Source organism: Eutrigla gurnardus, assembly GCF_963514095.1.
Source record: "Eutrigla gurnardus genome assembly, chromosome: 22".
Taxonomy (NCBI): domain Eukaryota; kingdom Metazoa; phylum Chordata; class Actinopteri; order Perciformes; family Triglidae; genus Eutrigla; species Eutrigla gurnardus.
In genome coordinates, this window is record NC_139933.1 from 5,170,375 (window position 1) to 5,632,415 (window position 462,041).

The 462,041-nt window shown below is 42.5% G+C and overlaps 25 protein-coding genes, 2 long non-coding RNA genes and 1 pseudogene across 52 annotated transcripts in view; 15 read left to right on the plus strand and 13 right to left on the minus strand.

Annotated features, from left to right (window-relative positions):
- LOC311008351 (uncharacterized protein) overlaps positions 1–2,037 on the plus strand; it is a 5,272-nt gene extending 3,235 nt beyond the window's left edge. Inside the window, exon 4 of the mRNA XM_084001957.1 lies at positions 1–2,037. This exon is cut by the window's left edge and continues 406 nt beyond it. The gene's annotated coding sequence lies outside the window, so the exon portion shown is untranslated.
- A 22,763-nt stretch (positions 2,038–24,800) lies between these two features.
- Positions 24,801–41,631, plus strand: LOC311033108 (melanopsin-A-like). 2 transcript variants are annotated; one of them, XM_084040299.1, is made up of 11 exons: positions 24,801–24,960; positions 29,200–29,336; positions 29,542–29,675; positions 31,724–31,927; positions 33,680–33,851; positions 34,098–34,259; positions 35,154–35,261; positions 35,827–35,995; positions 36,118–36,309; positions 38,130–38,201; positions 39,325–41,631. In XM_084040299.1, exons 1-11 carry the CDS (start codon positions 24,838–24,840, stop codon positions 39,520–39,522), a joined length of 1,671 nt encoding a protein of 556 aa, XP_083896425.1. In that variant the 5' UTR covers positions 24,801–24,837; the 3' UTR covers positions 39,523–41,631. The 2 variants fall into 2 exon arrangements, with proteins under 2 accessions (XP_083896425.1, XP_083896426.1); XM_084040300.1 differs by lacking the exon at positions 39,325–41,631 and adding an exon at positions 38,400–38,461 and having other exon boundaries at positions 38,130–38,235.
- A 2,074-nt stretch (positions 41,632–43,705) lies between these two features.
- Positions 43,706–56,021, plus strand: ldb3b (LIM domain binding 3b). Of its 3 annotated transcripts, XM_084040302.1 has the most exons (9): positions 43,712–44,053; positions 46,663–46,814; positions 47,007–47,079; positions 51,023–51,045; positions 52,386–52,583; positions 52,941–52,964; positions 54,880–55,046; positions 55,134–55,170; positions 55,376–56,021. In XM_084040302.1, the coding sequence occupies exons 1-9, from the start codon at positions 43,958–43,960 to the stop codon at positions 55,470–55,472; spliced, it is 867 nt and encodes a 288-aa protein (XP_083896428.1). In that variant the 5' UTR covers positions 43,712–43,957; the 3' UTR covers positions 55,473–56,021. The 3 variants fall into 3 exon arrangements, with proteins under 3 accessions (XP_083896429.1, XP_083896430.1, XP_083896428.1); XM_084040304.1 differs by lacking the exon at positions 52,941–52,964 and having other exon boundaries at positions 43,711–44,053; XM_084040303.1 differs by lacking the exons at positions 51,023–51,045; positions 52,386–52,583; positions 52,941–52,964 and adding an exon at positions 47,402–47,640 and having other exon boundaries at positions 43,706–44,053.
- Positions 56,022–57,321: 1,300 nt separating this feature from the next.
- On the plus strand, positions 57,322–66,373 carry sncgb (synuclein, gamma b (breast cancer-specific protein 1)). Of its 2 annotated transcripts, XM_084039680.1 has the most exons (6): positions 57,322–57,718; positions 61,211–61,252; positions 61,390–61,517; positions 62,729–62,746; positions 63,547–63,588; positions 64,405–66,373. In XM_084039680.1, exons 1-6 carry the CDS (start codon positions 57,598–57,600, stop codon positions 64,411–64,413), a joined length of 360 nt encoding a protein of 119 aa, XP_083895806.1. In that variant the 5' UTR covers positions 57,322–57,597; the 3' UTR covers positions 64,414–66,373. The 2 variants fall into 2 exon arrangements, with proteins under 2 accessions (XP_083895806.1, XP_083895807.1); XM_084039681.1 differs by lacking the exon at positions 62,729–62,746 and having other exon boundaries at positions 57,325–57,718.
- Positions 66,374–69,886: 3,513 nt separating this feature from the next.
- Positions 69,887–115,413, plus strand: LOC311032698 (uncharacterized protein). Of its 5 annotated transcripts, none has more exons than XR_014599198.1 (5): positions 69,887–70,273; positions 70,375–70,603; positions 75,355–75,497; positions 75,599–75,888; positions 115,233–115,413. XR_014599198.1 is itself a non-coding variant. In XM_084039669.1 (5 exons), the coding sequence occupies exons 1-5, from the start codon at positions 70,061–70,063 to the stop codon at positions 79,994–79,996; spliced, it is 984 nt and encodes a 327-aa protein (XP_083895795.1). In that variant the 5' UTR covers positions 69,967–70,060; the 3' UTR covers positions 79,997–80,603. The 5 variants fall into 5 exon arrangements, 2 of the variants coding, with proteins under 2 accessions (XP_083895796.1, XP_083895795.1); XR_014599199.1 differs by lacking the exon at positions 115,233–115,413 and adding an exon at positions 82,539–82,553; XM_084039669.1 differs by lacking the exons at positions 75,599–75,888; positions 115,233–115,413 and adding exons at positions 78,964–79,342; positions 79,977–80,603 and having other exon boundaries at positions 69,967–70,273.
- Positions 92,130–95,196, plus strand: LOC311032699 (uncharacterized protein). The gene is made up of 3 exons (XM_084039671.1): positions 92,130–92,252; positions 92,553–92,626; positions 93,698–95,196. Exons 1-3 carry the CDS (start codon positions 92,145–92,147, stop codon positions 94,485–94,487), a joined length of 972 nt encoding a protein of 323 aa, XP_083895797.1. The 5' UTR covers positions 92,130–92,144; the 3' UTR covers positions 94,488–95,196.
- Positions 98,543–101,915, plus strand: LOC311008481 (uncharacterized protein; the record flags this gene model as incomplete). The annotated part of the gene is made up of 2 exons (XM_084002170.1): positions 98,543–98,911; positions 100,276–101,915. The coding sequence occupies exon 2, from the start codon at positions 100,311–100,313 to the stop codon at positions 101,913–101,915; it is 1,605 nt and encodes a 534-aa protein (XP_083858296.1). The 5' UTR covers positions 98,543–98,911; positions 100,276–100,310.
- Positions 108,157–285,399, plus strand: LOC311032694 (uncharacterized protein). Of its 4 annotated transcripts, XM_084039658.1 has the most exons (8): positions 140,418–140,493; positions 140,796–140,869; positions 162,698–163,033; positions 232,765–233,148; positions 233,249–233,620; positions 233,721–234,086; positions 261,342–261,725; positions 284,969–285,399. In XM_084039658.1, the coding sequence occupies exons 3-8, from the start codon at positions 162,698–162,700 to the stop codon at positions 285,365–285,367; spliced, it is 2,241 nt and encodes a 746-aa protein (XP_083895784.1). In that variant the 5' UTR covers positions 140,418–140,493; positions 140,796–140,869; the 3' UTR covers positions 285,368–285,399. The 4 variants fall into 4 exon arrangements, with proteins under 4 accessions (XP_083895786.1, XP_083895784.1, XP_083895785.1 ...); XM_084039660.1 differs by lacking the exons at positions 140,418–140,493; positions 140,796–140,869; positions 162,698–163,033; ... (3 more) ...; positions 261,342–261,725; positions 284,969–285,399 and adding exons at positions 108,157–108,233; positions 108,535–108,608; positions 110,640–110,975; ... (2 more) ...; positions 180,853–180,954; positions 181,886–182,841; XM_084039659.1 differs by lacking the exons at positions 140,418–140,493; positions 140,796–140,869; positions 162,698–163,033; ... (3 more) ...; positions 261,342–261,725; positions 284,969–285,399 and adding exons at positions 171,326–171,448; positions 176,956–177,029; positions 178,108–179,131; ... (1 more) ...; positions 180,853–180,954; positions 181,886–182,841.
- LOC311008452 (uncharacterized protein) lies at positions 112,549–152,053 on the plus strand (the record flags this gene model as incomplete). Its single annotated transcript, XM_084002143.1, has 6 exons — positions 112,549–113,176; positions 114,458–114,844; positions 114,946–115,277; positions 149,656–149,692; positions 149,795–150,023; positions 152,025–152,053. The coding sequence occupies exons 2-6, from the start codon at positions 114,458–114,460 to the stop codon at positions 152,051–152,053; spliced, it is 1,014 nt and encodes a 337-aa protein (XP_083858269.1). The 5' UTR covers positions 112,549–113,176.
- LOC311008453 (glutamate dehydrogenase, mitochondrial-like) lies at positions 165,707–170,815 on the minus strand (annotated as a pseudogene). The gene is made up of 7 exons (XR_014599383.1): positions 170,806–170,815; positions 170,592–170,721; positions 170,413–170,493; positions 169,591–169,714; positions 167,353–167,444; positions 167,192–167,254; positions 165,707–166,641 (listed from the first exon to the last, which is right to left on the minus strand). The product of XR_014599383.1 is annotated as a glutamate dehydrogenase, mitochondrial-like (transcript).
- On the plus strand, positions 207,104–279,407 carry LOC311032703 (uncharacterized protein). 3 transcript variants are annotated; one of them, XR_014599202.1, is made up of 4 exons: positions 207,104–207,304; positions 263,818–263,891; positions 278,783–279,118; positions 279,227–279,407. XR_014599202.1 is itself a non-coding variant. In XM_084039679.1 (4 exons), the coding sequence occupies exons 1-4, from the start codon at positions 207,197–207,199 to the stop codon at positions 209,728–209,730; spliced, it is 435 nt and encodes a 144-aa protein (XP_083895805.1). In that variant the 5' UTR covers positions 207,108–207,196; the 3' UTR covers positions 209,731–209,802. The 3 variants fall into 3 exon arrangements, 1 of the variants encoding a protein (XP_083895805.1); XM_084039679.1 differs by lacking the exons at positions 263,818–263,891; positions 278,783–279,118; positions 279,227–279,407 and adding exons at positions 207,605–207,678; positions 208,746–208,987; positions 209,720–209,802 and having other exon boundaries at positions 207,108–207,304; XR_014599203.1 differs by lacking the exons at positions 207,104–207,304; positions 263,818–263,891 and adding an exon at positions 278,380–278,693.
- LOC311032706 lies at positions 208,998–250,587 on the minus strand. Of its 3 annotated transcripts, none has more exons than XR_014599204.1 (3): positions 249,690–250,587; positions 210,638–216,945; positions 208,998–209,758 (listed from the first exon to the last, which is right to left on the minus strand). It is a non-coding gene; the product is annotated as an uncharacterized lncRNA (long non-coding RNA). The 3 variants fall into 3 exon arrangements; XR_014599205.1 differs by lacking the exon at positions 249,690–250,587 and having other exon boundaries at positions 210,638–213,196; positions 213,751–217,838; XR_014599206.1 differs by lacking the exon at positions 249,690–250,587 and having other exon boundaries at positions 210,638–210,848; positions 212,677–217,838.
- On the plus strand, positions 239,815–257,204 carry LOC311032701 (uncharacterized protein). Of its 3 annotated transcripts, XM_084039674.1 has the most exons (4): positions 239,815–239,937; positions 240,237–240,310; positions 241,397–241,638; positions 242,385–242,456. In XM_084039674.1, the coding sequence occupies exons 1-4, from the start codon at positions 239,830–239,832 to the stop codon at positions 242,393–242,395; spliced, it is 435 nt and encodes a 144-aa protein (XP_083895800.1). In that variant the 5' UTR covers positions 239,815–239,829; the 3' UTR covers positions 242,396–242,456. The 3 variants fall into 3 exon arrangements, 2 of the variants coding, with proteins under 2 accessions (XP_083895800.1, XP_083895799.1); XM_084039673.1 differs by lacking the exons at positions 241,397–241,638; positions 242,385–242,456 and adding an exon at positions 255,682–257,204; XR_014599201.1 differs by lacking the exons at positions 239,815–239,937; positions 240,237–240,310; positions 241,397–241,638; positions 242,385–242,456 and adding exons at positions 254,173–254,236; positions 254,539–254,612; positions 255,682–257,204.
- LOC311032708 lies at positions 258,514–267,063 on the minus strand. Its single transcript, XR_014599207.1, has 3 exons — positions 266,972–267,063; positions 259,538–259,600; positions 258,514–258,983 (listed from the first exon to the last, which is right to left on the minus strand). It is a non-coding gene; the product is annotated as an uncharacterized lncRNA (long non-coding RNA).
- Positions 281,998–295,752, minus strand: LOC311032705 (glutamate dehydrogenase, mitochondrial). Its single transcript, XM_084039682.1, has 13 exons — positions 295,221–295,752; positions 291,936–292,016; positions 291,268–291,323; positions 290,600–290,663; positions 290,103–290,197; positions 288,413–288,592; positions 286,743–286,880; positions 286,479–286,616; positions 286,306–286,386; positions 285,545–285,668; positions 283,279–283,370; positions 283,120–283,182; positions 281,998–282,569 (listed from the first exon to the last, which is right to left on the minus strand). Exons 1-13 carry the CDS (start codon positions 295,615–295,617, stop codon positions 282,450–282,452), a joined length of 1,629 nt encoding a protein of 542 aa, XP_083895808.1. The 5' UTR covers positions 295,618–295,752; the 3' UTR covers positions 281,998–282,449.
- Positions 295,753–300,230: 4,478 nt separating this feature from the next.
- epas1a (endothelial PAS domain protein 1a) lies at positions 300,231–304,429 on the minus strand. Its single transcript, XM_084040191.1, has 9 exons — positions 304,170–304,429; positions 303,517–303,683; positions 302,601–302,797; positions 302,396–302,480; positions 302,196–302,290; positions 301,945–302,108; positions 301,406–301,512; positions 301,147–301,315; positions 300,231–300,531 (listed from the first exon to the last, which is right to left on the minus strand). Exons 1-9 carry the CDS (start codon positions 304,193–304,195, stop codon positions 300,477–300,479), a joined length of 1,065 nt encoding a protein of 354 aa, XP_083896317.1. The 5' UTR covers positions 304,196–304,429; the 3' UTR covers positions 300,231–300,476.
- A 205-nt stretch (positions 304,430–304,634) lies between these two features.
- prkcea (protein kinase C, epsilon a) lies at positions 304,635–332,175 on the minus strand. The gene is made up of 15 exons (XM_084040748.1): positions 331,049–332,175; positions 319,437–319,500; positions 316,022–316,187; positions 315,188–315,222; positions 314,390–314,478; positions 314,141–314,270; positions 313,334–313,476; positions 312,794–312,893; positions 312,045–312,244; positions 311,327–311,500; positions 311,083–311,237; positions 310,119–310,257; positions 309,081–309,269; positions 307,340–307,486; positions 304,635–306,448 (listed from the first exon to the last, which is right to left on the minus strand). Exons 1-15 carry the CDS (start codon positions 331,391–331,393, stop codon positions 306,299–306,301), a joined length of 2,226 nt encoding a protein of 741 aa, XP_083896874.1. The 5' UTR covers positions 331,394–332,175; the 3' UTR covers positions 304,635–306,298.
- A 4,444-nt stretch (positions 332,176–336,619) lies between these two features.
- six3b (SIX homeobox 3b) lies at positions 336,620–338,492 on the minus strand. Its single transcript, XM_084039715.1, has 3 exons — positions 337,648–338,492; positions 337,000–337,168; positions 336,620–336,968 (listed from the first exon to the last, which is right to left on the minus strand). The coding sequence occupies exons 1-2, from the start codon at positions 338,340–338,342 to the stop codon at positions 337,036–337,038; spliced, it is 828 nt and encodes a 275-aa protein (XP_083895841.1). The 5' UTR covers positions 338,343–338,492; the 3' UTR covers positions 336,620–336,968; positions 337,000–337,035.
- Positions 338,493–346,352: 7,860 nt separating this feature from the next.
- Positions 346,353–366,606, minus strand: ppm1bb (protein phosphatase, Mg2+/Mn2+ dependent, 1Bb). Of its 2 annotated transcripts, none has more exons than XM_084040561.1 (6): positions 366,229–366,604; positions 355,828–356,670; positions 354,499–354,616; positions 352,640–352,751; positions 351,995–352,052; positions 346,353–347,792 (listed from the first exon to the last, which is right to left on the minus strand). In XM_084040561.1, exons 2-6 carry the CDS (start codon positions 356,656–356,658, stop codon positions 347,763–347,765), a joined length of 1,149 nt encoding a protein of 382 aa, XP_083896687.1. In that variant the 5' UTR covers positions 356,659–356,670; positions 366,229–366,604; the 3' UTR covers positions 346,353–347,762. The 2 variants fall into 2 exon arrangements, with proteins under 2 accessions (XP_083896687.1, XP_083896686.1); XM_084040560.1 differs by lacking the exon at positions 346,353–347,792 and adding an exon at positions 348,558–350,598 and having other exon boundaries at positions 366,229–366,606.
- A 6,972-nt stretch (positions 366,607–373,578) lies between these two features.
- mta3 (metastasis associated 1 family, member 3) lies at positions 373,579–395,217 on the minus strand. Of its 4 annotated transcripts, none has more exons than XM_084040314.1 (19): positions 394,986–395,025; positions 393,010–393,077; positions 391,794–391,887; positions 389,237–389,363; positions 389,016–389,079; positions 388,450–388,567; positions 387,739–387,841; positions 387,200–387,299; positions 386,898–387,086; positions 385,657–385,731; positions 384,202–384,260; positions 383,288–383,406; positions 382,503–382,660; positions 381,311–381,533; positions 379,505–379,597; positions 379,235–379,396; positions 378,629–378,660; positions 378,430–378,548; positions 373,579–373,803 (listed from the first exon to the last, which is right to left on the minus strand). In XM_084040314.1, exons 1-19 carry the CDS (start codon positions 395,011–395,013, stop codon positions 373,632–373,634), a joined length of 2,103 nt encoding a protein of 700 aa, XP_083896440.1. In that variant the 5' UTR covers positions 395,014–395,025; the 3' UTR covers positions 373,579–373,631. The 4 variants fall into 4 exon arrangements, with proteins under 4 accessions (XP_083896440.1, XP_083896438.1, XP_083896437.1 ...); XM_084040312.1 differs by having other exon boundaries at positions 373,637–373,803; positions 378,420–378,548; positions 394,986–395,214; XM_084040311.1 differs by lacking the exon at positions 373,579–373,803 and adding an exon at positions 374,971–375,213 and having other exon boundaries at positions 394,986–395,217.
- A 721-nt stretch (positions 395,218–395,938) lies between these two features.
- On the plus strand, positions 395,939–399,770 carry kcng3 (potassium voltage-gated channel, subfamily G, member 3). Its single transcript, XM_084040269.1, has 2 exons — positions 395,939–396,773; positions 398,094–399,770. The coding sequence occupies exons 1-2, from the start codon at positions 396,154–396,156 to the stop codon at positions 398,737–398,739; spliced, it is 1,266 nt and encodes a 421-aa protein (XP_083896395.1). The 5' UTR covers positions 395,939–396,153; the 3' UTR covers positions 398,740–399,770.
- Positions 399,771–401,376: 1,606 nt separating this feature from the next.
- cox7a2l (cytochrome c oxidase subunit 7A2 like) lies at positions 401,377–404,272 on the plus strand. The gene is made up of 3 exons (XM_084039926.1): positions 401,377–401,536; positions 403,385–403,519; positions 403,936–404,272. The coding sequence occupies exons 1-3, from the start codon at positions 401,465–401,467 to the stop codon at positions 404,071–404,073; spliced, it is 345 nt and encodes a 114-aa protein (XP_083896052.1). The 5' UTR covers positions 401,377–401,464; the 3' UTR covers positions 404,074–404,272.
- A 4,954-nt stretch (positions 404,273–409,226) lies between these two features.
- Positions 409,227–411,871, minus strand: pigf (phosphatidylinositol glycan anchor biosynthesis, class F). The gene is made up of 5 exons (XM_084002204.1): positions 411,514–411,871; positions 410,811–410,902; positions 410,542–410,658; positions 410,357–410,465; positions 409,227–409,575 (listed from the first exon to the last, which is right to left on the minus strand). Exons 1-5 carry the CDS (start codon positions 411,739–411,741, stop codon positions 409,462–409,464), a joined length of 660 nt encoding a protein of 219 aa, XP_083858330.1. The 5' UTR covers positions 411,742–411,871; the 3' UTR covers positions 409,227–409,461.
- A 598-nt stretch (positions 411,872–412,469) lies between these two features.
- On the plus strand, positions 412,470–414,336 carry cript (cysteine-rich PDZ-binding protein). The gene is made up of 5 exons (XM_084039716.1): positions 412,470–412,621; positions 412,803–412,868; positions 413,124–413,178; positions 413,359–413,462; positions 413,847–414,336. Exons 1-5 carry the CDS (start codon positions 412,606–412,608, stop codon positions 413,909–413,911), a joined length of 306 nt encoding a protein of 101 aa, XP_083895842.1. The 5' UTR covers positions 412,470–412,605; the 3' UTR covers positions 413,912–414,336.
- A 1,164-nt stretch (positions 414,337–415,500) lies between these two features.
- Positions 415,501–418,102, minus strand: gch2 (GTP cyclohydrolase 2; the record flags this gene model as incomplete). Its single annotated transcript, XM_084040317.1, has 6 exons — positions 415,501–415,643; positions 415,768–415,852; positions 415,976–416,007; positions 416,595–416,650; positions 417,223–417,332; positions 417,811–418,102. The coding sequence occupies 6 exons, from the start codon at positions 418,100–418,102 to the stop codon at positions 415,517–415,519; spliced, it is 702 nt and encodes a 233-aa protein (XP_083896443.1). The 3' UTR covers positions 415,501–415,516.
- Positions 418,103–422,382: 4,280 nt separating this feature from the next.
- Positions 422,383–433,081, plus strand: msh2 (mutS homolog 2 (E. coli)). Its single transcript, XM_084040306.1, has 16 exons — positions 422,383–422,630; positions 422,819–422,967; positions 423,134–423,418; positions 423,972–424,118; positions 424,348–424,497; positions 424,726–424,859; positions 426,560–426,759; positions 427,384–427,493; positions 427,618–427,741; positions 428,321–428,471; positions 428,573–428,670; positions 428,938–429,183; positions 429,752–429,956; positions 430,037–430,284; positions 430,469–430,644; positions 432,800–433,081. The coding sequence occupies exons 1-16, from the start codon at positions 422,423–422,425 to the stop codon at positions 432,974–432,976; spliced, it is 2,808 nt and encodes a 935-aa protein (XP_083896432.1). The 5' UTR covers positions 422,383–422,422; the 3' UTR covers positions 432,977–433,081.
- A 230-nt stretch (positions 433,082–433,311) lies between these two features.
- Positions 433,312–444,725, minus strand: fbxo11b (F-box protein 11b). 4 transcript variants are annotated; one of them, XM_084040310.1, is made up of 22 exons: positions 444,435–444,725; positions 443,037–443,200; positions 442,774–442,834; positions 442,387–442,528; positions 442,170–442,299; positions 440,911–440,994; positions 440,606–440,738; positions 440,342–440,448; positions 439,409–439,520; positions 437,907–438,013; positions 437,680–437,817; positions 437,377–437,594; positions 437,022–437,202; positions 436,770–436,892; positions 436,288–436,373; positions 436,083–436,159; positions 435,860–436,003; positions 435,670–435,780; positions 435,464–435,571; positions 435,257–435,365; positions 434,948–435,046; positions 433,312–434,793 (listed from the first exon to the last, which is right to left on the minus strand). In XM_084040310.1, the coding sequence occupies exons 1-22, from the start codon at positions 444,520–444,522 to the stop codon at positions 434,664–434,666; spliced, it is 2,652 nt and encodes an 883-aa protein (XP_083896436.1). In that variant the 5' UTR covers positions 444,523–444,725; the 3' UTR covers positions 433,312–434,663. The 4 variants fall into 4 exon arrangements, with proteins under 4 accessions (XP_083896436.1, XP_083896435.1, XP_083896434.1 ...); XM_084040309.1 differs by having other exon boundaries at positions 442,387–442,531; XM_084040308.1 differs by having other exon boundaries at positions 442,753–442,834.
- A 3,050-nt stretch (positions 444,726–447,775) lies between these two features.
- Positions 447,776–456,678, minus strand: fshr (follicle stimulating hormone receptor; the record flags this gene model as incomplete). The annotated part of the gene is made up of 14 exons (XM_084002171.1): positions 447,776–448,376; positions 449,113–449,304; positions 449,386–449,563; positions 450,437–450,652; positions 450,799–450,978; positions 451,472–451,546; positions 451,651–451,719; positions 452,889–452,969; positions 453,347–453,421; positions 454,024–454,098; positions 454,179–454,253; positions 454,419–454,493; positions 455,420–455,491; positions 456,476–456,678. 14 exons carry the CDS (start codon positions 456,676–456,678, stop codon positions 447,840–447,842), a joined length of 2,103 nt encoding a protein of 700 aa, XP_083858297.1. The 3' UTR covers positions 447,776–447,839.
- Between the last annotated feature and the right edge of the window lie 5,363 nt (positions 456,679–462,041).

Here is a 462,041-nt window from a genome sequence, read left to right on the forward strand (position 1 = left end):
AGTCGCTCTGACCCCCAACTACAACCTCAACCTTCCCCCTTACTTCCCGGGACTGTTTCTCATCTCCCCCCCGGGGTTTTCAGAGGGTTTCACCCCGTGCTGTCAGCCCGGCGAGCACGCCCCCTCGGCGGCGGCGGATTTGTCGGCTCGGTCGAGTCCGACTGGGACCTGAGCTCTCGGGCAGACTCGTCCTCCATCCCACGGGGACCTTCACCTCAGGGGGGAGACTCTTACCAAGTAGCCACGCCTCTTCCTCTTTCTTCACGGGCATTTCCTGTCGGACGCACACATAGCCGAACTGTTTCAGATGGACAGCCATATTTTCTCTCTCTTTCAGTTTTTGGGTTTGTTTCTTTCTTTACTTCCTGTGTGCGCGCACAGCGAACCCAGCCCGAGACCGAACTCACTAATAACTAAAAAGTCATGTACAGAAAAAAAAAAAACAAACTCATGTATGAAACCTGTATGTTAATTAATAAGACCTTATGGAATGTTGATAACGATAATTAACGAATATTGATAAACTCAAAGTGGTACTTCCCTCACGTTCTGCATTTCAAATAGGAGTGGAGTGCACTTCACAAGTGTCTAGCTGGAGTTTCCGCCCCCCAAAAACCCGCTCGCCGACCTTAATGACAGCTCTCCCGTTTCTACCGGGAGATTTAAACAAGAAAAGCGCTTCCTTTTTATTTGATCCTTCCTTTCTTGCTGTCTTTCTTCTTCTTTCTTTTGCTGCCTTTTATCCGCGCTTGCTTACTTTACTTCCAAACAGTTGACAGTAGCACCAGAAATAGGCCAACAGGGGAGGAAAGTCCTGAAGTACTGACAGTATGTAGGTTAGGAAACCTTTCTCTTAGGCTTGGAGGGGGGGGGGATGACTCAAGTGCGCTTTACAAGGTTTCCCGGCTGAAGTGCACTTTCCGAAAAGGCTGTTTGACTGAGAAGCAGCTGGGGAGACGTCGATAGTTTTACTTAAAAAGGCCTCAGGTGACTTAGCTTGACTGGCACTTATCAATTCACCCTCCCACTGAAACTGGAGACAATGACATGTCTAATATGAATATGCTTTAATATATATATACATATATAGTATTAAAGGTATATTTTTGGCGAGTGAGCTTCTTCAGAGATGTCGTATGAACAGGTATTATACAGAACCGTTATGACTTAATTCACCCCTTTACTGAGGAGCATTCTGAAATGTTTTAGAGTGCATTTATTTACACTTTATTCTACGAAATAGTATCTTAAATAACAAAAGTCCTTATTCAACAACTGGCCAATGTGAAGTTCTTCAAGAAGGAACTGATGTTGATGGATCGTTGTAACTAAAACCAAAGGTTGGCACTTAACTCAGAGAGCGTGTTTAACGTTGCTAGTTTTGTTTTCATTTAGGTTGAGATTCTGTCGTTGTTTATGTTTGTTTGTTTGTTTGTTTTGGGGGGAGGGGTGGGGGTGGGGGGGTTCTGGATGTGGGAGAATGTAGCCAATTGTAGCGCATGAGTCCGCTATGCAAATCAAAACCTTCCCTCACGAATCCTGTATCAGAGACGTCAGGAGGCAGACACACCCAGCCACCCACGGGGGGCGCTCTCTCTCACGGACTCTGGCAGAGGCGCAGAGAGGTGGAGGGGATCTCATGTTCAATGCTGCTCGTGAAACTTTGTTGCTCCGCATCTAAACTGCTGTGTTTTAAAACCGAAGGATTGCAGAAAGGAGAGCGACAAAGTGTGGATAGAGAGAGAGAGATAGATGGAGAGAGAGAGCAACAAAACAAAAAAACAAAAAAAGGAGGAGAGAAAGGGAGCGAATGAATGTACACTAAAGGATGAACGCGTGTGTTTGTGAGTGATGTGACGGTCCGGAGGCGGGAGAGAGGTTGGGAGAGTGAAGTGTGGGTGGACTGGTTTATTGTATGTGGGTGTGTGTGGACCGTGTGTGTCAGTTCTGGGGTGGTGTTGCTCCGGGAAAGAGGGAACCTGTATTTTTGCAATAAAGTTATTTACCAATGCACTCCCACAGGGGGCGTAACCACCGAACCGAATGTCCTTGTCGTCATTTTGCTTGTGGAAAGATCAGTGAAGATGATACACTTTATTTAATCCACAAATATGATTTTATTTTTGCGCAAGATGTTTACGAAATTTCTTTCATCGTATAAATAGACTTAATACATTTTAATGGAGTCATTGTGGTAAAAGGTAAGTACTTTAAAAGGTGAAATTACATGTCACGGCAATAATTTCTCTGAATAGACTAGAAATGACAAAACACAAAACATATTAAGAAAAAAGACTCACTCAAAAATCAGACATTGAATTATTTGCATCGGCAAAGACATACAATTCTTTTTTTTTTTTTCAAACTTTTTTTATGGGGTTTTGCAGATTAGTACAATTGTATTAAAACATTTACATAAAGTAAAGTAAAGTAGTCATTTTTTCTTATAGAAAAAGCAAACAAACAGGCCGTAGAAAACAACAGTGAAGTAATGCTGCGAACCCAAACAGCTAGACATACAATTCTGATTTGATTACATTATTATTATTATTATTATTGGACAAATAAATACATATTTTTCAAATTGAGATTTCAAAACATTTCATAGACGACTTTAAACAATTTAATTGCTTAGTAAGTCTTAATGTTAATGATATTATTTTGTGCATGCAACAGGGCTACTTAATTGGAGGATGTAAACCGGAAGTAGAATGTCCCAATGGGCTCTGCAGGTTAACTGTGGGCGACAACTTGCGCCATGTTTTTGTTTAGCTTATATTTGCAAACGTTTTGGCAAATTTGCACATTAAAAGTAAGCCGAAGCAGCTTTTAGCGGTTGCTGGTTTGAGTTTACCCACGGGTGTGCAGGTGACTCTCACTACGTCACTTTGATACCGAAGAAGAGTTAAAAATGCGAAGATTCTCGGGCAGGAGTTACTGCACGGAGCGTCTAATTGCTGTGATTTCTTGGCGGATTTATGGACGTCGTTTGCTCTGGGCCTCGCAGCGGTTAACGGTGAGTGTAAATCACACTTCTATAATAATGTGTTTTTATGTCGGTTCACTTTTCACTGGGTTTAATGACGAGGAGGAGTAAATGTATGGAAGCCCATTTCCGCCAATTTCAGAAAAAAAAATCATGATTTACTATTTTAAAAAGATTGCATAGTATCTCAGATAATGCCTTAGTTTCTCAAAATATTGATATTATAGTATCTCAGAACAATGATTTTGAGAAAGTATCTAATTATTATGAGATACAAAATCTTTATTTTGAGATACTAAGTCACTATTCTCTGTGGCAGTTTTCTGAAAGTGGCAGAAATGGGCTTCCATAATTCCCACGCCACGTTAAAAAAATAAATAAAATAAAATCCAAGTTGTACATGTGTGAAGTAGCAATTTTTAGGCACTGCACTAGAGTATAGCATATTTCCCTTTTCTGTTCTACTTTACACATTAATTATAATCTAGTAACAATAACATAACATAGCCTGAGCCATTCTGAATGAATAGTACGTCTGGTAGCCTACAACTTTTTAGTATTTTATAAAAAAAAATAATAATAATAATTTAAGCCAAATTCTGTGGGTATTTTGTTTTACTCCAGTAGAAAATGTGAGTACTTACTGCATGCAGCTGCTCAAGATGCATTTTGTAAACCCCAGTTATTTTGTCCTGTTGGCCAGTCTGCAGTGTGGCCCTCCACCACTAGATGTAAGCAGTGATACACTGACCCTGCACAGCCATTCACATTTTCATTCACAGACATTTCTGCATCACTGAGCCATATAAACACGCTCACGTTAGCGTACACATCCTTTTCACTGCAGAACAGAGCAGAGAAAAAAGGTGATGAATCAATAGCCATCCCCTTTCACGTAGAGACTCTCTCCGGTACTGGAAGAGTACGACTGGTTCTTTTATGCATGTGTGCTTATGTTGGTCCTGCTATCCTGTTGAGATTCGGTGACCTGAATTCGGAGACCCTGCAGGATCTGGTTGCTCATATTTACTGGCATATTTATTTAGCCTGGGGAACAAAGAGTTGAACTTAACATCACACTTTTTAGCCTCCTGAGGTTTTTTGAGGAAAGTACATATATTTGTCTGTTTCAATCATGTACTCCCTATAGATGTTGTTTCAGCCAAGTACCTCCGAAACATTCGTTGTGGCAGTTTGCAGTTCATGACTTTTTCATAGGAAATACTGAATATAAAATGTAGTTTATTAGACTTACATTTACATTTTTGATTGAACTTCTAGCTTAATTATTTTAGGAATAATTGATATTCTTTTAATCATTAAAAAATCTCACGTACAACCTGAAGCACTCTAAAGTACCCTTATAGGTGCTAGAAGAGAAACGGGTCTAGACTATTGAACTAGAAGGAATGACGGTCTGCAAATGTTGGTGAAAGAAATGGTAAAGGTTGTTCTTGTTGCATTCGCTATTGATCGTCAAATTGCCAGAATACATGCTGAAGAAAGGTGGGGTTTCTTTTTGGCCAAAACGTCCACACACAAAAAAAAATGTCTGAGTGCTGTCCTCCTTATTTTTTTTCTTTTTTTTTAAAAGCCAATATTATAGCCTGAAAGCTTGTGTTGAAATGAAGTGGGTCAACAGAAGGCATACAGATAGTGCAGTCAACAAAGATAACACAGATTTTCCTTTAGAAAACAAGGTTTCCTTTGAGGGCAGTGAAGGAAAGCCAACTGAAAGTCTCAGAATGAGTCTGGAGCTCCAAGACCTCCGGCAGTGATGTGGCAGCGCGGGAAAACACGTGGAGGGGAGAGTAATTAGTCACTTGTCACACCTGTACTGAGAAACTATGACGTCAGCCGTCCCGTCAAGTTGTCAGTGGATGCATCAGACAGTGGATTAGATGCCGACAGGAAGGTTTTTTTCAGTGGAAATTTTTTGAATATGATCTTAAACCACTTTATTATAAATAAGACACTCTGCAGTGGTTAAAAATAATGCATTAATGTTGACTGACTTTCATTTTTAAAGCAAAAGCTCATCAGTTTGGCAAATACTTTCTGGCCGAACGTTACATGGGAAAGCTGAAGCTAGTTAGCATAGCTTAGCTTAGCTTAGCTTAGCGTAAAGACTTGAAACGGGGGGAAGCTAGCATGGCTCTGTCCAAAAGTAACAAAATAGACTTACTCACCTCTAAAACTTTAACATAATTTATATCTCAGACCATTTCTTGGCTCCAAGCAGTTGCCAGGCAACCAATAAGTAAAATAATAAATTACTGCGCCCGTGCAACACATGGAGGAGCGGGACTTTTTTCGGTTTCGGCGATGCGTTCAAAGTCTCTGGGGTTTTTCCAAATGCCAGAGAAGAAGCGTTTTACATTCGAACAGCCACTCGAGCTCTTCTCCACTTGAATGTAAATGTTTGATTAGCAGGCGTTTGCTGAAACCACGGATGCTGTCGGCGGTCTAGATAATGTAAATATGCGAAGTGCACTTTTTTTAACCTGCGATCATTAGCATAGCCCACCGGCATTGTGGGAACACAATCCAAAGACCATTATCACCCAGTCATTGAGACGTGCGGTGCATTCATCACATTCAATTGGTGGCTGAACGCCGTGGAAGAAAACGGTCTCTTTTAGTTGATGGTTCAGGGGAATGAGGGACTTAGTGAGCGGCTGTAAACACTATAATTTAGTGTTATTATCAATGCACGGCGGCGCTTTGAGGGAACATGTGTAGGTACGGTTTTCACCATCTTAGTTTTACGTGTGCTGATAATCACTAAGGGCTTGTTATATTTCAGGGGTAGGCAAGTTTTTACGGGGAAATGTTGAAGTGCACTCTCATCCGCATGACAAATTTCCAAGTCGGTAGCATTTCAGTCCGAGAGTTAAGCTGCAAACAACTCTCAAGAATTGTGTGATTCATTAAGCACACACTTCCTGCAGTCAAATGAAGCATTAAATATCGTGCTGAAGGAAACGTGCAGCTCGTAGCTCATTCACATTTTGCTTTTTAACCTTTTGAAATACAGCTCGGCTCCAATTGCGGGGGGGAAAGTGTCTGACAACGGAGTGCAGCTGCACAAAAGGCAGATGACGTGAATCAAAATCAGTCAAAATATTGTCATCGATGCAGATTATTATCCATCAATCCATCCTCCTCCTCCTCGCCACCGCCTCCCCTCCCTCCTCCCCTCCGGTGGTGTGGGTCGTGTCTGACGCCCGAGCTTCCTCTCGTGGAGGGGAGTGCTCACGTGCGGAGTCCTCACGTGCGGCGGCGGCGGCGGCAGACGTTCACACTCTGTGGGAGAGTCGTTGGCGGGCTAAAAATAGCGCCGCGGAGGCAGAGGGAGATGAGCTGGAGGAGACAACGGTGGGGAGAAATAGAAACTTGGGGGTTATTTTTATCTCACGCGTCTCTCTGCTGCATCCCTCCGTGACTTCCTCTCTGTGAAAACCCTTTTGCCTCTTTTTATTATTCACTGCTCTCTTTTTGCCTCGCTGGCGTCTGAACTCTTTGCTCAGTTGACTCATGGTTGTAAAAGCAGACGCGTAGCTTCCCCTCATTAACACACCGGCTGGTACAAGAGTTTGACTTTTTTTTTGCTATAAATCGCTGCACTTTGATGCAAAAAAAAAAGGCAGAGCTGCTAGTTAGGAGTGAATGACTGCAAGGGACAAGTACATCCCAGACAGACCCCTGTTACTATAGCAACGGTGACTTACCCTTTAGCGTATTTCAGTGCACGTGCGGAGTCATTCATTTCTCTCCACCATTCATCCATTCATCAATCAATTCATTCATTCAGCAACTCATTGACACATTGTGTGACTTTGTAACTCTGCCTGGCACATTGATTCTTTTCTTTTTTTTGTTGATGGTATATTCACAAGGACACTGCATTGACAGAAAAGCAGAAACCTTTTGAACACGACAGTGGAATCCAATCCTGCTGTCCTGCGGTGTGAAAGCAGCTTCGTGATGAGGTGTTGATTCAACTCTGCTGCAGGTTTAAGTGCCGTAACTCGGCCTGGAAACCTACAAGTGGCGATCCTTAAGATTTGAGTCCTCGATTGATTGAACGCCCACCTGTTGGGTTTCCTGTGAAATCATTTCCTTTCACATTGAAAGTCAACTCTCGCTGCGGGAAACAGTAATATATAATATAAAGTAAAGTAATATATAGATATTGCAATTCATCATTGGGCCATAGGTTCACCATCTTTGTGTTAATAATATATAGTGATTAGCAGACATTTATTTGAATTCAAATATGTGAGATCGCCCTCTATTCAGCATTCATGTCCAGCCTTTAATCATTTTATGAAAGCTCGTTATAATGAAAAACTCCTCATACACGTAGCTGCGTGTGACTACATTAAAGACTATTTTGTGGCATATTCATTTTCCCAAGAGTCAGGAACAAAGTGTCGTGTTCGGGGAAAAAAAAAGAGGTTTTCTTTTTATGGTTGTTGCTGTGAACTGTATTACATTTTCTGCTGCAGTACAAAATGTATTTTCCTGGAAATTTTAGATGCACTGAAATTGACAGCGGTTTAACTCAAAGGACTAAATTCCCTGCGGACGGACACACGCACACACACACACACACACACACACACACACACACACACACACACACACACACACACACACACATCAACCTGTCATTATTCCCTACCGAATAAAAAGTCAGAGCTGCCTTTCAGGGGTTTTTAATGACATTTTCTTCGGCGGTCCATCTGTGATTCCGGAGCGATGGGATGCACGTCTTCTCTGTTAAATCTCCCCCTCAGCTGTGTTTGCTGACAGACACAGAGATGGGGGCGGGGAGGGGGGGGGGGGTATTTAATTTAATGCAGGCTACACAATTGAGTGGAGAGAAAAAAAACCACAACATTGCGAGATATGCCAGCAAGCAGTAATCACTGCAATTATTGTTACAAGAGTGTGTGTGTGTGTGTGTGTGTGTGTGTGTGTGTGTGTGTGTGTGTGTGTGTGTGTGTGTGTGTGTGTGTGTGTGTGTGTGTGTGTGTGTGTGTGTGTGTGTGTGTGTGTGTGTGTGTGTGTGTGTGTGTGTGTGTGTGTGTGTGTGTGTGTGTGTGTGTGTGTGTGTGTGTGTGTGTGTGTGTGTGTGTGTGTGTGTGTGTGTGTGTGTGTGTTCTATTCAAGGCCTCCAGTTGTACATTAAGTCTCAATCCATCACCGTGATGCTCGATGCCAACGCCGTCCACTCTCTCCGAGCATAATGGAGCCCCTTCCTTCGCCTTATCTCTTATCTTTTCCTTATTTCCATTCTGCCTCTGAAGTCATTCTTTACCACCCTCCCCTATTTGTCGCCTTTTCAATCATCCTCTCTCTCTCTCTCCTCCCGAGACTCGTATCAACCCGACTTCATCCCTCAGATCAGGTGGCTTAACTGTTCCCCGTCGCTCGTGTAGCAATATATGTAGTAATTTACTGAAACTATCAGGCTGAAGGGGGGGGTTAATGTCAGGTACAGTGAGCAAAAATGACTCATCCGTGTGATGATGTAGTTAAAAGTGAGGCAATTAGAAGTGCACACTCCGGTCTCCTCCACTAATCTCTCTGAATTCTCCTCTGCCCGTTCGAAGCCGGTACAAATGGAGGAATTCAAGCCCCGTCCTGCCGTCCTCCTCTGGAGGGATCAGTCACATCTCAGAGGGTGTAAATGGGAGGTTGCTGTTTCGTGTAGCTTGTCTCATTCGGTCCGGCTACATCCCAAACTTTTTTATTTGTTCTTCTCCATTCTGCATAAACGACGCATCGCTAACTGCTCTCACACTGAATGTTGGCACTACATGTGAATTCAACCCGGTTTCACTCCCAACTCTTCAAATAGTGATGTTTGATCATGTATTTTTTCCCCTGGTTTTGTTGGAGGGGGGGGGGGGGGGGGGGGGGGGTTACATAAGGCAGCTTGGTGCTGCATGACAATGCTGGCTACATCCGAGTGACTTACACTCCCGGCCCTTTTTAATCCTCATCGCTTGGTTGGCATTTCCTCTTCCTCGAGAGAGATTTATCTCTCCTCCTTAGCGCCCCCATCTTCCATTCATCTTTGCTGACCGGCTGAATCGGCCTGGTCCCGATGGCACGGCCGTAATTGGACGAGCAGCAGGACGCCGCCGTGCAGATTGTCCGTGTGAGAGGCGTGCAGCGAGTTCATGTGGACCCAGTTCGCTCCGTTTACATCGGATGATCCTCATACAGATGGGCCGCTATCTCACAAATCTTGCCTTTCAGCCTTTTCCGCCCGTTAGCCCCCCCCCTAATATTCCAAACGATGAATCCATTAATCAGGAAAATAATCGCTGGGATGTTTGTTCTGCTGTGTTTAAACTGCGGCTCACGCAGCATTGTACTGTAAGTATGTGAACGTGGTCATGTGTGCTGGAGGGGTTTGTGTGTTTACTTCATGTACACGATGAGCAGGTGGCAAATTCCTAATTAGATCTCACCCTTTGTTTCTGCTGTCAAATGTTCCATTAAGGAACATCAAAGTGTCTGTATGTCTGTCCAGAACCCCTCCTGCTCCACCGTTATGTTCCCGACCCACAATGCCACGGCTGGTTTTTTATACCATAATTTTCCCCCAATTAAAGTTACTGAAATGATAGTTTTTCTTGTTTTTCCATGAATCATAATTCATTTCTCTCTCGCTGACTTAGTCTCTCTTACCTAATCTCTTATTTTTTTTACATGCATGCGGTTTTAACGGGGGCCTCCATCATCTCGTCTGCCAGCTGCATGAAATCTCTTCACCCGCTGTGCCACTTTAATCTCTTGTATACCATTTTAATCTAATCTGTTTGCCTTTTTTATGTGACGAGCACACGGCAGCCAGATTCTTTTTTTTTTTTCAGGCGTTAAACCGAGACACGTCGGCCGTCGTGTTGTGATTTAGCGATGACTCGGATTAAAAGACACAAAATAATAGGAAAACAACATCAATACCGCGTACGTGAACGCCGTACGCACTCTACCCGACCGAACCTCCCGTTCGCCGTCTTGCTGCGGAGCTTCTCTTCCCATCGGAGTCGTGTTTATTCAGATTTTCCTGGCGTAGTTCAAAGTCAACGGGGTTCATCACTTCTTCTTAGTCTCCGTCTGCTCGGGGATTCATTCCATCTCGCCCCTTGCATGTGAATGAATGTTTCCAATGGAGCGAATCAGTCGTCCACGCCAAAGCATCAAATCATAATTTGCCCTGCAGAAATAATTTATTTGTTCTGATTGCAGCCTTGACAGAGGCGCAGCCTTGTTTAGTCCCCAATCACATTTGTGAGATTTATTTAAGAATAACTGATGCTACTTGCGTGTCTGAGAACATATTTGACTTCTACCAATCGCAGATAAAATTGACCTCGCCGCCTCAGTATTTCGCTGCTGAATCTTCAACTTTCAAGAACTCTGACAATGCCCTCTTTGGAGGAAAGAAGCCCAAAAAAATACTGTATTACCTTCAAACGACAAAGCCCCCTAGTGGCCTTTAGTGATTATGACGGGGGCAAAGGAGGAAGTCGGGGACAAAGTCTGTCAGGACGTGGATTCGGAAACATTTGTGTCTTGTTTCCATGACTACGGCCTTCGTAAATCAGTCACCGTAACTTAGCAGAAGGGTAAATTCCTTATTTTAATGAATTATCTCAAGATAATCAATTTTATGAATCAGAGAACGGGGATAAAACTACATTTGTATTCTCTTTAGATAACTTAAATTAATAATAAATTAACCTTTTTTTAAAGCTGAGATTAACGTCGATAGGATCAATAGTTTTAGTCGTCATTCCCCAACTGATTTAGAAAGCTTGCCTGTAGGTCATTGTGTTAAGCCATTGGAGACATTATTTATTGACCAGAAGGAAGGAGAGGGACTCTAAAGGAAGAGGAAACACTGCTCTCCTTTTATCTGATTGAGCACAATGGGGGCTTTTCCACCCTTTTTTCTTTGTCTGTTCCTTATCATCGCTTCATCTGCCCACATGCTGCATCTCCAGGGAAAACATGTACAAATCAGTTTGTTTCATGTTGCATTCAGAACGCTGGGAGTTTCAGCGAGAAATGGATGAAAGTCACTGATTTCGTGGTTCATATTCTATAATTTGAACCAGAACTGTAAATATGCATTCGAATTCCTTTCACCTCACTAGCGTAGCATTCAGTCATTGTAATTTGCAACAGCAAATCCATGTTGTAATACTGTCTGCAATTTTGCTTGAACACAGTGAGGAGGATGTTACTTTTCTTCCTGTACCATCCTGCAGCGTCACTCACATCGCTGCAAGAGAAATCTAGTTTCCCAAGATGATTTAAAAAGTCTCACACAAAGAAACAAAAAGCCTTCTTCAGCCACTGACATTTTGCTGGAACGCGTAGGTGTCTTCCAATATTGAAGGTTATTTTTTTTATACTCTGGATTCAAACTGTGCTGTCGAATTCACTTTTCTCACAAGGGTGAGCATCATCACGATGGATCATGTTTGTGAGCATCAAGGGAGGAATGCAACAGTCGGGTAGGTCGGAGGTCACGGTGTCCGTCATGGTGTTACACGCATGTCGGTGCAACACTGCTGCGAGCGTGCATGTGTTGCGTCCGTCTGTCCCTCCGTGTACACAGAGAGGCGGAGGGTTTGGCGGGGGATTAACGGTCATTGTGATAAAGCGGAGAGATCCCATCTTGTCTGGTAATCCCCCGGTCCTCCCCGATCCCCTTGGCGGTCCAGCTGACGAGCTCGGGCGGCCTCGGCGGGATTCAAGAACACATTCCCGGCCCCTCGTCGCCCCGCCATCTGAAGCTCTGACCCTTCTGTCTAATTCATCTTTTAAAGTCGTCCCATTTCTACCTTCCCCAGACCTTCCTTTTACAGAGTAGATGCCATTTCCCGTATTCTGATGCATTTAAACATGAAATATGGGTACATTTCGTAAAGTGGTTGGCTCCTGGATCACATATTTGAAAATATTAAAAAAGCTAAAAGTACAGAAATGGATTCCATGACTAATTCCAAGAATCTATTCATGCTTGCATGCATTTGCAATGTTAAATTTATTTCTGTTGTTATCAAATCAATGAGTCAAGTGGAGAAGACCGAGTACATTCTCCAATAAACAATTGAACATTGTGGATTATTCCTTATGTTTTATATTCTTTCCCTTTGATAATAACGAGTCTGAACAACGTGAGCTGAGATTCTGTTCAAAGCTCATTTTCTGTGTTCTTGAACAAGCTGATTAGATTCTGGAGGTCAAATGTCTGAATTTTTAATATTAATTAAACTGCTAAAACAACTATATGTGTCTCAAAAGACAAAGCAGATGATAATTATGATCAGAATTCCCCCCCTGCAAACAAAAAAAGGTTAATATATAATAAACAAATGGCACGAAATCCGAGTCTCTGCATGCTGGCGTTTGGTGGGAACCTCGTATTTTCTTTTTTTCTGAAAGGCCACCGTGTTTTTCCCAGTTACTGCGATCCCATTGGATGAGAAGTTGATTTGTTTTGACTTCCTTTCTTCTTCCTCCGGATCGTCTATTTCAGGGTCGACACTGAGGTCAAAAGTTGTTTCCTGCCGCCATGTTCTCCCGTCTCCTCACTCTCCGTCCGAGTGGCTTGACGTTGCCCTCGGCAACGCCTCTTTATCCGTCATTGATGAGTCGGGAACGTCTCAAACGAGAACCGTTGAAGTCGACTTCCAGAGGGAAATCTTTTGAAAAGTGAACATTACTGTGATGCAAAGAGAAAAAGAGCTATCTATTACAAAGTGTCATCGCCAACTACTGGCCTGGCATGCACACTACAGCGCTTTGCAGGACGGATCATTTCCAGAACGTCTAAACTTTTTTGGCAAGATCGTTGTCATGTAAACGTGGCCTGGGCCTTTTGTTTGAGGGTCTTCCAGCTGGCGTCCGTTACCCCTTTGGACCTTAACTTGGCGACTGCAGACTTGTTATTGAGATTCCTCAGCTTTGTTGCCTTTTGTTGTTGTGACTGCGGACACAACTCCTCGGCTTTTTCTGTCCACTTCCTTCCTCCTCGACTCGACACCCTGCGTCAGCGCGCTCCCCGCGTTCACACCATCTGTTTTCTGTCACCGCGGCATCGATTTTCTCAAACAGCTCTTTGACCCTCATGTCGTTTGTTTGCGCTATCGTCGCAAAGAATGTGAAATCCGTTACCACAGGCCTGGAGGAGCGACGGGACTGGCGCCCCTTCCCACATGATATCATCCTCATGGGGGTGCATAGTGCTCTCCCGTTCGCCTTCTCGCACTCATTTGTGAACGGCGGTTGGCCGTTAATCACCAGGATCAAACCGTGCAGACATGACATGACTTTTTGCACGGCGGTTTTTGATCCTTTGAGGGGGAAAACAAATAGTTGGTGACTGCTGATGTGTCATTTTCCCATTCAAACTTTACTGACTCACCTTTTGGCAAATATGTGTTTTTTCTGCTTTTGAATGGGTTTCGTTTAGATGTCTTCCAGGTGAGAAACTATAAGGAGCTTATATGAATAAAGAACAGAAACGATCATATTACGCTCATTTTTTATGCTTTTTCAGGCTGAACGATTTCCAAGAAATTGACTCAACCTGTCATCTCGTCGACAAATTCTTATGTATCCATATAATCCTTTTAAATACTTATAGGGCAATTTCTGCTGCTTTCCTTTGGAAATTCTTGTCTCAGAGTCCATTTGCTTCCATTGGATTCAATTCAGTTTAATTCTATTTATATAACCCCAAATAACAAATCATGAAATTTGCCTTTGAGGGCTTTAGGATCTATACAGCGTACGACATCCTCTGTCCCAGGAAATAAGGACAAAACTCTCTAAAATCCCCTCAGGGAGAACAACAAGGAGGGATCCCTCTTCCAGGATGGACAGAAGTGCAAAAGATGTGTGCGGAAGAAACAACAAAAATGAATGTCATGAGAGTGGTAATAGAACTAGTAGAAAGTGATAACTGCTAAAGATAACAGGATATAATATAATAAAAATAAGAAAGCAGAAATAGCATAGTAAAAGATAGAAATATGACTATGTAAGAAAAGCAGCAGTGGGTGACGAGCTGGGCAGCAGGCAGAATCACGGTCCAGAGGAAGCTATGAGGCGAGAAAGCACAAAGACTCCGGGGAATGAAGTCAAGTTAGTGACATTTTCTGCTTTAAAGTTATGAAAAGTGAAAATTGTGGAAATTAGAGCGAAGCAAGTGCCTTCTTTATATACCAAGCATAGATTTTGCCTACTTAAGCAGCTACCTATCTAATCCACCATGCTTTCATGCTACACATTTTACGGGAAACCCAACTTGACTTCAACCACGCTTATCTATCTCTTAGTGCGTTTCTATTGCTATTTTTCAAATTCAAAATGGGCTTTTCCATCATTTCATAAAGGCAGTGATATTCATACGATGTATTTCTTCTTTCAGCCCCCCGATTCAGTTAATTTCAACTTCCACCTCTTGACAGTATTGCAGTTTAGTTTCCAGCCGGTTTTACATCTTCGTTTAACATTTGTCGAGATGAGTTTGCGAAGAAGAACACATAATTCCACGATCTGTTGCATCCTCGAAACTCTGACAGAGGCGCTCGTCGAGCGTGTTGTTGAACCGGTGGCTCTGGAGCCATTCCAGGTCCCAGAGCAGCTTGCCAGTGTCAGCTGCTAGCCTCTGCCAGCTCCCTTACATAACCAAATGAATAGGAACACGCCTACAGATGCTGGTTAATGTCCTGTAAATATGAGTTGGTGCAGTACGTTTCCTCATATTTAAGGCACTATTATTCATGTTTGATAATGAATAATAATTTGGTTTTAATGTCGATGCTTGAGACGCATGCTTGTGCTTTATTGGAACATTTTAGTGATTGATTTCGAATTTATATGCAGTGTATTTGTTTTTTTAATAGTTGTTATACTAGAGAGAGCTCACCAACAGGACCAGCAAGGCCCTAGTTATACGGTTTCATCAGTCCTATTAATTATTCGTGGTATTCCAGCTCCCTGGAGTCAAACGGTGCCACAGTCGTTTCTTTATGAAATCATCTCCAATGCTGGGCTGCAAATGAGCACAATTAGACATCAGCATCATTTGGATAATGCAGTAATCTGATGTCTTGTGTCAGGGGGAGTTTGATTAGAGATCAAGACGTTCCCCGGGGGCCCCCTATTTTGCTAATGAAGCCTTTCTCTGGGGGGCGGCTGTAGCTCAGTGGGTACCTGTCGATCTGTGGAAGTGTCCTTGTGAGACGTGATGAGTTCTGAAATAGTATTCTGGAAATTAATAATGTAAAATTTAGGCCTGTTCGATTACTCGATTTTAAATCGTAATCGCGATTATGTAGTTAGGACGATGTTAAAAACGTGAAAATCGTAAAATCGTTTTTTCAAAAAGTTAGTTCTGCACTTTATTCATTAATTTTTGTTTAATGGACACACCTTAAGCTACATGTGAAAGTGAGGTTTTTCTCTTAATCCTAAAGGGATTGTTTTTTTTTTGTTTACAAGAGGTCTACAAGAAGATAACATGGAGCAAAGCCAGATGGCAAAAGTTCATAAATTGTTCTTTATATTAATCTCTTGAGGGATTTTTTGTTTAATAAGAGCAAGGTTTGCACTCAAATCCCAATTATTTGCAAAATGTTCAATAAAAAAACAGCATATTTGAAATAATTTCATTGCCTTTTGTCATTTCACAAAATAATCGTAATCGGATTTTGAGAGAATAAAATTTAGTAAAATTTGAAAAAGTTGGTTGGTTGTCACTTCAATTCCGCTTGTTGCTCCCTCTGAGCCCAAGGCACGCCTCATCCTGCTGTGGCCTGCCTGCTCTCTCTGTGGCTGGCGTAATGGTTACACCCCCACATTGTGTCCAGTGCTCTGGGATTAACTTTCTATCAGTCTATAATGTCTTGTTTATTATGGTTGTAAATTAAACTTTAAGTCTATTCCATACAGGACATTTTGAAGCCCATTTTTGAAGTAATTCTGTGCTGAGCTGCTCAATCCGCTCAACACTTTGCATCCGATTGTTATAAAATGTAGAAAAACTGAACTGAAATAGCATTTAGTATTGTTAAACTAGCAAGAAATCTCCAGTGGAAATTCCTTTTGTACTTTTTTATTTTGGAAATGTTGTGCACGTAGATGTGTGTGCTTGTGTGCCTTTTGATGTTACGACATCCAAGCAAATGTGTGTATCGGCTTTGTTTATCCCGGTTCTGCACCGCCTCAGCCTTCTCACAGGTCTATTTCTATGACTCCAGGTAGAGGAGACGACACAAAGGGAGAACGACGGAGATGAAAGTGAAAAGGCAGGAAAAAAACGAGCTGGTTTGATCCAAGCTGTAACTGACACCTGTATTATCTGCTGGACCAGATGCCCCCAAGTGCCTTCGTCGCCCGTATGCCTGCATCCAGGTGAGTGTGTGTGACTCAAAAGTGTCGCTGCATGTGTGAATTCCTGCCACTGCCTTGCTCGAGTTTGTGTCCTGCAGCATATTTCACTGCTGCCGAGCGTTACAGCTTCTGCTCATGGGTTTTAGGGATATATTCTGGCCTGGTGATTCCCAGCTCTTTGAGCCCCTATGTGTGGACCTTTCTAATTTGATTGTTTTTGATGTTTTACATTATTTTTTAATAGTTGGGTCATTCTGTGTCATTTCATCAAATTTCTGAAAATCTTCCCACCTGACCATCTCACAATGTCCTGAAAAAATTTGAGTACAAAGATACACTTGTTAATAGGAAAAATCCAAAATATTAAGTCTCTACTGTCTTAGTTTTCTCATGAAACATCATTGAATGAAGGGTAGTTTAGACGGTTTTTGGCATCATGCTCTGAAAAGCCATTTTTAAACAGCAATATCTGGAAAACTATCTCACCTGTGGCCTTCAAAATTTCTACAGTGTATATCTCTTACTAATAGCCTCCAGACATTTAATATCAGGGGTGTAGCTCAATGATAACCTAGTATGGTAGGTACTTAAAAAGGGGCTTGTTGAAATAAAGTAGTACATTTGAAGAGTGGCTGAGCTCCCATTTTTGCAGATAAAAGACTTCTATCACTTCTGCCTCTATCTCTGGTGTTAGCTTAAACATTCTACAAATATGGTTTCTCTCAGATGATTAGTTTCACAGATATTAAGGCTCAAAAATGGAAGTTAACACATCTTTGCCCAACTTCAGAGTCATATTCCAAAAAACTGACAACACGTATCAGGTCCAAACTTACTTTTTTTGAAAGATCATATTCTTGTTAAAATCATATAAAAAAATCTGGAGGGTGTTTTGCCTCAATTTGTCGCAGTGATTTTTTAAAATCCTGATATTGGTGGGGTTTTTGTGGCCGTTTTTGGTACTGCATGTCTTAATATCCTACAAGTAAACATCACAGGAGGGCAATTCAAATGTGTTTTTTACCATTTACCAAATACTTATATGTGACTAAATACTACTGATAAATTTTGCCTTACGAAAACATTAAATTGTAGCACAGTTGTAGTTATAGAGGCAATAAGTCCTTGGATGTGAGTTGAACATGCTGAAAGCAGCTTTTAATGTCTTAAACCATGAACAAATGAATTGAAGACTGTACATTTTGTCATACTTTAAGTATATAAATTACACAACCAAATCAAATAATAATCTTAATTTGAGCATAAAGATTTTACATTACAGTAGAAAAGTCTCCAAAGTTTGATATTGAATAACAGTTTGTCTCTGTGCTCACTATGAGACAATATGTGAGTTGTGTGTATGATCAGAAATGGTGGATAGGAAGTATCAGAGATGTTTCAGATGAAGATGTACTTGTTCAGTTCATGCACCCACATGGCCCTGCCAAGAGTTTCTACTGGCCAAGAAGAGAAGATGTGCAATGTCCCACTGCAGCATAGAATTGCAAGACTAGACGTTCCCTCTACAGAAACTGGGCGCATGTATGCCATCAAAAAAGATGAGCACAATAGAGCAGAGATGTACATCAGACAATTTGTAAAGTCACTGCCAAATTAATGAATGTGACTAAGGAATTGGATCTAAAAGATGAAAAATGTGTGATCCCTCATAGTGAGCATAGAGACAAACTGTTATTCAATATCAAACTTTGGAGACTTTTGTACTGTAATGTAAAATATTTATGCTCAAATTAAGATTATTATTTGATTTGGTTGTGTAATGTATGTACTTTAAGTATGACAAAATGTACAGTCTTCAATATTTTGCTATGTTTGTTCATGGTTTAAGACCTTAAAAGCTGCTTTCACCATGTTTAACTCACATTCAAGGACGTATTGCCTCTGTAACTACAACTGTGATCCATTTTAATGTTTTCGTGAGGCTAAATTTATCAGTAGCATTTAGTCACATGTAAGTCTTTGGTAAATGATAAAAAGCACAATTGAATTGCCCTCCTGTGATGTTTACAAGTAGGCCGTTAGGACATGCAGTACCAAAACCAGCCACAAAAACCCCACCAATATCAGGATTTTAAAAAATCACTGCGACAAATTGAGGCAAAACACCCTCCCGATTTTTTTATATGATTTTAACAAGAATATGATCTTTAAAAAAAAGTAAGTTTGGACCTGATACGTGTTGTCAGTTTTTTGGAATATGACTCTGAAGTTGGGCAAAGATGTGTTTACTTCCATTTTTGAGCCTTAATATCTGTGAAACTAATCATCTGAGAGAAACCATATTTTGTAGAATGTTTAAGCTAACACCAGAGATAGAGGCAGAAGTGATAGAAGTATTTTATCTGCAAAAATGGGAGCTCAGCCATCCTTCAAATGTACTACTTTATTTCAACAAGCCCCTTTTTAAGTACCTACCATACTAGGTTATCATTGAGCTACACCCCTCACATTCAAAGTCTGGAGGCGTTTAGTAACAGATATACACTGTAGAAATTTTGAAGGCCACAGGTGAGATAGTTTTCTAGATATTGCCGTTTAAAAATGGCTTTTCAGAGCATGATGCCAAAAACCGTCTAAACTACCCTTCATTGAATGATGTTTCATGAGAAAACTATTGAAAGTAGAGACCTAATATTTTGGATTTGTCCTATTAACAAGTGTGTCTTTGTACTTGAATTTTTTCAGGACATTCTGAGATGGTCAGGTGGGAGGCATTTGATGAAATGACACGGAATGACCCAGTTGATATTGGTTGGTTGCTTTCAGCCCTTTCTTCCCAGCGTCCTAGGTCAGATTTTTGAAGTGGACAGTTGTGGTCTTTTTTTATTATTATTATTTTTTATGCACCACTGAAGGGCTCAAATGTCTACACATAGTGGCATTAAGTGAAATTTATCACTAAACCCCATTGAGACGAATGACAACCCCATCAGACTCAGCTGTGTTTTCTGCTAATGGGCCTTTCAATTGAAGATCCTTCAACGCGTCACATATATACATACACTCAACAAAAATATAAACGCAACACTTTTGTTTTTGCTCCCATTTTTCATGAGATGGACTTAAAGATCTAAAATTCATTCCAGATACACAATATTACCATTTCTCTCAAACATTGTTCACAAATCTGTCTAAATGTGTGATAGTGAGCACTTCTGCTTTGCTGAGATAATCCATCCCACCTCACAGGTGTGCCACATCAAGATGCTGATCTGACATCATGATTAGTGCACAGGTGTACCTTATACTGCCCACAATAAAAGGCCACTCTGAAATGTGCAGTTTTGTCTTACAGCAAAATGCCACAGATGCCACAAGCATTGAGGGAGCGTGCAATTGGCATGCTGACAGCAGGAATGTCAACCAGATCTGTTGCTCGTGCATTGAATGTTCATTTCTCCACCATAAGCCGTCTCCAAAGGCGTTTCAGAGAATATGGCAGTACATCCAACCGGCCTCACAACCGCAGACCACGTGTAACCACACCAGCCCAGGACCTCCACATCCAGCAGGTTCACCTCCAAGATCGTCTGAGACCAGCCACTCAGACAGCTGCTGAAACAATTGGTTTGCATAACCAAACAATTTCTGCACAAACTGTCAGAAACCGTCTCAGGGAAGCTCAACTGCATGCTCGTCGTCCTCATCGGGGTCTTGACCTGACTCCAGCTCGTCGCCGTAACAGACTTGAGTGGGCAAATGCTCACATTCGATGGCGTCTGGCACGTTGGAGAGGTGTTCTCTTCACGGATGAATCTCGGTTTACATTGTTCAGGGCAGATGGCAGACAGCGTGTGTGGCGTCGTGTGGGTGAGCGCTTTGCTGATGTCAATGTTGTGGATCGAGTGGCCCATGGTGGTGGTGGGGTTATGGTATGGGCAGGCATCCGTTATGGACGAAGAACACAGGTGCATTTTATTGATGGCATTTTGAATGCACAGAGATACCGTGATGAGATCCTGAGGCCCATTGTTGTGCCATACATCCATGAACATCACCTCATGTTTCAGCAAGATAATGCACGGCCCCATGTTGCAAGGATCTGTACACAATTCTTGGAAGCTGAAAATGTCCCAGTTCTTGCATGGCCAGCATACTCACCGGACATGTCACCCATTGAGCATGTTTGGGATGTGCTTGACCGGCGTATACGACAGCGTGTACCAGTTCCCACTAATATCCAGCAACTTCGCACAGCCATTGAAGAGGAGTGGACCAACATTCCACAGGCCACAATTGACAATCTGATAAACTCTATGCGAAGAAGATGTGTTGCACTGCATGAGGCAAATGGTGGTCACACCAGATACTGACTGGTTCTGAGTCCCCAGACCCCCAATAAAGCAAAAAAATGCACATTTCAGGGTGGCCTTTTATTGTGGGCAGTATAAGGTACACCTGTGCACTAATCATGATGTCAGATCAGCATCTTGATGTGGCACACCTGTGAGGTGGGATGGATTATCTCAGCAAAGCAGAAGTGCTCACTATCACACATTTAGACAGATTTGTGAACAATGTTTGAGAGAAATGGTAATATTGTGTATCTGGAATGAATTTTAGATCTTTAAGTCCATCTCATGAAAAATGGGAGCAAAAACAAAAGTGTTGCGTTTATATTTTTGTTGAGTGTACATATGTTTATTTATTGTTCTGTCCATTGATTGTGGAGTTTGTCCTGCTGGCTTTGCCTAAGAGAGCTGTGAAGGTGACGTGTACTCGTTTTCTATACTGTCAGCTTGTTAATGAGTGAATCACAATCTGAAACTCGTTTGTTTTAGATAACTCAAACAGAGGTGAAATATCCAAACAAATGTACTTATATTTTATTTTCCTAAACTACCCTGCCCTGTGTTTTTCAATACCTCTTTCTGTCTATCCTCCCCCCTGGGAAGTTATGACTGTGCTGACTCCAGATATGGTTTCTGGGGGATTTACGACTCCAGTCCCACCGTCTAATCTGCTGTCCCGCACCCAGACAGATTTTCTAAATGTCGGTTTCCTTAGGTATTTGCCCTGAAATGAGCTTCCACATAAGAAATGTTCCAACGCTGAAGTCCATGTGTGCTGGTTGTCGATGATCACAACAATCGCAGGGCTGTCTCTCCATTCACTGATCCACGACCGCATGAGAGAAACTGTTGCTCAAGGGGGAACAATTTAGTTGCTCCTACGGAGAATATGGAGAGAGCTCTCTATTCATTTTACTTCCTGGAAAACCAAAACGTAAAATCAGATGTACCGAGTCCATCTCGGGCCTACATCTGCTCGTGCGTCTCCCGTCGGGATGCAAACCCTGAAGAAAAGCTGGAGGTAGTCGGACAGCTGATTCACCAGTTCCAACAATATCGCCTGTCATGGAGAAGTGACTTGTTGCAGCCTGCGGTTCTCTAAAAGCTTTTTTATTTCCCCATCTGATGACTCTTCTCTGCACCTGCTCATCATTCTGGCAGAACCCTGTTGCACAAAAGCCCAGTCGTTCTGTATGCAGGACTACACCCAGTGTGGTCTCAGATAAATCGGTGCAAGGCTCCGGCCTCCAAGCATTTTTTCACAAGTATTTCTGACTTGTCAGTGGATGCAGTCCAGTTCCAAACAGCAGCCTCCGGGGGGTCGGAGTGCCTAAAATAACATCAGTTCTTCAAATGGCCGCGTATGTCATTTGGTTGTTTAGAGGCAGACATGTTGTTTATTGACAACAACAAACGAATAAACACGTCTGCCTGGGAAACTCTACTTGTTTGACCTGAAATTAGGTCGTTGGATTTGAAGCTAACGATCACGAAATAACCCGAACAGGACTAAGTAAGATGGGGGTAGGAAGGTCGAGAGGGGGGGTCACGCCACACAGAGTTGGTATTGTTTTGGCCTTTGCTTAAGTTGCTTTGTTTGCATAATGCTGCTGTTGTGTAAGTCCGGACCCAGATTCTGATCCTCTTAAAACTGCCAGAACTCCCCATCATGGGACCAGTTATTCTGCGGGACCTTTTCAGCTGCCAGAGGGCCGCGTTGTTTGAAAATACACACACGTGGACGCATGCCGTACACACACACACACACACACACACACACACACACACACACACACACACACAGACACACAGAAAAAACATCTAAATCAAAATACACAAACAGCAGGAAGGATGTGTTTGTTTGTCAGAGGGTTCAGTGACGAGGGAAGAAGATTAGAAGCTTAAATGTTTAAACATAAGACGACCTAAAACTAACGTGTGTGTGTGTGTGTGTGTGTATGTGTGTGTGTGTTAGAAGAATTCTTAAAGGAAAATGGTTTATATATTTGCGGTGTAAGGCGAACGGATCAAGCCCAGGAAAGGTGGTCGCCTTCCCTTAATCAAATCTTCCTCCAGGCCACACAATGTAATCCCCACTGTTTCTTTCCTCATATTGACGTTTAGCATTCCAGAGGTGCGTTAATTTGATCGAGTTCAATGCAGCTGTGCGGAGCATCAAACGGCGTTCGAGAGAATACGCAACATGTTATTGTTGCTAACAGAATAGGCCGTTACATAAGCGGTAAATTGGGTCACGGGGGCAGGGGTTGCCTTTTTAGTGTGCGAAAAAAACATAAAAGCAAACCCCCCTCCTCAAGGCAAACGGAGAGTGATGCAGCAAGGAGAAGGAAAGGAGACAACATCATAAAAACCGTGGCATCACAAGACCTTGAAAAATCTCCCTCTAGAATGAACAAGAGCTGGAAGACGGTCACGCTGAAATTCTTCAACATCTCCACGTATTCCACAATCTACCATGCAGCCTCCTCTCCTTCCTCGGGGGAGCGTGCGTCGGCTAAATGTTGTCTTGTGTCGAGGTGAAAGCCGTGCATTCTTGATCGCCCAGGAGGGGAAAGAGTCACAAGCAAACATACAGCACAGGTCTGTCTCTCTATCTCCCTCCGTCATAGCACAGCTGCTGGTCTGTGCCTTCCACAAACATCATAAGACGGAGAATTTAGGGCAGTTGCTCACACTTATGTCCATCTCTGATCCCGAACATGATAATGCCGTCACCGAGATAAATAAAAATAGACCATGACGCCGAAACTTTGACTGTGAGAACAGCATATGGTTGTCACGAGCGCCAAAAGGACGCTGGCAGCACTTTTGAACTCGGCGATTAGCAGCTCTGCATGCCGCTCGGCGGTACGGGGTCGCCATGGGGTCAAAACGGGTTTTAAGTGAACTCTATGTAGCCAGTTCCACGTTGTTCCGCGAAAGTGACCCCGTCGCTAAGCAACCATGACAATTCATATGCTGAAAGTGCAACATTGTATCACGACTGTGAACCAGCGTTTGTTGAGCTACCCGTTTTTATAAATGTATGTCACAAACATCCAGATGCAGGAGACCAGTGTTCATGTCCTGGGTAAAACTCAACATAAATATTGATATTTTGTCATCAGAGTCATAAGTTAATGCGTAGTTAGTTAATTTTGCCAAGAGTCCCTAGTAACGTCAGTTTTGAAGCTTATAGCGCTCAGCGTTCGTACAGTGATAATATGCTGTTGACGGCTTGTTTACACTGCCCCCAAGTGGACAAAAAAACAGTTATTGCAGGTTTAAGTCACATATGTGCTACTTGGCATATATTGGGGCAAGTTTTACTGATAAACGTCTACATCTTTTGAAATGCTGAGACTGATTAAAAGGTTTTTTTTGCACACTGTAAGACTCAAGTAGAAAAAAAGAGGAATTTCCCTTCCAGTTGATATCATCCCATCATTTTCTGCCTGTATTCTCTCTTCTTTCATCCCCATCCTTCTTTCCTTTCTTCAGGATTAAAACATTCCACACACACACTGAATGTGTGGCCCCCTCCTAAAAAAAAACCCAAACAGATTCCTTTTAATCTTTCTATCACTCCTATCCTTCTTTAGCCTTTGCAGCAGCCTGTTCTATGCGACCCTGACCTTTCCCCACGGATGCACTTAAATCCTCTCTCTGTCTGAAAACCTGGACCACTTGAGTCACGTCGCTGCAAAACACTAAATATAAATGTTTGATCTCTTATTGCGTAGATGCAGATGTGTCCAAGGTGTCCCACCCCCTCTGCTGGTGCGCAGGAGATGGATACACGTGGTGTTGATTGCGCGGTTGTGTTATTAATTATTAGCCCTTTACGTGTCTGTTGGCGGAGGAAGAGCCTAGGAAAAGTAAAAAATCCCGGCAGCAGGGATTGGACGAGAGACAGAGAGGACTTCTTTCCCACCCCTGCCTGCACAGCTGCTGTGCAGCCAGTAGCCCCTGTCGGTGAGGCAGGAGAGCAGGGCGGCGGTGATGAGTTGCCACTTGGACTCCTAGACCACCTCACGTAGTCGACACCGCGCCTCTCTGCTCCCACTTAAAGCGTTTTTCGTTAACCACCGTGGACGGGGGGGGATGGATTCTAGGCTCCTGATTGGACCAGGGGTCCCCACATCGGACCCGACCAGCCGGGCGTCCTGGAACATCAGCTCCATCGGTCCGCACCGGCTCATGGAGCTGTCTCCCGGCGCAACAGCTGTGAGTACACCCCCCACACCCCCACCCCCTTCTCTCTTTTAATTGTTTAATTGTTTGTTGCTGCTTGGAAGTAATGCCCCGCCACGTGACTGGAGACCGCCCGCAGCGATTTCCAAGCAGCTATACGTCTGTAAAACTCGCCACTTCTGGCAAAACCCCCCCCCAAAAAAACCTGCAGAGAAAGTGTCAGGTGGTTTTCATTCCTCCGCCGGATCGTTTGAGCAATGTCGCGCGAGGGAGGCGTGAGTGAGCGCGAGCGCGTGCGATGATAAGTTTTTAACTGTGAATGAATGAATCGCACCGTCCTCTCGTGCGCGTCTGCGCTCCGTTCATTCACCGCCGGAGATGAATGAAGGCAGGGTCCCGTCATCGCTGGTGCTGCACAGGACATTGTTGTAAAAAAAAAAAAAAAAAAACTGCTGTGGGTGTACTGATGTGTCACGTCTGTGGTGAACGTGCTCGTCAAAAAAAAAAAAAAAAAAAGCAAAGCGTCTTTAATGTGTGGTGAGTTCAGGAACCCCATCTGCTGTCAGAATTCCAGAAGAAATAATCGTTGCACAAAAGTGACAACATGGCACTGAATGGCACTTGTGTGGACACGTTTAATCCCAATCTTAACATGTGAACGATCAGCGATCCCATGTTCCCCCCTTATAAGGTTCCTCGTCTTAATTTATCAGATGCAGACTGCAGGTTAAATCCAGTTCACAACTTTTATCGTCCCAAAAGAGGAAATTCCATTAGCAGCCAGGCCGAGGAGACGTAAAACAACTGGTGGTGTGGATGCTGATTTGGATTGTAAATTACGCTGCATACTTTTTTTTTAATTTAAAAGGCGTGTAATCGTGCCAACTCTGCAGTTTTTTTCCTCACATTTGGAAAGTCATGGAAGGGACTCTCTCTGTCAGAGTGGGGTTAGTTTGTGCATAGCCTTCAGGGATATCCTTTCTATACAGATGTGTAAACCAATACAGCGGTATATCCACCCCTGCACTCTACCTACTATATAGAGCATGCAAAGAAACTCTCCCCCCCAGGAGTCCAGATATTGACTGGGGTTTTGAGAGAGAGAGACCTACTGAGAAGCACATGGGCGCACCGCCATGGTAAATGTAGTTCAACAAGTGTGAATGGTTCACTCTTGGACTTTGAAGTTCAGACCTGCGGGCTTGGGTCTCAGTAGCTTTTGTGGCCCTGGCCCTTCGTGGTGGGAGTGCTGGGAAAGCTGATACCGGAGCAGCGCCCGAGGGCAGCTTCTGCCGAAACAGATGGGGATCTTCTACTCCGCAATAAGTGTGGTTTTCATTTAAAACTCTTTAAAAGCATTCTGGGTTTCTCTCTGGAGCCCTCTTTTCCGTTTACCGACGCCTGTTGCTTCTTTTTTCCCCCCCTCTCTCTCTCTCTCTCTCTGTTGATCATCTATCAGACGATCTCTGGACAATTACAAACGCATGGGTCCAATTTAAGAATGCTGATGTGTGCAGATGTTTATGTGGATTTGTGTGCGCAGGTGGCCCCTCTGTGATCACGTCCCCCGGCTGCTCTGCAGTGGATTAGATTGCGTTCGCTCGTAAACAAGAGTTTGCCTGTCTGACGTTGCAGGTAGCCACTTATCAGACAATACTGGCTGATTAATGGCTCGCTCGTGACTTGCGACAGATAATCAGCTGCGCTAACGCGTTCGTCAATACTGCCTCTCTGAGCTACTGAACGATAGGTATGTTTTTCTCGGTTGCTTTCAGTACGATGACACGAACAAAAGTCAAATCAATCAACTACTGAGTGACATTAACTTGCAGGACCACGAGGTTTCTTAATCGTGCAAAGAAATGAAATAAAAGTATAATAAAACAGGGAAACTGGCCTTCACCTATTTCCTCTTCTCTGCACTCATTATGAGCCAAAGAGGGAAGTTCCAGTTATTAAATGAGCCTTTGTGTTTGTAAGCTTTAAACACACGTGCACGGCTGTTCATGCTTTAATGTGTGGGTTTTAATCCAAAGTCGGTTCCTATTGTGATCATTTAATTATGTGCCTCCTTCACTACCTCATCGTCCTCTTCTTTCTCTCTCATCCATTAAACGGCCACGTGACCATTTATATTGTTTCGCTCTCCGCCGACGAGGGAAAAGCCAGAAATGCCGGCGCGTTGGCTGCAGTGTACGTGTCTGCAGAGAGAGAGAGAGAGAGAGAGAGAGAGAGAGAGAGAGAGAGAGAGAGAGAGAGAGAGAGAGAGATTTTCCAGCCACTATTTACCATCTTTAAGGAGACGCGAGGCATGGAAGTCGTAATCTGCCCCCGAGCTGCTACAGAGGGAGCGATCGGAAGAGATTTAGGGAATGGACGTGAAGGACGGAATTAACAGGTTGGGAATAGCGGAGGAGGGAGGCAGGGAGAGAGAGGGAGAGAGAGAGGGGGGTAAGGAGGGAGAGGGAGGGAGAGGGATGGAGAGGATAAGAGAGAGAGGGGGGAGAGGGAGAGAATGAGAGGGAGGGAGAGAGAGAGAACGAGAGAGAGAGAGAACAAGAGGGAGGGAGAGGATGAGAGAGAGGGAGGGAGAGAGAGTGAGAGAGAGAGAGGATGAGAGAGGGAGGGAGGGGGGGATCCGGTGGGGAGAGTGTCAGGGATGGGAAAAAGAATGAAGCAAGGAGGGGAGACCTTGAGTGAGATCCACTACATCACGGATGAAGGTGTCAGACCGGATCCTTGTGTGTTTACATTCCACACACACACACACACACACACACACACACACACACACACACGCACACACACACACACACACACACGCCATATGCATCACCTTCACTCTCCTGCACTTGTCCCCGCTTTCATACGTCCACATGCCCTTTTCAACTCCTTTGCTTACACGACCGCTCCATCACGTCTCAGTCATTCTATTCAAATGTCGTCCGCTTCTCTTTTCTTGTTTTAGCAACAGGAACGTGTGACTGCAGGAAAGTAGGACCGCCGAAACAGATGCTTGGCAAACGGACACTTGGTGTGTGTGTGTGTGTGTGTGTGTGTGTGTGTGTGTGTGTGTGTGTGTGTGTGTGTGTGTGTGTGTGTGTGTGTGTGTGTGTGTGTGTGTGTGTGTGTGTGTGTGTGTGTGTGTGTGTGTGTGTGTCTACACAGCAAGAGACAAAAAAGAAAAGTGGAGAACAGTCCCCATGAATTTGAATGAAGTGGAGCTGTGGGCTTTTATTGGGCTTTTATCAAATCCCCAAACAAATGCATCTTCCTGAGTTAGAACAAGTGTTTTAAACAGTAAGGTTTTTGAAGATGCATGGAGTTGGGATTTTTCCTGGATAAATGAGTCTCATCGAGCTCTCAAAATGTTTCACTGTTGATCTCAGAAAGGGACCAGAAACTAGTGTGTGAATCATTGCATGCATTTCCTTCCTCCATAAAATAAATAAATAAAAGTAATATTTAATATTGTATACACAGCTGTGTTTACTAGCTTGACGTCTCCTAAATATAATTTTATTTATGTGGGGGAGTGCAATTAGTGCCAGTGTGGGCTCCATGGCAGCTCCAGCGGCAGGGGGGCGGGGCTTAGGGACAGGTCAATTTGAGATACTGCGAGCTGGTGTAAGCCGTGCCAGAGGCCTTGTGGAGTTGCTTTGGATGGACACTTTCATCTTCTCCGAGCTCTTGAAGTCGGATGAACTCTTCAGAGCGGCTGCTTATGGACATGCTTGAAGTCCCCGAACGATGCTTTAAATGATCATGTAATCATGTCATTTTTGAATGTGGTTTAACAATTATTCAATTCAAACAAGGAAACAGATTTTCTGCCACTTCAAATAGTCTAATTATATTTTTGTTTTTTTGTTTTTTTCAATTTTAAATACACAATTTATGTTTTTGACCACTTGAGGTCAGCAAAAACATGTTAACCTTTCCTTTTAAGTTCACATTTTATAACAACCTACCAACTCATCAACTATAGCGTTGGTTTCCATCATATGTTGATTTTTATGAAATACCAAGAACGTTTAAATTTATCATAAAAAATTGAATAATTTGCCATTACGTCATTATTTTATTATAAAATAATATGAAAAAATGTCTTGTAAGTACAAGAAAAAAGTAATTACAAATAACAGAGCGACTATGTTTTCCATCACGGTGCAGTACCACGTAATTTAATTTATTTTCCATGGCACTTTTTGTAGCAGGAGGTCAGAAATGTGTTGCGTATGAACCCTCTCCTCCCTGTGTTGCTGTTGCTAGGGTTCCCTGGTTCCCAGCTACCCGTTCCCAACGGTAGACGTCCCGGACCACGCCCACTACACCATCGGCGTCGTCATCCTGGTCGTGGGCATCACAGGCATGCTGGGAAACTTCCTCGTCATATATGCCTTCTGCAGGTACTTTTTATTTTTTTGTGTGTTTCAGCACCATTTGTTTTTGTTACATGTATCTATGATAATAACACATAGTGTGTGTGTGTGTGTGTGTGTGTGTGTGTGTGTGTGTGTGTGTGTGTGTGTGTGTGTGTGTGTCTGTGTGTCTGTGTGTCTGTGTGTCTGTGTGTGTGTGTGTGTGTGTGTGTGTGTGTGTGTGTGTTTGCAGGAGCCGGAGCTTGCGGACGCCGTCCAACGTTTTTATTATTAACTTGGCCATCACAGACTTCCTCATGTGTCTTACTCAGACGCCCATCTTCTTCATCACCAGCATGCACAAGCGATGGATCTTTGGGAAGAAAGGTAAAAAAAAAAAAACATTTTACATTAGTATTATATACGAAACACGCGCTCTCTGTTACGTGTGCGTCAGACCTGTTTGTCTACAAGTTCCATGAATGTCCTTTATGCATGTGTGCGTTATCCACCAGCATTAACCTAGTGGGACCAGAGATAAAGAGGCTACGCACTTCACTGATCAAGCACCGATAGTTTGCAGCGCTGTGTTTTCCTCCGGGAGTCGCCCTGACCTTGACGAAGACAGCCTCATCGCCTGTTAGATCTGGAGCTCTGCTCTTCTTTTTCTTTTTTTCATCCACCGCCAACCTCCAGCCATCCGCGAAACCTTTATCCTTCTGCCTATTCAAAAGATGCAGAGAGATAGAGAGTCTTAGACAACAACAGAGGTCATGGATGAATGGGGGTTGATGGAAAACACGAAGCAAAAACGTGTTTTATTCGTGTTTATTCATCCTGTATTACTGGATTTCTCAGAAACTCCCCTCTTGTACTCGCAGCGTGTCAGTTTGACAAACGCAACCTCAGCAATACTTGGATAGAAGTTATTAAGACATTAATTAAATCGCAAAGAAGGAATTCTGATGACTTTGATCCTTCTTCACTGAAGTGCCACCAACTGCTGTTTAATTCCTATAGTCGCGCTAAAATAGCAGCTTGAGCATCCGTCGGTTGAAAGGGACTCAAAAAATAACGTAGAGAAGAAGCTAACGAAAAAGCAAGCCAATGGTTTGCTGGCAGTGTGTTTTGTTTCTTGGCGAGCCGCTACTGTGGACTTTTTGTTCCGTTTGCTTTTGCCGTTTCGCCAAGTCCCAAATTTTCAAGTTTTCACCAAATTTCATTATGAAAAAGATGCAAACGAGTGCAAAATTCCATTTTCTACTATGAAAAACTGAGTAGCTGGGCGCATGAAGATAAACAGTCGCTGGCGCTAATCCTCAGATGAAGAGGATTAACCGGACAACCGGATTAAAGAATTGAAATCTCAAACACTGGAAAAACGTGTAAAACGTGATGGAAATATTGCATTTATTATTATTTGTTTTGTTTTGTTTTTCTCGTGGAACATGACATGTCTCCTTGTCGCTCCACACAGATCCGATGTTTCCGTCTTTAGTGGCATTCAGGTGGATGGAAAAAGCACCTCTTGATTAGTGTTTCTAAAAAGGTTTGCTCCTTAACGCGTCGCAGGAAATCATTACACGACCTTTTCACTTCTGAACTTTTAAATATACTTGACCCCGACGCAGTGAACGCCAGAGGACTTATGTAATATTGTTCCTCTCTGGAGAACCTCTGCTGTTGCTTTCGGAGCCAATCTGGTCTGCATTACCTCCGCAACTTAACAAGGGGCTGTCAAACACACATGGTCGGGGCGACAGCCGTACAGGCCAAGCGCCTGAGAGGTATTTGTTTGAGTTTCTTCACACGGGGCGACACGGACTCAGATTCTTGGATGTGGTGCCATGATGAGAGCTCGAATGGTCATCGGCTGATAAAGTGGTGATGGAGTGTATTGTGTGTAATGTGTGTGTGTGTGTGTGTGTGTCTCTCTCTCTCTCTCTCTCTCTCTCTCTCTCTCTCTCTCTTTATAGGCTTGTACATACATCTGCAAGAGTGCAAGAATGTGTTTGCCTTCATACATTATGGATACATTTAGCGTAACGACTCTCTAGCACATTAAAGTATGGAACAAAAAAGACTCCGTCAACACCGATGCATGTAATTATACTTGCCTTTATTATCTGGTTCAAATGAATAATTTACTGCGTGTGTAGCAGGTGTAGATTGTTAGATAATATATTTGCAAAGAATACAAAAAAGAAAAGCTGACATGGAAGTGACATTGGCAAATGAAAATTACCCATTTTGTGTCCAAGACCATCGATATTAAAGGAGTTGTGGGTTACGAAGCGTATTCAAGCTGCAGTATTTCCAGCAGTTGCAGAGATGCAGGATCTACTGCCAGGATGGATTCATCCTGACGGCTGCCATCAGGGAGCAAACATATTTGTCCTGCGTCTCGAATACTTTTTTCACCTCTCCGTCTCCAGGTTGTGAGATGTATGCCTTCTGCGGAGCGCTGTTTGGCATCTGCAGCATGATGACACTGATGGTGATTGCGGTGGACCGGTATGTGGTGATTACCAGGCCTCTTGCCTCCCTGGGGGTGATGTCTCGCAGGAAAGCCCTGAGCATCCTGGCTGCTGCCTGGGTCTACTCCGCGGGATGGAGCCTGCCTCCCTTCTTTGGCTGGAGTGAGTACAACTGCAGTCAAAAGACGCCTGAATGTTGAGTCGTTGCTGATCAGTGTGATTCCTCTGACGAGTACATTTAACATAAAGACAGTAAGCAGAGGGCATCGCCTCCTCCTTACCTGTAGCTGACGTTACAACAGACCAACAATAATTGATAATGACCTGGTGGAGTCAGGCTTTCCTTCGTCAAACGTGTTCCCAAATAACATACGTGTATGTTGGAGTTAACAAGTCGGCATCCAGTGAAAGTCTTCCACCGTCTCACTGCACTCAACAGGTTGTCACTCATTTCTATCAGCTGTCCGAGGTGGTAATACAATTCCCCAGAGGTACCAGAAAAGCCCGTGCTGTGACACGGCTCCCTCATCTGTTCAAACAAAATAACAGGAAACAGCTCTTCCTTCTCAAAACTCTTGACACTTTTACAACATGGAGTCTGTCCAAACAGGACATAAGTCACGGTAGAACCAGCGGGCATACAAAAAAAAAACACATCACGTATTTGAAAATGCAGGAGAAAATGAAGTAGGAGTTCAGCTGCATGACAATGAATCAGTGTCGTACAATGAAACTGTGTGGCAGCATGTAGACATAGATCAGTAATGGGCCCAGTATAGAGCCCAGGGGAACTCCACAGGTCAAAGCAATCTTTAAATCCCTCATGAAAACAAAGAAGTCCTATGTGTGCGCACAGCCAATTATACCATGAGTTTTCCAGTTGTCCATCTCACGTAAAAGCAAGCAGTTTGCTTCAATTTCCACTGAATAGAACGATTGCACCAAAAGTTTAGAAGGTTGGAGAAATGTATAATTTTATTTAAACACACCCTGCTCTGTTGAGGTGGCCGTTTTCCTACTGGAAATTCTCTTGGGGTCAGGGCCCCCACTGCTACAACAACTCAACGCATTGTGTGATAAAAGTGACTTACGGCTTCCTTCCGTGTCTGGAGAAAAGGAGGGGGAAGTCTGCTGCTAAATCATATTTACAAATTGTAGTGTGCGTGTGTTTCTTTGTGGAAGTGTGAAATTAATGATGCTGTCCCATATAAAAGAAGCCCGCGGTGTGAATTCCAAACACTACGAGTGTTAGTTTCCAAAGCGAGAGAGGTCAAAATGCTTCCTCTCATGGATTTTACATGCGAGCCACTCGGCTCCTATAGTCATTTATTACAGCCTGAGCTTGACAAATGGCGCTGCATTTAAGAAAACAGCCAAGCCATCAGTTACAGGGGCTTATTAGAAAATGCTAGCCAGCTTTTGGATGGTGAAGTCAGTTAGTTGGGTAGGTGAGCCAACACTTTGGTTCAGAGTGACATATGTGATACACTATCAAAACATTTGCTAGAACCATTCATGGGCCCCAGGGGATGAATCCTAATGACTTTGGTGATTCCCTCCATCGGCAGCTGCGCAACAAAAACCCCAAAATACGGAGATGCAGATTAGTTAGTGGGCTAACACCGTCACATAATGCCTATCTTCAGTCAAATATGGAAGGTAATATGCGATGGTATTTGACAGATTTGCATGGGAGATGCATAGCGATCCCCAGGTAAAAATAGCGCCGTACGAATAAGGCTTACTTTGTCGGAAAGAAACCGAATAAGGATTTCTCCTTATGGGCTGTTAATCGAGGTACAACGAGAAATAGTTCAGATAGGGGGAAAAAGCTGGAAGATGCACAATATAGAAACAAATAACAAAACAAAAATAGGAAGACTTCATGGCTGAAGTGTGTGTGTTCTTCCACAGGCGCTTATGTCCCGGAGGGTCTGATGACGTCGTGTTCCTGGGACTACATGACGTTCACCCCGTCCGTCCGCTCTTACACCATGCTGCTCTTCACCTTCGTCTTCTTCATCCCGCTCTTCATCATCATCTTCAGCTACTGCTGCATCTTCAGAGCCATCCGACACACAACGCGGTTGGTACACACACACACACACACACACACACACACACACTGTTGATGTTTATTCATGCTCCTGCCGTGTGTGTTACATGTCTAAGTCACTTAGCTGTCAAAATAAATGAACTGAAAAGAAAAATATAAAACAAAAATTCCCTTGAGGAAAGAAAAAAGAGGTTGAAAAGGGAAATTTCATCTAGAATTACAGGTTATACTGAAACTAAAAGCAAAAAAACACTATGGTGTGTCTGTGTTTGACAGAGCGATAGCAAAGATCAACTGCGAGGGAACCAGAGACTCTGCAAAGAGGTTCCATAGGATGAAGAATGAATGGAAGATGGCCAAGATTGCACTCATCGTCATCCTGCTGTTTGTCATCTCCTGGGCCCCTTACTCCTGCGCGGCCCTCACCGCATTCGCCGGGTACGTGTGCATGTGTGAGCGCTTTGTCGGCGGCTAGAGAAAGTCAAAACACCTCGGTGGGAAGTCAAAACGCGGTGACGCAATCCGTTTTGTTGGGGGGGTTGACATCTTGTCAAAGCTGCATTTATGGCCGTATCAGATCTTCACGGAATCTACGGTAATCATTTTCATAATAAAGATGTATCAAATGACAAATGGCTCTCTCACCGTAATGAACCTACAGATGTGTATCACCCGAATCTCAAGCTCAAATCGATGTTGTCGCTTTATGGCAGCCAGAAACATGAGTCTAAATGAATGTTGCTCCATATATCTTTGAATCTGAATGAGCAACTGTTTGCTGAACTAGTTTATCAGCTTTCACAGGGTGCTAATGTGTCATAGTGAAAGCTTTGCAGACATACATTTGGAAAAAACAGCGAGTCTTTTCAGAATCAGCATTAAAAAGATCTCAATGAGGACGGGGAATGTAAAATACACGAATGGTGATGTTGTTATATTTTCATATTCTTGATTATGTAGCAGTTAATTATGATGACGATGAACATGGTGGATTAGTTAGGGGGGTTGGTTGAGAGTTGGTGTTGGTGATTGATTGAGTATTGATGGGTTGGTATAGAATCGGGGTGTGAGTGACTGGACAAGTATTTAGCTTCTTCCTGCTTCCTGTTAGTTATCGTTGCTAATTGAAAGTGTGTTTTATTTATTGCCTTTTGACATACGTATCATTTTTTCCCCCAAATGTACAGTCAATCAATATAAAACTGAGACAAATACATTTAAACCATCAAAAGGTGCAGGATTTTAATTGTAAAAATGCATGATGATAAAAAAACAGTTTTTGACTCTGGGTGTGGTTGTGACTGTCTGGCCGACGTCTCTCCTGTCTCTCAGGTACGCCGACATGTTGACTCCCTACATGAACTCTGTTCCCGCCGTGATCGCCAAAGCCTCTGCGATCCACAACCCCATCATATACGCCATCACGCATCCCAAATACAGGTGGGTTTGCACATCTCGTGTCGAGTTTCACCACGCAGACGACTCGAGCGATGCTGTGGAAATGACGTCGTGATGAATTTCTACTTTATTTGCCGTTGGTCGAATGAGATTCACTGTGTGAGTGTAATACATTACATACAACTACAATATTATGAAAATAAATGATTAGGAATAAAACATAACTTTAACAAAAAACATCACTTTTAACAAGAAAAATAACCTCTGGTTGAAAGAAAATCTATTTTATAAAGCAGGAGGCAGACCTTGGTGACGTTAAAGGTTGTGACATTTGCTGCTTTCATGGCAATGTTTGTCTCTGCCCAAGTAAATTTGGAATTTTAATTTGGTCCGAGTACTGGGTGAAATTTTCTGTGTTGCCCTTTCTCCACCTGTTGATGTCTTTTTTAGCTTCTGGTTGCTCACAAAGAAAATGTCAAATAACAGCGGTGAAAGAAACCTCCCAGGATGGTTATGTGTGCAGAATAAAAAGAATCGTAAGTCGTCAACATAGTCAAGGGACTCCACACTACAGTTATGGATTTGAATATGTTTTTCCCTCCTTCAGGTCAGCGCTCAGCAGGTACATCCCCTACCTCGGGGTGTTGCTGTGCGTTACCGGCAGAGGTCGTTTCAGCAGCAGCAGCTTCCAGTCTACGCGCCGGTCAACCCTCACCAGCCAATCGGAGAGCAAAGCCTGCAAGCACCACAACTCCTCCCTGTCTGAGAGCGAATCAGTGAGTGTACCTCATATCTAATCTGGTATGTCTATGTCTTACACTTTCAATGACAAACACTTTGAATTCGGAGTTTGCTGATCTTTAGTGTCGCGATTTTCGTCCGTGTTCGTCTCAAAAAGGCCCACTTCTCCGACACGGAGGAAGACCGCTCGTCTCGGACGCCCGCTGTCCGCCAGGTGTCCGGTGACGTCAAGCAGGTTCGCCACGCCAGCCAGAGGTCAAAGGTGAGAGGGAACAACACTGGAGAGTTCGAGAGGACCGGCGCCCACAACCCCACTGACCCGGCCATATGTCACCTCTCTCAGGTCACAGTGAGTATCGGGGGGAGTGGGGGGATCTGTGTCGTTACCTGCATACTTTAATGTGCACTAGTATGTGTTAAAGTGCAGATTTATGCAACCTGAAAGTCATGCATTTCCAACTTTAGTAACTGAAGTGTCAGATGGGTGTCGTCAGACCGAGGTCGAGTGTCATTTAGGGTTTTTTTTTTTATTTTATTTGGCGATTTTGCTTCTGTTTTGTCATAACGTCAAGGTCGATCTTAATCTTCTCCTCCCGAATTTCCGAAGTGAGGTCATGTTGTTTTGGAGTCCTGTTAAAGTCTCCAGACGTTACGCTCGGTGTTTCACGCCAAGTTACTCCAGGAGGTTGTGTGCTTCGATCACCCTTTAACTGTACGGTTTGACTTCATGATCCCGGTGTTTCAGTATCGCATTTAATCCAGTTAAGACTCGGAACTGTATCTTGGATGAGTCCTCCTTTTCATTTCTTTGAATTGTATTAAAGGTTGAGTCGGTGATTCTATTGCGGAGAAATGAAGTCAAGTGCCAAAAACTGCAGTTCCTCTAATGGCCACTAGCTCCAGAAATGAGTCAATCCCCATTAGACCCACATATTGAAATTGCCAAAATCATGTTGCTGATGACAGCCTGGTCCAAAAAAAAAAAAAGGGGGTTTTAATCTCTCAAACTAATAATCCCCTAATTTGAACATACTCACCCGTTTTGCATAATTAAGGGGCGTGGCTGCTTTGAGTCATAGGTGGGTGTCATCTGAGTTCACTCGCCGCTAGCCGCCTCCTCTTTGGTCATATTTCGATTATCTGGGAGTTAAGTTGTGTCACTGGCCTAGATAATATACAGTCTATGGTCAGAACTGACAAAGCTTTCATACTATGTGCGTCTCTGTGTAATCGTCTTAGTTCACAAACAAAATCACAAGTAACCCACATGTACACACGTACTGCCATGCAGGACAGGGTCCAAACACTAATCCAATAATCTGGGAGTTTCAGATTTAATCCACAGCTCGCATGACGTAATCCCGTGTTTCACTGTGCTGCACTTGTTGCAGACAAATACGGTTGATTGTCGAGGAGTCATCTGCTTCCATCTCTGCTCAGAGCAGCGCACTTTGACTTTTGTCTCTTGCCAGTATAATCTTTACTTTGCTATACATTTTTTATTTTTTTTGTCCATTTTGTTAAAGTACTTTAAAACCTGATCATAGTTTGACATTTTGGGACATCTGCTTATTCACTTTTTTGCAGAGTTGAGGTTAAAGTTGTCGTTGTACAACAGGGTCGCACAATGAAATGCAATTTGTAGTAGGCCTACCATTTTTGCTACAAAACCTGCCCCCAAAAAGTGTACCTTTTAGCTTAGCTTAGCATTAAGACTGTAAACAGGTAGCCTTACTCTGTCCAAAGGTAACAATCTGTCTACCAGCACCTTTAGGACTCACTTTATAACACATGATATCTCATTGGTTGCCAGGCAACGTCCAGCCTTAGAGTCGCTGGTCAGACGAAGTTCAAACTGTTCCTTTAAGAATGCAGCAACGTGGGTTTCAAGAAAACCACGAGATTGTGGTTGCATCCATCTTCAGTGCTAATGCTAATCCTGTTGCTAATGGCCGATGTGATGTTACTGGTACAAACTCTATGGGAGGAAATGCTCTTCTAACTGATTTGAAGTCACTCTTTTTTAACAAAAATGTGACCGAGTAATTCACAACAGATCTTTTGATCGTAGCTATTCACAACAGATCTTTTGATCGTAGCTATTCACAACAGATCTTTTGATCGTAGCTCACACTGTGTTTATGCTGTGTTTATGTGCACACTGTTCAGACTCTGACAGAGCCTGAAGACATCTCCATGTCGGACGTCAGCCTGAAGCCAACCAGCTGTCTGCCTGCAACTGTAAGAGTCCACCGATTGTGCACCCTTTGTAGATGTTGTAGACGTTTGGTTTGTTTTTGTGGCAAGAAAATCAGCGATTCCCATGACAGAAATCAAATCAGGAACAAAGTTATCCTACTAAAAAACATTTGCCTGAGTAGAGGAAGCCTTATTGAGCTTAGATGTAAAACTCACGTCTGTCAATAAAATAGCTTCAAGCTATTTCGTCCCGCCCAGGTGTTTAAGTCATTTGTGTTTTACGACCATTTGGAGGGACAAGTCTCCATTTCTGCAACACTACAAATAATTTTGAGCAAAGAAGGCACAACTCAAAAAGATTGGGGGAAAAAAAACCCATACTTTCCAAAGTAATCGCTAAGATCTGGGAATGTGACGATGTTGCTGCAAAAGAGTCAAACTTTATTCAATGATATAAACTAAAATTAGTATGCCTAACTTCCGTTACGCATTCCTTAATCTGGGTCCCATCAAAGACAAAGATACTTTTATTATCTATCTTGCCAAGAGTTAGATGAGAAGATTGATACCACCCTCGTGTTTGGAAGCTAAACGTGATGATGCTGCTGCAGCCGGTTAGCTTAGCTTAGCACAAAGGAGTGATGGGTTTTATTTTGCTTAGTTGGGGACAACAACAGAGCCAGGTTTAGTTATTTCCCCATCTTTCTAGTCTTTAAGCTAACCTAACTGGTTGCTGACTGCAGCTTCACATATAATATTTATTATTATAAGATAAATAATCCTCAAACTGTTCCTTTAACGTGGTACGATCCAACTTCTTTGTGCCGATTTTGCCCAAAGTTACAAATTAAGAGCTTTTATTAAAACAGAATTATCCTTCACAAATTCTACCTAAAGTGTGCTCGGTTCGTACTTTTACTCCATCTCGATGTGTAGGGGTGATACAGTTCCACTCCATCAACACACTGTGGGGAAAGCGGTGTCGCGTCTTGAACTGGCAGGTTGAGTCGAGGGATAGTTGTATTGATCGAAATCAGAGGACCAGTTGATAAAAACGTCATTCTCTACCTCGCCACGTTTGTTTTCCCTTCACACAAACCTCCCCGCCGCCTCCTCTTCGTCTCGATGCCTGAACACGTCTTCCTCTCTTCTTCCACCTACACAGCTGGACGTGACGGACGAGTCGAGGCCAAGGACTGCGTGCAAGACGACGGCATCCGTCATCGTGACCTCTATATCCAGCCCTTCTATTCTGCATAGTCCTCCGGGTTTCCATGGCAACCTCAAGTTGACCAAAACGCACGGCCCGGTTGCCAAGGAGCCCCTGGACGTCTCCAGGCTGGAGACGTCGGTGTCGCCGTGAACAACTGGACAGAAGCGCATCATCCGTATGTAAACCGTGTGTGCATGTGTGTTGATATCACGCTACGTGGGACTTTTCTGTACCGGCATGCTGCTCGCTAGTAATGGTAACTCTCAGCCAGAGCACGCGCTTTATTTTTATTTTTAAACATTTTTTTTTTGTTCATACATGGTGTGAGTTTGCGAGTGTGAATGCACAGTCAAATTAAACACGTGTGCGTATTTGCACGTTCCTTTTACTTTTTTTCTGACATATCATGGTGGTTGGAGGAGGATTACCTCGGGAGCCGACGGCAGCAAATTAGCCTTAAATACACAATGTGAAAAGTGAAATATCTAGGGTTGGGCTATTGATTCGATTTTTATTGACTGTTTTAGATTCTTGTCATGGTATTTGAGAAGAACCCAAAATACAAAAATGTCTAAATCTTGCCGTACATAACCTGAATGTGCTGTTTACCAACTGTTAGCTTCTGGGGCAATATGACTACAACTGGGGACATCAACCATGAAAAGTTAGTTTATGAGCCATATTTTAAACATGCATTAATGCATACTGTGAAGCACAGTAGGTCAATACTTTGGTTTTTGACTCATTTATTTCTCTAAATATGAAATCATTTCCAACCCAGAACGATAACAAATCTATTGTTTGTGTATTTCCTATTTACTATGAATACTGATATTAAAGATGCATTAAGCAGTATTTGCTACATTCTAATTAAAAGAAATGACTCCTGTTACTGGTGACGCTACTGATCCCACTGAGAACCAACATCCTACACTGCAACTACAACTACATGCAGGTTGAAACCACTTTCAAACTCGTCATTTTGGTTCTCAAAGAACTTAAATCATGCTGCTTATTATAAAACGATGAGCAGCCCGCGGCGCAGGAGTTAGCTCGAGCTGAAGTGACAGTGAATTCTGGGTGAACTTCATCGGGCTGCTCGTCCTGTTTATTCTAGATGTGTAGGTTAACAGTTTGCCAGCACTTGTTGCTCCCATGTGTCAAATCTATTCAGGCAGCCCACGCGTAGATTTTTCACCACGTGAAAGCTATTTTTTTTTTTCTTTCTATTGTGTATTTTTGTATTTATTATTTGAGATTTATTTCAGATTGACTGAAGTGTCTTCTGGGGGGGGGGGGGGGGGGGGGTGCATTTTATTTAAAAATGACCTCTCCGATGCAACGCTGCAGACACGAGAGAGCCTCACGCTAACACGCAAAAACCACCGCAAATGAATTTAAATTCAGATCAACCTGTGGGAAAAACACTGCTACTGTAATACTGTTATGTACTGATAGGGGGGGGGGGGGGCATGAGAGGATACCATCACATTGTTTCCCCTCTGGCTGTTTGTAATTGATTAATCTATTCCTGGTGACATGCAGCACCACGGATCAGGTCACAGATATGTCACAACACCATAGAACATCACCGAATTTTGTGTGTGTGTGTGTGTGTGTGTGTGTGTGTGTGTGTGTGTGTGTGTGTGTGTGTGTGTGTGTGTGTGTGTGTGTGTGTGTGTGTGTGTGTGTGTGTGTGTGTGTGTGCACTGAATAACTCAGTACTGTACTTTGCATTCCTCTTGATGCCATACCTTGCTGTTATATCTACTTTGAGATGTTCAGACAGCAGTTTACTTCATTACCTTACTGTGTACTAAGGGTGTGCTTTCAGTATTGTTATTATAGATGTAATCATAGACAGATGTACCGAACGCCAACTATGTGTTTTGACATCTGACTTTTTATTATTATTTCCAAAGCTCTTTTTCTCTGTACATTGCGGTTCCTTTTGACATTCCTAAGATCGCTGCATCCTTGACTATGATTGTAATTACTGTTCTCTGAAGTGGCAAACAGTCAAATGAAAGCTTCAAATCTTTGTTAACGAGGCAACAAATGGTTGAATCATTCCCGCCGTTGCTCATTTGTCCTGTAGTACTCATGAATGAATGTTCAAAATGACGTGTTATGACCATGTGTTTCCTGAAAAATTTTAATTCTGCTTTAATGAAGTGATCGTTCAATGGAAGTGATGGTTACATGTTGATTTTGTTTTCTTTGTACAAAATGTTTTGTGTTGTTATTTATTTTTCTAAATAAAAATGTTGCTAAATTCTAGCGGCCACACCTCGTCTTGAACGAGCTTGCACTTAATCATTTCCATGACTGCGGTCACTGCAGCTCCTAAAGCATCCATCCGTCAGCGCTGACCGACGGATATATTCATGAATGATTTGGTCGGTTTCCCGAATGGAAGAAATCCATCGAGCACAGCAGATAACAGCTGGAACATCCTGATGTTAGATAACGCGGTGCCGTCAGCCGAGGTCACACCCGTCCGATATATCCGGGGACAGATGTGGTGGACGGGTGATCCAGCATGGTGTTTGACCTGAATAGGCGTCCCTGCAGAACTTTGGTGCCCTGCAGAGGTGAAAATCGGTACTCGGTTTGCACGCGATGGACGTTCGTGAGGTGAGGTAGGTAGAGGCTGCAAACTTTAGTAACTCAAGCTAAGAATGGTGTTTAAACAAACCCCTATTTATCTCTACAGGAGAAGTATGAGGTGGCATGAAATGGAAACACTCACTTAAGATTACTTACATTATTTGAGTAAATGTGCTTAAAAAAATATTATATTTAATACAAATCAAAGAATATATATATATGGTAAGATGAGATATGCTGTAGTAGCTTCAGGTGTGTAGCTTTGTCTTTCATCTCGGCTTCAGGTCATTTAATGAAAGCGTTTGAAATGCTAAATCATACATTTTGGGAGTTAAATTATCTTATTTTAGCACAAATTATTGAAGCCGGGGGAATATCTACTTTGGATTGTCCATAATCTGCAGTTAAAAGCTAAGAAATTGTCTTTTTTTTCTTGTTTGTGTGCTTTTTGTAACGATGTGTGAGCTGTTTCCACTTAAAACAAGTTTTCATTTCCCTTTTGCACTCCTATCTTGAAAAATGTGATAATTTGTGGATCACCTGCCCTCTAGAAGGCAATATCAAATCTATACACAGTCGGAAATTATAAATCTTAACTAAAATGTAGGCAGATATGCTTGACCTTTGACAGGGACCCCTGATCCCTTCAGTCTCTATGCTAAGCTAAGCTAACCGTCTTCTCTCTGGCTCCCTGTGTTTCAGATGGACATCAGAGTGGCGTCGACCTTCTCATCTCATCAGCGGAGAACTCACATTTAATGGAATAGTTGGAGTGAAGGTATTCAGGTCGCCCACCGAGAGTGTCGATACGGATCGTTAGGTATTGATAATGATAGATGGATGATCATTGGCTCGTGTTCACTTCCTGCTCATGGGGGACCAGGACATGATTACAAAGACAGGCCTGTCAACACCCGTCAAACGGTGTCCCACTCCGCTTTTTAACAGCTGTGGTTGGCCGCTAATTGAATTGGCCCCGTACCACGTGCACATAACGCTTGGGGCCCACCGGGTTCAGTTTGGCGGAGGCGTTTCTGGGAGGAAACGCCGCTCGTTAATCCGCTCGTTCCTTATCGCGAGCGGAGCGGGAAGAGCGCAAAGCTGAAAAGCGAATGGCGTCGGCGCGCGGAGGGCCGCCGGCGGATAACAGGGTGCTAGCAGCGTGAAGTGATAGCACTGAGAGAGGGAGGAAGAGAGAGGGAGAATGTGTTGCAGTAAGAGGGGTCTATATTGGCGACGTGAATCGGCAGTGAAGCATTCTGGGGCTTCGTGTTACAGGCCTTATAAGGGGCCAGGGCCCCTGTGTCTATGCTCACCTCGGCTATTCTTAGGCTGTCTGTCGCTCGCCCTCAGCAACTCTGCAGGCAAGAAACTCTCCTCTCTCAATACGTTTAAACTTGACTCTGTAGAGATTGTGATATTTCAGGTTTGTTCAGGTTTAAAGGTGTGCAGGGTAAGAGATTGAGTGTTTTTTCCCCGTCGTGTCTCCGGTCAGAATTGGTTAACTAGTGGACTCAGCTTGGCTCTGCACTTGTTTCCGTGTGCGTCCGTGTGCACGAATGCTTGCGTGTGTGTGTGTGTGTGTGTGTGTGTGTGTGTGTGTGTGTGTGTGTGTGTGTGTGTGTGTGTGTGTGTGTGTGTGTGTGTGTGTGTGTGTGTGTGTGTGTGTGTGTGTGTGTGTGTGTGTGTGTGTGTGTGTGTGTGACACGCAGAGGTTCCACAGCACCTGACCCACCCACCCACCCACCATCACCACCACCCAGGGGTGTTTGTCCTGAGATCTGGGAGCAGACGGGGAGAGACGGTAGTGAAGCCCAGGGCTGACTGAGGAGAAGCGACCGCCGAGGCCGACCGGGACTAAAGGATAGCAGGGGGAGGAACCAGGGGAGAAGCAGGCAACCCGGGAGCAGGAGGAGAAAACCACACAGCCGGTCAGGAGTTGTTAGCGGGAGGAGTGTTGACGTCCGAGCGAACGATGACTACGTACACAGTGACTCTGAACGGCCCGGCTCCGTGGGGCTTCAGACTACAGGGAGGGAAGGACTTCAACATGCCACTCACCATCTCCAGGGTAAGGAAAGGGTCGCCCCCGGCAACTAGAGCACCTTTAATACACCCGCTGGCAGAGCGGTGTTACGTTTAATGCAATGTTACAATAATGCAAACACAGAACCCTTTCACTCCAGACAGCTTCACTTTCAGCATTCATGCTCGAATATCTGAGTCGGCACAATTTAGTGATTTGCAGGTGAAAGTAAATGTAGAAAAATGGAGGGTTTTTTTCCAGACGTGTCGGCATCTAACTTGTGTTAAATAACTAAGCGAAGCCGGTTTATTATACGACCAGTTATAAAATGTTATATAATGTGTTGCATGTTCAAAATTTGTCACTTGTGCATGCGGTGTGTGTGTGTGTGTGTGTGTGGTTATGTAATGTTGCTGTATGTGATGATGATGATGATGACAGGGAGGCTCAGATGTGAGATGTCCAGAGAGATTTCAAGAATAGAGCAGCAGTGGAAAGACTGGAATAGTTTTCCTGGAGCGGAGGTGCAGCTGTGAGTTTTCTCCAACAAGAAAGAAAAAATTAAATAAAAAAAGTTAAATATTTGGTATATATGGTACACCTGTACATATCGGCTCGTTTAATCATCCCTGAAGTGGAATTTCTTTCCATTCAGTCTATCACAAATCAAAGCCACTGATGACAGCACACAAACATGATGGTTTATGAAAAGAAATTCACTTATAACAAGAACATCAATACTCCATTTACTTATATGTGGAAGGAAATAATCCCAAGCAGAATAGAAGAGAAAACTGGGCTAAAATGAAGTGTCGCTGCACAAATGAATTTGTTTTAACCTCTGCAGCAGAGAGACTGGGTGTCTCTCTCTGGCATGACTGCTGGTGTATTTACAGCGTTTCCTTTAAATAGCTCTGCAGGAGAGATGGATGCACGGAGAGAGGGCTTTTGGAATGAGACGGGAAAGAAGCGAGGGAAGCTAACGGCGGCTTGGGTTACCTTTCAGGAAGCTCTACTCCTCGCTTATAGCTGGGATTCGCCTTTTTGGAGCCGATCCTGAGAGCCGTTGTGACACGGTGGAATGGATGGAGGATTTGAGGGGATTCTGGAGACGAGAGAGGGGCGGAGGAGGCGTGTTGCTTTACCTGAGTAACACAGTGTGGGCTCTGATTGGTCAGTCCTGATTGATGCCTCGTATTGATTCACAGCCCCGGCGTCTCCTCATCCCACAGTCTTAGGTCGCTCTGCTCCGTGCGACAGTGTGTCATTGGATTTGAGTTCATCCTGATGTCGTGTCGGGCTCTGACAGGTGAACATAAACCAACGACAACTCGGGGTGCCATTACAGTTTGACGTAGAGCCGCCGCGGTTTGGATGTCGGCATTAAAGCCACGAAACCAAGAATTCAAAGAGGAATGAAGACAGTGGATTCCTGACACTCCTGGAAACTAGACGCCTGAGTATTTACATGCTGTCCAAATGAGTGACAACAGTTCTCTTAGATGGAAGCAGCATGCATGTGGTCCGAGGAGCTCCATGTCAGTGTTGCTCTTCCATTCAAATACAGTTTTCAAGGAATCGTATTTTCCTATTTGTGATCTGTTCTATTTGAAGTGTCCACTTTGCTTTTCACACGGGTATGACGACGGTAATTCAAGGGAAGATAAAATGATGTGCAGAAAGCAGACAGAAGGGCGAGAGTGTTGACGATGGCGGTGGTCTAAGAAGAAGTAACGTAGGTTCAGCGTAGAGGGAGGAGGACTAGAAAGAAATAGAACAAAAAAGATCAAAGAACTCTTTTGTGAAAGTCAGTAGCAGGTGTGTGTGTGTGTGTGTGTGTGTGTGTGTGTGTGTGTGTGTGTGTGTGTGTGTGTGTGTGTGTGTGTGTGTGTGTGTGTGTTGGATGAAGGGGGCCTCAGCTGGGTCAATCACAGGGAAGCTGGAGGCATCAACAGCATTGCTTATTTTTAACTCTTTAACGAGTTGACTGTAAGCCTAGACCCAATACTGTATGGCCCCCGGGGGCCTCTGAGCTCCCTAAACCCTCCCGTCTGTAGTTTTAAGCGCTAAAGTCTGTCTTCTGTAGCAGAGAAAAAAGAAAGTTAATAAAAATCTTCGCTTTTGAAAACCAAAATAAAGATTGTGTGGGATAAGCTCACAATATCTACAAAATAAAAACATACATATTATATAAGTCTCCTTGGATTTCCAAGCAACCTCTATGCTCAGACTGTATAACTAGTTTGGACTTAGTTCCTCTGACTTATATCCCTGTATTGCACACTTTATGGCTTTGTAAGTAGAAATCTGCTGCTTTCTGTTCTTTAATTAAGTGTTCAGAGCCTTATTTGCAGCTGTGGAGAAAAAAAGAAAAACCCCCATTAAAGCAGCCTTTTATCTGCAGAGCTGATGGATTCTTTTGTTTTGCTTCATTAGCTTTTCTCCTCTCTGCCCTTTTAAAGTGGAAAATGAACAACTTATTTGAGTTTAGTCTCTTATGGTGTCCAGTCTGTAACTGACTGTGTATATATATATATATATATATATATATATATGTTTGAGTAACCGCATAACTTGTCCAGTTGCTTGCTCGGTTTCCTGAGGAATGTGTGTCGGTGGTCTGAGTGTGACCTGCTCTGTTGGCCCCTCCATAGATAACCCCGGGCAGCAAGGCCGTGGGCGGCAGCCTGGCCCAGGGTGACATCATCTCAGCCATCGATGGGGTCAGCACCGAGGGGATGACGCACCTGGAGGCCCAAAACAAGATCAAGGCGGCCTCCTCCAAACTGGCGCTCACCATGCAGAAGTAAAACGAGCCGCACATTCACACCAAAAACACCCATCTCCGTCACTCATGTATGAAAGTGGATATTACCTGCTGAGCGAACAGAGGGGAAGTCATTCTAATAAACGGCATGTTTTTCAAAAAATGTGTCAAAAATAGAAATATGATGCAACGATATATTTTAAAGGGACATTTTGTCATTTTAATCTTGAGGTCAAGACGTGCCGCAGCATTTTCCAAAGCTCCGAGAATGGACTCACCCATGCCAGTCATCCCTCACCAGAAGGTACGAACACACCCACAGCAGCGATGAACACAATAATCACCAGCCGTATATCTGCATAATTGTATGTTCGTCTGTGTGTCTGTCGTGCCTGTTTTGCATTCTTGTCCGTTTGTGAGAATATCATCTTCCCAATTCTTCCATCGGCGTCCTGCTGCCCTCTAGTGTCAAATATTCACAGTGCAAGCACAGGGAGGTCAGAGATCGGCAAACAAATGGAAGGAAAACGAAGCGAAACAAGCTGATAACGGCACTTTAGAATTTATTTGCGGCCTGCCCTGACCTCTAGAAAATGAAAGAGCCGGTGTCCTGTCACATTTTCCAGGATAAAAAGCCCTCTGAAAGGAATCTCTCCCAAGCTCCTAAAAAAGATCCGGAGCTCCTCTTGACCCCGATCAAAGCTCCCGCCTCCTCGACACCGCCTGCCGTATCTCCACCAGACCAGCGGGCGCAGTACAACTCCCCAGTTGGCCTTTACTCTCCCGAAACTCTGGGAGAAATGATGCTGATGCAGGGCAAATTAGGACAGGGGTCAGCAGCTTCCCGCGGAGTTTCATCACTGGGGTAGGTTACCACAGAGATAAGTAATCCCCCCCCACTTACGTAACACCAAGACAAGAAGATTTAACTCCTTCAGTGATAACCCGTCTACCAGCTGACGTCACCTCACGAAAGGGCTGCTTTTCACTCTGGACACCTGAAGCTAAATGCACGTCCCGTCCCCACCTAACCTCACGCCACCAGAAAATAAGCTCAGAACTTTCCAATCGCTATCCCGCCAGTCATTCCCCCGCACACACACGGCGCTATTTCGGTGAGCGTACACACAAACATACCTGGCCGGCCTCCAGGTATCAGAGTCGCAGGAGATCAGACTACAAGAAATGAAACCGGGGAGATGATGTTGCAGAAAATCTTTTTAAAGCGCTGTTTTTGCTGTTTCAGCTCCCCGATTTCCCCTTTTTTTAACCTTTTTTTTCCTCTGAGTTTGAATTCCTGTTTTGCCTGGAAAATCCGAGACTTGCTTGTGAAGCTTTTTTCTATTTATTATTATTTTTTTTTTAAATTGCTGGCGAGGTCACAGGAAGTAACTGGAGGCTTATGCTTTTTCATGGTTTTGTTTTTCTTTGTTGTAATATTCCAGTGCATTGCTAGTTTACAGAGCCCATGGGGACATCTGCACATATTGTTTGTTAGCCCAACTCTACAAAACCACTTTACTATCATAGAATACTAAAAATTGTACCAAAAAAAAATGTTTTTGCTTAAAAAGGTTATTTAAACACTTATCGATGAGATAATTAGAAAATGTTTGTACATACCGATACATAGATGTGCTAATTGATTAATCTGCATATGGTTTCAGCTCTATAATGCTGTCATAATGTAATTATTCAAATACACCCAACTTAAGTTTGGTATTATTATTTATTATTAATATTATTATTATTATTATTATTATTATTATTATTATTATTATTATTATTATTATTATTATTATTTGGCTTATTGGCTATTTGGTGGGGCTAGAAAATATAACTATAACTATATTTGCCAAAATAATTCACAATAATGATATTGTGATATTTGAAATAATTATAATAATGTTATGAGTCAAAATCATCTTAAACATTGGTTATTGGGTGTTTATTGTGCGCAAAATATGAGTGAAACAATAGGAATAGAGTGTAAAGAGTTTGTATCCATAACTGAACAAAAGAATGATGTAAGAGGGGCTGGATTATAATATCAAATGTGTATTTAAAAAATAAATATATATATATATATATATATATATATATATATATATATATATATATATATAATGTGATTATTTTCTGAATCTGAGGATTAAGGAGTAACGGTGACAATATTCAATATTTTTCTTTTTGCAAATAAATCTCATGAAAAGACCCCAAACCTATTTGTTACGACCAAAGTCATAACTCAGAATTAAACTAAAAATGCCTTGCACTGTAGTTCTCTAGCAAACAGGAGTTAATAGTGCATTTGTTTGGGACTACTTTCAGTCGTGGATTAATACACATTCTGTGTCCTTGTGAGTATTTACGGCAGCAGAAGGGTGTGTGTGAGGTCGTTTCTAAATAAACAGTGGCCCTGTACATCGTAATGAACGACGATTAATAACATATATCAGGCTTTCATTGAGCAGATAACACTTTTTAATTTATTGACAATAAGAGCAATTTTTAATTTTATGATTACAAAGTTTTAATATCCGATGTTTTTCAATTTGTGCCTTTTTTTAATATTTCCACTTCCCAATAGATTGACACTGTGAAAGACCGTTATTTTTTGCTGCACACATTAAACAAAAAAAGAAGGCTTGTCGTCTTTGCCGTGACCGTCGGTTCAAATCCTCAAAGCCTTTATCCTGACTGTACTGTAGTCGAGGTCGCCGGGGAGTTAAACTGAGGCCACCGTTGAGGGGAACTCTCCTCCGCCGGATGGCGAGAGTTTGAGCGAAGCCTCGCCATGACATACTTTTGATGTTAATTAAGGACGGGAGCTGCTTTTGCTTGTGACATATCACATCCAGAGATCAGCCTTCACTAATGCGTTTCCCCTCTGGAGCCGAGCTGCTTTACAGTAAAGGCCAACGGTAAGTCAAATGTCAGGGAAGGTGCTCCGGGTGGGATGGGGGGGGGGGGACGGCAGTATCGTGCCAGCGACCCCACCTCATCGAGCAAATACAGACTCCTGATTTCAGGCGCACACACACACACACACACACAGGAGAGAGCAGCTGTGGGTGAGGGAATGTTCCACTCCGGTTACACACCATCATCCTGAATCTACATGGATGTCTCCCTGCCAACCCCCCCCTCTCTCTCTTGGGAGATGCCCCCACTTTGTGGTGCTGCCGAGCACTTTCCACCTTCGTGCTCAGGGTCCACTCTCCAGCGAGGGAGTGGACCCGAACACATTTACACCGACAAGTAAAAGCAGAGGTGTTTGGTGTCTGTCGGTATGCCTTTGGAAATGAGGCAACGCTAGCTAATTAGCACGTGACTGATGACTGATCAACCTCCACGATCGCTTGCATCGCCATCAGAGGAAATGCATCGTGATACCGTAAAAGTTTAATTTCAGCCCGGACACTTTGTGAGGATGGATCAGCAGCGTGGTGGCAGATCTCTCGTAGTTGGCGGCCCCTTGGTTTAGTCCTTTTGCCAGCGATCGAAGTGAAAGGGAAGTCGGAGCATCTTCAGCTTCCGTACTGCAACATATTTCCTCATTGAATGGGATTTAAATCAAATCCTTCGTAGCTCGTATTTTGGAATCGCTAAAACGTGAAGGTAGGGCGACACCTCGCGGCTAAAAGTTGCCATTTTGATTTACGGATGGATTTCAACGAAATTATGGGTACAATTGGCTCAGCGCTGTAGCTTCAGCAAGCACACGTCATGTTTTTGTTTCGCAGGATGAAGCGATGACTGGATTTTGACGGAAGGAAATGGATTGAGATCCATGAAAAGGAAACCCGATTTCACGGCGCAGAGGAAGAGACGTTGGAACCGAACATTGTATTTCACACATGGACATCAAATTCCATTAAAAGGAAGATTTTAATCTAAAAAAACCTCGCCATGCTAGCTGGCTTGCCCACGGATTGGTCCGTGTCCGCGTCCCTGACATAAGTCCATCAGGCCGGTATGTGTTGTGTTTGTGTCGTGTATTTGTGGCTGTCCTGTGCTAAATGTGTCTCCGTGTCATGTGATCGAGACGGCCTCTGCTCTTGTCAGTCACTCCCGGTGATGCGGGGGGGGGGGGTCGGCTGCTATTCTGACCTGCACATGGGATTACAGCATAGTGCTGCAGTTGGATAGTTTCCTACAAACACACACGGTGCCATTGTTCTCACCGAAATACCCTCCAGTGATTCATGACGTTCTTTCCTTTCTCTCTCTCCGGTGTCTTTCAGGTTATCGCAAACACAGCTGCAAAGTCAGTGGCATCGCAGTACTGAATGTGCATGACGTGCACGTCGGTGGAGGGACTAGAACTCGTTTTTAGAGATCTGGCGTTTTGTTGTTCCGACATGCATCCGAGTGTGCGTGGAGTTGAACTGAAGCTGGAGGCTTTAATGCAACTGTAACGGCATATTCAGCTGCTTATTAACAGCATCCGGTACCCAGAAGTGGAAATAAGTACAAATAAAACAACTTCATACTTCATACTTCTACTACATTTGTTTAACAGCTGTACTTCTAGTTCGTAGATAGAGAACTTTTACATTTATGAAGAGCTCATACATTATATTATTATATTAAGTAATTATTTTTGAAGTTGAACCATGTTTTCCACCTCTGCCTCATATTCATTTGTGAATATGAATATGATTTGCAGTACTGTGTTTAAATGCATGCACAGTTGCCGTGGTGTGTGTCCGTTATACATCCATGTTTGGCGGCGTCAGCGTCAGTGTGTGTGTGTTTAAAATATGCAGATAATAATAATCAGTATGGTTAGGTGCGTTAGCATGTTTGGTTTCGTCTGGACTGGTGTGTCAGCTTCATTGTTTCCTTCTGGTAAAAGCTTAGTTTGACATTCGTGACACAAAGTGTTTGGTCCCAGTTCCACCCTGCACAGTAATATACGTAGCACACTGTTTTCTAAGTGAGTCTGTAAGGAATTTTTGAAATGTACCATTTAATTCAAACAATAGTAAACATGCACCAAACTGCAAATTTGGTCTTTCATAGTTTATTTTCTTTTTTTAAATCATCTTTCCGTTTATTCTGACACGTTTTTTTTTTTTCAATCCAGGTGAAAATTACAATCAACAGTCAAAAACAAATTCTACACTTTGACTGTGAGCTTTAACGAGGAGAAATGTCCACAATTTTAGTACAATATTTCCGTCATGTGTACATCTACTCAAAAATCAAGCAAATGTATGATTTTATGTATTTATTGTTTATGAGGCAACATTGTTGCTGTTGTTTTGATAGATATAACATAATGGAACTGGGCCAGTGCTATGGTGTGATGTGTGATCTGTATTTGGTGTGTGGAGTTGACTGAACATGTATTAGGTCTCCAAAAAGTGATTATTGAGTGCTACAACAGCACCACCTGCCTGTCAGCTGCATTACTACACGTTCCTCCCTTCACTTTGGTGCTTTTTCTGTCGTTTCTCCCCCCCCCCCCCCCCCCCCCCACACACACACACACAAACCCTTCTCTTAATCTCTCATCTTCACCTCTGCACCTGAACCCATCTCCTCTTCACTGACCTTTGACCTCCAACTACCCGCCCCCCCCCCCCCTCCAACACTTGACAGTGTGGAGTACACTCCCAGCTTCAACCCCATCGCTCTGAAAGACTCGGCCCTGTCCACCCACAAGCCCATTGAGGTGAGGGGTCCGGGCGGAAAGGCCACCATTGTTCACGCTCAGTACAACACGCCGATCAGCATGTACTCACAGGACGCCATCATGGACGCCATCGCAGGGCAGTCGCAGGCCAAGGGACACGAAGGGTGAGGTCACACAACCGCACTGTTCCCCCCCATGCTAGTCTCTTTTTCTTTAACGCGCTCTCTCTACTCACTTCACATCCCGTTGACACCTTAAAGGATCAGTTCACCCGAATACCTGTTTGAACATTTAAGCAGTCATATGTCTACTTTACTGTACGCCCGGCTTCTCCGTGTTGTCTGTGTCTGTGCCACGTACTCCTCCATGCTTTTCACCCACTTTCCTCTGCTCATTCCATCCACAAACCAACAAAAAAAACAAAAAAAAACAAAAAAAACCCAACCCAAAACAACCAACCCCACCTGTGCTGCCCTCCACCCATCCTCCCCCCCATCCTCCCTTCCTGGTTGTGACCTCAGTGAGGAGGCGGGCTCCCCCTTGGCGTAAGTACAGCGGCGCTCCTTTTCTATCCTGCCTCTCCTCAGACACGTCGCCTTTTTTTTTTTTTGTCTCAACAGCTTGTGCATTGCTCCTCAACTAATACCCCTAAACTATTATTACATTAATATTAGAATAAATAATAAGTTTGTTTTTTTAAACCACGTTTGATGAGCATACTCACTAATCAAGAGGTGCTAGCTGAAAGTACTTAGAGGTACTTTGGTCAAAAGTGTGAGCGTGTGAGTTGTGCTCAGGTTTTTCTTCTTTTTTTTAATTCTCCTTTTTGATTTATTTATTTGAGTCGTCCACTATTCATCACAGCCTCGGGGAAACCTGGTGGGATTTCATGGCATGGGAATGTTCTGAGTACCGCAATCGCAGGTTCATCCTCGACCGAGTGTTGACTCACTTCTCTAACACTCCTTAAAGAATGCCCTCCGTGACATAAACACTTTCCAGTCACGTTGCTGTGTCAACTCACGTCATGCTACATCCTTCAGAGTAGAACCACCAACTACAACCAGACAGAAGACAGAACTGTGCTGCACATGAGTGAGGAACAGACACACAGAGCGTGTGTGTGTGTGTGTGTGTGTGTGTGTGTGTGTGTGTGTGTGTGTGTGTGTGTGTGTGTGTGTGTGTGTGTGTGTGTGTGTGTGTGTGTGTGTGTGTGTGTGTGTGTGAAGCAACGATGCAATAATTGATCTTGATGTAATAACTGCCCATAATGATACACAATTCAGATTCAATAAAACCAAATAGCATTTAAAAGCGTGGCTGTCTGCCTCGCTATAATTGCAAGTGAAAAAACTGATTTAAAAAAAAAATCTTTCATTGTATTTATTCATAACTTATTTATGGAAGGAGACCTTATGATTTGCGATCATCCTATTTAAGATTGAGACAATAGCATATTTGTTTCTTCACAAAACGTATAGTGACTCCAGAGTGTGCCGTTTTAAGAGTTTTAAGCATTTTTTGATAATTATAGGGATAATATTCGTGATATTTTCATATCGTGCCCATATCTAGTGACATTAACTGCATAACCCTCATGTGAAAGCTTCACCTTTTGACTTGACATGCGACAGAACAAGCTCATTTTGAACAGCTTGTTGTTTTTGGCCTGCTACAGGTAAGTCTCCACCCATTTCAACGATTCCAACGCTTACATTTAAACTACTCTGACCATGTTACAGTTACAGAAGATATATCGCTGTGACAGAAATGTCACATTAAGAAGAATAGTAACGAGCTGCTTGGTTAATTTAGCCGATTTAATTATTTGTTAAATGAATTGAACAATGAACAAAATGCATTTTCCAAAAAACTGGAAAAGTATCTTGTTTTTGATCCATTTTTGTCAAACTTTCTGAAAAAAGAAAAATACACTGTAAAAAATGGCTGTGAAAACCACATTAGTTTACTGTGTTCCTTGGCAGTTAATTAATTACTGTGGATTTCACAGTAGGTTCGTTACAGTGTATATAAAAAATGCAATTTCCTTAAAGGAAAATTGGACCTGCGTTCTTATGGGTTAAACAAACAATCCAATTTTTGATGGGTTGTACACCAGAATATATGATGAACCTGCCCAACACAGCATGCTGTAGCCTTCTGCCATCACCAAGCACTTCTAAATAAAGGCACTGGCATTTTAGCCATTTTTGCAGCATGTTAATGTTGACTCTTGCTGAAACGTGGAGGACTATAAATCAGTAGGAGGAATATTTTTCGAACAAAAAAATGTATGTTTCTGTCTTGGCTCTAAATGTTGTTAAAAAGACGCATTCACACACACACGCAAAAATACGTTCCATTATGGGCATTTAGTACATTACAATCATTTATTACATTTGGGGGCTTTAAATATGGTACTACTCCGACCTCTAACAGTCGCCACTCTCTGCCCTGCAGCGGAGCTCTGCCCATCAAGGACCCTGTGATAGACTGTGCGTCTCCAGTTTACCAGGCAGTGATCAGGCCAGGAGACAACCAGAATATGTCTGAATGGACTCGTCGCGCTGCCAACCTGCAGTCCAAGAGCTTCAGGATGCTGGCCCACATCACTGGCACTGAATACCGTCAGTACATCTCTTCTCGCTGCTAATCCTCATTTTGTCATTTGGACATTCGTACCAAATGTCTCTTGTTTGTTTCTGCCCGCGCAGTGCAAGACCCCGATGAGGAAGCCCTGCAGAAGTCGAGGTAAGAACCACACACCATAGCCTGCGGATGAGGAATAGTCCTCAAACCACAACTTTTTTCCCTCTTTCTAACTTAATTAGCTTTAGGACCAGCTGTTTCCCCTCCCCTTTTCCAGTCTTTATGCTAAGCTAAGCTGTCTGTGGTATCAATTCATTGGAAATTGTGATTAAAAGTGCAAATACCACCTTGCCTTCCGCACCACCAGAGAGAAGTTTGAGTCGGAGGTGAAAGGGCCCCGCTTTGCCAAGCTGAAGAACTGGCACCAAGGACTGTCTTCACAGATCCTTAACGTCCAGGAATAAAGAGGAGAGAGAGAGGAGGACATGAGGAGGAAGACATGGACAAAAGCGTGGCAGTGAACAGGAAGAGGGGGATAAATTGTGGAGGGATATAAAAAAAGGAACAGGAACAGGAGGAGGAAACTCCTCAGGAATGTGAGGTAGTGTTGGAGCCTCGATTAGTATGTGAGATACTAACTGTTAGTGTGAGAATGCTATGTGTTCATAAGCTCAAGATTACCTGTCAAATGTGTCCGTCAGCTGCTAAGACCTGATCTTGCATTTGGGTTTTTCTTTCTTTCTTTGTCTCCCGTCTGTTTGGGGTTCTGTCTCTCTTAAAATGAAAGGGAAATTGTACAAAAAAACGACTTGTGTGAAAATGCAGAACCGGTGTTTCTTCTAGTACATGAACCGCATTCACCAACATATGAATTTTAACACAACGCATGCTCGTGAGAAGGCACAAAAGGACAAATGCACACATAGAGATTTACCAACATTTTACAGTATGTAAAAAAAAATGCACTCAAAAATGTACTTATATCAATGTGAATAAATGTTTTCTTAAAACCACATGACTTTTTTTACATTTTTGTTTAATTCATTGCAGCGTGACTTCCCTCTGAAGTTAGACAGAGAAAATTAAAAAATGTTGAAAGGAAATGAAGGTGGTGGAGATGAGAAAGAAATGGGCGGCGTGGATAATTTAAGTAGCTGGGGGGGAAAGCCTTGTGTAAATTAACAATGCACTCTCAGATTAATATTTAGGCTATCATGAGTGTATGCAACTATGTGATATACACTGTACATAAGCTTGTTTTGATTCTGTAGTCAGTTGTATAACTGCTATTGCAAAGGCATTATAAAAAATGTCAGTATAACAATGATAGGCCTATAATATTATTAATGTCCTTGGACTACATGTCCAGGACCATCATCCAGACATAATGCTGTGTCATGATGTTGTTATGTGTCCAGACCACCAGAGGGCAGTGGGATTCTGTACACTCTGAATATGAGAGGTCCTCCTCTCTGCAAAACCGCACCGCTCCAAATATATCATTTTACTCCTTTTGTTTTATGAGATGTCGATGTGGACCAAATGCAAAGGAAAATATAGAATATCATGTAGTTGCAGCAGCTTATTTTTTTTATTTGTGTTCCTATCGCTCCGCTTGTATCTTTATATATAATATTTAATGATATATATATATATATATATATATAACATTAAAAATGGAGTCACATATTGTTATATAAAAACCATAGACAGAATTGCTGTTCTGCTGAGCTGGCATGTCTGGGAGAAACGGGTGGAGGGCGGGTGGCAGTCGTGACTCATCCAGGTGGAGATGAAAAAGCATTTTCTCTCCTCCTTGCAAGAATACAAATGGCTGCAGGTGCTCTCTCTCTCTCTCTCTCTCTCTCTCTCTCTCTCTCTCTCTCTCTGTCTCTCTCTCTCAATCCAATAAAATGCATTCAATATAGTGATATACAGTATTTAAACAACCGGTTACCTACTGAGGAAGAGGGAATCGCATGTTTGGGACTAGCTGTGTGATCACAGATTACATGACGAAATCTGAGAAACACTACGATGTGGAGAAGAAGAAGAAAAAAAGAAATCTTCTGCTTCCAGTGATGAAGCTCTGCTGGTTATGTAACAGCACTCACAAGCTCGCCGTCTAGAAAAGGTGTGTCCACAGCAACCTGCCAATCAAAGTACACTGAGCATGAGTGACAATCATCAGGGGGGGGGGGGATCACGAGTGGAGGCGTGGCCGGGTTGCAGCATGATGTGAAAATGCTGCAGCATCCGGGTCGTTCCTCCTCCTCCTCCTCCTCCTCCTCCTCTCCATCTTGTGCATACCAGCTGTTTCCTCCCCCCTTCTTTCTCTCAGTCTGTGTGCTGTAGCTCTGCTGTGCGGTCCTCTCAGCCCTCTGTTGTAGCATCGAAGGGAGGAGGAGCCACTAGCACACACACACACACACACACACACACGCACGCACACACACATACACACACACATACACACACACACACACAGGCACACTCTCACATCCCACATCATCTCTTCTGCACGCTCACCGTTAAGCACCAGCCAGGCCTGTATTGGAGCAGGGGAGCCCAGCCGTCTCATCGCCCAAGATGGATGTACTGATGAAGGGGTTCTCCATGGCCAAGGAGGGGGTGGTGGCCGCCGCAGAGAAGACCAAAGCCGGCATGGAGGAGGCGGCAGCCAAGACTAAGGAAGGGGTGATGTATGTAGGTATGTAAAAACATCTCGTCTGCGGAGCGTGGCCGGGTTGTGTGCAGAAAAAGGAAAGGAGGTATGTTTGGGGGGGGACCCGTGAGAAGCGACATTGGGAGGAGGACGAGGAGGAGGAAGGGACGGAGGGAGCCCTGGCTGGATTCTGCTGCAGGACTGGTGCAGGGCAGAGGGCGGGGGTCTGAAAGGGTGAACGATGGACGGTGAGGAGGGGGAGTTGGATGGGGAAAAAGTTGTAATTGGGTAGCAGGTCAGTAGCTGGCAGAGGACTGGGCTGCCTTAAAAGAATAAAGGAGGAGAAGAGAGGCAGGATTAAGCTTTTATCACCTGTCCTACTTTATTCAACCGCCGTAAAATGGTTTGTGGATCGGCTTTTAGAAGGACATCCGGTGATGGAGTCCTCAGAGACTCAGGTTATATTAATCTACAGAAGAGTTGACCTACATTCGATAGGCTGCCGTGCACTCTTGTTCAACGATGCACATATATGAGGACGGACAGAGATTTCCCATTTAAAATGCGTTTCAGATGCTTCACATGGTCACGCTGTGGCTTCCGGTAGCTCGAGCAGCGAATGCGTCACATCTCAAGGTTACCTCGAGCGCCAGGCTTTTTAGGCCGCCAGAGAGGGGAGGGGCAAAAGTAGGAGGGTGGGTGAGGAGTTGGCGGATTCTTCGTCGTCGTCGTCGTCGTCGTGTGTCACACGACAGCTTCAATGGAATCAATTAAACGTGATGAAATGAAAGAGAGGAAAAAGACAGAATGGGTGAAGGAGGCGATGTCCTGAGCTGAAAAAGTGGGGAGGGAGGTGAGGAAGAAAGGGCAAGGATCACTTGAGCACTGCAGCAATTTGCTCTTCCATCATACCCCCCCCCCCCCCCCCCCAACCCAACCTCACCAACGCTCGTGTCGATGCGTTCGTGGCGTTGCAGCAGCAGCATTTGCCTGCCAGCGTGTGCCGCTTTGGTGACTAACCACCTTTCTCCACCCGCAGCTCTTAACCCACCCCCCCCACACACACACACACACACACACACGCACACACACACACACACACACACACACACCACCACCCATCCTGGGGAAAGATGGAGGGATGCAGGAGGAGAGACAGAGAAATCGAGAGAAGGGAGGGGTGTTATGTCAGAAAACCATTTGAGCTTCTAGTCTCTGTATGAACAGATGGAAGGGCAGGAAGAGAGTTGACATAGTGATGGAGGTGGAGGGATGACAGTAGCTGGAAAATAAAAGGGATGTGGTCACGAGCAAAAAAAAAAAAGAGGGTGTATGGGGGGAGATGGAGAGCAACGTAAGAGGGGTAAAAGAAAAGGGACGCAAAGAGGAGAGGGATCGAGGATCACTGAAGTGAGGAGGGTCGAAGGCGTCGATAAAGCATTGTAACCGCCTGCTGCAGAGTGTCTTAGTATCAAGGTCTGCACGTCCACTTTGTGTCCGCAATTACATTTGAAAAGTCAGTGAAGGCAAGCTGCCACAAAATGGCTCCAAAAGCTTGTTTTTATTAGGGCTGCGCAACTAATCGAAACTGCAATTTTCACACATGGCAGATCATATTCTACAGACTTTAGAAACATCTAGGTTTGGTCCAGATCCTCTCCAAAACCCACACCGTAGTCAGAATGAAGCCAAAATGATCATTCTCTCTAGTTTTTAATGTTGTTGGTATTTTTAGCAGTTTATCAATGGTTTTATTTTACGTATATTTATTCGCTATGTTCATGATGTTCATGGTTTTCAGGGCTGGTTGATTAAGATGGGAGCACCCTAAGTTATTTCCCTGTTTTGTTGTTGTTTTAAATGAATAAAACTTTAAACTACAAATCTGATTTTTCTTTTCAGGACTCATCAATAATACCCAAGAAAAAGGTTTTTCAATATTGAAATTCAAGTCAGTTTCCCAGGAAACGATTTCCTGCTATTTCATAATTAATATCAGGTCAGCAGTGACTTTGGTCCTGTAAAAAGAAAACCTTATTAATAATTATTTATGTTTTTTTTATTTATCATGAGTTATTAGCTGCCTTTGTACAAGCCCCCAGCTTGTCACCTGCTTCTGCTCAGCTTATTTTTTTGTCTTTTTATGAAATCACACATGTGAATGTCTCTCTGTCCAATATATCGGCATTATTAAAATGTTTCATCAAATCCGGCTAAAGCCACATATTTGCACAGTATTTTTTAAAAGGCGAAAGCATTCACACACTCTAATCCGTGCAATCTTCATTTATTGAGGGAAGCTCTCGGTCAGGATTGTCATTTATTATCAGGATTATTTAAAGAAAAATGTCTTTTTTTGTTCTGGTTATACACTCGGCAGTGTCCCACGCGTCTCCTGGAGAATTGCATCCGCTTCGGCCCAAATCTTGTTTGATAATCCAATCTCACTGTCATAGATGCAGTCTGTTCCGTATGAGAGAGGCAGTGACACTCGGGTGGCTCCCCCTGTTGACGAGGAGAAAGAAGCTGTGTCATTGCAGCGTGTGTGTGTGTGTGTGTGTGTGTGTGTGTGTGTGTGTGTGTGTGTGTGTGTGTGTGTGTGTGTTGGGCTGTGCTGCAGTACTGCTCAGTACTCAGGCACGTGGCTCATGTAGCACAGGGAGCGTGCAGAGAGATGGAGGGAAGCAGTGGACGGGGGAGGACGGGGTGGATGCAGGATACTGTCGATGGCAGCATCTGTGCAAAAGGGGGAACCGTCGGTGTGCAGGAAATCATGTTATTCTGCCAATGTATACTTCCTCCCAATATTCCTTTATATTAGATCAGACCCCCCCCCCTGGCAGATTACATAACCACATTTAATCTGCTTGGGATCATACTGTAACGAACACAGTGCTGCTGAGAGAGGTGCTACACTGTTCACAGGGTGTTTCACTATAAACGCTAAATTATATATTATTATTTCCATAATACACGACATCATCAAGTTGCCTTGAGCTTCATAGTTCCAAAGGTTGAAAGGGTAAGATACAATTATACAATGCAAGTACACAAAGAAAAGATCATGTATGTTAGAAAAACAGGAGTTTTTTTTTAATTTTTTTTTTTAAAAGAGTACAAAACAGCAGCAGCTACAAAATCTCAGAGGATATGTCTTCACACCTAAACCTCTATGATGCTTCTATGACAAAAATGATACTTCTGAAGTGAAAAGGAAAGTAGATGGGTGGAAAAGCATCAACAACATCCCAGTTTTACATAGATGTCATTATGATGTTCAGTCAGTTCAAGTAATACGTTTTTAAATTTTAAATACAATTTTTTTGATGAATCGAACATCACATCGTTACCTTCCCTCACTGATTTAAAGGGGGGAAAATACTCACAAAATAAAAAATAAATCAACAACAAATGTAAATCAGCCAAAGTAATAAAAAATATTACTAATTGCAAAAATAAAAATATGTATTTTTTTATTTAAATGCAATAAATTCAAGTAGGAAACATGACTTTGATTGTAATCTCTTTGATTCTCAGGCAGCAAGACAAAGGAGGGAGTTGTGTCATCAGTAAACACAGGTAAGAAACGCTGGTAGCCTTATCTGTGACCGCAGCACTTAAATGTTTGAAAAGATCAAGTAATTTATGTCGCTTGTCGGAGATTAATTTCTGTGTGTCTTTCAGTTTCACTAACTGTTCTCCACCTTGCGTCTCAGTGGCCAACAGGACCGTGGATCAGACCAACATCGTTGGTGACACGGTGGTCGCCGGGGCCAATGAAGTGTCACAGGCGGGTGTGGAAGGGGTCGAGAACATTGCCGCGTCGACCGGGATGGTCAACCAGGTCAGTTACCATGGTAACGTGGGGTTACACCAAAAAAAACACGTCACCAGGAGACCATGAGAAGAGCTGAACTATATGTCTTGCTTCAAGCTATGGCAGCCTCACAGGGCCAATTTTTTTTATAGAGCTGGTTTGAGTTCAGCCACTAGATGGAGCTGTTTCATCATATTTAACAGAGAGCTGCAGCATGTCAAGGAAATCTCATTTCCGGTGCCTTCCGTGAGAATATAAACACACCTTGATGGTTCTGCTCTCATTCATTAGGATGCACATATATTCATTTACTAGTATTACAGATAATTGGAACCAATTTATGATTTAGAACTTGAGATTTAACTTGAACTTTGCTTGCTTTATCGCTAACATTATCGCCAGCAAAAAAATAGTTAGTTGGCTTGCCAAATTACTTCAATATCCATCTATTTTACTGAAATTGTGTTTACTGACAAATGGTGTTGATGAAATAAAAACGTAATATATAACATATTTGTATAAATAAGGATTGCTTTCTGCTAGCCAACAGCGATGCAAGGCAGGGGTAGCCATCAGGCTAACTGTAACCGAAGCTAAGGTTAGCCAGCTAGCTGTAACTTAGCCACGTGGTATGGGTCTGTTGTCGGTTGATGAAGTAATTTGCTGAGTGCCACGGAGCCTATGTAAATATAGGAACATTACAGCTTTATTGTCTATCACTGTTTTTGCTGATGCCAAGGATGCTGGCGACCAAACATGATGAACAGAATGCTGACTGCAGTTCATTTAATGGCCACCAGGGCCATTAATAATTTATCATTCCTGAGGTTATATATAGTACCCGTTAAAATGAATAATTTATTATCAAAACTGTGAATTGTTTCAGCATCACATGACCAACACACACACACGAGGATGTATTTATAGCACGTACAATGTTGACTGCTGGATCCATTGAAGCTGAAATGTGCTGTAGAATTACGGTGTACAGTCATCCTGAAATCTTTGATGGAGCAACACGAAGCCCTCTTTCTGCTCATGAGTTTAATTGAGAAGGCCTTACTTGTTACATTTGTGTCTTCCATGCATGACTTTCCGTCGTGTTGGTGTTTTTTTTGTTGTTTTTTTATCACCGCGGCAACGCTTCCGTCTTGTGTGTTGTTCTGTGTCGTTGTTCTTGCCTTTTTTTTGGTCGTTCATGTCGTTGTTTGTGTGTCTCATCTGTGTTTCCCTGATAGGAGGAGCCTGTATACGAGGTGCCTATTGGACAGATCACTGTGGGGGTCATAGGTCATGCTGGGGTGAATGAGAGACAGAGAGGGGGAACTCTGCACGCTACATGCACCACGTTTGCGGTTTAGCTCGTACCACCTGTGCAATCTAATCCAATGAACCTGCGATGAATCCTTTCCTGCAGTTTTACGCCAGGATTTACTGCAGGACTGTTGTCTTAGATTACATTAAACGGCACTAATAAACTGGTAACGCTGTATTTAAGCTTATAGCCCACAACAGACTAAGTGAGCGTCAAGAGGGAAGAGAAGAAGCTTCGCAAATGAAATATTGTATAACAGCATAAAAACACACAATGTCTCTGTGAGTAACTCACAATTTCCTTTTATGAACATCGCAAAAATCCGTCCTCTGACCTCTCAGATGCTCACTCGTTTACGTGGCGTAGGTTACTAAAACTCTCCATTTCTAACCATATGTAGCTCCTCTCCTCAGCCTCATCTGCAGCATGCCGGAATTTATTCATGGCATGCACTGCTCAGGCTGAACAAGGCCTGCGCACCCTTACATGCTGTGTAGCTCTGATCCACTAAGCGAACCCCCTGGGAAGTCTTAAGCATGGTAATAAGAGTTGAGGCAACCCACCAGCATGGTCTTTGTAGTCTAACTGCTTTATTATAGCGGAGCTGGAGGAAAACGAAACCTAGATGGCCACTGGTGCTTGAGGCCCTCCGCCCTGCCATCACCTCATTCGTTCATCGTCTCTACTTCCACCCACTTTTTGTGTGTGTGTGTGATTTGTTCTTCTTTGTTCCTCTTGCAGGGAGAATATGGGGGTATGGAGCAGGGTGGGGAAGGAGGAGAGGTAAGGAAACGAGCTGGGATTCAAACATAGCATAGGTTTTTCTTGCTTTCAATGACGGTGTTTTAGGGCCATTGTTGGTTAAAAAGAATAATAATACTGCACAGGGGAGCTGGTCATATTCTGAGAAAAAGCTTTGAATTTCAGACATTAAAGTCTTGAATTCATGGGAGAAAAACCATCTCCAAAAAAAACATACAAATGTTTGATGAATTTGCAAGAAAAATGTAAATATTCTCTGATATTAAAGTTGCAAATCTACAAGATGAATGTCATATTAAGGGACATAAGTGAATAAAAGAAATGTAATTTATGGACAAAAAAAAAGAGCCTTTGACACTCACAAGTTACCGCTGTTTTAGGGAGGGGCTTTTTATAAGTTTAATGAAGGCCACTCTTGAATACAAGACATTAAAGGGACATTTACAAAAGACAGCTTGATTAATTTACTTTACTAATTAAGGTTTTTCACATTGAACATTTATCTCCTCATAATCAAACCGTTTTAATCTATGATTAAGTCCTATCCCTTTCATATCTCAAGTGCACAAAGAATATATATGAATACAAAACAGAGCTTAGGTTAGATTGAACCACCCACTAGTTTAAGCTTTAACAACTTGCTGTATTATATAAGCATCTATGTGATGAAACGAAGTAAAAGTACAATACCCCAAAACTGTTATTTTGCTGTACATTAGTAACCTTTCACCACTTCTCAAGATAATTAGTAAACTGACATTTTTAATTATTATTCTTACACTGTGGTATTGCTACTGAAAGGATCTAAATGCATCTTCCTCCCTCTCTTTCTTGCAGGGGTATTAATCGTCTCCGGGACCTTCCCTCCCGTGCTCTCCGGCGTCCCCTCGCTCCCCTTGCCTCGCTGTACCAGACTCCAGATGTTCGACATATTTTTTTGTGACTTTACAGAACCAAAATCAACTAAAACAGACTCTTCCGGATGCCGCGACCTCTGACCCCCCCCTGCCTCGTCACTCTGTGCTGCCTCTCTCTGCTCACCTGTCCTCACCCTTCTGGTTTTCTGCAGCCTGTAGCTTTTCCCCTCCACTGCCCCGTCTTACCCTCGCCTCACCTGTATGTTAGTGTCGTCCTGATATGAACCCTGGTGTTGTCCCCCCCCACCACCCCCCCACGCCCAGCAAACAATAGGGAAAGCCCGCACACAAACACACACGTACAAACACACAAAGAAAAAAAGAGACGCACCTTCATTCATTCCACACATAGTGCATACCGCAAATGCCAGCACAGACACACACACTGGGCAAACATGGTCACTTTAGGGAATTTGGCGGTATGCAAACATAGTCAAGCCTCTGCAGTCCATAACAATAACTCACTGAACGATTGAGGCAGGTATGAGAGGGTGCTGCTGTCTGTGTGCCTGCGTGTTCATGTTAGCTTATATATGTGCGTGTGCATGTGTTGCTGCTGGCATGTAAAATAAACCTCCAGAGGCGTCGAGGACAGATATTGTTTTTTTGTTTTTTTAAGTGTGTGTGTGCAACCGTTAGCTAGTTAGCGACAGTAGACTGCATGAACAGATGTGTAGAACGACGTGTCCTGTGTTGTAACGATAGAGTAGCAGCTGTTCGGTGTAGCTTTGTATGGCTTAGTGTGCGTTTGACCTCGACTCTTTAGACACAAGGTCGTTGACCGGGGAGCAATACACAATGCTCATTTTTTCTCAAATCAAGTATTCAAAGAATTGATCGATTAATGTTCAATATTCGTGGCTAAATGAGAAAATTCAAGTGGGAAAGACGGGAAGTGTCGGGGATTCCCACAAAGCCCTGTTGCTCTACCTTTGACAGAAAATAATGTTTTCGCAGGAAGCAGCCAGTCTCTTAAACTGGCAGAATTACTGGGGAAATGAACAAAATGACGAACAGCGTTGACATCAAACAGCCCCGATGACGGGTTCAAACAAGCTGATCAATGTCAGATTTCTTTCTTTTTGTTTCTTTTCTGAATTTGAAGCTAGCGAAGGGGAGGGAAGTTTTCAGGAACTTAATTCGAGGAGGAAATATGAGCAGCTGATATTGATCACCTCTTATCATGTAGCTGCTTTTTAGTCTTTGTTAAACTGGTTTGCATGCCGTCAGGAGAAACTAAGCAGTGTGGACGTTTGTCTGTTAGTTATTCCAATTCAGTTTAAATTTTTATTAAAAACCAGCTTTGTATGTAGTTCAGTGTATGGCTTGAATTCTGGGGTGTGTAGTTGTTTTATAGGGTAGTTTTTTATTTTATTTCACTCCTTAACAAGTCTGAACCCTGGCTGTTCTGAAGATCCCGCCCATCAACTGTCTCAGCCAATCAGAAGATTCCCTTCTCCTCTCAATCAGTGTGACGCCACCTTCCACTGCTTGTCTGCACAGCGTCAGAGTGTCTGTGTGTGTGTGTGTGTGTGTGTGTGTGTGTGTGTGTGTCCGTATGCACTATGTATGTGTGTATTTGTGTGTCAACATAGAACCGGTTCAGCCAGCAAAGTGTATGTGTGTGTTTGTCTCTGGAGCAGGTTTGTGTGTTTTTACTTTGAGGCCAATGGAAACTGATGACTGCATGTTGCCTTATCAAGCAATCTGACATTCACACACATAGACGACACGCAACACCACACCCGCACCAACACACTTAAAAAAGAACACACACACACACACTCACAAACACAAATTACACACACCATGTTTAAGTTGGCATCAAAGCAGACTTGCTGATTTTATAAACGGTACCAGTGAAATTAAAAAGGTTTTGTTGAAATCCAGCAACCGTGTCAAGTTTTTTTATTTGAAGAAGTGGAAGAATTTTGATCTCGGTTAATGTCAGATTATCCCACTATGGGGCCCGAGGGAAGAAATGAGCTGTGGGCCCAATAGTGTGCACACAGAGCTGTCAGCTTGTTAGCTTTAGCTTAGCATAAGTGGAGCAAATAATCAGAAGTCTCAAAAACTAACAGAATAACATTTTTGTGTGCAGTGTATATCTTGGGTTATGTTTAGGTGTCATTTTGGTATGAAATTTGCTCGTCCAGAAATGAAGTAAATAAGTTCCAGTAAAAGAAAAAATTCTGGACCTCACTCATTTCTAAACCCTTGCTACGGCCCTGCTCAAATGATAATCAAAATGAAACGCAAACAGGGCTGAATTAAACTGCTCCATCAGGACTGGATGGCTGTGTTTTTCTTTCAGAATGGAGGTGTCGACCGGGCCGCCGACTGAAGGCCACTGTCCAAGACATGAGCTGGTAGCTTGGCTGGAACTGTGGCCGAGGCCTGGGCTGGTTGCGTGGCGGTGGCCGAGGCCTGGGCTGGTAGCGTGGTGGTGGCCGAGGCCTGGGCTGGTTGCGTGGCGGTGGCCGAGGCCTGGGCTGGTTGCGTGGCAGAGGCCTGGGCTGGTTGCGTGGCGGTGGCAGAGGCCTGGGCTGGTGGCGTGGCGGTGGCCGAGGCCTGGGCTGGTGGCGTGGCTGTGGCCGAGGCCTGGGCTGGTGGCGTGGCTGTGGCAGAGGCCTGGGCTGGTGGCGTGGCTGTGGCAGAGGCCTGGGCTGGTTGCGTGGCGGTGGCCGAGGCCTGGGCTGGTTGCGTGGCAGAGGCCTGGGCTGGTTGCGTGGCGGTGGCAGAGGCCTGGGCTGGTGGCGTGGCGGTGGCCGAGGCCTGGGCTGGTGGCGTGGCGGTGGCCGAGGCCTGGGCTGGTGGCGTGGCTGTGGCCGAGGCCTGGGCTGGTGGCGTGGCTGTGGCAGAGGCCTGGGCTGGTGGCGTGGCTGTGGAGGATGGCCGGGGTTCAGGGGTTGAGAGAAAGCCCTTAACCCAGGCAGGCAATGATCCCCTGAGCCACGGGCTGGTAGAAACTAGCTCCCTGGCCCTCGCCAGGGCTGACTGCCTCTCCTCCTCTCCATCAGCATGCCTGTGCTCTGCCTGGAGACACTGAAGTCTATAAGTCACCTCCCGGAGCTCATGTGTAGAGCCACATAAAAAAAAAAAAAAATGCTGGGTCCATAGTGTGGCTGCTGCTCTGCCTCTGCTGGGTCCTTTCTGGCCAGTTCGTTCTGTCAGGCTTTCGGGCAAGGAGGGAGGACTCAGATGCAGAGGCAGTGTAAAGGGTCTTTATTCCAAAAAAAACTCAAAAAGGTGGCAAATATACAAAACAAAAGATCCAGGAAAAAATATACTAACTCCAAAAACTTAAACTACAAACAAAAGATCACTCCACAGGGAGGAAAACATGACACACAGCACAGGAGAAGGAGAGTAGAGCGCAGAAAAAACTTGTCTCTCTGCACCAGATGAGGGGCATGCATCCTCGTCTGATATGTTCAATGAGACATTAAACATTTTATTTGGATTTTTATTATAAACTGTGCATTGTTGTAATGTCAGTGCTTAATAAATATTTTCAGACTTTTGTAATTGATTTATTCTTTGAATTGCAATGCCTTGATTTTAGTGAGGTTAGTACACAGTCATAGCCATACATGCAATGATACTAATAATTGGAATATTAATTTCTTTCGGTTTCAGTTTTCGGCTTTGGTTTCCTCATTTTCAGTTTCGGCCAAGAATTTTCATTTCAGTGCATCCCTATCTGTCAAGTGGGAAAGACAGGAAGTGTCGGGGATTCCCACAAAGCCCTGTTTTCGCAGGAAGCAGCCAGTCTCTTAAACTGGCAGAATTTCTGGGGAAATGAACAAAATGACGAACAGCGTTAACATCAAACAGCCCCGATGACGGGTTCAAACAAGCTGATCAATGTCAGATTTCTTTCTTTTTGTTTCTTTTCTGAATTTGAAGCTAGCGAAGGGGAGGGAAGTTTTCAGGAACTTAATTGGAGGAGGAAATATGAGCAGCTGATATTGATCACCTCTTATCATGTAGCTGCTTTTTAGTCTTTGTTAAACTGGTTTGCATGCCGTCAGGAGAAACAAAACAGTGTGGACGTTTGTCTGTTAGTTATTCCAATTCAGTTTCAATTTTTATTAAAAACCAGCTTTGTATGTAGTTCAGTGTATGGCTTGAATTCTGGGGTGTGTAGTTGTTTTTTAGGGTAGTTTTTTTATTTTATTTCACTCCTTAACGAGTCTGAACCCTGGCTGTTCTGAAGATCCCGCCCATCAACTGTCTCAGCCAATCAGAAGATTCCCTTCTCCTCTCAATCAGTGTGACGGCACCTTCCCCTGCTTGTCTGCGCAGCGTCAGAGTATGTGTGTGTGTGTGTGTGTGTGTTTGTCTCTGGAGCAGGTTTGTGTGTTTTTACTTTGAGGCCAATGGAAACTGATGACTGCATGTTGCCTTATCAAGCAATCTGACATTCACACACATAGACGACACGCAACACCACACCCACACCAACACACTCTTAAAAAAGAACACACACACACACACACACACACACACACACACACACACACACACACACACACACACACACACACACACACTCACAAACACAAATTACACACACCATGTTTAAGTTGGCATCAAAGCAGACTTGCTCAAACTCAAAAAGGTGGCAAATATACAAAACAAAAGATCCAGGAAAAAATAGACTAACTCCAAAAACTACAAACAAAAGATCACTCCACAGGGAGGAAAACATGAGACATGGCAGGAGAAGGAGAGGAGAGCGCAGAAAAAACTTGTCTCTCTGCACCAGATGAGGGGCATGCACCCTCGTTGTCTGATATGTTCGATGAGACACATTAAACATTTTATTTGGATTTTTATTATAAACTGTGCATTGTTGTAATGTCAGTGCTAAATAAATATTTTCAGACTTTTGTTATTGATTCATTCTTTGAATTGCAATGCCTTGATTTTAGTGAGGTTAGTACACAGTCATAGCCATACATGCAATACTAATACTAATAATTGGAATATTAATTTCTTTCGGTTTCAGTTTTCGGCTTTGGTTTCCACATTTTCGGTTTCGGCCAAGAATTTTCATTTCATTGCATCCCTATCTGTGATCATCAATCCAGTTTTAACAACTTGGCCTTCTTTAATAGTTGGGCATGCCTTTACATGGTGAAAATAGCTGTGGCATTATTTTATTGGCTGTATGTGAACAAGGCAGAGAGTATAAATAAAAAGGGAAAAGCTCTTCACATCAGACACTGGGTTGATTGACACCATTTTATGGGGAAAGTGCTCTAAAATTGCTTGGATCGCTTGGATTTCATAGGACCCTAAAACATCATGGCAAGTCTGAATACTGAATGTGTTGTACCATTCATCAGTGGTATGGTCATTTACAAATGTAACATTTTCTTTTTTGTTGTCTGATACAGATGCCTGCTCTTCCTATACAATACCCTGAAGGACTCAGCGAAAAGAAAAGGGGCAAACACAGATCAAAGTTACTGCGTGGCCATAACGATTGTCTCTTTTATGATGAACGTAACAAGAAGAAATTAAACCTCGCCTTCTGTAGCACATTAGTGAGAGAATGGCTGGACGTAATGAAGAAAACGTATCCTGACCTCGAGGAAACTCAACAGGACGATCTGATCAAACTCAAGTCCGAAGAAGGTACTATATCTTTTAAGTCTTCTGTGAAAGTTCTGGTGCATGGCGAAGCACTTAGGAAGAAGTTTGAGGAAGATTTTGAAGAGATGAAAAAAGATGCCCGGACACCGTCCCTGGAAACCACCCCACAGCGCAGGAAATACAAGGTACAACATCACAGCTGAATATTGAATGTGTTGTACCATTCATCATTGCCATGGTCATTTACAAATAAAAATTGTTCTTTTTTTGTTGTTGTCTGATACAGATGCCTGCTCCTCCTGAAAGATGCCTCACAGGACTCAGCGAAAGAAAAAGAGAAGATAAACTGCAAGCCAACAAAGACTTTCTCTTTTATTATGAACGTAAAGAGGAGGAATTCACCCATGTCTTCTATAGCACATTAGTGAGAGAATGGCTGGACGTAATGAAGACAATGTATCCTTATCTCAAGGAAACTCAACAGGACAATCTGATCAAACTCAAGTCTGAAGAAGGTACTATATCTTTTTATTCTTCTGTGAAAGTTGAGGTGGATGGCAAAGCACTAATGGAGAACTTTGAGGAAGGTTTTGAAGAGATGAAACAAAAAGCCCAGACACTGTCAAGCAGCAGGATTGGCTCAATTAAAAAAGTAACCCAACCAGAGCAAACTGATGAGGAATAGATGTCAGACGGATACATAAAAAAACAACAACAACTGGGTTGTAAAATCAATTACATGTTGATGTGTTTCTCTCCCACCCCCCCCCCCCCCCCCCCCCCTCCTTCCTATACATTTATTGTAGTTCCTCCTCGTGGTGTTTTCTATATTGCTTTGGTATTGTGTCACAAGGATCACAAATGTAATAATGGATCTTCTGATTGAGTCTCACTCTAGTCCGTCTGCAGGTAATGTAGGAATGAAGAGCGGTCTTGTACTCACTGAGCAGGTGGTAGTTTGAGTCTCTCTCATATTTGAAGGTCAGTCTTCCATAGCTGACGTGGTTGAGATTCTTCAGCCACTCAAAATAAGACACCGTCACACCGCCAGCATTCAGGTACATGTCCTGCAGGACCGAACATCACAAACTCACACATCCGACTGTTTGGTACTCACTCCTCTGTTTGGAATTAGTTTTGATTGCATTTTTTTTTTTCATTTGGGAAGAATATTACTGGAATAAACTGTTTATTAAATGCTTTTGGTGAATTATTATTTTTGATAAGCTTGAGTTAATGTGTGAAAGCGTTCAAAAGACCTACAAATATAAAAATCTGTTGTTTACACAATAAAGGCTGGATTATTCACATCAACTCTTGTTTTTTGTTTATTATTTGGGTTTTATATTTAAATACAGTACATTGTGATGTTTTTGCTGAAACATTAAATAGGGATAACTATGTGATAATCACAATGAAAAGTTAAACTGCTCCATCAGGACTGGATGTCTGTGTTTTTGTCAGAATGGGTTAACCTGTTGGAAAACGAAACTGATACTGTGTTATGCCAACTTGAACCTACAACCAAAAGAAAAAGAAAAGCAAAATTAAAAATGTTTGTTCGTGCAGGAAACAATAACTCATAGTCAGACATTAATGACTGATGATTCTAGACTCTTGGTTGGTTCATTTTGACATTTCAGAAACCAGTTCATTCATTTGAACCGACCAGACGGAAACAATAAAATACATTATTGGGAGTTTTGAATTGTTTTAAAATCAGCCTCAAGTCTGAATGTAGAAGAAGTCTCAAAAACTAACAGAATAACATTTTTGTATGTAGTGTATATCTTGGGTTGTGTTTAGGTGTCATTTTGGTATGAATTTTGCTCGTCCAGAAATGAAGTAAAAAATTCTGGACCTCACTCATTTCTAAACCCTTGCTACGGCCCTGCTCACAGCCTCTCACACTCAACATTTAGTGACTTCAGTTTGTTGAAGGCTGGAGGACGGACAGTGGGATTGGACCATAGTGTTGTATGTCAGGACTGTCAAGACACGCATTTCAACCTGTTGACACGCTCACACACCACCGAGTATTTCAGGGAAATCACCAGGAGAGCGCCACCTATTCTTTTAACTAAGACGTTCAGATCAGGGTGTAAAACATTTCACGCCCTTACCGAAACATTTGATAACACGTTTTGCGTCATCAAAGTGACATGCCAAGTGCCATCCCATTTGTATTTATACCATATCAGACCCTCACACTCAACCACACACACACACACACACACACACACACACACACACACACACACACACACACACACACACACACACACAGCAGGTTTAGTATAAAAAAAAATAAACCGATGAGAAACACTCTTTTTCTTAACATTTTATTGGTTTCCCCCCAAAAAAGAGAAATGAATAAAAAAAAAAGAAAGTAATTTCCTCCATAACAATTTCAAATGTCGAAGAACTGGACGATTAAAACTGAGCTTTATTTTATTTGTTTGTGGGCTCTACGGTGGCTCTGAGTGGTCAAAAAACCCTCTAAACGCTTTTTGACTGATGTAAAAAGTACAGAAAATCCAACCTGTTCCTGAGTTTTGGAGCCGGTGTGCAATTTATGTTATTGAAGCTATTTTAACTAAAACAAGTAAATAAATTATTACAATGTAATATTCCCAGACCAGACATAATAATTACGTCTGGTCCGGGAAGATAAGAGCCTGGAAGACGCCCTCACCAAAACATTTGATAACACGTTTTGCATCATCAAAGTGACATGCCAAGTGCCATCCCATTTGTATTTATACCATATCGGACCCTCACAGCCTCTCACACTCAACCATTACGCAGCAACATCATGGAAGCTGTCCGACACACACAACACACAACTCTGTGCAGTTAACTCTTACTTTACTGAAACTTAAAAACATTTCTTGTAATTCTCGCATTCCAAAACGAGACATATTAAAAAAAAAATAACGTGCATTTACATACCTTTCTCTTGGAGTGGAAATTTATGGATTAAGTGTTGTTTTGGATGAACAAAGCGAGCTACTTTTAGCAGGGGAAAAACTTAAATAGCAGCATTTGAAGAATAATTGGAGACTAGGATTTCTATGATATTAAAAAAACACAAGAGATATTTACTTGTATACATTAGAAAGTGTAAATTTGTGTAAGTGTAAAGTGTAAACACACACACACACACACACACACACACACACACACACACACACACACACACACACACACACACACTCACACACAATGTCATCATTGTGTGTGTGTCAAAGAAACAAAATGTGTAAATAGAAATAGATATATACATACATGTCGCCATGGACAGTTAGGGTGTTCATTGTCATACACAAGTTCTTCTCCTGTGTATATGGCCGCTCCAAGAGAAAGGTATGTAAATATGATATATTTTTAGGTGACACTGTGAAGGTTCTTCAAGACCATGTCCTGTAACGTTGCGACTGGACCACCAAAAATAAAATGTGTTTTCCTTTATAAGAGCTCATGCATTATTTATAAACACAAGTAACATTTTATTAGGAGGTCCCCACTTGTACTGGTAAGACTGACAAACAACACTAATACACAGTGATAGATGAATAAAAACAAGATCAATCAATGCTCTTCCCTGTATTCCTTCACTTTCAAAAATACTGAAGCTTTAACCTGGGAAATCCACTAAAGTTGAGCTTGAAGTATTGTTTTAAAAGAAAACAATATTTGAAGAGACAATTCAGTTGAGTTTGAGACAGTCCATGTTGGAGTGTGAGTGTCGCTCCATGCTATCCAAGAGGGAACTTGTGCCATAAAATACCCGCTAATAGGGGATTCCTGGGGATGTTTATGATAGATCTATTCTAAGCATTAATTAAAAATGAAAGGAAACAATATTCTTTTCCTCTTGACTTTATTCTGATTGTTTTTATCCTTTATTGCATGTACTTTTTACTTCTTTTCATTCTGCTTGGCTCCTCATTTTAATACAGAGAAGATCTGATAAATGGCTAAGCCATCCACTAGAGCTAAGCCTTAACATTTTGATATTAAAGGTACAATATGTAAGAAATCTAAAGCAACTGGCCGTAAAATCATCCTAATATGTCATAGAGACTCAGGCATAATGATCATATAACATACTGAACTCACCAACAACAACAGTACAGACAAAATATTTGCATTTAAAAAAATCTTTTGCAGACGGCAAATCATGTTTATGTTCTGAAAACATGTTTTGGCACGTGGCGCCACCCACCGGCGTCTACAAATCATTGCAGTCAGTAGAGTCTCAGCTGCCGAGCAACCACGGGTTGCCAGTTTCGACTGAGCTACAATGGCGGAGGCAACGAAACCCAAAAGAGCTCGTTATGATGGGGTGCGGGGGGTGCCGCCGCCCCCACTCCTATTCCTAAATGTCTCAAAGTAGGCTTTCAGGTAATTTCGCGGCATAACACAGCGCCTTCCGGGTAAAAAAGACGTCGCCTACGGCAAAATCTGGAATGAAAAATGGCACTGTTATTTCATCCCCGAATCCCATTCATAAACACAATATCTAATATCAGTTAACGAGTCGTTTTCCGATTTTAAAACGAATAACGGGATACGAGTCATTTTCCGTTTTTCGTTCTTTTATTTTGAAGCGAAAAACGGGAAAACAACTCGTTATAACGGACCGTTTATCCAGTTACTCCCCCCACCCTCCCAACAAAAGTCCCGCCCCCCCCTCTCAGAAAATAGTTCCGACGTCCATGAACAACGTTATTCATTTCGTTTTTGGCCACATTCTTACATGTGGCGCCTTTAAAACTTGGCATTCTTTAATAGTTGGGCATGCCCTTACATGGTGAAAATAGCTGTGGCGTTATATTATTGGCTGTATGTGAACAAGGCAGAGAGTATAAATAAAAAGGGAAAAGCTCTTCACATCAGCTGACACTGGGTTGATTTACACCATTTGATGGGGAAAGTGCTCTAAAATTGCTTGGATTTCATAGGGCCCTAAAACATCACGGCAAGTCTGAATACTGAATGTGTTGTACCATTCATCAGTGGTATGGTCATTTACAAATGTAACATTTTCTTTTTTGTTGTCTGATACAGATGCCTGCTCTTCCTATACAATACACCCAAGGACTCAGCGAAAACAAAAGGGACGAACACAGATCAAAGTTACTGCATGGCAATAAAGACTTTCTCTTTTATGATGAACGTAACCTCGTGTTCTATAGCACATTAGTGAGAGAATGGCTGGACGTAATAAGGAGAACGTATCCCGAACTCGAGTCCGAAGAAGGTACTATAACTTTTAAGTCTTCTGTGAAAGTTCTGGTGCATGGCAAAGCACTGAGGGATACGTTTGAGAGAGATTTTGAAGAGATGAAAAAAAATGCCCAGACACAGTTCCTGGAAACCACCCCACAGCACGAGGAACACGAGGTACAACATCACAGCTGAACATTGAATGTGTTTTAACATTCATCATTGCCATGGTCATTTACAAATAAAAAAAAATCTTTTTTTGTGGTTGTCTGATACAGATGTCTGCTCCTCCTGAAAGATGCCTCACAGGACTCAGCAAAAAAAACTGAAAAATTATACTGCAAGCCAACAAAGACTTTCTCTTTCAAGATAATCGTAACGGGGAGAAATTCAACCTCATCTTCTGTAGCACATTAGTGAGAGAATGGCTGGACGTAATGAAGAGAAAGTATCCTAACCTCAAGGAAACTCAACAGGACAATCTGATCAAACTCAAGTCCGAAGAAGGTACTATATCTTTTTATTCTTCTGTGGAAGTTGTGGTGGATGGCGAAGAACTAATGGAGAGGTTTAAGGAAAGTTTTGAAGAGATGAAACAAGATGCCCAGACACAGTCCGAAAGCAGCAGGATTGGCTCAAATGGAACTCAACCAGGGAGGGAGGAATAGATGTCAGACGGATACATTTAAAAAAAACACACACACACACACACACACACAACTGGGTTGTAACATCAATTAAATGTTGAATATTACTGGAATTAACTGTTTGATTAAATGCTTTTGGTGAATTATTATTTTGATAAGCTTGTTGTTTGATGTTTTTGCAGAAACATTAAATAGGGATAACTATGTGATAATCAAAATTAAAAAGCAAACAGGGCTGAGTTAAACTAATTCATCAGGACTGGATGTCTGTGTTTTTATCAGAATGGATTAACCTGTTGGAAAACGAAACCGCGAAGTATGTGATACTGTGTTATGCCAACTTCAAACCAGTGAGACCTCAGGTCCATTTTGACATTTCAGAAACCAGTTCATTCGTTTGAACCGACCAGACGGAAACAATAAAATACATTATTGGGAGTTTTGAATTGTTTCAAAATCAGCCTCAAGTCTGAATGTAGAAAAGTGTTTCCAACGTGGTAGTTTGCATTCGTGTGTGCATGCGTCGTTTGTGCTTACAGGAATAACCATGACGTTGTTCTCTAGGAAGATCTTGTCAGCGTCTGGAGTGGTGGGACCATTGGCACCTTCAGCAATGATCTGAAAGGAGGCAAAACACACACAAAATAAACACACACGTCACATGACCACAAATGAATACTTAAAGCACAGCACCTCAGGAAAATCAAAGTGTTAACCTTGGCCTTCATCTTGGGGGCGTTGACACGCGTGAGCTGCTTTTCTCGGCCGCAGGGATCAAGATGTGGGAATCGGCCTCCAAAATGTTGCCTTCGTAGGGTTTGGCTCCTGGGAAGTCCACAATGGCATCTTGGGTTATGTTTAGGTGTCATTTTGGTATGAATTTTGCTCGTCCAGAAATGAAGTAAATAAGCTCCAGTAAAAGCCTCTCACACTCAACCATTTAGTGACTTCAGTTTGTTGAAGGCTGGAGGACGGACAGTGGGATTGGACCATAGTGTTGTATGTCAGGGCTGTCAAGACACGCATTTCAACCTGTTGACACGCTCACACACCACCGAGTATTTCAGGGAAATTACCAGGAGAGCGCCACCTATTCTTTTAACTGTGACAGCGCCTTGCTTTGAGTGACCAGGTGGATGAGCTCGTTTGTTGATATTTTTTTTATTTTTTTTACGGTGGCTCTGAGTGGTCAAAAAACCCTCTAAAGGCTTTTTGACTGGTGTAAAAAGTGCAGAAAATCCAACCTGTTCCTGAGTTTTGGAGCCGGTGTGCAATTTATGTTATTGAAGCTATTTTAACTAAAACAAGTAAATAAATTATTACAATGTAATATTCCCAGACCAGACATAATAATTACGTCTGGTCCTGGAAGATAAGAGCCTGGAAGACGTTCAGATCAGGGTGTAAAACATTTCACGCCCTTACCAAAACATTTTGATAACACGTTTTGCGTCATCAAAGAGACATGCCAAGTGCCATCCCGTTTGTATTTATACCATTCAGACCCTCATAGCCTCTCACACTCAACCATTAAGCAGCAACATCACGGAAGCTGTCCAATTCACCAGATTCGGTAAGAATACATCTGTTTGTCCTTCAAATTTTTGTTGACCGAATTGTTATTTCAACATATATTTATCAAAAACAAATTAATCTTGCATTTAAAAAAAAGACATGAGCAGTCTTGTCAGTGACGTAAAACAGCCAGCGAGCTAAGGATTGAAGATGAAAGTAGTCCATGATTGTTGTAGACTTCATCATGTAAACTTTTACAAAGTAGTGTCAAAAAGACCTACTTCAGTAACCATGACCAACCACCAAGCATGCACTGAAAGCCTAAAAAGCCTTGAAGAGTTAAACTTAAGCTCGTGCCTTCAAGAAGCAGCTGTGGTATCCACCTTCCCACTGAGAAATCACCTCACAGCACGACAAATACAAGGTACAACATCACAGCCGTAGAGGATGGACCTACACAGTCCAGCTGTAGTTAACAGTCTCCTATTTTAGACTCTAAGAGACAAGATTTGAAGACCTAAATATTGAGACTTTAATTGGAAAAGCTGCAGAACATTTAGCAGTTATTATGAAGTTTAATTGAAACTGGTTCATGATCAGAATAATATCAGGATTTTTTCCTCTTATATCTATAATAATATATAATTCACAAGTAGAAAAAACAAAAACACATGAACAATTAAAACAAATATCAGTGAACATCAATCCAGTTTTACAACTTGGCCTTCTTTAATAGTTGGGCATACCTTTACATGGTGAAAATAGCTGTGGCATTATATTATTGGCTGTATGTGAACAAGGCAGAGAGTATAAATAAAAAGGGAAAAGCTCTTCACATCAGCCGACACTGGGTTGATTGACACCATTTGATGGGGAAAGTGCTCTAAAATTGCTTGGATTTCATAGGACCCTAAAACATCACGGCAAGTCTGAATACTGAATGTGTTGTACCATTCATCAGTGGTATGGTCATTTACAAATGTAACATTTTCTTTTCTTTATGTCTGATACAGATGCCTGCTCTTCCTATACAATACCCCCAAGGACTCAACAAAAAGAAAAGGGTCGAACACAGATTAAGGTTACTGCATGGCAATAAAGACTTTCTCTATTATGATGAACGTAACGAGGAGAAATTCAACCTCGTGTTCTGTAGCACATTAGTGAGAGAATGGCTGGACGTAATAAGGAGAACGTATCCGGACCTCGAGGAAACTCAAGAGGACGATCTGATCAAATTCGAGTGCGAAGAATGTACTATATATTTTATGTCTTCTGTGAAAGTTCTGGTGCATGGCGAAGCACTAATCAAGAAGTTTGAGAGACGTTTTGAACGGATGAAACAGTCCCTGGCAGCCAACCCACAACAAGAGGAAGACGAGGTACAACATCACAGCTGAACATTGAATGTGTTTTACCATTCATCATTGCCATGGTCATTTACAAGTAAAAATTTTTTTTTTTTTTTTTGTCTGATACAGATGCCTATTCCTCCTAAAAGATGCCTCACAAGACTCAACGAAAGAGAAAGAGAAGATAAACTGCAAGCCAACAAAGACTTTCTTTTTTATGATAAACGTAACGGGAAGAAATTCAACCTCATCTTCTATAGCACATTAGTGAGAGAATGGCTGGACGTAATGAAGAGAACGTATCCTTATCTCAAGGAAATTCAACAGGACGATCTGATCAAACTCAAGTCCGAAGAAGGTACTATATCTTTTAAGTCTTCTGTGGAAGTTGTGGTGGATGGCGAAGAACTAATGGAGAAGTTTGAGGAAGGTTTTGAAGAGATGAAACAAGATGTCCAGACACAGTTCATGGAAGCAGGATTGGCCCAATTAAACGTAACCCAACCAGGCAGGGGGGAAGATGTCGTGGAATCGGGGGCGCGCGGGGGGGGGATGGGGGTGGGGGTGGGGGGGGGGGTGGGGGGAAGATGTCGTGGAATCGGGGGCGCGCGGGGTAGGGGGGGGGTTAGGGGGGGCGGTAGGTGGGGGTGGGGGGGGGTTAGGGGGGGGGGGGTAGGTGGGGGGGGGGGGTGGGGGGAAGATGTCGTGGAATCGGGGGCGCGCGGGGTAGGGGGGGGGGGGATGGGGGTGGGGGGGGGTTAGGGGGGGGGGTAGGTGGGGGGTGTGGGGGGGGTGGGGGGAAGATGTCGTGTAATCGGGGGCGCCTCGGGTAGGGGGGGGGGGATGGGGGTGGGGGGGGGTAGGGGGGGGGGGGGAGATGTCGTGGAATCGGGGGCGCGCGGGGGGGGGGTTAGGGGGGGGGGTAGGTGGGGGGTGGGGGGGGGGGGTGGGGGAAGATGTCGTGGAATCGGGGTAGGTTTAGGTCGACGTGTGGGGGGGGCGATCGTCTGAGACACCGGAGTGTCGATATTTACTTGACCGCTAGAGGGCGCGCTATTTTGAAACGTAACATATGGTCGTAATTCGCTGCTTGACACACGACCTATGTGGTCGTTTTCTCGAGGAGGACAGTCTGCAACCAGGGCATACTGATGAGGAATAGATGTCAGACGGATACATAAAAAAAAAAAACAACTGGGTTGTAAAATCAATTACATGTTGATGGGCTCCCCCCCCCCCCCCCCCCCCCCTTCCTATACATTTATTGTAGTTCCTCCTCGTGGTGTTTTCTATATTGCTTTGGTATTGTGTCACAAGGATCACAAATGTAATAATGGATCTTCTGATTGAGTCTCACTCTAGTCCGTCTGCAGGTAATGTAGGAATGAAGAGCGGTCTTGTACTCACTGAGCAGATGGTAGTTTGAGTCTCTCTCATATTTGAAGGTCAGTCTTCCATAGCTGACGTGGTTGAGATTCTTCAGCCACTCAAAATAAGACACCGTCACACCGCCAGCATTCAGGTACATGTCCTGCAGGACCAAACATCACAAACTCACACATCCGACTGTTTGGTACTCACTCCTCTGTTTGGAATTAGTTTTGATTGCATTTTTTTTTCATTTGGGAAGAATATTACTGGAATTAACTGTTGATTAAATGCTTTTGGTGAATTATTATTTTGATAAGCTTGAGTTAATGTGTGAAAGCGTGCAAAAGACCACCAAATATAAAAATCTGTTGTTTACACAATAAAGGCTGGATTATTCACATCAACTCTTGCTTTTTGTTTATTATATTTATATTTAAATACAGTACATTGTAATGTTTTTGCTGAAACATTAAATAAGGATAACTATGTGATAATCACAATGAAAAGTTAAACTGCTCCATCAGGACTGGATGTCTGTGTTTTTATCAGAATGGATTAACCTGGAAAACGAAACTGTAAAGTATGTGATACTGTGTTATGCCAACTTCAAACCAGTGAGACAAGTTTGGACAAAAAAGAAAAAGAAAAGCGAAATTAAAAATGTTTGTTCGTGCAGGAAACAATAACTCATAGTCAGACATTAATGACTGATGATTCTAGACTCTTGGTTGCATCTAACCTCAGGTTCATTTTGACATTTCAGAAACCAGTTCATTCATTTGAACCGACCAGACGGAAACAATAAAATATATTATTGGGAGTTTTGAATTGTTTCAAAATCAGCCACAGCCGCTCACACTCAACCATTTAGTGACTTCAGTTTGTTGAAGGCTGGAGGGCGGACAGTGGGATCAACCTGTTGACACGCTCACACACCACGTAGTATTTCAGGGAAATTACCAGGAGAGCACCACCTATTCTTTTAACTGACAGCGTCTTGCTTTGAGTGACCAGGTGGATGAGCTCGTTTTATTTGTTTGTGGAAGACGTTCAGATCAGGGTGTAAAACATTTCACGCCCTTACCAAAACATTTTGATAACACGTTTTACACACACACACACACACACACACACCTCTGTGCAGTTTAGTATAAAAAAACTAAACCGATGAGAAACACTATTTTTCTTAACATTTTATTGGTTTCCAAAAAAAAAGAGAAATTAATAAAAAAAAAAAGTAATTTCCTCCATAACAATTTCAAATGTCGAAGAACTGGACGATTAAAACTGAGGAAGATTCAACAAGGGGACGGGCGGTCACAGTGACACCTGGCGCCCTCCCTGCTCCCCTTTCTTGGCCAGCGAAGGAGTCGGGGAGAAGCTGCTTTTAATACAAAAGATAAAGCGACAGGAAAGCAGGAAAAGATGGGGGGACGAGCAACAATCCTCCCACCAAAAAAAAAAAAAAAAACTTTAACCGTGGCAACTTCACGACTAACCATTAGTGATTTTTGGAGAACATTATTGGAGAGAAACTACATATATTTGTCAAATTAAAATGTTTTCTGAACTGAACCCAGATCTTAATGGAATTTTGGACCACCAAATTTGGGTTTAGTTCAGATGCTTTGATCGTTAGTGGGAGAGGGGCAATTAAAACTGAGACTGGGAGTGTAACTCTCAGTTCCATATCAGCCCAGATCGGACCCTCCTTATCTGCGAACATGGTGATCCAATATGTCAGCTTGACAATATTCGCTGCCCAGTAATAAAATAAAAGATTAGGTAAACCCAAACCGCCATCAGGCTTAGCTCTCTGCAGGCTTGCCTTCTTTATACGTGCAGACTTTTTATTCCATATGAACGAAGAAATGAAGCGATCCAGCTGGGCATAATAGGATTTGGGGAGAAAAATGGGAATCATTTGAAATAAATAAAGAAACCTGGGCATTACAGTCATCTTCACTGCATTTATCCGTCCTGCCAGTGAGAATGGCAGTTTCGACCATCTATCCAAGTCAGTCTTGGTACGGTCTAAAATGGACCTGTAGTTGTACTTAAAAATAACTTTAATTGACAACAAGTCAATTGAGCCTGCTATTTCTATTCCCAGATATGTGAATTTAACATTTTCAATTTTGAAAGGGAAATGTTCAACAGATCAAGGTTTCTTCTGTAGCACATTAGTGAGAGAATGGCTGGACGTAATGAAGAGATAAGTATCCTTATCTCAAGGAAACTCAACAGGACAATCTGATCAAGTCCGAAGAAGGTACTATATCTTTTTATTCTTCTCTGAAAGTTCTGGTGCATGGCAGCGCTCTAAAGGAGAGGTTTAAGGAGGGTTTTGAAGAGATGAAACAAAATGCCCAGATACAGTTCCTGGCAGCAGGACTGGCCCAATTAAAAAAGTAACCCAACCAGAGCAAACTGCTGAGGATTAGATGTCAGACGGATACATAACAAAAAACTAAAAATGTTGCATGTTGCATCTAACCTTAGGTTAATTTTGACATTTCAGAAACCAGTTAATTCATTTGAACCGACCGAGAGAAGATAAACTGCAAGCCAACAAAGACTTTCTCTTTTATTATGAACGTGAAGAGGAGGAATTCATCCACATCTTCTATAGCACATTAGTGAGAGAATGGCTGGACGTAATGAAGAGAACGTATCCTTATCTCAAGGAAATTCAACAAGACGATCTGATCAAACTCAAGTCCGAAGAAGGTACTATATCTTTTAAGTCTTCTGTGGAAGTTCTGGTGGATGGCAGAGAACTAATGGAGAAGTTTGAGGAAGGTTTTGAAGAGATGAAACAAGATGTCCAGACACAGTTCGTGGAAGCAGCAATGGCCCAATTGAACGTAACCCAACGAGAACAAACTGTTAAGGAATAGATGTCAGACAGATACATAAAAAAAAATACAACTGGTTTGTAAAATCAATTACATGTTGATGGGCTCCCCCCTCCTACTTATATATTTACTGCAGTTCCTCCTCGTGGTGTTTTCTATATTGCTTTGGTATTGTGTCACAAGGATTAACAATGTAATAATGGATCTTCTGATTGAGTCTCACTCTAGTCCGTCTGCAGGTAATGTAGGAATGAAGAGCGGTCTTGTACTCACTGAGCAGGTGGTAGTTTGAGTCTCTCTCATATTTGAAGGTCAGTCTTCCATAGCTGACGTGGTTGAGATTCTTCAGCCACTCAAAATAAGACACCGTCACACCGCCAGCATTCAGGTACATGTCCTGCAGGACCAAACATCACAAACTCACACATCCGACTGTTTGGTACTCACTCCTCTGTTTGGAATTAGTTTTGATTGCATTTCTTTTTTCCATTTGGGAAGAATATTACTGGAATTAACTGTTGATTAAATGCTTTTGGTGAATTATTATTTTGATAAGCTTGAGTTTATGTGTGAAAGCGTGCAAAAGACCACCAAATATAAAAATCTGTTGTTTACACAATAAAGGCTGGATTATTCACATCAACTCTTGCTTTTTGTTTATTATATTTATATTTAAATACAGTACATTGTAATGTTTTTGCTGAAACATTAAATAAGGATAACTATGTGATAATCACAATGAAAAGTTAAACTGCTCCATCAGGACTGGATGTCTGTGTTTTTATCAGAATGGATTAACCTGGAAAACGAAACTGTGAAGTATGTGATACTGTGTTATGCCAACTTCAAACCAGTGAGACAAGTTCGGACAAAAAAGAAAAAGAAAAGCGAAATTAAAAATGTTTGTTCGTGCAGGAAACAATAACTCATAGTCAGACATTAATGACTGATGATTCTAGACTCTTGGTTGCATCTAACCTCAGGTTCATTTTGACATTTCAGAAACCAGTTCATTCATTTGAACCGACCAGACAGAAACAATAAAATACATTATTGGGAGTTTTGAATTGTTTCAAAATCAGCCACAGCCGCTCACACTCAACCATTTAGTGACTTCAGTTTGTTGAAGGCTGGAGGGCGGACAGTGGGATCAACCTGTTGACACGCTCACACACCACGTAGTATTTCAGGGAAATTACCAGGAGAGCACCACCTATTCTTTTAACTGACAGCGTCTTGCTTTGAGTGACCAGGTGGATGAGCTCGTTTTATTTGTTTGTGGAAGACGTTCAGATCAGGGTGTAAAACATTTCACGCCCTTACCAAAACATTTTGATAACACGTTTTACACACACACATCCACACACACACACCTCTGTGCAGTTTAGTATAAAAAAAATAAACCGATGAGAATCACTCTTTTTCTTAACATTTTATTGGTTTCCAAAAAAAAGAGAAATTAATAAAAAAAAAAAAGTAATTTCCTCCATAACAATTTCAAATGTCGAAGAACTGGACGATTAAAACTGAGGAAGATTCAACAAGGGGACGGGCGGTCACAGTGACACCTGGCGCCCTCCCTGCTCCCCTTTCTTGGCCAGCGAAGGAGTCGGGGAGAAGCTGCTTTTAATACAATAGATAAAGCGACAGGAAAGCAGGAAAAGATGGGACGACGAGCAACAATCCTCCCACCAAAAAAAAAAAAACCTTTAACCTTGGCAACTTCACGACTAACCATTAGTGATTTTTGGAGAACATTATTGGAGAGAAACTACATATATTTGTCAAATTAAAATGTTTTCTGAACTGAACCCAGATCTTAATGGAATTTTGGACCACCAAATTTGGGTTTAGTTCAGATGCTTTGATCTTTAGTGGGAGAGGGGCAATTAAAACTGAGACTGGGAGTGGAGCTCTCAGTTCCATATCAGCCCAGATCGGACCCTCCTTATCTGCGAACATGGTGATCCAATATGTCAGCTTGACAATATTCGCTGCCCAGTAATAAAATAAAAGATTAGGTAAACCCAAACCGCCATCAGGCTTAGCTCTCTGCAGGCTTGCCTTCTTTATACGTGCAGACTTTTTATTCCATATGAACGAAGAAATGAAGTGATCCAGCTGGGCAAAATATAGGATTTGGGGAGAAAAATGGGAATCATTTGAAATAAATAAAGAAACCTGGGCATTACAGTCATCTTCACTGCATTTATCCGTCCTGCCAGTGAGAATGGCAGTTTCGACCATCTATCCAAGTCAGTTTTGGTACGGTCTAAAATGGACCTGTAGTTGTACTTAAAAATAACTTTAATTGAGCCTGCTATTTCTATTCCCAGATAGGTGAATTTAACATTTTCAATTTTGAAAGGGAAATTTTCAACAGATCAAGGTTTCTGCATGGCAAGAAAGACTTTCTCTTTTATGATGAACGTAACGAGGAGAAATTGAACCTCTTCTTCTGTAGCACATTAGTGAGAGAATGGCTGGATGTAATGAAGAGATAAGTATCCTTATCTCAAGGAAACTCAACAGGACAATCTGATCAAGTCCGAAGAAGGTACTATATCTTTTTATTCTTCTGTGAAAGTTCTGGTGCATGGCAGCGCTCTAAAGGAGAGGTTTAAGGAGGGTTTTGAAGAGATGAAACAAAATGTCCAGACATAGTTCCTGGCAGCAGGACAGGCCCAATTAAAAAAGTAACCCAACCAGAGCAAACTGCTGAGGATTAGATGTCAGACGGATACATAACAAAAAACTAAAAATGTTGCATGGTTGCATCTAACCTCAGGTTCATTTTGACATTTCAGAAACCAGTTCATTCATTTGAACCGACCAGACGGAAACAATAAAATACATTATTGGGAGATTGAATTGTTTCAAAATCAGCCTCAAGTCTGAATGTAGAAAAGTGTTTCTAATGTGGTAGTTTGCATTTGTGTGTGCATGCGTCGTTTGTGTGCGTCATTTATGTTATTGAAGCTATTTTAACTAAAACAAGTAAATAAATTATTACAATGTAATATTCCCAGACCAGACATAATAATTACGTCTGGTCCTGGAAGATAAGAGCCTGGAAGACGTTCAGATCAGGGTGTAAAACATTTCACGCCCTTACCAAAACATTTTGATAACACGTTTTGCGTCATCAAAGTGACATGCCAAGTGCCATCCCGTTTGTATTTATACCATTCAGACCCTCACAGCCTCTCACACTCAACCATTAAGCAGCAACATCACGGAAGCTCTCCGATTCACCAGATTCGGTAAGAATACATCTATTTGTCCTTCAAATTTTTGTTGACCGAATTGTTATTTCAACATATATTTATCAAAAACAAATGAATCTTGCATTTAAAAAAAAAGACATGAGCAGTCTTGTCAGTGACGTAAAACAGCCAGCGAGCTAAGGATTGAAGATGACAGTAGTCCATGATTGTTGTAGACTTCATCATGTAAACTTTTACAAAGTAGTGTCAAAAAGACCTACTTCTGGTTCATGATCAGAATAATATCAGGATTTTTACTCTTCGTGTAAACATGAGCACACACACACACACACACACACACACACACACACACACGTTTAGTATAAAAAAAATAAACCGATGAGAAACACTCTTTTTCTTAACATTTTATTGGTTTCCAAAAAAAAAGAGAAATGAATAAAAAAAAAGAAAGTAATTTCCTCCATAACAATTTCAAATGTCGAAGAACTGGACGATTAAAACTGAGGAAGATTCAACAAGGGGACGGGCGGTCACAGTGACACCTGGCGCCCTCCCTGCTCCCCTTTCTTGGCCAGCAAAGGAGTCGGGGAGAAGCTGCTTTTAATACAATAGATAAAGCGACAGGAAAGCAGGAAAAGATGGGGGGACGAGCAACAATCCTCCCACCAAAAAAAACCAAAAAACTTTAACCTTGGCAACTTCACGACTAACCATTACGTCTGAAGAGTGAGATGACAAACTCAAGATTCATGAAATGATCTTTTATTCACATGAAGTTAAATCTAAATCCTTTTTTAGTTAAAAATGTACATTTAAAGACAGCTCTTAAATGTTATTATCCGTAAGCAGTGTGCCACGTAAAACCGAAATCAGTTGAGCACACACGGTAGCAGTATGAATTATGACACATAACTCCCAACATACACGCCAACACACAAAAGGTAGCCAGTAAGACTTTCTTTTGCCTCCTTGGTGGTTGGACAAATTTAATTAGCATCCTGCTGACTCAACTTTTAATTGAAGAGAGTTGTCTTTAAATCTAAGTGATCACAATGGAAAACAGGTGTATTGCAGGAAACAAATGTATTGACAAATAAATAAAAGTAATGATGAAAAGATACACTTGTGATGCTAATGAACTTTTGTCTATTCACATTCTTGTCAGGCTGGCAGAGATGGAGGCACAGCTCCGAGTAATAATTGATGACCGAATTGAGAAGTTGGTCCTTTCATCAGGAATCCTACCCACTGTGGAGGAGCTCCAAACTATTGTGAAGGAGAAGTTTGAAATTCCTGATGAGTTCAGTCTTCAGTATTTGGATTACATTACTCTTCGTCGAAGTGACCAAGTTAAAGACAAAGACACCGTAGAGGTTGTTCACGCTGCCCCGAATGTTTCAAACTTGCTTCCAAAATTTGGACATTTGGACATTTCCGGTGGTCAACAGTCAACTGACGTTGACTCTGACTCTTATGCAGAGTCAACGTCAGTTGACTATGCATCTCATGCAGAGTCAACTGACGTTGACTCTGACTCTTATGCAGAGTCAACTGACGTTGACTCTGCATCTTGTGCAGAGTCATCTGCTGGAACGTCTTCTTCACAGGACACCATTATCCGGCCAAGTACCACAGAACGACACCAGCCATGGCCAAAGCAGTTCCCCATTCCAAAGTTTGGAGGTGAAACTGAGATGAACCTTGAAAGAGCCACTGAAGCCTACACGAGCAATGGAACACTTATGACTTATGACTTGAAGGTCAAGAAAGACATACTTAAGAAGCTGACTGAAACTATATATACATATACAGCCAATCCATCAGCTGCACAGATAGGTGAGGTGGTTAAGGCACTTTTTGATGAATATCCTTGCCTCAAGCAAATCAGCGTCTCCTATGACTGGAAACAAGGCCTAAAGAACAAGATCAAAAAACTCAGAGGCCCTGAGGACCAGTAGTCTGCAAAGAATGTAAAAAAGCCTTGAAAGGGAGAGGTAAACTTCCTCCCCCCTTACCCGGCAGGAGAGGATGAACAAAGTCAAGAACAAGAGAGGATTCAAAAGTGAACAGGCTAAATGAGCAACTAGCTAAAAAAAAGTGATTTTGTAAGTGATGTGAAGTCACTGTCACGGTCATCAAGGCTTTGTTAAATGAGTTTCAGTGACAAAAAAAATTGTCACTGACACTCCCCCCCCCCCCCCCTTCCTATACATATATTGTAGTTCCTCCTCGTGGTGTTTTCTATATTGCTTTGGTATTGTGTCACAAGGATTAACAATGTAATAATGGATCTTCTGATTGAGTCTCACTCTAGTCCGTCTGCAGGTAATGTAGGAATGAAGAGCGGTCTTGTACTCACTGAGCAGGTGGTAGTTTGAGTCTCTCTCATATTTGAAGGTCAGTCTTCCATAGCTGACGTGGTTGAGATTCTTCAGCCACTCAAAATAAGACACCGTCACACCGCCAGCATTCAGGTACATGTCCTGCAGGACCAAACATCACAAACTCACACATCCGACTGTTTGGTACTCACTCCTCTGTTTTCATTTGGGAAGAATATTACTGGAATTTACTGTTTGATTAAATGCTTTTGGTGAATTATTATTTTGATAAGCTTGAGTTAATGTGTGAAAGCGTGCAAAAGACCACCAAATATAAAAATCTGTTGTTTACACAATAAAGGCTGGATTATTCACATCAACTCTTGCTTTTTGTTTATTATATTTATATTTAAATACAGTACATTGTGATGTTTTTGCTGAAACATTAAATAGGGATAACTATGTGATAATCACAATGAAAAGTTAAACTGCTCCATCAGGACTGGATGGCTGTGTTTTTATCAGAATGGATTAACCTGTTGGAAAACGAAACTGTGAAGTATGTGATACTGTGTTATGCCAACTTAAAACCAGTGAGACAAGTTCGGACAAAAAAGAAAAAGAAAAGCGAAATTAAAAATGAGTCTGTAAATATGTTTGTTCCTGCAGGAAACAATAACTCATAGTCAGACATTAATGACTGATGATTCTAGTCTCTTGGTTGCATCTAACCTCAGGTTCATTTTGACATTTCAGAAACCAGTTCATTCATTTGAACCGACCAGACGGAAACAATAAAATACATTATTGGGAGTTTTGAATTGTTTCAAAATCAGCCACAGCCGCTCACACTCAACCATTTAGTGACTTCAGTTTGTTGAAGGCTGGAGGACGGACAGTGGGATTGGACCATAGTGTTGTATGTCAGGGCTGTCAAGACACGCATTTCAACCTGTTGACACGCTCACACACCACCGAGTATTTCAGGGAAATTACCAGGAGAGCGCCACCTATTCTTTTAACTGTGACAGCGTCTTGCTTTGAGTGATGAGGTGGATGAGCTCGTTTTATTTGTTTGTGGAAGACGTTCAGATCAGGGTGTAAAACATTTCACGCCCTTACCAAAACATTTTGATAACATGCCAAGTGCCATCCCATTTGTTTGATTTCAGACCCTCACAGCCTCTCACACTCAACCATTACGCAGCAACATCACAGAATCTGTCCGATTACACACACACACACACACACACACACACACACACACACACAAGTTTAGTATAAAAAATAAACCGATGAGAAACACTTTTTAACATTTTATTGGTTTCCAAAAAAAAAAGAGAAATGAATAAAAAAAATAAAGTAATTTCCTCCATAACAATTTCAAATGTCGAAGAACTGGACGATTAAAACCGAGGAAGATTCAACAAGGGGACGGGCGGTCACAGTGACACCTGGCGCCCTCCCTGCTCCCCTTTCTTGGCCAGCGAAGGAGTCGGGGAGAAGCTGCTTTTAATACAATAGATAAAGCGACAGGAAAGCAGGAAAAGATGGGACGACGAGCAACAATCCTCCCACCAAAAAAAAAAAAAACCTTTAACCTTGGCAACTTCACGACTAACCATTACGTCTGAAGAGTGAGATGACAAACTCAAGATTCATGAAATTATCTTTTATTCACATGAAGTTAAATCTAAATCCCTTTTTAGTTGAAGTCAAATTGTAGTGGCCGTCTCCATTCTAGAGCGGACCTCTTTCTGAAATAAGGCATCTGTAGTGCTGCCAACTGAAACAACCAGGAGGGTCTTACGTGTATTTAGCCATAAAAAAGAAACGTGCGCTCTGAACAAGGCTGCCATCAGCATCGTCATGAACGTTAATACGAGGGCAGCGGTAGACAGGATGTTACTCTCTCTGCTTTTTCTCAATACAACCTCTGTCAAAGACGAGAACAGGGCCATATTCAAACAGATGTGCTTACAGTATAATGGCAGCAGGTGGATCACAGGATAAATACCAGGCTAGTGTGCGTGTGCGTGTGTGTGTGTGTGTATGTGTGTGGGGTAATAGCCAAAGAGCAGCGGTAACAGTGATATGTTCTGAAGGCTGAGGGGGGAAGAGGCAGCAGAGGGTGATCACTAGCAGGAGGGTGGGTGAAAGTAAGGGACGCGTGCGTCCTGATTGGCCGTTTATGTGAAGGTAAGCCCCGCCTCGTTGTAGACTTTGAAGACCTTCTCGATGGCGTTGACGTAGGCGGCCGTCCGAAGGTCCAGACCCAGGTTGTACTTGCTTGCCGTGCGCATGATTTGCTAGAAAGGCAGAAGAGAGCGTGTTATATAATGCTGGTTAAAGAAAAGGATAGAGCTGCACAAGGGCCATCAACAACCGACAACCATCTTGCATGGTTCCTTCCAGATCGACAATTATTAACAAAGTACATTCATTTTAAAATTTGATTTTAAAAATCACCTTTTTGTCAATAATTCCTAATGAATCAGTTCACATGATCGGGACATAAAAGTGGCAGAAAATGTATCCATTAAAACAATGAAATGATAAAGAAATTGAAACCTTAACTAATGTCTTCTTGCTACCTTGACGACCTAAATCTTTACAAAAGGCTTGGAGGTCTTGAAATCACTCAAGGGCTGAATGTTTTGTCACAGATTGACCCCGTATCGTTAATGGTTGATAGAAATCTTGGTGGTTTACAGTGAGAGATAACAGAAAAAGTCAGAACCACTGCAATGAGCGTACGTTTTAAAATTCCTGGACGTCTTTCATCTGGAGACTGCTCGCTAAAACAGGTTGGACGGCGTCCTGTTATGCATGGTCACTTACCCGGGCAGATCTCTCCATGGTGTAGGCCAACCCAGAATGAACAATATCCTTCTCAGAGGCACCCTGCAAAGGAGGATTAATGTTTATCTCAGTTAATCTGAAGAAAGGACACTTTAAAAACAGTGTGCGTGCAAAGAGGGTGTGGGCAGGAGTGACCGATTCAATCTGATACCAATCAAGAGTGACAGCCTGTCAATCAAAAGGATTAAAAGGCTTGTTATTCTTTTGATTTGAGAATATTTGGGACAACGCCTACTTTCGTGTGACAAACAGTAGGAGTGTGTGTGTGTGTGTGTGTGTGTGTGTGTGTGTGTGTGTGTGTGTGTGTGTGTGTGTGTGTGTGTGTGTGCACTGGCCATATATGAGGTGTGGACAATGAGATGGTGTGTTGTGATTCCATGTTACATTCTTTATGAATATGGGTTTCTACCATTCAACCGTTTATATTGCAAAGTATGTTTCTGTATGGTGTTTCAAATTCCTGCTCCTTGTGCCCCCTTTTAATTTTGAGCACCTGCCCCTCCAAAGGTCTCTGCACGGCCCTGCTTTTAACTGTGACAGCGTCTTGCTTTGAGTGACCAGGTGGATGAGCTCGTTTTATTTGTTTGTGGAAGACGTTCAGATCAGGGTGTAAAACATTTCACGCCCTTACCAAAACATTTTGATAACACGTTTTGCGTCATCAAAGTTTCATGCCAAGTGCCATCCCATTTGTATTTATACCATTCAGACCCTCACAGCCTCTCACACTCAACCATTACGCAGCAACATCACGGAAGCTCTCCGATTCACCAGATTCGGTAAGAATACATCTATTTTTCCTTCAAATTTTTGTTGACCGAATTGTTATTTCAACATATATTTATCAAAAACAAATTAATCTTGCATTTAAAAAAAAGACATGAGCAGTCTTGTCAGTGACGTAAAACAGCCAGCGAGCTAAGGATTGAAGATGAAAGTAGTCCATGATTGTTGTAGACTTCATCATGTAAACTTTTACAAAGTAGTGTCAAAAAGACCTACTTCAGTAACCATGACCAACCACCAAGCATGCACTGAAAGCCTAAAAAGCCTTGAAGAGTTAAACTTAATGTTTTCAGCTCGTGCCTTCAAGAAGCAGCTGTGGTATCCACCTTCCCACTGAGAAATCACCTCACAGGACGACAAATACAAGGTACAACATCACAGCCATAGAGGATGGACCTACACAGTCCAGCTGTAGTTAACAGTCTTGTATTTTAGACTATAAGAGACAAGATTTGAAGACCTAAATATTGAGACTTTAATTGGAAAAGCTGCAGAACATTTAGCAGTTATTATGAAGTTTAATTGAAACTGGTTCATGATCAGAATAATATCAGGATTTTTACTCTTCGTGTAAACATGAGCGCACACACACACACACACACACACACACACACACACACACACACACACGTTTAGTATAAAAAATAAACCGATGAGAAACACTCTTTTTCTTAACATTTTATTGGTTTCCAAAAAAAAGAGAAATGAATAAAAAAAAAATAAAGTAATTTCCTCCATAACAATTTCAAATGTCAAAGAACTGGACAATTAAAACCGAGGAAGATTCAACAAGGGGACGGGCGGTCACAGTGACACCTGGCGCCCTCCCTGCTCCCCTTTCTTGGCCAGCGAAGGAGTCGGGGAGAAGCTGCTTTTAATACAATAGATAAAGCGACAGGAAAGCAGGAAAAGATGGGGAGACGAGCAACAATCCTCCCACCAAAAAAAAAAAACAACTTTAACCTTGGCAACTTCACGACTAACCATTACGTCTGAAGAGTGAGATGACAAACTCAAGATTCATGAAATTATCTTTTATTCACATGAAGTTAAATCTAAATCCCTTTTTAGATAAAAATGTACATTTAAAGACAGCTCTTAAATGTTATTATCCGTAAGCAGTGTGCCACGTAAAACCGAAATCAGTTGAGCACACACGGTAGCAGTATGAATTATGACACATAACTCCCAACATACACGCCAACACACAAAAGGTAGCCAGTAAGACTTTCTTTTGCCTCCTTGGTGGTTGGACAAATTTAATTAGCATCCTGCTGACTCAACTTTTAATTGAAGAGAGTTGTCTTTAAATCTAAGTGATCTCAATGGAAAACAGGTGTATTGCAGGAAACAAATGTATTGACAAATAAATAAAAGTAATGATGAAAAGATACACTTGTGATGCTAATGAACTTTTGTCTATTCACATTCTTGTCAGGCTGACAGAGATGGAGGCAAAGCTCCGAGTAATAATTGATGACCAAATTGAGAAGTTGGTCCTTCCATCAGGAATCCCACCCACTGTGGAGGACCTCCAAACTATTGTGAAGGAGAAATTTGGAATTCCTTATGAGTTCAGTCTTCAGTATTTGGATTCCGAATTTCAGGATTACTTTACTCTTCATCAAAGTGACAAAGTTAAACACAAAGACACCATAAAGGTTGTTCACGCTGCCCCGAATGTTTCAAACTTGCTTTCACAATTTGAACATTTGGACATTTCCGGTGGTCAACAGTCAACTGACGTTGACTCTGACTCTTATGCAGAGTCAACTGACGTTGACTCTGCATCTCATGCAGAGTCATCTGCATCTTGTGCAGAGTCATCTGCTGGAACGTCTTCTTCACAGGACACCATTATCCGGCCAAGTACCACAGAACGACACCAGCCATGGCCAAAGCAGTTCCCCATTCCAAAGTTTGGAGGTGAAACTGAGATGAACCTTGAAAGAGCCACTGAAGCCTACACGAGCAATGGAACACTTATGACTTATGACTTGAAGGTCAAGAAAGACATACTTAAGAAGCTGACTGAAACTATATATACATATACAGCCAATCCATCAGCTGCACAGATAGGTGAGGTGGTTAAGGCACTTTTTGATGAATATCCTTGCCTCAAGCAAATCAGCGTCTCCTATGACTGGAAACAAGGCCTAAAGAACAAGATCAAAAAACTCAGAGGCCCTGAGGACCAGAAGTCTGCAAAGAATGTAAAAAAGCCTTGAAAGGGAGAGGTAAACTTCCTCCCCCCTTACCCGGCAGGAGAGGATGAACAAAGTCAAGAACAAGAGAGGATTCAAAAGTGAACAGGCTAAATGAGCAACTAGCTAAAAAAAAGTGATTTTGTAAGTGATGTGAAGTCACTGTCACGGTCATCAAGGCTTTGTTAAATGAGTTTCAGTGACAAAAAAAATTGTCACTGACACCCCCCCCCCTTCCTATACATTTATTGTAGTTCCTCCTCTTGGTGTTTTCTATATTGCTTTGGTATTGTGTCACAAGGATTAACAATGTAATAATGGATCTTCTGATTGAGTCTCACTCTAGTCCGTCTGCAGGTAATGTAGGAATGAAGAGCGGTCTTGTACTCACTGAGCAGGTGGTAGTTTGAGTCTCTCTCATATTTGAAGGTCAGTCTTCCATAGCTGACGTGGTTGAGATTCTTCAGCCACTCAAAATAAGACACCGTCACACCGCCAGCATTCAGGTACATGTCCTGCAGGACCAAACATCACAAACTCACACATCCGACTGTTTGGTACTCACTCCTCTGTTTTCATTTGGGAAGAATATTACTGGAATTTACTGTTTGATTAAATGCTTTTGGTGAATTATTATTTTGATAAGCTTGAGTTAATGTGTGAAAGTGTGCAAAAGACCACCAAATATAAAAATCTGTTGTTTACACAATAAAGGCTGGATTATTCACATCAACTCTTGCTTTTTGTTTATTATATTTATATTTAAATACAGTACATTGTGATGTTTTTGCTGAAACATTAAATAGGGATAACTATGTGATAATCAAAATGAAAAGTTAAACTGCTCCATCAGGACTGGATGGCTGTGTTTTTATCAGAATGGATTAACCTGTTGGAAAACGAAACTGTGAAGTATGTGATACTGTGTTATGCCAACTTCAAACCAGTGAGACAAGTTCGGACAAAAAAGAAAAAGAAAAGCGAAATTAAAAATGAGTCTGTAAATATGTTTGTTCGTGCAGGAAACAATAACTCATAGTCAGACATTAATGACTGATGATTCTAGTCTCTTGGTTGCATCCAACCTCAGGTTCATTTTGACATTTCAGAAACAAGTTCATTCATTTGAACCGACCAGACGGAAACAATAAAATACATTATTGGGAGTTTTGAATTGTTTCAAAATCAGCCACAGCCGCTCACACTCAACCATTTAGTGACTTCAGTTTGTTGAAGGCTGGAGGACGGACAGTGGGATTGGGCCATAGTGTTGTATGTCAGGACTGTCAAGACACGCATTTCAACCTGTTGACACGCTCACACACCACCGAGTATTTCAGGGAAATTACCAGGAGAGCGCCACCTATTCTTTTAACTGTGACAGCGTCTTACTTTGAGTGACGAGGTGGATGAGCTCGTTTTATTTGTTTGTGGAAGACGTTCAGATCAGGGTGTAAAACATTTCACGCCCTTACCAAAACATTTTGATAACATGCCAAGTGCCATCCCATTTGTTTGATTTCAGACCCTCACAGCCTCTCACACTCAACCATTACGCAGCAACATCACAGAATCTGTCCGATTACACACACACACACACACACACACACACACACACACACACACACACACACACACACACACACACACACACACACACACACACACACACACACAAGTTTAGTATAAAAAATAAACCGATGAGAAACACTTTTTAACATTTTATTGGTTTCCAAAAAAAAAAGAGAAATGAATAAAAAAAATAAAGTAATTTCCTCCATAACAATTTCAAATGTCGAAGAACTGGACGATTAAAACCGAGGAAGATTCAACAAGGGGACGGGCGGTCACAGTGACAGCTGGCGCCCTCCCTGCTCCCCTTTCTTGGCCAGCGAAGGAGTCGGGGAGAAGCTGCTTTTAATACAATAGATAAAGCGACAGGAAAGCAGGAAAAGATGGGACGACGAGCAACAATCCTCCCACCAAAAAAAAAAAAAACCTTTAACCTTGGCAACTTCACGACTAACCATTACGTCTGAAGAGTGAGATGACAAACTCAAGATTCATGAAATTATCTTTTATTCACATGAAGTTAAATCTAAATCCCTTTTTAGTTGAAGTCAAATTGTAGTGGCCGTCTCCATTCTAGAGCGGACCTCTTTCTGAAATAAGGCATCTGTAGTGCTGCCAACTGAAACAACCAGGAGGGTCTTACGTGTATTTAGCCATAAAAAAGAAACGTGCGCTCTGAACAAGGCTGCCATCAGCATCGTCATGAACGTTAATGCGAGGGCAGCGGTAGACAGGATGTTACTCTCTCTGCTTTTTCTCAGTACAACCTCTGTCAAAGACGAGAACAGGGCCATACTCAAACAGATGTGGTTACAGTATAATGGCAGCAGGTGGATCACAGGATAAATACCAGGCTAGTGTGTGTGTGTGTGTGTGTGTGTGTGTGTGTGTGTGTGTGTGTGTGTGTGTGTGTGTGGGGTAATAGCCAAAGAGCAGCGGTAACAGTGATATGTTCTGAAGGCTGAGGGGGGGAAGAGGCAGCAGAGGGTGATCACTAGCAGGAGGGTGGGTGAAAGTAAGGGACGCGTGCGTCCTGATTGGCCGTTTATGTGAAGGTAAGCCCCGCCTCGTTGTAGACTTTGAAGACCTTCTCGATGGCGTTGACGTAGGCGGCCGTCCGAAGGTCCAGACCCAGGTTGTACTTGCTTGCCGTGCGCATGATTTGCTAGAAAGGCAGAAGAGAGCGTGTTATATAATGCTGGTTAAAGAAAAGGATAGAGCTGCACAAGGGCCATCAACAACCGACAACCATCTTTCATGGTTCTTTCCAGATCGACAATTATTAACAAAGTACATTCATTTTCAAATTTGAATTTAAAAATCACCTTTTTGTCAATAATTCCTAATGAATCAGTTCACATGATCGGGATACAAAAGTGGCAGAAAATTGATCCATTAAAACAATGAAATGATAAAGAAATTTAAACCTTAACTAATGTCTTCTTGCTACCATGACGACCTTAAATCTTTACAAAAGGCTTGGAGGTCTTGAAATCACTCAAGGGCTGAATGTTTTGTCACAGATTGACCCCGTATCGTTAATGGTCGATAGAAATCTTGGTGGTTTACAGTGAGAGATAACAGAAAAAGTCAGAACCACTGCAATGAGTGTACGTTTTAAAATTCCTGGAAGTGTTTCATCTGGAGACTGCTCACTAAAACAGGTTGGACGGCGTCCTGTTATGCATGGTCACTTACCCGGGCAGATCTCTCCATGGTGTAGGCCAACCCAGAATGAACAATATCCTTCTCAGAGGCACCCTGCAAAGGAGGATTAATGTTTATCTCAGTTAATCTGAAGAAAGGACACTTTAAAAACTGTGTGCGTGCAAAGAGGGTGTGGGCAGGAGTGACCGATTCAATCTGATACCAATCGAGAGTGACAGCCTGTCGATCAAAAGGATTAAAAGGCTTGTTATTCTTTTGATTTGAGAATATTTGGGACAACGCCTACTTTCGAGTGACAAACAGTAGGAGTGTGTGTGTGTGTGTGTGTGTGTGTGTGTGTGTGTGTGTGTGTGTGTGTGTGTGTGTGTGTGTGTGTGTGTGTGCACTGGCCATATATGAGGTGTGGACAATGACATGGTGTGTTGTGATTCCATGTTACATTCTTTATGAATATGGGTTTCTACCATTCAACCGGTTATATTGCAAGGTATGTTTCTGTATGGTGTTTCAAATTCCTGCTCCATGTGCCCCCTTTTAATTTTGAGCACCTGCCCCTCCAAAGGTCTCTGCACAGCCCTGCTTTTAACTGTGACAGCGTCTTGCTTTGAGTGACGAGGTGGATGAGCTCGTTTTATTTGTTTGTGAAGACGTTCAGATCAGGGTGCAAAACATTTCACGCCCTTACCAAAACATTTTGATAACATGTTTTGCGTCATCAAAGTGACATGCCAAGTGCCATCCCGTTTGTATTTATACCATTCAGACCCTCATAGCCTCTCACACTCAACCATTACGCAGCAACATCACGGAAGCTGTCCGATTCACCAGATTCGGTAAGAATACATCTATTTGTCCTTCAAATTTTTGTTGACCGAATTGTTATTTCAACATATATTTATCAAAAACAAATGAATCTTGCATTAAAAAAAAAAGACATGAGCAGTCTTGTCAGTGACGTAAAACAGCCAGTGAGCTAAGGATTGAAGATGAAAGTAGTCCATGATTGTTGTAGACTTCATCATGTAAACTTTTACAAAGTAGTGTCAAAAAGACCTACTTCAGTAACCATGACCAACCACCAAGCATGCACTGAAAGCCTAAAAAGCCTTGAAGAGTTAAACTTAATGTTTTCAGCTCGTGCCTTCAAGAAGCAGCTGTGGTATCCACCTTCCCACTGAGAAATCACCTCACAGGACGACAAATACAAGGTACAACATCACAGCCGTAGAGGATGGACCTACACAGTCCAGCTGTAGTTAACAGTCTCCTATTTTAGACTCTAAGAGACAAGATTTGAAGACCTAAATATTGAGACTTGAATTGGAAAAGCTGCAGAATACACACACACACACACACACACACACACACGTTTAGTATAAAAATAATACACCGATGAGAAACACTCTTTTTGTTAACAGTCTTAACCTCTGTCAAATACGAGAACAGGGCGATATTCAAACAGATGTGGTTACAGTATAATGGCAGCAGGTGGATCACAGGATAAATACCAGGCTAGTGTGTGTGTGTGTGTGTGTGTGTGTGTGTGGTAATAGCCAAAGAGCAGCGGTAACAGTGATATGTTCTGAAGGCTGAGGGGGGAAGAGGCAGCAGAGGGTGATCACTAGCAGGAGGGTGGGTGAAAGTAAGGGACGCGTGCGTCGTGATTGGCCGTTTATGTGAAGGTAAGCCCCGCCTCGTTGTAGACTTTGAAGACCTTCTCGATGGCGTTGACGTAGGCGGCCGTCCGAAGGTCCAGACCCAGGTTGTACTTGCTTGCCGTGCGCATGATTTGCTAGAAAGGCAGAAGAGAGCGTGTTATAAATGCTGGTTAAAGAAAAGGATAGAGCTGCACAAGGGCCATCAACAACCGACAACCATCTTTCATGGTTCCTTCCAGATCTACAATTATTAACAAAGTTTATTCATTTTAAAATTTGAATTTAAAAATCACCTTTTTGTCAATAATTCCTAATGAATCAGTTCACATGATCGAGACATAAACGTGGCAGAAAATTGATCCATTAAAACAATGAAATGATAAAGAAATTGAAACCTTAACTAATGTCTTCTTGCTACCTTGACAACTTTAAATCTTTACAAAAGGCTTGGAGGTCTTGAAATCACTCAAGGGCTGAATGTTTTGTCACAGATTGACTCCGTATCGTTAATGGTTGATAGAAATCTTGGTGGTTTACAGTGAGAGATAACAGAAAAAGTCAGAACCACTGCAATGAGCGTACGTTTTAAAATTCCTGGAAGTGTTTCATCTGGAGACTGCTCGCTAAAACAGGTTGGATGGCGTTCTGTTATGCATGGTCACTTAACCGGGAAGAGCTCTCGATGGTGTAGGCCAACCCGGAGTGAACAATATCCTTCTCAGAGGCACCCTGCAAAGGAGGATTAATGTTAATCTCACAGTTAATCTGAAGAAAGGACACTTTAAAAACAGTGCGTGTGCAAAGAGGGCCTGACACGATTAATGTAGAATTATTAACAGTATTTTGGTAGCATTGACACTTTGCCTTTTTTGTGTGTGTGTGTGTGTGTGTGTGTTTGTGTGTGTGTGTCCTAGAGGAGGAAACCCAACAGCAAGCTACAGATCGACTCATGGAGAAATACCCCCAGGGGAGACCGAGAGAGGGGGAGGATGAGAACCCCGATCTGACGGACGAAACGGCAACGACAAATGGAAATGGATCAACGACTACGACCGCGACATGCAGATGTGGGACAATCTGCAAATATAATCGAGGCCTCAAGATTCCCCAGGCCAGGATGAAGTGTTTGGAGAGAGGTGACGCACCACAGCGCACGGGTACCACACCTGATGAGACGCAGGAGGAGCCGGGCCAGGAGGAGCCGGGCCAGGAGGAACCGGGCCAGGAGGAACCGGGCAAGGAGGAACCGGGCCAGGAGTGTTTGGAGAGAGGTGACGCACCACAGCGCACGGGTACCACACCTGATGAGACGCATGAGGAGCCGGGCCAGGAGGAACCGGGCCAGGAGGAACCGGGCCAGGAGTGTTTGGAGAGAGGTGACGCACCACAGCGCACGGGTACCACACCTGATGAGACGCAGGAGGAGCCGGGCCAGGAGGAGCCGGGCCAGGAGGAACCGGGCCAGGAGGAACCGGGCCAGGAGGAACCGGGCCAGGAGTGTTTGGAGAGAGGTGACGCACCACAGCGCACGGGTACCACACCTGATGAGACGCATGAGGAGCCGGGCCAGGAGGAACCGGGCCAGGAGGAACCGGGCCAGGAGTGTTTGGAGAGAGGTGACGCACCACAGCGCACGGGTACCACACCTGATGAGACGCAGGAGGAGCCGGGCCAGGAAGAACCGGGCCAGGAGTGTTTGGAGAGAGGTGGGGCTGTAGTGGAGGAAGGAAGATCAAGCAGAGCGGTTGGTCTGAAGCAACAAGGGGCCTGGACAAGGTGGGAGGAGGCAATGGACTGGAAAGTTACCTGGACAGACCTATGGCCGGTGGAGCCACACCGCATCACCTTTCTGATTCGGGCATTGAACGATGTTCTGCCTAGCCCGGCGAACCTCTTCACCTGGGGAAAGGTGGAGACCCCAAACTGCTCTCTGTGCTCATCCAGGGGAACATTGGAGCACATACTGAGCTCCTGCAAAAAAGCTCTCGGCCGGTACACCTGGCGCCATGACCAGGTGCTGAAAGTGATTAGGGATGCTATCAGCACAATAACGTCTGTCAAGGAAGAAGTGCAGCCAAGGCCAGGACACAAGACTGTGGCAGCAGGAATCCTGTTAACAGCCCAGGACTGGCAGCTCGTAGTGGACCTGGACAAGAGGCTGAGATTCCCGCAGCATATCATCCGCACCAATTTGAGGCCAGATATAGTTCTGTTCTCCGATGCTACCAAGAACGTCCTCATCATAGAGCTGACGGTGCCATGGGAAGACCGCTTCGAGGAGAATCATAAAAGGAAGATGAACAGATACAAACAACTGGTCAGCTCTTGTCGAGAGCAGGGCTGGGAGACAGAGTGTATGCCCATCGAAGTAGGCTGCAGAGGGGTTGTGGGTCAATCACTCAACAGAGCCCTCAGTGTACTGGGCATCACAGGAGAAGCAAGGGCCAGAGCGATCGAGAACATCTCTGAGGCAGCTGTGGAAGCGTCGAGATTGCTCTGGATCCGGAGAGAAGGTCCATGGGAAACGCCGGTTCAGACCTCCATGGGGCCCTAGGCAAAATTCTGCTAAGGGGCCCTCCTAACTGAACTCCAAAAATGTTCCTACACTGGATGTTGAAGCTGGCTCATCTGTGCCTGTCCTACATGAAGCTGGCTCTGTCCCTCCACTGGCTGACTGGCTGGAGTGCTGCCTGTGGTGAGAAACTTAAGCATAACGCCTGTAAAATATAGATAACGCTACTATTAATTCAGCTCCATCAAATTGGCAGCACTTGTTTTACTTTCATATACTTCAAATGTAGGTAATTATTTATATTATTATTCATTATTATTATTAAGTTTTATTTATTCACTAAGATATCTACACTTATATTTGCCTGTGGGCTATCCAAGCAAACAAAATTCAATCTTAGTCAATATTTATCCATTACTTTCTATTTTGTATAAGTGCAGTTGTAACTACACAAATTATAGAAGCCAGCAAGACGCACAGGGGCTCACCGCCCTGTTAACGTAGGTCAAACACGGACTAGTCCTTTCCACTCTCCCACCCGGAGAGGAGAGTTACCTGACTGCTGTTCCCTCAGTTCATTGTCATGCTGTTTCTTCCCCCTCTTATCATTCCCCGAGGGATAACTCCGCTTCATCGTGGTATGTCTTGGCGTGTGCTAAACGGCGTGTGCTAAACGGCGTGTGCTAAACGGCGTCTTACTAGGCTGAAGCGCTGGGAATCTGGGAGACGCGACGTGCGGTCACGTCGTCACGTTTTGTTTTTTTTTCACTGGGCCTCTAGTTCGCGGGGCCCTACGCACTAGTACACACTAGATACACACTAGTGTGTGTATTGGGTGAACCGGTACTGTCCATGATGGGACAAGCGAATGCCACCTGAACACACACTGCGGTCTGATCAACCGTGGTGGGATCAACCGTGGTGGGGTCACCTGAAAGGGGGGTGTATGATGTTGTGAGACCCGAAACACCCGAGGATACCAGGGGCCTGTACTACGAAGCGAGTTCAACATACCCAGGATATCTTTCAGAGATCCAGCATAAGTTACCCTAACAAAGGCAATCGGAGATAAGCGGTCACACGAAGCTGGTTATCAACTCGTTAACTCAACCCAGGGTTTACCTGTCCAGCTATGAGCGCGTTCACATGAAAGAGGCGGTGTTTGCAGCATTTGACCAATCACATACATGGATCAGTCTACGGCAGCGGAGCGGCGTATTTCACGTAGGAGGAGCGAACCGTAATCTTACAGAAATACGAAGAAGTTAATCATATAATGCAGGCAAAAGGCAACAGTTTCATCTGCCAAATGCAGGAAGGACAGCTGGCAAAAACTCACCGACTGTGTGAATGCGGAAGTCGTATTTATAGTATTAGTAGTATAATACGACTACCCCATCATAAACTAGTGAGTAGATCTGACTGATTTGCAATTAACAGTAACTTTGCTGATAGCTTAGTGGTAGTGTTGACGCCCCATGTGTTGAGGCTCCCTGCAGCCGATCTGGGTTCGAATCTGCCCTGTCGTTGTCTTTTAAATCATGTCGTCACTCTTTCTTTAGTCCCTTTAACTCTTATGATGTCCTTCCGCAATAAAAGGCCAAACATATAACTTTAAAATAATTAATTTGTTGCTTGGATGTATTCTTATAACGTGGTTTATGACAATATCAGCCTCATTCTTTTCAGCTGCAATCCCGGCGGTGTAAAACGGGCTTGGGAGCAAAACAAATAAATATAAAACAAAGTTCAAAGTGCTCAGTAGGCTGTACGCTGACACAGAGAAGTCTTTCCCTCAGATGAGAATCTGTATCTCTCATATAAAACATCGTCAGGGACAGAAAAAGGGTTTTGCCGGTCTCTGAACACTCTATAGTTCTCCTACGAGACCCTCTCACGATCCACCAACCTTTTTTTTTGTTTTTTTATATCCGCGCACCAAGACAGCTGATTGGTCAGTCGGCGGTGTGTTTCTCCACGTTGATCTCTTATCAGGAACATAACCTGCTCCGGAGCAGGTTAGCTCCACAGCGTAAGTTACCATGGCGATCTACCCCGGTAAGAAGTGAACCAGCGTCGTAGGACGGAAAACCCAGAGTTAACGCTTAAGTTACCTCGCTAAGCACAAATCCTGCTTCGTAGTACAGGCCCCAGGTTTCATCGCTGATGATGTGTTCAGGTGCATCAAAAGATGTATTCAAGAACTGCAATTCCTCCTCGTGGTGTTTTCTATATTGCTTTGGTATTGTGTCACAAGGATTAACAATGTAATAATGGATCTTCTGATTGAGTCTCACTCTAGTCCGTCTGCAGGTAATGTAGGAATGAAGAGCGGTCTTGTACTCACTGAGCAGGTGGTAGTTTGAGTCTCTCTCATATTTGAAGGTCAGTCTTCCATAGCTGACGTGGTTGAGATTCTTCAGCCACTCAAAATAAGACACCGTCACACCGCCAGCATTCAGGTACATGTCCTGCAGGACCAAACATCACAAACTCACACATCCGACTGTTTGGTACTCACTCCTCTGTTTGGAATTAGTTTTGATTGCATTTCTTTTTTCCATTTGGGAAGAATATTACTGGAATTAACTGTTGATTAAATGCTTTTGGTGAATTATTATTTTGATAAGCTTGAGTTAATGTGTGAAAGCGTGCAAAAGACCACCAAATATAAAAATCTGTTGTTTACACAATAAAGGCTGGATTATTCACATCAACTCTTGCTTTTTGTTTATTATATTTATATTTAAATACAGTACATTGTGTTGTTTTTGCTGAAACATTAAATAGGTATAACTATGTGATAATCACAATGAAAAGTTAAACTGCTCCATCAGGACTGGATGTCTGTGTTTCTATCAGAATGGATTAACCTGTTGGAAAACGAAACTGTGAAGTATGTGATACTGTGTTATGCCAACTTCAAACCAGTGAGACAAGTTTGGACAAAAAAGAAAAAGAAAAGCGAAATTAAAAATGGGTCTGTGAAAATGTTGCATGGTTGCATCTAACCTCGGGTTCATCTTGACATTTCAGAAACCAGTTCATTCATTTGAACCGACCAGACGGAAACAATAAAATACATTATTGGGAGTTTTGAATTGTTTCAAAATCAGCCTCTAGTCTGAATGTAGAAAAGTGTTTCCAACGTGGTAGTTTGCATTCGTGTGTGCATGCGTCGTTTGTGCTTACAGGAATAACCATGACGTTGTTCTCTAGGAAGATCTTGTCAGCGTCTGGAGTGGTGGGACCATTGGCACATTCAGCAATGATCTGAAAGGAGGCAAAACACACACAAAATAAACACACATGTCACATGACCACAAATGAATACTTAAAGCACAGCACCTCAGGAAAATCAAAGTGAGTGTTAACCTTGGCCTTGATCTTGGGGGCGTTGACACGCGTGAGCTGCTTTTCTCCGGCCGCAGGGATCAAGATGTGGCAGTCGGCCTCCAAAATGTTGCCTTCGTAGGGTTTGGCTCCTGGGAAGCCCACAATGGCATCTTGGGTTATGTTTAGGTGTCATTTTGGTATGAATTTTGTAAGTAAATAAGCTCCAGTAAAAGCGGCTCACACTCAACCATTTAGTGACTTCAGTTTGTTGAAGGCTGGAGGACGGACAGTGGGATTGGGCCATAGTGTTGTATGTCAGGGCTGTCAAGATAGCATTTCAACCTGTTGACACGCTCACACACCACCGAGTATTTCAGGGAAATTACCAGGAGAGCACCACCTATTCTTTTAACTGTGACAGCGTCATGCTTTGAATGATGAGGTGGATGAGCTTGTTTTATTTGTTTGTGGAAGACGTTCAGATCAGGGTGTAAAACATTTCACGCCCTTACCAAAACATTTTGATAACATGCCAAGTGCCATCCCATTTGTTTGATTTCACACCCTCACACTCAACCATTACACAGCAACATCACGACACACACACACACACACACACACACACACACACACACACACACACACACACACACACACACACACACACTAACACACACACACACACACACACACACACACACACACACACACACACACAGTATAAAAAATAAACTGATGAGAAACACTTTTTCTTAACATTTTATTGGTTTCCAAAAAAAAAAGAGAAATGAATAAAAAAAAATAAAGTAATTTCCTCCATACGGGCGGTCACAGTGACACCTGGCGCCCTCCCTGCTCCCCTTTCTTGGCCAGCGAAGGAGTCGGGGAGAAGCTGCTTTTAATACAATAGATAAAGCGACAGGAAAGCAGGAAAAGATGGGGAGACGAGCAACAATCCTCCCACCAAAAAAAAAAAAACTTTAACCTTGGCAACTTCACGACTAACCATTACGTCTGAAGAGTGAGATGACAAACTCAAGATTCGTGAAATTATCTTTTATTCACATGAAGTTAAATCTAAATCCCTTTTTAGTTGAAGTCAAATTGTAGTGGCCGTCTCCATTCTAGAGCGGACCTCTTTGAAATAAGGCATCTGTAGTGCTGCCAACTGAAACAACCAGGAGGGTCTTACGTGTATTTAGCCATAAAAAAGAAAAGTGCGCTCTGAACAAGGCTGCCATCAGCATCGTCATGAACGTTAATGCGAGGGCAGCGGTAGACAGGATGTTACTCTCTCTGCTTTTTCTCAGTACAACCTCTGTCAAAGACGAGAACAGGGCCATATTCAAACAGATGTGGTTACAGTATAATGGCAGCAGGTGGATCACAGGATAAATACCAGGCTAGTGTGTGTGTGTGTGTGTGTGTGTGTGTGGGGTAATAGCCAAAGAGCAGCGGTAACAGTGATATGTTCTGAAGGCTGAGGGGGGAAGAGGCAGCAGAGGGTGATCACTAGCAGGAGGGTGGGTGAAAGTAAGGGACGCATGCGTCCTGATTGGCCGTTTATGTGAAGGTAAGCCCCGCCTCGTTGTAGACTTTGAAGACCTTCTCGATGGCTTTGACGTAGGCGGCCGTCCGAAGGTCCAGACCCAGGTTGTACTTGCTTGCCGTGCGCATGATTTGCTAGAAAGGCAGAAGAGAGCGTGTTATATAATGCTGGTTAAAGAAAAGGATAGAGCTGCACAAGGGCCATCAACAACCGACAACCATCTTTCATGGTTCTTTCCAGATCTACAATAATTAACAAAGTATATTCATTTTAAAATTTGAATTTAAAAATCACCTTTTTGTCAATAATTCCTAATGAATCAGTTCACATGATCGAGATACAAAAGTGGCAGAAAATTGATCCATTAAAACAATGAAATGATAAAGAAATTGAAACCTTAACTAATGTCTTCTTGCTACCATGACGACCTTAAATCTTTACAAAAGGCTTGGAGGTCTTGAAATCACTCAAGGGCTGAATGTTTTGTCACAGATTGACCCCGTATCGTTAATGGTCGATAGAAATCTTGGTGGTTTACAGTGAGAGATAACAGAAAAAGTCAGAACCACTGCAATGAGCGTACGTTTTAAAATTCCTGGACGTCTTTCATCTGGAGACTGCTCACTAAAACAGGTTGGACGGCGTCCTGTTATGCATGGTCACTTACCCGGGCAGATCTCTCCATGGTGTAGGCCAACCCAGAATGAACAATATCCTTCTCAGAGGCACCCTGCAAAGGAGGATTAATGTTTATCTCAGTTAATCTGAAGAAAGGACACTTTAAAAACAGTGTGCGTGCAAAGAGGGTGTGGGCAGGAGTGACCGATTCAATCTGATACCAATCGAGAGTGACAGCCTGTCGATCAAAAGGATTAAAAGGCTTGTTATTCTTTTGATTTGAGAATATTTGGGACAACGCCTACTTTCGTGTGACAAACAGTAGGAGTGTGTGTGTGTGTGTGTGTGTGTGTGTGTGTGTGTGTGTGTGTGTGTGTGTGTGTGTGTGTGTGTGTGTGTGTGTGTGCACTGGCCATATATGAGGTGTGGACAATGACATGGTGTGTTGTGATTCCATGTTACATTCTTTATGAATATGGGTTTCTACCATTCAACCGGTTATATTGCAAAGTATGTTTCTGTATCGTGTTTCAAATTCCTGCTCCTTGTGCCCCCTTTTAATTTTGAGCACCTGCCCCTCCAACGGTCTCTGCACAGCCCTGCTTTTAACTGTGACAGCGCCTTGCTTTGAGTGACGAGGTGGATGAGCTTGTTTTATTTGTTTGTGGAAGACGTTCAGATCAGGGTGTAAAACATTTCACGCCCTTACCAAAACATTTTGATAACACGTTTTGCGTCATCAAAGTGACATGCCAAGTGCCATCCCGTTTGTATTTATACCATTCAGACGCTCATAGCCTCTCACACTCAACCATTAAGCAGCAACATCACGGAAGCTGTCCGATTCACCAGATTCGGTAAGAATACATCTATTTGTCCTTCAAATTTTTGTTGACCGAATTGTTATTTCAACATATATTTATCAAAAACAAATGAATCTTGCATTAAAAAAAAAAGACATGAGCAGTCTTGTCAGTGACGTAAAACAGCCAGCGAGCTAAGGATTGAAGATGAAAGTAGTCCATGATTGTTGTAGACTTCATCATGTAAACTTTTACAAAGTAGTGTCAAAAAGACCTACTTCAGTAACCATGACCAACCACCAAGCGTGCACTGAAAGCCTAAAAAGCCTTGAAGAGTTAAACTTAATGTTTTCAGCTCGTGCCTTCAAGAAGCAGCTGTGGTATCCACCTTCCCACTGAGAAATCACCTCACAGGACGACAAATACAAGGTACAACATCACAGCCGTAGAGGATGGACCTACACAGTCCAGCTGTAGTTAACAGTCTCCTATTTTAGACTCTAAGAGACAAGATTTGAAGACCTAAATATTGAGACTTTAATTGGAAAAGCTGCAGAACATTTAGCAGTTATTATGAAGTTTAATTGAAACTGGTTCATGATCAGAATAATATCAGGATTTTTACTCTTCGTGTAAACATGAGCACACACACACACACACGTTTGGTATAAAAAATAAACCGATGAGAAACACTCTTTTTCTTAACATTTTATTGGTTTCCAAAAAAAAGAGAAATGAATAAAAAAAAATAAAGTAATTTCCTCCATAACAATTTCAAATGTCGAAGAACTGGACGATTAAAACTGAGGAAGATTCAACAAGGGGACGGGCGGTCACAGTGACACCTGGCGCCCTCCCTGCTCCCCTTTCTTGGCCAGCGAAGGAGTCGGGGAGAAGCTGCTTTTAATACAATAGATAAAGCGACAGGAAAGCAGGAAAAGATGGGGAGACGAGCAACAATCCTCCCACCAAAAAAAAAAAAAAACCTTTAACCTTGGCAACTTCACGACTAACCATTACGTCTGAAGAGTGAGATGACAAACTCAAGATTCATGAAATTATCTTTTATTCACATGAAGTTAAATCTAAATCCCTTTTTAGTTAAAAATGTACATTTAAAGACAGCTCTTAAATGTTATTATCCGTAAGCAGTGTGCCACGTAAAACCGAAATCAGTTGAGCACACACGGTAGCAGTATGAATTATGACTAGAGGTCGACCGATTCATCGGTTTGGCCGATTAATCGGCCCCGATAGGACGTTTTACAAACTATCGCAATTAACGGAAAATGGCCCCGATAGTGGCCGATGGCTGTTTTTTTTTTTTTTTTCCCCGCAGCGCCGTGAACTGCTCCTTCCATGGCCCTGCTGCTCTCTGTCTCTCTGATCACTGAGGGGCGGGGCTGCTCTGCACACACACCGCGCATGGGGGAGGGAGGGAGACGGAGCGTGAGCAGCGCAGCGGCAGCAGAGAGAGGAGAATGGTACAGACACACCAACTCCGGCAGCGACAGATACGGACGCAACGGACCGTCGAACGCACCGGCGAGTGGGCAGTTCTGTGTTCAAGTTGGATCAATTGGATAGACGTCCTGCGAAGTGGGCGGGACTTTGAGTTTCGCTCTGCCGTTTCCAACATGGCGGCCGGGCCACAAACGATCTCATTTTACAGTTAAACTACACGCTAAAGCATGTTTCTGAAAACATTTGAGGCGGGAAATGTGTAGTGCAGTAACAGAATCTGGATTAATATTTGATCAACACTGCCTGGTTTGATAGTTTGAAGGAAGTTTCTGGAGCCGGCGGCACTGCGTTGGACGGACGTCATTTGCATAAAGTTCAATCCATCGAACTTTATGCAAATTCACGTACGGCGACAGGGCCGTCAACTCGACGTGCCGTATCCATCATGCGGAGCTCCTGCTCTACATAGACAATGAATGGGATCCGTTGACTTGAAGTCTGCTGCCGGAGTTGGTGTGTCTGTACCATCCGTGTATTTAAACATTCACAAGTTGAAAGTGAACAGACATAACCTCCTTGGTGGAGGCAATAAGTACCACCTGTTCAACAAGCATAAACGGGGGGGGGGGGGGGCTCGGTATCGGCCGATTAATCGGCTATCGGCTTTTTCCTGCTCCAAACTATCGTTATTATATCGGCCTTTAAAAATCCACTATCGGTCGACCTCTAATTATGACACATAACTCCCAACATACACGCCAACACACAAAAGGTAGCCAGTAAGACTTTCTTTTGCCTCCTTGGTGGTTGGACAAATTTAATTAGCATCCTGCTGACTCAACTTTTAATTGAAGAGAGTTGTCTTTAAATCTAAGTGATCACAATGGAAAACAGGTGTATTGCAGGAAACAAATGTATTGACAAATAAATAAAAGTAATGATGAAAAGATACACTTGTGATGCTAATGAACTTTTGTCTATTCACATTCTTGTCAGGCTGGCAGAGATGGAGGCACAGCTCCGAGTTATAATTGATGACCGAATTGAGAAGTTGGTCCTTCCATCAGGAATCCCACCCACTGTGGAGGAGCTCCAAACTATTGTGAAGGAGAACTTTGGAATTCCTTATGAGTTCAGTCTTCAGTATTTTGATTCCGAATTTCAGGATTACTTTACTCTTAGTCAAAGTGACCAAGTTAAAGACAAAGACACCATAAAGGTTGTTCACGCTGCCCCGAATGTTTCAAACTTGCTTTCACAATTTGAACATTTGGACTTTTCCGATGGTCAACAGTCAACTGACGATGACTCTGCATCTTGTGCAGAGTCATCGTCAGTTCCTCATCGTCAGTTCCTCATTCCAGAGTTTGGAGATGAAACTGAGAGGCACCTTAAAAGAGCCACTGAAGCCTACACGAGGAATGGAACACTTATGGCTTATGACTCGAAGGTCAAGACAGACATACTTGAGAAGCTGGCTGTAACTATATATACAGCCAATCCATCAGCTAAACAGATAGGTGATGTGGTTAAGGCACTTCTTGGTAAATATCCTTGCCTCAAGCAACTCATTTACTCCTATGGCTGGAAACAAGGCCTAAAGAACAAGATCAAAAAACTCAGAGGCGCTGAGGACCAGTAGTCTGCAAAGAATGTAAAAAAGCCTTGAAAGGGAGAGGTAAACTTCCTCCCCCCTTACCCGGCAGGAGAGGATGAACAAAGTCAAGAACAAGAGAGGATTCAAAAGTGAACAGGCTAAATGAGCAACTAGCTAAAAAAAAGTGATTTTGTAAGTGATGTGAAGTCACTGTCACGGTCATCAAGGCTTTGTTAAATGAGTTTCAGTGACAAAAAAAATTGTCACTGACACTCCCCCCCCCCTTCCTATACATTTATTGTAGTTCCTCCTCTTGGTGTTTTCTATATTGCTTTGGTATTGTGTCACTAGGATTAACAATGTAATAATGGATCTTCTGATTGAGTCTCACTCTAGTCCGTCTGCAGGTAATGTAGGAATGAAGAGCGGTCTTGTACTCACTGAGCAGATGGTAGTTTGAGTCTCTCTCATATTTGAAGGTCAGTCTTCCATAGCTGACGTGGTTGAGATTCTTCAGCCACTCAAAATAAGACACCGTCACACCGCCAGCATTCAGGTACATGTCCTGCAGGACCAAACGTCACAAACTCACACATCCGACTGTTTGGTACTCACTCCTCTGTTTGGAATTAGTTTGGATTGCATTTTTTTTTTTCATTTGGGAAGAATATTACTGGAATTAACTGTTGATTTAATGCTTTTGGTGAATTATTATTTTGATAAGCTTGAGTTTATGTGTGAAAGCGTGCAAAAGACCACCAAATATAAATATCTGTTGTTTACACAATAAAGGCTGGATTATTCACATCAACTCTTGCTTTTTGTTTATTATTTGGGTTTTATATTTAAATACAGTACATTGTGATGTTTTTGCTGAAACATTAAATAGGTATAACTATGTGATAATCACAATGAAAAGTTAAACTGCTCCATCAGGACTGGATGACTGTGTTTTTATCAGAATGGGTTAACCTGTTGGAAAACGAAACTGTGAAGTATGTGATACTGTGTTATGCCAACTTCAAACCAGTGAGACAAGTTTGGACAAAAAAGAAAAAGAAAAGCGAAATTAAAAATGGGTCTGTAAAAATGTTGCATGGTTGCATCTAACCTCAGGTTCATTTTGACATTTCAGAAACCAGTTCATTCATTTGAACTGACCAGACGGAAACAATAAAATACATTATTGGGAGTTTTGAATTGTTTCAAAATCAGCCTCTAGTCTGAATGTAGAAAAGTGTTTCCAACATGGTAGTTTGCATTCGTGTGTGCATGCGTCGTTTGTGTGCGTCATTTATGTTATTGAAGCTATTTTAATAACTAAAACAAGTAAATAAATGATTACAATGTAATATTCCCAGACCAGACATAATGTCTGGTCCTGGAAGATAAGAGCCTGGAAGACGTTCAGATCAGGGTGTAAACATTTCACGCCCTTACCAAAACATTTTTGATAACATGCCAAGTGCCATCCCGTTTGTATTTATACCATTCAGACCCTCACAGCCTCTCACACTCAACCATTAAGCAGCAACATCACGGAAGCTCTCCGATTCACCAGATTCGGAAAGAATACATCTATTTGTCCTTCAAATTTTTGTTGACCGAATTGTTATTTCAACATATATTTGTCAAAAACAAATGAATCTTGCATTTAAAAAAAAGACATGAGCAGTCTTGTCAGTGACGTAAAACAGCCAGCTAAGGATTGAAGATGAAAGTAGTCCATGATTGTTGTAGACTTCATCATGTAAACTTTTACAAAGTAGTGTCAAAAAGACCTACTTCAGTAACCATGACCAACCACCAAGCATGCACTGAAAGCCTAAAAAGCCTTGAAGAGTTAAACTTCATGTTTTCAGCTCGTGCCTTCAAGAAGCAGCTGTGGTATCCACCTTCCCACTGAGAAATCACCTCACAGGACGACAAATACAAGGTACAACATCACAGCCGTAGAGGATGGACCTACACAGTCCAGCTGTAGTTAACAGTCTCCTATTTTAGACTCTAAGAGACAAGATTTGAAGACCTAAATATTGAGACTTTAATTGGAAAAGCTGCAGAACATTTAGCAGTTATTATGAAGTTTAATTGAAACTGGTTCATGATCAGAATAATATCAGGATTTTTTCCTCTTATATCTATAATAATATATAATCCACAAGTAGAAAAAACAAAAACACATGAACAATGAAAACAAATATCAGTGAACATCAATCCAGTTTTACAACTTGGCATTCTTTAAAGGAGTCATAACCTGGTTTTATACGTATCCAGCCCCCCTTGGATCGCTTTGGATCAATTCGTAAAACTTATTAGAAAAAAAAAAAAAAATTTTAATCAAACATTGAGCTTGTTCTGACCCTTTTTCGTACCGCGATTTTATCACGCGAGATTACGCGCGAGGTTTTGACTGGTCCGGATGTGCATTGTATAATATGTAATGAGGCGCGCGTTGATTCGCCGCAGGAAGGACAGAGCCGGGGGGGCTTGCCTGCATGCAGACTCCAAAACATAAACAGCCCCCTGTCATGGCGCACACACTAAATGACGAACCTTACGGAATTCAGGCATTTATGTACGAACCAGAGTCGGAACCCGAACCGGAGAGTGAAGAGCCAGAGACGGTTGAAGAGACACGTTTACAGCAGGACGTCAGGTAGCGGACGGGGGGGGGGTTGGGTGGTGAAAGAGGGGTGGGCTTATGCAAGTAGCCGCCACGGTGACGTCACCGAAGGCGCAGAATCAAAATCTCGTGCTTTAGGAATGCACACCCTTGTGTGCTATTCCTGTTCCGAAAAAGAGCAGAAGCGAAAAAACGGCGCCACTTTCAAACTCCAGCCTTTCAGGCAAGTTTCAACTGAGGTCAAACACAGATATGCATGTTTTAACAAGAGAAATTGCGATTTCCTGGTGATGACTCCTTTAATAGTTGGGCATGCCTTTACATGGTGAAAATAGCTGTGGCATTATATTATTGGCTGTATGTGAACAAGGCAGAGAGTATAAATAAAAAGGGAAAAGCTCTTCACATCAGCCGACACTGGGTTGATTTACACCATTTGATGGGGAAAGTGCTCTAAAATTGCTTGGATTGCTTGGATTTCATAGGACCCTAAAACATCACGGCAAGTCTGAATACTGAATGTGTTGTACCATTCATCAGTGGTATGGTCATTTACAAATGTAACATTTTCTTTTTTGTTGTCTGATACAGATGCCTGCTCTTCCTATAGAATACCCTGAAGGACTCAGCGAAAAGAAAGAGGTCGAACACAGATTAAAGTTACTGCATGGCAATAAAGACTTTCTCTTTTATGATGAATGTAACGAGGAGAAATTGAACCTCGCCTTCTATAGCACATTAGTGAGAGAATGGCTGGACGTAATGAAGAGAACGTATTCTGACCTCAAGGAAACTCAACAGGACAATCTGATCCAACTCAAAAAGTCCAAAAGAGAGACTATATCTTTTATGTCTTCTGTGAAAGTTGTGGTGCATGGCAAAGCACTAAGGGAGACGTTTGAGAGAGATTTTGAACGGATGAAAAGAAATGCCCAGACACAGTCCCTGGCAGCCAACCCACAGCACGAGGAAGACGAGGTACAACATCACAGCTGAATATTGAATGTGTTGTACTATTCATCATTGCCGTGGTCATTTACAAATAAAAATTTTTCTTTTTTTGTTGTTGTCTGATACAGATGCCTGCTCCTCCTGAAAGATGCCTCACAGGACTCAACAAAAAAAAAAGAGAAGATAAACTGCAAGACAATAAAGACTTTCTCTTTTATGATGAACGTAACGGGGAGAAATTCAACCTCATCTTCTGTAGCACATTAGTGAGAGAATGGCTGGACGTAATAAAGACAAAGTATAACCTCAGGGAAACTCAACAGGACAATCTGATCAAACTCAAGTCTGAAGAAGGTACTATATCTTTTTATTCTTCTGTGGAAGTTCTGGTGCATGGCAAAGCACTAATGAAGAGGTTTGAGGAAGGTTTTGAAGAGATGAAACAAAAAGCCCAGACACAGTCCGAAAGCAGCAGGATTGGCTCAAATGGAACTCAACCAGGGAGGGAGGAATAGATGTCAGACGGATACATTAAAAAAACACACACACACACACACACACACACAACTGGGTTGTAACATCAATTAAATGTTGAATATTACTGGAATTAACTGTTTGATTAAATGCTTTTGGTGAATTATTATATTGATAAGCTTGTTGTTTGATGTTTTTGCTGAAACATTAAATAGGGATAACTATGTGATAATCAAAATTAAAAAGCAAACAGGGCTGAGTTAAACTAATTCATGAGGACTGGATGGCTGTGTTTTTATCAGAATGGATTAACCTGTTGGAAAACGAAAGCGCGAAGTATGTGATACTGTGTTATGCCAACTTCAAACCAGTGAGACAAGTTTGGATAAAAAATAAAAATAAAAGCGAAATTAAAAATGGGTCTGTAGAAATGTTTGTTTGTGCAGGAAACAATAACTCATAGTCAGACATTAATGACTGATGATTCTAGACTCTTGGTTGCATCTGACCTCAGGTTCATTTTGACATTTCAGAAACCAGTTCATTCATTTGAACCGACCAGACGGAAACAATAAAATACATTATTGGGAGTTTTGAATTGTTTCAAAATCAGCCACAGCCGCTCACACTCAACCATTTAGTGACTTCAGTTTGTTGAAGGCTGGAGGACGGACAGTGGGATTGGGCCATAGTGTTGTATGTCAGGGCTGTCAAGATAGCATTTCAACCTGTTGACACGCTCACACACCACCGAGTATTTCAGGGAAATTACCAGGAGAGCGCCACCTATTCTTTTAACTGTGACAGCGTCTTGCTTTGAGTGACGAGGTGGATGAGCTCGTTTTATTTGTTTGTGGAAGACGTTCAGATCAGGGTGTAAAACATTTCACGCCCTTACCAAAACATTTTGATAACATGCCATCCCATTTGTTTGATTTCAGACCCTCACAGCCTCTCACACCCAACCATTACGCAGAGACAGAGACAGAGACAGAGACAGAGACAGAGACAGAGACAGAGACACACACACACACACACACACACACACACACACACACACACACACACACACCGATGAGAAACACTCTTTTTCTTAACATTTTATTGGTTTCCAAAAAAAAAAGAGAAATGAATAAAAAAAAAAGTAATTTCCTCCATAACAATTTCAAATGTCGAAGAACTGGACGATTAAAACCGAGGAAGATTCAACAAGGGGACGGGCGGTCACAGTGACACCTGGTGCCCTCCCTGCTCCCCTCTCTTGACCAGCGAAGGAGTCGGGGAGAAGCTGCTTTTAATACAATAGATAAAGCGACAGGAAAGCAGGAAAAGATGGGGAGACGAGCAACAATCCTCCCACCAAAAAAAAACAAAAAACTTTAACCTTGGCAACTTCACGACTGACCATTATGTCTGAAGAGTGAGATGACAAACTCAAGATTCATGAAATCATCTTTTATTCACATGAAGTTAAATCTAAATCCCTTTTTAGTTGAAGTCAAATTGTAGTGGCCGTCTCCATTCTAGAGCGGACCTCTTTCTGAAATAAGGCATCTGTAGTGCTGCCAACTGAAACAACCAGGAGGGTCATACGTGTATTTAGCCATAAAAAAGAAAAGTGCGCTCTGAACAAGGCTGCCATCAGCATCGTCATGAACGTTAATGCGAGGGCAGCGGTAGACAGGATGTTACTCTCTCTGCTTTTTCTCAATACAACCTCTGTCAAAGACGAGAACAGGGCCATATTCAAACAGATGTGGTTACAGTATAATGGCAGCAGGTGGATCACAGGATAAATACCAGGCTAGTGTGTGTGTGTGTGTGTGTGTGTGTGTGTGTGGGGTAATAGCCAAAGAGCAGCGGTAACAGTGATATGTTCTGAAGGCTGAGGGGGGAAGAGGCAGCAGAGGGTGATCACTAGCAGGAGGGTGGGTGAAAGTAAGGGACGCGTGCGTCCTGATTGGCCGTTTATGTGAAGGTAAGCCCCGCCTCGTTGTAGACTTTGAAGACCTTCTCGATGGCGTTGACGTAGGCGGCCGTCCGAAGGTCCAGACCCAGGTTGTACTTGCTTGCCGTGCGCATGATTTGCTAGAAAGGCAGAAGAGAGCGTGTTATATAATGCTGGTTAAAGAAAAGGATAGAGCTGCACAAGGGCCATCAACAACCGACAACCATCTTTCATGGTTCTTTCCAGATCTACAATTATTAACAAAGTACATTCATTTTAAAATTTGATTTTAAAAATCACCTTTTTGTCAATAATTCCTAATGAATCAGTTCACATGATCGGGACATAAAAGTGGCAGAAAATTGATCCATTAAAACAATGAAATGATAAAGAAATTGAAACCTTAACTAATAACTTCTTGCTACCTTGATGACCTTAAATCTTTACAAAAGGCTTGGAGGTCTTGAAATCACTCAAGGGCTGAATGTTTTGTCACAGATTGACTCCGTATCGTTAATGGTTGATAGAAATCTTGGTGGTTTACAGTGAGAGATAACAGAAAAAGTCAGAACCACTGCAATGAGCGTACGTTTTAAAATTCCTGGAAGTGTTTCATCTGGAGACTGCTCACTAAAACAGGTTGGACGGCGTTCCGTTATGCATGGTCACTTACCCGGGCAGATCTCTCCATGGTGTAGGCCAACCCGGAGTGAACAATATCCTTCTCAGAGGCACCCTGCAAAGGAGGATTAATGTTTGTCTCAGTTAATCTGAATAAAGGACACTTTAAAAACAGTGTGTGTGCAAAACAATGTGTGCGTGTGTGTGTGTGTATTTTACTCACAGCTACTCGGGCCTGGAAGTCAGCGGTCGGTACAACAGGGATGGGTCCCCCCTGCTTGCCAAACTTCCTCTCTAAACTTTCCTGCACAGACACTGAAAAAGGGAAAAGGAGAAATTAAAGAGACATATTTTTCCACTACTTAATGATCACATTTGTGTATTTGATAGGGACAGAGCATGTTTATGAACATCTTGAGTCATTAAAGCCCCAGTCGGCAACCTTTTTTTGATCATAATCACCGAAACCGACACTATGCTACGATAGAACAAGATAAATCATCCGGTTTTAGAAAAAAAAAAAGCACACCTCTACGTGCCCGTAGAGCCTGTTTGTTTTGCAAAATATCAACAAGGCCCTCCTCGGGTCCTCCTGTCCAATCAGCACGCAGCAGCCCTGCTGCTTTATTCGTGCACACACAGAGCCCCTCTGCTCTCGGGTCGTACCACTATCACAGGGGGGAGGCGGAGGGAAGTAGGAACAAGCTTCTAATCCCCCGGTTAAAAACCGAAACGAGGAGGTCGATAACAACCAAGGCAAAGAAAACACCGGTGGAAAATAAGGAAATAAAAGAGAGATTGCGACGGGGCCCGTGATTAAACAGTCAACATCAGACCCGTGTTTCAAAGGTGGCGTGATCTAAGGGATTTCAAAGGGCACGGAGTCGAGGGGAAGGAGCTCGGTGGTCGTGGGGGATGAGCTCGGTGGTCGTGGGGGAGGAGCTCGGTTGTCATGGGGGAGGAGCTCAGTGGTCGTGGGGGAGGAGCTCGGTGGTCGCGGGGGAGGAGCTCGGTGGTCGTGGGGGAGGAGCTCGGTGGTCGTGGGGGAGGAGCTTCATGGTCGTGGGGGAGGAGCGTGAGAGTTGTAAACATTCAAAATCTGACAGAGTGCCCTCGGTCCGCCGGACTTGCCGACTGGGATTTAAACATCAGTGAGCAAGTATGCTAATTTACATCCGCAGTCCCTAGGCAGGTAACAAAAACAAACGTTACAAGTGGACATGGGTCAGTACGAAAAGTTTAGTCCCGATTATTCTGGCCAGAATATTTACGATTCACATTAATATCCCGATAACTATCAAAATATGCTTAAAACTTGAAATGGCACTAAAACGCAATGGTATTCCATTACATTTGGTCAAGAAACATATTTATACTGCAACACATCTTTTAGTGAAAAACAAATCTGTGATTATCCGTGATATAAAAAAGAAACTTACATCATCCCAGCCCTAGATCAAATATATAATCCACAAGTAGAAAAAACAAAAACACATGAACAATGAAAACAATTATCTGTGCTCATCAATCCAGTTTTAAAACTTGGCCTTCTTTAATAGTTGGAAATAGTCTTCACATCAGCCGACACTGGGTTGATTGACACAATTTGATGGGGAAAGTGCTCTAAAATTGCTTGGATTTCATAGGACCCTAAAACATCACGGCAAGTCTGAATACTGAATGTGTTGTACCATTCATCAGTGGTATGGTCATTTACAAATGTAACATTTTCTTTTTTGTTGTCTGATACAGATGCCTGCTCTTCCTATACAATACCCTGAAGGACTCGGCGAAAACAAAAGGGACGAACACAGATCAAAGTTACTGGATGTCAATAAAGATTTTCTCTTTTATGATGAACGTAACGAGGAGAAATTGAACCTCGTCTTCCGTAGCACATTAGTGAGAGAATGGCTGGACGTGATAAGGAGAACGTATCCTGACCTCGAGGAAACTCAAATTTGAGTCTGAAGAAGGTACTATAACTTTTAAGTCTTCTGTGAAAGTTCTGGCAAAGCACTAAGGGAGACATTTGAGAGAGATTTTGAAGAGATGAAACAAAATGTCCAGACACCGTCCCTGGAAACCACCCCACAGCGCAGGAAATACAAGGTACAACATCACAGCTGAATACTGAATGTGTTGTACTATTCATCATTGCCATGGTCATTTACAAGTAAAAATTGTTCTTTTTTTTTTGTTGTCTGCTACAGATGTCTCCTAAAAGATGCCTCACAGGATTCAGCAAAAGAGAAAGAGAAGATCAACTGCAAGCCAACAAAGACTTTCTTTTTCATGATAAACGTAACGGGAAGAAATTCAACCTGGTCTTCTATAGCACATTAGTGAGAGAATGGCTGGACGTAATGAAGAGAAAGTATCCTAACCTCAAGGAAACTCAACAGGACAATCTGATCAAACTTGAGTACAAAGAAGGTACTATGTCTTTTTATTGTTCCGTGGAAGTTCTGGTGCATGGCAGAGCACTAATGGAGAGGTTTGAGAAACGTTTTGAAGAGATGAAACAAAATGTCCAGACACAGTCCGAAAGCAGCAGGATTGGCTCAAATGGAACTCAACCAGGGCAAACTGCTAAGGATTAGATGTCAGACGGATACATAAAAAAAACAACTGGGTTGTAACATCAATTACATGTTGATGCCCTCCCTCCCCCCCCCCCCCTTTGGTATTGTGTCACAAGGATTAACAATGTAATAATGGATCTTCTGATTGAGTCTCACTCTAGTCCGTCTGCAGGTAATGTAGGAATGAAGAGCGGTCTTGTACTCACTGAGCAGGTGGTAGTTTGAGTCTCTCTCATATTTGAAGGTCAGTCTTCCATAGCTGACGTGGTTGAGATTCTTCAGCCACTCAAAATAAGACACCGTCACACCGCCAGCATTCAGGTACATGTCCTGCAGGACCAAACATCACAAACTCACACATCCGACTGTTTGGTACTCACTCCTCTGTTTGGAATTAGTTTTGATGCATTTTTTTTTTCATTTGGGAAGAATATTACTGGAATTAACTGTTGATTAAATGCTTTTGGTGAATTGTTATTTTGATAAGCTTGAGTTAATGTGTGAAAGCGTGCAAAAGACCACCAAATATAAATATCTGTTGTTTACACAATAAAGGCTGGATTATTCACATCAACTCTTGCTTTTTGTTTATTATTTGGGTTTTATATTTAAATACAGTACATTGTGATGTTTTTGCTGAAACATTAAATAGGTATAACTATGTGATAATAACAATGAAAAGTTAAACTGCTCCATCAGGACTGGATGACTGTGTTTTTATCAGAATGGGTTAACCTGTTGGAAAACGAAACTGTGAAGTATGTGATACTGTGTTATGCCAACTTCAAACCAGTGAGACAAGTTCGGACAAAAAAGAAAAAGAAAAGCGAAATTAAAAATGAGTCTGTAAAAATGTTGCATGGTTGCATCTGACCTCAGGTTCATTTTGACATTTCAGAAACCAGTTCATTCATTTGAACTGACCAGACGGAAACAATAAAATACATTATTGGGAGTTTTGAATTGTTTCAAAATCAGCCTCAAGTCTGAATGTAGAAAAGTGTTTCCAACGTGGTAGTTTGCATTCGTGTGTGCATGCGTCGTTTGTGTGCGTCATTTATGTTATTGAAGCTATTTTAATAACTAAAACAAGTAAATAAATGATTACAATGTAATATTCCCAGACCAGACATAATGTCTGGTCCTGGAAGATAAGAGCCTGGAAGACGTTCAGATCAGGGTGTAAACATTTCACGCCCTTACCAAAACATTTTTGATAACATGCCAAGTGCCATCCCGTTTGTATTTATACCATTCAGACCCTCACAGCCTCTCACACTCAACCATTAAGCAGCAACATCACGGAAGCTCTCCGATTCACCAGATTCGGAAAGAATACATCTATTTGTCCTTCAAATTTTTGTTGACCGAATTGTTATTTCAACATATATTTATCAAAAACAAATGAATCTTGCATTTAAAAAAAAAACATGAGCAGTCTTGTCAGTGACGTAAAACAGCCAGCGAGCTAAGGATTGAAGATGAAAGTAGTCCATGATTGTTGTAGACTTCATCATGTAAACTTTTACAAAGTAGTGTCAAAAAGACCTACTTCAGGAAGCATGACCAACCACCAAGCATGCACTGAAAGCCTAAAAAGCCTTGAAGAGTTAAACTTCATGTTTTCAGCTCGTGCCTTCAAGAAGCAGCTGTGGTATCCACCTTCCCACTGAGAAATCACCTCACAGGACGACAAATACAAGGTACAACATCACAGCCGTAGAGGATGGACCTACACAGTCCAGCTGTAGTTAACAGTCTCCTATTTTAGACTCTAAGAGACAAGATTTGAAGACCTACATATTGAGACTTTAATTGGAAAAGCTGCAGAACATTTAGCAGTTATTATGAAGTTTAATTGAAACTGGTTCATGATCAGAATAATATCAGGATTTTTTCCTCTTATATCTATAATAATATATCATTCACAAGTAGAAAAAACAAAAACACATGAACAATGAAAACAATTATCAGTGAACATCAATCCAGTTTTACAACTTGGCATTCTTTAATTGTTGGGCATGCCCTTATATGGTGAAAATAGCTGTGGCATTATATTATTGGCTGTATGTGAACAAGGCAGAAAGTATAAATAAAAAGGGAAAAGCTCTTCACATCAGCCGACACTGGGTTGATTGACACCATTTGATGGGGAAAATGCTCTAAAATTGCTTGGATTTCATAGGACCCTAAAACATCACGGCAAGTCTGAATACTGAATGTGTTGTACCATTCATCAGTGGTATGGTCATTTACAAATGTAACATTTTCTTTTCTTTTTGTCTGATACAGATGCCTGCTCTTCCTATACAATACCCCCAACGACTCAGCGAAGAGAAAAGGAAGGAATACAGATCAAAGTTAGTGCGTGTCAATAAAGACTTTCTCTTTTATGATGGACGTAAGAAGGAGAAATTGAACCTCGTGTTCTATAGCACATTAGTGAGAGAATGGCTGGACGTAATAAAGAGAACGTATCCTGACCTCGAGGAAACTCAAGAGGACGATCTGATCAAACTCAAGTCCAAAGAAGGTACTATAACTTTTAAGTCTTCTGTGAAAGTTCTGGTGCATGGCAAAGCACTGAGGGATACGTTTGAGAGAGATTTTGAAGAGATGAAACAAAATGCCCAGACACAGTTCCTGGAAACCACCCAACAGCACGAGGAACACGAGGTACAACATCACAGCTGAACATTGAATGTGTTGTACCATTCATCATTGCCATGGTCATTTACAAGTAAAAATTGTTCTTTTTTTGTTGTTGTCTGATACAGATGCCTGCTCCTCCTGAAAGATGCCTCACAGGACTCAGCGAAAGAGAAAGAGAAGATAAACTGCAAGCCAACAAAGACTTTCTCTTTTATGATGAACGTAACGGGGAGAAATTCAACCTCATCTTCTGTAGCACATTAGTGAGAGAATGGCTGGATGTAATGAAGACAACGTATCCTTATCTTGAGGAAACTCAACAGGACGATCTGATCAAACTTGAGTCCGAAGAAGGTACTATATCTTTTAAGTCTTCTGTGGAAGTTCTGGTGGAGGGCGAAGAACTAATGGAGAGGTTTGAGAAACGTTTTGAAGAGATGAAACAAGATGCCCAGACACAGTCCGAAAGCAGCAGGATTGGCTCAAATGGAACTCAACCAGGGAGGGAGGAATAGATGTCAGACGGATACATTAAAAAAAACACACACACAACTAGGTTGTAACATCAATTAAATGTTGAATATTACTGGAATTAACTGTTTGATTAAATGCTTTTGGTGAATTATTATTTTGATAAGCTTGTTGTTTGATGTTTTTGCTGAAACATTAAATAGGGATAACTATGTGATAATCAAAATTAAAAAGTAAACAGGGCTGAGTTAAACTAATTCATCAGGACTGGATGGCTGTGTTTTTATATAAGTGAGGCCATTTAGATGTGCGGGGATCAAGTGTGTGGGATGAGAGGGGTGTTTTTGTCTTTGTGTGTGTAAGGGGGATAGAAATTGTGTATAAGGATGTACGGTGGGTAAATATGTGGGGGATAAGGTGTTGACTCTGTTTGGTGATGTTTAAAACCGAAATGTATGTTTTTAGGGATAATTGATTTTTAATGGTAATGTCTCAGGCCATAGGTGATAAATAGGTGATATATAGGCCTAAACAGGTCTATGGGAGAGAGGCGTCTGAGGTGAGCGAGCCAGCATCTAGACCTTGAACAAAAGGATTCAATTGTCAGTGGAGAGTTGTTATTTTTTAGTTTGATTATTGAAGTTATTCTGATTTTGAAGTCTAGTTTTGGAGTTTTTGTTTATTTCATTTAATTGATTTTTTTTATCCTCCTGACTGGCATATTGAAAATAAATAATTTCAACTGCTTTGGGCCAAATATCTGACGCACTGCCTCCAGTCTTTCCACCGCCGCAAGGTTAACCAGACTACACATAGGCTTCATTGTCTCTCCATTGATAACTGGTGGGCAAGTCTCGGCTGAAAATGCCCGGGCAGATTTTTTGTCCCAGTCCAGCCCTGGAGAGAGGTGACGCACCACAGCGCAGGGGTACCACACCTGATGAGACGGGCCAGGAAGGAAACTGTTGATTAAATGCTTTTGGTGAATTAATATTTTGATAAGCTTGAGTTAATGTGTGAGAGCGAGCAAAAGTAAACTAATCCACAAACTGATCTAAACTGTGAAGTGTGTGATATTGTGTTATGCCAACTTCAAACAAAATGCCCAGACACAGTCCCAAAGCAGCAGGATTGGCTCAATTAAAAACGTAACCCAACCAGAGCAAACTGCTGAGGATTAGATGTCAGACGGATACATAAAAAAACAAAAAACATCTGGGTTGTAAAATCAATTACATGTTGATGGGCTTTTCCCCCCCTACTTATACATTTACTTTAAAAATGGGTCTGTAAAAATGTTGCATGGTTGCATCTAACCTCAGGTTCATTTTGACATTTCAGAAACCAGTTCATTCATTTGAACCGACCAGACGGAAACAATAAAATACATTATTGGGAGTTTTGAATTGTTTCAAAAATCAGCCTCAAGTCTGAATGTAGAAAAGTGTTTCCAACGTGGTAGTTTGCATTCGTGTGTGCATGCGTCGTTTGTGCTTACAGGAATAACCATGACGTTGTTCTCTAGGAAGATCTTGTCAGCGTCTGGAGTGGTGGGACCATTGGCACCTTCAGCAATGATCTGAAAGGAGGCAAAACACACACAAAATAAACACACATGTCACATGACCACAAATGAATACTTAAAGCACAGCACCTCAGGAAAATCAAAGTGTTAACCTTGGCTTTGATCTTGGGGGCGTTGACACGCGTGAGCTGCTTTTCTCGGCCGCAGGGATCAAGATGTGGCAGTCGGCCTCCAAAATGTTGCCTTCGTAGGGTTTGGCTCCTGGGAAGCCCACAATGGCATCTTGGGTTATGTTTAGGTGTCATTTTGGTATGAATTTTGTAAGTAAATAAGCTCCAGTAAAAGCCTCTCACACTCAACCATTTAGTGACTTCAGTTTGTTGAAGGCTGGAGGACAGACAGTGGGATTGGGCCATAGTGTTGTATGTCAGGGCTGTCAAGATAGCATTTCAACCTGTTGACACGCTCACACGCCACCGAGTATTTCAGGGAAATTACCAGGAGAGCGCCACCTATTCTTTTAACTGTGACAGCGTCTTGCTTTGAGTGACGAGGTGGATGAGCTTGTTTTATTTGTTTGTGGAAGACGTTCAGATCAGGGTGTAAAACATTTCACACCCTTACCGAAACATATCTCTCTAACACACTCTCTAACACACTCTCTAACACACACACACACACACTCTCTAACACACTCACACTCTCTAACACACACTCTCTAACACACACACACTCTCTAACACACTCTCTAACACACACACACTCTCTAACACACTCACACTCTCTAACACACTCTCTAACACACTCTCTAACACACACACACACACACACACTCTAACACACTCTCTAACACACTCTCTAACACTGTCATGGACTATGATCCACTCAGCTTAAACACTCCCAAGAAAACTCCCGGAGACGGATGATTCATTTCCACGAGGTTTACTGGGCAAATTGTGAAACTGCAACACAATACAAAATACAATGAAGCTAATAAACTAACTAGGCAACATTTAAAAATAAATGATAACTCAACGTTACACAACAAAATACTCACAGACGTTGCCTGAGCAGAAAGGGGAAAAAGGAAAGCGAGGAGAGAAAAGCCGACGACCAAGTGACCATCTCCGATCACCGCATGGCAGCTTTCCTACTTCCGGTCTTTTTTCCGAATGCACTAGTGGGTGCTACGGCCACGAAAATTACATGAACAAAGCTGAACAGCCGAAACAACCGACACCCCAAATGCAATATAAAAATATACTTTCGAGCGGCATGACACTCCCCGCTTGGGGTCTTTAAAGAACCCACATTACTGAACAGAATCAGTCTTTGGAGAAAAAAGCAGAACCACTTCTGTAATGGGTCGAGAGAAGGTCTTCTTGGTTCCATCCTTGACGACTTCTACTTCAACTTTCCGAACCAATCCATCTTCCCCTGGAAAGGTTTTTGTGATGATGCCCATAGGCCATTGATTTCTCTTTGCCTGATTATCTTTCAGGAGAACAATGTCTCCTTCTTGGAGGCTTTGCCGTTTTCCTTGCCACTTGTGCCGGAGCTGCAATGTTTTGAGGTATTCATGTTTCCACCTGTACCAAAACACGTCTGCTAGGCCCTGAACCCGCTTCCACTCCTCTCTGACGAGCTCCACTTCCCCAAAGCTGCCTGATGGAGGGGGAGGTGCTGCACCCGTCTTAAGGGTCAGGAGCATTGCTGGGGTGAGGATGAGAGGTGATTCCGGATCCGATGATACAGGAATGAGTGGTCTAGCATTCATGATTGCAGCTACCTCGGCCATGAGTGTAGTCAGAACCTCATGTGTCAGGTGAGACTTCCTTTGCTCAAGCAGCATGCAATCCAAAATGCGACGGGCGATGCCGATCATTCGTTCCCATGCGCCACCCATATGAGACGCGTGGGGCGGGTTAAATATCCAGGTGCAGCTCTGTGTGTCCAGGTACTTTTCCACACTGTTGAAGCCTGGATTAGCCTTGTCCATCTCCAGCTCACGGGAGGCGCCAATGAAGTTAGTACCGCAGTCAGAGCGGATCTGCTTTGCGGGGCCCCTGACTGCAAAGAACCTCCTTAAGGCGTTGATAAAACTGCTGGAACTCATTGCTTCGATCACCTCGATGTGAACTGCCCTTGAACACATGCATGAGAACATCACGGCCCATCGTTAAGAATTAGAGGCTCCTCCTCTTGTGCGGCGTGAGACGATGTCCCATGGTCCAAAGACGTCGACACCTACATAGGTGAAAGGAGGTGCTACTTGTAGTCGTTCTGCTGGCAGGGCTGCCATCTGCTGATGTTCGGTCTTTCCCCTCAGCTTTCTACAAGTGATACATCTGTGAAGCAGACTGCTGATGCAGCGTTTAGCTCCCACCAGCCAGAACCCTGCCGCTCGAATGGCACCTTCAGTTAGATGTCTTCCTTGGTGTTTCACTGCTTCGTGATAGTGTGACACAAGCAGAGTTGCGAGATAATGTCGGCCAGGAATGATGATGGGGTGAGTCTCGTTCACACCCAGACCTGACTGTCCAATCCGGCCGCCTACTCGAAGGAGTTGATCCTGTTCCATGGTGGGGTGCAATTTCCACAGGCTGTTTGAGGATGGAATGTTGGCTCCCAAGTTGATGCATTTGAGCTCCTCGGTGTAGCACTCATTCTGGACGCTCTTCACAATGCACACTTTGGCCCTCAGTAACTCTTCCTCTGTAGGATGACAGATGTGCCACCCCTGACACCCCTTTTGGGTAGAGTGAGCGAAGGAACGAGCTATGTGGATGAGGTGCGCAATGGCTTTGAGGAGAGTGCTGAACTTAGAGAAACGCTCAAAGCGTTGTGGACGTACTATGTCTCTGGTAACATGAGTGAGACTTGTCACCACCTGAGGACGCACTTCAGAGTCGGTGTCAGGGTCAATAAGATTGTACGTCTCTTGAAGCTCAGATGAATGCAAAGATGCATCATGGAGAAAGGCTGGTCCTTTGAGCCAAGTTGTGCTGCTAAGCAGAGCTGGTGTCACGGTTCTTGACCCAATGTCAGCTGGGTTGAGGTGCGTTGGGACGTACTTCCACTGGCCAGAACAAGGTGATTGATGGATTCGCTGGATCCTGTTGTGTACGTAGACATAAAATCTCCTTGACTGGTTGTGAATATACCCCAATACGACCTTGCTATCTGTGTAGTAGGTGATGTTGTCGAATATTGTGTCCATCTCTGTAACTACCATCTCGGCAATCTCAACGGCGAGTACAGCCGCACAGAGCTCGAGTCTCGGGATAGTTAAGCCAGGCCGAGGGGCCAACTTTGCCTTTCCAAAGACAAAGCCAGTCTCAGTCTGTTCTTGGTGGCTGGTCACCTTGATGTAAGCCACAGCAGCTATTGCTTTGACTGATGCGTCTGCAAAGACACAGAGTTCTCTTCTCAGTGCACCTGCGGTGGAGAAGGACGTATAAGGGCGTGGTATCTGGAGACCCTCCAGATCTTGGAGAGACTGTTTCCATCTAGTCCACTCGATCTCCATGTTTTTGGGAAGAGGTGAGTCCCAGTCCTCTGCTTGCGTGGTAAGTTCCCTGAGTATTAGTCTTCCATGAACCGTGATGGGTGCGAGGAACCCTAGCGGATCGTAGAGGCTATTCACGGTTGAGAGTACCCCTCTGCGGGTGAACGGCTTGTGGTCGTCTTCAATCTGAAACATAAAAGTGTCTGTACACATGTTCCAGGACAATCCAAGGCTACGTTGGATGGGCAAATCATCGATGAAGAGATCTAGGCTGTTGACGTCCTTGGATCGATCTTCGGTTGGGAATGCTTTGATGACTGTATGTCGATTTGAAGCAATTTTGTGTAGCCTGAGGTTAGATGCTGCAAGCATCTTCTGCGCTCGCCCAAGAACGCTGATGGCTTCTTCCTCTGTGCTGAAGGACTTTAAAGCGTCATCAACATAGAACTCACGGTCGATCAATCTTCTTGCGTCGCTGCCATAGTCAGCCTCTGCTTCCTTAGCTGCCCGCCGCAAACCATACACTGCAACGGCAGGCGAGGGACTGTTCCCGAAAAGGTGGACCCGCATCCTGTAGTCCACGATGTCAGAGGTTGGGTCGTTGTTCCTATACCACAGGAAGCGGAGAAAATCACGATGGTCCTCCTTCACGACAAAGCAGTGGAACATGTGCTCGATGTCAGCGGTGATCGCCACTTGCTCCTTCCTGAACCTCATAAGGACACCTAGCAGGCTATTATTAAGGTCAGGGCCGGTGAGCAAGACATCATTGAGTGATACGCCCTCACATGACGCACTGCTGTCGAAGACTACACGGATCTTATCTGGCTTCCTCGGATGATACACGCCGAACAGGGGCAGATACCAACACTCTTGTTCAGGCTGTACTGGCGGGGCAACTTCTGCGTGTGCCTTTTTGAGCATCTTCTCCATAAACTCTAAGAAGTCAGCTTTCATCTGTGGTCGTTTTTCCAATGAGCGCTGGAGTGAGACAAGACGGTCAAATGCCTGTTTCCTGTTGTTAGGCAGTCGTTGTCTCGGGGACCGAAAGGGTAATGGTGCGACCCAGCTTTTGGAGCTGTCCTGATAGCACCCAGCTTCCATTATCCTCAGAAACTCTAGATCTTCCATAGATGGAGCGAGTCTGTGGTCGTCCGGAGTACGAGCGAAGACGGTCTGGCCCAAGCAGTCTCCAATGAGCATCATTGAGCCGCTGGCAGTTGGTGCTGGATGATGTTGATGTTTAGGTGCTTGACTAAATACCTCTTTCACTATGATGTGGTTGTTGCATGGCTGAAGATGACTCGCACGATCATTCTCTAGGATGGCTGTTTTGTAACTTCTCACCTCGAGTGGTCTATGAGCGCCTCCAAGGCACACGTCACCGACAACGACCCATCCTAGGTCAAGCCTTTGAGCAAACGGTGTATCACCTGGGCCACTTATCTGCTCTCGGACCTTGTGGACCTGTAGGATGTCTCTGCCCAGTAAAAGGAGTATTTTAGCGTCCGGATCCAGAGGCGGAATCTTGTCGGCGATGTGCTTCAGATGGGCATGATGGTAAGCTGCATCTGGCGTGGGGATCTCGGTGCGGACATCAGGGATTTGGTTGCACTCAAGGAGTGTAGGCAGAGGAATGCTTACTTTCTTATCCACTGGCTCCACAATGTAGCCGCTGGCTCTCCTCCCCGCTGTCTCTGCACGTCCCGCACAGGTCTTGAGTGTATATGAGTAGGAGCTCCCGGAGATCTTGAAGACCTCAAAGAACTCTGACCGTGCCAGGGAGCGATTGCTCTGCTCGTCCAGTATGGCGTACACTCTCTTGGACTCTTCCCTGCGTCCGTTAGGGAACACACTGACGAGGCAGATCTTAGCACATGCTCTGGCGCTCAATCCTTCACCACATACTTGTGTGCACGTCGACTTGACCTCCTGGTTGTCCGCTTTGTCCTCCTCCCCGCCATCCTCTGAAGTGGAAGGGAACGACATAGATTTCCAGGTAGGTGGATAAGGGTGAAGTGCAGTCACATGAGCGGTGCTCTCACACTCTGTACATTTTATCTCAGCGGTGCAGTTCTTTGCAAGGTGCTCTGTGGAGGAGCAACAGCGAAAGCAGATGTAATGCTCTTTCAAAAGCTGTTTGCGATCATTTATGCTCTTCTCACGGAAGCCTCTGCATTTCCTCAGAGGATGGGGCTTTTTATGCAGAGGACAATGCTTGTTTGGATCGATTTGTTCTGTGCTTTCTCTAGACTCAGTTTTAGTAGCTCCTGAGACCTGCGTCTTGTGAACATACACAGATGTCTTCGTGGGCCTCTCCCACTTGCCCTTTTTCTCTGCTGAAACCTGTGTGAAGAGGTTAAAGCTTGGGTCTGAGCGAGCTCTTGCCTCTGAGGAGATGAAGTTTACCAACGTGGAGAAAGGTGGGAAACTAACAGAATGTTCTTGTTTGTATCTTGTACCGAAGTAAAGCCACTTTTCTTGTATGTTGTATGGGAGTTTTTCGATGATAGGCCTAATTCCTCTGGAGGTATCCAAGTACGACAAGCCTGCAAGATAGCCATCTTCCTTGGCAGCTTGTAGCTCTGCCAAGAGATCGGCTAACTCCCTGAGTCTCTGTGGATCCTTTGTTGTAACCTTTGGAAAGTTTTCTAGTTTGTTGAACAGAGCCTGTTCGACGGCCTCTGGTGAGCCGTATATTTCGTCGAGGCGCCCCCATGCCATGTGCAGTCCAGTAGCTGGATTCCTTATGTTGACTGTTTTTATTCGTCTAACCTGTTCTGCTGACTCTTTCCCCAGATACTTGGTGAGGAGGTCGAGTTCTTCTGCAGCGGACATGTCTAGATCGGCGATAGCATTTAGGAACGATGATTTCCAGGCCCAATAGTTCATTGGTTGGTCATCATATGTGGTGAGGCCTGACGTCACCAAGCGGTTGCGAGCAAGGTATTTGATGAGGTCTCCAGTGGATGCAGAATGGTCATGGCTAGCTCCATAAGATGTCCTGTGAACAGGCTGGTGCACAGGAGATGAGGGATCCTGTTTGAAGTTCTGTTGCAGACTTTTTCCACGAAGCTGAGGAGCTGGAAAGGAGTTAAGGGGCTGATTGAAACTCTGTTGTGGCGGTGCCCAACTGGTCTGAGAGGCCTGAGGAACCTGGTGTGGCATGATGCCGGCAGAAGTAGCAGCTTGCGTCTGACTTACATTGGGTGGATGAGGTGTTGAAGGGATAACATTGGTAGGTTGAAGATGTGGAGGAAGCGTTAGAGGAGCATCATGACTCCCTCTTTCGACAGATAAACCCCTGCTGCTTAGACTGGCTTGTGCCGACACGTAGGCGGCAACGCGCTGGTCTTTGACGGATTGGAGAACCAGGCTGTCAGCCTCACTGCGTACTTCAAAGCCCATATCTTGTAAACCAGCCACAAGAGTATTAGCCTCTGCTATGGCAGCATCCCTTTCTTTTTCAACATTTAATGCATCAAGATTGGCTTGAATACGTGCTTGCTCGACTTTAAGTTCAATTTCCCTTTGTGAATGTGCCGCTCTAGCTTGCGCTGCTTCGGCTTTAGCCTTTGCCTTGGCAATGGCCATGCTAATCTTTGAGCTGGAAGATGTACCAGATGAGCGACTGCTCCGTGAGCGTAGAGTCTCGGACTGGTTATCTCCATTTCCTTTTTTGCTGTTGCTACGTTGTGACATTGTTACTCACTGTGTTTTCAGTATCAGGAGAAGAAAGCTCATGTGAAGCTGTCTCGAAGCTGTAGTGTTAGCCGCTTATCTCCTGTTATTGAGTTGCTCCGTAGGATGGCAATCCTTGTGTCCCTCGTTAGCTGTATTGCCGTCTTTTCACTGTCATGGACTATGATCCACTCAGCTTAAACACTCCCAAGAAAACTCCCGGAGACGGATGATTCATTTCCACGAGGTTTACTGGGCAAATTGTGAAACTGCAACACAATACAAAATACAATGAAGCTAATAAACTAACTAGGCAACATTTAAAAATAAATGATAACTCAACGTTACACAACAAAATACTCACAGACGTTGCCTGAGCAGAAAGGGGAAAAAGGAAAGCGAGGAGAGAAAAGCCGACGACCAAGTGACCATCTCCGATCACCGCATGGCAGCTTTCCTACTTCCGGTCTTTTTTCCGAATGCACTAGTGGGTGCTACGGCCACGAAAATTACATGAACAAAGCTGAACAGCCGAAACAACCGACACCCCAAATGCAATATAAAAATATACTTTCGAGCGGCATGACAAACACACTCTCTAACACACACACACTCTCTAACACACTCTCTAACACACTCACACTCTCTAACACACTCACACTCTCTCTAACACACTCACACTCTCTAACACACTCTCTAACACACTCACACTCTCACACACACACACACACACACACACTCTCTAACACACTCTCTAACACACAGACACACACTCTAACACACACACACTCTCTAACACACACACACACTCTAACTAACTAACACACACACACACTCTAACACACACACACACACACACACACACACACACACTCTCTAACACACACACACACTCTCTAACTAACTAGCTAACACACACACTCTCTAACACACACACACTCTAACACACACACACACACACTCTAACTAACTAACACACACACTCTAACACACGCACACACACACTCTCTCTCTCTAACTAACTAGCTAACACACACGCACACTCTCTAACTAGCTAACACACACACGCGTGCACACTCTCTAACTAGCTAACACACACACGCGCACACTCTCTAACTAGCTAACACACTAACTAGCTAACACACGCACTCTCTAACACACTAACTAGCTAACACACGCACTCTCTAACACACTAACTAGCTAACACACGCACTCTCTAACTAGCTAACACACACGCGCGCCCGCACTCTCTAACTAGCTAACACACACGCGCGCGCGCACTCTCTAACTAGCTAACACACACACTCTCTAACACACTAACTAGCTAACACACACACTCTCTAACACACTAACTAGCTAACACACACTCTCTCTAACACACTAACTAGCTAACACACACACTCTCTAACACGCTAACACACACGCGCGCGCGCACTCTCTAACTAGCTAACACACACGCGCGCGCACTCTCTAACTAGCTAACACACACGCACGCGCACTCTCTAACACACACACACACGCGCGCGCACTCTCTAACACACACTATGGCGTCAGAATCGTTTCATATTACTTGCGCAACTATCAACTGAACGCGTCACACCCGCGTGCTTTGACGCCTGTGCAGCACACAGCGCCTGACGTGTAATGTAGTTTCCTCATTGACTTATAATGGTCACGCGTTCACGCGCACGTTCACGCGTGATGGCTGCTGCACGCCTGTGATCACATTACGCGGAGTAACTACGCGTAACATTCATGCGTTTTTTAGCGAACGCACGCATTAACGCTCGCATGAAGATAATTGAACATTTTTGTCAGGCGCTCACATGTACGCGGAAACGACGTGCGCAGACTGTCACGCGTAACAAGAAGCTGCGTACATATGAAGCAGCGTGCGCACGTCTGTCTCTCACTGTTTGACAAATGTTGTTACGCGTTCACACGTACGTGCGGTCGCAGATTTTGATGCTGCGCGGCCGGAAGTTGATCTGCTGTGCGCGCACCAAACGTGTAACATGAGCGTGTAATGTAGTTGTTCTGTGTTCCATTTTCATCCAGTAGATGGTGCAATCGATCCAATGCGAGATACAAACATGGGTGGATGACGGGACATGGCAGTTTTGCTGTCTTCAGAGTCGAGATAAATAAGAGATTCTTTCTTAGATGAGTGAGAACCAGTGTTGGGCAAGTTACTTCAAAAGCGTAATGCATTATTTATTACTTGTTACCAGGGCTGGACTGGCCATCGGGCATATCGGGCATTTGCCCGAAGGGCCGATGGCGATTTTGGGCCGAGCCTTTTTTTTAAATGTTTTTTACTAATGGTATTAGTGTTATTAATGGTATTAGTCATGATACATATTCAGTGTTTCCCACACATTGAATGGACTTAACTAGCGGCTCTAATAATAGGCCTAAACAGGAGGGCAGCAGCGCTTATTATAAGGGGAAATCCTCGCGGCTGGTTTGGTTCATCAACGTTCTGTTTACCCCCGTCGCCATGGCAAGGCGTCCACCCCGCCGACCCCCCTTTAGCTGCGCGAGTTTGACAGTGCGTGCGCGTATGTCAAAACCAAAACACCAAGGAAGGCTGAGGAATAGTCACCCACTTAATTTAATAATAATAATAGTCATAATAAACTAATAGTATAAAGCAGCCATCCCCAACCGTGCGGACCCAGTGACTAACTAATAACCTGCCATAAGGTGAAATAAAGAGTCGGTGAAGTTGAAAATATATTCACAGATTCGGGATCAATACATCTGAAGTGAAACGTTTTCAAACACAAATGATGCCTCTTCCCCACCGTAATATCAAAGACTACGAGCTACAAGCACCAAAACACAGATTTTTTTACAAAAATCAGCTGTCCTCCGAGCTGAACGGAGAACATTGATCTATATGCGCAGTGACAGCCGGGCGAGTGCGCAGGGACCGTCTGCAAATTACAAGACAAAAGCAAGACGCTGCAAACAAGAGGAAAACAATATTGTATAACAGTGTTATACAATATTGTTTTCCTCTAGTGCGCCACTAGTGCTGTTGTTTTTTGTTGTTGATCAAAATATTCTCCAGGGGCATTCAAATAAATAAATCGTTGATATTGGACTTATTTTCTTTCAAGCGTACATTTGTATCTGTCCCTCAACACAGGCTATGACTACTACTACTATCTGCTACTACAACCAACCTGGACATAATTTGGCCCTCAGTGAAAACTAATTGGGGAACCCTGGAAGGCTCAGCACTGTGTTTTAGTCATTTTTCTTTTCATCTTTTCTTGAATGCTTAAACTCCTCAACCCCATTTAGTATGTCAACATTTTGTATTAGTACCAGCAGTTTGTAAGAAATTGGTCAGTGATTAATGTCATATTTTGGTTCTCAAAATTCACCAAATCGATGCATTAAAATTAAATCTATTAAAAATATTCTCCCGGGGGGACATGCCCCTGGACCCCCCTACAAGATCACAAGCCCCCCACGATAGAATCCTGTGGGAAACACTGCTATTGGTACACAAAACTGGTAGATCGGCCCCTTAGTCATGATTGATTCTGGGCTGGACCAATTACAGCCGAGGGGCGATGCCCGACAGTGTACAAGCATTGTCACACAAAAAAATGTTTTCATTCATAGGCTTCATTGTCTTTCCATCGATACCTGGTGGGCCGGTCTCGGCTGAAAATGCCCGGGCCGATTTTTGGTCCCAGTCCAGCCCTGCATGTTACTGTCATTTCAAAGTAATTAGTTACATTACAATATTACTGTCTTTGAATTGTAAGGCATTACACTGCTTTTACATTACTTTTGCATTACTTTTCGCCAAAATAAAAGGAAATATGGATTTTTTGTTCTCAATAGATCTGCTTGTGTTCAATGCAGCTCATTACACAGCAGGATGTGATGTTTTTCGCTTCAAAATAAAAGAACAAAAAACGGAAAACATGTACTGTATCTAGGCTACTAACTTTGTGTCTGTGTTTTTCAATTAGCCTAAATCTAATAATAATATTGTATAACATGTCTATATAGACCCCAGCTAGCAAAAGTTATGTGTGTAATTTAAAATGTGTTTTCAATTAAAGCAAGCTCTGTAAGAGCGAGGAGCTGTTTAAAGGCAAGAAAGTGCTTGGAGACTGTAAAGGGCATTTAAAACAATATTTATTCACAGAAATGATAAAAGGGGGTGTGGGGGGGAGGGGTCCGTAATTGTGGTAGCTTGGCAACACCGATCCTCCACGACCACCGCTGGTCTTCCACTTGCACACTGTCCTCTGCCGGGCACAGACTCGGAAGCTGTGAGGGAAACAAGATGGCAGTCACTGCACTTTTACACCCAATACATGCACGCCACTTCATTTACGTCCTAAGATTGTTACTCACACGATGGGGCAGAGTATCAACTGTTCACCGTCACCTCTGGCACACGCTTCTCTCGGACTAGGCCAGGCGTACTCAAATACAAATCCTCAAGGGCCACAAAGATGTTTTTCAATGACTCAAAGGTCCATTTATTGAGGTCGGTCAGGCCACATGTCATATACTGTATTTAGTGCATTTGTTTTTGTTGGTCTTACCTCTGAATTTTGAGGATATGTTTCTTCATAATGTGTATGCTTTGTCTCATAATGCCGTTTTCAAATTGGAAATCTTCATCACAGATAGTCTCCTGGCATATTAAGCACATGGGTCTTGTGCTGGTTGGAGGAAGAATGAATGCAAACTTTTCAGTCCATTCTTCTTTAAATTGGCGATTTTCACTGTCCACCTTTCTTTAGGCAGAGAACTTGGAACACGCCACTTTCATGTAATCTTTTCCCGTCTATGCTATCTGTCTGCTCCTACTGGCAAAGTGGCAACATGCGAACCGCTTCAAAAACGAAAGTGAAACTTAAAAATGTTCGCAGCGCGACCCAATAACAGGCTGTCTGTTGGCATGGAGACAAGTCCCGATACACGTGTTGACCCAACCAAAACACAAATAGTGGTATAGTAGTATTGAGTACCGCTGGACTAGGCTATATTTCCTTTCCTTTGTGGTCCTCATAACTGCTGCTGTCTGTGGCAGGAGGCTACGTTACGTTACACAGTTGAACCCGAGAGGAGGGGCCCAGTTTCAATGTTTTGTTTACACTGCAACAAGCAATACTCCAGACTCTACTTTAAAACTTACACAACACAAATTACCTATGTATTTATATAGTACTCACCATCTTTCCCACTCTCCTTTCTCCTTCTTCTTTTTCTTCTTCTTCTTTTAAATTTCCGGTCCGGCAGGCAAAGTATGGCTCGCTGCTGCCTCCCCTGGTTGACTTAAATGAAAAGGCCAACTACATTACACGCTCATGTTACACGTTTGGTGCGCGCACAGCAGATCAGCTTCCGGCCGCGCAGCATCAGAATCTGCGACCGCAGGTGCGTGTGAACGCGTAACAACATTTGTCAAACAGTGAGAGACAGACGTGCGCACGCTGCTTCATATGTACGCAGCTTCTTGTTACGCGTGACATACAACCTGCGCACGACAACGCACGCACGCACGCACGCACGCACGCATAACAAATAACCATGCGTTCACACACACGCTGCTGCGCGTCTTTCTAAGTGTTTTGACATCGATTTACCTTCATACACACACACACACACGCGCGCACTCTCTAACACACACACACACACACGCGCACTCTCCAACACACACACGCGCGCACTCTCCAACACACACACACACACACACACTCTCCAACACACACGCACACGCGCACACGCACACGCACACACTCTCCAACACACACGCACGCGCATATCTCCAACACGCACGCGCACGCGCATATCTCCAACACGCACGCGCACACACACACACACACACACACACACACACACACCACTTTTTCTTAACATTTTATTGGTTTCCAAAAAAAAAGAGAAATGAATAAAAAAAAATAAAGTAATTTCCTCCATAACAATTTCAAATGTCGAAAGAACTGGACGATTAAAACCGAGGAAGATTCAACAAGGGGACGGGCGGTCACAGTGACACCTGGCGCCCTCCCTGCTCCCCTTTCTTGGCCAGCGAAGGAGTCGGGGAGAAGCTGCTTTTAATACAATAGATAAAGCGACAGGAAAGCAGGAAAAGATGGGACGACGAGCAACAATCCTCCCACCAAAAAAAAAAAAACTTTAACCTTGGCAACTTCACGACTAACCATTACGTCTGAAGAGTGAGATGACAAACTCAAGTTTCATGAAATTATCTTTTATTCACATGAAGTTAAATCTAAATCCCTTTTTAGTTGAAGTCAAATTGTAGTGGCCGTCTCCATTCTAGAGCGGACCTCTTTGAAATAAGGCATCTGTAGTGCTGCCAACTGAAACAACCAGGAGGGTCTTACGTGTATTTAGCCATAAAAAAGAAAAGTGCGCTCTGAACAAGGCTGCCATCAGCATCGTCATGAACGTTAATGCGAGGGCAGCGGTAGACAGGATGTTACTCTCTCTGCTTTTTCTCAGTACAACCTCTGTCAAAGACGAGAACAGGGCCATATTCAAACAGATGTGCTTACAGTATAATGGCAGCAGGTGGATCACAGGATAAATACCAGGCGAGTATGTGTGTGTGTGTGTGTGTGTGTGTGTGTGTATGGGGTAATAGCCTAAGAGCAGCGGTAACAGTGATATGTTCTGAAGGCTGAGGGGGGAAGAGGCAGCAGAGGGTGATCACTAGCAGGAGGGTGGGTGAAAGTAAGGGACGCGTGCGTCCTGATTGGCCGTTTATGTGAAGGTAAGCCCCGCCTCATTGTAGACTTTGAAGACCTTCTCGATGGCGTTGACGTAGGCGGCCGTCCGAAGGTCCAGACCCAGGTTGTACTTGCTTGCCGTGCGCATGATTTGCTAGAAAGGCAGAAGAGAGCGTGTTATATAATGCTGGTTAAAGAAAAGGATAGAGCTGCACAAGGGCCATCAACAACCGACAACCATCTTTCATGGTTCCTTCCAGATCGACAATTATTAACAAAGTACATTCATTTTAAAATTTGAATTTAAAAACACCTTTTTGTCAATAATTCCTAATGAATCATTTCACATGATTGAGATATAAAAGTGGCATAAAATTGATCCATTAAAATAATGAAATGATAAAGAAATTGAAACTTTAACTATGGCTTCAGTTTGTTGGAAGCTAATGTCTTCTTGCTACCTTGACGACCTTAAATCTTTACAAAAGGCTTGGAGGTCTAGAAATCACTCAAGGGCTGAATGTTTTGTCACAGATTGACTCCGTATCGTTAATGGTTGATAGAAATCTTGGTGGTTTACAGTGAGAGATAACAGAAAAAGTCAGAACCACTGCAATGACTGTACGTTTTAAAATTCCTGGAAGTGTTTCATCTGGAGACTGCTCACTAAAACAGGTTGGACGGCGTTCTGTTATGCATGGTCACTTACCCGGGCAGATCTCTCCATGGTGTAGGCCAACCCAGAATGAACAATATCCTTCTCAGAGGCACCCTGCAAAGGAGGATTAATGTTAATCTCAGTTAATCTGAAGAAAGGACACTTTAAAAACAGTGTGCGTGCAAAGAGGGTGTGGGCAGGAGTGACCGATTCAATCTGATACCAATCAAGAGTGACAGCCTGTCGATCAAAAGGATTAAAAGGCTTGTTATTCTTTTGATTTGAGAATATTTGGGACAACGCCTACTTTCGTGTGACAAACAGTAGGAGTGTGTGTGTGTGTGTGTGTGTGTGTGTGCGCGCGCGCACTGGCCATATATGAGGTGTGGACAATGACATGGTGTGTTGTGATTCCATGTTACATTCTTTATGAATATGGGTTTCAACCATTCAACCGGTTATATTGCAAAGTATGTTTCTGTATCGTGTTTCAAATTCCTGCTCCATGTGCCCCCTTTTAATTTTGAGCACCTGCCCCTCCAAAGGTCTCTGCACAGCCCTGCTTTTAACTGTGACAGCGCCTTGCTTTGAGTGACGAGGTGGATGAGCTCGTTTTATTTGTTTGTGGAAGACGTTCAGATCAGGGTGTAAAACATTTCACGCCCTTACCAAACATTTTGATAACACGTTTTGCGTCATCAAAGTGACATGCCAAGTGCCATCCTATTTGTATTTATACCATTCAGACCCTCACAGCCTCTCACACTCAACCATTAAGCAGCAACATCACGGAAGCTCTCCGATTCACCAGATTCGGTAAGAATACATCTATTTGTCCTTCAAATTTTTGTTGACCGAATTGTTATTTCAACATATATTTATCAAAAACAAATTAATCTTGCATTAAAAAAAAAAAGACATGAGCAGTCTTGTCAGTGACGTAAAACAGCCAGTGAGCTAAGGATTGAAGATGAAAGTAGTCCATGATTGTTGTAGACTTCATCATGTAAACTTTTACAAAGTAGTGTCAAAAAGACCTACTTCAGGAAGCATGACCAACCACCAAGCATGCACTGAAAGCCTAAAAAGCCTTGAAGAGTTAAACTTAATGTTTTCAGCTCGTGCCTTCAAGAAGCAGCTGTGGTATCCACCTTCCCACTGAGAAATCACCTCACAGGACGACAAATACAAGGTACAACATCACAGCCATAGAGGATGGACCTACACAGTCCAGCTGTAGTTAACAGTCTCATATTTTAGACTATAAGAGACAAGATTTGAAGACCTAAATATTGAGACTTTAATTGGAAAAGCTGCAGAACATTTAGCAGTTATTATGAAGTTTAATTGAAACTGGTTCATGATCAGAATAATATCAGGATTTTTACTCTTCGTGTAAACATGAGCACACACACACACACACACACACACACACACACACACACACACACACACACACACACACACACACACACACACACACACACACACACACACACACACACACACACACACACACGTTTAGTATAAAAAATAAACCGATGAGAAACACTCTTTTTCTTAACATTTTATTGGTTTCCAAAAAAAAGAGAAATGAATAAAAAAAAATTAAAGTAATTTCCTCCATAACAATTTCAAATGTCGAAGAACTGGACAATTAAAACCGAGGAAGATTCAGCAAGGGGACGGGCGGTCACAGTGACACCTGGCGCCCTCCCTGCTCCCCTTTCTTGGCCAGCGAAGGAGTCGGGGAGAAGCTGCTTTTAATACAATAGATAAAGCAACAGGAAAGCAGGAAAAGATGGGGGGACGAGCAACAATCCTCCCACCAAAAAAAAAAAACCTTTAACCTTGGCAACTTCACGACTAACCATTACGTCTGAAGAGTGAGATGACAAACTCAAGATTCATGAAATTATCTTTTATTCACATGAAGTTAAATCTAAATCCCTTTTTAGTTAAAAATGTACATTTAAAGACAGCTCTTAAATGTTATTATCCGTAAGCAGTGTGCCACGTAAAACCGAAATCAGTTGAGCACACACGGTAGCAGTATGAATTATGACACATAACTCCCAACATACACGCCAACACACAAAAGGTAGCCAGTAAGACTTTCTTTTGCCTCCTTGGTGGTTGGACAAATTTAATTAGCATCCTGCTGACTCAACTTTTAATTGAAGAGAGTTGTCTTTAAATCTAAGTGATCACAATGGAAAACAGGTGTAATGCAGGAAACAAATGTATTGACAAATAAATAAAAGTAATGATGAAAAGATACACTTGTGATGCTAATGAACTTTTGTCTATTCACATTCTTGTCAGGCTGGCAGAGATGGAGGCAAAGCTCCGAGTAATAATTGATGACCGAATTGAGAAGTTGGTCCTTCCATCAGGAATCCCGTCCAATGTGGAGGACCTCCAAACTATTGTGAAGGAGAACTTTGAAATTCCTTATGAGTTCAGTCTTCAGTATTTGGATTCCGAATTTCAGGATTACTTTACTCTTCGTCAAAGTGACCAAGTTAAAGACAAAGACACCATAAAGGTTGTTCACGCTGCCCCGAATGTTTCAAACTTGCGTCCACAATTTGAACATTTGGACATTTCCGGTGGTCAACAGTCAAGTGACGATGACTCTGCATCTTATGCAGAGTCATCGTCAGTTCCTCATCGTCAGTTCCTCATTCCAGAGTTTGGAGATGAAACTGAGAGGCACCTTAAAAGAGCCACTGAAGCCTACACGAGGAATGGAACACTTATGGCTTATGACTTGAATGTCAAGACAGACATACTTGAGAAGCTGGCTGAAACTATATATAGAGCCGATCCATCACCTGCAGAGATAGGTGATGTGGTTAAGGCACTTCTTGGTAAATATCCTTGCCTCAAGCAACTCATTTACTCCTTTGGCTGGAAACAAGGCCTAAACAACAAGATCAAAAAACTCAGAGGCCCTGAGGACCAGAAGTCTGCAAAGAATGTAAAAAAGCCTTGAAAGGGAGAGGTAAACTTCCTCCCCCCTTACCCGGCAGGAGAGGATGAACAAAGTCAAGAACAAGAGAGGATTCAAAAGTGAACAGGCTAAATGAGCAACTAGCTAAAAAAAAGTGATTTTGTAAGTGATGTGAAGTCACTGTCACGGTCATCAAGGCTTTGTTAAATGAGTGTCGGTGACAAAAAAAATTGTCACTGACACTCCCCCCCCCCCCTTCCTATACATTTATTGTAGTTCCTCCTCTTGGTGTTTTCTATATTGCTTTGGTATTGTGTCACAAGGATTAACAATGTAATAATGGATCTTCTTGGATTGAGTCTCACTCTAGTCCGTCTGCAGGTAATGTAGGAATGAAGAGCGGTCTTGTACTCACTGAGCAGGTGGTAGTTTGAGTCTCTCTCATATTTGAAGGTCAGTCTTCCATAGCTGACATGGTTGAGATTCTTCAGCCACTCAAAATAAGACACCGTCACACCGCCAGCATTCAGGTACATGTCCTGCAGGACCAAATATCACAAACTCACACATCCGACTGTTTGGTACTCACTCCTCTGTTTTCATTTGGGAAGAATATTACTGGAATAAAATGTTGATTAAATGCTTTTGGTGAATTATTATTTTGATAAGCTTGAGTTTATGTGTGAAAGCGTGCAAAAGACCACCAAATATAAAAATCTGTTGTTTACACAATAAAGGCTGGATTATTCACATCAACTCTTGCTTTTTGTTTATTATATTTATATTTAAATACAGTACATTGTGATGTTTTTGCTGAAACATTAAATAGGGATAACTATGTGATAATCACAATGAAAAGTTAAACTGCTCCATCAGGACTGGATGGCTGTGTTTTTATCAGAATGGGTTAACCTGTTGGAAAACGAAACTGAAGTATGTGATACTGTGTTATGCCAACTTCAAACCAGTGAGACAAGTTTGGACAAAAAAGAAAAAGAAAAGCGAAATTAAAAATGGGTCTGTAGAAATGTTGCATGGTTGCATCTAACCTCAGGATCATTTTGACATTTCAGAAACCAGTTCATTCATTTGAACCGACCAGACGGAAACAATAAAATACATTATTGGGAGTTTTGAATTGTTTCAAAATCAGCCTCTAGTCTGAATGTAGAAAAGTGTTTCCAACATGGTAGTTTGCATTCGTGTGTGCATGCGTCGTTTGTGCTTACAGGAATAACCATGATGTTGTTCTCTAGGAAGATCTTGTCCGCGTCTGGAGTGGTGGGACCATTGGCACCTTCAGCAATGATCTGAAAGGAGGCAAAACACACACAAAATAAACACACATGTCACATGACCACAAATGAATACTTAAAGCACAGCACCTCAGGAAAATCAAAGTGTTAACCTTGGCCTTCATCTTGGGGGCGTTGACACGCGTGAGCTGCTTTTCTCCGGCCGCAGGGATCAAGATGTGGCAGTCGGCCTCCAAAATGTTGCCTTTTGTAGGGTTTGGCTCCTGGGAAGCCCACAATGGCATCTTGGGTTATGTTTAGGTGTCATTTTGTATGAATTTTGCTCGTCCAGAAATGAAGTTAATAAGCTCCAGTAAAAGCCTCTCACACTCAACCATTTAGTGACTTCAGTTTGTTGAAGGCTGGAGGACGGACAGTGGGATTGGGCCATAGTGTTGTATGTCAGGGCTGTCAAGATAGCATTTCAACCTGTTGACACGCTCACACACCACCGAGTATTTCAGGGAAATTACCAGGAGAGCGCCACCTATTCTTTTAACTAAGACGTTCAGATCAGGGTGTAAAACATTTCACACCCTTACCGAAACATATCTCTCTAACACACTCTCTAACACACACACACACACACACACACTCTCTAACACACTCTCTAACACACTCACACTCTCTAACACACTCACACTCTCTAACACACTCTCTAACACACACACACTCTCTAACACACTCACACTCTCTAACACACTCTCTAACACACTCTCTAACACACACACACACACACACACACACACACTCTAACACACTCTCTAACACACTCTCTAACACACACACTCTCTAACACACTCACACTCTCTAACACACTCACACTCTCTCTAACACACTCACTCTCTCTAACACACTCTCTAACACACTCACACTCTCTAACACAGACACACACACTCTCTAACACACTCTCTAACACACACACACACACTCTAACACACACACACACACACACACACACTCTCTAACACACACACACACACACACTCTCTAACTAACTAGCTAACACACACACTCTCTAACACACACAAACTCTAACACACACACACACACACACTCTAACTAACTAACACACACACTAACACACACACACACACTCTCTCTCTAACTAATTAACTAGCTAACACACACGCACACTCTCTAACTAGCTAACACACACGCGCGCACACTCTCTAACTAGCTAACACACACACGCGCATACTCTCTAACTAGCTAACACACTAACTAGCTAAAACACGCACTCTCTAACTAGCTAACACACACGCGCGCGCGCACTGTCTAACTAGCTAACACACACACTCTCTAACACACTAACTAGCTAACACACACACTCTCTAACACACTAACTAGCTAACACACACTCTCTAACTAGCTAACACACACGCGCGCACTCTCTAACTAGCTAACACACACGCACGCGCACTCTCTAACACACACACACGCGCGCACTCTCTAACACACAAACACACACGCGCGCACTCTCTAACACACACACGCACTCTCCAACACACACACGCGCACTCTCCAACACACACACACACACTCTCCAACACACACGCACACGCGCACACGCACACACTCTCCAACACACACACACACACTCTCCAACACACACACACACGCGCACTCTCCAACACACACACACACGCACACGCACTCACCAACGCACACGCACACGCACTCTCCAACGCACACGCACTCTCCAACGCACACGCACTCTCCAACGCGCGCGCGCGCGCGCACACACACACACACACACACACACGCACACACTCTCCAACACACACACGCGCACTCTCCAACACACACACACACACTCTCCAACACACACGCACACGCGCACACGCACACACTCTCCAACACACACACACACACTCTCCAACACACACACACACGCGCACTCTCCAACACACACACACACGCACACGCACTCACCAACGCACACGCACACGCACTCTCCAACGCACACGCACTCTCCAACGCACACGCACTCTCCAACGCGCGCGCGCGCGCGCACACACACACACACACACACACACACACACACACACACACACACACACACACACACACACACGAGAAACACTTTTTCTTAACATTTTATTGGTTTCCAAAAAAAAAGAGAAATGAATAAAAAAAAATAAAGTAATTTCCTCCATAACAATTTCAAATGTCGAAGAACTGGACGATTAAAACTGAGGAAGATTCAACAAGGGGACGGGCGGTCACAGTGACACCTGGCACCCTCCCTGCTCCCCTTTCTTGGCCAGCGAAGGAGTCGGGGAGAAGCTGCTTTTAATACAATAGATAAAGCGACAGGAAAGCAGGAAACGATGGGGGGACGAGCAACAATCCTCCCACCAAAAAAAAAAAAACTTTAACCTTGGCAACTTCACGACTAACCATTACGTCTGAAGAGTGAGATGACAAACTCAAGATTCATGAAATTATCTTTTATTCACATGAAGTTAAATCTAAATCCCTTTTTAGTTGAAGTCAAATTGTAGTGGCCGTCTCCATTCTAGAGCGGACCTCTTTCTGAAATAAGGCATCTGTAGTGCTGCCAACTGAAACAACCAGGAGGGTCTTACGTGTATTTAGCCATAAAAAAGAAACGTGCGCTCTGAACAAGGCTGCCATCAGCATCGTCATGAACGTTAATGCGAGGGCAGCGGTAGACAGGATGTTACTCTCTCTGCTTTTTCTCAATACAACCTCTGTCAAAGACGAGAACAGGGCCATATTCAAACAGATGTGGTTACAGTATAATGGCAGCAGGTGGATCACAGGATAAATACCAGGCTAGTATGTGTGTGTGTGTGTGTGTGTGTGTGTGTGTGTGTGTGGGGTAATAGCCAAAGAGCAGCGGTAACAGTGATATGTTCTGAAGGCTGAGGGGGGAAGAGGCAGCAGAGGGTGATCACTAGCAGGAGGGTGGGTGAAAGTAAGGGACGCGTGCGTCCTGATTGGCCGTTTATGTGAAGGTAAGCCCCGCCTCGTTGTAGACTTTGAAGACCTTCTCGATGGCGTTGACGTAGGCGGCCGTCCGAAGGTCCAGACCCAGGTTGTACTTGCTTGCCGTGCGCATGATTTGCTAGAAAGGCAGAAGAGAGCGTGTTATATAATGCTGGTTAAAGAAAAGGATAGAGCTGCACAAGGGCCATCAACAACCGACAACCATCTTTCATGGTTCTTTCCAGATCGACAATTATTAACAAAGTACATTCATTTTAAAATTTGATTTTAAAAATCACCTTTTTGTCAATAATTCCTAATGAATCAGTTCACATGATCGGGACATAAAAGTGGCAGAAAATTGATCCATTAAAACAATGAAATGATAAAGAAATTGAAACCTTAACTAATGTCTTCTTGCTACCTTGACGACCTTAAATCTTTACAAAAGGCTTGGAGGTCTTGAAATCACTCAAGGGCTGAATGTTTTGTCACAGATTGACTCCGTATCGTTAATGGTTGATAAAAATCTTGGTGGTTTACAGTGAGAGATAACAGAAAAAGTCAGAACCACTGCAATGAGCGTACGTTTTAAAATTCCTGGAAGTGTTTCATCTGGAGACTGCTCGCTAAAACAGGTTGGACGGCGTTCCGTTATGCATGGTCACTTACCCGGGCAGATCTCTCCATGGTGTAGGCCAACCCGGAGTGAACAATATCCTTCTCAGAGGCACCCTGCAAAGGAGGATTAATGTTTGTCTCAGTTAATCTGAATAAAGGACACTTTAAAAACAGTGTGTGTGCAAAACAATGTGTGCGTGTGTGTATTTTACTCACAGCTACTCGGGCCTGGAAGTCAGCGGTCGGTACAACAGGGATGGGTCCCCCCTGCTTGCCAAACTTCCTCTCTAAACTTTCCTGCACAGACACTGAAAAAGGGAAAAGGAGAAATTAAAGAGACATATTTTTCCACTACTTAATGATCACATTTGTGTATTTGATAGGGACAGAGCATGTTTATGAACATCTTGAGTCATTAAAGCCCCAGTCAGCAACATTTTTTTGATCATAATCACCGAAACCGACACTATGCTACGATAGAACAAGATAAATCATCCGGTTTTAGAAAAAAAAAAAGCACACCTCTACGTGCCCGTAGAGCCTGTTTGTTTTGCAAAATATCAACAAGGCCCTCCTCGGGTCCTCCTGTCCAATCAGCACGCAGCAGCCCTGCTGCTTTTTTCGTGCACACACAGAGCCCCTCTGCTCTCGGGTCGTACCACTATCACAGGGGGGAGGCGGAGGGAAGTAGGAACAAGCTTCTAATCCCCCGGTTAAAAACCGAAACGAGGAGGTCGATAACAACCAAGGCAAAGAAAACACCGGTGGAAAATAAGGAAATAAAAGAGAGATTGCGACGGGGCCCGTGATTAAACAGTCAACATCAGACCCGTGTTTCAAAGGTGGCGTGATCTAAGGGATTTCAAAGGGCACGGAGTCGAGGGGAAGGAGCTCGGTGGTCGTGGGGGAGGAGCTCGGTGGTCGTGGGGGAGGAGCTCGGTTGTCGTGGGGGAGGAGCTCAGTGGTCGTGGGGGAGGAGCTCGGTGGTCGTGGGGGAGGAGCTCGGTGGTCGTGGGGGAGGAGCTCGGTGGTCGTGGGGGAGGAGCTTCATGGTCGTGGGGGAGGAGCGTGAGAGTTGTAAACATTCAAAATCTGACAGAGTGCCCTCGGTCCGCCGGACTTGCCGACTGGGATTTAAACATCAGTGAGCAAGTATGCTAATTTACATCCGCAGTCCCTAGGCAGGTAACAAAAACAAACGTTACAAGTGGACATGGGTCAGTACGAAAAGTTTAGTCCCGATTATTCTGGCCAGAATATTTACGATTCACATTAATATCCCGATAACTATCAAAATATGCTTAAAACTTGAAATGGCACTAAAACGCAATGGTATCCCATTACATTTGGTCAAGAAACATATTTATACTGCAACACATCTTTTAGTGAAAAACAAATCTGTGATTATCCGTGATATAAAAAAGAAACTTACATCATCCCAGCCCTAGATCAAATATATAATCCACAAGTAGAAAAAACAAAAACACATGAACAATGAAAACAATTATCTGTGCTCATCAATCCAGTTTTAAAACTTGGCCTTCTTTAATAGTTGGGCATGCCTTTACATGGTGATAATAGCTGTGGCATTATATTATTGGCTGTATGTGAACAAGGCAGAGAGTATAAATAAAAAGGGAAAAGCTCTTCACATCAGCCGACACTGGGTTGATTGACACAATTTGATGGGGAAAGTGCTCTAAAATTGCTTGGATTTCATAGGACCCTAAAACATCACGGCAAGTCTGAATACTGAATGTGTTGTACCATTCATCAGTGGTATGGTCATTTACAAATGTAACATTTTCTTTTTTGTTGTCTGATACAGATGCCTGCTCTTCCTATACAATACCCCCAAGGACTCGGCGAAAACAAAAGGGACGAACACAGATCAAAGTTACTGGATGTCAATAAAGATTTTCTCTTTTATGATGAACGTAACGGGGAGAAATTGAACCTCGTCTTCCGTAGCACATTAGTGAGAGAATGGCTGGACGTGATAAGGAGAACGTATCCTGACCTCGAGGAAACTCAAATTTGAGTCTGAAGAAGGTACTATAACTTTTAAGTCTTCTGTGAAAGTTCTGGCAAAGCACTAAGGGAGACATTTGAGAGAGATTTTGAAGAGATGAAACAAAATGTCCAGACACCGTCCCTGGAAACCACCCCACAGCGCAGGAAATACAAGGTACAACATCACAGCAGAATATTGAATGTGTTGTACCATTCATCATAGCCATGGTCATTCACAAATAAAAATTGTTCTTTTTTTTTTTTATATCTGATACAGATGCCTGCTCCTCCTGAAAGATGTCTCACAAGACTCCGCAAAGGAAAAAGAAAAGATATACTGCAAGACAACAAAGACGTTCTTTTTTATGATAAACGTAACGGGAAGAAATTCAACCTGGTCTTCTATAGCACATTAGTGAGAGAATGGCTGGACGTAATGAAGAGAAAGTATCCTAACCTCAAGGAAACTCAACAGGACAATCTGATCAAACTTGACTACAAAGAAGGTACTATATCTTTTTATTGTTCTTTGGAAGTTCTGGTGCATGGCGAAGAACTAATGAAGAGGTTTGAGAAACGTTTTGAAGAGATGAAACAAAAAGCCCAGACACAGTCCGAAAGCAGCAGGATTTACTGGAATTAACTGTTGATTAAATGCTTTTGGTGAATTATTATTTTGATAAGCTTGAGTTAATGTGTGAAAGCGTGCAAAAGACCACCAAATATAAAAATCTGTTGTTTACACAATAAAGGCTGGATTATTCACATCAACTCTTGCTTTTTGTTTATTATTTGGGTTTTATATTTAAATACAGTACATTGTGATGTTTTTGCTGAAACATTAAATAGGTATAACTATGTGATAATCACAATGAAAAGTTAAACTGCTCCATCAGGACTGGATGTCTGTGTTTTTATCAGAATGGGTTAACCTGTTGAAAAACGAAACTGTGAAGTATGTGATACTGTGTTATGCCAACTTGAACCTACTACCAAAAGAAAAAGAAAAGCAAAATTAAAAATGTTTGTTCGTGCAGGAAACAATAACTCATAGTCAGACATTGATGAGTGATGATTCTAGACTCTTGGTTGCATCTGACCTCAGGTTCATTTTGACATTTCAGAAACCAGTTCATTCATTTGAACCGACCAGACAGAAACAATAAAATACATTATTGGGAGTTTTGAATTGTTTCAAAATCAGCCTCAAGTCTGAATGTAGAAAAGTGTTTCCAACGTGGTAGTGTGTGTGTGTGTGTGTGTGTGTGTGTGTGTGTGTGTGTCCGTATGCACTATGTATGTGTGTGTCAACATAGAACCGGTTCTGCCAGCAATATGTGTGTGTTTGTCTCTGGAGCAGGTTTGTGTGTTTTTACATTGAGGCCAATGGAAACTGATGACTGAAGTTTTTTATTTGAAGAAGTGAAAGAATTTTGATCTCGGTTAAGGTCAGATTATCCCACTATGGGGCCCGAGGGAATAAATGAGCTGTGGGCCCTATAGTGTGCACACAGAGCTGTCAGCTTGTTAGCTTTAGCTTAGCATATGTGGCCAGGTCAACGAAGAAGGAGACCGGACACAAAAATAACTTTTAGTAGGATCTTTAATACCCCGACTGCCCTCTAACGAACACAGCATTAATTCTCTAACTTTGAGACATTTGCTTGTAATCAAATGAAAAAACATAAAACAGATTCTTTCCTGTCTCTCATTAATTTCTTCTGATTGTCTCAGTACAAAACAGGCAAAACAAACCAAAAACAAAACAGAACAAACAACAGCAGTGGCCTATTCCTATGTAAACAGGAAATAAAATACATTAGCATGAATACATTTTTAAGCCACTCTCTTCATTTTATCAGACACACTTTACAGTACACATCAAGTTTTAACTCAGTAAACTTCATGAGTTAAATTAATAAACACCATGAATTAACTTTAATGTACATCTTTATATATATCTCTTCGCAAAACATGTTTTTACCGTGACCTTCACTGGACTTAGAGTACATTCAGAAAGCAAAATCATGTGCTCACTTACTCTAGCTTGTAGCTTAAGAGCCTCACCCTGCACCTGGATGCAGCTCACACGCACACACGGCTCTCTGCCTCCCCTCTACATGGGTAACAACACACAGCTTCGTAAATAACACTTTAACACAGAAAATGTAACTTTAACTAATATTTCAGTACACTATATGCCACTTACGCTGACCCGTGGTCGTCTAGGGCGGCTCCCGACACCCCGGAGACAGTACACAAACCCTCGACCGACGAGAAATAAACACGAAGTCTTCAGTCACACATATTCGTCAGACGGCTCAGTTACCGGTCCGCACTAACTCTTCACTCGGACACGTATTTCCTCTGTGATACACGGTTTTCACGACTCAAACTCTTCACACACTCTCACAGACAAGAAATACGCATCTCCGCCATTGTTTCCGTTAGGAAGACGACGGTTCGCGGGTGTTGTCACGTCTCGCGTGACTTTCTGGTTCTCACAGGATTCTCAACCTGTCTGGCCTTAAAGTGACAGTACACATTCTATTAGGGCTCAGCTAACACAAAAAACACAGTAACCCCTGTTCACTTGGCTACATTCTCCCCTGCTACAAGTCAACGTCCTCGGTGACTTCTGTACGCATAGCCCCTTTAAGTTGTGATGAATAAAAGACCATGCCAGCTAACACCTGAGACAGTAAATCTGGACTAAAGGACACTGCGTTGCATGCAGACCTGGGTAAGTTAAAAGGGTTTCTGTTCTTTCCAGCTGTTGTTCTCTGGCTCCTTCGTGGAGGGGAAATGGGTGTGTCCCCACTTACAGTTCCCTCCTTTTTCCTCCGGGGAGCAGGCACTGGCCTCTCCTCTGGCCTCTCTGCAGGTGTAGAGGGAGGTCCTGACAGTGGATGAGAAGTGGGCAATGGTTCCGTCTCCAAGCTCTCCTCAGGTCTGTCACTCCTCTCCTTCCCAAGTCCACCCTCACTCTCTTCCAGTCTCTCAGTCTCTTCCTGGTATTCTGTCTCAACAATCATTGGATCCACATTCTCAAACTCCTGAGCTGTAACCTGCTCAGCTGCTGGATATGTCACTCTCTCTTCCAAAATGAACTCAGGCTCCATGACCTCCATCTCTAGCTCTTGCCTTGGGGCAGGTTCATTCACAGGAGTGGCTGAATGGTGACGTCGCCTCGGCGCTGGCACAGGACCCACACATGGCCGCAGGTTAGATCGATGCACCCTCTTTACCGGCCCACCCTCTAGGGGCTCCACTGTGTACGTGGTCCCTTGGATCTCAACAACTTTGTACGCCGTGGCTGACCAAGCGTCTTGGATTTTGTTCCTTCCTGGTGGACGATGGCGGAGATAAACCAGCTGTCCCACCTCAACATCTGGACAGTACACGCGCTCTTGCTGCTGAGCTAGTCTCTCTTCAGCCTTTCGTTCAGCACATTCTCTCGCTCTGGCATGCGCATCTTGAAGACGCTCCTGGTGTACAGCCAACCAGTCTGGTTTATCACCGTTCTCCTGTTCATGGCCCAGCAGTGCATCAATAGGAAGATGAGGGTGAACTCCAAACAGCAAATAATAGGGTGAATACCCCGTGGTCGAGTGTGGTGTGACATTGTACGCATACACAAGCTCTGACAGGTGTTCAGGCCAACGCCGCTTCTTCTCAGGGGGAAGTGTACGCAAAAGATCATGCAGAGTGCGATTGAACCTTTCACACTGGGGGTTCCCTTGAGGGTGATGTGGTGTTGTGCGGGTTTTCTTCACTCCATACAATCTGCATAACTCTGCGATCACTGAACTTTCAAAATTCCTGCCCTGATCAGAGTGCAGGCGTTCTGGTACTCCATACTTTAGAAACCACTCTTTCAGGATGACTTTAGCAGTGGTTTCTGCCTTCTGATCACGTGTGGCAAAGGCCTGACTGAACTTAGTAAACACATCTGTCATTACAAGTACATTTTCACGACCATCTGTGGCACGTTCCAGTGTTGTGTAATCCATAGCAACCACCTCAAGTGGGCGAGTGGCCAAGAATGGAGTCTGTGGGGCCTGAATCTTTGGCTGTGGCATTTTGGTTAACACACACCTCTGACATTTCTTCACCCACTGCTCAACATCCCCATACATACCCACCCAAAAACATCTTTGTCTCAACAGGCCCAACGTCCTTTCGATTCCTTGATGTCCCATTTTTCTCGTGAACACTTTTGAGAACCTGTTCCTTGAGACAGTCCGGCAACAGTAGCTGATGACAGGTTCCAGTATGAGCATCTTCAATCACTCTGTACATAAGTCCATCTTTCTCTTGTAGTCGCGACCACTGTTTCAGCAAGGAGCAGACTGGCTTTGTCAGAGTCTTCTTTTCCTGGTAAGTTGGCTTCCTTTGTTTATCCCAGAACCCTCTCAAAACTCTAAGAGCTGGGTCGGACTCTTGGAAGCTCTGGAGCTCTGCTTTGGAATATCCAGGGAGTGTGGGAGTGTTCTCCTGGGCCGCACTGTTAGTCCCTGTCTCACTGACTTCAGATGCACTTAACTGTCTGAGCTTACAACACTCAACACCTGCGATCACTAGATCTACGTCTAGGGCTGTACCTGTCCTGAGAGTGTTACATATGGCTACGCATCCATCATATTCTGCATCCTCACTATCAGGTTCTGGCTCACCATTTGCTGGTCGCCGAGAAAGGGCATCAGCAGCAGTATTACACCTGCCGGGGCGATACTTTACATCAAAATCAAACACGGCCAACTGAGCGACCCAACGCTGCTGAACGGCTCCTAAACTGGCTGTGGAGAGGTGGCACAGGGGGTTGTTATCGGTGATGATAGTGAACTTTGACCCCAAAAGATAACTCCTAAATTTCTCGGTGACTGCCCACTTTAAGGCTAGGAGTTCAAGCTTCATGCTACTATAGTTTTGATCATTCTTTTCTGCCCCTCGGAGCCTCCTACTGGCATAGGCTATAACTGTCCTCCTTCCCCTTTGTTCCTGATGTAGAACCGCCCCTAAACCCAGGCTGCTGGCATCTGTCTCTAGTATAAAAGGAAGAGTGAAATCTGCATAGCCTAGTGTGGGAGCACTGGTTAGCTTCTCTTTCAAATGCTCAAAAGCTCTTAGAGACTCTGGTGTCCACGACGACCTGAACAGCTGATTAGCCCTGACCTGGCTGCTTTCCTTGACGCATGCAGTTACAACATCATGAAGAGGCCCTGCAATCTGTGAAAACCCCTCTATGAACCTCCTATAGTAACTGCAAAACCCCAAAAACGACCTAAGCTCTTTTACAGTGCTAGGGATGGGCCATGACTTCACTGCACTTATCTTTTCTGGATCTGTGTCTATACCTTGGGCTGAGACCTGGTGGCCAAGGAACCTAACCTCAGGTTGGAGAAAATGGCACTTCTCCACTTTAACTTTCAGACCTGTCTCTTTCAACCTCTTCAGAACAGTCTCAAGTCTCACCAAGTGGTCCTGGAAGTTCGGAGAAAACACAAGCAAGTCATCTAAATAAATCAACACAACCTGGAAGGCTAAATCACTCATCGTGGCCTGCATCAAACGTTGAAACATTGCAGGGGCGTTACATAGCCCGAAGGGCATTCGTAGGTACTCGTATAGCCCAAATGGTGTTGTGATCGCTGTCTTGTCTCTATCTTTCTCATTCATCACAACCTGGTGGTATCCGCTTGCGAGATTGATGGTTGAGAAGAAAGCCGCACCACTCAGGGCATCCAGACTCTCGTCGATGCGCGGAAGTGGAAATGCATCACGCCTAGTTTTCGAATTCAGCCTCCGGTAATCTACGCATAGCCTCAAACTTCCATCAGGCTTGCGCACGAGAACGATTGGTGAAGCATACGAGCTCGAACTCTCCTGAATCACTCCCTTCCTCAACAGGTCAGAAATGTGCTCTTTAACCTCTTTGTACTGATTAGGTGGTATACGGCGATACGGTTGGGAGACTGGTGCTTCATCCAGCAGTGGGATTTCATGTTTCACTCGATCAGCGGATCCCAGATCTTCATCATTAGCTGCAAACACATCCACGTACTTCATCAAAACTGCCACTAGCTCTTTCTGTTGCTCTGGTGTACCTCCTAAGTGCAAGCGGTCAAGTACAGTCTGTGCATCACTGCTGGATCCCTGATCATCTTTCCGGTTAACTACCACTTCCTCATGATTAGCAGAGATACGCTGAAACTTTACCTCATAGGGGTCACCCTCAACACACTGACACTGGCTAATTCAATTCAATTTTATTTATTTATAAGGCACCTTTCATACAGGGAATGCAACACAAAGTGCCGTACAGAAAATACAAATTTAGAAAATAAAAACAACGCAACAACAACAATAAAAACAACAACAACAGAAAGAAAGACCCGACCCCCCCACCCGGAACACACTCGCACACTCACACTAACATGCACACAACTCAGGTATGGACACCACGCACACACACGCACACACACACACACCCCCACGCACTGCATTGGCTAAAACTGTAGAGACATGGCTCGGCACTGAGACATCGGTGAGTGAAAGGCTAAGGATACCAAACCTAGCCTTCGGGGAGAGCCAGACATCTTCTGGTGAAAAGTTGATTGCTTGAACTGGAAAAATGTGATTGTTGGATGTTACCACTGTGGGAACAACTATCAACCCACCAGGAAGTGGAACGTTCCCCGGTTCAAACAATATGACGCCCCCACCCTCTGTCTGGTTTTTACGGCCTCTTACATAGACGGTGGAAACGGATGAAGCAGGTACATGTACTTTGTGTTTGCCAGCTACACGAGCCACAGACATCTTCTCAATGAGCTCTGCCTCTCGCACCCGGTTAAAGGCTTCTCTCCAAACAGAATCCAGCTCACCCTGTAGAGTCGTGTCAAACTCTGAGAGCATTAACTGCCTGCACCGTTTAGCAATGTTCATTCCAATGATGCCAGGTAGAGAAGAGTCTGGTTCGTTTGTGTCATCATCTTTGATTATGAGGAAACCACACTCTGGGATGGTAAGTCCAGCCACCTGTATGTCAAGCTCAACATAGCCTAAGTATGGCAGCGGTAACTTGTTTGCAGCTGTTAATTTAAGCCATTTTGCCGTGCAGTGCATGTCATCTTCTTCTCCATGGAGGTGGTCTCTGAAGAAACTTTCTGTCAAAGTGCTAACATTACTTCCTGTGTCTAACAGGCATCTCAGAGGGACACCATCTATCTGAATGTCTACCTCGGGGCACTCACCTACAGCATTTTTAAAAAAACGCTCTTTGGTTAAAGTGTCTGCTGAGCCTTCTGACTTGCCTCGCATTGCCCGGCTCATAGCAATGGAGGGATCTCGTTTCCCTGGGTTGCAGGAGAAGGGGTAACATTATGCTTGCTCTCTGGTTTACGTGGTGTAGTGCAATGTCTAGCAATATGCCCCACCCCTTCACAGCGTAAACAGATTGGCTGGCCATCGCTTGTGTATTTAGGCTGAACTTTGGGTCTGCTACTCTTGCTACCACCACCTGAACTGAGATTCTGGGTAGTGAGCTCGCGGACTGCATTGGTTAGCTCACCAATAGCTTTACCCTGCTGTGCGATTATCTTAACTACTTCCTGCAGAGTCAGTCTCAAGTCAGTCGGTGAGTCAGTGGTCTGTTCTGTAACCTCATTGGGGCTAGCACCAACTAGATTTCTACTTCTTGCTACATTTGAGCTCCGAGGACGGTCTTCCAGAGCCCACATGATAGCTTCCTCACGGACATCAAACAAACTAGACCGAGGTTTCTCTCTAACGAGCCTTCGGAGTTCGCGTCGGAGGGCGGAGTCGCGCACACCTTCAATGAACTGGTCTCTAAGTGCTAGTTGTGCGTCAGCTACTGCATCAGAGGACTGTTGGAGAGCGGAGTTAAGCAGCTGTGAGAGTGCATGGGAGTAATCTCTTAGGTCCTCTCCCTCTAACTGTCTACGGGCATAGAAAGCATGCAACAGTTGTGGGGTACTGCGTTTGTCCCTGAAGGCTCCTCTCAGGCATGTAAACAGATCACTGGGTTCCCACAACTGTCCCCTCATGCACAACTTAACTTCTTCTAAGGCCGGACCCCTTAACAGTGAAAGGACAAAATCGGCTTGATCCTGATTGCGTAGACCCCTCGCTCTCATCGCCCTCTCTACCTCCTCTATGAACTCGTCGACAGTGTAAACATCTTTACCTGGTTCCCCACCAAATGATACAATATGTTTTTCTCTTGGAATGTAAACAATGGATCTTGTTTGAACATCACCCAAATTAGCAATACTGGATATAACTTCATCATGTTTCTTACTCAGTTCCAGGACTTGTGACTGCAGCTCCTGTACCCAAGGGTTACCCTCATCCCCCAGCACAGAGGCAGTGGCGCTGTCCATCTCCTCGTCGCTGGATTCTGGTCCAGGAGCAGCCGCTCCCTTGTCTCCTTCTGACATTTCGAAAAGTCTCTTATGGTGTCTTTATTGCAGGGAAATAACACAGTCAGTAGCCAGTTCAATGTCTCTCTGTCGAACAGTCTCAGAGACGGGGACACCAGACGATCAGCTCCTCCAGCGATCCACGTCGGCGGTGTAGACACCTCTCTTGTCCTGGATTTCCAGCCGCGCACGGCCACTTCAGGAACACCACACGCTGGTCCAGTCTTCACCACTACTGTTGTTTGTTTGTTCTATGTAATTTCTCTTATCTGACTAAGATCTCAAAATTAAACAGGGTATCCCACTTCTGACACCAATTAGTGTGGCCAGGTCAACGAAGAAGGAGACCGGACACAAAAATAACTTTTAGTAGGATCTTTAATACCCCGACTGCCCTCTAACGAACACAGCATTAATTCTCTAACTTTGAGACATTTGCTTGTAATCAAATGAAAAAACATAAAACAGATTCTTTCCTGTCTCTCATTAATTTCTTCTGATTGTCTCAGTACAAAACAGGCAAAACAAACCAAAAACAAAACAGAACAAACAACAGCAGTGGCCTATTCCTATGTAAACAGGAAATAAAATACATTAGCATGAATACATTTTTAAGCCACTCTCTTCATTTTATCAGACACACTTTACAGTACACATCAAGTTTTAACTCAGTAAACTTCATGAGTTAAATTAATAAACACCATGAATTAACTTTAATGTACATCTTTATATATATCTCTTCGCAAAACATGTTTTTACCGTGACCTTCACTGGACTTAGAGTACATTCAGAAAGCAAAATCATGTGCTCACTTACTCTAGCTTGTAGCTTAAGAGCCTCACCCTGCACCTGGATGCAGCTCACACGCACACACGGCTCTCTGTCTCCCCTCTACATGGGTAACAACACACAGCTTCGTAAATAACACTTTAACACAGAAAATGTAACTTTAACTAATATTTCAGTACACTATATGCCACTTGCGCTGACCCGTGGTCGTCTAGGGCGGCTCCCGACACCCCGGAGACAGTACACAAACCCTCGACCGACGAGAAATAAACACGAAGTCTTCAGTCACACATATTCGTCAGACGGCTCAGTTACCGGTCCGCACTAACTCTTCACTCGGACACGTATTTCCTCTGTGATACACGGTTTTCACGACTCAAACTCTTCACACACTCTCACAGACAAGAAATACGCATCTCCGCCATTGTTTCCGTTAGGAAGACGACAGTTCGCGGGTGTTGTCACGTCTCGCGTGACTTTCTGGTTCTCAAAGGATTCTCAACCTGTCTGGCCTTAAAGTGACAGTACACATTCTATTAGGGCTCAGCTAACACAAAATACACAGTAACCCCTGTTCACTTGGCTACACATAAGTGGAGCAAATAATTAGAAGTCTCAAAAACTAACAGAATAACATTTTTGTATGTAGTGTATATCTTGGGTTATGTTTAGGTGTCATTTTGGTATGAATTTTGCTCGTCCAGAAATTAAGTAAATAAGCTCCAGTAAAAGCCTCTCACACTCAACCATTTAGTGACTTCAGTTTGTTGAAGGCTGGAGGACGGACAGTGGGATTGGGCCATAGTGTTGTATGTCAGGGCTGTCAAGATAGCATTTCAATCTGTTGACACGCTCACACACCACCGAGTATTTCAGGGAAATTACCAGGAGAGCGCCACCTATTCTTTTAACTAAGACGTTCAGATCAGGGTGTAAAACATTTCACGCCCTTACCAAAACATTTGATAACACATTTTGTGTCATCAAAGTGAAATGCCAAGTGCCATCCCATTTGTATTTATACCATATCAGACCCTCGCACTCAACCATACACACACACACACACACACACACACACACACACACACACACACAGCAGGTTTAGTATTAAAAAAAATAAACCGATGAGAAACACTCTTTTTCTTAACATTTTATTGGTTTCCCCCAAAAAAAAGAGAAATTAATAAAAAAAAGAACTGGACGATTAAAACTGAGCTTTATTTTATCTGTTTGTGGGCTCTACGGTGGCTCTGAGTGGTCAAAAAACCCTCTAAACGCTTTTTGACTGATGTAAAAAGTGCAGAAAATCCAACCTGTTCCTGAGTTTTGGAGCCGGTGTGCAATTTATGTTATTGAAGCTATTTTAACTAAAACAAGTAAATAAATTATTACAATGTAATATTCCCAGACCAGACATAATAATTACGTCTGCTCCGGGAAGATAAGAGCCTGGAAGACGCCCTCACCAAAACATTTGATAACACGTTTTGCATCCTCAAAGTGACATGCCAAGTGCCATCCCATTTGTATTTATACCATATCAGACCCTCACAGCCTCTCACACTCAACCATTACGCAGCAACATCATGGAAGCTGTCCGACACACACAACACACAACTCTGTGCAGTTAACTCTTACTTTACTGAAACTAAAAAACATTTCTTGTAATTCTTTCATTCCATAACGAGACATATTAAAAAAAAAATAAGCATTTACATACCTTTCTCTTGGAGTGGAAAATTACGGATTAAGTGTTGTTTTGGATGAACAAAGCGAGCTACTTTTAGCAGGGGAAAAACTTAAATAGCAGCATTTGAAGAATAATTGGAGACTAGGATTTCTATGATATTAAAAAAACACAAGAGATATTTACTTGTACACATTAGAAAGTGTAAATTTGTGTAAGTGTGTGTGTGTCAAAGAAACAAAATGTGTAAATAGAAATAGATATATACATACATGTCGCCATGGACAGTTAGGGTGTTCATTGTCATACACAAGTTCTTCTCCTGTGTATATGGCCGCTCCAAGAGAAAGGTATGTAAATATGATATATTTTTAGGTGACACTGTGAAGGTTCTTCAAGACCATGTCCTGTAACGTTGTGACTGGACCACCAAAAATAAAATGTGTTTTCCTTTATAAGAGCTCATGCATTATTTATAAACACAAGTAACATTTTATTAGGAGGTCCCCACTTGTACTGGTAAGACTGACAAACAACACTAATACACAGTGATAGATGAATAAAAACGAGATCAATCAATGCTCTTCCCTGTACTCCTTCACTTTCAAAAATACTGAAGCTTTAACCTGGGAAATCCACTAAAGTTGAGCTTAAAGTATTGTTTGAAAAGAAAACAATATTTGAAGAGACAATTCAGTTGAGTTTGAGACAGTCCATGTTGGAGTGTGAGTGTCGCTCCATGCTATCCAAGAGGGAACTTGTGCCATAAAATACCCGCTAATAGGGGATTCCTGGGGATGTTTATGATAGATCTATTCTAAGCATTAATTAAAAATGAAAGGAAACAATATTCTTTTCCTCTTGACTTTATTCTGATTGTTTTTATCCTTTATTGGATGTACTTTTTACTTCTTTTCATTCTGCTTGGCTCCTCATTTTAATACAGAGAAGATCTGATAAATGGCTAAGCCATCCACTAGAGCTAAGCCTTAACATTTTTATATTAAAGGTACAATATGTAAGAAATCTAAAGCAACTGGCCGTAAGATCATCCTAATATGTCATAGAGACTCAGGCATAATGATCATATAACATACTGAACTCACTAACAACAACAGTACAGACAAAATATTTGCATTTTAAAAAAATCTTTTGCAGACGGCAAATCATGTTTATGTTCTGAAAACATGTTTTGGCACGTGGCGCCACCCACCGGCGTCTACAAATCATTGCAGTCAGTAGAGTCTCAGCTGCCGAGCAACCACGGGTTGCCAGTTTCGAGGCAACGAAACCCAAAAGAGCTCGTTATGATGGGGTGCGGGGGGTGCCGCCGCCCCCACTCCTATCCGCCCCCCATCAGCCTCCCCGCGGCATCCGAGCGCTCTTTCCCAGCCCTGCGCAGGTTGAAAACCTGGCTGCGCAACACTAGGAAGCAGGAAAGACTAACGATACTCTACACTATGTTAATTAATGCGTGTTTTGCGTGTTTAAAACAGTGGGTTTACTTCAAAACGCGAGCGTCAGACGCTGTCAGAGCGTTTATGAACAGTGTTTCAGAGCTCCCCCAAAATGTCTCAAAGTAGGCTTTCAGGTAATTTCGCGGCATTACAGCGCCTTCCGGGTAAAAAAGACGTCGCCTACGGCAAAATCTGGAATGACAAATGGCACTGTTATTTCATCCCCGAATCCCATTCATAAACACAATATCTAATATCAGTTAACGAGTCGTTTTCCGATTTTAAAACGAATAACGGGATACGAGTTTCCGTTTTTCGTTCTTTTATTTTGAAGCGAAAAACGTGAAAACAACTCGTTATAACGGACCGTTTATCCAGTTACTCCCCCGACCCGCCCAACAAAAGTCCCGCCCCCCCCTCTCAGAAAATAGTTCCGACGTCTATGAACAACGTTATTCATTTCGTTTTTGGCCACATTCTTACATGTGGCGCCTTTAAAACTTGGCATTCTTTAATAGTTGGGCATGCCCTTATATGGTGAAAATAGCTGTGGCGTTATATTATTGGCTGTATGTGAACAAGGCAGAGAGTATAAATAAAAAGGGAAAAGCTCTTCACATCAGCCGACACTGGGTTGATTTACACCATTTGATAGGGAAAGTGCTCTAAAATTGCTTGGATTGCTTGGATTTCATAGGACCCTGAAACATCACGGCAAGTCTGAATACTGAATGTGTTGTAACATTCATCAGTGGTATGGTCATTTACAAATGTAACATTTTCTATTTTGTTGTCTGATACAGATGCCTGCTCTTACTATACAATACACCCAAGGACTCAGCGAAGAGAAAAGGAAGGAATACAGATCAAAGTTACTGCATGGCAATAAAGACTTTCTCTTTCATGATGAACGTAACCTCGTGTTCTATAGCACATTAGTGAGAGAATGGCTGGACGTAATAAAGAGAACGTATCCCGAACTCGAGTCCGAAGAAGGTACTATAACTTTTAAGTCTTCTGTGAAAGTTCTGGTGCATGGCAAAGCACTGAGGGATACGTTTGAGAGAGATTTTGAAGAGATGAAAAAAAATGCCCAGACACAGTTCCTGGAAACCACCCCACAGCACGAGGAACACGAGGTACAACATCACAGCTGAACATTGAATGTGTTTTAACATTCATCATTGCCATGGTCATTTACAAATAAAAAATGTTCTTTTTTTTGTTGTTGTTGTCTGATACAGAGGCCTGCTCCTCCTGCAAGATGTCTCACAAGACTCAGCAAAAAAAACAGAAAAATTATACTGCAGGCCAACAAAGACTTTCTCTTTCATGATAAACGTAACGGGGAGAAATTCAACCTCATCTTCTGTAGCACATTAGTGAGAGAATGGCTGGACGTAATAAAGACAAAGTATAACCTCAGGGAAACTCAACAGGACAATCTGATCAAACTCAAGTCCGAAGAAGGTACTATATCTTTTTATTGTTCCGTGGAAGTTCTGGTGGAGGGCGAAGAACTAATGGAGAGGTTTGAGAAACGTTTTGAAGAGATGAAACAAAATGCCCAGATACAGTCCGAAAGCAGCAGGATTGGCTCAAATGGAACTCAACCAGGGAGGGAGGAATAGATGTCAGACGGATACATTAAAAAAAACACACACACACAACTGGGTTGTAACATCAATTAAATGTTGAATATTACTGGAATTAACTGTTTGATTAAATGCTTTTGGTGAATTATTATTTTGATAAGCTTGTTGTTTGATGTTTTTGCTGAAACATTAAATAGGGATAACTATGTGATAATCAAAATTAAAAAGTAAACAGGGCTGAGTTAAACTAATTCATCAGGACTGGATGGCTGTGTTTTTATCAGAATGGATTAACCTGTTGGAAAACGAAAGCAAATAGATCCACAAACTGATATCAACTGTAAAGTATGTGATACTGTGTTATGCCAACTTCAAACCAGTGAGACAAGTTTGGATAAAAAAGAAAAATAAAAGCGAAATTAAAAATGGGTCTGTAGAAATGTTTGTTTGTGCAGGAAACAATAACTCATAGTCAGACATTGATGACTGATGATTCTAGACTCTTGGTTGCATCTGACCTCAGTTTCATTTTGACATTTCAGAAACCAGTTCATTCATTTGAACCGACCAGACGGAAACAATAAAATACATTATTGGGAGTTTTGAATTGTTTCAAAATCAGCCTCAAGTCTGAATGTAGAAAAGTGTTTCCAACGTGGTAGTTTGCATTCGTGTGTGCATGCGTCGTTTGTGCTTACAGGAATAACCATGATGTTGTTCTCTAGGAAGATCTTGTCAGCGTCTGGAGTGGTGGGACCATTGGCACCTTCAGCAATGATCTGAAAGGAGGCAAAACACACACAAAATAAACACACATGTCACATGACCACAAATGAATACTTAAAGCACAGCACCTCAGGAAAATCAAAGTGTTAACCTTGGCCTTCATCTTGGGGGCGTTGACACGCGTGAGCTGCTTTTCTCGGCCGCAGGGATCAAGATGTGGCAGTCGGCCTCCAAAATGTTGCCTTCGTAGGGTTTGGCTCCTGGGAAGCCCACAATGGCATCTTGGGTTATGTTTAGGTGTCATTTTGTATGAATTTTGCTCGTCCAGAAATGAAGTTAATAAGCTCCAGTAAAAGCCTCTCACACTCAACCATTTAGTGACTTCAGTTTGTTGAAGGCTGGAGGACGGACAGTGGGATTGGGCCATAGTGTTGTATGTCAGGGCTGTCAAGATAGCGTGTCAACAGGTTGAAATGCGCACACTCTCTAACTAGCTAACACACTAACTAGCTAACACACGCACTCTCTAACACACTAACTAGCTAACACACGCACTCTCTAACTAGCTAACACACACGCGCGCCCGCACTCTCTAACTAGCTAACACACACGCGCGCGCGCACTTTCTAACTAGCTAACACACACACTCTCTAACACACTAACTAGCTAACACACACACTCTCTAACACACACACTCTCTAACTAGCTAACACACACGCGCGCGCACTCTCTAACTAGCTAACACACACGCGCGCGCACTCTCTAACACACACACGCGCGCACTCTCTAACACACACACACACGCGCGCACTCTCTAACACACACACACACGCGCGCACTCTCTAACACACACACACACGCGCGCACTCTCTAACACACACACACACGCGCGCACTCTCTAACACACACACACACACACGCGCGCACTCTCTAACACACACACACACACGCGCACTCTCCAACACACACACACACACACACGCACACTCTCTAACACACACACACACGCGCACACTCTCTAACACACACACACACGCGCACACTCTCTAACACACACACACACACACACGCGCACTCTCTAACACACACACACACACGCACTCTCCAACACACACACACTCTCCAACACACACACACACACACGCACTCTCCAACACACACACACACACACACACACACTCTCCAACACACACACACACACACACACACACACACACACACACACACACGCACGCACGCACGCACGCACGCACGCACGCACGCACGCACGCACACACGCACACACGCGCACACGCGCACACGCGCACACACGCACACACACACACACACACACACACGCACACACTCTCCAACACACACACACACACGAGAAACACTTTTTCTTAACATTTTATTGGTTTCCAAAAAAAAAGAGAAATGAATAAAAAAAAATAAAGTAATTTCCTCCATAACAATTTCAAATGTCGAAGAACTGGACGATTAAAACCGAGGAAGATTCAACAAGGGGACGGGCGGTCACAGTGACACCTGGCGCCCTCCCTGCTCCCCTTTCTTGGCCAGCGAAGGAGTCGGGGAGAAGCTGCTTTTAATACAATAGATAAAGCGACAGGAAAGCAGGAAACGATGGGGGGACGAGCAACAATCCTCCCACCAAAAAAAAAAAAAAACCTTTAACCTTGGCAACTTCACGACTAACCATTACGTCTGAAGAGTGAGATGACAAACTCAGGATTCATGAAATTATCTTTTATTCACATGAAGTTAAATCTAAATCCCTTTTTAGTTGAAGTCAAATTGTAGTGGCCGTCTCCATTCTAGAGCGGACCTCTTTGAAATAAGGCATCTGTAGTGCTGCCAACTGAAACAACCAGGAGGGTCTTACGTGTATTTAGCCATAAAAAAGAAAAGTGCGCTCTGAACAAGGCTGCCATCAGCATCGTCATGAACGTTAATACGAGGGCAGCGGTAGACAGGATGTTACTCTCTCTGCTTTTTCTCAGTACAACCTCTGTCAAAGACGAGAACAGGGCCATATTCAAACAGATGTGGTTACAGTATAATGGCAGCAGGTGGATCACAGGATAAATACCAGGCTAGTGTGTGTGTGTGTGTGTGTGTGTGTGTGTGTGTGTGTGTGTGTGTGTGTGTGTGTGTGTGTGTGTGTGTGTGTGTGTGTGTGGTAATAGCCAAAGAGCAGCGGTAACAGTGATATGTTCTGAAGGCTGAGGGGGGGAAGAGGCAGCAGAGGGTGATCACTAGCAGGAGGGTGGGTGAAAGTAAGGGACGCGTGCGTCCTGATTGGCCGTTTATGTGAAGGTAAGCCCCGCCTCATTGTAGACTTTGAAGACCTTCTCGATGGCGTTGACGTAGGCGGCCGTCCGAAGGTCCAGACCCAGGTTGTACTTGCTTGCCGTGCGCATGATTTGCTAGAAAGGCAGAAGAGAGTGTGTTATATAATGCTGGTTAAAGAAAAGGATAGAGCTGCACAAGGGCCATCAACAACCGACAACCATCTTTCATGGTTCTTTCCAGATCGACAATTATTATACAAAGTACATTCATTTTAAAATTTGATTTTAAAAATCACTTTTTTGTCAATAATTCCTAATGAATCAGTTCACATGATCGAGATGTAAAAGTGGCAGAAAATTGATCCATTAAAATAATGAAATGATAAAGAAATTGAAACTTTAACTATGGCTTCAGTTTGCTGGAAGCTAATGTCTTCTTGCTACCTTGATGACCTTAAATCTTTACAAAAGGCTTGGAGGTCTAGAAATCACTCAAGGGCTGAATGTTTTGTCACAGATTGACCCCGTATCGTTAATGGTTGATAGAAATCTTGGTGGTTTACAGTGAGAGATAACAGAAAAAGTCAGAACCACTGCAATGAGTGTATGTTTTAAAATTGTGTTTCATCTGGAGACTGCTCACTAAAACAGGTTGGATGGCGTCCTGTTATGCATGGTCACTTACCCGGGCAGATCTCTCCATGGTGTAGGCCAACCCGGAGTGAACAATATCCTTCTCAGAGGCACCCTGCAAAGGAGGATTAATGTTAATCTCACAGTTAATCTGAAGAAAGGACACTTTAAAAACAGTGTGTGTGCAAAACAATGTGTGTGTATTTTACTCACAGCTACTCGGGCCTGGAAGTCAGCGGTCGGTACAACAGGGATGGGTCCCCCCTGCTTGCCAAACTTCCTCTCTAAACTTTCCTGCACAGACACTGAAAAAGGAAAAGGGAGAAATTAAAGAGCTTCTAATTCCCCGGTTAAAAACCGAAACGAGGAAATCGATAACAACCAAGGCAAAGAAAACACCGGCGGAAAATAAGGAAATAAAAGAGAGATAGCGACGGGGCCTGTGATAAAACCAGTCAACATCAGACCCGTGTTTCAAAGGTGGCGTGATCTAAGGGATTTCAAAGGGCACGGAGTCGAGGGGAAGGAGCTCGGTTGTCATGGGGGAGGAGCTCAGTGGTCGTGGGGGAGGAGCTCAGTGGTCGTGGGGGAGGAGCTCGGTGGTCGTGGGGGAGGGGCTCGGTGGTCGTGGGGGAGGAGCGTGAGAGTTGTAAACATTCAAAATCTGATAGAGTGCCCTCGGTCCGCCGGACTTGCTGACTGGGACTTTAAACATCAGTGAGCAAGTATGCTAATTTACATCCGCAGTCCCTAGGCAGGTAACAAAAACAAACGTTACAAGTGGACATGGGTCAGTACGAAAAGTTTAGTCCCGATTATTCTGGCCAGAATAATTACAATTCACATTATTATTCCGATAACTATCAAAATATGCTTAAAACTTGAAATGGCACTAAAACACAATGGTATCCCATTACATTCTGTCAAGAAACATATTTATACTGCAACACATCTTTTAGTGAAAAACAAATCTGTGATTATCCGTGATATAAAAAAGAAACTAACATCATCCCAGCCTTAGATACAAATATATCATTCACAAGTAGAAAAAACAAAAACACATGAACAATGAAAACAATTATCTGTGCTCATCAATCCAGTTTTACTTGGCCTTCTTTAATAGTTGGGCATGCCTTTACATGGTGAAAATAGCTGTGGCGTTATATTATTGGCTGTATGTGAACAAGGCAGAGAGTATAAATAAAAAGGGAAAAGCTCTTCACATCAGCCGACACTGGGTTGATTGACACCATTTGATGGGGAAAGTGCTCTAAAATTGCTTGGATTTCATAGGACCCTCAAACATCACGGCAAGTCTGAATACTGAATGTGTTGTACCATTCATCAGTGGTATGGTAATTTACAAATGTAACATTTTCTTTGTTGTTGTCTGATACAGATGCCTGCTCTTCCTATAGAATACCCCCAAGGACTCAGCAAAAAGAAAAGGGACAAACACAGATCAAAGTTACTGCGTGGCCATAAAGACTCTCTTTTATGATGAACGTAACGAGGAGAAATTGAACCTCGCCTTCTGTAGCACATTAGTGAGAGAATGGCTGGACGTAATAAGGAGAACGTATCCTGACCTCGAGGAAACTCAACAGGACGATCTGATCAAACTCGAGTCTGAAGAAGGTACTATAACTTTTAACTCTTCTGTAAAAGTTCTGGTGCATGGCAAAGCACTAATGGAGAAATTTGAGGAAGATTTTGAAGAGATGAAACAAAATGTCCAGACACAGTTCCTGGAAACCACCCAACAGCACGAGGTACAACATCACAGCTGAACATTGAATGTGTTGTACTATTCATCATTGCCATGGTCCTTTACAAGTAAAAATTGTTCTTTTTTTTTGTTGTTGTCTGATACAGATGTCTGCTCCTCCTGAAAGATGCCTCACAGGACTCAGCGAAAGAGAAAGAGAAGATAAACTGCAAGCCAACAAAGACTCTCTCTTTCATGATAAACGTAACGGGGAGAAATTCAACCTCATCTTCTGTAGCACATTAGTGAGAGAATGGCTGGACGTAATGAAGAAAACGTATCCTAACCTCAAGGAAACTCAACAGGACGATCTGATCAAACTTGAGTCCGAAGAAGGTACTATATCTTTTATGTCTTCTGTGAAAATTCTGGTGCATGGTAGCGCACTAATGGATAATTTTGAGGAAGGTTTTGAAGAGATGAAACAAAAAGCCCAGACACTGTCAAGCAGCAGGATTGGCTCAATTAAAAAAGTAACCCAACCAGGGCAAACTGATGAGGAATAGATGTCAGACGGATACATAAAAATAAAACAACTGGGTTGTAACATCAATTACATGTTGATGCCCCCCCCTTTGGTATTGTGTCACAAGGATCACAAATGTAATAATGGATCTTCTGATTGAGTCTCACTCTAGTCCGTCTGCAGGTAATGTAGGAATGAAGAGCGGTCTTGTACTCACTGAGCAGGTGGTAGTTTGAGTCTCTCTCATATTTGAAGGTCAGTCTTCCATAGCTGACGTGGTTGAGATTCTTCAGCCACTCAAAATAAGACACCGTCACACCGCCAGCATTCAGGTACATGTCCTGCAGGACCAAACATCACAAACTCACACATCCGACTGTTTGGTACTCACTCCTCTGTTTTCATTTGGGAAGAATATTACTGGAATAAAATGTTGATTAAATGCGTTTGGTGAATTATTATTTTGATAAGCTTGAGTTTATGTGTGAAAGCGTGCAAAAGACCACCAAATATAAAAATCTGTTGTTTACACAATAAAGGCTGGATTATTCACATCAACTCTTGCTTTTTGTTTATTATTTGGGTTTTATATTTAAATACAGTACATTGTGATGTTTTTGCTGAAACATTAAATAGATATAACTATAGTGATAATCACAATGAAAAGTTAAACTGCTCCATCAGGACTGGATGACTGTGTTTTTATCAGAATGGATTAACCTGTTGGAAAACGAAACTGTGAAGTATGTGATACTGTGTTATGCCAACTTCAAACCAGTGAGACAAGTTCGGACAATAAAGAAAGAGAAAAGAGAAATTAAAAATGGGTCTGTGAAAATGTTGCATGGTTGCATCTGACCTCAGGTTCATTTTGACATTTCAGAAACCAGTTCATTCATTTGAACCGACCAGACGGAAACAATAAAATACATTATTGGGAGTTTTGAATTGTTTCAAAATCAGCCTCAAGTCTGAATGTAGAAAAGTGTTTCCAACGTGGTAGTTTGCATTCGTGTGTGCATGCGTCGTTTGTGCTTACAGGAATAACCATGACGTTGTTCTCTAGGAAGATCTTGTCAGCGTCTGGAGTGGTGGGACCATTGGCACCTTCAGCAATGATCTGAAAGGAGGCAAAACACACACAAAATAAACACACATGTCACATGACCACAAATGAATACTTAAAGCACAGCACCTCAGGAAAATCAAAGTGTTAACCTTGGCCTTGATCTTGGGGGCGTTGACACGCGGAGCTGCTTTTCTCCGGCCGCAGGGATCAAGATGTGGCAGTCGGCCTCCAAAATGTTGCCTTCGTAGGGTTTGGCTCCTGGGAAGCCCACAATGGCATCTTGGGTTATGTTTAGGTGTCATTTTGGTATGAATTTTGCTCGTCCAGAAATGAAGTAAATAAGCTCCAGTAAAAGCCTCTCACACTCAACCATTTAGTGACTTCAGTTTGTTGAAGGCTGGAGGACGGACAGTGGGATTGGACCATAGTGTTGTATGTCAGGGCTGTCAAGATAGCATTTCAACCTGTTGACACGCTCACACACCACCGAGTATTTCAGGGAAATTACCAGGAGAGCGCCACCTATTCTTTTAACTGTGACAGCGCCTTGCTTTGAGTGACCAGGTGGATGAGCTCGTTTGTTGATTTTTTTTTTTTTTTTTTTTACGGTGGCTCTGAGTGGTCAAAAAACCCTCTAAACGCTTTTTGACTGATGTAAAAAGTGCAGAAAATCCAACCTGTTCCTGAGTTTTGGAGCCGGTGTGCAATTTATGTTATTGAAGCTATTTTAACTAAAACAAGTTAATAAATTATTACAATGTAATATTCCCAGACCAGACATAATAATTACGTCTGGTCCTGGAAGATAAGAGCCTGGAAGACGTTCAGATCAGGGTGTAAAACATTTCACGCCCTTACCAAAACATTTTGATAACACGTTTTGCGTCATCAAAGTGACATGCCAAGTGCCATCCCGTTTGTATTTATACCATTCAGACCCTCACAGCCTCTCACACTCAACCATTACGCAGCAACATCACGGAAGCTCTCCGATTCACCAGATTCGGTAAGAATACATCTATTTGTCCTTCAAATTTTTGTTGACCGAATTGTTATTTCAACATATAGTTATCAAAAACAAATGAATCTTGCATTTAAAAAAAAGACATGAGCAGTCTTGTCAGTGACGTAAAACAGCCAGCGAGCTAAGGATTGAAGATGAAAGTAGTCCATGATTGTTGTAGACTTCATCATGTAAACTTTTACAAAGTAGTGTCAAAAAGACCTACTTCAGTAACCATGACCAACCACCAAGCATGCACTGAAAGCCTAAAAAGCCTTGAAGAGTTAAACTTAATGTTTTCAGCTCGTGCCTTCAAGAAGCAGCTGTGGTATCCACCTTCCCACTGAGAAATCACCTCACAGGACGACAAATACAAGGTACAACATCACAGTCGTAGAGGATGGACCTACACAGTCCAGCTGTAGTTAACAGTCTCCTATTTTAGACTCTAAGAGACAAGATTTGAAGACCTAAATATTGAGACTTTAATTGGAAAAGCTGCAGAACATTTAGCAGTTATTATGAAGTTTAATTGAAACTGGTTCATGATCAGAATAATATCAGGATTTTTACTCTTCGTGTAAACATGAGCGCACACACACACACACACACACACACACACACACACACACACACACACACACACACACACACGTTTGGTATAAAAAATAAACCGATGAGAAACACTCTTTTTCTTAACATTTTATTGGTTTCCAAAAAAAAGAGAAATGAATAAAAAAAAATTAAAGTAATTTCCTCCATAACAATTTCAAATGTCGAAGAACTGGACAATTAAAACTGAGGAAGATTCAACAAGGGGACGGGCGGTCACAGTGACACCTGGCGCCCTCCCTGCTCCCCTTTCTTGGCCAGCGAAGGAGTCGGGGAGAAGCTGCTTTTAATACAATAGATAAAGCGACAGGAAAGCAGGAAAAGATGGGGGGGGACAAGCAACAATCCTCCCACCAAAAAAAAACAAAAACCTTTAACCTTGGCAACTTCATAACTAACCATTACGTCTGAAGAGTGAGATGACAAACTCAAGATTCATGAAATTATCTTTTATTCACATGAAGTTAAATCTAAATCCCTTTTTAGTTAAAAATGTACATTTAAAGACAGCTCTTAAATGTTATTATCCGTAAGCAGTGTGCCACGTAAAACCGAAATCAGTTGAGCACACACGGTAGCAGTATGAATTATGACACATAACTCCCAACATACACGCCAACACACAAAAGGTAGCCAGTAAGACTTTCTTTTGCCTCCTTGGTGGTTGGACAAATTTAATTAGCATCCTGCTGACTCAACTTTTAATTGAAGAGAGTTGTCTTTAAATCTAAGTGATCACAATGGAAAACAGGTGTATTGCAGGAAACAAATGTATTGACAAATAAATAAAAGTAATGATGAAAAGATACACTTGTGATGCTAATGAACTTTTGTCTATTCACATTCTTGTCAGGCTGACAGAGATGGAGGCAAAGCTCCGAGTAAAAATTGATGACCGAATTGAGAAGTTGGTCCTTCCATCAGGAATCCCACCCACTGTGGAGGAGCTCCAAACTATTGTGAAGGAGAAATTTGGAATTCCTTATGAGTTCAGTCTTCAGTATTTTGATTCCCAATTTGAGGATTACTTTACTCTTCGTCAAAGTGACCAAGTTAAAGACAAAGACACCATAAAGGTTGCTGCATCTTATGCAGAGTCATCTTTTGGAATGTTTTCTTCACAGGACATCATTATCAACTGTGACGCATGTGACTAATACTGTTATGCCAACTTCAAACCAGTGAGACAAGTTCGGACAAAAAAGAAAAGCGTAAAAATGGGTCTGTAAAAATGTTGCATGGTTGCATCTATCCTCAGGTTCATTTTGACATTTCAGAAACCAGTTCATTCATTTGAACCGACCAGACGGAAACAATAAAATACATTATTGGGAGTTTTGAATTGTTTCAAAATCAGCCTCAAGTCTGAATGTAGAAAAGTGTTTCCAACGTGGTAGTTTGCATTCGTGTGTGCATGCGTCGTGTGTGCTTACAGGAATAACCATGACGTTGTTCTCTTGTCAGCGTCTGGAGTGGTGGGACCATTGGCACCTTCAGCAATGATCTGAAAGGAGGCAAAACACACACAAAATAAACACACATGTCACATGACCACAAATGAATACTTAAAGCACAGCACCTCAGGAAAATCAAAGTGTTAACCTTGGCCTTGATCTTGGGGGCGTTGACACGCGTGAGCTGCTTTTCTCCGGCCGCAGGGATCAAGATATGGCAGTCGGCCTCCAAAATGTTGCCTTCGTAGGGTTTGGCTCCTGGGAAGCCCACAATGGCATCTTGGGTTATGTTTAGGTGTCATTTTGTATGAATTTTGCTCGTCCAGAAATGAAGTAAATAAGCTCCAGTAAAAGCCTCTCACACTCAACCATTTAGTGACTTCAGTTTGTTGAAGGCTGGAGGACGGACAGTGGGATTGGGCCATAGTGTTGTATATCAGGACTGTCAAGACACGCATTTCAACCTGTTGACACGCTCACACACCACCGAGTATTTCAGGGAAATTACCAGGAGAGCACCACCTATTCTTTTAACTGTGACAGCGTCTTGCTTTGAGTGACGAGGTGGATGAGCTTGTTTTATTTGTTTGTGGAAGACGTTCAGATCAGGGTGTAAAACATTTCACGCTCTTACCAAAACATTTTGATAACATGCCAAGTGCCATCCCATTTGTTTGATTTCAGACCCTCACAGCCTCTCACACCCAACCATTACGCAGCAACATCACGGAATCTGTCCGATTACACACACACACACGCACACACAAACAAGTTTAGTATAAAAAATAAACCGATGAGAAACATTTTTTCTTAACATTTTATTGGTTTCCAAAAAAAAAAGAGAAATGAATAAAAAAAAATAAAGTAATTTCCTCCATAACAATTTCAAATGTCGAAGAACTGGACGATTAAAACCGAGGAAGATTCAACAAGGGGACGGGCGGTCACAGTGACACCTGGCACCCTCCCTGCTCCCCTTTCTTGGCCAGCGAAGGAGTCGGGGAGAAGCTGCTTTTAATACAATAGATAAAGCGACAGGAAAGCAGGAAAAGATGGGGAGACGAGCAACAATCCTCCCACCAAAAAAAAAAAAACTTTAACCTTGGCAACTTCACGACTAACCATTACGTCTGAAGAGTGAGATGACAAACTCAAGATTCATGAAATTATCTTTTATTCACATGAAGTTAAATCTAAATCCCTTTTTAGTTGAAGTCAAATTGTAGTGGCCGTCTCCATTCTAGAGCGGACCTCTTTCTGAAATAAGGCATCTGTAGTGCTGCCAACTGAAACAACCAGGAGGGTCTTACGTGTATTTAGCCATAAAAAAGAAACGTGCGCTCTGAACAAGGCTGCCATCAGCATCGTCATGAACGTTAATGCGAGGGCAGCGGTAGACAGGATGTTACTCTCTCTGCTTTTTCTCAGTACAACCTCTGTCAAAGACGAGAACAGGGCCATATTCAAACAGATGTGCTTACAGTATAATGGCAGCAGGTGGATCACAGGATAAATACCAGGCTAGTGTGTGTGTGTGTGTGTGTGTGTGTGTGTGTGTGTGTGTGTGTGGGGTAATAGCCAAAGAGCAGCGGTAACAGTGATATGTTCTGAAGGCTGAGGGGGGAAGAGGCAGCAGAGGGTGATCACTAGCAGGAGGGTGGGTGAAAGTAAGGGACGCGTGCGTCCTGATTGGCTGTTTATGTGAAGGTAAGCCCCGCCTCGTTGTAGACTTTGAAGACCTTCTCGATGGCGTTGACGTAGGCGGCCGTCCGAAGGTCCAGACCCAGGTTGTACTTGCTTGCCGTGCGCATGATTTGCTAGAAAGGCAGAAGAGAGCGTGTTATATAATGCTGGTTAAAGAAAAGGATAGAGCTGCACAAGGGCCATCAACAACCGACAACCATCTTTCATGGTTCTTTCCAGATCGACAATTATTATACAAAGTACATTCATTTTAAAATTTGAATTTAAAAATCACCTTTTTGTCAATAATTCCTAATGAATCAGTTCACATGATCGGGATACAAAAGTGGCAGAAAATTGATCCATTAAAACAATGAAATGATAAAGAAATTGAAACCTTAACTAATGTCTTCTTGCTACCATGACGACCTTAAATCTTTACAAAAGGCTTGGAGGTCTTGAAATCACTCAAGGGCTGAATGTTTTGTCACAGATTGACCCCGTATCGTTAATGGTCGATAGAAATCTTGGTGGTTTACAGTGAGAGATAACAGAAAAAGTCAGAACCACTGCAATGAGCGTACGTTTTAAAATTCCTGGACGTCTTTCATCTGGAGACTGCTCACTAAAACAGGTTGGACGGCGTTCTGTTATGCATGGTCACTTACCCGGGCAGATCTCTCCATGGTGTAGGCCAACCCAGAGTGAACAATATCCTTCTCAGAGGCACCCTACAAAGGAGGATTAATGTTTGTCTCAGTTAATCTGAAGAAAGGACACTTTAAAAACAGTGTGCGTGCAAAGAGGGTGTGGGCAGGAGTGACCGATTCAATCTGATACCAATCGAGAGTGACAGCCTGTCGATCAAAAGGATTAAAAGGCTTGTTATTCTTTTGATTTGAGAATATTTGGGACAACGCCTACTTTCGTGTGACAAACAGTAGGAGTGTGTGTGTGTGTGTGTGTGTGTGTGTGTGTGTGTGTGTGTGTGTGTGTGTGTGTGTGTGTGCACTGGCCATATATGAGGTGTGGACAATGACATGGTGTGTTGTGATTCCATGTTACATTCTTTATGAATATGGGTTTCTACCATTCAACCGTTTATATTGCAAAGTATGTTTCTGTATCGTGTTTCAAATTCCTGCTCCATGTGCCCCCTTTTAATTTTGAGCACCTGCCCCTCCAAAGGTCTCTGCACAGCCCTGCTTTTAACTGTGACAGCGCCTTGCTTTGAGTGACGAGGTGGATGAGCTTGTTTTATTTGTTTGTGGAAGACGTTCAGATCAGGGTGTAAAACATTTCACGCCCTTACCAAAACATTTTGATAACACGTTTTGCGTCATCAAAGTGACATGCCAAGTGCCATCCCGTTTGTATTTATACCATTCAGACCCTCACAGCCTCTCACACTCAACCATTAAGCAGCAACATCACGGAAGCTGTCCGATTCACCAGATTCGGTAAGAATACATCTATTTGTCCTTCAAATTTTTGTTGACCGAATTGTTATTTCAACATATATTTATCAAAAACAAATGAATCTTGCATTAAAAAAAAAAGACATGAGCAGTCTTGTCAGTGACGTAAAACAGCCAGCGAGCTAAGGATTGAAGATGAAAGTAGTCCATGATTGTTGTAGACTTCATCATGTAAACTTTTACAAAGTAGTGTCAAAAAGACCTACTTCAGTAACCACGACCAACCACCAAGCATGCACTGAAAGCCTAAAAAGCCTTGAAGAGTTAAACTTAATGTTTTCAGCTCGTGCCTTCAAGAAGCAGCTGTGGTATCCACCTTCCCACTGAGAAATCACCTCACAGGACGACAAATACAAGGTACAACATCACAGCCGTAGAGGATGGACCTACACAGTCCAGCTGTAGTTAACAGTCTCCTATTTTAGACTATAAGAGACAAGATTTGAAGACCTAAATATTGAGACTTTAATTGGAAAAGCTGCAGAACATTTAGCAGTTATTATGAAGTTTAATTGAAACTGGTTCATGGTCAGAATAATATCAGGATTTTTACTCTTCGTGTAAACATGAGCACACGCGCACACACACACACACACACACACACACACACACACACACACACACACACGTTTAGTATAAAAAAAATAAACCGATGAGAAACACTCTTTTTCTTAACATTTTATTGGTTTCCAAAAAAAAGAGAAATAAATTAAAAAAAATAAAGTAATTTCCTCCATAACAATTTCAAATGTCGAAGAACTGGACGATTAAAACCGAGGAAGATTCAACAAGGGGACGGGCGGTCACAGTGACACCTGGTGCCCTCCCTGCTCCCCTTTCTTGGCCAGCGAAGGAGTCGGGGAGAAGCTGCTTTTAATACAATAGATAAAGCGACAGGAAAGCAGGAAAAGATGGGGAGACGAGCAACAATCCTCCCACCAAAATAAAAAAAACTTTAACCTTGGCAACTTCACGACTAACCATTACGTCTGAAGAGTGAGATGACAAACTCAAGATTCATGAAATTATCTTTTATTCACATGAAGTTAAATCTAAATCCCTTTTCAGTTAAAAATGTACATTTAAAGACAGCTCTTAAATGTTATTATGCGTAAGCAGTGTGCCACATAAAACCGAAATCAGTTGAGCACACACGGTAGCAGTATGAATTATGACACATAACTCCCAACATACACGCCAACACACAAAAGGTAGCCAGTAAGACTTTCTTTTGCCTCCTTGGTGGTTGGACAAATTTAATTAGCATCCTGCTGACTCAACTTTTAATTGAAGAGAGTTGTCTTTAAATCTAAGTGATCACAATGGAAAACAGGTGTATTGCAGGAAACAAATGTATTGACAAATAAATAAAAGTAATGATGAAAAGATACACTTGTGATGCTAATGAACTTTTGTCTATTCACATTCTTGTCAGGCTGACAGAGATGGAGGCAAAGCTCCAAGTAATAATTGATGACCGAATTGAGAAGTTGGTCCTTCCATCAGGAATCCCACCCACTGTGGAGGAGCTCCAAACTATTGTGAAGGAGAACTTTGGAATTCCTTATGAGTTCAGTCTTCAGTATTTTGATTCCGAATTTCAGGATTACTTTACTCTTCATCAAAGTGACCAAGTTAAAGACAAAGACACCATAAAGGTTGTTCACGCTGCCCCGAATGTTTCAAACTTGCTTTCACAATTTGAACATTTGGACTTTTCCGATGGTCAACAGTCAACTGACGATGACTCTGCATCTTGTGCAGAGTCATCTGCTGGAACGTCGTCTTCTTCACAGGACACCATTATCTGGCAAAGTACCACAGAACGACGCCAGCCATGGCCAAAGCAGTTCCTCATTCCAAAGTTTGGAGATGAAACTGAGATGTACCTTGAAAGAGCCACTGAAGACTACAAGAGGAATGGAACACTTATGACTTATGACGTGAAGGTCAAGAAAGACATACTTAAGAAGCTGGCTGAAACTATATATAAATATGCAGCCAATCCATTACCTGCACAGATAGGTGATGTGGTTGAGGCACTTCTTGGTAAATATCCTTGCCTCAAGCGACCCAGCTCCTCCTATGCCTGGCAACAAAGCCTAACGAACAAGATGGTAAATTATCGCAAAAAACTCAGCGGCGATGGTGTTCCTGAGGTGATGTGCAATGCACTGAGAAACAAGAACCCTGAGGACCAGAAGTCTGCAAAGTATGTAAAAAAGCCTCGAAAGGGAGAGGTAAACTTCCTCCCCCCTTACCCGGCAGGAGAGGATGAACAAAGTCAAGAACAAGAGAGGATTCAGTTGCTTACTGAAGTAGGGAAAAAGGACAACAACAAATTGATAAAAGAAAAAATGGACAAAACATTTGCACACAGAAGAAACGATATCATCAACCTGTCACTCAGCATAGAGGACATCAAAGCCAGATGGCCTGCTCTATTTGAGGCATCTTACGTGAGTTACAAGTGCATACTAATTTAGAAATATTCATAGTCCACTGTGAAGGACTGCATTTGCGGTTTTGCATATTTAGCTCTTAGATACAAATGTGTGTTTTGTTACTGTTAACTATTTTCTCAATGATATTTTCAAGATCAAATTTCAAATTGATTTAGTTTTTGTTGCATTGCATGCTTATACAGTTTCTAACATGTGCCATTTTAAATAATCCTTGAAAGTGCATGTGAGGAACTACCAACATTGAAGATTGTAGTATGCCATGCTAAACATTATATTAAATATAATGAATATTGCTGTATAGTCAGATGATTTAACCCAGAAGGCAAACAATCAGCAAACACGGAAGTCATAAAATGATATAAAAATGATGATCAGAATCGGGTAGCTTCTTGCTTTAAAAATGTTGTAAGAACAATATGTACACTTGCAATATTTGAGGCTTTAAAGCTGGTTTCATTATTTGTCTTTTAGATCCAGGATGAGTTTCGCAGAATCACAACCAAAGACCTTGAATCCACGTTCATGTCCAAGCTGGATGAATACACTCCCAGGCTTCTGAAACTCTTCCGCTCCAAGGGTGGAAAAATGGGATCGAAGTTGCAGGCTATCCTACCCAAGGTACTCATCCTTCAATGAGTATTATGTTTGCTAATATTTTCTTTTAGGGAATTTGTGTTACTTAAATCTACAGGAGGTAATGTTAGCCTGTGACTCTACAAAAAGAGAATGCATTAATTGCTTTCCGTTTTTTAGTAGTTTGTATACACTCGGTGGCCACTTTATTAGATACATAATTATTCAAACGTATAATGTTCAATTATTGTTGACATTGTCAGAAATGTCTACATTAAATGATATGTTTATTAATGAGGTCACAGTTAAAAGTGGTGCAGTACTGAACTGCATTATACTGAAGGGTGTTTCTAATTCTCTGTACTCCATATTTACATCCGTGTGGGGATCAGAATATTAGAAACACCTCTGATTATAGGGTAGTCCAGTAAAATATCTTCAGTAGTAATGATCTCAATGCTAAAACATTTACTTTATTAACACTTCTATGACAGTGTAAAAACTGAACATTAAAGCCATCATAAAAGTACATTTTATGGCAGAACAATTTGATTGAATTGTATTAGATTAGATAGCACTTTGTTGCCACCAGCACAGTGTTCACGTAGCCGACACGTGAACTGTCCTCGTGCTGAAAACGTGACTTGTCGCATAGGCTACGTGACTTCACTCCCAGAGACGCAAGAAGAAAGCAAATATATTTTGATTAAGGAAAATGACAAACATAGTAACGCACAGTGCCTTGGATAAGTAACTTTAATCTGAGAACTTGTCTGGCTATGTCCAAAGGTAACAGAATTTGCCAACCAGCACATCTAAAGCTCACTAATTAACATGTTCTTTCTTGTTTGTTTAATCCATACAAAAAGCAAGGTATAAATTGTTGTGGTTTTATGGGAGTTTATGTGCTATGCACTATTTCTTTGCTGGGACCAATGACTTCCTGGAGACACAGCTGGTTCCCTGGAAACATCAGTAATCATAAAGTGTTACGTCAGACTGGTCCCCTCGACACTTGATAGGATTTTGCTTAACAGTAATATAAGTCACCTAGTGTTAAAAAATGCAGCTTTAACCATTTTTAGGTCAGTGGAGGATTTTTACAACATGAACTTGAATAATGTTGTTTTTTGTCATTTCAGCTTAATACCAATCCCACCATCGACATAATCAGAGATGTTGTCATTCGGTGTCTGATGGTGTACCTTGGGGAATCGACAGATCAACTCTTAAAAGAGTATGATGTAAGTTGAGGTACATGTTAAAATATAAAGAAGGTCATCTGGTATGTCTTGGGAAGGTCAAATCACAAAATACAGTCATAACTATATTTCTCCCAGTTGTCCTTGGCAAGCTACTGAGTTTTGTAGTTTTGTTGAGTCATGTAAGTAATCACTGTCCTCTGTGTAAGTGTGTAAAGTTTTTGTTTTCTTGAGTACTTCTACAGAAATAGGTGTTACTAAATGTTCACCATCTCAATCTGATTTCACCAACTGAGCGATTACAAACATTATCAGTAGTTTATCTCTATCTATCTAGAAGTGCATTACTAACACTTATATTTTAGATGTCTACTATTGTTTAAAGTCTTTATAATTTGCCTCTTTAAGTTTAGCCAAGAGATGCTTCTTAAGAGATTATCAGACATGAGAGCCGCTTTTACAGAGAGACTGAGGCAACTTCTAAAATAAGTAAAAGAGCAGAGTTGATCCAGTTGCTGTGGATGACTTCAAGCTTCAGGAATGAGCTTACCGTGCCATAAAGAGATTGGTTAACAGGTGACCAGCCTGTGTTAGTGAATGTGTGCAAAGAAGAAATTCATTTATGTAGCAATGGATTGATTTCATTTCAAAAATTTAATTTACAAATATTTACATCTCTGACTTAGTTCAGACCATCATCTTGATATCAGTAAATTGTTTTGATTTGTTGGTGAGCTGATTGGATCCTTTTTAACTTACCTGGCATGAAAATACACTTTTGCAGGTATTTACTGTATCTCTGATTTTTTCGATTTTTCTAAACACTGATGTAAATGTGGTGCATTACTTGTCACAGCTAAGACTGCCTCAGGATTTCTTGTCCGAAGGGCTGGAAACAATTTGGGAGATGTTCAATTAGGACCTTCTCCTTTGGCTGCACAACCTGAAATATACAATGTTCTGGCTATTTCAGGATTCTGATGAAGAGGATGTGTCGCAGGACCGTGCTGAGCAGATTATGAAAATCTACATCAAGACTCCTACGTCAGAGGGTCCCGACGACATCAGTATCGTGGTAGGGGGCATCACAGTTATGACAGCTCTGGGTACCTTTCCACGAGCTTGCTTCATGCTCGTTGGGTTGGCATATGCACTGGATCTGGCCTATCCCAAGGAGCTCAGGTACACCTTTGAAGTATTCCAAAAACTCTTCCTCGAGCTCAATTGCTCAAAGCTGTCCCCAAAAGTGAACAGGCTAAATGAGCGACTGGCTTAAAAAGTGATTTTGTAAGTGTTGTGAAGTCACTGTCACGGTCATCAAGGCTTTGTTAAATGAGTTTCAGTGACAAAAAAATACAACTGGTTTGTAAAATCAATTCCATGTTGATGGGCCCCCCCCCTCCGACTTATATATTTACTGCAGTTCCTCCTCGTGGTGTTTTCTATATTGCTTTGGTATTGTGTCACAAGGATTAACAATGTAATAATGGATCTTCTGATTGAGTCTCACTCTAGTCCGTCTGCAGGTAATGTAGGAATGAAGAGCGGTCTTGTACTCACTGAGCAGGTGGTAGTTTGAGTCTCTCTCATATTTGAAGGTCAGTCTTCCATAGCTGACGTGGTTGAGATTCTTCAGCCACTCAAAATAAGACACCGTCACACCGCCAGCATTCAGGTACATGTCCTGCAGGACCAAACATCACAAACTCACACATCCGACTGTTTGGTACTCATTCCTCTGTTTGGAATTAGTTTTGATTGCATTTTTTTTTCATTTGGGAAGAATATTACTGGAATTAACTGTTTGATTAAATGCTTTTGGTGAATTATTATTTTGATAAGCTTGAGTTAATGTGTGAAAGCGTGCAAAAGACCACCAAATATAAAAATCTGTTGTTTACACAATAAAGGCTGGATTATTCACATCAACTCTTGCTTTTTGTTTATTATATTTATATTTAAATACAGTACATTGTGATGTTTTTGCTGAAACATTAAATAGGTATAACTATGTGATAATCACAATGAAAAGTTAAACTGCTCCATCAGGACTGGATGACTGTGTTTTTATCAGAATGGATTAACCTGTTGGAAAACGAAACTGTGAAGTATGTGATACTGTGTTATGCCAACTTCAAACCAGTGAGACAAGTTCGGACAATAAAGAAAAAGAAAAGCGAAATTAAAAATGGGTCTGTAGAAATGTTGCATGGTTGCATCTAACCTCAGGTTCATTTTGACATTTCAGAAACCAGTTCATTCATTTGAACCGACCAGACGGAAACAATAAAATACATTATTGGGAGTTTTGAATTGTTTCAAAATCAGCCTCAAGTCTGAATGTAGAAAAGTGTTTCCAACGTGGTAGTTTGCATTCGTGTGTGCATGCGTCGTTTGTGCTTACAGGAATAACCATGACGTTGTTCTCTAGGAAGATCTTGTCAGCGTCTGGAGTGGTGGGACCATTGGCACCTTCAGCAATGATCTGAAAGGAGGCAAAACACACACAAAATAAACACACACGTCACATGACCACAAATGAATACTTAAAGCACAGCACCTCAGGACAATCAAAGTGAGTGTTAACCTTGGCCTTGATCTTGGGGGCGTTGACACGCGTGAGCTGCTTTTCTCGGCCGCAGGGATCAAGATGTGGCAGTCGGCCTCCAAAATGTTGCCTTCGTAGGGTTTGGCTCCTGGGAAGCCCACAATGGCATCTTGGGTTATGTTTAGGTGTCATTTTGGTATGAATTTTGTAAGTAAATAAGCTCCAGTAAAAGCGGCTCACACTCAACCATTTAGTGACTTCAGTTTGTTGAAGGCTGGAGGACGGACAGTGGGATTGGGCCATAGTGTTGTATGTCAGGGCTGTCAAGATAGCATTTCAACCTGTTGACACGCTCACACACCACCGAGTATTTCAGGGAAATTACCAGGAGAGCACCACCTATTCTTTTAACTGTGACAGCGTCATGCTTTGAATGATGAGGTGGATGAGCTTGTTTTATTTGTTTGTGGAAGACGTTCAGATCAGGGTGTAAAACATTTCACGCCCTTACCAAAACATTTTGATAACATGCCAAGTGCCATCCCATTTGTTTGATTTCACACCCTCACACTCAACCATTACGCAGCAACATCACGACACACACACACACACACACACACACACACACACACACACTAACACACACACACACACACACACACACACACACACACACACACACACACAGTATAAAAAATAAACTGATGAGAAACACTTTTTCTTAACATTTTATTGGTTTCCAAAAAAAAAAAGAGAAATGAATAAAAAAAAATAAAGTAATTTCCTCCATAACAATTTCAAATGTCGAAGAACTGGACGATTAAAACCGAGGAAGATTCAACAAGGGGACGGGCGGTCACAGTGACAGCTGGCGCCCTCCCTGCTCCCCTTTCTTGGCCAGCGAAGGAGTCGGGGAGAAGCTGCTTTTAATATAATAGATAAAGCGACAGGAAAGCAGGAAAAGATGGGGAGACGAGCAACAATCCTCCCACCAAAAAAAAAAAAAACCTTTAACCTTGGCAACTTCACGACTAACCATTACGTCTGAAGAGTGAGATGACAAACTCAAGATTCATGAAATCATCTTTTATTCACATGAAGTGAAATCTAAATCCCTTTTTAGTTGAAGTCAAATTGTAGTGGCCGTCTCCATTCTAGAGCGGACCTCTTTCTGAAATAAGGCATCTGTAGTGCTGCCAACTGAAACAACCAGGAGGGTCTTACGTGTATTTAGCCATAAAAAAGAAAAGTGCGCTCTGAACAAGGCTGCCATCAGCATCGTCATGAACGTTAATGCGAGGGCAGCGGTAGACAGGATGTTACTCTCTCTGCTTTTTCTCAATACAACCTCTGTCAAAGACGAGAACAGGGCCATATTCAAACAGATGTGGTTACAGTATAATGGCAGCAGGTGGATCACAGGATAAATACCAGGCTAGTGTGTGTGTGTGTGTGTGTGTGTGTGTGTGTGTGTGTGTGTGTGTGTGTGTGTGTGTGTGTGTGTGTGTGTGTGTGTGTGTGTGGGGTAATAGCCAAAGAGCAGCGGTAACAGTGATATGTTCTGAAGGCTGAGGGGGGAAGAGGCAGCAGAGGGTGATCACTAGCAGGAGGGTGGGTGAAAGTAAGGGACGCGTGCGTCCTGATTGGCCGTTTATGTGAAGGTAAGCCCCGCCTCGTTGTAGACTTTGAAGACCTTCTCGATGGCGTTGACGTAGGCGGCCGTCCGAAGGTCCAGACCCAGGTTGTACTTGCTTGCCGTGCGCATGATTTGCTAGAAAGGCAGAAGAGAGCGTGTTATATAATGCTGGTTAAAGAAAAGGATAGAGCTGCACAAGGGCCATCAACAACCGACAACCATCTTTCATGGTTCCTTCCAGATCTACAATTATTAACAAAGTACATTCATTTTAAAATTTGATTTTAAAAATCACCTTTTTGTCAATAATTCCTAATGAATCAGTTCACATGATCGGGACATAAAAGTGGCAGAAAATTGATCCATTAAAACAATGAAATGATAAAGAAATTGAAACCTTAACTAATAACTTCTTGCTACCTTGACGACCTTAAATCTTTACAAAAGGCTTGGAGGTCTTGAAATCACTCAAGGGCTGAATGTTTTGTCACAGATTGACTCCGTATCGTTAATGGTTGATAAAAATCTTGGTGGTTTACAGTGAGAGATAACAGAAAAAGTCAGAACCACTGCAATGAGCGTACGTTTTAAAATTCCTGGAAGTGTTTCATCTGGAGACTGCTTGCTAAAACAGGTTGGACGGCATTCCGTTATGCATGGTCACTTACCCGGGCAGATCTCTCCATGGTGTAGGCCAACCCAGAATGAACAATATCCTTCTCAAAGGCACCCTGCAAAGGAGGATTAATGTTTATCTCAGTTAATCTGAAGAAAGGACACTTTAAAAACAGTATGTGTGCAAAGAAGTGTGTGTGTGTGTGTGTGTGTGTGTGTGTGTGTGTGTGTGTGTGTGTGTGTGTGTGTGTGTGTGTGTGTGTGTGTGTGTATTTTACTCACAGCTACTCGGGCCTGGAAGTCAGCGGTCGGTACAACAGGGATGGGTCCCCCCTGCTTGCCAAACTTCCTCTCTAAACTTTCCTGCACAGACACTGAAAAAGGGAAAAGGAGAAATTAAAGAGACATATTTTTCCCTACTTAATGATCACATTTGTGTATTTGATAGGGACAGAGCATGTTTATGAACATCTTGAGTCATTAAAGCCCCAGTCGGGGGCTTTTGATCATATTCACCGAAGCCGACACTATGCTACGATAGAACAAGATAAATCATCCGGTTTTAGAAAAAAAAAAGCATGCCTCTACGTGCCTCTACGTGCACGTAGAGCCTGTTTGTTTTGCAAAATATCAACAAGGCCCGTGTCCTCCTGTCCAATCAGCACGCAGCAGCCCTGCTGCTTTATTCGTGCACACACAGAGCCCCTCTGCTCTCGGGTCGTACCACTATCACAGGGGGGAGGCGGAGGGAAGTAGGAACAAGCTTCTAATCCCCCGGTTAAAAACCGAAACAAGGAGGTCGATAACAACCAAGGCAAAGAAAACACCGGCGGAAAATAAGGAAATAAAAGAGAGATTGCGACGGGGCCCGTGATTAAACAGTCAACATCAGACCCGTGTTTCAAAGGTGGCGTGATCTAAGGGATTTCAAAGGGCACGGAGTCGAGGGGAAGGAGCTCGGTGGTCGTGGGGGGAGGAGCTCGGTGGTCGTGGGGGAGGAGCTCGGTTGTCATGGGGGAGGAGCTCAGTGGTCATGGGGGAGGAGCTCCGTGGTCGTGGGGGAGCTCGGTGGTCGTGGGGGAGGAGCGTGAGAGTTGTAAACATTCAAAATCCCTCCGGCGGACCGAGTGCCCTCGGTCCGCCGGACTTGCTGACTGGGACTTTAAACATCAGTGAGCAAGTATGCTAATTTACATCCGCAGTCCCTAGGCAGGTAACAAAAACAAACGTTACAAGTGGACATGGGTCAGTACGAAAAGTTTAGTCCCGATTATTCTGGCCAGAATAATTACGATTCACATTATTATCCCGATAACTATCAAAATATGCTTAAAACTTGAAATGGCACTAAAACACAATGGTATCCCATTACATTTTGTCAAGAAACATATTTATACTGCAACACATCTTTTAGTGAAAAACAAATCTGTGATTATCCGTGATATAAAAAAGAAACTTACATCATCCCAGCCTTAGATACAAATATATCATTCACAAGTAGAAAAAACAAAAACACATGAACAATGAAAACAATTATCTGTGCTCATCAATCCAGTTTTAAAACTTGGCCTTCTTTAATAGTTGGGCATGCCTTTACATGGTGAAAATAGCTGTGGCATTATATTATTGGCTGTATGTGAACAAGGCAGAGAGTATAAATAAAAAGGGAAAAGCTCTTCACATCAGCCGACACTGGGTTGATTGACACCATTTGATGGGGAAAGTGCTCTAAAATTGCTTGGATTTCATAGGACCCTAAAACATCACGGCAAGTCTGAATACTGAATGTGTTGTACCATTCATCAGTGGTATGGTAATTTACAAATGTAACATTTTCTTTGTTGTTGTCTGATACAGATGCCTGCTCTTACTATACAATACCCTGAAGGACTCAGCAAAAAGAAAGAGGAGGAATACAGATCAAAGTTACTGCATGGCAATAAAGACTTTCTCTTCCATGATGAATGTTACGAGGAGGAATTCGACCTCGTGTTCTATAGCACATTAGTGAGAGAATGGCTGGACGTAATAAAGAGAACGTATCCTGACCTCGAGGAAACTCAACAGAACAATCTGATCAAACTCAAGTCTGAAGAAGGTACTATATCTTTTTATTCTTCTGTGGAAGTTGTGGTGGATGGCGAAGAACTAATGGAGAGGTTTGAGAAACGTTTTGAAGAGATGAAACAAAATGCCCAGATACAGTCCGAAAGCAGCAGGATTGGCTCAAATGGAACTCAACCAGGGAGGGAGGAATAGATGTCAGACGGATACATTAAAAAAACACACACACACAACTGGGTTGTAACATCAATTAAATGTTGAATATTACTGGAATTAACTGTTTGATTAAATGCTTTTGGTGAATTATTATTTTGATAAGCTTGTTGTTTGATGTTTTTGCTGAAACATTAAATAGGGATAACTATGTGATAATCAAAATTAAAAGCAAACAGGGCTGAGTTAAACTAATTCATCAGGACTGGATGGCTGTGTTTTTATCAGAATGGATTAACCTGTTGGAAAACGAAAGCAAATAGATCCACAAACTGATCTCAACTGTAAAGTATGTGATACTGTCTTATGCCAACTTCAAACCAGTGAGACAAGTTTGGATAAAAAAGAAAAATAAAAGCGAAATTAAAAATGGGTCTGTAGAAATGTTTGTTTGTGCAGGAAACAATAACTCATAGTCAGACATTGATGACTGATGATTCTAGACTCTTGGTTGCATCTGACCTCAGTTTCATTTTGACATTTCAGAAACCAGTTCATTCATTTGAACCGACCAGACGGAAACAATAAAATACATTATTGGGAGTTTTGAATCGTTTCAAAATCAGCCTCAAGTCTGAATGTAGAAAAGTGTTTCCAACGTGGTAGTTTGCATTCGTGTGTGCATGCGTCGTTTGTGCTTACAGGAATAACCATGACGTTGTTCTCTAGGAAGATCTTGTCAGCGTCTGGAGTGGTGGGACCATTGGCACCTTCAGCAATGATCTGAAAGGAGGCAAAACACACACAAAATAAACACACATGTCACATGACCACAAATGAATACTTAAAGCACAGCACCTCAGGAAAATCAAAGTGTTAACCTTGGCCTTCATCTTGGGGGCGTTGACACGCGTGAGCTGCTTTTCTCGGCCGCAGGGATCAAGATGTGGCAGTCGGCCTCCAAAATGTTGCCTTTTGTAGGGTTTGGCTCCTGGGAAGTCCACAATGGCATCTTGGGTTATGTTTAGGTGTCATTTTGGTATGAATTTTGCTCGTCCAGAAATGAAGTTAATAAGCTCCAGTAAAAGCCTCTCACACTCAACCATTTAGTGACTTCAGTTTGTTGAAGGCTGGAGGACGGACAGTGGGATTGGGCCATAGTGTTGTATGTCAGGGCTGTCAAGATAGCATTTCAACCTGTTGACACGCTCACACACCACCGAGTATTTCAGGGAAATTACCAGGAGAGCGCCACCTATTCTTTTAACTGTGACAGCGTCTTGCTTTGAATGATGAGGTGGATGAGCTCGTTTTATTTGTTTGTGGAAGACGTTCAGATCAGGGTGTAAAACATTTCACGCCCTTACCAAAACATTTTGATAACATGCCAAGTGCCATCCCATTTGTTTGATTTCAGACCCTCACAGCCTCTCACACTCAACCATTACGCAGCAACATCACGGAAGCTGTCCGATTATACACACACACACACTGTTATGGAACTGTGTACATTTTTACTTGCAGTTGCACTTTTCGACCAGTAGACGGCGCAGTAGTTTCATTCATGTGTTTTTTGCGTGCATGGGTTTTACAGGAAGTGATGTAGGCTACCGGATGTTGTTGTTGTTTTACCTGCTCCGTAGCAAGAGATTCCTCCGTCCTCACGTTTGTCTTACCCCTTTGTAGTGGCAATATGAGTAAGTAATTATTTACCATTAGTAGATTGCAAACGCTTCTGTAGTTTATCGTAATTAATTAACGAGCGAGATGTGATCGCGGACTCTGCCCGTAGATCTGTGTGTGTTAGATCCGCTACCTCCGTTAGCAGGCTAACAGTTACATGTAAACTTGTATTATTTACCTTGTGGTAATTGAACCTTTTTTGTATTTGTTTCAGTTTTACAATTTCTGGCAATAAATGCGATCCAGTCACAACTCCAGCCTGTTCCTTGGATAAAATGTCAGAAAGAGTTTAGCTGGCTGTGAATCTCAGTCCAGGACACTAGTCAACACTGGGTGAAGCAGTACAGTAAAATCATAGCACTCGGCGAGGGACGTCGACAAACTGTTGGACACTGACTAGAGAGCCAGTCACAGACACATACTCACCTTCACCAGCCCTTCCCAGCCAAGCATAATGGAGACATCGGAGGCTCAAGGTCAAGATTGTGAGGAGACCAAATCACTCTCCGCTCACTCCTTAAAGTCCTCAAAGTCAGAAAGGCTGACTGTTAGATCATCAACAAGAGCTTCAAGCAGGTCAACTACATCGAGCAGAGCAAGTATGGCAGCAGCAAGGGCTCAAGCGGAAGCACAGGCTGCTAAAGCCAGGCTAGCTTACGCTGAGAAAGAAATGAACATAAAGGTGGAAAAAGCTCGCTTAGAAGCAAGTCTTGGTGTACTTGAGCTACAGAAAGAGGCTGATGCTGCCATGGCCAAAGCAGAGGTGATGGAGCTTGCTGCTGCTCAGCTCGACGCTGCAGAGCGAAGTGGTGAGTTTGACTTCTTGCCTACCCAGGCAACCCCAGAGCAGAAAGTGACTGATTACATAAATAAACACAATCACACTGAACTTGCTCGAAGTCAGAAAGACACCTTTATGCAGCATTGTGACACCACCTGTCAGCAGAAACAAGCTAAACCTTCGCCAACATACACACCTTTTCAACAAGAACCAAATCGCTACCAATTCTCACCACTAGATGGCAGCAAACCAACACTACAAAGAGATGTAGTTCAACAAAGTCTTCCCTACAATGTGTTACAGCCACAGTATAGGTTCACTACGAACCACACAGCTTCTGACAACGCAACCAGCGACCTCGCAAGGTTCCTAGCAAAGAGTCAGCTTGTGACCGGAGGACTGACTAAGTTTGATGACCAACCAGAGACTTATCTGAGCTGGAAGACCACATTTCAGAGTACCATTGCAGGTCTTGGATTAACTGACACTGAAGAAATGAATCTGCTCATCAAGTGGCTGGGCCCTGAGTCCTCTGAACATGCTAAAAGGATGAAAGCAGTCAATATACGTCACCCATCTGCTGGTTTAAACATGATCTGGACAAGACTTGAAGAATGCTATGGCTCACCAGAAGCAATAGAAAGAGCCCTGTTTTCCAGGATAGAAAACTTTCCAAAGCTCTCCAGCAAAGAACCTCGCAAGCTTCGTGAGCTCTCCGACCTGCTCTGTGAACTGGAAGCTGCAAAGCTAGATGGATACTTACCTGGTTTAAGTTACCTCGACACAGCCAGGGGAGTGAGTCCAATTGTGGAGAAGCTACCCTTTCACCTTCAGAAAAAGTGGACAGCGGTCGGGTCAAGGTTTAAAGAAGACTATAAAGTTGCCTTCCCACCTTTCTCTTTCTTTTCTGAGTTTGTGAGGAAAGAGGCTAGAGCAAGGAATGACCCAAGCTTCACCACAGCTCATCCCTCCTCTGTCAGCTTCAAGAAAGAGAGGCTTCCAGGTAATTACAACACAAGGCCATCAGTCACAGTGCACAAGACAGATGTGTCAACAGATGTACACACACACACAGCGGTTAAACATGCAACTGAAGATATAAGCAGGCAATGTCCTATACATCACACACCGCACCCACTGAAAAGATGCAGAGGTTTCCGAACAATGCTATTGGAAGACAGAAAGAAATTCATCAAAGACAATAACATCTGCTATCGTTGCCTTGCATCCACCAGTCATCAGGCAAAAGATTGTAATGTCACTATTAAGTGTGTGGAGTGTGACAGTGAGAGGCACCTCTCCAGCTCATCAAACCTAGATGTTACCGCCACCTGCACAGAGGTATGTGGAAATGGGATCACAGGGAAATCCTGCTCCAAGATTTGCCTGGTACACGTCTACCCAGAAGGTCAACGACATAACATCAAGAGGATGTATGCAATCATAGACGATCAAAGTAATCTGTCCCTTGCAAAGACTGAGTTTTTTGATATGTTTAACATCCAGGGCACAGTAGAACCATACACCCTCAAGACTTGTGCTGGCACAACAGAAACATCAGGCAGAAGAGCATGTGGTTATACAGTGGAGTCAGCAGACGGGAAATTGAACTTTCCTCTCCCTGTGCTCATTGAATGCAATGCTATCCCTAATAATAGAGAAGAAATACCTACCCCTGAAGCCGCACGTCACCACCATCATCTGAGGTCAATCGCTGCTGAGATACCGCCCCTCGACCCGAATGTTGACATCCTCCTGCTCATTGGACGGAACCTTCTGAGAGCTCACAAGGTGAGAAAACAGTTGAACGGCAGACACAATGACCCATATGCACAGAAGCTTGACCTGGGCTGGGTTGTCATCGGCGATGTGTGCCTCGGCAGTGCTCACAAGCCAACTGAAGTGAGTGCTCTAAAAACACATGTGTTAAACAATGGACGCCCCAGCCTTCTCACCCCCTGTGACAACCGCTTCAGTGTGAAGGAGAATTTCAGCCTGATGGGTCACACAAAAGCAACTCCTCAACAGCCGCAACCACCAAACCCACACTCCAAGCCCACTGCAGAGAATTTAGGAGAGACTGTCTTTTGCCGCAGTGTTACTGACAACCAGCTCGCACCTTCTGTCGAAGACACACTCTTTTTAGAGAAGATGAAAGGAGTCTTCAAAGACAAAAATAACAGCTGGGTTTCACCATTGCCGTTTAGGAGCCCCAGGCGTCTGCTCCCAAACAACAGGCCCTATGCCTACAAGCGGCTTATGTCTCTTCGTCGCACACTTGACAAGAAGGAAGACATGAGAGCCCACTTCGTCGAGTTCATGCAGAAAATGATTGATAACAAACATGCAGAGCTTGCACCACCTTGTGATAAGGATAAAGAGAGATGGTATCTTCCCACTTTTGGCGTCTACCACCCGCAGAAGCCCGGGAAGATTCGAGTAGTGTTTGACTCGAGTGCACAGTTTGATGGAGTGTCTCTCAATGACGTGCTGCTTAAGGGGCCCGACTTGAACAACACCCTGTTGGGTGTGCTCCTCCGGTTTCGAAAGGAACCGGTTGCCATAACAGCCGACATAGAACACATGTTTTATTGTTTTGTTGTTTGTGAAGAGCACAGAGATTTCCTTCGTTTTCTCTGGTATGAAGACAATGATCTCAGCAAGGACGTGGTAGATTACCGCATGAGAGTACATGTGTTTGGAAATAGTCCCTCTCCAGCTGTGGCAATCTTCGGGCTGAGAATGGCAGCAAAGGAGGCAGAAGAGGTCTACGGCAGTGATGCACGACACTTCATAGAACAAGACTTTTACGTTGATGATGCCCTGAAATCCTTTCCAACTGAAGCTGAGGCTGTCGATGTCCTGCAGAGAGCTCAAAAGATGCTCGCTCTCTCTAATCTGCGTCTCCACAAAATCGCCTCCAACAGAGTGGAGGTGATGAACGCCTTTTCTCCTGAAGACAGAGCCAAGGAAATCAAAGATCTGGACCTCTCCACAGATGAGCTTCCTGTCCAGCGCAGCTTGGGAGTGAGTTGGAATATCATGTCTGATACATTCACTTTCAATGTTCCTCAGAGCCAGAAGCCCTTCACTCGCCGTGGGGTGCTTTCAGTTGTAAACAGCTTGTTCGATCCTCAAGGCTTCCTTGCCCCTGTAACTATCAAAGGACGACTTTTACTCAGACAGCTCTCCAACAGTGACCTTGAGTGGGATAGCCCCCTTCCCCCCGACATGTATGATGGCTGGAGAAGCTGGCAAGAGTCGCTGCAGGATCTCCAGGCACTGCATATCCCTCGCACATATGTCTCCTTCTCCATTTCACAAGCTAAGTGTATTGAGCTTTGTATGTTTTCGGATGCTTCAGTCAGAGCTATAGCCGCAGCAGCCTATCTGAAAGTCACACATGGAGATGGACACACTGAAGTTGGCTTCATCATGGGTAAGGCCAAGTTGGCTCCAGTACCAGAGCTCACCATCCCCAGACTGGAGCTCTGCGCCGCGGTGCTCGCTGTGGAGTTGTCTGAGCTCCTCACAGAAGAAATTGACATGAAAATAGACAAAACTACATTCTACACAGACAGTAAAGTGGTGTTAGGATACATAAACAACCAGCACAGAAGATTTCATGTATATGTAAACAATCGTGTACAGAGAATCAAGCAATCCTCCCTACCAGATCAGTGGAGATATGTCTCAACAGAACACAACCCAGCAGATCATGGCTCTAGGTCTGTAGCAGCAGGGAAGCTTGCCAGCACCACGTGGTTATGTGGTCCTGCGTTTCTTTTGCAGCCTGAGAGCACAACACCTGAGAAAGGCCCATTTGACCTCATTAACCCAGAGTCAGATGTTGAAATTCACTCTAAAGTGACAGTGCTCACCACCACAGTCTCTACAAAGCATTTGGGCTCAGCACGCTTTGAGCGCTTCTCTAAGTGGACGTCCCTGATCAAAGCAGTAGCTCACCTTCGTCACATCTCTCACAGCTTCATCAAATCCAGAGAAGAAACCAGTTGTGCAGGATGGCACCTCTGCAAGACAAGTCTCACAGATGAAGCTTTAAGTCAAGCAGAACACACAGTGATCAGATGTGTCCAGCATGAAGTGTATTCAGAAGAAATCAAATGCATCATGGCAAAACGAGGTCTGTCCTCCAACAGTACTCTTCACAAGCTTCATCCAGTCATTGATGAAAATGGCCTACTGCGGGTAGGAGGACGCCTTGCAGAGTCAAACGTGTCAAGTCGCGAAGCCAACCCTCTTCTGATCCCAGGCAAGCATCACATCACTACACTGCTGATCCGCCATCATCATGTGGCTGTAAAGCATCAAGGAAGGCACTTTACTGAGGGAGCGGTGAGAGCAAGTGGCCTGTGGATAGTAGGAGCCAAGAGGTGTATTGGCAGCATTATCCATAGATGTGTGACCTGCAGGAAACTACGCGGCAGAGAGGAGCAGCAAATCATGGCAGATTTGCCAGCCGAACGTTTAAAGACTGACCCCCCGTTTTCTTATGTTGGCCTTGATGTATTTGGACCATGGGAGGTCATTGCACGCCGCACTAAAGGAGGACAAGCCAACAGTAAGAGATGGGCGGTTTTGTTTACATGCATGTCCACTCGAGCTGTTCACATCGAAGTGATTGAAACTATGAGCTCTTCCAGCTTCATCAATGCACTTCGCAGATTCTTCGCGATCAGAGGTACTGCTAAGCAGTTGAGGTCAGACTGTGGCACCAACTTTGTTGGTGCAGCCAGGGAGCTGAAGCTGGAGCCTCCAAAGCCTGGTGAGAAGAGTGTAGACAGCTACCTCCTCAATCAAAGATGTTCATGGATGTTCAACCCGCCCCACTCATCCCACATGGGTGGCACGTGGGAGCGGATGATAGGAATTACACGACGCATCCTGGATTCAATGCTCTTACAAGTGAGCCACTCCAAGCTGACTCATGAGGTTCTGATAACCCTGATGGCTGAAGTTACAGCTATTATTAATGCAAGACCTTTAGTGCCTGTCTCCACTGACCCAGAAGCTCCTCTGATCTTAACCCCCTCAACTCTACTCACCCAGAAGTTTGGTGTCCTCTCACCTCCCCCTGGAGACTTCACCAAAGCTGACATGTTCAAATATCAGTGGAAAAGGGTTCAAGTTCTTGCTGACACTTTCTGGGCTCGGTGGCAGAAAGAATACCTCAACATGCTCCAGAGTCGTCAAAAATGGCAGCTCATCAGGCCAAACATGAAGGAAGGAGACATTGTTCTTCTAAAGGACAAGCAACTGAAAAGAAATGAATGGCCAACAGGAGTCATAGTAAAGGCTCTTCCAAGTAAAGATGGACTTGTCAGGAAAGTGGAGGTCAAGGTTACCCACAACAAGTCTAAAAAGACTTTCCTCAGACCCATTTCAGACTGTATTCTTCTCTTATCTCCAGGAGATTAGATTGTGTGAATTTGTTATTGTGGCATTTTTAAAATAATGCCAGACGGGGAGTGTTATGGAACTGTGTACATTTTTACTTGCAGTTGCACTTTTCGACCAGTAGACGGCGCAGTAGTTTCATTCATGTGTTTTTTGCGTGCATGGGTTTTACAGGAAGTGATGTAGGCTACCGGATGTTGTTGTTGTTTTACCTGCTCCGTAGCAAGAGATTCCTCCGTCCTCACGTTTGTCTTACCCCTTTGTAGTGGCAATATGAGTAAGTAATTATTTACCATTAGTAGATTGCAAACGCTTCTGTAGTTTATCGTAATTAATTAACGAGCGAGATGTGATCGCGGACTCTGCCCGTAGATCTGTGTGTGTTAGATCCGCTACCTCCGTTAGCAGGCTAACAGTTACATGTAAACTTGTATTATTTACCTTGTGGTAATTGAACCTTTTTTGTATTTGTTTCAGTTTTACAATTTCTGGCAATAAATGCGATCCAGTCACAACTCCAGCCTGTTCCTTGGATAAAATGTCAGAAAGAGTTTAGCTGGCTGTGAATCTCAGTCCAGGACACTAGTCAACACTGGGTGAAGCAGTACACACACACACACACACACACACACACACACACACACACACACACACACACACACACACACACACACACACACACACACACACAAGTTTAGTATAAAAAATAAACCGATGAGAAACACTTTTTCTTAACATTTTATTGGTTTCCAAAAAAAAAGAAAGAGAAATGAATAAAAAAAAATAAAGTAATTTCCTCCATAACAATTTCAAATGTCGAAGAACTGGACGATTAAAACCGAGGAAGATTCAACAAGGGGACGGGCGGTCACAGTGACACCTGGCGCCCTCCCTGCTCCCCTTTCTTGGCCAGCGAAGGAGTCGGGGAGAAGCTGCTTTTAATACAATAGATAAAGCGACAGGAAAGCAGGAAAAGATGGGGGGACGAGCAACAATCCTCCCACCAAAAAAAAAAAAAACCTTTAACCTTGGCAACTTCACGACTAACCATTACGTCTGAAGAGTGAGATGACAAACTCAAGAAATTATCTTTTATTCACATGAAGTTAAATCTTAATCCCTTTTTAGTTGAAGTCAAATTGTAGTGGCCGTCTCCATTCTAGAGCGGACCTCTTTCTGAAATAAGGCATTTGTAGTGCTGCCAACTGAAACAACCAGGAGGGTCTTACGTGTATTTAGCCATAAAAAAGAAAAGTGCGCTCTGAACAAGGCTGCCATCAGCATCGTCATGAACGTTAATGCGAGGGCAGCGGTAGACAGGATGTTACTCTCTCTGCTTTTTCTCAATACAACCTCTGTCAAAGACGAGAACAGGGCCATATTCAAACAGATGTGCTTACAGTATAATGGCAGCAGGTGGATCACAGGATAAATACCAGGCTAGTGTGTGTGTGTGTGTGTGTGTGTGTGTGTGTGTGTGTGTGTGTGTGTGTGTGTGTGTATGGGGTAATAGCCTAAGAGCAGCGGTAACAGTGATATGTTCTGAAGGCTGAGGGGGGAAGAGGCAGCAGATGGTGATCACTAGCAGGAGGGTGGGTGAAAGTAAGGGACGTGTGCGTCCTGATTGGCCGTTTATGTGAAGGTAAGCCCCGCCTCGTTGTAGACTTTGATGACCTTCTCGATGGCGTTGACGTAGGCGGCCGTCCGAAGGTCCAGACCCAGGTTGTACTTGCTTGCCGTGCGCATGATTTGCTAGAAAGGCAGAAGAGAGCGTGTTATATAATGCTGGTTAAAGAAAAGGATAGAGCTGCACAAGGGCCATCAACAACCGACAACCATCTTTCATGGTTCCTTCCAGATCTACAATTATTAACAAAGTAAATTCATTTTAAAAATTACTTTTTTGTCAATAATTCCTAATAATTCAGTTCACATGATCGGGACATAAAAGTGGCAGAAAACTGATCCATTAAAACAATGAAATGATAAAGAAAATGAAACTTTAACTATGGCTTCAGTTTGTTGGAAGCTAATGTCTTCTTGCTACCATGACGACCTTAAATCTTTACAAAAGGCTTGGAGGTCTAGAAATCACTCAAGGGCTGAATGTTTTGTCACAGATTGACTCCGTATCGTTAATGGTTGATAGAAATCTTGGTGGTTTACAGTGAGAGATAACAGAAAAGGTCAGAACCACTGCAATGAGCGTACATTTAAAAATTCCTGGAAGTGTTTCATCTGGAGACTGCTCACTAAAACAGGTTGGACGGCGTCCTGTTATGCATGGTCACTTACCCGGGCAGATCTCTCCATGGTGTAGGCCAACCCAGAGTGAACAATATCCTTCTCAGAGGCACCCTGCAAAGGAGGATTAATGTTTGTCTCAGTTAATCTGAAGAAAGGACACTTTAAAAACAGTGTGCGTGCAAAGAAGTGTGTGTGTGTGTGTGTGTGTGTGTGTGTCTGTGTGTGTGTGTGTGGATTTTACTCACAGCTACTCGGGCCTGGAAGTCAGCGGTCGGTACAACAGGGATGGGTCCCCCCTGCTTGCCAAACTTCCTCTCTAAACTTTCCTGCACAGACACTGAAAAAGGGAAAAGGAGAAATTAAAGAGACATATTTTCCCCTACTTAATGATCACATTTGTGTATTTGATAGGGACAGAGCATGTTTATGAACATCTTGAGTCATTAAAGCCCCAGTCAGCAACATTTTTTTGATCATATTAACTGAAGCCGACACTATGCTACGATAGAACAAGATAAATCATCCGGTTTTAGAAAAAAAAAAAGCTGTTTGTTTTGCAAAATATCAACAAGGCCCAGGTCCTCCTGTCCAATCAGCACGCAGCAGCCCTGCTGCTTTATTCGTGCACACACAGAGCCCCTCTGCTCTCGGGTCGTACCACTATCACAGGGGGGAGGCGGAGGGAAGTAGGAACAAGCTTCTAATTCCCCGGTTAAAAACCGAACGAGGAGGTCGATAACAACCAAGGCAAAGAAAACACCGGTGGAAAATAAGGAAATAAAAGAGAGATAGCGACGGGGCCCGTGATTAAACAGTCAACATCAGACCCGTGTTTCAAAGGTGGCGTGATCTAAGGGATTTCAAAGGGCACGGAGTCGAGGGGAAGGAGCTTGGTGTTCGTGGGGTAGGAGCTCAGTGGTCGTGGGGGAGGAGCTCAGTGGTCGTGGGGGAGGAGCTCAGTGGTCGTGGGGGAGGAGCTCGTGGTTGTGGGGGGAGGAGCTTGGTGGTTGTGGGGGAGGAGCTCGGTGGTCGTGGGGGAGGAGCTTCATGGTCGTGGGGGAGGAGCGTTGTAAACATTCAAAATCTGACAGAGTGCCCTCGGTCCGCCGGACTTGCCGACTGGGACTTTAAACATCAGTGAGCAAGTATGCTAATTTACATCCGCAGTCCCTTGCCAGGTAACAAAAAAACTTTACAAGTGGACATGGGTCAGTACGAAAAGTTCACGTCCCGATTATTCTGGCCAGAATAATTACGATTCACATTATTATCCCGATAACTATCAAAATATGCTTAAAACTTGAAATGGCACTAAAACGCAATGGTATCCCATTACATTCTGTCAAGAAACATATTTATACTGCGACACATCTTTTAGTGAAAAACAAATCTGTGATTATCAGTGATATAAAAAAGAAACTAACATCATCCCAGCCCTAGCTCAAATATATAATCCACAAGTAGAAAAAACAAAAACACATGAACAATGAAAACAATTATCTGTGCTCATCAATCCAGTTTTACTTGGCCTTCTTTAATAGTTGGGCATGCCTTTACATGGTGAAAATAGTTGTGGCATTATATTATTGGCTGTATGTGAACAAGGCAGAGAGTATAAATGAAAAGGGAAAAGCTCTTCACATCAGACACTGGGTTGATTGACACCATTTGATGGGGAAAGTGCTCTAAAATTGCTTGGATTGCTTGGATTTCATAGGACCCTAAAACATCACGGCAAGTCTGAATACTGAATGTGTTGTAACATTCATCAGTGGTATGGTCATTTACAAATGTAACATTTTCTTTTTTGTTGTCTGATACAGATGCCTGCTCTTCCTATACAATACCCCCAAGGACTCAGCGAAAACAAAAGGGACGAACACAGATCAAAGTTACTGGATGTCAATAAAGATTTTCTCTTTTATGATGAACGTAACGGGGAGAAATTGAACCTCGTCTTCCGTAGCACATTAGTGAGAGAATGGCTGGACGTGATAAGGAGAACGTATCCTGACCTCGAGGAAACTCAAATTTGAGTCTGAAGAAGGTACTATAACTTTTAAGTCTTCTGTGAAAGTTCTGGTGCATGGCAGAGCACTAAGGGAGACATTTGAGAGAGATTTTGAAGAGATGAAACAAAATGTCCAGACACCGTCCCTGGAAACCACCCCACAGCGCAGGAAATACAAGGTACAACATCACAGCAGAATATTGAATGTGTTGTAACATTCATCATAGCCATGGTCATTCACAAATAAAAATTGTTCTTTTTTTTTTTATATCTGATACAGATGCCTGCTCCTCCTGAAAGATGTCTCACAAGAATCCGCAAAGGAAAAAGAAAAGATATACTGCAAGACAACAAAGACGTTCTTTTTTATGATAAACGTAACGGGAAGAAATTCAACCTGGTCTTCTATAGCACATTAGTGAGAGAATGGCTGGACGTAATGAAGAGAAAGTATCCTAACCTCAGGGAAACTCAACAGGACAATCTGATCAAACTTGACTACAAAGAAGGTACTATATCTTTTTATTGTTCTTTGGAAGTTCTGGTGCATGGCGAAGAACTAATGAAGAGGTTTGAGAAACGTTTTGAAGAGATGAAACAAAAAGCCCAGACACAGTCCGAAAGCAGCAGGATTTACTGGAATTAACTGTTGATTAAATGCTTTTGGTGAATTATTATTTTGATAAGCTTGAGTTAATGTGTGAAAGCGTGCAAAAGACCACCAAATATAAAAATCTGTTGTTTACACAATAAAGGCTGGATTATTCACATCAACTCTTGCTTTTTGTTTATTATTTGGGTTTTATATTTAAATACAGTACATTGTAATGTTTTTGCTGAAACATTAAATAGGTATAACTATGTTATAATCAAAATGAAAAGTTAAACTGCTCCATCAGGACTGGATGTCTGTGTTTTTATCAGAATGGGTTAACCTGTTGGAAAACGAAACTGTGAAGTATGTGATACTGTGTTATGCCAACTTGAACCTACTACCAAAAGAAAAAGAAAAGCAAAATTAAAAATGTTTGTTCGTGCAGGAAACAATAACTCATAGTCAGACATTGATGAGTGATGATTCTAGACTCTTGGTTGCATCTAACCTCAGGTTCATTTTGACATTTCAGAAACCAGTTCATTCATTTGAACCGACCAGACGGAAACAATAAAATACATTATTGGGAGTTTTGAATTGTTTTAAAATCAGCCTCAAGTCTGAATGTAGAAAAGTGTTTCCAACGTGGTAGTGTGTGTGTGTGTGTGTGTGTGTGTGTGTGTGTGTCCGTATGCACTATGTATGTGTGTGTCAACATAGAACCGGTTCTGCCAGCAATATGTGTGTGTTTGTCTCTGGAGCAGGTTTGTGTGTTTTTACATTGAGGCCAATGGAAACTGATGACTGAAGTTTTTTATTTGAAGAAGTGAAAGAATTTTGATCTCGGTTAAGGTCAGATTATCCCACTATGGGGCCCGAGGGAATAAATGAGCTGTGGGCCCTATAGTGTGCACACAGAGCTGTCAGCTTGTTAGCTTTAGCTTAGCATAAGTGGAGCAAATAATTAGAAGTCTCAAAAACTAACAGAATAACATTTTTGTATGTAGTGTATATCTTGGGTTATGTTTAGGTGTCATTTTGGTATGAATTTTGCTCGTCCAGAAATTAAGTAAATAAGCTCCAGTAAAAGCCTCTCACACTCAACCATTTAGTGACTTCAGTTTGTTGAAGGCTGGAGGACGGACAGTGGGATTGGGCCATAGTGTTGTATGTCAGGGCTGTCAAGATAGCATTTCAACCTGTTGACACGCTCACACACCACCGAGTATTTCAGGGAAATTACCAGGAGAGCGCCACCTATTCTTTTAACTAAGACGTTCAGATCAGGGTGTAAAACATTTCACGCCCTCACCAAAACATTTGATAACACATTTTGTGTCATCAAAGTGAAATGCCAAGTGCCATCCCATTTGTATTTATAACATATCAGACCCTCGCACTCAACCATACACACACACACACACACACACACACACACACAGCAGGTTTAGTATTAAAAAAAAATAAACCGATGAGAAACACTCTTTTTCTTAACATTTTATTGGTTTCCCAAAAAAAAAAGATAAATTAATAAAAAAAAGAACTGGACGATTAAAACTGAGCTTTATTTTATCTGTTTGTGGGCTCTACGGTGGCTCTGAGTGGTCAAAAAACCCTCTAAACGCTTTTTGACTGATGTAAAAAGTGCAGAAAATCCAACCTGTTCCTGAGTTTTGGAGCCGGTGTGGAATTTATGTTATTGAAGCTATTTTAACTAAAACAAGTAAATAAATTATTACAATGTAATATTCCCAGACCAGACATAATAATTACGTCTGCTCCGGGAAGATAAGAGCCTGGAAGACGCCCTCACCAAAACATTTGATAACACGTTTTGCATCATCAAAGTGACATGCCAAGTGCCATCCCATTTGTATTTATACCATATCGGACCCTCACAGCCTCTCACACTCAACCATTACGCAGCAACATCATGGAAGCTGTCCGACACACACAACACACAACTCTGTGCAGTTAACTCTTACTTTACTGAAACTAAAAAACATTTCTTGTAATTCTTTCATTCCATAACGAGACATATTAAAAAAAAAATAACGTGCATTTACATACCTTTCTCTTGGAGTGGAAAATTACGGATTAAGTGTCGTTTTGGATGAACAAAGCGAGCTACTTTTAGCAGGGGAAAAACTTAAATAGCAGCATTTGAAGAATAATTGGAGACTAGGATTTCTATGATATTAAAAAAACACAAGAGATATTTACTTGTACACATTAGAAAGTGTAAATTTGTGTAAGTGTGTGTGTGTCAAAGAAACAAAATGTGTAAATAGAAATAGATATATACATACATGTCGCCATGGACAGTTAGGGTGTTCATTGTCATACACAAGTTCTTCTCCTGTGTATATGGCCGCTCCAAGAGAAAGGTATGTAAATATGATATATTTTTAGGTGACACTGTGAAGGTTCTTCAAGACCATGTCCTGTAACGTTGTGACTGGACCACCAAAAATAAAATGTGTTTTCCTTTATAAGAGCTCATGCATTATTTATAAACACAAGTAACATTTTATTAGGAGGTCCCCACTTGTACTGGTAAGACTGACAAACAACACTAATACACAGTGATAGATGAATAAAAACGAGATCAATCAATGCTCTTCCCTGTACTCCTTCACTTTCAAAAATACTGAAGCTTTAACCTGGGAAATCCACTAAAGTTGAGCTTAAAGTATTGTTTTAAAAGAAAACAATATTTGAAGAGACAATTCAGTTGAGTTTGAGACAGTCCATGTTGGAGTGTGAGTGTCGCTCCATGCTATCCAAGAGGGAACTTGTGCCATAAAATACCCGCTAATAGGGGATTCCTGGGGATGTTTATGATAGATCTATTCTAAGCATTAATTAAAAAGGAAAGGAAACAATATTCTTTTCCTCTTGACTTTATTCTGATTGTTTTTATCCTTTATTGGATGTACTTTTTACTTCTTTTCATTCTGCTTGGCTCCTCATTTTAATACAGAGAAGATCTGATAAATGGCTAAGCCATCCACTAGAGCTAAGCCTTAACATTTTTATATTAAAGGTACAATATGTAAGAAATCTAAAGCAACTGGCCGTAAAATCATCCTAATATGTCATAGAGACTCAGGCATAATGATCATATAACATACTGAACTCACTAACAACAACAGTACAGACAAAATATTTGCATTTTAAAAAAATCTTTTGCAGACGGCAAATCATGTTTATGTTCTGAAAACATGTTTTGGCACGTGGCGCCACCCACCGGCGTCTACAAATCATTGCAGTCAGTAGAGTCTCAGCTGCCGAGCAACCACGGGTTGCCAGTTTCGAGGCAACGAAACCCAAAAGAGCTCGTTATGATGGGGTGCGGGGGGTGCCGCCGCCCCCACTCCTATCCGCCCCCCATCAGCCTCCCCGCGGCATCCGAGCGCTCTTTCCAAGCCCTGCGCAGGTTGAAAACCTGGCTGCGCAACACTAGGAAGCAGGAAAGACTAACGATACTCTACACTATGTTAATTAATGCGTGTTTTGCGTGTTTAAAACAGTGGGTTTACTTCAAAACGCGAGCGTCAGACGCTGTCAGAGCGTTTATGAACAGTGTTTCAGAGCTCCCCCCAAATGTCTCAAAGTAGGCTTTCAGGTAATTTCGCGGCATAACACAGCGCCTTCCGGGTAAAAAAGACGTCGCCTACGGCAAAATCTGGAATGAAAAATGGCACTGTTATTTCATCCCCGAATCCCATTCATAAACACAATATCTAATATCAGTTAACGAGTCGTTTTCCGATTTTAAAACGAATAACGGGATACGAGTCATTTTCCGTTTTTCGTTCTTTTATTTTGAAGCGAAAAACGTGAAAACAACTCGTTATAACGGACCGTTTATCCAGTTACTCCCCCGACCCGCCCAACAAAGGTCCCGCCCCCCCTCTCAGAAAATAGTTCCGACGTCCATGAACAACGTTATTCATTTCGTTTTTGGCCACATTCTTACATGTGGCGCCTTTAAAACTTGGCCTTCTTTAATTGTTGGGCATACCTTTACATGGTGAAAATAGCTGTGGCGTTATATTATTGGCTGTATGTGAACAAGGCAGAGAGTATAAATAAAAAGGGAAAAGCTCTTCACATCAGCCGACACTGGGTTGATTTACACCATTTGATGGGGAAAGTGCTCTAAAATTGCTTGGATTGCTTGGATTTCATAGGACCCTAAAACATCACGGCAAGTCTGAATACTGAATGTGTTGTACCATTCATCAGTGGTATGGTCATTTACAAATGTAACATTTTCTTTTTTGTTGCCTGCTCTTCCTATACAATACCCTGAAGGACTCAGCAAAAACAAAAGGGAGGAATACAGATCAAAGTTACTGCATGGCAATAAAGACTTTCTCTTTTATGATAAACGTAACCTCGTGTTCTATAGCACATTAGTGAGAGAATGGCTGGACGTAATAAAGAGAACGTATCCCGAACTCGAGTCCGAAGAAGGTACTATAACTTTTAAGTCTTCTGTGAAAGTTGTGGTGCATGGCAGAGCACTGAGGGATACGTTTGAGAGAGATTTTGAAGAGATGAAAAAAAATGCCCAGACACAGTCCCTGGAAACCACCCCACAGCACGAGGTACAACATCACAGCTGAACATTGAATGTGTTTTACCATTCATCATTGCCATGGTCATTTACAAATAAAAAAAAATCTTTTTTTGTTGTTGTTGTCTGATACAGATGTCTGCTCCTCCTGAAAGATGCCTCACAAGACTCAGCAAAAAAACAGAAAAATTATACTGCAGGCCAACAAAGACTTTCTCTTTCATGATAATCGTAACGGGGAGAAATTCAACCTCATCTTCTGTAGCACATTAGTGAGAGAATGGCTGGACGTAATGAAGAGAAAGTATCCTAACCTCAGGGAAACTCAACAGGACAATCTGATCAAACTCAAGTCCGAAGAAGGTACTATATCTTTTTATTCTTCTGTGGAAGTTCTGGTGGATGGCGAAGAACTAATGGGGAGGTTTAAGGAAGGTTTTGAAGAGATGAAACAAGATGCCCAGACACAGTCCGAAAGCAGCAGGATTGCCTCAAATGGAACTCAACCAGGGAGGGAGGAATGTCAGACGGATACATTAAAAAAAACACACACAACTGGGTTGTAACATCAATTAAATGTTGAATATTACTGGAATTAACTGTTTGATTAAATGCTTTTGGTGAATTATTATTTTGATAAGCTTGTTGTTTGATGTTTTTGCTGAAACATTAAATAGGGATAACTATGTGATAATCAAAATTAAAAAGCAAACAGGGCTGAGTTAAACTAATTCATCAGGACTTGATGTCTGTGTTTTTATCAGAATGGATTAACCTGTTGGAAAACGAAACTGTGAAGTATGTGATACTGTGTTATGCCAACTTCAAACCAGTGAGACCTCCGGTCCATTTTGACATTTCAGAAACCAGTTCATTCATTTGAACCGACCAGACGGAAACAATAAAATACATTATTGGGAGTTTTGAATTGTTTCAAAATCAGCCTCTAGTCTGAATGTAGAAAAGTGTTTCCAACGTGGTAGTTTGCATTCGTGTGTGCATGCGTCGTTTGTGCTTACAGGAATAACCATGATGTTGTTCTCTAGGAAGATCTTGTCAGCATCTGGAGTGGTGGGACCATTGGCACCTTCAGCAATGATCTGAAAGGAGGCAAAACACACACAAAATAAACACACATGTCACATGACCACAAATGAATACTTAAAGCACAGCACCTCAGGAAAATCAAAGTGTTAACCTTGGCCTTGATCTTGGGGGCGTTGACACGCGTGAGCTGCTTTTCTCGGCCGCAGGGATCAAGACGTGGCAGTCGGCCTCCAAAATGTTGCCTTCGTAGGGTTTGGCTCCTGGGAAGCCCACAATGGCATCTTGGGTTATGTTTAGGTGTCATTTTGGTATGAATTTTGCTCGTCCAGAAATGAAGTAAATAAGCTCCAGTAAAAGCCTCTCACACTCAACCATTTAGTGACTTCAGTTTGTTGAAGGCTGGAGGACGGACAGTGGGATTGGACCATAGTGTTGTATGTCAGGGCTGTCAAGATAGCATTTCAACCTGTTGACACGCTCACACACCACCGAGTATTTCAGGGAAATTACCAGGAGAGCGCCACCTATTCTTTTAACTGTGACAGCGTCTTGCTTTGAGTGACGAGGTGGATGAGCTCGTTTGTTGATTTTTTTTTTTTTTTTTTTTTACGGTGGCTCTGAGTGGTCAAAAAACCCTCTAAACGCTTTTTGACTGATGTAAAAAGTGCAGAAAATCCAACCTGTTCCTGAGTTTTGGAGCCGGTGTGCAATTTATGTTATTGAAGCTATTTTAACTAAAACAAGTTAATAAATTATTACAATGTAATATTCCCAGACCAGACATAATAATTACGTCTGGTCCTGGAAGATAAGAGCCTGGAAGACGTTCAGATCAGGGTGTAAAACATTTCACGCCCTTACCAAAACATTTTGATAACACGTTTTGCGTCATCAAAGTGACATGCCAAGTGCCATCCCGTTTGTATTTATACCATTCAGACCCTCACAGCCTCTCACACTCAACCATTACGCAGCAACATCACAGAAGCTCTCCGATTCACCAGATTCGGTAAGAATACATCTATTTGTCCTTCAAATTTTTGTTGACCGAATTGTTATTTCAACATATAGTTATCAAAAACAAATGAATCTTGCATTTAAAAAAAAGACATGAGCAGTCTTGTCAGTGACGTAAAACAGCCAGCGAGCTAAGGATTGAAGATGAAAGTAGTCCATGATTGTTGTAGACTTCATCATGTAAACTTTTACAAAGTAGTGTCAAAAAGACCTACTTCAGTAACCATGACCAACCACCAAGCATGCACTGAAAGCCTAAAAAGCCTTGAAGAGTTAAACTTAATGTTTTCAGCTCGTGCCTTCAAGAAGCAGCTGTGGTATCCACCTTCCCACTGAGAAATCACCTCACAGGACGACAAATACAAGGTACAACATCACAGCCGTAGAGGATGGACCTACACAGTCCAGCTGTAGTTAACAGTCTCGTACTTTAGACTCTAAGAGACAAGATTTGAAGACCTAAATATTGAGACTTTAATTAGAAAAGCTGCAGAACATTTAGCAGTTATTATGAAGTTTAATTGAAACTGGTTCATGATCAGAATAATATCAGGATTTTTACTCTTCGTGTAAACATGAGCACACACACACACACACACACACACACACACACACACACACACACGTTTAGTATAAAAAATAAACCGATGAGAAACACTCTTTTTCTTAACATTTTATTGGTTTCCAAAAAAAAGAGAAATTAATAAAAAAAAAAAAAGTAATTTCCTCCATAACAATTTCAAATGTCGAAGAACTGGACGATTAAAACCGAGGAAGATTCAACAAGGGGACGGGCGGTCACAGTGACAGCTGGCGCCCTCCCTGCTCCCCTTTCTTGGCCAGCGAAGGAGTCGGGGAGAAGCTGCTTTTAATACAATAGATAAAGCGACAGGAAAGCAGGAAAAGATGGGGGGACGAGCAACAATCCTCCCACCAAAAAAAAACAAAAAACTTTAACCTTGGCAACTTCATAACTAACCATTACGTCTGAAGAGTGAGATGACAAACTCAAGATTCATGAAATTATCTTTTATTCACATGAAGTTAAATCTAAATCCCTTTTTAGTTAAAAATGTACATTTAAAGACAGCTCTTAAATGTTATTATCCGTAAGCAGTGTGCCACGTAAAACCGAAATCAGTTGAGCACACACGGTAGCAGTATGAATTATGACACATAACTCCCAACATACACGCCAACACACAAAAGGTAGCCAGTAAGACTTTCTTTTGCCTCCTTGGTGGTTGGACAAATTTAATTAGCATCCTGCTGACTCAACTTTTAATTGAAGAGAGTTGTCTTTAAATCTAAGTGATCACAATGGAAAACAGGTGTATTGCAGGAAACAAATGTATTGACAAATAAATAAAAGTAATGATGAAAAGATACACTTGTGATGCTAATGAACTTTTGTCTATTCACATTCTTGTCAGGCTGACAGAGATGGAGGCAAAGCTCCGAGTAAAAATTGATGACCGAATTGAGAAGTTGGTCCTTCCATCAGGAATCCCATCCACTGTGGAGGAGCTCCAAACTATTGTGAAGGAGAAGTTTGAAATTCCTTATGAGTTCAGTCTTCAGTATTTGGATTACGAATTTCCGGATTACTTTACTCTTCATCAAAGTGACAAAGTTAAAGACAAAGACACCATAAAGGTTGTTCCACTTATTGAAGGTTTGTACATTTCCGGTGGTCAACAGTCAACTGACTTTGACTCTGCATCTTATGCTGGTTTGATGGTTTTAGCTAGGTTTTGGTCAGATGGTCTTAGCTGGTCAGGCTGGTCTTAGCTAGGTTTTGGTCAGCTGGTCTTAGCTGGCTGGGCTGGTCTTGGTTGGTCAAGCTGGTTTTAGCTGGTCTTGGTTGGTCAAGCTGGTCTTAGCTGGTCTTGGTTGGTCAAGCTGGTCTTAGCTGTTCAGGCTGGTCTTGGCTGGTCAAGCTGGTCTTAGCTGGTCAGGCTGGTATTGGCTGGTCGGGCTGATATTGAGTGGTCACAAAGTAGGTTACTGCAATTCAAATAATAAAAAATAAAATTCAACTGTCACTCATAATGTCACTCATAATAATGAGGAAAATTTGAATTTTGGGTGGACTATCCCTTTAAAGTTAAGAATGTATAAAATACAGTTATAGTAAATAATCAGCAAGATGAGAAAGATTAACTCAAAACAATTTATTAACCAAAACAGAACAATAGAGCTTAACCAACAGAACAATAGAGCTTAACCAACAGAACAATAAATCTTAACCAACAGAAAAATAGAGCTTAACCAAGAAGACAAGGCCTAAAAAAAAAATAAAAAATAAAAATTCATTTCTTTGTTTTTTTGTCCTTCCTGTTGATGTCCATGATTTTTTCTGTTAAATAATGTCCAACTTGTCTCCATCTCTTGTCTCTCTCCGCAGGCTCCAATTGAAATGTATCCAGGCGCCTCCGGAAGCACTCTTGATTAAAAATAAAAGTGTATCAGACCATGACTCGAATTAAATGTTTGCCTTACATTCATTTGAGTTTCAAAACAATGAAAAAGGATTGATAAGAGAAGAGGGATTCATTTATTTCATTTAAGAATTCATATTCAGGTCGGGAAATATTTAGAAAATTGCCTACAGCTTATTAAAGCGATGTTCCAGCGTAAGTGTAAGGCACAGTCAAACACACCGTAACACCGAGTCAGACCCCCCCTCGAGAGATCAATTTACCCGATCGCTAGATTTCCACCAACTTCAGAAAAGACCGCACTATCGCCACACACGGCGCTGTACGGATCCACTGTCCAACCGCAAAACGCCGCTTTTAGCCACAAATAATGCTCAGAACTGCACCAAACTTCATCAATAGTCCATACAGGGTCCCAGCACGTAGTATGAGCAGTCAAACATCTGCTAGCTTTGCCTGTTTTCTTTAGCTGATACAACTCACCTACTTCTCTTCCTGGAGCCGCTTGTTGGTGGGGAAGCCCTGACGAGTCGATCACCGAGTGCGGCGGAGTTAAAGAAAACAGGCAAAGCTAACAGATGTTTGACGGCTCGTACTACGTGCTGGGACCCTGTATGGACTATTGATGAAGTTTGGTGCAGTTCTGAGCATTATTTGTGGCTAAAAGCGGCGTTTTGCGGTTGGACAGTGGATCCGTACAGCGCCGTGTGTGGCGATAGTGCGGTCTTTTCTGAAGTTGGTGGAAATCTAGCGGTCGGGTAAATTGATCTCTCGAGGGGGGGTCTGACTCGGTGTTACGGTGTGTTTGACCATGGCTTACACTTACGCCGGAATATCGCTTCAATGGTCTGACTTAAAATATATGAAAATGTGCTTCACCTTACCTTTTATTATTCCCAACTTTGCGGGTGTCAGTGGGGGCTTGGCCTCGGCAGATTTGGTGGGGCACCCTTTTCCGCTAACACTCCGTCCCTTTAAATTTGTGGTCCCCCAAATTGCCACAGCCAGTTCTTTTACGAATATGGAGTCCTTTGTGGCACAATTTATCCTGCTCCATGTGTCCTCGTTGAGCCAAATGTCAGCACCAATGTTGATCTGGAAACAATAATAATTAGAGATGCATTACTGCTACAGTTGTCATTTTGATCCTTAAAGGTGTACAGAAATGGCCGTTTGTCCCGTTTGTCGCGCCGAGTTGTCACGAGCAGCAAAACGACTTTACCCGAGTAAGGTAAACCGATTTGATTGGTCGTTATTGAGCGGGCAGGATATTCAAAGCTTGGGGCGAGTCCAAGCTCCGTGTGTGTGCGTGTTTAGACGTTTGAATGACGGATGACAGATCCAATATCAGTGGCTTTTGAATCGTGTACAGGCTGACGTATAATCTGTGCGCCTGCATTGTCCAATGCGGAAAAAAAATACAACAAAATACAACACTTTCATCCCGGATTTACTCAAAAATAGAATTTTGCACAAAGTTTGGCCTCCATCGTCTGATAGATGAGTTTTTACACTAATTTTATGACCCAGAGTGGGCTCAAATTCAGTTTTCTTTTCTGTACACCTTTAAGGGCAAATACCAACATTTTGGGAAAGTAGCTTGTTCAAAACCTTTTAATTAGCTAGATAGCTCATTTGAAATTGAACCTGCTTGCTTTCTCCCTTAAAAGTGCCAAATGCAATGATGGTATGTCAGCTTAGTTTAGAAAGGTTTTAGACAAGATCATTTCCCCAAATGTTGGTTTTCTCCTTTAAAGTTGAAATGAAGCACCCAGCCAATTTAACATAAACCATTAAACGGATTTCCACTGTGCTAAAAATCAGGCAAACTAACACATTAAAGCATTTGGGAGAAAGTTAAAAATTGCTTTTTTTTTAGATGGGGTGCAGCCATCTTGTTGTTCGACAGTCAGTGACGTCACGGGGTTGGTTGCCTCCGCTGGCTGACAGCGAAAGACAGTGAAAATGACAGCTGAAGACAGAGACAGTAATACATGACACTGAGGCACTAGAAGAAAAGACACAGAGGAGACCACTACTGTATTGCTCTTTCGTGTGACAACGAGTTTTACAGTGTTAAAAAATAGGGGGAAAAAACACTGCTTTCATTAACTGCCGCTAAAAAGGAGCTGTCAACAAAGACTCCTCTGCAGCTGATCTGGGCTCCAGGGTCTGTGATCATTTCTTAAAGCATGTTTACATCCAGAGGAAAAAGTAGATCATTCACAGGATCAACCGACAACATCTTGCAATTTTATACACTATTAATGTTGATCAGGGTACTATTTTATGTACACCCACAATGATCAGTACATTGTCATTTACCTTCCCATCTCTCTTCTCTAGGCTGGTTGGCTCTGTGTCGGATTGTGACCGACTCTTAGGTGGGAGAGAAGGAGGGCTGACTTGTGGGGAGCCAACTGGCTGGCTGAGAACAGGCTGGGAGCTGACTTGTTGGGGGACTGTCTCAGTGATGGCTGGCTGGCTGAGAACAGGCTGGGAGCTGACTTGTTGGGGGACTGTCTCAGTGATGGCTGGCTGGCTGAGAACAGACTGGGAGCTGACTTGTTGGGGGACTGTCTCAGCGATGGCTGGCTGGTTGAGAAACTGTGGATCTGACAGAAATAAAAGACACTGTGGTTGTAGCTTTCTCAAATGTATCAACAACGTATTCTTTATACTCTCACAAAACATCAGCAAGCATTTCTCTGACAGGTAACCCTCCTAGGTATCTTGCACAGTAACAATTTGGACGTGATTCATGTACTTTGCTTTTACATCCTGTGAGCGGCCCCCAGTTGATGACTCATTTCTAAAGGTACCAGAGGAGGTGTGTCAGGCAGAAATGCCCGGCCTGTATTTCCAGAATGGTTGTTGTGCAAGAGGCCCATTGCTAATTCAGCATTTTTTTTCAACGACTTACTGTCGGAGAAGGCCCGTCGAAGAACCTCATCAAGGTTTCCCTGTAGTGAAAGGTTTGCTCTTCTGTATACCTCCAGCTCCTTCTCCAGCTCCTGTGTTTTTTGTTCATATTCTGTACACCTAGAGAAGATACAGGAATTAGTAATTACTGCTGGAAATGTAGTTCTGTACACCTTTAAATCAACATCAGGGAGAGAGACAACTGAGCAGAGAGGCGTCCTATATAGGTAATCAACTGAGACAAAGGCCAGGTGCACCCAGTTTAACAATCTACATGTCTCCACCCAAAAGCGTCAGGACCAGAAAGGGGAAACACAGAAACAAACCGACCCAGAGAGGATGGAGCCGTCACAGAAAGCTTTAAGTACATATTAAATTAAAATGCCTTACATTTTTCCTTTTGTTTGACTGCAATTCTGATGTCTCAGAGGAGCCGTCTTGATCCATCATGTCCTTAATCTTTGGGACTCTTATCCTCGTGGTGGGGTCGTTGACACAGTCAAGGACCTCTTCTCTGGTATCTGATGAAAAAGTAAGTTTATGCAAGTGAGAAATCTGTTGATCTTAAAAATTAGTTGATTGAGTTTGTCACAAACAAGCGTTGGGTAACGTTAACGGTGCCACCACAAAACTCAAGTGAAGCTCCATGCAGCAAAGTAGGAGGGCTACTAGCCCCGCTAATGGTCCCGAATGCCACCGAGTGCTAGCTCGTCTCTCTCAGGACATTTCAAGTGCGCTGGAGCCGCGGGTCGACGCCCATTATCACCGACAACTGGAGCCCAAGTGGTAACGAGTATGAAGACCGTTGTATAGGCCTAGCTCGATGCTAACTTCGGCTAGCGCTAGCTAGCGCACACAACGGTCCTCCTGCTCGTTTGGCTACTGTTGTCGGTTACAGCCTAACAGCCCACGGTTCCAGAGCTTCACTCGGGACTGTTGCCTTTCCTTTGCAACGAACAAACCCCAGAATCTACATCAATTAACGGCGCTATCTAGTAGCTAACATACTGAGCAAGTACCATTAGCTCAACGTTATATAGCTATGCTAGTAGCTAGGCTAATATTATTACTTTACCTTTTATCAGCAACACCTGGCCGTTGTAGTATTTCTCCTCCCAAAGAATCTGATATAATATGTCAGCGCGGTGTTTTTCAGCAATAAAAGACTTTATGTGACTAACAGGAACTATAGCCTTGAAGCCGTCAGCCGTGTATTTTACATATGCATACATTATTGCCACAGCCTGTTTTGCATGCCGAACCGGAGTGTTTTACCGCCAGAAGATATCTCGCGATTGTACAGCTGAGTCGGCGTGACGACGTTTACGTATACGTGCGTTAGCCACGGCGTGAGTTTTCAGCGGTTCGCACTCGCACTAATTGCACTGATGTGTTACCTGCATGGTTACCGTGAGAAAAACAAGCCAGTTACCTTCTAGAGACGTTGCTCCTCGTCTTTTGGTGCAAGGCGACCCGCTCGGAATGGGGTACAGTTCGCATGCAAGTGTTTTTTGTTGTTGTTGTTGTTGTTTTTTTTACTTTATTAAAGCAGAAGTAAGTGGTCCGGTCGTTTTCGCTAATGCTGCGTTCCAGGCAGGCTTTTGAAATCGTAAATTACAGCTTCAAGTCACAACTTACGACTTTGTAGCATTTCAGGCAACCCACTCGTGTTTTTCCGACCTGTTTTACCGGTGAAAGTCACTATAACGGCCACTCGTAACTTCCGACCGGTGAACTCGTACCAGATCGAACTGGTACCACTTCACGGTCGGAAAAATACGAGTTTCCTTGAACGCACCATAACAGTCCTCGTCCCTACGTCACCACATTCACGGCGTTCCTTGGCTGCACACAGCCCTGCATGCCGTTACTCATTGGATAAAAACTGTAGGATACGATAAATGTTTTCTCCTCGGCTCAGAGCAGAGCAGAGGGACTGAGAGACCCGTGTTTCAGTCCAAACACTCTATGTAAGTGATTGCTGTCGGAAGATATAACTATTTAAGACTTATATTAACACAAATATATCACTTACTTCTGCTTTAATACAGAAGAAAAGTGTCAAGGTATATACAAAGAAAGAGAGAAAAAAGCATATTAATTAAATGAAATGTAACTTTCTGCAAAATACAGTTTGTTTTAAAAGTGTTTGAAGTCCATTCATGCAAGTGTTTGGGCACGTCGGATCTCAATTGACGACATTGAATGGCCTCCGACTCGGCACTTGTGGGAAAATTAGGGGGTCACAGCCTAACCCACTGATTGTTTAAAAAAATGCTATTAGAAACTTTTATTTTATTTTTGAAAAAGGGGTATTTCACAGTTTGAGACCAGATCCAACCACTGAAACTAGACTTTTCAAAACTGGACTATAAGATTCATTAGGACACAGGCTCTGTTTTTGAAAACATTTAGTCAAATAAAGGCACAGTATTATTATTAGTATTATTAGTTTTTTTTGTTGGGTTTTTTTTGCATGTGGACAACATTACACCAGGTCCAGATTCTCAAATCCTGCCTGGATTAAAGGCTAAACATTCATCAGTCTCTCATTTGTAAACCCTTTATTGTATTTGTGAAAATGCCATAAAGGCACACTTCACCGCTCAGTCAAATGCGCCTATTGCATTTTCACAAATAGTATAGGTTTCACAAATCAGACATGTTTCTCCATTACATGATGTTGTTGGATATACATTTTATACACAAAAGACTGTATGTGGAGTGACCTGATGTTGTGGGAACATAGGAACAACTGAGATGGGTGGAATATGACAATGCCACACAGAAGGTCCTCTTTCCTGTCTTTCTACTGTATGTACACGTGCACACTCATACTCAATTTACTGCTTGAAGCTTTCCCTTATGCTATTAGTGTTATGCCGAATGTTTTTGATTTTGTTAAGAGTTTTTGTATATACTACTGTTTAAAGTAGGCCTTATTAAATGTCATTTTATGTGAGTTATTTGTGCGTGACTGTTTCTGTCCAACCATCACTACAAGTAATAACACTAATAAAGAGAAGTTCAAAAGAGTTAAGGTTCTATAATTCCGCCCAAAGTAAGTAGAAAACACAACTATTGCAGTTTTTTATTTTGTTTGAATTAGTAATTTCAGTTTTGTTTGGTTAGGTATAGATTGTGTTTAGTGTAAGTTGTTTTGTTTGTAAATTAGTTGTCTTTTGTGTTCAGTGTTTGAAGTTACCCCTCTTTTGTTAGTTTGGGCTGACCACCCATATGAGTTCCCCTCTTGTGTTTATTAGGTAGGTCTGTTTAAGTCTGTTCTGTCTTCTGTTAGTCTATTCAGTTGACTTTTTTTATGGGCCCAGTACTTATGTTCATTTGAGTAATTTTGTATACTTTGGGTAAAAAATCCCTTGTCCTCATTGCCAACTGACTATCCAACCAGCTTAGACCATCAACCAGCTAAGACCACCTAAACCATCAACCAGCCTAGTGAACCAGCTAAGACCATCTAAAACCATCAACCAGTCTATTGAACCAGCTAAGACCATCTAAAACCACCAACCACCCTATTCAACCAGCTTAGACCATCAACCAGCTAAGACCACCTAAACCATCCACCAGCCTATTGAACCAGCTAAGACCATCTAAAACCACCAACCACCCTATTCAACCAGCTTAGACCATCAACCAGCTAAGACCACCTAAACCATCCACCAGCCTATTGAACCAGCTAAGACCATCTAAAACCACCAACCACCCTATTCAACCAGCTTAGACCATCAACCAGCTAAGACCACCTAAACCATCAACCAGCCTATTGAACCAGCTAAGACCATCTAAAACCACCAACCAGTCTATTGAACCAGCTAAGACCAGCTAAAACCACCAACCAGCTAAAACCATCAACCATCCTATTTACCAGCTAAGACCATCTGAAACCATCATCCAACCTGTTCAACCAGCTAAGACCATCTAAAACCATCTAGAACTATCAACCAGCTAAAACCACTAAGACCATCTAAAACCATCCAAACCCACCAGCTAAGACCATCTAAAACCATCAACCAGCCTGTTAAACCAGCTAAAACCATCTACCATCCTAAGCTGGTCTCAGCTGGTTTTTTCAGCAGGGATCTGCTGGAACGTCTTCTTCACAGGACACCATTATCGGGCAAAGTACCACAGAACGATGCCAGCCATTGCCAAAGCAGTTCCTCATTCCAAAGTTTGCAAACGAAACTGAGATGTACCTTGAAAGAGCCACTGAAGACTACACGAGGAATGGAACACTTATGACTTATGACTTTAAGGTCAAGACAGACATACTTGAGAAGCTGGCTGAAACTATATATACATATGCAGCCAATCCATCAGCTGCACAGATGCGTGATGTGGTTGAGGCACTTCTTGGTAAATATCCTTGCCTCAAGCGACTCATCTTATCCTGTGACTGGCAACAAATCCTAATGAACAAGATGGGAAATTATCGCAAAAAACTCAGAGGCCCTGAGGACCAGAAGTCTGCAAAGAATGTTAAAAAACTAGCTTAAAAAGTGATTTTGTAAGTGTTGTGAAGTCACTGTCACGGTCATCAAGGCTTTGTTAAATTAGTTTCAGTGACAAAAAAATACAACTGGGTTGTAAAATCAATTACATGTTGATGGGCTCCCCCTCCTTCTTATACATTTACTGCAGTTCCTCCTCGTGGTGTTTTCTATATTGCTTTGGTATTGTGTCACAAGGATTAACAATGTAATAATGGATCTTCTGATTGAGTCTCACTCTAGTCCGTCTGCAGGTAATGTAGGAATGAAGAGCGGTCTTGTACTCACTGAGCAGGTGGTAGTTTGAGTCTCTCTCATATTTGAAGGTCAGTCTTCCATAGCTGACGTGGTTGAGATTCTTCAGCCACTCAAAATAAGACACCGTCACACCGCCAGCATTCAGGTACATGTCCTGCAGGACCAAACATCACAAACTCACACATCCGACTGTTTGGTACTCACTCCTCTGTTTGGAATTAGTTTTGATTGCATTTTTTATTTCCATTTGGGAAGAATATTACTGGAATAAACTGTTTATTAAATGCTTTTGGTGAATTATTATTTTGATAAGCTTGAGTTAATGTGTGAAAGCGTGCAAAAGACCACCAAATATAAAAATCTGTTGTTTACACAATAAAGGCTGGATTATTCACATCAACTCTTGCTTTTTGTTTATTATATTTATATTTAAATACAGTACATTGTGATGTTTTTGCTGAAACATTAAATAGGTATAACTATGTGATAATCACAATGAAAAGTTAAACTGCTCCATCAGGACTGGATGGCTGTGTTTCTATCAGAATGGGTTAACCTGTTGGAAAACGAAACTGTGAAGTATGTGATACTGTGTTATGCCAACTTCAAACCAGTGAGACAAGTTCGGACAAAAAAGAAAAAGAAAAGTGAAATTAAAAATGGGTCTGTGAAAATGTTGCATGGTTGTATCTAACCTCGGGTTCATCTTGACATTTCAGAAACCAGTTCATTCATTTGAACCGACCAGACGGAAACAATAAAATACATTATTGGGAGTTTTCAATTGTTTCAAAATCAGCCTCAAGTCTGAATGTAGAAAAGTGTTTCCAACGTGGTAGTTTGCATTCGTGTGTGCATGCGTCGTTTGTGCTTACAGGAATAACCATGATGTTGTTCTCTAGGAAGATCTTGTCAGCGTCTGGAGTGGTGGGACCATTGGCACCTTCAGCAATGATCTGAAAGGAGGCAAAACACACACAAAATAAACACACATGTCACATGACCACAAATGAATACTTAAAGCACAGCACCTCAGGAAAATCAAAGTGAGGGTTAACCTTGGCCTTGATCTTGGGGGCGTTGACACGCGTGAGCTGCTTTTCTCCGGCCGCAGGGATCAAGATGTGGCAGTCGGCCTCCAAAATGTTGCCTTCGTAGGGTTTGGCTCCTGGGAAGCCCACAATGGCATCTTGGGTTATGTTTAGGTGTCATTTTGGTATGAATTTTGCTCGTCCAGAAATGAAGTAAATAAGCTCCAGTAAAAGCCTCTCACACTCAACCATTTAGTGACTTCAGTTTGTTGAAGGCTGGAGGACGGACAGTGGGATTGGACCATAGTGTTGTATGTCAGGGCTGTCAAGATAGCATTTCAACCTGTTGACACGCTCACACACCACCGAGTATTTCAGGGATATTACCAGGAGAGCACCACCTATTCTTTTAACTGTGACAGCGTCTTACTTTGAGTGACGAGGTGGATGAGCTTGTTTTATTTGTTTGTGGAAGACGTTCAGATCAGGGTGTAAAACTTTTCACGCCCTTACCGAAACATTTTGATAACATGCCAAGTGCCGTCCCATTTGTTTGATTTCACAGCCCCACACACACACACACACACACAGCCCCACACACACACAGCCCCACACACACACACACACACACAAAATAAACCGATGAGAAACACTTTCTTTTAACATTTTATTGGTTTCCAAAAAAAAGAGAAATGAATAAAAAAAAATAAAGTAATTTCCTCCATAACAATTTCAAATGTCAAAGAACTGGACGATTAAAACCGAGGAAGATTCAACAAGGGGACGGGCGGTCACAGTGACACCTGGCGCCCTCCCTGCTCCCCTTTCTTGGCCAGCGAAGGAGTCGGGGAGAAGCTGCTTTTAATACAATAGATAAAGCGACAAGAAAGCAGGAAAAGATGGGGAGACAAGCAACAATCCTCCCACCAAAAAAAAAACCCTTTAACCTTGGCAACTTCACGACTAACCATTACGTCTGAAGAGTGAGATGACAAACTCAAGATTCATGAAATTATCTTTTATTCACATGAAGTTAAATCTAAATCCCTTTTTAGTTGAAGTCAAATTGTAGTGGCCGTCTCCATTCTAGAGCCGACCTCTTTCTGAAATAAGGCATCTGTAGTGCTGCCAACTGAAACAACCAGGAGGGTCTTACGTGTATTTAGCCATAAAAAAGAAAAGTGCGCTCTGAACAAGGCTGCCATCAGCATCGTCATGAACGTTAATACGAGGGCAGCGGTAGACAGGATGTTACTCTCTCTGCTTTTTCTCAATACAACCTCTGTCAAAGACGAGAACAGGGCCATACTCAAACAGATGTGGTTACAGTATAATGGCAGCAGGTGGATCACAGGATAAATACCAGGCTAGTGTGTGTGTATGTGTGTGTGTGTGTGTGTGTGTGTGTGTGGGGTAATAGCCAAAGAGCAGCGGTAACAGTGATATGTTCTGAAGGCTGAGGGGGGAAGAGGCAGCAGAGGGTGATCAGTGGGTGAAAGTAAGGGACGCGTGCGTCCTGATTGGCCGTTTATGTGAAGGTAAGCCACGCCTCGTTGTAGACTTTGAAGACCTTCTCGATGGCGTTGACGTAGGCGGCCGTCCGAAGGTCCAGACCCAGGTTGTACTTGCTTGCCGTGCGCATGATTTGCTAGAAAGGCAGAAGAGAGCGTGTTATATAATGCTGGTTAAAGAAAAGGATAGAGCTGCACAAAGGCCATCAACAACCGACAACCATCTTTCATGGTTCCTTCCAGATCGACAATTATTAACAAAGAAATTAAAATTTGATTTTAACAATCACCTTTTTGCCAATAATTCCTAATGAATCAGTTCACATGATCAAGATATAAAAGTGGCAGAAAATTGATCCATTAAAACAATGAAATGATAAAGAAATTGAAACCTTAGCTAATGTCTTCTTGCTACCTTGACGACCTTAAATCTTTACAATAGGCTTGGAGGTCTTGAAATCACTCAAGGGCTGAATGTTTGTCACAGATTGACTCCGTATCGTTAATGGTTGATAGAAATCTTGGTGGTTTACAGTGAGAGATAACAGAAAAAGTCAGAACCACTGCAATGAGCGTACATTTTAAAATTGTGTTTCATCTGGAGACTGCTCACTAAAACAGGTTGGATGGCGTTCTGTTATGCATGGTCACTTACCCGGGCAGATCTCTCCATGGTGTAGGCCAACCCGGAGTGAACAATATCCTTCTCAGAGGCACCCTGCAAAGGAGGATTAATGTTTGTCTCAGTTAATCTGAAGAAAGGACACTTTAAAAACAGTGTGTGTGCAAAACAATGTGTGTGTGTGTGTGTGTGTGTGTGTGTGTGTGTGTGTGTGTGTGTGTGTGTGTGTGTGTGTGTGTGTGTGTGTGTGTGTATTTTACTCACAGCTACTCGGGCCTGGAAGTCAGCGGTCGGTACAACAGGGATGGGTCCCCCCTGCTTGCCAAACTTCCTCTCTAAACTTTCCTGCACAGACACTGAAAAAGGAAAAAGGAGAAATTAAAGAGACATATTTTTCCACTACTTAATGATCACATTTGTGTATTTGATAGGGACAGAGCATGTTTATGAACATGTTGAGTCATCAAAGTCCCAGTCAGCAACATTTTTTTGATCATATTAACTGAAGCCGACACTATACTACGATAGAACAAGATAAATCATCCGGTTTTAGAAAAAAAAAAAGCATGCCTCTACGTGCCTCTACGTGCACGTAGAGCCTGTTTGTTTTGCAAAATATCAACAAGGCCCGTGTCCTCCTGTCCAATCAGGCGCAGCAGCCCTGCTGCTTTATTCGTGCACACACAGAGCCCCTCTGCTCTCGGGTCGTACCACTATCACAGGGGGGAGGCGGAGGGAAGTAGGAACAAGCTTCTAATTCCCCGGTTAAAAACCGAAACGAGGAGGACGATAACAACCAAGGCAAAGAAAACACCGGTGGAAAATAAGGAAATAAAAGAGAGATAGCGACGGGGCCCGTGATAAAACCAGAGTCAACATCAGACCCGTGTTTCAAAGGTGGCGTGATCTAAGGGATTTCAAAGGGCACGAAGTCGAGGGGAAGGAGCTCGGTGGTTGTGGGGGAGGAGCTCGGTGGTCGTGGGGGAGGAGCTCGTTGGTCGTGGGGGAGGAGCTCGGTGGTCGTGGGGGGAGGAGCTCGGTGGTCGTGGGGGAGGAGCTCGGTGGTCGTGGGGGAGGAGCTCGGTGGTCGTGGGGGGAGGAGCTCGGTGGTCGTGGGGGGAGGAGCTCGGTGGTCGTGGGGGAGGAGCTCGGTGGTCGTGGGGGAGGAGCGTGAGAGTTGTAAACATTCAAAATCTGACAGAGTGCCCTAGGTCCGCCGGACTTGCCGACTGGGACTTTAAACATCAGTGAGCAAGTATGCTAATTTACATCCGCAGTCCCTAGGCAGGTAACAAAAAAACGTTACAAGTGGACATGGGTCAGTACGAAAAGTTTAGTCCCGATTATTCTGGCCAGAATAATTACGATTCACATTATTATCCCGATAACTATCAAAATATGCTTAAAACTTGAAATGGCACTAAAACACAATGGTATCCCATTACATTCTGTCAAGAAACATATTTATACTGCGACACATCTTTTAGTGAAAAACAAATCTGTGATTATCCGTGATATAAAAAAGAAACTAACATCATCCCAGCCCTAGATCAAATATATAATCCACAAGTAGAAAAAACAAAAACACATGAACAATGAAAACAATTATCTGTGCTCATCAATCCAGTTTTAAAACTTGGCCTTCTTTAATTGTTGGGCATGCCTTTACATGGTGAAAATAGTTGTGGCACTATTTTATTGGCTGTATGTGAACAAGGCAGAGAGTATAAATGAAAAGGGAAAAGCTCTTCACATCAGCCGACACTGGGTTGATTGACACCATTTGATGGGGAAAGTGCTCTAAAATTGCTTGGATTGCTTGGATTTCATAGGACCCTAAAACATCACGGCAAGTCTGAATACTGAATGTGTTGTACCATTCATCAGTGGTATGGTCATTTACAAATGTAACATTTTCTTTTTTGTTGTCTGATACAGATGCCTGCTCTTCCTATACAATACCCCCAAGGACTCAGCGAAAACAAAAGGGACGAACACAGATCAAAGTGTAACGGGGAGAAATTGAACCTCGTCTTCCGTAGCACATTAGTGAGAGAATGGCTGGACGTGATAAGGAGAACGTATCCTGACCTCGAGGAAACTCAAATTTGAGTCTGAAGAAGGTACTATAACTTTTAAGTCTTCTGTGAAAGTTCTGGTGCATGGCAAAGCACTAAGGGAGACATTTGAGAGAGATTTTGAAGAGATGAAACAAAATGTCCAGACACCGTCCCTGGAAACCACCCCACAGCGCAGGAAATACAAGGTACAACATCACAGCAGAATATTGAATGTGTTGTACCATTCATCATAGCCATGGTCATTCACAAATAAAAACTGTTCTTTTTTTTTTATATCTGATACAGATGCCTGCTCCTCCTGAAAGATGTCTCACAAGACTCCGCAAAGGAAAAAGAAAAGATATACTGCAAGACAACAAAGACGTTCTTTTTTATGATAAACGTAACGGGAAGAAATTCAACCTGGTCTTCTATAGCACATTAGTGAGAGAATGGCTGGACGTAATGAAGAGAAAGTATCCTAACCTCAAGGAAACTCAACAGGACAATCTGATCAAACTTGACTACAAAGAAGGTACTATATCTTTTTATTGTTCTTTGGAAGTTCTGGTGCATGGCGAAGAACTAATGAAGAGGTTTGAGAAACGTTTTGAAGAGATGAAACAAAAAGCCCAGACACAGTCCGAAAGCAGCAGGATTTACTGGAATTAACTGTTGATTAAATGCTTTTGGTGAATTATTATTTTGATAAGCTTGAGTTAATGTGTGAAAGCGTGCAAAAGACCACCAAATATAAAAATCTGTTGTTTACACAATAAAGGCTGGATTATTCACATCAACTCTTGCTTTTTGTTTATTATTTGGGTTTTATATTTAAATACAGTACATTGTGATGTTTTTGCTGAAACATTAAATAGGGATAACTATGTGATAATCACAATGAAAAGTTAAACTGCTCCATCAGGACTGGATGTCTGTGTTTTTATCAGAATGGGTTAACCTGTTGGAAAACGAAACTGTGAAGTATGTGATACTGTGTTATGCCAACTTGAACCTACTACCAAAAGAAAAAGAAAAGCAAAATTAAAAATGTTTGTTCGTGCAGGAAACAATAACTCATAGTCAGACATTGATGACTGATGATTCTAGACTCTTGGTTGCATCTGACCTCAGGTTCATTTTGACATTTCAGAAACCAGTTCATTCATTTGAACCGACCAGACGGAAACAATAAAATACATTATTGGGAGTTTTGAATTGTTTCAAAATCAGCCTCAAGTCTGAATGTAGAAAAGTGTTTCCAACGTGGTAGTGTGTGTGTGTGTGTGTGTGTGTGTGTGTGTGTGTGTGTGTGTGTGTGTGTGTGTGTGTGTGTGTCCGTATGCACTATGTATGTGTGTGTCAACATAGAACCGGTTCTGCCAGCAATATGTGTGTGTTTGTCTCTGGAGCAGGTTTGTGTGTTTTTACATTGAGGCCAATGGAAACTGATGACTGAAGTTTTTTATTTGAAGAAGTGAAAGAATTTTGATCTCGGTTAAGGTCAGATTATCCCACTATGGGGCCCGAGGGAATAAATGAGCTGTGGGCCCTATAGTGTGCACACAGAGCTGTCAGCTTGTTAGCTTTAGCTTAGCATAAGTGGAGCAAATAATTAGAAGTCTCAAAAACTAACAGAATAACATTTTTGTATGTAGTGTATATCTTGGGTTGTGTTTAGGTGTCATTTTGGTATGAATTTTGCTCGTCCAGAAATGAAGTAAATAATTCTGGACCTCACTGATTTCTAAACCCTTGCTACGGCCCTGCTCACAGCCTCTCACACTCAACCATTTAGTGATTTCAGTTTGTTGAAGGCTGGAGGACGGACAGTGGGATTGGGCCATAGTGTTGTATGTCAGGGCTGTCAAGATAGCATTTCAATCTGTTGACACGCTCACACACCACCGAGTATTTCAGGGAAATTACCAGGAGAGCGCCACCTATTCTTTTAACTAAGACGTTCAGATCAGGGTGTAAAACATTTCACGCCCTTACCGAAACATTTGATAACACGTTTTGCGTCATCAGTGACATGCCAAGTGCCATCCCATTTGTATTTATACCATATCAGACCCTCACACTCAACCATACACACACACACACACACACACACACACACACAGCAGGTTTAGTATTAAAAAAAATAAACCGATGAGAAACACTCTTTTTCTTAACATTTTATTGGTTTCCCAAAAAAAAAGAGAAATGAATTAAAAAAAAAGAAAGTAATTTCCTCCATAACAATTTCAAATGTCGAAGAACTGGACAATTAAAACTGAGCTTTATTTTATTTGTTTGTGGGCTCTACGGTGGCTCTGAGTGGTCAAAAACCCTCTAAACGCTTTTTGACTGATGTAAAAAGTGCAGAAAATCCAACCTGTTCCTGAGTTTTGGAGCCGGTGTGGAATTTAAGTTATTGAAGCTATTTGAACTAAAACAAGTAAATAAATTATTACAATGTAATATTCCCAGACCAGACATAATAATTAGGTCTGGTCCGGGAAGATAAGAGCCTGGAAGACGCCCTTACAAAACATTTGATAACACGTTTTGCATCATCAAAGTGACATGCCAAGTGCCATCCCATTTGTATTTATACCATATCAGACCCTCACAGCCTCTCACACTCAACCATTACACAGCAACATCATGGAAGCTGTCCGACACACACAACACACAACTCTGTGCAGTTAACTCTTACTTTACTGAAACTTAAAAACATTTCTTGTAATTCTCGCATTCCATAACGAGACATACTAAAAAAAAAATGTGCATTTACATACCTTTCTCTTGGAGTGGAAATTTTTTAAGTGTTGTTTTGGATGAACAAAGCGAGCTACTTTTAGCATGGGAAAAACTTAAATAGCAGCATTTGAAGAATAATTGGAGACTAGGATTTCTATGATATTAAAAAAACACAACAGATATTTACTTGTACACATTAGAAAGTGTAAATTTGTGTCAGTGTAAAGTGTAAACACACACACACACACACACAATGTCATCATTGTGTGTGCGTGTGTCAAAGAAACAAAATGTGTAAATAGAAATAGATATATACATACATGTCGCCATGGACAGTTAGGGTGTTCATTGTCATACACAAGTTCTTCTCCTGTGTATATGGCCGCTCCAAGAGAAAGGTATGTAAATATTATATATTTTTAGGTGACACTGTGAAGGTTCTTCAAGACCATGTCCTGTAACGTTGCGACTGGACCACCAAAGATAAAATGTGTTTTCCTTTATAAGAGCTCATGCATTATTTATTGATACATTCAACACAACCTACAATTAAAAACCACCAGGACTGATGCTATCTGATCTAATTCAGCATCACAAGACTGGAATGGAGACTTTGTATAAAGTGGTCGGCACATTTCAAATGTTGAGTGAAAGCCAAAAAAGCCCTATTTAAAGGTCCTTAAAACTTTAAAAGATTATGTTGGTTCTAAGTCAGGCTGCAGGTAAATCCATTCTGAGAATGTAGTGCCTAACTATTTAAACTAAGACAACTATATGATCTGTGCCTCATCTTAATAGGATAGATATTTCTCTTGCAGAGATTCCTGCAATTCATTTTGTCCGCATTGTATAGTCTAGAGCAATGTGCTCGCGATTTTCGGCGGCGCACCGCCTCCAGTGTGAACCAGGCACACTGCACGCGAAAGCGCCGCCGAAAATCGCGAGCAATCCGCGCACCCCCAGTTCAGACCAGACGCGTATTTCTCCGCGGTGGTCGACAAGCGCTTCTGCTCAGCTGTTGTTCATTCAGAGCTATTTTTTTCCATTAAACCCCATAAAATGAATACGCCATGTTTCTGTAACCAAGAAGTTTGTACACTTGTATTTATCCGAAAGAGAGCGAGAGAGAGCGAGAGAGAGAGAGAGAGAGAGAGAGAGAGAGAGAGAGAGGGACACACACACACACAGACAGAGAGTGTGTATGGTAGTAGACAGTAGTAGCGCAGATATACCGTTGAAATACACATATTTTTTTATCTGCTCTTCACATTTATTAAATGTATTGTCTCTTCCTGTTTCCCAGTGCGAGTTGAGATACACAACTATGATCGCGTTTGTCAATCATTCACATTTACATTTACATTTAGGTCATTTAGCAGACGCTTTTGTCCAAAGCGACTTACAATAAGTACATTTGTCAAGAGAAGGAAACAAAGAAACCACGACGTATCGTTGCCGATGCAGTAAGAGCTAAAAATAGAACAAGTGTTAGGTCCTCATCTGAGTAAAGTATTTCACAAGCAACAGTGCTAAGATCAGAGTGCTATAGGTAAGGATTTTTTTTTTTTTTTGGGGGGGGGGGGGGGGGGGGGGGGTGTCGAGGGAGGGTGTTAGTGGGTCATGCTATGTAGAGTCAAGGTGAAGTCTGAACAGGTGAGTCTTGAGCCTTTTTCGGAAGATGGCAAATGACTCAGCTGTCCTGACATTAGTCGGGAGTTCGTTCCACCACTGAGGCGCCAGAACAGAGAAGAGTCTGGACTTTGCTGAGCGACATTTGTTTGATTTCAGCGATGGTGGTGCCAGCCGGCCAGCTGAAGTAGAGGAGCGAAGTGCTCGCTTCGGGGCATGAGGTTTGACCAGTGTTTGAAGGTAGACAGGTGCCGTTCCATTGATGGCCTTGAAGGCCAGTGTCATCGTCTTGAATTGGATGCGTGCTGCAACAGGGAGCCAGTGGAGGTCACGGAGGAGGGGGCTCACGTGGGAGAATTTGGGTAGATTGAATCGCGGTATTTTATTTTGAAAATTGCTTTATTTTGAAAATTGACCGGATTGTCTCGTGTTCCTCTGTGTGATTTCCTGCCAGAATTGACGCGTTCACTCGCGGCACGCGCAAAAAATAGAGCAGACGCCGAAACGATCGCTTCACAGCGCGGGAGGGCCGCGCGTATTCGCGGCGCTCCGCGTCCAGTGTGAACGACACCATAGCTTAATAAAGGCCTGATTATGCTTCCGCGTAGTGATAACGCAACGGCAACGCAACGGCCACGCAGTTGCTGGGAGACCGTGATGGTTCTGCGTTGGGTTTACGTGTCGAAATGCAATTCAATGCCACACCGGTAAAGGGCGCTATGGTTTTTGTAAAGACTGACCGACCGACCGAGACTCTTGACGTACATCGTCGTAGCCTTGTTATAGCCTATTTGTTTACTTTCCGGCTTTAAACGTCCACAATTTTTCAGAACTTGGTGTTTTATTTCTTTGTGCAAAAGCGAGAAGGTGCAAACAATAAAACGAGGTGAAAACAATAAAAGTAGCCTTTTAAAAGTTTAAATGGCGGTGTTTATGAGTGGAAACCGGATAGCGGTCTCCAGCGGATGTAGTTAGCGGACCAATCACAGCCAAAGCCGCTGCGTTGGTGTTGCGTTGGCGTTGCGTCGCCTCGACGTGCGTCGAGGATTTTTGGGAGGCACACGTCAGGCCCTTGCGTTGACGTAAGGGGGGTCCGCAAGGACGTAAGGGGTCCGCAAGGTCCCTTGCGTTGTGTCGACGCGGAAGCATAATCCAGCCACTGTGGGGCGCCGAATGGAAGCGGGCTCCGCTACGCGTCTATTCGCGGCGCTTCCGCGTCCAGTGTGAACCTGGCGTCATAACGCTTTTGGTGCGTGTTTAAAACAGTGAGTTTACTTCAAAACGCGAGCGTCAGACGCTGTCAGAGTATGGAGGTAGATTTGTGTCTTTATTATTCAATCAAAAAAAAGGTTGCTTCAATCAAAATATATATTTTCAATCAAAAAAAGTGTTTGAATGCAAAAATATGGATGAGACTCAAAAAAATGCATTTGAACACTGTTTTTCTTTGATTGAAAATGTTTTCTTTGATAGAAGTGAAGGTTTTTTTGTTTGAAGCAACTTTTTTGATTGAAGTAATGTTGTTTTGTGTTTGGGCCATATTATGGGTAGGACATTTGTGTCTTTATAATTCAATCAAAAAAGAAGTTGCTTCAAACAAAGAAAATATATTTTCACTTCAATAAAAAAAAAAAAACTTTTTCAATCATAGAAAAAAAGTTTTTGAATGCAAAAAAAGATTTGAGACTCTTTTTTTTTTTATTGAAAATATTTTCTTTGATTGAAGTAATCTTTTTTGTGTTTGGGCCGTATTATGGTAGGACATTTGTGTCTTAATTATTCAATCCCCAAAAAAGTTGCTTCAATCAAGTCGTTTTTTTTTTGATTGAATCATTTTGACACAAACATCCCGCAGTGGGCGGGTGCTTCCCCATTGGTCAGACATGTTTGAGTGACAAGTGTCTACACCAACGACGTCTTTCACGGTCGCCAGCAAGCCAGGGGCTGTTCGAAATGCTATACTAACATACTGCCTACTACATACTCAACGTGTATGTACTGCATACTGCCTACTAAATATACGTTTGAGTATGCTGTTACCCTCAGACTGTTCACATGGAAGTATACACATACTACATTTTTTATTTGTATTTTTTTTAACTTTAACTTTTTTTCTTTTTTAAGAACGTTTGCGGTTCTAGATCCTGTTTAATGGAAAATAATTATCAAAATATAAAGCATGATTATTATTACACTTAATTAAATATTTATAAATATTTTGTCAAATTACAATTGTCAAATGTTTTCTACAGTTATTATATATGCGCACTCCCACGCTCTTCCCTCTTTCTTCCTCTTACCTGAGTAGCTGCTTTCAGTCGCCATCGATCGCGACTATTAAACAGCTGGAGCTGATCCCAGCTGTCATCAGGCGAAGGCAGGGTACACCCTGGACAGGACGCCAGTCTATCACAGGGCTAACATGTATGTATTCACCGACCCGGAAATTGAACCCAGGACCCTGTGCTACCCACTACACCACAAAGCAGGTTTAGTAAAAACCTTGAGTTAGTTAACCCTAAGATGAGGGAAACTCTGGTTTTTCGGTTTCACATAGCCAGTTCAGCATAAATCTGAGTCAGTTACCCGGGTAACATACTCCGTGAACCTAACCTGCTCGCTAGCAGGTTTGCTTCAACAAACCCTGAGTTTCTCCCTACATGTCTCCGCCTTTTTTCGGAATCTGAACCAACTCTGAAAAATTGTGCCATCCTTTCCAACCTAATCGATATGGAAATAAAAGTGATTCTAGCAGCTTTGTGTCGGGAGAGGATTTTGATTACCTTTCCTTTCAATCACATTAGATATTATCTAAACAATATTCTCTGACATTTTCAATATTTCATATCACGGACATAATCCGCAACCAGGTTCTTTGCAGAGGTAGTGTTTTTGCGAACGGGAGATTTATGAAATGTTTAAGTACATTCCTGTGTTGAAATACCTGCTTATATTTACTGTTTAATATGTGAAATATGAAATCATATGCCTTAGTCAACGTATTTGCGCAATATTCTTATGCTTAATTTTCAACTGACACCACTTTCTTTCTGTGCCTGGGGGGATTACACCCAATGAAAATGATAATTCATTCAGTGAATTACGGGAATTGAACCGCTGCGGCCTGCACCAGGGGTAGCGTTGCTAACCATTACACCACAGTATCACTCTGCAAAGCTGAAAATAAAGACTAATTACCTTTAGATCAATTGACTGTTTCATTCAGTTATACACATTAGATCGGGCAGTAATTGTCTGCCACGCCAACTATCGCTACTTTGCTGCAGTTACGTTGCTCCTCTTTCTCAGGATGAGCTCGTTTTCTACATAAACACGCGGTAATATCTAATAACGCTCTCCTGGTTGCCATGGTGAATCGTAGTATCGGAGCTCCATTGATGATGGCTTTGTAGAGTCAGCAGGCATGCGCATAACTCAGAGTTTACATACTCAGAGTTGACTGAACTAATTCAAAACCACTGTTCTGAAACCCAAAACTCAGAGTTGCCCATCTCAGAGTTGGTCAACTCAGAGTTCAGGGTTAGGTTCAGAGTTTGTTGAACCTGCTTTGTGAAACGGGCCCCAGGTAGACATCTCAGGAGAGCAGTACATCTCCCCTCTATATACGCTGGTTTTCAACCTTATATCATTGAGTAGCTAAATATGCAACAGCAGAACTTAAACGGAGCCCTGCATATGAGAATTATAACATTTAATACCACATTTTCTTACATGAGGCCTCTCATAGCAGCATTCCTCCTGCCGGTGAACTTCTCATCCCTCACCCTCCACCGAATGAGGCGCTCGGTGTCTTCATCCGTCCCTTTAATGAACAACAGTGCACCGCGTTATTTACCACCGTTACGCCCACCTGTGTGTCCCTCACTGTACGCCGTAGTTCTGTGTATGTACGCGAGCATAGCAGCAGTAAAGTCGCATATAGTTGTGCATTAGGCTACTGATAAATAATGCCTGACAGAGCTAGTTAGCGCACCGAGCAACAGAATATACGTACGGGACAGCATATGTATGTCCCGCTCTCAAAATAAAAGCATCTGCCTCTGTGTCTGTGAGCGATTGACTGCCTGTATGTGTGATGGTGGGGAGACCACTACCCGTGAGCGAGAGAGAGAGAGAGGGATAGTCAAATAGCTGTAATCCAGTGGGCTCTGTGAGAAGATAGACTCAGGCTCTGCATGACCTGTTGCTGCTAAACAGGCAGCGCTGCGGGCAACAGTTGGCATGTGGACTGTTGTTTGACCACTAATGACGTTACTTATTACAACATAACATAGCACTAGCATATAGCAAGCCTCTGTACTTAAGTGAAATAAACAATTAATTCAGTGTGCAGGGCCATCAACTAACGTTATCAGCTAGCCGTTAGCTGGCTAGCGCACCCTGCTAGCCTGCATCACACAAATTAGTCAACGTGAACTAAGTTAGCAAGCTTTATGTTTAATCAAAATGTCAAACAGAGTAGGCTAATGACACCAATCATTTTAATACTGTTTTATCTACTTACCAAAATCTCCACCACTGCTAACCGGCTTGCTGGCGACCGTGACTTGTCAGAAAGACGTCGTTGGTGTAGACACTTGTCACTCAAACATGTCTGACCAATGGGGAAGCACCCGCCCACTGCGGGATGTTTGTGTCAAAATGATTCAATCAAAAAAAAAACGACTTCACAACTTTCTTCACTTCATTCAAATAACTTCAAATCGAAAAAAATATTTTCAATAAAAAACAACAACACTTCAAATGATTTTTTGCATTTGAGTTTTTCCTTTGATTGAAAATCTTTTTTTGATTGAAGCAACTTTTTTGGGATTGAATAATTAAGACACAAATGTCCTACCATAATACGGCCCAAACACAAAAAAGATTACTTCAATCAAAGAAAACATTTTCAATCAAAAAAAAAGTGTTCAAATGCAATTTTTTGAGTCTCAAATCTTTTTTTGCATTCAAAAACTTTTTTTCTATGATTGAAAAAGGTTTTTTTTTTATTGAAGTGAAAATATATTTTCTTTGTTTGAAGCAACTTCTTTTTTGATTGAATTATAAAGACACAAATGTCCTACCCATAATATGGCCCAAACTCAAAACAACATTACTTCAATCAAAAACGTTGCTTCAAACAAAAAAACCTTCACTTCTATTAAAGAAAACATTTTCAAACAAAGAAAAACAGTTTTCAAATGCATTTTTTTGAGTCTCAACCGTATTTCTGCATTCAAACACTTTTTTTCTTTGATTGTAAAGGTTTATTTTGATTGGAAATATATATTTTGATTGAAGCAACCTTTTTTTTGATTGAATAATAAAGACACAAATCTACCTCCATAAAACGCTGTGTTTTGAATTTGAGTGTCGTACCGTTTTTGGCCACATTCTTACATGTGGCACCTTTAAAACTTGACATTCTTTAATAGTTGGGCATGCCCTACATGGTGAAAATAGTTGTGGCACTATTTTATTGGCTGTATGTGAACAAGGCAGAGAGTATAAATGAAAAGGGAAAAGCTCTTCACATCAGCTGACACTGGGTTGATTGACACCATTTGATAGGGAAAGTGCTCTAAAATTGCTCGGATTGCTTGGATTTCATAGGACCCTAAAACATCACGGCAAGTCTGAATACTGAATGTGTTGTACCATTCATCAGTGGTATGGTTATTTAATGTAACATTTTCTTTTTTGTTGTCTGATACAGATGGCTGCTCCTCCTATACAATACCCCCAAGGACTCCGCGAAATCGAAAGGGACGAATACACATTCAGGTTTCTGCTTGGCAAGAAAGACTCTCTCTTTTATGATGAACGTAATGAGGAGAAATTGAACCTCGCCTTCTGTAGCACATTAGTGAGAGAATGGCTGGACGTAATGAAGACAATGTATCCTGACCTCGAGGAAACTCAACAGAACAATCTGATCAAACTCGAGTCCGAAGAAGGTACTATATCTTTTATGTCTTCTGTGAAAGTTCTGGTGCATGGCAAAGCACTAATGGAGAGGTTTGAGAGAGATTTTGAAGAGATGAAACAAAATGCCCAGACACAGTCCCTGGAAACCACCCCACAGCACGAGGAACACGAGGTACAACATCACAGCTGAACATTGAATGTGTTGTACCATTCATCATTGCCATGGTCATTTACAAATAAAATTGTTCTTTTTTTGTTGTTGTCTGATACAGATGCCTGCTCCTCCTGAAAGATGCCTCACAGGACTCGGCAGAAGAGAAAGAGAAGATAAACTCCAAGACAATAAAGATTTTCTCTTTCATGATAAACGTAACGGGGAGAAATTCAACCTCATCTTCCGTAGCACATTAGTGAGAGAATGGCTGGACGTAATTAAGAGAAAGTATCCTGACCTCAAGGAAACTCAACAGGACAATCTGATCAAACTCAAGTCCAAAGAAGGTACTATATCTTTTTATTCTTCCGTGGAAGTTCTGGTGCATGGCGAAGAACTAATGGAGAAGTTTGATGAAGATTTTGAAGAGATGAAACAAAATGCCCAGACACCGTCCCTGGCAGCCAACCCACAGCACAAGGAACACGAGGTACAACATCACAGCTGAATATTGAATGTGTTGTACCATTCATCATTGCCATGGTCATTTACAAGTAAAAATTGTTCTTTTTTGTTGTTGTCTGATACAGATGTCTGCTCTTCCTATACAATACCCCGAAGGACACAGATACAGATCAAAGCTTCTGCTTGGCAAGAAAGACTCTCTCTTTTATGATGAACGTAATGAGGAGAAATTGAACCTCGTCTTCTGTAGCACATTAGTGAGAGAATGGCTGGACGTAATGAAGACAACGTATCCTGACCTCGAGGAAACTCAACAGAACAATCTGATCAAACTCAAGTCCAAAGAAGGTACTATATATTTTATGTCTTCTGTGAAAGTTCTGGTGCATGGCAGAGCACTAATGGAGAGGTTTGAGAGAGATTTTGAAGAGATGAAACAAAATGCCCAGACACCGTCCCTGGAAACCACCCCACAGCACGAGGAACACGAGGTACAACATCACAGCTGAATATTGAATGTGTTGTACCATTCATCATTGCCATGGTCATTTACAAATAAAAATAGTTCTTTTTTTGTTGTTGTCTGATACAGATGCCTGCTCCTCCTGAAAGATGCCTCACAGGACTCAGCAGAAGAGAAAGAGAAGATAAACTGCAAGACAATAAAAACTTTCTCTTTCATGATAATCGTAACGGGGAGAAATTCAACCTCATCTTCTGTAGTGAGAGAATGGCTGGACGTAATGAAAAGAAAGTATCCTAACCTCGAGGAAACTCAACAGGACAATCTGATCAAACTCAAGTCCAAAGAAGGTACTATATCTTTTTATTCTTCTGTGGAAGTTGTGGTGGATGGCGAAGAACTAATGGATAGGTTCAAGGAAGGTTTTGAAGAGATGAAACAAAAAGCCCAGACACAGTTCCTGGCAGCAGGATTGGCCCAATTAAACGTAAACCAACCAGAGCAAACTGCTGAGGAATAGATGTCAGACGCACGGACGTAATTTAGGGGGGGGACACAGGCCTGCACTTTTTCAAAAGGCCGTTTTAGTCCCCTGCAGGCCCGGCCCTAACCAATCTGGAGCCCTAGGCAAGATTTTAGGTGGCACCCCCCTTGCATCGGCAGTGTAATGTATATACTCACAAGAAACCGAATAGCTTTGTCTTTGACCTTTTTTTTACTTAAAGAAAGCAAATTCACAATCAGAATAGTTAACAAGATAAAAAAAATTATGAATAAATAAATGAATACAAAAAATAAAATGAATATATGAAATACAATCATTTTTACATACATTCATAAATAGTCTTAAGTATAAGATCTAACTAAACACAAAATAAAACGTGTCAACAAGTTGCATAAAATAAATTAAAAATACAATATAAATATGACACTGCACAAAACAAGATATTAAAGGTGGGGGCAACAGGAAGGCTTTATTCTGCTGCATCATGGCTGGGTTGTGCTGCTGAGGTGGAGGCAGCAGTGGTAGATGTGGTAGATGGCCCAAGGGTGGGATTTAGAAACTTCAACAGCGCATCTGAAGGGAGGAGTATGTGACTCCATTGAGTATTACAGTCTAATAATAAAAACATACGATTCCAGGAATAAAATTAAATGATATAATATAAATGAAAAACCAAAGAGATATATGTATGATGTTACCTGATATGCAAATTAGATTAGATTCAATGTATTGTCATCATTACAGTGAAATGCTGAATAGCAGAATGCAAAGTAGCAGTAATATATATGAGAATGTTATGTTACGATTATCTTTGACCGAATCACAGCAGGGGTCCGTTTCACAAAGCAGGTTTAGTGAAAACCTTGAGTTAGTTAACCCTGAGATGAGGGAAACTCTGGTTTTTCAGTTTCACAAAGCCAGTTCAGCATAAATCTGAGTCAGTTACCCGGGTAACATACTCCGTGAACCTAACCTGCTCGCTAGCAGGTTTGCTTCAACAAACCCTGAGTTTCTCCCTACATGTCTCCGCCTTTTTCCGTAATCTGAACCAACTCTGAAAAAATGTGCCGTCCTTTCATCGTCAACCTAATCGATATGGAAATAAAAGTGATTCTAGCAGCTTTGCGTCGGGAGAGGATTTTGATTACCTTTCCTTTCAATCACATTAGATATTATCTAAACAATATTCTCCAACATTTTCAACATTTCATATCGCGGACATAATCCGCAACCAGATTCTTTGCGGAGGTAGTGTTTTTGCGAACGGGAGATTTATGAAATGTTTAAGTACATTCCTGTGTTGAAATACCTGCTTATATTTACTGTTTAATATGTGAAATATGATTAAAATCATATGCCTTCGTCAACGTATTTGCGCAATATTCTTATGCTTAATTTTCTTTCTTTCTGTGCCTGGGGGGATTACACCCAATGAAAATGATAATTCATTCAGTGCGCAACTCTGTGAACTACGGGAGTTGAACCCCTGTCGCCTGCACCGGGGGCGGCATTGCTAACCATTACACCACAGTGTCGCTCTCCAAAATAGAAAATGAACACTTATCACCTTTAGATCAATAGACTGTTTCATTCAGTTATACACATTAGATCGGGCAGTAATTGTCTGCCACGCCAACTATCACTACTTTGCTGCAGTTACGTTGCTCCTCTTTCTCAGGATGAGCTTGTTTTCTACATAAACACTCAGTAATATCTAATAACGCTCTCCCCGTTGCCATGGTGAATCGTAGTATCGGAGCTCCATTGATGATGGCTTTGTAGAGTCGGCAGGCACGCGCGTAACTCAGAGTTTACATACTCAGAGTTGACTGAACTAATTCAAAACCGCTGTTCTGAAACTGAAAACTCAGAGTTGCCCATCTCAGAGTTGTTCAACTCAGAGTTCAGGGTTAAGTTCAGAGTTTGTTGAACCTGCTTTGTGAAACGGGCCCCAGTGCTCATATTCAAAACAGCATTCTCTCTCATGTGATTTTGCTTAATTAACATTAATGATGTGCACTTTAACAACTAGGCTTACAACTATAATATATAAAGGGCTGGAAAAGTGACTTTTACCAGCAGGGCAAACGTTAGCTAACCAGAAGGCAATAAAAATGTAAACAAATGTAAACACCTGCTTAAAAGATCTAATACACCTGCAACACCTTCACTGTCTCCCAATAAAGCAGCATATCCACTTCAAGATCATCCTCATCATCTACAAAGCTCTCAATAATCTGATCAATAAAATGTATTATTATTATTGTTGTTATTATTACTATTGGATTAGAATTCAGTGATAATGTTTTGCTACATGATTTACAACCAGTCAAACCAAAAAAGGGAACAGCAAACTTAAAAGTAGCAATAGAAAACTAGAAGAACTACTAGAAAACACAGTGAACTGAAAGAGTTTACTTTCTCTCTCATATTTGAAGGTCAGTCTTCCATAGCTGACGTGGTTGAGATTCTTCAGCCACTCAAAATAAGACACCGTCACACCGCCAGCATTCAGGTACATGTCCTGCAGGACCAAACATCACAAACTCACACATCCGACTGTTTGGTACTCACTCCTCTGTTTGGAATTAGTTTTGATTGCATTTTTCTTTTTCATTTGGGAAGAATATTACTGGAATTAACTGTTTGATTAAATGCTTTTGGTGAATTATTATTTTGATAAGCTTGAGTTAATGTGTGAAAGCGTGCAAAAGACCACCAAATATAAAAATCTGTTGTTTACACAATAAAGGTTGGATTATTCACATCATCTCTTGCTTTTTGTTTATTATTTGGGTTTTATATTTAAATACAGTACATTGTGATGTTTTTGCTGAAACATTAAATAGGTATAACTATGTGATAATAACAATGAAAAGTTAAACTGCTCCATCAGGACTGGATGTCTGTGTTTTTATCAGAATGTGTTAACCTGTTGGAAAACGAAACTGTGAAGTATGTGATACTGTGTTATGCCAACTTCAAACCAGTGAGACAAGTTCGGACAAAAAAGAAAAAGAAAAGCGAAATTAAAAATGTTTGTTCATGCAGGAAACAATAACTCATAGTCAGACATTGATGAGTGATGATTCTAGACTCTTGGTTGCATCTAACCTCAGGTTCATTTTGACATTTCAGAAACCAGTTCATTCATTTGAACCGACCAGACGGAAACAATAAAATACATTATTGGGAGTTTTGAATTGTTTCAAAATCAGCCACAGCTGCTCACACTCAACCATTTAGTGACTTCAGTTTGTTGAAGGCTGGAGGGCGGACAATGGGATCAACCTGTTGACACGCTCACACACCACGTAGTATTTCAGGGAAATTACCAGGAGAGCGCCACCTATTCTTTTAACTGACAGCGTCTTGCTTTGAGTGACCAGGTGGATGAGCTCGTTTTATTTGTTTGTGGAAGACGTTCAGATCAGGGTGTAAAACATTTCACGCCCTTACCAAAACATTTTGATAACACGTTTTACACACACACCTCTGTGCAGTTTAGTATAAAAAAAATAAACCGATGAGAAACACTCTTTTTCTTAACATTTTATTGGTTTCCAAAAAAAAGAGAAATTAATTAAAAAAAATAAAGTAATTTCCTCCATAACAATTTCAAATGTCGAAGAACTGGACGATTAAAACCGAGGAAGATTCAACAAGGGGACGGGCGGTCACAGTGACACCTGGCGCCCTCCCTGCTCCCCTTTCTTGGCCAGCGAAGGAGTCGGGGAGAAGCTGCTTTTAATACAATAGATAAAGCGACAGGAAAGCAGGAAAAGATGGGGAGACGAGCAACAATCCTCCCACCAAAAAAAAAAAAAAAACTTTAACCTTGGCAACTTCACGACTAACCATTAATGATTTTTGGAGAACATTATTGGAGAGAAACTACATATATTTGTCAAATTAAAATGTTTTCTGAACTGAACCCAGATCTTAATGGAATTTTGGACCACCAAATTTGGGTTTAGTTCAGATGCTTTGATCGTTAGTGGGAGAGGGGCAATTAAAACTGAGACTGGGAGTGTAACTCTCAGTTCCATATCAGCCCAGATCGGACCCTCCTTATCTGCGAACATGGTGATCCAATATGTCAGCTTGACAATATTCGCTGCCCAGTAACAAAATAAAAGATTAGGTAAACCCAAACCGCCATCAGGCTTAGCTCTCTGCAGGCTTGCCTTCTTTATACGTGCAGACTTTTTATTCCATATGAACGAAGAAATGAAGCGATCCAGCTGGGCAAAATAGTATTTGGGGAGAAAAATGGGAATAATTTGAAATAAATAAAGAAACCTGGGCATTACAGTCATCTTCACTGCATTTATCCGTCCTGCCAGTGAGAATGGCAGTTTCGACCATCTATCCAAGTCAGTTTTGGTACGGTCTAAAATGGACCTGTAGTTGTACTTAAAGATAGCTTTAATTTAGCCTGCTATTTCTATTCCCAGATATGTGAATTTAACATTTTCAATTTTGAAAGGGAAATTTTCAACAGATCAAGGTTTCTGCGTGGCAAGAAAGACTTTATCTTTTATGATGGACGTAACGAGGAGAGATTGGACCTCGTCTTCTGTAGCACATTAGTGAGAGAATGGCTGGATGTAATGAAGAGAAAGTATCCTTATCTCAAGGAAACTCAACAGGACAATCTGATCAAGTACGAAGAAGGTACTATATCATTTTATTCTTCTCTGAAAGTTCTGGTGCATGGCAGCGCTCTAAAGGAGAGGTTTAAGGAGGGTTTTGAAGAGATGAAACAAAATGCCCAGATACAGTTCCTGGCAGCAGGACTGGCCCAATTAAAAACGTAACCCAACCAGAGCAAACTGCTGAGGATTAGATGTCAGACGGATACATAACAAAAAACTAAAAATGTTGCATGGTTGTATCTAACCTCAGGTTCATCTTGACATTTCAGAAACCAGTTCATTCATTTGAACCGACCAATAAAATACATTATTGGGAGTTTTGAATTGTTTCAAAATCAGCCTCAAGTCTGAATGTAGAAAAGTGTTTCCAATGTGGTAGTTTGCATTCGTGTGTGCATGCGTTGTTTGTGTGCGTCATTTATGTTATTGAAGCTATTTTAACTAAAACAAGTAAATAAATTATTACAATGTAATATTCCCAGACCAGACATAATAATTACGTCTGGTCCTGGAAGATAAGAGCCTGGAAGACGTTCAGATCAGGGTGTAAAACATTTCACGCCCTTACCAAAACATTTTGATAACACGTTTTGCGTCATCAAAGAGACATGCCAAGTGCCATCCCGTTTGTATTTATACCATTCAGACCCTCACAGCCTCTCACACTCAACCATTACGCAGCAACATCACAGAAGCTGTCCGATTCACCAGATTCGGTAAGAATACATCTATTTGTCCTTCAAATTTTTGTTGACCGAATTGTTATTTCAACATATAGTTATCAAAAACAAATGAATCTTGCATTTAAAAAAAAGACATGAGCAGTCTTGTCAGTGACGTAAAACAGCCAGCGAGCTAAGGATGGAGATGAAAGTAGTCCATGATTGTTGTAGACTTCATCATGTAAACTTTTACAAAGTAGTGTCAAAAAGACCTACTTCAGTAACCATGACCAACCACCAAGCATGCACTGAAAGCCTAAAAAGCCTTGAAGAGTTAAACTTAATGTTTTCAGCTCGTGCCTTCAAGAAGCAGCTGTGGTATCCACCTTCCCACTGAGAAATCACCTCACAGGACGACAAATACAAGGTACAACATCACAGCCGTAGAGGATGGACCTACACAGTCCAGCTGTAGTTAACAGTCTTGTATTTTAGACTATAAGAGACAAGATTTGAAGACCTACATATTGAGACTTTAATTAGAAAAGCTGCAGAACATTTAGCAGTTATTATGAAGTTTAATTGAAACTGGTTCATGATCAGAATAATATCAGGATTTTTACTCTTCGTGTAAACATGAGCACACACACACACACACACACACACACACACACACACACACACACACACACACACACACACACACACGTTTAGTATAAAAAATAAACCGATGAGAAACACTCTTTTTCTTAACATTTTATTGGTTTCCAAAAAAAAGAGAAATTAATAAAAAAAAAAAAAGTAATTTCCTCCATAACAATTTCAAATGTCGAACTGGACGATTAAAACTGAGGAAGATTCAACAAGGGGACGGGCGGTCACAGTGACACCTGGTGCCCTCCCTGCTCCCCTTTCTTGGCCAGCGAAGGAGTCAGGGAGAAGCTGCTTTTAATACAATAGATAAAGCGACAGGAAAGCAGGAAACGATGGGGGGACGAGCAACAATCCTCCCACCAAAAAAAAACAAAAAACTTTAACCTTGGCAACTTCACGACTAACCATTACGTCTGAAGAGTGAGATGACAAACTCAAGATTCATGAAATTATCTTTTATTCACATGAAGTTAAATCTAAATCCCTTTTTAGTTAAAAATGTACATTTAAAGACAGCTCTTAAATGTTATTATCCGTAAGCAGTGTGCCACGTAAAACCGAAATCAGTTGAGCACACACGGTAGCAGTATGAATTATGACACATAACTCCCAACATACACGCCAACACACAAAAGGTAGCCAGTAAGTCTTTCTTTTGCCTCCTTGGTGGTTGGACAAATTTAATTAGCATCCTGCTGACTCAACTTTTAATTGAAGAGAGTTGTCTTTAAATCTAAGTGATCACAATGGAAAACAGGTGTATTGCAGGAAACAAATGTATTGACAAATAAATAAAAGTAATGATGAAAAGATACACTTGTGATGCTAATGAACTTTTGTCTATTCACATTCTTGTCAGGCTGGCAGAGATGGAGGCAAAGCTCCGAGTAAAAATTGATGACCGAATTGAGAAGTTGGTCCTTCCATCAGGAATCCCATCCACTGTGGAGGAGCTCCAAACTATTGTGAAGGAGAAATTTGAAATTCCTTATGAGTTCAGTCTTCAGTATTTGGATTACGAATTTCCGGATTACTTTACTCTTCATCAAAGTGACAAAGTTAAAGACAAAGACACCATAAAGGTTGTTCCACTTATTGAAGGTTTGTACATTTCCGGTGGTCAACAGTCAACTGACTTTGACTCTGCATCTTATGCTGGTTTGATGGTTTTAGCTAGGTTTTGGTCAGATGGTCTTAGCTGGTCAGGCTGGTCTTAGCTAGGTTTTGGTCAGCTGGTCTTAGCTGGCTGGGCTGGTCTTGGTTGGTCAAGCTGGTTTTAGCTGGTCTTGGTTGGTCAAGCTGGTCTTAGCTGGTCTTGGTTGGTCAAGCTGGTCTTAGCTGTTCAGGCTGGTCTTGGCTGGTCAAGCTGGTCTTAGCTGGTCAGGCTGGTATTGGCTGGTCGGGCTGATATTGAGTGGTCACAAAGTAGGTTACTGCAATTCAAATAATAAAAAATAAAATTCAACTGTCACTCATAATGTCACTCATAATAATGAGGAAAATTTGAATTTTGGGTGGACTATCCCTTTAAAGTTAAGAATGTATAAAATACAGTTATAGTAAATAATCAGCAAGATGAGAAAGATTAACTCAAAACAATTTATTAACCAAAACAGAACAATAGAGCTTAACCAACAGAACAATAGAGCTTAACCAACAGAACAATAAATCTTAACCAACAGAAAAATAGAGCTTAACCAAGAAGACAAGGCCTAAATAAAAAAAAAATTAAAAAAAAATAAATAAAAAAATTCATTTCTTTGTTTTTTTGTCCTTCCTGTTGATGTCCATGATTTTTTCTGTTAAATAATGTCCAACTTGTCTCCATCTCTTGTCTCTCTCCGCAGGCTCCAATTGAAATGTATCCAGGCGCCTCCGGAAGCACTCTTGATTAAAAATAAAAGTGTATCAGACCATGACTCGAATTAAATGTTTGCCTTACATTCATTTGAGTTTCAAAACAATGAAAAAGGATTGATAAGAGAAGAGGGATTCATTTATTTCATTTAAGAATTCATATTCAGGTCGGGAAATATTTAGAAAATTGCCTACAGCTTATTAAAGCGATGTTCCAGCGTAAGTGTAAGCCATGGTCAAACACACCGTAACACCGAGTCAGACCCCCCCTCGAGAGATCAATTTACCCGACCGCTAGATTTCCACCAACTTCAGAAAAGACTGCACTATCGCCACACACGGCGCTGTACGGATCCACTGTCCAACCGCAAAACGCCGCTTTTAGCCACAAATAATGCTCAGAACTGCACCAAACTTCATCAATAGTCCATACAGGGTCCCAGCACGTAGTATGAGCAGTCAAACATCTGCTAGCTTTGCCTGTTTTCTTTAGCTGATACAACTCACCTACTTCTCCTCCTGGAGCCGCTTGTTGGTGGGGAAGCCCTGACGAGTCGATCACCGAGTGCGGCGGAGTTAAAGAAAACAGGCAAAGCTAACAGATGTTTGACGGCTCGTACTACGTGCTGGGACCCTGTATGGACTATTGATGAAGTTTGGTGCAGTTCTGAGCATTATTTGTGGCTAAAAGCGGCGTTTTGCGGTTGGACAGTGGATCCGTACAGCGCCGTGTGTGGCGATAGTGCGGTCTTTTCTGAAGTTGGTGGAAATCTAGCGGTCGGGTAAATTGATCTCTCGAGGGGGGGTCTGACTCGGTGTTACGGTGTGTTTGACCATGGCTTACACTTACGCCGGAATATCGCTTCAATGGTCTGACTTAAAATATATGAAAATGTGCTTCACCTTACCTTTTATTATTCCCAACTTTGCGGGTGTCAGTGGGGGCTTGGCCTCGGCAGATTTGGTGGGGCACCCTTTTCCGCTAACACTCCGTCCCTTTAAATTTGTGGTCCCCCAAATTGCCACAGCCAGTTCTTTTACGAATATGGAGTCCTTTGTGGCACAATTTATCCTGCTCCATGTGTCCTCGTTGAGCCAAATGTCAGCACCAATGTTGATCTGGAAACAATAATAATTAGAGATGCATTACTGCTACAGTTGTCATTTTGATCCTTAAAGGTGTACAGAAATGGCCGTTTGTCCCGTTTGTCGCGCCGAGTTGTCACGAGCAGCAAAACGACTTTACCCGAGTAAGGTAAACCGATTTGATTGGTCGTTATTGAGCGGGCAGGATATTCAAAGCTTGGGGCGAGTCCAAGCTCCGTGTGTGTGCGTGTTTAGACGTTTGAATGACGGATGACAGATCCAATATCAGTGGCTTTTGAATCGTGTACAGGCTGACGTATAATCTGTGCGCCTGCATTGTCCAATGCGGAAAAAAAATACAACAAAATACAACACTTTCATCCCGGATTTACTCAAAAATAGAATTTTGCACAAAGTTTGGCCTCCATCGTCTGATAGATGAGTTTTTACACTAATTTTATGACCCAGAGTGGGCTCAAATTCAGTTTTCTTTTCTGTACACTTTTAAGGGCAAATACCAACATTTTGGGAAAGTAGCTTGTTCAAAACCTTTTAATTAGCTAGATAGCTCATTTGAAATTGAACCTGCTTGCTTTCTCCCTTAAAAGTGCCAAATGCAATGATGGTATGTCAGCTTAGTTTAGAAAGGTTTTAGACAAGATCATTTCCCCAAATGTTGGTTTTCTCCTTTAAAGTTGAAATGAAGCACCCAGCCAATTTAACATAAACCATTAAACGGATTTCCACTGTGCTAAAAATCAGGCAAACTAACACATTAAAGCATTTGGGAGAAAGTTAAAAATTGCTTTTTTTTTAGATGGGGTGCAGCCATCTTGTTGTTCGACAGTCAGTGACGTCACGGGGTTGGTTGCCTCCGCTGGCTGACAGCGAAAGACAGTGAAAATGACAGCTGAAGACAGAGACAGTAATACATGACACTGAGGCACTAGAAGAAAAGACACAGAGGAGACCACTACTGTATTGCTCCTTCGTGTGACAACTAGTTTTACAGTGTTAAAAAATAGGGGGAAAAAACACTGCTTTCATTAACTGCCGCTAAAAAGGAGCTGTCAACAAAGACTCCTCTGCAGCTGATCTGGGCTCCAGGGTCTGTGATCATTTCTTAAAGCATGTTTACATCCAGAGGAAAAAGTAGATCATTCACAGGATCAACCGACAACATCTTGCAATTTTATACACTATTAATGTTGATCAGGGTACTATTTTATGTACACCCACAATGATCAGTACATTGTCATTTACCTTCCCATCTCTCTTCTCTAGGCTGGTTGGCTCTGTGTCGGATTGTGACCCACTCTTAGGTGGGAGAGAAGGAGGGCTGACTTGTGGGGAGCCAACTGGCTGGCTGAGAACAGGCTGGGAGCTGACTTGTTGGGGGACTGTCTCAGTGATGGCTGGCTGGCTGAGAACAGACTGGGAGCTGACTTGTTGGGGGACTGTCTCAGCGATGGCTGGCTGGTTGAGAAACTGTGGATCTGACAGAAATAAAAGACACTGTGGTTGTAGCTTTCTCAAATGTATCAACAACGTATTCTTTATACTCTCACAAAACATCAGCAAGCATTTCTCTGACAGGTAACCCTCCTAGGTATCTTGCACAGTAACAATTTGGACGTGATTCATGTACTTTGCTTTTACATCCTGTGAGCGGCCCCCAGTTGATGACTCATTTCTAAAGGTACCAGAGGAGGTGTGTCAGGCAGAAATGCCCGGCCTGTATTTCCAGAATGGTTGTTGTGCAAGAGGCCCATTGCTAATTCAGCATTTTTTTTCAACGACTTACTGTCGGAGAAGGCCCGTCGAAGAACCTCATCAAGGTTTCCCTGTAGTGAAAGGTTTGCTCTTCTGTATACCTCCAGCTCCTTCTCCAGCTCCTGTGTTTTTTGTTCATATTCTGTACACCTAGAGAAGATACAGGAATTAGTAATTACTGCTGGAAATGTAGTTCTGTACACCTTTAAATCAACATCAGGGAGAGAGACAACTGAGCAGAGAGGCGTCCTATATAGGTAATCAACTGAGACAAAGGCCAGGTGCACCCAGTTTAACAATCTACATGTCTCCACCCAAAAGCATCAGGACCAGAAAGGGGAAACACAGAAACACAACCGACCCAGAGAGGATGGAGCCGTCACAGAAAGCTTTAAGTACATATTAAATATTATATATATTTAATATATATTTTATATATATTTTCCTTTTGTTTGACTGCAATTCTGATGTCTCAGAGGAGCCGTCTTGATCCATCATGTCCTTAATCTTTGGGACTCTTATCCTCGTGGTGGGGTCGTTGACACAGTCAAGGACCTCTTCTCTGGTATCTGATGAAAAAGTAAGTTTATGCAAGTGAGAAATCTGTTGATCTTACAAATTAGTTGATTGAGTTTGTCACAAACAAGCGTTGGGTAACGTTAACGGTGCCACCACAAAACTCAAGTGAAGCTCCATGCAGCAAAGTAGGAGGGCTACTAGCCCCGCTAATGGTCCCGAATGCCACCGAGTGCTAGCTCGTCTCTCTCAGGACATTTCAAGTGCGCTGGAGCCGCGGGTCGACGCCCATTATCACCGACAACTGGAGCCCAAGTGGTAACGAGTATGAAGACCGTTGTATAGGCCTAGCTCGATGCTAACTTCGGCTAGCGCTAGCTAGCGCACACAACGGTCCTCCTGCTCGTTTGGCTACTGTTGTCGGTTACAGCCTAACAGCCCACGGTTCCAGAGCTTCACTCGGGACTGTTGCCTTTCCTTTGCAACGAACAAACCCCAGAATCTACATCAATTAACGGCGCTATCTAGTAGCTAACATACTGAGCAAGTACCATTAGCTCAACGTTATATAGCTATGCTAGTAGCTAGGCTAATATTATTACTTTACCTTTTATCAGCAACACCTGGCCGTTGTAGTATTTCTCCTCCCAAAGAATCTGATATAATATGTCAGCGCGGTGTTTTTCAGCAATAAAAGACTTTATGTGACTAACAGGAACTATAGCCTTGAAGCCGTCAGCCGTGTATTTTACATATGCATACATTATTGCCACAGCCTGTTTTGCATGCCGAACCGGAGTGTTTTACCGCCAGAAGATATCTCGCGATTGTACAGCTGAGTCGGCGTGACGACGTTTACGTATACGTGCGTTAGCCACGGCGTGAGTTTTCAGCGGTTCGCACTCGCACTAATTGCACTGATGTGTTACCTGCATGGTTACCGTGAGAAAAACAAGCCAGTTACCTTCTAGAGACGTTGCTCCTCGTCTTTTGGTGCAAGGCGACCCGCTCGGAATGGGGTACAGTTCGCATGCAAGTGTTTTTTGTTGTTGTTGTTGTTGTTTTTTTTACTTTATTAAAGCAGAAGTAAGTGGTCCGGTCGTTTTCGCTAATGCTGCGTTCCAGGCAGGCTTTTGAAATCGTAAATTACAGCTTCAAGTCACAACTTACGACTTTGTAGCATTTCAGGCAACCCACTCGTGTTTTTCCGACCTGTTTTACCGGTGAAAGTCACTATAACGGCCACTCGTAACTTCCGACCGGTGAACTCGTACCAGATCGAACTGGTACCACTTCACGGTCGGAAAAATACGAGTTTCCTTGAACGCACCATAACAGTCCTCGTCCCTACGTCACCACATTCACGGCGTTCCTTGGCTGCACACACAGCCCTGCATGCCGTTACTCATTGGATAAAAACTGTAGGATACGATAAATGTTTTCTCCTCGGCTCAGAGCAGAGCAGAGGGACTGAGAGACCCGTGTTTCAGTCCAAACACTCTATGTAAGTGATTGCTGTCGGAAGATATAACTATTTAAGACTTATATTAACACAAATATATCACTTACTTCTGCTTTAATACAGAAGAAAAGTGTCAAGGTATATACAAAGAAAGAGAGAAAAAAGCATATTAATTAAATGAAATGTAACTTTCTGCAAAATACAGTTTGTTTTAAAAGTGTTTGAAGTCCATTCATGCAAGTGTTTGGGCACGTCGGATCTCAATTGACGACATTGAATGGCCTCCGACTCGGCACTTGTGGGAAAATTAGGGGGTCACAGCCTAACCCACTGATTGTTTAAAAAAATGCTATTAGAAACTTTTATTTTATTTTTGAAAAAGGGGCATTTCACAGTTTGAGACCAGATCCAACCACTGAAACTAGACTTTTCAAAACTGGACTATAAGATTCATTAGGACACAGGCTCTGTTTTTGAAAACATTTAGTCAAATAAAGGCACAGTATTATTATTAGTATTATTAGTTTTTTTTGTTGGTTTTTTTTTGCATGTGGACAACATTACACCAGGTCCAGATTCTCAAATCCTGCCTGGATTAAAGGCTAAACATTCATCAGTCTCTCATTTGTAAACCCTTTATTGTATTTGTGAAAATGCCATAAAGGCACATTTCACCGCTCAGTCAAATGCGCCTATTGCATTTTCACAAATAGTATAGGTTTCACAAATCAGACATGTTTCTCCATTACATGATGTTGTTGGATATACATTTTATACACAAAAGACTGTATGTGGAGTGACCTGATGTTGTGGGAACATAGGAACAACTGAGATGGGTGGAATATGACAATGCCACACAGAAGGTCCTCTTTCCTGTCTTTCTACTGTATGTACACGTGCACACTCATACTCAATTTACTGCTTGAAGCTTTCCCTTATGCTATTAGTGTTATGCCGAATGTTTTTGATTTTGTTAAGAGTTTTTGTATATACTACTGTTTAAAGTAGGCCTTATTAAATGTCATTTTATGTGAGTTATTTGTGCGTGACTGTTTCTGTCCAACCATCACTACAAGTAATAACACTAATAAAGAGAAGTTCAAAAGAGTTAAGGTTCTATAATTCCGCCCAAAGTAAGTAGAAAACACAACTATTGCAGTTTTTTATTTTGTTTGAATTAGTAATTTCAGTTTTGTTTGGTTAGGTATAGATTGTGTTTAGTGTAAGTTGTTTTGTTTGTAAATTAGTTGTCTTTTGTGTTCAGTGTTTGAAGTTACCCCTCTTTTGTTAGTTTGGGCTGACCACCCATATGAGTTCCCCTCTTGTGTTTATTAGGTAGGTCTGTTTAAGTCTGTTCTGTCTTCTGTTAGTCTATTCAGTTGACTTTTTGTGTAGTTCTGTTAATTTGACCTCTTTTATGGGCCCAGTACTTATGTTCATTTGAGTAATTTTGTATACTTTGGGTAAAAAATCCCTTGTCCTCATTGCCAACTGACTATCCAACCAGCTTAGACCATCAACCAGCTAAGACCACCTAAACCATCAACCAGCCTAGTGAACCAGCTAAGACCATCTAAAACCATCAACCAGTCTATTGAACCAGCTAAGACCATCTAAAACCACCAACCACCCTATTCAACCAGCTTAGACCATCAACCAGCTAAGACCACCTAAACCATCCACCAGCCTATTGAACCAGCTAAGACCATCTAAAACCACCAACCACCCTATTCAACCAGCTTAGACCATCAACCAGCTAAGACCACCTAAACCATCCACCAGCCTATTGAACCAGCTAAGACCATCTAAAACCACCAACCACCCTATTCAACCAGCTTAGACCATCAACCAGCTAAGACCACCTAAACCATCCACCAGCCTATTGAACCAGCTAAGACCATCTAAAACCACCAACCACCCTATTCAACCAGCTTAGACCATCAACCAGCTAAGACCACCTAAACCATCAACCAGCCTATTGAACCAGCTAAGACCATCTAAAACCACCAACCAGTCTATTGAACCAGCTAAGACCAGCTAAAACCACCAACCAGCTAAAACCATCAACCATCCTATTTACCAGCTAAGACCATCTGAAACCATCATCCAACCTGTTCAACCAGCTAAGACCATCTAAAACCATCTAGAACTATCAACCAGCTAAAACCACTAAGACCATCTAAAACCATCCAAACCCACCAGCTAAGACCATCTAAAACCATCAACCAGCCTGTTAAACCAGCTAAAACCATCTACCATCCTAAGCTGGTCTCAGCTGGTTTTTTCAGCAGGGATCTGCTGGAACGTCTTCTTCACAGGACACCATTATCGGGCAAAGTACCACAGAACGATGCCAGCCATTGCCAAAGCAGTTCCTCATTCCAAAGTTTGGAGATGAAACTGAGATGCACCTTGAAAGAGCCACTGAAGACTACACGAGGAATGGAACACTTATGACTTCTGACGTGAAGGTCAAGAAAGACATACTTGAGAAGCTGGCTGAAACTATATATAAATATGCAGCCAATCCATCAGCTGCACAGATAGGTTATGTGGTTGAGGCTCTTCTTGGTAAATATCCTTGCCTCAAGCAACTCATCTTATCCTGTGACTGGCAACAAAGCCTAAAGAACAAGATGGCAAATTATCGCAAAAAACTCAGAGGCCCTGAGGACCAGAAGTCTGCAAAGAATGTAAAAAACTAGCTTAAAAAGTGATTTTGTAAGTGTTGTGAAGTCACTGTCACGGTCATCAAGGCTTTGTTAAATTAGTTTCAGTGACAAAAAAATACAACTGGGTTGTAAAATCAATTACATGTTGATGGGCTCCCCCTCCTTCTTATACATTTACTGCAGTTCCTCCTCGTAGTGTTTTCTATATTGCTTTGGTATTGTGTCACAAGGATTAACAATGTAATGATGGATCTTCTGATTGAGTCTCACTCTAGTCCGTCTGCAGGTAATGTAGGAATGAAGAGCGGTCTTGTACTCACTGAGCAGGTGGTAGTTTGAGTCTCTCTCATATTTGAAGGTCAGTCTTCCATAGCTGACGTGGTTGAGATTCTTCAGCCACTCAAAATAAGACACCGTCACACCGCCAGCATTCAGGTACATGTCCTGCAGGACCAAACATCACAAACTCACACATCCGACTGTTTGGTACTCACTACTCTGTTTGGAATTAGTTTTGATTGCATTTCTTTTTTCCATTTGGGAAGAATATTACTGGAATTAACTGTTGATTAAATGCTTTTGGTGAATTATTATTTTGATAAGCTTGAGTTAATGTGTGAAAGCGTGCAAAAGACCACCAAATATAAAAATCTGTTGTTTACACAATAAAGGCTGGATTATTCACATCAACTCTTGCTTTTTGTTTATTATATTTATATTTAAATACAGTACATTGTGATGTTTTTGCTGAAACATTAAATAGGTATAACTATGTGATAATCACAATGAAAAGTTAAACTGCTCCATCAGGACTGGATGGCTGTGTTTCTATCAGAATGGATTAACCTGTTGGAAAACGAAACTGTGAAGTATGTGATACTGTGTTATGCCAACTTCAAACCAGTGAGACAAGTTTGGACAAAAAAGAAAAAGAAAAGCGAAATTAAAAATGGGTTTGTGAAAATGTTGCATGGTTGCATCTAACCTCGGGTTCATCTTGACATTTCAGAAACCAGTTCATTCATTTGAACCGACCAGACGGAAACAATAAAATACATTATTGGGAGTTTTGAATTGTTTCAAAATCAGTCTCTAGTCTGAATGTAGAAAAGTGTTTCCAACGTGGTAGTTTGCATTCGTGTGTGCATGCGTCGTTTGTGCTTACAGGAATAACCATGACGTTGTTCTCTAGGAAGATCTTGTCAGCGTCTGGAGTGGTGGGACCATTGGCACATTCAGCAATGATCTGAAAGGAGGCAAAACACACACAAAATAAACACACATGTCACATGACCACAAATGAATACTTAAAGCACAGCACCTCAGGAAAATCAAAGTGAGTGTTAACCTTGGCCTTGATCTTGGGGGCGTTGACACGCGTGAGCTGCTTTTCTCCGGCCGCAGGGATCAAGATGTGGCAGTCGGCCTCCAAAATGTTGCCTTCGTAGGGTTTGGCTCCTGGGAAGCCCACAATGGCATCTTGGGTTATGTTTAGGTGTCATTTTGGTATGAATTTTGTAAGTAAATAAGCTCCAGTAAAAGCGGCTCACACTCAACCATTTAGTGACTTCAGTTTGTTGAAGGCTGGAGGACGGACAGTGGGATTGGGCCATAGTGTTGTATGTCAGGGCTGTCAAGATAGCATTTCAACCTGTTGACACGCTCACACACCACCGAGTATTTCAGGGAAATTACCAGGAGAGCACCACCTATTCTTTTAACTGTGACAGCGTCATGCTTTGAATGATGAGGTGGATGAGCTTGTTTTATTTGTTTGTGGAAGACGTTCAGATCAGGGTGTAAAACATTTCACGCCCTTACCAAAACATTTTGATAACATGCCAAGTGCCATCCCATTTGTTTGATTTCACACCCTCACACTCAACCATTACACAGCAACATCACGACACACACACACACACACACACACACACACACACACACTAACACACACACACACACACACACACACACACACACACACACACACACACAGTATAAAAAATAAACTGATGAGAAACACTTTTTCTTAACATTTTATTGGTTTCCAAAAAAAAAAGAGAAATGAATAAAAAAAAAAAAAGTAATTTCCTCCATACGGGCGGTCACAGTGACACCTGGCGCCCTCCCTGCTCCCCTTTCTTGGCCAGCGAAGGAGTCGGGGAGAAGCTGCTTTTAATACAATAGATAAAGCGACAGGAAAGCAGGAAAAGATGGGGAGACGAGCAACAATCCTCCCACCAAAAAAAAAAAACCTTTAACCTTGGCAACTTCACGACTAACCATTACGTCTGAAGAGTGAGATGACAAACTCAAGATTCGTGAAATTATCTTTTATTCACATGAAGTTAAATCTAAATCCCTTTTTAGTTGAAGTCAAATTGTAGTGGCCGTCTCCATTCTAGAGCGGACCTCTTTGAAATAAGGCATCTGTAGTGCTGCCAACTGAAACAACCAGGAGGGTCTTACGTGTATTTAGCCATAAAAAAAGGAAAGTGCGCTCTGAACAAGGCTGCCATCAGCATCGTCATGAACGTTAATACGAGGGCAGCGGTAGACAGGATGTTACTCTCTCTGCTTTTTCTCAATACAACCTCTGTCAAAGACGAGAACAGGGCCATATTCAAACAGATGTGGTTACAGTATAATGGCAGCAGGTGGATCACAGGATAAATACCAGGCTAGTGTGTGTGTGTGTGTGTGTGTGTGTGTGTGTGTGTGTGTGTGTGTGTGTGTGTGTGTGTGTGTGTGTGTGTGTGTGTGTGTGTGGGGTAATAGCCAAAGAGCAGCGGTAACAGTGATATGTTCTGAAGGCTGAGGGGGGGAAGAGGCAGCAGAGGGTGATCACTAGCAGGAGGGTGGGTGAAAGTAAGGGACGCATGCGTCCTGATTGGCCGTTTATGTGAAGGTAAGCCCCGCCTCATTGTAGACTTTGAAGACCTTCTCGATGGCGTTGACGTAGGCGGCCGTCCGAAGGTCCAGACCCAGGTTGTACTTGCTTGCCGTGCGCATGATTTGCTAGAAAGGCAGAAGAGAGCGTGTTATATAATGCTGGTTAAAGAAAAGGATAGAGCTGCACAAGGGCCATCAACAACCGACAACCATCTTTCATGGTTCTTTCCAGATCTACAATTATTAACAAAGTACATTCATTTTAAAATTTGAATTTAAAAATCACCTTTTTGTCAATAATTCCTAATGAATCAGTTCACATGATCGGGATACAAAAGTGGCAGAAAATTGATCCATTAAAACAATGAAATGATAAAGAAATTGAAACCTTAACTAATGTCTTCTTGCTACCATGACGACCTTAAATCTTTACAAAAGGCTTGGAGGTCTTGAAATCACTCAAGGGCTGAATGTTTTGTCACAGATTGACTCCGTATCGTTAATGGTCGATAGAAATCTTGGTGGTTTACAGTGAGAGATAACAGAAAAAGTCAGAACCACTGCAATGAGCGTACGTTTTAAAATTCCTGGACGTCTTTCATCTGGAGACTGCTCACTGAATCAGGTTGGACGGCGTCCTGTTATGCATGGTCACTTACCCGGGCAGATCTCTCCATGGTGTAGGCCAACCCAGAGTGAACAATATCCTTCTCAGAGGCACCCTACAAAGGAGGATTAATGTTTATCTCAGTTAATCTGAAGAAAGGACATTTTAAAAACAGTGTGCGTGCAAAGAGGGTGTGGGCAGGAGTGACCGATTCAATCTGATACCAATCGAGAGTGACAGCCTGTCGATCAAAAGGATTAAAAGGCTTGTTATTCTTTTGATTTGAGAATATTTGGGACAACGCCTACTTTCGTGTGACAAACAGTAGGAATGTGTGTGTGTGTGTGTGTGTGTGTGTGTGTGTGTGTGTGTGTGTGTGTGTGCACTGGCCATATATGAGGTGTGGACAATGACATGGTGTGTTGTGATTCCATGTTACATTCTTTATGAATATGGGTTTCTACCATTCAACCGTTTATATTGCAAAGTATGTTTCTGTATGGTGTTTCAAATTCCTGCTCCATGTGCCCCCTTTTAATTTTGAGCACCTGCCCCTCCAACGGTCTCTGCACAGCCCTGCTTTTAACTGTGACAGCGTCTTGCTTTGAGTGACGAGGTGGATGAGCTTGTTTTATTTGTTTGTGGAAGACGTTCAGATCAGGGTGTAAAACATTTCACGCCCTTACCAAAACATTTTGATAACACGTTTTGCGTCATCAAAGTGACATGCCAAGTGCCATCCCGTTTGTATTTATACCATTCAGACCCTCATAGCCTCTCACACTCAACCATTAAGCAGCAACATCACGGAAGCTCTCCGATTCACCAGATTCGGTAAGAATACATCTATTTGTCCTTCAAATTTTTGTTGACCGAATTGTTATTTCAACATATATTTATCAAAAACAAATGAATCTTGCATTAAAAAAAAAAAGACATGAGCAGTCTTGTCAGTGACGTAAAACAGCCAGCGAGCTAAGGATTGAAGATGAAAGTAGTCCATGATTGTTGTAGACTTCATCATGTAAACTTTTACAAAGTAGTGTCAAAAAGACCTACTTCAGTAACCATGACCAACCACCAAGCATGCACTGAAAGCCTAAAAAGCCTTGAAGAGTTAAACTTAATGTTTTCAGCTCGTGCCTTCAAGAAGCAGCTGTGGTATCCACCTTCCCACTGAGAAATCACCTCACAGGACGACAAATACAAGGTACAACATCACAGTCGTAGAGGATGGACCTACACAGTCCAGCTGTAGTTAACAGTCTCCTATTTTAGACTCTAAGAGACAAGATTTGAAGACCTAAATATTGAGACTTTAATTGGAAAAGCTGCAGAACATTTAGCAGTTATTATGAAGTTTAATTGAAACTGGTTCATGATCAGAATAATATCAGGATTTTTACTCTTCGTGTAAACATGAGCACACACACACACACACACACACACACACACACACACACACACACGTTTAGTATAAAAAATAAACCGATGAGAAACACTCTTTTTCTTAACATTTTATTGGTTTCCAAAAAAAAGAGAAATGAATAAAAAAAAATTAAAGTAATTTCCTCCATAACAATTTCAAATGTCAAAGAACTGGACGATTAAAACCGAGGAAGATTCAACAAGGGGACGGGCGGTCACAGTGACACCTGTCGCCCTCCCTGCTCCCCTTTCTTGGCCAGCGAAGGAGTCGGGGAGAAGCTGCTGTTAATACAATAGATAAAGCGACAGGAAAGCAGGAAAAGATGGGGGGACGAGCAACAATCCTCCCACCAAAAAAAAAAAAAAACCTTTAACCTTGGCAACTTCACGACTTCACGACGACGTCTGAAGAGTGAGATGACAAACTCAAGATTCATGAAATTATCTTTTATTCACATGAAGTTAAATCTAAATCCCTTTTTAGTTAAAAATGTACATTTAAAGACAGCTCTTAAATGTTATTATCCGTAAGCAGTGTGCCACGTAAAACCGAAATCAGTTGAGCACACACGGTAGCAGTATGAATTATGACACATAACTCCCAACATACACGCCAACACACAAAAGGTAGCCAGTAAGACTTTCTTTTGCCTCCTTGGTGGTTGGACAAATTTAATTAGCATCCTGCTGACTCAACTTTTAATTGAAGAGAGTTGTCTTTAAATCTAAGTGATCACAATGGAAAACAGGTGTATTGCAGGAAACAAATGTATTGACAAATAAATAAAAGTAATGATGAAAAGATACACTTGTGATGCTAATGAACTTTTGTCTATTCACATTCTTGTCAGGCTGACAGAGATGGAGGCACAGCTCCGAGTAAAAATTGATGACCAAATTGAGAAGTTGGTCCTTCCATCAGGAATCCCACCCACTGTGGAGGAGCTCCAAACTATTGTGAAGGAGAACTTTGAAATTCCTTATGAGTTCAGTCTTCAGTATTTTGATTCCCAATTTCAGGATTACTTTACTCTTCATCAAAGTGACCAAGTTAAAGACAAAGACACCATAAAGGTTGTTCACGCTGCCCCGAATGTTTCAAACTTGCTTTCACAAGTTGAACGTTTGGACATTTCCGATGGTCAACAGTCAACTGACGTTGACTCTGACTCTTATGCAGAGTCAACGTCAGTTGACTCTGCATCTCGTGCAGAGTCATCTGCATCTTGTGCAGAGTCATCTGCTGGAACGTCGTCTTCACAGGACACCATTATCGGGCAAAGTACCACAGAACAACGCCAGCCATGGCCAAAGCCGTTCCCCATTCCAAAGTTTGGAGATGAAACTGAGAAATACCTTAAAAGAGCCACTGAAGACTACAAGAGGAATGGAACACCTATGACTTATGACTTGGAGGTCAAGACAGACATACTTAAGAAGCTGGCTGAAGCTATAGATAAATATGCAGCCTATCCATCACCTGCACAGATAGGTGATGTGGTTAAGGCACTTCTTGGTAAATATCCTTGCCTCAAGCAAACCAGCGTCTCCTATGACTGGAAACAAGGCCTAAAGAACAAGATCAAAAAACTCAGAGGCCCTGAGGACCAGAAGTCTGCAAAGAATGTAAAAAAGCCTTGAAAGGGAGAGGTAAACTTCCTCCCCCCTTACCCGGCAGGAGAGGATGAACAAAGTCAAGAACAAGAGAGGATTCAAAAGTGAACAGGCTAAATGAGCAACTAGCTAAAAAAAAGTGATTTTGTAAGTGATGTGAAGTCACTGTCACGGTCATCAAGGCTTTGTTAAATGAGTGTCAGTGACAAAAAAAATTGTCACTGACACCCCCCCCCCTTCCTATACATTTATTGTAGTTCCTCCTCTTGGTGTTTTCTATATTGCTTTGGTATTGTGTCACAAGGATTAACAATGTAATAATGGATCTTCTGATTGAGTCTCACTCTAGTCCGTCTGCAGGTAATGTAGGAATGAAGAGCGGTCTTGTACTCACTGAGCAGGTGGTAGTTTGAGTCTCTCTCATATTTGAAGGTCAGTCTTCCATAGCTGACGTGGTTGAGATTCTTCAGCCACTCAAAATAAGACACCGTCACACCGCCAGCATTCAGGTACATGTCCTGCAGGACCAAACATCACAAACTCACACATCCGACTGTTTGGTACTCACTCCTCTGTTTGGAATTAGTTTTGATTGCATTTTTTTTTTCATTTGGGAAAATTATTACTGGAATTAACTGTTTGATTAAATGCTTTTGGTGAATTATTATTTTGATAAGCTTGAGTTAATGTGTGAAAGCGTGCAAAAGACCACCAAATATAAAAATCTGTTGTTTACACAATAAAGGCTGGATTATTCACATAAACTCTTGCTTTTTGTTTATTATTTGGGTTTTATATTTAAATACAGTACATTGTGATGTTTTTGCTGAAATAGGTATAACTATGTGATAATCACAATGAAAAGTTAAACTGCTCCATCAGGACTGGATGACTGTGTTTTTATCAGAATGGATTAACCTGTTGGAAAACGAAACTGTGAAGTATGTGATACTGTGTTATGCCAACTTCAAACCAGTGAGACAAGTTCGGACAATAAAGAAAAAGAAAAGCGAAATTAAAAATGATTCTGTAAAAATGTGTCCGACAGAAACAATAAAATACATTATTGGGAGTTTTGAATTGTTTCAAAATCAGCCACAGCCGCTCACACTCAACCATTTAGTGACTTCAGTTTGTTGAAGGCTGGAGGACGGACAGTGGGATTGGACCATAGTGTTGTATGTCAGGGCTGTCAAGATAGCATTTCAACCTGTTGACACGCTCACACACCACCGAGTATTTCAGGGAAATTACCAGGAGAGCGCCACCTATTCTTTTAACTGTGACAGCGTCTTACTTTGAGTGATGAGGTGGATGAGCTCGTTTTATTTGTTTGTGGAAGACGTTCAGATCAGGGTGTAAAACATTTCACGCCCTTACCAAAACATTTTGATAACATGCCAAATGCCATTTGTATTTATACCATTCAGACCCTCACAGCCTCTCACACTCAACCATTACGCAGCAACATCACGGAAGTTGTCCGATTACACACACACAAACAAGTTTAGTATAAAAAATAAACCGATGAGAAACACTTTTTCTTAACATTTTATTGGTTTCCAAAAAAAAAGAGAAATGAATTAAAAAAAAAGTAATTTCCTCCATAACAATTTCAAATGTCGAAGAACTGGACGATTAAAACCGAGGAAGATTCAACAAGGGGACGGGCGGTCACAGTGACACCTGGCGCCCTCCCTGCTCCCCTTTCTTGGCCAGCGAAGGAGTCGGGGAGAAGCTGCTTTTAATACAATAGATAAAGCGACAGGAAAGCAGGAAAAGATGGGGAGACGAGCAACAATCCTCCCACCACCGAACCTTGGCAACTTCATGACTAACCATTACGTCTGAAGAGTTAGATGACAAACTCAAGATTCATGAAATGATCTTTTATTCACATGAAGTTAAATCTAAATCCCTTTTTAGTTGAAGTCAAATTGTAGTGGCCGTCTCCATTCTAGACCGGACCTCTTTCTGAAATAAGGCATCTGTAGTGCTGCCAACTGAAACAACCAGGAGGGTCTTACGTGTATTTAGCCATAAAAAAAGAAACGTGCGCTCTGAACAAGGCTGCCATCAGCATCGTCATGAACGTTAATACGAGGGCAGCGGTAGACAGGATGTTACTCTCTCTGCTTTTTCTCAATACAACCTCTGTCAAAGACGAGAACAGGGCCAAACTCAAACAGATGTGGTTACAGTATAATGGCAGCAGGTGGATCACAGGATAAATACCAGGCGAGTATGTGTGTGTGTGTGTGTGTGTGTGTGTGTGTGTGTGTGTGTGTGTGGGGTAATAGCCAAAGAGCAGCGGTAACAGTGATATGTTCTGAAGGCTGAGGGGGGAAGAGGCAGCAGAGGGTGATCACTAGCAGGAGGGTGGGTGAAAGTAAGGGACGCGTGCGTCCTGATTGGCCGTTTATGTGAAGGTAAGCCCCGCCTCGTTGTAGACTTTGAAGACCTTCTCGATGGCGTTGACGTAGGCGGCCGTCCGAAGGTCCAGACCCAGGTTGTACTTGCTTGCCGTGCGCATGATTTGCTAGAAAGGCAGAAGAGAGCGTGTTATATAATGCTGGTTAAAGAAAAGGATAGAGCTGCACAAAGGCCATCAACAACCGACAACCATCTTTCATGGTTCTTTCCAGATCTACAATTATACAAAGTACATTCATTTTAAAATTTGATTTTAAAAATCACTTTTTTGTCAATAATTCCTAATGAATCAGTTCACATGATCGAGATGTAAAAGTGGCAGAAAATTGATCCATTAAAATAATGAAATGATAAAGAAATTGAAACTTTAACTATGGCTTCAGTTTGCTGGAAGCTAATGTCTTCTTGCTACCTTGATGACCTTAAATCTTTACAAAAGGCTTGGAGGTCTAGAAATCACTCAAGGGCTGAATGTTTTGTCACAGATTGACTCCGTATCGTTAATGGTTGATAGAAATCTTGGTGGTTTACAGTGAGAGATAACAGAAAAAGTCAGAACCACTGCAATGAGCGTACGTTTTAAAATTCCTGGACGTCTTTCATCTGGAGACTGCTCACTAAAACAGGTTGGACGGCGTCCTGTTATGCATGGTCACTTACCCGGGCAGATCTCTCCATGGTGTAGGCCAACCCAGAGTGAACAATATCCTTCTCAGAGGCACCCTGCAAAGGAGGATTAATGTTTATCTCAGTTAATCTGAAGAAAGGACACTTTAAAAACAGTGTGTGTGCAAAGAAGTGTGTGTGTGTGTGTGTGTGTGTGTGTGTGTGTGTGTGTGTGTGTGTGTGTGTGTGTGTGTGTGTGTGTGTAGATTTTACTCACGGCTACTCGGGCCTGGAAGTCAGCGGTCGGTACAACAGGGATGGGTCCCCCCTGCTTGCCAAACTTCCTCTCTAAACTTTCCTGCACAGACACTGAAAAAGGGAAAAGGAGAAATTAAAGAGACATATTTTTCCACTACTTAATGATCACATTTGTGTATTCGATAGGGACAGAGCATGTTTATGAACATCTTGAGTCATTAAAGCCCCAGTCGGCAACCTTTTTTTGATCATAATCACCGAAACCGACACTATGCTACGATAGAACAAGATAAATCATCCGGTTTTAGAAAAAAAAAAAGCACACCTCTACGTGCACGTAGAGCCAGTTTGTTTTGCAAAATATCAACAAGGCCCGGGTCCTCCTGTCCAATCAGCACGCAGCAGCCCTGCTGCTTTGTTCGTGCACACACAGAGCCCCTCTGCTCTCGGGTCGTACCACTATCACAGGGGGGAGGCGGAGGGAAGTAGGAACAAGCTTCTAATCCCCCGGTTAAAAAACGAAACGAGGAGGTCGATAACAACCAAGGCAAAGAAAACACCGGTGGAAAATAAGGAAATAAAAGAGAGATTGCGACGGGGCCCGTGATTAAACAGTCAACATCAGACCCGTGTTTCAAAGGTGGCTTGATCTAAGGGATTTCAAAGGGCACGGAGTCGAGGGGAAGGAGCTCGGTTGTCGTGGGGGAGGAGCTCGGTTGTCGTGGGGGAGGAGCTCGGTTGTCGTGGGGGAGGAGCTCGGTTGTCATGGGGGAGGAGCTCGGTGGTCGTGGGGGAGGAGCTCGGTGGTCGTGGGGGAGGAGCTCGGTGGTCGTGGGGGAGGAGCGTGAGAGTTGTAAACATTCAAAATCTGACAGAGTGCCCTCGGTCCGCCGGACTTGCTGACTGGGACTTTAAACATCAGTGAGCAAGTATGCTAATTTACATCCGCAGTCCCTAGGCAGGTAACAAAAACAAACGTTACAAGTGGACATGGGTCAGTACGAAAAGTTTAGTCCCGATTATTCTGGCCAGAATATTTAAGATTCACATTATTATCCCGATAACTATCAAAATATGCTTAAAACTTGAAATGGCACTAAAACGCAATGGTATCCCATTACATTCTGTCAAGAAACATATTTCTACTGCAACACATCTTTTAGTGAAAAACAAATCTGTGATTATCCGTGATATAAAAAAGAAACTTACATCATCCCAGCCTTAGATACAAATATATCATTCACAAGTAGAAAAAACAAAAACACATGAACAATGAAAACAATTATCTGTGCTCATCAATCCAGTTTTACTTGGCCTTCTTTAATAGTTGGGCATGCCTTTACATGGTGAAAATAGCTGTGGCGTTATATTATTGGCTGTATGTGAACAAGGCAGAGAGTATAAATAAAAAGGGAAAAGCTCTTCACATCAGACACTGGGTTGATTGACACCATTTGATGGGGAAAGTGCTCTAAAATTGCTTGGATTTCATAGGACCCTAAAACATCACGGCAAGTCTGAATACTGAATGTGTTGTACCATTCATCAGTGGTATGGTCATTTACAAATGTAACATTTTCTTTTTTGTTGTCTGATACAGATGCCTGCTCTTCCTATACAATACCCCCAAGGACTCAGCGAAAACAAAAGGGACGAACACAGATCAAGGTTACTGGATGTCAATAAAGATTTTCTCTTTTATGATGAACGTAACGAGGAGAAATTGAACCTCGTCTTCCGTAGCACATTAGTGAGAGAATGGCTGGACGTAATAAGGAGAACGTATCCTGACCTCGAGGAAACTCAAGAGGACGATCTGATCAAATTCGAGTCCGAAGAAGGTACTATAACTTTTAAGTCTTCTGTGAAAGTTCTGGTGCATGGCAAAGCACTAAGGGAGACGTTTGAGAGAGATTTTGAAGAGATGAAACAAAATGTCCAGACACCGTCCCTGGAAACCACCCCACAGCGCAGGAAATACAAGGTACAACATCACAGCTGAATACTGAATGTGTTGTACTATTCATCATTGCCATGGTCATTTACAAGTAAAAATTGTTCTTTTTTTTTTGTTGTCTGCTACAGATGTCTCCTAAAAGATGCCTCACAGGATTCAGCAAAGGAGAAAGAGAAGATCAACTGCAAGCCAACAAAGACTTTCTTTTTCATGATAAACGTAACGGGAAGAAATTCAACCTGGTCTTCTATAGCACATTAGTGAGAGAATGGCTGGACGTAATGAAGAGAAAGTATCCTAACCTCAAGGAAACTCAACAGGACAATCTGATCAAACTTGAGTACAAAGAAGGTACTATGTCTTTTTATTGTTCCGTGGAAGTTCTGGTGCATGGCAGCGCTCTAAAGGAGAGGTTTGAGAAACGTTTTGAAGAGATGAAACAAAATGTCCAGACACAGTCCGAAAGCAGCAGGATTGGCTCAAATGGAACTCAACCAGGGCAAACTGGTGATTAGATGTCAGACGGATACATAAAAAAAACAACTGGGTTGTAACATCAATTACATGTTGATGCCCTCCCTCCCCCCCCCCCCCCTTTGGTATTGTGTCACAAGGATTAACAATGTAATAATGGATCTTCTGATTGAGTCTCACTCTAGTCCGTCTGCAGGTAATGTAGGAATGAAGAGCGGTCTTGTACTCACTGAGCAGGTGGTAGTTTGAGTCTCTCTCATATTTGAAGGTCAGTCTTCCATAGCTGACGTGGTTGAGATTCTTCAGCCACTCAAAATAAGACACCGTCACACCGCCAGCATTCAGGTACATGTCCTGCAGGACCAAACATCACAAACTCACACATCCGACTGTTTGGTACTCACTCCTCTGTTTGGAATTAGTTTTGATGCATTTTTTTTTTCATTTGGGAAGAATATTACTGGAATTAACTGTTGATTAAATGCTTTTGGTGAATTGTTATTTTGATAAGCTTGAGTTAATGTGTGAAAGCGTGCAAAAGACCACCAAATATAAAAATCTGTTGTTTACACAATAAAGGCTGGATTATTCACATCAACTCTTGCTTTTTGTTTATTATATTTATATTTAAATACAGTACATTGTGATGTTTTTGTTAAAACATTAAATAGGTATAACTATGTGATAATCACAATGAAAAGTTAAACTGCTCCATCAGGACTGGATGTCTGTGTTTTTATCAGAATGGGTTAACCTGTTGGAAAACGAAACTGTGAAGTATGTGATACTGTGTTATGCCAACTTCAAACCAGTGAGACAAGTTTGGACAAAAAAGAAAAAGAAAAGCGAAATTAAAAATGGGTCTGTAAAAATGTTGCATGGTTGCATCTAACCTCAGGTTCATTTTGACATTTCAGAAACCAGTTCATTCATTTGAACCGACCAGACGGAAACAATAAAATACATTATTGGGAGTTTTCAATTGTTTCAAAATCAGCCTCTAGTCTGAATGTAGAAAAGTGTTTCCAACGTGGTAGTTTGCATTCGTGTGTGCATGCGTCGTTTGTGTGCGTAATTTATGTTATTGAAGCTATTTTAACTAAAACAAGTAAATAAATTATTACAATGTAATATTCCCAGACCAGACATAATGTCTGGTCCTGGAAGATAAGAGCCTGGAAGACGTTCAGATCAGGGTGTAAACATTTCACGCCCTTACCAAAACATTTTTGATAACATGCCAAGTACCATCCCGTTTGTATTTATACCATTCAGACCCTCATAGCCTCTCACACTCAACCATTAAGCAGCAACATCACGGAAGCTCTCCGATTCACCAGATTCGGAAAGAATACATCTATTTGTCCTTCAAATTTTTGTTGACCGAATTGTTATTTCAACATATATTTATCAAAAACAAATGAATATGGCATTTAAAAAAAAGACATGAGCAGTCTTGTCAGTGACGTAAAACAGCCAGCGAGCTAAGGATTGAAGATGAAAGTAGTCCATGATTGTTGTAGACTTCATCATGTAAACTTTTACAAAGTAGTGTCAAAAAGACCTACTTCAGTAACCATGACCAACCACCAAGCATGCACTGAAAGCCTAAAAAGCCTTGAAGAGTTAAACTTAATGTTTTCAGCTCGTGCCTTCAAGAAGCAGCTGTGGTATCCACCTTCCCACTGAGAAATCACCTCACAGGACGACAAATACAAGGTACAACATCACAGCCGTAGAGGATGGACCTACACAGTCCAGCTGTAGTTAACAGTCTCGTACTTTAGACTATAAGAGACAAGATTTGAAGACCTAAATATTGAGACTTTAATTGGAAAAGCTGCAGAACACACACACACACACACACACACACATGTTTAGTATAAAAATAATAAACCGATGAGAAACACTTTTTTTGTTAACAGTCTTAATCTCTGTCAAATACGAGAACAGGGCAATATTCAAACAGATGTGGTTACAGTATTATGGCAGCAGGTGGATCACAGGATAAATTCCAGGCTAGTGTGTGTGTGTGTGTGTGTGTGTGTGTGTGTGTGTGTGTGTGTGTGTGTGTGTGTGTGTGTGTGTGTGTGTCCTAGAGGAGGAAACCCAACAGCAAGCTACAGATCGACTCGTGAAGAAATACCCCCAGGGGAGGGGGAGAGGATGAGAACCCCAATCTGACGGACGAAACGGCAACGACAAATGGAAATGGATCAACGACTACGACCGCAACATGCAGATGCGGGAAAATCTGCAAAAATAGCCGAGGCCTCAAGATTCACCAGGCCAGGATGAAGTGTTTGGAGAGAGGTGACGCACCACAGCGCACGGGTACCACACCTGATGAGACGCAGGAAGACCCGGGCCAGGAGGAGCTGGGCCAGGAGGAACCCCATAGAGCCCAGAGCCTCCGTGTGGCACAATCAGCTCTCTCAAATCTCACCCTGGCGAAGATTCAAAATAAGTGGCCACAGGCCTGCAAGACGACAGCATAGGAGCAGGTTGATGAGGATGTCGACGAGGTGCTTGAAGCATCAACGATTACGACCGTGACATGCAGATGCGGGAAAATCTGCAAAAATAGCCGAGGCCTCAAGATTCACCAGGCCAGGATGAAGTGTTTGGAGAGAGGTGACGCACCACAGCGCAGGGGTACCACACCTGATGAGACGGGCCAGGAAGGAAAGAAGTACTGTTGTAACTGTTGATTAAATGCTTTTGGTGAATTAATATTTTGACAAGCTTGAGTTAATGTGTGAAAGCGAACAAAAGTAAACTAATCCACAAACTGATCTAAACTGTGAAGTGTGTGATATTGTGTTATGCCAACTTCAAACAAAATGCCCAGACACAGTCCGAAAGCAGCAGGATTGGCTCGTTTAAAAACGTAACCCAACCAGAGCAAACTGCTAAGGATTAGATGTCAGACGGATACATAAAAAAACAACAACATCTGGGTTATAAAATCAATTATATGTTGATGGGCTTTTTCCCCCCTACTTATATATTTACTACAGTTCCTCCTCGTGGTGTTTTCTATATTGCTTTGGTATTGTGTCACAAGGATTAACAATGTAATGATAGATCTTCTGATTGAGTCTCACTCTAGTCCGTCTGCAGGTAATGTAGGAATGAAGAGCGGTCTTGTACTCACTGAGCAGGTGGTAGTTTGAGTCTCTCTCATATTTGAAGGTCAGTCTTCCATAGCTGACGTGGTTGAGATTCTTCAGCCACTCAAATTAAGACACCGTCACACCGCCAGCATTCAGGTACATGTCCTGCAGGACCAAACATCACAAACTCACACATCCGACTGTTTGGTACTCACTCCTCTGTTTGGAATTAGTTTTGATTGCATTTTTTTTTCATTTGGGAAGAATATTACTGGAATTAACTGTTTGATTAAATGCTTTTGGTGAATTATTATTTTGATAAGCTTGAGTTAATGTGTGAAAGCGTGCAAAAGACCACCAAATATAAAAATCTGTTGTTTACACAATAAAGGCTGGATTATTCACATCAACTCTTGCTTTTTGTTTATTATTTGGGTTTTATATTTAAATACAGTACATTGTGATGTTTTTGCTGAAACATTAAATAGGTATAACTATGTGATAATCAAAATGAAAAGTTAAACTGCTCCATCAGGACTGGATGGCTGTGTTTTTATCAGAATGGGTTAACCTGTTGGAAAACGAAACTGTGAAGTATGTGATATTGTGTTATGCCAACTTGAACCTACTACCAAAAGAAAAAGAAAAGCAAAATTAAAAATGTTTGTTCGTGCAGGAAACAATAACTCATAGTCAGACATTAATGACTGATGATTCTAGACTCTTGGTTGCATCTGACCTCAGGTTCATTTTGACATTTCAGAAACCAGTTCATTCATTTGAACGGACCAGACGGAAACAATAAAATACATTATTGGGAGTTTTGAATTGTTTCAAAATCAGCCTCAAATCTAAATAGAAAAGTGTTTCCAACGTGGTAGTGTGTGTGTGTGTGTGTGTGTGTGTGTGTGTGTGTGTGTGTGTGTGTGTGTGTGTGTGTGTGTGTTTGTGTCTGTCCGTATGCACTATGTATGTGTGTATGTGTGTGGTTTTCTCTGGAACAGGTTTGTGTGTTTTTACTTTGAGGCCAATGGAAACTGATGACTTAAGTTTTTTATTTGAAGAAGTGAAAGAATTTTGATCTCGGTTAAGGTCAGATTATCCCACTATGGGGCCCGAGGGAAGAAATGAGCTGTGGGCCCTATAGTGTGCACACAGAGCTGTCAGCTTGTTAGCTTTAGCTTAGCATAAGTGGAGCAAATAATTAGAAGTCTCAAAAACTAACAGAATAACATTTTTGTATGTAGTGTATATCTTGGGTTGTGTTTAGGTGTCATTTTGGTATGAATTTTGCTCGTCCAGAAATGAAGTAAATAAGTTCCAGTAAAAGAAATAATTCTGGACCTCACTCATTTCTAAACCCTTGCTACGGCCCTGCTCCAATGATAATCAAAATGAAAAGCAAACAGGGCTGAGTTAAACTGCTCCATCAGGACTGGATGGCTGTGTTTTTATCAGAATGGATTAACCTGTTGGAAAACGAAAAGAAAAGAATTTTGATCTCGGTTAAGGTCAGATTGACCGATTCAATCTGATACCAATCAAGAGTGACAGACTGTCAATCAAAAGGATTAAAAGGCTTGTTATTCTTTTGATTTGAGAATATTTGGGACAACGCCTACTTTCGTGTGACAAACAGTAGGAGTGTGTGTGTGTGCGTGTGTGTGTGTAGATTTTACTCACAGCTACTCGGGCCTGGAAGTCAGCGGTCGGTACAACAGGGATGGGTCCCCCCTGCTTGCCAAACTTCCTCTCTAAACTTTCCTGCACAGACACTGAAAAAGGGAAAAGGAGAAATTAAAAAGACATATTTTTTTACTACTTAATTATCACATTTGTATATTTGATAGGGACAGAGCATGTTTATGAACATCTTGAGTCATTAAACATCAGTGAGCAAGAATGCTCATTTACATCCGCAGTCCCTAGGCAGGTAACAAAAACAAACGTTACCACTGGACATGGGTCAGTATGAAAAGTTCACGTTTAGATTATTCTGGCCAGAATAATTACGATTCACATTATTATCCAGATAACTATCAAAATATGCTTAAAACTTGAAATGGCACCAAAACGCAATGGTATCCCATTACATTTTGTCAAGAAACATATTTATACCGCGACACATCTTTTAGTGAAAAACAAATCTGTGATTATCCGTGATATAAAAAAGAAACTAACATCATCCCAGCCCTAGATACAAATATATAATTCACAAGTAGAAAAAACCAAAACACATGATTCAGTCAGGACCACTTTGTCAAAAAGAATCTTTATTTATTTGCACAAGTTTCATTTGGCGGTATGGTACTGTTCTGGGACTCCCTGCTCTTCCACGCGCTTGCGTGGAAAGCCTGAGGCAGGAAGAGCACCTTCCTGCCCTTCATGAGCCCTCATGAACGGCATAAGCAGGGAGCGTAGCAGCAAGGAAAAACCCCAGACAGAGCAGACCAACAAGAACAATGGTAAGGTACATAATAGATGACAGGAGGAGCTGGGGTGGAGGTGGGTTGAAAAAGCCGGCAGAGGAAGCAATGAGGGAGGTCAGGCTAGAGCGGTTTAAATAGCGCGCTCTGAATGCAATTTCCCAATAGGAAGCGGGTACGGGGAGTCAGCTGAGCCGTCAGCTGATCTCCTCGGTTTTGACAGCTACGCTGTTGCTGCTGATTTAGAGCTTGACGTCGTGGCCTGCCAGAACTAACGCTACGCTTGATTTCAGTCAGGACCACTTTGTCAAAAAGAATCTTTATTTATTTGCACAAGTTTCATTTGGCGGTATGGTACTGTTCTGGGACTCCCTGCTCTTCCACGCGCTTGCGTGGAAAGCCTGAGGCAGGAAGAGCACCTTCCTGCCCTTCATGAGCCCTCATGAACGGCATAAGCAGGGAGCGTAGCAGCAAGAAAAACCCCCAAAACGACCACACCGGCAATTTCCCTGACCCTCTTTCTACGAGAGATGTCAGGGGGCTATCTGAGTTCAAATAAATGTAGCCTATTTAGGTAGGAGATTAGTAGATCCGTTGCCCCTCAGCTTGATGAATAAAGAGGAGACAGACGTATCCTATCTGCTCTTCCACGCGCTTGCGTGGAAAGCCTGAGGCAGGAAGAGCACCTTCCTGCCCTTCATGAGCCATCATGAACGGCATAAGCAGGGAGCATAGCAGCAAAGAAAAACGTATCCTATCTGCTCTTCCACGCGCTTGCGTGGAAAGCCTGAGGCAGGAAGAGCACCTTCCTGCCCTTCATGAGTTATCATGAACGGCATAATATATTAATAATAATAATAGTAATAATAATAATAATAATATGATAATAATACATATATTTGTTGGCGCCTTTCAAACACCCCATGTCACCTTACACGATAAATTCAATTCAATTTTGTATTGTCAAACAACAGAGGTCATCTCCGGACACTTAATATTGAGCAGGACTAGAATACACTCAAAATTTCAAGAGTCACCACAATTTCAAAGTCCCAACGTCACCCAGGGGCAAGCTTTACAGCGACAGTGGCGAGAAAAAACTGCCTTAATAGGCTTTTAGGCAGAAATCTCGTGCAGCCCAGGCCCTTGGGTTCCAACTGCATTTGGTGTTGGTAGTATGGTAGTAGTAGCATTAACAGTAGTGGTGGCATTAACAGAAGCATGTATCAAGTAGTAGTCCGTGGCAGCAGGCACAGCCAAGCCGGGAGCGCAGCAGCAAAGAAAAGACCCCCAAAACGACCACGACGGCAATTCCCTGACCCTCTTGCTACAAGAGATGTCAGGAGGCTGAGTTAAAAATAAATGTAGCCTATTTAAATAGGAGATAGGCCGATCAGTTACCCCTCGGCTTGGTGAATAATAATATTTTGATTATACTTATGTACATCCAATATTCGGCTCATGGCTTGAGCATCTAGGATGGCGCAGATAACGTTCATAAGCAGGTGAGGACCATCTGCCCATGGCTTTTAGGTTGGGCACATTGCTGCTGTGGTTGCTGCTCCAAAGCGGAACGAATGAGCCGTGCAGCGTCCTGGAGAGAGGCCGCAGAATTGCAGAGGAGGCGGAGGCAAGAGGTGAACCAGGCTTGTGACAGGGGTTCTCCTCCCTCCGTGATGAACAGCGGCTCCTGTGGGCTGGCTGGAGCACGGCTCCCAGATAGCGGGCCATGGAAGACAATGGACAAAAAACAGAGTTAGTTTGGGAATTAGGAACAGATATTCCGCTTCTGTTTCTATCAGTTTTGGAATGTTTCAGGAACACAAAAGGTAATGACTGTGGACTGTTATTAACGAATAAAGTGTACGTTAGCAGCAAAAGAGATAAATAACACTTGTACCATGTAAAGTGCACTGTAAACAGATATTTTAAAATGTAACATGAAATGTAGTAGCTGCCTGAAACCCGACGGACAAAGGCTTAATGAACCGGCGCTTGCTCCGTTTTGCTCTGTGTACTCATCACTAGCTGCTAGCGTGCTCTGCGTTATGACGTAACCAGCATAGCAAACAGAATTGAAGTGACTAGATCGCTGTCACTGTATTGCTGTGTAGGATGTTAATAAAAATAAAATGGCTGGATCGGAATGCTGGATCGGCCTCATTCATCCGATGTCCAGCTAATTAGTCGATATCGGAGCTGATGTCTGATCCGAGTATCTCTATTAAAACCCATAAGGCTGTTCCTAACAGTGAGCCTATGAGCCAAAGCACCCGTTCCATGGTGGGTGATTAATTTGTGCAAAGTGGAGTGTGGTGAAAGGGAGACGAATTTCTTGCCTTGGGTTCCTCTCTTGAAGCCGTTTAGCAAGCTGTTGGCGGATGGATCCGAGCAGCGCAGGTGGAACTGGACACCTGCGAGGAGGCCTTTGATGGAGGACGGCTGCATTTGCGGGACTCAAAACAGTGAACCAAAAAGCATATGCGGCCTGGAATGTGAGCTGCTAGATGATGAAGATCCCCAGCAAGGATGCCCAAGTAAGGCGTCTTATAAATCTGTTAATTAGTTACAGTTGACAAATTGCATACGTTTTTATGGATTTGTGGAACATTGGAGTCCAAAGATGTCACCTTATCCTCATCTGCTTTTGGCCTGCCGGCGGATGGACTATAGCCACGGGTTTGGGACACAGCTTGCATGGTGTGAGAAAGAACTGCGAATGGTGCAAGAAGGAGCTTAGCGGCCAGTGCAGTGCCTGCTGATTAGAGCCAGGTCGACCACAGACCAGTCCAGTCTTTGGTTAACCTCTGAATGAACATGGCAGCCCTGGCAGAGAATGATTTGTGATATTCATAAAACAGAGTTTCCCCGTATGACATGGCAAGATCGGCAATGATGGAAGGATCCAGTTCGGCTGGACAGGATGGATAGACTTCGCAGATTACATCTCTGTATACGCCATGACAACGGAGAATCCTGCTAGTGTCAGAGTCTTTCCAGGTCTAGGATCATAAGGCTATCTTCCGTATCAACATCACGGACACATCACCACAATCTACCACACGCTTATCATTACGCTTGTTCAGGATGGTCTTGGCTTGACTTGACTTATCACGCCGACGAGAGCTGCAGGTATCTGAGGGGGCGGGCTCTAAGAGACTGTGGCCGAACGCCGTCGAGTCTGACAGCAGAGTCAACGTGACTCAAGCGATAGGCTATATACAGCGGTACACCTATTTGTGGCCCCAGACGATTATTTTTTCAGTATGTGTTTTGGTTGGGTCAACACGTGTATCGGGACTTGTCTCCATGCCAACGATACACAGACAGCCTGTTATTGGGTCGCGCTGCCAGCATTTTTAGTTTCACTTTCGTTTTTGAAGCGGTTCGCATATTGCCACTTTGCCAGTATGGAGCATAGATAGATAGCATAGACGGGAAAAGATTACATGGAAATGGCGTGTTCCAAGTTCTCTGCCTAAAGAAAGGTGGACAGTGAAATCGCCAATTTAAAGAAGAATGGACTGAAAAGTTTGCATTCATTCTTCCTCCAACCAGCACAAGACCCATGTGCTTAATATGCCAGGAGACTATCTGTGGTGAGATTTCCAATTTGAAGCGGCATTATGAGACAAAGCATACAAATTTTGAAGAAACATATCCTCAAAATTCAGAGGTAAGAACAACAAAAAGAAATGCACTAAATACAGTATATGACATGTGGCCTGACCGACCTCAATAAATGGACCTTTGAGTCATTGAAAAACATCTTTGTGGCCTTGAGGATTTGTATTTGAGTACCCCTGCTATATAGGCTATATATAGCCTACACATATATATACGCATATATACACACACACATGTACACGCACACGCAGGCGACGTGTGTGTGTTTTTTTTTTTTTTTTTGTATTATCATCCTATGTTTGATTAACTGGACCTCACATAATATAAATAGGCCTGCTCACAACACAATGCACAGAACTTTGGATCAAGCCATGAGATTAGCGACCAAAATAAAGGCAAAGCATTTCACCACAAGGTGGCCGCCGATTGCGGACCTGAACACACGTCATTGAACTTTTAACTAATGAGAACCATTCCGCTGTAGCGGAGGTGTGGGCAAGCCGGTTGTAGCCGTCGCAGACCGCGCTGCTTAGCGCTGCGAGAAGCGGCTCTTGAAAACTATTAACGCGATGTTTTAGGTCACGTGATATGGCCGCGACCCTGTGACGTATTTGTAGTCAGCTGCTAGCAAAACAAATTCCAGCCATCATGCATCGCTTCAACCCACATACAATGCGTTAGGTACATCGGGTCGAATTCGCCTACTGAAATCAGAGCGCAGCAGGATTTGACTAGATCGACATCATTACCTGCGACTGCGGGGATCTGGCTTCTCAGATTGCCAGAGCTGGCAGCAGCGGGAGGGTAGCATGGGACGCCGGTGGAGGTTGGGACTGCACTTCCCAGAGTTCTGCGCGGGATAGAGACGCCGTCAGGGGGTGTCGGAGTGACGTCTTCGGCCCGCGTCGAGGAGGAAGCGGCAGGTTCCCGGGATGTAAACACGGCGGCCTGGAGGGAAGAGCTGGAAGGTGAAGCGGTAGCGGCCTCTAAGCTTTGGGTCCTGGAATTCATGCTGGAAATGGATGACTGGGTGGAAGACATGATGGCGTCGTTTCCCGGAGCTGCAGAGGCGACTGCTGGAGTCGGGGTTCTAGCTCTTTTGGCCAGCGGGGCAGCAGCTGGAGTCGGAGCGAATGCTGAGTTCCGGGAGCTGTGTTTGCGTTTGCTGAAGCTTTCCGAGGAGCGGAGACAGGAGCTGATCGGCGGGTGGAGGTTGGGACCCAGCGAAATTTAAAATAAAGCTAACAGTTCCTGGTGTGACGCTCCGACCGGAGCGGTAACATCGTTGGCAAACAGAAACTCCAGCGGTTTTGGAATCAGCCAGTCATCGAGCGATGGGACATCTGTGGCGTTACCTTGCCTGCCGGGCGAGAGCTTCGACGGAGAGATGGCGCCCTCTCATCGTCGTAGATTCGTCGGCTTCCTCTGTTTCGGGGTTTTGCTGAGGCTCCGTACCGTCATATTGCCGCGGGTCCTCATCATGGACGGAGAGCGACGACATCACTAGCAGCAGGGTGAGTACGAACGCGAATAGCGAATTCTCTTCGAACGGGAGCTCGTCTGAAAAAGCCGGCAGAGGAAGCAATGAGGGAGGTCAGGCTAGAGCGGTTTAAATAGCGCGCTCTGAATGCAATTTCCCAATAGGAAGCGGGTACGGGGAGTCAGCTGAGCCGTCAGCTGATCTCCTCGGTTTTGACAGCTACGCTGTTGCTGCTGATTTAGAGCTTGACGTCGTGGCCTGCCAGAACTAACGCTACGCTTGATACAATGAAAACAATTATCAGTGATCATCAATTCTTTAATTTTATGGGCATGCCCTTACATGGTGATAATAGCTGTGGCATTATATTATTGGCTGTATGTGAACAAGGCAGAGAGTATAAATAAAAAGGGAAAAGCTCTTCACATCAGCTGACACTGGGTTGATTGACACCATTTGATGGGGAAAGTGCTCTAAAATTGCTTGGATTTCATAGGACCCTAAAACATCACGGCAAGTCTGAATACTGAATGTGTTGTACCATTCATCAGTGGTATGGTCATTTACAAATGTAACATTTTCTTTTTTGTTGTCTGATACAGATGCCTGCTCTTCCTATACAATACCCCCAAGGACTCGGCGAAAACAAAAGGGACGAACACAGATCAAAGTTACTGGATGTCAATAAAGATTTTCTCTTTTATGATGAACGTAACGAGGAGAAATTGAACCTCGTCTTCCGTAGCACATTAGTGAGAGAATGGCTGGACGTGATAAGGAGAACGTATCCTGACCTCGAGGAAACTCAAATTTGAGTCTGAAGAAGGTACTATAACTTTTAAGTCTTCTGTGAAAGTTCTGGCAAAGCACTAAGGGAGACATTTGAGAGAGATTTTGAAGAGATGAAACAAAATGTCCAGACACCGTCCCTGGAAACCACCCCACAGCGCAGGAAATACAAGGTACAACATCACAGCAGAATATTGAATGTGTTGTACCATTCATCATAGCCATGGTCATTCACAAATAAAAATTGTTCTTTTTTTTTTTTATATCTGATACAGATGCCTGCTCCTCCTGAAAGATGTCTCACAAGACTCCGCAAAGGAAAAAGAAAAGATATACTGCAAGACAACAAAGACGTTCTTTTTTATGATAAATGTAACGGGAAGAAATTCAACCTGGTCTTCTATAGCACATTAGTGAGAGAATGGCTGGACGTAATGAAGAGAAAGTATCCTAACCTCAAGGAAACTCAACAGGACAATCTGATCAAACTTGACTACAAAGAAGGTACTATATCTTTTTATTGTTCTTTGGAAGTTCTGGTGCATGGCGAAGAACTAATGAAGAGGTTTGAGAAACGTTTTGAAGAGATGAAACAAAAAGCCAAGACACAGTCCGAAAGCAGCAGGATTTACTGGAATTAACTGTTGATTAAATGCTTTTGGTGAATTATTATTTTGATAAGCTTGAGTTAATGTGTGAAAGCGTGCAAAAGACCACCAAATATAAAAATCTGTTGTTTACACAATAAAGGCTGGATTATTCACATCAACTCTTGCTTTTTGTTTATTATTTGGGTTTTATATTTAAATACAGTACATTAAGATGTTTTTGCTGAAACATTAAATAGGTATAACTATGTTATAATCAAAATGAAAAGTTAAACTGCTCCATCAGGACTGGATGTCTGTGTTTTTATCAGAATGGGTTAACCTGTTGGAAAACGAAACTGTGAAGTATGTGATACTGTGTTATGCCAACTTGAAACTACTACCAAAAGAAAAAGAAAAGCAAAATTAAAAATGTTTGTTCGTGCAGGAAACAATAACTCATAGTCAGACATTGATGACTGATGATTCTAGACTCTTGGTTGCATCTAACCTCAGGTTCATTTTGACATTTCAGAAACCAGTTCATTCATTTGAACCGACCAGACGGAAACAATAAAATACATTATTGGGAGTTTTGAATTGTTTTAAAATCAGCCTCAAGTCTGAATGTAGAAAAGTGTTTCCAACGTGGTAGTGTGTGTGTGTGTGTGTGTGTGTGTGTGTGTGTGTGTCCGTATGCACTATGTATGTGTGTGTCAACATAGAACCGGTTCTGCCAGCAATATGTGTGTGTTTGTCTCTGGAGCAGGTTTGTGTGTTTTTACATTGAGGCCAATGGAAACTGATGACTGAAGTTTTTTATTTGAAGAAGTGAAAGAATTTTGATCTCGGTTAAGGTCAGATTATCCCACTATGGGGCCCGAGGGAATAAATGAGCTGTGGGCCCTATAGTGTGCACACAGAGCTGTCAGCTTGTTAGCTTTAGCTTAGCATAAGTGGAGCAAATAATTAGAAGTCTCAAAAACTAACAGAATAACATTTTTGTATGTAGTGTATATCTTGGGTTATGTTTAGGTGTCATTTTGGTATGAATTTTGCTCGTCCAGAAATGAAGTAAATAAGCTCCAGTAAAAGCCTCTCACACTCAACCATTTAGTGACTTCAGTTTGTTGAAGGCTGGAGGACGGACAGTGGGATTGGGCCATAGTGTTGTATGTCAGGGCTGTCAAGATAGCATTTCAACCTGTTGACACGCTCACACACCACCGAGTATTTCAGGGAAATAACCAGGAGAGCGCCACCTATTCTTTTAACTAAGACGTTCAGATCAGGGTGTAAAACATTTCACGCCCTTACCAAAACATTTGATAACACATTTTGTGTCATCAAAGTGAAATGCCAAGTGCCATCCCATTTGTATTTATAACATATCAGACCCTCGCACTCAACCATACACACACACACACACACACACACACACACACACACACACACACACACACACACACACACACACACACACACACACACACACACACACACACACACACACACACACACACACACACACACACACACACACACACACACACACACACACACACACACACACACACACACACACACACACACACACACACACACACACACACACACACACACACACACACACACACACACACACACACACACACACACACACACACACACACACACACACACACACACACACACACACACAGCAGGTTTAGTATTAAAAAAAATAAACCGATGAGAAACACTCTTTTTCTTAACATTTTATTGGTTTCCCCAAAAAAAAAGAGAAATTAATAAAAAAAAAGAACTGGACGATTAAAACTGAGCTTTATTTTATCTGTTTGTGGGCTCTACGGTGGCTCTGAGTGGTCAAAAAACCCTCTAAACGCTTTTTGACTGATGTAAAAAGTGCAGAAAATCCAACCTGTTCCTGAGTTTTGGAGCCGGTGTGAAATTTATGTTATTGAAGCTATTTTAACTAAAACAAGTAAATAAATTATTACAATGTAATATTCCCAGACCAGACATAATAATTACGTCTGGTCCGGGAAGATAAGAGCCTGGAAGACGCCCTCACCAAAACATTTGATAACATGTTTTGCATCATCAAAGTGACATGCCAAGTGCCATCCCATTTGTATTTATACCATATCAGACCCTCACAGCCTCTCACACTCAACCATTACACAGCAACATCATGGAAGCTGTCCGACACACACAACACACACACATAACTCTGTGCAGTTAACTCTTACTTTACTGAAACTAAAAAACATTTCTTGTAATTCTTTCATTCCATAACGAGACATATTAAAAAAAAAATAACGTGCATTTACATACCTTTCTCTTGGAGTGGAAAATTACGGATTAAGTGTTGTTTTGGATGAACAAAGCGAGCTACTTTTAGCAGGGGAAAAACTTAAATAGCAGCATTTGAAGAATAATTGGAGACTAGGATTTCTATGATATTAAAAAAACACAAGAGATATTTACTTGTACACATTAGAAAGTGTAAATTTGTGTAAGTGTGTGTGTGTCAAAGAAACAAAATGTGTAAATAGAAATAGATATATACATACATGTCGCCATGGACAGTTAGGGTGTTCATTGTCATACACAAGTTCTTCTCCTGTGTATATGGCCGCTCCAAGAGAAAGGTATGTAAATATGATATATTTTTAGGTGACACTGTGAAGGTTCTTCAAGACCATGTCCTGTAACGTTGTGACTGGACCACCAAAAATAAAATGTGTTTTCCTTTATAAGAGCTCATGCATTATTTATAAACACAAGTAACATTTTATTAGGAGGTCCCCACTTGTACTGGTAAGACTGACAAACAACACTAATACACAGTGATAGATGAATAAAAACGAGATCAATCAATGCTCTTCCCTGTATTCCTTCACTTTCAAAAATACTGAAGCTTTAACCTGGGAAATCCACTAAAGTTGAGCTTAAAGTATTGTTTGAAAAGAAAACAATATTTGAAGAGACAATTCAGTTGAGTTTGAGACAGTCCATGTTGGAGTGTGAGTGTCGCTCCATGCTATCCAAGAGGGAACTTGTGCCATAAAATACCCGCTAATAGGGGATTCCTGGGGATGTTTATGATAGATCTATTCTAAGCATTAATTAAAAATGAAAGGAAACAATATTATTTTCCTCTTGACTTTATTCTGATTGTTTTTATCCTTTATTGGATGTACTTTTTACTTCTTTTCATTCTGCTTGGCTCCTCATTTTAATACAGAGAAGATCTGATAAATGGCTAAGCCATCCACTAGAGCTAAGCCTTAACATTTTTATATTAAAGGTACAATATGTAAGAAATCTAAAGCAACTGGCCGTAAAATCATCCTAATATGTCATAGAGACTCAGGCATAATGATCATATAACATACTGAACTCACTAACAACAACAGTACAGACAAAATATTTGCATTTTAAAAAAATCTTTTGCAGACGGCAAATCATGTTTATGTTCTGAAAACATGTTTTGGCACGTGGCGCCACCCACCGGCGTCTACAAATCATTGCAGTCAGTAGAGTCTCAGCTGCCGAGCAACCACGGGTTGTCAGTTTCGAGGCAACGAAACCCAAAAGAGCTCGTTATGATGGGGTGCGGGGGGTGCCGCCGCCCCCACTCCTATCCGCCCCCCATCAGCCTCCCCGCGGCATCCGAGCGCTCTTTCCCAGCCCTGCGCAGGTTGAAAACCTGGCTGCGCAACACTAGGAAGCAGGAAAGACTAACGATACTCTACACTATGTTAATTAATGCGTGTTTTGCGTGTTTAAAACAGTGGGTTTACTTCAAAACGCGAGCGTCAGACGCTGTCAGAGCGTTTATGAACAGTGTTTCAGAGCTCCCCCCAAATGTCTCAAAGTAGGCTTTCAGGTAATTTCGCGGCATAACACAGCGCCTTCCGGGTAAAAAAGACGTCGCCTACGGCAAAATCTGGAATGAAAAATGGCACTGTTATTTCATCCCCGAATCCCATTCATAAACACAATATCTAATATCAGTTAACGAGTCGTTTTCCGATTTTAAAACGAATAACGGGATACGAGTCATTTTCCGTTTTTCGTTCTTTTATTTTGAAGCGAAAAACGTGAAAACAACTCGTTATAACGGACCGTTTATCCAGTTAATCAATGTGTGCGTCTCTCCCCCCACCCTCCCAACAAAAGTCCCGCCCCCCCTCTCAGAAAATAGTTCCGACGTCCATGAACAACGTTATTCATTTCGTTTTTGGCCACATTCTTACATGTGGCGCCTTTAAAACTTGGCATTCTTTAATAGTTGGGCATGCCTTTACATGGTGAAAATAGCTGTGGCGTTATATTATTGGCTGTATGTGAACAAGGCAGAGAGTATAAATAAAAAGGGAAAAGCTCTTCACATCAGCCGACACTGGGTTGATTTACACCATTTGATGGGGAAAGTGCTCTAAAATTGCTTGGATTGCTTGGATTTCATAGGACCCTAAAACATCACGGCAAGTCTGAATACTGAATGTGTTGTAACATTCATCAGTGGTATGGTCATTTACAAATGTAACATTTTCTATTTTGTTGTCTGATACAGATGCCTGCTCTTACTATACAATACACCCAAGGACTCAGCGAAGAGAAAAGGAAGGAATACAGATCAAAGTTACTGCATGGCAATAAAGACTTTCTCTTTTATGATGAACGTAACATCGTGTTCTATAGCACATTAGTGAGAGAATGGCTGGACGTAATAAAGGGAACGTATCCCGAACTCGAGTCTGAAGAAGGTACTATAACTTTTAAGTCTTCTGTGAAAGTTCTGGTGCATGGCAGAGCACTGAGGGATACGTTTGAGAGAGATTTTGAAGAGATGAAAAAAAATGCCCAGACACAGTTCCTGGAAACCACCCCACAGCACGAGGAACACGAGGTACAACATCACAGCTGAACATTGAATGTGTTTTAACATTCATCATTGCCATGGTCATTTACAAATAAAAAAAATGTTCTTTTTTGTTGTTGTTGTTGTCTGATACAGAGGCCTGCTCCTCCTGCAAGATGTCTCACAAGACTCAGCAAAAAAAACAGAAAAATTATACTGCAGGCCAACAAAGACTTTCTCTTTCATGATAAACGTAACGGGGAGAAATTCAACCTCATCTTCTGTAGCACATTAGTGAGAGAATGGCTGGACGTAATAAAGACAAAGTATAACCTCAGGGAAACTCAACAGGACAATCTGATCAAACTCAAGTCCGAAGAAGGTACTATATCTTTTTATTGTTCCGTGGAAGTTCTGGTGGAGGGCGAAGAACTAATGGAGAGGTTTGAGAAACGTTTTGAAGAGATGAAACAAAATGCCCAGATACAGTCCGAAAGCAGCAGGATTGGCTCAAATGGAACTCAACCAGGGAGGGAGGAATAGATGTCAGACGGATACATTAAAAAAACACACACACACAACTGGGTTGTAACATCAATTAAATGTTGAATATTACTGGAATTAACTGTTTGATTAAATGCTTTTGGTGAATTATTATTTTGATAAGCTTGTTGTTTGATGTTTTTGCTGAAACATTAAATAGGGATAACTATGTGATCATCAAAATTAAAAAGTAAACAGGGCTGAGTTAAACTAATTCATCAGGACTGGATGGCTGTGTTTTTATCAGAATGGATTAACCTGTTGGAAAACGAAAGCAAATAGATCCACAAACTGATCTCAACTGTAAAGTATGTGATACTGTGTTATGCCAACTTCAAACCAGTGAGACAAGTTTGGATAAAAAATAAAAATAAAAGCGAAATTAAAAATGGGTCTGTAGAAATGTTTGTTTGTGCAGGAAACAATAACTCATAGTCAGACATTGATGACTGATGATTCTAGACTCTTGGTTGCATCTGACCTCAGTTTCATTTTGACATTTCAGAAACCAGTTCATTCATTTGAACCGACCAGACGGAAACAATAAAATACATTATTGGGAGTTTTGAATTGTTTCAAAATCAGCCTCAAGTCTGAATGTAGAAAAGTGTTTCCAACGTGGTAGTTTGCATTCGTGTGTGCATGCGTCGTTTGTGCTTACAGGAATAACCATGACGTTGTTCTCTAGGAAGATCTTGTCAGCGTCTGGAGTGGTGGGACCATTGGCACCTTCAGCAATGATCTGAAAGGAGGCAAAACACACACAAAATAAACACACATGTCACATGACCACAAATGAATACTTAAAGCACAGCACCTCAGGAAAATCAAAGTGTTAACCTTGGCCTTCATCTTGGGGGCGTTGACACGCGTGAGCTGCTTTTCTCGGCCGCAGGGATCAAGATGTGGCAGTCGGCCTCCAAAATGTTGCCTTCGTAGGGTTTGGCTCCTGGGAAGCCCACAATGGCATCTTGGGTTATGTTTAGGTGTCATTTTGTATGAATTTTGCTCGTCCAGAAATGAAGTTAATAAGCTCCAGTAAAAGCCTCTCACACTCAACCATTTAGTGACTTCAGTTTGTTGAAGGCTGGAGGACGGACAGTGGGATTGGGCCATAGTGTTGTATGTCAGGGCTGTCAAGATAGCATTTCAACCTGTTGACACGCTCACACACCACCGAGTATTTCAGGGAAATTACCAGGAGAGCGCCACCTATTCTTTTAACTAAGACGTTCAGATCAGGGTGTAAAACATTTCACACCCTTACCGAAACATATCTCTCTAACACACTCTCTAACACACACACACACACACACTCTCTAACACACTCTCTAACACACTCACACTCTCTAACACACTCTCTAACACACACACACTCTCTAACACACTCTCTAACACACACACACACACACACACTCTCTAACACACTCTCTAACACACACACACTCTCTAACACACTCACACTCTCTAACACACTCACACACTCTCTAACACACTCACACTCTCTCTAACACACTCTCTAACACACTCACACTCTCTAACACACACACACACACACTCTCTAACACACTCTCTAACACACACACACACACTCTCTAACACACACACACACACTCTCTAACACAGACACACACACTCTCTAACACACTCTCTAACACACACACACACACTCTAACACACACACACTCTCTAACACACACACACACTCTAACTAACTAACACACACACACACCCTAACACACACACACACACTCTCCAACACACACACGCGCACTCTCCAACACACACACACACGCACACGCACTCTCCAACGCACACGCACACGCACTCTCCAACGCACACGCACACGCACTCTCCACGCGCGCGCGCACACACGCACACACACACACACACACACACACGCACACACTCTCCAACACACACACACACACGAGAAACACTTTTTCTTAACATTTTATTGGTTTCCAAAAAAAAAGAGAAATGAATAAAAAAAAATAAAGTAATTTCCTCCATAACAATTTCAAATGTCGAAGAACTGGACGATTAAAACCGAGGAAGATTCAACAAGGGGACGGGCGGTCACAGTGACACCTGGCGCCCTCCCTGCTCCCCTTTCTTGGCCAGCGAAGGAGTCGGGGAGAAGCTGCTTTTAATACAATAGATAAAGCGACAGGAAAGCAGGAAACGATGGGACGACGAGCAACAATCCTCCCACCAAAAAAAAAAAAAACCTTTAACCTTGGCAACTTCACGACTAACCATTACGTCTGAAGAGTTAGATGACAAACTCAGGATTCATGAAATTATCTTTTATTCACATGAAGTTAAATCTAAATCCCTTTTTAGTTGAAGTCAAATTGTAGTGGCCGTCTCCATTCTAGAGCGGACCTCTTTGAAATAAGGCATCTGTAGTGCTGCCAACTGAAACAACCAGGAGGGTCTTACGTGTATTTAGCCATAAAAAAGAAAAGTGCGCTCTGAACAAGGCTGCCATCAGCATCGTCATGAACGTTAATACGAGGGCAGCAGTAGACAGGATGTTACTCTCTCTGCTTTTTCTCAGTACAACCTCTGTCAAAGACGAGAACAGGGCCATACTCAAACAGATGTGGTTACAGTATAATGGCAGCAGGTGGATCACAGGATAAATACCAGGCTAGTGTGTGTGTGTGTGTGTGTGTGTGTGTGTGTGTGTGTGTGTGTGTGTGTGGTAATAGCCAAAGAGCAGCGGTAACAGTGATATGTTCTGAAGGCTGAGGGGGGAAGAGGCAGCAGAGGGTGATCACTAGCAGGAGGGTGGGTGAAAGTAAGGGACGCGTGCGTCCTGATTGGCCGTTTATGTGAAGGTAAGCCCCGCCTCATTGTAGACTTTGAAGACCTTCTCGATGGCGTTGACGTAGGCGGCCGTCCGAAGGTCCAGACCCAGGTTGTACTTGCTTGCCGTGCGCATGATTTGCTAGAAAGGCAGAAGAGAGTGTGTTATATAATGCTGGTTAAAGAAAAGGATAGAGCTGCACAAGGGCCATCAACAACCGACAACCATCTTTCATGGTTCTTTCCAGATCTACAATTATTATACAAAGTACATTCATTTTAAAATTTGATTTTAAAAATCACTTTTTTGTCAATAATTCCTAATGAATCAGTTCACATGATCGAGATGTAAAAGTGGCAGAAAATTGATCCATTAAAATAATGAAATGATAAAGAAATTGAAACTTTAACTATGGCTTCAGTTTGCTGGAAGCTAATGTCTTCTTGCTACCTTGATGACCTTAAATCTTTACAAAAGGCTTGGAGGTCTTGAAATCACTCAAGGGCTGAATGTTTTGTCACAGATTGACTCCGTATCGTTAATGGTTGATAGAAATCTTGGTGGTTTACAGTGAGAGATAACAGAAAAAGTCAGAACCACTGCAATGAGTGTATGTTTTAAAATTGTGTTTCATCTGGAGACTGCTCACTAAAACAGGTTGGACGGCGTTCCGTTATGCATGGTCACTTACCCGGGCAGATCTCTCCATGGTGTAGGCCAACCCGGAGTGAACAATATCCTTCTCAGAGGCACCCTGCAAAGGAGGATTAATGTTTATCTCAGTTAATCTGAAGAAAGGACACTTTAAAAACAGTGTGTGTGCAAAACAATGTGTGTGTATTTTACTCACAGCTACTCGGGCCTGGAAGTCAGCGGTCGGTACAACAGGGATGGGTCCTCCCTGCTTGCCAAACTTCCTCTCTAAACTTTCCTGCACAGACACTGAAAAAGGAAAAGGGAGAAATTAAAGAGCTTCTAATTCCCCGGTTAAAAACCGAAACGAGGAAATCGATAACAACCAAGGCAAAGAAAACACCGGCGGAAAATAAGGAAATAAAAGAGAGATAGCGACGGGGCCTGTGATAAAACCAGTCAACATCAGACCCGTGTTTCAAAGGTGGCGTGATCTAAGGGATTTCAAAGGGCACGGAGTCGAGGGGAAGGAGCTCGGTTGTCATGGGGGAGGAGCTCAGTGGTCGTGGGGGAGGAGCTCAGTGGTCGTGGGGGAGGAGCTCGGTGGTCGTGGGGGAGGGGCTCGGTGGTCGTGGGGGAGGGGCTCGGTGGTCGTGGGGGAGGGGCTCGGTGGTCGTGGGGGAGGAGCGTGAGAGTTGTAAACATTCAAAATCTGACAGAGTGCCCTCGGTCCGCCGGACTTGCTGACTGGGACTTTAAACATCAGTGAGCAAGTATGCTAATTTACATCCGCAGTCCCTAGGCAGGTAACAAAAACAAACGTTACAAGTGGACATGGGTCAGTACGAAAAGTTTAGTCCCGATTATTCTGGCCAGAATAATTACAATTCACATTATTATTCCGATAACTATCAAAATATGCTTAAAACTTGAAATGGCACTAAAACGCAATGGTATCCCATTACATTCTGTCAAGAAACATATTTATACTGCAACACATCTTTTAGTGAAAAACAAATCTGTGATTATCCGTGATATAAAAAAGAAACTAACATCATCCCAGCCTTAGATACAAATATATCATTCACAAGTAGAAAAAACAAAAACACATGAACAATGAAAACAATTATCTGTGCTCATCAATCCAGTTTTACTCAATCCAGTTTTACTTATCAATCCAGTTCACATACAGCCAATATTATTGGCTGTATGTGAACAAGGCAGAGAGTATAAATAAAAAGGGAAAAGCTCTTCACATCAGACACTGGGTTGATTGACACCATTTGATGGGGAAAGTGCTCTAAAATTGCTTGGATTTCATAGGACCCTAAAACATCACGGCAAGTCTGAATACTGAATGTGTTGTACCATTCATCAGTGGTATGGTCATTTACAAATGTAACATTTTCTTTGTTGTTGTCTGATACAGATGCCTGCTCTTCCTTTAGAATACCCTGAAGGACTCAGCAAAAAGAAAAGGGACAAACACAGATCAAAGTTACTGCGTGGCAATAAAGACTCTCTCTTTTATGATGAACGTAACGAGGAGAAATTGAACCTCGCCTTCTGTAGCACATTAGTGAGAGAATGGCTGGACGTAATAAAGAGAACGTATCCTGACCTCGAGGAAACTCAACAGGACGATCTGATCAAACTCGAGTCTGAAGAAGGTACTATAACTTTTAACTCTTCTGTAAAAGTTCTGGTGCATGGCAAAGCACTAATGGAGAAATTTGAGGAAGATTTTGAAGAGATGAAACAAAATGTCCAGACACAGTTCCTGGAAACCACCCAACAGCACGAGGTACAACATCACAGCTGAACATTGAATGTGTTGTACCATTCATCATTGCCATGGTCATTTACAAGTAAAAATTGTTCTTTTTTTTTGTTGTTGTCTGATACAGATGTCTGCTCCTCCTGAAAGATGCCTCACAGGACTCAGCGAAAGAGAAAGAGAAGATCAACTGCAAGCCAACAAAGACTCTCTCTTTCATGATAAACGTAACGGGGAGAAATTCAACCTCATCTTCTGTAGCACATTAGTGAGAGAATGGCTGGACGTAATGAAGAGAACGTATCCTAACCTCAAGGAAACTCAACAGGACGATCTGATCAAACTTGAGTCCGAAGAAGGTACTATATCTTTTATGTCTTCTGTGAAAATTCTGGTGCATGGCCGCGCACTAATGGATAATTTTGAGCAAGGTTTTGAAGAGATGAAACAAAAAGCCCAGACACTGTCAAGCAGCAGGATTGGCTCAATTAAAAAAGTAACCCAACCAGGGCAAACTGATGAGGAATAGATGTCAGACGGATACATAAAAATAAAACAACTGGGTTGTAACATCAATTACATGTTGATGCCCCCCCCTTTGGTATTGTGTCACAAGGATCACAAATGTAATAATGGATCTTCTGATTGAGTCTCACTCTAGTCCGTCTGCAGGTAATGTAGGAATGAAGAGCGGTCTTGTACTCACTGAGCAGGTGGTAGTTTGAGTCTCTCTCATATTTGAAGGTCAGTCTTCCATAGCTGACGTGGTTGAGATTCTTCAGCCACTCAAAATAAGACACCGTCACACCGCCAGCATTCAGGTACATGTCCTGCAGGACCAAACATCACAAACTCACACATCCGACTGTTTGGTACTCACTCCTCTGTTTTCATTTGGGAAGAATATTACTGGAATAAAATGTTGATTAAATGCGTTTGGTGAATTATTATTTTGATAAGCTTGAGTTTATGTGTGAAAGCGTGCAAAAGACCACCAAATATAAAAATCTGTTGTTTACACAATAAAGGCTGGATTATTCACATCAACTCTTGCTTTTTGTTTATTATTTGGGTTTTATATTTAAATACAGTACATTGTGATGTTTTTGCTGAAACATTAAATAGATATAACTATAGTGATAATTACAATGAAAAGTTAAACTGCTCCATCAGGACTGGATGTCTGTGTTTTTATCAGAATGGATTAACCTGTTGGAAAACGAAACTGTGAAGTATGTGATACTGTGTTATGCCAACTTCAAACCAGTGAGACAAGTTCGGACAATAAAGAAAAAGAAAAGCGAAATTAAAAATGGGTCTGTAGAAATGTTGCATGGTTGCATCTGACCTCCGGTTCATTTTGACATTTCAGAAACCAGTTCATTCATTAGCCTGAAGTCTGAATGTAGAAAAGTGTTTCCAACGTGGTAGTTTGCATTTGTGTGTGCATGCGTCGTTTGTGCTTACAGGAATAACCATGACGTTGTTCTCTAGGAAGATCTTGTCAGCGTCTGGAGTGGTGGGACCATTGGCACCTTCAGCAATGATCTGAAAGGAGGCAAAACACACACAAAATAAACACACGCCACAAATGAATACTTAAAGCACAGCACCTCAGGACAATCAAAGTGAGTGTTAACCTTGGCCTTGATCTTGGGGGCGTTGACACGCGTTAGCTGCTTTTCTCCGGCCGCAGGGATCAAGATGTGGCAGTCGGCCTCCAAAATGTTGCCTTCGTAGGGTTTGGCTCCTGGGAAGCCCACAATGGTGCCGTGTTGCTGCAGAAAGTGGAGACACGCACACAGAAGAAAGCTGAAATACTTTGAATAAAAAAAAATATATATAAAACATAAAAGAAAAGGATAAAAAGGTGAAAGAAAGGGTTGTTAGTGTTGTGCAGGTACCAGTTTGTAATCCTCCAGCTGTTTGGGGTCGATGCCCTCTGGGTTGTAGATGGCTCCATCGATCTCACCGATGCCCACACACCTGGCCCCAAACCTGTGCAGGTACCTCATTGAGTGGAGACCCACGTTACCAAAGCCCTGTGAAACGTTGGTGAGGTTAATGATCACCATGGTCCTACATCACCGATTATCATTTTTTTAAATCATCAAATATCAGTTGTGAATATTTTGAATTGCTATTCCTCGTTTTTACTCAGAGACTACTCAGCTCCTAGTAACTGTACTCTGATGCCACCATGTGGTCGGTTTAAGTTACAACAACATCATGTTTAAAGTCGGACCTTATTCTGTAAATGTGGACAACAAATGGAAGGATTAACACATTTTATTTTTGCAAACCTTCACGGATGGACAGAAGAAGAAGAAAACATTTTTTATGAAGATTCCTTGTCTTGAAACCACACTAGAAATCTGTCTCTCACTAACAAATCTCTGAGAAAATCTAATCTCAGCACAACATAATCCCCCCCACACACGGAGAAATCCAGAGATTATCTTTTTGAACATCCACGTCACGATTCAGCTGACCCCCTTCTCATCCCTCGCACAGACGTCATCCCCTTTCAAATCTAATTGTTTTCTTCGTTATGGCTGTAAGTAAGAGCAGATGCGTCTCTGAACATAACACATACAGGCTTCTTCATAGAGCTGCACAATTACTCAAAATGCTACTGCAAATTTCAATTCGCAGGAGGTGCACCATTTGTTAAAAAGGCACAATATTGTGAAAATACCATTTAATATCAGCTACAGTCGTGCTGGCCTACACATCACTTTGCTACAGATGCTCCTTTAATATTGCAATTCACATCACAATATCAGGTAAAAAGAGTTGCAATATATCTCCTAATTCAAGAATACCTTGACTTACATTGTTGTGGTAATGGTTACCAAAAAGTGGTAATAATGGAGGATTTCTAGGAAAGCAGCCGAGGCCGCTCCCCATGTTCCCTACCCACGTGTGAGTGTTGCCCATGTGAGTGTGTCATGTGATGACACATGGAGGAGCTACCATGTGAAAAAAAAAAAAGAAGTTCTTGTCCCCACATATACTCTTCCTCTTCCTGCAGACTGTCCCACCTCCGTCCTCTCAGTCCGTTTCTATCTACGGTATTTAAGATCGATTTAGATTTAAATTGATTTAAGACTAAAGAAACGTTCATTCTCATCATCTTTCCCAATGACATATTTCATTGATTACATTTAAACATTGACACTAAAACTATCTACATTGAGCTCAATAACCTAACATAACTGACTGCCAAAGCTCGACATGTGCAGGAATTGGAGCAGTTGAGGAGTTTCTACCAAAAGGACAATTAAGTGGTCCGACTCTCTCCTTCGGTTCACTGCCGGCAGCTCGGTACGAGGAGATCAAGGCCGGGCTAAAACAGATGGCATGGAGCTGCTTGAGGCTCTAAAACCCTTCATGAATTCAAATGAAAACTTAAATCCTCTGGAGTATCTGTGAACAAATATCTGCAGTGCATGGAAGGTCTCATCTCCCCCTTTCCATGTTAAATGTTTTAACTATGATCAAACCTGTGTGTGTGTGTGTGTGTGTGTGTGTGTGTGTGTGTGTGTGTGTGTGTGTGTGTGTGTGTGTGTACCTGGATGACGAAGGTCTTGTCCTGGAAGCCAGGTGTCAGGCCCAGCATGCTCATGTACGACGCCTCGTTGATGAAGTTCTCAATTCCGTGGAAAACTCCACGACCGGTGGCTGAGATACGTCCGTGGATTCCTCCCTGGCTGATGGGCTTTCCCGTCACGCACGCGTGGGCGTTGATGTCCTGTACACGCATACAAAGAAGATCAGACCACAAACTGTATGTTAGAGTTTGGCATTTTGGCCGTCGGCATCTTGGATTTCGGCTGTCCCTGAACCTACCCCGACGCTGTTGTAGCGACGTCAATCCCAAAGTAGCCACGTCCTAAAGCAGGGCTATAAAACTATATTGCTCAGAGGCAACGTTATAATAGATGTGTGTATTTCTCATTGTCAACCCGATGGTCTAAATGTTTGTTACTACACTCCCTTCTGGTTTTAAATTGTAGTCATCTATAAAAAGGACTGATTGGCAGACCAGAGTTAAAAAGCCCCGCTCTCAAGCACACCCTGCTTTATTGTCGATTCTACTCTAAATGGGACCATAATTCACAAAATAAACATCATGCTGTATTGAAGAAGACTTAAAACTAGCGTTTGAGACGATATACTCACGTTTACAACGAGTATAAATATGGTAACTTTACTGTAAAGTTGCCGACACCAGTGTGTTACGAGTCACACCAGCATGGTATGTAATGTCTTTTTTCAGCAATATTTGTCAGAATCTCTGGGCTCCTGTTAGAGGTTGTGTAGTGCCTCAGTACCAGGAAGGTCAGCATTCACTACCCAGAATCCTCTGCTCTCACACAGCCAGAGCAGGAATGTGTCACCCACTCTAAAGCCACGCCAAGGGTATCTTGAACAGAGGTCTAATGACTCAGTAGGGTGAGAGGAGAGTGAAGGATCATTTACTAGTAGACACTAAATGAAGGTTAAATCTGTTTGTGGTAAGAAAAATTTAAAAAAAATCACCAATCACCAATGGATTACAATGTGTGTTGTTGTAAACATTTTAAAGATGCAGATATATAGAACGCTTGGTGTGTATTGATTCTGCAGTACATATTTTACTGTATCCTCCAAGTGTGTGTGAGCCAAAGAAATGACAGCAACACAAAGTAAAGCAATGAAAAACAAGCCATCCGAAAAGGTCAGGCACCTGAATTATCAGCTGATAGTGAGACCAGAGAATAATTATACTAAATAACTGAACTTTTGTTTTTCCCCCTATTTGAAATGGACAAATAAATATTTATCCTACGACAAATGCTTTGACCTCTAATCACTCAGTTTGATTTCCCCCCAACTCTCTTCTGAATTCACCATTACACCTTTACTTGACATTAAAATGTTAAAATCAAGTAAGAATTTGTGTTTTTCCACTATGCAGACACAAGCTAAAACAGCTGCAACACACACACACAAACAAATATTTTCCCATCTTAAGTCAAATAAGCCCAGTTTGATATGATTTAGGTTTTGATTTTTTGGAGAACTATTAACATAAACACACAGTCCTCGGTTTGTAAAAGCTGCTTTTCAGAGGAGGAGGAAAGTTTCTGTGGTCGGTTGGGAAGGGAGAGGCAGGAAACCACTGCTCGTGCTTTACATGTGACTCATTCCTTGCTTCTCATTTGGCCCATTTTTTTTACAAAGTCATACAGACTGGTTGTGTATGCCTGTGAACTCACAGTGTGGGCAATAGTGTTGGCGTATGTGTCGGCGATCCAGGACATTTCCCTCTCTCCTGTGCTCATGTCTGGGGCCGGGACGTCGATGCCAGGTCCTGGTGAAGGAAGACGGGTAGGAAAGGGAGTGTTGATAAAGCAGTCACAGTTCAGGAATGCACACGAGTACACACACTGGGCGGTTAATACATTCTTCTCAGAAAACCCAAGTTTTATCACTGGCGATAGGAATTAGATGACGGGGGGAATGTGCATATGTATGTATACTGTATATCTCCGCCTTTTTCAGCATTACTAATTGTCCCTCATTTCAGCTGGCAGAGGCACACCCTGAGCTACCCCAACCTGAATAAACACCGCTAGATGAGAGGAAATGTTTACTTTACTCGATGGAAACTCCATTTCCAACACTCTCACGCACCAAATGCCAAGCAGTATGACAAATTAATATTCTTAGTACTACTAATAGTTAGGGAATTACTTTTTAAAATACTACTCACCAATAAAACCCTTCTTGGCCAGCTCAATAGTGAATCTCCTGGTAATCTTCTCAAGCTCATTATCCTGCAACAGACAGACACAATTAAATATATAATATGATACGTTTGTTACAGTGTGAGACATTCAGGGAAGGAATGTTATTCAGAAAACAGGCTACAAACAAGCAGGGCCCCATCCATAGAAATCATTTTATTTCATAATACCCATTAATAGATGCATTAAAATCCCTAACTGTAGTCCAATATATGAGTAACTCCTTTATTCTGGTCATCTACTGGAAATACAGTTCCTCCAGCCTTTAATGGAAAATTCAATCTAAAGAAACTTCAGATTAACTGCTTCAATGGTTTAATGTTGACAAGCATGTCTCCAACTCTCACTCTTCTCAAATTATTGCCCCTTAATAAATCAGGAAGTACAAAATGAAAGGAGAACACCCAGCAGCACAGCCTTTTGCATTTCAGTGTCATGGAAATAATCTGTGTTCGCTTGAATGTGAGGAGGAGACAGAGAAACACAGGGAAGCAGAAATCCCTCCAATGACTGCCAGCTTATCTCAAGCTTTGCTGCTTTCCTACAAGTATTCCAGCACACAGTGAAACATGTCTGTGTAGCTCCACATGTACGCGTCAGTGTGGGGGAGGAAGATTGACATTAGAAGACTTACAGTGTAATTCCTGGGGTTGATCTTGACTCCAGCTTTGGCTCCACCAAATGGCACATCTGGAGGAGGATAACGCAGCTTCAAACCCACAAAAACATTCACATTCTGCCACACAATACCAGACCTTTCCCATATGTGCTGTACTAGTTTATTTTCATTAAATAAGACTGCATTTGTGTTTCTAGTGAAACAACCATCCTTGTGGCAACCTTGATAAACCGCATAGTAAAAGGTGTCAATAAATAAGAAATAATGCATTCTGACCAGTCAGGAATAGGGATGGTTTTAAATATCAATAGCTATTAAACAGCTTAATTCTCCTTTACAATTTGTTTCATGTTTACAATCAATCAGGGCGGCAAACATTAAATTATGCAATAAGTAAGATCTGTGTATTTGATAGAATAGTGGCACTAGAATGTGCCAGCGGATCGCCCCCAGATTACACATGTAGAGTGACAATTCTTTATGTGCGTTCTACTGATATTACTACTACATATCAGTTAGAAGAGAGGCAAAACCAATTGGATAACCTTTGTCTCTACTGCATGACATCCTGGCAAATGTAGTCAAAAGCAGTGTCCTGATAGTGTTTGAACATTAATAAGGTAGATAAAGGACAAGAGCTTGGTAAGCAGCAGGAGGCTTTGTGGAAGTACTATGAGACTTACCGACAACAGCGCACTTGTAGGTCATCAGAGAGGCCAGGGCTTTGACCTCATCCACGGACACATCTGGACTGTAACGGATACCTGAAGAAAACACACACATACAGGTTTAAAACGTGGCCAGCAAACAAAGAAACACCGAAAACAAAATAAGTTGTTGTAATTGTTTCTTTATGTATATTTAAAAACACACATTTCTTCTATTTTACCAAAATTAATGTGTACTATATTCTATTTTCAAGTGCAGATGCAACATGAAATCATTAGCTCACGCTTAAAGACTGTCTACTCTACATGTGCAAGAGGAAATGAGAAATGAATAGCAGACATAGAGCACTGCCAAAGACTGGACTGGACCGGTATTCACAGTATTCTCCGCACAATCACACAAGACCACATGAACAGGTCAGAGATCAGCAATTCCGCCTGGCAGTCACAGATGGGCGGGTGGAGAACACGAAAACCAATCGGGGCTTTCCGATTTGACTCCCGCCCCCCCGAGATACAGTCATTCTTTCCTGTTGATCGGGGTTTACTGCTGTCGCCATGGTAATATGTGTGGTGTTATATGAGACCATACAGCCAGGCTGCCCAAGTACAACTATTCCATCTTACTTTACAAGGCTTGTTATTCTTTTGATTTGAGAATATTTGGGACAACGCCTACTTTCTTCTGACAAACTGTAGGAGTGTGTGTGCGTGTGCGTGTGTGTGTGAGACAAATATAGCTCATCCAGAGTTGGCTTCCAAAGAGAAACCCAAGGGCAAACGGCTTGCTTTACGGGGGGAAAAGCCCCCTGCGTGTCATTTATAATGACAATTAAGCGACAGTCGGCGTCATCTTGATGTCATCTTCAAGTGCCCCTTTTGTGCCCACCTACTTGCGTTGTTGCAATCAAACCTCCCACAACAAAGCTCCGTGTTTAAGAGTGCTGCTGTGGTCCCCCCCCCCCCCCCCCTTTCCATCTTTACTTCCATTCCAACGATCAGCTGAGTTTCCATCGGACCCAGTACAAGATAATCTGGAGCTCACTGATCAAATTAAAAAGGTAAAAGGGGGAAAAAAAGAATCCTGGCTGCTGACCCATCCCCTCCCCCATCCAGTTATCCAGCTCACTAAGCAACAAGATCCCAAACATATCTGTAAACACATTACTCTGAAATGGAGAACAGATTTTTGGACATAAACTGAGCCCACGCTGAAATGTAGAGTTCATGCAGCAGTTGGTACAATTACTTTTTAACTGTCAGGCCTGTAGGCCCGACACAGCGGAGCCTTTGTGCTTCAGAATCTCTACAGGCTAAAGCACTATGTTTAAAACACATTTTTTGGCTTTTGGTTGAATTTTGATGAATGAATGTTCAATAAAAAGTTCAATTATTCAGCGCATTTACCCTCCCTCCATACCCTCCATATGTAAGCATGCACTTTTGACATACTGCTGCACTTCTGATTTCCATGTGAACATTTACATGTAATATCCCACAGACTTATTCCACTTCTGCACAGAAGAAAGGGATGTTGACAGTTTAGCAGAGAAAACACAACTTGAAGGACTCGTTCCTTTTACAAATAATACAACTTTAATCAAACTATCTCCTAGGGGTCTGCAAATAACCACGCACAAACACCACATGATATTCCTGAGTTAAGGCACTCCTTCAGCAGTCAGCAGTGTGGTCAAAGGCCCTGCAGCTGTCGCTCTGTGTGGCTCTGAAAAGTGGCTGTATGAGCAACACGGGCACACACAAAAACAGCCTTTGCACTTTGATCAGAAGGGTCTATGGACTACATCAATGATTAAACCCACTGAAAAATAACTCACTGCAATCCCACCACTTTTATCCAGAAGTTTGGCACAAAAAGGACCTGTTTAATAGGCCACACTACAATAAATAATGGCAACGGCAGTGTTGATTGAAAATGAAATCAAATGATCGGGATTAGGCAAAGCAATATGAGAGAGGAAGGTATTTATTAATACACCGACCAATATTGTCAAGTTGGGTTTCGATTTAGCTTCGGATCGAGGTGATGCTCTGCTCTCCTTGAGTTTTTATGAGATGAATAGAGGCAATGACATTCTTTTAACCTTGCTTCTCCGAGTGATCTCTGATAAGTGGCCGGACGGCCTGGAGATTGAGTAAAAAAGCATTAGCGTTAAGTGGTTTGGGGGAGAAATCTGTAGCAGATATTGTATCTGGGTGCCATAAATTAATCAGCTTGATTTTTTCCATCATATTTTCTGCCAATGCATCTATATACACAGCACAGAAATATATCCCCCTCATACATCTACATTTGCCACTTCGAGATTTCTTTAAAAAGCCATTTGAACATGCCCTTTGACTGCATGCCATGCCTCTTTCTACTGAGAAAGGCTCCTCTCCATAACACCCTCCCCCACCTGTCACGCTGCTGACAAATAGGAGTGCCTGGAAACATAACCACCCCCTCCCCAGCTTTCACAACTCCTGCCATCCTATACATCACATCCCTCTATTCACGAACTACCCAGAGTGCACTGCAGCAGTGGCCCATAATGCCTCGGTTTGGAACCTTGAACTTTGAACCAAAGAGCATAAAGTCACTCTATCGTAGCACATACCATACTCTGTCCAAGGTCCACAAGCTTCTTTTAAACATCGAAGGTCTGTGTTTTGTCTTCAGACTGAGTGGGGGAACTCATTGTGAGGATTCGGCCTGCTTATGAATCCCTTCAATGCTATTTGTGCAGCACATGTGGAGATGGCCTTGACATACTCAATGACATAACACCTGATGCCTTCAGGGCTGCCCTCCCCATCACCTCATCGTCATCATGCACATTAGAATGAGAGAAGATCAGATCGGGGTTTTAACAAGAATCCGACTGCAGCCAGTTTTGAACGAAATCACCTGACGGTGAGAAACCAGCATAGCTGCCTACATGTATGGCCAACAGTCAAGCTCAGACCTGCCCACAACATGTGTAGGCTGCCGCAGTTTGACGGCTAGCTTTCTGCTGGCCTGCTAGCTAACAAACCACACTAGTAACGGTATACCTTCAGGTGAGCAGGAAGGTCACTGTAAACTGCACAAAACGTGTCAACGTGCAAACCAGACGCAGTTAAAGTGAACGGTTAGCTACGTTAACAGTGAAAGCGTGTGTAACGGTTAACAGGGAACGTTAGCATAATGATAATGCCTTGTGTTTGTTTGCTTAAGTGGCTAATGGTGTTGCTAACTCATGCTAATGAGCTAGCTGACACGGGGACCGTTCGGGGGCGGCTCGGCTGAATTCTTACCCCCTTTGCACGGTGTTCTGTGCTGGCTGTGCTGGGCGCGGTAGGCCTCCACCACCTCCCACTCTCCGTTATCCCGCTTGATGGGGAAAGACACGCTCAGGACGTGATTACAGGGCTTGATGATGCGGAGGATGCCACGCACACGGTTCCTCTTCTGCTCGGGGGTCTCCCTGGTCCTCAGATCCTCCACCAGCTTGTCCTCCACGATGCTGGCACCGCGGTCGAAGAAGCCCTCCACCATCCTGAAGAAGTTGGGGTCGTCGGACTTGTCCGCGGCGTCGGCATAGCGACGGACCCGCATGAGGGACGAGGACGCCGGGAGAGCGGAGTCAACGCACCCCGAGGCCAGCGCACTACCCGCAGAGCGGCTCAGCAGCTCCCCGAAATACCGATACATGACTGAAACTAGCTAACGGTGTACAGGAACTAATACTAATATTAAAAAAAGGCGATGGGGGGTGACGACAGGAGAGGGGGGTAGAATGAGCGACACAGCTACTCCTCACCGTGTCCCGTCCTCTGGCCGAGTGGGTGGTGGCATACTGTGTCCGTTTGTTTTAAAAGGAAGCACGAGCCAAGGAGGGCAGCGAGAGGGGGCTCCTCAGGACGCACGCGGAAGAGGAGGGCCAAAAGAGGCGCGCGCCCGTGCAAAGCGTTTGACAGTGCGCGTTCCCGAGGATGGATGGATGGATGGATAGATAGATAGATAGATAGATAGATAGATAGATAGATAGATAGATAGATAGATAGATAGATAGATAGATAGATAGATAGATAGATAGATAGATTTTTATTTTATTATTTATTTACATACATACATACATACATACATACATACATTATTATTATATTTATTTTTCATTTTATTATTTATTTACATACATACATAAATTATTATTATATTTATTTTTATTATTTATTTACATACATACATACATACATACATACATACATACATACATACATACATTATTATTATATTTATTTTTATTTTATTATTTATTTACATACATACATACATACATACATTATTATTATATTTATTTTTATTTTTTATTGTATTATTTATTTACATACATACATACATAAATTATTATTATATTTTTTTTTATTTTTTATTTTATTATTTATTTACATACATACATACATACATTATTATTATATTTATTTTTATTTTATTATTTATTTACATACATACATACATACATAATTATTATATTTATTTTTATTTTTTATTTTATTATTTATTTACATACATACATACATACATACATACATTATTATTATATTTATTTTTTATTGTATTATTTATTTACATACATACATACATACATACATACATATGAGGGCATCAGTTTGGTCATTCATTAGCTTACGCTTTCGTCACGGTTCTGTACGTAAGGATCTATGGGAGGCCTGCTGTCGTCAGCAGTTCCCTAATATGTGGAGTGAGTGAGATTTAGGAAAGGCCCATTGTGTTGCATGTCATTAACCACAGTCACCGGCAGCAACAATCAATGAAGGTGTTGATCTGATGCTGTCCACAAATATGCACAAATACATTTTTATTTTTATTTTTAATTGCTATATTTCTCTTTGAGTATGGCTTCAACTCTTGAGCATGCACAAAACCCTCATGGAACAGTGAGCATGTTTGTGCTAACATAGTGTGGCTCTTATGTAATGCTGCATTGACTGCATGTGCCCATTATTTCACTCATACACAACATGTGATGGTACGCGAACATTGTCTGCTGCTTTCACTCTAGTCCTACGGAGAGATTCTTAGTGCTGAGCTCGTCTGAATGAAGGCCCTGACCTGGGCTTACACCTGTGGACTCTGCACAGAAGATAAGATTAGATCATGCCACCGTGCTGAAATAGTGGTACCACACACACGTGATTTCACAATATGAAGAGTAAATTGTAACATATGTGGAATATATTCAAAAAATGCACAGATTTGGTGCGGTCAGGCTGTAAATTGAAATGATTTAAACATCCATAATCATCACTCTGATGCCAAAGTAATCAACAGTTACCAGGTTGGTCCGTCGCAAGGTTTCACTATTACTAATGCCTTGGTAGTGCTATCTCCTCGTTGATCTGTCTGCGTACTGAAGGGACAGATAACGTTATTGTTTCTTATTAGTTGATATCCTGAATTGACGTTGCACAATTTTTTTTTCATACCAGGCACACACACACACACACACACGCACACACATGAGATCCAGTTGAAGAACTCTGCAGCAGCAATCACTTCCATTCTACTGTCTTTTCCACTTTATCAATTCCACAATAGAACTATAACCAATAAATGACAAACAGATATAATGAACCAGAACTTTACTGCCTTTGTTAAGAACACAATCTCTCCTTCATCACCCCAAAAGTATTTGCCTGCTTCTGTGCCTCCTGTTTAACTTTAAATCACATCATCATTCGCCCAATCACAGCCTTTATCTGCATTCTCCCCTCTGCACCGACTCACTCATTTATCAGAGCTGTGTTTCAAAGGGTGAGCACTGGCATGTCATTGGCTGACAGCCTGACAACACCCACCCAACCATATGGGTGTGAGGGGGTGGGGGTGGGGGAGTGTAAAAGAAGAGGGAGCGGGGAGGGCGAGGGTCTCGGTGCAAACATGGGCCCGTCCACGTCACGTGGGGCTTTCAATGGAAACGCACGAGAGTTTGGAGGAACAGGGACGGCTTCCTGCCTGTGTTCATGCTGGTATGTCATTAAACCGTCAACCATTACCAAAACAAAAATGAACCTTGCAATCTCTTATCTCCGCCCTCTCAGACTCGGTGTGGAGAAACAACATGCAGGAGACACACAGATTCCCTCAACGACTGTCCAGGGTCACCTTGAGAACCGGCATGGTCGCAAACTGTCCAGAGCATACCGGTTCAGCAAACGAATCCTAAACACGTTGAAGGGGACGTTTCACAAGTGTGTTTTTCTTTCATTTGCTGTGACTTCGGGAATGAAAAGTTACACGATCACGGGGTTGGATAAAAGGATAATTGATAACAAACGTCTTTTATTCCCTTTAAGCAGAGAAGCAGAGCTCTGAGTTAACCATGAAGCATGGTCTATTTTTTTTAATCTTTTTTCGTAAACAACCAGAAGACACTGAGGATCAAAGATATATTCAAGGACAAAGAATACAAATGTATTTAATATACCATAATGATAATAATTTTTCAAATCACGTCAGGCTCTTGGAAAAAAATACCCCCAATAAGCAAAATAAATGAGAATTAAATTGTGCTGATTTTTTGTACATTTGGGGATTTGCTGAGAGATTTGCTTTATTTAATTATGTCTGTTTGATGGGATACCTCGCTTGTTCTGACCTCGTGCTTTTGCTGAGCACATTTTGTGCCCGTGTTTGTTTTGAAATGAAAAACACTCACTGAAATATGTGTTTCGAAAAAATGCACACCCGATTGTGAGAACTTGAAAGGTTGTGCATCAACAGCAAGACTCCAGAGGTGTGATTCTACTGTTGTCACTCAAATAGAAATCATAAATCAACCAGGACTGAACACTAGATGGAGCAAGAGTCTTCCTGCTGCAGCGTGACTAATCCACTGACTGAGTGCTGGCAAAAAAAAAAAAAAAAAAAAAATCAGACCTTTTCATTTCTCTGTGGAGATGCCATGACAGTGACTTGAAACCGTCCCTCAAATAATGCATTTATCTAGATTCACAAAGATGCATTTTGTTCACTTTGTCCTCACAACAAAAAAAGGGATATATCCCATTAAACCACTGTATAAGTGTTATAGTCCCTATAAAAATGTGCATAAACAATAAAACATCCACAGCAATAACATAAAGAGTCAAAAGTTAAGAAAAAATCTTATTGATAAAGATGTTGAAGGCATGATGTGTCATCCAGCATTATTATCATAATCGAGTAAATTTGCAGGTCAAAAGACATCGAAGTCAAAACTAGACTTCATTTGTTTTTTTATACGTTCTATCGCTGTCCAAGTGACTCATGACATTCAGATCACTGTTAGTGGTAGAGGGAGATGCTTTATATAAAAACAATACTATAATACTCTGTGCTGCATTTCATTTGGATTCATCTTTTTTTTAATTCAGTTTTACACCAGTAAAGCCAGTTGACCTGAAACTTTAAATTGTGTGTGTGTGTGTGTGTGTGTGTGTGTGTGTGTGTGTGTGTGTGTGTGTGTGTGTGTGTGTGTGTGTGTGTGTGTGTTTAGAAGCTACGAGGTAAAAAGTTTAAAAAGTTCCCATGAGAACTTTCATATCGAGTGTCTCTATTCAGGAAGTTGTGGTTTTGACTTGCGACTGCTCACATCTCCTCATCAGCACAATGCATATCTGGCTATATATGTTGTGCATGAGAGTGTGTGTGTGTGTGTGTGTGTGTGTGTGTGTGTGTGTGTGTGTGTGTGTGTGTGTGTGTGTGTGTGTGTGTGTGTGTGTGTGAGTGAGAGACATGATGTGTATATACACACACACACACACACAGACTGTCAGATGTCACCCCACGTGTCAGGTGGCCCCCGAAGGAAACCCCACAGGAAGTAAGGTCAGGCCCAGAGAGGTCAGGAAAAAGTCACACCGCCCGCTTTCGTCGACAAATTTCAACTCTCACTGCGCCCCGTCAACTGTCTGGCGACCACAGTCTACACCTAAAGCTTTCGATTTGATTTTAAGGAAGTTGTGCTACTGCAACGATTGTGAAAAACAGTATGACAAAGCTTTGGTTAAGTTGTCATTTCACATATTCAGAAGGTACAGAAACATCAGGGGCTGACGAAAAAAAAAAGTCATTTTTGATCGGATCAACTTCTGTGTATAGTTAAGAAACAGCACAAAACATTTTTTTTATAGAATTGCTTTTAATTAATTCCCACTTCTGTTTCAACTGTTTGTCACATTCACTATTTTTCTTAAAAAACTGTTTTAGCATTATTACCTTGTTTTAATTTTATTTATTTATCTTATTTTTTTCTTGTGACTATGTTCTCTGTTTTAATACATGCGTTGTTGATTTGTTTTGGGTTTTATTTGCAAAGCACTCACATTTTATGCTATGAGAGGTATAGAGAGAGCTATATAAATAAAGGTTATTATTATTAGAAAGAATGTGCCATATTTAATACATGTTTGATCAATGAAAAGAATAAGAATTCACGGACGGAGCTTTAAGAGATTGTTGTTTCATCGAGGGCGGGGTGGGGGGGGTTTGCAGGCTGCTCCTCAGACTCAAACGTGGACAGTCTGGTCCACAGAGAGCTGCAAGGACGGCTCCTCCACGCCACTGTGAGACACATACGAATAAAGCATTAAACCATGGATCAATAATAACGCTGCGATCTAGAGTTAACACCTAAAACATTCATCTTTTTTTTTAAGGAAATGTATCAAACAAACGATGGATAAACATAATCAATTTTTCTGTGGCGGGCCAACGGACAATTGACCACAGTCTACCAGAAGTCGACGTGGTCACCGTGAGGTCACCCATTGGTTGACTACGGTTCTAAAGCCTTGAGTTCAGCACTTTAGCCGTCGCCATGTTGGTTTATTGGCCGTCACCAACGCTTTGAAAAAAAGGCATTTGCAGGTGACCAAAAAGCTTACAGTTAACGTCCATGAAGTGAAAACACACCGTGAAACTGTTAAAGTTGTGAGACGGAAACGCCGTGGTAGCGGCCGACCCATCACAAGGTAGCCGCGCCCTAAAGGATACCCGGCTGTATGGTCTATTCGACTCTAAATGGGAGCATAATTCAGTGAACTTGGTGTTGCATTAGACTCGAAACTAGTGATTGAGACCTTAAACTCATGTTCACAATGAAAATAAAAACATAAGTCTCACACACACACACACACACACACACACACACACACAGACACACACACACACACACACCTGAGGACATAGGTAACACACAGGATGCAGAGCGGCTGTTGGCTGCTGAGCCTGGACTTGTAGGGTCGGACGCTGGGGATGACGGCGCTGTGACTCTCCACCCAGACGTAACCTCCACCTTTCACCAGCATCCTGTACTGACCGCTCACCGACTGACTCTTATAACACACTGCAGGGAAAGAGAGATGGGGGATAGTTAGAAGTCTACAGGTGTGTTTCATGTGTGTGTGTGTGTGTGTGTGTGTGGGTCACTACTTACGGTTGAGATGACTTTTGGTCAAACAGTTTGTGTCCATTGTGTGACAGAAATCATAGATGGAACGGCCCAGCAGCTCCTCGGCATCGTAGCCTAAAAGCACAGTCATTCTGCAAAACGCAAAGGAGAATCAATATGAATTCATGTAAATGCAGCCGGATAGACTAGAACTATGTTCATGAATTATTTACATATAGTTATATTTATTCGGCAGCGGCCACAAACCAGCTTCACTGCCTTTATGCGGTTTACGTTTAGAATTTAAAAAAGGGGAAGGTAAAAAAGGGAACAACTAGACGTGTGTGTGTGTGTGTGTGTGTGTGTGTGTGTGTGTGTGTGTGTGTGTGTGTGTGTGTGTGTGTGTGTGTGTGTGTTTTCTCTTTTTGTTCTCAATTCAGTAGCCTAAAGAAATTGGAATTGTTTTACGATGTTATCAATATAATATATGTTTTTTTAACAGCTGAATCTGGGATGGTTGTCTGCAACAATAAGCACCTATTAAAATATATATATACACGTATATATACATGTGTGTACGTCACCTCTGGTCACAGTACGTGAACCTCATGTCCATGCTGTGCTGGCTGGTGAAGGTGTGATTGCTGAGGAGCGTGTGTGAGAGGGGCAGAGGCTGGCAGGTGATCAGCAGGCAGGACAGCGAGGCCGGGCCGACGCACGCCTTCGCTCGGCCCTGACAGTGGAGAACCTGATAGAGACGGGGGGGGGGGGGGGGGGGGGGGGGGTTCAGACTAGTACCGGGTAAGAAACGGTGGGCCATTGTTTTATCACACACCTTCCACGTGGCCGACTTAAGGTTGGCGCCTCTTCCTCTGTGAGTCAGCGTGCTTTTAATCCTCATGACGAAGTCCCTCTTTGCGCCGCACCAAACTTCCCCCAGAAAACAACACACAATCAGAATAATATACAAACCACACACACACACACACACACACACACACACACACACACACACACACACACACACACACCTACCTGGTGTTGGCCGTAGATTGTTCTTGATTTCTTCGTGGTCACATGGGTGCGTGAAGTCGATTATATTGTGTCCCATCAGCTCAGTCTGTCAGAGAGAGTAAAGCTCGCCTTCAGGCCTTAAATGTATCATCATCATTAACATCATTCACATAGAAACGAATGTGTGTGTGTGTGTGTGTGTGTGTGTGTGTGTGTGTGTGTGTACCTGTGTCAAGCCCATGTACTTGCTGACGTTGTCAGACAGGTAAATCATGTCTCCCTCAGTGGACAGGACCATCAGAAATCCCTCCAAGGTCCTGAAGTACAAGTCGGTCTCCTCCTCGTAACATCCTGTCTCATCTCTTTCCCCGACTCGTCCACATTTTGCCGTGTGACCGGCCTCTGCTCTCGTCCCCGTCTCCCCTGGAACATCACCAGAAAGGACGTGATGTATTGATTGTGACTTGTTATGGGGAAAAAAAATATTTATTTCTTGTAGGAAGCTATTCTATTCTACATTTTCAGTGGGTTCAGTAAATAATGGGAACTATGGGACACCAGAAACCTTCAAAGCTGTATTTATTGTGCGGCTCTGCATGAATGAAGGTTTTGATTGGGCAGGCAGACATTTTAAAGACTCGTCGTGACTCAACCAAATCAACCAAAAGATGATTATTCTGTCAGGGATATTTCTTTTTTTTTTTAAATGTATTTTTGTTTGGTATTTTTTTATTATTTAGATTATTCTGCACACACACACATACATTTATATATATTTATATTTATATATATATATATATATATATATATATATATATATATATATATATATATATACATATATTTATACACACACATATACAAATTTGTGAGTATATAACACACACACACATATTTGTACACACAAGTATACAAATGTGTGTGTGTATATACATATATATATTTATATATATATAAATATAATAATAAATATATGTGTATATATATATATATATATATATACATACACACATATTTATATATACATACATATTTGTACACACACACACATATTTATAAAAACATACATATTTGTACACACACACAGACTAATAACACCATCCTTGGCCTATAGCGGTGTGTGTGTGTGATTACCGTGGTACCTTTGAGCAGCGTGTGCATGCGTATGTAGCTGAGCGTGAGGCGGATCACTGAGGGCTTGTCCAGGTGACCTCGGACCGACGGCTGCAGCGGCAGGAGGCGAGACAGATCTTCAAACACCTCAGACTCCACCCGGCGTCTCCTTCTAGCTGCCTCGCGGCCGATGGCCCTGCAGACGACAGGGAGGAACAAGCACAGGCAACTAAATTACATGTTTAAATGGAAATATAGGAACACATATATTAGAACACCATATAGGTGAAATTGGTACTTTCTGCTGGATTAAACAGATTTTGTTCTTTCATCATATTTTGTTCAATGAAGTCACGGTGAGAAATATCAAGAAGGAAATACTGCACATTTAGCATCTTTTTACTGTAGATTTTGCTTACAAGCTGCAATTTGCAGATTCAGATTCTACCCTGTGTGTCAACTTTGCAGGAACTTGGAAAAAACAGTCACATCTCGCCTTGATGGCACCGACTTCACTTTCACTGCTGACACTTACAAAACTTAAAACTGTAGTTTTACTCACATAGTTCCATCGTGGTGTAACTTTTACTGTTCTTTCATTTGAGTATTTCACTCCATCACCAGTGAGCAGATGCTGGAAAGGACAGCGGTGCATTGTGGTCGAGATTATTAGCGAGATTACCTTCTCTTCTCCTTGTCGGCTGTCATCCCGTCCAACAGGTGTCTTTACGCGGGTGTCATGGTGATCGTTGGCTCAGAACGAGGCGTGGAGGCAGCAGGAATTCACAGCCCGGCGGGGAATCTTCCCGCTACAATTTGCACCATCACAGGTAGTCTAATTAATCGCGGAGGCAATTAGTGGTGCCAAATGTCACAAGGCAAGTGGTCTCCCTGCAGCAGAGGACTTCAACAGAGTTTCTCCTCTCCCCCTCTGCGTGTGCATCACCGAGAGGGCCCTCACTTCTGAGCACGATGATAGGTCAGCTGGCCAGGAAAAGCATCATCATCATCATCATCATCCACTCCCCTTCCTCCCCCCTCCCCTCTTTTCTTCTCTCGCACAAACTTTTGAAGCACCCAACAGAACAGACCTGCCTCTGAACAGCAGCAGACGAGGAATCGATGCAGGAAAGGACGAGTCTCGGAGTGATGTAGACAGCTCAGTGTTTTATTGGAATCAGACCAGACAGGACTAGCCCGGCTGTTGCACTACATTTTGGCACAGAGTAAGATAGTGTGACCAGGAACAGCCTTACCCCTGGGTGCACGAAGCTTCACTACACACCGACTCTACTACACACAGAGCAAACCAGCTCGCCTTCAGATCACTGTACAGTACACGCGACAACGGTCCTTCTCTGTGTGTGCATGTGTGTTTGTAAGAAAGAGAGTGAGAAGAAGAGGAAGGAGGCGAAGGAGAGAGTCTTCATGTGGTGTTTTTTTGTCTGTGTGTGTGTGTGTGTGTGTGTGTGTGTGTGTGTGTGTGTGTGTGTGTGTGTGTGTGTGTGTGTGTTTGAAATGAGAGGTAATTCAGCTGCTGGTTTTCCACATTTCTTTTCGCCCGGCTGTAACAGACCTATGATAGTATAGTTATAGTATTATACACAAAGATTTCCTCCAGATACACTTTACAATAATAATAATAAGAACTAAAAAAAAAAGAGAGAGAGCAATACGAAAGAAAAGCCATTCTTAAAAAAAAAAAAAAAAAAAAAAGTCAGAAAAGCAAGTGGTTTTGGCTGAGTGAGACGGCTGTTGGAGGCAGGAAAGGGGAATTGGTGCTTTGGAGGCAAGGGGGGGAGAGTAAACACTGATGGTAACTATAGAAACAAAAATGCTGAGGACGAGAAGTCAAACAGGGAGAAAGAAAAGTCATGCATTCACACGTGAGAAAACGACGACGACAAAAAAAAAACGCCCACGGGTCAGTACGTTCGCACCGACGGGGAACAGCCTCCGAAACTAGCAGAAGGATGAAATAGCTGGAAGTCGGGCTTTATGCTGCTACACAAGCCGCCTGTAACACTCTGCTCCACATAATTAGTTCAATAGCCTGTAACTTGTAAGCTTGACATTCACTTTATACACACGAGACAGGAGCATGAGTGCAGTTCAAACATACCACAAAAACACATTTTTGAGGAGGACAAAAAATAAAAGAGGACAAAAATAACGCATGAACAAACCAATAAAATATATAGATAGTCAGGGTATTGCACAAAGGGTATTTGGCCCTAACTGGTCCACAATAAGGACAGGAATAACGCAGGTAGGGTGCTTGTCCATGCGCCATAACTCTCCTTTACTAGCAAACAATACCAACACAATACAGCCACTCAACACAGGCTATGTACAAGCCTCTGCACCCAGCACCCAAAACACAGTCCTGGTGCTGGGGAGAGAAGCAGTGTGAGTGTGTGTGTGTGTGTGTGTGTGTGTGTGTGTGTGTGTGTGTGTGTGTGTGTGTGTGAGAGAGAGTCTTGGTTGTCTGAGCATGTGCATGTTTGTGTTGCAGTAACACAATTGATTGTAGTGTGTATCGGTTGTGTGTAAATCTGCATTAAAAGTGAACAATGGGGGAATGTGTGTGTGTGTGTGTGTGTGTGTGTGTGTGTGTGTGAGAGAGAGAGCATGTGCAGCAGTGTATATTCATATTCATATTTATATTCATAATAAACCCAGGCAACAAGAACAACACAATGCAAGTAAAGAATATTCAAAAAGTAACAACAACCAATAGCTTCAAAGAGCAGGGAGTGACAGTGTGTGTGTGTGTGTGTGTGTGTGTGTGTGTGTGTGTGTGTGTGTGTGTTAGGTCTGCGTCTCCTCTGGGGCGCAGTAGGAGAAGTCTTTGAACTCCTCCTGGTTGATCTGTCGGATGATGGCCTCGTCTGTGGGCGTCAACACGGGGTCCTCCTTGGTGAAGTCCTGGTCGAAGTTATTCACATCTCGCTTGGTCTTCTGCAGAGACGGACACACACACACACACACACACACACACACACACAGGACGTCAGAGGAAGAAACTTGGATCCAGTGCTTTAAAAGTGACATTAGAGCGACACCTTCTGACTGCTGACTCTCACTGTCATTTCAGCGGCTCCAGTGGATTTGGCCGAACCGTTTTGTTGGAAAAGGTATTAATCACCGGATCAGACGGTCTCTGCCTATTTTTTTTTTTTTTTTTTTTTTTTAGGCCAGTGTGCATATCCTGACCTACATTTGTGGCAACTCATTTTCTAACAATGGTACTTAATTATTCATCTTTTTTAATTGTACGTAGAATTCTTTTGAAAACGTTCCTCTTATCTTATATTTTGTATTTTATTGTGAAATACTGGATTATTGTAATTCCTCAGACATAAAAGACCTGATACTACATCAATACAAAGCTTTTTTTCCTCCTTTTTTTTTTGTTAATACTCAACTTTGACTGTAAAAATGTTTCAACAAAGATCTTTTTTGATATTTAGCAAAAATAAGAAACTTCTTGAATGCAGCAGGGCTTTACTTTGTCTTTGCACATACATGCTGAAATATACAAAAATAAAATACACCCTAAAATGAGCAAAATGTAACTATTTCACGAGCAGTGGCTTATTTGCATTTTCCCTCTTTTTTTCTGCCCAGGACCACTCAACGTTTAGTGAACGGCTCTCACCACCAGAGGGCCTCGTATTACTGTCGACTGAGTATTCCTGCAGTACTGTCTGGAGGATAAAATCAATAGTATTTAACTTTTAATTTCAAGTGCATTGAAACCAATAGACCGTCACAGTTGTGTCTTATTTACAGTTGATAAAACATTAGCGTGTGTGTGTGTGTGTGAGTGTGTGTGTGTGTGTTTCTTACAATGCGGGGTTTAAAGGGCGGTTTGACTTTTCTCTGCTCCAGCATCACCCAGTCGATATCTCTGAAGAAGGCATGGGTCTTGATGGCCTCCTCGCAGCCCTGGCTCACCACGCAGCCCAGACGCTTGGCCGGGTTCTTGGTCATGAACTGCACACAAACACACACAAACACACACAAACTTTTAATTTCCAATTTGCCCTGCTGTTACGGACGGGCTACCAGGAGGACCAAAACATGAATATGCTATGTATAGATAGGGAGGATGTGTTCAGAACTCTATACCGGGCCTGATCAATACAGATACTTGCTCCAGGTATTTTCCGTTTTAAAAAATCAGGCACGCCAGGAAAGTCAAATTGTGGGTTAATGTCCACCTCTGGGCCTGCGTCTGCAAACCAACACCCTTTTAAGATGCTCAGCCGCGGTTTCATCCATCACATGACGAGGACAGAAGCGGAACGACGGGTGGAGCAAAAAGCCTTTCAGCGCTAATAATAGAGCGGAGGCATTAATGGCTCCGTGCTACTAAGAAGGAGGTGTAGTGGCAAAGTGAGGAAGCGGGTCAGCAGAGTGCCAGTGTTATTTACTGCGACTCTGCTGTCCGTTCAGCTCTTTGATTGTATGATTGCATTGTTATGACTTCTTTGGCTGACTTTGTGTTTTTATTCTTCTTCTATCAGAGGGAGAGCAAACAGGCTGATGCTATAGTATGACTTTATTTGACCATGGCTTTTTATGCCTGTTTTGGACTCACTACACTCAGAATTGGTGCGACAAGCGATACGAGTGATTTTTATGACTTTTTAATATTTTTTAATTATTTTTTTATGAATTTATTTTGACTGCCTGGTTTTATCTGGTCAAACAGATCCGCAATCATTAGCAATATTGGATTCACAGGATGTTTGTATGACTTTTAATGCTTTTATATAGATATTCAAATATAAAAAAAAAAATGTATTTAATTTTTTTTTTTTTTATTATTATTTTATTTTTCATTTATTTAAAAAAATATATTATTTTTTATTTTTTTTCACTTCTACCACCATCATATTCTGAATTTACAAAACCCAACTCCAACCCTAACCCTAACCCTAAGCTGCAGACATCTGGCTGTAAGGTGAGCCTCTAGTTTACATAAAAATACATTTTAAACAGTGTTTTATGAACCCGATCCCCACTGAGTGCCTCTCATCCGTTTAAAGTCACAGGTTTTAGCAACCGATTTTCCGAAAAATAAATATGCAGTATGGGCTGAAGGTATTTAAAGAATCATTTATAAAAAATAAAAACTCCTTTGACCATCTGGATGAAAAAAAAAAGAATCTCCCATCTGTTGCATAATAAAAATTAAAATCAGTTCTGTTATCTAATCTAACAAAAGATGGTAGAAACACACTTTACTCTCCATACCGATCAAACTAAACAATGTGCTAATAATATATTTCTTGTTGTTTCTCGTTTCATTTTGATTTCTGGATTTTTCAAATATGTCGGTTTTAACTTCTTTTTAACTTCTTTTGAATTAAACTTGAGTTTCTCTTCACATACAGATGTTTGTGTTAATTTGGTTCATATTTTACATAATGCGAATAGGATTATATATATACATATATATATATATATACACACAGAATTAATTGAATTAATACATTTTTCGATGGTTTTGAAGAGAATGCAAGAGCTCTTGAAATGAATAAATAAATAAAATGTTGTGCCATGCTTGGGAGACGACGCATACCGCTCTAAGGATGGAAACGGCTTCTTTGCTGAGCCACACGGGGTAGAGGACGTCGTCGTGGAGGATCGACTCGAACAAGTCGTCTTCGTTATCGGCTTCGAACGGAGGCTGCCCGGCCATCATCTCATACATCAGCACTCCCAGAGCCCACCAGTCCACAGAGGCTCCGTACTCCAGCTCCTGCAGGATCTGGATTCAACAACACGACACGGCTCAAAGTGGAGGACAGGAAATACCGTAACACGAGTCCACTGGAACAATCACTCCTTTTACTCACACCAACAACTCTTATCTGCAATGTCTGCGCACAAGAAATCAAACACTTAGCTGGCATTTCACCTGAAAAACTTCTAATCTTCATGATCTTTTGCTTGTTTAAAACAAAAGATTATTCACAGATTCCTTAAAGCACAAAATAAGAACATATAGCAGAAATCCATCTGGTTAAAAACCTTTTCTTTATTAAAAAATAAGCAGCAATACCGTATGATAGGTTCATGAGTAAATTATTTAAACTCCAATTAGAGGAAAAGAAAATGCAAAAAGAGATGAAATAAAAGAGGAAAAAATGAAACTAGGAACAGAAATCTGAAAAATTAAAATGAGCTGAAAAGGTCCCTAAAATGCTGATGATTGATGATTACAAGTCAGACTTAGAAACCTTATTAACGTGAACACCAGTAAGTAATGCTGTAACATTTCATTGATTATTTGATTGACAGAAAATTAATGCGTAACTTTTTAAATTACGAAACAAAACATTGTTTTTCAAGCAAAAGTGTCCTAACGATTTCTCAAATAGAAGTATTTAGTGGTTTTCAAAGTGTTCTAATATAATAAACTTAATATATATTTTCATTTAAGACTAAACTAAGAAAAAAAAGCATATTCTTGACGGATTATCTATTAGATAATTGAATAATAATTGTTCTCCACCAGCAACACAAAAAGTGCACGGCAGTGAAAGCACTTGGACAACAGAGGAACCATGGGAGAACACACCCAAGTGCAGAACGTCCTGCGGATGGTTCTACTCACCTCGGGGGCGATGTAGTCCGGCGTCCCACAGAAGGTGGTGGTGGTCACCCCGTTCTTTATGCCCTCCTTGCACATGCCGAAGTCTGCCAGCTTACAGTGTCCCTCTGCATCCAAGAGGATGTTATCCAGCTTCAGATCCCTGAGAGAGGAAGACACAAGTCTCAGAGTCCGCATGGCGATATGCAACAAACAACCTGAGCATCACCGTGCAATGCAATAGTGTGAGACATGCACCCTCTGATATCTTCCTGGTAACATGACTGCAAATTAATAATAGTCCCTTCAAGTTCTATAAATGGCTGAGTTGAATGAGGATTCATCTCTCAAACAAAACACAATGCGACTATTATGGCAAATCTCTTTGATCATTCTTAGTTTTGGGTGTCTATGGCTGAGAACTATAAAAATAGAGCCCGACCGATAAAGGATTTTGAAGGCCGATACCGATACAAATGTTTGTTGATTTAAAAATCAGACATTCCGATATATCGGCCGATATTTTTTTCTTTTTGTTTTTATTTCAGAAACACGTTACAAAACATTAACAGATTTCCCCAACATTAGTTATTTGTAGTTATTTATGAGTCTTCACTCAAATAATATGATAATGCAGTTTAAAAATAAACTTGTATATTTTATTGTCACAACGGGACAGAGGAAAATCAAAATATATTAACGTTCTGATAAATAAAATGTATAAAAATACAAACTTAAGATATAAAACTTTAAGTCCTTTGAACAAAAACACAACAACAACAGAACACAAAGTTACCAGCATTAAAAGACTTGGTAAGCTTCATAAATATAACTTCCAACAAGACTGGAGACAAATTATGTTAAGTTCTATAAAGGTGTTTCATCCGTTTTTATTTTATTTTTAAAATATTCATTTATCGGCCATTATAAATGCTGATACCGATAGTTTGGAAAATGCCTATATTTTATATAATGGGGGGGGGTCTACCTGTAGATGACCCCGTTGCGGTGCAGGAACATAAGGGCCGAGGTGACTTCAGCAGCATAGAAACGAGAACGAGGCTCGTCAAACTTCCTGGAGCGCTGAATCTGGAACATCAGGTCTCCTCCGTTCACATATTCCATTACAAAAAACAAACGATCCTGAGAGGGAGAGAGGGGGGGTTTGAGACGGAAAAGAACAGAGACGATCTATGAAATCAAAATGTGTGCGTGCCGTCTGCGGGGCTCACCCGGGTCTGGAAGCAGCAGTAGAGCTGGGTGAGGTAGGGGTGTCGGCGGGCGAGGGCCAGGATGCGCTTCTCGGTCATGGTGCAGTCCACGTCGTCGTCCTGCAGGATCACGTCCTTCTTCAAGACTTTGACGGCGTAAACCTCCTCCGTCCCCTTCAGCTCCGCCAGCATCACCTGGATCAGGGAGGGAACGACCGTTAGGTGTGAAATCAGCAAATCTTCACGAAAAAAAAATGTGTTTTTAAAAAAGCTGTTAAAGTGAAAATCTGTTTTTGTTTTATGCAGAAAAAAACAAGACAAACATTGTGGATTTGGGGACTTGGGGAAACGTGGGTTGATACGATGGTATTTTTTTAGCTCCGTTTTGGTCTCCACGTTAGTCGGAAGCTGCTAAATGTTCATCGGAGCTTTTTTTGCTGACATTTTTTTATTTGCAGTGACAGACAACAAAAGTTCAAAGTTCAAAAAACCAAAACAACGATCTGAAAGATGCTCAAAGGCCTCATTTCAAACAGTGATGAGCGTAACTCTAAAGTTATCCACAGCTGCAGGCGAGAGTTTCCACCATTTTTTCCACCAATGTTTGTTAACATTTGCAAACTAAAGTTAAAAACACAAAAAAACCCAGATTTGTATTTATAATATTTATTATTGGTCTCTTATGAGTAACGGGAACTCGGTAAACGGGGTGCAAAGCAGCAAACAGACGTCGTCGCACCTTGCCGAAGCTGCCTTTGCCGAGAACCTTGATAAAGTTGAAGTCCTTGAGGCTCCTCCGCTGGATCTGACCGTTCTCCCTGCCTGCCGAGGAGGAAGAGGAGGTGGTGGAGGAGGAGGAAGAGGAGGAGGAGGAGGAGTGTTGGGGTCCCTGCTGGTCGAGTGACAGCACGTCCTGCAGGCGATCCAACTGTGCCAAGTCTGTGGGCGTCAACAGGAAAGCAGATCAGCGAAAACAGAGTGTCTTTTTTATTTATTCCCTGACGTTTTTTTTTGTTGTATTTTTAGGAACAAGGCTCGTTATTTTTAACTTTTCAATAGATAAAAAAAAAACATGATGATTACATCCTCTGTATGTAACCTGATCAAATAGCAGCAGTGGCCGGTGTTCAGCTCCATAAATCAAAAATGGGAATCCTTCCATAAAGAGAAAGTTAACTTTTACTTCACGGCTTGCAAAAGTGTGAGAGGACGATGAGTAACTGTGACAGCCAACTGGTGGTGGGCAGTAGGAGGGGGGGGGGTTCTTAGATAAAGTAAGTTCAGTCTTCTATATACAAGGAAAATAACACACTCAACTAATTATTTCTTGAAAGGAGCAACAATATTATTCCTGAAATGGAAATACTACCTCTTACTGGTAAGAAGAACACGGTAAAACCACATGCTGCTAAGAACGCATCTCAGAGCGCTTTGAAAATGCCCGTTTGTGTCAAATCTGTGTGTGTGTGTGTGTGTGTGCAGCGTTACCCTGCTGTGAGGGGGAGGTGGGGACAGCTGGCTGGCTGAAACTGTCCTCGGTGTGTGAGAGCTCAGGAGGAGACTGGGGAGGGTCCTGCCCTGGAGTCAACTGGACAGAAACACAGACAGACAGACAGAGACAACATGAGCATCCCCGCACGCCTAAAATCCTTGATTTGAATCAGAGTCAGGGAGTCGAGTCTCGGTTTTCTCAGTTGAAGTGTGTGACTTTGCATCAATCTCCAGAGAAACACAGGAAAATGATTGTTTGAGACATTTTTTGACAGACTTCCGATTGCTGGAAGAAAACGTAACTGCAGTTAGGAGCTACACTGGTCTGAAACGTTACTTTACTCCCATGATACTTTGCTTCCAGATGGCTGCCTGATGAAAAAGGGGGGGAAAAGGAGTAAAGCTGTCCTCTACATAGCCGTTATTTCTCTATATTCACGGAACGAATATTCAAATATGAATTGGATGTTAATCTACATGAGAAATAATCACAAATCAAATAAATATCATCTTGAAGTGTTGGGCGAGACTCTTTACCTTCCTCCTGCGCTGTGCGGTGTTGGAGATCTTGTCTGGCGTGACTCCCAGATCAGACAGGACCTTGGCGATTCCTCGGGCGTCCACGCCGCAGTTGGGAGCCACGTTGGACTCACACCGCCTGTGCACGTTCATCTTACACACTGCAAAACGACGAGAACATGGTTCTGTTCAAACCCGAGGACGGCTTTCTGGTGTAAAACACTGGACCGGTTTATTAAAAACGCTGCCTTGTGGTTAGAGAGAGATTAAACTGCGCTGAAAGGTGCGACCAATAGCAAAACGTTGTCCATCAATAGACTGCAGAGTGTAAAACACAGGTTTGCTCGTGGAATTTTACTCTGGAAGGTTCTTATAGAGGATTGTTTGATGTTAATCCGTCGATTACTTTCTAAATTAGTGTATAAAATTGTCACAAAATAGTGAAAAAAATGCCATTACACATTCTGAAAAGTTGCTTGTTTGGTCCACGACTCAAAAATACAACATTATTTTACTTGTTTAAATGGAGAATAGCATTCTCCTGTTCGCCCCGTGGCTTAACGTTTCACCAAATGTCTTTTAAATCCGTCCGCCAGGTTTTAATCCCACTAAGTAAGAAACCAGCAGGATGTGTACAAATGTGTGTGATTTATTATTAAGCTCTACTCGACACGTACATTTTCATTTCATTGTGACTTAACATGAACGTTTACGGAAACATTTTGTCTCTTTTTAAAGCTCCAAGGAGGTCGCAAAACACGCGCACCCGTTGAACCAATCCCATATGTGCTGACGCTGTAAATTCCCCAATGCACACGAACTCACCTTTGCACTGCAGGCCCTGCCTCATGAGGCCCCACAGCAGGGAGCCGCAGTGGTCACAGAAGGTGGGGACCTTGTAGTTGTGGATACTGAACTTATGGGGCATGTTAACACTGAACCGCTGTGAGCCCACCTGCAGGGGGAGACACACACACACACACACACGATTCATAAAGAGGACATATCCTTCTGAGCTAAGCTCGTCTTCAGTGTAACCGTCGTACTGCATGTGTCGGGGGTTTTTGCACGTACCTCCTCGGGCGTGTCCTCCTGCTTCTTCATCCCGGCACATTTGGTGATGATGAGCTCGTGGCAGCGCTTGTGGACGACACACGTACACACTGGAAGCACGACACCAAATGTTGTTAAATGTTATTAATGTGTGATGTTATTGCGTCACAGATTAGACAGACGGGTTAAGACAAGAAGTTCTCTAGTGATTCCTTATTAAAGGTTTCGGGTACTCAGATTCTTTTATTTAACATTTCCATCTGCAGTACAACTTGGTGCCACATGAGGGAGCCTGAATGTTCGTGTTGTTCTGGTAATCGTATTCTAGTTATAACGCTGAATCTAATATAAAAAGACTCACGTAGATTCTGTTAGGGAATGAAAAGAATGGGATGGTCCGTCATTTAGTCTCATTCATAGTTTTAACATATTTTTTCTTCAAAATAGCTTTTTTTTTTTTATATATTCATGATATTGAACGTTAATTTATGCACAAATTTGCTGATCTCATGATTCCAGACAGTACACAAATATCGGCCGACCCAGTAAAACCTGGATTATTTTCAATGCAATAATGTTTTGAAATTAATTATTCAAAACAGTTTGATTATTATTCTACGACTGTAAATGTGGCGCTGAAGCGATGACCGGGGGTATTTTTAAGATGTGTGCCGGTGTAATGCAGGTCCTCCGTGGCTTGAGACCAAATCACAGCTGTCATTCAGCAACACGTAATCCCTCCTGTGTTCGGGTGCTTCAATAATAAATGACGTGCAGTATTACTTGAGGAATTGAAATCCACCAGAGAAGAGTACTCACCCTGACACTGGTATCCCTGCTTCCCCAGCACGCCCCTATCGGATCACACACAGAGGAGGTTGGTTTAACCAAAAACACCAGCAGCGAAACAAATCACATTTATTTATTTCATTTTTTTCTTTAATTCTAAATGTTATTCTTTTACTTTGTTATCGCCATCTCAAGTGGTTATTTGCATAAAAAAAACACTTAAAATGATGAGCGGTTTAATTTAAATATTTGCTCTCATTATCTCGGTATTAGTAGTTTTAATTATGTCATCATAATTAGGGTTCAGTTTCAAGACCACAGCAACACTTTATGTGAATGAAAAGCTCGTAGTCGGGCTATCATATTACTAGAAATGCCCGCAGCACATTTCTGTAATATATTTTAAATAGTTCATTATGTAAATATGTATTAGCTCGTTGCAAAACCAACATGTTGGAAAATCAAAAGAGATTAATTAAACGCTTATTCTACAGCCTTCCACCCCAACAAATTTGCATACCGGATTAAAATATGCATCAGCTGATTTTTCAAATATTTATCATAGGCTCAGCTAAAAATCACAGATCATAATCCCCTCACTTATATCTGTTTTTATAACAGGTTTCTCACCAAGAACTAAAAAAGTCTTCACAGGACAACATCTGAGCACATCGTGGTGGAGTTACACTCTTGAACGCATCGTCACGTAACTCAGTGGGGACCCGTGTTAAACGTTAGCGGTTAGCTCCATCAGTTAGCCCAGCGGGACCGCGCTGCCCACCAGCTGCTGACAGCTAACTAGTGATGAGTGTGTGTGTGTGTGTGTGTGTGTGTGTGTGTGTGTGTGTGTGTGCCGTAGCCTACCAGATGAAATCTCTGCAGTGTGAGCAGTAGGTGGGTTGTCTCAGGTAGGTGGCCATGAACTTGTGTCCATTGACTTGATGGACGCGTCGCCGGACGGCGCCTTGTCGCCGGCGGGGGCCGATCCTCTCTCGAAACACGCGCTCCTCATTCTCATTGGTCCCCGTGGCTGTCGAGGGCAAAACAGGAAACTTTATCAACAATTAATTCATCTCGCAACTTTCGTGCGTCCCCGTGTACGTTTTAAAATGTGATTTTCACGTCCTGCTTTTGCATCATGTTTGCATGAGATGTTTAATCATTCAACGGCCTCTCATCCCTCCCCCCCCCCCCCCCTCCCCCGCCTCCTCCCTCTTTCCTTACACACAAACGCCGACCAGAAGCCTATGCATAGGCTATGCTATTTATACTTTCATGTGTGGGCACTAAAACGAAGGATAGCATATTAAAATACTCCTCCTCACCGAGCACAATCCTACCAGCCGTTCCCTTCCTCTCCGCATCGCTCCCCGGAAAGATAAATGCTTTCCGAGGGCAACCTTAAGACAAGAGAACCACCTCCACTCTCACTCCCACACACACACACACACACACACACACACACACACACACACACACACACACACACACACACACACACACACACACACACACACACACACACACACACACACACACACACACACACACACACACACACACACACACACACACACACACTCCTTCCCTCTGCGCGCCTGTCCTAGTTTGCCTGTCTTCCACACTCTCTCTCCTGGGTGCCTTATAGATGTGGTTACTGCTGAGTTCGATTACAGACAGGCTGTCTAGGGACTCTGTGTGTGTGTGTGTGTGTGTGTGTGTGTGTGTGTGTGTGTGAGTGAGAGTGGAAGTGTGTTTCTCTGTGTGTGACTGGTGTCGGTGAGAGAGAAGGGGGGGGGGGGGGGGGCAGCTTAACAGGCCATTACTGGGATCACTTTGTTTTACATAATACATCATCCATCTGTCCTGAACACACACGCACACACACACACACACACACACACACACACACACACACACACGCACACGCACACACACACACAAGGAGGGGTGATGAGGCATAACAACAGTTAGGAGTGATCGTCGTGGAGACGAACGTATTCTGGTTCAGCCCCGCATGATAATCTTCTTTTTTAAGAAAAACAAGATTATTGGTGTGTGTGTGTGTGTGTGTGTGTGTGTGTGTGTGTGCGTGTGTGTGTGTGTGTGTGTGTGTGTGTGTGTGTGTGTGTGTGTGTGTGTGTGTGTGTGTGTGTGCAATACTCAATTAAGTTGAATATAATCACTCCCAAAACACAGAATAAGACTGCAGAGACATTTAAACAAAATCCCATTAAGCTTGAAATACTTGATAGTAGTACCTTTCATTTATATATAATATTCAATATATAATTGTGATACAACAATAAATAAACCAATAATTAAAACTATAACTGATATTCTAGCATGTAGACACATAATTAGGACCTGACTGCATTATCATGGAGGATACTTTCATCCACATTCTAACTACTTACTCATCACAAAGTCATGCTGATAAATAATAAAGACGGCTCACTGCTCTTACATAAATGTGTTAGACGAGACTGATCTCACGTTACCGGGAAGAAGCCCAAGAATGAAAGAAGTAACATTTTTATTAACTAGTTTTTATTCACTGTGTTATTTCCTTTTCCTTTTTATTCTAGTTAATAATTGCGCTGCATTCATTCTGTATATTTTCTGCTTTTATGTCTATACACTTTTTTTTTTAAGTAATAACAATAATTATTATTATTTAGAGTTCAACTAGTTATTTTCATTATAAAGAATCTGCCCATTATTTTCTAGATTTGCTTCTATAAAAATGTGTATTATAGCACAGTAACTCCCAAAGATATCCAATTTTATGTGACATAAAAGAGAAAAGCAGGAAATCTCCGTATTTGAGAGGAAACATTATTACAATTTGAGATTACTTGAAATTACCTGATTAGATGATTATCAAAGACTAAGCGATTAGTCTAAGAATCTCCACAGCTCCAATTATTATCATGAATGTCATTATTATATGTCAAGGAATCAACGTTCTGCACTAAACCTGTCACTCATTTCCAAGCATACAGTGCAAAACAAAGTAAAACATATGGATGAATAACGATATTGTGTGGAAAAGTAAGATGATTTTTCGTGACAAAACAACATTATTTCCTCCTGGTCATTATGTGCGATCGACCATGAAGGTCATCTTTTAAGCTTTGAGGAATGTGAATCAAACATTTAAAGGGAACAGAAAAGGATGAAGAAACGGAGGGGAAGAGGCGGCAGATGGTCAGATTAGGTCAGATTATTGCTTTTATTCGCTTCCTGAGACAAACAGACGTATAAAAGGAGAGGAAAAAGGAGAAAGGAGGAGAGGAACAACTCCTTCCAAGCTCTGAAGCTGCAGAGAACAGATTGCACCAGGGGGGGAAAAGGAAAGATATCTGCTAAAAATACCACCTCCTCTTGTAGTTCTCACCCTCCATCTCTCCATCCCTCCTATCAGCACACACACACACACACACACACACACACACTTTGTTTTTATCAGCATACATTAACATCGCGAGCACTCAGCTGAACTCAGGGAGGAAGTTCAGGAGTGGGCGGGGAGTGGGTCGTGAGGTCACCATGGAGTGTCCAATCATCGATGAGGAGGGCAAGACACCGACGCCTGAGTCTGCATGTGTGTGTGTCTGTGTGTGTGTGTGTGTGTGTGTGTGTGTGTGTAATCCGTGGCTCAATCTCCCCTACTATTTTAAGAATCTACTCCCTCTCACTTCATCCTCTACTGCTCTCTTTATCCATCTTTACACAGAGAAACTATACTGGTGTGTTATACAGCTGCAAAGCCCCAACACACACACACACACACACACACACACACACACACACACACACACGCACACACACACCTTTTTGGACAGCATGCAAGTCAGCGTCCGACCGGAAAGAGATTTTTAATGAATACAAACAAATAGAGAACAAGAGAGGAGGAGGAAGTGAATTGTGTTAAGTAACGTTCAAGGCAAACGGGAAGTAACCTTTCCATCGGCTGTGTTCGGAATCGCACACACATATTGGGTATGCAGTGCGTTCACAAAAGTATGCAATACTATAAATATGGGACAAAGCCCAGGTGTACACCACATTAGCGAGGATTTCCCGGCGGCGTGCCTTGGAAGCGCTCCATCACTCACTAGCGTTTCGCTGGCGAGTTCACCGTATCACCTTCACCTGAAGCTGCAGTCTGTGTGTGTGTGTGTGTGTGTGTGTGTGTGTGTGTGTGTGTGTGTGTGTGTGTGTGTGTGTGTGTTTCCTTTCACACGTTAAGTAGTGTGCTGTGGGGGGTTTTTACCTTCAGTAGAGGATCCGGACAGATCGATGACCACGTACACCTTCCCCTCCGGCTCCAAGTCAATCTGCAACACAGAAAGTGAGAGAGAGAAAATGGAAAATCAGCGAGGAACAACATGGGACAACATGGAAGAGGTCATCATCATCACACACATCCACCACCACTCTTTTCTTTTTATTCTTTTTTTATTCATAAAATAATACATCCTTCACCAGCAACTTGGAAAAGACATCTTCAAAATAAAAAAAAGCTATTGCAATTCAAGTGTAAAAGTGAAAATTCCAGTATATAGCATTTAAACATAGAAATAAATGGAATAGATCCAACCCGATCCAGCTGCTTGGGTCAGTATCGGCCCCATATCTGATATCTTATAAAGGTGCATCCCTAAACTGATGAAGTTTGATTAATGATTCCATGTGAACTGTAAAATAATCATCCACCTATCTAGTGTATGTTACAATCATTAAATAGTCCCATTTCTTCCTCCTGCTCCGGAGTAACGTGTAGATAATTGTGATGCAGAGATGAATCAGATATGACATTAACTTTCTGACAGTTTTAGGGCTGTGTAATACATTTTAAAATTCAATATATATATAAATAAATAATGCCCTCAAATCAGCTTTTTTGACCAAATGTTCTTTGCAGCCCACAAATTTGCAGCGCTGCATGTTGGACAAAGTAATGCTTGTGGAGTCTCATCCAAACTTCATATTTTTAGAACGCCAGGGAGCCCAGGTCCTCTCTGCTGCAACAGACGGTTAAAACGGTAAGAATCGATTTCTCGCGTTAACACTCACAGAGATGCTAAGCGTTGCCAACCCACGGACGAAGATAGCCGAAGGGGAAGTACCTGTGTTATAATCCGTTAACCCTCCATGACATGAATTACAAGCAACAGAAAATGGAGCGAAAGCTGATTAAATCGACGTGTTTTTCTTCTTTATTTTTTTTTAGGAATTAAAAGTTTTGTGAAAGTGATGTTCATCTTAAATTAAAGTCCTAATGAGCTCTGATTCCCATGAAATGGAAGCACATTTATTCCCGGGAACGGAACAAAAAAAAGCTCAAATATATAACTTGATGAACAAACATACAATCTGCATATGCACAATACTTATTCAACAAATAATGACATCACCCCCCCCCCCTTCAATGTACAAGTACAGAGATTAGAGAGAGTGCAACAGAGAGAGCGAGAGAGAGAGAGTGAGAAAGAGAGGTTTAAATCCTTAGTTAAGCTCTGGGACAGCAGCCGATCCTCTTATGCAACAGTCAGAAACACACACACACACACACACACACGTCTATGCATTACTGAACATGAGACACAAAGATCGCACAGGAAACCCGTATCACACACACACACACACACACACACACACACACACACACACACACACACACGTAGACATAGCAGCAAAGGCACACCATCACCTGGAGAGGAATCCATATTTAAAAAATGATGAGGAAAACGACACAAACTTGAAGAAGATTTTTTGTTTCAAAATGATATGTATGTTAAAGGGAACATGAAATGTTTTCCTTTGTGGTGCTTTAAGGTTGGCAACCATCCATCGCCACCATTATAGCTATTATTAGCGATTATTTGAGCCGGCCGCTATCATTTCCCCATAATCGTTGGATTCAACAAATCAAGGTAATTTAAAACTTACAAATCTGCCAACAAATGGAAGAAAATTCGAGTTTTTTCCCACCAGCTGGTTGGAGGGGAATAAAGTGTCTGAGCACAAGGTCCGAGGAAAATAAATAAAATAAATAAAAACATTGAAAAAGAGCGTTTGGATGTCCGGATCTTAAAGCTGTTGCTCAATGAAACCCGTGCTCAAGTTGACTGATACTACTAGACAGACTAGACACTAGCATCATCATAGCCACAGCTGAATGAAAGCATGAGAAAACACTTTTACTGTGATTTTATTACAATAAATGGATAAAAGTTTCCTGAGATATAAATCCTGAGCCTGATGATCGGCATCTATTGACTATGTGAAGGTAATACTTGAGTGGAAATATAGTGGAAACTTGAGTTTTGGACTTTTGATTGAAGAAGAAGAGACATTGGAAGATGTTACCTTGGGTTCTAGGAAGTTTGATGACTTTTTTTGGACATTTTATGGACTTCACAATTAATCTGAAAAGCCGTTCGGTCAAGGAATCTATCTGAAGCTCAAAGTCGGAGAAGGTAGCAATTGTGCAGTATCATCCTTATGTTGCATGCATAACACAGAACAACTGCATGGGATTTGTGACCTATAAACGTCATGGGATTCTTGATGTCTACCCTTGAAAATGGCGTGCTAATCCCCAAATGGAACCTCTTGCGTAAGAGCCCATCTCGGCGGGGATTTCAGCCGAAAGATGGAACTGATTCGGTGATTTGGAACAGAGTGGAGCAAATGGACGGCGCCATCATTGATTTAATGTTGGGGATCCTGAGGTTGCAGGCCAGCCAAAAAATAAAAATAAAAAAAAAATACCACACCATCCTCACTTCACCAGATCCTGACCACTGCATTGTATCCAAATCAGTATGAATTACTATTACACAGATATGCGATGATGAAGATGAATTACACCATGCTAGTGTTCAATATCTGACAGGTAATCTTGGAAAAGAACAATCTTTTCTACTTAATATACACTTTCATTTCTTAATAAAACAATCATGGTTAAATTGATTGCTTCCCCTCAGCTGTCCAGGACCTTAGTATTGTAAACTCAAGGCACCACTGTACTTTAAGTACATTTATCTCACCTTGAATTTCTATGAAGAAGATTTTGTTTTTCTCGTATGCCTCGAAGGCCAACGACGAATCAAAGAATGGATAGAAGTTTTGACAAGTTGAAGGAAATTGGGGCCCGCGTCTAACAAACAGCCAAACTAATAAAAAAACAACATCCGTTAAAGTCTCAAATGCAGCATAATCAAAGCCTCATCCATTCGTACACACATGCGTTATATAAAGCCTCGCTCGTTAAAAACACTTCTGCATCAACAGTCCAGGACGGGTTTTAAATAGTGAGCTTTGAGTGAATATGTGTGTGTTTGGGTGGAACTCTGCTGGTAAACGCAGGTTTTGATATGGTTTCCTCCGAGAATTTAAGGTGACACACACAGGCTGAATAATTGACATACAAATGGTGGTTTCCCTTTAATTAGTGTCCCTTTAGTACACCTGTGCTGCTTTCCCTTCTCTTGACGTGAGAGAGCCGTCACAAACCGTGTCGTTACACAAACCCCACCCTTCAGAGGGTTATTCAGGATTAAGCAAACACTAACATACGTGCAGAGTTTTAAAATGAACATCCCTCGGGCGTTTTATTGTCATCAAGTCAACTGGGCGTTGTACTGAGCCTAACAAAGCTCTATTAGTTTACTCATGGCAACTCATTACTCCAACCATTTCAGGTCTGGGTTGGGCAACGAGTTTGCTGCACTACTACTATATTTTTAAACTATCAACCGTTCAAATGACTGTGATATAATGCATATTTGAAAGGGTAGCTTGTAGTGCACTGCACCACTGCAAGCTGTTTTTGGTAAACATATGATAAAATGTATGTGATAAACCCACTTTAACCCACCTGTCGTGCAGCAGACGGAGAGATCTGGACGACTTGGTGGAGCTTTTAGCAGCTAGAGGTCAAATTCCCCATCGGAAGTTGGTGGAGACCAAAAACAGAGCTAAAACATTCACCAAGTGTCCTGCAACATGACTCCGATGATAATGCTGCTCCATAACTGCTGGATGAGGATAAAGTAAGCTGTTACACGTTCAATATATACCTTTTAATATCTGTGCTTCTATTGATTGATATTAAAAAAAGGTATACAATTCACTCTACAAGCCCAACATTTAATTATGAATAACTGATCCTCAAAATGGATTTATTTTCTTTCCACCGACTAAAGGTTTAATTGCCTCGTAGTTCCAGCACTAATATATACGACGGTTAACACCTGTTAAATGAACTGTAACGTGACGAGGAGTTCACCTGCCGTGTACCGACAACACGCCGGGTTTCCCGTCCTCGACAACAAAAAGATGGGAGGAGAGAGAGATGGAGAATCTAGTTCGCCTCATTAATCTTGTTAGTCCAATTAGGACACCGATACAGCCTGGGAGACGGATAACTTCACAAACACTGTCTCTCTCTATCACACACACACACACACACACACACACACACACACACACACACACACACACACAGGAAGCTGAGCGTGTGCGTCTGGGGATTTTAAAATGGACTTCGGAGGGAGGTTAGCATTAAACACACATACAAGCTTAACTCTCTTGCATTCGTCCCATCACCACACATACAAACACAGACGCACTTCTGACAGCATGAACACACACACACACACACACCATATGCAGCAGCACAGGGAAGCACTCAAGCGAGCAGACAGGGCACTCAAAGCTTGCATTATATCAATACTGTGGAGCTAACCCCCTCCCACTCTCCATCCATCCAGCTCGCTATCTCCGTCCAAGCAGACAGCTCTCTCTGTCTCTCTCAGGAGCGTTTAGTCTCAGTGACAGCCTCCCACATCCATCTGTCAAATAACAAATTTCGGCTTTGAGAGAGCTTGACCACATTCACACAATAACGTGTGTGTGTGTGTGTGTGTGTGTGTGTGTGTGTCACTCTGCACAGACACACACACTCAGGAGGCCCATGCTGAGTGAGACAGCATGAGAGTCATGCATCTTTAATGTAACATCACAGACGGCTAATAATGTAAGCGGAGCTGAGATGTGTGGTGGTGGTGGTTGGAGGAGGGAGGGGGGGTTCGCCAAAGCCCGCCCCCCCCCTGCCACGAGAAACGGGTCCAACGGTCCAGAGTGGCATCGACGAGAAACAGGAGAAAGAGGAGGATTGGATTTAAGAGAACGGACGTTCCCGATCAAATCGGAAGACGGGATGTCTCGTCTCCAAATGGACCGGCGGAGCCGACGGCCTGTTGAGCAGCCGCTGCAGATTAGACCGCCGACGCTGTTGGATCCGTCTAAATGAAAACACACTTCATGAAGCCTCACGCTGCAGGAGGAAATCCCCGCTTCCAACCGGGTAGTGGTTCAGACAGCCTTCAATAAATGAAGTTGTTGGTCCTCAACGTAGAGTGGTAAATGCGTTTCTGTCAAGCAGAGTTCATGAAAATAGAAAAGGGTGCAGAAAACTTCAGTATATTATCTAAATTTTCACATATAATAATGAAAATCAGGTGTTGTATTGACCGATAATGGCAACATACACATTGAGATTCTCCTCCGGTTATCGCTGAATCAGAAATGGAGATAAAAACATATTGTAATGGTCTCTCAGAACGCTACGATAGAAGCTGACTTTAGTACAGAGGCCCAACTAATCTGTGTATAAACCAGAGACTGTCTCACTACAAACAACAAGGTCGCTGCCGTATTTATCATATTTTATTAAGTGTTGATGGAGCAGCTACGGTGTTAGCATAGCCTGCCTCCGATCGAGCTGAACTCCATTCAGAAAACAAGCATTTTAGAAGTTATTTGCTTCCGTCAAGGCACTGGATGCCAGCTTTCGATACATGAGTTACTTTGGGTATTGAACCTCAGTATCTGTTGCACATTCAAAAATCAAGGGTGGGCGATACTTATTTAACTCTTTCAGCTCTGTTGTTAAAAAGTATTATTCAACCCCACTCCTAAATTTGATAAAAATGTATCTTGTCGAGAGAGAGAGAGAGAGAGATAGAGATAGAGAGAGATAGAGAGAGAGAGAGAGAGAGAGAGAGAGAGTGAGAGAGAGACAGAGAGAGGCCAAACAGTGTGCATTTCACCTGCTGTCCCGGAGCTCTTAAATATCCACCCATTTCTTCCCTTTCACTGACAACATGCATTAAACACTCTCAAGCATCCACACACACACACACACAGCTGACCTGATTTGTGTGTGTGTGTGTGTGTGTGTGTGTGTGTGTGTGTGTGTGTGTGTGTGAGAGAGAGAGAGAGAGAGAGAGAGAGAGAGAGAGAGAGAGAGAGAGAGAGAGAGAGAGAATGTGTGTGTGTATTGTAGCAACAGCGCATCTTAAGTCCACTCTGTCCTACTTAAACAGCAGGTCGCTAAGAGGCGGAGCCTGTGATGTCATGCTGCTTGCCAAGGTGCGGGAAAGGGCTAATGACAATAAAGCGTGGACCTCACTGTGGATGATCAGGGGGTCTTCGGTGTCCCCGTGGTATCGTTATGGTAACAGAGAATCGTGTAAACTTTTCTTTAGTCAGAGATAAAGCTTGACTTACTGTAGCCGTCGAGCTAACAGCTAACAAACTAGCCGTGCGCTCACACCAAACAGTACATTTTTACACTTTATCTGGCAAATTTTGTTGGCAAATCGTAAAAAATGTCATCCGATACCTGATTCTGATATGCAATGCGATTAAAATAGCAAATTTGGGCTGAAGATATGCGACAAGACGACAAGGCTGTACTGTGGCGTAAATGTCAGCGTTACAAAAAGGCTTTTCCATTCAACTTAACTTTAAATGATTTACCCCATTGAAAAACAAACAAACAGGATGGTGACTGGCCTTGTGTAGACCGTCATTAATCCTGGCTGCTGCATGTATGAGCAAGTGAGTGTGTGTTGATGCCAATCGGTGGCCGGCTGACATCTGACGCGGTCCGTGTGTTCCCGAGAGGAAACGTTACACTGTGTGGTCATCGTGTCTTAGAAGCTCCCAGCAGCCTCCAGCTTGATATATTTACATGTACATACGGCTTATTTCCACACCTCACCACCTGCTCTTTCCTTCATCAGCTTCCCATATTCACCCTTTTATAAAAAACCTTATAGACATCCTTTTAAAGTCAACTAGAACTGTGTTTAAAGTAATAATTTTAAAAGCAGAAATCGGACGAAACATGGTTGGTAAGCAATTTAAAGTTGCATATGGAAGTTATAAAAGCAGACAACTGCTTTCATTTCACATATATGTTCTGTATGTCATAAAATCCAGCATCCTATCAACCCTTGAGATCATTTTACACTACAGCTTGAAAGTAAAAAATACTAGTAAGTATGCTAATACATGCTAATACATAACATATTTGCTATCAAGAAAATAAAAGATGTGATGACTAGCTAACAAGAGAAACGCCTGACGTCTCCTCTGCTCTTCTTCCCACTGCGAGTTGGTTAAGAGGCCTGATTTGCTCTGACAATACGTTCCGTTACTCAGACTGTCGCTCATTCGATGGGGCTACGTTGAAAAGGTCCGGGGCTTCGGCCGTGGCAACGCCGGCACAGGAGAGCGAAGCTAAGCTCTGGACAGCCTCGGCCCGACTTTACCCCGGCTTGTAAATCCTATCACAATAAACAACAACAGGCCACGGCTCTGGCTCTTTCACTTGGTCGTGATCTCTCCGATAAGTACTTATTCCATCACGGTGGATGGTGGGGAACCAAATATTGGTAGCGAAAATATCAAATAGATATATTATATATATATCGATGGAGGAAAACGCAAAACCTATCTAAAAAAAATCACTTTTTTGAGAAAACAAAAAAAAAGAATGTATTTATTAAGGATACCCAATGCATAATACACTGTTTTTTGGACTATATTACTATATTATGTGTTAACAATACAGACTAGGTATTGTACACCTCCGTTTTGCTTTTCGGCCATATATATATATATATGAAAATGTTTTCAGCTACAGGCAGAAGTTCCAAAGATGTCACATTTGAATGTTGTATAAAGTTTCCTCTTATTACAATATATCTGGCCATGAATATTTACTGTATATTTTACACACGTTTTTCTTTTCCTCCATGGTTTTAGTCAGGGCCGGCCCAAGTAAGTGAACTAAGCGGCTGCTTGGGGCCCCAATCGTGTGTGGCGTTTGTTTTTCTTCTACATATTAAATAAATGAAACAGGTGACGTAAACATCAAAGTATGTACGCAATAGAAAGAGAATTCTGATTTAATAGGGACCCTTACTCATATAAAATGGGTTATGATGTCTAAATGGGGCCCCTCAGATAAATATCACAGGATATGTAGCTAATAATTAATACAATTTATAATGTAACATTATAGTGTGACATTTGTGTCAATAATCGTCGAGCACAGGTGACTCTCCAGTGGTGGGAGGGGGGCCTGGAATCAAATTCTGCTTAGGGCCCCCAAAAGGCTTGGGCCGGCCCTGGTTTAAGTGCTAACACACATCAGCTGTGCACACGAAGGATTCTACACACAACGTCACAATAACAGCTGTGACAGCAGCCCAATATAACCCTTTCATCTGAAGCGAAAAAGTAAAACCAACAATACTGTCATCGTCCTTTGCGTTGCTCCGACGCTGCCGTGCCACCGTTGCCACGGGAACGCACGGACGCCGTTTCCTTTACGGGGCTGTGTGATGAAGGCAGCTTTATTTACTCAACGTGCTTCAACTTAAAGGTAAAATGCACAGAAGACATATAGGACATGAAGGGTTTGAATTCATATATCTTACATTTATTGGCAAGGCGAGTTGTGTCAATCTAATAAAACAGCGTTTAACGAGCGACATTATGGCTGTGACTTTGAGACTTTTAACCTCCAAATGAGTGGTGTGCCGTCAAACACGATCTCCACTATTCTGCTGGGGAGTGAAAGGGAATTAGCTTTGAAGAAGATGGGAAACCTTTTAAGTTCCTCTGCCTTTGAAGGCCTCGGATTTAAATGCGACTTCTCTAAAGCACCACCTAGGCGCTGCTCTGTTTTGTTTTTCTCTCTTCTTACACCCCCCCCTAACTCTCACCTACCCATCCCTCTCTCTGGTGTTCCTGTGGGTGAGAGGCTGTCACCAAGGGGACGGGCTGTCACTGTCGCCATGGGGATGGGCTCCACAGAGCATCTCAATTACTGAGCGGGACAATTAATAAGCATCAAAGCCTGGTTAATATTTCACCGGCGGCGCTGAGCGGCAGCCTGGCCCACAGTGCTTCGGGTCCACGGGAGACCGGCCATGGAGAGGCAGCGGAAGACAAAAGAGAGCGGGAGGCAGAGAGGATAACGGCGCTGAGACGACGAGGGATGAGGAGAGGAGCGAGGCGGCAGATGGGCGGAGGAAGTGAAAAGACGGGAGTTGAGACACACAAGCCACGGCGTTCGTCTTAACAGCATGCAGCATCGACCGCAATCACATTTTCTTCATATTCATTTCATTTTTAATTCATATGGCTGATGCTGATGCCGACGCCGCTGCAGTGAGCAGGTGTCATTTTCACTGTCCTCCATTAACATGCTAGCTTTTTCTAATTGGCTAAACACAAAGTACAGCTGAGGCTGAAGGGAACGTCGTTAGCGTCGCAGGTATATTTGGTCATAACACACATTTTTATGGAAGTCAGAGGATGGCTGAAGTGATTACTACTCCTTCTAGGGGACGTGAATTAAATGTCAATCCATCAGGTAACTGTGGATATATTATATTTAACTAATAAACTATGTGAATCTCATGGATAGGATTCATCCTCATGCAGACCGTGGATTTTTTATCGCAATCCAGCCAACAGCAAATTGAGAATGTCCTTCTTTTCTTTGTTTTATTTCACTGGATGTTCAAAATCTTTTCTTTTTTTTTTCTTTTTTTTGTTGTTGTTGTTGTTGTTGGTTGGAAAAAACAAGCAATTTGACAACTTCTCTTCTATCTTGGACTTTGGATAATAATAATAATAATAATCATTATGTATGTGTTAGCCTTTACCACCTAGCCTGCTTGGACAGCGTTTATTTTGAAGGCTTAAATTGTATAATCTGTGGATTACCTGGATTATTTCTACAACAGGTTGACTGAGAAGACACGGGTCTAATTGGCCGACACACATATCACAGGTTCATATTAGTGCAACTTATCGCAGCACTAACAGTCCGTGACGCTGTGCTAGCATCCTGAGGCTACGGCCACTTTTTATGTGCCGTATCTGGTTTATTTAAACGTACAGTAAATTGTGGGAAACAAGTGGATAAACCACTAGACTTCCAAACGTTTCCTTGACGAGTCTGAGGTGGTAAATGAAAAAGTGGGAGCATGAGATGAAAGTGTAAGGTGCACAGGTGAGGCCCGGAAGGAGGAGAGGATGATGGGTAAATGAAGGCAGGGGGGGGGAGGATGAGGGAGACGCGAGAGGCCGAAGTGGTGGAGGAATGAAGGGCGAGGGACAGAGGGGCTGTGTCGCTGTGAGGCAGGTATTGATGAGCCGGCCGGCTGATCAATGGGATTTGGTCAATCAGCAGAGTGATCCATACGCTGTGACCTCACTCTGGATGGCGGAGGAACGAGGGGTGGGTGTGTTGCGTGTCTATTTATATGCCAACGTCTACTGATACAGTGTAGGATTACATAACTCCACATCAATTAAAACCCCTCCTGACGAGCCGTATCACCACGTGTACATCAACAAAGCCGAACGGCGTCGCAGGAACCAAGACGAGCTTCCTAAGACTTTCAAAAAAAAAAAAAAAGATGAGAGAGATTCAACATAATTAACATTTTGTCGCCTCTCCTTTTTACATCATAATAACCATATGTTAATCCAGCTGTGAGCAGTATTCAAGAACTACCAAGATGCCAACAATGATGCTGTAATTAGTACTAAACAGACACCGTCATCGTTTGGCATCATATAGAAAACAAGTTTAAAGTCTCTGACAGTTATTATTATTATTGACAGTGGAGTCGATGCATTTTGTAGGTAATGAGTCAAAACTGCGTGTCCTCGGCTCCCAGAACGCTCGTCCTCCGTCAGCCTTTCATCCGACACGGAGCGAGACGAGATAAAACAAAGCGTAGAAGCGGAACAAGATCACATGTCAAAACCGGAGACAAAACTTGCGGACTCCTAAACAAATGGCTCTTTATCCCCTCGCATGCGGATCTGCATGTCCGACATCACAGTCCCGACGCGAATGAGATAACCGACGGGAAACCGGAACCAATGAGGGGAGCCCTTCCCCGACCGCCGAGCCACAGCATGCGTGTCTGACGACACAAGGGCACGTTTCTTCCAGTCGAAGGAGGAATGTGAGGAATTGCAGAAGGATGACTGCAAACTGGACCCGAGGTGCCCAAATCAGATCTAACGCGAGTCCAAACAGCTCCTGGGTCGCAAATAAGAGGAGGGGAATAAAAGTACTGAACACCATAAGCGCTTGAGTTTCCCCCAAAGGTGCTCGGGGTCACGGCAGAGGTGCTGGGAAGCTCTCAGGACGGGACTGTGTGTGAACCAACGCATGTTGTGAAGCAAATGAGTCGAATTTTAAGGATGAATATGTTAAAAACGTATGTGTGTCTGTTGGGGACGCTGAGCAAACTGTACACTGCGTTTTCTGCCAGATGCCTCCCAAGTAACCACAGGCACCACATCAAATATGCAAAGCAAACAATGCTACTGTACGGTTGTGGAAACTGGGAGCCCTGGTCTATTTTTTCAGGGCCGGTTTGTTCTCAAATTTCACCTGCCTGTGCACATTTCTCACAAATTTACCTGTGACTTCAGGACCCCCGAGGACTCGGTGGGTGATAAACTGAAAGAGACACATCAAACACGTACCCAGTCCTCATAGTGCCGGGTCCCGTTCTGCAGCAGGTCCTCCAGCTGGATGGTGCAATTGGCCACGAAGTCATCGTATCCGATGGGCGCATCGTGGAAGACGGACAGCTCCAGGCTCCGTCCCTCACGGACCTCGGTGCAGAACTCCTGGTGCCAGGCGGGGCTGTTGGTCTTGGTCCTGGTGGCGGTCTGGCCAAGCCGAGTCTGGTCCAGATTCAAGGCAAGGTAAGGGTCCAGCAGGAAGGAGCCACTCTTCCCCACAGCGTGACGCAGGGCCCAAGGTGTGGGCTTCAGGTCCACCGCCTCACACACTCGCACCTTCAACAGGCCACTAAACACAGGCATCGCTGCAGGCTGCTGGGAGTGTGCACGTATGTGTGTGTGTGTGTGTGTGCGCGCGGGAGTGCGCGCGTAGGCTAGTCTGCCTGTTCCTGCTCCTGTACACAAAGTGTTTCCTTCCAATGAGCGGGGTCACTGCACAGTCCTGCTACATCCCATAATGCCGCTTGGACTCTCAGTCTAGTACAGCCATATCTGAACACCGTGTTATACACACGCGCGCGCGCACACACACACACACACACAAACACACACACGCGCACGCTTACAGTACAGCTGATCTGTAAAGGGCTGAAAAACGCAGCAACAACGCAGACTCACAACCTTCAGAGGTCGCTCTGCTGAACACTCTCCCACCCTTGTTTGTTTACGGTCGGTCCCGTGCGCCACACAACACTCCCGTCTCGGCGGAAACGAGCCGAGGTATCAAACAACGGTGAGAGGGGGATGCGGGTTAACGAGCTCCGGTCGGGTTCACGTGAAGCCCCGGAGCGTCCCCGCGGTCCTTGTGTGTCTCTCCCGGGTCAGGGTGGGAGAGAGCGCGAGCAGCCGCGCCTAGCCATCCGGGATTGGTGCTCCGTTTCCAGCCCCTCGCTCCAGGCTCGCTCGCTCTTCTCGGGGATAATCTCCTCGCTTCGACCTCACGGTACCGCGATATTTGCGCGTACTCTCGGAAAGCAATGCCGTTTCTTTTCTTCTTTCTTTTTTTTTTTGTTGCCCGCTCAATGCAGTCTTTTTGGGGCTCGCGAGCACCCCAAACACATCACGGTGCTCCGCTCCCGTTCGTTTTTTCTCCTTTCGGTCCTTGTGCGCGCCCCCTGTTTCCCGTCCCCCCTCCTCCCCTCCCCTCCCCTCTCGTTCGCTCTCTCTCTCTCTCACACACACACTCACTTACTTACTCTCTCTCTCACTCACTCTCTCTCTCTCCCTCTCTCCTGAATCCGCGAGTGAGCGCGAGCTGCAGGAAATGCGCAAAACGCGTCACCCGCGCTGCCGGGCTCTTGCGCCGGATGAGAGAAAAGAGAGAGACTGTGCGTGCGCGCGCGTGCGTGTGTGTGTGTGTGTGTGTGTGTGTGTGTGTGTGTGTGTGTGTGTGCAGACGGAAGAGGTGTTTTTTTGTGCAAGAGACGAAGAGGGGGATGGAATTCACCCGCAGGCACGGGGCGTGTGTGTGTGTGTGTGTGTGTGTGTGTGTGTGTGTGTGTGTGTGTGTGTGTGTGTGTGTGTGTGTGTGTAGGCTGTCTGTGATCATGCATAAGGACTGACTGATTGTTGACTGGCTTTATTGGCTGTCTGGCCATGACACACACACACACACACACACACAAAGAGAGAGAGAGAGCAAGCGACAGAACAAACATAATGACACCATTACAAGTTGCTGGAATACTATCTGGAAATACTGCTGTGTGTAATACCTGCTACATTCACACCAGCAGCTCCTATGACATATAGATTACAGATGGTGTTTTGGTCAGCGAGCGTCGCTGCACACAAAGATGCACAAACTGAGTTTGAGGGGAAGATCCATAATGATAGACTAAAAGCCGTCAATATATTTACATCATTAATCTTTGTAGCGTTTTCATACCCCATTCATTATTTGAAATAACTGTCCATTTATTGCAACACTTCAAATAATATTAAGCACGATCCTGTTTTATCTGAGTACATGTATGTACGTATGCATTTCTGTAATGGAAAATCCCTACAGGTTTTAATTTGTTGCCTTGTATGAAGTGCTTTATAGCCTTTTTAAAACAGGCCCTATGAATAAAATATTATTATTATTATTATTGTTATTATTATTATAGTTTAGAATGTGGTCGCATCAGCTCGATCCTCCACGTTTTGTTTAGTTGAATGACAAGTGGGTCGCCATAGCAACCATGACCCTCCATCATCGACTGTGAGGTGAGCGTCGACAGATGTTTGTTATTGGAATGACATAACTTTTGAGCAAGCTCGAGACAATTCCAGGGAGGCTGGACAGGTTGTGTGTTCAAGACGCACATTTTTTTGTTGTTGTCAAATCTGTTTTTTGTTTTTCTCCCATCTACAATTTTTGTGAGCATTCAGCTTTGAAGAGAAAAATCTTCCTGCTCACATTTTTTTTAAACTCTTAAAAACATTTATGACACTTATTATTATTGATTATTGTATTACATGTCATGTTACATGTTACATGTATTGTAATTACACATATGTCCACATGCCATCGGGTTGACTTGCACAAAGAAAAAGCTCTTAGTTTTCAAAGAAAAAAATCACTTATATTCACAAGGTCCTACCTGCACAGCATCAGGCCTGGACAGCTGCGCCACCTGCTGGCTCGTGGGACTTATCGGCGGGATGACGACGCGTGCAGGACGTGACGTCACGGAACGACATGTCCAGGTGCGCCTCCTAGATTCATGTTTCTACGGTGATCGAGTGGGTGGGACACAGAAAACACATTGCCGTTTTGAGTTTACTATATTAAAAACAAACATGTCGGACAGCAGAAAGGAGAACACGATGAAATAAACGGCAATCATTATTTTTTAGATATCTCCTGGGACACAAATAAAGATTTTTATACCACAGATGGAGAAGTAAAAGTGGAAATACACTTATTCACAAGTAAAAGCACTCAAATGTTAGTCATAAAGGGGCAATATGCATTAGCAGCAAAACTTTATTAAATCAAAAGTAAACTATTTCAAAAGCCTTTTATTATTATATATATAGTGATTGTATTGTGTGTGCAGCATTTCACTAACGTGGTCAAAGTGGAGATCATTTTAACTGTGATTTTTAAACAGTTGTGTGATTAATCTATGATAATGCAGCACATTTTGTCTTTATGTGTCATATTAATGATTAACAGTGGCAATAAGAAGGAATTGGAAGTATAAAGATCCATGAAATTAAATTAAAACTGTATGTATGTAGTCGGCGTACATTCTGTAAAACGTGTTGCAGCGGTACAATAGGAGTGAGTGGCTAAAACCAACAGTAATATTGTTTATTATTGGTCATATTGGGCAGTTTTTTTTAAATTCCCAACTTGCTATAAATTAAAACATGGCCCGACACATGGTAAGAGGTTACCTCTCCATCTGAGGAAGGAAGAAGGTTTAACTGAACTCTCATCGCTGATTTAGGCTAGTGTTTGCATATTTATTCCACAATTAATTTTAATTTGGTCAAACTCAGACGTAAGAATATTTTTAAGTCAAAGAAAAATGATTATTAGCAAAAAGACTGACTGTATTGTATGTAGTAATATTCTTTTCATTATGATTAATTCTGTTGTATAATAATAATTATAGATTTTAAAGGTTCTCAAAGACACTTTACATATAAATAAATAAATAAAATAAAAACAGTTAAAATCAGAATATGGACACGTCTTAAAATAAAGTTGGATCGTGTCAAGTAATCTGATTAGGAATTATCGTGTACAATTTACTGTGAGTACTCATCGTCATTGTGATTAATAAAATATTCTCCTTTTTGTAATGTTTTGCATAAAAGGCTGGCAAAATAAGTTTGGTTTTCTTCTCCCTGCTCATTTCAAATCAAAGATGTGTTAATTGTTTTTCCGTTTTTTTTCTTGTGCACTGAACAGATGAATTAAATTATTTCTGGCATGTTCCAGAAGGCCCAGAAGCCTAACCTGGGTGTGTTCCCTTCCCCCATTATCTCCCGTGCTCTTCCACGGCTCCCTTCATCCTGTCCTCACTCCACTCGTTGTATTTTTGTCTTCCTTTATTTTACCTCCTTTGCCCGAGCTCTCCCTTTTGTCTCGGCTTCCTGCAGGTCTCTTCCTGTCTCACTGGTGCCCTTCCACTCTGCAACAGCTTCATCTGGATTAGACACAGGTTAAGAGGTCAAGGCCGTGAATGTGTTTGTGGCCAACAAGAGGTCTGTATGCATGCAGAACTTGGGAATCAATCATCTAGAACACACTTCTTCAATGCAACGTGCATCGTTTTCTTCATTAGCAAGGCCAATTAGCAAACTCAAAACCATGCCGTCCCATTCATCCCACAGCAAATACAATTAATCTTTCATTTTGGACTGTTTTTGTTGCAGAAGTGTGTTGATGTTGCAATTACAGATTCATGCAATATACTAGCTATGGCAATTTCATTTTTTAACTAATGTCTGATGAAATCCTCACCTCATGCGCGTTGTTGCACGTCAATTTCCTGTTTGGTGTTTGCCCCGCCCACCTACGTGATGTCACACCAATGAGGGTGTGCAGTTTTGATCAGGGCGGTTTCACGTGGAGGACTCGACGAGAAAATAACTAATTTAATTGTACAACGTTACCGTCTTTACTTTGACCACTGGGTGGCGCCACTGTGCCTGCAGATGAATGGAAGTGTTTTGTCCAGAGATGATTGTGTCTTTTTATGCAGCACATAAAAAGTCACTGGTATGAAAACATTTGTTTGTTTTCACAAAATGACAAAAAGCACAAATATTCCTACTCATTATGCAGAATTTTAGAATGGTGTTTGTCATATTATTGGATTGTATTTATTGAAGGTATCGTTTTAATGTTGAAGCCGGTCCAGATGCTGATTTTAATTACTCTTCATGCTGCTGTAGCGTATGAGTGTACTGCAAGAAATAAGGTCTTCTTCTTACTTATAATAATACATACTGATATATTTGTTGACCATATTTTGTATTGTTTTTTTACACAGAACTCACTGGAATGGTTAAAGTCATTAAAGGCGAGTGGGCACAATAACAGGTATATATTAAATTAATTTATTTATATAAAATACCAGAACATTTAGTCAGCGCATCAAATTCAACATAAAGTACAACATTGTATCTCACACACACGCACACACACACACACACACACACACACAGACACACAGACAGACAGACAGACAGACAGACAGACAGACAGACAGACAGACAGACAGACAGACAGACAGACAGACACACACACACACACACAGACAGACAGACAGACAGACAGACAGACACACACACACACACATTACCGTGAAACCAGTGATGTTAAATAAAGTACAAGTGAAGGTAAAGAAACAAAAAAAGGCCAGGAAGGAAGGCTTCAGTGCGTATTGATTGTCTAGCATTGGACATCCAGGGGTCTTCAAATAGTTTATTATTATTATCATTATTAATAATAATAATAATAATAATAATAATAATAATAATAATAATAATAATAACAATAATAATAATAATAATAACGACACATACATTTTTAGAGAAAACAAGAGTGATCAGCTCACTGGGAGGTTTCAGTCTGTAAACTTCCTCCCATGTGGGGGCCACTGGGTTAGAGTCCACCAGGGGGTCCAGGCTTCATGTCAGTTTAATCAGGCTGATGTTGGAAGCTGGGTCAAAGGATCCAGTGACGTAGTTAAAAGTAAAAAAAAAAAAAAAAAGTCTGGCGATCAAGAAAACCAACATCTTAGACAAAAATATCAACCATATTCTTGGAATACAAAAGAAACGCATTTCCATGTAACCTGTAGCTGCATGTGTTTGCTGGTAACGCTCGGGATGAAGCCGCTTTGTGCCCTGAATGTTTATTGCAACCCAAAGCCTGACACGCCTTTTTGTCCGCATACATCCTCCTCCACGCTCCGGTAATCCATCATATCTTAATCTCAAACATCCAAGTCAGAGTCACTGTCCATGGCTGAGAGAAGAGTTTCTCCGTCGGCGCGCTCCCCGTCTGGACTGCACTCCCCTCCGCTAAGTGACCGCGCACCGCCTGGACACACCCGGTGGTGTTGCAACCTGAAAATTAACCAAATAAAAACAAGGGTTAACATTGAATCTTAACCACAAAATGAAGAAAAATACAAGTTAGATTCTGATGAAACCATCACATAATCTCCAGTTCATGTGCGTGGTAAACAATTTGCACCCATTCACGCACGCATTGCCCTCACCAACAGGATGGGTGACCCAAACACTGACCCTGAAGCAAATTATAGTTAGAGAGAGATCGTCCAGGTCAGACTGACAAAAGGAAACCCCCCTTAAAAAGGCGAATGACCGTGCGCTTTTACGCATGAATGGCCCTTTACGCACAGCCTTGGCTTCCCGTGGAGACGAAATTGCCCCAACGAGAGAGTGAAAGAGCAATGCGTGGACATTGAGGAGACAGATTCCATTCTGGACACGGAGTTGTCTTGATTTTAAGAATGTTTCGATGCTATGTTAACACAATAAGCTAAGAGCTTCCCAACTTATTTCCAGTCAACGTCACTTACCTGGTTTTGGCTGCTGCCGCCCGGTCTCTCTGTCTCCTGTTTTTGAACCAGTTCCCAACTTGCGTCGGCGTGAGTCCGGTTGCGTGCGCCAGCTCCCTCTTCTTCCCGGGGTTCGGGTACGGGTCCTGCAGGTACCACTCTCTGAGCAGCCCCCGCGTGCGCTCTTTGAAGCAGTGCGTCTTCTGCTCGCCGTCCCAGATCGTCCTCGGCAACGGGAACTTCTTCCTCACGCGGTACTTGTCAACAGGTCCGAGAGGTCGCCCACGGAGCTTCTCCGCCTCCCGGTAGTGAGCCTCGAGCCACATCGCCTGCAGTTTACCGTGCGAGGCGCGCGTGAAGCGGTGCGTCTCCAGGATGTGGTAAAGCTCGCGGAAACTCCCCGAGTGATAGGCCACCACGGCGCGAGCCCGCTGCACGGACTCGTGCTCAGAGATGGAGTCGCGGCCGTCCGCCGTCACCGGGAGTGACCAGAGGAAGCGGGCCAGCCGCTCGATGTCTCCGGTCTCCTCCAGAGTCTCGCAGACGCTGGCGATCTGCGCCGCGGAGAAGCACAACCCCGGGAGAGCCAGGGGGGGACAGGCGGAGGGGAGGTCCTCCGGGGACCGGGAGCGGGTCAGAATAGGGGGCCCATCCGCGAAATGTGGCAGGAGGATGCGGGAGGGTGAGAAAAAGTCGAGCGGCGATCTGAACACCATCTGGACCACGGAGTGAAACCAGAAAGGACAGGAAGAGGTCTCGGAAACAGTCTGAGAGAAATCTGCTGAAGTCTGACTCTTTAGCTCACCTGGGAGTCAGGGAGGGACCCTGGATCTGACTCCTCATTGGATACCCTGGAGCTGATGCGGGGTTGTCATGGCAGCCGTCAATCAAACAGGATTAATCTCCCTCCTTTTCTGCACAAGATGGACATGATGACTCTCTTTGTGAACCATTTAATTAAACAGGAAACCAGAAAAAAAAAAAGTGCCACTTTACCGGTGTTCTAAAACACATTAAAATGAGTAAAAAAATAAAAAACATTTAAAAATCATATCTGGCGGTAGATTCAAATCAAAGATCAAGATCAAAAAACTTTAAACTTTAAAAAGTTGCATTAGTTTATGTATAAGAAATAAAGGCTTGTAAGATGTTCTCTCTATAACACATTTGCAGTGTAAAGTAATTGTTTTTAAATGATTGCCCTCAGTTTTATTTCCAAAATTATTTCCTTATGTTATTGTTTATTTCATATCATTTTGTATTATTTCAAATTGTCTGCTTTTATTTGCCTCATTACCATCTTGAAATATTTTTAAAGTATTTTACTCAGAGGATCAACCAAGTAAAGCACTTTGTTAATGTGTTTAGAAAAGTGCAGTACAAATTTTAAAAATAAATATATTACTGTAATTATTATTATTATATACACCTACACTGTTAATATATATTTAAAAATGTAATTCATTTAATTTTGTTTAATCTAAATCTCAATAAACCAACAAAAGTGAAGACAAACACGAGGCAACTTTTGACTCATAAAAGCGAAGGGAGAAGCCTAACGGTGATGTGTCATATTTAAACATCACCGTCTGTTATCAACTAAACCTCAGAACCTCATAACAGCAATAACGTGAATGGTGCTTTCTCACCCGGACCTGAAAGCGTATGTTTCTCTAAGTGGTCTCCCTCCACTCTAATCACTTTCTAATCACTTTTCTATTCTCTAATATCCATAAATTCAGAGATAAGCTTCAGCTCCATTCTGTTACCTTGGATTAGCATCTGCCCTACACAGCCTGCTAACATTAGTCTAATAGAGCAGCATATTCAATCAGCATTAGCACATTTTGGCCCGGGCCATATGCTTCGGAGTGGGTTACCCTTCCTGCAGATTTTGTGTGTGTGAAATATGAATATTTGATCTTTTTAGTAAGTATATTTTTGGGCTCGGCAAACAAAAAAACACACGTTTTCATCCCTTCACGGTGCACCATCCCATTCTGGTTTGTCTCACTCCTTCACACACAAGCGCACACCTGATATGAGCTCCAGTGCAGATGTGTTGGGCGTGAAAAAAGGGGGTCACCCAGCTTAAAAGGGTTAATGCCAATTACCCCCAACAGACAGATGTCCCTGCATGGTGGTGTGAGGAAGCAGTGTGCCAGTTTTTCACCCCAGATGAAGCATCGTGGCGCTAATCTCGCCTTCCTTTATCAAAACCAATCATCTTAATAATAACAATAATAATAATGACGTTGAAAAAAGAGGGAACTCCAAGACGCCCAGAGCAGCTGCTCCGGAAGTCAGGTGACTGCATCGGCGCTCATGTTTGACAAATTGGGAGTCCGAGTTGACCCAGGAGAGACACACTGTTTGTCCCTTGGGAATCCAGTAACGTTACAGGAGAGCAATATTAAAACTGGTTAGACTAACAAACACCAGCAAAACCCTCAGACTTACTCCCAAACAAAGCTGATTAATGGTGATCGACGAGGAAAAAAAGTCTCTCTTCTTCCCAAACTCAGTGGGAAGTTAGTGGCTCATTGGGCTCTATGATGCCTCCCGAGGATAGCATGTATCTGTGTGTGTGTGTGTGTGTGTGTGTGTGTGTGTGTGTGTGTGTGTGTGTGTGTGTGTGTGTGTGTGTGTGTGTGTGTGTGTGTGTTTCAACAGCAGAAACAATGTGGAAAATGCACACAACAGTCATGGCCAGGGCTCCTCCAAGTTGAAAAGACCTTCTCCTCATTGAAGCGGGAAGGACGAACCAAACACACTCGAGGAAACATACTGTGTCTGTGTCTGTGTGTGTGTGTGTGTGTGTGTGTGTGTGTGTGTGTGTCTGTGTGTGTGTGTGTGTCGTAATGGTGACAATTTAGTTAATTCAGCTATGTCTCCATTCAGCGACGGGACAATTAGCAGGGCGGTGGAGGGAAAGCAGAGCTGGTTAAGAGCGGTTGGATGACACTTCCAGGGTGGTTGGAGGAACACAGCGAGGATACGAAGTGAATCGCCTCCTTACGTCTCCTTATCCCCGACAAACAAAAGCCCTGCTCCTAATTAACCTCTCCACTGACCTCCACAACTTAACACTGACCTCTTAAGCCCCCGAAACTTTAACCCCCTCACCTCCTCTTGTGGAAGAAGCCGCACGGCACCCCTAACTCCCCACAAAGCCGCCTCCTCGTTAAGCCACTAATCACTTCCTGAGTCTTTGTTGTGCTTTTGTGCTCTCACAGGGACCCGGGAGAGTTTTGGTGCACAATGGTTCCCCCCCCTCCCCAAAAAAACAGGACTGAGGGGGGTAAATTGCGGAGGATGAAAATGAAGATGTGGAGAGGACACACTGAAATTGTCTGTTCATCGAGTGTCAGATCGGTTAGTCGCTGAAAAGCAATCAATAATAACGACAATCAATCTGTCATTTAAAAGGATAATTCAACAGTTGGGGAATATTCGCTTTCTTGTTGAGACTTAAATGAGAAGATTACAAAAAGAAACCACTTCTCTAGTAGAGGAAGGTTATCAGAAGACCACTGTATTTAAATATGAAACCATAGCCAGGAAACAATTAGACTGGAAAACAGGAGGAAACATGTAAGAACGTCTAAGTATCACTCATTAATTTTGTTATCTCTTGTTACATCTGTACGAAAAGCAAAGTGCCAGCATGAGAAGTCGTGATTTTAATGTGTTAGAATAATAAATCTGCATCTTTATGCTAAGCTAAGATAGCTTCTATGAGCTGTAACTTTTCCTTTAAGGTGTATTCAGATCACCTTCCTTTTGGGGACAAAAATGCAAGTCAATCACTACACATATCAGGGTAAAGACTTGGTTTAAGGTTTAAAGTAAGGTTGGGCTGAGGATTAGAAAGCAGCGGTCGTGGTGAAGGGTTTGGCCACATCTCCAGGAAATGAATGGAAGTCAACGTAAAGTGTTCACCATTTGACTGCCACAGAAAAAAGAGGACAGGTAAACTCCAGTAACTGTACCTGAGCGACTAATCCTGCCTCCTGATTGGTTCGTAACCCAATACCACCACCTTAATCCCGCTATTTTTTTATTGATGAGGCGTTAGTCCAGCTGTGCTGAAACAGCTGGAGAAGAGACTTTGTCTTCCAGAAACATGAACACACATATAAACACCTAACCAGGTTTACGAGACACACACACACACACACGAAATCATGAAATCACAAACATCTCACCCGTAGATCAATAAACAAAACAAATCGGGTAATGGGATTATTTCAGTAATGATTCCCTCTCTTGTGCTGCTTTCTAGACTACAGCTGGGCCAGATGTGAAGGCAGCGATTACATCATCGTCCTGGGTTTTGTTGGTGCCATCTCGCCGCTCGGCGTGATTTTAATTAACAGCTTGAGTGACACAAACGCAGCGGACGCCCGACAAACAAACCTCAGCTGCCAAAAAGTACAAACAGCTGGAGCTTAACAAACAGCTGGCTGTCGTGGTCCGACACGGCGGAGACACGCGGTCGTACACATGTGCACCGCACAACGCAGACATCAACACCGTCAGGTCGCACACATTCATGGAAACGTGGGGGGTTATGGGAACGGGTCAAGAAACACAAAGGAGGAGAATGAGTCAGATTTCATTAGTCAACCCATCCAAGAGCCTGTAAAAAATCTGTTTTATTTATTTAGTTCTATCTGTTTTTCTCTTTAGGAATTAAGGGTTTTTTAAAAGTTTAATATATAAGTGCAAATCATCTGTCTATGCATGTACAGAACAGTATTGTCACCTCACTGAAAGTACACGTTTTAAATTGGCTGCCGTGTTTGAAAGTTTAAACTTTTAGTGTTTAATCTCATGCCACCACGCTTTGTTTTATATGTGGTGTATCTTTTTTTTTTGTATGCACATTTTTATCTTCATATATATTCATCTTCCCCCAATCCCATAATTGTGACCTGTTTAAATACATGCAGAAAAAAAAGGTAGCAGAAAAAGTGGAGCAAGGACGCAGGAATAAAGAGCCAAGAGAGGATGATATAAAGTGAAGATGGGGTCATGACGAGAGGATAGAGGAGGGAGGCGAAGCTGGGGGTGTGTGTGTGTGTGTGTGTGTGTGGGGGGGGGGGGGGGGGGGGGCTCCCGTCCTGTCTGGTGTGGTTGGGGGTAATCTGGTCTAATCTGCTGCATGTTAACCTATCTGAGCAGCAAGAGCCAGATTATCCCTCTAACAATGGCCACACGCTCATCTGCTAAATTACTCCACTCAAAATCATATGCTGAGACAACACACACACACACACACACACACACACACACACACACACACACACACACACACACACACACACACACACACACACACACACACACACACACACACTTCCATCAGTATATTATACTCCATTATACTTCACCGAGTACTGTATATACTGCATGACTTTGTGCTCTCGTTTGAAACCTTTTTGAATCAAATTCAGAGGCAAGGCGTTTTGAAATGAGGTGCATAATCACCCGGTCAACATTTCTCTCACTCAAGGTCTCGGCCACAAGCGGAAAGTCTTCCGCTGTGAAAAGCGAAGGAGTGGGTGGGAGAAGGAGAAGAACTCAAACGAGAGCACGGGGGAAAAAAGAAAGAGAAAAACACGGCGAGCCTTTTCCTCCCCGTAAACAAAGCTGTTGGTTTTTTCAATCGGCACATGTTCCTCAGCGTGTCGGGGTCAAAAAGGTCAGCCGACCTCGAGATGTAGAGAACAACCACGTGCCCTGAACACCTTTCAGGAGAGGAAGGAATAAACACAATACTTAAACAGCCATTAAACATTCAAATATATTGTATAACTCCTGCAAATGGAGACTCTGAAGGTTCTCATACTGCTCCGGGTCACAGGTTGACGACTGAAAAGCTCGGTTTTTCTTCTGCAGAAGCTTCTGAGAGACGGAAGTAAGGAAGAGGCAAATGTGAAAATATGCGATGCGTTTATGTCGGTGAACAAGAGTCTGCAGCCCCTCGATGGTAACTTAACCATCAGTGAAGCGAACAAGTCCACACCCTCATGCTCACCATCTTGGTTTCAGGTTCTTAGCATGCTCAAATGTGCAAATTAGCACTAAAATCAAATTACAGCTGAGGCCGATGGGAATTTTATTGGTTCTGCTGGTGTTGAACATTTCACCTGATGATGATGGGTCAGTAGGATTCATCCTCTAGGGATCATGAATGAACTAAATGTGTCAGACCAGCACTGCAGATGCCAGTGGTGTAACGTAACTGATGAAATGCTGTGTTTAAGTACGATATAAAAAGGTACTTTACTTGTATTTCCTATTTATGTTACATAATAATTTTACTCCACGACATCAGAGGGTAATATGGTACTTTTACTTTGCTGCATTTATACATCAGTTTATCAAATACGATGCTTTATTATAGATAAACACGTCTTGATAAACATTTGCATATTGCACCAGAACCATATGCATGAATAATTAATTTGTGCTCAAACAGAATCATGTTTTGAGACCAGTACAAGTTTGACTGCAGGATATTTACACCACTGGTAGTGGTGAAAACGTTAGAGGGAGAAGTTGTTTTTATGTGGTGTTCTTGTACACAAACAAACTGAAGTGAAAGAGATTAAAGACAAACTGAGGAGGGGAGCACAAACACATTTTAACAGGTCAGTGTCTATTGTTTTGGAATATCAGGCTTAAAGTGGATTCAGTGGGTGAATAAGTGACACGGGTACACACCCCGCCCCATCAACAAATTAAATTCATTCCTTTAACCCCTCTAAACACACACACACACACACACACATCATACGCACCACCGCCGTAATATATTTGGATTGCTCATTCACACTAACACACATGCTCTGCAATCCCATAATCCCCGTCCAGATTGAGAACACCTTTAAGATACGATGTGATTATGATTAGGGATTATGATCAAATTATGACAGAGTGACAGATTAGACATGGGTTGTGTGTGTGTGTGTGTGTGTGGTCCGTACATTCATATACAATAAATAGTCTTCCTTTGCAAGGCATTCTGGTTTTATTTTATATTTATACCGTTAAGAGAAGATTATTATAGAATGAGAGAAGAAACATGCACGAAGCGGACGGGTGGATCAATTTGTTGTTCAGAAGATTCTCTTCAAATAGTAGGAATTGCAAAATTGGATCACGAACAAAATAATACAATGAATTATTTTGGAAAAATCCCCTTTTTTCAAAGTTCTAAAATACTTTTCAATCTTCATCAGGTAAAAGTATTTCATATGTCCAACAAGTTGGAAAAATCTTGGCGTTTTTGCAACGAGTGAAGGGACACGACCGTATTTGGACTGCGGAGGAGCGACGGGTGGATCTGAAGGCAAGCGGCAGCGTCCAGCAGATCTGGCTCCATCTGGCTTCTGGTGTGAAGCAGTTAACAAAGTCAGCTCCCATAATCTGAGGTCAACTATGTGTTAAAGTCATGTTAGTATCTGTGGTAGCTACCTGTCAACCACAAGGTAGCATTGTCCTCAAGCAAATCCTGCTTTCTGGTCTATTTGACTCGAAACGGACCATAATGTACTAAATGAACATCATGCTGGATTGAAAAAGACTTGAAACTAGAGATTGAGACCATAAACTGATGTTTACTGAGATAATATATCAAGTGAGTATAGGCTCATTTTCTCATAGACTTCCATGCAATCTTATTTTTGCAACCAGAGGAGAATTATACTGGAAGACTGCATCCTGTTTTTTTGCACTAAATGCACATTTCGTATATGTTATGTATACACAGAACGATATGTCTACCTGATGGTTTCTTAAATATTTTTAATATAATTAAATATAACACATTTTCTATTTCTAAACATCTCTGTTGTTCTTTTTGTTCAATTTCATTTTTTTAACACTAAACATTTGATAATCTTACCAATTTTCTTTTACGTTTCGGCTCCGTTCTACTCATAGGCAGCTACGATTCCCCGCCGATTAGCAAAGCATCTACGTACCTTTCTATTGGGCCTACAGAAGAGGTTTGTGCACCTTTCCTCTACAGAGGTCAGAGGTCAAGGTTAGTTGCAGAGCAGGATCCTGGAGTTGGCAGCACTTGAGAATTTTGACTAAAGGGAAACTTCCACCTGCTGCCCGCGATGGAAATCAACTTGTCCGATAAGGAAACGTGATCATCATGGAGGAGGAACTCCAAGACAAACCAAACGAAGACAGCTGAGAAGTTCAAGTCTGACTGCGATTCCTGACTTCACTGAGGCGTGGTTTTTCTTCTTCGTTTGAACATGTTCGAGTGAAAGAGGTGGCGTTTAAATTACAATGAAGGCATTAAGTACTTGTTATGAGATCAAACTGTGATCCCAGCTGGGAGTTTTATTATTCCGTGATGTTCAAATAAAAAAGGTAAAAATGTCTCGACACAAGTGACTAAATTAACCTGAAAAAATAAAATAAAATAAAACAAATGGACATGAATTGCCTATTTAAGCAATTGTTTTGTTTTCTTTATGTTGACTTTTGTTTATAGTGTGAATACCTCAGTTTGTTTAAAAGAAGAAGGCAAGCCTGGAACAGTTAAGTAACCGTACCTACCTATGAAAATGCTCTACTTCCTGTCGGTCTCGCTCCGTGCTGCAGGCCTCGAAAAGCGGAAAAGAAAAAAAAGGCCACGCAAGACGCAACATCCAGAAGTGACACGACCTCTCTCATGAAAATACGCAGCCACCACTGGATCCTTGGCAGGTATTTTATTTCATATATAGACGCTTTCTGTAATCAAATGTGAGTGCAATCAAACAACAGCAATACAAACATTACCAATGCAGTCTGAGAACCAGGAACAGGGTTAAAACAGGGAGTTCACTCACTCTACATAGCGAGCAGCTAGTAACCTCATGGACAACATTTAAAAAAAAAAAAAAGAGAAATCGTGTCAGGACCGTCCACCGTCATGTGTACTTCCAACCATGATGGTGGGGAGGGAGGTGGGGAAGCCCGTTTGGCCCACCGCCCTCCTGTCCTAACCTTCCTCAGACAGGAAGTCCAACCAGTGATACAACAGCGCCCCCACCCACCCCACCCACTCACCTACCACCCGCCTCCATGAGTCCAACTTGCACTCGGCTCTTCAGTGAACTAGATAACCTCCTATTTTCCCCCATCATGATTATCATCGTCATCATCCTAATAGTATCAACATCAACAACAAAAAGAAAAGAAAAAAAAAAAAAATCAAAATCATTTCCACTTCTCACACAGCGGGAGCCAATCAGAGTGCAGAGAGGTCCTTTGGGTTCAGTCAGTCTCAACCAATGGCTGTCCATCTGGCTCGACTAGAAAACCACGTAGCTGTACATGTAGAACCAAAGTCCTCATGCAGTGCCCTGCGAAGGTGGCACATCACATACGTGCACAGGTGGAAGTGTGGGTGGGTGTGTGTGTGTGTGGTTGTTAATGGTTGTGTCTGTGTGTGTTAGAGAGAGTGTGCGTGTCTTTTAAGAGGGGAGAAGCAAAGGTGTTAGGCAAATATCAGACCCAGGAGCACAAAAAAAGTCCAGGAGAAGAATTATTACATACAAAGTCTTTATCCACCGCCTGTCTTCTCTTGGCCCTCCTCAAAACGCTCTCACACACTAACACTCTCTCTCGCACACACACACACACACACACACACACACACACACACACACACACTCACTATAGGTCCTTATGTCATTGTGAAGTCAGGTGTTCAATGTCAACATTCAAGAAAAAAAAAAAAAAGAAAAGAAAAAACACCTCAATGGTAAAAATCATCCCTACCATCACAATGCATCAGTTCATAAAATCTTGACATTTCTGAAAAGTGATTTTTGTTTTTTCCTCCAGGTTTAAAGCAGTATGTATGTGTGTGTGTGTGTGTGTGTGTGTGTGTGTGTGTGTGTGTGTATGTGTGTGTGTGTAGTTATTGTCGTCTTTGTCCCACCGCTGCAAACACACACACGCACGCGCACAACCAACATACTCACACTCACGCACTCCAACACACACCACATGTCCTCTTTTTAGTGGAGAAAGACATGGCGCAATGGAGAGACACGTCTCCTCTGGGCGGCTGCACCAATCACCAGGAGGAGATGGGGGGGGGGGGGTCGTTGCCATGGCTACCAGGGGTCTTCCAGCTCACCGGCACTCTGGGTGTGTAAAAAAGGGAAAGAAACAGAAAGGTGCGTTAGGTTTTCTTTTGCGTTTTTTGTCGTCGTTTTAACTGCACACAGTAACGAAATTGAACCTTTCTGCCCTGTTTATCTACTCAAATTGAATGGACAATGGTGATAGACAGCGACCTGCACGGTCTTAACACAGCCATAACCCAGACCTCTGATGACTCACCTCGCGGAGAATCACAAGGCCAACTGTCAGACTGAAAAACAGGGGAGAAATGGAGAGAATGGAGTCCCTATAGTCTAAGCAGGTCTCCCTCCGCCAGTCGCCGCCAGCTCATGCAATGCAGCGACAGGCATTTTTTTTTTTTTTATTATTTAAAAAAGGGAGTTAAAATGTCTTCAAGCAGCTGAAATGAAATTGCGAGACCAGGTTTAAGCCAAAAGCTGACAAGAGGAGGGCAAGGAAGGTGAGGACTTATATTCTGCTTGAGCCGAGAACTTCACAGCCTACACAGAAACAGATACAACACAGTAAATATAGCAGAGACGCTGGAAATTAAAATCCACTGGAGGTTTTCAGGGGAATGGTCCTGTATCAAATGCCACCACTTTGCAGGGATTTTAATGATTTTTGGTGAATGAATGGGACTTTTTTTTTTTCTGTATCCCTACTCACAACCCTGATCTGAACATTTGCAAGGTTTTCCACATTTGACAGGACCAAAAAAGACGAGAAACACAGCTGCACAGTCAGGTTACAGTGGGAGATACTCATACACTTGACACCAATCATAGTATTATACCTCAAATCATTTTTATTTGTTCATTTGTCATATTAACTGCGTGGGATTGATTTTGGCCCACGTAACTGCATACAAATACCACACACACACACACACACACACACACACACACACACACACACACACACACACACACACACACACACACACACACACACACACACACACACACACACACACACACACACACACACACACACACACACACACACAGTGTTTAGCATAACCTCCCCTCCGATAGTTAAGTGCCGTAGATATTGAAAGATAAGTGCAGTGCATGCATTACCAGGGTCACTGGGTACTGGGCTTTTTACAGACTTACAATAACATCCTTCTAGCTGCTTTCAAAAAAAAAAAAGAAAGAAAGAAAGAAAAAGGAAGAACGAACACCATTGGTCTGTTTTCGAATCAAACTTTCACAATGAGGCCAAGACTTCCAGACTGTGTTCAGACAATGTCCTAACCTGTGAGGAATGAAATATACTGTGCGTGGGATTTCATCAAGCTGAGACACATTCTGCCACGGTGAAAACCAGCAGCCGTCAGCATGAGCAGTGGGAACTTCACGAGAAGCTGGTTGGCTAATACTGCAGTCATACTGCGAACAGACATCTCACGTGAAAACGCACCGTAGCTCAGGTGCGCTCGACTGTACGGGCGCTAAAAACGCTGGAATTCAATGCTTACCTTTTACTCTTATTTTACGTTTAAACACATATTTATGACCCCTTTCGTCACCTGGTGCTCGTGTGTGACTGAAGCATTAACGTCCACCTGAACAACAACAATGTCAACCTGTCTGTGGGTGATTATGAGGCAGCGTACTATATATTGTGGTGATGTGGAATTATGTGGTGAGGGAATGATTTAAATGACATGCCGCTCAATCTACAACAGTACACGACAACCAACCCGTCTACACAGGTGTCCCTCTGTTTTTTTTTAGTTGCCACACTGGTTTGAATCTGCTGATCAACGGGGCTAACGATAAACCCACTATCCAAAAAATCACGGATCTCAGTAGCGATGAATGGTGTCTTTCTCCATCACTCAGACGCATGCGGACAAACACACACACACATACATAAACGCAAAGTCTGTGGGTGGAGTAGGTCTGGAGAAAGTGCATTGTGTTGAACACAGCAGCTGCAGTTCAGAGGGTCTCCTCTCCTTTTCTTCCTCAGTTCATCCACTGTAAGCAAGGGGGGAGGGGATGGGAGGAGAGGGGAGGGGGGGTGTGTACTGGCAAATGTAGGCCAATGGAGTGCAAGGTTCTTTTTTTTGCTTCACCAGCCACTTTTGCATGTCATAATAATTTGCTATTGATTCTATTGTAAACATGAGTCTGAGTGGTCGGGTTGTAAAAGTGGCTGGCAACATCGGGAATCCAAGCCGAGGTGGTCAGAGGACAGGGGAGAAACAAAAGGAAAAGGGTCTCTATTAGGAGGAAGGTATGCGGCTTGGAGACAGAACTTGAATAGACAGAAGGGCCTTTTTCTTTTTCTTTTTATTTCCATGGCGTTACTTAAATATTCATGATTGGCGATAGTAGCTGGAGTTGCAGACCGTGATGGAGCCGGAAGTGGCCGATATGTCCATTCAAGTTCTGTGATGAAGGAAAGAGGAGGAGAGGTCATAGCACATCTGAGAGCTCTTGGGTCGAGGTGGGTGGGTGGGTGGGTGGGTGCATAGGTATGCAGACGCTGCGCTCAGTCAGAGGGATCGGACTCTGGGGCCGGGGCGTCTTGGCTGGCCTCCGGCTCTGCAGTGGCGGGTGAGGGCGGGGGCGAGGGGGGAGAAGGAGGGGAGGCGGGCTGCTGCTGGCCGTCGCCGTCATCCGAGGTCCTCCTGCCCCCCCCTGCTCCCTCCGCAGTGCTCTCCCCTCGCAGGTGGTAGGTGGCCAGGGACTCCTCCAGCACCGTGTGGTACTGCCCCCGGTGGTGCAGACGGAACTGCCGCAGAGCCTCCAGCAGATGAGCTGCCGTGCTGCCACCTCCCTCCTCACTCTCCTCCTCTCCCCCCGCACAGGCCTGAGGTGACACGCCAGGGGTCAGACTCTGCAGGCACGCCCCATGGTCAAACACACACAAACACACACTAACAAGCAGCGGCACAATACTCACATCGTTGTCACACAGATATCTACTACACACACTAGCATGACAATGTCAGAGACATTCACACCGGTCGGACAAGCCCATGCAAACGCTACCTCTGACCCTGTGACCAACAACCCTTTGTGATATTCACTGTATGGTGTATAAGAGAGAGAGAGACAGAGAGAGACAGAGAGAGAGGGAGGAGGGGGTTGGGGTTGGTCAGCACCCACACAGCCCAGAGGCAAGAGCCTGGAAGTCAAGACTCCACTGACATTAATATGACTAATAAATTAAAAAAGACATGACCTCATACATATCCACACACCTCCACCATCACATCACACCCTTCCAGACACTGATCTCTTCTTCAGGATAAGAATTACATTTGGAAATTTTGCTCCTAGACTGTATATGGATTTTATATAAAACAACATTTTTAAGGCCTGATTGGCAAGATTGGAGTTGGATTAGAGAAAACATTTCTGTCTGTTTTCTGAAAAAACAGACAGAAATGATCATTCCAGGCAGTATTTTATATACGTCTTCAAACGTGGATCATGCTTTATGATGCGTTATGGGTTTCACCGACAAAATGCCCATGCCATGTGAGTGATGACCAAAGAACTGGACTTTTTTTTTGTAGGAATAGGAAAATGTGTCTAACCTTCAAGTGTAATTAGGGCTGAGCAATATGGTCACATGACAATATAGGTTATTCAATATCTAATTTTCATAAAATATATATATATCTCGATGTATATTTTCTGGTATTTCATTAAATAGTCTAAATGAAATAATCACATCGTTAAGTATACGGTGAAATTTGAGTTGTTAATATTAATTTAAATTGCATAATTGTGAACTTATTATCATATTGAACTAATCGCCCAGCGTGTCTTATTCTAATTTAATATGCTTTTAGTAGCTGTGATGTGATCATTTGTTTTGTCGGGGGGAAAAACAGACAGAAATGATCATTCCAGGCAGTATTTTATATACGTCTTCAAACATGGGGATCATTAGAAAGGCTATTTAAATCATCAGTATGTTTTGCTGAGGAGTTCAAGAGGTTATGGAGGTCTTACGATACTATTTCCATGATAAAATTCAAACTGACCACACTGCTTCAATGCTTTTAGATATGCATTCAAATGAGCCAAGGTTATTCTATAAAGTCTACCATCCTTCTGTCACACCTCATCATTCTCACACACACACACACACAAAAAAGAGCGTCCTTGTCTGGGCTGGTGTGTGTTTACATGTTGGGGGGGTGGGGTGGGTGAAAGGTTGGAGAGGTGAGGGGTAAACACAGGGATCAACTCACCCCTTCCTCTTCTCTGTGAGGGTTCAGCTTGTTGTACACCGCCTCGATCACACTGCGTCTGTAAACGCACAAACGGCACACGGCTCGCTGCTTAGAGAGCGGGACAACTCCCTCCGTGATACAAACAGTCTCCGTTCATTCTCTGCAAATGCATATTGATTAACATTTTAATGGAAGTAAGAAAGCAACCGAGTCGATGCTTGAGTATCCGCTATTCATGCATAAGGAGACTACAGAATCTCTTTATGAATGAGTATCGCTAAGTGTTTTTGGAGGAGTGTTATCGCCGTGTTTGTAAGTTTTTAAGTCCCGTGTTTTTGGACTTTGTTGAAGTGCTTAGCTGAGTGCATCAGAAATCAGAATCATCATCAGAAAACAGTGAAAAATACCCATTATATTTCCCAGAACTCAAGGAGACGACTTTAAATTGCCTTTTTATTCTGACCAACAGACCTGAACCTAGAGATATAAAGAAAAATAACTTTTTTTTTGTGGATCGACTAGGCCTCAGTGTTTTTAATGTTGTTTTAATGTGTAACTCTGCTTCTTGTGACCTTAAAGAGTATCTAAGCTTCCTTAAAGTGACATATTTCCGAGTGAAACAGGATAGGCAGGCGGGACATAATGTAAGGTAAATGTATTTACTTGCTGGCCAGGCCTCCACCAGGTGGAAGGTTGGGGATGTTCTCTGTGGCAATGCTCCTCAGGACAGACACCAGGTCAGGGACTCCCGCCTCCCCACAGTTCCCCAGTAGCTCTACACACAAACACAAAGAGGACCAGGGGTTTGTGAGAGGTTATGTTGTAAACCGAGGCGAGGTTATTGCATCTTATAGACCAACTTAACATGGACGTGGCGTTTATGTCACGGCAATGGAAACAAGTTGATACCGGCAATATCTTCGAAAAGCAAAATGTCTTGCTGTGCCATTTGATGTCAGAATATAATGCAAAAAAGATTAACTTCTTTCTATAGAATATGTCAGCACCCTATGAAGCAAAACGCAGACATTTATGGTTGCGAGCCACAAAACCGACTGACTGGATTGTGAATTCTCGTCTCTCAGATGCCCATTTCATATCAGGTTTCTCCACCGTTTATCAAACACAATGGCAAAATCAATGGCGTACTTATAATGACAATACAGCAGCAACCACAGAGCTGGCATTCTCTGTATTTCATAATGGTAAACACCACCGATCCTTAGCAACCTTAGCGAGTAAGCAGTGTAGCATGTAAACAAACCACAAAGCTCAAAGACAGTTTAGCTAGAAAACGTCATAAATCCACTCAGAAGTTATGCAAGCAGTCAATGAATGAATTGGGCATACGGTAATATTATATCAGTGTTATGACATTTACTTCACCCTATGACTTAGCACAAAGTTAGCTATTCTTTAAACCACATAATGTCGGAGGGTTCGGTCAGTACGTCAAAAATCATGACCGCAAAAGTACAAAATTCCAACTGTCAACAACTTTTTTCTTTCATATAGATTCTGGGTTTTACCACAAGGTATACAGAGATGTTCGGGCAGTATAACTACGGCCATTTAGCTGGATCCGTACAGTGAGAGCGGGTCGGGAAACTCACTCCATTGCTAATTGTTAGTTTATGAATATCCTTTAATTTTAGCGCTAACATGTGACAGCGCTACTAGAGAACTTTACTGCCACCGTCATACAAAAGATGTCATCTGCAGTGGCTGATGAAACAACCATAGTAGTGGAAAAAAATCAGTGTGTGTGTGTGTGTATAACAGACTGATTCAAATATTTGTACTACCTAAAGAATGTTTATTTTGCCGTGGTTACGTACACAGAAACTGAGCACATATGCGGCCACTTGTTCTGCTTAACCTTTTTAAAAAGTAGTTTTTAAAGAAGGCAGCGAAAGACTTGCTGGGCCCAAATAACAGTAGGGGCATTGGACTACCACTGAACAATTTATTGTTAATTATAAGCGACGACAAATTTCAAATAAGGCATATTAGCCAGGGATAGTTTAAAGATAAACAGCAGAAAAATAGATAGTTTGTCCCTAAAAAAAGCACTTGAACTAACATGATCAACAACAAGTCTATAGCTTTTTTAAATATTTGTGACTCTGACGTTAGATTACCGTAACTTTGCTCAACACAATATGATGATACATGCATTAAGACCCTCTATTATGTGAAAAGTAGTGTGCACAGTATACCGATACTAGAAAAGTATTGCAATACCCTGGGGTAAAAACGGTACAAAACCCGTTTTATTAGTACCAGTACTTTAAGTAAGGCAGGGTTTGAACAACAGAAGTTCCTGTGAGTTGCATAAATGTTAATAGGAAAACATATTTTAAGTTCCATCAGCTGTCTTCTATAATAACATCTAACGATTTTTGTCATGGTATTGTTTCAGTATCGGTATCGAGATATTTAGGCGGGGTATCGAAGTCGCAATTTTGGTGTGAAGGTGTGAAGGTGCGAGTGTACAGGACACGTGTGTTGCGTGTGCTGACCCTCAACGCGGGTCTCCAGGTACTTATCCAATTCCTCTTCTTTCTTCACAGCCTCCTCGGAGATCTTGGGACCTCCGGGTAAACACACCACCACCACACTCATATTGTCCCTGCTCCCCTGGAGAACGAGAGACAACCAATAAAGAGGACATTTAAATCAGTGTTTGACATGAGGAATGTTTTGTGGTCAAAATCAATAGTCAATAATATTTTTAACTGCAGTTTTAATGTCTAAAACGCTGGGTAATCAAGATGTTCTTAACTATTGTTCACATTTCCTGACTAAAAGGAAAAATGCCCCAAAAAATTATCAAGAAACATAATCAATAATAAACCAAAGAAAAATGTTACACTACTAAAATATTGCTGATTGCTGCTGAAAGATGAAATATTAAAAGATATAAGATAAGGTATTGATATTTGAGGTTTAAAAATCTGATCATGATATATTGGCCAATATAAAAAAGGTAGACACACATAGGTGGGATGAATAGAGTGGATGATGCTGGCAGTTGGACACACATACATTGAGTATGCGTATTACTATTATCAAAATACTTGTTGATCAATTCTCAGTGGATCAATTCGTCATTCTAAAAATCATTCATCAGTCTCTAAAACGTTTATGGAATGTATTCACTTGCATTAGATGTTTTATAGAAACAGGAGAGCCTCTGAACAGCATATTTATTAGTATATATAGGAAACACAGACAGAGTTCTGACCTTAAACCAACGGCTAGTCACCTTGTCATTACCTTGTAAAAGTCAATGTGGTCAGAGTAACTTTCTGTAAGTGTTCAGTGTCACATCGACATCACAAAAGGCAGTGAAAGAGATTTATGACAGCGTGTGGCTGTTACTTGAGATAACCCACCCTGTAAGGTAAAAATAACTAGGCTGCTGTGCACTTGTTGGTTCTTTGAGTACACACAAAAAACGGGGATATATGGAAGGAAAAAAAAAGGCCAAGACGTGGAGTGGTGGATGAGTTCATCTCAGGGAAGAAATAGTCATTCTTGCTTTTTCTTGGATCAATAGTTGAGAGGGCCAATGGGCAGGTAGAGAATTGAAAGCAATCATATATTATTCATCATCTTATTTATATCATCACTGTGAGATGTTAAGTGTTTCTGATTGTTTTGTCATCTTGTGATGCGGTTTATTTCAGTATATTTCTTATTATTTTGTATATTATATTAGAAAAAAAATACTTTTGTTGTGTTAATTCTAAGCATATTCATTTATATTGGAAAAGACGTTTCATTTGCATTAAAATCATGTTCTCCAGTCATGTACACCACCCTGTATGCGAGTGATGAAAGCTTACCTTGTGCAGACAGGTGTCCACCACCGAGTTACAGACCTTCTCCAGGTCATCACACACCAGGAGTCGTGAGCGGACAAACTCGCACAGCTCCTCGTTGGACATGACGTCCCAGATTCCGTCGCACGCCAGCACCACAAACTCGTCCCCTTCGGCCGCCCGCTCCAACACACACACCTCGGGCTCGGGGCTCACCAGCTGCTCCGTGGGGCCTTTACCATCCACACATTTGTAGTCGTAGTCCCCCAGGGCCCGGGACACAGCCAGGGAGCCATTTACCCTCTGGATCATAACCGAGCCGCCAGCGTTCTGGATGCGCTCCTTTTCACGGGGGTTGCAGGGCTTGTGGTCCTGCGTGGAGAAGCCCACCTTGGTGTCTCGACTCAGCACGGCCCGTGAGTCACCGCAGTTAATGAAGTAGAGGTGGCTCGGGCTGAGCAATACGCACACCGCCGTTGATCCGCTCCGGTCCAGGCCCTGCCGCAGGTCAGAGAAGCTGCGCATGTACTCGTCAATGTTCAGGAAGCCAGAGCGGATGCCGTCCTTCACGCCCTCCACGGAGCCGGATCCTGAACTGAAGTCGGCCCCTCCTGACAAGATGTGCTCCAGCAAGTGGCCGGAGCAGTAGTTGGCGACCCGGGAGCCTGCGTGGCCGTCGTAGACAGCAAAGAAGGACCAGTCGGTGAGTCCATGGGGGAGGCCCACCACAGCTGTGTGGGCGTCCTCCATCTCCACCCGCCAGCCCTGCATGGAGCTCAGGCCATAACGCAGCCCATTGCCCTCACCGTGGGCACTATGCTTCTCTGTCTTCGGCTTGTCCAGGAATGCACCCATTGCTGCCTATAGCTGCAGAGGAACCAAGGGAAGAGAAGAGAGACACATAGTATTAAGATTACAGGGATAAGATAATCCATTACTCACCACTTTATCCTAATGCACTACTGTATCATATTGTATTGCAGATCGGTGTCACCATTAGATAGATTGACCAGCATGACTTTAAAAAGTCACTCCAACTACATACCATTTTTTTTTTAATAAAATCAATATTGTTTTATAAAATGTGAATAAAAAAATGTAAAAAATGAGACAATATATTGTTAGCATACTTTGAAACATCCTTTTTGTTTCAGCCTCAAAAATTCAGGCCCACCTGTGTGAACTTTTCAGATTATTCATTTTAATTTGTATGTATTCACGATTTACATAAATTTAAATAAAAAACAATCAGGACAATATCGAGAATCTGATCGACTATTTTTCACCTATCTTTTCCAAATGTGGATGAATGCAAAAAAATGCATTCCTTTTGTCTGATCACATATTATTATATCCATCATATTATATCGTTCAGCAGTTTTTGGTGTCAGTAGTGCAGTAGGCGCTGCTTCATACTGTGATTACAGAGCCCTTTTAATTACTCGGTGGATGGAGAGAGCCAGAGATCCTGACAACAAGACAAAGATAGCAGAGGAGGAACCACAAAGCTGAGGATTACACTGCAGCAGTAAAGCTTCCTTGAGCACACACAGCCTCTTTTACTCCGAACACAAGGTAACTAATACTATGACTTGTTGGCAGAATATAGAGTGGGACATTACTGAATCAGCAGGGTGTGAAACTCTCACCTGCAAAGAGCTATAAAGGAGTGAAATCTGTGTATTGTTCAGTTTTTGTTCTTTACCTCTACTTAGACCTTGTCCATTCTGATCACCATTCACTCTCTCCAAACACAAACTGAGCGACTCTTTGCACTTGCGACCGCAACGGCATGGAGGAAGACGTTTTAAGACATCACCCTGGACTTTGAGACTATTTTCTGGCATTTATTAAAATTATAAGAATATTTTACACGCTTCTAGTATACGGAACTAAACATTTTTTTAAATGTTTATATTATTTTGGTCATTATGTCAGGTATTTGTGTTGGTAATTTGCAACGGTACCTGAAGACCCTTCACGCTCAACCGCCTTCCACCATATCTTCGCACTATATTTTCCCATAAATACCAATCAATTCCGACCTGAACGTCAGCATCCCCAGCAGTATGGAGCTACTTATAGCATGTATGTGGCTGGTGTAGCTCTCACGAGATCTTGAAATCAATTAAAAATCAAAAGCACCATGAGCATGTGCCCCTCCCCCCCCCCAACAACATATTGATTTCTCGCTCTATATTACCTCCCACATGAGCGCATACTCGGCATGACAGACATGTGCCCAAAAAAGGCTGGTACATGCAACGAGTGACTACAGCTGGTTTCAGAGGAACTCGTGTGTGTGTGTGTGTGTGTGTGTGTGTGCTCTGCGCATGTGTGCAGCCAGTGTCATAGTCTATGTGCGAGAAAAAGACGCTCTATAAATACGCCAGGCCAGTTTAGATTTCATGTCCAGGGTGGGGCAGTGGGCCATGCTATGTGCATTTCTATAGCTTTTTCTGCTACGTGATTGTATCAACAGGATTCACTCTACTCAGCTCCACCCGCCACCTCCCAGCCGCTCACAATTAGCCTGTGAGTTCATGTATGGTAAGAAAGTCTGTTCACACATGTGTGTGAGAGAAAGACAAATCTGTAATGTTCACCAGCAGTGATTCTCTCTAAAAATAAAACAAACACACTGCCATTGCCTAGCAACCATCCACCCAGCAGGGCAAACATCCAGGCTTAGCTTCATTCAGCGACATCCCCCTCTCCGTGTCTCTCTCTCTCTCACTTGCTCTAAAAGACACACACACACAGACACACACACGCACACCCCCGCCGGGTAGAGAGAGGAAAGGGGAGTTGCATCATCCATCCATTAAAGCAGCCGCAGCAGCCAGACCCTGAAAGGAGACATGCAGACTGCAAGAACACATGCAGATACTATGAGATTCCGCTGGCTGACAATGGCACAATAGACTGCTGCCAAAAACACGTATACACACACACAAACACACAAACACACACACACACAGACAACCCCAGAAAATCTCTCCATTGAGACATCACACTGAAACCAGGTACTCTCAACCACTTAACCCCCTCAAAACTGCTGTCACCTATGCTGTAACCACAGGTCGAAACCAACGCCCCCTCATGCTAAGACGCACATGTCTGCCAAAAACCACAGGCTACAAAGAGGGAAGTGGAAGGTCGGGGATTACATAATGCTGCAGAGAGCCTGAGTGCCGCTCTGAGAGGAGGCACGCTCGCACAAAACAGTTAATGCTGTCCTGGAAGCAAGGTTAACGTACAGCTTCCTTCATTATCAAAGTGTGCACACATCAATACGTACTGTATGTAGCAATACACGGAGACTCGTTCTATAGGGCCTGACCCTTCAGATAATTGGGGCTGCAACAGCTGGTTGATTATTTTACTTTGGTTACAGTCTGAGCACCTGCAACTAAAGGTTTTTCCACCAAAGCAAGAAGTTAAGATAATGTTGTGCATTACAAATTGCCTTGGTGTTGATTTTGTGAAACAACTGAGCCAATAAGAGCAGGGGGCACTATACGGTGTAACAATACCCAAAAGTTGACAGGCTAGGACGTTCTATAGTGCAAATAATGACACGCTGTCAAACCCATATCTGTATAGTGGACAAAGTCACAGTGACATCATCTTATGGACTACAGTTTTGAAGCTCGAGTTTGGCATTTGGGCCATCGCCATCTTGTTTTTTTTACAACAAGTAGTGACAAAAGAGGTGGCGCCAAATACAACACTACAATGACTAACTTTTCGTTCAACCTTTTATGAACTGCAAACACATCGTGAAAGGGTTAAAGTTCTAAGACGAAAACACAGACAACTCCCGTCTGTCGCTCACCCTTAATTGCAAAAAACATTATTCATTTACACACATTTACTAAAGTTCATGGTCTCTATTATCTTTTACACCAAATCCCTACATGGGAATAATTAAAAATCAAGGAGCAAATGGGACATTAAGTATCACTCAATAAGAACTCTTAATACATGCAACAACAACAACAAAAACGCAATGACTGTGATAAGTAAGCTATTTTGTGCTTGTCCAACTAGTGATGTGTTTTGGTGAAAAGGATCCAAATCAGACCAAAGAAATGACACACTGGGGGTAGTTCGTCTCAACTCGTTTATAACCAGAAGTTACCCTTAAATGTCCAAAAGAAGTAAATATCAGCAAAAACCAAAAAAACACTTTGCTCGACAGTAGGAGGAGTACGAACATTTCACCATGACGTGTGCTAGTCAACTGACAAACTATGAAGGCCGAGTTAACTTTAGTATCCATAACAATTTTTTTCCTGCAACATCCCGTGATTATCAACATATCCAGTGCCTGATGGCCACATGAAGGGAAATACTTGATATATATGACATGATCATGTGCTATTTCCCCATATTTTACGAGGTGAGGAGGACCACATGAATGCACCGTTAAGCTAACCAGCCCCGAGTGCATTGGAGGACGGTGAGCGAGGACTGCCGACGGCACACCGGGGTTACATTTCACAGCCGCATTTGGAGAAGCCCCTGGAATGGGACAACCTGGTCGAACAGTTATGACGTATTCAGTCTTGAAATACGGAGCGAGCAACACTGAATTGGGACACAGCTCATATATTTTTTTTTTAAATTGGTCCCCTGTGCAATAGTAATGACTTTTACAATCACACCTCCCTTTCATGTCTACTTTAAGCCTGAAATTCATTAGTGTTTAACTCTCTAATTTAACCTATACTCTGACCTTCCCTCCCTTTTTACGTTTCTTTTTTTAAACACACAGAACAAATGCGCACAGATCCAACACGCAGTGCTTGAACATACTTTATTGACCCTCCATTTCTTCCGCTTCCCTTTGTGCACTAATCTGCTGCTGAGTGCTTCCAAGGTTGAACATGAAACTCTGAGATCAAACCAGGCAATGGAAATCACTCCGTACCACTTGCTCTCATGCATTAGCTTCCTGTGACAGTCAGTCAATTTTTTTTTTTACTTCTAGAATGTGCGACGAAACACAACTTTGTGACAGTTGACAGGTGTAATTGAAAAGTTAGGGTACGGCTGATAAGGCTGGTAAAGCTAAGCATTAAAGTGCACAGCGTGGAGACCAAGAACCAATACTCACAACAACAACTTGAGCTGCATTCACACCAAATCAAGCATTGCGGTGAAAACGCCATTCCTCCCATTCATTTGAATGTGGGTAGTGCGTTTAGACTGCAGCGGTTGGGACAGCAGGGGATGTTGGGGGAAAAAAGTGGCCTAATATACTTTTGGAGAAACACAACCCGACGTCACGATGCAGTGGCTACTGTGACATTTAAGTGACGCTTCCACATCAAACAACCCACCATTGATCGCCGCAAAGCCTGACATGTTACCACATTAAAGTATAGGCAATTAGCTGGCAGGATTAGCTGCAACTCATGATTATATTTCATAATCAATATTATTTCTTTGGATTAACTGGTTATTCAATGAGTCAATGACATAGCATTAAAGGCCCATCATAAGAACTGAGATTCCAATTGACGTCTTTACTTTAACCCCAAAGTTATTCAATTTTAAATAACATGAAACACAGAAATTGCAGCTAGACCTCATATTTGAAAAGACAATTGACAAATGAATTTATCGATTAATTATTTTGTTGCTCTACTTGCAAATCAAATACAGTTATAACAAAAATTCTGTGTTATCTTATTCTGAACACACAAAGAAACACAGCTCAACTCCAGCCATTTCATCATTTACTAAAATCTTCTGTAAACCAACTTCCTTCACACTTACAACCTAAAACAAGGATTATCTAGAACACTAAGGTAGGGCTGGACGATTATGGAAAAAATAATAATCACGATTATTTTTGATTGATATTGAAATCACGATTAATAAACACGATAATTCATTGATTTCAAGAAAAAGTATTTATTGAGCCACCAAAACTCAACTTTGAATATAGCTTTTAGAAAAACAACCAGAAATAAATAAATAACAAGTAAAAAAGTAAAATAATAATAATATATTAAATAATATATATATAAATAATAATAAAATTAAATACCCAGTCTACATGCACTCAGACTGTTCTCCCTGCCGTTTGCTTCCTACAAACTGAGGTTTTTGGCAGGAACACCAGTCTTTTCACTTCTGGCTTCAGTGATGAACGAATAATAGCAATACCATTGTAAAAACAATAAATAAAAATAAATAAAACTCAGCAGTGGAGACATCTTTTTCAACTTCAGCGTGACATTTATAGTACAAAGCAGGCAGCGCAACTCTGCTGAAGTGTTTGCGTGACGGCAACACGTACCGCTTGTCCAAAGTCTTGACCGGAAGCCTGGTTGCTAACTGTACTGATAGAGCACATGTCCATAGCTAGCATGAATGTCACAACCTCCGTTATTGCTCGCTGTTGCCGGGAGCCGGTGGGATACAGAGCAGCATTGTAAAGAGTGAAATCAATGGAGGACTGGGTTGCGGTAGCTGAAGTTGACGCTCTTGCACTTTTTTGGGTCTTTGCAAACTTTGCAAACAATCTCTCTCTGCTCCACGTCCAACAACTTGAAGTCAAAATGTCTCCAAATGACCAAAGTTGTCCGACCTTTCTTTTCAACTAAAGGCTCAGGTTGCTTTTCTGCCATGTTGTCAATCGCTCGTTCCACAATTGATCCACACACTCACTGCTGCAGCTGCAGGCGACAGGTGCGTTCACTGTGCTTTTACAGCACAGTAATTTGCATACACGCTGCGCGGCAAAATTCGATTTATCGTCCAGCCCTACACTAAGGTACCATAAAGAAACCCAGCAAAGTTTAAATAACACAAAAAAGTTATCAATAAACCACCGCCATACAACTGTTAGAGATGAAGACTGATCTACCCATTATCTTCTTGGTTGAATGTCTGGTCTATAAAATGTCAGAAAATCCTAAAAATGCCAGTCACAAGTTCTCAGCCTCCATGGTGGTGTCTCCAAATGTCTTGTTTGTCCGACTAACAGTCAAAAACACACAGATATTAAGCTTATAATAGTGGAAGAAAAGGCGAAAATATTCACATCCGAGAAGCTGGAATCTGAATTAAATACAATTTGTGAAACAGGCTCGTCACAGAGACACCTTAAGTTTCACCGGTGCACAGCCAAGATCTTTAAGATCTGTCAAAATCTAAAACAAGCTAGTTGACTGTCTCGATCTCCTACTGACACCATGTTTCATCTGATCCTCAGTCTTTAGGCAGTGACTGCTGACTCAGATAAGATTAACAGCTTTTGAACTCCTGCCGTAGCTGGCAGGCGGGGCACAAGGGCAACACCAGGTGATGTCATATACTGGTCACCTGTGCACCTTATCGCAATCTGATATACTGGAGAAGGTGAGCAGGGTGGCTGCTAGGCTACATTTCAACTCTGCACAACACAACACTGATGATGAAATGCTAATTTATCACAAGCCTTAGGTAAAGCTTGGGATGACATATCTCTGCAATATAGGCGGTTAATTTAGAATTGCTTCATCACCTAAGATCACATAAAAGTCCCCAAACTGTAAAAGGTAATAAAAAGAGAGAGAAAAAGCTGGTTTGCTCACACAAACCTCTTCACATGGGAAGTCAAGAGCTTCACTTTCAACATAAAATCTGAGCAAACATTTCTTTGCCATGGAAACGTGGAGAAATGCATCAGACGTTGGAGGAGTACTCTTTGCATTGCCGGTGGGGTATCCGCTCATTAATAATGAAAGTCAGAGTAGAACTTTTCATTTTGAAGGTGTGGAGGGAAACCCTGGTTTGAACCGGGTCAACCTGGGAATAAGCCCTGGTTGCATGAAAACTCAGAGTTGATGCAAAGAGTGACTTGCTTAGCTGATCACATCACAAACAATTAAGTGAAATATCTTTGATGAGAAAGGTATGCAAAGTAGAAGAAGTTAGTAGCAGGAGGATTACATGTGCTCATATAGGCCTGTACCGCCTAAAGCAAAGTCTGGAGCGACCAACCAACCAACCCATGTTTATGGTCAGGACAAACCCTGCTGCTCTGGGCCTATGGACCTGCCAATAGAAATAAAATAGGAGTAGAAAGGTAATTGTACTCTTTGCTATGGTCATTTTCAGAGGGGAAAAGAAAATGGCGACTGTTGTTGGTTACTATGGTGACAAAACACGTCAGTGACTGTTTTCTCTATCTTCTTTGTTCTATTGATATGTGCTCCCCATCTAGCTGTGCTACCTTGCTGTAAATTATATATATATAATACAATACCAAAATATGCTCCCCATATTCTTAGAGCATACATGAAGAGATATGTCTTGTAAAAATAGCTATTGTTAGCTTTCGTGACGCTTGTTGCTGTGATCGGAGGAGGAGCGACTACCCCAGTGACTGATATTTCCTGTAAAAATGTAAGGTATACCGGAGAAAGCATTCAAAAAAAATTGAGCCGTTACAAAGTCTTTCATTGATCTGTGGAACATGACAGCTCGCCATGACTGACTGCTTTGCTGGCGCTATGTTTAAAGTGAGGAGAATGATGCTTTTGCCCATCGGTGCTATGCGTTTGTTTACAAACACTGCATACTCCTATTAATTCCAGCAATCCTCAATTTTCTGAACATTCTTCAGTCTTCATTGTTGTTTGAGACCCTTGTCTGTCTCAGCAACACCCTCTCTCTAGCACCTAACGTTCGCAAGCAAGCTAACTCATTTTCGTAATGCTAAATGTGGCTGTTAGCCGTGTCAACATCCAATGTCAGCAAAGGAAAATATATAATGCACATATAACCTTATCTGTTTTCATCCATCCACAGGATTTTTCACAACATTTCCAAATAAGGTGGTGGGAGGAAAGAGGCCCGCCCACTTAGGAGACAGGAAGTCCATTTTAATCCATTGGCGGAGCTTGGAATGTGGCATCTGTGCTAGAGTATCTTTGGTATATCTACTCCAACTGCGCATACAGGCATACTGCAAAACCTCACCTCAGCGAGTGCCGTCAGGCAGTTTAGTACATACGCTAGTCAGCCTGCTACCACGGTCGCAATGGCAAAGGTACGCGTACAAATGGCCGCTGCTCTGACCATCCTACTAGGTTGATTTGAATGGGATTGCCTGCTCTAGTCCTAGTTCATTTCTTTGGACCTGCCCTTCCCTGATAAAAAAACCTGGAATATAAGCAAAACATGTTTTTTTTTAAATGACAAAGACAAACATATAATGGCAGTGCACCAAAGTTAACTACTATATTATGTTTACGTCAACTCAAACTTGTGGACTGTGCACCTGTCCCCCTACTTGACCAATTTACAAGCAAACAATGAAAACAAATGGGAGGGATTTATATATTTAGTTTTCATAGTTAATTTGAATAGGTCCAGCTCCACAATACATACTGAGGGTTATCAAAAGGCAGTTATGCTATTCATTGTTATATATCCAAGTATACATGCTAATATTTCTAATAATTATAGAGAATCGACGTGTTGTTGCCGCAGTGAAACATGAACATAAACACCTTACCAGTTAAGTGTGACTAACATTATGTGTTATCTGCTTAGATTACATTTCACGTGTACAGACTGATTTCACGGGTTTCAACAAAGCCGTAAAAACAGGGTCTTGCAGTTATTATTATCCTCTAAAGCCACCGCGCGCACGCACACACGCACGTACACACACACACACAGCAGAACATGCATTAATGTTAGCTGTACAACTGTATTGTTGTTCGACACACAGTGACGGCTAATTCCTGACATTGATATCGCCACATAGCCAACACGCTGCTTTCTTAAAACTACGGCGGTTTTTGAGGCCGTGTGCTTGTTTGAATAAAATGTCACATCGTCAGAAAATACCAATACATTGCCAGGCTAACATCGCATAGCTAACCATTGACACCCATGTGACAAAATCCGCTAAACTGTCATTAGCTATGTGTAGCCGATGCTAGATTAGCTCACTTGGGACCAGACTAAGCATTGGAGGCCAACGTTAACATTAGTGTTACTTGAAAAACATGCTTCATTCAGAATTGGCTTGCTAACGTTGGCGGTAACCAAGTTAATTTGAAACTTTGGATGACGGGTCGGGTCCTATTTTGACAATGGTCTGTTTGAACACTAACGTTATTGCACAACGTAATTCGGCGTTGTGTATAGCATGAACCGACTAGCTTGTTTTTGTTTTTTTTTGTAAATGCGTTTCTGCGTTAAATACCAATCCACTGACCACATGCTGAACTCCATTCCACTTAACACTGCTCCCTCTACGGAAAGGCCTAGTTTGCTAGTGTGTTGATATGAGCTAACGTTAGCTGACGTGCTAACGTTAACTTAACAGTAAGCTAGCCGTTGGTGCCAACGCAATTCCCCTGTCAAACTCAAGCTAAATGACGTTAGCGCACATACTAGCATGCTACTTACGTTTTCCTGCTGTTGCGAATGTAGATCCAATCTTGATTTTCTGCTGGATTCTGCTTTTGTGTGAAGATGTGTCGGTAACCTAGCTATCTACGGAGCTAATGTTAGCTAGCTAGCTATGTTATGTTTCCTTATTTGACAAAAATAATCGAGATTGGCCTCAGATGAGCGGCGATAATTCCTTTCTCGGTGGTTCCCTGCTTGGACAGCGTTGATTTTTACGCATGTTTGACGCCAATTCTGTCTCTCACATAAAATGAAGACTATTCCGATCGTTCCAAAACAAATATGGACACTGAGAATTGGTTATATTATACAACACTGACAAATCTAGCACTTTCTTCAATTGAAAGGCCAGAGCTATCCTTCGACTTTGGGTGCTGAACAAGAGGAGGTGTTATTTTTGGCATATGCTCGGTGATTGGTTACAACGTCAGGGCGAAACGTCGTTTAATTGGCTGCCGCTTCTGTCAATCGGCCCTGCCAGCTCTGCCCCTGACCAAGACTGCCTTCTCATTGGTCTATTGCCGAAGTTCTGTGACGCGCTGCATCTGTAGGAATACACTCGTAACTCTACCCTGGCGTACACCGAAGCAACTCTGGATAAGCGGGGTCGGTCGTGAGATATGTACGTCGAGGCGGTAGTCGATCGACCGCGACCCGGGGTCGAAGACTTAAAGCCACAAAGGTGGCACGGTTATGATTTAAATACTTTAATATCCTCATCGTCTCCGTGTTCGGACGTCACCACACACGAGTGCCCCGGAGTGAATAACAAGCGCAACCTAATGCAAGTCCAAGCAGGGACGCTCGAAGGGGTTCCAGTGGGAGTCTCCAACAAGAGGGAAGGATTGTCATTTTACTGCAATTCACTGGATTTATGTTATTTTTTAAGAAATTAAATTATTAGTTTTTACTCACTCTCTGTAGCCTGTATTTTGTTAAGGCAATTGTTAGTTTAAAAACTAAATAAAATATAACGACAACAAAAAAAATCTCCTTTAGGGAAAATAAATAAATAAAATAAATAATAAAATCATTTATTTATAATAAAAAATAAATATAAAATAGACATTTTAATGACAGTGACGTGGATACATTTTAAACTGTAGGCCCAACACATCATCAACGATAAAGCTCAAATTATTTTGTGGCATCTTTGATTTAACTTTACTTACAGTGGGTGATGATTGCTGACTTGTTGCTACTGAGGTGTAGCAGCTCATTCTGCACAGGCATACGTGGTATTGTCTGTATCACCTCTTCAGTTTTATTCATAATAATTAATTCATGTTTTTAATCAGTCATATATAAAAAAAATTAAATGTTGTTAATTTTGCGAGTTATACCTGTTCCTGAAAATATGGCATCTCTTAAAACAAACAGTTTAACCTTCATGCACTTCGCTCTGAAAGACCTGAAACAGTCAAAAATCATGTGTTTTTTTTGTACCGTATGACAACATTTATTTGGTTTTCCACATGCAGCTACACTGACACTGTACCAAGGCAGGATTACCAACATGCATGGCAAGGAACTTCCCTCTGGGAGAAATGTGAACAGGTAGAAAAATCTGTGCTGCTTGTTGTTTAATCGTTTTTGCCCTGGTGCCACCTAGCAGGCTAATGACTGCACCTGCAACGGTGTGTGCACACTTCGGTTTGAACCAGGGTATCAGACAGACTGAGGAGGTTCTTCCATGGAAAAGAAAGATGTCAAATCCCAAAATGGGTCAAAGATCTGCAGTAATCCCGGTGGTTCCCGACAGGACATGATTAACACATGTTACACAAGCTCTGCCTGGTCTCATAGTGAGAGTTATTTAGCCTCATTTGGATTACTGTTACAAGAAAAGTTCCTTATTTTCAGTTAGTTCGTTTTTTTTTTAATGTTTTGGTGCCTCTATTAGTCCCAAACGAGGATTTTGTGAAATGAAAAAAAATCAAAATTTGGATTCAAAACGGGGATAAACTCTCTTATACAACGACCTTCAAACGAGGTCTTTCAGAACAGGTTTGAACACTTTAGCAGGTTGTTTTCTAGTATGTTGAACCACATACGCCGCAGTATAAGGGTTTACTTTGAAACCAGCAAAACAAATAAAGAACTTCCACAAATTGGCAGATTTTTGAGAAGCTTTGACACACTATTGCACTACAACAGAGTATATAGATGACATTTCTATTATTCAAATAACAAAGACCTGCAAAGTAATACAAATGCAGGCTGGCGTGAATGACACTGGGGTGGGGAGATTAAAGCGTAAACAAGTGTGCGTATAAAGATGTTTAGTTTAGATAGTGGATCAGTGGAGTTATGATGCGTGTGTGTGTGTGTATGTGTGTGTGGGGAGGGGGGGGGGGGGGGTTAGGGATTATCTGTTGTCATTTTGTGTGTCCCCCCCCCCTCAGGATTAGACTTGTGTCTTATTAATGAAAAACTCATCTGATATCAGAACAGTTCCCTAAGGAAGACATAGGTCAGATTAAGGCCCTGTTTAAACACTGTGTGTGTGTGTGTGTGTGTGTGTGTGTGTGTGTGTGTGTGTGTGTGTGTGTGTGTGTGTGTGTGTGTGTGTTGAGAGAGAGAGAGAGAGAGAGTGCGTGTGTGTGTGTGTGTTACACACAGATAGAGGGTGTGAATGAGCAGCTGAGTGGTATTTCATTTTGCAAGATGGGGGATTATCACCAGCAGAATTTGATCGTTCTTCTCTGATCAGGATGTTCAATCACAGCTTATCCCAAATATTAAACTCTCAGTCTTTTTGTCCCCTTTCTCCTCAATCCCTCACACACACACACACATACACACATTTCCACATGTACACACACTTGCGCCACTCCAACTGCCAAGCTTCCCATTGAGCAAAGTGGCCCGCTGAGCCGAGCGTTAGTTGTGTGTGTGTGTGTGTGTGTGTGTGATTGTTTAGCCACCTGGTCACCTCAAGGGATGGGTGAGGAAGGGGGAGGCGGGGGAGGAGGAGCAGTCATGGGGTGGGGTCCCTGGTAGGGGCGATGCCGGGCTTTAGCGTCTTATGGAGGCAGCTGAGGAGAGTAAATTAAAAAACTGTTTTGTCTAATCCGGAGCGCCAAAGTACAAGTGGCACACACTCCAAAATCTGATCCCTCATGTTACATGGATCTGGATGAGCTTAAACACACACACACACACACACACACACGCACAACATTCCCTCAAATGATATGCACACACGCGCTTACATGCACACATATTCCCTGCTGCTAAATGCTCTGTGATTGTGTCCGGGCCCAGCCAGATAGGAGGAGGCGGAGGGACGCCAGGGGGCTGACGGGAGGTACGAAGCCCCGATCTGCACTCTCATTTTCAGCCCGGAGATCTGAACCCGGGACATCTGGGTCACATCATTACTGCAATCTTCTGCTTGTTCATTCCCAGCTTTAAAGGGCTTAGAGTGACAGACCTGCACACAAACATTCACACAAAGCACACACACACACACACAGCCAAGGACACAGATATAGGCCTATATGAAACATGTAACAGTCATGTACAATGAAATAAATCATGTCTATAAAAAGAATTTAAAAAAGATTGAGGTCTTCAGTAACACAGATGTTAAGACACAGTGAAGAGCAGTTTACACCAGAATGTGTGTTTGTAAGAAATAATAAAATATTACTGAATGTTTCGATTGAAAATGTCACTAAATAGATTTTTGGAAGATAAAGAATTACCATAGAAGTGCTCAGCATCAGCCGGTCTGTCAAAATATCTCTTGAGGAACGTAAGTGCACCTCTACATTTCGAGCTACAGAAGTTGTGGACTCCGTTCGGTGCAGTTGCACCGCCCTCTAGTGGCGAATAGCTAGTTTCACAGCAGAGTAGCAGTTCCGTCTGTCGACCGACAGGGGGGGGCGGATGAGCACTGCAGTGTTTGTTTTCATATTGTCCTATACGAAAAAAGATAGTTTGGCTGTAGTTTATAATGGTATGTACCAAGTGTTTTACCATATTATACCATACTGTACGATATAACATCTGCTATAATATGTTCTACTTTATTATTACATTTCACTATATTCTACTGTACTATATTATATTACTGTACTACGGTATATATTATATTATGTTAATGTTTTATTCATGATACACTATATTCTATTTATTATATATTTATGTCAATAGAACACACATTACTTAATCATAAATATTTGTCACTTTTGAGATGTAATTTTGTCTTGAATTGTTTTTACTTCTATTTTTAATAAAACGTTGATAGATTTTTTTGTTCTTTTTTAACTTTTTCTATTTATCTGTGTGCTTATCTTATCTTATCTTATCTCATATGACACCATTTATTGAGTTATAGCCAGAAGGTTTAGTGGTTCAACATCACCTGAGCAGTACATTCATAACATGAACCATGAATCCGGTGCAGGATTGTGTATTTAGAGTTTCACCTGAATATCTGACTGCTTACTGCGCAGAACAGGAAGTCCCATCTGGTTGTGCAGACGCTTCACCTGCCGCCACAAGGTTAGGGTTCATCTAAAAACTCTGCTCCAGGTGAGGCTCGAACTCACAACCTCGGCATTGCTCTGCTGTATACTGTTATATAAGTACCGCGCGCTAACCGATTGCGCCACTGGAGCTTCGGAGTCACCCGGCCAGGAAATCGGTTTAAGAATCACAGAAGCGCCGGTGATGGACAGACATCTTTTCATTTACTTGATTATTGTTTTTGTTTAAACGTGTTTTTGGAAAACGTTGGACATGATGGCGACCGGGGGGGGGGGGGGGGGGGGGGACTTTACCGGAACACCCGGCGGTCACACGAAGTCCAGCAGACAACGCGCGGCGTTCAAGTACCTCTGAAAAGCTCCGACTTCCAACACCGAAAATAGTCATTATTATTTTTAGTGTTTTATCCTTCTCAATTAAAACAATAAAATCAGTAATAAAACATATATACCTGATCATAATTTTACTATTTCTCTGTATTTACTTTATTTATAGAAAAACAGTAAAAACATTGATAAATAAATTGATTAATTTTAATGAATGTGATGGTTAGATTTTAATGACCAAAAATCAAGCTCATTAAGGCATCTTGCCTTCATTTCAATAAACTGCAAAATAAATAAATATTTAATAATAGATGCTTCAAATCAAGACAAAAGTGAAAGGATATGACGTAAAAAGCAACTAGAAAATATAAGCTATAGACTGCATGAAAATGTAGAACAAGTGACCCTATGAGCCGTCTTTCACTCACACTTTCCTTTGGGGTGAGAACTTGACTTGCCTGCACGGATCCCCGACCTCAACCCCATCAAACACCTTTCAGATGAACCACTCTTCTCACCTAACATCTGTGCCCGAGCTCGCTAACCCTCTCGTGGCTGAATGGGAGTCAAAGTCGAGCTGAAATTAATATGACACTCATATTTTGCACCAATTTTACAATACATGCCCCAAACCAATTTTTATTTTATTTTATCAAAATCCAACATCTTTTTCCTTTCTGTAAATCAAAGTATGCTAAATCAAACTGTGATAAAACATGTTAAATCCCCTGCAGTCCCACAGATATATTAATACACATCCAACATGTCTCTCAATATTGTCATTCACACTCTCCCTCCGACTTTATCTAAGATATGGTGGAAAACATAAAAGCGGATGCAACAGTTGACTGTTGTCATGTGTTTTAAAGCTGCAGCAAAAAAGGGAAAACACAGTGAAGTACCTCGAGGCAAGCTGTAAGTTCAAAGACTGTGATTTATAACATGAGAGCTCTCCTCATTCCTCATGACTGTGCCAAATTACTATATTTTGTGGGGGTATTTTACGACATCCTTACACAGGCGACTCTGTGTGTGTGTGCGTGTGTGTGTGTGTGCGTGTGTGTGTGTGTGTGTGTGTGCGTGTGTGTGTGTGTGTGTGTCCACCAGGCCTCATCCATCTCCCTCCTCCCTCAAGAGCAACACACAGAGAGGCAGAGAGACGGAGTAGGTGGCTGGGAGACAGGGCAGCCTGTCAGGATGCGACACCACGAAATGAATCACAGAGACAGGACATCATAATCCGGCATTGTGTTGATGTTGTTTTTTATTATTATTATTATTAATATTATCCTCAGCATATTCATAATTCAACACATGACATACAGGTATCACTAACATAAACATTCTGAATGAAAGAGAAGAAATCATCGGCGGAGGCTCTCGCCTCAAAGACATGCGGCGGCGATGCCAGTTTTAAAAACTCATAATTAAACCCACCTGAAGGCTGGATGGGTTCGCCAGCAACTTTCTGAGGCAACACCCTCTGGCAACATGCAGCAAAGAGAGGGGGGGGTCTGAAAACAGGATCAGTTTGACTGTTGGTTTCAAAGAAGAATGAAGAAATATTAGCAAACAGCTGCTTAAACGTTGCTCATCTTTCTTTGCCTCAAAATGTTGATGGAACATCACAGCCTTGAGGAAAATATGACAGATCCATGCCCTTTTCTTTTGCAAAGGAAGTGCTTCAGTACCCGTTAGAGCTAGGTAGGTACAGTCGGCCATAGAAATAGGAATGAGTAGATTTACAGTGCTTTAATGACATATACAATATATTATACACTTGAGGGAGGCTTATGCTGTTTGATGTAAGCTGGCTCTGTTTCTTTGCCTTGTTTTTTTCTACAGACCTGCAGGTTTGACATGAAGAACTTTTGTTTTTTTGGGGGGGGATTCGTGAAATAAATGTCTCCAGGTCATCATTCTTCAACACCAGCTCCAGCTCAATAATTTAAACCCAAGAAGAGCGTGAAAAAATTGCATGTAAAACACAAAGCAGCTCTTTGTTTTTTGTATGTTTTTTGTTTTTTTTAAAAAGGGCTGCTAGTTCAGTCGTCGTATAGTGCATTTTCTTTTTCCACCTCTTCTCCAAAGTTAAAACAACCTCAATCCCCACAAATGCAACCCCCCTCCCCCTCCCGCTCCCCCTCCCAAAACAACTTCATACAATCTGATAAAACTTCACAACAATTCACCATCAACACAAATAACAATCACACAAAGTTCTGACGTAAGAACAGCACATGTCAACGTCCCCTCGTCCTCTCGTGAGCGGTTGGGATGATCACACACACACACACACTATCTCTCTCTCACACACACACTCACACACACGCTTGCATGCACCCAAATACAGTATTTACACATATAAACATTCCCCAGATTGCAGGCAGCACTCGCAGTCATGTGCTTCCATCACGGTTTGTGATATCCTTCTGTTGCCAAACAGTTGAGACGGCTTGCTTTAGGTGTTCGGAAGCATGACAGCATTTTTTAAAAGGAATAAAAAGGAATTCAATGAGTAGCGGGTGAGTTTGTTAGTTTGCACGCAGCCGAGGTGCCAGAGGGTCCACGTTCCAGTCAGTCGTGGATGACGATGGGGCCTCGCATCCTCAGGCTGGGGTGAGGGTGCGGAGGGGCGAGGACGAGCCCCTGCGGCGGGCCCTGGGTGACCCTGCGCAGGGTGATCTGCTCGCACGGCTGCCGACAAGCGTGCCTCAGCTGGGAGCGGGACAGCAGCCGCCTGGCTCTCCTGGAGGCGTGGAGACGAGACGGGACATAAGTGCAGAGCAAGACACACTGATGCCAGGCTAGTGCCTCCGGACTGAGACTTCATTCTTGACCTTGGAAACAGCCGTTAGTCGTAGTAACAGTAGCAGCAGCAGACAAAATTATCTCACTAGTGTGCCAAATTACTTTTTGTCCAAGGTCAGGAATGAAATTTCAATCTCAATTTTCTACATGGAAGATAGGGCTGGGACGTGCTCAGGGGAAGAAAAATAAAAATGAATTTTGAATCTACAATTCAATGGCAACTGAACTGAAAAGCTCCAGAACATTTGACTTAATAGACCTTGTGATAAGATAGTTTTGTCAATGAAAATTAGCAATTCAGATGTTTTTTGTTGGCCTACCTTTTATTTATTTTTTTGACAGAGCCAGGCTAGCTGTTTCCCTTCATTTCCAGTCTTTGTGCTAAGCTAACCGGCTGCAGTAGCTTCACCTTCAGCACACAGATATGAAAGAGTGGTACTGATCTTCTCCAAGAAACCAGGATGTGTCTGGAGATACACTCTCTTTTACAAGACAACAGTTTCTGTCAGCTTCATTATATATATTTGCAGCCGACAGCTCAGGATTGCCTGCTAAGCCTGACATGATGTCCGTCTGAAGCCTGGATTACAAAAGGCTGCCGACACACACAAAGAATGATGACACTTGATGAGACAGATGCTGACCAATCACCAGCAGCAGATAACAATGCACACTACTGGACATTTAATCACATGATTGTTTGGTTGTACAGATGTTGAACCTTTGATTCTGTGTCTAGCAACGTCTCTTGTGTGCAAGAAAAGGTGTACACGAGGTGTTTTACATATAAAGCCTCACCAGCTTAAACTGCATTCACGGCATGAAATAGAGAAACTAATAAAGAGACTGAAAAATTGGTCAAAAAATGATTTAATGGAAGTTCAGTTTAATGGAGTTAAGGCTCCGAGCTGCTGAGAAACTAATTGGAAACAACCATTTTTTGTTGAGGAAGTACTTCTACACATCTCTGTTAAGGGAGAGGTTCTCTTCTGCAGGATTTTCTGGGATAAAAGAAGCTTGCTGGTCTTTTCCAGACTGCAGTGGGCTTTGTGCCGCGACAGGAAAGGCTCTCGAAAAACAGCCCGCAGCAGCTTACAACACGAAACTAAGAGGCTTTTGGGCACACTCACACTAATGGAATTCATTTGCAGACAAATGCAAGATACATAACCACAACGTATAGGTGATCCACGGTTTCCTTTAGGCGGTCAAGAAAACCACTTTAGGATTTAATGCACGGCACAGCGCTCGTCTGTTTCTTCCTCGGTCGCTGCTCTCTCAGCACCACTGAGGAGGTTTTTCTTTGTGTGGTGGACAGGAAAACACATCAGTTCCCTCCAGATCCCCGCTGTTGATAAAATGAGCGCATCTTTTTAAGTACAATGAACCCTGAAAAAGTGTCACACATCAATTTTTTGTCACCAACTGAGTCAGAATTGTGAAACCGCGAAGGAGAACGGAGCAGATGCAGCTCCGGTGGCACATTATCCCAAAGCTGTTTTTGTCTGTTCAGCTGGCCTTTGGGAGGGAGGAAAGCAAACATGTAAATCCAACACGCACAAACACATCAAGCTGTCGCGTTTACATTTCTGTCTCTCTCGTTCCCCTTTTCCATTATGTCCCATTTCTGTTTTATGCTTCGTACCGTTGTTTCTCTCCTACAAATTCAACTGCTCTGCATCTCTGATGCATGATAAGCAGTAATCACTATTATATATATATATATATAAAATAATAAAAGGAGCGGGCCCCTCCAAACAAGGGTGGATTACCAGATACGGGTAATTGAGTGCACCTTTGCTGTGTTGAGATACGGGTGAATGAATTTCTAGTTATTGTGGTGTTAGTAAATCCTGTTGAGATGCAGTTGAATTCAATCAGTGCAAAGTAACTGCAGCCATTAATAAACAGTAATGACGCGTACAAAGTACAATATTACCCTTTGAAGTGTGGTAGAAGTATAAAGTAGCATATAATGGAAATACCCAAGCAAAGGACAGACACTTTTAAAATGGAAGTACAGTATTTGAGTAAATGTCTTGATGCTTCTTCTTTTCTTTCTTTTTTTTACACACTATTGGAAGGACAGTACAATAATTCGTGGTTCCCTGAGGATGAATCCTAATGATCTCCCCTGACTTTGCCATGACAATCAAGAGTTTCTCATTTGTGATTCAGAGTGCAATATCTTGACTATTAGATGGATTGCCATAATATTTTCACCAGATTGTTATAGTCCCCAGAGGATGTACCCCCAATGACTGTATTGATCCTCTTAAATAAATAATTGACTGACAATTGCAGACGGTATAATATCTCGACATCTACTTGATGGATTGGCACAAAAGAAGACATTTGTGGTTCCCAGAGGATGAATCATACTTTTCATCTAGTGCCATCATTGGCAGACATGTTTGTTTAGGTACAGACATTCATTTTCCCTCCACAGGATTATGAAAGCAATCATTAGCTTCATCACCAGGTCGAGATTTCACTTTTTTCTTGTTGTGTTCGTCTCTCTCCCTGTTTCTTGCTCTGTTTGTCTCTCTTGCCTCCCCGAAGAAGTGGGAGTGATCTCCCACTCCGTTCCCGCTCTGTGAACACCGCGTTCTCCATCACACACCGAGGAGGAGAAGGAGTGGGAGACTTCGAATCATCTCTCATTAGCAGCAGCCTTTTTCGGGGTTAGATCTATTAATCTTCTTTTATTCAGAAAAGGCATTTGTTGCATCCGAGGGGAGAGCGGATAACCGGCGTGATATAATAGAGGAAACAGCATTCAGAGCGACGTCGCACACAAACACACGGCCATGTTGATACTTGGTGGTAAGTGAGTGATCCATGCGAGTGCGGCCGTGGTTAATGTGGTAATGATATTTCCACTCAGGGCCCGGCGCTGCCTGGCTCCTCGCTGGCCCATCTGCACCAGTTAGTGGCTCTAATTTTAGCCCCGGTGATCGGAGGGAGGCTATGAGGGCCGGGTGCCATGGCTCATTTAGACACAGGCCTAATGGGAGAACATCTTTCTCTCGCACAAACGGACGTGCAGAAATTGACTCATGGGGAGCGTGTGTGTGTGTGTGTGTGTGTGTGTGTGTGTGTGTGTGTGTGTGAAAAATAAATACAATCTGATTTTGTGTGTGTGTAAATCAGAATGGCATGTTTATTCAATCACGTCTACAGTATAATGTGTGCCGGGTTTACAAGGAGAATCTGCTGATTTTGTGATTTTGAGGGCGATTTCTTTTAAATTCATTCTTTTTAAAACATGAGATCTGTATGACAGCAAGCTATTTGGTTGAGAAACAAAACAATTAATTTTAGCAATTCATGGAGGAGCATATTTTAATAGATCCTTATTCTTTCAGTATCAACTGAATGCTAACGTTAGCACAATTAGCTGCCAGCTTAGCCGTTGACAGCTGTTTAGAGGTAACATATGATCCTGAACCTCGACATAATCAGCACGCAAACCCGCAGAATATGACGACGATACCACGCTGTTTAACTATGTTTACAATGTTTCACCACCTTTGTGTAGCGTGTTAGCCTACTAATATTAGCACTAAACACAAAGGGTGAGGTGGGAATGTCATTGTGGGTAATTAGTCATGAACCAAAGTTGTGGACAAATTAAAATTGTTTTAAATTTCATGCCGATCCACCAATAGTCGAGACATTTCATAAAAAAAAAATAAAAAAAATGTCACGCCCATGCATCCTGGGTAAAATAAAAGTTATTAAGCTTCATCCATCAATGGGAGCCCTTAAATGTCTGTGCAAAATGTTACGGCCATCCATCCAAAAGGCGTTCAGGACCATAGAGTTTTTATAATATTACGGTCCCCCTCCGTCTATAAAACTGTCACTAATGTTTTAATTGTTTGGATTGCTATGTTATGTATGGGCAGGTGTTCAATTAAAATGTAAGAGAGCATCCGTACTTCTATCAAAATATATCTGGAGCTACCATTCGGCCCCTGTCTGACATCTACTGAGCCCTCTGACAGGCCACACCATTCCCTTCCGTTGAGATCTAAATCCTTCACCCAGCCAAGCCCAGAGCAGACTCTCAGACCTTAAACTACCAATTAGCTTGATAGGCACCTTCATCTGAATGCCTGGCCCGCTCCATCCCTTAAACCTGCAGAAATTCTGTGTTTTTAATTGGACTTAAAATGCTGGAAATATTATTTTCTCACTAGAAAAGTTCTTAGAAAAATACTAGATAACTTTTATTTTCTAGGATAAAAATATCTTAATTCTGGTGAAATTGGTGCTTTTACTGCATACCGAAAATAAACACTTTGATTCAAATCCATTTTAATGGATTTTGACTCTGCAGGCCTTCCCATGCTGCCACTCTGTTTCACACTGTGTTTGTGTGTGTGTGCTACACAGCTGTCTGAGGTCACTACGGGACCAAAATAACACATTTTCTGCCACAGCATCTCTGGCATGCTGGTGCTCGGCATACAGCGTCACTTGCTTTACCTTCACACAAACACACACACACACTCACAGTCAGCCAATCAGAGGTTAGAAAAGTGTCACCTTTGCTTACCTGGTCTCCCGGGTGACAAGGAAGAAGCTGTCATCGGGGGCATCGATCCAGTTGGGGCGTCTTTTGCGGATCATCACTCCACCTCGGCTGTTTCCACTGCTGCTGCTGCGGCCGTTATGCTATAAAAACATTTTATTTTATTACAATAAGTGATGTTGTACAGGATTTGTTTAAAATAAAAACAGTATAGGACACCTACCAGGAGGGGTCCACCTGTCGTACCAGGGTTATCTGCAATAACAAGGGAAAGATGCAGAGTATGCATGAGGGAATCTGTCACTTATCAATAGTATTGATTACTTTTCCTGGTGCAACAAATGACTGTGTTTCAATTTCAGTAAAAATAGTGAAGTTACCAATAAAAAACAAAGTGTCAGACTGAAGTTGAATCATCCAAATTATCCAAATGACCCCCATCTGCTGATTCGTTTTCAATAGAATTAGTTGTCATTCTCTCCAACGAGCTAGTTTAGATAAGAAATGGCAGAAAAGGTTATCAACTCCGGGTGAATTTCCACTAATTTGATTTTAGCAAGCAAAAGGACGACAAGGAAATTGTTTATCAACACTGTTTGGTCCCCAAGGTTCACTCACATCATAAGTAATTCAGTTAAAAAAGCAAGACGGGACTCATTTTCCAATATTTATTTTTTAGGGACGGGGGGTTAACAGATGTAAACAAGTAATGACTCTTTGCTTCTAGGCAGGATTAAATTAACCAATAACTCTAATTAAATAATAAGTTACTTTTGTGGAATTTAGCTGCTTTTTTTTTGTTTATTAATAGAAATATGTCTGTATGTACCTGCGCGCCTGTCCGGCTCTGCCCTGCTGTGGTGATGGTAACTGCGTTTTCCCAGCATGCCGTGGGGGCCGTGTGGGAGAGAGGAGAGGAGGCGTCGAGGAGGAGGCGTCTGCAGGCCCGGGGTGCGATGGGAGCGAGGGGCGTGGGCTGCAGGACGAGACTCTGGAAAAAGACACCACACCGGAGCTGCATCAGCTGGCTCCTACAGACCATCTGCACAACATCCACTTGCATTTTTGAATTTAAACACTGATGACGTGGGTCGTTTACCTAGAAACTGCACAACACTGGTCAGAGTGCTCCTTTGGGCGGCTCTGGTTTTGGGTAGGCGAGTCCCCTGCCCATCCGACACCCTTAACATGTCTAAACCAAACACACATACACACATTTTTACAAACCAGTGCAGCGTCTCAGTAACGTATGATCTCCCTCCAATACTGAGATGTTGTTTAATGATTACTTCTGCAGAATCATGCAAGTAGAAAACAAAAACAAGCCAGTGGATCGGTAATAAATCAGTCACAACTGTCTCGGGTTCATGTTTCAAAATGAAGGATGCAGGAGTGGTTTGTGGTGGTTTGATGCGGTGACTTACTTTCAGGAAAACTCCACGTGCACACACACAAAACAAACAGGAATATTGTAAACACATAAGAATATGAAGGTATCATGACAGCAGGCACTGGAGGTTGAGTCCATGCTGGAGGGGAAGGGGGGGGGGGGGGGGTGTCTTTATGGTTCCTCCGAGTGTGGTGGAGTTGATGGACAGATAACACGGGACACATGAAGCACAAGGACTCGGAAGAGATGCTTTCAGGTGTGACTTTATTGGAAGTCTACTCTCACATTCACACAGTGATGAAAGAAAAAAAAAAAAAAGAGAGCAAAAAAGAGGTAGAAGATGAGATGAGAATATATTGCAAACAGTTAAGAGAATGAAGGACGAGGAGGCAAAAGGGGAAATGGGGGAGAAAATGCCCCCTGAATGGCAAATCCTGTTTGCAGGATTTGCAAAGCGAGAATAGGCGGCGTGATGGATGCACATGAATATTGCATGATTCTGATGAACACAGGAGAACAGCTGAGTGGATGGTATGGCGAGGGGACCGTCCAATTGGACGTGGTCCAGCTGATGACTCCTGATCTACGGGGGAGTCGAGTGCAGCGAGTATTCTTTGTGCCAAACAAACAAACAACAACAAAAAAAGGTCCTTCAACCTCTTTCCTTCAAGTTTTATCAGTCCAAATCCATCTAAAGCTCATTAACAACCCAAACACAATTCATTTCACACACTATTAGCAGCCCGAGGAAAAATGAGAGGGTGGGGGTGGGGGGGAGGAAAAGAAATGGGAATGGCAAACACACTGAAGCTGAGGTTCAGTATTTACATTAAACATTCACGGCTGAGACAACTCGTTCCGTCATGACAGCGCAAAGTGGGCACGCCTTTACCAGGGGCGCAGTGCAAAATAGAGCTTTCTCTTACTAAAATACATTTTCTCTACGTCTACCTTCAGCAAGTACACGGCTCAGAAAGGAATAGGAGTTTTATTGGATTACAGTCTACTCGTTAAAGACAGGAGCAAATTCAGATATAACGTGTGTTTGTTTGTTTTTTTTTTTCTTTCAAAGTGTCTGCGGGGCATGCTCGTGTAGAATCGCCCTGCTGAACCGTTAAATCTTTGTGTAGGATTCCAACAATGGCTTTCAGTTCACAGTGAACAAGAACCATAACAGAAAATATAGTTTATATATATATATATATATAAACTAAAAAGACACAAATGAAAAGATGATCAAAACTCATAGTTATGAGGACAGGCAGTCTTTATTGGAAACAGGGAGTGGGAGAATACAAAAAACCAAAATAATAATAATAACAATAATAAAAACAGAAAGAGAGACAGACGGGGGCAGAGATGGGGGGAGGGGGGGTTTGATGGTGGGGTGGTCAGGGTGAGGAAGGGTGGTGAGTGTGTGAATGTTTCTGTATGTCTGCAGATGTGTGTGTGCATGTGTGTGCGTGTGTGTGTGTCCATGTGGCAGAAGTTAGGAGGAATTGAAAGAGCTCTTACACTCTGCCTTTATGGCCCCACAGTTAATGGGGACAAAGGGCCGGCGCGCAGCACGGCGCAGCCTGATGATGTCACGGCACATGTGCCGGGCCAGCTTGGTGAGGCGGGTGGCCTGCAGCAGGAAGGCCTGCTTGGTCTTCATGGAGGACTTTGGGCTGCCGCTGTTTCGCATCGGCACCATGTGGTTGGACTGGCGAGGAGCGTGACCCCGTGAGCGAGGCTCCTGGTGAGGGAAGGAGGGGGCGGGAAGAAAGGCAACCGAATGCAGTTACAGATGACAGTTTAGGTACTTTGATGTACTAATTAAGTGTGGTGTGGTCCTGCAAGAGCATAAACTTCCTGTTAAAGAGATTTCAGTATTATTTTGCCCCAATTTTTAACTCCACTTTCCAGCCTGTTTTCTTCTTGTCATGAAAGTGGAAAAAAAAGAAACCATCACCACATGGAGAAGTTTTTAAATGAATTAAATACAGACATTTTAGCTTTTAAATAAAAAAATAAATCAACAGCCCACCAATAAATCCCACTTAAAGAGGTGAGACTCAGCCGTGTGATCATTACGGAGGCTTTGCGGTGCTGCCGAACTGCACTGCCGTTACACCGAGAGGTGATTCTCATATTTCGCCCATCCTGTTTACGTCAACGAGGGCAACTACAGCCTCCAAAATGACTATAAAGTTGTACCTTATTAAAAACAATTAAAAAGAAAACTGAGCATTATGACTTTCATGATGGCTGTTGTTTATTGCGGGGCTTTCGTATTAGACTGCATTAGATAACTGGCAGTTGATTGTACATTGGGGAACTAGTGGAACAAATGTTGGCAACAACAACATTTTTTTTTTCCTGTTTTTAAATGGAAGGAAAAGACGCATAATAAATAATGCTGCTGCAATCCATTTATGCGAGCCAGTTCCAGGGTTATAAGTGCATTAGTGCATGCAGGCTCACTAACATTTTACTTTAATTAAACAGTCATCTGCTATATTATTACATTCACCTGAACAGAAACAGGGTTAGAGTTTAGGTCTCTGTATTGCAACTAAAAAACAGACTTCTAGAAATTAAATGCTAACAGAATTTTCCTTTAAAAAATGATTTAAATCTGCATGAAAAGTATTTTTGCATAAAAGCGAATGTGCATGAGATAATGTGATTTTTCGTGTGTTCAACACCTTCTGACTGGGCTTACATTGGTTGCTGGAGTCGGGGAGGTCCTCTCCTCCGGGGCCTCTGCTCTGCTCGGCATCTTAAGGCCTCCGTATTTCTTCCAGTACATCCAGCAGGAAACGCAAAGGCGGCACTGCATGTTTGGCGGCCCCCACGAGTACCACTGAGCCGACTGCATGGCTGTCGACGCACAGAAACGGATTAGCGAAGGTTAGAAGCAGAACTGGTTCAGAGACACTCAGCATATTGATCTCTACTTCATCGGTCTCAAGTCTCCCCTTAATGATTTGATCAATGCCGATACGTCAGACCAATTCACAATCATGCCTGCTATTCATTGATGGTACTCTCTGTCTGCACCAATGTGTTGGTCAGGATCAAAGAAGTACATTTAAGGTAGAAGTGTTGAAACAGTTGGTCAATAAATCAATGTATCCATCAAGTTGACATAAAGTGAAACATTTTTGATTAATTGCTCAATTTATTCCCATTTTTTTGTGTTATATCACTGCAAATTAAGTATTTTAGGCAATTTAAAGACATCACCTTCTGAAGTGCTTATTTAATTTATAGGAAAATAATCATCCACACAACGGTTTGCTTGTTGGCTCTAGTTGCACAGCAGGATTGGTAAGCAGTAATTCAAGTGAAGGGAGATGTCGGTCAGTGAAAATGAAAGAAAAGCTCAATAGTGAAAACACATCCTTTAGGTGCCAAACACTGCATTAGTCTCCCTTTCATTTCTAACTGACCCATGTTCACTGCCCCTTGTGATTTCATTTTACACTTGCCAAAACTCAAACTCACTATAGCAGCTCTCGCAGGCTCTGCCCCCGCCTGCTGCATGGAAGGCCCCGGGGCCCGCTCCATTCACTGTCGCCATCTTGCCATTGGTCATTGAGATCTGGTTGGGGTTGGGCTTGTTACTGTCGGAGAAGAAACCGGGGGGGAGATTTGTGAAACACACCGACTACAGCTGCGCTCTGCAGTGCTTTAAATCAAAACATATTATGCATGGAGAGCCACGGTTACAATAAAACAGAGGCCGAGAACGGACATGCACTTTTTTTTTTAATGCAGTTACCGAGAGATACCAAGTAAAAATGTCATAACAAGTTATTATCTCCTTATCTCCAGATAACAGAGCTTGTTTTCTTTAGATAACAAGTTAATGTATTTAATTATCTCAAGATAACAGCTCGTCTTCCCATGAACTAAATAATAACTTGAAATTAAAACTGGCTATTCACGAGAATACATAAGGTTGTTTCCACTTATAACTTATACTATAAATATTTGGCCAGAAAGATCAGAGATCAGGAGAGTTATGCCAGCATAGATGGTATCTTGACTGCAGTAGGAAGCATCGATGAACGCATCAAAGTGTATTTTAATCGAGGTTTAACACAGGCAGAAACTGCATTGTGTCTTTCTGTTCAAGATAACATTCAGATTCAAGTCCTCGTCAATTAAGGAGAGTGTGAACGTCATCAGTAACCATGTTTTGGGGACCAGGTCGTGCAGATTATCTGGACTGCGTGTTAATCGAGATTTGTTTCACAAGGTTTTTTTCAGACTCTATAATTATCCCATTATTTCTAACAAATTATCTCATCATCTCGAGATAACGACACAAATAAAATACATTGCAAGCACGGCAGTTCTCGGCTTTCATACAATAATGATACCAACATCTTTGAAGGTGAATTAAAGAGACTTACTACGTGGGGATATAAACCTGCTTCAGCTTGCTCTCTGCCTCTGCTGCCTTCAGTCTCTTCTGCTCAGAGAGACAAACACAGTGGATTCATTAGTAACAAAATAAACTGTACAAAATCATGTCAGGCAGTTTGACACCTTTCAAAATTAATCCGCATTACGATGATAACCATTAAATGTGCCGATGCATTTCAACGGTGTTGTTTCCCTTCTTCTTAGCAGTTTGCAGTCTCACCCTTAACTGATAATCTATACGTTCAAGAAATCCATGGGTGCGATAAAAGCTAACCCTTTGTCAGACCAGCTTGTAGAGAACAGTTCATATCCATGTTATATATATTCAGCAGATGCTCGCGTCCAAAGAGACCTCTTCCTTTAAGAGCTGTGTCCCCATTAACTTGTCAACCCTTGCTTTGACTTATTTTACAACTTTCTACACTCCACTGATTTTACACATAAAAACGTCTCTGTATCCGTCATGCGGAGTGCTACACCGCCTGCAAAGACAGCTGCAAACTCTCTTTTGTGGCTCCGAGACTCACAGAAACCCTGCATTACAAAGAGTTTCAAAGATGAGGGCACTTAGCAGGCCAGGACGGTCTAAATGAAGGATGCTACCGACTTGCATGATGGGAACTGCAGGATCCAACATTTGTTTGAGTCGACGTTTTTCAGCTTACGCTACACCGATTTTGACCATTATTCCCTCGTCTGTCTCTCAATTTCACCAAATTCATGGACGTGCACTGCAGTAACCATTTGCCAAACAGAAGCCAATCAAATGCAACAGAAGACATGCAGAACATAAGTCACATAAATGCAGAAGGACATCAGCAAACACATTAAAAAAAACATAAACTTAAGACCTAGAGGCAGGACTAAAGAAATCTTATGTGAACTTTTTTTGTTTTGTTTGTATTTAAATAGCTTATGATATAAAAGGTTTGTTTTTTTGTAGTGTGCTTGTTGAAATTATTTATTCATAGCACCAAATTGAGAGAAGCAGGCAGGAGTTAAAGTATGCAATGTATCACTGTGGATGGGGCAGGAGAAACTGTATTATTTCCACCTACGAAACATAAATAAGAATCAATATGAGCTTAAGTGCACACTATATTTTTACTGCTTTACTTTGCTGTAAGACGGCCCTTTCAGACGGGGGGACCGTTATCTATGCTCTCTTCAAAGCCACAAGACTCCTTCGTTTGTGTTATTACTGTTTTGTCGATGGAGTCTTGCAAAACAGATTACGACTTTCTGGTGTCTGACGGCAAGTTAAAGCCCCGACCATATTCAAAATATAGCGTATAATTAATCCTTCTTTTAGGTGGCTAAAATACATTTTTGCCCCGTTCTCCAAACTAAGTACCTCACACAAAAAAACATCTCAAAAGTAAAAGGTAGAACAGCAGGAAGACATTAAACAAATAGTGTTTTTTTATTGGACTTGGTCTCACCTGTTGCACGTATCTGTCTGTGGTCTTCCACATGTAGTAGTACTCTATGATACTAGTCAGAGACTTCCATGGCAGCTTCACCAGAGGAAGTAATGGAGAAGTGTGCAGAGAGGGGAAGAGAAAGGGAGACAAATTAATGATATTAATATCTCATGTTCTCGCCATCTGGGTGCGAAAGCCTTAATATATATTCATGAGGGCTTTGTGACTGAAAGAGAGCTGCTGGCTTCGCTCGGTTCGGAGCCCCAGACCAAAACACGCTCTCACACGGACAAACAGTGATTCACACGTTTAATAAGCATTCATGAGCACCTGGTGCCCCCACATACGCCCCATGTCCTGACTTTATTGTACAGTACAGGTAGATGGTGGGAAGGAAAGTTCAACAGAAATAGTCACCCCCTGTAGGCTTGAGAGGCAGCTGCTGAAATTGGTCATTTTGTCTTTCACAGAACAGCGACTGCGGTAATCTTGAATTAATAAAAACCACAATGAATTCCCATTGTGACAAGTTTTTTCGCCGAGGGAGGGAATCAAAACGGCCGTAGAAACTTCGAAAACCACGACGGCAGCACAATCAAACTTTGCTACTGTGCATTAATATGCTAAGTAAGTCTAAAGAACCACAGAACGCAGCTTCTGCTTCTTACTTCACGTGCCATTATGTGCTTAAGTTCATCACATGCAGCCGTTCATGAGCATACAAATGGACAGCGGTTGTGAGACTTGAGTGTTTTAATGACTTAATTCCCAAACAGGAAACATGGTCGCTACAAAGAGTACATTTTAAAATGTGGACTCAAGCTGACCAGGACTGCAATCATCAATTACATACAAAACTATAAACACTGAACGGCCACCTTTAAAGTCTTCTCAAGGGCGAGCATTTAGTCTTAAATGCTTCTCCGGAAAAAGGATACCTTATTCAGCAAAAAAAAACACACTATAAAAGAAGACCACGGTCCATTTACCAACTAATTAGTTAGTCTTCAAACAAACAACAGATAATAAACTCTCTCAGGACTTACTGAATGTTGAGAAATCTAGTAAGTGTTTCCTGTTCTAATAATCTGATAATCAAATCCTTCTGGCATTCAGTTTTGGAGTACAAGGGGAAAATGTAAGCCACATTTTGGGCTGAACACACCTGCACACCAAAAACATGCTTACATATTACCTAAAATGACCGAAACACCACTACTTTGTTGTTGCCCATGACTGATACAGCTCTACACACTTACAAAGTCTTGTCGGATGTCGTTGAAGTCTTTTCCGTATTTCTCTAGCGCCTCTTCGAACATGGCAGCTTCCGAGGCGCTCCACTCCTCCATCTCGTCCCTGCAGAGCACTGGGCCGCCTGCTGGGACCAGTACACTCAGCGCGCTGGACAGGTCGTAGTTATGACGATGCAGCGTGTCCATCGCATGGAACTGCAATAAAACGGGCACAGAGAGGTTAGAATTTAAGTCACGATCGCTTGTAGAGTGAATGTACTTCCATGGTTGTGCACACGTATGGGTGTGTGTGTGTGTGTTCAACTCACAAGTGTGATATCTCGCGAGGCTGCAGCTGCACTCATGTGTAAGCTTGGCTGTCTAACTGAACTGCTGCAGTCCAACGCTCGAGCAAAGGTCCCAACCGCTCTGACAAATCACACAGGCAAGCAATTTTACAGAATATATATATATAAAAACACAGTGAGATTCACGTAGCAGCGTGATTACACATCCTCACCAGAAGCAAGGAGGCTGAAAAGAGGAGAAGTCACAGTGACATATTTGATCAGTTCATTGGGGTAAAACACATGCACAGATAAACCCGGTGTGCACTTGCAGAAAGGCTGAATAGCTGACGCACACAAACACAGAACATGGGGATGATTGTATATATTTAAATGCAACGTAATCACAAATTAAACACTATATTCTACACTTTATTTGCATCATCATCCACAAATTGGGGGGAAAATAGTGATGAGTAATGAAAGTCTCTCTGCAGCGAGGCTTATACTCTTGAACGATTTAATCTGTTGTCGAGTTTAAATAGTTGCAGCTGCAGAGGAATCGAGTGAAAAGGTCTCACCGTGCCACCACTAGGAATTGGTCTATCTGTTTGCTGGAGAGCGGACACTCTGGATACCACAGCTTCTCTTCTAACTTGGACTGGTCCCTGTCATCTGCCTCCCCTGCAGGACGCACAGAGGCAACAGCTTACAGACAGCATGGGGATCAGAGACAGGTGAGGCAAAGAAACGGGACAATTATTTGGCTATCTGCGAGTTATTCTCATCAAGATAATCAACCGATGCTGTATCAACTCTTCCGCTAGAGTTTAAATTCTTCTACCATCAGTAAAAGTCCAACTAAATCTCAAATAAGCATGCTGGACATCCAACATTCCATACTAGCAAGAAGAAAAGGTAAAATCATCTTCCACATTTAAGCTGTGAGGTTAATTGCCAAGTCATCTTTCTAGGAATATCGACTTAACAAGTATTAATGCTTTGAAGCTCCATGAACGAGGCTTAAAATCCATCATTCATTGCTCAAACAAGGAGTGATAATCATGTGTTTGGGCTCCGACTAAACCTACAACAGATCAATTAACTTTACTTCGACAAGGGGAGAGGAAAAAAAGCTGCCGTCTCCATTATTAAAGCAAAGGGAAAATGTTCTCACCCGTCCTAAGAACAGTTTCCTTTCCCTGCTGTGACCGTTTGAGACCAAATCCCACACTAGAGGCGTGCAAAACAACCTGGAGGTGTAGTTAAATAAATCAAGCGCTCCGACTGACCCTCTTGTAGCATTTCAGGTACGTCTGCCTGAAAGCGCGGTCCCACTCTGATCTCCCCTTTATCGGCCAGCAGAGTCTTCTGTGTTGGGTCGTACACCAGCGAGTAGAAGAACGTATCCTGGGGAGAACAACACACCAGTGAGCCAAACCTCTCCATTATACGTTTGAGCCCCGAGGTTAAATGTTCTGGTGAGCAATGAGAGATTGGAAAGGCGGTGTGCTCAAATAAAAACAAGGCTGTGAAGTTTTTGTGTGAAATAAAGATAATCGCTGCAACTGAAAGAATTAAGACTGAAACAAAATTACATTATAATATAATATTATTAGTAATTTGTCAAGCAAAATTCTAATAAACTGTATTTCCAGCACCGGAAATATTTGAGAATTTGCTTCTTTCATGAATTAAGCAAATAGATTCAGTCTATTATATCTATATTGAGTAGTATGAGACTACTTTTACTTATGTTATTTACCTAATTCATGCGGGCTCGTTTCATTTCAGCGAGTCATCTTTAGTGTTTCCGTATGAGGACGACAAATCGAACTCTCTTTTTTCTCTGACTCACCTCTTTGTCAAGGTATGAAAGAACAGCTTCAGTCTCATTCAATAATGCGACACTGCACTTCCCCCTAATAGAGAGAGAGACAGAGAGACATATATAACACACAGAGAGGAAGTGAGCAGCACTCGATTTGTCAGTTCATGGCTAGATGAGTGACCATCCATGGGGACTGCCTGGAGATGAGACGTAAGGTCCAATGTGCGGGTTTTTTTCCCGTCCGGTACCTGATGTGTGTCGCAGGTAGACTCTCATACTGCCGGGAGAGGAAGAGCTCTCTGTGGCGAAGCTGGTGTTTCTGTTTTTCTGTAAGGTCTGTCTCTGTCGGGCTCTCCTTCTCTTCTTCCAACTCCTCTGCAAAAAAAAAAAGGCACACGTTAGAGGAAAATGACAGCAGAAAAGACATCAGAGGTGAAATTTAATTTAAAAAACGAATAACCATGTGTGAAGAAAAGTCACTGAGTGTCTTACTCGTGACAGACTTTCACCCGTTCATCTTCAAGATCTCACAAAACACCACTTGATTAAATGTTTAGAACTGTGCTGTCTTCAGATACTAGGAGATAAATGGGTAATAGGCCTGTAACATGGCTCCCGAGGGGCTAAGCAGACAAAAACTATTGCTGCCATTCAGCTGCAGCTGAGTTGGCAGATAAACTTCTGAAGTCAGCGATGCACCGTGAAGGCCTATACTTGGATAGATAAACATCATCCGTTATTCCCAAGTAGATTATTTTACAACAGCAGTTGTTTTCACTCTCGTTTTGGCACTAGTACAACTTAGAAAATCATAAAGATTCACAGATTTCCACTATCCCGATGTCACACTTGAAGCTGCCAGTTGAAACCCCGCATTCTGTATCTGACTATTTCTGTAACTTTCCAAAAAACCGACATTCACAACCATGTTTACGCCGTGATTGACTAGCTGCCAACCAACTCTCTCCATAGCTCTATTTTTGCCATGTTTGACACATAATTTTTCACGTGAACAACCGGGTGCAACACTGTGAACGTCTTCCAAGAGAAAACATGCTGTCTGTGCCAAAACCCTTGAGACCCATGTATGAACTAGCTCCTACAAATAAGTCTGCAGACAAGGCGGTAAGAAGAGACGCAATGAATCGCACAAACGAGAGATTAAGAGTGATCTTAATTCCAACATCAGACAGTTGTGAGGGATTTCAGACACTGTACCACGCTCTGACAAGCACTGACGCCCACTCAACTGATCAGAGTGATCAGATATCACCATTTCTAAGTTGCATTTCTGGTCTGCTCTCCTATATATTAGAGCTGCAGTTTTTTGCTCCTGTTTCACATCGAAAGCTTTACACCAACCGGAACCACTGGATTTCTCACCAAGTTTAACGACTGGTTGGTAATTAATCGTATAAAGACGTGGGGACTTTTAATTCTCACACAAAATCATACCTGATTGCAAGGCCTCGATACCGATGATGGTAGATTGTAAAAGGCCGTTCTTTGAGATAAGCTGACCCATTAGCTCTCCCGTCGAAGCTCGTGTTTGGCCTTCAGCTGTCTAATATTTGCTGCAGTAATTAATCAGCATGATAGACAAAACAAATGCAAATTCTAACAGGGACCCACAATAACTCGGCTAAGAGCACTGTTCCTTCTAAAATTCTTCTGAGTCATCTAACATTCGTACCATTTTGTCAACGATTTGAGTTTCTCTGCAAAGAATCGCCCAAAAGCACCAATTTAAAGATTGTGTTAACCAGAGGTTTGCTCATTAGTAACTGCATGAAGCATAAAAAACACGATTAATCGGTATAAGGCCAAAATAAGTCAACTTCTCTACTAAGAGGGGGGAAGCCCTGCTGAAATTTAGAAGCAAACATTCTGAACAGCAGATTGATTTTGCATCTTAATTTGTAGAAAGTTATGTTTTTTTGTAGTTCGGTAATAAGTGCAGACTTTTTGGCTGCTTTATTTCTGCCCTATTGTTTTCCTCCTGAACTAATCTAAACCATAAATTAGCTTGTGAAGTTGTGCATATGTGCCTGCATACTGTATGGTTTAAATATATATATATATTTTTTGTGCTTAAGGTTGATTTATGTTTACAGAGTCGAGTCGAATGAGTAAAACTGGTTTTCACAAAACTCTCTGACCACACAGAGCGAGTCTAGTATCTAGGAACACAATACATTCCTGTCTTTCCTGTCATTGCTGATTCTCAGTCACATTTCTGTCGCAGACTCCTCGCCTCAATTGTTCCTCCCAAAAGTTGATCAACAGTTTGCTTTATTGTGATCAAGGACAAAGTCAAACAGCACAGAGAACAGGTAGAACGCTGCCCACACGGAGCAGGTGTTTGTGTGATAAAAACACATTCCTGTCCTTTCTTCTCCTCCTCATAGAGCCGCGCTCCGATTCTCTCGCAGTCGACAACAAGTAATTAAAATAAGAGAAGTAACTGATGTTTGAAAAGCTGCACATTTTCAAGTTTGAATTGGAGCTCTTATCTATGCGACTAAACAACTGCACTTTTGACCTGTGATCCGAGTGAAGAAGATCATATTGACGGTAAACCTTACAATGTGTACACGTCTGCTAAATGGGAATGAAGCTGGAGATATATGCAGCAGAAATAATGTAAATATTTTGCATGGGGTAAAGTGTTAAAGGTTAGTATTAAGTCTCACACTTAATATAATCCTCTGAGGGATTAGCAAAAGGGCAACAGCTTGATAAGGGACTCAGATGTGACACCTGACAAAAACATCGTCTGAGCGTGCGACAGGAGTTTCTACTCACTTGCATGTTTGTCTGCGAGCTGGATGAGGCTGTGGGAGATGTCTCTCCTTCTGTAGAAACAAACCACCTTGGCCTCCACATTCCCACTGGCCGTCTGAAACAGAGAGAGAAAAAAGGATCCGGGCCGAACGTAAGGCGGTGGCAACAAACCTCTAATTTCCCAAGAGGCCTGGCTCCGTTGTGCGCTCATCAAGCTATGCTGCTATGACAGGCTGACCAGGGCAGCGACAGTGCTTTTGATCAGATGATTGATTGATTGTCCTGCTGGGTAATTAGGGCGACGAGACTCGGCGAGTATTACGTTCCGTGACTGATGGGAGAGTGAATGGACGCGGGGATATGAGGTTGGAGAGAACTGCTTCCAACTCTTCTCAGGGTCTTATAGGTCAGAGCAGATATGGACAAAATACCAGGAACACTTCAAAATATATTGCAATATAATGTAATACCAACATAAGCTACGGTCACCCAAATGCCTATCAACTATTCTCTTTCAGTCTCAACGAAAACGGAACATTATAAGCTTCATACAGTCGGTATCTGTTGCAGGGCAACTCCGATGCATTGCATCATGCTGCAGGGTGTTTCTGGTATTTTGTCCACCCTCCTGGATAATTTATAACACGGGCTCCTATCTTCATATTTAAATGTGCAGCCTAAATATGTTTGTTTTTGTCCCTCAGACTGATCTGACATCTTCCCACACACACCTGATAATGGCATGCGTGTGTGTATCGTCGTGCAAACGTAACTCAGGAAAAGCTTCTCTGACACACCCATTAAAGATGCCTGTGTTGTATTATTTAAACCAAGTTTTGGTCTGTTCCTGACTGAAATACGTGACACGCATTTACAAAATAGGTTGAAACCGTGAACAGAAATTATTAAACTTTGGCAGGCGAAAAAAATCTGCTTCTTGAATCTGGCGTGAGCTCATTTTTGGTCCATCCGATCTCTTGCAATGTTCATTATAATGATCTCCCCTGCATACAAATCCACTCCCATAGGTGTGTCCTGTGATATCAAATGGCAGTTAGAAGACCCGGAAACACCTGTCCGGTTCCATCGTAATACAAACACTTAAAGTCACAAATTGCACAGCGGAAAAAGTGGGGGGTTGGGAACAGTAACAACAAGGAATCCTGGCTATTTACCCTCAGGCATAAAACGACATAAACACATGAGGAATAAATTGACACACAAACACTTTTGCTACCTTGTTGAGTTCTTCTATCCGCCGGATCAGGTAAGGGTTACTGGAGGAGTTCTCGAAGAATACATAATCTGCAACAGAAAACACACACCGATCACTTCACTGTGTGAGATCATTATAATGATGGATTAGCCTCTGTGGGACCAAGGGAAAATAATACACTCAGTGGCCGCTTTATTAGGTGCGCCGGTAAAGGCAGTTATTCGTTCAACAATACATTTACCAGTGAGATTACTTCAGCGATGAAGTGGACAGCGTTGTATTCAAATGCATCTCTAATGTTTGCAAAACATAACAGCTGGAGAAAACACGAATTAACCCTCTCTGACAGGGTCAAAGCTTAATATTGAATGTGGTATTTCTGTTTTATTAGATTATGTTAAATAGTATAGGCAAACTTATAAAGTGACCAGGGAGTGGACATCCATCTACACACCATCCCAGCTCAGGAAACTGGCTGAGTGACATACTGTCGTGTTTTCAGCCTGTGAGACAGTCACCACACTGCCAAACGATTGATTTTTGTAAAGATTAATACATCGAAGATATATTTAAGTCACAGTTGCCGATTTTCCCCACTGCTCATCCTTAACACCAGCGTAAACCTGACTTCATGACAGGAGATTAAACTCTTCCCAAGTAGAATATATAGAGAAACGTTGCCTTCAAGTGCTGTCTGAAATATTGTAATTAATATGCAGCGGGGACGTCTACAAGTCAGTGAAGGGGTAAATACTTCTGTCAAGGGGAATATACACAGTCAGTCAGGGAATATACATATTAGAGTTTGCAAATCTCATTGCAGCCTTACATTATTCTGTTTGTGATGCGCAAATGTGTGTTTAAAAAGGTGAGATATCATTTGTAAGACAGGTTTGTTATGATTGCATGAAAATAAAACAAAAAAAAAGCACAAAGAAGCTTTTAAAGTTCTGTGGAGTTGCTCGTTTCCAACGAGCACTTGAAGGCAGCAGGAGAGCTGCAGCTCCACACGAACAACAAACTGACTGTTGTAACGACACCGATACGCCTGTGATTAAAATAATAATCAGTAAATCGCATGTTATATATCACCTGTGTGGAGATGCTCAACGTTTAGCTGACACGTCGAGCATCTCAGTGTTATATGGTGTATTTTCTGGGGGGGTGGGGGGGTTTAGGCCACGTGTGAGCAAAATAAATGAGGGTTTTAATGCATCATAGCCCCGACGCGGGCAACGCCATGAACCGAGGCAATTTGAGGTTGAATTCCAGCACACTGCTAACAAGCTAGCTTAGCAAGGGGAAGCCAATTTTTTTTTGCTAATTAGCCGTGGTGGCTGTGGATGTAGCCGGACGGTTGTGGCAACACCCGGTGTCTAACGTTAACACACACACACAAAAAACACTCTTCAGATGCATTTCTCGTTGAGAGAGAACGTGATGCTAATCAGTTGAAGCCATTGCTGGTTGCTAACGTTAGCTAAATAAGGGGACTCGTACTGATGGCTGCATGCCAGAAGAGGCAAATACAAAGGCACCCTCACACTGCCCGTGGTAACATTTAATTTGTTTAATTATTTTATTTTTTATAACACACGTCTTTTAGTCCTCCTTTGTGTCCGCGAGCCCCGTCTCCCCCCATTAAAATAACCGTTAAAAAAAACCCCGAAGAGCCAACAAAAGGTAGCACAATTGCAATGTGTTTACATTGTAAGCTAGCCGTTTCGCAGGGCTGGCGGCTAGCTTGCTGTGGCCACGACAGACGCGGAGAGAAGAGGCCTGACCCATTTTGAATCCCAAATATTTAGAAATTATCACCTTCCTGCTCCGACTGAATGCGGCTCAGTGCGCGTAGCACGGCCGCGTCGCGCCATTAGACGCGAACGAAAAGTACAATAACGACAACATAATCCCCAAAAAGGAGACGCGGAGGGGGGGTTGGGATGCGAAACGGGACGGGTTTGATTAAAAAAAAAGATCCACATTGACATACATACCTCCGACCCGGTACATGTTGGCCGCCATTTCTGCCCTCCCGGAGTGTTAACGTAAACCATAAACTAAGCGGAATAGAATAAATTAATACAAACAATAAAACCCCAGTCCTTTAAAAGGTAAAAAAAAAAAAAAAAAGTGCGATAAATTATGATCGTCGAGACTCCGGATGTGTAGCCAAGCAGGGTATATATATAATTTTTTTTTTTTTTTTTTTGGCAAACCTCAACCCCCACTCCTCTAGGATTCACAGTACCCTTTACAATACAGTGAACTCACGGCAGCCAAAAGAAGTCGGATCAACCCGAAAAACCACTGACTGGTGACGTTGAGAGGGGGGCCGCGCACGCGCACACACAGGCACAGTCACACACACACGAGCGCGCGCGCACACACACACAGTCACCTCGGTCACACAAATCATTTTCATTTGACATTTAAACGACGTGTGCGTAATTTATTCCGACTACATTCATAATTGTGATAAATGTATTTAGTAAATGAGAGACTACTTCGTGGGAGTAGTAATTAAGCCCTCTTAACAACTTATACAACTATATATTATATATATAGTCTTTATATTTGGCCATGTGCACAAGTTGCAGTGAAAAAATAACATTCTTGGATCTTGGGGCTCCATCCAACAGTGCTCATAAAAATGAATCAATAAAATCAAATTTAAAGTTATAATTAAATTAGAATGGTGTGTTCAAGTGTTCATGTTTTTTTTAGAATGCTGAATTTGGCTAAAACACTGCAAGAATAGTAATCATAAAAATGTGTACTATTTTATATTTATGGAGATGTATAAAGTAGATAGCAGTAGATAACAAATGTGCGTAAAATCACTTTCTGTATTCAGCTTCCCTTGCACGAGTTTTTCCCTCATCCAGTGCGTCCGTGCGCGCGCCCATGTGACATCATTGATGGGATTGGCTCGCCCTGGCTGGGGTGGAGAGTCTCTTCTTCAGAGAGAGAAGGAGTGAGGGACAGAGGGTAGAGTTTCCATCATCCACGGAGCTCCGCGCAGGACCAGCTTCACTCAGAGCGAACCACACCCCGGGGGACAGGGGAGACTGCGACCCCCCCTCCTCCTCCCCCAAGTGTCCAAACTCCCGTGATGGAAGTGGACTGTGGAGATGTGTTTTAGTTAGGTTACAGGTTGGCAAGATGAAGTTCGGGAAGAGCATCTGCGTACTCAACGTAGGGGGGACCCGGTACGCCTTCACCCGTGAGGTGATTAGGGATTTCCCTCTCCGACGCGTCAGCCGTCTGCATGCCTGCGCGACCGAGAAAGAGGTTCTCGAACTGTGCGACGACTACGACCGGGACCGGAATGAGTTTTTCTTTGACCGCCACGCGCAGGCTTTCGTCTTCATCATGCTGTACGTGCGCTCCGGCAAACTCCGCTTTGTCCCCGGAGTGTGCGAGCTGTCCTTCTACACGGAGATGCTCTACTGGGGGCTGGAGAGCGCGCACTTGGACTCCTGCTGCCAGAAGCGCCTGGACGACAGGATGTCCGAGATCGGACTGGACACTCTGTCCGAGGTGGACGTCGGCGTGTCGGGGGACGAGTCCCAGGGCTCGGGGGAGTCGACGCAAGGGCTCACCGGTCGCGCCAAATGGCTCGAGAAGATGCGCAAGACATTCGAGGAGCCCAACTCTTCGCTTTTGGCGCAGCTTTTGGCTTCAGTGTCCGTGATATTTGTCCTCGTTTCTATGATAATGCTGTGTGCGAGCACCCTGCCGGACTGGGATACAGCCAAGAGGAATATCGTGGAGGAGCACAGGTAGGTCAGGAGTCGAGTTTAGAGGAATAATAGGGGCCCCTGGTGAGGATGCTGCTAAACGTCTACAAGTGAGACTAACATCTGGCGCGTAAAAGTCATAGTGACTTCATGGCGTGGAAGATATAGGCTATAAAAGATACTGTTCGGTGTCACGACGCATGCTGCAAAAACATAAATAAACACACGCTTGGGAATCTCATATGGTCGAAGCCCACCATTTATTACCCTGAATGTCTGACGCATGGATGCGTTGGTCACATCCCAGTTTTTTAACCATTTGAGGGACTTTGTGTTTAGTGGACACCTCTTACGTCACAATGACAAGTTTCAGGCAACACGTTAAAACATTAGGATCCTCACACGAATAAAAATAAACAGTCCACATTATCCAGGATAAAGTGCAGTGAGCCTCCTCCCCGCCTCCTCACAATTAATTTGAATATCTTTATTGGCTCGGTTAGTTTACATTGCAGAAGGACAAACATATCAGATGAATGACAGATTGGCTGCATTATATTCCAGCGTGTAATGAGTTGGAAGGTGTACTTAGTAATTATATATTAGGGTAAGCAAACAAGGAATCAAGCCACTTACGGGAAACGTCTGCAGCTTCCTGGACGGTTACTTGTGATTTCAGATTTTTTGGATGCAAGTCGAAAAAAAGTGCACCTCTTTTCTTTCCACATTATTTTTGTGCAGCCTTTTTCCTCGCTGACGCCCGAGGCAGCCTTTCTCTATATAAGGCTGGGTTGTGTTCACTCAGGCATGGACACAGTTTTGGAACGGTTACAGTGGTTAGGTAATCACTAAAAGTGGAGTTTAAACTCGGGGGGTCATAATAATTCCTATTTAGTCTCGTGTCGTGATGGAAGTCGCTTTGGATAAAAGCGTCTGCTAAATGTAAATGTAATGTAAATTCCCTCAGTTGCTGCATACATCGGTTTTGTCTAATTGTGCTGATTATGTTTATAGGCTCCGTGGTGTTTGCTTGACCCGACCGTTTCTATGTCAAATTCAAGCACTTTGCCGTGCTAATCAATGGGGTAATCGTTCTGTTTGTGTCACAGTCTCTCCTTGAGGGGGTTTAATCCCTCCTACTGTGTAGCTTCCTGGCAATTTTCTAATCGTCTCCTCCTGTTTTTGTTTACGTGTGTCAACCCTGAATTACGTCAGATGTCCTCCTTACTTCCCATCACTTACATCCCTGTTTCTGACTGTCACACCGTGTTTCATGTCATCCACATCTCCCCGTATCACCTCTGCCATTTCCTGTTTACAGTCACTTTTGCTCATCTTTCTCCTCTTCTGCCTTCCCTGTAGGATAGTGGAGGCCGTGTGCATTGGCTGGTTTACGGCAGAGTGCATAATGCGCTTTCTGGTGGCCAGGAGCAAGTGTGACTTCCTCCGCCAGCCGCTGAACGTCATCGACGTGGTTGCCATCACCCCTTACTATATCACCATGGCGTTGGCCCGGGCGGGGATGCCGGGTGCTGGGCTCGGGGTCGCCGGGGTCATACTACGGGTGCTGAGGATGATGCGAGTGTTCTGGCTCATGAAGCTGGCCCGACACTTCCTGGGCCTGCAGACACTGGGGATGACGCTCACGCGCTGCTACCGCGAGATGGTCATGCTGATGGTGTTTGTCTTCGTCGCCATGGCAATATACAGCGCCCTGGCCCAGCTGCTGGAGTACGGCTTGAACTTGGGAACGCAGAACCCGGATTACGCCAGCATCCCGGCGGCCGCCTGGTGGGTCATCATCTCCATGACGACGGTGGGTTACGGGGATGTGTACCCTGTGACAGTCGGGGGACGGGTGCTCGGGGGAATGTGCGTGGTGAGCGGCATCGTTCTCTTGGCACTGCCCATCACCTTCATCTACCACAGTTTCGTGCAGTGCTACCAGGAACTCAAACTCCGCTCTGCCAGATACGCACGCAGTCTGTCCGTGGAGATGCTGCAATGAGCGTGCAACGAACAGTCGATTGTGAAATGATGATCAACTTTATGCCTGGTTTCGCTCCGTCCATCACCGTCGACCAGCATGCTCTGCTCCCGTCTCCTTAACGACACCACTTGGACGGAAGAGCAGGGATGAATAATTATTTATTAAGCACACACAGGCGCAGTCGATCCCGTTTTGACAGCGGGTGCTGTTTACACTGTATTCCCATGGTAACAACATTGGCAGAGACAGCTGCTTCTTTTCCTCTCTTTTTTTTTTTGTATTGCTGCATCTACTGCCGTATTTGTGTGCTTGTCTGGCCATCACTTTGTTGAGCTTTGCACCCAGATGGTATAGGAGTTACACCAGATTGATGTGTGAACTAGATGCGTTCTGATAAACCTGTGAAAGAGAGACAGGGAGTGAGCAAGCGGGTGCAAAGTGGGGATGCAGAGGGGCTACAAAGGGCTTAGTGTGTAGGAGGGGCTTAAGCCAGGGATAATGAAATATGGAGCCGGGTCAGCAGCACTACAGGACTACAAGGTGGCTGAAAAATAAAGGTGGGACAGATGTGACGGCACAGATTTAGTGAAAAATGGTGGAGAAACGATTCTTGGGTGGGGGAAAAAAATGACAAAAGATGACAGAATGTGGAGCAAGCGTGAGCACAAAGAACGACAGTGAGCGTCTTTTTCTTTCTGCCTTTGAGAGCGAATGTAAGGCATTTTGTATTTCTGCGTCTCCAAGGCAACCTCCATCCTCCAACACGTCAATCATAATGGTGGTTGATTTTTGTGTGTGCACACAAATAGGCCACATCCACGCACACAACTCCTGGCTGGCCCACGGCATTTTTTCTTTTTTCTTTTTTGCGATTACATCACAGGATTTATTGAAATAAAAAAATTCATACGCTGGTTCTGACATTCATGGTTCACACATGTTTCTACTGACCAGGGTCTGCCAAGATGATTTGATTTGTTGAAGAGACACATGATCCAAACAAACAAGTCAACACGTCTCCCACACAACAGTCTTTCTCCGCATCTCCATTCCTCTTCCTCCTGTTGCCCATCAACCATCATCTTTTTACATACACATGCGCACGCACACACACAACACACACACACACACACGCACACACGCACACACACACCAAGCTCTCGTGCTCATTCGTTGCAAAAAACAAAACGATTAATGTGTGTTAATTACCGTTGAATTTAAAGTCTGTACATTTGTTTTTTCCTCATGCTCGTTGCAGCCGTGTATGCGTTTAGTCTGTATTGTAGACCGTACACATCTCACTATCGTTGTCGTTGTATTATCTATGTGCTCTTTAAGTAGTCACACAGATGTGAGACCTTGCCTACAACACATCATTTTCTAACGTGTTGCATAGCTTATAGCCTGGTGAATTTTTGGCCAGGCCTGATTGAAAACGTCAATCAAAAAAAAAATGTCATCAGTAGACTATGAACTTGTAATTTATGTGGTTAATGTATGAGCTTTTATAATAAAATGTCTCTGAGCAAAATGTCTTTGAATGTGTAATTGCTCGTTACAAATTAAACTACCATAAAAAAGGGAGAAGTTTTATCAGATTTCTGCCTATTCCTAACCTTAAATTATCTTTTTAATCAGCTACCACACAGTACCACCTCCATAAGTGATGAATAAGGCATTTTGGCAGCTGCAGCTTGATAATTCAAAAGTCCTTGATGTGATGACATACTACACCTCTGGCAGTGGAACAGTGTGAGGAGGCCTGAGCCCGTTTGGTGAGGACATGTATTTTGCTCATTGGATGAATGATTAAAACTTTTAATTATTTGTGTTACATACATGAAACCATCTTGTTTAGAGCTAATTTTGTCAGACCTATGAAGTGATGCTTTCACCAAAGGTGTAACCTCTGGAATATAAATATGGCTATTTGAGCTATATATATGCAGCCTGAGGGCATTCAGGGTGATAAAAACCCTGCTTACTCTGCAGTTAAAACACTTTTACAATGCCAAAACACATAAAATAAAGCTTCTAAAATGATCACTATTTTAATTAATTTACAGCAGCGGTGGAAGAAATACTCAAATCTTTTACTATAGTATAAGCGGCAGCATTAAGCTACTAAACTGTAAAAAATACAAGTGAAAGCACTTTATTCAAAGTCTTACAAAAGTAGGTTATTAGCATCAAAATATAATTAAAGTATGAAAATAGGCAACTTATCGTGCAGAATGGTCCATTTCACAATCATATTGTCTAAGCCTACTGCAATATTGTGCATGTAAAGTTGTGTAATTTGAATTATTTTTATGACATTGGCTACTGCAGGGTAGCATATTAGGCCTTGGATTTCATAAATATTTGATTCACAATTCGGATTAATTATTATTTTATGAAGAAACTAACGTCATTAACTAAAGAGGTCAAATAAATGTGGAGTAAACAATATTTGCATCTAAAACATAGTAGAGTAGAAGTTTAAGTAGCATAAAATGTAAATACTACATACTGGGTTGAGTACTTGTGTTTTTACACAGGCCTGCGTTTAGTAGTGCAGTGTAGAAGTGTAGTTTAAATCATTTCCATACCTCCGGCTCCAGCACGCCATTTGAATTGTGAACAGGCAGCGTCGGGCCAGCTGTCTGTTACGTCACTTTCCCTCGACGGTGGCAGCGGGAAGACCTTTTTACCGGATTTTTTTTGTTGTGGCTGACACTTTTCCTCGTCCTTCAGCAGGAAAATGTACTACAAGTTCAGCGGTATCACCCAGAAACTTACGGGCTCTGCTCCCACAGCGGCCTACAGCCCTCAGGTGAGACCCGGACCCGGCGTGCCAGTCCGCGACCGAGTCCGGAACCGCGGACGGTGACCTTCGCATCGCCGTCGTTTTTGTAGCGCGTCGCCAGCTGTCAGCTAAACACTTTTTTAAAGTTTGTTAAGATCTCCGGTGCAGTTAGCTAAACGTACAATACGCGTACTGATTCCCCAAACGTGGAGTAGAGTCATTAACGTGTTAAATCTGCTTAAAAAACCCCAATAACGATCACGTAACGGTGGTTTAGTGTCTATATACCCGGTAACGTTACAGCCGTATTCACCTGAACTTTTTTTTCCTAAAATAATCTAACGTTGGAAGACTTCCATTCTTTCTTTAAAACAATTAAATGTCCCTCTTTATCTCTGCCTTATCGCGGAACCATTTTATTTTGAAAGGTTACGGGCGAGCTGGCCTTCGCGTGACGTCACAGCCAATTTCGAAAAGTACATGACCTTTCAGAGCATCTGCCAGATGTGACCTTTGTTATTATCACTCTTTTTGTTCTTTACACCGCCGCCTCCTCGTCGTTTATCTGTGATAATAAATTAGGTCGAATTCAAGCTTTTGTCTGTGAATGAAGTTAAAAATATATATATAAATATAAATTAAATTATTCTACTGTAGTACTCCATTTGGTCCTTTGGTGCTACTTTATACTTCCGCTCTACTACATTTCACAGGGTATCACCTGATATAGTCATGGAAAATCTCACCTTTACCACCAATTTATGATGCTCGGCAGCAATCTTTTCCAGCTTACTCACATAGCTATCACCTCTTAAAGCTGGTCATGTGACCTCAACTCACTCAATCCTTCCAGCATCTCCTCACACTGGGCAGATTAATGGAGGCATGTGTAGAAAGGACGTTTTTAACATGCACACACACAGAATGTAGAGTTTCCAGTTTACCTCCCCGGCACATGATTAGTAAAAGGTGAGGACACACTCATCATAGAGGCAGCGTTCTTCATTCTCCTTTGCATTTTTCTTATTATCCCTTGGCATCTTGCACAACACGCCTCTGTAATAACAACAGGTGAGGCTGCAACTCAAGGGAAATCATCTCTGCATTTCTGGTTTAATGCACAAAGATGATTTCCTGCTTCGAATGGCTTTCTCTTAAATGCCACGTCAAGTAATAATAACCTGCTTTCAAGTGCCTCTGCCATCTTGTCATATTTAATTTCCCCGCTGCCACGCTGTCTGCCTCCACACACACTCTTAACAAGGCGACGGGTCTCCGAGTCATTTTCAAACCCGAGGTGGGTGAGAAGCTTCCTCCAAGTGGGAGGATGTTAAGGGAGGCCGGTTATTCAATAACACCACAGTCTGTCTTTGGTATCAACCGTCGGATAAGTAGCATGAATTAACCATGTCGGTGATCGTTTCCCTCGACTCAAACAGAATAGTTATTAGGAGAATAAGAATTACATGAAGTGAATGAAAAGAGAAAAAGAGGAAATATAGTGTTATAATTTACTGATGACATTGAATAACTACGTAGTTTCTGCTGGTGTTAAAGTACTACTTGAGGCACTCTTTAATAATCGGAACTGGCACTTAAACAGAATCACAAGTGGAGGTATAAGAGGAATTGTTTTCACCCAATCACTTGTATTTGGAGGTGGCTGTGGCACAGTTAGGGAAACGGTAATTGTCATTTATGTATGTGATAATTAATGTTTGTTTGTTTTACACTTTTTCCGAGGAGATAATCATTTCTGATGTCGTGAAAAAATGCCGTTAAATCCACTTAGAAATGCTTTTTTAATGCACTCTTTCATGACGTGGGAGAGAATTGTACATGGTTGTGACGGGGTCGATTGTTTTTTTTGATTAGGGGCTGAGGCCAAGTGTGCCAGCAGAGTCCCCGGCCATGATCTTTGCCACACCCACCAAGGTGGTGTCGGAGGCCGGGGCCACGGTGGAGTACATGGGAGCAAACCGGGTTCCTGACCTGCAGAGGATATTCCAGGTAAGACAGCATAGACCGAATTAGTGTCGAGTGACGAGATGACACGTTTCACAGTGAATCAGCTTTGGCTAATTAAGGGAAGTGTGTTCAACACACTCTCAGTCAAAAGACTGTCTGGGCTCCAGGCGACGAGTGGTATTTATTTCACTCTGCTGTTAATGGCCTACTTCTTCAGTATTCATCACACGGGAGGCAGTGAGGGAAGTAACTATGAATTGGAAAACGCTGCAACATTTTCTTGTTAAAGCGAAGATATTCTGGACATTTGAACCTGTAATCTGCATTGAATAATATATATATATATATATATATATATATATATATATATATATATATATATATATATATAGTTACAGGAAATTGATGTTCTGATCCAAATAACACTCACTTTTTTTGTTCCTGTTTCATCTTTCCAGACGTCGGACGGTATCCCCATTCATTTGAAGCGCGGAGTCCCCGACAGGCTACTGTACCGCACCACCATGGCCCTCACTGTAGGAGGCGCTCTCTATTGCCTGGTGGCTCTTTACATTGCAGCCCAGCCAAAAAAATAAGTAACGAAACACAAAATCCCAGGATCTTTCTGTAACCAACCCAACATTCCCAGCCTCCATCTGCCCTCGCCATGCCAACTCTCGGGACTCAAATCGCTGTCAGAACATCACACCCAATAATAACAATTGTCTGTCTGTCTTTGTAAAAACAAATCTTAAGTTAATACATTTTATGGGGAAATAAACGTGAACAAACATGTTTGGTTTTTTTGGTTCTTTAACATTATATTGTATGAGAGAGAGAGGTAGTAGTACAGTGATGAGCATGTGTGAGAGAGAGAGAGATCCCAAAAAAGAAGCAGAGATGTAAAGATATGTTGGGTTTTTTTCTATGCTCAGCCTTCAACAGGCGTGGTAGTACAGTGATGAGCATGTGTGAGAGAGCATGATGATGGAGACACCCCGTCTGGAACATAGCTGCTGCTCACTTGGCTTAAGTACCGTCTCATACAGTATTTATGTGTGTGGGCTCTGGTGTGATGTCGGATGCGTCTTGCCGGAGTTCGGAGCGAGGTCGATGCAGACATGCTGGCAGCCCCGCACCAAGCTGCTGGAACTCCCATGAACTCCATCTGCATGTTTTTCATGTGTGTGTATTTTTTTAGTTAGTTTAATTTTCATATTTTCAGGCGATACTAGTGCAGGAACATCATCTTTCAATGGCATATGTAATGTGTTGCATCTTAAAGGTACATGCAGTGTACGGTGGTGGAAAGATACATTTAAAAATATAATATAATAATCCTGTGGATTTATTTCTTATTACATGCCAAATATGTGTCGAAAAATATTTTTTAAATATTCTAGAAATGTTTTTAAAATATTTTTTGAATTAAGTAAACATGCGAAATAAATTTAAAACTATTAATGTACATTTCACAATACATCGTGATCGATTTCTTGATTTATATTTTGTATTATTAATCTGAATCTGTTAACTATATTGGAGCAAAAGAAAAAGAATGCCTCTGAAACACAGTAGTAGAAGTAGAAGTGTATATCTTGAAATAGAATCGCCCTTGGTCTCTGTGTGTCTGTATTGATTGCACAGTGAGGTGGCGGGGTCACATGACCTGCAGCCGAACGCTCACATGAGGGTGGTCTCCCCGCTGATTTAACTGATTGGTGCAGTCCGTGCGGAAACATCTACCACGTCCAATCATGCAGTCTTTAGGACGCGTGGATGTAAACGCCGTCACAGCTGGAACATTAAACTCATCGTTACATTTCAAATCCGGTTTTACGGAGAAGAAAGCCAACAAAAACGGTCCCAATACATAGATTAATTCTTCCATTCTTAACGGCCTCAAAATTCCCTTGAAAGTGTATCGATCTTATAAATTAAACTGAACTTTCTTAAAATTGGTGGGTAGGCCAATAGTTCACACCCCGAGGAAACCCTTCAGATGGATAACTGTTCACAGCACTGATTAAAAACGGAATAATGTGCCATCCGGGGGAAATAATGAGGATGGTTACTGAATAACAAGACAAAATGCATCATTTCCTCCGAAAAACATCCCGTCCTGCAAAGCGAGGATGCATAACGAGGTACAGGAGCAGCTGTGAGCTAGATTTGCCAAAACAAAACAGTTATACCTTCAAACTGAAACCACACGCTGTGCCTCGCTGAAGAAAAAACAACAACATTTGAGTAATGGCTGAGATAAGAGTAGAAGAATAAGCTAGACCCATTTCCAAAGGGGTGGACCTTGAACTGCTCGTCGCTTCACTCCGCAGCATTCACAAACCAGTCAAACCATCTTTAATGTCATTGATTGTTTCCATGGAAACGGGGTTCAGGCACTAGGGTTACTAACTTTAAAAGGGAATTAGTCTCGATTTTTGTAATTGCAAGCACTTGAACAAAAGCCGCGTTCATCGCGTTAGTTCAGGTTTAGTGACGGTCATTTGCTAAATAGTGGAACACAAAGTACAGCTGATTGGGAATGTCGATAGTGTCGTAGGTGTTTGGATATCGGCTAATAATCGCTTTACATCTGAGATTTACTTTGTGCCTCAGATTGGGAACCATGTCGGAGACACTTTCCTCCGGAAAGTCAAATTATTTAAGCTACAAAACCAGACATGTTTACTGTTAATTTGTTAATTTCAGCCACCATCCTCCCACCAAAGTGTTTCTAACCATCATGCGCACACGTGAGACGCACCTAATATCTCGTTTTAATGATCAACCTTGTGTTTGCTCTTTTTATGAAGCATCTCCTTAATTTCCACCTCTCTGTCTTCCCCCATCACGACAACCCACTTGAATGTCCCTCGGCCACAATGGGTCTTTTTGTTGTCGCTCAGGCCTGACAGGAGAGATGGAGAGCTCTACAATAACATGCTTACTGCTCATGTATCACAGCAGCAAAACTGTTAATGAAGCTGGAGAGGGGAGGGGGGGAAACCCGGGGAGAAAGAGGAGTGATGAAACACAGGATGTGGGGTGTGAGGAGGGGGGAGGATGTGTGAGGAGAAGGTTGTCGTGTGGAGGATGGGTGTGACATATCAGGAGGAAAATTGAAAATGTGATCCGTCTTTACAGCGCCTCACGTTCGATGAACCAATAAACGTTTCGCAATGTGAGACACGCGTCTCTCCTGTCTGACCTTCCTGCTCTAATCCCTTCTGGTGAAGTTTATGTGCTGCTTTAAGCTATTTTATTAGTGTCAAGTGTCAGAATTCAAGTTCTACTAGGACGGGCTTTAAAAGGGCCAGTGTGCAGCATTTCACGGGATCTATTAGCACAAATGGAATATAATATTCCGAACTAAACCTTTAAACGCGGGAGTTCCTTTTTTCTGCACCGGCGTTTTCGTGAAAGGTACCGAGACGGGACGTGTTTGAGAAGAACCGGCGCTATGACTGCATGAATGAGACTGGGAGTTTATAAACGGGTGTTTTTCATACAGCTTTGCTGCTGTTTAACTTGTTTTTGGTTTCTTCGTTCACCACGGAGGCATCCGGGGAAAACAAAGCTTTAAAACGGTTATTTTGTTGATGAATTATTTCTCTAATAAGAGCCGTGAGACTGAACCTTGAATCTAATTTGCCGCCTGTAAAACCAAGATGGTAGCTGAAAAAAGTCTCTCTTTTTTGCACAGTCAGAGCTCCCCTTAAAGAATAATATGGATTTAATTTTGGGAGCCCTCAGAGAGCAGACGGTGCATCTTAATGCAGAATACACCACTCTGCAGAAACATGACAGCTCTGCAAACAATACGTGCCTCCCAACAACCACCTTGCTGCAAAGGCTAGGGAGAGAAGAGGCGTCGAGAGTGACAAATTACTTCTCCTCACAAAGCCTCGCCACAGCGGCACACGCGGAGAACAAACAATGAATAAATAAAGTTCTCTGCGATTCAACGAGCAGAGTATTTTGTCAAGCAGCTTTTGTGCGAGTGTGAGAGAGCGTATGGCCTCGTCTCGCAGATGAACGGACCATCTCCGTCCATCAAAATACATCGACTACACTTATGAGAGCACCTCAAGAGACGAAGACACTCCAGAAATCACCAGACGTGACGGATCCCGGCGTGGCGACGCGTGCGAGTCATCCTCGCCGCTGAAAAGGAGGTTGGAGGTGAAATCAGTGAGATCACACCCTTTGCTCTCAAAGGGCCCTCCTGCCAATTCCTTTGCTTGCCGAGGGTAATTGCGTATCAGGAGGTGGCGGAAAAGGAAAAAGGAAAAAAAGCACGGAGGACATGGGTAATGGAGGCAACAGCATGAGGTCTGAAGTAAGAGGTGTGCTGGCTGCTTGTATACTTAAAAGGCTTTCTCCTTATATGGTTGTTGAAAATGCTTTTTCCCCCTCTTTTCTCTTTTTCCCTTCAGGCTATTTTCCTCAGCCTTTCCCTGGTAACCACCTTATGTAAGAGTTCAAACACAGGGTGAAGGTAGAGCACTGTGAGTCCACCACCCATCCCATTAACACTGCAAGGGGGAGGGAAAGCTCTTCTTTTTTTTATGTGCACATAATTACTAAACTTGTACTATATTACAAATGTGTAGATGTGCAACCTTTTTCATATGAAGTGCCATTTTTTTAAGTGTATGTTTAATTGTGACGCCATATCAAAATTTGAATCCCTATCAGATCTGTCATTTAATTCCACCCTTATAGGATTAAATGCATAGAAAACGTGAAATTAAAAAAAACTCCCATAATCCCACAATAACATCAATCTACCACCAATCTGTAAATAAACACAAAACAAACATAACAAATTCTGCAAAGAAGGCAACTACTACTACTACTACTACTACTACTACTACTAGTACTACTACTACTAGTACTACTACTACTAGCCAATCAGAGGCAGGGTAGGATGGGGCTTTGCAGGAAGCAGGTGGTTATTTTCTGTATTCAATCAAACTACAGTCAATAATTTGCGATGCAGATGAGAGTGCACCTCAACGTTCTCCCAAACCCAATGGTGGCAATAAAGTTGCTTCACCCTGATCTCAACTGCAAAAGCATATGAAAATGTAAGTTGCATTATGGTTACTGTGAGGAGGTGGGGGGAGGAGGGGAGAACAAGAGATGTGGGCGGCATGAAAGGAAGGAAATTAATGTCCCCAAAATGAAGGTGAATCAATATGGTGGCCCGAGGATGTGAAAGGCTGGGAAAGAGGGAGGGAGCGGGGGGAGGAGGGCGTCGAAATAGAGTTGGAGTAAGATTAATGGCTCTTTAAAAAGGAACAGTATTCATCAGTAGTCAGCTCGCAGGTGCAAAACGGTGTCAGCATGTGTGTGTGTGTGTGTGTGTGTGTGTGTGTGCACCAAGAAGGAAGTGCACTCTGCAGTGAGTTTACACTTTATCTCTAACTTTCTTACTCTCCATCACGACTCCTTCAATAAATGACCACCCAACCATAATACTGATTACTTTGTATTACTTTGTAAATGAGTGCGAGGCTTGATTTCTTCTCCTCATTTAAAGTCTCTCTCACACACACACACACACACACACACACACACACACACACACACACACACACACACACACACACACACACACACACACACACACACACACACACACACACACACACACACACACACACACACACACACACACACACGGTGATACAACAGCACCACCTACAGGTTAAAATGACTGATGTCGAGCACACTTCTGTTGTAAAATTCTAACCTTTTAATCAAATAAAAATCCAAGTAAGAAGCAACTCTCCATTCATGTCAAAAATCTTCAGGAACACATTCAGCCTTCGTGCTCCTCTTATTACAAAATCATCTTTCCTACGGGCGGCGAACGGACCGAATGTTCCCAATAAATAATCGGTACAAAGTAAATGGAATACGGCAGCAGAAATACCTTCATGCTCACAAACACAGAGACGTTTTATGTCTGTCCATCACTTGCACTTGTATGTGAGCTGCTTGCGGTGATAGTGGATCCACGCAGGAGCTGCGACGAGGCCGGTCAGGAAGCCGATCGTGGCGCCCAGACTGCAGGAAACCGGCCAAACCTGCAAAACGTAAGACAAGTGAGTCTGATCGATGCGCTCAGGATCATTAGATAACTTCATACCCCCATAAGAATACCTCCACGTGTAATGTTCTGTTCATTTTTTATAGGGGAACGTCTGAGAAACAGCAGTGTCATTTAGAGTTACACTCCAATTAACCCCCGTCTCTAATTTGCATTTTCCTCCAGTCATTTTGCCGAGGACTCCCCTCGCAATTAGAATGTTAATCTTTTTCCTTCTTGTCATTATAAAAGAAATCTAATTCTATTCTAATTAAACGAGGGGGAGGATTTAATGGTTACGGCTTTGAATTATAATTTCAGACTCATGGAAGTTGTTTTTTAATGCTGTTTGATGATGAATGGAAACAATGAAGGAAAAACTGTGCTTTCAGAGTCAGAGGAGGTCAAGCAAGATGACCTGCCGGTTAGAGAGCTGCGACGTTTAGGGACAAGTTTAATTCTGTCTTATTAAAAGTTAAATTAAACACTGATTCTTCCACGTCAGATTGATTTACGTCAATAAGTTTAGAGGCCTTTTTCTTTATCTGAATTAATTTGGAGTTTAAATACCGCAATCAACAACAACAAAACAACATTTTTTATTTTTCCAAAGTGTCTCATTTATACATCCCCTGTATAATATTCTCTTCTCTAATATCTTTGCTTAAGATAGTTAAAAATCCTCCCCAGCTTATTGTTTCTCATTATTATGAGTCTGGTGAAAGGAGGATAAATATCCCACAGTATAGATTCTGTTCATAAGAGGACTGTGTGCTGACCTGCCATGGCCTGTCCCAGTCCAGAGGTATAGGAAAGGCTCCCACCCAGGCTCCCACCATTGTGCAGGCCACTGTAATCTGTAGACAGGTGTCCCACACAGATACAGCTCTGGAGACGGAGACAGTTAGTATATTCAACGTGGAGACACAGGATGAACACATTTTTTTTTAGGTTTGAAGCTCACCCATGCCGGCTGAACACTCGTATCCAGGCCTGGACGTTGGGGCCGAGGACACAGAGACACCTCAGTGTGGTTAAAGAGGTCAGCAGCACAGCTAGGGAGAACGTCTCAAAGGCGAAACTGAAACACATGCAGGGTGAAAATGAGAGGGTCCACTACAGATTCCTCTGGTCAAGGACAGCCCTATAAAATGGACTGCAATCTAATGCAAAATATGACATAGAGACACAATGAAAACATGTAGCAGCACACGAGCATCGGCGGCTACTCACTCGATCAGCGGCGCTCCGTAGAGGACGACCACAGTGTGGAAGAACAGGCACGACAGGAAGAAGTACAGACAGGAACGAAGCAACCTCGACAGCTGCAGAAGGAAATGGATGAAGACGGTAAATAAGTCGTGCAAAGAAAGCGAATTGCGATTGATTCTTGGGATTAAAAAGTTCACATCCTGATGAAATGGCCTCGGTTGGATTAAAGTAGCAGTATGTACAGACTCTTTGAAAACAGGACTTCTGTTTGACACTGCCTTTTACTGAAATGTACTTATTCATATCTCACACTGTCATATTTTACCTCCAGTTTTGTCTGTTTTAGCATATTTTTTATCTTCAATGGTTTCCTCCCTTTTAAATGTGTCTTTTTTTATATTGCCTTGTGTTTTTTTTTTCCTTCTCTCAATGCATTTGATGTCTTATGTAAAATACTTTGAATAGCCCTTTAGAGAGGGCCTGACTCCCAGAGGTAGACTCCCACTGTATAAAAGTAATTAAAAATTAAACTTCAGCATTTGTTCTTATAATAAATGTTAACATATTACATCATTGCATTTTTTTAACTAAAAAAAAATATATATATATAATGTATTTTTTTCTATATTAAGTTTTCTGCATTCCCTTAATGTTACATAGAGTTGGAATTGGCCCAAATACACTTTGTATTTGCGCCCTTGAATGAAAGTTAGGTCAACACCACCTTGTATCCCACGGTGTGCTTCTTGGTCGGCGGTGTGATGCCGAGCAGCCAGAAGACGGCGACACTGACCGCGGTGACCGCACCGGACACCGAGTAGAGCCACAGCAGGTGAGTCCCGTACACGGAGAAGCCGGGCACGAGCGCCGCAGGCAGGACGGTCGCCATGAACACCGAGGCGGCGATGATGGCGTGAGTGGACGCCATGGCTCTGATCTCGTGGTCCCACATGGCGAAGGATGTGACTATCAACAACGTGAGACGGAGACAACGGACAGAATTAAAATAAAACACTTTAAAATGTTAATTTAGCAACGGGTGCACGGAGCAGGTTGAGGCCATGGACGCGCTTCTTGACCTCCCTTCCGTAAACATGGAGTGACAAACACTTCCTCTTGGACTTCACAATAAAAGTCGAACCGCTTGTGTATGAACTGAAATACCATGAATACTATGTTGTGTTAGGTGTACACATCACATATATTCCATCTGAGAGAGTGGTATTCGAATGCTGTTGATGACATCATGTCTAATATTTTGGACAAATTCAATTATATCTTCAAGTTCTAATGTATGATTTCTATGGAATCACATTGACCTCTGAAACAATGTACTTGTTGTGATTTAATGCGTGTATATATCTAACTGGTGTATGCAATTTGAGGATTTCAGAGATTGTTATTTATACTAAATATCTGTAATCACTTAAATACATTTCATTTTAAAGAGCTTACCTAATTTAAATCATGCCATTCCTTCTTTATCCCATGTGTGATGTTTTCTTATTAATAAAACCAACCGTATAATTAAAAAAATCATCTGTTTCTTTCTATCTTAGTTGTATTTGACCCGTACAAGGGCAACGGCCACCTTCAGCGAACTTTTATTTTGAAGAAATATTATAGAGAACCTGATGACGTAGGCGCCGACCTCTAACCAATCACGGAAGGGCCGTGATGTTTTACTGCGACATGCATAAAGAAACGACCGGAAGTTTACAAACAGCAACCGAGCAAGCTAAGAATTAGCTAGCATTTATATTTTATTTTGACCAAACCTTGAACACCATCGATCTAAAACCAACGTAGAGGAAATATGGTTTGTGAAAAATGTACGTATGACCCCGTTCAGAGGCTTTCTATGGTGTTTGTTAGCGAAGTCTAGATTGTTCGAAAGCTAACGTTAACGTTATGTGACTGCTAGCTAACTATTGTCACCACTGTCCTCAACCCTGGCACACTTGTGTTTTCTTTAATACGTCTGTTATTTTCCTTACAAATTGTGTATTTCAGGCGAGAAGAAGCTTGGCAAAGTCATCACGCCTGACACCTGGAAGGATGGAGCACGGAATACAACAGGTAGCCTACAGTGAAAATGTGCCATAGCTTGTTCCTACGGTTGTGTTTACCTTAACAGCAGCAGGTGACATTTCATTTATATCGTTTCTGAACCAGAGAAAATATCATTTGAAGACATTCTAGAGTGCTAAAGAAGTAGTTTACAAGAAGAACCTTCACACAACCCTTCAAATTGATCTTGCGACCCCCCCTGGTCGAGAACCTATGACTTAGATGACGATGTTAAATTGAGTTTCTTCTGCTTCTTTCACTCAGAGGGTGGTGGGCGTAAGCTAAATGAAAACAAGATCCTGACCTCCAAAAAAGCCCGGTGAGTCGCTTGCATCAGCCTGTTTTTATCTACAGGAAGTCACAAGAAAGTATTTTTTCTTGACTCACTCCGATTGTTGCAGTTATTTAGTGTTAATTTATTCGTTAAACATGTGCCGCTAGCCAGGATAAAACACGTTTGTTCATCTCTATGTATGTATCTGTTATACATCTCTCTCAGGTTTGACCCATACAGCAAGACAGGGTTTACTACCTGCAGGATCTGCAAGAGCTCCGTTCATCAGTCTGGATCACACTACTGTCAGGGCTGTGCATACAAGAAAGGTATAAACCCACTCACACTGGACTTCATACTGAACCAGGAAAGCAAGTGGAACAGGGAGGACAGGCTTTCTATACAAACTAATTCACATTTTCCTCCACATGAAAGTGACTCCGTCTGCTAGATATGTTAATATATTTGTTGTGTTCACAGCTTGTTTACACTACCTCCAAGTGAGCAACATGATAGTCACAACAAAAATACAAAAATTAATTTAACGCCTTTAAAAATGGATTTGATAACATGTTAACTTAACAAATATAAGCCAGGGAATAATGACGTATGGTTATTTTCAAATACTAGAAGTTCCACGACTGCTCTCGATATTAATCTTCTCTCTTTTCTGATATATTTTTTTTTCTTTTCCTAATTTTGTGTCTCTCCAGGAATCTGTGCAATGTGTGGAAGGAAAGTCTTGGACACCAAGAACTACAAACAGACATCTGTGTGACAGCGTGACGATCAGAGAACAGTTCTTGTGTGAATAAGGTTGAGACTGATGTGTAAGTTTGTCATCATCATGTCACATTTTCAGTATGTTTCCACGAGGTTCCACTCACCGTAGAGCTGCGACTCTTTTGTTGTCATACACCTTTGTGAAAGAGAGACAGATTTGGAGCCGGTTTCACCCTCTTATTACAGAATATATAATATAATGCCACTGGAATTATTACTAGTGGCCGTACACAGGGATGTGTATATATCCAAATACACCACCAGTCATCACCTGTCTTTCAATTCAATGCTTCTACTTTTTTTGTATATTTAAATTCAATACTTATGCTTGGACTCTTTGCTTTTTAAAAATGTTTTTTTTTTCTGTTTGTAATTCATAAAGTGCTGTATTTTTGAGTGAATTAAACCATTCAATATGAAGGACGTTTGACGGGCTGGTTTTATACCTTTGCTTGACGCCATATAAGGACACAATTTTAGCCTCTTACGCACGACATACCCATATTTGTCCTGTAATAATTGGTTTACTCTTAAATAATCATATTTGGAAACCGCACGCTGCACTGTCAGGTGTGACCCCCCTCCCCTCTACTGCTGTCAGAGATAAAGGTTTTACACAGGTTGTCTGACGACAGGCTCCTCCTCTTGATATTTAAAGGCCTTGCTCGCCCTCAGGCTTTCAGCCACATGCGCACACTTGGTTTATTGGCCATTATTGATTCATGCTGTTCTACCACAGCACAAAACGGTCTCAAGCTAAACACGTATTATACAGAAGATAATGTTGGGATGCAGCAAATTAATCAGGTTATCCTTCCTAAGGAAGTGGTTTAACATTAAATAAAAAAAAACAGTACACTAATTATATCGATCGTTATGTCACTGCCCTTTTGCTGTGGAAATTTGGTGTTGTGGTGCATTCAGGGACATCAGCACAATAGCACAGTACAGTACAATACCCCAGTTTATAGCTGTTACACAGCCAACCCCTCGTGCTCAAGTTCATGATTTCCCTTTTCCAATGTGAACACGTCATATAACACGCTTAAAGGTTGCCTCTGCTTTTTGGCACACAAACTAAGGCAACATGGCAGCTTTTGTAATCATAATTTTATTCAAGCAAAAGAATCTTCTCATACATGGATTTAAAAATGACAGTACATTAAATTATTAAAATCCGTGGATTCTAAGTATGACAGTAAAGCAAGGGAAGGTGTGAGTGTATCACATTGCAAAAGCACCAATGAAATTCCTATTTTAAAAAAAAAAGGGAAGATCTTATAAACATGCTACAAAAATCAGATTGCATACTTTATAACAACAGTATTGCAAAGTAATATGTAAAATATCTATACCAAAGGCACGAAGAATGTGAGTCCTGTGTTTCCTAGTTCACAGTGATGGATTTCTGCAGCAGGGCTCAAATCTATCAGGCGTCAGAGAAATGGAGGTGAGCTCCAGAGTTGGCTCGGATCCTGCATCCAACAGCAGCGTTTACGTTTGCTGCTAATGGTTTTGTAGTTTTCCTGAAAGTCAGATGCGGATGGGCTTTTAACTCTAGAGGCTTTCCGTGCTGAAGCCCCGGAGTGAATGACGTCCGTTAGTTCTGTGACAGAGCGAGGAACTCCTCCCGGGTTTTTGGGTCCTCCAAGTAAACTCCCAACATGGTGCTCGTCACGGTGCGGCTGTTCATCTTCTGGACACCGCGCATGACCATACACATGTGCCTGCAAACATGCGTTGCACGTCAGATTTGCAGCTGCAGCATTTGACGTGCTTAGAGGAAGGTCTTTGACCAAATGTGTGTGTGTGTGTGTGTGTGTGTGTGTGTGTGTGTGTGTGTTCACTTACGCTGCTTCAATAACCACGGCTACACCTTTTGGCTGCAGAGCTTCTGATATTCCCACAGCGATCTGCTTAGTGAGACGCTCTTGAACTGAAAGGAACAAAAATAATGTGGCGACACGATGACACCAGATTGCATTTATATTCTTAGGGTAAACTAGAGGTAAAGGACTTGAATCATATTCAAAATCCTAATATTTCTCTGGTTGCTTACCTTGAAGCCTCCGACTGAAGATCTCCACAATCCTGCAGAAACCAGAGCAGAAGCAAAGTGAAGAGGACTGATTCTAGATCATCATATATATATATAAACTGTTAAACTGTCTCTGACTCCCGGGCCCCGCTCTCTTCATTCATCTGTACAGACCTACAGAACTTTGAATCTGTCGTGGAAGATTTAACAACGGAAAGCCCGTCTAAAGAAAACAGTGAGTGTGTTACTGTTGTTCTGGGTTAGTTTGTTCAGAGATTGTGTGATATTTTAGAAAAGGGAAAGAGAAGGAGACAGACAGAGAGGCTGTGATAATAAGCAGCGATTCCCACAGGTCTGACGGGATTTTCTCATGGTTCGACAGAGTTCAGACTCGGGTCTGTGAGTGTGCATGGCGAGGGGACTAGATGATGGCTACTGGGCTTTAGACTTAATCCTCCAGGTCAATGCACTGAAATAACAGAAGAACGCAGCCTCCCAGCACTAACGCCAGACACATACAGCCACAGTGGCAGCAGCAGGGTACGATCTGTGTGTGTGTGTGTGTGTGTGTGTGTGTGTGTGTGTGTGTGTGTGTGTGTGTGTGTGTGTGTGTGTGTGTGTGTGTGTGTGCGTGCGTTACCTTGCCAGCTTGCTCAGCCCCACCACTTTTTTGTTGGGAATGTAACCGATGTGAACCTGGAGAGAGGTGACACAGCAAAGAGTGGTGAATATTAGACACAACAATGTTTTATTATTAGCTTTCACTAGGGTGGAACATATTAGTAATTCAAATTCTGACATGGGGCTGCACGGTGGTGTAGTGGGTAGCACTCTCGCCTCACAGCAAGAGGGTCCCGGGTTCGATTCCCGGGTCGGCCCCGGATTCCTTCTGTGTGGAGTTTGCATGTTCTCCCCGTGAAAGCGTGGGTTCTCTCCGGGTTCTCCGGCTTCCTCCCACAGTCCAAAGACATGCAGGATGGGGATAGGTTAATTGATGACTCTAAATTGCCCGTAGGTGTGAATGTGAGCTTGAATGGTTGTTTGTCTCTACATGTTGGCCCTGTGATAGACTGGCGTCCTGTCCAGGGTGTACCCTGCCTTCGCCCAATGATAGCTGGGATCGGCTCCAGCCCCCCCGCGACCCTGAATACAGGATAAGCGGTAGACAATGGATGGATGGATGGAAATTCTGACATGACTTTGCTTAGACACACACACGCACAATTTAGAGATGATATAATAATAAAAAATAAAACACACACCCTTACCTTGCCAAAAAAGGGCACCAGGTGATGTTCACACAGTGAAAACATGTCAATGTTCTTCACAATCACCATCTCATCGTGGTCTTCATCAAATATGGCATTGTTTAAGACATCTGGGGGGACAAACGCATGTAAGCACACTTCAGGAAATATCATCCACTGACAAAACTATTCACTTGATAAATGTTAGAAAATAGTATGCGGGGGAAATAAAATCATAAAATGTCTTGTTTTGTCGACAACCCAGAACTCAAATCTACTCTAGTAACCTCTAGAAACCCATCAGATCTTTACATTTATGAGGCTAGAACTACTTAACTTGTGTCATTGTTGCTGTTTAAGGATTAATCACAATTGTTGCCAATGTTCTTCAATTAATCGACTACTCAATGCATCACTACAACATTGTGGGAAAGACACACATGAATGCAATCCGATGCGAATATCACCGCGCAAACTACAGCTGTTAACAAGTCGATTCCGCGCAGTTCAAAGTGCTGTTCAGCAGTTGATCGATAATAAGATAAAGAGAGGAGGGGAAAGAGTCCGTATTAGGGAGAGGGTCCCCCAGAGATGGACCCGTTGACTCACCTTCGATGGTTTCGTGATAGCCCTTGGTGAGGAACTGCATGGCTTTGGCGGCGCGCAGCGGCGTGCGCAGCAGCCCCTGCCGGCCCGCGTCCTCCCCGAGCTCCCGGAGGATGCTGGTGTAGGCGGCCTCCAGCGCCGGTAAGCGGGACTTGTCCTCGTCCTCTTTGCGGGACGTCTCGTGCTTCCGGTGCACCGCGGACTTCTTGGTGTCTATGATGAGGTCGTTGAAGCCGTTGTTGATGTGGAACTCCTCCACGGTGTCGTTGACCTTTCCGTTGCAGTTTCCGTTCATGTTTTGTTGTTGTTGTTGTGTTTTTTTACTCTGGAAGAAGAGAAGGAGCGATGAGATGAGTCCTGGAGCTGAGGATCCCTTTTTGCCAAGTGTGCAGTGGGCTGGCTTCTCCTGGTTCCCGGTGCTCGGAGCCCTTATAAAGCCCAAACTGCGCGCCTCGTGCGCATCATTCGTCAAGGTGCCGCCTACGTCGACACATTCGGATCTCCGTCAGCAGGTTAAATGTCACCGCGGAGCGTTCATCACTTGACACACCGTCATCCGTCTCCAGCCATTCGTTCTGATTATGTTGCTTTACTAGAAAATGGACAGGCAGCGGGCTCATGACTCCACGTGGAGCTCAGACGTGATTTATTTCCAGCTAGGCCTGTTAAAGTTGCACTTCCATCGATCCGGTGTCACAGCTGATTAAAGAGTCAACGCACGAGAGGTTTGTGAAGGTTCCCCTGTAGTCTTCTTCCAATCAGATCAGATCCTCTTTATCAGTGTGTGTGTGTGTGTGTGTGTGTGTGTGTGTGTGTGTGTGTGTGTGTGTGTGTCATGTCTGGGCACGCTTACCTCTCTTGACCTTCCTGCCAATCAACCCCACCACCTGAAGCCATTTCCATTGACTTCCATCATCCACCTCTCCTCTGGTCCTGCTCTCCTCCGGCTCGGTGCATTGTGGGTTCTTTCTGTCTTCAAGTGGACACGAAAACACTATTAAAGACATGGAGGAAAAACAAATCACGAACTGCTCCCACTTGTCAATGTCTCACTCAATGTCACTTGTGATTTTTGTGCAGGTTATTTGCACGACGTGTGCATTTAAATCAATCCGTCCAATTAAGCGTCAATATTCTGACAAAATGTGATTATCCGTCACGATTTGACAGAACCCAACGTGACAAATTCTTCATGCCAACAGTCGCAGATTGTCTCCATTCATTTATTCATTTCATCAATATTTGCATCTTAAATTGTAACTTAAGAACTTCCAATACACATTATATCATCCACTGGACTTAAGTCACAGAGTCTGAAGTCTCTGGTATTTAAAAGTCATCCACACTCGTGGCGATGAGCTCCAGGATGGCTCTGCAAGCAGCTGATAGATAAAAGAAAGCAGCCGTTGTTAATGTGATCAGTTACATGTCTGTTACCCCGAGCATACTGTTCAATTCAAACCCTTCTAGGTGGATAACTTCTCAGCCTGTTATTCAAACACTGAATATAAACAGAGATCATTTTCATGGACACTTGTGAGGATCTCGCTGGTGTGACAGACTTGGACGGCGCCAAACAACGACGTTCCCCTCCATGGAAGTCTGATTTGGAAAGACGTGCGCTCTACGACTGTAACCCATCGATGAAATCGTCTCTTACGTGTTACGAAGTCATGAAGAATCGATCCAAACTGCCACAGTTACAAACCAGCGGCGACTAAATATTTACAGTCGAATGATAACGTTAGTGTCAATGTTAATATTCGTTTTAGGCCACATAAGTTGCGAGGTCATCCATCCTGCATGCTACCATGCGTCTGTTCACAGTGTTTTTACACAACATAACCGAGAGCAGCGTGTTCCAAATACTTCTGTCCATAAACCATTTGAATGGCAATATGATAATTTAACTCTTATGGATGGCAATGTTTTCCGTTTTGGGGAGCTCTGATAGATCGACTATTAGTTTATTGGAAAATAGGTTAATTGTTTTCCAATATTTATATCATTTTCCGTGTGATTTCCATGAGTGGAAATGTTTATTTTAGGGTTCGTGAGAACCCTGATCACAGGACATTGTTGTGTAAAACCCCTTATATCATCAGCTCCCTGGTCACATCAAACAGCAAGAGGCTCTGCTTTTAGAGTTCACATTTAAGGGAGAATACCGAAAGCCTGCACACGATAATAACACTTGTCACCAGCCCTTTTTATCCTGAATGAGAAAAAGGGCACAGGATGAAAAGTCAGAAAAGCCTTGAATATTTGTAGCAAAATACAAGGCAGGCCACACAATAGTTGGTTCCCTGTGAGAAACATCAAAAAGTCAGGGTAGGTCCAATCACCGAAGTCCCTGAGATTCATCCTCTGGGGACCACGGCCTGTACAAAACAATAGATATTTCAATCTGAACCAAGGTGGTGGATCAAACGACGGGTCTAACCAGACAGTAGTCAAGTCGAGGCAGGATGGAGGAGGGTGAAAACGGTGGCTGAATAAAATCTGAAACCAATTGTTTCAAAAGTTGGTGCGTTAACTTCCATTAACTGAGGAGAATCAAGGTTCCGCAGCAAACAAGGATTAATATGCTGCTGGGCTCATGACGACTTACGCTCAATATCTGTGATGGCTCAGAGTTGCTGTCCTCCTGCATGTGGTGTGTGATTGCTATGGTGATTTACAGTTCACAAATTGGTGTGAAGGGAAGGTTTCAACCTAAATCCTGTGTCCTGATCGTGAATTACCCTTATTAAAATTAGGATTCAGTCGGTTTTAAGACGTTCAGCCGTTCGTTTGGAACTATAAAATCTAATTTATCTCCAACTTTTTGACAAAAACTAAATTGGTGAAATGCAGGACACTGACACAGAGTTTGGGGATTTTTTGTTGTTGTTGTGAGATCAGGCTGAACGAGGGTGAGTGACGTGGGCAGGATGAGGTTGCACGAGGGGAGCAGTTGAAAGGGTTAGTTCAGGTACAAGAATACAAGGAGAACTCGACTGACTAAACATTCAAGCGTAAAGTTGAAATAATGATATGGCGATGGGGGGGGGGTTAACAAGTTGGGGAGGGCATAGAGAAGACTGGTGAGACGAGGACAAGCAGCCATGCAGACTGAGAGTAGATGAGGACAGGTGTGTGTGAGAAAGGAGGACAGGGAGGTGCTGGAAACACATTGAAGAGCACCTGAGCACCCAATATGAGGACATGAGTTGATGCCGCTCACAGCGTTAAAGAACCAGTTATTCTGGTTATTACCGGTTATTACAGGTCACTGTCAGTGTTCTTCAAGAAATAGCCTTGTGTATGTGTAGACCCACTCTGAAAATTGAGGAGTAAAATTAAAAATGCATTTATTATTCACATTTATACTACTTTTACAATCATTTTACCATATGTACTTGATGTCAACTTATTTTGAGAGGTCCTTTTTCTTTACAGCTGCTAGATTTGATGTTTGCTGAACCCAGGAGTGGTTGAAAAAAATACTAAAGACGTTTGCGATAGGATAAGGCATAGAAAGTACAGCCTGAAATAACTGTCTTTCTTAAGAAATTACCCTATTATTGAAGGGAAATTTGGTGAGATCAGATGATTGAGATGGGACATTATATCATTGTTTTATTACTTTCATAATTTGACTACGTACTGGTGGAATGATATGAAACCAGAGTGACCAAAATGTCAACACAGTATCGCTTGGAGGCCAAAACACACACACACACACACACACGCACACTTTGACAATGGAACAAAAGAGTGTGATCCCGTTTCCTAGAAGCATATTGCATGTGCTGTTGGTGATGACGTTAAAGCAGCTTCTTAGGATCTAATTAATTTGACCACATGTTTTCACAGATCCTGAAAAAAGGAGCTGATATTCTCACATGCAAGCATGTGATTAACATTTATGTTTTACCTTTCGATAAACAGTTCCCACTGTGTCCCACTTGCCCCTCAGCTGAGGAACTGCATAATGATTATTCTTTCTATCAACATTCACTCAAATGCTGTTAATACACAGTAATCATACAGTCATGACGCCCAATGTGTCTAGATTTCCCTCGGACTTAAAACTCTTTTACTGTTTTGCATGCATGTCGGCTTCCTTTTAGAGTACGTGTCATAAACATTTTGCTTTAAAAATTCAAGATATTGAAAATATGTCGTAAACATCTCATTTCATCTTGGTGCATTTCTCTTCCACCCTGTGTAAAATAAAATGAAAGGCTAAACACTAAATAATACAAATTAAACTACAAGGTGTTCTATCTAAGCTACCATTTTTCTTTTACTTTTTTTGCCTTTTTCCCCTGCTGCTGCTTTGTTGTTGTCGCTCCATCTACTCCCTACAACAACAATAATAACAATTATAATATTAACAACAACAACAATACAAATGCATTATAATATAGTCTTGCTAGGGGCTGCATGTTCATAAAATATATTATTACAAGTATTCTAGTCGCCTAATGCCATGCGTCGTTACACTCCGATACAGTAGGTGGCAGTATGCTCCGTTTTTACGTTGTTTGGCGAGCCGCTAATAAACACAGCGAAGAAGAAGAACGTAGTTTGCCAAACAGCGGTCCCCACCAGCGCGGGAGATTCCAGCATGGCGGTGCAACCGAAACACAACCTGTCCATGGACAGCGCGGCCGAGCATGGCTTCCTCAGCTTCGTGTTCTCCATGCCGGAGAAACCGGACACGACGTTCAGAGTCTTCGACCGCAACGACTACTACACCGTCCACGGAAAAGACGCCGTCTTCGCGGCGAAAGAAGTTTTCAAGACGAACGCCGTCATCAAATATTTGGGCTCAGGTAAAAGCTAGCAAACTGATCCTCAGACTGTCATTCTACTGCGTGTTGTTGATGCACAGAGGCTTAGACTTAGCCGCATGCTAAGCTAGCTGCTAATGCATCCAGTAGTCCTGCTAAAAAGGGGCCGCATCTTACTTCATAGAGCGGTTTGACGTTTTCCGTGTTAATGCTGGCGTGTTGGTCCGCAGGGTCTCGCAAGCTGGAGAGTGTGGTCTTGAGCAAGCTGAACTTTGAGGCCTTCGTGAAAGACTTGCTGCTGGTGAGGCAGTACAGAGTCGAAGTGTACAAGAACCACAGCAAGAGCAGCAAGGAGCACGACTGGAAGATCGACTACAAGGTATTGTGTTGACACCTGTCAGTGTTTATGTTGTATGATGATGTAGATCTACTTTCATTGCGCCACTCCTTTCTAGAAGCCATGTGCTGCATATTAACTATCACAGTATGGTCAAATGCATGCAGAGGTACGCATTGTTTAAATGCATCTTGTTGTCCCCTATCAGGCATCTCCAGGAAACTTGACTCAGTTTGAGGAGATCCTGTTCGGTGGTGGAAACGAAGCAGTGGGTTGTGCGGGAGTCGTAGCCGTGCGTTTTGCTACAGGGGCTGATGGACAGCGCGTGGTCGGGGTCGGCTACGTGGACGCCGCCCAGAGGACGATGGGGGTGTGCGAGTTCCCAGACAACGAGATCTTCTCCAACCTCGAGTCCCTTCTTGTCCAAATCAGCCCCAAAGAGTGTCTCCTGGCCCAGGGTGAAGGCAACACCGACGGCGGGAAACTACGGGAGGTATGTCTGTCCCAAGTGAGCCACTGTGTGTGGCGTATATGTATGTAGGAGGTGTCTGCGCTTATTGGAAAATCCTGAAGCTGTCTTAGATGCATCCACCAGTTGATTGGTTGAGTTCTAAAACAAAGAGACCGTAAATACTCACAATTTAGAGATCGAGACCAACTAACGTTGGGTATTTCTGCTTGAAAGTTGCTCAAGCGATTCATTCATGCAGACAGATGCCTAGTCAACAGCCTTGCACACTGTTTAACTGGAGAACGTTCAAGAAATATCTCCAGTAAAAGTAGTAAAAATATCCTGTCCTAAGTCTCACAGTCAGGGGTTTTCAATGTGATCTCATGTGATCTTATTTTTTTAGCTATTTTTGTTATTTTTCTTTGCAAAAAAGAGCAGAGCATTGCTATGATGCATTTTTAAAAATCAGCATCAAACAGCAGCCACTGCCATCATCTCTCGCTGCAACCTGGAAGCAAACCGCCGCGCCAATGTACACTCCAACTATAGTGACAGACGTATGGCGTGACGAAGACGTTGATTTGTGTTCGCACAGGTGGTGGAGCGAGGCGGCATGCTGGTATCTGACAGGAAGAGGGCGGAGTTCAGTAGCAAGAACATGGTGCAGGATCTCAACAGGCTGCTGAGGGCCAAGAAAGGAGAGACTGTAGCGAGCAACACGCTTCCTGAGCTGGACAAACAGGTAAACAAAAAATGCACCCACAACATTTGACCAGAGTAAGTAACGAAACTGTTTAAATCATCTATCACACATTATGCTGTTGAGAACAGCATAACGATGACGATTTTTACAAAATGTGCATTGTTAACTACATCAAAAGTCCTGATTGGAAGCTTGATTATGCCCTCGTCTGCATATGCAACATCAGAATACTGTTTAAATGGTTCTCTGTGTGTGGTTTCATTCAAAGGTGGCCATGTCCTGCTTGGCGGCAGCGGTGCGTTTCCTGGAATTGCTTTCGGACGAGTCTAACTTCAATTCCTTCAGTCTGACCCCACTGGACCTGGGTCAGTACATGAGGCTGGACAACGCTGCCGTGAGGGCTCTTAACCTCTTCCAGGTTAGTGACTGGGACCACATCACCAGTTTTTTAATTAACCAATTGAGGTAGAAGTTAAGATACTGACACGGTTTATTTGGGTGTTTGCTTTCTTATTACAGTGAACAAAAATGTATTATTGCTATGTTTTTGTATTGTTTTTGCATCAGCAGTACACGTGTTACATAAGCTATGGGAAGTGAACTTGTCAATGGCTTTGAAACACGTTATTTGAATTGTATCCTCCAGGGATCGCCTGATGACACCAGTGGAGCTCATTCATTGGCTGGCCTGTTAAACAAGTGCCGTACGCCGCAGGGTCAGCGCCTCGTCAACCAGTGGATCAAACAACCACTCATGGACAAAACCAAAATAGAAGAAAGGTAATTTCATCGACTCACACCACTTTCAGGAGTCAGAGTCTCACATTAAAGTCAATATAACAAGCATATTAAACCCTTGAAAGCTTTGTTGTAGGCAACTGGATTTGCTTTAAGGTCAGGAAGATGTTTCGCTTCTAATCCAAGAGAAGAAGCTTCAAAAACCAAAAGCAAGTCCAGTCGTCTACAACAAAGCTTTTTAAGGATTACAATGACCTGCAGAGTTTGAACCGTCACAAAGCACAACAAAGTTGCTCTTCCAGTTTCCTTCTCAATTCCTCGCTCTCCTTTTATTCTCTTTGTATAAGTTTGGGCTCCGAAGAAGTCTGTTCTGCAAATAATGTCATCATGTTGTTCATACGGGGATTTCCAGTCATTGGCTTCCAGGGCACCGCACCCTTTGTGCATGACCTCGTGAGACCATTTCCTGACTGTCCTCACCGTCACATGTTGCTGCCGAACAGCTGGCTTGTATGATGGTGTGAGCAAGTCCAAGTTGTGGTCCCATCTACCAAGAGGGGGCAGTGCGGTGGAGCAACTTAAACGTTTGCATTCAGCAAATCCTTGAGTCTTGTTATCTCTAGTTGTGGACTTTACAAATTGGTAGAAAGTGGTTCAGTTGGTCCTGCAGTTATCATTTGTATGACGTCACACGTTGCTTTTGCATTCCTGGATGGTGTAATATAAACAGTGGTGACGATGGTGCTGGTAAATCATGTACATGTAAGTGATGACATGAACCACGGCTGCTTTCTTTTATCTATCAGCTGCTTGCAGAGCCATCCTGGAGCTCATCGCCACGAGTGTCGATGACTTTTAAATACCAGAGACTTCAGACTCTGTGACTTAAGTCCAGTGGATGATATAATGTGTTCTTAAGTTACAATTTAAGATGCAAAATATTGATGAAATGAATGAATGAATGGAGACTTTAACTGTGACATGTGGCCCCCTTTAAAAAATATATTCCCTGTAAATCCTGGTGGATAATATGGAAGAAGTCTGATGGAAATCGGCTCGATGTCCGGACTGCAGCCACACTCCATAACCACCATGCCCCGGCTTGAACCATCCGGAGTTAAAAAGCACGGCACGGCTTTCTTCTTCCAGCTTGAGGTGGTCTACGGCCACACGAACCGCGTGGAGTCCAAGACGGACACAATTGTGTGTTTTAATTGCCTCCTTCGGAAATTGAGGGTTTTACTCCGACCGCAAGAGAAGGCTGTAGCAAAGCAATCAACTGAACTCTAGCTTGCAGTCATTAGGAGAGGTCCGAGTGCAATAAGAAGCCGTAAAACGTGTCTGAACCACAGAAAAATCATCTTGTTGACTTATGTCTGGTAGCATAAGAACATCTAGGAAAGAAGCTTATACACTTGACGTTTTAGGAGCACAATGTCCCGTATTTGGGTCAAGAAGCTCATGAAAATAAGTTGTCAAATTTGGTGAGATAGAGCTGTTTTAATGTGTCATGAGGCATATTTCGTTATAATTTAGTTAGATATGAGTGTCAACACACTCCTAAGCTCCCTAATTCTTACATTGTTCTTTGAATGAATAGTGTATGCTGTAATGAATCTAATGTTTTGTTTGAGTCATAATAGATTCGGTCTCGAGTGAAACACCATGACAACTAGTTGATAGTCATGAACTCTGCTATGGAAATTACACTCCTAAGACAAATTGTGTGTGTGTGTGTGTAGGTTGGACCTTGTGGAGAGTTTCGTCTGCGACTCTGAGCTCAGGCAGACCTGTCAGGAGGACTTGCTCCGGCGGTTTCCTGATCTTCATCGCATGGCCAAGAAGTTCCACCGTCACTCTGCAACGCTGCAGGACTGCTACCGTGTTTACCAGGCCGTGAGCCAAGTTCCCGCCCTTGTTTCAGCCCTGGAGAAATACTCAGGTAAACACAAAGCTGTGGTCGGTACAAGCAGTTAGTCCCGAGGTGTGTACAAACATTAGCCTGGTCTAATCTAAATGCTCAAACAAGAACACACTAATGACAGTCGACAGGAGCCATGTGGGCAGAGTGGAGACTCAAAGCGTCCGATTGGTGGACCGATGTCTCGGACTTGTGAGCCACACACTTAGCAAACAACGTCATGTGTTATGTCAAATTAAGTTTTTGGCAAGAAATTTGAGTAAATACGGTTATTGATATTAGAAAAGGAATTATGGACGGTTTAACTTTCCAACACTAGCTCTGAGCAGCTTATGATGCAACAAAAAATAGTATTACCAAGATTGTTTTGTTTAATCCATTAATTATTTAAATGAAAATAGAATCCCTACACGTGTTCCTTTGAAATGTGTGTTTAATGCAAATGACATTAAGAAAGTAAGAGGATAACATTTAGAATTTTGATGGTTTAAACCGACATTGGGATGGTTAAAATGATGTTGTTGAATTACTTATTCACCACCATAATTTCAGCTTGTATTAGTAGCCTACATACAGTACAGTCCATTCATTCAATGCCTGCTGCATACTACACGTTTCAATTCGGTGTGTGTGTGTGTGTTGTAGGTAGCTATCAGGTTCTGTTGGAGGCAGTGTTCCTCTCTCCTCTCAGAGACCTGATAACCGACTTCGTTAAGTACCAGGAGATGATTGAAACCACGCTGGACATGAACCAGGTCTTTGCTTTACTATTTTATGTACATGTGTACAATGTAAGAATATTGTTCTCTACATCATGTCTGCCTGTTATCGATTCTACACGTCCTTGACATCATATATTTCTTTGCATGTTGTGTGCAGATTGACCACCACGAGTTCCTGGTGAAGGCGTCGTTTGATCCAGTGTTGAGTGAGCTGAGGGAAAACATGGACGCACTGGAAAAGAGCATGCAGGCAGTGCTTAACAGTGCAGCCAGGGATCTAGGTGATTATAAACATACACAAAAAATATTAATTTATCTAACAAATATCTGTTCAAAGAAGTTTATTTAAAGCGCTGACTGTTGGCATGCATCTGCTGAGTTTTTAAGATTTGAGACTAAAATGCCAAAGCAATTTAATTACACCATGCAGCCATCATGTGTTAAAGACTTTTGTTTTTGTTATAGGTTAGAAGAATCATTAGACGGTAAAGCCTGGGTAGATATATATACATTAAGGATGGCTGGTAGCAAAACGAACAAATGTTTAATGAGGTTTGAACATGACTTGTCTTCGGGGGGAAAATGTCGGTTATCTTAGGTAGCTGCTACAGCGAGCTGGAACCAGATAATGGAGATGACAAATATGTATGAATGTAGGGCTTTCCTAGATACCGTTTTTGGGGCTTCAAGGAGAAATATTCATGTGACTAAATAAACAGTCTGTGGTCCATGCTAATACGTGTTTCAGTTCCCAGCACAGTGCACACAATCCATCCACACACAACAAAGGTGCCATCTGTCTGATCTCTCATTGGGTCAGCCTTACTTGGATGTTGTTTGAGGTTCTTTGTTTTTTTCAGGCCTGGATGCTGGTAAGACGGTGAAGCTGGATTCCAATGCCGTGCTGGGTTTTTACCTGAGAGTCACCTGCAAGGAGGAGAAGAGTCTCAGGAACAACAAGAAGTTCACCACACTGGATGTTCAGAAGAACGGAGTGCGCTTCACAAACAGGTCGGTCTCGCTGCCTCACACACCTAATGCCCGCCTGGGATAGCGGTGCCTTTCCTCTCAGCTGATGCTCTGTTGTCTTGTGCTCTGTCACATGTCTACAGTAAGCTGAGCTCTCTGAATGAGGAGTACACGAAAAACAGAGCGGAGTATGAGGAGGCCCAGAATGCCATTGTCAAAGAGATTATCAACATTGCCTCAGGTGAGGAATGTCCTCAGATGCTGCTCGCTGCGTCTCGACTGCATAGCATCGATTTGTTAGAAAGAAGAATTAAAGAGTCTGATTCACGAGGGAATTATCTCCTAATTGCATGGAATTTGCCTTACGTGACCTTTCGTAATCGATTCCATTCACATTTTCTGCCAAACTGTACAGTGCGTTTAACTTTCAAAGAAAGTTTGTTGTGGTCACATGTGGTCTGCAAATGCTGCAGTCTCCTGATGTGTTGAACTTTTTTCCAACCACCAGGTTACGTGGATCCCCTCCAGACGCTGAGCGACGTGATAGCTCAGCTGGACACAGTGGTGAGCTTTGCTGTGGCGTCCGTCTCGGCGCCTGTGCCGTTTGTTCGGCCCCGGCTGTTGGCGGATGGTTGCAGGCGTTTGGACCTGCAGCAGGCCAGACACCCATGCATGGAGACGGACGCGGACACTGCCTTCATACCCAACGACATCACCTTCGCCCAGGGAGAAAAGGACTTCTATATTATAACAGGTAATATGATGACTTCCAAACTGACATTGCGGATGGGAAATGAGCTTTAAATCATAAAACACGGAATTGAGGAAGATTAAAATGGAAAACCCCGGATATCGGCGAAAAAACATAACTAGTGAATTATTAGATCTGGTAATTTCATAGGGCACTACCCCGAGTCAAACCAGTGAGATCATCACTGGAAATGTGCTGGAAAAGTATCTCTTGAAAATAGCGTTAGCCCTGGACAGAGATTTTGGAGTTTCCGCTCCTTTTCACTCATTCAATCGATTCAGAAATCACAGTCGCACGTAAATGCAAACAAAGAAGAATCACTGTTGTTTTCTCAAGTGTGGAAATTGTGAATCTTGGTGGTCATCTCTTAATGCGTAAATGTTCTAATGCACTAGTCTTCACGGTTCTTCAGATGCACTGGGAACAAAAGAGGAATGCTCAGAAGTTTAGTTCCTCTTCTAATTCTCAAGTTTAGTTTCTTTTCTGCAGATAAACAAGGTAATTGCTGATATCTGTGAATGAGAAGACGTGATAAAACTCACTTGCATAACTCTACTCTCCTTGTCTATAGGACCAAATATGGGTGGCAAGTCGACGTTTATCCGCCAGGTGGGTGTGATCGCTCTGATGGCTCAGATTGGCTGCTTTGTGCCATGCGAGAAGGCGGAGCTTAGTGTGATTGACAGCATCCTGGCCAGGGTGGGAGCGGGAGACAGCCAGGTTAAAGGCGTGTCCACCTTTATGTCAGAGATGCTGGAGACGGCTGCCATCCTGCGGTAAGAACGGACGTTCAAACTATTTACAGCTGCAGGGATGATGCAAAAGCCTTTTCTCATTGCCGGTGTTTTCTCTCCAGTGCGGCCACAGAGAACTCTCTCATCATTATCGATGAGCTTGGCAGAGGCACGTCCACATACGACGGCTTCGGTCTGGCCTGGGCCATCAGCGAACACATCGCCTCCAAAATCAGCTGCTTCTGTCTGTTTGCCACTCACTTCCACGAGCTTACGGCCCTGGCGGCACAGCAGCCAACAGTCCACAACCTGCACGTCACGGCCCTGACCTCCCACAACACACTCACTATGCTCTACAGAGTCAAATCAGGTCAGCACAAAACACGCATTTTAAAGCAGTTTAGTTCACTTAAGAGCTTTTCGTAGCCCTAATATGGACGTATTGTGATATAAAGTTAGACATGTTTGTTGTTCTCTGGAGTCTTTTTTATAAATGTAAGACGTAAAGTACGTAGAGACAGGTGAACTGACCCAGCCCTTAACCGTGTGTTCAGGTGTGTGTGATCAGAGTTTTGGAATCCATGTTGCCGAGTTGGCATGCTTCCCGCCACTGGTGGTCGCCATGGCGAAGGAGAAGGCAGAGGAGCTGGAAGAGTTCCAGGAAGCGGCAGGAGAGAAATCGGAGCAGGAGGAAGGGCCTGAGGCCAAGAGACGACGGACAGACAAACAAGTAGGGCTCCCTTCTTCAGTATCCTGCTGAAAACATGGCCGTGCATAATGACACCATATGCTACGGAAGCGTATTGTATTCACTTGAGTAATTTTTTTTGGGGGTTTGTTTTTTGGTGTAATTATTCCTGTTTTTCTGAGTAATTTTTTTTTGGTCTGTTTTTCTGAGTAATTTTTTTTTGTTTGGTTGTTTTTCTGACTAATTATTTTTCCTGATTTTCTGAGTAATTCTTTTCCTGTTTTTCGGAGTAATTTATTTTCTGTTTTTCGTAGTAATTTTTTTTCTGTTTTTCGGAGTAATTTTTTTTCTGAATTATCGCGATACTTCGAACTCCCGCGAGAACCTCCAACCTGCAAGTGACTCCCATGGACCTGTAGTGACTCCTGCATACACATGCCCCATCTTCAGCTATTCAGCCGCAAAGTCCTCAGGTGCCTGTGTAAAGTGGATACACTTATGGTAATACCATCTATATGACTCAAAGACAGGACTATCTCCCAGTGTCTTAATCCCAGATCAAAGTAGAACTTGATCAAACTAAACAAGTCGGTCATGTTGGCCTCCATTATCGAGCTTTCACAAAGGAATGAATGCGTCTATTGTTTCAAATGCTGTCTTAACTCAGAAAAAAAATTATTCAGAAAATCAGAAAAAAATTACTCTGAAAAACAGAAAAAAAAAAAAAAATTACTCCGAAAAACAGACCAAAAAAAATTACTCAGAAAAACAGACCAAAAAATTAATTACTCCGAAAAACAGACCAAAAAATTAATTACTCAGAAAAACAGACCAAAGAAATAAATTACTCAGAAAAACAGAAATAATTACTCCAAAAAACAAACCAAAAAAAAATTACTCAAGTGAATGCAATACGCTTCCGTAATATGCTGCCAGGATCAGTGCGCGTCAAGAAAAACAGTTATGCTTGACATAAAAAAAACTGGCGTGGAAAATGCGTGACTGAAGATGAGATAAGAAATTGTTTTTATCCCATGCAAGAGATGAGAGATTCTGCAGAAGTGTCAAAAGTCCAGACGTTTTGCATTCGAGTAGAAGTACAGATAATACTTCAAAAGGATTCTTGCAAGGCTAACTGGGGTCAGTAAACCACAGTTTCAGATAGTTATAGATGCATAATTTATGAGCTTGTTTCTTAGGGTCAATGGCCCTTTTCACAGCAGCCATTTTGACATGAAATTGTAGAGTAAGGACCTGTTGTAATTGACAAAATTTATAAAGGATCCGTTCTAGTGTCACAACCTTTCCAGTGAGCCAGCATGCACAATGGGCCTTGACCCACTTAAATGAAACATGGCCACAATTAATGTTATTAATTACACCTGTTTACGCTTCCATGTTAAAATGTCTGCTGTGAAAAAAGGGCCCCAACTAGTTCTATCCCATGCAAGGTGAATATATTCTATAAATTTGAGAGAAAATAAATGCGATATAGATAAAGGCCCCGCTTCACTTCACCCGTAGCCTGCTAGCATCGGTATTTGTCAGAGGCAATGTTACATTTTTAGTTGAAAATAAAAAGTTTTACATTTGAACAAAATGTTGTTTACAATGAAATTTAACTTTAATACTTACACCCAGCGGTGGTATTCTTCTGTGTAGGTGAAGTGGGGCTGCTAACCGTTTGTATGTTGCTAAACCAGGTTAGCTAACCCAGATTAATGGCATCCCCGCGGCCGCGTCTTCGCGTGCTATAAATATACTAAGCCACGCCCCTTTCCGGTATTCTCCGTGTGGTGGGAGCGACAAATAATTTTTCATTGTTAATTCAAAAGATATTTTTTTAAGTCCAGAAAGCCACAGTTTATCCTTGTATCACTTCGTTTTGTGTGAAACCGCTCGGTGAACTACACCTCTCGTAATACCCCGTATGTGCGGCTACAAAACGGCCGTTAGTTTGGCTAGCTAGCTAGCTTAGCTATGTTCCGTGAACGTCAAGTGATGCGTTTCACCTCGCCACTCTTTTATTCAGCCCTTAAAGTGATAGAACGGGCGAGAAAAAGTCACAGAATGTGATTAAGAATAACATATTTAAAACTTTATAAAGCTGGGTCCTCATTCATAAATATTGATTCACAAATAAGTAAATGCTCTTTGATGCTGAAACTGATGTTTTTTTGTTTGGCTTCTCTTTCAGGCGGGGGAGGGCTTGATCCAGGACTTCCTGGAGAAGGCGAAGTCACTTGCCGCTGCCACCATGAGTGAGGAAGAGGTGAAGATGGCACTCAAGAGAATGAAGCAGGAGCTCGTCGCCAAAAATAACACTTATATTACTGAGATCCTGTCACGCTGTGTTCCTGCAAAAAAAACTTGAGTTAAATTTGCTTTCATCATGACCAACAAGGGGCATCAAGTATTGCAGGGAAATCGCACTGAGGCGCTTAAGTTGTAGTTTTTCAATAAAGAATTATTTCTGGAAGGCTTCTTAGTGTTTTTTTGACACTATTAGTCGTCATGACATCATGTGGTGCGTCATGAGTTGTCATTTTTTCCCCCAACATCACATTTCTTTTAAACAAAAATGCGATGAATGCACTTCGAACATGATGGATGTTGATAAACATTTCATGTGTAACTAAACGGGCGTTTTGCTTTATAAAACCAGACCAGTCGTTAATTCTGCAGAAAGTGAATTTAAAAACAAGACACTTGTGATCTAATAAAGTTTTATTTTCTTAGAAATGGCCAGTTTCCTGTTTTCTTTTTGTCTTTCTAAGAAAGTATACCCCTTTTTGAATTCCAACTAGCATCTACATAATGGTTATTGAATACTTCACAATATATTAAGTCTAGATGTTATGGTACATGCATACGATTCAGGCTGCATGAGGAGCCACAGTCACCACGATACACGGGGGGAGGGGAGGGGAGGGGAGGGCAGGACGGGTGGGGACGACTGCAGATCGACTCTCAAGTTCCAGTTCAAAGGAGCTCTGACACCTCCTATTGAAACCCTCTCTACAAAACACTGACTGCATCAACTTATAGACACACACACACCCACAACTTTCACTGTACACAACACATTTACACACATACACACAACACACATGTACACACTCACATACACACCTTTATACAAGTGTGGAGCCCCTCCACCTGCCATTTAAGCTAATATACTGGAGAGGGTTTTTAGTGTTTAAATTCTCTTTCACAGAAAGAACTTCACAACTGGGACGTTTGAGTGTCTGCACTTTGCTTTGGAGTCGGGATGGGAGGAGGGATGCTAACCAAAGAAAAATAATTATAATAATATATAATAAAATAAGACATTCAAATACAGTCAACTTTTGCTTGAAAATACAAAACTACAAGAGAAAGCATCGAAATAAAATCCACTGATCAGAACATATTAAAAAAAAAAAAAAAAAAAAAAGCCCAAGTGCTCCATCACACACACAATCTTGCTCTTTATCCACACACAACAGAGCAACACCTGCCCATCTGTTGCCTAGTTACAACTGCCTGGGCAGCCAATGGGGATGGCAGCTGCGAGGAAGCAGGAAGTCTCTTTGACAGCAGTTCCTGTGAGGAGGAAGAAGTGGGCCGGGAGCCGAGGATTAACACCGGGTGGGGTTGTGGGGGGCCTTCCCGTGCTGCCAAAGTGGCGCAGGGCGCCATTGACAGCCCCTCTGCATAGCCCTTCTCATCTCATCTTCTCTGCCTACAGACTGCAATAAGAAATACTCAAGTGAGGAATCTCTTGTGGCTGTTCTTTCAGTCTACCCTCAGCTCGACTGCTCCCTCTGGTGGAGTCTGCCTGCACTGCAGCGTGTCTGACTGCAGCGGCAGGAAGCTGCTTCCTCTGCAGCCTCTTTCACCGTGATCCCATTTGAGAGCGCCGCAATCACAGAGTCTCTCTGGGTCCTTATGGCTGCAAGTGGATGCGTGTGTTTGTTTGTGTTTGTGTGTGTTTATGTGTGCGTGTGTGTGTGTATGGCTGTGTGCAATGTAATGAGTTTATATGCTTATGTGAGAGAGTGTAATTGGACCAGATGTCTTCAGTTATGTTGCAGCGTGTTGGACTCGATGGGCGGCGCCGAGTCATACAGAGTGTCTGTGTCGTGTGTGGGCTCGCCGGCCAGCGTGCACGGGTTGGACAACGTTCCCGCTCCGCAGTCACAGAAAAACCTAAAGGGGAACAGATAGGAAGTCCATTGAAATAATGGAGAGAGTGGAATTGGAAAATATGTTTGTTGTTTTAATATTAAACATTAACACAAACATGAATTGCCAGATTATTTTCCCCTAATCTAAAAATAGGAAGGATCTGAAACTGTCTTACCGATCGTGCCGTATAAACTCCACATCATGCCCTTGGTGGCATTTTTTGATGCAGTTTACGCAGATGGCGTTCCTATCTGTTGTATTACAGGTGTGACATCTGGAGAGATAAAAGGCAAAACAAATGAATGTACATAACACAATAAGAGAGGGAATGGTTTCCTTTTGTACTCTTACAATTACTTATTTGATAACCATCTTTTCTTAAATGTAGGGTTGCTTCCTAAAACACAAATTAGAGTTCAAGTGTCACAGAAGACAAGAAAAGTCAGGAAAGTGGAAGCTGGAAGTAGGCAATGACGCGGTTTACCTGTAGAAATCGTGCATGGGGTAACTGGTGTAGCTGGAGATCTTGTAGAGGCACTGCCCTCTGCTCACTGCCTTCTCAATGGCATCCTGATTATTCAGAATCTTATTATCTGACAGAGGAGGGACAGAAAGTGTGATTAAAAGCAGGTACAACCAGCTTTTTAACCAGACTGGGCAAGGACTTAGTGCCCACAAAGCACCTGGTTACCTTTCATGGTGACGTTGACTCCCGAGGCCAGAAATAGTCCTCCGAAGCGATTGTTGAAGATCTGGTTGCCCTCCAGCGTGGCTGTGGCATGGTTAGTGATTTCAATACCTGCAGAAGAAATCAGCACCAAAACGGAGAAATTATTTGTGCTCCTGTGCAGTTGATTTTTAACAAAAGCAACAAAAGAAACAAAAAAAAAATCTCACCCGCAGCGAAGCCGTCAAATATGCGGTTCTTGCGGAGTATCGGGTGGCTGTTGGTGCTGATCAACACACCGGCCTGAGCGTTCCTGAAGATGTCGTTCTCTTCCAGCAGACCTGAAAATGTGAAAAAGTTAAATTGTGGATTGATTGTACCGTTTCAGACAACTATCCGACTACAGCGTGTGTTTCGTACCTCTGCCTCCATTAAAAATGCAGATGCCTCCATCTCTGCCATCGTGAATCTTATTTCGTCTCAGTGTGGGGTTGCTGTCCGTCTTGATCCACACCCCGGCCATGGCGTTGTCGAAAATCTCATTGTCCTCGATGAAGCCCAGACCTGTTGTATTCAACAGGAGATTAAAACACTCAAGTATACATAAAGAGAGTAAAGGAGCGGCAGAGTGAGAAATACACACCTGAGTTGTAGACTAAAATCCCTCCGTTCTGGCCTCCCCATATCTTGTTACGCCTGATCTTTGGGTTGCTCCCCGTCCTGTCAAGATTCAACAGCAATTCAGCATTCAAATCATTCACAACCGGAAATATAATGCAAAAATCTTTTACGTAGAATCAACTTTAAAAAAAAAATAGATACACTGCTTAAAAGGGGGTAATTGTTACCTTATTTGTACACCAGAGTACATGTGATTGTAGATGTCATTATCTTCCAATACACCATGACCATTGTCGTAGAAATACACACCAACCTAAGAAAAATAAAAAGACAAGAAAAGATTACAGCACTTTGTTAAAAGATATAAAAACGCCATTGTTTTTTTCTCCCAAAACAGGAAATAAATTAAGGTTAAACTAAAGACAACTGGAGATCTCAATTGAAGAAGTTTCTGCTCGTCGTAGGACGTTATGTTTACAATGTTTTACAAGGAGTAATTCAGAGAAATTGTTTGGATCTCACAAAATGTTCAGTATTTCTGTAACTCATATCAAAAGGTCAGGTGACAGCAGCTCCTTGATGCCATTTATTTATCACTTCATTGCAGCTGCTTCGGACACGTACATGACAAAAAGCAAGAGATTTCATCAGCTGTAAATCAGATGTCTCATGGCTTTATATGGGCGATGTTTGACCATGTCAGTTTTACCTGCTTTCCACTGTGGATGCGGTTCTTGCGGAGGACAGGAGTGCTGCCTGTTGTCACCCAGACTCCAGCCAGCGTGTTGCTGTAAACCTCATTCTCCTCGATCACCCCCTGGCCTTTCTCGTGCTGAAACACAAAGCAGGGTCAGCAATCAAATACTCCGAGCAGGGGAGTTTTAAAGCTTTTGCTAGAACTAGAAACAGCATCTGTACTTCAAAACTTCACATTTTCAACCAAACAGAAGAGTGTATTTACCACATAGATGCCCCCATGCTGTCCATCGTGGATCTTGTTGTGCCGTACAATGGGGCAGCTGTTGGTTCGGATCTGGATTCCCGCCAAGGCGTTACCATAGATGTCGTTACTCTCTATCAAACCCCGTCCATCTCCAAATATGTACACCCCTCCTTGGTTACCGTTGAATATAGCATTTCCCCTAGATATTAGGAAGGAAACTGTCACAATCTTGGAATAAACATGCAAATGAGACAGAGACATAAAATTCTGCATTAATATCCCACCATGTTGACCTTTGGACATTTTGCCGTCTCCATTGAAATCTAATTTTGTACACAAGCATTGTCCAATTGTCCGAAGTGCGTGTCCTCACCGTATTGTCGGGTCGCTGTTGGACGTGATCCACACACCAGCGAAGTTATTGGCATAGATTTTGTTCTCTATAAACTGTCCCCGGCCCTTCTCGTGGACGTAGATGCCTCCCGTTTGGCCGTGATGGATCTCACAGCGCACCACTGTGGGGTTGGCGTAGGCCTTCACTTCAAAGCCTGCTATGCGGTTTCTATGGATGTTGCAGTTCTCAAAGTAACCCTGAAAGAAGAAAAGGAGAGAAATTAGATGGGCTGTCATGGTGCAGAGAGTAAAATGCACGACATGACATAGTTTGTTTGTTTACCATGCCGTGATCGAAGGTGAACACGCCAACATCTCGTCCGTGGTGGATGTGGTTACGTCTAATGATGGGATTACCGTGGTTTTTAACCCAAATTCCTGCAAGCGCATTGTTGCTGATTTCATTGTCTTCATAAATGCCCTGGAACAGACGAGACGGTAGAATCAGAAGCCCGCGTGATGATTTCTGGCAATCCATTCATGTTACTACCGAGAGGATAAAATGTTTACCTGTGCGTGATCTGTAATGTAGAGTCCTACGTTCTCACAGTCACTGATGTTACAGTGTTTGATGGTTGGACACGCTCCCTGGCCGCTCACACACACGGCCGAACCCACTAAACACAGGGGAGGGAAAGAGTCACACTACAGGGCTGCAAGTAATGGTCACTAACAGTCAAAAACACAAAGAGGTAGTAAAGACACAATGAGTTCTAATTATCCCTTACAAACACCACCCTACTTATAGTTGGTCACTGAATCTACTCTTCCTGGATTTTCTCCTTCCGTTTTGCTGTATTTGAGGCTTTTCTTTCTAAAAACGTAGCAACCAGGAGGGCAGATTGTCAGCCATGAAAATGGCAGAACAGCAGCAGCAGCAACAAAAAAAAGAAAATCAGCAAATACAACGAGGGAAAACAAAACACCAGGCAGACGGCCTCGATCCAAAACAACCAATCTGGTTGGCATTCCCCCGCCGTTGTGTGTTTAATGTCGTGTTTGCAAACTGCAACCGACAAATCATTCTTGATGTACCTTTAAATCTACAGTGACACGAACAGACCAAATAACCAGAGAATGCTTGGTATTTCTTACAAAGTCTTAAAAAGGGACAGTGCGTAGGATTTGGTGGCATCTAGGGGTGCGGTTGCAGATCGCATCCGACTGAATACCTTTCTGCTCACTAATGTAACGTGAGCTGCAGGTCGCCGCGCTCAGAGGTCATTCTTACCATAAAAACACTACTTTAGGAGTAACAGAAGTTTGACGGCGGCTGGCACAGTTTTGCACTCCGTGGCTTACGTTACCACAGTTTCACAAGCGTGTTGGAGAACTACAGTGGCCTTCAGGTAACATAAAAGTGCCAAAGGCCCTCCCTAGAGCTTGAGAGTATTTGGTATGACGGTGCAACACAGCGCATTCAGCAATAAAGACTTCTTGGGCTCATTCTAAGCTAACAAAAACATGACGATTCTTAGTTTTAGGCGATATTATGCTAATAAAAGATAGTTCTGAATACATCAGTCAGATTATAGATCCCCTGAAATACTACATCCTATACCTTTAAATCAATAATTAATTGATGGATTGTCTGCTGATTGACTGATATTTATGACTGCTGTATAGACATGATTGTTCATAAAGAGTTCAGAAAAACATTAACCAGGCTGATTGAACCAAGAACCCAACATTTTTCTGAGTATGAAGTATCTTTATAATAGAAAACAACTGTTTTTTTTTTTTGGTTCAGCCCACGACCCAAATGTCAGATTTAGTCCTTCATCCTGGGATTTAGTGAAAAAACTGATCATTTAGTGATACCCCATAATTAGTGACACTGTAATAGAAAACAATGGCCGCTAAATTGTTATAATACAAGAGTAAACACAAACACATGTGCAACACTATGTAATATAATACCAGACCCATGCAGTGAATGCCGGCGTTACATCCGTTATCTATTTTCAGGGCTGTAGAGGCGTTCATGTCAAGTGGTTCAGTGTCTGCGTTACCTGTGCATGTGGAGCGGATGATGCAGTGGTCGATGTTGGGGCTGCAGTTGACCGTAATCTCCAGACAGTGGTGGGCGTTATGGTGCTGCGCTGACTTATCATCAGGATTAAACTGCAGCGAGAAGAGCAGCAGAGGTCAGACAGTGGCAGCGCTTACTACAAACACGTCAAGCTTCTGTCCACCCACCATACCCACGCTGGACTCTCCCTACAGGAGGCATTAGTGCCACTAATACGTGTAGCTTATAACAGGATATAACCAGGAGACATTGACAGCTCGCACCATGACTTCCATAGAATAATCAATACCATGTCACATAGAGACGGCAAACGTTTACATCCAGATTCTCCAATAAATGTGCGTCATAGTTCACAAACTGTAAAGATGAGTTAGGTCTATATAATAATCCAAAGCTTGTCATTTATACTGTGTAATTGGCATTGTATGGCATTAATAAAATCTAACAGTTGATCAGAGAACAAACCCAAAACAGAAAACATCAGGATGCGGCAGCATACGAGTTGTACCAATATCAGGCAATTACACAGCAAAACATCTTTTATAGGTTGGTCAACGTGTCCTTTTCCAATCTCCAAAACTGCAGAGACAAATTTTATAGTCGACCACACGATCTGGTTTTGTTAGGAGCACATGAGCATCGTTACAAGGCGCATGCTTGTTGTTTGTGTCATTTGTGGTTCTTACTTACAGAAACCCAGACGACTCCATTTTGCAAATAATAGTATTTTTTTTTCTTAAACTTTGAATAAACAACACATTTGAAACTATGTTGGACTTTCCCCAATGTGACCACATAGCATAACAGTGGAGCCGTGTGATCATACTATAAAACAGGGCTTTATTATGAAGCTATTCTTGAGGATTGTTTGAGAAGAAGTAAAAAACAAGAGAAAGGTGAGATCTACGTGTACCTTGATGGTCATGTATCCCACATAGGCGTCCTCTGATCCCTCCATGAAGACGAACGTTGAGTCTCTAGTATTCTCTATCACCACCTTGTCTGCTACTTTACCGGGAGCTGAGGACAAAGCAGAGAACGCTCATTTACACCCTCATACGTATGGACATAAACTCTGCTGAGAGCGTATCACGTCTTATGTTAGATATTGATTGCATGCAGCTCAAGCATCAAGGTACGTTCTTAAGTACTTTTCCGTTGAATGAAACGTGCTTACCTGCACCGATCATGGTGATGGGGGACTCTATATAAATCCACTCATCTGTATAGATGCCAGAGTGGACAAAGATTAGACCATCAAAGTGAGCCTCTTGTACTCCACCCAGCGCATCCTCAATGGTGTCATAATACTGCAGGAGAAAGGCACAAACACTTTAAGGCAGAATATACACACCTACAATTCATCGCAAGGCAGTTTGGAGAAGCAAGTAGGTGTTTACATTGGCTGTGCTTTACATATATGTCAGGGCTATGGTGAATTACATAAATCCTGAAGGATTTCTCTTTTAGCTTTTGACTTACCAGCATATTCTCTCTGCCTTTATATCTGCCGGGGTTACTGTAGAAATGCTCAGCAAAGCCTGGTTTTACATGAGCACCTTTGTACTGCAACAGAGAAAGAACCAAAGTCAAGTTTCTGGTGATTAGACTAAATATTAACATGGTTCTCAAGAGTATTGTTTGTTTAGATGCAAGAAGGTTTTTGAACAGAAAACAGTGCAAATGAAGGTAAAAAAAAAAAGGTAGAATCTCAAAAAATATATAATTTTGCTGAGTAGAAATATGTTTTTTCCTGTTTCTTGGCCTGTTAACCATCCTGCAACACCTACCAACCACAAAAAAGGTATCAATGTGTTATATTTCAGTTATTATAATTAATACAAAAGAAGAGGTAGAACTCAAAATTACAATTTGCGTGCCTGTGACAAAAGCTTAATTTTCCTAAATAAAGCAAATATGTTTGCCTCCCATTAGCCTGATGACATCAATGTTAAGCCTGGTTTTACATAATTTGATAATGAGATACACACAATTGTTGACATTGCCATAGAACAAGATCGTGATCACATGAACTAGTTAGACTGATCTTTCTGTGAATAGCCGGAATTCAAACATTGGGAGATGCGTTTTCTTATTTAAGAAGCAGAAGAAAGAGTTTTGACAGCTACTGGTAATAAATCTTGAACCGACATCTCCCACAGTCAAAAGACACAAAGGAACCCCTCTAAAAAAATCTGAGAAAATAACAAATAGTCGTTGATGTTATATAATGCATATAAATAGAATGAGGGCCGCAAGTTATATTTCAAACAATGAAAAGCAAACAAGGCTGAAACAAAATGATGTGTTCTGTCCATCTCCCCTCCGCCTGGCTTTATGCAAATAGCCTAAATGTAGAATATCTCTATTAAATGGCACATAAAAGTTACACTAGGTGCACAGAAAAAAGTTGATGGTGCCATTTTCGCCTGGGCTCAAACTGCATTCATTCATCCTGCACATTTCATTGTCTACCAATTACATTAGGCCGATATTTCCTAAAAATGTTGCATTAAATGCCAAGGTTCTTAAATTCCAGCCAGTTGGTCGGAGTATGTGTGTGTGTCGATGCTGCAAGTATCAGTTATATGCGGGGTATGTAGACATGAAACCATGATGGGCCAAATTAAATTAAATACTAATTTACTAAAAATACTAAAGACTGCTACTACTACTAATAAAATATATGAATGGGTCGTGTCTGAGCAAGGATGGGGATGCTTCGACGAGGGTCGACTTACCAGCTGTTGGAAGCTCTCTTTCCAGGGGTTTGGGTGTTCATGCTCCTCTGGGCTGACTTGGTAGAACCTGCCTGGCTCAGGATGCATCATGGGACGTGTGTACTCAAACACCTCCATGTATAGACGTTTCCTAGAATATTAAATACCACATTAAACAAATTGTAATTGTCTGCCTTTTCGTGAAAAGCAAAGCTTCCATCTCTTCAGTAGCACTGACCATAGAATGGGGTCGTTGGCTAGCTGGCTGAATCTCTTGCAGACACAAGCTGCCTGACAGAGGTCCTGTTCCAGTAAATAGGAGAATATCTTCAAAACAACCTCATCTGGAAGCTTCTGTTGCAGATATTGCTCTGCTGGGGCTGCTGAAGACACACAAATATACACATACGCACTCGCAATGTAAGCTTTAGAAGACGTTCAATCCAATCACATTAAACTATGACGTTGTGCTGTTTAATGGTTTTCTAGGTAACAACATCTACCAGAATACAGAAAAATCAATAAAGTTTTTCTTTTTTTTTTTAAAAAAGGAGAGAAAAAAAGCTAACACTCCTTGCCCCAGCTGCAGAGATTTAACACACACCTGGCAGGTCGTGGCTCTTACCGGACACTCGTGCCCGCTTAGCTCGATGGCCAAAGGCCTCTGTTGATGAAGTAGAAGCTCCCTGTAAAAGAGGGGAAGTAGGATATCAACTTCATGCCAAGATTCAAGCACTAAGTAATCAACGGGAATGTACTGCTCTGTCACACATCGTTCCTTCAAAAAGGAGCACACCATCAGCAAATCTCTCTCATTCACACACTGTAGACATGCACACTGCGGTCAATGCACACACAAAAAAATGCACTTCAATGTTTCCGTCTAACCTCCATTGGGCCCTTGCTGGGGCAGGCAGAGGCGGTGGCGGAGGCAGCAGCGGTTCTCTTGGGAAGCAGGGTCTTGCGTCGAAGCTGGTAGGGACTGTTTTGAGCGCCTGGACCGGACTCCTCAATAGCCATCTCTGCTGCAGCTGCTGCAGGAGCCTCCTCATCTGGACAAAAAGGAAAACAGATTTCCTATATACACACACACACACACACACACTACTTTCTCAAGAGGCACTTCAATGCACAAAGCTGCAGAAGAGGGCAAGGCCATGCAATTAAACAAAAAACACTGGGTATTTCTCTGGGAAGCCTAATCATCTCTTTTACTCAAATTGACAACTAAAATGTATCCAGTAATTGCAGGAAAGACTATAAGCACTGACACTCGTATTCTCCTTACATTAATGACACAATGGTGTGCGTTCAGCTCACACACCGTATGCACACTATGCAGGCTAACAGACAGGGCAAGAGCTGGTAAGGCAGACAAAGGTTAGTGATTGATAATGGCAGACGCACCCCCTGCAGCCACACCACCAGTCTCTCATGTCTAGTCATACACTACTAATATCAGGCAGTGTGCGTTTGCCTGTTCCCCTATATGTGCAGATCCAGACTCCATCTCTTGTGGTGCTGTCAAAATGAAGGGCCGCAGAAGAAGTCGATCAGACGTGCGGCTAATGGCTAAAAACTGAACTGCGTAGCTGGCAAATCCGCGGTGTAAACAAATCGAGCTACGGCTAGCAGGCTCCGAGAACAAGGAAGGGGACGTGGGTTCAATGCGCTGGCTACGCTAGCTTTAAATTACAGCCGCAAGCATAGAAAATTGACTCAAGTGAGTTCATCCAAAACCGCAGCGTTTTATCTACCACAGCTGATCTAGTGTGGGGGCAGCAAGCTAGCGTTGCCCCCCCACCTCCATTCGCTGCTAATGTTTTTGTTAACGTTTACACCCCAAAAATGGCAGTCCAAAGACGCCGCAGATTTACACCCTCAGAATCGTTAGTGACAGCTGGGAATGCGACGGCCGAGAAGACACGCAGATTGTGGTCGGAGGGTGTGAAGTCGATCCCCTTGCCTCCAGCTGAGGTTACCTGGATATCCGCTATTAATGTTGGCCGTTTAGCTGCATACGCATTACGTTAAGCGAAGACAACCCCCAACCTCCACATAACCTGGTAAGCTAGCTAGCGGTGTTAGCTAGCCCCAATCACTCAAGCCAAACAAAGCGCGGCCTGGCCTAAGCCACAGAGCAAGAAGCCTCGGGTTTTCCTGCGGAACCCGACGTCTTTGGGGGTGGAGAACAGACCTGTGGTATGAAACGAGGGCTACGTGAAGACTGTTATCGCCTGACACGGCGTCGTCTTTAAACCATTAGCTAGCCGTGGCCTAGCGTACCTCTATCCCCGTTGTTCCGTTCGGGCTGCACCGGGCGCGGCCTCGACACTCGCCTGGGTCTCCTGTTGGTGGCTCTGACGGAGTTCATCTGGGGAGTTGGTTGTCGAAAAATAGACTGCTATCCTCGACCACCCGCTTCTAAATTTAGCCCTCGACCCAAACAACCACCCGCAACGCCTTTTTCCCAGATACACCCAAACAAATGCGATCAAAACCCGCTGGTATTTGGGGTGTAATCGCCTCTTTTTTTTCCTCCTCCGTGGTGTTACAGCTCCCCCCTATCGCTGCTCAGTGCCAGCTTCGTCTCAGTCTGTAGCAGGAGGAGCCATTAACCCACACGGGAAACAATCGCGAGAAAAAAAAGACCAGAGTGTCCGCTCGACCAATCACATTCGGCGTTTCATCCTAGCTTCATGAAGCAGCCAATCGGGAGCTTCGTGTCAGACGACTTGACAGACCTTTCTGTTGGGGTTCGGGATCGGTCAAGCGGCGATTTGATCAATGCACCGGCAATAATAATGCTAAAAATAATGTACATGTAGCTTTAGTTCCCATTGTCACAGATTTATAAAGGCTAAAGCTATTTTATTAGTGTTCTACAAGGGATAGTCTTTAAACCAAGCATTTCAACAATCAACCTCAATTATAAACAAAGAGCATATACTTGAATTTGACCAATTGACTATTGATTTATTATTTGCCATAGATCAGTGAAGATGTGAGTGTATGACAAACACTGAGCACATGGAATGAAGAGTCTGCAGTTATGTTGCAAGACATTTTTATGTTTATACATTTCGATTTTCACACTTTATAATCTTAAAATAAAAATGCGAATGTCAAAGCAAGATCCACGAATTGTGGAGGTGGAGATAAGCAGAGTAAAAATTACACTTACACATAAACTTACTTTATGACGCCAACAGGCTAATTAACTGGGAAATTAATGACCTTGCCATTATTATGTTTAGTTTGAGTCTTTTGAAGTAAATTTAATAAATCAACTTATCATTAAAATTTAGATATCAGTGTATAAAGCAATTGCAATCACTGAAAACTTTATTTGTTTCAGTAGCAATTTGAATCAATGTTTAATGCAAATCAGAAGGGGGGGGGGGGGGGGGTTGAGTCACAAATCATAGATATGGGCGGAGTAACTCGTTTGGTCAAATTTATCGTTTCACGTAATTGGACCAGCAGATGGCATTGTTTGGCTGCAAACGATTAGGCTATGCTCGCACAGCATTACTGGGACTGTTTTGTTGCATTGTAACAAGGTTTTACATCTTTATGTAGGAGTTCTTACAACACCTTTAAACATTCAACAAAAACAGTGATTAATTATTTTTAGTGGGGGGGAAAAACCGAGGTCAACATGAGTTATTCTCAGATAAATACACACATTCTGTTGATGGCAACATTCTGCTGGTTGGATGAGAGTTAGACAGGAAAATTAGGGTGAGCTGATGTGTGACATGCAATAATTGAAGCCAAAAACGTATTTCCAGCAGCACAACTTCTCTGCAGCTGAATGTCTGTACACTATGTATGCTATATTGTCTGAAAACTGAGCTGCAAAGCTGATAAATAACCTTATTCAGTAACAGTATTGTAATCTTGCATGCAACTTTTACTTGACATAATAGTGATGGTTTGTGACAACGCTTTGTATTTTATTGAGGCATGAAGTATAGTACATTTTATAGTTCTGTTTAAACTGCCACACTGGTGTGTTTTTGTTTCTACTTTAATATGACCTCATGCTGAACTGCTGTAAATGTGTGCTTTGCTGTCACCATCACCGTCAGTTGTTTGTAGCGCCCTGTGGAGGGGATGACTTTTAATATGTCATTGTTCACAGCTGAATGGACCACAGCAGAGCACAATATATCCTGCATTGGTAGCATCACCTGGTGGTTAAAGGGTATAAATGCACCCACACGTTCAATGTTGCCATGTCGGAGACAGCGTATCCATATCAATGAGATGGACTAAGATTCCTTCTCGCAGCTGCAGCCTTGAAACCCTGGGTTGCTTGCTTCTGTGTGTGTGTGTGTGTGTGTGTGTGTGTGTGTGTGTGTGTCTGTGTGCTTTATCTAGCTGGCTATCCATCTGTCTGTAATAATCAGAGAGAGCAGCTGTGATGTCTCCCCTCCCACAATCCAACACCCACCCTGGCACACGGAGCAGAGGTTGGTAGGGTCACTTTGTCCTTGAAAGCTTTGGATGCTCTGAAGGACATGCATTTCTAGATAAAGACGGCTCAACTTGGAGTGTGTGTGTGTGTGTGTGTGTGTGTGTGTGTGTGTGCGCGTGTGTGTGTGTGTGTGTGTGTGTGTGTGTGTGTGTGTGTGTGTGTGTGTGTGTGTGTGTGTGTGTTTGTGTTTTCCTTCTGTTACTGCAGAATCAGAAGATATAATAAACAAATGTATAAATATCATTGAAAACCCATCACAGATAGATATAAAGATATATTTAGCAAAAAACACACACAAATATATATATATATATATATATATATATATATATATATATATAAGTATAAGTGGCACTCAATAACACTGCACAATTTACAAACGATAAACATAATTACATTACAAAGATGATTACACGTCCTTCATTTTGAGACAAACTGAAGGGTAGGAGTGGAGGCATGAGAGTTACAGCAGACAGAGTGTATGAGGAGATTATTAATCAGGAGGTCCCCGCGGTGTGTTTCTTAATGAATATCATTCAATCATAACGCTGAAGGCTAAATTAATGTTGATTTCTTGATGTGCATATGCGAGTGTCACATCCATCCCAAAGGGTCAAACCTTTGTTTTGACTGTTAAAAGTACTTCAGTTCAGTTCATTATCTTGAGACACCGGATGGATGGCATTCGTTACACAAGTACAATTATTTTACTCACTTTTTCTACTTTTACATGTGTTCTAATTGCAATCAAGGTAAAACAAATGCAAGCAATATATCTAGGACAGCTATCTGTAGTATCTGTAGTTGTTCTGCAGCTATATCTAGTTCTGTACACGCTGCACATACAATAGAGTTTATCCATCACACTATTAAAGGAGGACACTTGTGCCCTGTGTTGTTGCAGGTCAGAGGTCAGGCCCAACCATTCAGTGGCTGATGTGTTGGCCAAAGATCCTCGCAACATATCAGATATGTGAAAACCAAGTCGTGGCATTATATTGAGAATTTATCCGTCTCTCCACAACTTGAACATGAAAATAAGTTAAGCTGTTACTTGTAACTTTAAGGGTTCATTCTATTCTGTCAATCATCAGACCGAAGAGGATTTTTCTATATTTGCTTGAGGAAATAACACGTGGGGAGAGAGATATTCCTCTCCTGTTGGCAATCCAGCAAAAAGTCTTTATCTGTGGTTTCTTGAATGACAATCAGCAATCTTGTTTCCCATCATGACTTAATGTATTGGCCAAGGAGTACAGCATGACATGGCTGCTCTTCGGAGAGGTCCACGCCGGCTGCTGACACGACGAACTCTCCGCCCGGTAAATCTGCGCCCGGGTTTTAAACAGGCCGAAGCGAGCCATGAGGAGAAAGAAATCCCGCCTGAAGGTGCGGGTGAAGAAGGCGTACAGGAAAGGGTTGGAACACGAGTTGATGGGGTAGAAGAGGACCAGCAGCAGTTTGGCGTCTGAGACACTGATGAGGGGGAGCTTGAGGGCAGCTGAGACCGCGAATAAAGAGATGGGCGCCATGCAGATGAAGTCAGTGAAGATGAGGATGGCCATGCGTTTGGCCACGCGGGTGTCGGCGTGGGCCGGCACAGACGAGGGGTTGCGGACGTTCAGGTAGATGCTGAGGTAACAGCCGCACACACAGAAGAAGGCCAGGATGTTGAGGAGGAGGAGAGACATCACATAGACCTGAGCCTGCAGAGACTCCACGTCCATCGGCAGACAGATACTCACCTTCAACACAATTACACATAAACACATATTTACAATCAATTCCATAACTGGGATGAAAAAAAAGGCTTTTGGTTAAATCTCAGCTAAAAGACTCAAAGGGTTTGAGGACCAACTAGACATCTTTATCTGTAAATAGATTCATATTCATGTGAATGAAGAAAAGCCAGCAACCCAAGGCCAGCAAATTCATGTAATATATAAAAAGGAAAAAAACAGCAGGTGACGCTATTATACAAGCTACACATCTATTGTCCAGAAGATGCTTTTCCAAACGGAAACAAAATAATCACATTTTTTTTTAAATATTTAATTTAAATATTTAATATTTAATTTATGTAAAAACATAGATTTGAATTTGGCATCATTAGCTGCTCCTGACAGAATTCTGTGTGAAATGATAGTGAAGTCCAATAATTGGTTACTTGATTGCCAGAATTACTCTGCAACTAAAGTAATTTTTTTAGCAAAAAGGTTCACAAATGTGATAATTTGTTGCTTTTCCTTGACTTACTTGATAGTAAATTGAATATCCTTGTGTTTTGGGCTCTTTTTCCACTTTTACTAAATGATTAACTGAGAAAATAATTGATGGATTAATAACGAGAATAACCATCCTATATGAATGCCATGACGTGACATTACATTTGCTGTTTTGCGTATTGCGACGGTCAGGTTGGAGTGAGTTGTTGTCACAAGGTGTTTGAGGTGAATGAGAGAGTCTATTTAAAGCCCTCACCTTGCTGTAGCTGCTGACCCCGACCGTAGGCAGCAGGGCAGCGAGGGAGGAGAAGATCCAGCCCGCTGTCATGACGATGCACGCGTGTCTCAGGCACAGTTTGCGGTCGAGTCGCAGAGCGTGCGTGATGGTGTGCCAGCGCTCCACTGTGATCGCTGTTAGTGTGAACACGGACAGCTCGCTGGCAAACACCTGTAGTTGAAACAAATGCTGCTGTTATTTATGTGGAGCTATATATATGTATGAGAAGGGTCTCTACACATGTATACACACCGTGAAGAACCCCGCAGCTCTGCAGCCCAGGCTATCCTGCCAGTATATGGCGTCGTTGTAGTAATGGCCACGAGTGAGCGTGTCCACGGTTGCTATGACTACCAGGTAGATGCCCATGCAGAGGTCAGAGAAGGCCAAGTGGCACATGAGGAAACGAGGAACAGTCAGTTTGGAGCGGCTGCCTGGCAATGAAACGTGGGGAGAAACAAGACAAACATCTTGGTGCCAGAAAGTATTAACAGTAAAATGTCCTCAGGTTGATGTTCTATTTAGAATGAAGATTAGTTTAGCAGGTATGTGGAAACCTTATAATTACAATTTTGGGGAGAAGATAAAGTGGAAGTAAATAAGAAAAAAAGGAAAAAAAGTTTTGTAAGCCAAGACAAAACACAGGAAGGAGGGAAATAAGGAAAAAGAGAGGGAAGGATGGGATGAGACAGGATGAGGGAAGGGAAGAAAGAAAGAAAGAAAGAAAGAAACGAAAAAGAGAGAAAGAAAGAAAGAAAGAAAGAAAGAAAGAAAGAAAGAAAGAAGGAAAGAAAAAACAAAGAAACAAAGAAACAAAGAAACGAAAAAGAAAGAAAGAAAGAAAGAAAGAAGGAAGGAAAGAAACAAACAAACAAATAAGGTAGAAACAAAGAAAAGAAAAAGAAAGAGAGAAAGAAAGAAAGAAAGAAGGAAGGAAGGAAGGAAGGAAGGAAGGAAGGAAGGAAGGAAGGAAGGAAGGAAGGAAGGAAGGAAGGAAGGAAAGAAAGAAACGAAAAAGAAAGAGAGAAAGAAAGAAAGAAGGAAGGAAGGAAAGAAAGAAAGAAACAAACAAACAAATAAAGAAAGAAACAAAGAAACGAAAAAGAAAGAGAGAAAGAAAGCAAAAGAAAGAAAGAGAGAAAGCAGGAAGTGAGTTCGTAAAACATTATTTCAAGCATCATAAACACATAACCTTTGACCTCTGCATTGAACACATCCTAACACTGGGCTGCCGTAAAGCACACGGAGAAGCAACTTGAGGTTTAAGTGTGTAGAGAGGAGGAGCCACGCTTGTTCCCGCTACACACCTAACAAGACCAGAAGCACTGCTGCGTTCCCCAGCAGCGCGAGGATGGAGATGATCCAGATGAGGACCCGTAGCGGGACCGTGCCCATGATGTCCTCACAGGGGTTGAAGAAATTGGGGGCCGGGCTGCAGGTGAAGTTGAGGCAGTATTCGTTTCGGAAGTGTGGTTCGCTATAAGCGTACGGGCCGGAGCACTCGGGGGGCAAGGGTGAGCTACACAAAAAAAAACAGACAAAAAGTGCATATAAACAAAAACTATGAGGTGTGTTAAATCCATTAATAAATGGTTTTGGATCATCTGAATAAGCTCCTTATTTGTGGATGAGATTCTTTAGATATCTTTTGACAACAATGCATACCTGCTTATGTTTCGGAAGGAGCAGCAGTGTGACGGGTATGTCAGGTTGGCCTGGCGGAGTTTGGTAAAGAGCTGCTGAGGAGGAAGGTCCGTCAGATTGGCGGCGGACTCTGCAAACAGCCTCGTGAGTCCACCGAGGATGTAGTCCGGCACGGAGTGGAGCCCTGTCTGGGAAATGTCCCTGCACGGACAAAGACAATTTGGTATCTAAACAGACCAGTAGCAGTTATTAAAATGTCAGAATGAATGCTCTGTTTAACAGATGTTTTGTTAATGTTATTTGATCAGTTGATAAAAGCTGTCATTTATTGTTTTATTTGGAAAATAACTCCAGATTTGCTTAGAATAAAACACAGAAACTCAAATTTGCTGAACAGAAAATTCAAGGGCTCCTGTTTGATTGCCAGGTGATTGCTGGGATGTGGAGTCAAAAGACACAAAGGTAACTGGAGTCCTTTCCTGATTGGTTCAATTGAATCTCTGATTAGATTATAAACAGGTGAAAGAAACTCTCTTTCCACTTATTTTTACCTAAAATCTGGCATGTTTCTAAGTGTTTCTGACTCCACACAAATGCCACGTTTTCTTCCTAGTTTACTAAATGATGATGATGATGATGATGATGATGATGATGAATCATGTAGGCATGAGTTATTGTTGGATGTCATGCTTACAGTAGCACCAACTCACTGGAACCCACAAAGGCGTTGGGATTGATGTCAGTAAGCTGTTTGTTTCCTCTTAGATATCTAAAAGAGGCAAATTAAATTATGTGAGTTGACTTTTCTTTTTTTTCTTTTTTCTTCTTCTGGTAAATCTTCGGTTTGTTGTCGTGTCTCTGCCTGTGACTCACAGTTTGTGCATCTTTGTGCGGTTGAAGGCGTCACTTGCCACCTCCACGATGCCATTTCTGGTGAGCTGTCTGTCACAGAAAGAGAAGCCAAATTACAAACAATTCCCAACAAAAAACTTCTCGGAACTATCACGACTAATTGTGTTCATTTGTTTTGCAGACACAGAAAACACAAAATAAAAAAATTATTATTATGTAAGACTGCCTAAGAGACCTTTGAAGCTGTCAGGAAACCGAATACATTTGGCTGTATATCCAGAAGTGTTAATTACGTAATTTAATAGCTAACTTCTTTATAAATACAAGACCTGCATTCAAAATGTTATTAAAAAGGAGCAGAGGAGTCCAAAATATGGGAAAATTCACTTTCTTGAAGTTATGCTAAATATATTTTGCTTTAAGTGAAAGTAATATTATTGAAAGTTGTATATTAAATGTTAAATTTTTTTTAAGTAAGAGTAGTAAAAGGTATCATTTTAAAAATGCACCTATAAAAAAATCTGTTTTTTTATGATTATATATTCTAATACTGGAATATGAAATGGAAGCATCACCCTTTGCTGCAACTCGTCAAGAGGGAGCTACTTTTAATTATTTTTCATTCTGCCAGGTAGTTTAAAGCGACTGCCAGGAATTTTCATTTTGTTGAATTTGGCGGTCCCTGTGGACAAAATCGGTACTGCTTCTGAGCAACAGAGGCCTTTTTTTTAGAAAACCTCTCATTTTACTGCAGCAGGGTCTGACAGTCAGTCCCATGCAGTCCTGTTCTCTGGTTCTCTCTCCCCTCCAGCGGGCCCAGCAACGCGGCTTGGGCTTCCAACAACGTGGCGTTGGCGTTCTAGGTGCGTCTACGGTGGGCTGTTAGCTGTCGGAACCCCACCACTGGAGTCTGAGCTGAAGTTTTGGTGAAACTGCGTGATTCCATCTGATTCCGTGATTTTGTAAAATATTTTGTAGCCAGTAAAAAAAAAAATGTGTGGAGGAAAGAGCACAATATTTACTTTTTTAAAAAACATACTGGAATAGAAAAAAAAAGAAGTCAAGTAGCATGCAATGGAAATAAATAAAGAGCCGATAGCAGTAAGAGTGTTAAAACTGGAGAAGAAGGAGGAGAAGACAGGACTCAGTAAAGAGGGCAGAGACCATGTCGGGGAACATTCGTCACTGCACATGTAACGCCTCCTCAGAGCTGTGTGCGGGTGGTGCATGCGTTTCTAAAAAAGTGATGAAGCCCTTACATCTCGTTGATAGTTTGCGTGCAGAGGCCTCTGAAGGCGTTGGCGGGGACTGTCTTTATGTGGCTGTTCTCTTGCAGGTGACTATAAACAGCATATAGATAAAAAAAATTAAAAAACACATGATTAACAACAAATACTGGAAAGTACATAAATAGTAAGTAGAATATATGTACTAAAATATCAGGAATACATGCCCCTTTAGAATCCACCTACTTTTTGAAGCTGATAGATGTCAGATGGGAGATTTAAGGTGGATTTTTAAAGGCTGGAGACGAGGGACAGATGGTTTGTATCCCTGATATTCTGTTCTGTGTATTCTGGCAACTGGAGTGTGTAGGTTTTATGGTGTGATTTATTCTGGGCACATTTAATGATGTGTGCCCACAATAGCCTGTATGTTCATGGAAGTGCGTGTGGGAATAACAGTTTGTAGTTCATGTACTGTGTTTTGGACCTACAACATAAAGTTGTATGCCTTGGAGTGGATCTTGGTCAAGTCTGGAAACGCTGTCAGTCCGGTGTTGGAGATGGCCCTGCAATGTGCAAATAAACACTTTTTTATTAAATTCTATGAACACTAGCGATGTAAACAGTCAACATAAAACATGTCAAATTAACATTGTTGTCATTTTTATCCAATACTGAAAAGCTGAATCATGACTTTCCACTTTATTACATTTTTTTTTACAGTAATTTAAAATATGAATTCAAGATTCTTCAAGGTGCCCTGGTTTAATAGTTATAATGGTCATTTCCCCACCATAAGCTTCTCCATTTATCTGTCCCAGTTATCACAAATTAGGACAAACAAACGTAAAAGTTATGATGATGTCAATTATGAGTGATGTTGGCTATGAATATCCCATAAAATGCGTTATTGTCAGACTGTTTCAAAAGATATAAACAATAAAACGTTTATGTTATAACCTTATAACTGATAAATGAAGTATGACACTTGATTTCTCATCCTGGGGGGGATCCCAGCTAATTAAAAAATGATGCCTCTGGTCATGTGGGGGTCCGTCAGAAGTAGGCCTTTCACCCATGACCCATTTTGGACTCATAATCAACTTAAAAAAAACACAAACTGAAGAAGACAGTGTTCCTCCCCGCTGCAGTTTCACCGAATACTCACAGACGCTTGAGTTTCACGATGTTCCTGAATGCATCTTGATGGATGTCTCTCAGGTGTTTTGAATTTGTTATGGTTCTGAAAGAATACAAATGTCCGGCGTTACTGGTTCAGTTACAGGGTTCCAGCATCGCCATCATCCTGCCTGTTATACTTACATCACACTGAGCTCGGGGAGATCAGAGAAGGCAAACGCCCCTATACTCCTCAACGCAACGTTCTCAGAGATGGAGCTAAGGGGGAAACAAATGTGTACATAAGAATATGACATATATACCCTTTGTTTTCTTCTCCACCACCCTGCCAGGCAACTCCTCAGCTGATCGGCTTTCTCAGACTGTGCAGCTCTTATTGTCACCATAACAAAAGACTAGGCTTTTAGAAAAATGTATACTCACATATGAGTGAGCTGAGGGTGGCAGGCAAAGGCAAACGCACCGATGCTCTCCAGCATGTTGTTCCCCGATATGGTGCTACGGTCGGAGCATTCCAGGGAAAAGAGGAAGATTAATGATATAAAGGACACTTACAATAGTACTTTTGACTTATGAAAAACCATGCTAAATGCCAAATATAGAGAAAAGAAGACTGAAGACAATACAAAGTTTGAAAAAATGGCATCTCAAAGCTTATAACAATGTCAGATAGGGCAAATCTGTGATTTTTCATGCAAAACACAGGAAACTTTCATATTTCCTGAGATCCAAATATGATATAAACACCACGACATAATTACAAAAATGGAAGCATGCGTAATGAGGGTCATTTGTATCTCAATTCTGCATGTGTAATATACAGAAGTAAATAATTATATAAATATTATTATTATTATGATAAAGACTAATTTCACTTGAGCAAACAAAGATCCCATCTGTTGCACGTTTGCTATAATACATACACAAGCACATTATATAAAAGCAAAAACATGTTTGTAGAATAAACCCATACTTTTTAACTTTTTTTTCCATTAGTTTTAAGGATTTTATGAATAATTCAAATTATGTGGAAATACAACAACTATCAATAAATTGACTTCATGCACATATTTTTAGGATTATCCACATCGACAGCACACAACAGATAAATTAAAGATTAAAGTTTGTAGCACAAATACAATTCTATATGAACTTTATTGTTTTCCATTATTTTATACGTGATTTAACCCTAGAGTTACTCTGGTACTTTTAATTATTTTGTATTATGTAATGTATATCACATTCAACTCAACACAAACTGTTTTAACCACTAACTTCTTTCATTTGGAGAAATAAAAACCTCGGTAGAGAGAAATAAGGGCCGACCACCACCACTGTGTGTATGATCCATATGGTGAGTGTTTTGACCTCCGGGGTTCATCATGTTCCTCATCACAGAGTAAACATGAGCGACAGACACTTACAGCTCCCTGAGACTCTGCAGGCTGGTGAAGGCACCCTGGGAAATCACTGTGATCTGCGTCTGCATGACGTCCCTGGTGATACAGAAACAACCACTCACATCAAGACTGATGGCAGGAACGTGATTACTGCAGAGAAATCCTCACATTAGTGGCCATTATCGGCTGGGATCAACACCATGTTTGACACTTCAGGCGTGCATTGAATCAGTTACACGCTGGGGGATTCTCTTGTCTTGCAAGGAGTGTTTAGTGTACAGAATGTCTTTATTTTGCAACAGGTTCTCCTGCAGACCGCATGCAATGCTGCATACTTGTAAATATCCCCACTGTTCCTGAGCCTTGACCTTCGAGCAGAACAGATGAGAACACACACATCGCCCGCCTGGGAGTTCGCAGAATGTCTCTCGTGTCAGCCGTACTCGCTGGTAACATTATGTACATCATACTTCATTATTTTGTATATTTGAGTGAATGTTTATGCTGCACTCTTTATGTCGACCCCCTCAACGTTCCATCGCCTCCTCCCTACAACCTTGAGATTCCTTTAAAACCTCTCAATGACCGAAGCAACAGGTCAGCGTTTACTCCGTGCCACATTCAGCTCTGTGTTAAAAAAACACCTCAACCATCAATCAACCAACACCCTAACCTTAAAGACACATTATATAACTTTGGAAAGAAGAAAATAATCAATAACCCTTTCAAAAAATACTATGGGCTGTATTCTCTGTCATAGTGACATAAATCCCTTTTTCAGTAGATTACAGATAGATTTAACACATGAAACTCATCATGAGGAGCACTACTTAGACTGGGAAAACAGCTGGATGAATTCTGAGCTTTCTTATGTCTTATGCATTATGGGAAATGTAGTATCCAGTGTTCCTGGAGCTTCACTGTATGAAGTGAGGGTTTTCGGGATTGAAACTATAACAATAAATACAAGAAAACATAATTTTTTTTTGAGGAATTTGTAACAAGTGAGCAGGTCAAATGTAAACCTCTACAATGGCTGCAGCAATCTGCAGATGTGTGTGTGTGTGTGTGTGTACTCACATGCACGTCGTGTTGCTGGACATGTTAGAGGGGATCTCTGTGACCCCGAAGCCCAGCTTGGGGCAGATGTGCAGAGTCCGTTTGGTCAAGTGGGGTTTAAAGTCCATCCGAGGGTCGGGAACCGAAGCTGCTGCCGTCATTACAGCGACGAACGTGATAAAAATGATCACTGCAGTCTGGTGTTCACAGTCCGGGTCGTTCATATCTCCTCGTTGTTTTTCCCGCTTTGCTTCTTCCAACTGGGACTTTGTTTTCCGTCCTCCCACGTGGCGTTGGAGACGCTTCTGAAAGAAACAAACGTACAGTCATGAACTCGTTGATACATATGACACACTCCACGTTTGATAGGACGGTTCTGTCCGTACATCTACTCTGGGTTCACGTCCAGGTGTTAGAGGGGAGAAGCCTGAGGTGCTCTGCAGTGGTGAATAAGGGGGGCGGGGACCGCGTGAAAAGCTTTATGGGTGTATGAGGATGTAGGAGGTCTCTGCTGGGTTGTGTGTGTGTCATCAGTGCAAAGACCTTGGTAGGGTGTTGTGATACAGACTATTCTTTTCAGGTTTTTTTAGATTACATGATGATCTAGTCTGGCTAAAAATCCAGTTTCACAAATATCACACAACCACTGGATACAATGCAGATGGAATTAGCAAAATCTTCTTCAAAACACATTTAAAATACACTGTAACAATATTTTATAACAAGACCTCATTTGTCACTTAAGGTGTGTGTGAGGTGTAATGTTATGCGTTTGACCTTTAAGTTAACTTTTAAAACTTTACATTTGGTCAGTTTTAGGACTCCACAGTTTTTAATTTGAAATAGTCTGTTGTTGTTGTTGTTGTGGATGCACGAGTAAATCAGGCTTGTTTTTCCACAGTTTTGGAGTAAATAATACAGACAGGAGGGAGGGTGTATGTTATTTCTGGCTGCTTTGCTTCAGTCAAGTCAACAAACTAACAAAAAAAGGATAATTATGGGGAACGGGCGTGGATCTGTTTTGTCTCCCGTCTCATATTTGTGTTGAAAGATGAGCACACTTTGATAGCGATGGACATAATATTCTTTCTCTACTGCACTCCCCACACGTCAGCAGGACGGCCAGCTTGCAAGGACACTCTCTCCCTCTCTCTCTCTCTCTCTCCCTCTCACACACACAATTAATGTAACAGACAAATCTTTTTGACATTTTCTCCGTTATACATCTTCGGGCTTCTACTCTCCACACGTACTCTCTCCTATTGATACATAGTTGTGTGTGTTGTGCTGCGGATGAAGAGAGCCTCTTTAAGATTTATTCCAAAGCAGGAAGAAATATGCAGCCTTGAGCTCTCGACATGGACCACACACACACACACACACACACACACACACACACACACACACACACACACACACACACACACACACACACACACGCACACACACAAACAGAAGGAAGACAGAGAAAGACAGGAGGATAGACTGCACAAAGGAGCTGTGCAGCTGCACAAAAGGAGTGCAAATGAAGGACTGAGGACATGATATGAATTTGTTGTATGAATCGTTTGCTGATTTCATCCACACCTGTGCAGAGGAGGAACATTGAGTGGCTTTTAACTCAGAATGCAGAGCTCAACAAGACAGGTCTCCTTCCTCGACAAGCCAATATGCATAAAGTCACATTTTCAGGATAGATTGACGTGTCAAGTAATGTAATTGAGGATGCATGCACTCCATTTAGTCAGGTTCATTCACTGTTACTGTGGTGTTGTACAAGCTATGATGTATAAAGAAAGATTATAAACATGAGATGTGCACAAGGCTCAGGACTGGAGGGTAACACCTTTGGTAACATGAAGGATTGTAAAAGACAATACTCACAGCCACAACCAGCCATCTGGCAAGTGTTAGAGGTTTCAGCTGCAGGACCACCAGACTTCAGATTCTCTCCTCAGACTGCAAGACTAAATCCACCCTCCACCGTATAATACAGTCTGACTCTTTTAGTTCTCGTCTCTTTTCATCCACGTTTGGTTTTCTAGTGTAATGAGCTTCACAGCCTCACTGGGCTGCTGGTGTGGGGTTTTGTTTCATCTGTAAACGGAGGCGTGTCAACACCAGGTACCTAATTATAAGCCTTTTACACGGCAGCCATGTTTGACATGTCATTAGGAGGGTAAACACAGGTGTAATTGATGATATTAATTAGGATCCCACTCTATAGAGCTGGCTGAAACTCACTTATTAACCGCTCCTTACTCACGACCCAGGGAGTGACGTCGGCTGGTGGACCAGCCATAATAAATACCGACATAATGAATACAGATTTAAATTCTTTGTTTCTTATCGAAATGCTGCGAGTGAAGTTGAGTTATTTAAGAGAGTATGCAGTCAGTGGTAACATTACAGTGTCAGTGTAGCCGAGGTGTGTGTGTATGCATTTTTTTTTGTCGGTGAATAAATGCTACAACTCTTCAACACCCCTGAGGAGCAAGCTAAGTTCTTCTGCCTTGCTTGTCAGCCAGCTGATAATAAAAGTGAAGGGTGTTAGCCCCGAAGTTCGCAAACAACTGCTCCGGCTCAGGAACACTTAAGGTGGACTGATATTTAAGGTGGCTCAGTGCCATATCTCGTTTAAATGACAATTCCTTCAAATGTTTTTCCGATAGCACTGTTAAACGGTTGATTATGAACATCCCGACTGCAAAAGTGGGGAACATCTGATGAAAATAAAACAATGAATTATCGTGAATTACACCCTGTAATGTCAAAATGGCTGCTGTGAAAAGGAACAATCGGCACACTCGTGAGCCCCGGAGTTGTTTCTTATTTACCCCTCTGAATACAGCAGGACTGGGTCTTTATCTCGGCCCGGCCGCGGTCAAGGACGGCGGCGGCAGATGGCTGCAGCCGAACACAAGCCTTTTGTCGAGCACGGAGCGTTCAAAGCAGAAAGAAAGTCAAAGGAAGACAAACAGTGAGAGAACACGACGACGAGACTCGGGGAGGTGTTTATTGAAATAGCGGGTCCTTGTAGCTTCTCTCACCTGAGGACGCGTTCTCAACCGTCTCAGGGAGGTTTCATCCGGCAAACAGCAAGTCTGCAGAGACTTCTATACAGCGCAATGCATACTTCAAAGGCCTGTGTGTGTGTGTGTGTGTGTGTGTGTGTGTGTGTGTGTGAGGGTGTATTTATGTGTCGGGTGTCCCAGTTAGACGCGGTGGGACTTTGGGGGGGAAAAGATGCTACTTTTCCTTACTTTATGAAGCTGTAAATATAGGTGGAATGTGTGTCGAAGCAGATAGTTTGACATTGTGGGGAAATCAGCTGATTCACTTTCTGGTGGTGAGATTATTTTATGATATGATATCATATTTATACCTTATTGTGTGCTTATGTAATAGCAAACATGGAACAGATGGGACCAACTTCTATCTGCGTATTTGTATACACAAAGTACTACAGATATGTTGTAATGCGTTGTTATCGACTGGTATTACCAACAACGGCTGGAGCAAAACGCCATTGACTTTTCTGATTTGTTGTCATATGTAGACGTTCCCAGCTGTAACCTCCGTGGTAAAGCGTAACGTCTGTTTTTGTACAGATATAATGTGTTAATTAGTGAGCTTTGGAATCCAACAACCAGACATCTTCCTCATTTAACTCTCCACCAGAAAATAAGTGCATTTTCCACAATAATAATCAACGATTCCTTTTAGATCTGCTTCCCAAAAAGACACGTTTGTCTGAATTAATGTGTTCTCCTGCGGGCAAATTGGGAGCAAAAACCAACACACAAACGCACTCCAGGCTCACTTGGGTAATATTTTATTTACTCGTTAATCTTCAAAACTATTTTTCATAATAAATTTCCACTTTATGTTCATCAAAGAACCGTAACAATAAAAATAAAAGTAAATACTGTAGAAAAATTGTACATATAGAAAATAAACATGGTTAATGAACACCTAGATGTAGAATCCCATTGGATGAGACGCCTCCGTCGTTTTCAGATGGCAACGCAACAGTGAGAGAGGGGAAAGAAAGCGACGTGGAGTAACCGGGAGGTCGGATAGGGAAACGTACTCAACAAGGGGGAAACAAGAGAAGGGAGGAAAAGGAGGTCAAGGCCAGTTAAGGATGGAGAGAATAAGGGAATAAGTTCATTTTAATACTTTGAAATCTCACACGCAGTCCTTTCCATGTCTTGCCCTGGTCATTTTTGCATGCGTCTGACTGGTTGGGTGCGATGCTTCGAAGATCTGGAGGGGCTTGTTCATGTCATGGCACTGGTTTTTATTGATATATCGAGCTACACTTCTTGAGCTGTTGAGGGCTCAGACGCCGCGAGAAGTCCATAAACAGATAATTATGCTGTAGCCCAGATCGTAAACCCATCCGTCTCGTCTTGTATCGGTCACGTCGTGAACGGCGATGAATCGGTAAACCAATAGCGTGAAGACAAAAGGACACAAAGAGAAAGAGATAAAAAGGGAGAGCCAATGAAATCAACACAACTCAAGTTGTCATTTAGTCGATGACGTCATGAACCGGAGTTTTCTATCTATTAGCAACACGTGGTAACATTTACCTAGTTTTCCTTTTTGATTCTTTTCCTCGGCTGGTCGTTGCTATAAAAGGTGGTTGGTTAGAGCAGGTATAGTGGGCGTGGCCTATAGGACATCAGGCTAGAAAACAGGGCGTGGCCTGCGGTGGGTGGGAGTTACACCGCAACCCCCCTTCCTCCTCCTCCTCCTCCTCCTCCTCCTCCTCCCACAAAAACAAACCTACCACCTCTGGACTTGGTGGGACACGCCACCACTTCACAGCACAGCTCAGAGACTCAGGCATGCAGCACACTCCAGATGGTCACACTTTGTCAATGAGGATTTTTTTTTGAACTGAGAGTCGATTCAGAGATTAAAATCATTGTTGAATCCCCGCGGACTGAAAAAAACCATTTTGAACTGCGTATTTAGGAATACTTGGAGCCAAGGTGGTACGTTTATGATGGCGGTGCGTCACACGGCGTATCCTCTGGAATTTCAACGTGGTATAAATCACACGGAGTAAGATAATTCACGTGCAATAAGACCCCCCCCCCCCCGCCCCGCTTCCCCAAAGAGTCTATACTGCCCAAATGTTCTTCATATTCATCGTCATCAATTATCATAATGGTCATTGTCACTTTCACCGTCGTCTTCTTGTATCGTCTTCAGTGTCAGTTATGAAGATTATGGTGGGTCTTTAGCATTGCAGGTGTATCTCGGCAGGTATAGATTGTTTATATTTTTTTTCTGTGTGTGCATGTGTGCTGTATGTATGCATGTATGTATGTGTGTGTGAGACACTGCAGCCATGCATGACTGGTGCCTGTAGGTAGCATCTGAAGTCTCAAGTATCCTGTCCAGGAAAATATTTCTCAGTTTTCTGCTGATTCCACCTTCGTGATATACGGGTGGGGTGCCGTAAAACATCAGCACCCCGCAGCCCATCCATTAGGTTAACGGCACCGGCCATTCCCTCGTAATTCACTGGTCTCTATGGCTACACCCTGACTTCCTGTCCCGTCGTTCGGGG

Bases quoted from the DNA above. Each gene is read 5' to 3' on its own strand.
- LOC311033108 (XM_084040299.1), top strand. From the start codon at position 24,838: ATGGATTCTAGGCTCCTGATTGGACCAGGGGTCCCCACATCGGACCCG. The intron at 29,337-29,541 runs GTACTTTTTATT...GTGTGTTTGCAG, and splicing joins GTCATATATGCCTTCTGCAG to GAGCCGGAGCTTGCGGACGC. The intron at 38,202-39,324 runs GTAAGAGTCCAC...CCACCTACACAG, and splicing joins CCAGCTGTCTGCCTGCAACT to CTGGACGTGACGGACGAGTC.
- ldb3b (XM_084040302.1), top strand. From the start codon at position 43,958: ATGACTACGTACACAGTGACTCTGAACGGCCCGGCTCCGTGGGGCTTC. The intron at 46,815-47,006 runs GTAAAACGAGCC...TTTAATCTTGAG, and splicing joins CTGGCGCTCACCATGCAGAA to GTCAAGACGTGCCGCAGCAT. The intron at 51,046-52,385 runs GTCAGTGGCATC...AACACTTGACAG, and splicing joins ATCGCAAACACAGCTGCAAA to TGTGGAGTACACTCCCAGCT.
- sncgb (XM_084039680.1), top strand. From the start codon at position 57,598: ATGGATGTACTGATGAAGGGGTTCTCCATGGCCAAGGAGGGGGTGGTG. The intron at 57,719-61,210 runs GTATGTAAAAAC...TTTGATTCTCAG, and splicing joins GGAAGGGGTGATGTATGTAG to GCAGCAAGACAAAGGAGGGA. The intron at 61,253-61,389 runs GTAAGAAACGCT...CTTGCGTCTCAG, and splicing joins TGTGTCATCAGTAAACACAG to TGGCCAACAGGACCGTGGAT.
- LOC311032698 (XM_084039669.1), top strand. From the start codon at position 70,061: ATGAAGAAAACGTATCCTGACCTCGAGGAAACTCAACAGGACGATCTG. The intron at 70,604-75,354 runs GTACTATATCTT...AGTCCGAAGAAG, and splicing joins CAAACTCAAGTCTGAAGAAG to GTACTATAACTTTTAAGTCT. The intron at 75,498-78,963 runs GTACAACATCAC...TGTCTGATACAG, and splicing joins CACAGCACGAGGAACACGAG to ATGCCTATTCCTCCTAAAAG.
- LOC311032699 (XM_084039671.1), top strand. From the start codon at position 92,145: ATGCCAAGTGCCATCCCATTTGTATTTATACCATTCAGACCCTCACAG. The intron at 92,253-92,552 runs GTAAGAATACAT...TAATGTTTTCAG, and splicing joins TCTCCGATTCACCAGATTCG to CTCGTGCCTTCAAGAAGCAG. The intron at 92,627-93,697 runs GTACAACATCAC...CATTCTTGTCAG, and splicing joins CACAGGACGACAAATACAAG to GCTGACAGAGATGGAGGCAA.
- LOC311032694 (XM_084039657.1), top strand. From the start codon at position 190,066: ATGGAGACATCGGAGGCTCAAGGTCAAGATTGTGAGGAGACCAAATCA.
- LOC311032703 (XM_084039679.1), top strand. From the start codon at position 207,197: ATGCCAAGTGCCATCCCGTTTGTATTTATACCATTCAGACCCTCACAG. The intron at 207,305-207,604 runs GTAAGAATACAT...TAATGTTTTCAG, and splicing joins TCTCCGATTCACCAGATTCG to CTCGTGCCTTCAAGAAGCAG. The intron at 207,679-208,745 runs GTACAACATCAC...CATTCTTGTCAG, and splicing joins CACAGGACGACAAATACAAG to GCTGACAGAGATGGAGGCAA.
- LOC311032701 (XM_084039673.1), top strand. From the start codon at position 239,830: ATGCCAAGTGCCATCCCGTTTGTATTTATACCATTCAGACCCTCACAG. The intron at 239,938-240,236 runs GTAAGAATACAT...TAATGTTTTCAG, and splicing joins TGTCCGATTCACCAGATTCG to CTCGTGCCTTCAAGAAGCAG. The intron at 240,311-255,681 runs GTACAACATCAC...CATTCTTGTCAG, and splicing joins CACAGGACGACAAATACAAG to GCTGACAGAGATGGAGGCAC.
- LOC311032705 (XM_084039682.1), bottom strand. From the start codon at position 295,617: ATGTATCGGTATTTCGGGGAGCTGCTGAGCCGCTCTGCGGGTAGTGCG. The intron at 290,664-291,267 runs GTAAGTCTTCTA...TGTCTGTTGCAG, and splicing joins TCAACCCCAGGAATTACACT to GATAATGAGCTTGAGAAGAT. The intron at 290,198-290,599 runs GTGAGTAGTATT...TTCCTTCACCAG, and splicing joins GGCCAAGAAGGGTTTTATTG to GACCTGGCATCGACGTCCCG.
- epas1a (XM_084040191.1), bottom strand. From the start codon at position 304,195: ATGACAGCCGACAAGGAGAAGAGAAG. The intron at 302,291-302,395 runs GTAGGTGTGTGT...TTCTGGGGGAAG, and splicing joins CAATCTACGGCCAACACCAG to TTTGGTGCGGCGCAAAGAGG. The intron at 301,513-301,944 runs GTGACGTACACA...TGCGTTTTGCAG, and splicing joins TTCACGTACTGTGACCAGAG to AATGACTGTGCTTTTAGGCT.
- prkcea (XM_084040748.1), bottom strand. From the start codon at position 331,393: ATGCCTGTGTTTAGTGGCCTGTTGAAGGTGCGAGTGTGTGAGGCGGTG. The intron at 307,487-309,080 runs GTATGCGTCGTC...GTTTGTGTGCAG, and splicing joins CCGTTTCCATCCTTAGAGCG to TTCATGACCAAGAACCCGGC. The intron at 306,449-307,339 runs GTAAGAAACACA...CCGTCTCTGCAG, and splicing joins CGCCCTTTAAACCCCGCATT to AAGACCAAGCGAGATGTGAA.
- six3b (XM_084039715.1), bottom strand. From the start codon at position 338,342: ATGGTGTTCAGATCGCCGCTCGACTTTTTCTCACCCTCCCGCATCCTC. The intron at 337,169-337,647 runs GTAAGTGACGTT...GTTAATTTTCAG, and splicing joins GCGGCAGCAGCCAAAACCAG to GTTGCAACACCACCGGGTGT.
- ppm1bb (XM_084040560.1), bottom strand. From the start codon at position 356,658: ATGGGTGCATTCCTGGACAAGCCGAAGACAGAGAAGCATAGTGCCCAC. The intron at 354,617-355,827 runs GTAAGCTTTCAT...CTCGTTCTCCAG, and splicing joins TGGACACCTGTCTGCACAAG to GGGAGCAGGGACAATATGAG. The intron at 352,752-354,498 runs GTCAGCACACGC...GTTTGTGTGTAG, and splicing joins CCTGGAGACCCGCGTTGAGG to AGCTACTGGGGAACTGTGGG.
- mta3 (XM_084040314.1), bottom strand. From the start codon at position 395,013: ATGGCGGCCAACATGTACCGGGTCGGAG. The intron at 387,842-388,449 runs GTCAGTCGGAGC...TGCGTCCTGCAG, and splicing joins ACCTGAAATGCTACAAGAGG to GGGAGGCAGATGACAGGGAC. The intron at 379,598-381,310 runs GTAAGAGCTCTT...TGTTTGGTTTAG, and splicing joins TGGGGCCATAAAGGCAGAGT to ACATGTTAAGGGTGTCGGAT.
- kcng3 (XM_084040269.1), top strand. From the start codon at position 396,154: ATGAAGTTCGGGAAGAGCATCTGCGTACTCAACGTAGGGGGGACCCGG. The intron at 396,774-398,093 runs GTAGGTCAGGAG...CCTTCCCTGTAG, and splicing joins AATATCGTGGAGGAGCACAG to GATAGTGGAGGCCGTGTGCA.
- cox7a2l (XM_084039926.1), top strand. From the start codon at position 401,465: ATGTACTACAAGTTCAGCGGTATCACCCAGAAACTTACGGGCTCTGCT. The intron at 401,537-403,384 runs GTGAGACCCGGA...TTTTTTGATTAG, and splicing joins CAGCGGCCTACAGCCCTCAG to GGGCTGAGGCCAAGTGTGCC. The intron at 403,520-403,935 runs GTAAGACAGCAT...TCATCTTTCCAG, and splicing joins ACCTGCAGAGGATATTCCAG to ACGTCGGACGGTATCCCCAT.
- pigf (XM_084002204.1), bottom strand. From the start codon at position 411,741: ATGTGGGACCACGAGATCAGAGCCATGGCGTCCACTCACGCCATCATC. The intron at 410,903-411,513 runs GTGGTGTTGACC...TTCCTTCTGCAG, and splicing joins AGCACACCGTGGGATACAAG to CTGTCGAGGTTGCTTCGTTC. The intron at 410,659-410,810 runs GTGAGTAGCCGC...CATGTGTTTCAG, and splicing joins TACGGAGCGCCGCTGATCGA to TTTCGCCTTTGAGACGTTCT.
- cript (XM_084039716.1), top strand. The intron at 412,869-413,123 runs GTAGCCTACAGT...TCTTTCACTCAG, and splicing joins TGGAGCACGGAATACAACAG to AGGGTGGTGGGCGTAAGCTA. The intron at 413,179-413,358 runs GTGAGTCGCTTG...CATCTCTCTCAG, and splicing joins CTGACCTCCAAAAAAGCCCG to GTTTGACCCATACAGCAAGA.
- msh2 (XM_084040306.1), top strand. From the start codon at position 422,423: ATGGCGGTGCAACCGAAACACAACCTGTCCATGGACAGCGCGGCCGAG. The intron at 424,119-424,347 runs GTAAACAAAAAA...TTTCATTCAAAG, and splicing joins TTCCTGAGCTGGACAAACAG to GTGGCCATGTCCTGCTTGGC. The intron at 429,184-429,751 runs GTAATATGATGA...CCTTGTCTATAG, and splicing joins GGACTTCTATATTATAACAG to GACCAAATATGGGTGGCAAG.
- fbxo11b (XM_084040307.1), bottom strand. From the start codon at position 444,522: ATGAACTCCGTCAGAGCCACCAACAGGAGACCCAGGCGAGTGTCGAGG. The intron at 438,014-439,408 runs GTAACGCAGACA...CCCTGTGTTTAG, and splicing joins CATCCGCTCCACATGCACAG to TGGGTTCGGCCGTGTGTGTG. The intron at 437,818-437,906 runs GTAAACATTTTA...CGTCTGTTCCAG, and splicing joins ACATTACAGATCACGCACAG to GGCATTTATGAAGACAATGA.